We start from the raw sequence: 576,716 nt of genomic DNA, 5'->3' as shown, positions 1-576,716 counted from the left end.
AGAAATCAATATAAGCAAAACAAAAATCATGATCCTTCAAAATCATAATAAAAAACCTAGCAACTTCAACTGGCAACTGGGTCAAACAAAAATTGAGACTGTGAACACGTTTAAATATCTTGGAGTACTCCTGGACAGTTCATGTCAAGAAGACACAATGCAATCCGAATTATACGCAAAGATGAACAAACTAGCGGCAGAAGCAAAGGCCGTCGATAGCAAATTCGGAAAGTACTCACTCGTGCCAACACTAAACTTCTATAAAATGAAGGTTGTGCCGGCTGTTACATATGGGACTGAAGCAATGCCCGCGATCCCTAAGCGAATATGGGCAAAACTGGAGGCCTTGTTCTGGCGTAAAATACTGAAACTACCCAACTCTACACCAGGGGCAACCATTCGCCAGGAACTAAGTCTCCAGTCATTGGAATGCACAGTGACCTGCAACACCATCATGATTTTCAGAAAGACCAGAATGGACAGCAGCAACAAGATATTCAACATGATAAAACGTGAAATGGACACCAAAAGTTGTGTCATGCTGATGGCATGGCAAGAGGAAAATCTTGCGGTGCTACACGAAATTGCATCTGACAAAGAAGAACTTATTGGTAACCCATGTAAAGTGCCACGAAAAATTAAAGATGCAGATTGGGCAAGGACAATAGATACGTCTGCCAAATTACAGCTTACCTCTCATTTGCCACCCAACGCGCTGAAAAGAAATGAGCTACAATATTTTATAAAGCAATTTCCGAACAGACAGGCTCAAAACCTAATCTTACGAGCACGACTTAATCTACTAAAAACAAATGAGATATTACATATCAGAGGACAAGCCCAAACAAACGGCTGCAGATTCTGCGACAACACCATACATCCCATAAAAGGAATCATAAGACATTTACTCATGGTATGGCCTGCTACTGCAACCAGCAGAAAGCATTACTTACGGCAATTGGATGGTTTTGACATCCTACATGAAGAAAACACATGGTGGTGCAGACTCATTGGAGGCGATAAAACTACCTGGCAAATTGCTTTGGCTAAAATGTTAGAATACATTGAGCAAAACCTACTTAATGGCAATGCCTGTGAACAAGCAACAAGTCACGTGTAAAAACCTGCAAATGAAACTGCAACACTAAGATAAGCACTGACTCATTGTCAGGAATCGGCAAGAAAGTATTGTATTGTAAAAATCTGTCTTGATTAAACAATTAATAAAAAAAAAAAAGAAGAAATATGTCTTTTTTATGTGCGACCTTCAAAAAGCGCAAAAATGTCATAGAACCATTAAATGTACATATGTCAAAAACTATGCAGACTTTGTACACTTCCTATAAAATTCATGTTTTCCTACCAGTGCTTTTGTCAAGTGATGCACAAGGGCAACCTGACTAGTTTTGGGAAAAGCTGGTGTAAAGGAACAGGCACGAGGATAAACTAAAAGGAAGAACAGACAAGGTAAATACAAATGTTGGAAAGGGTGGAAAAGGGAGAAGTGTGGCAAACCATGTACTGGACAATTTGAAATGCCAATAGGTTTGTACACAGGTGACTTGTGACTGATCACTGAAATAGGGGAAGCTCAATCCCTCTTTGCAAGTAAAGAGGGGCAGCAAGAGGGGCTTCTGTGACTGAACCCCTAAGGCACAAACACGGGACAAGCTATGTTAGTCTAGCCAGAACACACAGTGGATGCCATCTGTGGAAAACAGTATCAACACACTGTTATGTCAAATACATCATGCACTACAGGTAAGGTCAATCAAAGGAAGGGTAAGAGTGTGCCTCCTACGGTATTTGAGCCAATCTCTGCACAAAGGAATGATGCACACAAGAATATTTAGCAGATACGAAAACCCTAAAAAGGGAACAAGAATTTAGAACAGGAACATAGGAACTGGATAATGCAGAAAACTGTAGCAAGGCACTAGAACGAGTTATCTGTTGCAAGACACTTAAATACGGTAATTTTATTTTGGCAAGAGGCTAAAATTAGATAACTGCAGCAAGGTACCGGAACAAGGCAACTGACAATCTGTAGCAAACTGTGAAATCTAAGTAATTGCAGCAGGCTGTAAAACTGGACTGCAAACATGTGAGTTATAGAAGGCATAGTCATGTGACTCAGAATTATAAGTAAAGGGCAAAGGAATAAACACATAAGAGAAACGAAGGCCTCACTATACAGGATACATCTTGAGACTATACAGACAAGAACACATACACGTAAGAGAGGCTTAAAGTAGTACGGACACAATAAGGAGGGGATGGGAGCAGCAGGAAATCAGCATATGAAACGGGCAATAGGGGGACAGCACAAAAGAATGAAGAAAGACACAAGCAGCAGGCAGAGGTGAAAGGACTGGGCGTCTAAGCAGGGCGCAGAAATTAGTACAAGGCCACAAAGGTGCAGGCATAAGCAACAGGCAGAACACAAGAAAAAATGGAAAGTGAAGCAGAGAGAAACTCCAAATGGGCCCGAGCTGCATGAAGTTCAGAGCTCAATGCTCCAACAGAGAGCTCCAGGGTCTGGCCGGTTATAAGCAGTACTAACAGAGAGGACGATTGGGTTCAATCCATACAATTGAGCAGAGCCAGTGCTGACAAACCCCAGGGTTTTCTGTATTGAAACAAAAGCACAATAATTACAAATGCGTGTTGCAATCATTTGAAATGTGTCTTCTTCCATTCACTGTGACAACAGGCTTCAAGTTCTTTCACAGATGTCTTGCAGGTGCATTATGGGAGTGGTAGTCCATGTTTCTAGAAATACAGATTTGTACAAGGAGAGGTCGAAATGGGATTCTGGGTCATCTCTGTTGATGGTTGTCAGCACCAACATGGCTTGCAGGCAGTGCCACCAAGAGGCAGAGATGCAGAGTCATGACAGCTTCAGCATATTCCATAGCCTACAAAACACACCCATTCTTAAGACTGCATTAGCATACTCCCCAACCTACAAAGTACATGTGTGCCTAAAACGATGTTGGTGTACTCCTACACCAAAAATATCACGTTTCTAATTTAATCTGCCTTACTTCTCCACCTACAAAATTCAGATGTGCCTACGACTGCGTTGGCTTTCTTCTCCAACTAGAAAACCCATGTGTGTGCAAGGCTTCTTAGGCATATCACCCCACCAAGATAATTCACGTGTGGCTAGATTAGTATTGTAGAACTCCCATCTTTAAGAAATTAATTTTGATAAGACTGCTTTGGTGTATTCCTCTGTATACACAATTCAAGTTTCACTAAGACTGCTCTCTGTACATCCTTTTTGCCTGCAAAATATAAACATACCTATGAATACTTTGGCATACTGTCATGATTCCCTGTTACGCCAGTGTGCTTGGTGCTTGCTATGGCTTTGGGCATTGAAGAGTAGTGGTCTTTTCTTTGTATCAACCGGCATTCTGCAAGTCTCCCTCATGACGCATTTAAATCGAATCGAGCAACGGCACCTCACATCGCAACGCTTCTAGTCTTGCCTGATATCCTGTTTCCCATTAGTATCCTGGCTTGTTTTCTCCTGTTCCTGTTCTCCTTTCTGTACCATTCTGCTAGTATCTGTTCCCCTTGTCAGGCCTCCTTGTCGCAGCTGTTCCTCATTCTTCCACCGCCCATCTCCTCAGGCCTGGCATCTCCTGAATTCCTCTACTCCAGCTTCTACTTCACTTGACCAGGAACCTTGCTGCTCGACATTGTTTTTTTTTCCCCCAGAGGGTTTCCGCAAACTGGTTTGCACCATATGGATGGGCTTCCTGACAACTTGTGACACTGGCTGGCAATTTGGCCTCCTACAGGGACAGGTTTGGTGTACTCTTCCATCTACAAAATTCATGATTTCCAAGACCGCTTTGAGGTACTCCTAAATGCACACAATTCACATGTGCCTAAGATTGCATTTAACAGTTGTGGTGGTGACAGTTTGCTACGAACACCCTTAACTACAGACATGGAAAAAATGCAGAATTTGGTGGATGCAATACAAAAATTTAACAACTCTGCCTAGAGAACCATACGCTGTGGCAAGCAGTATACGCTGGAGAAGGCATTCCAACAGAGTTGTCTGGGAATGTTAGTGCTGGACAGAAATATGACAGCGTCCCTAAAAACCTAATGAGTTTCTGGACCACTGATGTGACATAGTTTACATTTCGTCCCACACCAGTTTTTGTCAGATTGTGGCAACTATAGTAATATGGTGACGAACATGGTCAGAAACAAATTGGCCTGGATTAAACCCCTAGTTATCTCCAACATTTATATAAAAATGGCTATGCCTCTTTTCTGACTCACTTTCGGGGAATATTTGAACTTTCTGAGTCTGTGTTTTCAGGATAGAAGAACATCTATTGGCCTTTTCGCAGGATAACCTGGACACCTTGAGCTACCTGACCAATTTTTAAGAAACTGGTTGACAAGACAGGATGGCCTGTTGGGAACAGGCCAAAAACTAGAGTAACAGGGGATACCAGGAATATCCAAATACTGTGACCTGGCCTGGATAGAACATGCACAAAATTAACATAAAAGGTCAGAGTAGTAAAGTGTTCCGGTGGCCACTGTTGGTGTAGTTACAAAACCTACATACTCATACTAAATTCTGAGTACATACAACAACCGTGAAGCACATGCGTCGATCATATAACAATTCTATAGGGTGAAACAATTAAATTCAACCCAGTAGACGCTCAATCATTTAAGTGTTTGTTATTTATTAACATTTATTAAATAAATCACTAGAAAAAGTCATATTTTAGTAAAAAACATACAACAACATTGGTATCAGCAATATTTCATGTAGATCAATCCCTACAATTCATTATCGGACTGATCTGATACACCATACTCATCCGTAAATCACATCCAACCACACTACAACCATACCACATACATACAATAATCATTCAGAAAATCATTCACAATCCATACAATGATAAAACAATGTATCCTCAGTAAAAGCTCAAACAATGTAAAACATCATTATACCATATCTAATCCTTTGTTAGTACGAACCATAAATATGACACCTAAGAGCCTATTCCATGTTATTATGAACTTTCCTGGCTCGGGTGGATTTGACTTCTAATTTTGCTGACAAATAACAAAACATCCCCAACCCGACATGTTTCTTTCTGTATAACATCCAGTAGACAGAAATTCTTCAGGGGCACTATGGTCCAGCGGAGTCAGATGGATTGTACGTAGAGAAGAAGGAAATATGTAGAATACACCACAAAGCACACCTAAATGCAACCAAAAGAACACTGAGTCAATCAGGCTAAAATGCTCAAATTACATGATTGACCATTACTGCCATCGTATTTTCAGTAAACGTGGCGTAGATTAGGTTATTAATACCTTTCAACTCTCTTCAACTATGGAAACAGGAAGCGGACCGTAATCCACAAACCAATAGAAGACACCATAATAAATTGGTGCCTCTAAAATCTATCCACCATCACCAACACCTCGTGGTACCTCTTAGACACTCAAAATCAACCAAGTAATACATCACCGAGGAGTGAGACCTCGAATTACCCGGAAGTCGGTAAAACCCAGACCCCACGGGATGAAAGAGATCCCACAGTGAGAGTAATTATTTCGAAAACACTTACATTTCGTATTCTGTGATTTTATGATGGGAGAACCCAAACGGGGGTAACCCACAAGATCACACTGATGGGGGCACCGCGTCACCTCGAAATCACCCGGCGTCCAGGCACTGATTTTTTAGAAGAAAAAGCCTCAACCTGTGTTCAGTACATGAGTGATGGCAAGTTGATACCTGTCTGTAAACACGGAGGCGGAAATCAAAAATGAGAAGCCATACACTCTGGGAATCCATAGAGATCAACACAAACAGTCTTCCGTATTAGCGTAATGTCTGGAGGGCAACTAAATTAAAGTGATCCCCCTCAAAAATGCCAGTACACACCATACACTTCCTTAGTGCACAAGTATCCTAACGGAAAACAAGCTCACCTATGTAAAGAGGTCAAACTCTTTTCAATCTCTGCATGAGTCTCGACCGTGTCACGATAGGACTCTTCTAATTCAGTAGTATAGACCACGGCAACAAGGTTAGTCGTGACCATAAAGGTATAGAATTCTGGGACAGAAGGGAGAGAACCACAGAGAGAAATGGATCAGAAAACCATGGTTAATCTGTCAAGTGTCCCATAAGATTACGAGTACCAGAATCACGTATCTGCTTAAAACACCTAATACATGAAGCATGTCATGATTATATACACACATGAACTCGACCTCTCTCCCATATATACGTTCACCGCTAAATGGTCTTGAACAAGGGACAGATCACACGGATGGGGGCTATGAGAATATGCCGAGTGTCCTCTGTCTACAGATCTATACGGCTGCGGAGTCAGAAAGAAATATAAAATAATAACCGCTCTTAGGCGGGAATGTCTTTCACATGAAGTGGAATTGCAAAGAGAACTGTCCCTGAAACCCCTCTTACCTCAGTGACTGTTTTCCGACAAAAAAAAAAAATAACATAATAACCGCACTTATGCGGGAATGTCTAGCGCATACAGCGAATTTAAAAGGGAACTATCCCTGGAGCCACTCTTACCTCAATGACTATCTTCCGACAGACAACCAGGGTGGCCGCGTAAATCCAATCGGCCGGCGTATCCACCAGTCCGGCTCAAGGAATCCGATTTAAAAGCCTTTCCCTATACTCTCTTTCGCAGGGGACTAACAGAGGTATTCAAAGATGAGTTGACACAAGTGGCAAGGCCGACATCCTTCACAGGTCTGATGAACCAGTCTTTAGTTGGATTACCAAACCCAAGAGTGCTGGCCTCCTCTTAACCCACGTATAGCTGACTCATAGGGAATGTAATATAACATGTACAATGTAGAAACCACATTAGAAGGTTCACTCTCTTTCGCAGGGGACTAACAGAGGTATTCAAAGATGAGTTGACACAAGTGGCGAGGCCGACATCCTTCACAGGTCTGATGGACCAGTCTTTAGTTGATTACCAAACCCAAGAGTGCTGGCCTCCTATAGGGAAAGGCCCTGTCTCCTCGAACCCAGACATTGTGCCCAACGACTGGTAAGAATCTGTACTACTCGTTCAATTAACAGTAGTGATGGTGACACATTCTCCCTCACCTTCAAAATGTGCATTTGCGTAAGTGCACTGGCAACTGCACTTTGAAGATAGAGTCGGGATCCTGGGACCACCACACCTCCCATCAAGTTTATGACAAGACGGAAGGCCAGAAGAGCCCACAACCACCCATTCTATTTCGGATGAATCTCAAGTGCACCAGTGATCGACAAATACACTGAAAAGTACCGTCTCAGTCAGCCATACAGACAAGGTGTGATACAAATCTATCCATGCGTAAGTGAAGAGCTGAATACTATGGTCAGAGACACCTATATGGACTCCTGGACTAAGCGCCAAGAAGCCATGTTGCTGACGTCATTAGAGACACCACAAATTAGCAGCGTTAGACATGAGGCACACGTGTAGTCCGCACTGCGTGCCACAAACACACACTCAGATACATGAAGAACATGAGCGTACAGTTCTATCGATAGAGGACAGATACATGTATATACTGTTATTGCTTTTATTATTTTGTCATTAGCCAAATGCACTAATGCAGAAACCGCAAGGCACAAGAGATCCTGAGCGAGCTTGCTGATGGTTAAAGCGAATAGTTGTGTGGACATATAGGAATATATATCGAACCAGATTAACCCACGTATAGCTGACTCATAGGGAATGTAATATAACATGTACAATGTAGAAACCACATTATAAGTACTAGGAAAATTACAGCTGGCCTCAAATCATTGAGCAGGAAACGAGCTGAGCTGATTCAGGCAGGACAGGGAGCAAGACGTCTAAGGCAGGACCCACAGCCAAGGTCATGAGAAATGAAAACATTCCAATCCCCAGACGACAAGGGGGCAGCTGCAAAGAAACAGAACATATCCTCATAATTAGGAGATACAGAGCTCGATTTCATGGTCTCCAAACACTTAGTACAGCCAAATAAAACAATGGACAGTGATCAGTGGTGGGAAAGAAGAGCCAATCCCAGGCAGCCAGATCCAGGCTGCAACAAGTGTGCAACAAGAGTCGCAACAAGTGGGACATGGTCTCAAAGGCAAAGGTTGTGTGCACAAGTTACAATAATGACACATAATCGTTCTCATCACCTTGGAAAGGTGCACAGTGAGCTGAGAACCGTTTTAGGTCCCAGGCCTGCGGATGTCAGCTCTAGCCAATCAAAGCTTAGTATCCTAGGGGTGGATGGCAGGGGGCAGGAACCAATGGTAAGCGCATTACTTTTACAATAATGTGGGAAGTTAGATTTTGGGGAAGGGACAGGCCAGCCAACTGACGTAAGAGTCAGTAGAATAACACATATAGGTGCCAATATAGGTTATTAGACTCCTGATGGCCAATCCCACACAGCGATAGGTTGCTGGAGAAAGCCCCAAGTGATGATGGAGTAGTGACGTGTTTTCAGAACAAAACTGGCCTGTGAGCCAGGAGAAGCTGAGATGTACTGGAATTCACCTACGTTCTTGTACCGATCCCTGTTGGTTTTGTCTGTAATAAACCGCAGTTTGAACTTGCCCTTGACTGAGCCCTCTGTGTATACTGGGGGGGGGGCAGTTGGGCCCACCAAGTCTGCAGACTTCCAGCATTGTTTTGGCATACGTGGGAGTCAGACCCAACAAGCTGGTAGCAGAGATGATGGTTCGCTGCGTCAGCCCGGCACGAGGTTGTCTCCTCTGCCGCGGAACCTCAGAGGCTGCAAGTCTCTCCCATATTTTCAAAAAGACAGACACGCGTACCCATGGAAAGGCTGTAAGGAGCCAGTTTGGAAATCATCCTGTCTGAAGTCAGCGAGGAGTCCAGGCAGACCAGGACCGGGAAGTGAGCACCTTCTGGGGGACACGGCAGCTGAGCAGTGCCAGCAGATCACAGAGTCTAAGTATTGACCCAGTCGAACAGCAACTGTGGGTGTGAGGGAGGGTATTGAGTATTGTGGAGTATTGTATAGTATTGTCGAGTATTGTGAAAGTATTGTCAAGCATTTTCAAAGCTAGTAGGGACAGGAGCTGAGGTAGATGTCCCTTTTCTATGTCAAGGGAACATTAGAGTATAGAGGTAAACGGTTCTGGTGAATAACCTAGACTTTTGACTCAAGGAAACGGATGGCAGATGTTATGTAAATGGCGGATTTGCTGTGGGTTGGGCGTTTTAGCTCGGGTCATAGATGACAGTATCCACGTATGGGTTAGCAAGGGAGCTGGCCTAGAGTGTGGCAGGTGAGTCAACTGTTTAAGTCTCATGGAGTGAGACGTTTTGCACGGTAGGCCACACAGCGGGTACTATTCGATCACAAGAGAATATTGGTTCACTCTGTCTGGAGGCAGGAAGACAGCTGTGGAGTTTTTTTGTGTTTTGGGGGTAACAGGTTATAACAGTGTGTGTGTGGTATTTGATTTTCTAACACTACCTTGACTAGAAAATCAGTAACGTCACCCATAGTTTTGTACATAGGGCGCTGAGAGCACGAGAGAGTGAGGATCTAGCATTGGAAACTTGGGATTGGCAGAGGAGGTGAACAAGTGGCGGTGCGCAGAAGGCGCATGCACAAGATTGTGGGCGTGCCTGGGGAGGCAGTATTGGCGAGTGTATGAAGGGGTGGTGCACGGAGCATGACTGATAAGTTGTTGAGCCAGAGAGGCTTGTACTAACCTGAAAAGCATTGTTATTACATTGTACCTTTCTCCCTAAACAGTGGATTGTCGAAACCCTCGACTTAAGGTCTGGTGATGGCAAGGAAAATGTATCAGGGGAAGTGCGGGGGTGACACACTCCTACTGCACCTGTGTAAGACACTCCCACCCTACAGGGAAAATATGTGCAAATATAGCATAAAATGGTCCAAAAGCACAGAGGGAAAGCTAACTATACCATGGCCACCTTGCAGAGGTTTCTCGAAAGACGTGCAGCTATCACTACTGACACACATACAGGGGAAGAAGTTAGCAAACCGCATGGCCATATTCGAAATTGTGGCGCATGTTTCAGGAGGGCAAGGGGGAAGCAGCAAGGCGTCAGTGGCTGCTGAGCCAGCAGCAGGTAAAGGAGCCAGGGGCTCATCCCTCTGCTCCTCCCCATATCCCTCTGAGTGTAGCATTAGATGACACAGACAACGAGCAAGGGATGTACCCATTACAAGAAGTAACAGCCTCACGGGAAGTAAGAGCAGCAGAGGGGTATTCAAATCCAACATATAAGCCACCACCATATACAAAGGCCAGCTACTGAACGAGAGGCTAGCAGCGAGGTGCAGAAGGCTGTGAATGAGGGGCTCGGGAGCATAGCCACGAAGGAGTGGATAGGAGGACAGATACTCTTGAAGCTTGTAAGGGAAAACAGACAGGGGGGGCAGAAGGGGAGGCTAAGCCTATCGAAGATCTGAAGGATAGCAGCGAAGCATCAGACTGGGCTGAGATAATGGAGGAGATGGATAGGAGGGAGAGGGAACACAAGGAGAAACTTGAAAGAAATGACAGGGAAAGTAGAAAGGGAATAGAAGTTGGAGAGAGATAGAGAACGAAGGAAGGAGGAGGTGAAGCAACAGATCAAGAGGGAAAGAGAGGAGACGATTGAAAGGTATCGTAGAGAGAGGAAAAGAGCAGAATAGAAGCAGCTGGTCGGGAAGACAAGGGAAGTCGAAGAGATCGAGAGATGAAGGGAAGTAGCAGAGCAAGAAAAACGCATGTTGGTTGAGAGGGAACAGAAGAAGTTACAGTTGAACAGACTGGCAAGGAAACGTGTGCACAGAGAGGAGAACAAGCGAGTAATAAGGACGGTAAAGACACAGAGGACAACGGACAGGGGAAATGACAAACTTGAGGAGAACAGACAAATGGAACCAGACACAAGCTTGTGGGGCAGGAGCACAATGGAGAGAGACGGAGCAGGCCTAGGCGTCTGGGGAGGAGGAAGCAGATATGACTTAAGGGATATTGACCTCAGTATGAAGCCTAACATGTACTTGACATCTAGGAGACTGAGTTTCGCAGATGATTTTTGCAGTAACATGGGCTCAGGGTCTGACAATTTAGACAGGAACAGTGGGGGGGGGAGATGAGGGAGCAATATCAGTCCCAGTCAACAGGGACAGGAACAGACAAGCAAGTGACTTGGGAGTACAGGACGCAAACAGAAGGAGCAGGAGGGGGCAGCTCAGATGAGCAGGCACGGCTGGCAGATGTCTTGCACACCCTACATGATGCCACTACATATGTCAATAGGTTTAGAGACCTCCCAGGACAAAGGAAAGGGGAAACAGCCATAGCTTGCTCAAGGGGAAGGTTAACAAGGAAATATGACGACAGTGTCCGGGTACCCATACTAGAACCAATAGATGTGTACGCAGGCATCGAGAGAGAGAGGGCAGGCAAGTCAGACTGACTAGAAGCACGGATGGAGAGGAGGAGTTTACGCAGATGCCTCTACTAGAGAGGGGAGGGTTGACTTCGGTATATGCCATGGAAACATGCAGGCAAGGAGAATGTGAAGTGTAGGCTGCCATCATTTAGTGCTGGGCTCGGAAGTGGATTTACGAGATGGAAAGAATGACAGTTGGAAACAGGTTAGCAGTGGGATACGTAAAGGGACTAGTAGTGGCGATCCTCTGAGACGCTGCTGATGACATAAGGAAAAGGGCAAGCTTCCCTGTAGTGACAACCCAAAACACAACGCATGATGGTTCGCCGTTTGCAAACTGCAGAGCTGCTGTATGGCAATAATTAGGGACACAATACCCAGATACCTCAGACATTGGGGCAATTATGTCCCGGAAAAGGAGGGAAGACAAAGACTCCTTGTAGTATATATAGGAGATTCAAGAACTTTGGCGCCTTGAAACTTGAGAACTGTGGGGTAAAACCATAGCAATATTCTATCATATACTATTCCAGGGGATGCCAGAACCAGTTCTGAAACACTTAAGGAATATGGTAGGCATGGAAGCAAAAGGGTATCCAGATATACAACTCATGATAGTTTACCATTGTAGACTATGGCAGGAGAAGTTTAAGAAAAAAGGCGGAGGACAGGAAGATAGACAAAGCAAAACTGGTACAGAAAAAACGATCGAAGGACACAATGCAGGGGCGGTACCAATCAGCCCCACCACACATGGGAAGCAACAGCAGCAACAGCAACATACGCAGCAGTTCACACCACCCATGGGGGGGTTCATGGGGCAGGGTAACACACAGCAAGGGTTTCGAGGAAGGGGGCAACAGTAAGGACACAGGATTGGACCACAGATGCATCATAATCAAGAGGACTTTCCATGAGGGTTTCAGGGAATGGACAGCAGATGCAGCAGGGCCCAGGGTATTGTTCAGGGGGTTTCCAAGGGCAAGGGAGGGGGCCATCACAGTGTTCGATGTGTGGGAAATAAGGACACATTTTGAGAGTGTGTAGGGGCAGGGGAATGCAACAGAACTGAGGGGAACAGAGCCAGCCACCATATCAAGGTGACCAGGGCAACTATTATACACCCGATCAACAGCAGCAAGGACAGATACAGGACACATGCCTGCAGATGCCAAAAACACAACTTCAGGTACCACAGATGCAAGCCCCCATAGCACAATATTTTCAAGCAACACAGGTTCAAGGAGACACACAGCAATTGTCACAGATACAGAGCAATGACGCAGCAGGACACGTGGACTCCATGGCAGCGGTTCCCATTAGACAGCTGGGAAGAGTTACCATGGTGGGGAACAACCCCTTTACAGGGAATGGGATGTCCTTATACCCTCAATAGGACAGGCCACACATGAACTTGATGTATCCCATCCTGTCGATCACACCCAACCCTGCAGAGGAACCTCGCATAGGGGTGGCAATAGGTGACAAAACGTTTTCCTTTCTTGTTGACACTAGGGCAACTATGTCCTGCATTAGAGAAGGAGCATTTAAATTGTCAGGCGATGCCATGAACACTCAAGGATTCTCTGGGGCGCAGAAGGTGGTTCCTTTTACAGACGATATCTCACTTTCTATAGGAGAACATGATCCATCTCTGTCTTTAATGTATTCTCGAGAGACACCTGTAAATATACTATGATGAGACTTTATGAGCATACCTTACATGACTATTTCTTTCACAGAAAAGGGAATAGTGTGCTCCACGCAAGGAATACACATGCTAAATATAAGAGAGATCGTTCAAGCTTCTTGTGGACAGAGAATACAGAGGGTGTGCGTGGAGATGTTTCAATACAGGACTGGCATTGCTGTTGCATGGCTTCCAGCCATTCCAGGGTAAATGTGGCAGGTTCCAAACGAATACCTATTCAGGCCTGAGATACCATTGGATGAGGAAGAGGGAACAATAGTGCCAATAGAAATAGAGGTAGTGGTTGCAAGAGAGAAATGGATAGCAGTGCATGGGATGGACATCACAGGACGAGCATGGAGAGCAGTGATCACGGTGGCAGAAGGGTTCATGTTGACCACAGTGACAGACAAAGAGCTATTTAAGGAAGAGAGGTTAGAAATAGAGATGGTGTTTGAGCTGTGTGTGACTTACTGGTTAAGGATAAACTACAGGGAAGTACAGCAGAGGATGGCAATGGCGTTAGAAGCACCACCCCAGTTCAGTGAAGAAGATCTAGCCAAGGTGCCCAGCACCCTATGGACAACAAGTCCCTATGATGTGGGTCTCTCAAAGAGCATAGTGGGAGTGAAGATCAAGCTGAAACCAGGAGCATTTTTTCCAAGAGTAAAACATGCCCACTCACCAAAGAGGCAGATGAGGGCATTTATGAAAAAATGACAGCACTAATAGAGAGAGGCATTCTGGTACCAACAGAGTCCCCATATAACATGAGAGTGTACCCAGTGAGGAAGGCAAAGGGGGGTCATGGCTTTTCATACAGGATTTAAGGCCTCTTAACCACATTGTAGAAGCAGAGTACCCTTTGATTGCAAATCCAGTGACAATTTTGTGCAGCATTCTGACAGAAGCCGACAGCTTCACGGTCATTGACTTGAAGGATGCATTCTTCTCTGTACCATTACACCATGACTCACAAGACTTAACTTCCTTCATGCATAGAAATCGAAAGTGGAAACATACAAGACTTCCTCAAGGGTACTGCAAGTCACCATCTATCTTTAACAGAGTGATACGGAAGGACTTGTGCAATATACGGTTGGAGAGCAAAGTGTTACAGTACGTGATTGCCATTTTGATTTGCAGCCAGACAGAAGATAAGTGTAGAAAGGACTCAGTGCATATGTTGACAGTGCTTTATGACAAGGGCTACAAGGTGGACAAGGGCAAACTACAGTACTGTCAGAAGGAAGTGTTGTACATTGGACAGACAATCTCACAACATGGCCTACAGATTACCCAAGAAAGGGTGGAGACAATACGTAAGACAAAGACAGCTAGGCCCACAGCAGTGAGAGAAATGCAGCAGTTCCTAAGGTTGTGCAACTACTGCACAGCATGGGTTTTTGACTACAGCACATGCACAATGCCTCTAATGGGCGCTCTGAAAGAAGCACAGAAGGGACACAAAACACTGACATGGACCACAGAAATGGATGATGCATTTGACATGCTGAAAGAGGAAATATGCACAGCACCAGTGTTAGGGATCCCAGACTACAAAAGGGATTTTTTCTTATCCTCACACACTGACGGTGTAGTCAGGGATGTCATTTCACCAAAATGACAGGGGTAGCGGAAGTGACATCACACGACCCTTAACCCCCTGATGACATCACAGGAAGTGGTGTCATTTGACCCCACCCTGAAGTGATATCACGGGAAGCGATGGAACACAATCTTTCACCTGTTGACAAAACAGGAAGTGGCATCACATAGCATTGTACACGACGAAAAATATGGTTACGATATCACTATATATGTACATTTCATACAATAATGGATTGCCATATGCATCATTACATTAAGATCAGTGTGTATAGGCCCATATTACCAAATTACTGTGAATTCAAGCAGACGTCCATGACCAAATGACAATGATGTGTTATTATATAGCACTTGTGCTTAAGTGCTTTATATAGAAAAAATATACACCCAACATCACCCAACCTGTGTTGGTACTCGTTTATCGACCTCAGAAGGATGAAAGGCTGAGTTGGAGCTTTTAAGAACAGACTAAATCAGTGACTCACCCACTGAAGTGTGCCTGAAATAAACCTTTAATGAGTCTAGCAATTATTGTACAGAATTCCAGAAAGACACATTATTTGGTATTACTATTCTTTCTTATTTAGGGTCAGTGCTGAAAGTGTTAGACTTGTGGCACTCCTGTTCTTATTTTTCTTTTTTTTAAGGGGCCTGAAGAAGAAAGCCAGCCTCTCCAGAACTAAAGAGTCACATGGTGCTGGCTTTTTGTTGCTTTTTTCTTTTAGAGGTCGCAACAGAGACAACAGAGGTCGCAAAGGGGACCTCAGAGGTCACAGGTGCGACCTCTAGCGACCCCTAAATGACGTCCCTGGGTATAGTGATGAAAGCAGTACTAGCACATGAGACAAGCATGGGACACAAGCCAATAGCCTACTACAGGGGGGGAGGGGTGACCCAGTAATGATAGGACATTATCAGTGCAAACAAGCTTTGGCAGCTGCCACATTTGCAGTGGAAAATTCAGCAGCAACTACCATTGGGGTGCACTACTACTCTTTACGTGGATTAGAAGCCAAAGAGCACCTTGACTACACAAGAGCATCAGGGTACGAAGTGATACTATCAAATGCTTCACTGAGATAGTGAGGTGCAGAGTTTTCAACCCCACAATCTTTCTGGCAGATCTCATACAAGAGGGTGACTTTGTACACAATTGAATAGAAAATATGCAGGCTTTCAGTGACACCCGAAAGGTAGATAAGTATGCACTTGAGAGGGGAGACATGTTATACATTGATGGGTCTTCACCGATTGACCAGACAGATGCGGTCGGGCATACAGGAACTGGAGTAGTGAGGTGGAAAGAAGATGGGACGAGTGAGGTAGTGGCAAGTGCATGGTTACCATCCCATTATTCAGCACAATCAGCAGAACTAGTGGCCCTAATACTAGCATTGGAACACAGCAGGGACACAGAAGTAACAGTATGCTCTGACTCCGCTTGTCAGGATGCTCAGGTCCTAGGCGCAGGAGCGACGCAGTACCAACCACCCCCTCAATGGTTTCAGTGCCTGTAAGTCAGAGTTTACACAGACCTCCTTAACCAGAGCGGGGAAGGAGGGTTAGGATCTCGATGAGTGGATAGGTAGAGGGATTTTAGGATAACCGGGTTGAGGGTTGGGGAGAGGTTATGGATGGGACTGGGGATTTTAGGGTAAACGATGTCTGCACACTTTCCTCAAACTGGCTGATGGAGCTGCCGTAACACCTTTACATGTAAAGGTGTTTTGCCTTCACCTTACCCTTAGAACAAACATGTAGGTGCTCCTTTGAGCACTACAGTAAGCATACTAGGATTAGCAACAAACAATTGTTGACATGAGCCCTTTTACGTTTTATCATGAACACAGTCACATGCACTAGCACACTTAGCTTTTGCTTCAGTCTTTGGAAGTCCTGTCCTGCAAAGGCTGTCAAGTCCTGTGCCACGTCCTTGCGGTCCAAGATTCAGGTTCAAACTAAAAGAAAACAAAGGACAAGCATGTGCGCATGTCTTAAGTTCTGTTGGTCTCTCACTCTCTCACAAACTCACTCAACACGCATTCAGCATTTTTATATATATATTCCACGAATCTTAGGGTGCGCTGCCGCACGTGGCTTATCAAGCCCCAAGTTTTACAGTTTGCCCAAAGACGCGGTCTTCCCTCAGACCGGGTGCCAAAACGCGGTCTTTCCTCAGACCGGGTGCCCCAAACTAGTGCTCCTCCATCTCATGCGCCCTTCGGGCGTTTTCCCCACGAGACAAATGTACGTGAAACCATGCACGCTTCCTTCCTTCACTTTCGCAAAAGTGAATTTCCCGTGAACCCGCCCACTTAGCTTTTACGTGATGCGCAGGGGCTCTGGGGGGGATCAGGAAATGCCCCCTGCGCTTCCCCTAAGGATCCCAGACTCTGCTTGGGCTGAGCGGCACTTATCTTGTATCAGCGAGGGGCCGGATCGTTGTTCCAGTGGCTCTGGGCCCCTCGCGTATGGATTCCGGGGAGCTGCTGGGCTTACGTCCTCTCTCTTCGGTGTCTCGAGCACAAGCCCCGTGCCTCGGGGCTTGCGCATGGGCATTCGTGAGCCACACCCAGCGCGGCTTCCCATTGGCTCCCGAGCCCGCGAAGCATGCTGGGGATTGTAGTCCTGGCGAGCCAAACGCTGGGATTTGTAGTTTGTAGCCGCATTTTGTCTGCAGAAAGGGCATAACAGCCCTCTAAAGTACAATACCCTTCTGGATATGGGTTTCTTCATGGTCCCTGGCCCCACAACTCCAATAGTACTTGGCCTTAGGCCAACCCTACTCCTGACACCGCTTATGTGACATCAACAGTACATTCAGGCATGGCGAAATGGATCAGGAGAGGATTCCGGAGGGCAAATGGTACACCAGTATGGCATGCATTTCTATTGGGCAAACCGATCGAAGTAATTGATTATCCAGCACATATAGCCATAGTGAACTGCCAAGCACACACCAGAGAGGCAGCAGGCTTTGAAGCAAAATGCACAGCATATTTTGGAGAGCTACTAGAAATGGAGCTAGCATTAAATGCTTGAGAGTGCACCAGGAACATGGTACTATAAATGCTAAATTATAAATTATAAAGGAAGGGTACAATGTACTGCCAGAGACACAGATTATGGAACTACAGGGAGCTGCACCCAGGGAAGAGAAAGAGTGGTGGACCAAAATGGGATGTACAGTATCTCCAACATAAGCCCTATTGTGGCAGAATAATACAGAGAAAGTGGTCATGCCACTAGCATTATTGAACACTGCACCTACACAATTGCACCATCCAACACACACTGGGAAAGAGGTCATTGCTGCCCGGTTTGGAGATACATACTTCTGTCCTAACTTGCCGGAACACGTGACTGAATTTGTAAGTAAATGTTTAAGATGTAAACAGTTTACAGCAGGACATTCATTGAGAGTTGTGAGAGGGGCCATACCTCGGCCAGTAGGCCCATTCCAGCATTTGTATGCCGATCATGTTGACATGATTCAAGTGTGTCAAGGATACTGCTACATGATAGTGGTGGTATGCCCATTCTCCAGGTGGATTGAGGCAGGCCGTTGTTCACATGCCAACGCCCTCAGAGAGGCCAGATTCTTGGTCAGGGAAGTGTTCCCAAAATGAGGCATGTGTGAGGTCCTGCCGTCTGACAATGGCCCTCACTTCCCCCATGAGATGTTCCAGCACATCACCACATTGCAGGGCATTCAGCACAAGTTCGCTTGTGCGTACCACCTGCAAGCAAATGGAGTGTGTAAACGCCTGAACCATCTCCTAAAGGAGACCATAGCCAAAACACAGCAGAGTACAAAGAAAAGTTGGTTCCACTGCTTGCCTCTCACATTGTTAGCATTGCACAATAAGCCTGGCTCCGACCACCATTTAACGTCCTATGAGGTGGTGACCGGACGGCACCTGCAACTACCCCTGGCTCCTCCCACTAGAGCACTGAAAGACTTTGAGAGTAGTGCAGATGTGTTAGGACAACAGATGTATGAATACATTACTTCCTTGATTGCTAGTGTCTCTTTTATCTCTCACCAGATACAGCGTAACTGGGAGACGGGGGGCCCAGAAGACAGCGGAGAGAGTAACTCCAACAATGCACCCAAACACCCTTTACTTAAAAACCCAGTGAATGTAGGGATCATTGTGTTGCTGAGGAACTTTATCAGACACTGGAATGCTCCAAGGTTTACAGGTCCTCACATTGTAGAAAGGGTGGCAGACCAGCTGTCAAGCTCGAGGGGAAGTTGGTCTGGAACTGCCTATAAGATATCAAGCCCCACAAAGCAGCGTCCTTACCTTGCAATGTGTTCAACAGGGCCAACGTTCAGCAGCTAGAAGAGCTACAAGCGGATTCTGAACTTAGGCTGCCGAGTGAAGGACACACAAGGGTTACTCGCTCACGGGCAGCAGAGTTAGGGAATGAACTGCTGATTAACTTAGAGTGAGCGTACACTGTCTGTTTGTTATTTTATCCTCTACACACCTTCAACGCGAAAGCCAATGTAATTGTTGATGATTGTTCATGTTGCCCTCTGCCCACCACCCAGATATGTTCTCAAACCAATTTGTCCACACTGCAAGAAGACCGAGTAGGTTCCGAGCATGATCGCCCGGTGTATATTATCTTGTCTTTACAGAGTATTTGGCCCAAACATACCGACAGCTCGAGCACGGCGATCCTCTGATTCTCACCATCATCAGTAAGGGCAGTGTGGGAAGAAGTTTTTGTATTCACCATAAATGATTATTTGGTCCGCTGGGCTTAAAGAGTTACTTATAATACAAAACAATAACACATTTCTTCGTACATTTCAGGCGGGCAACTATATCTTCAGGTTGCAAGGACCAGCAGCACAGGTAAAAGATGAATTAAATAATAAAGATCAAGCTTTTCCTCGTGTTTCTCCTTATTCCTAGCAGAATTGTTGTGTTGCGCACCTTTTGTAGCAAATTAAAAGAGCACAACTAATTGGCCCCAATTGGTACACATCGATGCAGCATTTGTTCGGCGGGAACTCCAAAACCTAGCCACAGGCCCATCAAAGGACCTAGACTTTGAACACACAGGACCTGCTCAAACCACAAAACGGGACCCCACCCGGGGCCACATATACTATTACGGAACCTAGCATTGATAAAGAACCACAAGGTCGACACATGTGTTGGCTGACCAACACTAAGACTATGGGCCTCATTACACGGATGGCGGTAGGGATTTACCGGTACCGGTAAAATACCGGTACCGGTAAATCCCTACCGCCTTACTACGAGGTCCCTTTGTGGGTTGGGGGATTTAACGCCTGCTTTTTGCAGGCGTTAAAATCCAACCCGCTAAGGGACCTCGGAGCTAATTACGGCACCGCAAAATTGCGGTGCCGTAATTAGCGCCTTCCCCATTACCATTTAGCCCTATGGGGCAGAAATGGGAATGGGGAAGGGCAATGGCGGAAGGGGATTTACCGCCCCTCCAACCTTGGAATGGGGCGGTAAATCCCCTTTCCGCCAAGGCGGTGCCGGTATTTTACCGGCATGAGCCATGGCGCTAATAGCGCCATGGCTCACCGCCTACCGTGTAATGAGGCCCTATGAGTCCACATTGAAGTAAAAAACCTACACTGTACCAACCGCAACCAGTGTGGAAATCAATCTTTCCGAACATACCCTTGCAAGGTAGCCAGGACTTTTTCTCTAACCATACCAAGAGGTGTGAGCTTCACCTCAACAAACCTGTGACCTCGCATAGAAATCAATGGCAAAACAAAATAACTAGAGCTTAGCGCAGGAGTATTAATAAACTAGGGCCAAGTCTCCTCTCTCGGATTATTGCAATAGTCTGCTGGCTGGCACCTCACAAACTAATCTTCATTCTCTCCAGGTCTCCCAAAATGGAACAGTTTGTGCCACCCTTGTACTTTCTAGATAGAACCATGTATTGGATGCCAGCAGGGATCTTCACTGTCTCCTCATAGGACACTGAAACACTCACAAGATCTTAATTCTATCCTATAAATGCTGGACTGATTCCGGTCCCAAATACCCAAAGGATAGGTTAAAGGTGAACAAACCTGGTCACCTCCTGTGCTCCCAGGACACTTTCAGACTGTTCCAACCAAGATACAAGCTGGTTAGGTTTGGCGGGACTACCTTTGATGTCCAGGCTCCTCTGGCATAGAATGCTCTACCATGCTCGATTAGATCAGCAAGCACAATCAATCTCTTTAAAAAAAGAGTGAAGCACTATCTCTTCAATCTTAAACCTGGTTGAACCAGTGTCCTTTTCTATTGTTCTCTCTGGTTATGACCCTCTACCTTCTTGCACTTGTCTTATTGGCTGTGTGTTTTGTGCGCGACCTGAGACCCTTGGGCAACTGGCACTCTCCAAGATTTAAAAATAAATTAATAAATGGAAATAGGCAACACATGTACAGGAAAAATATAAGCAATATTCTCAGAAGTGTGCATCCCAGAGATGCACTAGCACAACAACAAGTGTAAATATCAGGCAAACGATGTTAAAAGTGTGCAAATAACATGCACATCACCCTAACAAGGTATGCAGGAGGAGAGTGGCCAGCAAATGTTGGCAAATATGCTTCAAAAAGCCTATTGTGAAAACCAGAGCCAAATATTAGCTCCAAAAAGCCAAAGGCAATTTTCTCCAAAAAATGTAAGAAAACACGCAACTGAACATACAGTTAAATTCAGTGTGAAATGCCACGGAAATGGATTGCACATGCAATGAGGTGGTGATATCCAAATGACCTGCTCACTGGAGCATCAGACTAGGACAAATACTCCACTATCCCATTATCAGACGAGAAGCATACACACACAGCCCTGGCTGATCTCTGCAATCTCTCCTTCTCCACTGGAGTTTTCCCAACTGCCCTTAAGCACTCCCTTGTTCACCCTCTGCTCAAGAAACCCTCTGCCGACCCCTTCGTTCTGACAAACTACCGCCCTATCTCCATCACTCCATTCTTGGGCAAACTCCTGGAGAAGTTGGCTATCACTCAGCTAAACTTCCACACTGAATCTATTGGATGCTCCCATTACCATCAGTCTGGCTTTATAGCATCCAGAGGCATGGAAACTGCTCTTCTGAATACCTGTGAAGACCTGATCTCAAATCTTGACTCTAACAGTCCCTCTGTCTTCATTCTCCTTGACCTCTCCTCTGCCTTTGACACAGTTAACCATAACATCCTGATCGCATGCCTCCAGAACTCCCTGGAAATCAGGCTCTGGCATGGTTAATCTTCTTTCTCTCAGACCGCCCATCCCAGGTGGAACTCTGAGCCTTTCACTCGACTATTGCTTTCTCAACCTGTGGCATCCCCCAGGGATCTAATATCTCCCCCTGGTTCTTCAATGTCTATATGGCTGCCATGGCACGTGTGATTTCCACTTTCACCTCTAACTTCCATTGCTACGCAGATGACACACAGCTATCTTTCAGGTTACCCTCAGCCGCCTCCTCCTCGCTCATATCTGACTGTCTGTCCGCCATTCAGTCATGGTGTGCTGCAAACAGCATCTGCCTCAACGCCAGTAAGACTGAGATCATTTGCATCAGGACCCCTACTCCCACTTTTGCACTTTTAGTCTGGCAGGCCTCCCATGGTCCTGCGCCTGCACCCACGTGCGTGTCAAAAAACCTTGGGGTCATCTGCGACTCCACTCTCTCCTTCTTTTCTCACATCTCTGACATCTCAAAAAAATCTAACGATCAGCTACTCCTCCTCAGAGGTACTCTACCTTTCCTCACTTTCCCCCTGCAGCTCACTGTTTCTAGAGCCTTGGTTCTCTATAGGCCGGACTCTTGCAACAGCCTCTTCCTCAAACTCACTTCTTTGAGCCTGCGCCCCTGCAACTCATCCAGAACAAAACCGCAAGAGTTATCCTTGTCCTCAAGCCCAGGGACCCTTTCTCTCTGGCACTGAAATCCCTTCACCTGCTCTGTGTGGCTGCAAGGATCAAGTTGAAGAACATCTGCATTGTCCAAAAGGCTTTCTGGGGCCTGGGACCTACCTACTTGCAACGCTGCCTACCTAAATACTGTCCCTCACAAGCCCTCTGCTCATCTACCTCCAACCTTCTGCGAGTGAGTTGGTTCCTCAAGCAGAGATATGGTGTGAGATCCTTATATTCAGCAGGTGCCTACCTCTGGAATAGCCTTGCTGCCGCCCTCTGTCTTGAGCCTGACCTTCTTAAGTTCCAGAAACTCCTCAAGACCTTCCTCTTCACCTCTTCCTTCACTTTCCCTCTACCCTGCTAAACCCTAGCTCTCTGCTCTCTCCGTCTCTCCCTCCTCTTCCTTCCAGTTGGCTAACTGGCCGCCTGGTGCACCTCAGAGTCTCACAGGTCCAGAGCACCCTGCCAGTCCTCTCTCGCACTTGCCTCAGGGCCCTACCCACCCACCTTCAAGGCACTTAGAAATAACCCAAGAGAGTGTCTCTCTCTGCTTTTACCCCTGTCTCCACCGACTGGGTGCACTTGAACCTCACCCTCGCTGTTACCCTCTATGCACTTGCACAATCCAAATGCACTTGCCTGAAGATCATCTCTCTGTTCTACCCTGCCTTCTGCCCTTAATTGTACTTGTAAAACTGCAGAATCGCCGTCAGGCCTATATGCTGTGTCTCAACTGTAAATGTATTTTACGCCCTTACTCTGCCTGTGGAGAATATTACCGTCTCAGAAATTCAAGGGCTCAAATATCATTGAGAAGAACATTCATAGATTGATGGTATTGGTATTTTAACCATATTTCTTTGTATCTGACATTACCATACTCCTCACACACACAAGGTTTGCGATAACCCTCACTAGCAGTGTATTTATGTATTAGTTTTAAAATGTGCAAACATGGACAGTGCTGTTCCAAAGGCACATTACAAATAAAACAGCACATTAGGTACAATACAATTCTGTGAAATATAAACAAGTATTGGGACAAATGTGATGATGTGACACAACTAAGAAGTCTGCTTAGTGACTTTTGGTATGTATCAGAGATCGGAGCTGGCAGTTGGCTTGCATAGTATCGTTAATACTTTTGCTATGTCAATATTGGTAACAGGAAATATGGTGCTGGCTGGTTATTTATTTATGTATCTATTTTTACATTTAGAAATCACGCTAAGCCTGGAGGCATCAAGGCGCTGTTAAAATCAGCTATAACAAAGATTATACTCGTCGTATAATCTGGGTAGGCGTAAGTCTCTGATATTTACCCGGAGGGTCAGGCCACGATGTTGGGGTGCACCTGTGGCTAAGTGGCGTTAGTTGAAAGCAGAGTTTTCAACAATTTGCAAAAGGTCCAGTAGGATTGTTCGGCTCTCAAGGCAGGAAGGAGAAGGTTCCAGTGTTCAGCAGCCACGGAAGGGAAGCTCGAGTCTCCCACTTTTGTCTGTTTGAATTTGGGCTGTGCGAGACGGTGTGTGTAGGCCACTCTTGTTGGCCTAGAGGAGGCCACTTTTGAGTTTTTTGGGGATAGGCAAGGGGGGACATCATTTGTAAGGCATCTGTGCGTGATGGATAGAGATTTGAAGAGGATCCGCTCACGAATAGGGAGCCAGTTGGCTTTTATTTTTCTGCTGAAATATGTTTCAGTTTGGGGATGTTAAGTGCAGCACTTAGCGCATTATTTTGTATGATCTGAATTTTTTTGATGTTGCTGTTCGAGATGGCTGTGAAAAGGGCATTACAGTAGTCAGGTTTCGAGCCAATGGTGGCCCTGGCGATGGTGAGGTAGCTGTCCGGGCAGAGAAAAGGCCTTGCAGCATTAATTAGTTTGGTACAGTAGGCCTCAGTGGAGGCAATGGCGTTTCCTTGCCGTGTAAGGGAAAGTCTGTCATCCAGGTATACTCATAGTGTTTTCACACAGGGTTAGACTGGTATCACAGTGTCGTCAATAGTGAAGGAGGAGTATCGAGGGTCAAGCTTCTTGATCATCGACAGGGTGCCCACTAGCAGGATCTCGGTCTTATTGTCATTTAAGCAAAGACGATGGGTGGCCATCCAGGCCTGGATGGTGGAGTAAATGGAGTTGAGGGAGGCAGAGTCTTCAAGATTATTGCCGGTGATGGGGAGAAGAATCTGTGTGTCATCAGTGTAATTCGTGTAGGAAATGCTGATAGTGTCTAGGAGGGTGAATAGTGGCTTTGTAAAAGTGTTGTAAAGGGTACGGGAGATGCAGGAGCCTTGAGGTACTCCACAGGTGATGGGAGCAGGGGGAGCACTGATGTTTTCTGCAAATACCCGAATGGCTCTCTCGCTCAAAAAGGAATCGATCCAAGTTATGGCTTCTGGCGAGAAGTTTGCTGCTGAGGAAAGGTGATGAGCGAGGATTTTGTGGTCCACCAAGTCAAAGGCAAACGACAGGTCTAGGAGTAGCAGAAATACAGGATTACCGTTATCCCTGATCTCGTCGATCTGGGTCTTTAGATCCAGCAGTGGCGATTCCATCCCATGACACCAGGCAAAACACCGACTGGAGCATCCCCAGTATACTATTAGCTTCCAGGCAGCTCTGAATTTGCAGATAGGCTGCTCTGGCTCGAATTTTTAGTAAAAAGAGGACAGTGGTGATTGGGCAATAGTTGGTGGGAAACGTAGGGTCAAGTGAATGTTTTTTAATGAGAGGGCAGACCCAGGCTTCTTTAAGGTTAGATGGGACAATGCTTGTGTTGAAGGAAGCATTAATGAATGAAGCAATAATAGGTGCCAGGAGATCTACACATTCTTTGATGGCATTTGCAGGACAGATGTCACCTTTACATCAAGAAGGTTTGAGGCCATTGAGGATGGTTATATAGTCGTCTTCGGTGACATTGGTGAATTAAACATAAAGGCCGGTCATGGGGGTGGGAGGAGGAGGCCGTCCTGCCCATAATGGCAGTGGGCTGGAGTTTAAAAAGGGTTTGTTTGGTATCAATTTTCCTGTGTAGGGTTTCAATTTTTTGCAGCATGGCATTTCGAATATCGACGCACCATATGAAAACACACATAAAACATATGGACATAGGATAAAGTCAGGTAACCTTTCACATTGCTACGGTAATGCAATTTTGGGTTATCAGGTAATGGATACATGTGTCCTTGGGGTGGAAGTGTAAGTCATAAAGTTTAAGAGTGGTATATTCGAGTGTGGGAGTCATTTGGGGGAGGGAAGGCTTTTTGGTTAATATACAAGGGCATACCTGAATTATATGTTCTGTTTGTGGAACCAGATGTTCACATTCCATCAGAACCTTTAGAGGGTATATTCTGCCTTCATGGTTGTTGGGGTTGGTTCAGAATTTGGGACCAAATTTTGTGAGAGACATCACTCTGGGTTTCATTATTTTCAAACTGGGTGTTATTAGGTTGTTTACCTTTATTGATCTCATCAGTTTTCTAAGTGCATATTTCTTTATGAAAGAGTTTAGTAATCTATTACATCTCTTTTGTTATCGATCAGAAAAAGAGATTTGGGGCTATGTAGTAAATAGCTGTAGAACATCAATGCACATTGCATTGGTTCAATTTATGTCTGCTGCTCTGCCAAAGTGAAACTTATTCTATATGAAAATGGTATGTATTCTCTCTCTTTCCTTTAAACTCTGTAACTGTAATTATAATAGCAATTGTTGTGTTGAAATATTTTATTGTATTCATTTTGTATGTAAATTTGAAAGGTTGAAACATTCAGCCAAAAAAAAAAAAAAAAGGTTTAGTAATTTAACAGCAATGTTATGAGAATTGGCAAAGTAATACAGTTGATTTTGTGTGTTATTCTCTTTGCATTGGGGAGCCAGTTGAGGTGTTTCGGACTTGGTGAGATATGGTTCCAGGGCTTTAGTGCCAAATAAAGTCTAACTGTGTTTTCTTGGATAGGTTGTTTTTTGGTTCATCCTAGATAGGGAATATTATAATAGGCTACAGTGGACAAGGGCTCTGATCCCCTCAATGGTCTATGTCATTTCTAAGCAGAGGCAATTCTCCCAAGGATGTGTACATGGAAGTGCATGTTTGGGCTAGCTAGTCTATGGTTGCTGAGAGTTTCTTTTTGAAAATAATGCCTAGATTCTTTACAGGGTCCTGAAAGGTAATTCATAGGTTAGTGCTGCTACAATCAGGGTCCCAAAGAAGATAATCACTTTCTAGAGGCATTGCGGGAGAGATCACTATCTATGGTCCAATCCTGGATTCTCTGGAAATGTTTAGCTATACGCTAGTTGTTCTCATCTGGTTCTGAGATCAGTAGTATCAGAACATCATCTTCATAAAATTGGAAAGGTTTTGAGAAGAGTTTGATAATGTCTGCTGGGGCTTTAATGTAACACAATGCCATATGGATATCATGGGGCATAGGGGATCTCCACACTTTACGGGAATAACTGCTGAGCTGAAATCACACATTTTTTTTAAACCCTCACAATGCAATTGTCAAGGTAGTTGGTGATCCACTCCAAGGCAGTACTATCTATTCCCAAGTGAGCTTTTAATCTTTGAATTATGTTCTAATGGCAGATTGTATTCTAGGCAGCCATTAGATGAAGGTGCAGTAGGGCTGATGGGGTATTGTTGTTAAGGGCTTCTATAATTTACTTTCATGAAAAGAGGGCTTTCGTCCATACTCCTGACTGAGCAAAAAACAACAGATTGTTTTTCATGAATAGGAAGTTCTCTTCTGTGTGGAGGACCAGTTGGGTGGGAGTTTTCATTTCCAGGATTTAAGTAAGGAAAGTAATGGTAGAAATACATTTGTAGTTTTCGCGTATTGCTGGGTCTGCACTCTACTTTATTAGAAGGGGGGATTGTGGTGAAAACATGGAGTGATGTTATGATACTGCCTTGTTAAATGGGAAATCATATCGTGCCTCCTTCCTCGTATATATTGGCCTAAACCCAGTCGCTCTACGAAGAAAACCGCGTTGCAAAGTTCCGATTTTAGATCGACTTCGCCGCCATTTTAGGTTCATCCGCCATTTTGATTTCTGTTTAAAAGTAACTCTGTTTCTAAAATGGTGGACAGTGTTTTCCGCTTGTAACTGAGCCTTCCTGAACTCTGCACTATAGTTAATAATTAGACTGTCCATTGGCCGAATGTTTGGGTTGAGTAAAGAGACCTTGTCCCAGGCCTGACTTGTGGTCCTAGGGCTGTCTATACCAATAAGTCTGATCCACGGACATACATCAAACACAATGTTAAACAAATATCGAATGTGGACACTGGCTGAACTGCATTGTGAGGGACATGTGCTAAGGCTTACTGTTAAAACCAAGAATACACTGTTGCCATTGTGACTTGTTTGTATGTAAACTGAGGATGATCCATGTGCATATTGTCGTACAAGCCATAAGTGAACTCGGCACGAACTCTAGACCATGGATTATTAACTTGCAGAGGGGCTGGACATTATTACCAAAAACATACAAAATGCATGACTGTTTAGATGACTAGTACCTCTCACTTCTCACACTGAAGGACTGGTATTCGCTGTGATGTAGTGAGGGCCAGATAGCTATCTGTTTTGTTTCTTTGCAACTGCGCAGTAATAGAATAAAGATATGTGAATCTTTATAAGCCCGTGTTTGGTGTATTTCCTTTTGTGGTACTCAGCCTCGATATTTCCTTGCTTTTACAGCCTAATGTCAGTGATAGGTTGCAAAATGTTATCAGTTGTTCCACCATGTTAGCAATGGTTTTCTTCATCAGGGCTATTGGGCATGGGCCAGATTGTTCAGCTGAAGGGTGCAGTTTACTAGTGATATTTAACAGCTTTTCACTTATAGTGGAGTGTAATTCCATACAAGTCGGTAGGTGGCCCTAGTTTATGGTGGCTGCTCCATCTGATTGTTTCTGGTACTCAACCTTGGCTTGAACTTTGGCAATGTTATCCTGAAAAGCTGTAGAAAGAGGGTTGGCTGGTTCATCTGAGGGTTTGGGGTTATTGATACTTTGTTTTGGGTGTGTTAGGTCATTGCAAATGTTGAAAATGGTTTTAGTTTTACATGTGTGCAGAAGTGAAATGTGCTATTAAAAGTCTTTTATTTCTTCCTTGCAGTGGCTCTATGACAGCCTCTGCTTTAGATTTTACCAGTCTTTAGGTGACTTTGTTTTCCTCTATCTTGTCCTAAATTGCAACCTGTCCATTTAAGGAAAGCTAGTTCAGTTTGAAACCATATATTTATAGGTTGTATTCTTTTCTGTTTCTTTTGTGCAATAATGTCTAAAGTTTTGGAACTTTCTATATTCAGTTTTTCTAATAAGGGAATGGAATGTTTAGGCATTACTGTCTTTCTTGGGCAGTGTGAAATGTTTTTCAAAATTGTGCTTACTGACTTTGTTCATCCATTTACTAACAAATATGATGTTTTTAGCAGTCCCTTTTGGTTAGATTGTTTATGCAATGGTTGTGGATCTGTGATTCATTTAGTAGCGGGTGGTGCTAGAACCATGACAGTTTCATTGTGTCATCTGTTTGAGTCCTCCCTTACACGCTTACAAAATGAAACTGTCATGCTCATGGTTTTGTGTAGGCTTGAAAATACAGCATTTGAAACCCATATTATTCATGGTTTGGGTGAATAGTTTGAAATTTTGATTATCTGGTTGGTTGATCATCAGTTTATTTGTGATTGCTTGCATAAGAGCCAGTAGCTCTGACTATTCCTTGGAAAAGGAGTGTCTGGCACCTGGAGGACAGTAGACCAAAGTTACTGTCATGGAGATGTTATTGTTGATCTAGCATCCGCACATATTTATTTCAAAATTATGAGAGGAGGATGTATCCACATGGTGTATCCTTACTCTTTCTGGGGAATGGCTACTCCTCCACCTGTTTTATTGGTTCTATTTTAGACAGTTATTTCATAGCCAGTTGTCATTATTGAGTCAATTACTGTTTGGTAATTGCCAAGGAATTATGTTTCTGTGATTCCTAGTAAGTCCACATTCAACTCTGCTATGTATTGGCAGAAATTGAATGACATTTCTGATAGATGATCATTTAATTGTGCCTATTTTTAGAGATGTGGTTTCTGATTTCTTGAGTGGGGGAGCTTTTGAGTTTGTGTGAGTTTGGACCGATAGCCGGTCTAGGATCTGGCATAGTAGATTAGGCTACCCTGGAATTGTGCTGGTTCCGAATCTTAGTAGTCTTTTGTGATTATGTGCATTCCTCCTTGGGGCAGTGTTCTGGGGAATCTTCTCGGCTGTTGGTGCTGTATGATTTCTTGAGAATGTTAAGGGTAAGGTAATTTGAAGGTTAAGGGTACATTTGAGATTCTTAATATCCTTCGGTAATCAGATATGTTTGGGCACTCTGCCATCAAGTGCAACTAAAATCAGGTTTTTACCCTGGAACATAATGTTCCATCATTGTGTGTTTTTTATGGTCAGTTTGCACTTTTTGTATTGTGGGATGTTTGTGTCTCAGGATAGCATTACATGTATGGGTATTTCAAAGAAATCAATGAAAATATTTTGTAGGCTATTATAGAGGCAGTTTCATTTAAAATGCATGCATCCTTTTAGAGGTGATTTCAGGTGGGATGTTTATGTACTTGCATGTCTTCAAGGTATTGTGTTGATGTTTAATCAATTCAACAAATGGATGTGCCTGAGATGATTAGGACAGAGGGAGTGGGGGATGCCAGCAATAATACAGGGCCTTAAGGATTTTATTATTTTTTTTTCAAAAGCAAGTCAGATGCAGATTAGTAATACAAGATCATAGGGGCAGATTAGATATTTATTTTAATGCAGGTAAATGCACATACATTTACCAGCAATAATACAGGGTCTTAAACCCAATATCAATGTATAAACATAGGTCAGATGCAAGAAGAATGTGCAGGCAATAATACAAAGTCTTAGGGGTCAGATTCAATGATGTTATACAAAGGTCTGGTTGCCCCTCTTCCAAGAACGAACACAGTCAAAGAACCTGTTATAGGGGTTAGTTCCCATTTGGGTGGGTCTACAACCACATTTGAGTTCACTCTACCTTTCACAAATGAGAAATATCCATTTACATATCTGTCTGGTTCTGCCCACATGGGCAGTCCAGCACCGGAATGCTAGGCAATTCTCCTCTGAACAAGAGTACCAACAGTAACCCCAGACACATGTTTCAGCCTTGTGTCACGACTCGCTCCCTTCGCTCCCGTTCCCACCACTTGGGGGCATGATTTGGGGTGTATTCCCTACTGGACCTTTCCTCCGAACCTTATGCTACAGTGCTGTGATGAATTGGGAGCGCTAAATCCCTATTTTCCAAGCTACTTCCCTTCCGGATCCATTCCAGGTTTTTGGCAGCCAGCATGCTTCTTTAACCAAATGACTATGCTTCCCAGAATGCCTGGCCCACTGCTCCACCTCCACCCTTGCAGGACAAGGTTGGGTGGAGGATAGGTAACAGCTGTGGCTGCAGGTGCAGCAATCAGCACACCTGAGGCGTGTGCTCGTTAAGCAGCTTTAAAAGCCTCAGTCTTACGTCAGTCCAGCGCTGGTCATCGTTTGCAGTGTTCCTGTTGTGACTAGTCCCTTGTTCCTTGCCTTTGTACCTAGTTCCTAGTTCCTGTTTTCTTGTTCCTCCGCCCTGAATTTCGGATTCATGCGCTAATTGATTTCTGCTCCCTTGATTCCCTTTTTGTCTTCCTCTGTTTGCAGGCAGCATTTCTCAGTGCTTTCCCCTTTTAGATGCAGCCCAGTTTGTCTGTGTTCTATATTTCTTTGACTCTGTCCTTTGCTGCTGTAAACCCGTATGCCTTAGCCTTCCTCTTAGATTAGCATCCTGTCTTTCCCTTGGAGGGGTAGGGGGAAGTTTGCATTGGTTATTTCGTTTTTCCCTGCTCCTGATCCTTATTTTCCATTGGGATCCATTCCATGTTTTCCATGGCACAACTGCATTTATTTCCCATTTGATATTTAGGTGTGGTGTGCGGTTGTAGCTAGCTCCTGTGTGAATGCTTATGTTTTCCTCACTAATTTGTAAACACTATTCCAACTTAGGTATTTAGTTTTCCTCCCATTGCTGTTATAGCCTTTCTGGGTCCGAGTTTCATCAACAGGATTCGTGGGCTAGCTCACATTCAAGAGGTTTATCTCGTCCTCGTGAGTACTGTTCTTTAGTTCCCTTATTTAATACCATCAAGAGTGTTAGTTCACAGATCCTGTCATTGCTTGCCCTCCACGTGGGTTTAGCGCTGTCAGTACCTGTAACAGCAATTGGGGGTAAGGCGCTTGCCGACTTTCCTCGCGGTCAGGTGCTTACCCCACATCCCTTTTCATATATTGGTTTTGTTGTCACACTCTATTTGCACTCCTGGGTTCTAACATACATGAGTCTTTTGTTCCTGTGTGCACGTAGTTTAATTTGAAGCCTTTCACTGTGTAATTTAGTGCACATTTCCCTTGCCATATTCGCTGCCTTTGTACTCGCCTGACTAATCCTGACAGAATGACCAGCCCAAAATTCCCATTGAATATGGCAAGTTTAAGAAAGAAAGGCAGCAAGGCCTCTAACATGTTTGTACAGAAAGCTTCCCCTACATTTACCTGTGACAATCAAATCACTAGTCCTGACTTAAATGAACTCCTTGTCACGAATGGGCATTTACGTGCAAAGTATTTTTCCCATAGGATGGCACATCCTACATTGCCTGATCCTAGTTCTATCTTTTGTTTTGATCCCGATTCTATGTCAGCGCAAGCCTTAGCCGCAGAAAACAACACACTGTTAGACTTATTATACAAGAGTACCTCTGTTGTTGAACCCCATGATTCCAGTTGTGCTTCACCTCAGATAGAACAGTTTCATGGTACAAACATAAAGAATGGAGGGGTTCCTTGCATAACTTCTGTTTTCTACCCTCAGTCTAAAGCATACTCCTTTGCACAAGTACATACTGTAGTCCCTAATGCCAAGAGGTCTAATGTCAATAGTTTGCTTAAGGGAAACACAGACCAAGTTGGTAAGAGAAACTATAAATCACAGAACCTGCAAGCAGTAGAGGACAATGTACAATCGGTGCACATCCAGATTGCTAGTGCAGGATCCAGCCCTGATGCCACTATGCCTCCCCCTGTGCCTACTGATAGTGATGTACAGTTAATGCAGGGCATGCTAAGAGCTAAGCTTGAGGAGTTAAGACAAGAATTCATTTCTTTACAAGAGGAGAATAAAACCTTGCACTCTTTACTGAATACACCTCAGACTTTATCCGTTGATGTTGATGAAGTGAACACTGTTCAGCCCCTGAGTGCAGAGACTTTGGTAAACCATGATATTTGTCAATATGTTAGATCTATTGGGAGTGAAAGTCTTTCTTCTAGCACAGCGCTTAATCTGGGCACAGTTTCTAACAATTGTTCTGCTGTTTGTCAGGGATTGCAGTTAGCTGAAGATTTACAAGCCACTCCTTTACCTAAAATTTCCTGTGTAGCAGTTTGTCATAATTCTGAGCTAGCACACATACAAGCTTCTGATTTCCAAACACAATCCACAATGGTGGCATACACAGATTCAGGCACTACAGTAGGCTTAGGCCCTGCTCTTGATACAGCAGCTGAGACTGAAGTAGATGTTAAAGCTGATGTGGAAAACGATGTTACCTCTGGGTTCACTCTTCCTTCTGCCAATTCTGATCAATACGAACAGTCAGAGACAGTACAGATTTCATGTTCTGATGGACTCATTCCACAGTATACAGAACGAAAAAACCAGCAGGCGATTCCTGAACTGTTGATTGTTAATCTGCCTCTTTCAGAAGCTAAAACAGAGGAATGGACAATTGATGAAATCCTGATTAACAGAGACTTTACTATGGTGATTCCACTGGTTGATTTTGACTTCTACAAAGAAAGAGACTCTGTGTCACCCACTAAAGAAAGGGACTGCAAGGGTACAGCTCAGTCTTTGGTTACTGGTGCCAAGGAGTCTACTGCCCTAAAGGTGCCCTCCATTCTTGAGCCACCAATGTGTCTGTCAACTTCTGAGACTTCTGTCTGTCCTCCTACAACCATTGACTCTTCTATGATCCAATCCACAGCCCTGCAGTCATCTTTGGCACATGTGTCTTCAACCAATGAACCGCTGCCATGTCTGCCATTTACTCAAGAGCCAGTCCAAAAGACCTGGACATGTTTGTATCCAGCAACCGAGATTGCTTCAGCTGGCATGCCTTCAGCCTCAAGGTTTCCCCTGGCCTGCCTGTCTTCAGCTACAGTGACTCATCCTGCAGATCATCCTTCAGCTTTAGAGCCTCCGGTAGTCCATCAAAAGTGCATGTCTTCAGTCCCGGAGTATACTGAGTATTTGCCTTCAGTTCATGAGACGCCTGTATCCTGCTTAGCCTCGCTGCCAATATCAGAGGTATACCTGTCTACACCATCAGATCCTGCTGTATTTTCTTCTGCTCCAGCGATTCCTCCTGAATCCCAACCATTTACTGTCGATGAACGTCTAGCTTGCCTTTCTTTTGCTTCAGGAGGAGCACCAGAATGCCTGCCTTTTCCACAAGACGATTCTCCCAACTGCTTCACTTTAGCATCAGAGCCTCCTGAAAATGCAGCATCAGAGTTTGAGACTTTTGCCAGCTCCCGCTTCAGAGTCATCAAGCTGGACCAAGTGGTGAGTGAGAACCACTCACCTGGGTGTGCACAGGGGGTGGTGCAGACCGGCGTATTACCTACAGGACTTATGCAACATAATTCCGCCAAGAAGCACCAGTTGGGTGCTAGTAGCCAAAGGAAGGGAATGACTGCTGCAGTTCAAAATGTGTCTGTTATTGCTCCTTCTGCGAGTGTGCCTGAAATACCAAGTACTGCGTCTATCACTCCTATCAGTATGCCAAACGTCTCTGCTGTTGTATCCCACGTGCAACAAGGTGGTTACACGACTGTCACCAGGAGTACCAGCCTTGTACAACCCATTGGACTTTCAGGTCTCCAAGGCGTAGAACATGTGCAGTCAAACCTTAGTCACTTTCAACCACAAGCCTTTTCCCAGATGGATGACAGAAGAAAATCTGAACCTCAGCCGCCACCTTCTCTAATGGCTGAACATAAACCTTTCCTGAACCCAGCAATTTCCTCACCTCCCGCATGTCCACTCTCGGCAGAAAGGCTAACAGGGCTTCTACCATTGTCTAAGGCATGTTGCACCAGCCTGCCTCCCTCCTCAAAGACTTATAAGGGTCCACTCCCAGTGACTGAGCTTCCTGGACCTTCCAACTCTGCTTCAGGTCCTGCAAGTCCTTCATGCCTTTCTTCGAACCATGAGTCTCTTCCTCACCAGAAGCCACCGTTTCCATCAGTACCACCTCCAAAGACAAAGCACTCCTATCATGGAAGTCCATCTGCCTTTGCCCACAGGCCACCATTTCCATCAGTGCCACCTCCAAAGAAAAAGCACTCCCATCATGGAAAGAAGATGTCTCGTGCGGGTGGCGGGCACCCGAAGACGGCCGTAGGAGGGGGTATACTGTCACAACTCGCTCCCTTCGCTCCCGTTCCCACCACTTGGGGGCATGATTTGGGGTTTATTCCCTACTGGACCTTTCCTCCGAACCTTATGCTACAGTGCTGTGATGAATTGGGAGCGCTAAATCCCTATTTTCCAAGCTACTTCCCTTCCGGATTCATTCCAGGTTTTTGGCAGCCAGCATGCTTCTTTAACCAAATGACTATGCTTCCCAGAATGCCTGGCCCACTGCTCCACCTCCACCCTTGCAGGACAAGGTTGGGTGGAGGATAGGTAACAGCTGTGGCTGCAGGTGCAGCAATCAGCACACCTGAGGCGTGTGCTCGTTAAGCAGCTTTAAAAGCCTCAGTCTTACTTCAGTCCAGCGCTGGTCATCGTTTGCAGTGTTCCTGTTGTGTCTAGTCCCTTGTTCCTTGTTCCTTGCCTTTGTACCTAGTTCCTAGTTCCTGTTTTCTTGTTCCTCCGCCCTGAATTTCGGATTCATGCGCTAATTGATTTCTGCTCCCTTGATTCCCTTTTTGTCTTCCTCTGTTTGCAGGCAGCATTTCTCAGTGCTTTCCCCTTTTAGATGCAGCCCAGTTTGTCTGTGTTCTATATTTCTTTGACTCTGTCCTTTGCTGCTGTAAACCCGTATGCCTTAGCCTTCCTCTTAGATTAGCATCCTGTCTTTCCCTTGGAGGGGTAGGGGGAAGTTTGCATTGGTTATTTCGTTTTTCCCTGCTCCTGATCCTTATTTTCCATTGGGATCCATTCCATGTTTTCCATGGCACAACTGCATTTATTTCCCATTTGATATTTAGGTGTGGTGTGCGGTTGTAGCTAGCTCCTGTGTGAATGCTTATGTTTTCCTCACTAATTTGTAAACACTATTCCAACTTAGGTATTTAGTTTTCCTCCCATTGCTGTTATAGCCTTTCTGGGTCCCAGTTTCATCAACAGGATTCGTGGGCTAGCTGACATTCAAGAGGTTTATCTCGTCCTCGTGAGTACTGTTCTTTAGTTCCCTTATTTAATACCATCAAGAGTGTTAGTTCACAGATCCTGTCATTGCTTGCCCTCCACGTGGGTTTAGCGCTGTCAGTACCTGTAACAGCAATTAAGGCGCTTGCCGACTTTCCTCGCGGTCAGGTGCTTACCCCACATCCCTTTTCATATATTGGTTTTGTTGTCACACTCTATTTGCACTCCTGGGTTCTAGCATACATGAGTCTTTTGTTCCTGTGTGCACGTAGTTTAATTTGAAGCCTTTCACTGTGTAATTTAGTGCACATTTCCCTTGCCATATTCGCTGCCTTTGTACTCGCCTGACTAATCCTGACACCTTGTTGGGCCTCCTCAGTGAGGTGCAGCTGAGCCTCTCTAATGCACAATAAACAAGGGGTCCATGTCTGGATTAGCCTGGGTAATTTAGGATGGACTCCCACATCCCTACACATAAATACAAAGGCCTGGGAGCACCTCTACTGAAAATGAACACAGCCAAATAACCTGTTCTATGGGTAGATTCCCACTCAGGCGGGTCTTTATAAATCCCCCACAAATCAAATAATGTCAGCTGTAACTCCTTATTTTTTTATTTGCCTACTTTTCACTGTAACTTTATCACTTTTTCACAGATGTATTTTATGTTTACAAATATTTGTTCTCACTTGCATATATTGTGATAGGGCGATATTTTTGTTACTTCTTACATTGGTTTTTCCATCAGGAAACGTTGTAATATTTGCTTGACCACACTTTTGTTTAAAATGTAGCACAAAGTGGATGAAAGGAATACATTGTTAGTTTAGTGTAAATGAATCCAGGAGAATAATGGAGAGTGGGGTGCCCCTGGCAGCCAAAAATGTATATATGTATCATCCGCACATGATGTATATTGTGTAACTACCAGAATGGGCCAGTGTAAACCACTCAGGAGGGTGCAAGGCTGTGCTTTGAATAAAGCCACATAAGCACAGCATCCATTTTAAGCCTATCCCATGATCCACACAGACAAAGAGATGGTCGTGTGGCTAGTGCCTAAATACATTGTTATATACCAATCAGGTACATTGGCCTCACACACCACAATTCTGGACTTCATCCACACCCCTTACCAACAAGGACTTTGCTTATACTCTCACATTACTGGATACTACCTCATACAAGAACACTATCCCTTTCCCCACCTTCATGAAAAAAGTTCTTAGCATCAGCCGTTATCTCCTCCTTTAAATAGTCAAAAATGTCTTCAATCAGGGCATCTTCGCAAGCATCTCAAAAGCAGGATTAATCTGCCCACTCCTCAAAAAACCCACCCTAAACCCAGAAAACCATTCTAATTACAGGTCTACCACTAGCCTTCCATTAATTGGTAAAATCATTGAGAAGGCATTTGCCAATCAACTCCCCAATGGATTAACCAACATGGTCTGACAAACAAACTGTATTTAGACACAGATGCAGAAATAAAACTGCCACCATCCAGGTAATAAATAATGATCTCCAAATCATGGGTAAAGGTTACTGCTGCCTCTTACTCCTCCTAGACCTCTCTGCTGTGTTTGATAAATACCCATTTCAGACTCACAAGACTGCTCAAGGATCGAATGGGGTTCCCAGGCACAGTGTTAAACTGGTTTGTCTCCTACCACTCTTAGAGATGTCAAGCAGTCCTGAAGGTTAATTTTAGATCTGACCATTACCTGGCCATCTACATGGGCCCAGAGGGATCAATAAAGTACCCATTTACCTTCAATCTCTACAGTGAACCACTTGAGTTGTTTCCCAATGACCCTAATATCTCACTACACCAATACACTGACAAAACAGCAAAGTGAATTATACTTCCCTGCATTGAAGCTCCAAACTCAGTCCCACTAAAATGGAATTCCTACTACTAAATCGTCCATCTAAACCGGAGAGTATAGAAGGATGGCTGAATGGCATGTATCCTGATGGATTCTCACCTCCGCTGGCCCGATGTGCCAAATCACTCGGATTAATTATTGAGAGTAATCTCTCCATCTGGCAACATATGAACAATACAATTCAAACCACCTTGTATCAACCAGCACCCTTTCGGAAAATAAAAACATTCTTCCCATGTGAGGATTTCAGTAACACTCTCTATAGTTAACTCAATATCACACTTTGATGGAGGGAACCCAGCCACACCTGCTCCTCCCTCTCAGGTCTGTTTAGCATATACGTGCACACATCATGATGGGAACTAAGACATTTGACCACACACCCCCACTCCTAATAGAGTGACACCACCTAGCCATCTTATCCAGGATACTCTTCAAAACTGCATTAATCCCACGGTGCAACTACTGCTTGACTTGTAGCCAACATAGCCAAATACAACTCACAGGTTCATGTGGAACATGCCTCATTAGCAGTCAGAACATTGCGAAGCTCAAAATTACAACTGTCATTCAAAGCAAAAATCCGGAAGCAGCCCTTCCCAGCCTACTGGCGCACCATCCAGGTCGCAATCAAGGCTGCTCCAATGCCCCTGCAGTTCAGGAAAGAACTCAAGACCTTGATTTTCAGGTTATACCTAGGAGGTCACGTAGTACCTGCTTCTCCTATTTTATCCCAATCCCCTGAGCATTGGGATATTCAAGCTACAACACCCATTCGACTCCAAAATACTTAAACAGTGCACCATGCCTTCCTAGCTATGATCATGATTTTCAAACCCAAATAAAAATACAAATTGGGCTACTAAAGCAGTAAGTATGACTGCACCTTAGGTGAAGCAAAAACTCAATTACAGCTGCCAACAGCCTACTACACAACCCACTTGTAAGGCAATAAAATCACCCTATCACCAAAATGGGTTGTTCAAGTCTTCAAGACTGGGGCTGCCATGTCTCATCAGCATAAACATCTCAGTATGAATCAGCCGCTAAGAGACACTGATGTACACTGTCTGTACCCATTGTAGGGCCATGGGAGCGAGCGTGTGCATATTGCAATTATGCCGCCATGCCACATTAGGTTCTGCTGGGCTGTTACGACACTGGTGGCTTCCCCTAGGTTCCAATGATGCCACTACATTTTTCTCCCTCTTCATTCCTTGGTGGCAGCCCCTGGCATTTACAGCCACCATTCGAGCCCATATTCAGCTGCACTGGTGTCTCAGCAGCTGGCAGTCACTCCTGCCATATGTGACTATCATTTCTTAAGCTCCCTAAACAAGCCAGCAGACTTTCTGCCTCGCGATGCTTCTGGCATGTAGTCCATAGAGGATGATTGAGTTTCCATTCTAGCATTTGTCTGACACTGACGTTCTCCATTTCTTGCACCTGTGTAAATGCTTAGGTGTGCATGTGCAAACTAGGGATGCAATTTAATTCTTCTGTCCTTACCTTGAGGGTCTACTTCCCCTGTCTCAGGGTAGGCTTTTTCTGCTTATCTTCATTCTCATCTCCACTAACTTGGATTTAGGCTACTTACATCCAAGACCTAAATAACTTGTCAGCCTGGAAGCTCACTCAGCTTCACCATTGGTTATGCCACCTGCCAGAACCACGCTACTCATTTGCTAATTAGTTGTCACGGTATAGGAAATCTCCACATCAACGAAAGGAATAGGGTTCAACCATGGTTTTGGCTCAGTCCTAATGGTTTTCCATGTTCACAGGCCCGCTAAGCACAAGCTGTGCTCCACACCATCTTGGTACTCTAACCATCTATGTCAGCTTCATGCCACCTGGCACGTTTCACCCAGATGCTCTTTCACTGAACTCTGAGCCTCGGGATGTACCCGTTGGTGGTTCTTACGCTTGTGTTGGCTTCAACCTCAGGGGTGCAGTCCTGTTGGAGACAGGACCCCCGTAAGCATTGACTCCTGTGCAAAGTCTGGTTAGTCCATTATAAACACTGGTCAACTTTGCATGCTTAGCAAGCTGACCATTGGCAGGAAGGGAGTGTGACCTCAGAGCCTCTGGGATGAAATGGATGCTTCTAAATACACAGTTCTCTTCCACGTAATGTAGATTCTTGTCTGGAACCTATTTTCGGACATTGACAGGCAGAGCCAACTTTCTGTCAGCAATCAGAAGGGAGATATCCACAAGAGGGAATATCTGGAATCAAACACTGGAGAATTTAGTGGATTTCAGAGGACTCCTTACCAGAAGCTCTGGTTTAAAGAAAGTACTGTCTGCGTCAGTGATACCGGTACACTAGCAGTGTCCCTTATTTCAGTGGTTGACTTGTCACCCACTGGAATGGAATAAAGGTACTGCTACTATTATGAGAAATCACAACTTCCTTTTTGTGACTTTATTCTCTACTAAGAAAAGGGACTGCAGAAATGTCTAGGCTACTCGCTGGATAGTCACCTCAGAAACAGAGTTCATACCTCGGGCATTCACCCCTGCTGCCTTTCTTGGACAGCTAGGGAGATTGCTGGGGCGTCAACCTTTCCACAGTCCCAGGAATTCCAAGGAGTCTGGCAATAGCTGAAGAACTATGACTTAACATTTGTGGTAGTCCTGGCACCCAAAGTATTGCACCCACCTCCAAAGGGTTTACCCGCATCTAATGTATGGACTTCTGGGGCTAGAGAATTATGCCCTTGCTTATTTGTACCTTTGTCTTTGCGGTTCACTATATGCACCATCCACAAGTCAGCCATCTTTGCTACCTATGTAGGATCTCAAAACGTGGAGCCAGCCAGTGATGGCAAAACTAAACTCAGAGGAACAAGAGTCCATGATGTGTTGCAGGATTAATAACATGCACCCTGTGGCCATTCGCCCAACCATGCACGTTTTTAAGGGATCCACTTACCCAAGACAGCCACTGGAAAACATCCTTCTTTTTGATTTCCTCAGATACATAGTGGGAGTCTCATTAAATCTTGGCATGAACTGCTTTCATTTGTTTGGTGGCCTTCAAAACCCCTCTAATTGCTGGCACAGGTACTCTTTAAAATAATTCCAAGGTCTATATTATGACTCTAGGCCCTGGGGACAAGTATGTATGATGTCAATCAATGAAGATTTGAGTTGAAGATGGTAGGAGACCCCAGTACACAGAGAACCACTTTTACAGGATTGGGACAGGAAGCCAGTACTCGCAGACTTTATCCCTGGTTCAGCAATGATCCAGAGGGGAGAACATAAGAGCAATGTGTGATCCCAGGAGGACAACCCGCAAGCCAGAAGAAGTGATTGAGAATGCACCAGGGGGACAGAGGTACTGCGCCCATGGAATGCAGGCAGCTGTTTGGGCAAAAGAGGGCAGCCAGCCAAAAAATAATGATCATACAATGAAAGCGATTGATTGAGGTGTCCCAGGTAGATCTATTCAGATGTGGAATGGAGTAATCCTCACCCACTTTCTAGTCTGGAAAAGTGCCCTATCACAGGGCACTCGGTGCAGGTGGATTTTGCAGGGAGCCAGCACAGCAACGACACAGAAGAAGTCCCAGTGTAGGCTGGAGAGTCCTGCCAGCATGGTGGAGTTTCAGGCGGATGTCAACAAGCACAGCCAAAGAAGAACCCAGAAGAAAATACAAAGCATGAATGATCCAGCTCATTTTACTAATTTGGGTTCTCAGATTCAGGAGCCTATCTTCATGGCAATCCTCCAGCAACTTAGGTAAGAAACAAAGGTATGGACAGCATCTCCAATACAGAACTTCATTCCCTATGGGGCTGACCTAACCCAGCCCTAGAATCACACACAAGGCTGGCAGAGAAGGGTTTTGACAGCCAACTAATCAGGCTTTCCTTAAAAACTGATTAAGCACTCAGTACAGCCAACACAGGATATGGATTAACCACAGCTGAGGCAGAAAACTGACAAGGCCCATTTGAACCATTTAAGGGGGGATGCCACATCAGCACAATGCCCATTATAGGCCTGCCTTTTGGTCCACATAGACAAAAGGGATAGCCCAAAACAAAATGGCTAGGGCTAGGGTTTAACAAAAATTTATTAGTACCAGAATCGCTACTGCAGTGGTACATTGGGCTACTACTGTGTTCAAATTGGCTGCACCCCTGATGAATCTAATACGATTGAAGAAATGATCCTCAATACTGACTGCTCCTTAGTAGTGAATACTATGTGAATTTCTGCATAGAAATAGACAACTCTCAGTTAGTTAAATTATGAATCAACATATTTTGATCCTTATATGTTAATGTGCTTACATCTTCATCACCAATCAGTGGGCGGACAGTGAAGGCCAATGCATTTTGGACTGCCCAACCCTTCATGAGGGCAATATCTGTGAATGAATGCAAATAAATAAAATATATGTAGTGATAGTGATACAGAGATTCAAACAGGTTATCAAAAGAAGTCCTCTTTTTTGTATAGGGGGCTATGTTGATGAGGACAGAAACAGTTCAACCAACTTGCAAGTTCCACACATAGCTACCCTGCTTTTACACATTTAGGTCGTGGGGGTGGCCCCACTTCAGAGTGCACACATCTGTATTAACTGAATTACACAGTGGTACAATAGGTCAGCGAAAACATATTTTAATAATGATACCATTATAAAGATTACATAAAAGAAGGTAAAAAAAACCAAAAATCATTGTATCCAACAGACCATGTCTAACTGGTGCTTCAAACATGGACCCAAACAGTCATCTGTTTCCTATTTCTAGTTGAAAAAGTTTAGTAACACAGGTGAGCAGCTGATACCAAATCAATGTATATGAGTTTGCCCTCACTATTTAGTGTCTACACCTATTTGTGTTTCTAGATTTGAAGAGAGAACCATTGTGAACCAACCTATTTTGTGGGCTCCTTTGAAGCCGTCTTCAGGACACTTGGCGTGAATGTGTAGCATGTTTCTTCATATACACATGATCATGTGTATTGGATACCCTACCAAAAAGACATAGGCATATATTAAAAACTGACCTTTTTCACAAAAACTGACCATTATCACATTTGTTATATTGTATGGGGCACTTTTCCCCTCTGACTGACCTTTGGTTTCTTGATGGTGTGTAAAGTAATGTTCACGGTGATAGTGATACATACAGATAACGTGCATCATGTGACCGTTCCTCTCTTCCTTGTCTTGAAAAGCACCTCCTCCCTCACCCATGTATCCCTGGCTGTGGATTAGTAAATAGCAAATGTTAACCCCTACTGTCTAATCACTGCATTATACTAGTTGTGAAGACCTAAAGGCAAGGTGCCTTTTCTAAGTTATCTCCCTCAGGGACTGCTGAGACTTCCCTACTTTAGCGTTCTCCAGGGATAGGGAATGTGCCTTACAGATATGCTGCTAGTTTCGCTCTAGAATCTGTCACGCTCAGGCTTCTCCACACTACGACTCCTTCCTCCACACTACTACTCCACAAAACCAATCAACTTTCATGCTGAACCATAGAATTCACAATCACTCCCTACACTATATTCTACCAACACTCACCACACAAAAACACAGACTCACACTGCAGCACCACTACCACTCCTTATCCACCCCCTCACCTTCTGCAGAAATCGCCTCCACAACTCACTGCTCCTTCCTCCCACCTGCTTGTTTTTTGGTCGTCCACCTCGTCCACCTCTGTCCTCACCAAATAACCCACCTGCTTTCTCTAAGCTTTTCATCCTTTTCTTCTTGCTGGTATGGGTTCCCTGTCTCTCTCCAATCAGACCCTATTGTACCCTCGTAGGCGGGTCAAACATTGGAAAAATCATAAATAGCGATCTGAGCCCCACCCACTTCCTCCCTGCAGGTCCGCTGCAGAGCAATAAAAGTCTGGGTCAGCAACAGCTGGCTATTGTATTTTGGTGACCTATCCCAGGTGCCCCTGAAGTAAGTATCCTGGAGAAGCGCTGCCCTTGTTGTCCCTAGCAGTCTAGTGATATTCTGTGGGCTTGAGCAGGGTCACCAGAAATGGTGGTGGGCGGCTTGCAGTCCTCCTGTTGGCTGCGTTTGGATGCAGCTCCCCGCTGCAGTTCTCACTTTCTCTCCTGGACTGCACCGGCGGTGTAGAGTCACACCAGTGTTTCGGCTTTTGTTTGTGGGTCTTTGTGCAGGTGGTCATTGTTGCAGCTATGTGCTGATCCAGATTCTGCCTGCTGTATGCCGATGTGGGGTGCTAGTTCAGGACTTTGGCCTTGATGCTTCTGGGTTGACGTATGTCTATATAAAACAGAAAAGCACTGGCAAGCATCTTGCAATGGAGGCATGATTAGAGATAGAGTTGTATTGCAAAAATCATACAGGTGAAAAGAGGAGAGCATGAATGTTGGCACTTTCAAATGCCTCAGTCCTCAAGTTCTGGGCTTCCACCTCTCAGCTTAGAGGGGCTTTCTACCTCTACCACTGTCACAAAGGCCTTGAAGACCATTCTTTTTAAGTAGACCATACTCTCTTGCTGCTATGTCTTATAACCCCACCTTACTGTATATTTACTTACATTACTATGTACCGTATAACTACCAGCTTACTGTATAACATATATGCCAACAATGTACCCAACACGTAAACTGCATGTATGTAACAACGACACTGTAACCTAACACCAAGACTTTCTACCATGTAAGCAGCACCTAAGCAAATATTCTTGTAACAGCACCACGTTGCCTGAGGCCGTTGTGCGCTTTATAAATGAAAATAAATAAATAAAATAAACAATATGTACCTAAAGGATTGCCAACAATATGCCCCCAAAATTGTAATGAATCCCAATGTACCAAGGCATTCGACAACAAGCCTTCATTATGCATATGGTGCAGGAGTGTTTGCCAGGAGCAAAACACATTGGAGAAGTTGACCCATTCATTCCTAACCCTCCCTTAGCCAAATCTACCATGAGGATAGTCCATTATGTAGCCCCTGGCCCTGACATGCCCGGCTAGTAGGGGCTACATGCTTGGCCCCCAAGGAACCCAAGAAATAAAGACGCAGACACCAGGGTATTATAAGTACGTTATTAAATGTGAAGTGTGTATTTTTCGTTATTTATGTGTGTCTACGTGCTTTGGGTTAAACCATCCAGCTCACCATGAGGCAGGATGGAATGTCAAAGAAAGGAAACTAAAGGAAAAAACAAAGTAATAGAACCACTTCCTGTTTTGTCAAGGGGTGAAAGGTTGTGTGGCATCACTTCCCATGATGTCACTTGGGGCGGGGTCAAATGACATAACTTCCTGTATCATCAGAGGTCCAGGGTCATGTGATGTCACTTCCACTACCCCTGGCATTTTGGTGAAATGACATCCCTGTGTGGGGGCCGTACCTGAGTAATCTGCAGGGGCCGAGCTGCTTGGAAGGGACAGCTCGGCCCCCCACTGTGCCTGGGGATCCGACAGCCTGCAGAGGGGCCAGATCGTATGGGCCCCTACAAGCAAATGGTTCTGGCTGAAATGGAACAGTCCAGCCCCAACTGTGAGAGGGGCTGGCCCAGATCAGGTTGCCCGGCTGTGCCCCCAGTCTGCCTGCCCCGTGGCAAGCGAGGCATGCCCTTTTTGAAAGTCCTCTTGGCCTGCATATGTCAGGCATGGAACAGGAGGTGAAGAGTGGGAACTTTATTCTCCAATGAGGGAGGAGCAGTGAAGTAAAGTCCCAGGCTGGGTTAGTGGCCAGCCTGGGTAAAGGAGAAGCCAGAATGAAGTCACTGGCTGCTCTGCTGGACAGACCAGCCGAAGGAAAGCCACTGGCTGCCTCTTGCAGCAGCCCGAGTGAAGGCCAGTGGCCCACCCCCTGTCTCTCACAATGCAGTGCAGAGGGGGTGTGCCAAGACGCCCAACAGTCTGCAATTGGCCGGAAATTACAGAGGTGATGTCCCTGTTGCCAAGGCGGCGCTGCCTGAAGCCAAAATGGTACCCAGTAGTGGCAGTGATTAGGGCAGCACCCCCACAGTACAGGGGACATGGCCTGTATTCAAGACGGCAGTGCAAGTCACAGTGGTGACGTGGGGCGGCCCGAATGCTAACATGGCAACACTGAAAGTTTTAAAGCAAGCCGTGGGTGCAGGAGGTGGGTGATGATGGGCCTCAAAGCTTGTGGGACCCAACCAGAAGAGTGCATAAAGGGAGAGACAGTGAATGAGGAGGACCCCCGCTCACAGAGGGCGGTGCCCAGAAAACAGCACAGAGAGCATGGACTTCACAGTGAATGCGGGCGGCCTCATGTTGTGGACCGAGCATCCCTGGAAAAAAGAAGTGGGGTAGCCACCTGCTCCAGGAAAGACCAAGGCCCCTGCAACCAGCCCTGCAGCATTCCTGCTACCAGCACTGCTACCTGCACTGCAACCAGCACTTTGGAGTGCCAGAGCCACGATAGACAGACCTTAAGGGACCCTGAGGGGGTGACTGACTGCAGCAGTCACCCAATTGTGACAAAGAGTAACATTTTTGTTTATATGTAGCATGTTCTTGTATGTTTTATATATATAGTTAATTTATATGTTAAGTGGCGTAAATGTTCTGTGGGAAATAGGGGTCCTTCAGGAAACAGTCCAGGAATGGGAAGGCTTTTACCTAGGCACTTTACGAGGATAACAAGCCAGAAAACAATGTTTAAAACAAGCATTGGCAAAGCCAACAGTTTGGGCTTTTGTGTAGGTATGGGATAGGCATTTCCTAGGCACTTGTATAATGGCACTACCTGGCCATAAGATCAGAACAGCTGGAAAATGGAGCGATTGCCTGAGAATATGACAACAGTACCTGGCAAATGCTTATCTAATACCTCAAGCCAAAACTGTTGACCTTGTCATTACCTGTTTCTAACAGGATTTCAGTGCATGGATGAGATATAAATCAAGTGGCTGAAGGCACTATTGGTGAACACATTTTTATCACACCAGTAGGCTTTTATGGCTGAAATTAAGCCATTAACTCTCAGCAGACTGCTTAGAACAAACCCTAGCAAGCTAAAGTGTGATAATACTTCTTGATAGAGCGAGTTCAGAGAGATCCCAGAAAGATGTGTTTGGGGTTGGAGGGGAATGTAGCTGGTGGGAATGACCATAGAGATTACCATGGCATGGGCCACCAATGGGTGGGTAAATAATCAAACAACACCAACAAGCTGTGTGTCCCTTCTCATATGGCATTTCCCTCCTACCTGTACTAGGGCTAAAGAGCCACCTAATAGCCCAAACTAATAAAAATCGGGGCAAGGAAGTCGCAGACCTCTAATGATTGCAATGCAATTAAAGCATCAATGTTTGCCATGAAGCAAACTGGCGGCCATTTTCTTCACAAGCGTCTCCCTACATTCCTTCCTCCGCTGCCTTCACCCATATTGGGAACTGTACATATGCACTGCCTGGCATTGTGTTCTTCGACTACCATTTTTGTGTTGTTGAAATACTTCAGGCATGGGATTTTAATCACTGCTTGGCTACATAAAAAGTAGATAAAAATGGGGTAAAGATTAAGCCTAATTGAGGGTTCCTGGGGCCTTCAATAGAGCCAGGTGGGATGGAGCTTATTTTTTTTTCTTTCTTTTTTTTTTCTTTGTATCGGCTGAATTTAATCAACCTTTCAAATATGTTCAAACAGTACAAAATATAATAAAATACATTTCCCTTAAAACAATTGCATTAAAATAAATAGTTTCGTTTAAACTTCCAAATAGACAAAATAACACAAGATGGAATTCCGAACACATACCAAAAGAAAAAGAAAACACAGCAAATAAGTATAAGCAATATTCACTACATCAAGTCAATTAAGTCAACCTTAAAATCACTAGATCAAATTCTGCTCAATGCACTTGTTTGTTGTTATAAAGACAACAGTCAAAAGTCAAAAATCAACATTTTTAAATCTCTAGAAAGCTCATCCATGTCACATATCTGTCACACACACCTCCCTTGCAGTCCTCTAATTTGGTTAGGGCTTTCACTCTGTGCTTGTACAGGCAAATTCAAGGGCATCAATTACGGTCTAACAATTTAAAAATTCTCCAGTTACCACTGGAGTTTACACTTGTATATGGCATAATGTTGTTCCAGTTTTCTGGTTTTATAGTTCAGGCAACTTTGCTTTCTAGTCCTATCCTCTTTCAAACTTCTGACTCTCTGAGTCTGGTTATGTAGTAGCTTCTGCTCTTGCAATGGACTCCTGTTTGTTTTATTCATTGGTGCTGCTTGGTTTCTCCACTCTTTTCCTACTGCCATCTAATATATAAAGCTGAATGTGTGCATGTGTGTATGTGTGTCCAGCTATACAAATACACACCTACAAATACACAACGTTGAACACACTTCTACCAAATTTTGCATGGATTCATCTTTTGTCTGGGGCAAGATCATAGTCTATGTTTGGATGCAAAAATCCTCAATGCAAAAACGATTTTGAATGTGTGTGTGTATGTTTGTCTGGCTATACGAATCCACTGCTACCAAATTTTGCATGGATTCATCTTTTGTCTGGGGCAAGATCGTACTCTATGTTTGAATGCAAAAATCCTCAATGCAAAAAAGATTTTGGATGTGTATGTATGTGTGTGTGTGTTTGTGTGTGTGTGTGTGTGTATGTTTGTCTGGCTATACAAATCCACACCGTTGAATCCACTGCTACCAAATTTTGCATTGCTCCTTATTTGTCTGCGGCAAGATTGTAGTCTATGTTAGGATGCAAAAAATGCACTCTGTAGACACCATCATTTACTGATGCTCACCACGATTAACGTTTTTAACACAGGGACATAAGCTACCCACCTGTCTGACACTTGGCGGTAGTATAATTTCGCACATAAGATTATAGCATTTAATCTTTCTATAAATTGGAGAGCACCAATATTCGTTTTCACATATGACAATTTATTTACTAATTAGTAGTTAAAACAGCCTATTTAGGCTCCTGTGTGTATATCACAATTTTTCAAATTCTTGTTCATGGGAGATTACATACAAAAGCAATCATATTAAGCATTCATATGACTAGCAAGTTGTAGTATTGATATTTTGTGAGGGTTAGTACAAGTCGTGACTTATGATGTGATTAATCTACACAACACATTTATCTAGTCTAGACATAGGCCCCCTAATCAAAAAAGAGGGCCCCATACACCCCATGGTATTATAGTCACCACAATTAACTACAGTAGTTACTAAAAGGATGCAAAATTTGGTAAAAAAGTTTCTGAAGCAAAATGTTCGATGTGTTGGTTATTTCTTTGAAATGTATTTCTACTGTATTCAGTTCAAAAGTGTGTATTGAAGCATTTTTAAAGGGAATTAAAAAAAGTAAACATTTTTTATCATGCCACGCCAAATATGGGAAATGCCAAGGTTACAGTTTCCTTTCGTTCGTTCATGAGAAGAGAGCACAATCAATCAATCAATCAGTCTTAAACATGTTCTCACATCTGCTGAAGCCATTGAGTCACTGAAAAATGCTGCACAAAAAACGAACATCACTTGGAAAAGCTCTATCTGATGCGAAGCGAAAATCAATACCAAGAGCTCTAAAACGCAACAACAAACAGCAGCACGACTTGCCGACCAGAGGACAAGAGCAACTTCTGCCGGGGCAAATGAGATGCCAAGGCAAAATGAATCAGGACTTGCTGACATGAGGACAAGAGCAACATCCTCCAGGGCACATGAGACACCCCTCGATCAGGACATGGGCAACACTGGGTACCCCAGCTGGTCCTTCATATTGGTCAGAGCGCTACTCCATTTGTAAAACCATTTCTTGACTGTGAATATATTTTTGCACTGTAAATGCTGCTGCAATCCTCTCTTACGAAATAGTGCACACCTCCTCCTTCAATGACTATGTCGTCATGCTGAACATGTTGTCAGCGGCCTTGTCACCTGTGCCCACAATAATTTCCCTTCACTCCCCAGTTCACATTTTAATCTTGGAAGACGTTCCCCCAGTGCCAGCAAACCATAATTGGGCCTTGTTATCATTCTGTCCCCCTCTTTTTAGGGTCAGGAGATGGGGTACTGTCATTCCTGTAACATCTGGTATCAGTGAATCACATGTGTGGGGAACCTCTGTTCCTGGAAATGCCAGTCTTATGTGCAAACTCACATTGTAGGGGCTATGGTCCTGTTATCAACTTGTCTGTGTTCTTTTCAGTCCAGAGATGACATTGGTACCACCTAGACAGTGACCTTGGTCGCTATTGCTTTGTATGCAATGTTGTGGAACTTGAAGGGAATGTGGGCTTTCAGATAGGATTGCATTTCTAAAATGGAGGTTCTCTCTATATTTTCTTTGTGTAGTGGGTCTTGTGGGGGAGATCGCTGTTGATGATGAAACCTAGTGTGTCTGTGTTAGGTGAGACTGTGTGTGTGTGAACCTCTGCATCTTCATGTAAAACAGGTAATTGCAGATCTTGCCTTCACTGGAACTGTAGGTGCCGAGGAAGGATGATGTTTCTGTCAGGTTTAAATGTAGGTACATATTTGCCGAAGATCCGTGGATGGTGGCTGAGAGAGTTGCTGTTTAGGTTGATGATCTGACTTGAATTATTTCAGTGTAGAGTTATGTATTATTTGTAAAGAAATTGTGGATTCTGATTCCATAGTTTTCAAGGATACTGCCCCATGGCATCATGTACAGTCTGAAAGTGACAGAAGAGTGGGTCCATCATGGTGGTACTCTGCAGATCACAGTTTGCTGATGTGATCTAGATGTGTCTAAACGCTTAGATTTTGAATAGTAAAGTATCAGGAGAAAAAAAATCTATTGCAAAATGCTATTGTTACATCTATTACAAGTTGACAAGAAGTTGAATAGGCTTTGGTGGTCGGCAGTGTCAATTGCTGCCTAGATAATGAGCCGAAATAGGAAGTGGGGGTTGCCTATTTGTGATGTGTAGAACATGGTCAACAACTCGGTTGTATGCATTTTCTGTGCTTCATCACAGTTTGATGACAGATAGGTGTGGAGTGGGTGATTACAATTGGTCCACTCTTGGAGCTGGATGTTGTCTTATTTGCTCATTATATTATTGACAAATGGAATAAATGTGAGGTGCTAGTAGTGGGCCTGGCCATCGGGATCCATTTTGGGTTTCTTCTGTAATGGTAAGATCTATACTGGTTTCAATGGACAGGGAAAGTTGTCATGAATCAGTAACGTGCAAACTATGTAGAAGAGGGTGTGAGTGGCTCTTTACAATGGATGTTGATAGGGCGACAACTGATGTCATTTTTTGCAGGTACTGGTCTTGAGAAGAGCAAGAATTATGGGGAGTCAGAGACTGAGACTTTTTTGCTAGTGGCTCATGCTGTTATGTCACAAGAAGAGACGAGAAAAACTGAGCGTGCATGCTTGGTGTTATTGATGTGTTTCTTTGTACTCTTAATATTGGTGTGATTAAGTGGTTGTATGAGTTGCACTTGCTGATTCAATAAGGTATCAGTGGCGTGAAAGGGGAGTGAAGACATGACTGATTGCTTTAACAAGGCGCCTGCTTATTCTATTGTTAGACTGTTTTCAATTTTATTTCATTGGCTTAGACTTGGATTTGGAAAACATGTTCCCTCGTTGTAGATGTAGTATGTGATTCCAGTGAGATCTTGAGTATTCATGGATGTGGAATGGGGCTTTTGTAGCGAATGTAGAAATTGACTTTCAGAATGTGATATCAGTGAATCCAGTAGGGTGTTATTTTCTGTGTCAGGTTTGGTTGTTGAAGCAGCCTTCTTTCAATCTGTCCATGGAAATGTTTTTGATAAAAGTAAAACTGTTGTTTTGATGTTTTTGGTTGGCCAAGTTGGATGGATGGAGTCTGATGGATGAGGTATGGGCTGACACGATGATCTGTCCAGTTCATTTGAAAGGGATAGCTAGATTCCAAGGATGGTAAAGCAGTGAAGAATAGGTTAAGGATTTTTTATTTGACATATATTTGTTTGGTGACATGTTATCTATTGTTATCACATGAACAATGCCAAAGAACGCTTGCTTTATTTTCGGGGTTGCTCCATTTCCTGGGACATTTAAGTCCTAGAGCAGGGATCTGTAACAATTGGCTCTCAATCTGTTTTGGACTACAACTTCCATCAGCCCTAGTCAGCATATCCAATGGTGATGAATCATGGGAGTCATGGTAAAAAACAACTGGGAAGCCGTAGGTTGAAGACCACTGTCCTAGAGGGAGATGATATGGGAGTTGAGGATGCATGTGGTTATTTGGAGGTTAGAGATGTATTCAAGGAACGCTATTTTCAAACTAGGCGGGCTGTATATCAGGTGGCAGAAGACTGACTTCTGGATATGGGTGAATAGAAGTGACACAGGTATTGGGTGATGTAGACTAAAAGGCCAGGAAGTCTTATGCATGAAAAAAGGCATCATTCTATCTGATGTATGTAGTTGATGATTTGGATGCTGAAACCAGTGACTATGGAGAAAGGCAGGACGCTTGAGGAGGTGGAAATGAGCCATGTGTCTGTGATGAATACTGCATATAATCAAGGAGAGGAAGATTTATATAAATATTATAGTGGAAAGTAAATGAGGTCATCATCATGGATCCTGGGAGAAACTTCAACAAGCTGTTGATAGATAAGACACTGAGCTTTGTTGGTTGTTAGCAGCTAATGGGCTAAAAATGAGAGTGCAAAACCATGGTTTAGTCACCAATCTTAGCCCTCGTGATAGGGTAACATATTATGATACACTGCACAATTCAGAAGTTGATCCCTAGGAAACAGGAATCAGAAGGTTAGAAGAGTATTTTGGGCTGAGATCTTTATAATACATAACATTTTGGCCAAGTCATGAAAGGCATTCAGGTCAGCCCCATCCGACAAGTCACTTCCCCTAAAAGTGGCAGAGGCTGATTTGTTTAAATATTGAAATTATCTCTGGGATCCATTGCTGAATACTTACAATACTAATTTGCATACGTGTAGATTCCCTTCATCATGGAGGAGTGTTATATTTATCCCAATTATTAAAACGGTTAAGGAGGGATAGCGCTAAATCCTATCATCTCGAGATCCTAATCGACTCCATAGGGAAATTATTCTGAAGAATATTACAAAATAGATTATTGTCTAGGGTACTGGAATTGGGCTCGGTGCCAGAAATTAAATATGGGTTCAGGTAGTGTCATGATCACATCCAGGGTTTCTGGTTTAGATTCAGGAGTTCAGGCATGGCGGGCTCCTTTGTATAGATCTGTAGGCTCTAGATGGGTTTTAGCATGGCAAACATGGCATTCTCACAGTCCACAGTATTAAGTTAACCATAGACTTCCATAGAAACTTAATAGTATCCCAATACCCCTAAAATGGCCGCCCTGTGGGTCAGTGATAAGTTATAATAGAGAACCAGACATTGGGCATTGATGGCTATTTAAGGCCCACCGCGTTAGCTTTGCTGACAGTGGTGTAACGCTACTGGCGCTCAGCTCACAGAACCTGCAGAACAAAAGAAAAGTAATGTTATTAATCTGAAAAGATCACAGAATATCTACAGACCACAGACTAGTATTACCTGACCGAAGTTTCCGCCGCCACAATCCTCCAACAGAAGATATCTTCTATCATTGTTCCCAGTCCTTTCATCAGTCCACGTTCGCAATCGCAGCAACAGCCCAACGTTTTTTCCCCGACTTCCGAAGACCTGCAATACAAAGGTACTAAAGTTAAAAAGCCAACATTACAGAATTAACAGCGAATGTAAACACTTACGCCCATACGTACCTGAAGCTCCCATGAGTTTTTTCCTCACAGTTGAAAGCAGTGCTTCACAGAAGGCAGTCGTTTTTGAAAATGAACTTATGTTGTGCAGCAGTCTTTTCCCCGATACGCGCACATACTTACCACAACTTAAAAAAACATTATCAGGCTACTGAAGACACCTCACTTGTGCACTTCTACCATAGCAAGCGTGCCAACTTACCTCACAAATAGGTTCTCACGTTTAATCCTTGATAACGCCGACTTCTTCAGTTAAAGCTATTCCTTCAGGGATCCTGCAAAGGAAAGAAAGAATAATTTAATTCAGCAAGAGAGATCTCTCCAAATTTCAAACTTTTTTTCCTCAGAGACATTTGCCTTTCCCCTTGTTTCTGACAGGAGACTTTTATCATATAAAGGCACTCTCAGGGGCTTACCAGAGTTCAACAGCATCTAGTCTTCTGAACCTCAAACCTATGCATCCCTGTGCGATTGCAGGATGGAGAACTTCTAATACACAAAACACAGGTTAGGAGAGTGTGGGTCTTAGAAATAAAGAGGGAGCTTTTTAGGTTGGAAGGCAGGAGAGAGCCCCAGTAGAATTTACCATTAACTTTAATTACAGTTCCCCCCTTCTTGTTATCTCTCATTCATGACAGGTAAAAACCTTTAAAGAACCAGTTTTAGAAGATCAACCGGGCCCTTGGATAATTACGCTCGTGTAGAGACATGGTAAGCGTTACAGGTAGGGGCACAATTCAATACTAAATTGTGCATGTCCATATTTTTCAATTACCAAATATGTGAAGTGCAAATCCATTGTAGGAGTAGGGGCTCTGAATATTAACTGTTAGGTTCATTATTTTAGCATGCACATGTTATCGTAGGGTTGAACTGCAATAGGGCCCCAGGTGAAACTTATTACTGGACTCAAGAGTGTGAGTCTCAGGCAGAAGTAAATAGATGCCAATGCACAAAGCACATGCTTGAAATTGCATGTTGCTTCAGGATGATGTTTCAATTAACTGAGCGGCACTTATATAATACTAACCTAAAATAACATACTAACCCAACCCCAGTTAACATGTAACTGAATCCCTTAATAACATTTAGTGCAAATTAGTCCGTGTTGAAATAAGCTGAATGCAGATAGGGAAAATGCATGATGCTCTGGAAATGGGAAATTAAACGTGCAGGCTGAATTTGCGCTGGGTGATAAACTAAAAAATGTGAAGATACGTTCTACTGAAAATAGGGCATTGTATTAGAGCAGGAAGCTCAATGAGAGATGTATTTTTTGCTTACCAGTAATGAAATCACGTGCCATTTCAGTGGAATGATCTGCTCATGGGGAGGTGTTTCCCTTGAGTGACGAGGGGATTTATGAAAAAGGGTTTTGAGAGGGAGTAGCTTTTAGTAATCTTCGGGCACTGGGAGATGAAGTAACAGAGGCTGATTAGGCAGACAGAACTCAGTGCAGGCAAGCTGTCTGATGTTGAAGAGGTCCTTATATGGGTTGACCCTGGGCAAGGCAGGCAGAAAGATTGGGGAAGATCTCCATTCCAAACTGAATCAGAAATACTGCCAATATATCTAGGTAAATATGAAGTTAAGTGAGGGGCTGCTGTTTTGAAGGAGATCAGGTAGTCAAGATTAAGTAGGTCACTTAATTTTAGGTGCTGTCTATTTTTAACGTGCATGTAATCCTGCATTTATGTTTTGAAAAGTCTCACTTTGTTTTTTTAAAGTGTATTTCACTCGCCAAGTGACACGTTGCCAAGGAAAGTTGGCAAGACTTGGCACAGATAAGACACTGAAAGCTATTGATATGTATTCGCACTGTGAAATACAATGTGGGCAAAACTGTGATTCTGTGTAACTTGCATATTTCTATTTTACGATAAAAGAAACTGATTTCAAAGTAACTATTAGTCTTATTAGATTTATTCTGCATTTAGTCCCTTTTATTTGACCTGCATAAAAAGACAGAAGTGTGGTAAGAGATATCTCAAAATAAAGTAGCTGTCGTGAGCTGGTTAGCTAGAGAGATTGAATGAATGTGCGGTTTTTCAATTGCATGCTTTACAACTGTTGAAACTCAGCCGAAAGTGCATAGTGTGGTATTGTACATAAGGTACCACAGGAAGGCATGAGTCATCTATCCAGAGTACATAAAGTCCAGTATTTGTTTGTGGTTAGTGACCCTGGTAAAAACAATTACTAGGCAATATTCTGAAATTAGTCTCACCACTATAAAAAAGACCCCACCCAGTTACCACAATATATTGCCAAGGATTATAAAATAGCACCAAATAACACCATAAAAAATAAATATCATGAAGTAATAGATATAAACCCAAAATATATCCAACACCATGCAAATTTACCTAGATTTCATGGATCTTCAGACCACTTTTCATTGTTTAAATCAAACACATTTGTGGAAAACTAATTAGAGTAATGTGGACTGGAGGGACACTTATTACATCTTGCATGGGCTATATTTAAGAAACTAATTGCTTATGCATTACAGTTAGGAGGTAAATTTGTAAGACTCTAAAAATACTATACTGAAATAAGAATGAAAACACGCACACAGAGAGATCACAAGACACAGAAATCATAATAAACAGAATGCATATTAATTTATGCATGGCAATAGTCACTAATCACTAACAAAGAGCACTCTCTAGCTTTGAGGGCTTTTAGCAAACCCCTACTCTTCCAGCTTCTCTCTAGCAATGCTCTACTGAACACTCTAGAACTGAGAGGTGCCTTGCTCCCTCCCATCCTCCCAGCACCCCAGCCCTCTCTCCTGAACATAACAGCAATCTATTGTTATACAGAGCAATGACACATTTTACAATTGCATGGGTAGAAAGCATCCTATGGCAACCACCATTCTATGGCTACGTGAATGCATATTTCAACATAGCATAATGATGTACTAGTTCATGATGACATGTTCTCGTATAATATTCTATTCTAAGAACAGCAAGCATATTGCTAACATACCTGTCTCTTCGCATTGAGACAGTCTCATGCTATCTCTTTCTCCGCAGCCAGCCAAGTCTATTTTCGCAGTGAAGGCTATATCTGACAGTCTGCCAAGAGTGTCTTTATTATGAAAACATCTCTTCCACTGTGTTCGGCTGCAAACAGATTTCCCTCTCCCGGCTCAGCATGAGCCGGATTCATGATTGACAAAACACAATAGTGCTTCGAAAGACCACAGTATGCGCTGTACAAAAAACAAGCTAAATATATATTTCTACATGTCTTTCAGCAAATGATGATCTATGTGAGCTCAAAACAAACTATAATGCTAAACATAGCTTATACTAAATGGATGCATGATGAATGAATGGATTAGCCCACGCTAACTAAACCATAGAAAATGCGGATTAACAAACAGCCCTTTTTAGCGTGCTAAGCCATTCTAGGATAGTAATACTAGACAGTAGTGTCACAAGTAACATCAGGCAAGTAACATGACAGGTGTCAATCAAAACAGGGACATGAAAGAAGCAAGTAGTGTCGCTAGATACTCAGGCATACTAAGGCATACTAACACATTGCAATAGTGATACTGGGACAGTAATACCATTGAAAAAGCATAGTGCCACTCTATTAGTAGTGTCCTGGTGAGGCAAACCTTTCACAATCTACCATGATACATAGCATGGATACTAAGCAAGCTGCAAAGCATTCTATACATAGGCAGCATCCTAAATTGATGACTGCAAGCACTGCAATGGTGACAAACTGTTGTGCATTAATTCTATTAACCTGAAAACATTTTTGTAAATGATACATAAACAGATTGCTAGGTATCAAACTGGTGCTAATTTTGAATACTATCAAGCATGTGTATTCTATGAGAGCTCAAAACAAACTATAATGCTAAACATATCTTATACTAAATGGATGCAAGGATGAATGAATGGATAAGCCCATGCTAACTAAACCACGGAAAATGCAGATTAACAAATTGACACCTCTAGTAAATTGTAAGAAAGGAGGCCAACAGGGATGCCACCTTACTTTTTACCATTTGCATGAACCCTTGAGTGATTATAATTATGGAAGTAAAAACTGATACAAGAAATGTGGGCCAATCTTTAATTATGGCGTTGTGATACGATGATGATGCAATTCACATGGCACATACTCCAATTTACCATCAAAAATATGAACTGTCTTTTTGTAGACTTTGTTTGGCCTGCTCTGGCCTGGCGGACACTGTCTGCCTTCTGTTATGTGTGTGTGTTTTTGGCACCCTTAAGCCTCCGTGTCAGTGATGCGCAATATAAATCAATAAAGTAAAGTTATGGGGCAAGAGAGACAGGGTTAAATGTATTCCTGTCATAGAAACACAATAAGATGTAGGGTAGATCAACAAACCGTCCATGAATAAACTCTTAGGGGCAATACACTGCACAATTGTAACATGGAATTTACAGTGTAGAAAGATAATGATGTATTGGGCCAAATCACTGGCAATTTCATGGTATGGGGTAGAATTGGCATGGATTGGCGACCTGGAATCCTTATAATGCCCGGAAAATATGATTTAAATATCTCTTCTGAGAGAGTCCAAAATTCCATCTACCTACCCTATTCACAGAGATATAGGCTGGGACAATGTGGTTGAGGAAATTCAACTGCAACCATTAGCTCGATGGATATCTTTGTAAAGTAAATTTTTCCCGATAAGAGACTATAGTTTCGAGGCCATCCTTAGCCGACTAATTGACACGTCGCCCTAAAACACTGATTGATGGAAGGGAGGCAGGGTGAAACTTGGGACACCAGGCACAGGGGTGTCTATTCTGCATGCTGCTAATTAAAGTGGAGATTTATGTTTAGGGGTGTAACTTGCTTAATCACAATGGACCATGTAATCTAGGGTCCTATAGACACTGTAGCCAATGAGACTTCGTACTTGTAGTGACATCAATCACGTGTGATATAGAGGGATGGGCATAGACGCCCACCCGATAAGAGTTATCCAATCCACGTGCTCCATTATCATATACAGATATAACACCTATATTTAAGTTACCTTTCCTAACCAATTATATTGCATGATGATTTTTTATAGAAATTAGACGTCAGTGATGACGATTTGTGCCTATAAAAATTGTTGTTCAACTGAAGTTCGTGGAAGTCGGAGCGAGACCGATGATCGCACTACAGCTGATTCCCATTTGTTTCCCTGTTTGATGTATGTATCATTAAACGGACTTCCCTTTTACCAAACTACTGAGTCCTCGTTATTGAGTTGTGTCGGAGTAAGTGAATCCTGCACCCCCTGTCCTCACATGGTGCAGCTATCTTGTCTTACAAGTTCTAGAGGGTGAGCGCTGACCAATGGACACGTCAGCGAATTCCTCTCCACTTGAACACTTGGTAGCGTGAGGATGGTTACGGCCATCGATTATAGATTAGCAATTGATATAGTCATAAGACATCCTTAGACCGAAGGTAAGAAATAACTCTGGGCCTTCGGTAACATCACGAGTCCTTTCACCATTCCAGCTGAGTAGACTGAGAAGCTTCCCGTCGACAATGATAGAGTAAAAATTTCAAAAAATCTACAGTGCGTCTGAAGGAACCCGCCTTTCCAAGCATAACCCTTCTCATTCCCACGGGCAGCGTATCGGACGAAAACCTTAAAAGCAGGAAGAGGAAGGGGCGGTGACCCCGAAGTTCCAGAGAGGAAACAATGCGATCGGTGAGTGAAACAGTAAACTCGTTACTTTGGCAAATGTCGTGTATGCATTAGAGCCAGCAAGGGAAAGGTAACGGAGGGTGGTGGAGAAACAATAAAATAGTTAGAAGTAAAGAAGACTGTATATATAGGGGTTAATGACTCGAGCATAAGAAATAAAACGTAAGGAATATCAGGGGGGCACCTGAAGTAAAAACCTAAATCAGCAGGGCACCTGAAGTTAAAATGTAAATCAGGGGTTCAGTTGAAGTAAAAACATAAATCAGGGGGGCACCTGAAGTAAAAACGTAAATCAGGGGGGCACCTGAAGTAAAAACGTAAAGATTCGCCTTGTTCCTGCACTTTAAAGAGGGGTCAGAAGGAACGTGAACCCAGAGCCCACAGTGGGGAGACAATTTAGGCTAAGATGACATTTAAAGACGTCATAAGGGGGTTTGTTCAAATCCCACAACGAGGTATTAATTAGAAGGCAGGTATACGTATGACCAGCTGGTGTCTGTCTAGTCTGTCAAACGTCTGTCATATATGTTCTGTTGTATGTCGAATGTAAAATAATTCTATTGGTGATTGTTTAAAATGCATTTTAGATTTACGCGATTCTGTAACTGAGAGGGAATCGCCACTGAATTGATGAGTTTTGAGTAAATTGTTGGTATAACATTTGGTGGGAAAAGATTGGATTGGAGCTTGCGTATTTGGTGCTCGCCCATACTATTAAAAGAGTAAAAGACTGTATAGTTATTGATTGGTGACGGAATTGAGAATGGAGGAAGTTACCCCGCTTGCGCATTTATGCAAGCAACTGCCCAAGCATGCAACAAAGCTGAAGAAATATAGCCAGGAGTGGGTTAAGGGCACCGCAAATAAGATGTTTATGCCGTGGCCCCAGAACGGGTCACTATCTAAGGCTGTTTTACAGCACATGACCACCTTCCTACATGCCACATACACCGGCAAAGAGCTAGAGAAACATCTTGCTGTGCTGGAACTGTGGAAAATGATTGAAGAAACGAAGGTGGAAGAACCACCCGCAGATTGGATATTTGGGGGCCAATTCATAGAATTCGGTGCACAAGTGGCGCACGCGGCTGGCGCACAGTGTGCGCGTGCGAATCCCTGCGCCAGCCGCGTGCGCCAAAACCCATTTCCGCGCACAGCTTATTCATGGATTCCAGCCACCAAAACCAGCCGTGGCGCATAGTGGCGCAGCGACCTTGCAGCAGCGCCAGTTACGCCCCCAAGAACGCCTTCCGCACAGGGAAAAGCCATCAAAATCCCCAATCCAGCGCAAAGGGCTGCGCTAACCCTGTACCAGCACGGCAAGCGGGCTACGTGTATTCCAGGGGTTCACGTGAAGTCACTCACGCGATCGGGCCTGGGGGAGCGGGCTACGTGTATTTCAGGGGTTCGCGTGAACTTTTTCACGCGATCGGGCCTGGGGGAGCGTGCTACGTGTATTTCAGGGGTTTGCGTGAACTTTTTCACGCGATCGGGCCTGGGGGAGCGTGCTACGTGTATTTCAGGGGTTCGCGTGAACTGATTCACGCGATCGGGCCTGGGGGAGCGTGCTACGTGTATTTCAGGGGTTCGCGTGAACTGATTCACGCGATCGGGCCTGGGGGAGCGTGCTACGTGTATTTCAGGGGTTTGCGTGAACTTCTTCACGCGATCGGGCCTGGGGGAGCGTGCTACGTGTATTTCAGGGGTTCGCGTGAAGTTCCACACGCGAATAGCCTGGGCGCGTGTATTTCAGGGGTGCGCGTGAAGTTCCACACGCGATTTCAGCAGGGTACGTGTATTTCAGGGGTGCGCCAGAAATTCTACACGCGAATAGCCTGGGCGCGTGTATTTCAGGGGTGCGCGAGAAATTCTACACGCGATTTCAGCAGGGTACGTGTATTACAGGGGTGCGCAAGAAAATCTACACGCGAATGGGCTGGGTACGTGTATTCCGGGGGTGCGCGTGAAGTTCCACACGCGAATAGCCTGGGCGCGTGTATTTCAGGGGTGCGCGTGAAGTTCCACACGCGATTTCAGCAGGGTACGTGTATTTCAGGGGTGCGCGAGAAATTCTACACGCGATTGGGCTGGGTACGTGTATTACAGGGGTGCGCGAGAAATTCTACACGCGATTGGGCTGGGTACGTGTATTACAGGGGTGCGCGAGTAATTCTACACGCGATTGGCCTGGGTACGTGTGTTCCGGGGTGCCGTGAACTTTCACACGCGATTGGTTGAAATCCACGTGTGTTCTGTCATCACGTGCAATGAGGGATACACCCTCGCACGTCACGTCACAGACGCGCTCACGCGCTGAGGGCCTTTGGTCCAATGAAAATGCGTATGCGTGCAGACGCGCTTACGCGCTAAGGGCCTTTCCTCGAATTACACGCTGACGTGCAGATTTTTCACGTGCCAAATCACTCCGTATCAAGCTGGCCACGCGAATACACACGGAAGACCACGCTCCTGCCCAGAAGGCCGAATCACTGCCCCCCCAGTGCCCCGAGCAGCCTCCCACGTGCCATCTGCTGCTGCCTGCCTGCCTGCTGCCACCGTGCCCTGCCATTTGGTGCCTGCACATCAGCCATCTGCAGGGGTCCAGTTGCTGTGTCCACCCCTGCTGGAACAGTAGACTCCCGACTGGGATACCATCGCTCCACAGCCCAGCCCCAGGACCCAGTTGCCCACCCACGCCTGCCTCGGGGGTCGCCATGTCGGGGCAAGCACCATCTGAGACCAGTGGCGACCCCCAGCCAGAGAGGCAGAGGGCCACCAGCTTCAGTGAGAAGGAAGTTGGTGTCCTGGTGGAGCATGTCCTGGGGCATTATGATGCCCTCTTCGGAAGACCACGCGCCAACAAGGAAGGACGGGAGAGGATCTGGGACGATGTAGTGGTTGCCATCAACGCGGAGGGGGTGGCAACCCGCGACATCAAGCACATCAAGAAGCGCTGGGAGGACTTGAGGTCCAGGACCCTCAATAAGGCCCGGCGCCTCGCGGAGGGGGGCCGGGCACGCCTGAGTGACATCCAGATGAGGGTCCTGGAACGCGTAGCCCCAACGCTCCACGCCCAGATCCTTCGGAGGCAGACCCATCTGGAGGTGGCCGGTAAGTGGCCAAGCATTGCTGTGTGAGACAGGGCATGTTGCAGTGTGCTGGTTGTCTGATACCTGCCTGTATGTGTGACATAGGCCATGTACGTATGTGTGTGTGCAGGGACATCATGGTCAGGCATGTGAGTACAGTGATGTGTTCTATTGCAACATGGGGGGCTCTGTGCGGAATGGACACATGGAAGCATGGCAGTCTCTGTTCCTGGACATGGGTGGGGGTGAGGGATGGGTGCTGGTCCCATGTACACGTATGGTGTCCATGTGTGTGTGTCTGACCTGCGTGTCTGTGACTTGTCACCGCCATGGATGCATGACACATGTCTGTGACAATGTTTAGATTCACTGATGCAGCCTAGTCATCCTTGTATCCACTGCGTCTGTGGTGCACGAGGCCAGATGGATGGAACTACGGTGAGGTGTGTGCATGTGATGGAAAGACCCATGATGCATGTGAGTTTGAAACCAACATTGTATGAATCATGAGTCCCTTGGTCATGTATGCCAATGTCCATGGCCTGCCCCATGCCTGTTACTGTATGTGTTTTGCCTGCACTGACCCATGTGTTGTGGAGGGACATGATGGGAGTGATGTATGACAGTGCCACTCATCTGCTGTTGCTTCCTGTCTAGGGGACCATTGTACAGTACCCTGATGCTTGTGTTCTATGTCTCCCTCTACACAGTGGCAAGTGAAGAAGAGGGCGGAGAAGGCGCTGTGGAGCAGAGCGGCGGGGATGCCGCCACGGCTGCAGCGGAAGGGGTGGGTGAGCCCCCACAGGGGCTTGCACCGGCGGAAGACGGCGTGGAGACATCCAGGTTGGTGGTTTCCACAGAGGGGGAGGAGGCCGCTACTGAGCCACACATGGGGCCTGGTGGGGGCATCCCCGCTGGTGCAAGTGGTGCAGTCCAGGGCCAGGGTCAGGAGGCAGCACAGGTCGCCGTGGAGGTGCCTGTGCATGTCACTGTCCCTGACACTGTGACTGCACCACCATGCACCAGCAGGGATGCCCCATCCCAGGCCCGTCCGCAGGTAGGGGAGATGTCCATGTCATCTGACACTCCTCTACCTGCGGACGAGGGGACCCCTGGCCGTGTGGAGAGGGTCCTGATTGGTGTCGCGTTGCGCACGGCTGGCATTCGTGATGAGGTGCATGCTTCCCGGGAGGAGCATGCACATCATCACGAAGAGCACTGTGCGTACGTGAACCATTTGGGAGCCGCCATGGTCGGGGGTTTCCTACATGTGTGTGGCCTTCTGGCGACCCTCTCCTCCTCTGTGGGGACTATGCGCCAGTCGTGCTCCATGCCGTCTTCCGGCCCAGATGCCACCAGGGCCCCCTGTGGACCTGCCCCGACCAATGCAGCCAAATCGGAGGGGACCCCATCCCTGCCACAGTCGGGAGTCGAAGGTCCAGCAGGGGTGGACACACCAGCAACTGTCCCCCTGCAGATGGAGGATGTGCCGGCATCATCTGGCAGGGCACGTGCACGACGGCATCGGTGGATTCCATCAGCCTGGATGCCGTCGTGCTGGCAGAGGCAGTGGCGTCGGAGGCAGCAGCAGGCTCGACGTGGGAGGCATCATGGCTCGGGGCCATCAAGATCAGAGGGGCAGGCATCGGCCGGAGGGCAGGTGAACCCTGGGATGGCAGTGTCTTCCGTGTGGGAGCAGTTGGTCCAGCGGATAGGTGCGGAGCGGCAGCGGGCGTAAGAGGAGCGGCTCACCATGGTCAGGGCGGAGTTCTCCATGCGTCGGGCGTTGAGGCGGGCTGAGTGCCTCGAGGAAGCTCGCAGGGAGTTTGAGGTGGACACGGGGTTGTCCCTGCGAGACCTCGGGGCCAGGACAGAGTCCCGCCTCCGGGACATCGACATGGAGTTCGATGATGCCCTGGCCGGCAACATCACAGAGTGAGCCGCAGGACTTGCCCGCAGTCGTTGTATATAGTTCTTTAGTTAGTTAGTGTTAGGTTTCCTTTATTTTTTAAGTTTTTTTTGGACCGCTCGGACAATGGCCACTTTTCTGTATATATTTTTTTCATTAGTTAGTAGTAGTAGGTTTTATTTATGGTGTTGGGCTCATGGACCCTGGGATCTTCTTGTACATAGTTTGATGTTTGGAAAACATTTGTTGGATTTATATTTCCGTTCACCATGAGGCAATGGTTTTTCCTTATTTTTTCCCCCCATTATTTTGCTTTGGACTACATTAGTTTTTGGATTCCTTTGTTTTTTGATTTTTTCTATTAGTTCTCGGACATGGACCATTAGTTTTGTCATCCCCATTGTTGTGTGTTTTTTTTCTTTACTTCATTTTCATCTTTAATACATATATTTATTACTTACATTTGTGGTATTTTCTCATTGGTTTCATGCATGTCATGATATGGGTTTTGACATTCACTTGCACCCATTGTGTATGTGTGTGTGACGGACATGTGTTCATTTACATACTTGCCATTGGGGTTGTATCATGTAATTGCATCTACTATGTGGGTGGATGCAATCCTTGGCTGGGTGTTTGTGCTGGGTATGCTGCCCATTACTGCCATGATTGCGTTTCGTCAGGACCTGGGGGCAGGGGGACATGAGTGGGGGCCTGCTGGGGGGTGGGGGTGCAGGGGGACATGAGTGGGGGCCTGCTGGGGGGTGGGGGTGCAGGGGGACATGGTTGGGGGCCTGCTGGCAGGTGCCCCACGGTGCTGGGGGGTGGGGGTGCAAGGGGACATGGTTGGGGGCCTGCTGGCAGGTGCCCCACAGTGCTGGGGGGTGGGGGTGCAGGGGGACATGAGTGGGACATGGTTGGGGGCCTGCTGGCAGGTGCCCCACAGTGCTGGGGGGTGGGGGTGCAGGGGGACATGAGTGGGACATGGTTGGGGGCCTGCTGGCAGGTGCCCCACAGTGCTGGGGGGTGGGGGTGCAGGGGGACATGTGGCTTGGCTGGGGGGCATGCCCATGGTGGATGGGCTGCCTGTGGGACATGACCAGGGGTGCAGGCTAGTCCCCTGTGGTGTGGGCTGCCTGCAGAGGTCGTGGAGGGGGTAGAGGGGAGACCTGGGAGGACCCACACTGGCAATTCACCTCTTCAACTTCCCGCACACCCACGTAATACACTGCCCCACTCGCACAGGCCCAATCGCGTGTAGGATTTCTCGCGCACCCCTGTAATACACGTACCCAGGCCAATCGCGTGTAGCATTTCTCGCGCACCCCTGAAATCCACGTACCCAGCCCATTCGCGTGTAGATTTTCTCGCGCACCCCTGTAATACACGTACCCAGCCCAATCGCGTGTAGCATTCCTCGCGCACCCCTGAAATCCACGTACCCAGCCCAATCGCGTGTACATTTTCTCGCGCACCCCTGTAATAGACGTACCCAGGCCAATCGCGTGTAGCATTTCTCGCGCACCCCTGAAATCCACGTACCCAGACCAATCGCGTGTAGATTTTCTCGCGCACCCCTGTAATACACGTACCCAGGCCAATCGCGTGTAGAATTTCTCGCGCACCCCTGAAATCCACGTACCCCGCTCAATCGCGTATTTGACTTCCTGCGCGCCACTTTTTTGATGCGCTGGGACTCTACCGCCTGCCTTCGTGTGGCGGCCGTGTTTCAGCTTGTGCGTGTCTTTGCCTGTGCGTGGCTTTGCCCTATTCGATTCCATGAATACGTGTGGTTCGAGTGCGTGTGGGCGTTCCGTCTGCTTCCCTGCAGTACATCCCCAGTTACGCCCTTATTTTCCCGTGTTGTTCCCCATTACGCGCGTTACGCCCCATGTCCCGCCCACTTTCTGGTGTGTGCGCTGAGGTTGTGCGCTTTCACTGTGCGCGTCGCGCACGCCTTTCGCGATGTTGCAGTGACTTGTGCGCCATGCATGGGTTTGGCGCACATCCCGCGGTGAACACGCGCAGGGACTTCCATGAATCGCACGCGTGCGCGTGCGCCTGTTTTTTTCCGCTTGCGCATGCTTGCGCGAAGATTTTCGGCGCACGTTTGTTCCATGAATCGGCCCCTAAATGTATGTACAGAGGGAGGTGAGACGCCTACCGCGCCACTTGCCCCACCTGAACCAGTAATCGAAGGGAGTAAGTCAGAGGGTCTTTACCCTCTAAGAGAACTTAAGGCAGCTACGGGGTACAGCAACCCTGCATATGAGTCGCCTGCATGCAGTGGTGACAACATCAAAGGAAAAGAGCAGGAAAGTAATCTTGCCTCCATAGTCCCGAGGGACAAGGAGAGACGCGGTGATGAAGGAAAGGATCAGGCACAGAGTAGTACATCTCTCTCGAGAGAATGAAAAAAGCAGAAAGGTAGTAGCGAGTTAGCATTCGCAAAGGACGAGTGGATGGGAGGTCAGATATTGCTAAAACTTGATGGTAAAGGGAGTGATGACATAAGACCGAGGGAATGGTCTGATGAGGTGCTGAGAAAGAAAAAGGAGAACGAAAAGAATATGAGAGATGAAAGGATAAGAAAGAAGAATAGGTTGAGGCGAGAACAACTATATCGCGAAGAGCAAGGAATACCGCTCAGTCGCACACAATGTGCAGCCTATGAGAAGTACAGGCAGAATATGCTAAAGTTAGAGGAAGAAAGGAGAGTGCAAGAAAGGAAAGTAAAGAAGCAGGAAGATGAGGAAAGTAGAAGGGCAAAAGAACGTCAAAATGAATGGAAGAGGGAAGTAGATAAGGCTAGAGAAGAAGCAAAGAAGCTAAAGGAAATAGATGAGGAAGCGGAACGTAAGTACAGAGAGAGGGCACGAGATTTAGAATATTTACAACGAGAAGTTAAAAAACCCAATCCTGTTGTAGAATGGGAAGACATAGAAGAATTCTTTCCTGCAAGCGATGCGATACCAGGTACAAGCGGGACAAATATTGAAGATGACTTCGACACCAGAAGCATCGGGGAAATGATTGATAAAATTTATGATGGGATGGGGCTGGAACTAATTTCCCAAGGGTGAAGGGAGGATGAGTGCTTAGAAAGCACTCTGCTATATGACACTGAGGATGTCATCCGAAGTAGTGGGAGCAGGGGACTGTCCATAGACAGGCTAGAGATTGGGCAGAAAGAAGAAGATGCAAGAAGTTGCGTAAACAAGGAGTATTCAGGGTGTGACTCCGGTGGGGAAATGGAGGAAGTGGCATATGACGAAGAGAGGCGTTGTGAAAAACGGCTCCCAAGGAACCGAGAGGTACGATGGTCAGATGCTAGCGGGTCCGCAAATAGGACACCGAAGTCCGCTGGACAATCCAGCCGACATGAAGAAACACCCCACGGTCAGAGGGGGCGTAAGCGCCTGCCTATGCAGACAGTTTAAGGGCATTGCCAGGCAGACGGCAAGGTGGGAACGTAACCCCGGCGGTAGACCGGAGAACTATGGGGAAAGAGAAGGAGGACTGTGCTTTCCAATTCCCGTTGCTAGAAAAGGTGGGAGCAAGACCACAATATATTCCATGGCCACACATGGACCGAGAAAACCTAAAAAATAAGCTTCCAATGCTGACATTGGGAGCCGGAAAGTGGATACATGAGTTAGAGAAAATGATGGGGGGTGTCACCTTGGCTATAGGGGACATTAAGGGCCTCCTAATTGCCATACTGGGTGAAAGAGCCGATGATCTATGGAAATGGCCAGGCTACCCTAGGGTAACCCTAACTGACACCTCCCATGATGGAGCGCCATTTAATAACTGTAGAGCAGCAGTGTGGAAAGCGCTGCGTACACTATATCCAGACACGTCTGATATGGGAGCGATAATGACTGGAAACATGAAAGAGTCAGAGGATCCATTGCTTTATATCCAGAATTTTCAAGATGAGTGGGTGCTCGAAACGCATGAATCTTGGACGAAATCCATCCCTGTATTCTAGCATATATTGTGCCAAGGGTTACCAGAACCGGTGCAAAAATAGCTCAAGAAACTGGTAGGAATAGAAGCTAAACCATGGACCGAAATCCAGTTGACAATTGCACATTATTGTAGTTTTCTACAGGAAAAGAATCAGAAAAAGGAGGCAACACATAAGGGGGAGGAGGCAAAGCTGGTGCAAAGGAAGTTCTCGAAGTATGCTCTCGAGGGAGCGATGCTCACCAGCCCAGCTGAACCAAGCATACAGCAAGCGACTAACCCCTCACAAAATAATCAAGGTAGCACAGGATTTTACCCAGGGGAAGAGGGTTTGGAAATAGAGGATGGCAGAGTAATCAGGGAGAGTTTCGAGGTAACCAAGGAGGGTTTCAGAATGTTCAAGGGGGCTTCCAGAACACACAGATGGGCAATCCAACTATGCCAGATGGACAGATGGCACGACCACCGCCAGTATGTTGGCTGCGTGGAATGACTGGACACGTGGCACCCATGTGCAGAAGCCATGGCATGTGGCAAAATAACCAAGGGATGGGGGCAGGCATGGCGAATCAACCTGCCATCCCGCAACAGGGCGGAGCCCAAAATTACACGGTGCAGCAGCAGGCGGCAGGCCTGCAGCAAGGTGCACAGCAAGTGGTTCAACCACCGAACATGGGGAGGGGGAATTAACCCTGGAAATGGGGGAAACCCACAAGTGTACAGTGGACCGAACCTACATATAAAATAGGACAGCTCACGGGAGAACCTGATGTGTTCTATCCTTTCAGTGACACCAGACCCTAATAGGGAACCTAGGGTGAATGTCACCATAGGGGGTAAAGAATATTCCTTCCTAGTTGACACGGGTGCAACGCGATCGTGCATACGAGAAGGCAAATTTTCCTTGTCCGGCGAGGCCATAGATACCCAGAGTTTCACTGGAGCTCATAGTAGAGTTCCCTTTACAGATGCACTCCCAGTCTCAGTGGGAGAGCGCAAAATGAATGTACCTCTATTGTATTCGTGTCAGACCCCAGTAAATATTCTGGGTCGGGACCTGATGACTAAACTGAACATGACCATCCCATTTACCAAGAATGGTATAGTGTTCTCCACCCCAGGAATGCACTACTCAAACGTGTGTGAAATGATCAGAGCATATTCTGGACGTGCAGCCATGAGGGCTATACCGCTGGAGCCAGAAGTCTTCGCATATGGCATGCAAGTGCTTATGGCGGGATTGCCAGGCCTCCCAGACAGAACTATGAGAACCCCTGATGAATTTCTATTCAGACCAAGAATACCCATGCACGAAGAGGAGGGACAAGTATTCCCCCTAATGATACAATCTGCCGCAGTGCGAGGGAGAGTGGTATTGGTTGAAGGACATGATGAAGGCAGACAATGGTGTGCAATTGTTGCCATTGAAGAAGGGTTTCGAGTGACTGATGTCACCAATGACGATCTGTTCGAAGAACACCCCGACCTAGAAGAGACAAGGGTGGAATTGAGTCTCATATTTTGGGTCAAAATGATCAAACGGGAGGTGCCACAGAAAATGATGTTGGCACTAATACGCCCAGAGTACTTTGATAACGACATGGCCCAAGTGCCTGCCTCAGTTTGGACTACAGGGCCCTATGACGTAGGTCTCCTGAAAGGGGCAGGTGAAGTAAAGATTAAGATGAAGCCAGGAGCTATTTTGCCGTGAGCACGACAATACCCCATGTCCAGAGAGGCGGATGAAGGGATCGCAAAGACAATTTCCGCCATGATGGAACAGGGCATCTCAGTGACGTCAGAATCACCTTGCAACACAGTTATTTATGTTGTCAAGAAATCAAAGGGAGGGTCCTGGCGTTTAATCCAGGATTTACGAGCATTAAACAAAATAGTCGAAGCTGAGTTCCCTCTAGTCCCTAATCCATCCACAATACTATGCAATATACCAACTGAAGCAAAATATTTCACAGTGATTGATTTGAAAAATGCGTTTTTCTCGATTCCATTGCACCGTGACTCCCAGCACCTGACGTCATTTACCTTCAGACAAATGCGCCTGAAAAGTATGAGGTTGCCACAGGGGTACTGTGAGTCCCCGTCAATCTTCAACACGGTCTTGCAAATGGACCTAAGCAATATCGCGGTGGACAGTGTTGTTTTGCAGTATGTAGATGACATTCTGATCTGCAGCACCACTGAAGAGCAATGCAGGCGCGATTCTGTCCAGCTGTTGACTATACTGGCTCAGAAGGGATACAAAGTTGACAAGGAAAAGTTGCAGTACTGCCAACAGGAGGTGTTGTACATAGGGCAACTGATCTCACATGAGGGGAAGAAGGTAACCCCAGAAAGGGCTGAAGCTATCATGAACACGGCCAAGCCGCGCACAATAAAACAAATGCAAAGCTTCGTAGGACTGTGCAATTATGTCCAAGCATGGGTCTTTGACTACAGCTCATATACCAAGCCCTTGCTACAATTGAATGGAATGAAGCAATGGAGAAAGGGTTTACAGAGCTCAGGGGGGCAATTTGTAAGGCCCCAGTGCTCGGGATTCCTAATTATGCAGAGGAATTCTACTTGTTCTCACATACCGATGGCAGTTTTATGACGGCAGTGCTCGCACAGCGAACCTCGCTGGGGTACAAGCCCCTAGCATATTACAGCGGGAATCTGGACCCAGTCATGAAGGGCCACTTCCCATGTGAACAAAACCTAGCTGCTGGCGCATTCGCTATCGAAAAGGCATCGTCCATTGTGATGGGACGCTCCATGACATTGTATGTTGAGCACTCACTGTTTGCCATACTAGAGAAGTCAAAGGGCACACTGACATCTCATAGAGCATCCGCCTATGATGTGATTATCTCCAACCCATCGATCAAAATAGTGCGATGTAAAACTGTGAACCCTGCTACATTCATAGCTGAGACAGTCACAGAGGGAGAACCCATACACGACTGTGCAAACTATGAAGAAGTCTATGATGAGATCCCCAGAATAAAAGAAAATGCCCTGGCAGGTGGAGAGATCATCTTTATTGACGGGTCTTCAAGAATTGACCAAGAAGATGGACAAAGGTATACAGGTGTTGCCGTGGTAAAACACATAGCGAATGGAAGGTTTCAAGTACTTGTTAGTGCACGAATACCATCTCACTATTCGGCACAGGATGCAGAGGTATTGGCATTGATACCCGCCATTGAGAACCATGCATACCAGGAATTAACGGTGTACAGAGACTCTGCCTATGTGACGTCCACAGTTCACGCAGGACTGCCACGCTGGAAAAGGAGGGGCTACCTCCGAGCTGACGGCACGCCAGTGCAACATGCAGCCTTGTTGGACAGGCTGATAAAAGCACTACAGCTCCCACTGGGCATAGCGGTCGTGAAATGCGCCGCACATACCAAGGGGACGGATTTCGTGTCTCACGGAAATCATGAAGTGGACACGGAAGCCAAGCACATGGCATTCAAGAATGAAACAATCATGGACGTAGAGATGGCACGTACCCATGAAAGAATGATGACAGCACGAGCCACACAAGAGGCTTATAGCAATATGGGGCAGACCCAGCTAATGGAGCTCCAAGGGGAGGCACCACAAGAGGAGAAGAATTTATGGAAGCATTGAGGGTGTTCTTTAAACCCCTCTGACGGGCTGTGGAGGCAAGACAGCACTGGTAAACAAGTAATGCCTGTCGCCCTCTTGAAGGTAGCATTAGAACAACTGGACTACCCCATCCACATGACAAAAGAAAACCTTGCTGCAACGCTCGCAAAAGACTGGTTCACGCCGAATTTAGTGGAGCATGTTGCATTTTCTATGGTGAACTGCATTATCCGCCAGCAATTCACCGCTGGGTACACATTAAAAGTAGTGAGAGGAATCATTCCCAGACCAAATGGACCATTCCAGCACTTACATATCGACTACGTCGACATGATTCAAGTGTGCAACGGGTACAGGTATTTAATTGTGGTGGTGTGTCCCTTCTCTAGATGGATAGAAGCAGGCCCCTGTACACACCCCGACGCTGCCTGTGCTGCTAAGTTCCTGGGGAGGGAAGGGTTCCCTAGATGGGGGGTGTGCAAGGTAATGAGATCAGATAATTGGGCCCACTTTGTAAATTCAGTGTTCGAACAGATTAGTTCATTGCTTGGTATAAAGCACAAGTTCTCATCGGCGTATCATCCAGAGGGGACTGGGATATGTGAACGGATCAATGGCTTGCTTAAAGAGAGGATAGCCAAGTTGAAGATCACGTTAAAAAAGGGATGGCTTCACTGCCTACCACTGGCATTGTATGCACTTCGGAACCAACCAGGCTCCGACCATCACCTCACGCTGTAACGAGAGTTACAGGCAGAAGGATGAGGACCCCTCTTACCCACCGAGATAGAGCTAGATGTGATGCCAGCCAACTAGGGAGGTTCTGGGAACAGAGATGCAAAGGTGCCTGAACTGTTTGACATCTAGTACCTCTATCATTTTAGGCCAACTGCAGCGACGGCGAAAAAGGGGTGGCGCGGCACAAAACGCAGCAGGAAGTGCTGAAGCAGACACCAAACAAGGTGTACACGTGTCCCTTGTCTTTTCTGGTGACAGCATTTTGGTGAAAAACTTCACCAGGACAAGGTGGGATGAACCATGGTTTAATGGCCCGTTCATCGTAGAGGACTGCACCCCCTCCGCCGTCAAGCTTCAGGGCAGAAGGGTATGGACCTTCCTAAATTACATTAAACCCTACATAGGAGAGAGCCCTCCTGCTACATCCAACTGCAAAGAAGCAACAGACAACAGGGAAGAACCTCAGCACGTGCAGACAAGATCCATGGCGAGGAAGAAGGACGCATGAGCAGAAAACCAAGACAAAGAACCCAAATGCAAGTGTGGCATAAAACTGGACAGGTTCCCCAAGCAAAGGGGGATAAGGACATAACGAACACTCTGTACATCCCAGTTGCAGGGTAAAGAGAAGCACAACCAAAGCCACAACAACTTTGATAAAATGAACTGTAGAGAGCACGAAATGCCCAAGGTGATACAAGAATCAAGACCCTGATAGACTGTAACCAAAACCTTGCCTGAGAGTGCAACACAGTATCCTGAAGCAACCAGTATCGAGACTTTTAATCACAGAATTCATGGTACATTCCAGCAGAAATCTCAAGTGGGATGTGCTCACCTACTTTCAACTTGTGGTATTAACATATCCGTCGCTCATAGGAAGAGGAACAAGTGTCAGAGAATTCATTCAGGATCCAGATAACAAGAAGGTAATCAGGCAACTACTGACTGTCATCGCAGAGGTCTTCGCCGAATTGCCCGAGCACAGCGAACAAAAAGCAAATGCTTCCACCTCATGTGATCATAGATGAATTGACTTATACCCTATTTTTCTGCATCATAGAGGAATGCCCAGGACTCATCGGGAGAACCACAGATACCCTAACCTTTATCAGAGACCCAAGAAACAATGACTTTCTCAACCAAATATGGTACAAATTGAATCACGTGGTTGCAATCTACGCAGCAGGAAAGTCTAAAAACTGTGCGAATCAAACGAAAAGCTTGTGATCAGGACACAACCAAACAGGTAAAATGTCCCTATCACCTGAGGACACCCGGCTGGCGCACAATGTCCTGTTTAGATTAGTCACAGACTATCCTGAAATGGTAGGAAGGCCTGCAGATGTTGACGTCATCACCTTCCTCAGAGATCTAGCAAACGCCCCACACATGGAATAATGCTCCAAGTAGAGCTGTCCAACTTCCAGCGGGAATTCCTAAGGAGATTCCAGTGAGACCTTTCACTGAGGGACAGATCGAGGAGACAAAAACTGTTAACACAGCAACAAGGCCTGTGATCTAGAAACTAGAAAACAAGAGCAAATGTTGTTGACACCAGAAGACAGCAGATATGTATTCCGGATCTTCTTCCACCTCATTGAAAACTTTCCAGAACTAGTGGGTAGACCCAACAATGTTGACATACCCGCATTCCTCAGTAATCCAGCAAAAAACAAGCAACTGTACCGACTTCTGAGGGCTATTGCTGCGCAACTAAGAAGCAATTATGGACATCCACTCCTGAGGAGAGTTTTAGAAGGAGGAAACCCAAAATAGAACTTTGTCATCATCATTTCACTGTGGAGCAGATAGAGAAGAGAGACACTGTTCCCCAACTCGTCACCGAGAGACCGAACGAACGGAGAAGACACAAGAACTTCGCCCTCGTATGTTTCCTTTTCTGCATCCTTCTCAGCTTTCCTATTTTTTCATATATTGACTTCTGCTTTTATTTTTGTTCCTGTTGGTACAACATCTCATTTGTGCGAGTCTGACTTGTTTTCTATTTTTTCCACATTTTCATTTTTTTTTTTGTTCCTAATTTTGCAACGCTATTTTTGTGAAGTATAGCTCAGTTTTTCCTATTTGGCCACACGTACACTACAGTTTTATTTTTATTTTTTACTTTTCCAGCATTTCAGTTTGTGTGATTTTGTAGCAGTTCCATTGTTTTATTTTTCACATTTGAAATGTTTCCAGCCCGTCCTCAGGACCAAAGCAAATTCGAGGCGTGTACTGGGACCTCACCTAGTAGCGATATTCTTAGATGGATGTGATGTACTAGAGTTGATAGCCTAACCTTTTTCCATAGTGTAGCGAACAGAACCGTGCTGCATACCCAGACACTGCCAACACCACCCACAAGAGGGGGGACACTGAAAGCAATCGACACTTTAGTAGTAATAAACTTTCGAACTGTGAGACCAGAGCAAAAGAAGGAATAAATAACTGACTATGAACTCGTTCTAAATGAGGGCCCAGAACAGTAACTTGGTTTTACCCCCAAAAGAATGGCGCACCCACTTTTCTGGAAGAAAATGCTGCAAACTTTCACTCAGAACAATTATGTGCATATGTACAGTCATCATAATTGTTTTTCTATTATTATTAATCAGAACTGCTTTCTTTATTGGTGCACCCACCAGATAATGAACATCTGGGGCCTACAAAAGCACCCAGACCGTACATAGTGATTCCAGTACCAAGAAAAGCTACTGATGAAGCAAATGATTCAAATTTGAATATAATTAGCAGTGATACATATACACACGAGATGATGAATGAGAGGAAAGGCTGGAGACAAGGTCAGCAGGGTATGAATGATTATGTAGCACTGGCCACGGCACACACCCACACTCAGAATGCACCCAAACAAGGGCAAGTGTCAATGGCCACAAGGCCTCCAACGAAGGCAGCAGAGAAGGAGAGACTGCCTGCCGAACTTTCAATTTCAGAGAATAGTGGAGATAACCAAGAAAGCCAAGTGAAATGTCAAAGAAGGAGGGAATAGCAAGATCCCTCGAAAGAACAGAAGTGGCCAAGAAAGAACTCACAGAGAAGACCCACATGCTAATGGAGTATTTGTTCCCATTCGTAGTCCAAGCAAGGAAACTACACAGGAGCTGAAAAACAGAACTATAGAAACTGTAACTGCAAGCACACCTGCCCCAACGCAAGGAACAAGCCGCAGGCCTACAACACAGCCACAAGTTGGGAGGTTGATGAACCAATGGTGGTTACGGGAAGGTTTTGGCAGACTGCAAAAGGGAAGGAAAGGAAGCACAAATCCTCCTCCTACCACAGCGATGCAGTCAAGGCAGCCTGCTCCATCGAGATACCCGAAGTGGAAAAGCAGCACAGATGCATTCAAAGACATAGTCATGGCAAACTACAAAAGAACGCTGAGAATCAAGAGAAGCCCTCATGGAGATAACAATGAACTTAATGACTACCTGGACAGCACAGCCCATCTTGGAAACAACATATGGTACCAGCATATGAAAGAAGTAGGACGAAGTCAGTCGGAAGGAGAATGCTTCGTCTGTGCACTCCTGCTATACAGTATGGGAAAATCCAAGATCTTCGTGGCTGTAGAAATTGATATCTCTACACCACACAATGTATGTCACACGTAGCAATGTGTAACACTAGAGGACAATTTATGGGAAGGGACGCCTCATTGATATGGGCCAACAAAAAGGATTACCCGGATGAAGATGGCTACATCCAGGACATTAAAACAAGAAACTGAGCGCACACCAGAAATCATGTGATCAGGTACAAGAACCCTGGTGTCAAAGGATCAGGGATAAAATGGGAAGTTAACCCGAGACTGAATGTTCGAGGGAAGACTACAAAAGAGGCCGAAATCTGGAAGAACAGAGGCCAAATGCAGATCTGGGGGTCAGTGGTCTCCCCAGACAGATGGGAAGACGGAGTAGTAATCTGCCGAGCATGGATGGTCCTTGGAGCCTGCAAGGAAGAAATAGAGAATTCACAGAAGTTATGCAAACCTCTGTGGCCAAAGCTGGTAAAGTTACTAACATGGGTCGAAGATAGAGGGGGACCCCTGCAGATAGTGCCACTGGAGAGCCCGAAACTATGCTTCAGAAACAATGGCACAAGGAACATGGGAGAGAATCAAAACTGCGGACGAATCTTTGAAGCTCCAGGAATGACACAAGGAACCGCAGTTATTATGGACCATTACTGGGCGTGTGGATCCAAGGCAAACATAAGACTGCCAAAAAACTGGGGAGGCATATGCACACTAGTGAACGTCCATGTTCCTGCACTAGTGATCCCTAAAAATGACCTGAAGTTGGACAGTTTCCCGAAAGCAGATGCTCATCTAAGAAGAAGAAGAAGATCTGTGGAACTGATATCCAGGATGAAGAGGGACAATTACTTTTCTCCCAAATCAGAAGAGGCATTCCATGCAATCCCGTATGAACACAGGCTGTTCAGCCTCACCTCAACAGTATTCACAACACTGCTCCTGCCCCACATTCAAGTTGGAGTGAATGCTAAATGGTTGCAGATAACCAGATGGGAATTATTGCAGACCATCAATAACACTATAAAAGGATTCAACGCAATCAATCAGACTGATGTCCCTCCAGAACAGATATGTGCTTGACATGATCACAGCAATAGATGGAGGTGTTTGTGCAAAAATCAGAGAATCATGTTGCACATTCGTACCATCACACGATGAAGAAAACGGAACCCTAACAGAGGCTATAAGCATGCTGACAAGCCTAAAAAAACAGATGATCGATGAAAGTGACGAAGTAGAAGATGACAGCTGGTTTGGAGACCTATGCTCATGGGTCCCACAATGGATGGCAGATATATTCAATTTTCTGGGAGCTCTACTAGCAATGGTATTACTAGAATTCTGTGTAATCAAGATAATCATTACACAGTGCCAGAAAACTGTGAAGAAGGCCATAGGGATGAAAATAATGATTGATGTCGAACCAGGATGGAAGCCCAGAGACCTGGCTGATGAAGAAATAAGAGACTTTGTGAAAGCCAGCAAATTTGCGCCAGAAGGAACAAAGTTCACATACCCTAAGAAACGAAGAAGGTATGAGGGAAAATGGATCTACAGCAGCCCAAATGGACAATGTCAGCTAATGACGTGGAACAAAGACGAACATGTGAAGACAGCAGGGAGTTTGAAGGGAGTGATAAAAATATGGACTCCAAAGGCTCACACATTCATACCATCATGTACCAACACAGAGGACGATGAGTATGACACTGAGGAAACAAAAGAAATGAATGCAAAGGAGATTGCAGAAGTGGTCTATGAACCGACCAGAGGGGGGAGTGTACAGGAGGTCTCAGACATGGCCTGCACCCCTCCCCCTCATTTCGAGGCACCAGAAACGTGCTCGCCAAGGTATGTGACATATGAAGAGCAAATTAACCTACAAAGAGCTGCAGTGGGACTCTGTCCAGTATACATCAGAAGACCCATACCGGTTGAAGCACCCATAACCAGAAAACCCTGGGCAGCACGGTACCCTATCAGACAGCCATACCAACCGCTGATACGAAATGAGGAGTACCTACACACGGTCCACTAAGGGACCCCAAAAGCCTTAATCGAAGGCCAGTGAAAATGACACAAGGGCCTGAACAGATTCGAGAATGAACAAGAGCAGCTATCGAAGATAACACGCCAGGGCGAGTAACTATGAAATTGAATGGAATCGGCACAGAGAGGAGACAATGTCACAACACCAGGAAACAGTGTTACGAGACAAGATGGAAGCAACCGTCCTGTTAAACGTGTGTAAATAGCCTTGAAGTGCAAGATGCTAAGAAATCGCTATTGCTTGCAATGCTTAGTAGAAGATAGAGCGGCAAGCGGCAACCGTATATCTACCTCAATAAGGCACCATTATACAAGTGCGATTCCATTTTGTAAAAGCAGAAAAGGTATCCAGGCGGTCAGAGGCCTGCCAAGTCAAGTTTCGAAACCCAGCCAAAGGCAAGAGAAGGAGCCGAATCGAAACTCAACAAAGAGCGGCTCATGCCTAGGAAATCGAGGTCAACCGGAGAAGGGGAAGAGAGCGTCATCTCACAAGACTCCAACTTCAGAGCATACCAGCCTGCCTCATGAAGGTCAAGATAAGGGGGGCCCATGCAGGTGGCTAGGCAGACACAGAATTAAATGCACTAAAATCTGGAAACTGAAGCAGATTCATGATGAACTAACACGTGACCAGCCAGGCGTGAAGAAGTACCATCGCCTGATGTCATCCAGGACCCGAGGAAGCCGTAACTTTTCCCGATAAGAGACTACAGTTTCGAGGCCATCCTTAGCCAACTAATTGACACGTCACCCTAAAACACTGATTGATGGAAGGGAGGCAGGGTGAAACTTGGGACACCAGGCACAGGGGTGTCTATTCTGCATGCTGCTAATTAAAGTGGAGATTTATGTTTAGGGGTGTAACTTGCCCAATCACAATGGACCATGTAATCTAGGGTCCTATAGACACAGTAGCCAATGAGACGTCGTTCTTGTAGTGACGTCAATCATGTGTGATATAGAGGGATGGGCATAGATAAGAGTTATCCAATCCACATGCTCCATTATCATATACAGATCATATACAGATATAACGCCTATATTTAAGTTACCTTTCCTAACCAATTATATTGCATGATGATTTTTTATAGAAATTAGACGTCAGTGATGACGATTTGTGCCTATAAACATTGTTGTTCAACTGAAGTTCATGGAAGTCGGAGCAAGACCAGTGATCGCACTACAGCTGATTCCCATTTGTTTCCCTGTTTGATGTATGTATCATTAAACAGACTTCCCTTTGCCAAAATACTGAGTCCTCGTTATTGAGTTGTGTCGGAGTAAGTGAATCCTGCACCCCCTGTCCTCACATGGTGCAGCTATCTTGTCTTACAAGTTCTAGAGGGTGAGCGCCTTGAGACCTTTAGTAACCTTTGGTAGATTCTGCTCTTGTGCATAGTGGAAGGATACTTATATAAAGTGCTTCTTTTGAGGTAGATATGCATAGGTGGCGCTTGCCGCAATCTACTTTTGCTACTAAGCATAAGCAAGCCTCACAATTTCTTGCTTCTTGCGATTTCTTGCATATTTACACATTTAAACTAACTGAATATCTTCATTGCGCATGTGGTATAATTTCAGACATCTTGACATCAATTATTTCACTTTAGGCTCAGGATGTCACTTATCCATGGTGTTTCATCTCTTTTCATCATTTATAGGTCGTCATTTCATCTATATGTGAGTCAGTCTGGGTTCTTATAACATCACCATTAGTCTTCCTTTAGTATCTTTTTAGCTTCTTCACGTATTGTATTCTGAGAATCACCATTCTGTCTCATGTGTCGATATGGTTTTCTCAATGGGTACCTTACAGTCCAGGTTTTCCTACGTTTCAGTACTTCAACAGGTGCTGTTATTCATATAGGTACTGGACAGAGCCCAACTGCGGCTCTCTGCTAGTTTATTTGCTCATCATACTTCACATATTTAGGCATGAACGTTCCTGGTACTTCAAAATGGGCAGTTGGAGTGTGAATCAAGCTTGGCACCTCCTCTACACTCCCCCCTCTGGGCGATTCATTGACCACTTTCACATGTTCCTTTGTATCTACTTTTACTTCATCCTCTGGGTCCACTGTACTTCATCCTCTGGATCCACACATAGAGGTCTGAAGAAATATCTCTTTGGGGTCCATATCTTTATGACTCCCTTCAAGCTTCCTGCTGTTCTTACATGCTCATCTTTGTTTCAGGTCATTAGTTGACATTGTCCACTTGGACTACAAAAGATCCTTCTTCCCAAATAATTTCTGTTTCCTTGGATATCAAAACTTTGTTCCTTCTGGTGCATAAATGTTGGTTTTCACAGTCTCTTATTTCTTCATCAGTCAAGTCCTTAGGCTTCCATTCTGACTTGACATCAATCATGATCTTCATCCCTATTGCCTTTTTTGCAGTTTTCTGGCACTGAGATATTATTATCTTGATAACACAGAATCCAAGCAATATCATCACCTGCAGGGCTCCTAGGAATTTGAAAGCATCTGCCATCCATTGTGGAACCCATGAAAATAGTGATCCAAACCAACTGTCGTCATCAACTTCGTCAATTTCATCAATCATTTGATTCTGTAGTTTTGTCAGCATACTTATTGCTTCTGTTAGAGTTCCATTCTCATCATCGTGCGAAGGTATGAATGTGCAACATGATTCTCCAATTTTTGCACAAACACCTCCATCCATAACTGGGATCATGTCAAGTACATATCTGTTCTGGAGAGTCATTAGTCGAATCGCACTTAACTATTTTTTGTTTGCATTGAATCCTTTATGGTTGTGTTGATGGTCTGCAGTAACTCCCATCTGGTTATCCGCAACCATTTAGTATTTTCTCCAACCTGAACTCTCGGCATCAGAATTGTCGTGAACACTGATGAGGTGAGGCTGAATAGCCTGTGTTCATATGGGATCACATGAAAAGCTTCTTCTGATTTGGCAGAAAAGTAATTCTCTCTCTTCATTCAGCTCATCAGTTCCACAGATCGCTTCTTTCTTAGGTGGACATCTGATTTCGGGAAACTGTCTCAATATTCAGATCACTTTTTGGAATCACCAATGCTGGAACATGGACATTCACCAATATGCATATACCTCCCCAATTCTTCGGCAATCTGATATATGCTTTGGATCCACATGCCCAATAATGATCCATGATTACTACTGTTTCATGTATCATTCCTGGAGCGTCAAAAACTCAACACAGTTCTGATTCTCTCCCATCTTCCTTGTGCCATTATTCCTGAAACAGAATTTTGGACTTTCCAATGGCACTATCTGCAAGGGTCCTCCTCTGTCTTCGACCCATGTCACTAGTTTAGCAAGTATCAGCCATAATGGCTTGCATCCATTCTGTACAATGTCAATGGTAGCCTGGTAACGTCCTATGACCATCCATGCTCTACAGATCACTACTACTGTCTCCCATCCATCTGCTGAAATCACTGTTCCCCAGATTTGCATTTGACCTCTGTTCTACCAGCTCTGAGCTTCTTCTGGAGTTTTTTCTTGAATGTTCAGTCTTTGGTTTGTCTATCTTTTGATCTCTGCTCCTTTAACTCCAGGCTTCTCATATCTAATCACACAGGCTGTTTTTCCATTGTTTCTTGTCTTTATATCCTGGACATAATCGTTGTCATTTGGATCAGTTGCCCATTTCAGTGAAGCATCACTTCCCATGAACTGGCCTCTGGTCGTGCATATTTCTATGTGTGATAGACAGTGGGCTGTCTTGACATCAATTTCCACAGCTCCGAAGATCTTCGACTTCCCCATGCTGTATGGTAAGAGTGCACAAACAAAGCATTCTTCCTCTGAAGTTCGTCTTCCAACGTCTTTCATATGTTGGTACCATATGTTATTTGCCAGGTGTGCTGTGCTGTCCGGGTAGTCGTTTAGTTCATTATTGCCTTCTTGTGGGCTTCTCCTGATTCTCAAGGTTTTCATGTAGTTTGCTATCATCAAATCCTTAATAGCATCCATATAGCTTCTTCTTACTGGAGGATTCCCGGGTATCTCCATCCGGGTTCCTTGAATAGTAGAAAGCTCTGTCAGTCCTCCTTTATCTCGTGTCTTTTTCTGGATTTGGCCATGTTGATCTGCTATCATCTCTGCACGTGATAGTTTTGCTAGACTTGCACTTGCCCCTTTCATTGCTGGATCAGGGATGCTCAACAATGCTGTCTCTGTTGGTTTATTCTCCAACTCCTTTTGTCTCTTTGTGAGTTCATCTGTCTCCATTTGTCTTTTCACTTCACTTGGCATGGAGCTTCTCATCGTAGGTTGTCCAAACTTCTCCCATTCATTGGACTGTAGTTCTGTGGTTATTGACACTAGACCTGGTGTATGTGCACTCTTCGTTTGTGTGTGTGTGTGTGTGTGTGTGTGTCTTTCATTAACATTTTCTCATGCTTGCTCTGCCGACCCTGTCTCCGGCTTTTCAATTTGCTTGTTATCAAAAGTGTGTGTGTGTCATTGCTAATCACATTCATCTCAACTTCACTCATTCCTCTGTCAGAACTTCTTGGGACTGGAATGACTATATAAGGTCTGGTTGCCCTTGTGGGTTTCATGCATACATCATTAGGTGGGTGCACTGGAATCGGAACACTTTGTGCACCAATGAAAAATGAAGTTTGAATCGTCAGTGACAGTAAAACAATGATGAATACAATGCATATGTACATAGGTTAACCTACAACACCTAGTTCCAGGACAGTGCGAGCACCTCTCCTCCTGAGGGATGATGAGATTACTAGTCTGGTTGCCCATCTCCATCATCTAAGGAAATAAAAGCAAACTCTTTAATACATTCTAGGTAATGTCGTTATCTCTGGATTCTGCTGTCTCTGCTCATAGGTTGCAGATACTGGAATGACTGTGCCTGAATAATAGATTGTCTCTTGTCTCTGGAAACAGTTCTCTTTTCTGTGTATGAAAATGTCAAAATAAGGTAATGAGTTCAGCAAGTCTTTAGTGTGCGTGTTCAAAATAAACAAGCTCCCAGTCAATGCCTCTTATCTGTTTCATTCTAGATGACACGTTGTTTCTTTTGCAGCATAAACAAGAGTGAAGTCTCTGGCAACACTTTCACGATCTGTCCCTCGTCAGAAAGTTTACAATCTTCTGCGGGAAATTCTGATTATGATTAGAAAGTTCAACTTGCATTACAATACTATGCAGGAACATGCTCATCTGTGTGGAGTTCGCTGGGTCTCTGATTTCAACACTGGCAGCTCTGGAAAGTCCTCAATCAAGCCGAAAAAGACATTGGTTGCCAATCTGCTATCTTCTGGTGACAGGGACATTTGTCTTGTCCTCCCTGTATTCCAGAAGCAAAAAGGAACTGTTCGGCAATCACAGTAAGCAGCATCCTTATTGTCTTTTTGTTTTCAGGATCTTGAAGAAATTCAATGATGATAGTGAGCCTTCCCACTAACGACAGGTACGATCTCAATACTAGCTCGAAATAGATCAAAACGTCTTTGGTGATGTTACTACTGCGGGACACTATAAGTGAGTCCAAATAAGGCTCCTGTATTAAAAGAGTCTGGATACTGTATTTTTTTCCAATGTATGTGTCCTTGATCAAAATTTGGCATATCCTTTTCTTATCAAGGCTTCAGTGTGCCTCAGTCCAAAATTCCAAAGTAAACAGACTATGTTGTGGCTTATATGTGTAATTTTATTCTTCACCCTGCCAATAGGATGCACAGAGTATATCTCCTTATCCCCTTTTTTGCTCAGTGGAAATGTCCAAAGTTAAGCCACAATTTTTCACAAACGTTCTTAGCCTTTGCTTTTGCTGGTCATGCATCCTTCTTCATCGTCATAGATCTTGTCTGCACGTGCTGTGGTTCTTCCCGGTTGTCTGTAGTCTCTACGCGTTGAGGTGTGGGCAGAGGGTCTTCTCTGTTGTATGGCTTGATGTCACCCAAGAAGATCCAGGCTCTTCTTCCCTGTAACAGGACTGCAGAGAGAGTAACGTCCTCCACTCTGAACGGACCGTTGAACCTTAGCTTGTCCCACTTTTTTCTCGTGTGGTTTCTCATCAGGACCGTGTCCCCTGGGAACAGTTGTGGTAGACATAAACCTTGAATTTGGTCTGTTGTATTATCTCCTTCTGTGTTCTGTGCTGCCTTGTACCCTTTATGTCATCGCTGCAGCTGTCCTGAAATTACAGTAAGACAAGATGTCATGTAATTTAAGTAATTTTGCATTTCTGTTCCTAAAACTTCCCCTGTTGGCTAAGCATCACATCTAGTTCTATCTCGGGGTGTCAATGGCATGTGCATCCTTCTGCCTGTCATGATTACATACGGCATGAGATGATGGTCAGAACCAGGCTGGTTTCTGAGCATATATAGTGCCAGTGGAACGCAGTGTAGCCATCCCTTCTTTAGAGTAAGCTTCAACTTTGCTATCCTTTCATTTAACAAGCCATTCAGCTTCTCGCATATCCCATTTCTTTGAGGATGATACGCCGAAGAAAATGTGTGCTTTATCCCAAGCAACAAGCTAATCTGTTCAAAAATTGCATTAACAAAGTGAGGACCGTTATCTGACCTCATGACCTCACATACTCCCAATCTGGGAAATACCTCCCTTACCAGAAATTTGGCCACACAGCTAGAGTCTGGGTGTGAGCATGGACCTGCCTCTATCCATCTAGAGAATGGACACACCACAACAATTAGGTACCTGTACCCATTACATACTTGAATCATATCGACATAATCGGCATGCAAGTGCTGAAAAGGTCCATTGGGCCTTGGGATGACTCCTCTCATTGCACGTAGTGTATGCCCAGCTGTGAACTGTTGGCAGATTATAAAGTTCACCGTAAGAAATGCAACGTGCTCTGCCAAGTTTGGTATAAACTAGTCTTGGGCAATTGTTGCTGGTAGATTCACTTTTGTCATGTGTGCTGGATAGTGTAACTGTTCCACTGCTATATTCAATAGGGCTATATGCATCACTGGTTTACCAGTACTGTCTTGTCACCACAAGCTCTCTGAGGGGTTTAAAGAACTCCCTTGCTGCTTCCAAAGGGTTTTCTCCACCCTTTGGAGCGCCATTAGCTGGGTTTGCTCCATATTACTAGAACCTTCAGGTTCACTTTGTGCAACAATCATTCTCTCATGCACATCAGTTATTTCTACATTCATTATTGTTTCGTCTTTGGTCACCACACGTTTGGCTTCCGTGTCTGCTGCTTGATTTCCTCATGAGATAAAATCTGTCCCTTTCGTGTGGGCGGCGCATTACATGACCGCTATACCCACTGGGAGTTGTGCCTTAATGAGCCTATCCAATAAGGCTGCGTGCTGCACTGGCATACTGTCCGCTCGGAGGTAGCATCTCCTTTTCAAGCGTGCTAGGCCTGCGTGCACTGTCGATGCCACATAGACGGAGTCATTGTACACAGTCACTTCCTGGTCTGCGTGATTCTCGATCGCCAGTATCAACGACAATAATTCTGCTGCTAGTGCTGAATAATGTGTTGGTAATCGTGCACTGAGTACTCAACATTCTCCATTTGCTGTGTGCTTCATCACAGCGGTTCCTGTATATCTTTGCCCATCATTTTGACTGATTCTCGAAGAACTGTCAACGAAGACAATTTCTCCTCTGCCAATTCATTTTCTTTAACTCTGGGAATCTCATCATAGAATTCTTCATAGTTCGCGCAGTCATGGATTGGGTCTCTTTCAGTGACTGGCTCTGCTATAAACATAGCTGGGTTCACTATCTTACATCAAATTATTTTAATCGATGCATTTGATATGATCACTTCATAAGCAGAAGCTCTCTGCGATGTCAATGTGCCTTTCGGTTTCTCTAGAATGTCAAATAATGCGTGCTTGATGAACAATGTCATTGAGCATTTCATCACAATGGTAGTAGCCTTCTCTATGGTGAACGCTGTGGCAGCTAAACTTCATTTGCACAGGAAGTGACCCCTCATCACTGGGTCTAGATTCCCACTGTAGTATGCCAGGGGCTTGTACCCCAAAATGGTTCTCTGTGTGAGTAGTGCTGTCATAACACTGCCATTCATGTGTGAAAACAGGTAGAATTCCTCTGCATAATTGGGAATACCTAGAACTGGTGCCGTGCAAATAGCCTTTTTCAGTGTAACAACACCCTTCTCCCATGCTGTAGGTCCACTCAATTTTGTCTTTTGTCACTTGTGCTTTCTTTACGGCTTGTAACAAGGCCTTGGTATAGGAACTGTAGTCAAAGACCCATACCCTGACATAATTGCATAATCCTAGAGAACTCTGCATTTGTTTTATCGTGTGTGGCTCGGCTGTGTTCAATATGGCTACAGCCCTTTCAGGGGTAACCCTTTTCCCCTCATGTGAGATTAGCTGGCCTATGGACAGCACTTCTTGGTGACAATATTGTAACTTCTCTTTGTCAACTTTATATTCTTTCTCAGCCAATATGGTCAATAGCTTAATGGAATCGGGTCTGCACATTTCCTCTGCCGTGCTGCAAATTAAGATGTCGTCCACATATTACAAGACAACAGTCTCTAATGCACTATTGCTTAAGTCCATCTGTAGGACTCTGTTGAAAATCGAAGGAGACTCACACTACCCCTGGGGTAACCGTGTACTTTTCAGACGCATTTGTCTGAACGTGAATGACGTAAAATCTTGTGATTCGCTGTGCAATGGGATTGAGAAAAACACATTTTTCAAGTCAATCACTACGAAATACTTTGCCTCAACGGGTATATTACATAGGATTGTGGACATGTTAGGGACTAGAGTTAACTTGGCCTCTACAATATCATTTACCGGCCTTAGATCTTGGATTAAATACCAAGACCCTCCCTTTGATTTCTTGATAGGGTAACGTGCAGTGTTGCGTGACGTCTCTGACGTCACCAAAATACCCTGCTCCATCATAGCAGAAATTGGGCCTCATTAGGAGTTTGGAGGTAACCATGGCGCTATTAGTGCCAGGGCTGGCTCCAAATCCTTACCGACTCCGCCCTGGTGAATGGAGCTATTACCGTCCCATTCCAAGGTTGGCGGAGGCGGTATTTCCCCATTCACAAGGGCCCTTCCCCATTCCCATTGAGCCCCAATAGGGCTCAATGGGAATGGGGAAGGCGCTAATAACAGTACCGCAAATTGCGGTACCGTTATTAGCACCAAAGTCCCTTTGCGGGTCCCGTCCTTAACGCCTGGTAAAACCAGGCGTTAAGGGAGGACCTGCAAAGGGAACTCGTAATAGGGCGGAAAGGGATTACCAGTACCGGTGCCCTTACCGGTACCGGTAATCCCTTACTGCCCACCTCGTAATGAGGCCCATTGTCTTGAAAATCCCTTCATCTGCTTCCCTGGACATGGGATACTGTAATGCTTTTGGTAAAATTGCTCCTGGTTTCAGTTGAATTTGTATTTCTCCGACTCCTTTCAACAAGCCTACGTCATAAGGGCCTCTAGTCCACACTGAGACAGGCACCTTTGCCGTGTCGTCATCAAAATATTCAGGAAGTTTTTGTGTCAGCATCATTCTCTGGGGCACTTCTCTTTTGATCATTTTCACCCAATAAGTGAGATTAATCTCAACTGTCGTTTCATCTACAGCTGTTTGCTCTTCAAACAGATCGCCATCAGTGACATCAGTCAATCTGTATCCTTCCTCAATGGCGATTACTGTGCACCATTGTCTGCCCTAATCATCACAACCATCGATCAATGCCACTTTTCCTCGCACTATAGCTGTGTGTATTGCCAAGGGAAACACTCATCCCTTTTCCTCATGCATAGGTATTCTTGGCCTGAATAGAAACTCTCCTGGGATTCTCATTGATTTGTTTGCAAGGCCTGGTAGCCATGACATTAACATGTGTGCTCCATATGCGAACATTTCTGGTTCGAATGGAAAAGCTCTCATCACCGGTTGTCCTGCGTATGCTCTAATCATTTTGCATATGTTCAAATAATGCATTCCTGGAGTGGAACATACTATGCCCTTCTCCGTGAATGAGATTGCCATGTTTAACTTCGTCATTAGGTCTCGTCCCAATATATATACTAGGGGTTTGCCTTGAATACAGCAGTTGCATTCTCCTATAGAAACTGGAAGTTCTTTTGTAAAAGGAACACAACTTGTTGCTCCTGTGTAGCCCTGAGTATTTATAGCATCGCTGGATAATGAAAACTTGCCTTCACATATACACAAGTGTGTTGCACCTGTGTCAACTAAGAAAGAATACTCCTTATCCCCTACACCGACATCTACCCTTGGTTCCTCGTGAGGGTTTGGTGTAACTGATAGGATAGAACACATCAGGTTTCCCAGTGAGATGGTCTAATCCATATATAACTTTGTCCCATGTTGAGTGAATGGACTTCCATCACCAGTGTTATTTCTTATTCCAGAATTCAGTACCTGTCCTGAACTTGTTGTTTTAGACAGTTGCATCAGCAACAGTTGAGACTGTCCTTGCAGAAAATTTGTCATATTCTGAGTTTGCAAACTTTGCTGTGCTCCCGGCGCTGCTGCACCATATGATTTTGGGCAACTCCATTTCCACCCTGCTGTGAAAACACAGGTGGATTTGCCATCCCTACTCTCGTTCCTTGGTCGTTTTGCACCATGCCTTGACTTCTGCATGTGTGTGCTAGATGCCCTGTCATCCCACACATCCAACATATTGACGGTGGTCTGATTATTTGTCAGTTTGACATATCCTGATTGCTGTTTTGCATGTTTTGGAAACCTACCTGATTACCTTGGAAACCTCCCTGATTACTCTGCCATCCTCTTCCTCGAAAGCCTCTTCCCCTTGGGTAAAACATGTTATTGCCTTGACCCCCCTTGATTATTGACCTGCTGCATATTTGATCAGTCTGTGTTAGTGATCATTGCCCCTTCAATGGCATATTTTGACAATTTCTTCTGCACTCATTTTGCCTCTTCAGCTTTTCGTGCAGCCTGTTTTTTGTGATTTTTCTCTTGCAATAGCCTGCAATAGTGCGCTATGGTCAACTGTATTTCAGACCACGGTTTGGCCTCTAATCCTACCAATTTCTTGAGCTGCTTCTGTACTTGATCTGGCAGCCCCTGGCATAATATATGGTAAAACACGGGTATGGATTTCCCCCAAGATTTGTGAGTTTCCAGCACCCAAGCGTCTTGGAAATTCTGAATGTAAAGCAAAGGATCCTCTGACTCCTTCATTTTACGTGTCATTATAGATTGCATGTCTGAAGTGTCTGGGTACAGCAATCATAATGCTTTCCATACTGCGGCTCTGCAATTGTTAAACAGCGCTCCATCATGTACAGGATTAACTGTAGTAGAGTCACGGCAGGGTAACATGCAGGTGTCCACACATCGTAAGCTCTATCACCAAGTATGCCGATTAAAAGACCCTTAATATCCCCAATAGCTAACGTGTTCCCTCACGTAATTTTTCTAGCTCATGTATCCATTTTCCAGCTCCCAATGTCAACATTGGAAGCTCATTCTTCAGATTTTCTCTATCCATGTGTGGCCAGGGTATATACTGTGGCCTTGTTCCCCCTTTTCGAGTAGCGGGAGCTGTAACACTGGCACTCCTTTTCTTCCCTCATCATTTTTCTGTCTACCGCAGGGGTAATATTCCTGCATCACCATATACCTGGCAATGTCCTTAGTCTTCTCACACAGGGTGGTGGAGACACCCCCATCTGACCGTAGGATACTCCTTCATGTCGGTCTGATTGTGTGGCTGATTCTAATGCCTTAGGTGCAAATCCACTAGAATCTGACCATCGTATTCCCTTTCCACCAGAGAGCACTTATCGCGTCTTCTCTCATCTTCTCTTTCCTCACATTCCTCTCTTTCCGCGTCTGATATTGTCTGTGCCCAACTTGTGCAACTTCTCGCATCCTCTTCATTACTGTTTAGTGTCACCTTATCTAGGGACAGCTCTTTATTTCTGCTGCTTTGGGAGACGTCCTCAGTGTCGTACAACTGAGTGCTCTCCAGACGCTCGTCCTCTCTTTTCCCTTGGGGTACTTGTTCTAGCCCCATTTCATCATATATTCTATCGATCGTCTCTCCGATGCTTCTGGTGTCAAAGTCATCTTCCATATTTGCCCTAGATGTGCCTGGTACTGAATCGTACTCAGGAAAGAATTCTTCTATGTCTTCCCAGTCTACTACTGGATCAGGTTTTTTAACCTGTCTTTCCAGATATTCAAGATCCCGTGCTCTCTGTCTTCGCCTACGTTCTATGTCGTCATTGAACTCTCTGCACTTCCTCACTTCCTCTTTGCCCCTATCTTCCTCTTGTTTCCTCGCATCTCTACGTTCATTTGCCCTTTGTATTTCCTCATCCCTTCGTCTCTTTATTCTCTTTTCCCGTAATTTTTGTTCTTCTTCTTCTATTCTCATTTGTTCCTGCCTGTCCTGATCATTAGCTGTTCTTGGCATATGATCATGTTTCCTTTCTTGCTCTTCACGATACAACTGCTCTCGTCTCTGTCTATCTTTTTTTCTCATTCTTTCATCTCCCAATCAGTTTTCCATTTCCTTCTCTTTCCTTTTTGAATCGTCTGGCTCTCCCTTTTGTCTCATGTTCTCAATGCCTTTACCAATGAGTTTTAATAAAATCTGACCTCCCATCCATTCATTCTGTGTGAAAGCCATCTCATCAGTTCTGTCCTCATCTCCTTTCTATCTCTTTCCCTCTCTACCTGTATCTAGAGATGTACTTGCTTGTGCTTGGTCTCCTTATTCCTTTTCGCATCTCTCCTTGTCCCTTGGAACGTGTAGGAGATATCTCTGCCTCTGTCCTTATCTGGGCTTTCGTCACTTCTTTGTGTAGGTGACTCATATGACGCGTTGCTATATCCCGTGGCTGCTTTAAGCTCCCTCAACAGGTAAAATCCTTTGTCTTTACTGGCTTTGCTTTTTGTTTCAAACGGGGCGGGTGGCGCAGAAGGCGCTTCACCCCCCTCTGTGCATATGTTGAGTATTCAATCTAAAGGCAGCTCTTCCTCCTCTTCCTTTTGGTACATTTTCCAAAGCTCTAAACTGGCTAGGTATTTGTCTAATGTTTTGCTAGTATACGTGGCATGCAAATATGTCGTCATGTGTTGCAGGACCTTTTAGATAGCGAGCCACCTTGGGGCCATGGCATAAACATTTTATTTGCGGTTCCTTTAACCCATTCTGCACTGTACTTCTTCAGCTTAGGTGCATGTTTTGGCAACTGTTTAGACATGTGTACTAACAGTGTAACATCTTCCATGCTTAACCCTTTATATCCTCTCCTTCTATAACACTTTGTTATGCTTTACGTTTCACAAACACAATCAATAATATGAGCGAGCACCAATCGTCTCAAGCTCCAATCCCCTTTTTTCACAAAAAATGTCTTACTTTTACCTTTTCAAACAACATTCATCAATTCATGTCATACAACATTCTGGGCCTCATTACGACCATTCCAAGGTTGGCAGGGCGGTAATTCCCCATTCACCATGGGCCCTTCCCCATTCCCATTTTTGCCCCATAGGGCTCAATGGGAATGGGGAAGGCGCACATTGCAGCACCGTACTTAGCACCAAGGTCCCTTTGCAGCACCCAACTTTAGCGGCTGGTAGAACCAGCCGTTAAGGTCGGGTCCTGCAAAGGGACCTCGTAATTAGGTGCTAAGTGTTTAACGGCGCTGCAGCCTTTTACGGCGCCGTTAAACACTTAGTGCCTGGGTCGTAATGAGGCCCTCTGTCTATAAAATCACACAATTTTCATGCTATTTCCCCCAAAAATGTCTTACATCGTGATGTAAAAAAACAAAAAACAAGCCAGACACGACAGACTATACAGACTCCGGCCGGCTACATGAATCTCATGCCATCTGCTCCCTCAGATGCATTTCTGCCCCTACAGTTATTCCGACATGGAATGTAAGCCCATTTCCTTCAGATGGCATTTTTAATCGATTCTGGTCGTCTACGTCGTCCTATTAATTCAGGACTTTAAATGCAGGGTTCTTCTGGCGCTATATTTAAACCTAGGTTTCTGGGCATATCCTCTCTTTATTCTCTCGGGTATCCTCCCAATATCTCTCTTTATTCTCGGGTATCCTCCCAGTACCTCTCTTTATTCTGCCACCCTCGAGTCAATATTTTCCTCTTATATATATTTTATACTCTTACTCTGTCGCTATTTTTTGTACCACCTCCCTCCTTTACCTTCCCTGACTTGTTCTAAGGCATGCAACTTTTTAGTCAGTCTTTTTCACTCACTGTTCCCATTTTTTTCCTCTCTGGATGCTCGGGATCACCGCCTTCGTTACCGCCTCTCCTTGCTGTTCGTCCGATTATCTGCTCGTAGAATTGGGAAGGGGTTTATGGGAGAAAGCAAGGGTCCCTTCAGACCTCAACCTGCAGGGTTTTTACTTAGACTAACCCCTATCTATGGGGAGCATCTCATTCTACTCAGCTGGAAGGCAAAGGACTTGTGATATTGCAGAGGACCTAGAGTTACTTATGTCGATGGCTAACGGGTGTCTTACCTAATCGATTCTAATCAAACCATCAATCTCTGCTACCAAGTGTGCTCAATGGACCCCAGCCGGCCCATGGACTGGGGGTTTCCAAACAGCACTTTAAGATGAGTAGCAGCACCCTTGAGATGGATGGGAATGCAGATTCAGGGAGTCAGTTTAATGACAAGTACAAAAAACAGGGAGTTCATGAATATCAGCAATCGCTCGATCTTCCTTCTCGCTTCAACTCCAATTAATTTCAGAAAAAAACATGACATTTATACCAAAAAATCGTCATCACTGACGTGTAACTCCTAACACTTAGCATGCACCTTTATTGGTTCTAGGAAGGTAACTTTAATATAGACACTATGGGCCTCATTACGATTTTGGCGGCAGCCATGCCGCTATTGGCGGCATGGCATGCTAAAATCGGGTCCGGGTCCGGGTTCCCAGAATGGAGAATTACTGGGCCAATCCGAGTTCGCAGGGCCCGGTAATTCCTCCCTCCAGGAACCCCAGCCTGGACCTTTCCCATTCCCATTTCAGCCCCCATAGGGCTGAATGGGAATGGGGGAGGGAGCAAACAATGGGCTGATTACGAGCAGCCCGTTGTTTGCTCCCTCTTCCCTTCGCGGGACCCGGTAAGCACGCCTGGTTTGACCAGGCGTTACTAACCGGGTCCCGCGAGGGGAGCTTGTAATGAGGTGGAACAAGTTTAACGGGTCCGTTTCCTTTAGCGGGTCCTGTTAACCCGTTACGCCCCACTTGTAATGAGTCCCTATATCTGTATATTGTAACGGGGAGAGGAGGTTGGATAAACACTCTCAGGTGGGGCATCTGAGCCCTTCCTTCAAAATTGCTACTGTAAACATCACTAAAAGTATGACATCTCTTTTGTTCTACTAACTATAGGACCCTAGATTACATGGTACGCTATGATTGGGTGGGCATCAACCCCACTCATACTTTTCCACTTGCTTTGCAGCATGCAGAATAGCCAGCCAGGTGCAGGGAGTTCATCTGCACCCCCAGCTTCCCTCCAATTATTGCTACAATCAATCATCACTTCAGTGGTCATGTGTCAATTACTTTTTTGTGGTTGGCCACGAGTCTGCTTCTTGGTCTGGGAAAGTTAAGGCATCTGTGCATGGCACAGGTCCATGCGGAGGTGTGAAAGTTTCATCCCCTCTTGCTGGTCTGGCCACATGATTCCGACACCGTGAAATCGTCTTATTCTTCATGCAATTTTGTGTATTTGATTTAATTCTGCCCGTCGTCTGCCATCTGTGGCTTATCTTGACCTTTCTGCACATGATACTCTTTTCTTCTTCTCATTAATTGTATCCACTGTTGGCCTATTTCAGCTGATACGACCTTGGCTTCATGGCATGGTTACCTTCGTCTGAGTTTCTCTCCATCTTTAATTCTCAATTTGTTTGCTGCAAAACTCTCCTCTTGAGACCTTTAGTAACCCTTGGTAGATTCTGTACTTGTGCACAGTGGAGTATACTTATATAAAGTGCTTCCTTTGAGGTAGATATGTATAGGTGGCACTTGCCGCAATCTACTTTTGCTACTAAGCATAAGCAAGCCTCCTGATTTGTTGCTTCTTGCGGTTTCTTGCATATTTACATGTTTAAACTAACTGAATATCTTCATCGCGCATATGGCATAATTTCTGACATCTTGACATCAATTATTTCACTTTAGGCTCACGAGGTCACTTATCCATGGTGTTTTGTCTCTTTTCATCATTTGTAGGTTGTCACATCTTCTATATGTGAGTCAGTCTGAGTTCTTATGTCGTCACCATTCGTCTTCCTTCCTTTAGTATCATTTTAGCTTCTTCAGGTATTGTATTCTGACAATCGTCATTCTTTCTCACGTGTCAGTATGGTTTTCTCAATGGGTACCTTACTGTCCAGGTTTTCTTAGATGTCGGTTCTTCAATAGGTGCTGTTATTCTGATAAGTACTGGACAGAGCCCAACTGTGGCTCTCTGCTGGTTTATTTGCTCATCATACGTCACATATTTCGGCGTGAACATTCCTGGTACTTCAAAATGGGCGGTTGGAGTGTGAATCGAGCTTGGCACCTCCTCTACAATTGGGTGGTGTAGGAATTGAAGGAGTAAAAGCAAGGCGTGCATGCTTTCATTTCCTGCTCTGTCCCATGTTCATGTCGCTTAACTGCACAGAAGGGGCATGAAGCAGAGTTAAGATCTGTGCTCTCCTGCTCCATCTCCAAAGTCCTATCGTTTAACACCTGCATGAGATTTTCATGCAGGCGTAAACCAAATGGATTCTTCTGGAATAAGCATGCATTTAGCAGCTGCTAAAAGCAATAGCATTCCACAGGAGTTCATTGATTAAAATTGTCAGCAAAGCCTAATTTACTTTTTTACAAGAGGGATTGGAAAAGGAGATAATGTAACCAATTCCAACTGGTGTTACTCTTTGCTTTTGTCCTCTACCTTGCAAATATAGCAGGGTCGTAAACATGTCAATCCTCATGCTGGCAGTACCGTGCATGCAATTAACACTCTTCCATGTTCTTGCAAAAATGAGGATATCATCAAGATGAATTATGACATTAATCCTCATGATAGAACACAAAATATCCTCCACAAATCTTGAAGGCTGGTGGCCTATTTCACATTAGCACCCTGGGCGGGGGCGCTGGCCCATCAGACTACTCAGAACGCGGGCTGTATTCTCTGGTACAAGCCCACGTTCCGAGCAGCCCGGGTGGCAAGCGCCCCTTCTCTACCCTTCCCCGCTCCCTCTTCACCACTTAGCACGTGTGTAGTTCCCTACATGGGTGCTAATGGTGTCTCTTTGCTCATACAAAAAAAGAAACATTCCTTTGTGCTGTAGCACCTTGAAGTGTATATTGTGCTTCATGGATTTACCATAATACATCTCAGACCAAATAATCGGACAGACTCAAAGAATATGGCAAAGTACAACTTTATTAGCAATTGAATACAGCAGGGTGAACTGGCAGACACCGGAATGATGCTTGCACACTCACAACCAATTTTGATTACATGGAGGTCTTATACCCCAATATGCATCGTCTATGACATCATTCTACGTGGCAAAATACAAAACCTATCAAGGGAAGGGATTGGTGATGGGAATATATCTATTTATTGAACATGTAAGGATTAGTGCATCATTGGCTACCTGCTATCTGGAAGGCATGCCTTGAACACAAGAGCTCCAGGATTATATGCCCCAGAATGCATGGACTACACATGCATGCCTAGCTTATAAAGTTAGTTGGAAACGCATTCGATGCTATACACAGAAACAATCAATACCTTGGCCCATGGAGCCAACATTCATGTATGAGCTGAACCTGCCATCTCTCTGCTGTGACCGTTCCTCCAACTTTTTACATCTAACTGGGCGGCGGGTTCAGAATGCTTCGCCCACCAGGGGCCAACCATCAATGAACCTCGGTAATGTTTCACGGCAATGCCTTGCCTGGGGGGTATGAATCCATGCCGTCAAGGGTCATCTGCTTAAGCAACCATCACCCAGGCCGCCCTTAAAACCGAGGGAAAGGACGCCTGGGTATGACTTTATTTGAGGTTTACCTCTGTGACGAGCTGCAACCCCCAGCTGAGTAGAAAAGTAAATGAATAATAAAATGTATTGGTGATCATTAGGATGGGGAAAATTATGAAATAAAAGAGAAAATGATACAGAGAGGGGGGAACTTGATCGTAAATGCAGAGACAGAAAATGGGCAAAGCACAGTCTAGACAAGCAGAAGCCCCACCTAAGGGCTCATCTGCACATTACATGTTTACTAACTTTAACAGTGCTACTTATGACTTTTTAGACCCCTAGCCCTTTTTGACACAACTCAATAAACATATCCAGTTACCCAAAGAGGGGACATTTAATTTGGAAAAATGGGAGGGCTCAAATTAGCATTAGATGGACAAAAATGTAACATAACCCCTAAACAGTGTGGGGGTTTTTGCGACATGGTTAAACGATGCGACAGTAAGATGCAATTGCTGTACAGTTTGTGAATGTCACAAATAATTGGAAAAATGTCAGTACATTGAATGAACAAAGGAGTTTATTCCAGTGTGTTGCAAGAAAAATGGACCGCATCCTAGCATCAAAGCATTCCTAACTCAATAACCCGCACGCCCTCTAGGTTTGCTCTTTAAATGCAGTACAGACACTCAACCTCATGGCATCGAAAGGGACTTACACTGACCTCTCGTACATTTTAACTTCTTTACATAGAAAAATTAAGTTATTTGTCCAAAGCGACTTTTCCCCCATCATATCCATGTCCATAAGGCATCACATGTTAGATATCATACAGGTGAATCACACAAGGGGCGTAGGGCTTCCAACCCTCTGACAGCTTCCATCGCAGATTAACAGCCCTTTTTTAGAGCTCGTTCAGACCAACATGATCCGTTAGCACAACACTGGTGGTCTTGCCGCAGTCCCCCAAGGCGGACCAAATGTTCAGTGTCAGCAATTTGGGCACTCATGTGCAGTCTGGATTATAACAGCCTGCAATGTCTGCTGCCAACAGCAGTAAAGGATGTCCTAGCAAAAGTCAACTAGGAATAAAAAAAGAAATGACAAACACTAGTAGTATAGGCTTGACATACTGATGGGGCACCAAACTTTTTTGTTTTTCTGTTTTATCAAAGGAATCATTTCAATGGGGTTGTGTCCTTCCACAGACACCCCTTTAGTGCTTTTAGCGCAACCATTATAGCATCTATAGACATTTTCTATTTTTTTTCTTTCACCATATTCCATGTTTACCGGAGTGGATATGTTTGTAGGAGCAGTGCCTTTACATTTCAGCCTTTAATAGTCCTCTAATCTATAGTCTAAGCATAATAAAACTTTATTATCATGGTATGTTCAAGTTTCTAACAGACTATTCAATTCTTTTTGGACAGCGTCCATTTCCCTATCAACGTTGTGCAAAATAAAAGAAGGATACAACTCGGGGCCATGGAGCAGATATGGAGGGTGCTGTATGTATGATCATGGCCTTCCTCTTATTTTGACACCATCAACAGCCGGACACAAGACCTGCCAGTAAGAAGAACCAGGTAATACTCATGGTTGAGGTGATGTATGGTTGCTTAGAGATGTCATTACTAGTAGCACACATTAGGTCATTATGGATACACAGACTGACTGTTCAATGAGATACCTCAAATGCTTTTTTATATTCATTAAATACTACTTCTAGCACCTGTACGCTCTCCTGAATGTCAGTAATCTTCCTTACTTAAGTTATCAACCTTTCTTACTCCTCAAACCTTCTGGGCACTATCTGGGGCCATCCCTTCAAGAACTCTATGTGAGAACTTACAGATGTTCTTTCTACTGCAGGCCAATATGCATTGAACTGCCTAGCTTCTCTCTATGTAATTAAATGCCAATTTGCCGTGGGCACCGAAACAAACTCCATACACCAGTCCTCGCCATTAAACAGCAGCATGCCTGTCAATGATATTCCTAGTGCTTTACCATCACAACAAATCCTCTTGCCCACTCACAATACCTAACCCTTTCCTAGCTTGTTAAGTCATTGCATCTGGGGTAGCTAAAAGGGCCACGAATTCCAAGTTGAGCCAATTCCTAGCCACAAGTCATAGGTTATCCCTGGGGCAGTGGTGAGATTCCCTGCCGGACTGCAATGAGTCTGCACTTCCAACACTTCTCTGTGCGTGACCCAGTACTAGCTTCATGTGGCCCACAGATCTGGTACGGTTTTGCTTGTAGGGGCCCAGATGCCTTTGAATTGCCCTCTTGCTGTGAAGGAGCACTCTCTGTGTCTAAAAGGTCCATCCACTGAACTGCCAGAGGTTCCGCCTGGGCCACAGGTATCCAGGTACTCCAAAGTAATTTCCCTGGATTCTTGGCCAGCTGTTATGTTGCACATCTTTGTGGATCCTTATGAGTTCTGAATTCAGGTAAACTTGCAGCTTTTCACAGGTGATGTCCCATCACGGGTTTCACCTTACAATCATCACTCTGTTAATCAGTTGGATTAGGGCATCTCTTGTAAGCTTTTTGAGTGTCCTGATCACGTGGAGCTCACAAATGTTTGTAACTTTATTTGCAAGCTGTCAGATAAGCCCAGAGATAACACCCCATAGCTCATTCTAGGTGACCTAAATGTTCATTGAAATGCTGATCCCAAAAGATACCCTAAGCTGCAAGGGCTGTATTGGCACCATCCCAGATATGATTCGCTACTTCCTTTTTTTGTCTTCCTCTGCATAACTCCGCTTTCTGTTGTTGAAGGCGCATGGCAGCACTCTCACTGCAGTTGGGAAACTGCGTAGTGTTCTGAAATGCGGACAAAGGAGTTATGACTATCAACGTAGCTAAAATAGTGTTCAGAGCAACACACCAAAATGAAGTCCTATTTAGCTTATTTACTGAATCAAAACATAGAGATTGAATACGCATCTGGTATTCCTTATGAACTCAATAGCTTAAAGCATTGGCAATACAAGATACTGTATTAGGGAACAGCCCAGTTCTGTTGGCTAAATCTTCAATATACTGGAAAATTGCATGGGTGGTATTGGAACACATTCTAGTCAATTCAGTACTAAATAGCTGTATAGCTCCATAGAGTTAGTTTAGTGCTTGCTGAACATTACACTCTGATCTGCTATGCTACATACCCATGGTATAACCACTCTGTGGAATACAAAAACCAGGGTCTGCACATCTGCGGCCCTGCTTTCGTTACCACTCTGAGTTCTCTCTCTCAACACCACAGTCATGTTGGTTTGTTAACAATTGTAAAGATGAGACCCAGACAGTGTTATTGTGGGCTAATATCTTCTTTATTCTGATAAATAAATTCCTGAAGACCCCCAGCACATCCTCCACAACAAAGTCTTAACAGCCAACTGACAACTCTCCAAGGAAAAACATTCTACCATAACTAAACATTCCACGTGACATGGTGCATGTTGCGATTCCACTCTACGATTCTGTGTTCCATTAAGACTTAGTATACAACAACAATACCAATACATTATTCACAGAACATATTTTCTTTCCTGCCTAGAATACAAAACAGAATAGCAATATTTTTCAAGTGCTGAGGTAGCTCTTGCAACAGAGGTTTCATTCTTTGACAATTCATTGTATTTGGGGGATGGTTTTAGGAACTTTTGATCAGCAGTCCAAGCCCAGAGGTAGTCACCGCTTCACAGCCAATTTGGGCGGGCCTCACATGGAAAAGGAACAACACCTTTGGGGACGGATAGCCGGTCTCATGAGGAATCCTAACCACATTTCTATTTCAAACAAGGTGACTTAGTTCCACTAAGATTAAACTTGAGCTTGCACACCTTCATTTATGGTGTTGGATTCGGAGGGCCCTGCACAGTAGTTTAAGACATTGGGCCTCATTAGGACCCAGCGGCCACGGAATGAACGGTGCCGGTAAGGGGCTGGCACTGTTCATTCCGGGCTGCCCTATTACGAGGTCTGCAGCGGGTCCTGCTAAGGAATGCCTGGTTAGACCAGGCATCCTTAGCGGGAACCGCTAGCAGACCAGGATGCTAACAACGGGCGCGTCATTAACGGGCCCGTTGTGAGCATCCTCCCCATTACCATTGTGGGAATGGGAATTTATTTTTACCGGAGCCCAGAAGAGGGCAATTACTGGGTCCGCCAAGGTCGACATGACCCGGTTATTGCCCTTTTCTGGGCCCCGGTGAAAAATAATTACCGGCGGCAGCGCCATGGTTACATCTGCTTTTGCCTGCATACCTAAGGGGCTAGGGGCTATTGGGTCTGTACTGGATGGATTTAAGATGTATGGAGCATTATTATGTGATTAATGGTAATTTGCAGGTAAATCTGCCAATTTACCACCAAACTTGCTTACCGTTACCGGCACTATCAATGACATTTGGCACTATCAATGACATTTGTGATGTCATCGTTGATGTCCTGGGTGTTAGTCTTAGCAGTGCACAGTGTTATGGCTGCTTAGCTTACCATAACTTGTGAATTTCAGGGGTTTTTCGGTTTTACTTGGAACCATAACGCCCCTTTAATAAAGTTTTTTTCACAGAATTTCATGGGTTTTTAGTAGCGCAACTTAACCATAATGTCCCTTTAACAAATATATATTTATATATATATATATATATATTACACTGCCACAATAGTGGCAGGGTAGTTATGGTTAAGTTGTTGTTTCCATAGGAAGAGCACTTTTTGGGCGGCTTATAACTTGGCCCCCTCTGGACGAATCCTCACCAAACTTTGCAAAAGTATATGGCCCACTCTGAATTTTTTTGCAAAGTTTTGTGAGGATTCGTCCTGGGGGGGGAAAAGTTATAGGGGGGGTCCCAAAATTTCTGTTTTTTCCCATAGACTGAATGGGAAAAAAATTTAGCTCGCGCCTACAGCCCAAACCGCTGGACGGATTTTCACCAAATTTGGACCAGGAGCAGCGGCTTAGTCCCGAAAGCTTGCTTTTGCAAATTTGGTGAAAATCTGTGCAGTAGTTTTTTTTAACATGACCAAAAAGTAGGTAAAAAAAATTAGTGATATCTGTGTTCGCTTCGCGCACACACTTCCCTGTTCGCTCCGCGACAGGACGGTGATTGGGCAAGCAGCTTGCATGATGCCCGCGGACATCTGACGTGCACTCTCATTGGATGCGGTGAAAGCGTGCAGTGCGTCTGGCTTCAGAGATGCCCGCCATCTTTCTTTCATGCATGAGAGGCTTTGTCAGGTCAGCAGGAGCATGTCTGTCTCCTGTTCCTCCCACCCCCGCTCATGCCCCGTGTCTGCCCCACCCCCGCTCATGCCCCGTGTGTCCTTTCTGTCCCCCGACACCCGCTCATGCCCCGTGTGTCCTTCCTGTCACCCCCACCCCCGCTCATGCTCCGTGTCTCCCCTGTTCCTCCAGCCCCCCGCTCACGCCATCGCACACGGTGGCTAGCGGAGGGCCGAGGAGCGGGATCTGCCGCACAAACTCATGTCCGTGTTTTTGTTTGTCTCCTGACATACAAACCCTGTGTGTCTCTCTCCCTCCCCCCACCCCCCGCTCATGCCCCATGTGTCTCTCCCCTCCCCCCGCTCATGCCCCGTGTGTCTCTCCCCTCCCCCCACCCCCGCTCATGCCCCGTGTGTCTCTCCCCTCCCCCCACCCCCAGCTCATGCCCCGTGTGTCTCTCCCCCCACCCCCCGCTCATGCCCCGGGTGTCTCTCCCCTTTCCCCCTCCCCTGCTCATGACCCGTGTGTCTCTCCCTTTCTCCCCACCCCCTGCTCAAGCCCCGTGTGTCTCTCCCCCTCCCCCCCACCCCCCGCTCATGCCCCGTGTCTGTCTCCTGTTACCCCCCACCCCCCGCTCATGCCCCGTGTCTGTCTCCTGTTGCCCCCACCCCCTGCTCATGCCCCGTGTATGTCTCTGTTGTTCCCCCACCCCCGCTCATGCCCCGTGTCTGTCTCCTGTTCCCCCCACCCCCCGCTCATGCCCCCTGTCTCTCCTGTTGCCCCCCGCTCATGCCCCGTGTCTGTCTCTTGTTGCCCCCCACCCCCCGCTCATGCCCTGTGTCTGTCTCTCCCACCCCCACCTCATGCCCCTTGTCTGTCTTCTGTTCCCCCCGCTCAGGCCCCGTGTCTGTCTCCTGTTCTCCCCACCCCCGCTCATGCCCCATATATGTCTTCTCTTCCCCCCAACCCCTGCTCATGCCCCGTGTCTGTCTCCTGTTGCCCCCCACTCCCCCCGCTCATGCCCCGTGTCTGTCTCCTGTTCTCCCCACCCCCCGCTCATGCCCCGTGTCTGTCTCCTGTTCTCCCCACCCCCCGCTCATGCCCCGTGTCTGTCTCCTGTTCCCCCCACCCGCTCATGCCCCGTGTCTCTCTCTTGCTGCCCCCATGCCCCCGCTCATGCCCCGTGTCTGTCTCCTGTTCTCCCCACCCCCCGCTTATGCCCTGTGTCTGTCTCCTGTTCCTCCCACCACCCGCTCATGCCCCGTGTCTGTCTCCTGTTTCCCCCACCCCCCCACTCATGCCCCGTGTCTATCTCCTGTTCTCCCCACCCCCCGCTCATGCCCCGTGTCTGTTGTCTGTTGTTCCCCCCACACCCTGCTTATGCCTCCTATCTGTCTCCTGTTCCCCCCACCCCCGGCTCATGCCACGTGTCTGTCTCCTGTTCCCCCCACCCCCCGCTCATGCCCGTGTCTCTCCTGTTGCCCCCCACCCCCCGCTCATGCCCCATGTCTGTCTCCTGTTGCCCCCCGCTCATGCCCCGTGTCTGTCTCCTGTTCTCCCCACCCCCCGCTAATGCCCCATGTCTGTCTCCTGTTGCCCCCCACCCCCCGGTCATGCCGCGTGCCTGTCTCCTGTTGCCCCCCACCCCCCGCTCATGCCCCGTGTCTGTCTCCTGTTGCCCTCCACCCCCCGCTCATGCCCCGTGTCTGTCTCCAGTTGCCCCCCACCCCCCGCTCATACCCCGTGTCTGTCTCTGTTGTTCCCCCCACCCCCCGGTCATGCCCCGTGTCTGTGTCCTGTTCCCCCCACCCCCCGCTCATGCCCCGTGTCTGTCTCCTGTTCTCCCCACGCCCCCCGCTCATGCCCCGTGTCTGTCTCCTGTTCTCCCCACCCATGCCCCGTGGTGTCTGTCTGCTGTAATGCCCCATCCCCCGCACATGCCCCGTGTCTGTCTCCTGTTGCCCCCACCCCCCTGTTCATGCCCCGTGTATGTCTCCTGTTCTCCCCACCACTCGCTCATGCCCCGTGTCTCTCTCCTGTTGGCCCCACCCCCCGCTCATGCCCCTTGTCTGTCTCCTGTTGCCCCCTACCCCCACTCATGCCCCGTGTCTCTCTGTTGTTCCCCCCACCCCCCGCTCATGCTCCGTGTCTGTCTCCTGTTCCCCCCACCCCCCGCTCATGCCCCGTGTCTCTCTCCTGTTGCCCCCCACCCCCCGCTCATGCCCCGTGTCTGTCTCTTGTACCCTCCCACCCCCGCTCATGCCCCGTGTCTCTCTCCTGTTGCCCCCCACCACTGCTCATGCCCATGTCTTCCTCTTGCCCCCCCTCCTATGATGGCCCTTGTTGACCTCTTTTTCCTCCCCACCCCCCGCTCATGCCCCGTGTCTTCATCCTGTCCCCCCCACTCCTCGCTGATGCCCTGTGTCTTCCTCCTGTTCCCTCCCACTCCCTGCTCATGCCCCGTGTCTTCCTCTTGTCCCCCCCTCCTATGATGCCCCTTGGTGACCTCTTGTTCCACCCACCCCCCGCTCATGCCCTGTGTCTTCCTTTCCCCCCCCACTTCCCACTCATGCCCCGTGTCTCCCTTCTTCCCCCCCACCCCCGCTCATGCCCATGTCTGCACTGTTGGAAGAGGGCAGACACGGGGCAGGAGTGGTGGTGGGAGCCCCACCTTGCCCTACCTACCCCCGCTCATGCCCCGTGTCTCTCCTGTTCACCCCCGCTCATGCTCCGTGTCTGTCTCCCTCCTTTTCCCCCGCTCATGGCCCGTGTCTCCCCTGTTCAACCCCACCCCCCGCTCATGCCCCATGTGTCTCTACCCTCACCCCCACACCCCGCTCACGCCCCGTGTGTCTCTCCCCTCCCTCCAACCCCCCTCATGCCCGAGTGCCTCTCCACTCCCCCATCCCCCGTTCATGCCCCGTGTGTCTCTCCCCGCCCCCCACCCCGCTCATGCCGCGTGTGTCTCTCTCCCTCCCACCACCCCCGCTCATGCCCCGTGTGTCTCTCACCCTTCCCCCCACCCCCCGCTAATGCCCTGTGTGTCTCTCTCCCTCCCCTCCCTCCCCTCTCAAGCCCCATGTGTCTCTCTCCCTCCCCCCACCACCCCCTCATGCCCCGTGTGTCTCTCTCCCTCCCCCCACCCCCCGCTCATGCCCCGTGTGTCTCTCCCCTCCCCCCCACCCCCCACTCATGCCCCGTGTCTCTCCACACCCCCCCACCCCCCGCTCATGCCCCATGTGTCTCTCCCCTCCCCCCCGCTCATGCCCCGTGTGTCTCTCCCCTCCCCCCACCCCCGCTCATGCCCCGTGTGTCTCTCCCTTCCCCCCACCCCCAGCTCATGCCCGTGTGTCTCTCCCCCCACCCCCCGCTCATGCCCCGTGTGTCTCTCTCCTTTCCCCCTCCCCCGCTCATGAGCCGTGTGTCTCCCCCTCCCCCCCACCCCCCACTCATGCCCCGTGTCTGTCTCCTGTTACCCCCCACCCCCCGCTCATGCCCCGTGTCTGTCTCCTGTTGCCCCCACCCCCTGCTCATGCCCCGTGTATGTCTCTGTTGTTCCCCCACCCCCGCTCATGCCCCGTGTCTGTCTCCTGTTCTTCCCACCCCCCGCTCATGCCCCGTGTCTCTCCTGTTGCCCCCCGCTCATGCCCCGTGTCTGTCTCTTGTTGCCCCCCACCCCCCGCTCATGCCCTGTGTCTGTCTCTCCCACCCCCACCTCATGCCCCTTGTCTGTCTTCTGTTCCCCCCGCTCAGGCCCCGTGTCTGTCTCCTGTTCTCCCCACCCCCGCTCATGCCCCATATATGTCTTCTCTTCCCCCCAACCCCTGCTCATGCCCCGTGTCTGTCTCCTGTTGCCCCCCACTCCCCCCGCTCATGCCCCTTGTCTGTCTCCTGTTCTCCCCACCCCCCGCTCATGCCCCGTGTCTGTCTCCTGTTCTCCCCACCCCCCGCTCATGCCCCGTGTCTGTCTCCTGTTCCCCCCACCCACTCATGCCCCGTGTCTCTCTCTTGCTGCCCCCCATGCCCCCGCTCATGCCCCGTGTTTGTCTCCTGTTCTCCCCACCCCCCGCTTATGCCCTGTGTCTGTCTCCTGTTCCTCCCACCACCCGCTCATGCCCCGTGTCTGTCTCCTGTTTCCCCCCACCCCCCCACTCATGCCCCGTGTCTATCTCCTGTTCTCCCACCCCCCGCTCATGCCCCGTGTATGTTGTCTGTTGTTCCCCCCACAACCTGCTTATGCCTCCTATCTGTCTCCTGTTCCCCCCACCCCCGCTCATGCCACGTGTCTGTCTCCTGTTCCCCCCACCCCCCTGCTCATGCCCGTGTCTCTCCTGTTGCCCCCCACCCCCCGCTCATGCCCCGTGTCTGTCTCCTGTTGCCCCCCGCTCATGCCCCGTGTCTGTCTCCTGTTCTCCCCACCCCCCGCTAATGCCCCATGTCTGTCTCCTGTTGCCCCAAACCCCCGGTCATGCCGCGTGCCTGTCTCCTGTTGCCCCCCACCCCCCGCTCATGCCCCGTGTCTGTCTCCTGTTGCCCTCCACCACCCGCTCATGCCCCGTGTCTGTCTCCTGTTGCCCCCCACCCCCCGCTCATACCCCGTGTCTGTCTCTGTTGTTCCCCCCACCCCCCGGTCATGCCCCGTGTCTGTGTCCTGTTCCCCCCACCCCCCGCTCATGCCCCGTGTCTCTCGCCTGTTGCCCCCCACCCCCCGCTCATGCCCCGTGTCTGTCTCCTGTACGCCCACCCCTCGTTCATGCCCCGTGCCTGTCTCCTGTTCCCCCATCCGCTCATGCCCCGTGTCTCTCTCCTGTTGCCCCCCGCTCATGCCCCGTGTCTGTCTCCTGTACCCCCCCAACCCCTGCTCATGACCCGTGTCTCTCTCCTGTTACCCCCCACCCCCTGCTCATGCCCCATGTCTGTCTCCTGTACCCTCCCAGCCCCCGCTCATGCCCCGTGTCTCTCTCCTGTTGCCCCCCACCACCCGCTCATGCCCCGTGTCTGTCTTCTGTTCCCCCCACCCCTCGCTCATTCCCCGTGTCTCTCTCCTGTTGCCCCCCACCCTCTGCTCATGCCCCGTGTCTGTCTCCTGTTGCCCCCACCCCCCGCTAATGCCCCGTGTCTGTCTCCTGTTCTCCCCACCCCCCGCTCATGCCCCGTATCTGTCTCCTGTTCCCCCACCCCCCGCTCATGCCCCGTGTCTGTCTCCCATTCTTCCCACCCCCCCGCTCATGCCCCGTGTCTGCCTCCTGTTGGCCCCACCCCCCGCTCATGCCCCGTGTCTGTCTCCTGTTGCCCCCCACCCCCCGCTCATGCCCCGTGTCTCTCTGTTGTGCCCCCCACCCCCCGCGCTCATGCCCCGTGTCTTCCTCTTGTCCCCCCACCTATGATGCCCCTTGTTGACCTCTTGTTCCCCCCACCCCCCCGCTCATGCCCCGTGTCTCCCTTCTTTCCCCCCCACCCCCCGCTCATGCCCCGTGTCTGTCTCCTGTTCCCCCAACCCCCGCTCATGCCTCGTGTCTGTCTCCTGTCCCCCCCACTCCTCGCTGATGCCCTGTGTCTTCCTCCTGTTCCCTCCCACTCCCTGCTCATGCCCCGTGTCTCCCTCTTATCCCCCCTCCTATGATACCCCTTGTTGACCTCTTATTCCACCCACCCCCCGCTCATGCCCCGTGTCTTCCTTCTTTCCTCCCCACCCCCCGCTCATGCCCCGTGTCTTCCTTCCCCCCCACACCCCGCTCATGCCTCGTGTCTCCCTTCTTTCCATCCTACCCCCCGCTCATGCCCCGTGTCTGCTCTGTTGGAACAGGGCAGACACGGGGCATGAGCAGGGTGGGGGCCCACCTTGCCCTACCCCCGCTCATGCCCCGTGTCTCTCCTGTTCACCCCCACCCCCGCTCATGCTCCGTGTCTGTCTCCCTCCTTTTCCCCCCGCTCATGGCCCGTGTCCCCCCTGTTCTCCCCCACCCTCCGCTCATGCCCCGTGTCTCCCTTCTTCCCCCTGACCCCTGCTCATGCCCCGTGTCTCCCTTCTTTCCCGCTCATGCCCCGTGTCTCCCTTCTTCCCCCCCACCCGACGCTCATGCCCAGTGTCTCCCTTCTTTCCCGCTCATGCCCCGTGTCTCCCTTCTTTCCACCCCCTGCTCATGCACTGTGTCTCTCTCCTGGTCTTCCCGACCCCCCCACCGATGCCCTGTTGTGTTCTCTTTATACACCCTGCCTTCCCTTTCCCTGGTGTCCATCTTGGTAAAAGATTTTCCTTCCTACACCGGATGCCTGCCTGCGGCATCCCGGTTTGGGAAGACAAATCTTTTTTTTACCACCCCGGGTTCCCACTTTGAGAACCTAGGATGCTAGTGGTCTTCCTCCATTGAAAAGGATGTTATGGTTACGTTGCAAAAATAAAAAACTATGAAATTCAGTAAAAAAAAATGTGTTAAAGTGACTTTATGCTTAAGTTGCACTAATAAAAACCTATGAAATTCATTAAAAAAACTTTGTTAAAGGGACGTTATGGATAAGTTGCGCTACTAAAAACCTATGAAATTCAGTAAAAAAATGTTGTTAAAGGGACGTTATGGATAAGTTGCGCTACTAAAAACCTATGAAATTCAGTAAAAAAACTTTTTTAAAGGGACGTTATGATTAAGTTGCGCTACTAAAAACCTATGAAATTCAGTAAAGAAAATGTGTTAAAGGGACGTTATGGTTAAGTTTTGCTACTAAAAACCTATGAAATTCTGTAAAAAAAACTTTGTTAAAGGGACGTTATGGTTAAGTTGCTCTACTAAAAACCTATGAAATTCAGTAAAAAAACTTTGTTAAAGGGACGTTATGGTTAAGTTGCGCTGCTAAAAACCTATGAAATTCAGTGAAAAAACTTTGTTACAGGGACGTTATGGTTCCAAGTAAAACCGAAAAACCCTTGAAATTCGCCAGTTATGGTAAGTTAAGCAATCATAACTCGCACCACCACAGTGCACTGCTAAGACTAACACCCTCAACATCAAAGATGACATCACAAATGTCATTGATGACATCACTGATGACATCACATGTGTATGTACTTTTCATGAAATATGTGTACAAGGGATTCTTATTATAATGTTGTGAAAAAAGTGTCAAGGATCATTGCAATAAATATCATACCCTAATTCGTGCATTGAACGATGCATTGATATAAATAGCATTCTATTATGGGGTTCTATCTAGTATACTAAGCTACTAATGCAGAAACATAGCATTGTGTGCAGCGTACAAGATGAAGGTATAATATTCGTAATGTTAATATGTTGAATAATGAAATGATAATTGTTTTCTTAATAGATTTCTGTGTACTGTGAAATATGTAATAAGTAGCTAATAAAACCCATATATTACATAATTGCATTACTATAGACAAAACACAAAGAGACAAGAACACATACCAATATACATATACATAGGGTAAATAGCAGCTTTAAAACAGAGCAATCATTTATTTGCATGAAAATCATGCTGTCTTTAAATCTTGTGTCTTCCCCTATGTATATGTTTCATATGATGTGACTGGACTCTAAGGGAATTACTATAAGAACCTACTTGTAGGATACGTCTACAAATAAAATACAATTTTTAGTTTCTGACTGTTACTGAAGAAAACCATGTGGCCTAGATATGTCAGCAAAAGAAAAAAGAGTGAGCCAGACATGTGATGTCATCAGTGATGTCATCAATGACATTTGTGATGTCATCTTTGATGTCGTGGGTGTTAGTCTTAGCAGTGCACGGTGGTGGCGCGAGTTATGGTTGCTTAGCTTACCATAACTGGCGAATTTCAAGGGTTTTTCGGTTTTACTTGGAACCATAACGTCCCTTTAACAACGTTTTTTCACTGAATATATATATATTCAGTGAAAAAACTTTGTTAAGGCGACGTTATGGTTAAGTTGCAGTAATAAAAATCTATGAAATTCAGTGAAAAAACTTTGTTATGGGGACGTTATGGTTAAGTTGCAGTAATAAAAACCTATGAAATTCAGTGAAAATACTGATTAAAAGTAAAACCGAAAAACTCCTGAAATTCGTCAGTTATGGTAAGCTAAGCAACCATAACTCGCTCCACCACTGTGCACTGCAAAGAATAACACCCATGACATCAAAGATTACCTTATTAGTGCAACTTAAGCATAACGTCCCCTTAAAAAAGTTTTTTTCACTGAATTTCATAGGTTTTTATTACTGCAACTTAACCATAACGTCCCCTTAACAAAGTTTTTTTCACTGATTTTCATGGATTTTTATTAGTGCAACTTAACCATAACGTCCCCTTAACCGGCGTCCCGGTGTAGGAAGGAAAATCCTTTTCCAAGATGGCCACCGTGGATAGAGAAGGCAGTGTTCTGTACAGGGCCCCTCTTCGCTTTCCATGGCAGCCTGCAGAAGGCTAAAAGAGAACCCTATGACCAAATTACCACAAGCACAGGTTTCTTCCCTTTCAAACCTATCCCAATTTTGAATAACTTAACCACAGAGCCAGTCCTAGGTGGACATGGCCACTTTAAACCCATGTGTTGTTTCATGGTCATGGCCAGTAGCCAGATTGTCCGGATCATGACCTTATTCCATGACCGGAAAATCTGGCCACTGCCCATGGCCATAGGCTACACCTCAGTCACCAAAGGTATATCACTATTTTTTGTACCTACATTAGGACACTTGGCAAAAAATAAACACGGGCACATTTGCAAAACTATGCTTTCAGGTCCTTGCCAATGTTCCTTACACAAGTTTGCTGGAAATCCACCCACGTCTAATTTTTCCAACAGTGTCAAATGTATGCACATACAATAGTCATATAACATAGCCCCCACTTGACAAAATCCATTCTGGCTTCACGAAAACATTTTATATCTAGATCTATAATCTTTTTGCAAACCTTTGTGTAGGTCTGTCAAATGCCACCACATTTATAAGCCTTTACAATATTTTGGGACCCCCCTCTAATTTTGCCCCCTCTTGACAAAATCCGACCAAACGTTTCAAAAACATGTTTAACTAGATCTATCATCAGTTCGCCAAAGTAAGTATAGATTTATCAAATGGCACCTCATTCATAAGCCTTTACATTATTTTGGGACCCCCCTCTAATTTTGCCCCCTCTTGACAGAATCCCACCAAACTTTGCAAACTCATTCGGAATTAGGTCAGGAATAAAATTGCAACATTTCATGCAGTTTCATTAAAGGAGTAGTGCGCTCAAAAATATTATTGTAACAAGCGTTCGGGCATGTGTATTTAAGCATAAGTTGATCGGTCGTAAAAACTTTTCCTATGCACCTTACCATGGTTTTCCTCACTTTGACACATGCAAAATCAGGCAGCAGGGCGCGGCCATTTTGTGCTAATCGTATCCGTTGCTGCATCGCCCTAAGCTCAAGTGCCCTTTCGGCACTAAACCATTGTCCCCGCCCCTGAAGCTGATATTACCATTCCTAGAGATATTCTGCGCTTATATCCGTGACGCTACTGTGCAGCGTAGCCAAACGCAGCCAATCATCACCTACGTCCAGACGTCAGTTGACGCAGCACCCGGAATATCAACACACATCCTTTCACAGCACAGCGCATCCCAATTGTAAATAAGAAACACTATCTTTAAAGGAAACCGCAATACTCTGCAATTTAGAATGTGCTTTTATTTCTCAATAAACACTCTGAGAACATCCGCCGATTTCCATATTTAACCGCATTTTTGGTTTCTTTCTTTGTTTTCGATACACAAATGTTTAATTCAAATGTTATAATTCAAACAGTGGGCCTCATTCCGAGTATGGCGGTAAGGGATAGCGGCCACCGGTAACGAGACCGGTGGCGGTATTCCCTTACCGCCATACTCCGAGTTCCCTCTGCGCCCTCACCCTTAACGCCTGCTTTGAGCAGGTGTTAATGTCGAGGGCGCAAAGGGGCCTCCAAGCCAATAACGGTGACCGTAATGAACGGTCACCGTTATTTGCATCTTCCCCATTCCCATTGAGCCCTATGGGGGCTCATTTGGGAATGGGGAAGAGCCTTGGTGAATGGGGAATTACCGCCCCGCCAACCTTGGAATGGGGCGGTGATTCCGCCATCCACCAAGGCGCTGCCGGTCCGGGTACGGCGTCAACCAAGGCGTTAATAGCGCCATTGGTTAGCGCCGTACTCGGAATGAGGCCCAGTGTATTGGTTTCGCTTCCACTCATAAGGTCTTTGAAGAGCAGTACCACTATACTCCCCACCCCTGCAATCATTTGGAAATGGAATGTGTTTGATATAATTTTTTACAGGGCGGCAGAGATGTCAGTATGCTGAATCTCAATGAAGACTTTATTCTTCTGAATGCCGCTATCCTAGTCTCATTCCCTTATGTATGTGTACAATTATTATTATTATTATATTTTGTATTTTGGGGACCTTGCGCCTTCAGACCCTATTCCGCACCACCTTAAAATCACCTCCCATATACCTAAAATGGAGTGTTCAAACAGGCATCACTTCCAAAAGAAATTGACAAACAGGGTACATCTGGAAAAACCGTTTTTGCACGGTTTATTTGGACAATTTATACTTCTGATAGCTTTGAAATTCAAGTTACATATTGTGATGCTGGAAATGCATCAGAGGGACAGGGCCTCTGTGTCCTTGTACTTTACTGCCTTTTTATCGTGTGTTCTGCCGTGTTTTCCGCACAGGAGTTCATGTGGGACTCCTGGCGGTGCTGCTCTCTCTCTTTTGGTTTGGTGAACAGACCCATGGGATACCCTTACGGCACCTCTGGGTGGGGGGGTACAACACTGTGCCCCTAGTGTATGTTTTTGGGCACCTGTGGTTTACCCACAAGCAGGGTATGGGCTGGTGGCAGCTCCATGCAGAATTTGACAGGTTCTCTGAGTATCCTCCATTTTGGGATACCCAGGCCCTGCCACTGGAATCAGTTGATTCCTGATAGAAAACACAATGGTCCCCGGGGCCTCTTGCTTTCTATTGCCTGTTACCTTGTTTTCCCAAAGTCCTGGGAAGCCCTGACTCTGCCCCTTCCCCCTGACTGGCTGTTGGGTGGAAGTTCCATATATGGTAATGTTGTGAAGTCCAGTCCAGACTGGCTGGAGCCTTCCCAGTGACTGTATGCTGTGGGTACGCCCTTTGGGTGGGACCTGGGTGAATGGAGTGTGTGACCAATATGCACTTCTTGTTGTGGCTGGCTGGTTTCCGGTATGAGAGACAAAGACTGAGACAGCCCTGCCCGGAACTGGCCTGAATGCAGTGTGTAGTGTCGAATGGCCGGGTACTTGTCCCAATCCACAATCCTTGTTGTGACTATCTGAGAGGGAGGAGGATGGCCTGAATGCACTGTATGCCTGATTGGCTGATTGACTGCATGAATGCCCTTCTGTATGATTGGCTGCTGAGTGCGACCCAGCAGTGTGGATGAGAGACAGGATAGTATATCTGGGGACCTCTCACCACTGGAAATTGTTCAGAAGCTTTGTCTACACTTGAAGAGTAACTGGAACTGCTGATCCTCGATGCCCAGCTGGAAGAAGAAGACTTGCTGTTGCATTTGCTTCGACCTGCTCTGAAAGCTGTCGAACTCGTCAAGGACTGATCCGAGAGAGGACCAGGTAAGGTGCCCTTTTCCTGTGCTCTGAGGGACCATTGTGCACCACTAACCTTCGCTGAAGCTCCCTGGAAGTCAGACCCTCAAAAGGCTGCCGACCTGAGACGGGACCGCTGAGGAGAATGAAGTGAAGCTCCAGGACTTCGTCGCTGTCGAAGTTCATTGCCGTCGACCAGGGTTTGCAGGTTTGTGTAACCGCTGGAGGCCCGTCGAAGTTGTTTTGCCCCAGAAGAGGGGACCGCTTGACGCTGTGCGGCCGACGACCGGAGCTGCCCGCTCCTTTGCCTACGAACATTTGAATCGAAGGACTCCCTTGTCCGCAACGTCGACCACTTTGTCCCGCTGGAGAAAGTCAAGGCTGCCGATGCCCTGAGGAGAATCCGCCAGTGGGTTTCCCACCACCAAGAGACCCCAAAGACTTTGACGACTCGACGTCCTTGCTGGGCCACAGTTCTTCTGAAACTCTTTGCGGTCCTGAACAATCAATCGCTGTGGTGCCCCGCACACCTCATGCTCGCAGGACGTCGCCGAGGAGCACCGCCTGGATCAACATCGTGGTCTCGGCACTGCCGAACTTCAGATCGACGCAATTGACGCAAAGTACATCTTATTCGAAGTCCCTCGACGATAAGTGGCTCCTGCTTTAAAGGCAGTCACTCAAGAAGGATCCGTTGTTGCTTCTTCGAAGAACTCTACTCCACCAGGTACATTGGGGGTGGTAAAACATTATAGGAGAGAACAAGACTATTGAGCAATATATGGACTGGGCTTGTGCTATATATCTTTATTTTACAGGTTACCCAGGTGGGGGGATCTCCACACAGAACTGTGTCTAGTGGTAGGGGCCAGAAATCTGCCTACTGTTTCAACCATCTTGTGTTCTTTCCTATCTCTATTGCTGGTGTCCTTGTTATTGATCTGTGTGAAATTCTAACAGTATAGTTGATGCACTTTAATGAGATCTGACAATATTGGTGGTACCACTTTAGAATTGTATATATTTACTGTTGATTTCCGAGTACAAAGTGCGTTCCTTGTGATCGTGTACATACCTTTGAATATTAATTATATGAAGACTGTGTTTTCAGTAATACAGTGTGTTGACATTCCTTTGTTGGGGTTCGGGGACTACACTGTACTTAAGAACCAGCCTGCATCACCTCCTGAGAAGCTAGGCCTTGATTGCTCGTCCATTGCTATCTTATAGAGAATCTTGGCTCGGGTTCTCTGTGCCTCTCCTCTACGATATGGAGAGCAGGAGTACAGACACCCCCCACCGGCATCTTTACACTGGTGGCAGTGGTGGTATGCTTATGGTTTTAAGAATCAGTGTATAACCGTGCCACTTACAAAATATCCGCACTTTAATAAATTAAGGTTTGGTTGTGTACAAAATAACTGTATTACAAGCAATGGAGTCTATTGCAACTGGTAAATTGACTAGGATGAGCTTAGAGGCTCTCCAGAGTGCTTGTGAAGCCAGGGAGTTAGACTGTGTGGATAAGTCTAGGGCTGAGCTGATAGCTGCCCTGATGGACTACCAGGCTGATGGTGAAACTCTTGATGAGGGGGGAATGCAACCAATGAGGACTCTGCCCATGGGGTTTCCGCTGAATCTGCTTCTGGGAATGCCACCATTCCTGCTGCCTCTGTTCCAAACCCCAGCACTGCTCTTCAGGGGGAGGCCCTGAAGATTGAACTTTTAAAATTGGAGCTACAACGGGAACCGTTAGCCTTTCAATACAAAAGGTTGGCAACCAAAGCTAAGTTGAAGAAAGAGGAGTTGGCACAGCAAGTGATACTCAAAGATAGGGACACCGAGCACCAAATAATCCAGCTAGAGAAAGCTAGAGTGGAAACTTCAGCTCAACCAGTTGAGAGTGGCAGGTCCCCAGCCACCAAGTGTATGAAAGATTTGGTTGGTGTGTTTGTGTAGGGTTCTGATATCCTCCAATGGATTGAAGCGTTTGAAATGGCTTGTGCAATTCATGATGTTGACAAAAGAGATTGGGCTAAGTGGTTGTTAAGCAGAGTGTCTCAGACTGGGTATGACTGTATTCTGAACCTGAGTGTGGAAGACAGGGGTCAGTATGAGTCTATGAAATCTGCTTTGTTTGCCAATTTTGGCAAAACACCTACCCAATACCTTAAAAGGTTCAGGGATTTTAAGAAAAGAGAGAATGTGTCTTGGGTTGACTGGGTGAGCGCTGCGCACATGAACATGATGGGGTGGATTGATGGATACAAAGTGAAAACGTTTGTTGAATTGTCCCACCTGTTGTTTTTGAGCATTTTTCTGAAGCCTGTTCACCAGAGCTGCATCAGCATGTTGCTGACCAGAACATTTTGGATCCCTTTAAGCTGGCTAGATTGGCTGACAAGTGGGTTTCCCACCGGGTGTCCCCTAAGGACTCCAGTGGGAAGGACAAGGACAAAGAAAAGGGGGCCTCTCAGAAAGCTGAGGAGTCCCAAAAGCAGTCACAGTCGGGTAAACCTAAACCTTCTCTCCTAAGACCCAAAAATCTAGTGGGGATACGTCATCTGTGGGTGGGAATAAGATTAGTGGTCCACCTGCTGCAAAGCAGGCTCCCAGTGGTTCCAGTACCGTACCCCACACTCCCGGCACTTGTTGGGATTGTGGGGCTCTGGATCACAAGAGGGGTGACTCCAAGTATAAAGGTAAGGCATTTGGAGTACAGGCTGTCAGCCTGACCTACCCTTACCTCATGTCTGAGGTGGAGGCCACTGTCCTCCCCTCCTCTACAGGGATCACATTCGGTGCTCCTGTAGAGATTTCCTTAGTGTCCCTTGGGGCCTGGGACCAGTACGCAGAAGTAGTGGCGACTATCTCACAGAACTCCCATAGATTTTTTAGAAGTGTCCTCTTGAATGGTCAGCTTTCTACTTGCTTCCACTGGAGCAAGCATGACAGTGGTGGACAGGACCCTGCTCAAGCCAAGAGGACTATGCAGGCGTTCCTCTGAGAACCACCAGGTTAGCTGGTGGGCCTCCCAAATCATCGCCTGTAGCCCTAGTCACACTCGTAATTGGAGACAAGACAGCAAAGCTTCCTGTCCTGGTTCAGGACAATGGCAATGCTAACATTCTGTTAGGAAATGATCTAGTAGAGTTGGGGTTGATCTCGGATGGTCTTCTCATGACTGCTGCTGCAGTCACTAGGCCACAGGTGACACAGGGTCTGGCTGTGAGTCAGGTACCCGAGCCAAAGGCGAGGCCTAAGGCAAGACGAAGGAAGAACAAGAAGGCAACCTATGTGCAGGGGGCTCCTTCTCTTCCTGCTGTTCCTACAGCACCCATTGGGATCCAGGCTCCGGACGGGCTGGGTTCAGTGGTAAACCCTGTCTCAACTCCTGTAGGAGAAGAGCCAGAAGACTCTCCTGTGGGAGAGGTTCTCAACCCGGAGGATCATCCCGATCTTCAATGCTTGTTAGCTGAAGGGGGACCCTCCCGGGCAGACGTCTGTAAGGGACAGAGAGAGGGCCACTCTCGCGAGGGTCTGAGGAAACAGGCCCTGTCCCAGGCACAAGGAGAAGTGCCTAAGACCTTCCGGATATATTGGGAGGATGAGCTCCTTGTTAGTGAGCCCACTAAACCTGAACCTGGTACCCTCAAGAGGTTGGTTGTACCCCAGGTTTACAGGCCCTTCCTGCTGCAGTTGGCGCATGAGGTGCCCTTGGCTGGTCATCTTGGTACCAAGAAGACTAAGCAGAGGCTCTCTGCCCATTTCTACTGGCCTCACATGGGAGTAGAAGTGGAGTCCCACTGCAGGACCTGCCCAACTTGTCAGTTGTCTGGCAAGACTGGAGGCAGTGTCATTGCCCCACTGCAGCCATTGCCAGTGGTTGGCACATCCTTTGAGAGGGTGGACATCGACATCGTCGGTCCCCTGGACCCTCTCACTTCAGGTGGACATCGGTTCTTCCTGGTTTTGGTAGATCATGCCACCAGGTACCCTGAGGCTATACTCCTTCGGACTGTAACTGCCAAGGTGGTTGTCAGGGCTCTCCTGGGCATTTTCACCCATGTTGGATTCCCTAAGGAGGTTGTCTCTGACAGAGGATCCAACTTCATGTCTAGTTACATGAAGACCATGTGGAAAGAGTGCGGAGTAACCTACAAGTTCTCCACCTCTTACCACCCCCAGACCAATGGTCTGGTTGAGAGATTTAATAAAACTCTCAAGGGCATGATAGGTGCTTTGGAAGACCCCCTAAGGAGGAAATGGGATCTCCTCCTGCCATGCCTGCTGTTTGCTTACAGAGAGGTACCTCAAGAGGGTGTTGGTTTCAGCCCCTTTGAGTTACTCTTTGGACATCCCATGAGGGGGCTCCTCGCCTTGATCAGAGAAGGTTTGGAGGCCACCCCTCCAGGTCCCGCCAAGAAAGTGGGGGACTATGTGTTAGGCCTCAAATAGAGGATGACACAGATGATGGGTCAGGGAACAACGAATCTCAAGGCCAGCCAGGAATCAAACAAGTACTGGCATGACCTTAAAGCATTGCAAGTGGATTGGACTCTGGGACAGATGGAGCCTACCAAGCCTCGGGCGTTGCCAGATAAATGAATTGGACCCTTCAGGATAATCTCCACGATGGGCGAGGTCAATTATCTGGTTGACATGGGAGCCTCTGGGGTAGCCCCTCAGGTTTTCCATGTTAACAGACTCAAGCCTTTCCACAGGCGAGCACAAGTCTCATGTCTCTTGCTAGCTTCAGAGCAAGAAGAGGATGAGAGTGAGCCCCTTTCTGATTTGCTGTATAGCAACCCTCAGGATGGCTCAGTGGAGGGAGTGCATCTCTCTCCAGATTTGACAACAGAGCAGCAGAGGGCGTGCAGGGCTTTGCTCCAGCAGTATGCCTCTCTGTTTTCACTGACGCCAGGCCTTACACCGTGGTGTAAGTACGAGATTGACACTGGTGACAATGTGCCTGTCAAAAGCAGGAGCTACCGTATGTCAGATACTGTTAAAAACCACATCCAGGATGAGGTCGCCAAGATGTTGGATCTGGGTGTTATTGAACCCTCAACCAGTCCCTGGTCCAGTCCCGTGGTCCTTGTCCCCAAGGCAAGTTCCCAGGCAGGTACCAAGGATTGGAGGTTCTGTAAGGACTACAGAGGAGTCAATGCCGTCACCAAAACTGATGCGCACCCATTGCCCAGGGCTGATGAGCTCGTGGACACCATAGGTGCTGTCAAATTTGTGAGCACCTTTGACCTTACCTCAGGCTATTGGCAAATAGCTCTGACGGACCATGCCAAGGAAAAGACGGCGTTCTCAACACCAGAGCGACTCTACCAGTTTAGGGTCATGCCTTTTGGGTTGAAGAATGCCCCTGCTACCTTCCAGAGATTGGTCAACCATGCGCTCAGTGGGCTGGAAGCCTTCTGTATGGCTTACTTAGATGACATCGCCGTCTACATTCCACCTGGGAAGAGCATTTGACACATCTGGATAAAGTGTTGCAGGCCTTGAAAAGGGCTAACCTCACTATCAAGGCCACCAAGTGCCAGATAGCTCAGGGGAAAGTCACATATCTTGGTCATGAGGTAGGAGGGTGTCAAATCCAAACTCTCCCCAGTAAGGTACAGGATTTACAGGACTGGGAGACTCCCACTACTCAAACCCAGGTGAAAGCCTTTTTTGGCCTCACTGGGTATTATCGCAATTTCATGCCGGACTATGGAACCGTAGCTGCGCCCCTGACAGCTCCGACTACACACAAGCAACCGAGGAAGGTTCATTGGACTGAAGACTGTCAGTGAGCCTTTGATGGCTTGAAAGAAAGTCTGTATAGGGCACCTGTGTTGTGTGCGCCTGACTACAGCCGACCCTTTATCGTCCAGATGGATGCCTGCGACACCGGAATTGGAGCTGTCTTGTCCCAGTTAGATGACAAAGGGAGGGAACATCTTATCATCTTCTCAGTAGACAACTCAAGGGTAGAGAACTACTGTTGAGAAGGAATGTTTCAGTATAGTTTGGAGCCTTAGGAGTTTTAGGCCCTACCTTATGGGGTCTACCTTCAAGGTCCAAACAGATCATAAGCCCCTGAAGTGGCTTATGCAGATGAAGGGTGAAAACCCGAAACTGCTCAGGCGGTCCATTAGCCAGCAAGGGCTAGACTTCACCATAGAGCACAGACCAGGGAAGAGTCACGATAATGCAGATGGACTTTCCAGAAGGTATGTTGACCGTCTGGATGAGGGTGTCTATCTCGTGGGAGATTAGGCACCCTCCACCTCAGTCTGGTGGGGCAACTGTGATGCTGGAAATGCATCAGAGGGACAGGGCCTCCGTATCCTTGTCCTTTACTGCCTTTTTATCGTGTGTTCTGTCGTGTTTTCCGCACAGAGGTTCATGTGGGACTCCTGGCGGTGCAGCTCTCTCTCTTTTGTTTTGGTGAACAGAACCATGGGATACCCTTACGCCACCCATGGATGGGGGGGTACAACCCTGTGCCCCTAGTGTATGTTATTGGGCACCTGTGGGTGACCCACAGAGCAGGGTATGGGCTGGTGACAGCTCCATGCTGAATTTGACAGGTGCTCTGAGTATCCTCCATTTTGGGATACCCAGGCCCTGCCACTGGAATCAGTTGATTCCTGATAAAAAACAAGATGGCCCCTGTGGCCTCTTGCTTTCCATTGCCTGTTACCTTGTTTTGCCAAAGTCCTGGGAAGCCCTGACTCTGTCCCTTCCCCCTGACTGGCTGTTGGGTGGAAGTTCCATATATGGTGTTGTTGTGAAGTCCAGTCCAGACTGGCTGGAGCCTTCCCAGTGACTGTATGTTGTGGGTACGCCCTGTGGGTGGGACCTGGGTGAATGGAGTGTGTGACCAATATGGGTGTCCAGTCAATTGGTCGACAGCAAACTGGTCGACTGCAATTTGGTCGACACCATTTGGTCGAATGCCAAATGGTCGAATTTTTTTTTTTATATATATATATGTGTTTTATGGGTTTTCGTGTGGGGAAAAAAAGAAAAAAGAAAAAAAAGGGGGTTGGGGGGGACCCCCCCAAAAAAAAACAAAAAAGGGGTAAAAAAAAAAAAAAAAAAAAATTCGACCATTTGGCATTCGACCAAATGGTGTCGACCAGTTGTCCTGTCGACCAAATGTTTTCGACCAATTGACTGGGAACCACCAATATGCACTTCTTGTTGTGGCTGGCTGGTTTCCGGTATGAGAGACAAAAACTGAGACAGCCCTGCCCGAAACTGGCCTGAATGCAGTGTGTAGTGTTGAATGGCTGGGTACTTGTCCCAATCCACATACCTTGTTGTGAGTGTCTGAGAGGGAGGAGGATGGCCTGAATGCACTGTATGACTGATTAGCTGATTGACTGCATGAATGCCCTTCTGTATGATTGGCTGCTGAGTGTGACCCAGCAGTGTGGATGAGAGACAGGATAGTATATCTGGGACCTCTCACCACTGGAAATTGTTCAGAAGCTTTGTCTACACTTGAAGAGTAACTGGAACTGCTGATCCTCGACGCCCAGCTGGAAGAAGAAGACTTGCTGTTGCATTTGCTTCAACCTGATTTGAAAGCTGGCAAACATGTCAAGGACTGATCCAAGAGAGGACCTGGTAAGGCACCCTCTTCCCGTGCTCCGAGGGACTATCGAGCACCGCTAACCTTTGCCGAAGCTCCCTGGAAGTCAGACCCTCGAAAGGCTGCCGTCCCGAGACGGGACCGCTGAGGAGAACAAAGTGAAGCACCAGCACTTCGCCGCTGTCGAAGTCCATTGCTGTCGATCATGGTTCACAGGTTTGTGTAACCACTGGAGGCCCGTTGAAGTTGTGTTGCCCCAGAAGAGGGGACCGCTTGACGCTGTGCCGCCGACGACCGGAGCCGCCCGCTCCTTTGCCTAAAAACATTTGAATCAAAGGACTCCCTTGTCCGCAACGTCGACCGTTTTGTCCCACCGGAGAAAGTCAGGCCGCCGATGCGCCGAGGAGAATCTGCCGGTGTGTTTCCCGCCACCAAGAGACCCCAAAGACTTCGACGACTCGACTCCCTTGCTGGGCCACAGTTCTTCTGAAACTCTTTGCGGTCCTGAACAATCAATCGCCGAGGTGCCCCGCACACCTCATCCTCGCAGGACGTCACAGACGAGCACCGCCTGGATCGACGTTGTGGTCTCGGCACCCTCAAACTTCTCATTGATGCTGTTGACGCCAAGTTCACCTTCTTCGACGCCTCTCGACGATCCGTGGCTCCTGCTTTAAAGGGAGTCACTCAAGAAGGATCCGTCAACGCTTCTTTGAAGAACTCTACTCCACCAGGTGCAATCAGGGAGGTAAAAACATTATAGGAGAGAACAAGACTATTGAGCAATATATGGACTGGGCTTGTGGTATATATCTTTATTTTACAGGTTGCCCAGGTGGGGGATCTCCACACAGAACTGTGTCTAGTGGCAGGGGCCAGAAATCTGCCTATTGTTTTAACCATCTTGCGTTCTTTCTAATCTCTATTGCTGGTGTCCTTGTTATTGATCTGTGTGACATTCTAACAGTATAGTTGATACATTTTAATGAGATCTGACAATATTGGTGGTACCACTTTAGAATTGTATATATTTACCATTGTTGATTTCCGAGTGCAAAGTGCGTTATTGTGATCGTGTACATACCTTTGAATATTAATTATATAAAGACTGTGTTTTCAGTAATACAGTGTGTGGACATTCCTTTGTGGGAGTTCGGGGAATACATTGTACTTAAGAACCAGCCTGCATCACCTCCTGAGAAGCTAGGCATTGATTGCTCGTCCATTGCTACCTTATAGAGAATCTTGGCTGGGGTCCTCTGTGCCTCTCCTCTACCATGTAGAGAACAGGAGTACAGACACCCCCCGACCGGCATCTTTACACATATGTTTTCCATTTGTCATGTACAATGTATCAAAATTGTTGAACAAACAAATTGCTGATAATCATTGTATCGGGATGCAAACTGTTCCACGAGTTGTGCTTTCGGTGGACAGGGCATGTTTGCAATGTTTTGTGGCAATGTATGTGTCATAGGAACCAAACCACGAATGATTCCATAAGTATGCATGTCCAACGCAGAGAAAAAATCAGATCTTTTTCACGAAATCGAATTCCATTTCCTGGTATATTGGCTTGACCACCCACTTTTTGGTTCTTTTTCCAAAGACCATTTCGTACTGAAGCATCCCAATTTGCCAGCAGTTCTACATTGTTGTCTGCATAAGTTCTCGTTATGCGCTAATAACGCAAGTACTGTGCGAGATTCCATACCCTGTATACCGAAATGCAATCTCTTGGGCCGGTACTTTAGGCACATATTGTGGAACACCTCCAAATCTGCGAGTCCCTTCAGATCTCTTGATAGAGTTTTTATCAAACACGATCTTCTCAAGAGCTTTGTGTGCAGGTGCACATGGAACCAACCACTTCTTCTTGTGTTCCTGCTCCTCCGTTAAAGGTCCATGTTCACATTTGTGAAAATGTTGATTTTCTGTCCATGAGTGAAAGTTGGAGCAGTGGTGCATCAATGAGCACCATTTTTAATTTAGAATTTCCAACTGCTTTTCACCAACCCTGTAATGCTGAGGTGTCAGCGAACTTCTGTTCGTGGACTTTTGCAATGAAAAAAACTTGTTTTTTTGCTTCTTGCAGCCATATCCCATCCCATCCTCATCACCTTCACCTCCCCAGTGATGATTTGATAAGTTTGACAAGAGCAATGTTGTTTATTTTACTATGTTTTTACCACACTGTCCTCGGACACCGGCCGCTGTCCGCGAAACAAGATGGCGGTCGTTTCCAAAAGTTGCACTTCACGCTTTTCACCAGCCAATCAGTGGGTGTGTCCGATGTCCGGAGCGAACAGGGAAGTGTGTCCGTGGAGCAGACATTTATATCACTAATTTTTTGGGACCAACTTTCCGGTCAGTCTATAAAAACTACTGGATGGATTTTCACAGAATTTACAAAAGCACGCTTTCGCGACCAAGCCGCCGCTCCTGTCGCAAATTTGGTGAAAATCCGTCCAGCGGTTTGGGCTGTAGGCGTGAGCAAAGTTTTTTCTCCATTCAGTCTATGGGAATAAAATACATTTTGGGACCCCCCCTATAACTTTGCTCCCCGCGACTAAACCTCACCAAACTTTGCAGAGTGGGCTAAATACCTTTTTTGCAAAGTTTGGTGAGGATTCGTCCAGGGGGAGCAAAGTTATACGCCACCCAAAAAGTGCTCTTACTATGGGTTTAGCAACTTAACCATAACTACATGGCTGCTACCGCAGGCCTCTTAATATATAATCAAGCACATCATATACATCTCAGCAATGTCATCAAAAAGGATATGTCTTGGCTGAAAAAAGTTCAGATGTGTACCTTAGCAATCTCTAGGTTCCCAAAAGGGGACTAAGGGCCTGGGGCCTTTCACCAGTACCTTTCTCAGTTCTTGGTGTGTCGAACCAGGCTTCTGGGTGCTGAATAAAGGGGTGGAACCAGGTGCAAATGCAGCAAGTGAAATTGGTCCAACCGGGAGCTGACGTCAAGTCACTTTGCATCGGTTGCGCGGTGAGGTTTAAAGGTGGCATTCGAGCGGTGTAGTTTTGATGGCTCACAAGGGTTGTCTCCAAGGTCGAGTCAGTTCAAGTAGTTCTTACCCACTGGTTCGGCTTGACGAGTGGTGTGATGCTTCCAGATGTTCAGGTAAAGATCCGGCAGCTGAAAGCTGTAATCCTGAGGGTCCAACACAATGTTTGAAAAGGCTGCAGTTCAAAGTTTTCCACAGAAGTGAGCTGGTGGTTAGAGCCAACATGTGACATGCTCTGCTTGGTACGATTTGATGAGTGCAGCAAAAGTGGTTCAAAGAAGTGCCAAGAGCAGCACTGCAAGTTCTGGTGGTCCAAAGAATGTTCAATCATGGTTGAATCATGTCTTTACAATGGTTTAAAGATGTAGAATTCAGGAGACTAGCTGCTTTACTTCTTTTATTGATGTGAGTCCCAATCCAGGGGCTCAAAGACAATCTTGGTCCCAACCCAGGGAAGTCTAGGTAGCACAGATAAGAGTCCTCCAGTCAGGTGCTTGGGTAAAAAACTCAATTGTTTTGTTTTTTAAATTTAATCTCTCTTTGCACTTAACTGCAATGTAGAACGCAGGGCATTTTTTCTTCTAATTCTCCGATGTCCCTTTTCATCTAGCATCCCCTTTGTGCTCCCATACCAATGATGGCAGGGAATTATCATGGACAGAACTAAAAGGCAACCTGGATTTACATTGTAAATTTCTATAATTTCTTTAAATGTTGGTTCCTATTTTTGAAAATCAGCCTAGACCCTCTCAGATTGTAATTCCTCACGCAGCAAGGCACCAAGCTGATCGGCTCAGGTTCCCAAATGGACTGTGCATCGCCTTAAAATAGGAACCATCTTTTCAGCAGGCTCTATGGCTTACCAGCTCTGCAGTTGGTGTCTATTATCAATCCATATTCTTCCTTTTTTTGCTTATAACTGTGTGCATAATATGTTATAATCAAAATATCCACCTACGTGGCATTATGATGCGTCTTATTGTCAATGGTTTATTCTATAATCAGAAACTTCTACAGAATACGCCCCCTAATCTTGATTGGATGGTCATGAATTCTGAATTTGTGATACAAAAAATGGTGGAGGCCAACCACTCCTCATTCTGTTGACAGCAATTTCATGTGTGTTCTATAATTTCTCACAGAAATATGCTAACTTAATGAAACCTGGACCAATGTGATCCTGATTCTGAAATGCACACAGGCACACATTACAAAACTTTGTGTCAAGTTTCTTTAGGAAGTTATTGATGTTTCATAATTTCGTAATTGGTGTCCTATTAAAGAGAAGTAGTTAATATACACAACCCAAATAGTTTCAAGTTCAAATCATGTTCCATTAGAAAGTTATGAATAATGATCTATTTGGCATTCTGTTGTAATGGCCAAAATAAGGGGTTTTACTTGATTTGATAAAACATAAAGTGACCTTTATGTCCAAAATGTGTCCTTGGTATTACATCACAGATAAGGTAGCCTTAAGAAGTGGTTTATACTAGTGCACACATGTATTGTAATTTCACTGTGAATAACATCCTGTGCCAAGTGACATGTCACTAGTAAACAGAACTTTTTGAGCTTGTTTTTCACTGAGCACTGCACATCTGGCAGGATATGCTAAAGAACAAATTGAAAACTTAAACTGATACATTATTTTGCTTTTGAAGTCTGTTCAGTTAAAAAAAATGTTATCTATTCTCTGAATTCTTAAGGGGCAGGGAATCTGTGCCGGGTTGAAATGGAGGGTAACTTTAAAATTCACCACCGTTGCAAACTGAATTGTTACAAGGGTCATTTAACCTAATGTTACTCAATCGTAAAGCAAAACGTGACAGATTCGTTATATATGTAATAAGATACATGTAACCTGAAATAGATCTACTTATCAAATAGCTGTGTTGCATTTGTAATCAATAACATGCTAGTTTAGAAAATTACAAATGCATTTTTGTTCTTTGCATGGCATCTGAGAACAAAGCAACTTATCAAATCACACAATGATTTATTTCACTCTTCCTACTTATTCCTTAGAACACAGTCTGTGTCATTCAGATGGCTGAATCAGCTTTCTCACACATTTGGGACTCTTCGTAATTTTAAAGATATAATCCCATTTTAATATGATTCTCTTTGCATCAGCTGCTTTCGTTGTTATTGCCAAAAATCCAGTCTCTGTATGCAATGTATTGAAGTACCCATTGCAATGGTTTTAGTTTGTGGTGTTCTTCCATTTGTCAATTGATATCTCACAGGTGAGCAGATGACTATCTGCATGTTGGAGATACCCTCTTTATAATGTTAATGAGTAGGAGGCAGAAATCATATATAAAATATGACATTGTTCTTGTGCCTCTCTCACTTAAACTTACATTTTCCCAGCACTGAGCCATCTGCCTCACACTTGCAAGAAACAGCGCCATTTGCAATTTCTTGGGTGAAGGGTGTCCTAGGGAAATAGTATTGGGTTCCATTTAAGTCAACATTCATAAGCCAATGCTTGAAAACCCATCAAATGGCATGAATAGCTGGGTGGATAATTAGAGAAACTTGAACATACTGTGAGTAACTGCTTCACTGCGATGGCATTTTCTAGCCATGCAGTCAGTGCCTTGCCAAACAATGGCAATTATTTGCTACTTACTGCTAACTATCATATAAAGCAATAATTTGAGCATATTGAGGCAATATCCCGCAAATGATATCCATACCTGTTCATATGATGGACATTCGTGGCAAATGATGTGAGTAGTTAGGCAGATGAATCCTACTGCTGGCTACTCAAAACACTCTGTCACTGACAAAAGCCAAAACTAATAATTTTCTCAAGGCTTGTTTTCATTCTGAGAGTGATAAAGTCAGTCGGAGAAGTGAGTGGGCACCACAGGATTAAAAAGCTTTCAAATCTTAAAGTCAAGGTAAAGGTAAAGACTGAACGTTCAAACTGTAGTTTAGAAGGAGCTGGCTCTGACAAGTCTGGAGACACCCTGACTCAAAATTGCAACAAAAAGCCAAAGACCAAGTGAAAATACCAAGTGACACAGTCACTCACAATGGGCCCCAACCTGGGCAAATAGTTATTTAAAGTTCAAAAATAGTTTGATCTGGTATCAAGGGTAATGCACTTATTCAAAAATGAAAAGAGTCTGTTGGTTGTTTATATCAGAAATGGTAATTTATCCAAAGAAATTCAAAACAAAGCTATCACTAATGTCTTCTTAGTGAGGAAGCAGTTGCCACAACCCATATATAGTACAGACTTAATACGCCAATGCATTTCGGAAATTATTTCCTTCTTCATGGCAAGTCTGATGGATTCAAAGTTAGTACCATAATGAAACAATATCAACACGATTTAGACACATAAAACACACATAAATGTAAAAATAAATAAATATAGAAATAAGAACATACCAATCACTGTTGATTCCAAGAGCGATAAATCAAGAAAAAAATAAGGAAATGATGAGTGAATTGTCGTGTAACAAACTAACAGAAAGAGAATTGTGTAAAACCTGGTTTGCCTTTATGGTGTGGCACAGAAAAGACTGTTGATTGTTAATACCAAAAATGAGATGGACCAAATGATGCCGTGGATACTGCGGCAGTAATGTGAAACACGCTTGTGTTTACAAATGGATGATCATATCTGATGATGGGAAAGGATCGGGTTAAGTATCGTAGTGTGACAAGCAAAGATGCCAGAAAAAGGATTGCTGAGGTATGCTATAATCGGATCTAACACCTGAGCGCACAAGGAGCGCTGGAGTCCTCCTGCATGCAGCTGCAGGGCAGTGACTATGACTGCCTTGTTAGGCCATTGCCGAGACAACGGCTTTTTTATATTACACGTGACCACCTCGCGCCACTGGGAGGCAGGTGGACACGAACCAAAGTGTATTGCAGGCATGAGCCTGCACAGATCACGAAACTATTTATTTTAGAGGCATGCCTACATAATGTCCTCAATTGTAGTGACTTAATATCAAAAGTCAAAAATAACAATAAACATAGAAAAAATACTTTATAGAAAAAATGCTAACGGGAGCCCGATGGGACCAGGAGCTTGACAAAAAAAAATTGTGTTAGTGTCCCTCCATTGTATATTGATAAAAGAAATACAAAACAAACAAAAAACAAATACAAGCTGTAAAACATGAACATAAAACTAATACAAACCATTCAATTAGAGCGCTACACAACGGTAGTCAATGTATTCGATAATGTGCATATGGTGTTAAACGGACATTGGAATAATAATCCACATATAATGGTACTCCTCGTGATCAATTTGAACAACCTAGTCGCGGAAGGTGTTGCCCACAGGCGGCACCTTGGGTCCCAGACAGGTGTTGCCCACAGGCGGCACCTTGCCGCACGTCCCCTTGCCGGGACGTGCGGCAAGGTTGCTGTAGGGTAAAAAAGGAACAGAAATGGTACCAAATTAGGAAACATATAATCAATTACAATAAAAGCTGAGCAGTGAAAACAGCAAGCAACACCCATGGAGTGCACCAGGTCATCAAAATGGGCACATATGTTCTAGCACTTCAGTGAGTTTTAGATGTAGTAATGGTAGTTGATTTCCTCGTTCAAACCATTCAGGACCAGACTACAGAGTTTGTCAATCCAGAATGTCTCTCTGCGATTGAGGCGTAAGTCTAAATCCTCATGAGGGTTGTTCCTGGTCAGGACCTCCACAACCAAGAACCTGATTTGCTAAAGGTTGTGGTTGTTTTCTGCCCAATGTCGGGCCACAGCTGAGTTTGGGTTACAACTAGGGATGCAGGAACGGTGTTCCTTCCAACGTGTTTTGGCTTCTCTGGTTGACTGGCCCACGTAGTATTTACCACATGGGCATTTGATGCCATATATGGTATTGATGCTGTCACAAGTTCCAAATGACTTAAGAAGAATCTTTTTGCCTGTTCGTGGATGAAAAATAACATTCCCTTTAATCACAAAGTTACAATTAATGCAGTGTAAGCAGGGGAATGTACCAGTACGTTGTGTGATCAATTTTTTAGGAAGTGGTCTTGTATGTACCAGTTCGTACCTGAGGTTCTTGCTTCTCTGAAAGGCAAACTCCGGTAGTTCATTGAATACATTTTGTACTCTCATGTCGTTTTTGAAAATACCCCAATGTTTTTTAGTAGTCTTCTTGATTTTGTTGCTTTCGATGGAGAATTTTGACACATATACTGGTGATTTATGCGCCCTAACTGTTTTTTTTGGAGCGGATAAGAGAGTTACACGGTCAAGAATGTTGACTCTTTGAACTGCCGAGTCCAATTCTTCTTGATGGTAGCCTCGTTTGAGGAATTTTTCTTTCATTTCAAGTTGTTGCAAGATACAGTCATCAGGGTCACTAGCGACCTTCTTAACACAAAGGAGTTGGCTAAATGGCAGGTTCCTCAATGGGCTCGGTTGATGGAAGCTAAGGCAGTGCAACAGATTGTTGCGATCGGTGGGCTTCCGAAACAGGGTGGTGCTTTAGCCAGTGTCATTCTTCATTATTTGTACATCGAGAAAGGTGATCTTGTTGTGTGATGACTCCCTGGTACATTGTACGCGTGGAACAATGCTATTTATGTACTCAAAAAAATCATCAAATGCTGTCTCAGTGCCTGTCCAAACGCTAAAAATGTCATCTATATATCGAGTCCACAGATGAATATCTTTCTTCTATTCTTGTTTGCTCAATATATGATCCAGCTCAAATTTATACATAAAACAATTGGCTTGTGTTGGTGCCATAGTGGCGCCCATTGAAGTGCCATAGCTTTGCAGAAAAAATTGGGTGTGATATTGGAAATAAGAGTTCTCAGAAATAAATTGTAACAGAGTCAGAATAAATTCTTTGTGTGCACGAACATCTGATGATTGGAGTAACAGCCATTCAACTGCTTCAATCCCGAGGTCATGAGGTATGGAAGTATGTACACTATTGACGTCTATGGTGAACATCAGTTGGTTTTGTTGAAAAGTGGTAGAGTTTAGTTTCTGAAGAAAATGGATTGTGTCTCGAGTATAGGTTGAAGTTTTCTGTATGAGCGGTTGGAGAAAAAAGTCGATGTAAACGCCGAGTGGCTGATTAATACTATCCATCCCTGTGACAATTTTTTTTAGTTTAGTTTCTGAAGAAAATGGGTTGTGTCTCGAGCATAGGTTGAAGTTTTCTGTATGAGCGGTTGGAGAAAAAAGTTGTTGTAAACGCTGAGTGGCTGATTAATACTATCCATCCCTGCGACAATTGGTCTTCCAGGGGGTTTGGTGGAATCCTTGTGGATCTTAGGAAGCGTGTAGAAGTCTGGAATTCTACGGTGATCATTTAACAAAAACTTGTGTGTATGTTCATTTATCCAGTCCAATTCTAATGCCTTGTCAAGCAACGTAGCTAAGTTGTTTTTAATGGAGATGGTGGGATCATGATCTAATGTGGCATATGTGGTATGATCTTGAAGTTGTCTCTGGCATTCTGAGTTATAATCCACAGTATTAAGGATGACAAGGGCACCCCCTTTATCTGCAGGCTGAATTGTTATTTACGTGTCGCTGTACAGATCCTTGATAAGCCTAATTTCGTGGGGTTTAAGGTTCTTATGTGGCGGGGTTCTGCAACTAATACGTTCAAGATCTCGAGTGACAAGTATCTGGAAAATATTAATAGAGGGTGCATTAATAGGTGGTATAAATCCGCTCTTAGCCCTGAATTCCTGGAAATCAGGCATGCTGGTTGGTTTATCAAAAGTTTCCAATTCTTCAAAGAACACTTTCAATTTAAGCTTCCTTACAAACCTGTATAGTTCAATCTTACTATTAAATAATATAGTGCCATAGGTGAGAGCGAAGCTCAATCCTTTTTGTAATGTGTCTTCTTCGAGCTTGTTAAGTATTCTGTCTGAGATGCTAATGACTAGGTTTTCCTTAATTGTAGACGTGTCTGTGGTTTGGGTCTTAGGTTTCCTCCTCCCCCTGTGGGTTCTTTTGGGCGGGCACCCAAAAAAGTCTATGTCGAGGATGCTTGTGCTGGAGGACTAGCTGTACGGTCAGAATTGGTGGTTGCTTGTTCCGTGGGTATCCCTGAATCTCTCTGTGCTTCTGAATCTGAGCTGGAGGTGTTGTCGGATGGATGTTTATGGAACTTCTTTGGTGCTATAGGGCCATTCTTCTCCATCCACGTTTACACTTCGTCGTTAATATAATCAAATGTATCACGCTTGAATTTTTTAACTTTCTTTTGCTCTAGTTCAGTTTTATACTCTTCAAGCTTCGTGTTTATATCTGAGAGAATCAAGTTGTATTCTTCTTTCCCTAATGATTCCACTAGTTCCTTCTCGATCTCCTGGATTTCTGTGCTAAGAGTGACCACATTTTTAGCAAGTTCTTGGATGTTGAGTAGGATTAGGTCAAGGGAGCATTTGTTTAAGATGGCCTCCCACTTACGGACAAACTCCTTACTCTCTTTGCAAAGTGTAGGACACAGTTGTATTCGAAGCCCCCTTGGGATGCGTTGGTTCTTGAAGTAACGACCCAGAGTAATTGCGTGAAGTTTCCTATTAATCTCCTTGCGTACCAAATACTCTAATTGTTTGATCCGTTTTGTTGGATCCTTTGGTGTGGTCCCATGTGTACCTATTGATGTCTCACTTATGAGTTCAAGGATTGCGGTTGCTTCCTCTGTTGAGAACCCTAAGGTTTCAGCGCACTTTGATGAAAGACCTTCTATGTCTTCAAACGACATGTTAATATAGTAGATATTGAAGTAAAAAAATGTGTGCCTCCACTGCTTTGTGTCTCGCAAAGGGGGAGAAAAGAACAATCAGAGAAGTGAGTGGGCACGGTTGAGAATAGTAATGCTTTAGAGCGCGTGCCGTCACGCAAGCCTTTGTTCCTTGTTTAGATTCTAAGGGAGGGGGTTCGCGTGACGGCAGCGACGGTTGATGAGAGGCAGCTTGAAGACTGGTTGTGCCGGAGGGCTCCCTATATTAAACTTCATAATTTACTTACAATTACCGCCTCTGGATTATCTTTACATTTGGCGACGAAGATAAAAACACAGCGAGCCTGCGGCAGGAAGCAATGCCGCAGCAGGATATCGCACGCTGCCGGTGTCGGACGACCACTGGTGTGTTCCGGCGCCCCTGCCCCTCCCTGAATCCAGGGAGGGAGCGGAGTGAGAGGCGCCGCCGGGGCCTGCTGCAGGCCTCTTCGTCCAGCATATTGTCCTGTGAGGCACACAGGAGTGCGGCGGGAATGCTCCGGCCCCGCTTCCCAACGACACAGTTGGCAGGTAAGGAGGGGCACTGGGTGAGCGGGGAGGAGTTGGGCAAGGAGGGGCGTTCCCTCTCATCGTACGGCACAGCAGTGCACGGCAGAGTAGTCGTGTAGCTCACACCCCTCAGCACGGCCAAAGTTTTGAAAGAATCTGGAGAACGAGCTCCACCGCCTCACGGACTCATATATAAACAAACACGCCCACGGCTGCACTGGAAATTAGGAAATAAGCCCAATCTCCTCACAGACTCAAATAAGAATAAACAATTTGTTGGAGAAAACTGATATGTTCAGCACGAATTACAAAGCAAGCAAAGAACGTCAAAAGTGACGCATATACAGTGGTTAGGAGAGTAAAGTGCACATATTTTCAGTTTCAAACTTAGTGAGAGTTGGGTTTGAGTGTTTTTTTTCTTTTTTGTTGAAATCATTTCTGGTGCAGTACTATTTAAATATGGCAGCAGACAGTATGGCCCCACCTCCTCCTTTCCTAATGGAACCAGGAGTACCACCAATAAGGTGGGACAGATGGAAGAAGATTTTTGATACATATCTTGTGGCAATTGCAGGTGACAAATTTGCTGCTGCAAGAAAGGAAGCAATACTCCTGCATAATCTAGGCACGGAAGGGCGAAGCGTATATGAAGGTTTGCCACAACCTCCACAAGAAGGCCAAGGAGAAGTGGATCAGTACACACTGGCTGAAAAGAAGCTGGAAATTCATGTTGAGGCTAGGAAAAATATAACATTTGAGAGGCACACATTTTTTCAAAGAATACAAGACCCCAGCGAACAAGTAGAGACCTTCATAGCTGCATTAAGATCTTTGAGCCACACGTGTGAATTTGGTCAATTAACGGATTCGCCAATAAGGGATCAGTTAGTGCGTTGTACAAACAACATGAAGATTCAAGAAAGACTACTGACTAAAGATGTATCTCTAGAAGTAGCAGTAGAGACTGCCAGAAGCATGGAGCAGACGCATAAGTACATGTTGTTTATGAAGGGGGACAAGCATGAAGGAGAAGTGGTGGCTGTGAGGGGAATCAGAAGAATGAATATGAATAAAGAGACAAAGTGCTATAAATGTGGCAGCAATCGCCAAATTTCGACGAGCGCATTCTGTCCAGCAAGAAACATTAACTGCTTAAAATGCAAAAAAGGGGACATTTTACAAGAGTTTGTCGAGAGGCAAATCAAGTTCATGACATTGAACCTGGAGTGAGATTCCCAGAACAAGAAGATAGTGTGAGCACAGTCCAGAACATACAAACCAACCATGTGTTGGAGATAGCAGAAGTTTCCAATAAGGGAGGTTCTCCGACAGATGTGTTTTTGGTAAATGGAAGATTAGTTACATTGAAAGTAGATAGTTGCTCACCTTGGACTTTAGTATCCAGAAAAACCTTTGAAAGTTGTTTACAAGGAAAACTCACTGATCTGAAGGAGCACAGCATTGAACCATATGCATATGGCAACGTGAGGATTGAGGTGTTGGGAAAGTTTCAAGCAGCCATTAAATATAAAGGAAGAAGTTGTGAATCAGAAGTACATGTAACGCAAGAAGGCTCTTCTCTTTTAGGTTGGAGTGAGCAACGTCAACTAGGCATTCGCATTCAGGTGAGTGCAGAGGAGCCAGTTACAGTTGCAGAAGTAAAAGATAAGTGGGAAAAAGACGTTACAAAGGTGTTTCAGGAAGATTTAGGGATGCTCAGAGGATTTGAACATGAAATATGTCTGAAAACAGGAGCAATACCAAAGGTGCACAAAGTGAGACCAATACCTCACAAGTTGAGAGAGAAGCTTAAATTGGAAATTGAGACTCTGATGCAAAAGGGAATCATAGAGCAATGTGAGAGCTCAGAGTGGTTATCCCCTATTGTGGTAGCTGCAAAACCAAATGGACAGATAAGGCTTTGTGTGGACATGAGAGACGTAAATAGAAGCATACTTGTGGACAGACATCCATTGCTGATAATTGGGGATACCCTGTCTACTCTCAGAGGTGCTAGGGTGTTTTCTGTGATAGACCTTTCTCAAGTGTATTATCAGATTCCTTTGAAAGAAGACTGTCAACCTCTAACTGCATTTATAACGCCCTTTGGTACCTTCAAGTATTGCAGAATGCCGTTTGGGCTTGCTTCAGCGGCGTCAGTGTTTCGGAGAGTGATGGACACTGTTTTAGAAGGGATAAAGAGCATTAGAGTGTTTCATGATGAAGTGCTTGTGTATGCAAGTAGTGTGGCTGAGCATGATGTGATTTTAACCAATGTATTGAATAAACTATCTGAAGCTGGTTTGGCAGTGAGGAGAGACAAGTGCAAGATTGCGGTTCAGAAAGTGGAATACCTTGGGCATGAAATTGATGAGTCTGGAGTGAAACCGAAGAAAAGCTTGGTAGAAGCAGTAAAAAATGCACCAGTACCATCTAACAAAGACCAAGTGAAATTTTTTTGGGTCTTGCTGACTATTACCATTGTTTTGTTAAAGATTTTGCTATGGCTTCAACTCCTATAAGAATGATACTCAAGAAGGGTGCCAAGTTTGAATGGTCCCCAGAGTGTGATGCAGCATTTGAAAACATTAAGAAAGGTATAAGTAAAGCTCCCTCAATTGGAAGGTTCGATCCACATGATAAGACAGTGTTGGTAGTAGATGCGAGTATACTGGGTCTTGGAGCTACATTGGTACAATATGACAAGGATAAGAGGGAAAGGGTCATTGCATTTGCATCAAGGGCATTGAAGGGAGCGGAGTCTAAATATTATGTTATTGAAAGGGAGACCTTAGCTATGTACTGGGCCATCAAGCACTTTAAGTATTTTTTGTGGGGCAGACAGTTTGTTGTTAGATCCGACCACAAACCGTTAGTGCAACTATTTGAAAGTGGGAGGAGGGCTTTAGGTTCACCCAGGATAAGTCGATGGGGCCTAGGACTACACACATATAACTTTGAGGTGAGTTTCTTCCAGGAAAGAAGAATATTGTAGCGGATTGCCTATCCAGGTTACCGATTGAGGACACTGAAGTTGAGGTTGATGATGGCAAAATTGTAGAGTCAGTAATGGCAGAGGTAAAGGAAGCGGTTAGTCAGGAGATATGGTTGCAGGGAGAAGAATCTGATCAAGAACTTAAATTAATCAAGGAGTGGACAGTGAAGGGATGGCCCCAAAAGAGAACTTTGGAAAAAAATATGGATGTATTGTGGCAGCTCAAGGAAGAATTGAACATTTCTGAGGATAGACTAAGAAGAGGAAGGTGTATTGTTCCTCTGGAGTCTGTCAGGTCAATGTTACTTGAACTTGCTCATGAGGGTCACCCGGGGAAGGTGCTATGAAAAGAAAACTTTGTCAGAATTATTAGTGGCCACAGATTGACAAGATATCTGAAAAGTGGGTGAAAGACTGTATGATTTGCCAGATGAGTGACAAAACTAAAGTGGTACGTGAGACTCCTCTGATTCCCAATCCTGTTCCCATTGAACCTTGGACCAGAATTTCTGTGGACATAATGGGTCCAATTAGGGTTTAGGAGGAGGTCTAAGGTTTTTGTTTGTGTTGATTGATTATCATTCAAAATGGGTTGAGTGGGAGGCGGTTAAGGAAGTCACAGCTAGAGAATTGATAACTTTCTTGGAGAAGGTATTTTTTAGAGAAGGCGTGCCAAAGGAACTTGTTTCAGACAACGGAGTTCAATTTGTGTCAGAAGCTATGAAAAATGTCCTCAGAAGTTACAGTATGAGACACATCAAAACGGCGTTGTATCACCCAAGGGCCAACGGTCTTGTGGAGAGGGTCAATCGTTGGCTGAAGGAAGGGTTGCAATTAGCTATGAGAGGGGGGCAACCATGGAGAGAGGTTTTAAACTTGTTGACATGGAGTTATCTAACCACCCCACAATCAGTGACAGGAGTGTCACCTTTTGTATCTCTGAAGAGTAGAGAACCAGGGACCAAGTTGTGTCCGAGATGGTTAGGGATTGCCAAAGTCGTTCATGTAGATAGAGAACAAATAATGAGGCTCATAAATGCCAGCCAAGAAAAATGTACAGCGTATTTCAATGTTCGTGAAAGAGTTAAAGAACGTGAATGGAAAGTAGGAGAGAATGTAAATGAAAAGAACCCCAGACTGGTGGATAAGTGTTTTGAAAGTAAATATTTGGGGCCAAAGAAAATATCAGCAGTTAAAAAGTCAGTGGTAATTTTGGAAGGAGGACAAGTCTGGTCAAAAAGAAGAATTGTGAAAGCGTATGGAATGAATGAAAGAGTGGAGGATGCAGGGCAGCAAAATAAGAAAGGAAGTGTGAATGAGGAAATGTGTAATAGATATAAATTTGGTGTTTCTTGCATGTTGAAGTTCAAACCAGCATGATGAAAGACTATATGTTGTGAATTAATAAAGTTTTGTGCGTATTAATATGATATTTCTATACAGGTCTTGATACCTCTATGGTTCCACATTCTGTTGTACCTGTTATTTCCTAATATGTGTTATACTTGTTTTGGTGCCTCTTATGGTTCCATGATTTGTTGTACATGTTATTTCCCTAATTTTTTGTTTTATGCATTGATCATTAAATTAAATATTTGGAGTTAATTTGTCCTCCTAAGGGGGAAGATATGTTGAGAATAGTAATGCTTTAGAGCGCGTGCCATCACGCAAGCCTTTGTTCCTTGTTTAGATTCTAAGGGAGGGGGTTCGCGTGACAGCAGCAACGGTTGATGGGAGGCAGCTTAAAGTATGGTTGTGCCGGCGGGCTCGCTTTATTAAACTTCATAATTTACTTACAATTACGGCCTCTGGATTATCTTTACAGGCACCACAGGGTTAAAAATCTTTCAAACACCTGTCTGGGAACCAAGGTGCCGCCTCTACTATATCGACATCAATAGGTACACATGGGACCACACCAAAGGATCCAGTAAAACGGATCAAACAATTAGAGTATTTGGTACGCAAGGAGATTAATAGGAAACTTCACGCAATTACTCTGGGTCGTTACTTCAAGAACCAACGCATCCCAAGGGGGCTTCGAATACAACTGCGTCCTACCCTTTGCAAAGAGAGTAAGGAGTTTGTCCGTAAGTGGGAGGCCATCTTAAACAAATGCTCCTTGACCTAATCCTACTCAACATCCAAGAACTTGCTAAAAATGTGGTCACTCTTAGCACAGAAATCCAGGAGATCGAGAAGGAACTAGTGGAATCATTAGGGAAAGAAAAATACGACTTGATTCTCTCAGATATAAACACGAAGCTTGAAGAGTATAAAACTGAACTAGAGCAAAAGAAAGTTAAAAAATTCAAGCGTGATACATTTGATTATGTTAACGACGAAGTGTACATGTGGATGGAGAAGTACGGCCCTATAGCACCAAAGAAGTTCCATAAACATCCATCCGACAACACCTCCAGCTCAGACTCAGAAACACAGAGAGATTCAGAGATACCCACGGAACAAGCAACCACCAATTCTGACCGTACAGCTAGTCCTCCAGCACAAGCATCCTCCACATCGACTTTTTTGGGCGCCCGCCCAAAACAACCCGCAGGGGGAGGAGGAAACCTAAGACCCAAACCACAGACACATCTACAATTAAGGAAAACCTAGTCATTAACATCTCATACAGAATACTTAACAAGCTCGAAGAAGACACATTACAAAAAGGAGGTATCAGGTAATATTATCCCCATATATATGGTCGCCGTAAATAATATCACTGGGAAAAGGTCGCAACGATATTATATGGGTGACCATATATATGGGGACAGGGGCAAAAAAAAAACATTTAAAAAAAAGAAAAAAAAATGAAAAAAAAAGTTTGGGGGTTGCAGGGTTGTCCCCCGCATGTTCCATGCAATAATGTCACCACAAAAAACGGCCATTTGTCGGTGATATTTTTGCATGGCGAGATTTTTGTGGCAACATTATTGCATGGAACCAAAAAGGATTGAGCTTTGTTCTCACCTATGGCACTACATTATTTAACAGTAAGATTGAAATATAAAGGTTTGTAAGGAAGCTTAAATTGATAGTGTTCTTTGAAGAATTGGAAGCTTTTGATAAACCAACCAGCATGCCTGGTTTCCAGGAATTCAGGGCTAAGAGCGGATTTATACCACCTATTAATGTACCATCTATTGATATTTTCCAGAGACTTGTCACTTGAGATCTTGAACGTATTAGTTACAGAACCCCGCGACATAAGAATCTTAAACCCCACGAAATGAGGCTTATCAAGGATCTGTTCAGCGACACGAAAATAACAATTCGCCCTGCAGATAAAGGGGGTGCCCTTGTCATCCTTAATACTGTGGATTATGACTCAGAATGCCGGAGACAACTTCAAGATCATACCACATATGCCACATTAGATCATGATCCCACCATCTCATTAAAAACAACTTAGCTACCTTGCTTGACAAGGCATTAGAATTGGACTGGATAAATGAACATACACACAAGTTTTTGTTAAATGATCACCCTAGAATTCCAAACTACTACACGCTTCCTAAGATCCACAAGGATTCCACCAAACCCCCTGGCAGACCAATTGTCGCAGGGATGGATAGTATTAATCAGCCACTCAGCGTTTACAACGACTTTTTTCTCCAACCGCTCATACAGAAAACTTCAACCTATACTCGAGACACAACCCATTTTCTTCAGAAACTAAACTCTACCACTTTTCAACAAAACCAACTGATGTTCACCATAGACGTCAAGAGTCTATAAACTTCCATACCACATGAGCTCGGAATTAAAGCAGTTGAATGGCTGTTATTCCAATCATCAGATGTTCGTGCACAAAAAGATTTTATTCTGTCTTTGTTACAATTTATTTTTGAGAACTCTTATTTCCAATATCACAACCAGTTTTTTCTGCAAATCTCTGGCACTTCAATGGGCGCCACTATGGCGCACACATACACCAATTGTTTTATGTATAAATTTGAGCTGGATCATATATTGAGCAAACAAGAATGGAAGAAAGATATTCATCTGTGGACTTGATATATAGATGACATTTTTGGCATTTGGACAGGCACAGAGACAGCATTTGACGATTTTTTTGAGTACATAAATAGCATTGATCCACGCATGCAATTTACCAGGGAGTCATCATGCAACAAGATCACCTTTCGAAATGTACAAATAATGAAGAATGACACTGGCTAAAGCACCACCCTATTTCGGAAGCCCACCGATCGCAACAACCTGTTGCACCGCCTTAGCTTCCATCAATCGAGCCTATTGAGGAACGTGCCATTTAGCCAACTCCTTCGTGTTAAGAAGATCGTTAGTGACCCTGATGACTGTATCTTGCAACAACTTGAAATGAAAGAAAAATTCCTCAAACAAGGCTACCATCAAGATGAATTGGACTTGGCAGTTCAAAGAGTCAACATTTTCGACCATGAAACTCTCTTATCCACTCCGAAAAAAACAGTTAGGGAGCTTAAATCACCAGTATATGTGTCAAAATTCTCCATCCCAAGCAACAAAATCAGGAAGACTATTAAAAAACATTGGGGTATTTTCAAAAACGACACGAGAGTACAGAATTTATTCAATCAACTACCGGTGTTTGCCTTTTAGAGAAGCAAGAACCTTAGGGACGAACTGGTACATACGAGACCACTTCCTAAAAAATTGATCACACAACGTACTCGTACATTACCCTGCTTACACTGTATTAATTGTAACTTTGTGATTAAAGGGAATGCTATTTTTCATCCACAAACAGGCAAAAAGATTCTTCTTAATTCATTTGGAACTTGTGACAGCATCAATACCATATATGGCATCAAATGCCCATGTGGTAAATGCTACGTGGGCCAGTCAACCAGAGCAGCCAAAACACGTTGAAAGGAACACTGTTCCTGCATCCGTAGTTCACATTACTACCACAGTATCCACGGCATCATTTGGTCCTTCTCATTTTTGGTATGAACAACCAATGGTCTTTTCCGTGCCACACCATAAAGGTACACCAGGTTTTATACAATTCTCTTTCTGTTAGTTTATTACACGACAATTCACTCATCATTTCCTTATTTTTTTCTTGATTTATCGCTCTTGGAATCAACACTTATTGGTATGGTCTTATTTTTATATTAATTTATTTTTACATTTATGTGTGTTTTATGTGTCTAATCCTGTTAATATTGTTTCATTATGGTACTAACTTTGAATCCATCATACTTGTCATGAAGAAGGAAATAATTTCCAAAATGCATTGGCGTATTAGGTCTGTACTATATATGGGTTGTGGCAACTGCTTCGTCACTAAGAAGACATTAGTTATAGCTTTGTTTTGAATTTCTTTGGATATAAACAACCAACAGACTCTTTTCATTTTTGAATAAGTGCATTACCCTTGATACCGGATCAAACTATTTTTGAACTTTAAATAACTATTTGCCCAGGTTGGGCCCCATTGTGAGCGACTGTGTGACTTGGTATTTTTACTTGGTTTTCGGCTTTTTAGTGATAAAGTCAGTACCACCGCTGAGTCAAGACTATGTTTAACAACTGTGCAAAATGACAGAATATACAGCAGCATACACTGAGCTATTTTGTGTACCTGCTCAGTTATGTTATTTTAGTACAATATGTGTAATGTGAGTACACTGGTTTGGAAATTCTATAATTGTATTTAATTATAATAGGTACTCAGTTGATGAGATAATTATCAACTTTCAAGTAAATCCTCTATTATCCCTCGCTATGGATGAAAGCATAGGCCTCCCTAGAAGGGGAAAGGGGCAATTGTCTCCTCTAATTGCTGCTTTAACCCCCTAATTGATTTCATGCCCCACTCTGGCAACAACATCTCTTCTGGAAAAAAGCACCCTTCGACCAGCAGTCAGTCATGTGCTTACAGTCCCTTTATTTGCTTACCCTTTTTCGTTATTCTGGACTGATGCAGGAAGAGATGGGCCATGAATATCATTGTGGTGGGGGCATCTATGTTAAAAGAAAGCTTCCCACATGTTGGGAACACTATTATTTTCTAAATGTCAGGCTTACAATTTCATAAAAACAACAAAAAGGACATTTCCAAAGTGAAATGTTCTTCTTAAACTTACCTTGATGAGTGTTCTTTAAACTGTGTTTACTTCTTTTTTTGACTACCACCACAAATACCCTCCAATCTTTGTGTCCATTCCTTTGAGTTTCATAGCAGGGTATATTTCTAAAGCGGTTGTTTGCTTGTCAACTGTTTAATCGAAAATAAATGCTTCTATTTTGTTTCAAATTAGGTAACTGTGCTGTGGACTCAGGGGTGCCACTTTAAGGACAGAACCTTCCTTGCCCCCTGAATATGAGCAACTGACCAGCCCAACCCATCCTATGGCCAAAGGTGCATTTTACAGCTCCTATTTTTAATCAGGAATTGCAAAACACTGTATGATTTACAGCCAGCTTTAAACAGAACACATTGCAGCAACAGTCACTCAACCTTGGTAGCTAGGATGTGTCACTCTACCTTTAAATAATTCAACATTGAATATGGATTTCTGACTGTGGTCACAATTACAGCATTAATAACAGTGCAGATCACGTGCATGACTTCAAAGTCAAATGTTTTTCATCTTCAGGCCCACTGAACCTTTGTACCATCTCATGTAAGTTGTACAGCAAGAAACTGAAAACTGTAAACATCCCCACAAGGGTGGCACAAGGTTCCTCTTCCCTGAGCTAATGAGCTAAAGGGGCTGGTGTCCCCATCCCCAGCTGTACACGCTGCCTATGGGTGATATCTCATTTGTTAAACAGACTGTCTTTGATTACCTATCATTTGAAACTGAGCTATGAATGATATCTCTTCTATTAAAATGAATGTTTTTGACTCCACACTATTTGATGTTCAGCCTGGAATGATGCCACTTCTGCTAAACACCACCTCTACCACATATTATTTTAAGCTGAAATGAGAGTGATGTTTGTTTTAATTAAAAGCATGTAGTTTGTTGCTGAGTACATACTACCGACTGAACACTCAATAAATAATGTCTTCTGTTTAAATAGCTGCAGTATCTTGCTTGTATGCACATCTGCATAACAACAAGCTGCATGCCTTTATCAAACATCTGCTAAGTGCAAGTGACTATCACACATATAACCAAGCAGGAATATTAATGACATCTCAAATGAGGGGATGTCAGCTGTGAGATTCTAAACCAGTTCTCATCATCACATTACATCCTGGTACTTATGCACACAGATGTAGAATCTGAAACTAAAAGTACAATTACTGTACAGAATATTAGATGAAATATCCTAAAAGCAAGGACTTAAATATCTGACCACTTACATGGCACAACTCAAGAACTTTATTTCAGCATATACGTTGTGTAAAGAAGCAGCAGGGGCTTAGTCCTATTCCGCCATTGCCATTCCTCCATATTGCTGGGATGTTTCCAGGACTAAAAATGGGCTGCAAAAAGGGTCTGTCAGTGACCTATAGTTATGTGGTTGCTCTAGTCTACCCCATCTCGTCCTGCCAAAACATAACTCCAAATATGTTATAATGATCAGTATGCACATTAAAAGTGAGCTAAAGCATTTGAGGGTTATGTCGGTAGAAGGGCTCTGCTAACAAAGAATAATATTAATTGCTTCATAGGGAGGGTTATTACAAGCACCCCAACTGCCCCCAACAGAATAAAATAAGGTTGAGTGCAGGGAGCATAGTGCATGGGCAGTAGAAGTGAAAGCTTCTCTCATACAGAATATTATTTATTTGTTTATCTATATATAGTTCTAAAAGAACCTTTACAAAACTTAAATCACAATTCAACTATTCAACTAAATACAATTCGTACAATTCATACACAATACAATCTTGAATGTTAAAATAAACATTTTTACAATCGTAATCACAGATACAAGTACTGCAGTGTGGGTTAAGAATCATTTAATTCATTTTACAATCTCAACAGGACTATACATTTCTGCATGTGCCTTTTGACGAGTTGTGGGGGGGAGGTCGACACTTAGTTAAAGTGCTAGTGCAAGCGCTTATCATATAACTCATCTAAAAATCAATCCTTATAACATAAATAAGATATCCATTAAAATCCTTCTAAAAGAAAACCTTTAATTTCAAGGAAAAGGTGGTTAACCTCTGCTATATTATTCCTTATCATTATTATCAGGTGACAACTGTCCTCCAATTATACACCGCTTGCGGTAAAGTGCTAGATGGGAACTTTCAGTTTCCATGTTTAGACAGTAGGACCAAAAGTCATCTTCCTTAATAGATTCGTAACTTGACACCATATGTCCTATTGTGTTCATATAATCGGTACACAAAACTGGGCATTCCGTTAATAAGTGCTTTGAAGTCTCCCGCATTCCAGGTGTTTTACACAACCGACAGATTCTGTCTTTAAGCAAAATGCCCAAGGGACCTACCAAGGCAACCAATGTAGGGAGCTGATTGATTCTCAGCCTTAGCTGAAAACTCTGTGCCGATATATTTGGACATTGTCTCAAATATCTCTCAGGTTTTAGGTATTTGTGCACTACCAATGCAACATAGCAATGGCTTCCGATCGTAGCCAGTTGGGTGTACTTATTAATCCAGTCCCATTGGTTTATTTAATGCTTAAAGATGTGTTTTAGGCATACAAAGTTGGTCCTCCAAGAAAAATTGGGGTAACAGTGAACAGCCTCATATGTTTTATAAACCAAGGCATCAAACTAGCATTTCCCTTAGTTGGGCAAAAGGCTGGAGCCCAACAATGCAAGTAATTGGCATTCAAGAGACATGTGTATTTTAATATGAAAAACACCCCGTCTAATCAGCAACTCTTTTTTAAGAGACACCAGACCTGACTCTAGTCTAATATATTCCATGGGGGTAGATTTATGCAATCTCAAAATGGTTTTCCAAAATATGCCCTCTATTATCCCCAGCCAATGTAGATCTCTCATGGTTATGGCCTCGACCCCATAGAGAACCATGGGACAGAAGCATTGCTTATAGAGGGTAAGAATTCCATTCATGGAAAATCCAGCAGTGTTTCTGGTGAAATTACAGATTAGATGGGTCACATGCTTGGCCTGCACTTTCTTCATGTTCACTATGTGTACATCGGCCCTACTAGCGCTCATATCGAGTCCCAAATATGGGTACGGTATCACGTAATCCACCTTCCCAAGTGAGGACTGGAATTCAAGGAATGTCACTTTTTTAATGTAACTGCCATGATCTTGGTTTTCCCCATATTCATTTGCATCTCATTTACATTTGTATAGCTAATCAAAGATTCAATCAAAGCTTTGGCTCCCACATATGTGTAATTAAACATAACCAGATCATCGGCATACAGCATACAGGGGATGGAGCTACCACCAACCATTTGACAACACCCCCTGACAGCGGAAAGCCGAGCTGGGAGAACTGCCATAAATAGATTGTAGAGCAGCAATGCAATAATGCAGCCCTACTTCTCCCCTTTCCTAATCGGGACTTGCTGGGGTAAACTCCTCTCTTTGTTCATCCTTACACGCTCCTGAGCGGTAAGGTGCAATCCCCTTAGTATCACGACAATCCAGCCCGGGCATTCATATTCCAGAAGTTTATTCCACAGCTTAGTTCTGTTGACTCCATCAAATGCTGTTTTGAAGTCAACAAATATAATGTACAAAGTACGCCTACCTATTTCCAAAGACCGTCGAATCAAGTGGTACAACATTCTTGAATTATGATTGGTGCAACGACCTGGTCTAAACCCTGTCTGCATAAAGGGTAGTATGTGTGCCTTATCTGCCCAGGTCTGAAGCTCCCTAAGCACTAGTGTTGAAGAGATTTTTCCAGATACATCTAATAATGATAAGAGCCTATAGTTGTCGGGCATGAACAAATCAGCCTTCTTATATACTGGCAGCAGTATGGGATTGTTCGCGTCAAACACACTTTCTCAAATAATATTCTTAATATACGTACCCAGATATCGAGGTGTTGTTTTAAGGCTATGTTCGCAAGGGCTTTTGGGTTAGATGCCCTAGAATTCTTGAGACTCAAAATTAGCTGATCTACGGCCCCATCGTCAATTGCCAGACGCCGATGCCACGGCACTTGCTCTGGAGGAATAGACAGCTCAAAATACCCGCTTTGCTTTAGGATATGGGCCACCTAATCATTCTCAAGGATGTGTTTTAGTAGGAGTTTCTTTTGATCCCCCTTTGCCAAGGATAGCAAATCCCAAATGTTCTTGTGGTCAGCGCTAGCAAGGTCTAGGGAAAGATCATGTAAAGTAATGCAGTTTCGTGGGGGCAGCACATTGAAAGCTGTAGTGGCACTGTGGATGAAAAAGACAGCAAATGGAAATGCGCTGAGCACGTGTGAAATGTCCCATTTTATAGTGAATGGGCCATCTATACAATTTGCACTGAATACCTAATAACATTCCCCAATAAATAATAATTTGCCTTTAACAGAGCAGTGCAATGTGATTCAGATGGCAGATTCTGTTTTTGTTCATTGGAAGTAAACGTGCATGCAAAATGCATTTGCTGTCTTTTCATTCAGAAGGCTATTGTGCTCCAGGAAGCAAGTTGATACAATGTGCTGGGGAGCTGGGGTGTTCGGAGAGAGAAATGCCATGATACTAGAAGGATCAGCTGGGCTGATAGGAGACGTCAGGAGAGAAGGGGCAGGGTCAGTAAGATTGACAGACCTATGGTATAAATCTAATTACAAGGGGGGTGGAGAGTCAGTCATCATTTTGCAGAGAGAAGAGACCAAGAGTGCAGCCGGACTGTGCAAGGAGGGAAGAGCAGGGCTGTGCAGAGAGGGCAAGTTTTCATTCAAAGCAGCTGTCTAAAGAAGATGGGTCGGAGAAAGGTTGCAGGCTTCTGACTGTGCTGCCAAAGCTGCGGAATTTGCAACACTCCCTCTTGCTATTAACCCACTTCAGAGAGGGAGCTTTTCCTGATAACAGTGCAGCGGCTTCACAATTGAATGTGAGAATATTTGTGAATTGAGGCATGTGTGCAAATGTGTTCTGAGACAGATAGGGAAAAGTTATTTTTTATGTAAAAGCATTCAGCATTTTTTAAATGTCATTTGGGGAAATTGTATTTCATGCTAAATGTAGCTATTGCCAAATGTGCATGAACCAAGGTCGAAGTAGGTGAAGCTTAGACTGTGTTCTCATGTTCAATTTTACCTCTTGGTGTTTTATTCTGGCCGAGTTGTATTGTTTTTCAGTCCATACGTTCAATGATAAATGCACAATTTAAAAGTTACCGAGCGTCTTGATATATTATCACTTGGCTCTGGTTTGTGACATTTATTTACTGTGACTTCATAGATAGACGGATTGCATGTGTGTGATGTCTCAGCTGTGCATGCTGGCAGCTGAGCAGATCCATCAAAGTTGGTAGTCAAGTTTTGTAAATAAGTGACCAGAAAAAGTAAATAGTGCTGTTTTGTCCCTGCAAGTCGGAAGTCTGGTAGTCTGCACTTACAGTCAACCCTAAACAGAATACAAATATTAGAAAAGGGAGAGTCTTATCCCATTGTACAAGGCACTACTATAAATAAGCTGTGCTACCACGTTACCACTATTTTACCACGATGGTAAAATACCACCCGTTATGTAATAGCCCTCTGACAAAACGCCTAACAAAGGGCAACATACATTTCCTGCCAGTTGGCATTGAGGGTGGAACGCTTTCACCTTCTCAGCCATCCTTGATATTGTTTCTTAATCGCCGAAATGCGAATCGCCAGCACACTGACCGACAACCCAGAATTACGTGCCTGTCATTTATCCCTTCGCATAGTTCATTTAGCATCACTAATAATAATATCATACTTATGCTGTGGCTTATCAGATATCTAAACCTGCTGCTTAGTTGTTATGCTCCCAATCCACTGCTTAATTTCGTCAACATTCATATATTCCATTATTTAAAAAAATCAGGCTCACTAAGTCCAGCTAAATAAGCAGCCATTCTCTGTAAATTCTTCCCGGACCAGTTAATACAAATGCCCGCATGGTTAGTGCGGACATTAATACACCAGTTTCTGGTAAGTCTAATATGTTGTACGTCAAAATGCAATGTTAAAATGTCATGATCGCTACTGTCTATGGGCTGCATCGTGAGTTCTTGGCTCGCAAGCAAACATGCATTATTACCAAAATAATAATCTAAGGTAGCAGTGCACTTGTTTCCCCCTCCAGGTGCACCTACCCGGCACATCGCCAACAGTTCTGCCATTCAGCATGCACAATTCCCATTGGTGAAGAAAGTCCACCCACCATCCCTTTATGATTACTACTATGGTGCGACATTACACACTTTTTTAAAACATTACTTTAAGAAGCAACTATATTTTCATATGTGCATTTTTCATTGAAATCCCCACCCAATATAATTGTGTATTCAGGGTTTTTCCCTACACTGGTCATACACAGCACCTCGAAAACAAGTTAGACCTCATCCAAGACTTTATTAGTGGAGGGTATATAAACATTAATCATCAATAGTTTCCAATCAATCTCCTGGCCATCCTGCCAGACCTCGAATGCAAGGACGTTTTCCACATCTGAAGATCATGCCACCTGGCGGGAGTGAAAATGTGATTAATACCATTTATAAGACCCCCAAAGGGTCTGCCCTTGAGGCCATTTTTCACCTTAACTTGGTAAATATAATACCCCTCAACCTGGAGGGCACTATCCAACTAAGTTTATAGAAGGATAAAAATGACATAGCCCATCAAAATTGCCAATGTCCCATTTTTCCGAAAAAGGTGGCTAAAGCCTTGAGTATTCCAGCTGGCGATGTTAATGGATCAGTAGTGCCTATCTTGTGGTGGTTCTGACAGCACCTTCAAACATCCATCCGGAGTTACTGCTTCATAGTCTGAATCTGGTGTCTTGTCACGCCTGCTGTTTATCTGCCTCTCCCTTAATGAGTCGTAGCACAAAGCCCCCTCTTTACGCATTAGGGCCACCCTCTGGTGACACACTGTTAATTTCAAACACATCATAGCCAATACTTTTTCATTAGCATATAGCAAAGATACAACTGTGGGGGTAGCAAATTCGATCAATGCCCAGTTTGTTCTACTCCCCCATTTTGGGAGCTTTATCTTAAACCTATCCTCGGATACAATGGCTGGCAGCCAAGGTACGGCAGCCCAAAGTATCAAAAGAGCCGATCTGTTTAGAAATGGGTTTATTTCAGTGGGATTGATGCCCCCAGTCTAAGTTGACCCACAGGGCCATTTTTAGTAGGTCCGCATGGCCCTCGATATCTTCTTCCCTCTTACAACTACCCATATTGGAGGAAAGGGGGCCCATAGGGGTCACTCAATCAGAGGCCGCATGATTAGGGGCACTTGCACCTACATTCCTAACAGATGTTTTTAGATTATCCACCAGGGCATCCCATATGTGGTTCCCTCTAGGGGGATCACACATGAGAACACTAATAGAATTATCACTCTTAATAAGCTTGAGGGAACTTGTAGCCTGCCCATACTGCCCCTCTGAAGGAATCAGCATTTTCGGTGTAGCAGCCCTTCTACAGGCCCATTTATCCAATAGATCATGGAGGGCCACTACATGTCTGGTACCATCACCTTGCATTCTGGATATCAGGGTAAGTGCTTTGACAGATTTTGTTTTTTGTTACTAATTGGAGGCAGGCCTCTAGGCTCAATGTCTTGCCACTTTGATGTGGTGGGGTCCATCTTATTATTATAGTGAGAGGTGTTGACCTGGTCCTCAGGAGTAGGTGATTTCATCCAGCGCGTCATCCTAACTGATCGCCGCAATATTAACTGAGTCCTGAGACTTCCATGTGATGTCAGGACCAACAGAAATCTCAATTGCTCCACCCGAGGTCTCCAAAACCACATCAAACCACATCAATCTTGCCCTCCACCATTTTTACACACCTTTCTGGACTTTGATAGTCAGCATATCTGGTAGGCACAGACATCCCTTGGGAAACAGCAGATAATTGTTGGTTTATGTGACGCTGTGCTTGTTCATGTGGCTCCAATATTCTGCACATCATCGTATGTATTATATGCTGATCCGAGGCAACAACTGTACATAAAGTGAACACTGCATCAATTTTTGCAAGCAATTCTGGAAGTAGGTCAAAGTGGGGTCCCTCATGTTCAGGTTCAATGGGACATGAACAATGGGCTCGACAAGCACTACTTTGCGGTTTTAGGGTGCCCCTGGGGGGCGCCAATATATCCAAATTAGGGCTAGTCGACAGGTTAGAAGATATAACACTGTTCCTTGCCATTAGGGTCATTCCCTGTGATTTTTGCCTCATACTTTTGCACAAGTTATTGTCCAAAGACTGTTGTGACCAAGAAAGCAGTGGATCTTGGCCAGACATGGTTGGAGACAGATCCATAGGCTGAGAGCTTGAAGCCAAGTCCACACATTGATCCTTACGAAGAAAGCTGTAGGTGTCGCGGCATGCTTAACCAATTGGCCCTTCCCAGAGAAAAGCCAGTGATGCTTGTTTGCCTAGCACCACCAGCTTTTCCACTGGTGACTCCATCTCTTTTCCCCGTTTTTGGCTTAGGGAAACTTTTGTTCATTTTTCTTATTTGCGACGGGCTTCCTGGGCGTTTTCCCTTGGTCGCCATTTCACTGTGTAATCCCCACCTTAATGATGGCTCTAATTTCATTATGCTTGAATAATGTACAAAGTTCCCACGAGAACGTGTGGGCCGGAGGCCGTGATGCAGGCGGGGGAAATGAACAGGCCAGTATTGTAATAAATGTCTGTTTGAGAGCAATATATCAATTTCAGCCAGGGCGAAAATTTAAAAGTGTCTTTTTAAAATGCAGGTATTATTTGCGGCAAACCAAACCAGTCGTACACACATTTGAAGCTAGTTATTTACTGACATGCATCAGGAAGTAATCAGACACAGCTTGCGCATAAGAAACACCCCATTGTGTGGACAGCCTGAATAATTCCAGACAATGTGAATAGCACGCCGCTATGTGAAACAAGGTGCAATCACGGATGGCGGGCTCTGCAGACATCTGTACCGGCCCGTACAACAATGTATTACCTTGAGGATTGGGTTGGCTCCGTTATGCGTGGCACCAATCCCGGCACTAGGGAAGCATTTGTCAGCCTTAATGTCCCTCAATCTCGGCCGGAGAGGTTACACAGTCCTAAGTCAGTGTGCTACCTCGAACGCCGAAACACACTGCAGCACACCGCTGCACTCCACTAAATCAGGAGCTTTTGTTGAAAACGCTGTACCTCAAGTAGTGGACACTGTAGAAAGACACTGGCAAGCCGGATACACGTGTCCCACCCAAACTCACTGCATCACTGCAGAATATTACAGACATTGTAAAATACACCTAAACCTTTGCATTCCCCTTCACACCCTTATGTCCCCCTCCTCCCACTGAACTCATTCAGTTCACCCACCTCTATTTGAATAGCAAAATATGACAGTGTTTTTTCCATGCAGCTAATTCACCTGCACCCATGACTTGGCCTCTTAAGTGTTTATGGTTGAATTGTGACAGAGTCAATTTTTCTTCCAACCTGCTCCAGAGATTATGAGGCAGGTTGTATTATCCATAACACTGTGAGTTAGGCAAGACAAAGGTTTGAATGATGGTGCATTACTCAGGAAGCATAATAGGGATTGCAGTTCTGGGGTGGTATGGGAAGATGTTTTCAAACCAAGGATCTCTGGCTACAGTATTTCAGACTGACCAAGTGTTTGTCTTTGACATTTGAGTGCAGCCTGAAGTCACATATTTAAATTCTGCCAGGGCCGACTTGGCCTTCCAACATTCATATGTTGATGAACTGAGTGACTTGAAAATCCTCCTTCTCTCAGTTAAACGGTAATTATATAGTACCTCCTTAGGATTTATATTGGCCTAAGCCTATTCACGCTACACGGAAAACCACGTTGCAAAGTTACGATATTTGGGTTAACTTTGCCGCCATTTTAAGATTCATCCACCATTTTGATTTCTACTTGTGTGATCTTTGTTCTAAAATGGTGGACTATGTTTTCGACTTGCAACCAAGCCTTTCGAACTTTGAGTTCTGTTAATATTTAGGCTGTCCGAGAGCCGGCTGTTTAGACTAAGAAATGAGACCTTGTACTTCATATGAGCTGTCATTTAAGTGTTGTCTGCGCCCACAAGACTCATCCTTGTATAAACATTGGGACAATGAAGAACAAACCTTGAGCGTATGCATTGGCTGAACTGCAATGAAAAGGAACTTACTATAAGGCTTACTGCGGGATCCGAGGACATACATCACTATGTACCTTCATGGAAATGCAAACCTATGTAATCCTTTGCATAATATTGTATAATCTGTATGTGAACTAGGCACAAACTCTAGACCACGAATTATTAACATGAAGAGAGGCTGGACAATATTACACAAATTGTATAAAAGCACAAATGTTTAGATGTTCATTTCTCTCTCACCTCTCCTTGTCGGCTGGTACACACTGTGAGGTTTTGGGAGCCAGATAGCTATCTTATTTGTTTTGTGGACTGTACAGTAATAAAAGATCTGTGAATCTTTTCAGCCCGTGATTGGTGTATTTCCTTTGTGGTACTCAGTCTCGATATTTCCTTGTTCTTTCATCTCTCCTAGCAACCCAACTATAGAACTCTATGCATAGGCAACTCTGCACAGAGGATGAAAACTTACAGGGTAATTCATAGAATTTCGCAGAAAAGTGTCGCAAGCGGCTGGCGAAGAGTGTCCGCGTGCGATTGTGTGCGCCAGGCACGTGCGCTAAAACCGATTTCCGCGCACAGCCTATTCATGGATTTCATGCTCCCAAACCAGCCGTGGCGCAGAGTATCGCAGCGAGCCTGCAGCAGCGCCAGTAACGCCCCCAAGAACGCCCTCGCGCAAGGAAAAGCCATCAACATCGCTAAATCATCGCAAAGGGCTGCGCTAACCCTGGACCAGTTTACAGGGCTGCCAAACAAGGAACGCAAAGCGGGCAACCTTCATATCAGGAGTACGCGGGAAGTTTTACACGCGATTAGCCAGGGTACGTGAATTACAGGGGTACGCGGGAAGTTCAACACGCGATTGTCCAGGGAACGTGTATTACAGGGGTACGCGTGAAGTCTTACATGCGATTAGCCAGGGCACGTGTAATACAGGGGTACGCGGGAATTATCACACGCGATTTGGCAGGGTACGTGAATTACAGGGGTGCATGGGAATTATCACACGCCATTTTGCTGGGCTGTACGTGAATTACAGGGGTGCGTGGGAATTATCACACGCGATTAGGCTGGGTGGGTCCTCACAGGTGTTCCCTGTACACCCTCCACGGCCCCTGCAGGCAGCCCACAAAACAGGGGACTACCATGCACACCTGCTCATGTCCCCCTGCACCCCCACCCCCCAGCCACCAGGGGCACCCACCACCAGGCCCACACCCATGTCTCCTACCACCCCCAGCCCCCAGCAGTACAGGGGCAGCCTCCACCAGGCCCCCACCCATGTCTCCCACCACCCCCACCCCCCAGCCACCAGGGGCACCCTCCACCAGGCCCCCACCCATGTCACCCACCACCCCCACCCCCCAGCCACCAGGGGCAGCCTCCACCAGGCCCCCACTCATGCCCAACTCATGTCTCCCACCACCCCCACCCCCAGCCACCAGGGGCAGCCTCCACCAGGCCCCCACCCATGTCTCCCACCACCCCCACCCCCCAGCAGTGCAGGGGCAGCCTCCACCAGGCCCCCACCCATGTCTCCCACCACCCCCACCCCCCAGCCACCAGGGGCAGCCTCCACCAGGCCCCCACCCATGTCTCCCACCACCCCCACCCACCAGCAGTGCAGGGGCAGCCTCCACCAGGCCCCCACCCATGTCTCCCACCACCCCCACCCCCCAGCCACCAGGGGCACCCACCACCAGGCCCCCACCCATGTCTCCTACCACCCCCACCCCCCAGCGCTGTGGGGCACCTGCCAGCAGGCCCCCACCCATGTCCATCCCATGTCTCCCACCACCCCCACCCCCCAGCCACCAGGGCCACCCTCCACCAGGCCCCCACTCATGCCCAACTCATGTCTCCCACCACCCCCACCCCCCAGCCACCAGGGGCACCCTCCACCAGGCCCCCACTCATGCCCAACTCATGTCTCCCACCACCCCCACCCACCAGCCACCAGGGGCACCCACTACCAGGCCCCCACCCATGTCTCCTACCACCCCCACCCCCCAGCGCTGTGGGGCACCTGCCAGCAGGCCCCCACCCATGTCCAACCCATGTCTCCCACCACCCCCACCCACCAGCAGTGCAGGGGCAGCCTCCACCAGGCCCCCACCCATGTCTCCTACCACCCCCACCCCCCAGCGCTGTGGGGCACCTGCCAGCAGGCCCCCACCCATGTCCAACCCATGTCTCCCACAACCCCCACCCCCCAGCCACCAGGGGCACCCTCCACCAGGCCCCCACTCATGCCCAACTCATGTCTCCCACCACCCACACCCCCCAGCCACCAGGGGCACCCTCCACCAGGCCCCCACCCATGTCTCCCACCAACCCCACCCCCCAGCCACCAGGGGCAGCCTCCACCAGGCCCCCACTCATGCCCAACTCATGTCTCCCACCACCCCAACCCCCCAGCAGTGCAGGGGCAGCCTCCACCAGGCCCCCACTCATGTCTCCCACCACCCCCACCCCCCAGCCACCAGGGGCACCCTCCACCAGGCCCCCACTCATGCCCGACTCATGTCTCCCACCACCCCCACCCCCCAGCCACCAGGGGCATCCTCCACCAGGCCCCCACCCATGTCTCCTACCACCCCCACCCCCCAGCACTGTGGGGCACCTGCCAGCAGGCCCCCACCCATGTCCAACCCATGTCTCCCACCACCCCCACCCCCCAGCAGTGCAGGGGCATCCTCCACCAGGCCTACACCCATGTCTCCCACCACCCCCACCCCCCAGCCACCAGGGGCACCCTCCAGAAGGCCCCCACCCATGTCACCCACCACCCCCACCCCCCAGCACTGTGGGGCACCTGCCAGCAGGCCCCCACCCATGTCCAACCCATGTCTCCCACCACCCCCACCCCCCAGCACTGTGGGGCACCCTCCACCAGGCCCCCACTCATGCCCAACTCATGTCTCCCACCACCCCCACCCCCCAGCCACCAGGGGCACCCTCCACCAGGCCCCCACTCATGCCCAACTCATGTCTCCCACCACCCCCACCCACCAGCCACCAGGGGCACCCACCACCAGGCCCCCACCCATGTCTCCTCCCACCCCCACCCCCCAGCGCTGTGGGGCACCTGCCAGCAGGCCCCCACCCATGGCCAACCCATGTCTCCCACCACCCCCACCCCCCAGCCACCAGGGGCACCCTCCACCAGGCCCCCACTCATGCCCAACTCATGTCTCCCACCACCCCCAGCCACCAGGGGCACCCTCCACCAGGCCCCCACCCATGTCTCCCACCACCCCCACCCCCCAGCCACCAGGGGCAGCCTCCACCAGGCCCCCACTCATGCCCAACTCATGTCTCCCACCACCCCCACCCCCCAGCAGTGCAGGGGCAGCCTCCACCAGGCCCCCACTCATGTCCCCCACCACCCCCACCCCCCAGCCACCAGGGGCACCCTCCACCAGGCCCCCACTCATGCCCGACTCATGTCTCCCACCACCCCCACCCCCCAGCCACCAGGGGCATCTTCCACCAGGCCCCCACCCATGTCTCCTACCACCCCCACCCCCCAGCACTGTGGGGCACCTGCCAGCAGGCCCCCACCCATGTCCAACCCATGTCTCCCACCACCCCCACCCCCCAGCAGTGCAGGGGCATCCTCCACCAGGCCCCCACCCATGTCTCCCACCACCCCCACCCCCCAGCCACCAGGGGCACCCTCCACCAGGCCCCCACCCATGTCACCCACCACCCCCACCCCCCAGAACTGTGGGGCACCTGCCAGCAGGCCCCCACCCATGTCCAACCCATGTCTCCCACCACCCCCACCCCCAGCACTGTGGGGCACCCTCCACCAGGCCCCCACCCATGTCACCCACCACCCCCACCCCCCAGCCACCAGGGGCACCCACCACCAGGCCCCCACCCATGTCTCCTACCACCCCCACCCCCCAGCGCTATGGGGCACCTGCCAGCAGGCCCCCACCCATGTCCAACCCATGTCTCCCACCACCCCCACCCACCAGCCACCAGGGGCACCCACCACCAGGCCCCCACCCATGTCTCCCACCCCCCAGCACTGTGGGGCACCTGCCAGCAGGCCCCCACCCATGTCCAACCCATGTCTCCCACCGCCCCCACCCACCAGCCACCAGGGGCACCCTCCACCAGGCCCCCACCCATGTCACCCACCACCCCCACCCCCCAGCACTGTGGGGCACCTGCCAGCAGGCCCCCACCCATGTCCAACCCATGTCTCCCACCACCCCCACCCCCAGCACTGTGGGGCACCCTCCACCAGGCCCCCACCCATGTCACCCACCACCCCCACCCCCAGCCACCAGGGGCACCCAACACCAGGCCCCCACCCATGTCTCCTACCACCCCCACCCCCCAGCACTGTGGGGCACCTGCCAGCAGGCCCCCACCCATGTTCAACCCATGTCTCCCACCACCCCCACCCACCAGCAGTGCAGGGGCAGCCTCCACCAGGCCCCCACCCATGTCTCCCACCACCCCCACCCCCCAGCCACCAGGGGCAGCCTCCACCAGGCCCCCACCCATGTCACCCACCACCCCCACCCCCCAGCCACCAGGGGCAGCCTCCACCAGGCCCCCACCCATGTCTCCCACCACCCCCACCCCCAGCAGTGCAGGGGCACCCTCCACCATGCCCCCACCCATGTCTCCCACCACCCCCACCCCCCAGCCACCAGGGGCAGCCTCCACCAGGCCCCCACCCATGTCACCCACCACCCCCACCCCCCAGCCACCAGGGGCAGCCTCCACCAGGCCCCCACCCATGTCTCCCACCACCCCCACCCCCCAGCCACCAGGGGCAGCCTCCACCAGGCCCCCACCCATGTCACCCACCACCCCCACCCCCCAGCCACCAGGGGCAGCCTCCACCAGGCCCCCACCCATGTCTCCCACCACCCCCACCCCCCAGCAGTGCAGGGGCACCCTCCACCAAACACCCCACCAACCTGGATGACTCCGTGCCATCTTCCCCCGTTGGGCCCTGTGGGGTCCCAGCTGCCCCTTCTGCTGCTGAGGAGTCCAACTCCGACCTCCGCCTCTTGGACCTCCCCTCGCCAGCTGCGGCCTGGGACGCCGCACCAGACTCCTCACTCCCCGACGAGATCACAACTTGGGATGGGATCCGGGCCTTGCGTCTTCGGCTGGTGGTGCGACCCCTGCCGCTGTGCTCCACAGCACCTTCTCCGCCCTCTTCATCAGTTGATGCTGCAGACAGGGAGAAAGAAAACACAGGCATCAGGGCACTGTAAAATGGACTCATACACACATGACAGTTATACATGAGTGGCATTGGTAAACCTCACACGTGGCATCACAATCCCCAACACACATGTCATTTCAACTTGCACACATGAGCCATACCACAGCCATAATGCAACAGCCAGCACCATCCATTCACATACAACAGCATGGACAGCCAAAGGTCATCCACACATCACATGCAACATAGGGAGTACACTACACATGCACACACAACACCAAACCTGCATGCATGTGTACACCTCCGCCAATGTCGCAGTGTCTCGATCGACATCCATGTCACACCTGACAATCATTCCTCCACATCCTGTGCCATGCAAGCCCACACACACAAGCACCATCCATGTGTCACACATGAGACCCCTCGCATGTGTCACCCTCACAGCCCTGTACAACCCCCCTACTTGGCCACATAAAAATACATGTTCAACCTGCACACTCCTGGCACACCACCACACGCACAGCTTACAATCAGTATGCATGTACACTTACCGCTCGACTCCAGACGAGTCTGCTTCTCAAGGACCTGGATGTGGAGCGCTGGGGATATGCGTTCCAGGACACTCATCTGATCTTCCGACAAGTGGCCCCGCCCGCCCCTTAGCATCTGCTGCCATCATGAGGCGCCGGGCCTTGTTGAAGGTCCTGGACCTGAAGTCCTCCCAGCGCTTCCTGACACGTTCGTAGTCGCGGACTGCCACCACCTCCGCGTTGATGGCAGTCACGATGTCCATCCAGATCCGAGTCCGTCCTTCCTTGTCGGCGCGCAACCTTCCGAAGAGGGCATCATACTGCCCCAGGACATGCTCCACCAGGACACCAACTTCCCTGGCACTGAAGCTGGTGCCCCTCTGCCTCCTTGGCCGGGGGTTGCCACTGGTGCCAGATGTTGTAGTGCCCAACATGGCAACCCCAGAGGCAGGAGTGGGTGGGCAACTGGGTCCTGGGGCTGGGCTGTGGGGCGACGGAAAAGCAGTCGGGAGCCTTTGGTTCCAGCAGGGGTGGTCACAGCAACAGCACCCCTGGCTGATGTGCAGGCAGCAAATGGCAGGGCACGTGGGCAGCAGGCAGTCAGGCAGCAGCAGATGGCAGGTGGGAGCGTGCTCAGGGCTCTGGGGGGCAGTAATCTGGCCTCCTGGGCAGGAGCGTGGTCTTTCGTGTGTGAACGCGTGGACAGCTTGATACGGAGTGATTTTGCACGTGAAAATCCCACACGTCTGCGTGTAAATCGATGAAAGGCCCTTAGCGCGTAAACGCGTCACTAGCGTATGCGCGTCTATGAAGTCACGTGCACGCGTAGGAAAAAGTTGCGTGACACGTCCGAGTGTCAAAGCGTGTTATTGGTGGAAATAGCCCTACACGCAGAAGTTACAAAGCGTGTAATTGGTGAAAATGGACCTACACGCAGAAGTGTCAAAGCGTGTAATTGGTGCAAATGGACCTACACGCAGAAGTGACAAAGCGTGTAATTGGTGGGAATGGGCCTAGCACGTACACGCCGCGTAAGTGACGCTGTACGTGTGGGCCTGCATATAAGGTACGTGTAGAACACCAATTCCTTGTACGTGCTTTTCGTGGAGAGCGAGTGGGTGAATTCTGTACTTCTTGTCGTTTCACACGCGATTTACTTCACGGCGTTTCAAGTTCGTACTCCCTGTTACCTCTGACAGCTTTTTCTATTTTTTCTCTTGTACTGGTTTACCTGGGCCTGTTCCCTCAAACAGTGTTCCCTTCTACTGTTGTCCTGTCTCCTCAGACAGCGTACATATCTTCTTTTGGCGGGGGTGTTGCCAACCAAACGCGCTCATTTTTCACGCTCTTTTACCTGGCAGACGGTGAGTCACGCACGTATCTAACATCTGTGCTTGCCCCGTTTGTAGCCTACCCCTTCAGAGGTCATTCTAGGCTGCGTGTGACACGCATACGTTCATTCTTGTGTTACTGGGTGCCACAGCGTAGTGCAGGTTTTTCTTTCTGCACACGTGGTCTAGGAGGGGTTGCGTGCACGTAATCTCCCTTTTTTGGGCCTCCTGTGCGTTGCGGGACCCGTCATCTTTCCCCAGGGGTTACATTCAGCCTTGCTAAAGCACTAGGGTACAATTACCATCTGGTACCCAACCCCTTTGACCCCCAATTGCCCAGGACAATAGTCTACAGCCACTCCCATACGCACATTAACATCAGTGCCATGGCTGTGAGGCGAGGATTCCGTAAGGGTGGCAAAGGTGGAAGAGCCACAAGTGGTGGCCTTGGTGGATCCGGTAGGGGACGTGGTCGTAACTTGCAGGGTGAGCCTGTCCCCCCATGTGTGGAGGACCAGTCAAGGGCACCCATAATCCCCCCCCCCCCCTCCCGTTGCTGCTGATGTGGCTGACACCATCCATGCTCAGCCCTTGTTGGACCAGCCCATTGTGGCACCAGACCTGGCTGTCTCCATGGCTGACTTCCAGGTCAGCAGGGCTACGACACGTGCGCTGGTGCACGTTGATGCCATCATGCCACGTGGATCTAGGGCAGCAAGGTCATCTGCTGCCCCAAGTAGGCAGGGCGGAGAGGCTGCAGGGGCAGCTGCGGCTCCATCCACCCCAGCTCTCACACACCCAGCCAGGACAGTGTCGGTCCTAGTCCATCCTGCTGACATTCCCCCTGACACCATTACACTTCAGCCAATGCCTGCACCAACTCCCATGCTGAGTGTGCAATCCCACACACCTGATACAGAGCCCACCAGGGCTCCTGCCCCTAGTGTCCAGAGTGGCGCAGGACACTCAGGATCACCACCACCTTCCAAGCGGAAGAGGAAGAGTGCTCGTCCGGCACAAGCTGATGCCCCAGACACAGCTACACAGTCCGGCCCGTCGAGGAAGCCCAGCTTCACGGATGACGAACTGAATGCACTTGTCGAGTATGTGTCCGGACATGATAACGAGATGGTCATTGTTGCAGGATCCAAGACCACACCTGCACAACGCCAGGCACACTGGCAGACCGTTGCGGACATCGTAAGTGCCCTTGGAATCGTGAGGCGCACAGCCAATGATTGCTATAAGCGCTGGAATGTCCTAAAGCGCAGGGCAAAGAAGAAGCTGGCCTCAAGTCATGCCGCAACTCTAGTGACTGGAGGTGGGTCTCCAGTAGTAGACATGGAACTCAGTCCACATGAGTCAGTCGCTGGGACCTACGTCACGGAGGAACAGATCCAAGGCGTGGGAGATCTGCCTGATTACGAGGCATTGTCCGGTGAGTGCACATGCATGTGTGTTTCATCCATGTGCATGGTGTGTGTGTGAGGGCTTCTGTTTGTGTGCCAAGTGAGAGTGTGTGCGCCTGAATCGTATGGGTCAGCCATGTGCTTCATGCAATACATCCCGCGCAGCTGCATTTGGCCATTGCAGTATCCCTTCTGCCAAAAGTAGACATCTAGCCCAACAGCACGCCAGTTGCCCTTGAAGTGTCACCTTGCCACAACATTGTTGATTATTTTTCTCTGTTCATTCAGACAGATTGTTTGCATTCCACCACTTATACTAGGCATTTCTCAGTCCTCTAGTCACATGTCTGGCATGGCTATGGTAAAGTGGAGTGACTTTGTTACCTGGATATCATATGTTCACACATGTCCCTGTGCAATTGGACCATTTGGGACTGCCAGCTCCAGGTGAAAATCAGACCTGTTTGATTTAGAAAAGCTATTACATGCGGGAACTGGACTGAATGAATACGTGCTGCCCTCCTCTCCATCTTGCCTCAATAGCAATGGTACATGCCATCTGTGTGATGGCATGTGTGTGTCACCTGGCAATCACAGGCCAATGTGTGATGCCACTGCCAGGCAGCATGCAGGAAATGTGTCATCAGTGTGTGCCATTTGCCTGCCCTTCATACGCAGTGAGGGTGCATGCATGGGAGGGTCTTAGTCATGTGGGACATGTGTCAATCAAGTACTGGTTCTCTTGCTTCTCAGCCCTCATTGTGTGCCATGGTGCTAATGCCTGTTTCCATTTCTTTGTTATTATGTCTTTGCAGGGGAAGACGCACCTGATACTGCTGGGGTTGTGGAGATGGTGCAGAGCCAGGAGGGGTCCGAGGGCCGACCAACCACTAGTGAGGGACGTGGTGTGCAGGTGGGTGAGAACCCACAAGTGCTGCAGGTCGTGCTCTCAAGGGGTGTCTCTGGCTGCACCTCCCCCGAGCTGTACTCAGCTGTTGATTCGGATGATGAGTCCTACGTGCCGTCGCAGGTGAGTGTTCCAGGGAGGGATTCTGTTCTGTCCCACCCACCTGCACCAGGGTCAGAACCCTCAATGGGGATGTCAGTGTTGGCAGCTAGGCCTTTGGTGGTTACGGATGCAGGGTCACACTCCGCGACATCTGATCCTGTTCCTGGGCCACAAGATCAGAGGGGGAATGCAGTCCTGCAGCCTCAGGCAGTGCCGGCACAGCAAGGCGCAGTCCGCCTTGCCCCAGACAGGTGTGGTGCCCGCCGACGTGGTGGCCGTACGCCACCTGGCAATACCGCATGGGAGCAATCCATTTACGGTATGGCTACCCAACAGGCAGCATCATCCGAGATGATGGCTCAGGCCATGGATAGGGTGGCCACTTCCATTGTCCACCCTGAAAGGCTGATGGTGCGACTAGAGCAGGCAACCGACTCCATCTGCCAGTCACACAGGGAGGACATGTTGGCGTCCAACAGGGACAGGCGGGCGGCACTGGCGACTCTGCAGGAGGCCATCTCCATAGAGTCCCAGGGCCACAGGGAAGCCCTGAGGCAGGAGCTCCATCAACTCAGGACGACTCTTGTTGAGCTTGAGGCTTCAACACACCAAAGGACAGAACAGCAGCTGGAGCGTCTCACCCGTACGCTCTCAGCTGAGATGCAAGCAACAAGGGCGAAGGTCCGGGCATCCCGTGAGTTGTTGCATGGGGACCTCCGCACCCTCATCCTCCAGAACGAGACCTACCACACCCACATGCTTGCAGCCATGGAGGAACAGAGTAGGGCCTTGCGTGGGCTGCCTCCCATAGTGCAACCACCTCCGGATGCAGCTGCACAGGGTGATAATAGCGACAGCAGTGATGCTCCCACAACAGGGTAGCCGTGTGGGCCATGAGCCCATGGAGGTGTTTTTTTTTCCCAGGATCCACACAGGTGGGTGTGGTGTGCACCCTGTCCTCGGACCTCCTGGGTGGCCTCCCCAATCCCCCCGGGCCCATTAATGGCCATTTTTGATTTTTTTTTATTTTTATTTTTATTTTTATTTTTATATTTTTCCCAATTTTTTTGGGACAATTTGTTGGCTTCCGTGGTTCCTGTGGGCATACGCTGCATTGTGGCTGGGCACATGCAGGCTTGTGATGTATTTGGTTCAGATGCCTGGGTTTGAGTCACACACACCCCTCCTGCTTCCCGTTTCCATGGGCTTGCAAAGGGTGTGCCCAAGTGACATTGAAGTACATGGTGACATTGGACTCCCACTACATGTGTGGGTAGTCTAGTCAATACTGTGTATACATTCCTAGTGCATATTGCTGTTCTGTTGTACACTGCATGTTGCATTGATGTGTAACTCATCATCTGTGTCTGCCTCCCAATTTGCAGGTCCCTTCCTCATGTCTACACAAGGCCCTCTAGTCTGGAGATGGGGTCCTTGTTGGCAGCAGTGCACCTACAACTCTACATGGCGCCAACACTGTACAGTTGGAAGTGGTGGGAGTGCAGGTATTTCCAGGTGGTGAGACTACTGATTTATTACATTAGTGAAGTCATGTTAATGGTAGTACCTGCTCAAGTTTGTTGTTGGTCCTGCATTACAGTGAGCATTTCAGGTGTAGCAAGTTTCAATTGGGGACACTGTACATCGTGACACTTGTCATGTTGTGGGGATTACTTTGTTTACCTGCACATAGGATGACATGGCACGGTGTGTTGTGTGGCGGTGCTGGGGATGAGTTGGGTGACATGGCACTGTCCTCTTGTTGCATTTAGCAAGTGGGTATTCATTTTAGCTGCTTGAATGTGTTTCTTCACAAAACTGCATTGGTGGTGTGTGTGGGTAGGGATGCACACATTGTAACACTTCCAGGTGAACAATCTCAGGCTGATATGCTTTTCACGGTTGAATCTCCAGACATTCAGGATCAGTGTCAGGTTGAGTCATCATTGATTGTCAGATGGAATGTGCCAGGCCAGTGTGCACTCCACAGGGGTGTGATCACTATGTGAAGTAATTAGCCACTAGCTGTGTACGGGCTGCCTCCCCCGTGCCCTTTCCCCTCCCATGCGCAGCGGCTGTGCATGTGGTTGGGGATGTGGGGCCACCACCATGTCCACGGCCAGGCCCCGGCGTGTTGCAACGTTGTGCAGGACACATGCTGCCACTATGATCCTGCACACTACTGGGGGAGCGTATAACAGCTGCCCGCCAGAACGGTCAAGGGAGCGAAAGCGTGACTTTAGCACTCCAAATGTGCGCTCCACTATGCCCCGGGTCGTAATGTGGGCTGTGTTATATCTTACCTCGGGGGCGTGGTGGGGTTCCGAATTGGCATCATCATGTGGGGGCTGAGAGGGTAGGCACTGTCCCCTGTGGAGGTGGTGATTGGTATCATTGGTGGGGTGGTGACCTTGCTCAGTATCCAACATGCATGCATGTGCAGTGGCATACATACTCACCAAGCAGCCATGTATCGCCATGCCGCCCAGCTTCTAGGTCCCGGCTTAGGGTGGACATTCGGTAAATGAAGCTGTCGTGGGTGGACCCGGGATAGTTGGCATATACTGAGGTAATGATTCCCTTGGCATTACATGCTACCTTCACGTTGATGGAATGCCAGTGCTTGCGGTTCCTATAGATGTGCTCAGATGCCCTGGGGGGACGTAGAGCCACATGGGTGCAGTCGATGGCACCTAGCACTTTGGGGAATCGTGCCACACCGTAAAAATCCAGGGCGGCAGCATGCCTTTCTGCAGGTGTTCTGGGCAGGTATATGTGCCTGCGGACTGATGGGCGTGCAGTGATGATGTTCAAGACCTGGTGTAGGCAGCGTGACTGGGTGGCCTGTGACACCCCACCCACTATGGCACTTGTCCGCTGAAATGATCCAGTGGCTAAGAAGTGCAGTACATTGAGGACCTTCTCCAGGGGGCTGAGTGCTTGGGAGCACAGGGTGGGTGATGTGAGGTCATCCTCCCACTCACTCACCAGGTCCAGTATTATGTGTGGTGGAAACCTGTACCTCCCATACACCTGGTCATCAGGCATCCCGAAAAGGCTGGTTCTGGGTGTGAATATTCTGGCCCTGACTATCCTCCTCCTCCTCCTTTGGTAGCCCACTGCCACTGCTGCTAGGAACGGTATGTTCATCCTGGTGTCTGAGCTTGTTATTGTTAAAGTGCGCAAATTTATGCTTTGCGCGTGTTCTAGGCGAGCGTGTGACCCGCGCACCCCTGGAATCCAGTTCCCAGTCCAATAGCGTGTGGAAATTCCCACGCACCACCACGGGATACAGGTGCGCTGACGTACTTGCGTGTGTAAGTGCCCGCGCACCCCTGAAATACACGTACATAGGCCAATCGCGTGTACGCGCACTTTTGTCCAATTACACGCGATGACACTCTGACGTGCAGTATTTCCACGTGTGCTCCGTCATCACGTGCTGAGTGGGGAACACCCATGCGGGTCACGTCACAGACGCGCTTACGCGCTGAGGGACTCTGGTCCAATAGAATCGCGTATGCGTGCTGACGCGCTTACGCGCTAAGGGCCTTTCCTCGGATTTCACGCTGACGTGCAGGATTTTCACGTGCCAAATCACTCCATATCAAGCTGGCCACGCGAAAACACACGGAAGACCACGCTCCTGCCCAGAAGGCCGAGTTACTGCCCCCCAGTGCCCCGAGCAGCCTCCCACGTGCCATCTGCTGCTGCCTGCCTGCCTGCCTGCCTGCCTGCCTGCCTGCCTGCCTGCCTGCTGCCACCGTGCCCTGCCATTTGGTGCCTGCACATCAGCCATCTGTAGGGGTCCAGTTGCTGTGTCCACCCCTGCTGGAACTGAAGACTCCCGACTGGGATTACATCGCTCCACAGCCCAGCCCCAGGACCCAGTTGCCCACCCACACCTGCCTCTGGGGTTGCCATGTCAGGCACTTCCACATCTGGCACCAGTGGCAACCCCAGGCCAGAGGGGCACCAGCTTCACTGCCACCGAAGTTGGTGTCCTGGTGGAGCATGTCCTGGGGCAGTATGATTCCCTCTTTGGATCGTCCCGCGCCAGCAAGGAAGGACGGGAGAGGATCTGGGCTGACTGTGTGGTTGCCATCAACGCGGAGGGGGTGGCAACCCGCAACGTCCAGAAGATCAAGAAGCGCTGGGAGGACTTGAGGTCCAGGACCCTTGTGAAGGCCCGGCGCCTCGTGGAGGGGGGCCGGGGCCGCATGAGTTCCATCCAGATGAGGGTCCTGGAACGCGTACGCCCAGTGCTCCACGCCCAGATCCTTGAGAGGGAGGCCCGTCTGGAGTTGAGCGGTAAGTGTCCAAGCATTTCTGTGTGAGACAGGGCATGTTGCGGTGTGCTGGTTCTATGATACTTGCCTGTATTTGTGCCATAGGCCATGTATGCATGTATGTGTGCAGGGACATCATGGTAATGCATGTGCGACCAGTGATGTGTGACCCACATGGTTGTTGCATGTGTTCAAATGCCGCATGGGGAGCCCTATGCAGATTTTGAACATGAGAGCATGCCAGTCTCTGTACCTGGACATGGGTGGGGGTGAGGGATGGGTGCTGATGCCAGGTACATATATGGTAGCCATGTCTGTGTGCCTGACCTGCGTGTCTGTGACTTGTGCATGCCATGGATGCATGACACATGTGTGTGACAATGCACAGATTCAGTGAAGCAGCCAAATTACCCTTGTATCCGCTGTGTTTGGTGTGTTTGGGGCCAGATGGATGTGACTGAGGTGAAGTGTGTGCATGTGATAGGCATGAGCCATGATGCATGTGAGTTACATATCATTGAATGTTTCAAGAGTCCATTGGACATGCATGGAAATGTCCATGGCATGCACCATGCCTGTTACTGTGTGTGTTTTGCCTGGACTGACCCATGTGTTGTGGAGGGACATGATGGAAGTGTACTTTGACAGTGGTGCTCATCTGCTATTGCTTCCTGTCTAGGGGACCATTGTACAGTACCCTGACGCTTGTGTTCTTTGTCTCCCTCTACGCAGCGGCTAGTGAAGAAGAGGGCGGAGACGGCGCTGTGGAGCAAGGCGGCGGGGATGCCCCCACGGCTGCAGCGGAAGGGGTGGGGGAGCCCCCACAGGGGCCTGCTACGGTGGGAGACGGTGAGGAGCCATCCAGGTTGGTGGTTTGCACAGAGGAGGAGGAGGCTGCCACTGGGGCACACATGGGGCCTGGGGGGGGCATCCCTGCTGGTGCAAGTGGTGCAGTCCAGGGCCAGGGGCAGGAGGCAGCACAGGTCACCGTGGAGGGGCCTGTGCATGTCGCTGTCCCTGACCCTGTGAGTGCAACACCATGCACCAGCAGGGATGCCCCGTCCCAGGCCCGTCCGCAGGTAGAGGGGATGTCCATGTCACCTGACTCCCCTCCACCTGCGGACGTGGGAACCCCTGGCCGTGTGGAGAAGGTCCTGATTGGGGTCGCGATGCGCACGGCTGTGATTCGTGATGCCGTGCGTGCTTCCCGGGAGGAGCAGTGCACCGTGCCGACGTGGCCCAATTGGGATCGGCCATGTTCGGGGGTTTGCTGCATGTGTTGGCCAATCTGGCGGCCCTCTCCTCCTCTGTGCAGACTATACACCAGTCGTTCTCCTTGCCGTCTTCCGGCCCAGATGCCACCAGGGCCCCCTGTGGACCTGCCCCGACCAATGCAGCCAGCTCGGTGGGGATCCCATCCCTGCCACAGTTGGGAGTCGGAGGTCCAGCAGGGGTGGACAACACAGCAACTGGACCCCAGCAGATGGAAGATGTGACAGCATCATCGGGCAGGGCACGTGCTCGACGGCGTCGGTGGTTTCCATCAGCCTGGATGCCGTCGTGCTGGCAGAGGCAGTGGCGTCGGAGGCAGCAGCAGGCTCGACGTGGGAGGCATCGTGGCTCGGGGCCATCAAGATCAGAAGGGCAGGCATCGGCCGGAGGGCAGGGCAACACTGGGATGGTGGTGTCTTCCGTGTGGGAGCAGTTGGTCCAGCGGATAGGTGCGCAGCGGCAGCGGGCGGAAGAGGAGCGGCTCACCATGGTCAGGGCGGAGTTCTCCATGCGTCGGGCGTTGAGGCGGGCTGAGTGCCTCGAGGAAGCTCGCAGGGAGTTAGAGCTGGACATGGGGTTATCCCTGCGAGACCTCGGGGCCAGGACAGAGTCCCGCCTCCAGGACATCGACATGGAGTTCGATGATGCCCTGGCCAGCAACATCACCGAGTGAGCCGCAGGACTTGCCCGCTGCCTTTGTATATAGTTATTTAGTTAGTTAGTGTTAGGTTTCCTTTATTCATTTTTATTTTTTTGGACCGCTCGGACAATGGCCACTTTTTTGTATATATTTTTTTCATTAGGTAGTAGTAGGTTTCATTTATGGTGTTGGGCTCATGGACCCTGGAATATTCGTGTATATAGTTTGCTTTTTGAAGAAACATTTTTTTTATTAATTATTGTGTTCACCATGAGGAAATGGTTTTTCATTATTTTCCTTCAACATGATATTGCTTTGGACAACATTTGTTTTTGGATTACTTTGTTTTTTTTATTTTTACATTTGTTCTCGGACATGGACCATTTATTTTGTTATCCCCATTGTTGTATGTTTGATTTGTTTACTTATTTTTCATCTTTAATACATGTTTTTTTAACTTTCACTTGTGGTATTTTCTCATTGGTTTCATACATGTCATGATATGGGTTTTGACATTCACTTGCACCCATTGTGTATGTGTGTGTGACGGACATGTGTTCATTTACATACTTGCCATTGGGGTTGTATCATGTAATTGCATTCACTATGTGGGTGGATGCAATCCTTGCCTGGGTGTTTGTGCTGGGTATGCTGCCCATTACTGCCATGATTGAGTATCGTCAGGACCTGGGGGCAGGGGGACATGTGTGGGTGCCTGGTGGAGGCTGCCCCTGCACTGCTGGGGGTGGGGGTGGTGGGAGACATGGGTGCGGGCCTGGTGGAGGGCGCCCCTGGTGGCTGGGGGGTGGGGGTGGTGGGTGACATGGGTGGGGGCCTGGTGGAGGGTGCCCCTGGTGGCTGGGGGGTGGGGGTGGTGGGAGACATGGGTGGGGGCCTGGTGGAGGCTGCCCCTGCACTGCTGGGGGGTGGGGGTGGTGGGAGACATGAGTTGGGCATGAGTGGGGGCCTGGTGGAGGCTGCCCCTGGTGGCTGGGGGGTGGGGGTGGTGGGAGACATGGGTGGGGGCCTGGTGGAGGGTGCCCCTGGTGGCTGGGGGGTGGGGGTGGCGGAGACATGGGTGGGGGCCTGGTGGAGGGTGCCCCTGGTGGCTGGGGGGTGGGGGTGGTGGGTGACATGAGTGGGGGCCTGGTGGAGGGTGCCCCTGGTGGCTGGGAGGTGGGGGTGGTGGGAGACATGGGTGGGGGCCTGGTGGAGGATGCCCCTGCACTGCTGGGGGGTGGGGGTGGTGGGTGACATGGGTGGGGGCCTGGTGGAGGGTGCCCCTGGTGGCTGGGGGGTGGGGGTGGTGGGTGACATGGGTGGGGGCCTGGTGGAGGGTGCCCCTGGTGGCTGGGGGGTGGGGGTGGTGGGAGACATGGGTGGGGGCCTGGTGGAGGATGCCCCTGCACTGCTGGGGGTGGGGGTGGTGGGTGACATGGGTGGGGGCCTGGTGGAGGGTGCCCCTGGTGGCTGTGGGGTGGGGGTGGTGGGTGACATGGGTGGGGGCCTGGTGGAGGGTGCCCCTGGTGGCTGGGGGGTGGGGGTGGTGGGTGACATGGGTGGGGGCCTGGTGGAGGGTGCCCCTGGTGGCTGGGGGGTGGGGGTGGTGGGTGACATGGGTGGGGGCCTGGTGGAGGGTGCCCCACAGTGCTGGGGGGTGGGGGTGGTGGGAGACATGGGTTGGACATGGGTGGGGGCCTGCTGGCAGGTGCCCCACAGTGCTGGGGTGTGGGGGTGGTGGGAGACATGGGTGGGGGCCTGGTGGAGGATGCCCCTGCACTGCTGGGGGGTGGGGGTGGTGGGTGACATGGGTGGGGGCCTGGTGGAGGGTGCCCCAGGTGGCTGGAGGGTGGGGGTGGTGGGTGACATGGGTGGGGGCCTGGTGGAGGGTGCCCCTGGTGGCTGGGGGGTGGGGGTGGTGGGTGACATGAGTGGGGGCCTGGTGGAGGGTGCCCCTGGTGGCTGGGGGGTGGGGGTGGTGGGAGACATGGGTGGGGGCCTGGTGGAGGATGCCCCTGCACTGCTGGGGGGTGGGGGTGGTGGGTGACATGGGTGGGGGCCTGGTGGAGGGTGCCCCTGGTGGCTGGGGGGTGGGGGTGGTGGGTGACATGGGTGGGGGCCTGGTGGAGGGTGCCCTTGGTGGCCGGGGGGTGGGGGTGGTGGGTGACATGGGTGGGGGCCTGGTGGAGGGTGCCCCTGGTGGCTGGGGGGTGGGGGTGGTGGGTGACATGGGTGGGGGCCTGGTGGAGGGTGCCCCACAGTGCTGGGGGGTGGGGGTGGTGGGAGACATGGGTTGGACATGGGTGGGGGCCTGCTGGCAGGTGCCCCACAGTGCTGGGGGGTGGGGGTGGTGGGAGACATGGGTGGGGGACTGGTGGAGGATGCCCCTGCACTGCTGGGGGGTGGGGGTGGTGGGTGACATGGGTGGGGGCCTGGTGGAGGGTGCCCCTGGTTGCTGGGGGGTGGGGGTGGTGGGTGACATGGGTGGGGGCCTGGTGGAGGGTGCCCCTGGTGGCTGGGGGGTGGGGGTGGTGGGAGACATGGGTGGGGGCCTGGTGGAGGATGCCCCTGCACTGCTGGGGGGTGGGGGTGGTGGGAGACATGGGTTGGACATGGGTGGGGGCCTGCTGGCAGGTGCCCCACAGTGCTGGGGGGTGGGGGTGGTGGGAGACATGGGTGGGGGCCTGGTGGAGGATGCCCCTGCCCTGCTGGGGGGTGGGGGTGGTGGGTGACATGGGTGGGGGCCTGCTGGAGGGTGCCCCTGGTGGCTGGGGGGTGGGGTGGTGGGAGACATGGGTGGGGGCCTGGTGGAGGGTGCCCCTGGTGGCTGGGGGGTGGGGGTGGTGGGAGACATGGGTTGGACATGGGTGGGGGCCTGCTGGCAGGTGCCCCACAGTGCTGGGGGGTGGGGGTGGTGGGAGACATGGGTGGGGCCTGGTGGAGGATGCCCCTGCACTGCTGGGGGGTGGGGGTGGTGGGTGACATGGGTGGGGGCCTGGTGGAGGGTGACCCTGGTGGCTGGGGGGTGGGGGTGGTGGGTGACATGGGTGGGGGCCTGGTGGAGGGTGCCCCTGGTGGCTGGGGGGTGGGGGTGGTGGGTGACATGGGTGGGGGCCTGGTGGAGGGTGCCCCTGGTGGCTGGGGGGTGGGGGTGGTGGGTGACATGGGTGGGGGCCTGGTGGAGGGTGCCCCTGGTGGCTGGGGGGTGGGGGTGGTGGGAGACATGGGTGGGGGCCTGGTGGAGGATGGGGGTGGGGGTGGTGGGTGACATGGGTGGGGGCCTGGTGGAGGGTGCCCCTGGTGGCTGGGGGGTGGGGGTGGTGGGTGACATGAGCAGGTGTGCAGGGTAGTCCCCTGTGGTGTGTGCTGCCTGCAGGGGCCGTGGAGGGTGTACAGGTAATACCTGGGAGCACACAGCCAAATCGCGTGTGGAACTTCCCGCGCACCCCTGCAATTCACGTACCCTGCCTAATCGCGCGTGGAACTTCACGCGCACCCCTGAAATCCACGTACCCGGCCAAATCGCGTGTGAAACTTCCCGCGCACCCCTGAAATCCACGTACCCTGACAAATCGCGTGTGGTACTTCCCGCGCACCCCTAAAATCCACGTACACGGCCAAATCGTGTGTGGAACTTCCCGCGCACCCCTGCAATCCACGTACCCTGACTAATCGCGTGTGGAACTTCCCGCGCACCCCTGAAATCCACGTACCCGGCCAAATCGCGTGTGGAACTTCCCACGCACCCCTGAAATCCACGTACCCGGCCAAATCGCGTGTGTAACTTCCCACGCACCCCTGAAATCCACGTACCCTGACAAATCGCGTGTGGTACTTCCCGCGCACCCCTGAAATCCACGTACCCGGCCAAATCGCGTGTGTAACTTCCCGCGCACCCCTGAAATCCACGTACCCTGACAAATCGCGTGTGGTACTTCCCGCGCACCCCTGAAATCCACGTACACGGCCAAATCGCGTGTGTAACTTCCTGCGCACCTCTGCAATCCACGTACCCTGACTAATCGCGTGTGGAACTTCCCGCGCACCCCTGCAATCCACGTACCCTGACTAATCGCGTGTGGAACTTCCCGTGCACCCCTGAAATCCACGTACCCGGCCAAATCGCGTGTGGAACTTCCCGCGCACCCCTGAAATCCACGTACCCTGACAAATCGCGTGTGGAACTTCCCGCGCACCCCTGAAATCCACGTACCCGGCCAAATCGCGTGTGGAACTTCCCGCGCACCCCTGAAATCCACGTACCCGGCCAAATCGCGTGTGGAACTTCCCGCGCACCCCTGAAATCCACGTACCCTGACAAATCGCGTGTGGTACTTCCTGCGCACCCCTGAAATCCACGTACAGGGCCAAATCGCGTGTGGAACTTCCCGCGCACCCCTGAAATCCACGTACCCGGCCAAATCGCGTGTGGAACTTCCCGCGCACCCCTGAAATCCACGTACCCTGCCTAATCGCGTGTGGAACTTCCCGCGCACCCCTGAAATCCACGTACCCGGCCATATCGCGTGTGGAACTTCCCGTGCACCCCTGAAATCCACGTATCCTGACAAATCGCGTGTGGTACTTCCCACGCACCCCTGTAATCCACGTACCTGGCCAATTCGCGTGTGAGACTTCCCACGCACCCTGGTATACACGCACACGTTTTTTTTCTGTCAGCGCGTGTCTGTGTTTGTGGGTACCCCTTTGCACGTCATTTGTCCTGGAGGGCCACAGTATTGGGCATTCATCATGGCTGTATATAGGTGCTATTTGTTGGCGCACCTTTTGGCGCACATTTCTTACAGGCGCAGGGACGCTACCGCCTGCTTTCTTGTGGGGGTCGTGTTTGTGCCTGTGCGCTGGTTTGAGCGTGCGCTTTTTTGCCCTATTCTATTCCATGAATACGTGTTGTAGGCGAGCGTGTGGGCGTTCCGCGCACTTGTACCCTGTGCTTCCCCCGTGACGCCCACATTTTGGCAAGTTGTTCCCCATTCCGAGTGGTACGCCCCGTGTTCCGCCTACTTTTGTTGCGTGCGCCGCGCTATGTGCGATTTTCGCTCTGGCCTGTGCAATTTTCGCTGTGACCTGGCGCACGCTGTTTGATGCCCTGTGCGCCAACGTGCGCCGCGCACTTTTTTATCGCACATCCGCTGGTTTTCTCGCGCACGGACTTCCATGAATCGATGTGCGCTGCTTTTCGTGCGATTTTCGCACTTGCACTGCGATTTTCGCTATTCCACTGCGAATCGCACGTTTTTGCCCACTTGCGCCGCGCAAATTATTCCATGAATCGGCCTGTATGTCTTCAGTACATCTATCATAAGTTTGTTTCTCTCTAGACTGCAAAATACAAACTAGCACACCATACTGTAAAGACTTGACCAAGGAACACGTTCAACCTATAGCCATCCCTGGTTGGGACTTTTAGGTCTACCAGAGTCACTCAGATAAATCAGCAGGGACATTTAACTCCCAAGGGATGAACCACTTGGATTTTAACAACACACCAACCATCACATATCTGGACACAAAGACTGACCAGAAAACCACCATTGCAAACAGGACAAAATAGTGACTCACCCGTTCGAGTCAGCATCACTTCCATGTGCAATGTATCTCTGAACAACGCTTATATAAAGAACACCTTGGCAAATGAAACCCAATTAGGTCAGTTTACCCAACCTTTTCTCCCCATCACACCTAAGACACTGACGTCATCCCACAATCACCATAAAATGGAACCCAGAAGAGTACAACACCTCATCAAGATGGTCAACAACGCAACCTGAAATCTCCAAATTCAGTGTAACCATAAAATTCTAATCGTGCTCCTCAGGAGAACCGAATCACTTCCCCTTACCTATGCTTTCAATTTGCTAGCACCTTTAAACTAACCATGACTATAACACGCACAGCAGATGTATGCCTGCTAACACCATGCCAACCACAGGAACCTGGGGCAGCAGCTCATAGCTATTCACATAGTCTGCTACTTTTTTAGCTCAATCACATACTGTGCTCTGCCAGAGGCTCTCTTTGTGTCCCAGTGCTGTCAGTTAGTAAAACTTGAGTAGTTCTTTCTAGTGGACCGCACACTCACGATTCACTGCCACAAACCCCAAAGAACCATACCAGCACTCTGGACTCTGCTACTTCTGCGCCACACTCATCGATGTCACGTGTTTAGCTCATGCCTCCCCCTTATAGCCACCCCCTCTTTTGTTTGGGCAAAACTATACGCCACAAGGCCACCACACATTTTAGAGATGCACTATACAAGACTACTTTATGTTATTCCACGTTACCATTCATTTGAATAATAGTAACACTTATTACAGCTCTTAGTAGAGCGGGGTATACTTAAAGAAGCACTAGATAAAAATGTGATATTATTATTATTTGTATTATTGTTAAACTTAAAATAATGGCCCACGGTTCGATGGAACATTGTTATGGATTCTTCTTAAAGCACTGAGGAGGGACCTTAAGAAGGGCAGTTTAATTGCCATGTTGGAATTGCAATTGTTAAGTTTGGTTGCGGGTATCAATCAGGGTGTTTTGGGTTGGATTTGAAGGTAACTGATTAAAGGTTAGAGTGAGGGCAGATTGAAGACTGTTCATTTATTCTGTTGACATTTTTCATTCATTGTTTGAAAGCTATACCAGCACATGATGATAAAACGTATTCAGTGAAAAAACACAGTAAAACACTATCAAGAACGCATGCCTTTGGATGTTTGGGCGTGGGAGGGGGGTGGAGGCAGAGGGAGGGTTACAGCTGTTGAACCTGAGTTAACTTGTTAGAGGTGTTATTAACTTGATTCAAAACGTTGTTGTAAACCTATTCTGAATTTGTATAATGTCCCTTTTTTAACCAGCGTGATAACATATTTTTGCTCAAACCATTTTGGCCTGTTGACCCATGTTTGATATTCCAGCAACCCACCCCCTTGTTCGATATGTGCCTCGGGGTTTGTCCACCCGCGAATATTGCTCTCTAAAGCTTCCACTGCATGCAAGTAGAGTCTTTGTGCGACTTAAACGGAGCCTTCTGTGACCCAGAGGGCGCGAATCTAAAGCTGGCCCGGGCGCTCCGACCGCTGCATGGGACTGTCACCCCCCGTCTCGCCTCAGTCTAATGTCCTTTACAGGGGCGTGGCATCTCGCGCTGTCTAACCTTATTATTATGATTGCGGTGGGTATCGCACTGGCTGTATTCTTTTTAGCAGCAATGATTTTATTTTCTATTATTATCCTTATTATTTACAGTGATATCACTGTTATTAACATTATTATTATTATTGATAATACAATTGCACTTTTTTATGTATCTGTATTACTGCTATTGTCATGGATGATGTCATTTGTATTATTGCTGTCATGTTGCTATTATTGTCATTATTGTTAGTAGTGTTAATACTAATAACACCACTGTCATTTGCGTTAATATAACTATTGTTTAATAGTCACTTTTTAATATTATTACTTTTATTATTATCATTAATGACAGTGGTATCACCGCTATTACCAAATTGCACTTTGTTTCAGTTTCTTCATCACTGCTATTATCATGGACGATGTAATCTGTATTATTATCGTCATCATTGTTAGTGGTGTTAATACTAGTAACGCCGCTGTCATTCGCATTAATATAACGACTGCTTAATACTCATGTTTGAAAGTCATTATTATCATTCATTATTATTTATTCACGATGGCTAGGGGGCTGTGTTTGCATTCCTTGCCCAAACTGCCTTTAAATGTCCCCTGCGTCCATCGCAGAGCGCTGGCGGCCCCGCCCACCCTCATCGGCGCTCCTTTTGGTCGCGCGCGGGTATTTATCGAGATGTGCAGAGTCCGGCTGGCTGCTTGCTGCTTGTCGCTGCAGAGCGAAGAACTTTTCGGTCCTTTTCCTCCAGTTCATGTCGTCAGCCACGCGGCAGCTGGAGGCGATCACGCGGGCTCTGGCTGCACACAGCAGTGCGTGCTCCGATGGGTGAAACACTCGCAGTGGTGACACAGGAGCCTAGCCCCGTCAAGCAGAGCTGCGCGTGGGCTGAGTGAGTGCCCGAGGAGCGCTGCCGCGGACTGCTCCCTGATCCTCCTGCACCGGAGGGCATGAGTGCGCCTCTGCCAGAGCAGGCTACACAGCCGCCAGGTACCCACCTCTCATTCCGATCCACTGAAAGGGCGTGTGAGGCAGGATGCAAGGACTTTCGAGTGCCCACTTTATGTCATATCACATTGTTCTGATGTCACTTGTCACGTTTTCTTCTGATGTGCTTATGTGTTGTGTTAAATGGTGTCTGAAGTTGTTAACTCGTTTGTTGTTTGAATTGTGTCTGTGCTGCGCAAAGGCTCATTCAAAGTGATGGAGCCTTGAGAGTGTAGCCAAGTGCGTGAAGAATTCGATGCATAGACGTACCGTCCGGGCACGTCATGTTCAATTATGCAAAGTGCTGTTCAGTCCGCGTTACCCGATCTCATATCAGCTCGTGTTATGTGAGGCTAAGTCAGGTTATGTCATGTATAGCATAAGTCACATTTCAGGCGTTTATCCATCAGTCACTATCCGTTTGGGCTGCTTGAGGGGTCTCACTATCGGAGGCTAATTGCAGCGCTGCTGTGTGATGTTGTGATCACTGTTTGTTGTACACTTTCCCTGAACTAAATGATCTCTGTAATGCCCACAGTAAGTAGTGATGGCCACGTTGCTGTTTTTTTCTATTTCTTTCACACGTTATTATCTTTACAAACACGCCGAGATGAGAGATTAGGGGGAATCGGTTATAAAAGAAGCTGGAATTGAAACGTTTCTTTAAGTCACCCTGGGTGAGTACATGTATAAACACAGCCACTGGCAATGCCAACAGTTTGAACTTTTGTGTGGGCATGGGATAGGCACTGCTGTATTTTATTAACTGGCCGTTGATGGTAGAAGGTGCAAAATGGTGCGAGTACCTGGGCATCTAAAAGCAGTGACTGGCAAATGCCTAATACTTATACACAAGCCAAAACGGTTGGCTTTGCCAATGCTTGTTTTTCACAGAACTTCATTGAAGGCAGTGGTTGAAGTGAGCAGGAACGGTAGGGAGTGGTGTTCCAGTACTTTTATGTTTTACCATTAACAGCTCCACTACTTTTTGCAACCATTTTTACCATTCCGGAACTGTTCTTTGCAAAGTTAAAGCACTCGTCTCCATTTTCCCACCGGATATCATTTACAGCTAAACTGAAATCTGTTTCAACTCAATTGGCTGTCAAGCAGCATGGCTCCGGCCCTTGAAAAACGTGTTCCACGTTGCTCCTTTCCTTCCTACTCTGTCGCCACCTGAGTCACAGTCCCATTATTTTTTTTGTACACTTCCATCAAGAGCGTGCACTGGGTTTGCAGCTCCAATTATGTCATTAACTCTCTAAAGACTAATTTGAAAAAACACAGACCCTTCATGTGCAAAGTTTGACGGTAAGGCTTCAATAAAGTGAGCTCAAAGAGCTCCAATGAGGAGGTGTTTTGGGCGGGGAGGGGCAGGAATTTGGTGGGCATTACCATAGGGATTAGCATGGCCATGGGCAATCAATGGGTGGGCACATACCAAACAATATGCCGATTTCTCCCTATCCGTACTCTGATGCAATAGGTTCAGCTTATAAGTGCCAGGAGCGACACCTAATAGCCCAAACTAATGAGCAATTGGCTGGCTCTGTCTCTGGTAAAATAGTTCAGGGGTTAGCAAATCCGCTGCAGAAACCTATGAGCAGCTGCCGCATCACCCGTTCAATTCATCCACATTTTTCCGATGTGGATGAAAGGAGTACCTATTAATGTGCTGGTCACTTTGTCATAGTGCCAAGAGGCCACTAAAATGTGAGCCCTGTGCTCTATCAGAGCACTTCATTTTACAGTGCATTAGATCGCATTAAGGTGGAAGAATTATGGTTTTACTCCAGCCAGTCGGGGCCTAGCTCAGGTGGTGTTTTAGGACAGAGGTAGCACCACAGTTGGACTTCTCAGGTGCTTGGTTTAATCCAGTGACACAGTTTAATGAGGCGGCTAAACAGAATGTCAGAATTGCAAGAAGTAGATCCTTTGGTCTGTAGGATAGGGTGACCAGGTGTCCCGGTCTTGTCGGGACAGTCCCGGATTTTGGTGCTCTGTCCCCCTTTTTCAAGATTATGTTTAGATTGGAAACTGCAGTGCTCCCAGTTTTTAGTAATAGGTGTGGGCTGTCAGACAGGAATGCACAATCTCGTATCAGAAGAAATGCTGCATTTTACAATTTCAGATACTGCTAGTTTGTGATACATTAATTATAATAGGAATATATTTGAACAGTAACACTTAAACCCCCTTCTCCTCTTACCGCTACTAAAGTGTACACCTACTTTGAAGAGTTATTCTTACTTTCATGTTAGTTGTCCTGTCCCCGTTTTTTACTTTTTAGACCTGGTCACCCTACTGTAGGATGATTTGCTGCTGTTATCTGTTATGTTAATGTGTCATTAAGGGCATACCTGTGTAAGACGTGCTGTCCAAAATCGAGAAGTTAGTATTTCATAATTTGTTTGCGGTTTAAAGTTTCATGGAGTCCGACCACCACTTCCCGTCACATGTTTTTGTGTGATTAAAGGGGTTGCACAGCAGAGGGCGACTTCCGCTTAAACCGCATTTCCGCACTGATGGGTGCTGCATATATGTTTGTAAACAGATGAATGTTCAGTTGGGTTCCAACGCTGAAATGCTCACTTCAACTTGAGCCTTGTGGGTTAATGCACCTGCTGAAGGGAACTAGACAACATCTGGTGGGTCACAGGTTTGAATATACCAGGTCCGACTTGTCATTGTGTCCCTCTTTGAAGTATAAAACAAGTTCCAGTCAAATAATAGCATCTGCTGTCAGAAGTCTGTGGTTTTTCGATATTTATCAAACAGTTATTATTAGCATTATTCTGATTAACTATAAAATAGCAACAATTATAATAATGGTGTTATTGTATGTTCCTGGCGTTTGTATAGCATGGGTTCGCAGCACTTTGTGGGACGTGCAGAGATAGCACGTCACTGTAAAGCCACGTGATCCAATAGCTTATGGAGGGGATTCGTGATGGCCCGGTTATTGGGTAGAATGCCACTTAGCGTCTTTTCCTCTGGCCTGCATGTTGGACAATTAGACCAATGTTAACCCCCCCAACTTCTATACACATACATTTTTGTCCCACTTAACATAGGAAATCACTGAAGTCCTGCACAGTTTGCAATCTAGACTATAACAAGATTTCAAATGGCTTAGCCCCGAGTGCAGAGCCTTCCCTTACGGTTAACCTGGAGTCCATGCTATGATGGACTGGTGTCCGGTGTTGTGCATGTTTGTGGGTGACGGTCCCTTGTGGTCATGCACCTTCCCTCTCTTGGGTGGCTCAAGGGTGCTGAATAGGATGTGATCCGTGCCAGTGGATGTTTGGAATGTTGTGTGATGGTTCACTCGTGCCATGGACCACAGAGGTGAGTTCTGTGTTGAGTGACATATTTGTGGCAGAGTAGCGAGTTCATGCCGCAGTGATTGAAATAAAGATTGGATAAGCGGGAGCTAAACGCATTCCCTGGGTATCAGGCATTAACCAGTGATCAGGAGGTACCACTAGGGTGCAAGAAACCAATGCATAGCATTTCACAAATCTAACTTCCACATAAGATGCTAACCTATAATTTTTATATATATTTTGTATTTATTGTACTATTGGTTGGGAAACAACCCTTATACAGATGTAACATATTTCAGATTTAAAAGAACAATTAGCATACACATAAATCTCACCATTAATGAATACAATTCCTATCCTTAATTCATAAAATAATCAACTTAAAATCAAGAAAATAGTTAAAAACTACTCAGTCAATGCACCTACAACACAAACAAGAATCAATTCAGTTAAAACAGTTGATCTTTAATCTAGTAATCCAAAAATGTGGTTTATCCACTCTCCACTCCTTCCTGCTTACAACCTCAATTGAATTCGGCCCGCTGCTCCCAGCAATGTAATTGCCGTACGGGTTAGTCTTATTTCATCACTACTGGCCAACCTAGTGTAAAAATCTGAAGCATTCAAAGGAGAGAGATCATGTACCTATTTAGAGCAAATCTGTTGTTTCAATTATTGCAACTTCTCACATTCCATCAGGATGTGAAATCGTGTTCGCAACACTCTGTTTGTTTGCACATCTTACACTCCCTGGAGACATTCCACCGCGCTGAACGTTTCAGCACAACCTCACCTGTGCTCAAACCATTCAGTCGAAATCTCATACACTGAGGCTGCCAATAGGAATTGACAAACCATTTTAAATACAATGGTTACAGTCCCTCTTCTTCTATCTATTACCACCGGATTGTTATATATACTGTAATAATTCATAATGTCAATAGTACGTATCCAGTCAAAATCCAACAGTTTCTTCTTCGCTCCTACTGGATTTTCCATCAGATCAACCAAATTCAGACTACATTCGCTCATCACCCGTTCAGCCTCTGGGCCTCATCACGACTTTGGCGGTAACCCTTAAAATCGGCGGTAACGCTATTAGCGCCGATTTTAAGGGTCCGTCGGATCACGAGTCCAAATACCGCCGGCGCCATTACAGCCGGCGCAAGTACAGCCTCTGTACAAGTGCCGACCTTGACAGCGCCAGGAACCATTCGCGCTAAAACATCAGCAATCACGAGTCCGGCATAGGCGCTATTAAGGCCAGAAAAGTGGCGGATAATCCCCCCGAAAATACCTCCAGCAAAAAGCTGGAGGTAACAGAACACAGGCCACAGCAATAAGGGCCCAGGTGTAACCAATGGAAATCAGAGGCCTACAAAGGAGCCATCCATGCACAACACACCCTCCCCAACACCATTACACCAGCAGGAGCAGGGAGGAGACAGCAATAAGGGCCCAGGTGGACCCATGGAAATCAGAGGCCTACAAAGGAGCCACCCATGCACAGCACACCCTCCCCAACACCATTACACCAGCAGGAGCAAGGAGGAGACAGCAATAAGGGCCCAGGTGTAACCAATGGAAATCATAGGCCTACAAAGGAGCCACCCATACACAGCACACCCTCCCCAACACCATTACACCAGCAGGAGCAGGGAGGAGACAGCAAAAAGGGCCCAGGTGTAACCAATGGAAATCAGAGGCCTACAAAGGAGCCACCCATGCACAACGCACCCTCCCCAACACCATGCTGCCATTTGGAGCCGGGAGCCTTGATGTTGACTTCTACCTGCTGCACCTCGAGCTACAGAGGCCAGCCAACAGGCCAGGGCCCTGGAAGTGCACGGGGCAGTGGGGATGAGGAGAAGGAGGAGGAGAGCAGCACGAGCAAGGCAGCCAGCCATCCCCAGGGTCAGGCCAACACCCTGGGCCCTGACTGATGGTCAGTTGGTGACAGAATATCAGCTGGACAGGGCAACCATCATCCAGTTGCTGGACACAATCCAGGGTGACATTGGCAGCCACATAGCCACCAGCACGGCAGTACCTCCCCTAGTGAAGCTCGTGTCTGTGCTTCAATTTCTTGGGACTGGCAGCTACCAACATACCGTTGCCATGATGCATGGAATGGCCCAGTCCACATTCAGTGCCGTGCTGGGACAGGTGCTTGATGCACTGTTGAATCATGTGAACGAACACATTGCATTGCCAGCCACGCAGGCACAGGTGCACTAGCTGAAGGGTCAATTCGATGCCATTGCCCAAGTCCCAAATGTAATAGCAGCCCAGCACTGCACACATGTGGCACTCGTACCACCCCAGGCACATGAGGCTGCCTACAGAAACCAGAAACAGTACCATTCCCTCAACGTGCAGATGACATGTGCTCCTGACCTCACCTTCAGCCACTGCTGTGCCCGCTACCCAGGATCCACCCACGACTCCATGGTCCTGCGCAACAGTACCCTGCCGGCGTACATGGAAAGGCACCGAGGCCAAAACACATGGCTACTGGGTTAGTACAAATGTATACCATAACACATGTCAACCCACAACTGATGGTGCTGTCACAGAATCCATTATTCCCAGTAGGCAGCAGCATTACTGCAGCATTCACATTCAAGCACCTTGCATGATAAACCTTGGACATGTCCAACACAGCAGAACACACCCATGCAGGATGTGAGACATATGGCGGCACAGTGACATATGGAAGACTCGCCACAATAAAGGCTCCTGTGTGAGTAGCACCATGGCTCCCAACACTGACACAGTACAGAAATCCCACCCTGGCCACCCGACAGTAATGAAATTCCAAACCATAAACTGGCACATCCACAAATGCACCACACATATGTAGGCTAAGTAATGGCAATGTACATCCCACAAACACTGTCCCCAAAATGGCCAGGGAAATGCATGGAGAACAGTACAGAACAGTGACAACCAGCAAATGCAACTGTAGCCAAATGGATTTGCAATGACACATGAGGCAGCCACTTCTGTCATGCAGAAGTAGATGGAAGGGCCCCCCTCATCCAGCGACAAGTGAATGAGTACTGTTACATCCAGAAACATAGGCCTACCAAGTGGAGAGTACCCCATTGATTCAATCGTGCCCGTAGGACAGCACACTCCACAATGTCATAGGCCAAATGGCAAAATCACACTGATGACAGAGCTCTGTACACCCACTGGACTTACCTTGTCCCCATAACGGCTTTGTCTCCCATGCAGGTGATTCTGGATATCCCCAGTACATGTGGCTCATGACCCCTGTGCATCATCCACACACGGCGTGGCGAGGGTATTCGGACTGCTGAAGGCACGCTTCCGGTGTCTCGACCACACGGAAGGGGCAATGATGTATGCACCAGAAAAAGTTGGCAAAATTGTACTGACATGTGCCATGCTGCACAACATCTGCTGTCGCAGAAATGTGCCACTGCCCCCTGATGCTCATGTGCAGCCACCTGAGGATGGTAGTGATGGCGATGAAGTGCCAGAAGGTGTTGCACATGCACAAAGGATTGGGCTGAGGGTGAGGAGGTTGGCCAGACAGGAATTGATTGATGGATTCTTTTAGAAATGGGTAATGGGTAAACTGGAAATATGTCACTTCAACATTAAATTGCATTTGTAACAATCACTACTGTCCATGCATTGTGATTTTTCTAACGTGATTTATTTTCAGTCCAACAAACCCCCCTCCTTCCAGTGAACACCCAGCACACAATCCCCCCTCCCCCAGTCAACACCCAGCACACAATCCCCCCTCCCCCCAGTAAACACCCAGCATACAATCCCCCCTCCCCCAGTGAACTACCCCCAACTGTGCAAATAGGCACATGTGTCTTATCAGGGCACCAACAACGATGCCATGCACCCCTTAGGTGGCGCATAGACCGGCGCCTAGGAGATGGCTCGAGGGAACCCTCTGTGGGTGTGGTCGATGTCGAAGGGACTGAAGCGGCGGGCAGCATGTGCTGTCGCATGAGGTTGTTTACCTCCCTTGTTTGCTCAGCAAGTGCTGAGACTGCCTCCGTCAACTCTCTCACTCATTGCCCGAAGCCTGTCAGGGCAGCGGTACATTGTTCAATGACTCTGCGTGTGCGCGCATTGTCCCGCGCTATGTATTTGCATCCATGCCGTATTGATGCACTGATGGCCTTGATGTGACGACTCTGCAACTTGCCCATTGATTCCACCCTGGTCTGTTTGGCCTCAATAATGTCGAGTCGGGCCATCACTGCAGCCCCTGTGACGAAGGGCACCCCTGGTGTGTCATGTGCTGGCCTGCGACTTGTGCGCTGTCGGGTGGGGGGGCTGCATGGGTACATTGGGCCGGCTTGGATTGGGTTGCCAGGCTCTGAGTGCCGGTCCTCTGAGCTGCCATATGATGGCGTATCCACATCCGGCTGGGGTGTGGGAACACGATGCACAGGCAGATGTGGGCTTTGTGCAAGCTGTGTGCCTGGCCTTGGGCTCCCTTGGGGTGTGACCATCCCTTCGGCGTCACTGCTTCTGGGAGAGTGCTGTCCTCCTGCCTGATGACCATGTGGAGATGTTCCTCCCACGTCAGGCTCTGATCCACTGCTCTGTCCCTCAGCATGGGGGCTGTGACTGGTGGCTTCCCTGCGGCCATGTGAGTGCTGCTGCTGTCTGGTAGGGCTGCGTTGGGGTGTAGTGGGGGTTGGCCTGGTTCGTCTCCCTTCCGTGTGGCCTTTTTGTGGGGTGGTGGTGCTGGTGGAGGGGCAGTGCCATGACCGCTGTGATGGTGTGGCCTCCTCCCCATCATCTCCATCCCATTGGGATCGACGTTTTCCTGTGGAGTACATAGGATGTGGTTTGAGTTCAATGCTACATATATTTGTGTGATGCAGTTCATGCCAACAAGTGGGATTGAAGACAGTATCATTCACGCATTCTCCTCGCATTCTGTTCTGTCACCATGTGGTGCTTGTTGTGAGTGGGTGTAGAGGTAGGCTGCATGGGAATGTTGGAGTGACAAGATTGCATACGTGGTTGGGGTGCACTGCGCTCAGGGTTTTCGGGGTGTATCCATGTGCACTTCAACTCAACGTAGCTGTCTTATGGCTATGGATGTCTATCCCCTGCCCCTTTCATTCATGCACTGCACGTGCAGGGTCGTCTTGGCAGCACTACGGTTCAATGGATGTAGGCCTCACTTATGGGTGTATGCTGTTCCTCACACACATTTCCTCCCATTCATTCACTTGGGTTCTGCATGTGTGGTTCTTTCAGCTGCATGCATTCAGGTGTAGGACTCACCTGCAGTTGGATCGATTCCAGTGCCTGCCTCTGCTCCACCAATGCCCTTGATGGTGCCAACATCTATCAGGGCACTCATTTTCTCCTCCCATGGTGTGAGTTCGGGTGGGGGTGGTGGTGGCCCTTCTCCAGTAGCCCTGCTTGCACTCCTGTGCTGTGACAGGATGCCACGGACTTGCATGCGCAGGTCGTTCAGGCGCTTGCGGCAATCCTCCCCATCCCGGGGCACGCGCCCCACAGCAGTGACCCTCTGGCTGATGTTGCGCCAGATTTGTGCGCTGCGCTGGCCACTTGTTTTGCACTGCTGCAGCTTCTAATGGTGTGTCTCTGCCTCCTCCACCAGTATAGCTAGCTCCTGGTCACTGAATTTGGGCTTTCTCACCCTGTCCAGGGCAGTCTTGCCCCAGTGCGCTCCCGAGACATGTTTAGGTGCTGGATGGCGTGGATGGCTTCCTGGGACTATGATATCCGACGGATTGTGATTTCCAAGATGGCCACCGCTTTGTTTCCCGTTCCGGCGGTGACGCATTTCCCGCGCGCAACGAGCGCGATATTGTGGTATCGCACGGTGCGCTGAATTCAAAGGTTCGCGCTATTTGCGATACCGCCATGGACCGGGGCGCGTGCACAATTAGTCGTGATTTGGCAGACTGTCCGCCGGGGACATTGGCGTTAGCGCTAATTACTTCCGGCGGACAATCCGCCGCATTACCGCCGAAGTCGTGATGAGGTCCTCTGTCTTGAATCTACCGAAGGGGATAGAGCCATCAATCCTCAAGGCCTCTGCCAAATCCTCATTTAGAGATCCGACCTGAGGAACAGGAAGATTTCTAGATAAAGATTGCATTCTCCAATTCAAACGACTCTTCTGTGAATTCAGACTCAATTCAAATCTCAGCGTATCTGTTGTCATGAAAAGAAGTTGCACAAAATACCAGAATGTGTGCTCTACCAAAGCACTTTACATTACAACAAATTAGATCACACTATGTTACTGTGTTGGGGGAGAGAGGTTAGGGGAAGATGTGCCTCAGTGTTCTCAGGCGGAGGTATGATGGTTTTACTTGGGGGAAAGGAGTCCAGTTCACTGGGTGAGTTAGGACAAAGTTGTCCCTAGAGATTAACAACTCAGAGGGTTACGTTAAGATGCACAAATTTTGTCCACGCAATACACATCAATGAATCATCATTAGAGGATTTCAGAATTGCAAGAAGCTGATTGTTTGGTTTTTAGGATAATTTGGGGATAAAACACATAATTGCTACTGCAGGTATTTCCATAGAAGGATGCTGATGTGATCAATTCAGTAAGATTCATTATTTTTGGTCTGCTTAGAGCAGGGTTCTCCAACCTTTACATTAGCAAGAGCTACTTGTAGTTGATGGCCAACAGGCGGAAGCTACTGACGAGAAGCTACTGCAGTGCCGATGCCCATGAATATGAGAATTTGTACCAAGATGTATTTTAATAGTTTATTTGTTCTTCATTGAAAAAATGACTAACATATACATTTACGATAATATTAATAACTTCAATAACATAGTTATTTAATTATTTTAATAGTAGCTGTTTCCTAAAGATTGTTGAGCATATCAGAATGTAGGAAACCAATCAGGAAATAAATGTGAAGGCTGACACTGCATGCTATCCGCCCCTGCCCAGTAATGTGGCGGTTAGCTTGAAAAACCACAGCATTCAGATGCTGTCAGATGGAATATAAGTTTTGATTTCAGGAAGTTTGTGTCTGAAAAATGCAGATTTTCAGAGATGGGCAATCACATGGGCTGATAATGCAGATACTCTCTGTGCCATTGTCAAAAGAGAAATTATATCTTGCCTCCTATTGTAATAAATATATGTATATTGGCCTACGCCGTGCTGCTCGAAAGTCGCTTGCAAAAGAATCCGTGTTGCAAGGTCCTGACCTTTAAATCAATGTAAGCCGGCATTTTAGGTCAATCCGCCATTTTAGGTTCGCTATTGTAAAGTCACCCTGTGAGTTAAAATGGTGGACGATGTCATTCCAAAAATACAACATGGCCGTCTTGACCTCTGTACATAGCTAATATGTAACTTGCCTGCAGGCCACTTGTTGAGGTCGTGAACTGAGACCTTGTCCTTCGTTGACCTGTGTGTAAGGGATTACTCGTGCAATGAAACTAATCCACGAGTATACTATAAAGACAATGTATTCAAATGCTTAACATAGAACACTTGTTTAGTCACATTGTATTAATGTTTAAGAAGACTTATATGGAAAATCCCAAGAATACACAGTTGCCGTATAGGCTTGTTGATATATGTATTAAAAGCAAACCAGTTATATGCGGATATTCGAGCCTCGGCATGAACCCTAGATCGGTGATGTATTAAGTGGAATATTAACCCGAAATGGGGCTTGACATCATACTCACAAAATGTATAAAAAGCCAATGCATTCTAATGTACAGCGTCTCTCACTGAACACATTGAACCACGCTGGAGTTCATTGTTTTGTACTGAGGGCCGATAGCTATCTGATTTTGCTCTTTTTTTGTAACTGGATTCAGTATAAAATAAAGTACGTTGTATGTTCCTTTGTAACCCGTGTTCGGTGTATTTCCTTTTGGGGTACTCAGCCTCGATATTTTGATTTTGTTTTCACACCATAGTGTTGGAAGCTAATTGCACACCTGACATGGCAGGAATAACTTCAGGACAGTTTTTAAAATCTCTTATAATAAACTCAGCCATGGGATTCACTGTGCCATTCACATTTGCACCATCTGTAAAAGTATATTTGTTTTTCATCAAATGATCAGCAACTTTGAAGGATGCCTTGTAACAGCATTGGCATTGCAGAAAATAGTTTACTAACCTTTTAGGATGATCGTAGACAGCTTCCTTTGGGAAAATTATTTCCAGAGTCTGTGTGCAGTATTGCAAAATGCCTCTCAACATTATTCTTTTTTCCCACTGTAACTTGGTCACAGAAGATTCAAGATGTACAAAAAAAATAGTTTCCCTCCATGGATGGGAACGGTACATCTATTGCCTTTTGTTCGATGGTGCATCTGTATCTGCATCCAGGATTTGAACAACAGTAGCTTATTCGTTTCTATTGGGGCTGCAAACAACAATCTGAGGAGTTTTTCAATCAGTGTTTTATATGGTTTTAAAAAATGTCAGCCTATACCATGTTCCGTTTTGTCAAAACATAAAATTCACTCCCAGTTTAGCATATCACCAATTCATGCAAATTGCTCACATGCCAGATCGCAGATTTCAGCCAAAGAAAAGTTGGCTACCCTTAAAAGTTTCTATGTCAAAATAATTGCCAAGATTGAAAAAATGAACATGTGGAAAACATGTGATAAAGTTATATGCAAAAGAAGTGTAAATCACAAGGCTAAAATAACATTCAGTTTTATAGCTGTGACTTGGAACGTGCATGAATCATATAACAACCCAACCAGACAATACATGAATTGTTATTTTTGCATTTTAAGCAACAAGTGTATGCTTGTAGTGAAGGATTATTTATTTATAATGGGTGGTAGGACCTTTATGAAGGAGGCAGTATTGCAGAATGCAGCTCACAGGATCTCTGCCTCTCCCTACAGGAAACATGCAGGTCATTCTGGTGCATGACCAATATGCCATGCATGAGTTGCGCGTATAGCAATCTCAAACATGTTGCGGGAGCCATAATCACAAAAATGGTTTAAAATGACAATTATGACATATTGTTTGCAATAGCATCAACGTTTGTTTTACAGTGGCTGTGTTAAAGAATTTCTTTTAAATGACTTGTAAAGAGTATAGTGTTTTACCCATTTTTTAAGAAAAACAGTTCTCATAAATTGCACCATTTCAACCCAGTAAAGGATGAAATTCCCCTGCCAGAATCTGAACATATGCATGCATGTTCCCCGCAGACCTCTGAAGATCTCCAATTTTGGATGAATAGCCAAAGGGGATCATCCCTGTTAATTGTTCTCCAATCCGATGGCTCTCCCCAATGTTCTCTCCCTGTATTCACCATCCTCTTTTGTACAGTGCTCTGTTATTTAGTAACTAGGTTTAAGCTATATTAAAGCTATACATATCACAATGTATACATACAAACAACTGCTCACGTGCCTACCTAATTACTTCATGCACTCTTGTTTTGCAGAAAATTAGCTGAAACAGAACTCTCAAATCATGTGTTTAGGTTGTGGCATACACGTCATTTTACATTTCTGTTTAGTTTTATAAATGTAAGTGGACAAGCACCAGAATGCAGTGCAGCTAGTAGTTTTCCACATTTACTTAAATGTAAAATTGCTGCTAGCGCTTGAATTCCTGTATTGCGACATGCATAGAGGTGGGCTCCTCCATACCATGTCAAATTTAATCTTAACCTTAATTGGGGTACTACTGCTTTAAAATAGAGAACTCAGTATCTTCAAATAAAAACAATGAATGCACAGTTTTACCATAAACAGTAATAAGTACCGCTAGATGTACCTTTTTATTTGCACACAGATACTCACATGGATGGTATTTTATCTAAATAGAAACACACACACTGTGAAAAATGTGATTACAGGTGTATCTTTGATATCCCTATTCTGATTGAAAGCCTGCAATTACCAGCAATCAAACTAACGCTTGGTGATAATGACACGACACACATTTCCCATTTAGTTTTGTTATTGAGACTTAACGCTTTGCTGGAACACTGCCCGAGCCCTTCAAGCCCAGATGCAGCCCCTCCTCTTACAGTGCACACAGCGCTTGACTGTTTGTTTTGGAGCAAAGGGAGATGGAGGGCCCAAGGGAAGAGTCCCAAGGACTTCAGACACGAGAATTGATACACAGTGCTCATTTTAGTGTATGATGTGAGGAGCTGTTGGGAAACCTTAGGTGAGCTACCAGTGGCTCACGATCTACAGATTGGAGACCCTGGGCTTAGAGTATTGAGGGACAGGGAAGGAGAGAGGTCAGGATGGGGGAAGAATGCAGTAAGAATAAGATGTGGTAGATGTTTGTGAGGGAGAAAGGAATCCAACTGGAGTAGCCTGCCTAGCAGGGTGGGGTGTTCAATGGTGTCACAAACAGCAGAGAAGTTAACTAGAAAAAATGCAACCCCTCCACCAATGTCAGGTTGAAGATGGAGATCAGGGCTGAGATCCAAATCCCGTATCTTGATGAAATATCGCTTGAATAAGTCACATAGGTAGTTGGAGTTGATGATAGGCACATGTGTGACTCATTCATATAATATGAGCTTGGAGTTGCTAAGTGTGGAGACTTTTTCTTAAGTAGAATTTTAATGCATATTTTAATTTGCTGGCAAGTACCCTGACTCAAAGGATATATCCAGTACACAACAAACCAACTGCATTACAATACAATTACACAACATTTAACAATTATTCTTACCATTAAATAAAAGACACATCTATGGGAGTATTGTTTGCCCATGGTTTGGTAATATTATACATGTTGTCATTTGAAGAAAAACATGTGTTGAATGTGCAAACTCTGTTTGTTTTCACCAAACATTAATATTTGGAAGCAATACATTGTTAATATTATTATATACTGGAATGGAGATGTTGGGAAACTAAATGAGTTCTACATTTGGTTAAATAGCTTAAACCAAGACATGCAGTTTACTATTTATCATAGTAACTCAATTTCTGGACCTCTGCACACCATATGTGAAGAATGATAAGTACACTGTTCAGAAAATATATCAATTGCAATACGTTGGTAAATTATGCCAGTTATCATTCAAGGGCCTTACATGATAGTTTAACATATGGGCAGTAGTGTAGTAATGGAAGAAACTGTAGTCTATTTCAGAGGTTTCAAAAGCATGCTAATGAATGCCAATGAATTGAACATAGGACTGGAAGGAATAAAACTTGCATTTGCAGTATACAATTGATGGAGTAACTAATGTCAAGCACAGGCATATTGCTCATGCTGCTGCAGAAGTACTAGAAAATTGTGATTTGTTCTCATGTTTTCTCCAATTACTTTATCCACTGGGGAAATCTAGCTCTAACGAACACTATTTTAGGTATAGCTCACAGGTGGTGTCATCTCACAAGGGTTACCTTTCATCTGTTCTGGGGTTTCAGACATCACTGTTTTGCATGACATGTAGGCCCATTTTTTAAAAGCAAAACTACTAGCCCACATTATCAATGGCCCAAAGTCCCAAATTACATTCCGCAACCTTTCACATGGAGGGTACAAAGAATGCATTGGGTTATGAATGAATTCATAAAGAATTCTCTTCAGAGTAATCTGTATTTGTTGTACTGAGTTGCATATACGTGAATTATATGTAGTAGGCCTTAGAATGCTGATGAGGAAGTCTGGCAGAATATTTACTAAGATGGTGGCACCCAGAATGTAGTCTGTAAGCAAAACCACACAATATGTTATTCCACTCTACCAATCCCAAAATAAACTATCATGTTTCAACAGTTCATCACATTTTAATAGAATTCTTTTATTCATTTTCATTTTATGGCTGGAAACCATGAAAAATCACAGTTGTGCACCGTACAGGTCCCAAAACGTAACATTACTTAGTAGTAGAATTTTCTCCAATTGAAAAAAAAGAAAATGCTCACATTATCTTGTGTCTGAGGATGATCTGTGAAGCAGGAAAGCAGCTGCAACAGTGCATTTTACTTATCAACAGTGTAATCAGTTAAAGGTTGATATCCCTGAGATCATATACTGGAGCAGAAAGAAAAGACTCCTTCATAAAAGTTGTTCTGTGTTCTTGCTATAACATGCAATTGTCCGAGCCACTTGTGTTCTGGGATACTGTCCTATAATTTATGGGTATCTTTATTTGCACGGCAGGAGACCAATTTACATAACTTTGTAATGTCTTTCTCACAAATTGCAGACATGAATTTGTCCCAGACGACCTGAGCAAAATGTTTCTTTTTTTGGTTAATCAGATTTTGTAAACTACTCTCAGTGTAGCTACCTCATATGGGGAGTATTCTGTGGGATTTCCTTAGAGTGATTCTGGATGTGAAAATACAAGATTGAGGATAGATGGATGAGTAAAGTTTTGGTGCTTGGTGGATGAATGAAAGATTGTATGAAGGAAAGTTTAAGGGCATATACTATAGTGAATATGTATACATGAATTAAATGTGAAAGGGATATTAATAATTATGTATTTGTTGTATATTGCTACACACACATAGGTCTCAGAGCACTGAAATGACAGAAGTCATTACTATCCCATAGAGTGGAACTCAATTTTTTGTCCTTTGAAGTGCCGGGATTCAAACCTGAGACAGCCTGCCGTGGCATTCTACACACAGACATCAGGGCTGAGTGCTTAGCTCACTGTGCTATCTGACCAGCCTATGAACAAATTACTACATAAGCATGTAGGAGAGCGCGAGGATGGTAAAATCAATGAGAATGTGTGGACTGGTGAATGGGTTAGTGTGAGATAAGCAGTGCAAATTGAATTGAATTGATATTTTATTTCTATCATGCTCGTACACAAGTGTTTCAGAGCGTGAAATCCCACAGAAAGGCTGTGTCACACGATTGCACTATTTGCCATGCAGTCAAAATGAAATGTGTGCATGCACAACACAGAATCCAAGGGCACATGTGCAACAGCACATACTCTCACTAAACACATTTCTAGAAAATTGCATGGTTCCTGAAGACATTTCAGCAATGTCACTATTTCCTCAGTTTGAATTTGTATGGCTATGTGAGGCATGTGCCCTTTATCTGGTCCTTCTACCAGCAGTTTTTTTTGTTTATTGATTAAAAATGCTCGCACATTTTTTTACAATTTCAGTCTGAATTCCAAGTTCAGCTCTTTTGAACTGCTCCCACTTTGAGTTATGATTTTGCAAAATCAATGTGTTGCAAAAATTGCGTCACTGCAATTATTTTGCTTGTCCTTTCACCCTCCATTAATCACGTCCACCAATCCTGTTCTTTGTAGGAGTGCAAATCCTTAAATAAGTGAATCATATGAGTGTTTCTTACCTTCGTGAGGCCCTTACAATTCAAAAGGCGATGTCTTAGTGTTTCCTTATAGTCAGGCCTCTCACAAAATCTGCATCCGTTTGTGGTTGTGATTCCTCTAATTGCCCTTACTTCATTAGATGTAAAAATATTGAGACGTGCTCTCATAAAAGTTTGTCGGTATTGTCTATTTGGGGAGATCCTCAGATATAACCTTGTATTGTTTCGCAGCAGTTCTATTGTAGGATGTACGCAGTTCACACTGTTGTGTCCTATCCACACACTGGCATAGGGTGATTTTGGCGCCATGGCATTCAGGTGGATACAGTGGGGCACTGACATTCTAAATATTGTATTACATTTCAGTGGTGCCCAGTAAACATTTTCACTGTAGAGACATTAAATAGTACCCCGAACAGAGTTTGGCAGAGAATCCTTTCCTAATGTAAGTGGCTTAAAACATTAAGCATGGGTTGAAATAGCACCCTTTCCTTCACAATTTGAGAAAGAATGTGCCTAAAGCCATAGAATTTAGAATTGGTTCTCATGGCATAAACATGAATAAATCAAATAGGTGCTTTGTTGCCAACAGTACAGAAGATCATTTTGCAACATTTTCCTGATTGACAACATTGTCACTGTAATCTCTTTCATAATGCTGCTCCCACAATATATGCAGGAATTGCCAAGGTAAATAACTTTCATGATTCTGCAACCGAAATGTATATATGTCAACACTGCCATAGAAAAATATTTTTGTGAAGCTGTGCCCACAATATATGTCGGCATTGTCAGTGTCAATCACTGTGAAGCTGTGGCATACACAATATATGGCAGCAGTCACACCAAAATCACTTTCATGATGCTCTGAACACTATATAGGCAGGCATTGTCACTTTAAATCACTTTGGTGATACTTCACCCAAAATATATGTCAGCATCCTTTTCATGATACTGTGTACAGAAGAAATGCAGATATTGATAGTTTAAATCACTTTTATGATATTGCACCCACAATGTAAGGAAACATTGTGATTATAAATATCTTGCTCATAAGGCCTTTTTCCCACCAAACATATTCACCCATCTCACTTGCACACATGCATGCACAGACTTAACCATTCATTATTATTATTGTTGGAGTTTTTATTGAGCACATACCTAACTTTGGGAACCAGCGGCACACTTTACAATCATAGGGGCAAGAACACATGGAGAGATGAGGAAAGGTGTAACAAGAGAGCAGGGAACTAATAAAAGGGGAGGGCGGGCAATTTGACAGCAAAGGATCTACATGCAACCGGGGAGGGGCTGTGGGGAACAGATCACTGAGTCTCAAGTAGGGTAGAGAGTGGAGGGTGTGTGGACCTAGGGTTTATGGAAGAATACTCTCTCTCTCACACTCACACACACACACACAAACACACAAACGCACACATTGTCTTGTAAGGGTTATGCACAAACATGATTTGATGAATGCTCGAGGGAAGGAAACAGCAAGCCTACATGCTTTGTATATGTGCATGAATCTGAAAAAAGTTGATACATCTAGTAATACTATGCACATTTCTTTCATCCCAAACTAAAAAAGTACTTTTTTCCTTGATAAAACTGTTCCTTCCATCAACTAAACATCCCCACACCTTCAATTCCTACAATCATTTGCAGGTATGGGGTGGTGCAGACCATCCTCAGACTCACCGTGAATAACCAGTGTTTCTACTCACTTATAAAAACATTCTGGTATCTGCGGCATGTAACCCCATGTGTCGTGTTCCTGCATGCATGTGGTGCTGAATGAACACTGCTAGCCAAAACTCTTTCTAGAATGGAACTATGTAGAAAGGTAGAGTGAATAAACATGGAAATCCCTTTTCAGCGTGGTTTCTCTTCAACTGCACACCCATGAATGATGGCGGGAGTCTCCAGCATTGTTTTTACATCCCATTAGAACTAAAAACGGTGTCTAAGAACAAATCAATTACTCACATTACAGTATTCTTTATTTATTAAACAAATACAGCCTATTATGCAATATAATTATACAGGACACCGTTGTTGCAGGAGGAGGCTGCAGTGGAATAGATTATTACCACCTTGGAGGAGCAAGTAGAGATGGTGGATACCCACACACATGATTACCCACTGCAGGAGAACAGTAGTCACATGTATGTGAAGGATGGCAATGTATAGGCCAGAAGTCACTGTTATAAAATGCACAAGAATTCACTCTGGATAATGCATAGGCCAGAAATTACAGTTATAAAATGCATAATAATTCGAAAAGATACATAAACGCATGACACATGTAAGGCTATCTAAATTTCAATGCAAGAGCTAATGTGATCCTGGAACAAATTAAACATTAAGCCCTTGTAGGTGGTAACAGTGCACTGCATGAGTTAACAAGCGCATTCATTACACCAGCGACAGAGTCCTTTTTCCTTTTCTGAAAAAAATGCGTTGGAGCTTCATTTGGAAAAAGAAACAAAATGGCCACTCAAAGATGACCAATAGGGAAAATGGAGAAGGAGATCAAAGGGGGAGCCGTTGCACCATTTCCAGGGATACCAAAGTGAGGAAGAGTTGAGCACAGCACTAAGAAACGTGGCGTGACAGGGAGAAATGAGTGAAAGGAAGAGGCTGTGAAGGTGGAGGTGGAGACTGGACACAGCACAGCAGGAACACTGCATGAAGGAGCAACCTGCAGTAGTGCCAGCATCAAGTGAGAAGCACATAATATGAGCTTTCACATTCTACACACCCTGATTTCCTCTTGCTGGACTGAAGGGTGTGTGACACAATGCTGTCTAGTGAACATGGAATAGCTTGAGCTTGTTGTTGATATCTTGTAAAGAATATGTTTCTTGAAGGAAAGAAGGGATTAAGTGACCTTACCAGTCTATAGGGCCAAAAGGGGGCAGTTAAGAGTCAGGAGTACCTTCACATTGGTCTTGAGCATTCAACAGCACCAAACCGGGCTTCTTGGTGCTGTTCCCAGCAGTTTGAATCAGGTCGACATTGTTGGCTGTATTATTCCAAATGGGGAGCAGGCATCGAGCTGTGGTTAATCAGAAATTTGTTGCAGTTCGAAAAAGTGCAATTCATGGTGATCAGTGTCGGTTTGTTAGTGAAGCTTCTGCTTTCTTGATGTGTGGTTTCTAGTCGAACAGTTCGAGTGCAGTGTTTGAAGATCGCGGTTTGAAGGTTCATCGAAGGTCTGGCCGACTGCTGATGAAGATCTGCAGTGAAGATACTAGTGGTTTGATGAGGCAGATCAAAGCTGGTGGGTGCAACAATGTGCTTCAGGTTCAGGCACTCAGCTTGCACGGTGGTGGTGGTGCAACAGCAAGCTGATTTAAACGTGCAGTTCAGCAGTTTAGGTGCTTCAGTCTCATTGTTCTAGAGGGTGAGCAGAGTCGAGCTGTGTTTGGACAAGTGCTTGCTGCTTTTTGAATGCAATGCTTGAGAAGGGCAAATTGTAAGGACCACCAGGGTCGGTTCGACATTTGGTTCAACTGAGAACATCCTGGAGACTGGATGTGTGGTTCCACTGGATTGGTTCGAACGAGTGCTTGAGGAACTGCAGATTGTAAGTCACCAGGGTCAGTTTGTTGCTCAGCTCAACTCTGAAGAGGCTAGAGCTGGATATGGAGTTCCACTCAAGTGACGTTATGCAGTATTTGATAATCGAACGCGATAAAACCCCATGGTCGGTTCGACTGTCGATGGCTATTGACTGAAAAGATTATTGCGATTTGAGCAGCACTTCAAAAGCAACAGAAGCACTGATGAGCAAGTAGTTCAAGTTGGGGCCACACAGATCTCGGCTAGCAGTGTGTGCCCATGAATAGGTTCCAACATGCTGTATGGCAGTTTGAGGAGATAGAGTGCCTAAAGCAGCTCCAGGGGGTGTGCAGGGTATCTGGTTTGTTTGAAGGCATTGAATGGGCTTTCATTACATCTCAAATTGGTTTGACGGTAGGAATGCAGGTTTCCTGGCTGTCTTGTTCCTCTGGTTGCTGTGGGTCCCAATTCAAGGGCTCAAGTATAAGGTTTGGTCCTTGTTTTGGATCTCCCAAGCACTAAGAAGGCTGGGTCACAACCGTTGGTGTCCTACAATGTGGTGAGGTCCTGGGTACCATTGTGGCTGGCAGAGAGGCAGGTCTTGCCCCAGCTGTCAAAAGAGAAATTATATTGTGCCTCCTATTGCAAAGAAAATATATATATTAGCCTACGCCAAGCTGCTCGAAAGTCACTTGCAAAGGAATCTGTGTTGCAAGGTCCTGACCTTAAAGTCAATGTAAGCCGCCATTTTAGGTCAAACCGCCATTTTAGGATTCGCTTTGTAAAGTCACCCTGTGAGTTAAAATGGTGGACGATGTCATTCTAAAAATACTACATGGCCGTCTTGACCTCTGTACATAGCTAATATGTAACTTGGCTGCAGGCCACTTGTTGAGGTCGTGAACTGAGACCTTGTCCTTCGTTGACCTGTGTGTAAGGGATTACTTGTGCAATGAAACTAATCCACAAGCATACGCTGAAGACAATGTATTCAAATACTGAATATAGAACACTTGTTTAAACTACATTGTATTAATGTTTAAGAAGACTAACATGGAAAATCCCAGAATACACAGTTGCTGTATAGGCTTGTTGATACATGTATTAAAAGCGAACCAGTTATATGCGGTTGTTCGAGACTTGGCATAAACCCTAGATCGGTGATGTATTAAGTGGAATATTAACCCGAAGTGGGGCTGGACATCGTACTCACAAAGTCTATGTAAAGCCAATGCATTCTAATGTACAGCGTCTCTCACTGAACACACTGAACCACGCTGGAGTTCGTTGTGTTGTACTGAGGGCCGAGAGCTATCTGATTTTGCTCTGTTTTTGTAACTGGATTCAGTATAAAATAAAGTACTTTGTATGTTCCTTTGTAACCCGTGTTCGGTGTATTTCCTTGTGGGGTACTCAGCCTCGATATTTTGATTTTGTTTTCACAGTTGGCGCCCGAATAGGGACCCTCAAGATTGATGCCGGATTGTTGAAGGTTGACACACGCTATCGGACCGGGATCGGACGGTGTGATAAAAAAGGGGCCCCACTGAATTAGACGCGACACCTCAGAAGCGCTGCACGACCCGATCCCTGGACGATTAGCTTGTGGTCTGAGACGGCATCTTGACGAGGGTCCACTTATCGAGGCGGGCAGATTTGCCAAAATCACCATACAAGAGGTAAGATTAGTTAGGTAAGATTCTTTGAAATCCGATCGGACCTCCTTAGGTTTGGTCAGGTGAGTCGTGACCCGACTCTTAATTCAACCCTGAAAATTTGAATTTGGCGCATTGTATCTGCAGACATAATTATTGACCAGTTAACACCAATTATTTGATATACCTGGGAAATTGTCTACCTGCTTCAGGGCATTGTTCTGCAGCGATAGACAATCTTTCGAATTTAGCCATCAGGCACCACAGGAGGGGTCGCCGGCATGTACTATGTACTGTAAGCATGGCATTGGAAGATTTGGCACAGACAAGCCAGACATGCCTCCGAACTTCAGTGGCCAATCAACGGTAGTTTTGAATTCCCTCGTATTGAGTATTTAGAGTCAATTCTATTAAAGAAAAAGGCTAGACCTGCGGCATTTGATGTTTTGCAGAATTGGAAAAAAGAAGCGTTGCAACAACTTAAAAGTAGAGAAAAGCATGTGCGCCGTCATAAGACGAATGCCGAAAAAAGCATGATTGTATGACCAAGATAAACATTCTGAATCGACCAGGAATATGGATAGGGCTTTCTCACTTGAAATTCAAAAAATATATCAGTCCAAAGACCTCCTTGCTTCTGATGAATTTATAGATAAATTGTTAAATGAACGAAGGCCTGGTGCCTCTGCGCCACCTCTGTATTCCTCTTCCTGCTGCTTTGCCTCTTCCTCATGTTATTCCTGCTCTACCTGCTGTTGTTCCCGTTGTTCTCACTCCTCCTAATGTTCCCCGTCCTCCAGCTCCTCCACCTCTTCTTATCACACCAGTTACAGTACCTCCATTGAATTTGCCTGCTTCCTCTCTTCCAAGTGGTCCTGAGCTGCTTGTAATCGATCGAGGTGCAGGGTCAATGGTTGTCACTCGCAATACTGTACCACCGGAGGAGAAATGTGAGTTAATTCCATGGGCTAAGTATTGTATGGAGAAGGATGATCAAGCTAATGTTTTTGCCACACTTTGTAATATGGATAACTTTCCTGAGAAAAATGTTTTTATTGAAGGTTTAGGGATTCAGTTATGTGTAATGTGGGGAAAGTTAAATACTACAGATCTCCCGCAAGGGTTAAGGGACCTAAATAATTTAGCGTTTTCTAGAGACACTGTGGAGAAAGTAAATGAGCATGTCGAGAGGTTATTTGGGTATAGAAAGGAGTTAGAAAAGTTGCAGAATGAGGATGACGAGGAGAAAAGTATGTATGTACAGAAACGGTTCCTTCCTTGTCGTAAATCGATATCTGAGGAAATACGAATTTGTACGAAGGACGCACTTAGATGGATTTCAGATATGTCGATAACTCCAGTTGAAGTATATGACACATATAGTCAGTATACGCCAGAAATGCAGAGGAAAGTGATACAGGTAATGATAGAGTACCTACAGGATGATTGTGTAAAAAGAAAGATTAGTTGTCCGACAGAGTTATTGAGTATTTATAAGAGAGCTTTTTCACTTGACACTTCTTCAACTGCTTTAGCGCTCGATTTAGCTCTGTTGCTTAGTAAGCGTTCGGAGTCACCTACTTCTCAGTTGCCTATGAGAGAGGTTCCTCAGACATTTGTCCCGAAGGTTGAGGTTGCGGCCGATGCTGCACAGGGTATAGTTGATGTGAACATTCCTGCACATTATGTATCACAGTTCGTTCACGTCCCGTTCTCAAGACAGGAAGTGAATACTATTAGGCAATCTATTCCTGATATTAGGAAAAATCCGACAGGATTCTATAAAGAAATAGAGTCCGTCTTGCAATCCTCAGTGTTCCCCTTAGGTGATATTGATTTGTTATTCCCTGTACTCCTGCCCGTAGATGTGTGGAAACAAGTTAGAACTATAGACAACGTGCCGGGGTTGGGAGATACATGAGTAAATATAACTAGACTCGATGGAGAAAGGCCAGCTGGTGAAAGACCGCCTCAGGTGATATTAACTTTGCCTCATAGAATCATTGCTAAATTGAAAACCATAATTCCAGAGAAAAGAATTATATGGGACAAACTTAGGGCCTGTGTCCAAGGAAAGTCTGAGGGTGCTACCGAGTTCTTTAATCAGTTCAAACAGGTATTCTCGGATTTCAGTGGACAAGACCTAGGCACAGAGTCTGGGAAAAGATTATTTGTGGACAAATTTGTGCGTGGATTGTTGCCAGACATCCAGTCACAAATTATGTCTTCTGAGAGTGCTTGGCAGGCGAAATCGCAATCAGAAGTACTGCACATGTCTCAGTACTACAAGAACCGTATAAATAATGAAAAATATAGAGTTGAAAAACGAAAAGGTGATTTGAAAACTAAAGTGCTATTGCAGAAAATTGTTAGGGGCCTCAGAGGGGGTAGTTCTCAGATTAGAGGTCAGTATGTCCCACAAGGGAATGCGCCCTTGGGTCCTGTGAACATTAACTAGTGCGCCTATTGTCGTCAAGAGGGTCATTGGCGTGCACAATGCCCCGTCCTTCGACAAAGGTCGAATAACACATTCGGGAATATGGGTAGACGATCCAGAGGTCGCCCAGGTGTAGGTGGTCCTGGTAGAGGTCAGTTTACATAGGCTCCTCAGCAACCTTTCTCGCAGGATAATCAGGTTTCGAGTGTGGACACCAGGAACATATTAGATCATCCTTCCGCTGCATATTTATCTGAAGAGCTTCCTTTTGATGACATTCTGTTTCGTTACGATTGCCTAAAGCAGGGTTTGGAACCTACACCTATTCCCGTCAATCAGGAATGTCCCTACATTGAAATGGTGCTGGGAAATAGGAAACATCAGTTTTTGATAGACACTGGAGCACAGAAGTGTTCCATTGATCATTCACGGGTTCCAAACATTCCACTGTCCTGGCAAACCAATGTTTCTTTAGGGTTTTCTGGCACACCAGTTGTTTGTCCGGTTTCTTCGCCGGTACCTATTTCTTTGGGTCCCTTTACGGACCACTGTCCATTTCTGTTGACTTTGAATCGTGGAGAGAACTTGCTGGGGTTGATTTTGTTAAAAGAATCAAATGCAGTGATCAATTGTTCTTCTGATGGAGTGCGCTTGACAATTTCACCACAGCAATTTCCTGTCTCGCAATTCTTGACTAGACCTTTGCCGCCAGAATTCATTACGGTACCAGAGAGCTTATGGGCTGTTGACGACAATGATGTCGGTGTTTTACAGATAGAACCTGTTAAGATAGTTTTGAAACATGGAATTGAGCTGCCACGCATTCCTCAGTATAACATTTCAGTTGAGGGCGAGCGAGCATTGAAATGCTTTGTTTCCGATTTTGTGCATCGCGGGGTGATTGAAGAAATTTCAGGATGTTTGTGTAATAGTCTGATTTTACCCGTGTACAAGAAAGGCGATAATGCAATTCCATTCCGTTTCATAATTGATTTACATGCCATTAATAAAGTCGTTGCTCCACAATTTCTAATTGTGCCTGATGTAACGACGATCCTAACCATGATTCCAGCTACAGCTACTTACTTTAGTGTGGTGGATCTAAAGAATGCTTTCTTTAGTATTCCTATACACAAGGATAGTAGAGACTTGTTCGCGTTCACCTTAGGGAAACGCTCGTTCACATTTACTCGTGCACCTCAAGGGTACGCAGAGAGTCCTAGCATTTATAGTAGGGCTTTGAAAGAACAATTTGATACCCTTGAAATGCTCTCTACTTGTACATTGCTTCAGTATGTTGATGACTTGCTCTTAGCTGCTGACTCTGAGAGCGCCTGTAAGGAGAGCACTGTGTTATTGCTTATCCATCTAGCTAAGCATGGTCACAAAGCTTTGCCTAAAAAAATTCAATATTGTTGCCAGGAGGTCACCTATTTAGGCTATCTCCTGTCAAAGGAGTGAAGAAGATTGACACCTGAAAGAATAAAACACATTTCTGGCATGTCTGTCCAAAATACACAGAAGGAAGTTAGAGCCTTGATAGGTATGGCTTCTTACTGTTGGTTGTGGATCCCAAATTGTTCACTAGTGATCAAACCGATGTTGGCTTTGACGGAAAAGGGCATTTCTTCACCATTGCCATGGGACACGGAACACCAGTAATCGTTTGACTTGCTTAAGACTGCATTATGCTCTGCACCAGTTTTGAGCACACCAAACTATGAAAAGGCCTTTGTGTTGTTTGTGCATGAATGTGATGGATGTGCTTTGGCTGTATTAACGCAGGAACATGGAGGGAAGAATAGGCCGTGTGGTTACTTTTCTTCCACTCTTGATCCTGTAGCATGCGCTTTGCCAAGATGTTTGCGAGCTGTTGCTGCTGCTGCTGCATCTGTAAAACAGAGTGAGGGAATGGTCCTAGGCCATAATCTAACCCTGATGGTGCCTCACTCTGTAGATGTTCTACTGAACCGAACTCAAACGCAACACCTCACTTCTACACGGTTGACAAGTTATGAATTGATCTTGTTTGCTCCTCACATTCAAATTAAGAGGTGTTGTGTTCTTAATCCGGCTGAACTCCTACCTTTCCTGCAAGATACTACTCGCGGCGATGAAGAGTTACATGATTATTTGTATACTACCGAACCAGAGACAAAGGGTAGAATTGATTTGAAAGACACCCCTTTGGATAATCCGCAAGGAGAACTGTTTTATGATGGCTCCTGATTCAAACTTCCGGATGGTACATCCACAGCTTCTTATGCAATCACTACATTAAGCATGGTTGTGGAAACTAAGAGAATCACGCATAATTCTGTGCAGGCCGCAGAGATTATAGCATTGATCCGAGCTTGTGAACTTTCCGAAGGACTTGCAGTAAATATATATACTGATAGTCAGTATGCCTTTGGGATGGTTCACAACTTTGGGAGACTTTGGTCAGAAAGAGGGTTCCTAAACTCACATGGCACCAAAATCCAACATGGCTCCCTAATAGTACAACAACTCTCAGCGCTTGCGCTCCCTACTCAGTTAGCAGTTATGAAATGTGCAGCACATCGAAAGGTTACAGATGATATAGGGAAAGGGAATGCTTTTGCTGATCAGATAGCTACACAAACTGCTACCGATCCCCTTACGGAGATGTTTGTTTCAAGGGAGACTGTAAATGCTTATGCAATGGATGAGGGTGTTGGGTCCATACGGGATATCCAAGCTGATGCCACGTTAGAAGAATCCAAAAGGTGGGCTGAAGGCTTGGGGAAACTTGATGATGACGGGTGTTGGGTGGATATGGCAGAAGGGAAATGGCTACTCCCTGACGCATATGTAATGATCATGGTCATCATGGCAATGGTCCAACGCATGTATGTGCCTAGAAGATGACAAAAATGTTGGAGAAAGTTTGGGTAAATGACAAAATTTTGAAAAAATTGCCCAGCACTACGTCCAGGATTGCATGATTTGCCTACAACACAATGGGCCTCATTACGACCCCGGCGCTAAACCATGGTGCTATTAGCACCTTGGTCCATGCCGTGGTCCGCCATGGTGAAAGGCGGAATTACCGCCCCATTCCAAGGTTGGCGGGGCGGTAATTCCCCATTCACCATGGGCCCTTCCCCATTCCCATTTTTGCCCCATAGGGCTCAATGGGAATGGGGAAGGCGCTAAGCACGGTGCCGCAAATTGCGGCACCATACTTAGCACCAAGGTCCCTTTGCGGCACCCTACTTTAATGCCTGCTAAAAGCAGGCGTTAAGGTCGGGTCCCTCAAAGGGAACTCGTAATGAGGCGTTAAGGGTTTAACAGCGCTGACACCTTTTACGGCGCCATTAAACCTTTAACGCCAGGGTCGTAATGAGGCCCAATGTGAGAAAGAGGACAGTAACTCCAAGTGGAAATTTTGGGCCACCCTCTGTCCCCTTCGAAGTGATCCACTTTGACTTTATTGAAATGGAACGATGTGATAATAAAAAATATGTGCTGGTGATTATCTACGCTTTTAGTAAATGGGTTGAGGCTTTCCCTGTTAAAGATTATACAGCCGTGACTACTGCAAAAATCATGTTGAGGGAATACTTCCCGCGGTTCGGGCTACCAAGAGTTATCTGGTCGGACAATGGTCCACATTTTGTCACTGCTGTAATTCTGCAGATATGTACGGCATTACGAATTGACAAACGGTTCCATTCGGCGAGACATGCTTAGAGCGCCGGACTAGTAGAAATACACAACGGTATCATTAAGAACAAGCTCGCTAAGACGTGTGCCGGCACCAAACTAAAATGGCCGGGCGCCTTACCGATGGTTTTGTTATCCATGCGTACAACCCCTCAAACTAAGACTGGGCTCTCTCCATTTGAGGTGGTAATGGGGAGACCTGCCAATGTTGGGAACCTTCCTAAATACAATTCATTGAGAAATGTTGAAAATGTATTACTTTCAGATTATTGCAGCCAGTTGACTAAAAACCTGTATTTGATTTATCACCAGGTACGAGAAGCTTTACCTGTGCGATACGAGGGCCCGGGCCACAGCATATGTCCTGGAAGCTGGGTTCTAATCAAAGCATTTGAGTGCTCCTCCTGCATTGCGCCTCACTGGCATGGGCCGTTCCAAGTCCTGTTGGTCACCCAGGCAGCGGTGCGGGTCTCTGGGAGAAAGAACTGGATCCACGCGTCTCACGTCAAGAAACTTCCTCAGCCTGTGTCACACGTTACAGAAGAAACAGAAACCCTCGCTAATGCTGCAACCAACGATCCCAAAGGAGTAAGTAGCACTGAGAGTGTGTCGGAGAATCTCTCTGAGCCCGTGAGGCTTGGGAAGCTGCCATTTTATCTCCACACTCTCCAAAAGTTTTGCATCCGGAAACTGCTATTTCAAATTCGGCATCTTCACTTGTTTCCAACACGGTGCTTCCAACAGGAAGTGACAACATATTGTTTCCGGATCAATCAGTACCGGGAAAAGTAAGGTACAATCTGCGTCCAAGAAAATAGACTTACGGCACGGTTTTGCTGTGCATCTGATAGACTTATGGCACGGTTCGACTGTGCATTTGAAGAAGAAAAGGATCATCGAGGGCTTTTTTTTCCCAAATTTGAGAAAGGGTATTCTGTTGGCTAGGGTTGTGGAAGGACTAAGAAGTCGCCCGACCATTAGGTCGCCAGCAACGAACATTGGGGTATCCGTTTGAAGACTACAATGCCTGCTACCGCTACCGCTCGTATGGGACTTGTAAATAAGGGGGTGACCAACCGGGACGATGGACAGAATGCCTGGTCCCCGAAAATATATTGCTGTATTTTTATAATGATATTTGGGTTTTTAATAGTCGCTGCCTTAGGATTGTGGTACCTTGAGGAAACTCATTCTTTAGAACTTTTGTTACCTACTGAAAGTACACCTATTGTTCCTACTCCCTTTGTACATTTGCATACTCTATCCCCTAGGGACTCTCAGCATAGACAAAGATACCACAATAACACTCTAATACTTATCGTGAATGCTACACATGCCATTTTTAATAAGTCTAACTGTTGGGTCTGCTCACATTTACCGCAACACAGAGATAAGGGGCTAGGTTGGTATAGTCATCCTTTACCTTTGACAACTGCTTGCTATGCTTCTCTTAGAGCACTGTTCTTTGGCCAATGGAATGATAGAATCTCAGGGAACTTTGATGGTACCAATTTGAATAGTTTTGAGAAACGTGTTTTGACTCCCCTGGGATGCTTGATTTTCGCAAACAGGAGTAAACCTAACATTGCTTTTATTAGGCCTTCTGATAAACTGTCTCGTCCTTTCCAATCTTTGATTTCCTTTAAGATGGCTCCAATAGGCAATAAGGATGCCATGCCTCCTTCTTACTCTGTTAATCATAGCCCTGATTCAGTTTCTTTTTGCATACAGAGGTATGGAACTCAGTCAATGGGAGATTTTCTAGGTTGTGCCAACGTTGCAAATTTGACTGGGGAAAACAGACCTTTGTATGTAGGCGAACCTGTCTACTTTGTCTGCGGTAATGTAGCATTCCCATGGTTGCCCAGGGATTGTCAGGGAACCTGTTATTTAGGGATCCTGTTACCTGGGGTGTTTATAGCTAGTACAAAAGAAGTTTCAAAGGCTCGTCCACGGCGGGACGAGAATGGTGACACCCCAGCACAAATCTTGGGAGATATAGCTAAATCAGTTGTGCCATTTTGGGGGCAGATAGCGTATTCAGAAGATATCAGAAAACTAGCGAGAGTACTCGAGAGAACCATCAACCAGACCACGGACATACTCTATAATATGACATTAGAATAAAAGGCGATAAGACTAGTAGCACTCCAAAACCGGATGGCATTAGATTTCATTCTGGCTGAACGTGGTGGAGTGTATAAATTAGTGGGGTCCGCTTGCTGTGTTTTCGTCCAGATTCCTCCCCAACCATCTTCAAAGCAATACAGAATCTGCACGTCCTTATTTCCTAAGTGCATGTTCCCGAGGGAAACTGGGATCTTAGCGCTTGGTTCAGGGACTTCTTGCGATCTTGGGGTTGGAAGGTACTTTCGGTCTTGCTAATTATTTTGGGAATCCTGTTGTTTCTTTGTTGCTGTATTCAGTGTCTACCTGGTATGTGTTCGATACTAGGGGGATGTTGTTCACAAGCGATAGGTTCGATAGGACATAAAGTGTATGCCCCAGATAAAACTTCCAAAGATTATGTGTTGAAAGAAATTTTAGCAAATGACCTAATGGCAATAGATATTTCCGACAGTGATTCAGGGTGCATGGATGATGATGCATGGAGTTATTTGCAAGGAGATCCAAAGTAGTTTTAGCAATTGGCATAGGCCAAAAGGAGGGTTTGTCAAAAGAGAAATTATATCCTGCCTCCTATTGCAATAAATATATATATATTGGCCTATGCCAAGCTGCTCGAAAGTCGCTTGCAAAGGAATCCGTGTTGCAAGGTCCTGACCTTAAAGTCAATGTAAGCCGCCATTTTAGGTCAATCCGCCATTTTAGGATTTGTTTTGTAAAGTCACCCTGTGAGTTAAATTGGTGGATAATGTCATTCCAAAAATACAACATGGCTGTCTTGACCTCTGTACATAGCTAATGTGTAACTTGCCTGCAGGCCATTGTTGAGGTCGTGAACTGAGACCTTGTCCTTCGTTGACCTGTGTGTAAGGGATTACTCGTGCAATGAAACTAATCCACAAGCATACGTTGAAGACAATGTATTCAAATACTGAATATAGAACACTTGTTTAAACTACATTGTATTAATGTTTAAGAAGACTAACATGGAAAATCCCAGAATACACATTTGCTGTATAGGCTTGTTTATACATGTATTAAAAGCAAACCAGTTATATGCGGTTGTTCGAGACTTGGCAAAAACCCTAGATCAGTGATGTATTAAGTGGAATATTAACCCCAAGTGGGGCTGGACATCGTGCTCACAAAGTGTATAAAAAGCCAATGCATTCTAATGTACAGCGTCTCTCACTGAACACACTGAACCACGCTGGAGTTCGTTGTGTTGTACTGAGGGCCGATAGCGATCTGAATTTGCTCTGTTTTTGTAACTGGATTCAGTATAAAATAAAGTACTTTGTATGTTCCTTTGTAACCTGTGTTCGGTGTATTTCCATTTGGGATACTCAGCCTCGATATTTTAATTTTGTTTTCACACAGCAACAGGCCCTCCCCAATGGTCCCTGTGGGTGATTAGAGGACAGAGCTCACCTCAACCTTGGACTATTCACCTCACTGGCAGAGGACTTTAGGGAGATCACTCTCCCAACAGAGATCTATTGAAATCTAATCGAAGGGTTGGAGTCCAAAAGATGATTCAAAGGAGTGGTGTGAGACCCATTCCTTTAAAGGTAAAAGTCCACAGGTAATGGGACCAAAGCTAGACTGCTTTAGGGGTTCAATTCCTGTTCTTGAAAGAAGTGGACATTAGGCCTCATTATAAGTGAGCCAGTCTGGAAATAAAGGTTCCGGTAACAATGTTACCGGACCAGCTCACTTAGAGTCTGCCAGTAGGGTCTGTGAACTGGCAGATTTTTCACTGAAGCACCGGCACTGTTAATAGCGGTGCCGGTGCTTTAGGGTTCCCATTCCGATTGAGTACTATGGGACTCCACAGGAATGGGAACTTATCTTCCCTATGCCGCCTGTGATATCCCGGTAGCACCATGATGTCAGGTGGCAGAAATGGTAAGACGAGGTTGCCGGTAGGCCAGCGGTAGCACTGGTGGCCTACCGGCAACCTTGTAATGAGGTCCTTTGGTAATATGCTTCTGACCGCACACCCAAAGTGCTTTGTGGTAGAGAAAGTGGAGGGGACAGGAAGGAGAGTCAGCAGCAGAGAGAAACAATATGGTGGACACCTCCCTCAACTGTGCAGAGCTCTAACTGTCTCCACCCCTTTCCTTCTCAATAGGATTAAAGGCCTTTATATGTGCAGCACCCCAATGTGAGGACGCCTTTTGTGAATGGGTGTGCCCTTTGATTCCTATTCTCAGGCCAGCTTCCTGAGGAGTGGCTGTCCCTTAGAAAGTGTGTTACCTGCACTTACAAAGGAACCACTACCTGCCCTTGCAAAGGAACCAAGACAGGTAATTTCCCCAGGCTACATTCCTGCCAGTAGGTCAAGGTCCAGCCTGTGTGGAGAGAATACACATAACCCTTTCACAGCTGAACTTGCCTACAGGGCTAACACATGTGTGATATCAAATTAGATGTGGCTCCAATTATTATGATCAGTACCATGCACCATCACCTAACTCAGGCATGGCTGAGTTGACCCTGCCACAAGCATTTGCCACTTCTAATCATCATCTTTTGGAACAGGGGTGCATATCTTTAATGCAGCCTTTGTGCTGAAGAGAGTTGGGTGTTACTGCAGCTTTCAAGAGGGCACCTGTGACTTCCGAACCTGCTCTGTGCCACTGGTAGAGCAGGCACTGCAGATCAGGATACTGATGCAGCAAGGCACAGGTGCACGCTATGCTTTGGCATAGATAACATGAAAGGAGCTTCTGGTACCAGATTTCCCTTTCAAAGATGGAATTACCTACATCATTTTTATTAAATCAATTAAAAAAAAGAACCCAAGGCTCCTACATCCTTGCCAAATCCATCATTGGATTCTTCTTGTCAGACCCTCCCCCTTTTATAAATGCTGCATACCAAAATAATAGTGAAACATGTGCCATTGCTGAGAAAGACTGCAGGCAACCTCAGCCCCAGCAGCATTGTAATGGCACAGCAAATGAAGGTCATACACGCTATCCTGACTGCTGCTGGAACATGCAGTTCCTGCAGGCAGAGGAAGCTTTTTAATCTTCTGCACTTCTAAATTATACTAATTGTCTGCCTTAAGCCAGTATGGTGGCAGGTAAATCTTTAAAAATAAGCAATGCCTGGTTGTGACATTGTGACTTCTAAGGACACGCAATATTCCAGCCACAACAGTTGAATGTCACACTTGTGTCCCCTTTGTGAGCACGGGCCACCTATGACCAGCCATATGCATATTGTTGCCTCGGCTGATTGTCCCCACTGCCGATATATGGAACAATATTCAGGATGAAGCCGCTTTAATTCTCCTGCAGAAAGGGTAATACCTACCAGCAGGCAAAGGAGCTTCCCCTCATAGGCAGCACTGGCATAACAAAGACACTCTCACACCAGGAAGCTTAACACTGGAGTTTCCTTGATGTCAGCAGGCACGAGAAACTCCAGTGGTAAGCACTCTGGTGTGAGAGCAGCTTTGTTATATTAGTGCTGCCAATGAGGCACTGTGCCACAGGATAGAGATGGAGTCAGTGATAGAGTTTCCAGTGAGAGGGGTGGATTGAGAGAAGGGTCCCACCATCTCGGTTTCTCTTAAGGTGCTCTTCCTTTTTCCTACGTCCTCCATTTCCTTCAGGCACTGCTCTGCACTCCCCATTACTGCACTTGCATGATCCCAATGTCACAAGGCCTACTAGGACCATTTGTTTCTTGTCCTCCCAGTTTGCCCCTTGTCTTGTTGCATCTCAAAACACATTGTGTATAGGCGCATTATAAATGCCCAATACATAAATAAAATTAAATAAACAGAGGGAACTTGCTACAACAAAATAATGTGGCCCCTTAAAACAGGTTTGCTTTGGAATAAGCCCCTGTGGAATTTTGCCTTTAAAATTAGAGGGGGTCCCCAAACATGTTTTGTCATCTCTGGACTAGAAGAAGAACAAAAATAATTTGTCTACACCTCTGTTTGAGATACAGTCTATCCCAACGTCCTCTTCCAGGGAGGTGAAGGCAGGAGGCAATAAAGGCAGAGGAGAGCTCTGACCTCTTACTTCTCCCAGGGAACAATGGGGCTGACTGTTGTTGGACCAAGGTCTCACTGCTGGCTGCACTGGAACCAGAACCCTGTTCACAGAAGGTGAAACATTCCCTGTAGGTGTCAGCCCAGGACACGGGAGTGTAGTGCAAAACACTGGGACCCACTTTGTCCTGGAGCACCTGGATTGTATCTCCTAGCAACACAGAAGTCAAAGAGCCACTGGAATCCTGTTTCACTGTCTCAAGACATCTGCAAGCTGAGTCAGCAATGCTGGAGGCCCTTTGTGCCATCAGAAGGCTCACATTGCTACTTTTTGCACTCTATGAACATTGAGCTGATTACTTGGTTCTTCAAGCAGCCTCGATGATGTCTCGCACCACCGAAGAGCAATGATACTGTGACTGGAGTGTTGGATCCTACTATGGAAACATCTCACTGTCTCGACCCAACAGAACATTGTTTCAACCCAATTCGACTGCCAACTCGACTAGGTGGAAGCCAGCATGTCACACATCAACTTGGCCCAGTGGAAGCATAATTTTAACCCAACTCGACCGCTGACTCAAACTTGTTGGGACTGATTGACTTGACTCAACTCTGACTCCCCACAGAATCAACGTAACTCGCCCTGTCTTGGTGCTGACTTGACTGCACGAAAATGCACAGAAGCCCGGCTTGATGGAGTAGAGTACCCAAAACAAAGACAGCAGGTACTATGAAGAGGCCCTTTCCTCCTGGCCCACTTTGGGACAATAGTAAGGCCCTCCTTCTCCCATATGTTCACCTAAGACATTATTGCACATGAACATTGATCCAATTACGTTCCTCAACACCTATGCTCAGCTACCCAGAGAAAGTACCTTTCTAACAAAGTCTGCATTTTCTTTGTTTCCTCTATAGGGGTGGGGTCTTGCTGGTGTTTTCTATATAGGTGCTTGCATTTGTATTGCTTAATTATAATTCCTTATTGTTATAGAACCTTGATTGGATTTGGGCTGATGCTGTCATCATCACCTTAATATATAGCCTGCCCTCAACCCACGTTAACCAAAGGGTGAAGGAGGTATATCTCTGGGCTGGTCCTGTTTCAGCTTTATGATTGTGATCCCTGCTGTTTTTATAACAGTGTGGGGCTCAGTAGGTAGTTTAGAGACTACACATTCCTGTACCCCTGCAGAGCAGTAGTCATTTATTCAAAGGGTGTTAATATGAGGCAGATGCAATGGTCATTAAGTGAAGATTGATAAGAGGAAGTGATGGGCTATAATTTGCTGATTGTGGAACTAGCAGAGCTACTTTGTAATTTCTGTTTTCTTGCTAGCCCATGTTGTTTCCTCAATTCCCTTACTCTTATATGAGCAGGCAGAACAAATGTAAACAGCTCTACCAGGGGCTACAAAAAAGCAGTTTTGTTCAGCTGCGAAGAAGAGGATCATTTACAATTGTTATGTATGTCACTGTTATGATGCTGGAAATGCCTTATGGAGGGACTTGGCCTCCTAGTCCTAGTCCTAACACTTCTCTGTGTGTATTTTCCTTATGTTTTCTGCCACTGAGGTCTGGCCTGAACCTCTGGCAGTGCAGCTCTTCATTTTATCTTTTAGTGAACAACATCCATGGGATATCCTTATGGCACCCATTGGTGGGGGTACACCCTTGTACCTCTTATGTGTGTTTTTGGGCACTTGTGCGTTGCACACAGAGCAAAGTATGGGAAGATGGCAGCTACATGCTGACTTGGCAGTGGCTCGGAGTGTAATACATTTTTGGGATACCCAGAACCTGCCATAGGAATCAATGGATTCCTACACAAAGGCAAGAAGGTCACTGTGCCCTCTTGGTTTCTATTGCCTTTTACCTTGTTTCCCAAACACCTGAAAATCCCTGTCTCTGTTCCCTTCCTCCTGAGTGGATGTTGGGTGGAAACATCATAGGTGTCTCTGTTCCCTTTCCCCCTGACTGGCTGTTGGGTGGAAATACCATATATGGCTCTGGTGTTGCCTCCTGCCAAAGTGACTGGAGCCTTGCAGGGGCTCTGTGTTGTGGGAACACCCTAGGGGTGGGACCTGTGTGAATGGAGTCGGGAGTCAACTCACATTCTCTGTTGTGGGTGTCTGGTTTCTGTGTGTGTGTGACACAATGAATGTGACAGCCCTGACTGAAACTGACATGAATGCAGTTTAGTGTGCTGAAAGGCTGGGTACTTTCCACAATCCACATTCTTTGTTGAGGGTGTCTGGGTGGAGTGAGTGGCCTGAATGCCTGTGAGCCTGTTTAGTTGTCTGCTGGCATGAATGGTCTTCTGCGTGATTGGCCGACTGAGCCTGTCACAGCCAGAGTGAATGAGGAACAAATATGTATATCTGGAGACCTCTCACTTACCAATTTGTTCAGAAGCTGAAAATCGACACCTAGCAATAAGAAGCTGTTCCATGAAGCGCAGCTGGAGGAGAAGTCGGCTGCTGCAATTTCTTCACTGCAATGCGAAAGCTGTTGTGTCTCCCAAGGACTGATCCAGAGAGGGTTTGCAAAGGAGAACTCTCCCCAAGCTACGAGGAACCATCAATCAAAACTGCTGCTCTTCATCCGAAGTGCCCTGTAAGCCAGTCCTGTGTGCCTGCCATCTGGAGAAGGGGTCTTTGTGAGTCCTGAAGAGCAGTGCCTAGACGTCTCGAGTCAGAGCAGTTTGTTGGTGTCACCCAGGGTCCGGAGGTGCGTTTTGTGACCGCTGAAAGCCGTTGCAGTCTACTGACCAGAAGAGGGGGTACCCCGGCATACTGCAGCTGGACACCTGGAGCTGTGAAAGTTCCAAACTACCTAAGAACATTTTAAAGGACATCCTTGCCATCATCACTGACCACCTTTTCCCACCGGAGAGAGTCCAGAGTCGCTGGGTGCAGAGGAAGCTCTGCGCTCTGCTGTTGGGTTTCCCACAATCAGACACTAACAAAAATGTTCGGTGTATCCAGACATGGTGAGGGTCCGAGGTCCAGTCACGTGGTTGAGTCCAGATCATCAGAAGCCATCCAGAGATCCGTGTGATGACTGCAGCACTGAAGAACTGAAAGTTGGATAACCGCATACATTCGAAACCTGACACCAAAACTGATCTGTTTACCCGTTGCCGCCAGAAGTCATTGAAGGATCCCAGGGGTCTTACTTTCATCTGCCAAACCTTTTAGGAGCCCACAGCAAGTTTCATCTTTCCAGGACTTCAACAGTTGGAGAAATCGATGACCAAAAGAGAGCACCGCGAGGAGCCAAAATGCTGCACTTCAGAAAGACTTTGGTTCAATTTTTCTTCTTGGTCTAAGCATTCCAGTCGCTCCTTCTTCCAAGGTGAGTCCATCCTCGGAGGGAACCATTGAGTGAAACCGAGAAACTCTGCCACTTCGCCTGCCAAGGCACCAAAGGTACTGTGACGAGGAAGAGCACCTTCTAGCCTCAGGAATCGTCCAGGGGTCCCAGATTAATCTTGAATCCTGTTCTCCCTTGGCCTCTCGGGTACTTTGGGGTGCTTTTAAAAGAAAACAGAAGGTTATAGAACATTATTGGACTGGGATGTAAAAGACAAAATACGTTACTCCCTAACCTTTCCCTTCCAGGTTGGCCAGGTGGGGGAATCCTCACACAGAATTGTATATCTAGTCTAAATAAAGCATTATGCACTGTTCACAACTAACCTGCCTTTCTTCCACATTCTATGCTTTTACACCTCACTTAAGAATTAACATTCCTATTTAAAACTGTCTGCAGTTAGTGCATCTATTACTGAATGTAAGTATTGTGTGGTACCACACAGAGTGTATATATTTGCCTTTCTTTGAATAAGTATTTCCAAGAGCACAGTGTTATTATTTAAATGTGTATATATTTCTGAATCCTATTTTATATGACGATGCTGTGTTATTACCTAACATAGTGTGTGGACATTCCTTTGTGGGGGCTTTGGGGAAACACTGTACTTAAGAACCAATCTGCATCACCTTCTGAAATCTTAAGCCTGGTTGCTCATCCATTGCTACCAAATTAAGAGCCCTGTCTGGGGTGTTCAGTGCTTTTACCCTACCATATAGAGGGCAGAAGTACAAATACTCTCCTCCAATCTTTACAACTGTTCTTACTTCCTCAGAACCTCCAGGACACAGATTGTAGGAGTTATGGAAACAACAATAATATCTTAACACAACCTTCTCAACCAATGCATACAGGTTTAATCTACCCCGTAATTATATCTGGTTTTATATTAAACCCATATACAAAAGAAATAATTAATTAAGTAAACATAAATAGATTTTCCAGGTATGATCATGTAAATCATTGAACAGTTATCACCTCATCCTTACTCATTCACTCTTCAGATCAAGTATGTTGTGTTGGAGAACCTAATTTTCATGTTGCTGAACACACTGGTCTTCCTGCAAACCATTGACAAATGTTATCCAGATATTGTATATTTATTCCTAGTCTTCTAATCGCTAGGCAGCTGTTTTATTTCACAGTTAACAATTTCAGTTGTGATGTCCAGCAACCGTTCTTCAATGTGGGCTCTGTTGTGTAGCGCCAGTGTCCTAATTGTGCAATTTCTTGCCACTCTGATGGCATCTGCCAAATAACTGCCCACCCTTAATATTCATTTGAAGTCAAGTAGTAGAAACAATTTGATAGGGTTAGGTAGTTAGCTAATTTGGGAGGAACAACAAATATGGCTAGGACAATAAAACAATCACAAAAGTGTATCAAGACTCTAAGCACAAGAGGGCATACATCTTTAAATGAAGATACCTTGGTGGTTAGAAATAATCGTGAAGATGGAGTTCAAGCAGTTAAAACAAGAAGACACTGGAGAATATCAGAAGCATGATGCCTGCGATGAGTTGAAGTCAGAACACACATGTCAGGGAATCCCATTTCAATAGCTGTGAGTGGTCAAAGCTCAAGTGAGGCGAGAGGACACTTTGCCTGAGTATGCAGAATGGTAATTCCATGAGGATACGACAGAGAAGAAATACTAGTATCTGCAATGAGCCTGCCCTGGCTGGTAGCCGTTTGTGGTGTAAACCAACATAACATAACATAAGAAAGAAGAGTAAGGCACCCTGCTGCACAATAGGTATTTGGAAGAAAAGACATTGATGCATTAGCCGACTCAGAGTCTACCTAAACTATTGCACCCAAGGATGTGTTGCTGAATATGTTGGCTGCACATTTGAAGGGGCCAATCCAAATGGATATAAGGCTTACAGCTACTGAAAATTGATTACTGTGTTTGGGTACAAAGGCAGAGGTGTGCATTCAAATCGTTATGTGGTGGCAAAGGGACTTTTGAGGTTGTATTGGGAGACCATAGGTAAAAAAGATAAACCTGAGACTGGATGATGGAATCATCAATAGGTCATCGCCAAAACATGACTGATATTCAAAGAAAGTGTAAGGCTTTTCAAGTGCTTCAAACATTTCTTTGAACTAAAAAGATGCACACATTCCAAAGACCTTACGCTGAGCACAATTCCTGTTGGTGTTAAGTATGACCTTAAAAGGTTGTGTGGCAATTGGACCAATATACAATTTTGGCTTGCAGTGGTGCTGATTGTGTGCAAGAATAATAAGACCATTTCTATGCGACTGTGATCTGAATATATGTGTTTGAGTTGACTGCCACCTACAACCAAAGATGTTATCCCCCTTGAGCCCGCCATATACTAAACATCACTTTATCATGGGATTGCCACAAAAAAACAAAACAAAACACTTGCATGGGTCCTCCAGCCATCCACATAGTTTATAATGCTGCTCAGTGGATTTAGAGTAGGGGTCTCCAACCTTTACTTTGGCAAACACAATGGGGGTCATTACGAGGTGGGTGGTAAGGGATTACCGGCACCGGTAAGGGCACCAGTGCCGGTAATCCCTTACCGCCCTACTACAAGGTCCCTTAGCGGGTCCCTTCCTTAACGCCTGATTTTACCAGGCGTTATGGAAGGGACCTGTTAAGGGACTTCAGAGCTAATAACGGGCCCACTAATAGCGGGCCAGTTATTAGCGCCATCCCCATTCCCATTGAGCCCTATGGGGGCTCAAATGGGAATGAGGACTGGTTCCCGGAATGGGGATTTACCGGGTCCTCCAAGGTCGGAATGACCCGGTAAGTCCCTATTCCGGGAACACGGACCCGGAATGCGGGAAGGCGGTAGCCATGGCGCTAATAGCGCCATGGCTACCTCCAACCTCGTAATGACCCCCAATGTGTAGTTAATGGCCGATAGGCAGGAGGTACTGGGGTGCATGGGTCTGAGAATGTGTGCCAAGATTGTTTTGAGCGGTTTATTTGCTCTTTATTTAGAAAAAGGATTACATATGCATTTACCATGATATTAATAACTTCAAAACATCTTTATTTCTATATTTATTATCAGTAGCTGTCTCCTAAAAATTGTCAAGCATATCAGAACGTAGTAAACCAATCAGTACATTCAATGTGAATGAAGGATGACACTGCATGCTATCCCACCAGTGCTAGGTAATCTGGTGGTTAGCCTGAAACAGCAAGAACACTCAGATGCTGTCAGATGGGATCAATGTTTTGATTTCAGAAAGTGCATCTGAAAAAATCAGATGTGAAGAGATAGGCAATCACAATGCCAGATAGTCTAAATGCCCTCCTTGCCATAGTGTCTGCACCTAACTACACACCTGATGTGACAGACATACATTCACAGCAGTTTTTACAATCTCTTACAGCAGACTACCATGTGAGCCACTGCGCCTATCACAATGCTACCATCTGTAAAAGTAAATTTGTTTTTCATCAAATAATTAGGAACTTTGAAGGATGCCTCTGTAACAGCATTTGCTTTGCAGCGTTTAGTTTACCTACATTTTAGGATCGCGGACAGCTTACTTTGGGAAAATTATTTTCATAATGTGTGTGTATCATTGCAAAATGCCTATCAATGGTACTCCTTTTTTCTCACTGTAACTTGTGCACCATGGATTAAAGATTCACTGTTTCTTTTTATGATGGAAGAAAACAATTGGTTTCCAACTTTGGTTGGAAATAGTACATCTTTTGCCTTTTGTTGGATGGTGCGTCTTCATGTGCATCCAGAATTTCAACCAGGGTAGTTTATTTATTTCTTATGTGATTGCATGTGCAAAAAGAATCGGAGGAGAATTTCAATCAATTATGATTTAAAAATAATTCCTCATACAATGTTTTGTTTGGTAAAAAAATAAAATCCAGTGCTAGTTTAGCATTTCCCCAATTCATGCAAATTGCTCTCATGCCAGGTTACAGAATTTAGCCAAAAAGAAAAGTAAGCCAAAGCCGACTTTGTTGATGACCCTTGAAAGTGTTTATCTCAAAATAATTGCCACAGTTGAAAAAATGAATATGTGGAAACCATGTGATCAAGGTAAATGCAAAAAAGTATGAATTGCAGGGCTAAAATAACATTCTGTTTTATAACAATGACTTGAAGCGTGCAAGAATCATAGAACTACCCAACCAAACAATATATGAATCGTTATATTAACATTTTGTCTAAAGAGAGTATGGTTCAAGCAAGGGGCGACTTATTCATAATCAGTGGCAAACTGACACCTGTCTGCCATTTATGAAGAAGGCAGTATCACAGCGAACAGCTCAAAGGATCATGGTCCCTCCCTGCAGTAATCATGCATGTCCAATTGGCCAGGTCTGTTTTGCACTTAAAGCTCTCTGACATATTGGAATTTTGCATGTGTTAGAAAATTAGTTGTACATTATATGGTCTAATGCCCAATTTGTAGCAAAAATAATGTTCATAAATTGCACCATCTCAACCCAGTATTGAAACGCTGACAATCCCCTGCCAGAATTTGAACATATGCATACAGGTCCCCCACAAATGTCTGTAGATTTACCAGATTCTGTACATAGCTAAAGGGCATCAAACATATTAAATGCTCTCCTCTCCCATGGCTCTCCTCAATGTTTTCTCCCTGCATCCATCACCCCATTTTGTACAATGCTCTGTTACTTAGTAACTAGGTTTAAGCTATGCATATCAATATATATATATATATATATATATATATATATATATATATATATATATATATATATATATATATATATATATACAAACCACTGCTCACTTTTCCCACAGAATAACTTCATTTGTACACTTGTTTCATAACTGAATCAGAACTCTCAAATCTTGTTTTTTTTAAGTCTGGGTATCGATAGCACATGCCATTTTACATTCCTGTTTAGTTTTATAAATTTAAGTGGTCAAGCACCAGAATACAGTGCAGCTAGTAATTTTCCACATTTAATATGGAGGTGGCACACTCGTTTTACGCAATTGATCTAAGAGCATGCAATAGTCGGTTTTTGAAAGATCAACCAGCAAGGAAAACTATTTTGGTATGAACATTTCCACATTAATTAATTACATCTTTGTCTTGGCTAGAGATTGGAACTGGGTCAGGGATTTTGAGATTATAGATAGGTATGATAGCAATCATAAGCCTCTGGTTATTACTCTGGCCCTGGAGGCGGGGGGGGGGATCCTGCCAACTTGTCATTAAATATAAGTCACGCTAATTTGGTGAAAGGACATGTTCATAGAGCTGTTAAATGTGATAATATAGTGGACCATGAAAGGAAACCAGAGCTCTAAAATGCTATACTCCCACACATTGAATTCATATGTAGACAAGGAGCCATGGACAGTGAAACAATCAGTGAATTTAAGACTCTAACGGATGATATCCTTCCATTTGTCACTACTTCAAAATGAACAGTTTTAAGGAAGGCCAGATGTAGAACCCTGTGGTACGATCAAGATTGCGCTGAGGCCAAGAATGCTGTACTAGCGTGCTTGTCTGAAGGGCCGGCATTAAATAGGGCTGATGTAGGGGGTTTAGATCCCTTTACAAGGGGTTAATTAAAATCAAGAAGGCAGAGTTCCTTAAATATGAGTGGAAGCACCTAGCTGATGCCTATGATCGAAGGGAAACTATGGCATTTTGGAAAATAGTTTCTGGAGCTGAAATAGAGGCCGGCAGGGATTTAGATTGTAGAATAAACACAGATGAGTGGGTTGAGCATTTCTCGACACTCTTCGGAGGAGGTACAGTTGATCCCTATCTGACAGGGTCAAATCTTGAAGCACCACAGGCCAGAGCTCTATATACCCTGGGATAGATAATGTGGCCATGGCCATAAAGTCACAAAGGTGCCGGGACCAGATAGGATCAAAGTTGATATGTTCAAGGATGAAGTGGAAATTCTTCCTAGCGTGTATATACACAGGCTTGATCCCAGAATCATAATGTAGGGCCATAATAATACCAATATTTAAAAAAGGTGAGAGACACCTCCCAGAAATGTATCGACCAATTTTATTACTTGATAGAACTGAAAATGTGTTGCTGTAGTCATTTTAACATATATTCAAGAATGAGCAGACACACAGGAAATTGTTTATACTTTACAGACAGGGTTTCAGAAAGGTATGGAAACAATAGAACAATCCTTTTGATTATTTGTTTTGGTCCAGAAATATACAATCTTGAAAAAAGGAAGTGAATGGTACTCTGCTAAAGGAGGGCCGGGATACGCCAAATAAGGGGATAGAGAGATACCCAGCACTCTTCTTTGCTGATGATACCATTCTCCTTGCTACCTCGCCCCAAGGGTTAAGAGCAACTTTGGGTTCCTTTGTAAAGAAGTGTAAGGAGCTGAAACTATCCTTGAACACTGACAAGAGCAAGGTGCTTCTATTTAAAAAAAGAAATCTGAGAAACAGGTCAAATTAACCATTAACCTTGTTGGCAATGACCTAGAACAAGTCAAGTATTATGATTACCTGGGTGTCAGGTTCTATGAAAATGGGTCCTGGATGACCCATATTATCAAGGCGTGTGCAAATTTAGAGAAGTATAGTGGAGGAGTGCAAAGTTTTTTTATCCGCCATGGTAGTGGGGCCGTTTTCCCAGCCATAGATTTCTACAAAAAACACACAATTGCCTCAGACTCTTATGGGGCTGAAATCTGGGGCAATTCTTGTCTGTCTGACCTGGAAAGAGGGGAAATAAGTTCCTGGAGGGTATCCTTATGTTTCCTTGGGGAGCTCCTAATGCCCTAATTCACATGGAGCTGGACCGCTTTCCCATAGGTATTGACCTCATGTATAGACCAGCATTATATTGGCTGCAGTTATGGTTTACCATGGAACTGGGGGTATACTGTAAAGAACTGGTGTACTTGATTGGATCACAGGGCGGGGGGAAGGGCACCTCCCATGGGCCAAGCACTTAAAAGAAGTTTTTCCATGACCTTGATGAGATATCACTCTGGGCATATCCTGCAAGGATAGATAAGGCTGCCATTGCAAGAGTAAAGAAGGCAGTGACAACCTGTTGTAAGGAAAACATGGTGGCAAACGGTCAAAAACTGAAATTGGGTGTATTCTACCTTCCAAGCAAACTGGAGTTCGGATATGAAATGTACTTGTATTTTATAGTCTAAGCGTATGCCCGTAATCTTTATATGGAATTTAGGATGGCACCATGAGATTGGCCTCATTCACCAAAAACTGCGGTACTGGGAATACAGCAGCTTGCTCATTATGTAATCTGCTACCCGAAACAGTGAACCACTTTTTCTTCTTCTGCCCAAATCTGCGAATGCTAAGGGCCATTTATTTGAAGCCTATTTGGAGAATGGAAGGTGCCCAGACAATAAATACAGTCATGACTCTATTAAAAATCAACTGTAAGCCAGGAGACAGTTAATATGGTGGGAATATGTATTCATCGGCCATGGCTGTTAAGCGCTGCCATAAAGAAAATACTAATTCATTTTTTTTTGTATCCTTTTTACAAATGCCTCTGAGAAACAACAGCTGTGAGCCTTCTCCCCTATCGGTCTTGGTGATTGGGCCATTTGCTCAGACTTTAATGTGGAATTGGGCTGCGAGAAACTCTTATCTCTCCCATTAATGAGTTTAAGCAAAATAATTTGAATATTACATTCTGCTGGAATAATTGAGGTAATTGAATTCATCCAAAAGATTTTTTTTTAAAGATCCTAAAATGTTAATATAATGTTTTTAACAAGGGATTAATGCTGCTATACTTTTCTTCTTTTTTACCTTGATTGAGAGCGGAATCGTTAAAAATCTCTTTTTAATATTAATGGAATGTTTTTATTGATATATGCTTTTATGGTTTTTATGCTGGGATAAAGCTCATTTGATTGATACATGTAAAATTGATGTTAGCGCTTGAATTCATTTATTTACAGTTTTACCATAAACAGCAACACGTACCACTAGATGTTCCCATATTTTGCAAGCTGGAATGCACATGGATTGTATTTTTTCTACATATACACATGGAGCAAAAAACAAATACAACTGTAGCAATATTTTCTCTATTCTGATTTAAAACCTACAATTACCAGCATGCAAAGTAATGCTAATCAAAATAAATCTAAAGAAATACAGTGGAACTGAAACCATCACAGCCCCAGCTTTGTTTCACATGGCATGCAGATGTATGCACCCCTTCCCTTTCTAATAAGCCATCACTTGCACCTCTTGCTGCTGACAATGGATACAACATACTATTGTTATTGATAGTCAACCCCTTGCTGGGACACTGCCCCAAGCCCTTCAGGATCAGATTCAGCACACAGCTTTTGACTGTTTGCTTTGCAGGAAGAGGAGATGGCAGGGGCAGGGAAAGAGGCACATGGGCCCTCAAGCGAGCTACCGGTAGCTCACAATCTACTGGGTGGAGACCCTGGATTTAGATCTTGTTGCATGGATTGGCATCAGCAGCTGCAGTGTTCCAAAGATTCACAAAGTAGCTATTTGGTGGTAGACAGGGGTGTTAATGCTAATGTTAAAGGACATTTGTACCGCGCACTATCACCACCGGAGTGGTCCCCTGGCGCACTGGCGGCTCTGAAAGAGGAAGGGAGGGTGAGTTAGTGGGAGGAAGCAGGAAAAGTGCAAGAGAGCAGTGATGTGCTGTTGATGGCCTCAGCCCGGTGGTTTTGTTGGCTGAGCCTGGGGTGTTTGCGGCGGTAGTTGTCGTGTACTGTTGTGCGAGTCTATGTGTGTCTGTGTTTTGTCGTTGCAGTGTAGTGAAGTTTGTGCGGTTTGTTGTGCTGTAGGTTTGTGGTTGTGTTTGGTTTGGAGATTGAGAGGTGTATGCAGAGGGGGAAATTGTTAGTGGACTTGGTTAGTTGGCATCTCTATCCTGAATTGAGGCGCTGGGCTTGCGTAGTTTCCCCTGATGCATGGATAAGGAGGTGCCTCCAAGTTTCTTCTTAAGGTATGGTTTTAGTCCCAGGTGGATTTTGTTGCTGGATGGGGGGTCCTCTTTGGTTTATAGAGTATTTTCTTTTGCAGGAATTCTGCTCCTTGTCCTCTGATTGCCCTCTGCGTTATGCACATGGTTTTGAAGGTGATGCGTTGTTTTACTGGGAGCCAGTGTAGTGTTTTTAGGGCAGGAGCGATGTGGCCTCTTCTGGATAGTTTGAGGAGTAGTCTGGCTGCCGCATTTTGGATTTGTTGTAGTTTCTTCAGGAGGTATTCTGGCATTCCGAGGTAGAGGCTGTTTGCATAGTCGATTCTTGACATGATGAGTGTCATGAACCGAGGCTTCCTCCCCCAACTCCTCACCTGGATCTTCTGGGAAGGATTCTTTAGGGTTGGCCTCGGGCTTCTTCTGATCCTTTCTCCTTGAGGGAGTCTTGTCCTTTGGAGTTCAGAACTTCTTATCGTGTAGGTAGGGTCTGGCCCCTCCGGAGACCACCTTGGCAGAGATGTAACTCTGACCTCAGGGATCCCCAGAGGGCCAGTCCTAATTTCCAGGGAAAAAGCACAAATGCAGAAAAAACCCTGTTTACGGATGGGTTCAGATGGGGGTAGTTGGTTCCTCTCAATCGAAAAGGAAGGCGGAGCTTCTCCACACCAAAAGAGGAATACTTGTAGATAGTAGACAGATTCCTCAATAGTTCAGACTGCTGGGAGTATAAACTGCATAGAACTCCCGAAGTTCTCCTAATTAAATGCAGATAAGAGTAAAGGATAGAAGGTGAAAAAGGCAACACCACGTGATAAGAAGAAATTATGACAAAAAGAATATCCTAAACAGTTTAGGCAAGGCAGACCGAAAAGAAAAATAGAAAAGTATACGGATTTCGTCAGTTTGAGTAAAGGCAAAGCTTCCCAGGGTGAGGTCAGAGCAACAGGGACCCAGACCTGTGAAGGGCTAGGCAATGCTGATAGAAGTAAGGATACCGGCACCCACAGTTCAAAATAAAAGTAAAAAAAAAGGATAAGCAGAGTGGCGAAAGGAACAGGAGCAAATGGGACTAACTAAAAGCAAAAGCACAAAAACAGGCGGTGCCGAGACACCAGGAGTGGAAAGATGAAGAATTATAAGGCGGGAGAGAAAATAGAGCAAACAAACAAAAGAGGCACGGCAGGTAGGAGGAGGGTGACTAGAGCAGGAAACAAGGCGGTAAGTAGATTCGCTGAAGGCACAGAAGGATCCAAGAGGAAACTCCAACACACGAACCGAGCGTTGACAAACAGATACAACGCACCGGCTTGTGGGAGGAGCCAGCCTCTTAAAGGTACGGCGGCCATCTTGGGTGAGGACTGGAGCGCGCGCTGATCATAGCCTCCAGTGCTTCCACAATCTCCAGTTCCTGACAGTATACCCCTTCTTCCTCGGGGCACCCCCAGGTTTGCCCGGATGAAGTCGATGGAACCTCTGCACCAGACGTGGGGCATGTATATGGTTCACAGGTTCCCATGTCCTCTCTTCTACTGGATAATTCTTCCAATGAACCAAGTAGTATAACCGCCCTCTGCGGTAACGGGAATCCACCAAATGAGATACTTCATATTCTTCAGGCGTCGAGATCACTCGGGCACGTGAGCGGTTCACAGGTCTCTTGAAGGGATCATCCTTGTATTCTTTGAGAAGGGATACATGAAAGACCGGATGCACCTTCCTAAGATAGTCTGGTAGCTGGAGCTTATATGCAACCGGGTTGATCTGTTGCAAAATGGGGAAAGGCCCAAGAAAACGAGAGGAGAACTTCCCCCTATGAACCCATCTAGGTAGATACCTGGTGGATAACCAGACCAATTGTCCGACCTTCCATCTTGGATGGGCGCGACGACCCTTGTCAGCCCACTTCTTCTGTGCTAGTTGACTTGCTTGGTGAGCTTCCTTAGCGAGCTTGTGCACCTTCTGTAGGTCTAGTAGAATCGAATCTAGAGCCGGAATCTTGGTAGAAGGAGGACTGAGCCAGGGTAGGTGTTGAGGATGGTATCCGTAAGTACAATAGAAAGGGCTCATCTGGATCGAGGTATGAAGGGAATTGTTATAAGCGAATTCCGCTTGTGGGAGAAAGCGATACCACTCTTCTTGTTGTGGACTGCAAAAACACCTAAGATATTGTTCTAAATTGGCATTAAGTCTTTCTGTTTGGCCGTTGCTCTGTGGATGATATCCTGAGGAAAGAGCCTTGTGAATTCCGAGTGCTTGGCAAAGGGAGGACCAAAACTTTGAGGTGAATTGGGGTCCCCTGTCAGACACAATGGTCTTAGGTACACCATGAAGACGAACAATGTCCTGGAGAAAAGTTGCGGCCATCTCAGAGGCAGAAGGGACTTGCTTGAAGGCAGAGAAATGCGCTAGTTTGCTAAAGGAGTCAATGGTCACCATGATTGTAGTCATGCCATATGATGGAGGGAGATCTACGATAAAATCGGTAGATATATGTTCCCAAGGACGGTCTGGTAGGGAGTGTTGTTGTAACAACCCCAACGGCCTTCCTGTTCGGTTCTTGTTGGAAGCACATACCGAACAAGCAGACACATACTGGCCTACATCTCTTCTTAAGGTAGGCCACCAGAATCCTCTCTGGATAAGATCAAAGGTCTTCCTAATACCGGAATGACCGGATAGAGGGGTGTCATGACACCAAGAAAGTATTAGCCTTTGCAACTCCTTCGTAGGAATGTAGAGAGCTCCTTCATGATAGAACAATCCGTCCTTATCCTGGTTAACAGATAACGGAACTTCGGAACACCTGTTATACTGTGGGATTAGGTCTTGAAGGAACGAAACTGTAGAAGCTAGGACAGTGAGATGCGGAAAAACCAGTTCATGTTCCTTATAGGAACTAGATGACTCTCCTAGGCTTCTGGACAAAGCGTCGGCCTTCCTGTTCTCTGTGCCAGGTATGTAAGTAATCATAAAGTCGTATTGTAAGAAAAAATACGCCCATCTGGCGTGTCTGGCGTTAGAACATTCTAACTGTTGCAAAACCCGAAGGTTACGGTGGTCAGTTCTAATGGTGAATTGATGTGTGGCTCCTTGTAGGAGATGTCTCCATTCTTGGCAGGCCAACTTTATGGCCAACATCTCCTTTTCGATTACAGAGTAGTTGCACTCACTACTAGTAAGTGTCTTGGAGTAGTAAGCAACCGGATGCTCATAGCCGTCTTCCGTCGTTTGGAGTAAGACAGCCCCTACCGCCCCTCCAGAAGCATCTGTTTCAAGAATGAAAGGCTTGGCCTGATCCGGTTGGACCAGGATGGGTGCTGTAGAAAAACATTCCTTTAAAAAACTGAAAGCTCTTTGAGGTTCGACTCCGAATATGAACCTCACACCCTTTTTCAATAAGGAGGTCAAAGGGAGTACCTTCTTGGAGAAGTTGGGAATAAACCTCCTGTAAAAGTTAGCCAGTCCTAGAAACCTTTGTAGTTCCTTGACATTGGTAGGTTCCTTCCAATCTCTAATGGCCTTTACTTTATTTGCATCCATCTCAATACCATCCTTGGATAGTATGAAACCCAAGTAGGACACTGTTGTGGATTCAAATGAACACTTCTCTGGCTTTACCAGTAACTGATGGAGCTGCAGACGCTGTAGAACTAATCTGACCAATGATCGGTGCTCTGATAAAGACTTGGAAAAGATTAGGATGTCGTCCAGGTACACTACTAGCGACAAAAACAACATGTCGGCGAATATCTTGTCCATGTACCTCTGGAAGATGGCTGGTGCGTTTACTAGACCGAAGGGCATCACACAGTATTCAAAGAGTCCGAAGGGGGTGCGGAATGCCGTCTTCCACTCGTCACCCTGCCTGATTCTTAAGAGGTGATAAGCACCTCTTAGATCAAGCTTAGTAAAGTACATCGCCCCCTGTACTGCCTCCAATATATCCCGAATTAGGGGCATGGGATATCTGTCCCGGATGGTAATCTTGTTTAGACCCCTGTAATCTATACAAGGGCGGAGCTCTGTCGAATCCTTCTTGGGAATGAAGAATAAGGAGGCCCCACAGGCAGACTTGGACTCTTGGATTAATCCGTTCTGCAAATTAGCGTCGAGGTACTCTCTTAAAGCCTTCCTCTCTGGTAACGACAAGGGGTACATTCTACCAAAGGGAACCACAGCCTCCGGAATTAAGTCAATGCAGCAATCCTCAGGTCTATGTGGTGGTAGTTGTCTGGGTATGGTGTCCATAAACACCTCTGAGAAGTCTTGATAATGTACGGGAACTGAGGCCACAGTGACATGTCCCTGAACCCCACACTGGCTGTGTTCTAGGGTGTTAGGAGAAGCAGACCTGTTGATACAGTGGGACTCACAGAAGGTCGAATTGAAAGAGACCCTGTTGGTAGTCCAATCAATGTGAGGGTTGTGTCTCCTTAGCCAAGGAATTCCTATAACTAACGGAAAATGAGCAGCACGGATCTTGTCAAACACCAAAAACTCTTCATGTTGGCCGAGTCTCATCCTTAATGGAATGGTCTCCAGCGTTATAGGTCCGGAGGACAGGGGTCTACCATCGACTCCTTCTACTGGAATCGGGGTGGCCTTGGGTATGGTGGAGATTAGATGCTCAGCTGCCCACTTAGAGTCAATGAAATTTCCAGCAGCTCCGCAGTCTAGCATAGCGAACACCTCAGTGGGGGAATCCTCGGTCAACCACAGGTTGACCCGAAACACCATTAGGCTGTTATCCTCCGGGGTGCTTACTGCTCTTGTGTAGTAGCAAGGGTGCTTGTTACTTCCCCCGAAACCTCCCTTGCTGTGGATCGGGGGTGGAAGTTTCCCTGTCGTCTAGGTGGGACTTCAGGACAGTCTCTCAAAAAATGCTTCGAGGAGCCGCAGTACATACATAAACCTGTCTCTCTCCTTCTTCTTCTTTCTTCTTGCGTCAAGGGACCGCGAGCCGCCCCAATCTGCATAGGTTCATCAGTCCTAGGGGTAGTTCGAGGTGGAGGAGCAGGGGATGGTTGACTGGACTGTTGTGGGAAGCCTCTGGTTCTTCTTCTTTCGGATCTTCTCTCTTGAAGACGGAACTCGATCTGAAGTGACAAAGTCACCAATTCCTGAAAGGATGCCGGACGAGCCACTCTGGCTAGCTCGTCCTTGATTTCTTCACGAAGACCCCGTCTGAAGATTGTTTGCTGAGCAGAATCAGGCCAATCTGCCTTGGCTGCCAGCCTCTGGAAACGGGAGAGATAGGTCTGTATGTCAGTGTTTCCCTGTTGGACATCAAGTATTGCTTCCAGAGAAGAATAGAATACTTCTGGTCTATCAAATCTTTCAGCAAAAACCTCTGTAAAACGATCATAGTCGCTCAAAACGGGATCATCTCTGGTAACCAAGGGTGTGGCCCATGCAAGGGCGTTTCCAATTAGATTGGCTATGATGAACCCCACCTTAGATTTGGCAGTCTCATAGGCGTGAGGTCGGAAGGCGAAATACACTCTGCAGGCATCCAGAAATTCTTTCAGACCCCCCGGGTGACCATCATATTTACCAAAGGAAAGGGGCATCGTAGGCAGGTCTCCACGATCATCCCGATGTAACACTACCTGCTGCCTGAGGGCTACATTCTCTGTCCGTAAAGCCTGCACCTCTAAAGTAAGGTTCTCTAAAGCAGCCACCAATTCCTTATACTGCTCTAATGAGGCCATGATGGTTATTGGGCGTTGTATGCTGTCATGAACCGAGGCTTCCTCCCCCAACTCCTCACCTGGATCTTCTGGGAAGGATTCTTTAGGGTTGGCCTCGGGCTTCTTCTGATCCTTTCTCCTTGAGGGAGTCTTGTCCTTTGGAGTTCGGAACTTCTTATCGTGTAGGTAGGGTCTGGCCCCTCCGGAGGCCACCTTGGCAGAGATGTAACTCTGACCTCGGGGATCCCCAGAGGGCCAGTCCTAATTTCCAGGGAAAAAGCACAAATGCAGAAAAAACCCTGTTTCCGGATGGGTTCAGATGGGGGGTAGTTGGTTCCTCTCAATCGAAAAGGAAGGCGGAGCTTCTCCACACCAAAAGAGGAATACTTGTAGATAGTAGACAGATTCCTCAATAGTTCAGACTGCTGGGAGTATAAACTGCATAGAACTCCCGAAGTTCTCCTAATTAAATGCAGATAAGAGTAAAGGATAGAAGGTGAAAAAGGCAACACCACGTGATAAGAAGAAATTATGACAAAAAGAATATCCTAAACAGTTTAGGCAAGGCAGACCGAAAAGAAAAATAGAAAAGTATACGGATTTCGTCAGTTTGAGTAAAGGCAAAGCTTCCCAGGGTGAGGTCAGAGCAACAGGGACCCAGACCTGTGAAGGGCTAGGCAACGCTGATAGAAGTAAGGATACCGGCACCCGCAGTTCAAAATAAAAGTTAAAAAAAAGGATAAGCAGAGTGGCGAAAGGAACAGGAGCAAATGGGACTAACTAAAAGCAAAAGTACAAAAACAGGCGGTGCCGAGACACCAGGAGTGGAAAGATGAAGAATTATAAGGCGGGAGAGAAAATAGAGCAAACAAACAAAAGAGGCACGGCAGGTAGGAGGAGGGTGACTAGAGCAGGAAACAAGGCAGTAAGTAGATTCGCTGAAGGCACAGAAGGATCCAAGAGGAAACGCCAACACTCGAACCGAGCGTTGACAAACAGATACAACGCACCGGCTTGTGGGAGGAGCCAGCCTCTTAAAGGTACGGCGGCCATCTTGGGAGAGGACTGGAGCGCGCGCTGATCATAGCCTCCAGTGCTTCCACAATCTCCAGTTCCTGACAATGAGGGCGACGATGGTGAGTGCTTTGTGTGTGAAGGAGAGGAAAGGTAGGATTCTTCTTGCCGTGTGGAGGAGGAAGAAAAATGTCTTCACTGTTGCATTTATTTGTGGTTCTAAGGTTAGGGTGTTGTCCATCAGAGCTTTCAGATTTTTTACTACCTTAGAGGGTGTTGGTGTGGTTCCCATTTCCGTTGGCCATGTGATGGTGGTTTCATTCCCTTGGTCTTTGGATATGATCATGAGTTTGGTCTTTCCTGGGTTGATTTTCAGGTTGTTGGCATTCATCCAGTTGAAGACTTCTTTCAGACAGTCGATTAGAGTCGAGTGATCCACTTTGTTGTCTTTGATTTTGTAGATGATTTGAGTGTCATCGACGTAGTTGTAGCAAGTAATGTTGTATTTTTTGAAGATTCTGATGACCGGAGTCTGGTAGATGTTGAAATATAGTGGTGATAGTGAGGATCCTTGTGGTACTCCACAGTCGTTAACTAGTGGAGTGGATTTGAAGGGTTTAATCCATACTGTTTCTGTTCTGTCTGCTAGTAATGATTTAGTCCAGAGTAGTGCTGTATCTGTTATGCCTATGTCTTCTTTCCAAGATGATATTCTGATTACATGACTGCACGAAGAAGAGCGTGATATGTGCATACATTTAATTTTGTAAATTAAAGACAAGAGTCACACGCTGAAGCTTCAGAAAAATCAGGTCAAGGTTGAAGTGGCAACACTTTTTAAAGATGGTATACAACCCAAATAATAGATTGGTTGATGTCACTTTGAAATTATCAGGCCAACTAGGGTAACAAGGAGGATGTGTGCTCATTGTATGTCCTAATGGAGTACTCTCCCAAATGTAAACCTAATTTTGCTGACATGGCGTCTTAAATGAGATTATTGTTAAAAAAGGCACAATATTCTACTGGAATAATGTTTGTAAAAGCCCTTTGGAGACCATAAAACATCTTTTAAGGTACTATTAGGGTTGATAAAGAGAGTAATGAACTGTATATGTAGATCAGGAATGTGTTTTTTATGATATTTATTATTGTGTGTGTTTAACAGTATGACTTAATTCTGATACTGCCTAGACGAAGACCAGGTGGGCGAAACATTGGCACGTGCTGTCTAATCAGTTATTGTGGGATATGTATTATGGATATCACTATTGGTCTAAGTCATGAGAATTGAATTAATATAATTTTGCACCACATTGCACAAGGGCCTGGTCCCCTTTTTTCTTGTTGTTTACATTGCTTGTTTTCTAGTGTTTCAACCACCGGATCACTGTTGCTGCAGTATTGGTTTCATGTATGAGTAATTGTGTTGTTGTCCTAAATTAAATAGAGTTAAAAAACAAAAATCACTAGGTAGGGGAGCACAGTGTCCCTGCATTTAACAATTCAAACCTGAATTGCTTTTAAGGTAGCCCCATATCATGCATTTTTGACAATATTGAAAACAAGTGTACTGTAGTGTTTGCTAGTAAGCGAGGTTTTATTGCAGTTTTATCACAATATTAAATTAACAAGGTTGTTACCATAGCTTTGGCCGCCAAAAATGTGTCATGCCAGTATAGGCGGCAGAGAAGACTAACTTTGTAGGGCATGAAGTATTTTAGTTCATGGGTCTTAGTGTTTCCAATTGTTATGAAAACCATTCAAAAATACCCGATTGAATATTCTCTTAATAGGATGTTGTGCAGTTCATACCATGGGATATGCTGATGGGTGTTGGAGCTTATTGAACACAATATCAGTGTCAGTAAAACACAGCATGGTGCAAATGGTTTGTCAAGATTAATTTGGCAATGAGAATCTTATTGTAAGCAATTGTATACTGTAGTGGTTGGTTTAGGTGTGGTGATGTCATATTGGGTGGTGGAATGTATGTGCTTGAGGGCTTGGGTGTTCTTAGAGGAACCGTTGGTAGTTAGTGCTGAGATAGAGAGCTGGATGGGTGTGGGAATCCCAGTGTTTTTCCTTCTTCTTTACTTCTTTCTGTGTCTTCCCTACCATCCTGTGTGGTCTTAAGAGGTATTTAGGACTGGACAATAAAGCTGTGTTATACACTTACCTGGTGTACGGATCCACCCTATTACATTGGCGATGAGGATGGAATGGTAGGTGACGAGCTGGAACATCTGCGCTGCTGGGGGGGTGCAGCTGGTAAAGGACACTGCCCCCGACCGTGTTTCCCCACACCCAGAAGGATGTTTGCTGGCCGGCGAGCTATTGGCGTTGTGAAAATGGGTCTAGGCACTGTACAAGGACCTGGTAGCATTCAGGCAATGAAGTCCAGCGAGTTCAAGCATCGTCAACCGTGTCAAGTGCTGGAAGAGTTCTGGATATTGTAGGTTGACTTGTCTTCGCGTCGCATTCCGGCTTTCTGTTCTGCATCGGACGTGGAGGAGAAAATGCACCAAGAGTGGTTTGAGCCCCGTTCAGGGATGTGCCTGGCTAAGGGGCATTTGGTTCCAGGCGGCGGCGTCATGGGGTTTTCTAGTGCAGAAGTCCCAGAGTTGGAGGAGGAGCCAAGCAAGGTGCATACAGTGTCTTGTTCTGAGACGCAGGGCAGAACATAGTTTCTTTTTCTGTATGGTCCATTGCGGGATCAGGACAGCACTGATGGAAGGTGCAACCGTCCGTGGGTGCCCCGACCCAGGACCAGAGAAAGGTGTCCACAGGAGACGGACAGGACTGTGTATACGAGCCGGCCTGCGAGTGAGACTAGTCAGCTGTGCCACGCAGCGTGTTGCCTCTGTTGCTTCAGGAGATATGTTCGTGGGAGGTATTCCCAACAAACTGGTGATGTCAAGGGCAAGTGTGAGGTTGCGATACAGTCACGTGGGTGATGGTTGGTGCACCTGTGGAGCGTGCCCTGCTACCAGCGTCATCGAGGTTGAAAAGAACATGACCATGAAGCAGCCCTCTGATTTCAATAGGGGTCGCAGCGAATAGGGGCGGTACGATGGAGGTTCACAGTGCACCAACAATGGTGCTGAAGGAGGTCAAATAAGTGTGGAGTGCTGGGCGAGGAGTAAGGGGTGTCCTGGACACGGCGAGGAATGTCGAGACTGGACAGAAGAATCCCCAGATTGGAAAGGAGTTGCCAGGGTTTTTGAATTTTTGGACACAGGGTTGGGATATTTTCGCTACCCATGTGACCTTGGATAGGTGTTGTGAGGGAGGTAAGTGTTTTGGGCCTGAGTGTTGTTGTCTGTATGTTGTGGCCCAAGGGTTTAGAGGTGTAGAGTATGTCCCCGGGTTGGCTAGTAGGGGGTGATGTTGTCAGAGGCTGTTGTCTGTTATGTGTGACGTGTTGCGTTGTGGCCTCCATTTCCCTTGTAGGTCCCATTATTAGCATTGCAGTGTTAGGGATTTTAATGGTCATTCTCAGTTTATTGGGGATGTTTTAGTTCTACTTGCTTTCTTAGTGTATTATCAAGTTGGGCAGTAAAAGTTCCTGGGAGAGTTCTAGGAGGAACTCAGAAGATCTCAAGAGTGGCACTTTGGACTCAAGGGTGCGGGGAGGAGAGTTTCATTTTGAACTCAAGGTTTTTGCAACAATCTTTTGGTATAAGGTTGCGATGAGGGTTGTTGGTGCATGTGGCCGGTTGGCAAATGAGCCCCTCTGAGTTTCCGCTTTTGGCTGGGGCCCCAGCATTGTTGAACATTGGAGGGTGGAGTAGCAGCAGCAAAAGCTTTGGTCATTTTTCCCAAAAGGATAGTTATGTGACGTGGTTTTTACATAATTGTGTGCATTTTAGATGTCCCATATCGGAAGCATTGAGTGAAACGTTTTAAAAGGAAATGGAAATATATGAGGCGTTGGTGTTACATTTGGAAATTTTTATCTTTTTCAAAGAGGAAATGTTGATAAAATGATTTTATGAACGTTTATATATGTTGTGAAGCATTCGTTAATGTGCCCAACCTTAACATTCTGGGTGAGCATGAGGCGCACATGTGTTCTGGGTGGAGTTGCGCAGTGTGTCCGGTGGGGTGCCTGTGTGGTATCTGCAGCGCAATATAGGTTGGGTCAGTGTGTACTTCGTACTGATGTACTCTAATGGGAGAACAGGATTCTCTCAGTGCTGTGGGTTCTAACATAGTATCTAAGGTGGATACTGGTTAGTGGTTTAGCCTAGTCCGATAGTTGAGTTTTGTTCAAGGTGTCCTACTTTTGGTGTTCTTCCCATTAGGGTTCTTCCCAATTATTATTTTCCATGTAGTGGAGATGTAGTTAGGGTGGGAATTTGGTTAAATAGTTGCCAGGTGTCAGTGGTGTGGCGGGGTCAGGTGTAGCGCTGTGTTGCAACAGTTAGTGGCACTTGATGATGTAAAAGTGTGAGGTATTGTTGTTCTGTTTTTTTTTTTTTTACTTTCCCCAAATTGGCAATTGTGGCATTGTTGTTGCTCATGGTTAAGCTGGGTTTGTGCTCAGATGTGGGAGATCTGAGGCTTTGGGGTGGTAGGCCGGAGTGTAAGGTGTAAGGGCTGTGATGGGTTTGGTTTGTTAGTTTTGGTGAACATTCTTAGGGATGTTCTAGTAGTGTTCGGGTGTGGCAGACTTGAGGTTCCGAGGTGGCAGATCGGGACAGGAGCTTGTTTTGTTGTTTTCTGTCATGTCGGTTTGTAGGTTGGGGATGGTTTTGATGGTGGGCTAAGACCTTTTTACATGTCGGTGGACTCTGCGTTTGAGTTGTGTTTCTGTGTGGGTGTAGCATGTTTGGATGTATTGTAGGTTGGTTGGTTGTTGCAGAATTTGTCTTGGGTGCTGACATTTTGGGCGGTCCGTTGTCCTGTGGAGGCATTTCCTGGTGTATGGTGCTGTGTTTCTCGTCACATTGTAGGCCGCTTTGTGGTGATGATGGGGCATGTGTCTGTGTGTTTGGTAGAATCTGTGTGGGTCACATTTTCACTTTTCTCGTGTGTTCCCAAGGGAGGGAGATGTGTAGTGGCCTGGGTCTGTTTAGGTGTGTTGATGTCACGGTTGTTAAGTTCCCAAGGGAGGGAGATGTGTAGTGGTCGGGTTAGGTGTGGTGATGTCCTAGTTGGCAGTGGAATGTATGTGCTTGAGGGCTTGGGGGTTCTTAGAGGAACCGTTGATAGTTAGAGCTGACAGAGAGAGCTGGATGGGTGTGGGGATACCAGTGTCTTTCCTTCTTCTATACATGTCTCTGTGTCTTCCCTACCATCCTGTCGGGTCTTAAGAGGTATTCAGGACTGGACAATAAAGCTGTGTTATACACTTACCTGGTGTACGGATCCACCTTATTACATATACCTTGCACAGTGAGTGATTAAACAAAAAAATTGTGAATCAGCCACTTATACAGCACAGGTTTCTGAGAAGCTGTGGCTGATGGTAGATGAGGATACTGAATGTGGAGTAAGATATGCAGTAAGATATGCAGTAAGCGCTTCTACTAAAAAATGACCTTCAATCCAATTTACTAGCAGGAGCTAAGTGTACATATTCCCTAATAACATGATGTGTTTCCTGCTTCAAAAGATGTAATGAAAACTGGTAGAGAGTGGTGTGATGATGACATTCATAGCATGCTGGTTTTAAATAGCATGCTGAAGCCTCTTGTATAAGTTAAATCGTGTGAATGAGTATAGTAAATGGTGATAGGATGGGGTGTCCAGAAGATCTGGAGGGCAGAATTGTGAACCTCGTCAATGAAGCCCATGTAGGCCTTAGTTTTAAAAAGAGGAGACTCACAAGAGATCTAGGTACCCTGATATGGATGCAAATGTTGAAGCGACAGTGAAGAATATTATATCCAGCAGAATTAGTAATAAAACAAAATATGTTGAAGACCCGGTCGCTCATACCAATACGGGTTCATGAGTAGTGTTAAAGGGGACTTTTGATATTTTATGGGCATTTGAGATGTGAGTTCTTGGTCCGCTTACCTCACTATCTAGATGATGACACCTCCATGTGATTGCAGGGGTAAAAATGACAACAGTGACAGCTGGCAGAGTGATTACATATATATCCACACTCTTCAACAGAGGAAGCATACATGAAAAGATAGTTAAAGAAAAGGCGGTACAATTATGCTACAATAAAGTACAGGGATTTGTGAATTACACCAATATATGAAATTATTGCACCACTCTCTACCATCTGTCATAAACTGTTTGGTGGAGAGAATTAACTATTTCATCAAGTGATGTGTTCAGTTTAGCACATAATGATGCTGAAATAGTCGTGGACACTGCATTGAAAAATTTTACGAAAATGTTAGAGACATACAAGGAATACCGTGGCTGTTGACTTCAAGTGAGAATATTGGAATTTCAAATCAATGACATGGTCAGAGTAAAGAATCCAAGGTTGGTGACTCAGTATATACAGTCAACCTTCCCTCCATGAGGCTTTCATAAGAAGTGTTGTTTTAGAGAGGGAAAAGGTGAGGGAGACGTGATATAAAAACAGTTAGGGACAGCGATACATCTCTGGGATCATGCTGAAGTATTGAAGGCACAAGTGATGGGATCGTAGATGAGTTAACTGTTAATAGTCGCATTCTTACGAAAAGATATGTTCCCATTCCAAGAGGCAGGAAAGAACCAATAATTCTAGGATATCCCCTTGACTCTCCTTCTATGGGCATACAAAGGACTCCAGAACTGCCTTCTTACTGCTGCCCTACGGTTGATGGGATCAATCTCACCTTCACACATGCTTTGTGCTTGACATTGTGACTGTCGTGTCCCGTTGTTCCTGTTCCTTCCTTCACCAGCCGGGGCTGATCTTGTTCATTCTCCCATCTTCCTTGCCATTGTGCAAAGATGAGGATGTCCATCAGCGATTAAAAGGTCAATTTATTGCATTACATAATATGAGCCCCACACCGGTATATCCAGGTGCTTTTCTCTCCAACTGTTTTTCCTCTCTTTTCCGAACCCTCTTATGTCACTGGTGCACTGAGTTAGTACTACACTAAGTTAGTACAGCATCCTTGCGTTCAGTTGGCTTTCTACGGTTTCTAATTGTTGTCATTGTTTTTCTTTCTGAAAGAATGTATTCCTTTCAGGTTCTCCTATATTGTTAGGGGAGATGTTCTGTCATGTTCTTGTTTTCTTCATGCCATACAGTTCTATGATGTAATTAGTGATGCCCTTGACATTCCACAGCTGATGTCTGATGGAAGGTCTATCATTCTTCTGTACAATAACGTCTTTTAATACAATGCCTTAATATGCCTTAATATAATGCCTGTCTTGCATCATTTCAATAATCAGATCCTGTATCAGGTGCCAAATGGGTGGCATACGCCGTCATCTGAATTGAGATATTCCCAGTCCTCCACTGTTAAAGTGACTCTGCAAGACCTCTTTTTCTCTTTATCCTTTCACTTGTATATACCATTGTGTCAAGTATGCTGATGCCCTCTTGAATTTGCATGTGTTCTACTGTTGTTTCTCTTAAGTCTTTATATTAATAGCCCATAACAATGGAAAACATTTTGGCCGATGGCCCCGCTCATGTCACAGAATGTATATGAACAGACTCATCGGCCTTACAATATGCAGATTGACTACTCCGCTTACATATGTATCTATTAGGCACTATGATGCCAACAAAAACTAAGATTGTTAATTGCATGCATTATTTTTAGATTTTGGGGTTCTGGGTGATTTCTAAAAATGTTAATGGGGGGAAAAATTAAAGGGATAGTTGTTTCTATACAAAGGAACCTGTACAACTTGTAACATAATAGATATAGAGGGAGTTTACTAGACTACATATTTGCAAATCTGAAAAGATCCCAGATTCCTTTTTAGTTATGCATGCACCTGTTTTCCATAATCATACAAGTCAGTAACTCGTTTCAGCAATTTTAATATGTTGGTGATAGAAAGCCTAGACAGCGGCCTAGACTCTTCTTAATAATAACATTAACAAACAATCTGTTGTGTCCGTAGGGTCTATACATTCATTGATTCCAGACTTGTCTGAAATATTATCCAGCACATCTCTAGTGTGGCTTCAATTGCAGGAATAGCTGTCATATGTTTAACCAAAGGTTTAATGTTCGGCATGCAGCAAACATTTAGAACTCAGTGAACATGGTTGAATGACTCCTCCAGTGGGTCGTTGTTTAGTAGTTTCTATAGTGTGTAGAAATTGTATCTCTAATCTTTTTTGGAAAGGAGCACTTATCATGACTCAACAAAACCTAGATTATCACAGAATTATGATGATCATGTTGTGACAGGAAGATAAAGAAAAGCAAACAAATGCAAGGAATGTTTACTAAAAGGAAATCCTGCAATTTCATTAAAGGACATTTCAAAATCATCATGTTTTGACTTGTCTTTTGAACAGTGTTGCTAGGGAATAATCTAGGGGGCGCTTCTTCCCCCTTCGCTCGGGGCAAGTGGGATGGCAGTGTACAGGCCCTGTGTCACTCACAATTGGTTGAGACCCATCTGCAAATTCGCCAGTAGATTTCAGGGACTCTCTGCGGCAGAATTAAAGGATTCTTGTCTCATCCGACAGCATAGTAGGCCCATTTCCACTTCCCACATTCTCTCATATTGCTTAGTTGTTTAGTGGGGTCACGCATGTTAAGAGGCAGACCTGACTATGGTTCAAAGTCTGCATACGAGATGCATTGAAGGTTATCAGGGAGGGTGAGAAACAGACCCCCATATTAAATATGCTGAACTGTTGAAGATTCCAGCGGGTAATCTCCCAATGTCCTAGTTGGCTTGTCCATCTCTAAGGAGGAAACAGAATGCAGGGATGCTGAACAATAATGATAAATGAAGCATAACAAAGTTGGTTTCATGGGCACTATATCCGTTCTGATGCAGAGGGAATAGCTTACCACACCCCAGGGACTGCCTGTGTTCAAGTTACACCATGGATAACAAGCCTAATTATTAGATTTGGGCAGAGTTACTAATATGTAAGTACATTTGATGTACACACTGATGCAGTTCACAGATGTCTTCAAATGATGAACGCTTACAAATCACTGTTTAACTTAAGGTTTCAGGCATCTTTGCTTGCGGCGAGGTGTAAAATCCATTGCTGCACTGCCATACTGCCAGTGAATATGTATACACATCTGGATCGTGCACATTAATTGGCTATCACACACCACATAGAGTCGGTATGGTGGCCTGGTGAAGACCGAGGGGTGCTGCCCCTTCACTTTGAAGCCTGAGATCCTGACCGCAAGTCTTGTTGGTGTTAATTATTGAATAGTTTACACATGATACAAATAATATGTTTATACACATGATCACAGATCACTGTATATAATAAATATAATGAGGACATGAAATGTTGCAGATCGAGTATCTTTACAAAGGAGGTAGCTAGTCATAGAAAAACATGTTTTGGGTCTGAAAATACCCCGCCCCATAGAATGGTCAACGTCAACAAGCAACTCCCCAATTACTCAAAATGATAACATACAATTCAATTTCTAAATAGTCAACATTCTACAGTGTGTTTCAATAAACATCACCCTCCCCCATAAACAGTGAGACAAATGTCACCATTTTCCATATACTCAGTAAGATGTCAGGCGCCTGGTATTTTGGACCAATACCCTGTGTTCCTCTTTGTTATAAGTATCATCCCTTATACCAGATTCATGAACCATATTTGTATACACTTTCAACTCTATCCAGAACAACACAATCCTATTATTATTATTATTATTGCAACGCACCACACGACCATTGGATTCAGAGCACACACATAGGTCTTACATAGAAATTAAATATTAAATCAACCAAAGAACATAAAGAACCGACGATTCAAACCAGGGAACAAAAATCCAAGCAGCAAGCAGAAAAAAATCCATCTGGTTAAATATATGCGTTTTTAAAGCTCTTTTAAAATCAGTCAGACAGGAGATAACCCTCAGAGTAGCCTGCAGCCCATTACAGACATAAGGAGCCCAAGTTTCAAACATTGTGCCGCCTTACTTCTGAAACTTGATGCAAGTCTGAGAGAGTTTGTCTCCATTTGAGCCAAGTAATCTTCTGCTAGGAGCAGCCTTCGGAACAGCACAGAAGTACTTGGGTGCATTCCCCGACCTCTAGTTGTAGGTTAGTGTAAGAATATTATGTACAATTTGCTGTTTGACTGCTAACCAAAGAAGTGCCACTCTAGCAGTAGTGATATAATCTCTTCTACCGCCCCATTTCAGATGGTCTGAAGCTTTTGCAAGTTAGCGGTGGATGTGTCTGCAAGCAGACTGTTAGAATAGTCCAATCTAGAGTTTACCAAAGTGCAGGCCAGTAAGGATCAGTTTTTATCAGACATATATCGTCTAATTTGTAACAAAAATGTAAGTATTTATGCACAGGAGGTCTTCGAATTGAGGGTATTCTAATGCATAGTTAATTGTGAATCTAGATACACACTCATTGTCTTGACATAGGGTGCCCCTGGAATGGCACAGTCAGCAGTTACAAATTGTTTGTAGCATGGATCATGTTTTTTCAGACTAAGGCCCGAGAGCTCAGTCTTGTTGTCATGAAGGGCAAGCAAATTAGCATCCATCCGAAACTGTATAGTGGCATAGATCCGGTTAATAGCCTGAGAATCCCTAGCATAATCACCCATAGGTCCAAAGACAATCTGAGTGTCCTTAGCATAGTTGTAATTGTAATTTTAATTGTTTATTTCTAAAGTGCTTATACACAAGTGAAGTACTTCAAAGCGCTTCAAGGGGGGACGGGAACAAGGGAATACAGTAGTCACTCTTAGGCCTTGAAGTTTCCAAATGATCTAACAAAAATTAACTAGCATACTAGGCCTGAGGCATTTCTACCAGTGCAAGTGCATGGCAGGAGGGAAGGAGAGAAGGTTGGTAGGAGAAGGGAGGAGCATGCAATCAATAGGCTGCTGCCCTAGTCCTAACGACTTGTCATATGGTACAAGTTCATGAGAAAGAGTGTGGAGGGATGGAAGGGGGGGGGGGAGAGAACGTACAGAAAAATAAACTACTGTACTAGGTCTTGCGACATTCAGATTGATTGGTGATAGGTCATCATCAAATGTGACAATGCCCAAGTGTTTCCAGTGTTTCAGGTGCAACCAGGCTAGGCAGAGGACACAAAGGGAGGACGGGACAATGGTCCTGCTAGGCCTAGTGCATTCAAGATGATGCAAGTGCGCAAACAGGAAGTGCAAGGGAGGGGGTGGGGGAACAAGTGTGCCCAGTCCATCAGGGGCCTGGGTTAATTGCAGAGAGGTTGCCTCTCACATGGAACATATTCCGAGGACAGTAGTGCAAGGCACAGTGCAGAGGCCTGGAGGCATGTGTGGTATTGGTGTGGGAACCTGGGACCAGTGAGGCTCAGAAGGTACACCAGGTGACCACTCAGCGAAACTGAGCAGAGTTGGGGAGGATAAAGGATGTGGGAACCAAGAGGAGGAGCAAGGAGGTTAGCAGGGGAGTGGAAGAGAGAAAGAGGAAGAGAAGAGGAAGGTTTTGAGGAGTTTCCAGAACTTGAGGATGTCTGGCTCAAGACAGAGGGAGGCTGATACAGAGGGAGGCACCTGCAGAGGATAAAGTTTTATCCCCAAATCTCTGTTTAGAGAAACGGCTCCCCCACAGAGAATTGGAGGAGGCTAAGCAGAGGTCTCTAGAAGGAGAGTATTTAGGAAGAGAGCCTTGTGGACTAGAGAGTTGAACTTGATCCTTGCAGCCACTAGGAGCCAGTGTCGGGATTTCACTGCTGGAGAAAAGTGGTCCATAGACCCGAGGGCAAGGATATGTTTTGCAGATCAGTTCTGGATAAGTTGAAGAGGTCATCGAGTAGAAGTAGGAAAATTGAAAAAGAGACTGTTGCTGTAGTCCTGTCTAGCAAGAACCAGAGCTCTGGAGACTGTGAGCCTCTGGGAGACAGTGAGAAAAGGTACAATATCTTTGAGGAGAGGCAGCTGATAGCGAGACCTTTTTAGAGATGTCTGTCATGTGAGAAGAGTAGGAGAGGGTGGAGTCGAAGATGAACCCCAGATTTTTCGCCTCACTGGTGGGTGAGGACGCAGGACCACGTCAGCCCAGCCAGAGTGCAAGCAGGAAGCAGGATCAGTGATCCTAATGAGGATGATCTCTGTCTTGCTGGCAGTAAGTCAGAGATCATTAGCATAACTCTGAAAGTTACACCACAAGAAGAGAGAGTGATAGCAGAGAGAAAGGACCCAAGTTTCACCTGGGAAGGACGATCTGAGAGAAAGGACGCTAGCGACGCCAGGGCCTTTTCTGTATTGCCCAGCGTTATCACACAGATGGGAGATCAGGATGTTGTGGTTTACTGTATCAAAAGCAGAAATTAGGTCAAGAAGGATGAGGATAGAGAGAGAGTGAGAGTAAAGATTTGAGACCAGGTCTTCACAGGTGTTCATATGAGCAGTTTCCGTGCCTCTGGATGCTCTGAAGCCAGACTGATGGTCATGGAGACAGCCAACATATTCTGTGTGGAGGGTAATCTGAGAGATATCTAGCATCTCCAAGAGTTTTCCCAGGTCAGGAAAGGAGTGAAAGAGATAGGGTGATAGTTTCCCAGAAGGGAAGGGTCAGCAGAGGGCTTTTTGAGCAGAGGGTGCACAATAGAGTGCTTGAAACAAGTGGGGAAAACTTCAGTGGTGAAGGAGAGGTTGCGGAGGTCTGCCACGGCCAGAGCGAGAGAGTCAATGTTTTCCTTGATGTTTTTCGAGGGGCAGGGGTCCACCTGTTTGGAAGAGGCTTTTATAGACCAAACTAGTCTGGAAACCTCCTCAGGTGCGACAGTGCAGAGGGAGGAGAGAAGAGGTGGAGAGAAGGGGTGGCCGATGGGACCCCAGAGTTGATGGTGCATGAGTGGGTGTGGAGGAGAGAGAGGACAGGATGTCCTGTGGTTTGGTAGTGAAGTGTGAAGTCAGGGCTGAGAAAAGGGTCTGGTCCGTGCAATAGAGGATGAGGCTGCAGTAGGGTTGGGTAGTTCCTTACAGACTTTGCAAAGTTCGGACATGTTGTTGGATGACGTGGAGATGTGGGCTTGAAGATGGACTCTTTTCTTGGACTGGATACAGAGTCTGTATTGCCTTTGCAGAAGGCGACAGGCCAGCTTGTCAGAGGGTGCACCTAAAGATCCCCATTTCCGTTCCACTGTCCGACACTTGTGTTTAAGGTCAGCCAAGTCAGAGTCGTATCAAGTGTTGCACATTTTGGCCAGCTTCAGTCAAACTCACTTGACAGGGGCGAGGATGTCAAGAGTGTTGGAGAGATGGACAAGTGAAAGTTAGTGCGAGCTGTATCAAGGTGGGAGTCAGCCGCAACAGTAGGAGGGGAAGAGTAGGTAGAGGCAAAGACAGCCACTGACATTCTTTTCATGGGTCGGTTGGTCTTGACAGTGGGAGGCAATGCAGGGTGTGTCAGTGTTAAAGGTGAAGAAATCTTCAAGTGAGAAGAGAGAAGAGAGTGATCAGTCAAGGAGTTGGTATAACCGACACCTAGTCTATCCAGGTGATCAAACAAAGGGCAGGTGTAGATGTTATATGGTATTTGAGAAAGGCAAGAGCCCTAAGGCACACCACAAAGCAATGGGACTGGGGTGGCCTTAGAATCATCCACAAAAACCCTAACAGTAAGATTACTGAGGAAAGTCTCAATCCATGCTGATGCATCACTAGACAGATTGGCCACCTCGACAAGCCTACTGCTGAGACTGCAATGATCCACCAAATGAAAAGCTGCCAAATAGGTCCAATATCATGAGAAGGGCAGTATGTCCATGCTCAATAATTCCAGAAATATTGGGCCTCATTACACGGTAGGCGGAGAACCATGGCGCTATTAGCGCCAGCCGGTAAAATACTGGCACCGCCTTGGTGGAAAGGGGAATTACCGCCCCATTCCAAGTTTGGCGGAGCGGTAATTCCCCCTTCCACCATTGCCCTTCCCCATTCCCATTTTTGCCCCATAGGGCATAATGGGAATGGGGAAGGCGCTAATTTACGGCACCGCAAATTGCGGTACCATAATTAGCTCCCTGGGTCCCTTTGCGGGTTGGTTTTTAATGCCTGCAAAAAGCAGGCGTTAAATTCCCCAAACCGCAAAGGGACCTCGTAGTAAAGCGGTAAGGATTTACCGGTACCGGTAAAATACTGGTACCGGTAAACCCTTACCGCCTACCGTGTAATGATGCCCATTGTCTTTCATGTCAAATAGACCAGTTTTTGTGCCATGTTTGGCATAAAAACCGGGATTGATGGTGACTAAGTAGGTTATTAGCTTCAAGGAATTCCTCAAGTTGAATGTAGGCTATTTGATCCAAGATTTTATGCAAGAACAGAACATTTTGTGATTGGGTGATAATTACTTGCAACAGCAGGTTTAAAGAGTCTTTTTTCAACTGTGGCAGACTCCAGGCTTTCTTTTAGGGCTGTCGGTACAAAAGAGACTAGAAAAGAGGAATTCACATTTTTGGTGATCAATGGAATTAGTTTATCTAAGGATTGCTCAATGATATCTGCAGGACAGACATCTCCCGTATTTGGTATTGGCTTCATTTTTTAAATAATGTTAGAAATCTACACTTCTCAGACTTGCCTGAAGGAAAATCTGGAAGAAACCTTAATAACAAAGGTTGGGCCTCAATTGACAGACGTGGTTATGGTAGCAAGATATTGTCTCATTTTAATGGACTGTTGATGGATTGTAATTTTACCCATCAATGAATTTTGTATAGTTTGACACAAGAATCGTTTTTTTTCAATCTCTGATTTTAGTGCCTTTTTTCCCCTCTAGTTCTTTGAGAATCACAAAAAGTTCCCTTGAACTAGATTTTAGCACTTCCAATCCCATGATCTGACTGTTTTGCTAGCAAGAAAGATTGTTTATATCCGGCAGCTGCATCTTTATAACTATATTTATTCTCAAAACTCTGGCTGCTGTGCCAAGTTCGTGCACAAGCCCTCTTTGCTTGCCTATACTTAATGGTATCATTAGAGAACCAGGTGTTTTTTTTATAGCTCCGTTTTTATTAACTTAATCGTCTCAGGTGCCAGAATATTAACAACTGCAGTTGTCAAGTGCTGATATTGATTAACCAGTTCTATTACATCAAAGGTTGGAGAAAGAATATCTATGATAGGTTTGACAGTAACCGTGAAGGCCTTATTGGTGAAATGTTTTAAATTCCTAATCTTTTTACAGATTCTGGGATTAGCATCCATGCGTTTAGGCTTGAAAGGGAGTTGTAAAGCACAAGAAACAAATAATGGTCCATAAGATTAAGTCACCAAGGATAAGCATGTGAGATGCAGGTTTGAGTAAAGCTGACAACTGTCCCTCAAAATGAGGCATTTTTTGCAGCGGCTTGTAAAATATAAGAAAACAGACGAGTATTATAATCTAGACTCAATTGAATGACAGCGTGCTCACAATGATCTAATACAAGAGTAGTAACAATATGCATGTTCAATGTGTTCCTGTAAATAAGAGCAATCCCGCCCCCTTGAGAAGAGTTACAGTCTATCCTGAGAATGTTATATTTCTCTGGTGTATTGAGGGAGGCAGGGCCTGTCTTTGCATCAGGCAGCCCAGGCGGCTGCCTGACGTCAGTTAGCCTCTAGGGGGCGCTGCACCAGCAGTCCACAGTGCTAGAATACATGTGTAACACGTTTGTTTCCTAACATTATAAAAATGAAGGTGCCTGTTCATTTTTATAATGTTAGGAAACGAACGTGTTACACGTGTATTCTACCACTGGCACTGCTGCAGGCTGTGGCCTCTGCCAGGGAAGTTTCTAGTCCATTTGGTGCCCGGGGCGAAACACTAGGAATGCGCCCCCCCCCCGCACTCCATCCCATGCGCCACTCCCACCACACCCCACGCACCACTCCCACTGCACCCTGCGCGCCATTCCCAAACTACACCGTTAAGGAACTCCTACCCAAAGTCAAACAGTCTGTCACACAAGGAATGAATTGCCATTTGCAATGGTGGGCCACTTTTTCACTGATGCCCAAGACAATTTTATGCCCCAGTCCCACTTAGGCTGCAGATAATGAGGACTGGGCACACCAACCAAGAGACCATGAATATAGCACAGGATGCAGTATATATAACCAGCAAAGTACACAAGATGCAAAAGGGGGTTTGGAGGCAACCTAAGCCAAAAGGGCAATGACAGGGAGACACCTGAACCCAATAAACAATCAATTTAACATTCTTTGAATGGGAATCAAGGGTTATGCTTTGATGCAGTAAAGTCTTGACTGTTGTAAGGATACATGGACCAGGATTATTTATTTATTCATGCAATGTTTGTCGGGTACCTGCATATTTATTTATTTATGCAATGTGTGTTTGATACAGGTATATGACAAACATTGCATAAATAAATAAATTATCCGTCTCCATGTACCCGACAAACATTGCATGAATAAATAAATAAACCGGTTCGTAGCTTAAAGAATATTTACTCAGCAACACTGGTCAAAACTATTATCCGCTTAGTGAAGTAACTCATCACCAGTGCCATGGAAGTGGTTTAAAGTGTAATTGATATATAGTTTGGAAAAGAAGCAGGATGAAAGAAATAGTGCTGCTTTAAACTATTATTTTGGCCATTTTCTGGGCTTGCAGGGGCGCACCATGGGCCCAAATGGGTCGGCCCACGGTGCATCCCTGCAACGCACGCACACTCCCCACAGCCCACTGCACCTCCCCTCCCGTCTCAATGCCAGCACAAAACCATTTAGTGACTAATGGGCCACCATTAGCAGTTTCCTGCCGGCCTTGTGATGGAAGGAGCTGGTTTTAGCTGCAGGGGGACCTTAAGTGTTTTTATTGGTGTGCTTATGCCCCCACCCCAAGTGGCGCAAAAGTGGCCAGAGGGAGCCTCTGACTTCTGTAATGTCACGTAGTACTTTTGTACTACTTGACATTAAAGTCAGAAGGGGCAGCACCAGCACCTGACCTGCAGAACTTTCCCCACGTCAATGAGCCCCCCCACAAACTAGGGAATTCCATCCCCTATAGAGGCTCCAGGGACCGGGGCAATTGCATCCCCCGGGGCTATTGCGCCCCGGGCAGTTGCCCGCCTCGTCCGGGCCAAGAAACAGGCCTGGCCTCGGCCCTCAGGCAGGGCAATTGGCAAATAAATTATCAACATTTGTTGCTTTATTACCTTCCTCCAGCCCCGGGTGGCGCCGGCGCTGCTGGCGTCAGCCAGGCCCATGGGCGCACGTGCCATGTGCCCTCCTCCAGGCTATGGGCGCGCACTGACACTGAAGTGTGGATCGATTGGGGCTGGCTGGTGTTGCCGGCCTCGGCCATTACAGAAAAGAGGAGCGAGTGGGTCACTAAATCCTGAAGTTGTTCCCATCACAAGCACACACTGCCAAGCAGCAGCAGAATCAGCAAATACAAACAGTTTCTGCATCCTGCCCTTACTGATTGGCATTGTTTCAGGAAACCCGGCAGTAACTATAGCCTGCCGAGGCAAGCACACTTCTTTCCTCCTGCTCCCGTCCTTGCAGGTGCTCCCGTCCTTGCAGGCGAGGCCTATTGCTGCATAGGCGTTTTATTTATTTTAAAATAGTATTGCGGAGATGACTGGGCCATCCAAGAACAGCCTCTGGAGGCCACAAAGCTAGACACTTTTGTCAAGGCTCAAGTAGTCATGAAAAAGGAAGCGAGAACTGGTGGTGGACTCTCCTCAGGAGATCAAAAGGCTGGTTCTCGGAAGACCTGGGCAGAGTAGGTCACCGTCAGCAGATCTTAGACAGTTGCATGTTCCAGCAGGGTTGGATTGGTCAGTCCGTTGGCCGGGCCAAAATCACTCCGAGGGCGAGGCCCTGGGGGCCGCTCCCACGCTTGGGCCAGTTTGGGACTTACTACGTTCCCGCTCCCGAGCATATTGTTTGTCGTTCCCTCTTTCCTGGGCATGCAGTACTGACTTTATTTTAGTTCAAGAGTTTCATACATTTCACTGTTCGCTCAGAATTGTCTTATACTCTTCTTTGTCGTTGTGCTTCTTTTGTTTAGAATAGCAATCACACTAATCTAACAAGATAAACAAACACCTACACGAACGCGCCTTGTGAATGATGGTGTGAAGGATGGATGCAGGCGCTGGACCAAAAGCTGAGCAAAGTCTGCACAGCAGCTGGCTTGGGAAAGCGACTCAGCAACTACAGTAGAAACCGTCTCCGTGGACAGTTGGCCCGTATTCCGTATAATGCAAATACCCAGACTTGTAGGATGCATGCTTCACTTTCTTTGTTCCATTGGGGGCGACATGTTGTAGCATCAATTCATGGCCTTTAAAAACCCTGCACGGTGCAGCTTCCGATCGCCTTTAACACAAACGCTGGGATCTGGCCATGACTAGCCAACGCCACATTAATCAAAGCCAGGTCTCTAAAGAATTGTTCAAGTGTTGGGGAATCACCTGCTCACACTTTCTGGTGTGTGACCCAGTGCGCAAAAGATGTTTCAGAGCGTGGGGCTCTTGATGCCACCCATTTCTGCATTTAATACACCAGCAGCTAAACACACCGGGGAGGCAGCTACTTCCGCATAGTCCATTTCTCTCACAAGCTCGGGACAATGTTCTTTACCATAATGGAGAATGTGAAAAAGTGCAGGGCTGCAAAGCTGCGGGATGAGGGTAGAGGGCAAAGCGCACTATGCTTTGGGTACACTGGAGATGCTTCCCCTGATACCCGCAGTACTCAGAGTCCCTTCAAATGAAATTTGTCTATACACTGCACAATGTGCAAGAGCCACTGGTATTCAAGCAGCACGCGACTAGTAATTTGCAAAAAATAAACTTAACGAGTCCCAAGAAAAGGTCATCTTCCACCCTTTAAGAATTTGATTGTTTTTGTTTTAATGTTGGGATGGTAGACATCGTTTTTCTTTGCAATCTTACAGTTTCATGGTGCTGTCGGGAGCTAAAATGAGTGATCACAAAGGAAACATTTAAGAATTTGGAGAGTTCACAAGCATGTGCGAAACAAACACCAATACTCGAACTGCCATTTCTCTTCCGCGGTAATGCACTGCAGTGTGTTTCAATGTAAAGTCCACATTGTAATGTCATAATTTTAGAACGCCACCTCTCCAACATTAACATTGGGAGCTATGTTGAATTGTACATGCATGTTAACTCTCTGCATATGTTTAAAGTAGACTTTACCACTCACATGGAGTAGTGATATTGTTTACGTGTGTCCCTCCTAAATATATTTAACTTCCTGTGAAATATTTGATGCAATACATATTGCATAAATGCATTTATTTTAATGCTGAGATAGACGGGCTTGTACAGCTATCGGTGGGTATGTTGCTGGTGCTTGTTCTTGGAGGTTTGAGTGACACTGTTCAAGACCAGTTCATCACCTTTTAAGAGTGGCTAAATGTTTGAGGTCATACGAATGACATTAGTGTAGATCTGAAATTGTCGATTCTCTGACCTGAATCACAGCAGCAAACTGGTCATTGTTACTAAAAATGAAGAGCAAAAGCAGACTACATAACCAGGCCTATTCGGGTTTGACCCTCTTATTGCTGTTTTCTGAGGTTCATGAAATTTCAGCCGATGCCAGCGGTGACAATTTTGTTAACTCATAGTCCCCACTCTCGCTGCTCAGCCCATGACACATGCATGAGATCACAGGTCGGGGGAGGGGGGCGCCAACAATGCTTCCCGCCTGGGGTGCAATCTGTTGTAAAACCGGCCCTGAAGGGAGGCAGCTTGTGAGGCAGCATCATGCAGCAAGGTTTCAGTAATAGCCTGTACATCAATCTCCTCTAAGCTTATATAGTCAGCCAGTTCCACAGCATGCTGGACAAGGGACCATGTGTTAATACGTGCAACTTTCAAGGTGGGTGCATGGAAATGGGCACCAATACCTAGCATTGTAGGCCTAGCAATATCACTAACAAAGGTATCCGAAACGGTAACAATATCATTAACATTAGTTAAGCAATAAGGCCCGTGCATGGGGGGCATTACCACTTCAGGTAAAACCCCAGGCCCATAGTTACTGGCCTGAGCAAAGCGAGGGCCTTAACAAAGGCACTGGGGAATTACCTGAAGTGGTAATTCACCCCCCCTGAAAGGGGCTTATTGCTATCAGTACCCCGGCACGTAAGACCGGGTACTAAAAGCATTTTTTTAATTTTCTGAAACACTACAGCATTTCGTAACATAAAAAAAGAGAAAAAAATGGCCACTGAGGAAGGGAAAACAAAGTCTGTTTTCCCTTTTCGTGGACCCAATTGAAAACAATAAAGAGTAAACAAATAAAATGGCCGCCAATGAAAGGGAGAGGGGACTATACGTGGTCCCTTCTCCCTTTCCATGGCATACATTAAAAAAAGGAAAGAAGTAAATAAAAAAATCGACTTCCGCTGGCATGGAAAGGAGAGAAGTGTATTCCCTTCTTCCTTTCCATGGCGGCCTCTCGCAGATCGGGAGCGAACGTGCTGGAGACTGAAGTGTTTCGAGCTTGTTCGCTCCCGGAAAGCATTTAAGTGGGGGGGGGGGGCAGGAGGGAAGTGTAGAGGAGCAGCTGAATGCCTCTACAGGAAATCCCACCCCCCCACTTCCTGTATGTTGGAAGCTTGAGATTGTGCCATGCTTGACACTTGCATGTATAGCAATTCTGCAGCGAGTAATCAAAAGAAGGTATCTGTTGAGAAAGCCTTATCAAATGTTTCCCCAAAGAGATGACTATCTGAAGGAGGAACTCCCTGAAGGAATATCAAAAAGAATGAAAGAGAAGCCAGTGACCTCACAGGAGATGATTGTGATGCCCTGAAGATACTAACTGAAGAGAATGTATGGACCTTAGAGAAACTGATGACAAAGTTAAGATTTGAGTAACGTTCAAATGCAAAGAGAAGATTGCACGTATGTGATGCACTGTGGAAAATGCAAACCATTCAATAATTTACAGATGCAGCAACGCAAGTAGACTTAGTGATCATAGAAGCTGGCTATACATAGTGAATAGAGTGCAGGCGAAGCCGCCCTTGAATAAGAACTGGACATTGGTGTTATGAATTTAGTAAGCCGAACCATGGTGGGCAAAGCCAGAATTAGCCGACGATCATAGGCTAGCATGGCAAGGCTGCCTGGCCTGGTGTCAACAATTGAAGCAGCCAAGTTTGGTTATCTGTTCTCAAAGGCAATGAACATGAGAAGCTGAAACATCTCTTGTTAAGAAGCAAAGAAAGAACACCAAGCATGTCAAGTTTTATTAAATTAAGACATTTAAATGCTGCAAAGAGGACCACATTGTGGTCTCTTGTCATGTGAGCTGAAGATGGAAATAGTTTTGAGCTTTGCGTTGTAGAACAATGATAGGGCATTCTCACATTCCCCTGTATTCCCAGAGACAAGAATACACTGAACGGCCAAGTTCAAAGACAATCTTCATGGCTGAAGGCATGGGTGATGATGGACAATGGGATAATTGGGTGTAGAGGTGACGTCAAGTCCACCCCCTAGGCCCTGGGTATCAGCTTATGTGCTGATAAATGAACAGAATGTTCCAGACATGACACGAGCGTGGTAACCAATTTTAGAAAGCCATATATCGAAGAGCCTTATAGGTTGAGAGACAATAATATAGCATGTACTTAATAGTGTTGGGTATGACATGTTTTTTAGAGGTAGGCATACATTGTCAACCTGACATTAGAGATCCAATCATAATCTCATCTCATATAGAAAGTATATTTATTTGTTCCCCTTAAGTCTATCCCGATCCCTAGCAGGTTTTTTCATTTGACACATAGTAGGACATCACTCATGACACATTTTTAGTATATAAATGTGTTTTTATGGGAAACTCACTGAGTGATCGAGCGACAGTCAGTTGATATTCATTGTAACCTCTCTGTTTTACATAAATGTTAATACAACAGCAAACTTTGCCATCTTCCTGAGTTGGTTCGATTATTTGGTGTCAGAGTTATTCTGCATCCCATCCATTGCATGCGTGTTACCAAAAAGACTCTATGTTCAGAAGGGAAAGGGAGAAAGAGGGAGTGTTGAGGGGGAGAGGGAGGGTTAGAAGACTTACCTGATTCCTCTGCAAGGGGAGATGGTGGCCGCCAGCCCTGAGGAGGCTCAGGGCAGTGGGATTACTGTCTGGTAATGCACGCATTCTGAGCCTCCCCATTGGCTGGGAGGCCCTCACACCCACCTCGTCAGGTACTAATATCTGACAATACATGAGTACAAGCATGATCAGGAAAGTTCCCCACCTTCCCCCCAGTGTGTGCAGTAATGCATCCTGCTTAGTAATTAGCTGTTAATTTGCATATTCAAGTAACTTTAGGTCTCACCCTAAGTTACTAGGGGAATCCAGACATGGACCCCTTGCTCACTATTCTTAGAGAGGCACAGATCCACCCTACTGATGAGGTCCAACCAGACCGAAACACGTGTCTGGGGTTTCTGTTGGTACTCTTGTTCAGAGGAGAATTGCCTAGCATTTCGGTGCTGGACTGCCCCAGGGCAGGACAAAGACTGATATGTTTGGGATATTTCTTCTCTGTGAAAGATAGTGAGCTAAAGACTCTGGGTAAGTCTCTCGTAACCAGGACTAATGTCTGGCAGAGGGACTCCCAGGACCCACCTTGTTAATTTGCATATTCAAGTAACTTTAGGTCTCACCCTAAGTTACTAGGGGAATCCAGACATGGACCCCTTGCTCACTATTCTTAGAGAGGCACAGATCCACCCTACTGATGAGGTCCAACCAGACCGAAACACGTGTCTGGGGTTTCTGTTGGTACTCTTGTTCAGAGGAGAATTGCCTAGCATTTCGGTGCTGGACTGCCCCAGGGCAGGACAAAGACTGATATGTTTGGGATATTTCTTCTCTGTGAAAGATAGTGAGCTAAAGACTCTGGGTAAGTCTCTCGTAACCAGGACTAATGTCTGGCAGAGGGACTCCCAGGACCCACCTTGTTAATTTGCATATTCAAGTAACTTTAGGTCTCACCCTAAGTTACTAGGGGAATCCAGACATGGACCCCTTGCTCACTATTCTTAGAGAGGCACAGATCCACCCTACTGATGAGGTCCAACCAGACCGAAACACGTGTCTGGGGTTTCTGTTGGTACTCTTGTTCAGAGGAGAATTGCCTAGCATTTCGGTGCTGGACTGCCCCAGGGCAGGACAAAGACTGATATGTTTGGGATATTTCTTCTCTGTGAAAGATAGTGAGCTAAAGACTCTGGGTAAGTCTCTCGTAACCAGGACTAATGTCTGGCAGAGGGACTCCCAGGACCCACCTTGTTAATTTGCATATTCAAGTAACTTTAGGTCTCACCCTAAGTTACTAGGGGAATCCAGACATGGACCCCTTGCTCACTATTCTTAGAGAGGCACAGATCCACCCTACTGATGAGGTCCAACCAGACCGAAACACGTGTCTGGGGTTTCTGTTGGTACTCTTGTTCAGAGGAGAATTGCCTAGCATTTCGGTGCTGGACTGCCCCAGGGCAGGACAAAGACTGATATGTTTGGGATATTTCTTCTCTGTGAAAGATAGTGAGCTAAAGACTCTGGGTAAGTCTCTCGTAACCAGGACTAATGTCTGGCAGAGGGACTCCCAGGACCCACATTGTTAATTTGCATATTCAAGTAACTTTAGGTCTCACCCTAAGTTACTAGGGGAATCCAGACATGGACCCCTTGCTCACTATTCTTAGAGAGGCACAGATCCACCCTACTGATGAGGTCCAACCAGACCGAAACACGTGTCTGGGGTTTCTGTTGGTACTCTTGTTCAGAGGAGAATTGCCTAGCATTTCGGTGCTGGACTGCCCCAGGGCAGGACAAAGACTGATATGTTTGGGATATTTCTTCTATGTGAAAGATAGTGAGCTAAAGACTCTGGGTAAGTCTCTCGTAACCAGGACTAATGTCTGGCAGAGGGACTCCCAGGACCCACCTTGTTAATTTTAGTAATTAGCTAGTCATTATTCTCCAAACGATGGATAGTAACTGGCGAGAGCTGCTGTTCCCTGAAGTACTTACATCTAGCAATTATTTCAGAACAGCTCTGACATCTAATAGGCAATGGTGTCACTTCCTTAATAATAATAGACATGTTCAATTTTGCCCTCATCTGCTCAGTTAAAGCAAGCGGATTAGCTTCACTCACTGAGGACATGGCAGAAAATCACAGATGTACACCGTACAGGAAACAAGTAAATATAAGCAACAATCTATAAGGGTCAAGAAATATTATCCACAATGCGAGCGCAGTAAAAGCCTGGAACATCTGTAAATACCTACCTCACCTTACAGGGATCAGTGCGGAGGAGAGCAGACTACCATGCCAAAACATTAGCACATCTGGCCACAAAACGGCAGCAAAAACTGGCTTACACGTGCCGGGCGCTCACATGCCTGATTAGGTAAGAAATGGAGCACGGAGAACCCTGGGGAAAGTAGTCCCTCGGAAATTATCAGATGTTATCAGGTGTTATGAACAAAGCGCAGTAACAAAGGTCACTCCTGCTAAGATCCAATGCAGAAGACAGTCAAGGGAGCAGTAATGAATACCTGATCATTTCCTTGTTGCAATAGTTTTCCAATAGTTTCTACAAGACAAAACAAAACAGGCAACACAGAGCGCAAAGTGCTTCAACTGAAATACAGCAATCAGTACAATTATTCGCACTGACTCAGAAGTGCTTAAGTACTGGCACAAATCGGCTTACACGCACTGCCTTTCGCATGCCTTATTAGGTAAGATATGGAGTGGAGAGCACCCTGGGCAATGTAGTCCCTCAGAAATAATCAGATAGCATCACATGCTATCAACAAAGTGAAGTAACAAAGGCCACTAAAGCAGTAAAGGAGACCTGATGATTTCCTAGTTAGAATATTTTTCCAATAGTTTCTACAAGGCAGAAACAAACAACACAGACAAAACGGAGCACAAAGCGCTGCAATTCAAATTTGGTAATCAGTCCAATCAAATGTACAAATGTATCAAGTGTATAACCACTATGCAAAAAATCTATTTGCCAGTCTTCTTCAAGCTGTTAGGTTGCTTCCCTATCAGAGCTTGGAGGGTCTCTGGCTAGGAATTAGTCTTTTTCAAATGGGAGACGGGTAACTAGATTTCATTACGTTCATAGTCCTAGCAGAAGGGTGATACTGGGATTTATGGGCCTGAAGACCGAGTTAAAGACTCTAGCACAATGAGAGTGTTTATTGAGGTCTGATGGCACATAACCCTCAGTACAGTTATTATGATCCAAGCACCTAGGGTTTGGGGGTTAAAAAAACATGACTGTTGCCGGGAACTGGCTAGTTGTTATAGTGTGCAGAACGTTTTACATATAAATTCACTTGGACTGTCATTACAATGGACCAACAGCATTTGGTGATGAGTAGGAAATGTGCATAATTATGTGAAGTGTATATAGTTTTTGTCTTTTTAATCACATGATGTAGCACTGTGAACGTTGGTTCACTTATCACTGACAAGCAGAAGATGGAAGGGAAGACATTCATCAAAAGATGTTACAGATGTGGAAACCCTGATCACCTTGCCAGTGATAAGCAATGCTTTGCTCATCATGTGATATCCAAGGACTGTGGGAGAGACGGTCATGAGTCGCCATGCTGCAAACATTGGAACAAACCTGGAAGTGTTAAAGTGTTTCAGGACAGTATGACATTTTACGAGGATGACTGGAGTAGTGAAGAGGGTGAGGCCTGTGTAGTGAATGCTGTTGATGCTGCGCCCAAGCGAGTCAAGTCTCAGGCTGATCTAATGGTGAATGCAGTGCCTTTGAGACTATTAATTGACAGTGAGCAGACTACACCCTGGTGCACATGGAAACTTGGAGGGGAAATTGTAACTCTTGTGTCTTGCAGGAAGCAAGTGTATTTGCTCATTAATATGGGGATGTACCCATAAATATTGTGGTGGAGCTTTGGGCACAATTCAGATATGGTGACAGTAGTGCTGAAGGCATGGTGAGGGTGACCTCTATGAGAGGCAACTTCTTATCTCAGGATATGCAAGCTGATCTTGGTTTGTGGCTCGACCCTGATCATTCCTCTCAGGTGGTGTTCATACACAAGGTCCCAGGAAGTGTGGCATCTGTTCAAGTAAGGGAGACAGATGTGGTACAGTTTATTCCAGAGGTTTTTACTGACAAGATGGGATCCTTTACCGGGTTTGTCCACCTGATAAGATTGGAGCCGGGGGCTGTGCCAATAAGCTTGCACCATAACACTTGCTTTGAGGGTGGATGTGGAAAATGAATTGAACTGCATGATGAGTGAAGGAATTATTGAGGAAGCGGATGCGGCTGAATGGATAAGTCCCATTCTGGCCATATGCAAGACAAACGGAAGCTTACGATTTTGTATTGCTCTTAGGGGGCTTAACAAATATGTGATGCCAGACAGGTTTCCCCTTCCTAAAATAGATGTTTTTGGGGAAAGCAGGAGGAGCTACAGTTTTTTCAATACTTGATCTGAAAGCTGCCTATTACCATGGTAAACTGCATGCTGACTGCATGGATCTGACTGTATTTATATCACCTTTTGTTCTGTATCAGTGTAAGAGAATGACATTTGGATTGGTGTCTGCCTCCAGTGAACTCCAAAGGGTCATGAATAAGCTGCTCAAAGGTCTTTCAGGCACTTGTTGTTATCAGGATGACATATTGGTGTGGGGCAAGAATGTGTAAGAGCATGACATGTGTTTAAAAGATGTGTTGCAAATAATTGCCGAAGCTGGTTTGACCATATCTTTTGCTAAATGTAGATTTAGGTTAGAAAATGTGCAATACCTAGGACACAAACTATCTGTGGAAGGTGTGAGGTCAAAATATGGCACCCCAGAGGCAATAAAAAAGATGAAATCGCCAAAGAAAAATAAATCATTATCATCTTATTTGGGGTTGGTTGAATTCTATGGGCAATTAAAAAAACGTTTGTCTGAGAGGACAAGACATTGAGGATGATAAGGTGTGAGATTTGAGTGGTGAGAGGGGTGTGAAAGTGAATTTGAAGATATAAGGAATTGATTGGTGAATGCCCCTATTTTGAAGGGATTTGAGGACGAAGTGCTACTTTATACCAATGTTTGTGAGAGTGACCTTGGGTGTGTTTTAATGCAGAGACGAGGGGACGTATCGCACACAGTGGCTTTTGCATCACATGTCCTTAAGGAAGCTGGGAGGCGCTATTCGGTTGTTGAGACTGAAGCCTTGGATTGCATATGGGCATAGAGAAGTTCTGCCAATTTGTCTGCGGCAGAAATGTTTGTGGTGGTTTTGGGTCACAAGCCATTAGTATGGATTTATAACAGAAAGGGGGGCTAGATGGAGTTTAAAGGGGGATTGTCAGGTGGATTTCCTCTATGAAAGGCCTTAATATGGAATTAAGGCATGTGAAGGGTGAGTTAAATGTCATTGCGGATGCCTTATCTCACAATCCCATAAAGTAGGATGGCGATGTGAGATGCGAGGAGGAAGGTGACGTTTCTGTCAACTGTAAAGTGGCCAAAGAAAGTGATTGGATGGAGGAATGTGAGAAAGATTTGACGCACAAGGTGGCGGAGAAATATGTCCACGAAGGGTGGCCAATGGAGCAGTATGATGAAGAGTTGAAGGTCTATAAGAAGGTGAAGCAAGAATTGAGTGTCGAGAGAGTAATTCTGTCCCGGAGTGAGCGAGTGGTTGCTCCAGTATGAATAATATTGTGCTTGGGATTGACTATGAAGGTCATTTTGGAGTCAGCAAGATGATGGGTCTGTTGCATCAAGATTTTTGGTGGCTGAGTATGGATCAGGATTTCAAGGTATTCATGAAGGAATGTGAGGTGTGTAGAGATAGTGATAAAGTGCTGAGTACCAGAGTGCCTCCGATGAAGATGGTAGAACCTCCTAGGTCAGTCTTGGATGTTGTAGCCATGGATATTTTGGGTCCTAAATCTGTTAGGGGAGCCCAGAGTGCGTATCTGGTTGTGCTAGTAGATCTTTTGTCGAAGTGGCCAGAGGTGTGCATTGTGAGAGACATTAGTTCTCGCAGGATCATAACATTTTTGGAGTCTGTGTTCTGGAGAGAGTGGTTTACCAGGAAGATAGTGTCAGAAAATGTCCCCTAGTTTTTAGGAAAAGAGAAGGAGGGGTATCTGGAGGATAATGGGACTGGTCATTCCACAACAGTTTAGTATAATCCCTAGGGGAATGCCACAGTAGAAAGATTTAATCGCACGTTGATGGAAGTTATTAGAATTGCTTGCGCAACAGGTGGAGATTGGGAGCGTGCGGTAATGGAGCGGGAGATGCAATACAGGATTGCACCCACCCGGCAATAGGTGTGTCCCCGTTTGAAGCTTTGAGGAAGAGGGTGCTGAAATCCAGTTTGCATCCGGGTTGGATGAAAAACATGTTTTGAGTTTGTGAGGGTGTACCAGTATTGCACAACAGGATTCTGGATGCGCAGAGGAGGTTGAAGGAGAGCTATGATGAGAAGAATTGTGTGAGGGAATGTGTGTTGAGTGGGGGTATGTTTGTTGAGTTGAAGAGAGGTAGAAGAGTAGATAAAGGGTTTGGGAAGTTCTCATCGCCTTTGAAGGTGGTGAACGATTTAGCTAATGCTGTATTACTAAGTATTGGAGAGAAATGGGGTAAAGATAGAGTGGCTTTGGTAAAAGGTTGGGACAGTAGTCACAATTGATAATTGATTTGTTGTGCTCATGTTTTGGGGCTACAATACATGGGCACTGTGATTAATGTTCTCACACCTGATAAAGGGAAGGAGGTGTTTTATAGTGTGAAGAACGCTATGTATATATTCATTTGGGCTGTCATTTTGATGGACCAAACACCTTTTGTAGATGAGTCGGAAATGTACATAGTAATGTTAAGTGTAGATAGTTATTGTATATTTGGTCACATAATATAGCATTGTGAACTTTGGTTACATTTCACAATGGAGCACAAGTCATGTCAATTGGTTCTGTTGAGATTGTTCTGTTTGGAATGGAAGTCAGTTAAGACTTGGCGGCAGAGGTCTGGGGCTTCTGTAATACTAAGAGAAATAAAGTACCATGAAACTTCACTTGTGTCTGGCTGAATCGTTATTGTGATACTAGTCCCCAGCACCCCCACCAACCTTGATGACAAGGAGGTGCTAAAATCCAGCGGGCGTCTGCTCGGAGCAGGCAGACAAGAAGAATGTCTGCAGTGTTGTGCGGCCCGATGAAGATTTGGTAAGTGGGTGGAGCCATCCATTATGCCTGCTAATTTTAATGAGGTAAGGAGGAGGGGCGGCGGTCAGGGGATACACCATGCCTGGGCTGCGTCTGTCAGGTGTGGCCGGCTGAGAATGGCGCTGCAAGAGGTAGTGCTCTCAGCCCGGCGTTCCCGTGATGAGAGGGAGCTCTCATGAAAGTGCACCCTCTAATAATGAGAGTGCTGCACTGATAGCCATGTCGCTGGCAGAGCTTTCAGCACAGTGCTGCCTTTTATTATGGGAGCTCTGCACTTAGAGCTATGCCAGCAGTAGTGACTGGGTAAGTTCTGGGCCTTTTATTGAATTTCTGATCAATGCAGGCTCATGTGGCCTGAAAAGTGGCCAATGGGGGAGTGCCAGGTCATAATATAGCTTTAGAGAAAATGATCGAGGGCCGCAGTGGGTGTTACGGGCCCTGAAGACAGAGTTAAAGGGCCAAGTGTAGCAAGGGCCTTTAACAAGGTCTGAAGGACTATAGCGCGCAGTACGGGACCAGCTGTAGGTTTAGAAAAGCTATTAGAACGCCCTCAGTGTTTTATGAAAGAAGGACAAAGACACATGACTTATAAATGCTGCAGAAAATAATTGTTATTTGGAAAGGGGTTAGAGGATCGAAGGGGTAGTATTGTCAAGAATAACATCTACACATAGTCTAGGAGTAGAAAGTAGAAGATACTATTCTACAGGTGTTTACCTGGTTGTGACTTTTTTATAGAGTTGTGGGAGATAATTATTAAATTGTTGAAAACAACTGCAGGTGTGAGTGGCTATTTCTTTATTTGTATCAAGTAGGGGAATGCAGGGGCAAAGTTACTAGTTACAAAAGTACATATAATATTGATTCATCTTAACCACAAAACGAGTGTATGAATAACATTCAGCAGGTGAGCACTGCATGTTTACTTACTTTTGTTGTAGATGTTTCTGTTTATTTGTGTTGCAGTCTTTGTTTTTCACTGTTGTGGATCTAGCAAGAAAGCAGGGCCACGTTAAGTACGTTCGCATGGCAATGAGGCAGATAAGCTGGTGCCCGTGCAAAATGAGACGCCAGCGCATGGGCAAAGCGGTGAAGGAATAGGAAGCCTTTGCTTGGATAGCTTTGGCGAGGGGGCCCTGCTACGTCAGGCACTCTCGCACGGCAACAAAATCGCAGGTGAGAAATGGGACGCAGGTGGATGATTAAGGCAGCAGCAACTTCTTTTCAGGGCTGTAATGGGCGGCGGAGGAATGCAACTGCAGCGTTTCCTGGCTGCATTCTGCAGACTATACCAGTTTGTGTAGCCCGCAGATTAACCAATCAAGTTTATGGAAAAACCTGAAGGGTGTTCTAATAGATAATGTAAGCAGTTCGGCCTTTTGGAAGAGTGGGCCTGCAGTATTTCTCCTCAAATAGGGACTCCAAAAAAGTGTGCAGACCACGGCCTTTGGGATCCATGAAATCAGCATAAAATATAACAATAGATCTTTTACTTTGCATGTTTCTCTCTCTCTGCATAAGCCATCACCTCTTACAAGTCCACTTTGGTCTCATCATTCCAACGTAGCCGTTCTGGAGTCAACTTTGCACTGACCACCCACCCCTTTATTTTTATAAACTATAAAATACTTATCGATCAACCGTAAGCACATGAAGGCTATCATTATTGCGACCTCTGGCACATTCAGCCAATCCATTAACATGTGGATAGCACAAGAGATGTGCTTTTCCCTATACTTCTGCATTGGTACACACACACATCTCAGCAGAACGGAAATGAAACATCATTGTTAGGATGGCCCTTGGTAGCCCTACTCTGATAAAAATACATTCTGTGGAAATTTAGTAGCATTTACTGTGGTTATATAATCAACGTTAACTTCTGCAATCAAAATGACTAGTCTAGCTTCACCTGAAGTCTGGTTGCCAAATATTATTTGGCCAATTTCCAGCCAAGATGCATTGTATGTGCACATGTTATGATCAGACTGCCTAAAGACACTGGTGGAACCCTCACGTCACCCTTTCTGGTTTCCCACTTACCAATGAATACTTCTTCTTTCAATGGACCGAATATCTAACTGGGTATGGCAAGTGTAGCATCAAAGGACGACCTTGGCCACTGGAAAATGATAGCAAATGGACTCTACGTTTTCAAGAATGGGCATTCAGAGCCTGAACGTCTATGTAGAACACCAAGTTTTAGGGCTCAATTTCAACAAAGCACCAACCATGTCAATGGAAGAGAGCTGGTTGGCTTTCAACCAGGCCTCTATAAGCAGATCCTACACATTCTATATAGTCTATACTTGTGGGAAAAGGAGGATCACCTTTAAACCCCCTGCCTTGTTTTCATATACTTGCAGAGTACTGCATACACGCACCATGCAGCCAATCTTCTAGTTGACTATTCCAGCAAAGATCTTTGATTGACCACCTGTGCTTTCAACTCCTTCATTGCTTATCCTCTTGCTTATCAGCCTGTGTTCTTCCTATTTCTCCGCTGCTGTCCTTGCCTGGAATATGTGCTTCTCCCTTGACTCTACCTCCTTCCTAAACTCATTCCTCGCTTCAGCCCACAGCTTTTTGCACTATGTCAAGAGGCTATTAGGGTCCTGGAGTGCGCAGTAGAAATATTTGAACATAAAAATAAATGAGAAACTTTACATGCCGTAGGTAAATGGAAAAAAGGTTTCACCGTGGGTGTCCTTTATGATGTATCTGTAGAATGAGTGCTTCATCAGCAGTCAAACACATGATTAGTGCTTCTTTCTACTCAGAAACAGTGGCCACTTCAGGATGCGGTTAAGTGAAACCGTCAGCCATATTAAGATGCCACCAATGCCATTAGCGGTGGGAAACTGCAGCCGGTCTTGACATTTATTCCAGTCGATTTCACGAAAAAAACAGACACGTTTTTGTTCAACCTTTTGTGTTGTATTGGAGTCACCCCCATGAACATATACAGCCTCGTTACTAATTGGTCGGTCCAGATAAAAAGTGCTATAACAAAGTTTACCGGCACCTTTCTGGACCAACTAATTCCAAGTCTGCCAGGAGGGGCTCTGATCTACTGGCTTGTAATTCCGGTGGGATACCAGGGAACTACCATACCGTCTTTGCCACCAGATTAGCCGTGTTCCCAGGACATTACGGGTGGCAGAGACGCAGGTAACTCTCCATTCCATTGAGTCCCATTGGACTCCAATTGGATGGGTTGCATGAATCGCTTGCACCGTTAATAACAGTGGTGGTGATTCAGGCAATTATCTGCCGGTAGCAGCCTGATCTACCAGCAGGTCAGGCCTGCTGGTAGATCAGAGCCCCTATTGGCAGACTTGTAGTTTTCCGGTACAGAAAGGTGCCGGTACACGCTATTATTGGCACCTTATTTTCAGACCAGCAAACCTGCAATGAGCCCAAATATCTTACATTATAAATGGTGGTTTCTACCACTGTTTCATAGTACAGGTACCACAATTAAATAATTTAATAACAATCTGTGAATGCTGATCTCAGCAATAGCTCTTATACCCAGTGAGCTATCTGCACATTAACTTGAGTTGTGTAGCTCTGTGAATGCTTACTGATGAGAACATTGTATAACAGGATGTCAACAGAAGGAATGAGTTTCAGAAATCAAGTCTCAAGGTATTTACATTTGACATGCTGGAAAATAGTGTTTTTTTATTGTTTTGTCTTCCTGAGGCAGCTCCTAACTTGATGGGGCAAGGAAGAGTGGAGTGGTCATGTGCAGTAAATCAGTAACAGACCACCCCTAGAGACGTTGTTGCTGTAGGACAAGCCTTGTTTGTATGCTGAGATAAATATAGTGATACACGCTGATATGGGGGCAGAGGAGGCCAGTGATGGCCGCTAGCCTGAGCTAAGTAAGCCTGAGTACTGCAAGGTCCTCACAAGGATTTAGGGCCATTACCAGCCATGTCTGCCCTCATAGCAGGGTTTATCACTATTCCTACACCTGCACTTTTGGGCACCTGCTGTCTGTACTTACCCTTGCACCTTCCACCTGCTGGCCGTACTTCTTGTTATTGTTTTGATCCCATGTACAGCACTGCCGCCTCCCCTTTTTCCCTGGCACTTTTCCCCTCCCCCTCCCGTGCACTTTTGCAATCTCAATATCACTTGGCCTAGTAAAATCGTTGTCCTCCCTCTGTTTCCCCTTCCTTGCCTTGTCGTGCCTTGAAACACTTGTGTATAGGCATGTTACAAATGCCATATCATATCATTCACACCCCAAGTGCTCAATCCAAGGTGCTTATACCATTTTTTTTTACACTGAAGGTGGGCTCTTGGCATACTGCGTGTGCCGTTCTCCCTTTGAAAAAACAAATGTTGCTGCTGCCATGGAAAATAGAGAAGACAGCAAGTCCTTTTTCTGTTTCCATGGTGGAAGGACAGCGGTCGAGAAGGCGCAGAACCATAGGAGGGGAGCAAGTAAGTAGGCTTGGGTAGGGGAGTTGGGAAAATAGTCAGAGCCTCTGGGGAAGGGGGAGGAGGAGGAAAAGGGTAGATGGCCCAAAATTGAAAAAAAATTACGGAAACACATGGCAGTTGCACAGGTGGTCCAAAGTACAGGGACTGTTACTGTGGTGCTATGCCCACGTTTCCATTCACCTGATTGGCGGGCGCCTTTCGCCCAGGTGCTAATGACCAGTCAAGCCTTGGGAGACCCTTTTTCAAAAATGTGTATTAAAATACAAAACATCTGCCCATTTCCCCCATAGCTGGAGACCCACCAATGATTTTCTGTCATCATCCTCATCATCATCATCAACACGTTATTCTAATTGATTATTACAATTCATAAGATTACACATTATATCTTCACAAGAAAGCGCAAAAAAGAATCTGGTAAACACAATGGGCCTCATTACAACCCTGGCGTTAAGGGGTTAACAGCGCCGTAAAAGGCTGTGGCGCCGTTAAACCCTTAACGCCAGATTCACACTTTAACGTCTGCTTTTTGCAGGCGTTAAAGTCCAACCCGCTAAGGGACCTTGGTGCTAATTACGGCACCGTAATTTACGGTGCCGTAATTAGCGCCTTCCCCATTCCCATTGAGCCCTATGTGCCAAAAATGGGAATGGGGAAGGGGCCATGGTGAATGGGGATTTACCGCCCCGCCAACCTTGGAATGGGGCGCTAAATCCGCCATCCACCATGGCGGAATCCGGCATGGGCCATGGTGCTAATAGCACCATGGCCCAACGCCAGGGTTGTAATGAGGCCCAATAAATTACATACACATTCTAATCATCTGCTGTCATTTCTGGAAGTCGGACAGCTTTTCTCAAATAGTTATTCAACAGTGCAGAGACCATCATTATTTTCATAAAACTAAGTAGTTAAATGTCAGAGTACATTGCAAGGGCAATAGTTGGATCAAATTGGATTATTGCAATGCCCTCTTTGTAGGCACTTCGGGCAAAAATATTGCTAAACTCCAACTGGTACAGAACAATGCCCTTAGGACCATATCTCTGAGGTGAGGAGGCAGGTTCCTTGGCTTCCCGTTAAAGAGAGTATTGTCTTTGAAACCCTCGACCTTGTGCACAAATGCATCCATGACCTGGCACCCCCCTATTTGGTCCAAAGAATAGCTAAACCAACCTCAGCCAGGCCTATTAGAATGGCTACACCAACAGAATTTCCATTCCTAAGACCCAGAGAGTTTGTGCAGGCGGTACCAGTTTCCCTACCATGGCTGCATCGCACTGGAACTCTTCACGCACTCACATTAGGATGATTGACTCTCACATAGCCTTCCTCAAAGAAATCAAAACTAGGTTATTTGTATGACTCTGCACCCTGTACTTGCCCCTTTACACCTTACATCTCACCTGTTTGGCCGGATGTTAGCACCAGGGAGTATGAAACCTTCATGAAATTGTATTATATGCTAATGATGTAATTACCTGTGTATGAATTCTATGCAACCACCTGTAATTGTGTAATTCTAACTAAGCAATTATACTGTAATGTAACCCTGAACCAAGCCTACTTGCATTCTCCTGTAAGCGCGCCTCGATGCCTTTTGGCTGTTTTGCGCACTACAAATCCCAATTTTAAAAAAGAAAATACTGTCTTACATAAATACATCTCAAAAGAGGAATCAATCATTGCGCACACAAGGTGGCATATTCCTGCCGCAACAATGCAATGTGGAGACTTGTCTCTTTTTTATCATATCAAAAGAGTCAATAGGCTTGGTGCTTTTGACCTATTATTCCATGAAACAAACTAACTATTTAAAGGCACTACGTTAAAACGTACCCTGGTAACAGGCTATCGTTCATGCAAATACATTGATATTCTATGAAGCCAAGTGTGCGTATATGCACATTCATATTACAGTATGCTGCACACACCTCCAGCCTTACACGCACCATTGTGTGTGCTAAAGATGAGTTTGGGATGGGCACCTTGCACCTTGCACTCTCTGCATTCAGTCAGTAATAACCCTGGCCATTCAATTTTAGGAGACCAAACAAAACCAACAGATCATAATCTACAATTAGCATGCAACAGGCTTTTGATTGAATGGATTTGAAATCTCTCTTTGTTGGCAGCGATGTTGATTCACCAAAATGGCAGCGGTAGAGGAAGTGACATCACACACCTGATGATGTCACAAGAAAGGGTGTCTCATGACTTTTGATCCGGGTGGCATTAGTTCCTCTTTAACCGGGGTGACATCACTGGAAGTGGCTTCCGGGTGTAAAAGAAAAAGTACATAAACGTAGAGTTTTTAAAATACCATAATACCAACCAATACCCAAAAGCTGCACATCACCAAGAGTGCACAGGTGCATCAATTCTTTAACCATACTGATTTGTTATTCATATAGCGCTTTCACAAATGAACTGTACGCTTCACATACAGTTATCATCCCAACCGAAGTTGGTACTTATTTATCAACCATGGAAGAATGAAAGGCGAGTTGGCCTAGCCAGGATTCTGAGCTATCTTGCCACTTTGCTAAAAATGCAATGCCAATACTATAAAAACATGTAAAATGTAGCTGCACAATGTAGGCCAGACTTATGTTTTCTGTAGCCTTGATACAGAATAGAAAATGCTATGCCACAGTAAGACCTACCGAGACTGGCTGCACCAAAATGCCAAGTAAACCACGTAGTAACATTTACCATGCTTACTTTATAATACATGCCCAAAAACAAATACACAGTGGCTACACGGTCCCACTTGTCAACATCTCTCTCAGGGACCAGGGGATGGTAGGAGAAGATGATACACATTTGCAGGATGTGTTGTTGGAAATGGTGCGTGGGTTTGAGGAGGAACCCTATCTCACGCGCAACAGGCTCCTTCACAGTGTTGTGAGTCATGTTTCATAATGGAACTTAAGCGCTCAGAATAATGTTTGCCAAAGATCTGAATGCTGCTCTGCATCAATCCATTCATTTTTCAGTGCTGATTGCTTCCACTCGCACCTGTGGATGCATCTCAAGGGTTCCAGATGCGGAATTTGCCGAAGATGACAAGGGTGCACCGTAATGAATCCATACAAACCTCAGGAAATACCTTAGGAATAATCAATGGTGGGAGTCCATAACTAGGCCTATACGGCTCGGGAGGATAGCTCAGTGGCAACGTGCTCACCTTGGAAGCAAGACGTCCGGGGTGAGAAACCTATGGGTATTAAGCGCATTATAAATAACCTCTCATATCATATCTTATCATATCATGCAGATCACCCTATCATTCCCACCATATCCCTTCACTGAGAGATAAAGGGAGAACAGTAACACACATTAATTTCGAGTCTAGATGCACAGAAAAACAGCAGACACTTTTAATCAGCAATTATGTGCCAAGAGTCAACCTGGGACACACGCGCACAGATATAGACGCAAGTGAGTAGGCCCAAAGGACAGGGAGCACGATAGACAGTAGAGTAAGCATTCATTAGATAAGGCATGCATTAACAGATCTTGGCAACAAACAAGACATACCAGCAGTAGTGGTAGTTCTCTTTGTGACACGTAATAAATAGCAGCCACCAAAACACATACACAGATAGGTGCATCACAGGTAGGCCTTAAGCCATGCAAGGAACAGCAACAACAAAATAACATAAAGATAAAGATTAGCCCTAACTCAATGCAAGCTGATTAGCCCTAACTGAATGCAAGCTGATTAGCCCTAACTGAATGCAGGCACACACCCGTCGGCAAAGACTAGAAGAAACAAGAAAGACATCAGGTAGTTAGGAGTGTGGAGTAGAAATACTAAGGAGTAGAGAATGCAACACACAAACTATATATAATACATTAACGCTACATAGGTCCCCAAAACCCAGTAGGCCTTGAAATGGAAGGCAGTGCATGGGTCACTTAAACAGTAGGCCTCAAAACACCAGAGATAGCGTTGCACAGCACAATGCAGTTAGTTCAAGTCATAGCATGAGGAATGTGCTGACATGGCCAGCAGCCTTGAGCAAGGGGTAAAGTTACGCAGCGATTGGTTAGAAGTAGGAGGTGAAACTCTTTCCCAGGCACAGCACAAGGGAACATGACTAAATTAGATGTTGCTGCCAGAAGCAGGGTCCGCGAGTGGAAGGGGTAGAATGACGCGTTAGTATGAGCTGGCAATGAGAATGTTCAATTCAGTTGCCAATTGTAGGGGCGAGAGTGCACTGCTTATTAAAGCAAAAGAGATTTAAGTGGTTTCCGTAGAGATAGAAAAAGAGCAGCTAATAGCAAATTTAGTGAAGGGGTACTAATAATGTTTCAAGTACAGACGGGCTGGCGTCACAAGACCACTTGGGACACAAAATATGCACAAAACCAGAACTGCTTATTGCTGAGCAGTGAGCCCAGATGCACTCCTAATGAACCTCAGTTCAGTTATTCAATTCTTGCCTCATTAGCAGTTTTTACGCCGCAGCGGGCTAGTGATGGTAGCTGTAGTTAAATTAAATGTTGTAAAGGATTTGTGCTGATTATTCTAAAACAATTTCAGTCATAATTTCAATGCGGAGTCTATAGTGAAATAGACCCTAGAAATAAAATATTGTTTGCAACAACACCTAGAGATACGGTACATTTTAATTGACCTATCTGTATTTTTTCAAAACGTGAACTCAAAAATCACATGTAAGTTTCAAAACAAGAATTATAAACTCAAGAATGCAACCAATATGCTGAAACACTTGACATAGGCATTTACAACATCATGCACTTAATACAGTGTTCCCTTTCAAATCACAGATCGAACTTTTCTTATACGGAAATCAGTTCCTACATGGGAATCTTTTCTTAAAGGAGAGTTATACAATTCCACAATTCCCATCAGGGAAGACTTTTTTCTGAATGTTGCAATTGACCAACGCGTTTCGGATCTACTGATCCATCTTCAGGGTTGGGGATTCACTTTTCATGTATAACATGGGTAATAAGGAATGAACAATTTCTTAAACGCTTAACCTATGGGAAATTAAAGGGGACAGGTATTATACTCTGTACTAGTAAGAGGAGCTAAATGCTAATGGCTGAAAAACCAAGCGAGGTAAATGGTACTAACCTCTCTCCGAGGATAGCAGTATTCCAGTTCTGACCTATCAAGGGGCAAGAACGTTACTATGGTAAGTATCTAATATTAAAAAGAGAAATCAGCTTATTGTTAAATTGACTCGTAAAAGCCAGATCAATCCACTCACCCAGTCTTCAACCGAAGGGCACTGGAGACTGGGAAGTGGCAGAGTGCGGCTGGTGAGACCCTAGGAAAGGATAAGTGTATTAGTTACACTTGGGCTAAAATTCGCCCACAAACTGGTATTAATTGCGTAACTCCCAGGAGTATGTGGCTAATCACATAGTGACCAATAAAGTGCGTACGTTCGCAAACTTTCTTTCACAGACTGCAATCTCACCTGATGTGCAAGGATCCACAGTACGCGCCGACTGCTGCAGGGACCGTGGTACGACTGCGAGTGGCGTTTTGTGTAGTCCCGGCAAACCCGCGCATGCGCACGGGGCCGACCGGGAATCGGCCATCTTGGTGTGGGCGCTCGGCATAACCAGGCATTGTCATGGCAATGCCCAATACTACTCGTTGCGCTAACAAGGATCAATCCGTTTCACGTATGTCTAATTGGATTGTCAGGAGTCGCTAAGACAAAATAGTATACAGAGAGTATTATACAGGCTCACTCATGTGTGGAATGCAAGTAAGTATGGATCGTACTCGCATACAGGTGGGATCACCGGGTCCACATGGAGTTCCGACAGGACGCGTTCATTCGTGACCAAATTCGGCATATGTGATGCGAGTGGGGGCACAACCGCGCGTCCTTTAAAGAGGATATGCTGGGCGCGACCATCTCGCATCAATTTATGGGTGACTTAGAGGGGGGTCTCGGGTAGACCGCTACTCATCCCCTATTGGAGCCAGTGGCTGATCTGGCATTCAGGGTCCGGATGAACTAATCAACACAAATAAAAGCAAAGAAGCCAATGTATATATAAAGATAACAATAGTCAAAACTTCCCTCACCTTTGATGGTAGATACAAGCATGTGACACACCACAAATCTTACAACCCAAGAGGGTAATTCAAAACAGTCAATATGAGTGGGGTGTCCCGGGCAGAACAAAAGCTACATGGTATGAACGCAGTGTCCAGGACAGAACAAAAGTTACATGGTATGCAGGAACAACATACAAGCATGTGACACACCACAATTATTACAACCCAAGAGGGTAATTCAAAACAGTCAATGTGAGTGGGGTGTCCTGGGCAGAACAAAAGTTACGTGGTATGAATGGAGTGTCCAGAGCAGAACAAAAGTTACATGGTATGAAGGAGCAACCTACATTCTCTACATTATTCACAGACTGTTACTCAGTGTTAAACAAGACATTTGCAAAGTACAAGTCTCTGTGCAGATAGGGTGGGGGTATTACAAAAAACACAATAGGTCAAACTCGGCATTCATGCCACGAGGGTGCAAAGAGTCCAAAAGATCAATCCATAGAATTTCTCGTTGAGCTAACTTGCTTTGCACATCTCCCCCTCTCTTCCCTGGTGTCACTTGTTCAAGGATGACACACTTTAGTTGAGCCACTCTGTGCCATGCCTCAGCAAAATGAACTGCAACAGGTGAACTCTTAGTACGTATATTGGACTTATGCTCGGTCCATCTCGTTTTAGCTTTCCTAGTGGTCATTCCTATGTAGTAGAAACCACAGGGGCATTTCAGTGCATATATTACGTTCTGCGCATCACAAGTGCAGGAATGTCTTAGCTGTATGTGTTTGCATGAGTGGGGATGTGTAATATAACTGCCTTTTATAATGTTGCCACAATGCTGGCAGTTGTAACACGGCATTGCTCCTTTGTATTGGGGTGTAGTACTGGGCGAAGAAATCCCAGCTTTCACCAGGCTGTTCCGTAGAGATTTACTATCTGTAGGCAAATGTTGGAAGTTCAGGAAAAAGATGTAGCTGTGGTTCTAATTGCAGCATTGGCCAATTCTTTTTTATAACTCTCTTAATTCTAGTGCTCTGTACCGAGTAGGTGGTGACGTATACCAATGGTTCTCCGGGCTTGGTTGGTTTGGGTACCAATAAGGTATCTCGATTTATATTTATGACCTTTCCTGCTACATCAGAAATCAATGTAGTGTCGTATCCTTTTGCTGTAAATTTGGTTTCCAATGTGCTCGCTTGACGTTCATACTCAGTTTTCTGAAATGTTCCTTCTATACCGTAAGAATTGACTGAGAGGAACACTGTCAATAGTTCATTTTGGGTGAATACTGGTGGCAAGTAATAGGCTGTTCCTGTCGGTTTGTTTAGTGTAAATCCTAGTCTCCAGTTTGGCTTCAGCTACATAGATTTCTACATCGAGGAAATGGATACTTGTAGTGCTTGTCTCTGTTGTAAACTTGATACGCGGATTCATACCATTCATCATTTTGAAGAATTCATCCAATTCATCTTGGGGTCCTGTCCATATACCGAAGACGTCATCAATGTACCTTACATACAGTGATAGATGTCTCATCCATCTTGGTGAAGATAAGACATGTTCGTGCTCTAGATAATGCATAAAGGCGTTAGCGTAGCACGGTGCCATAGCTGCACCCATGCTGGTGCCTGAAGTTTGGATAAAGAATCGATGCTGGAATTTGAAGATATTATTGTTGAGTACCAATTTCAAGAGGGTAAGAACAAATAGTCGGTCACCTTGGCATTTGTCAGATTTGAGTATAAGCCATTCTATTGCCTCTAATCCAGCTTTGTGGGCAATATTTGTGTACAGTGATGTCACGTCCATGGTAAACATTGTGTCTCTTTCATTTACAAACTGTACTGTTTTATTGTTTTAGAATAATCAGCACAAATCCTTTACAACATTTCATTTAACTACAGCTATCATCACTAGCCCGCTGCGGCGTAAAACCCGCTAATGAGGCAAGAATTGAATAACTGAACTGAGGTTCATTAGGAGTGCATCTGGGCTCACTGGGATCTTGGATCCGCCGACAGCGCAGCGGCGAACTGAGGCTAAATGCAGTTTTGGGGAGTGTTTTGGTGTGCAAGAGTGCTTGGGGAGGTTTAGGGAGTAAGAGATGGGTGAAATACTGTATTTGTTTAGGTGGCTGGTGCTACTGATGTATTCGCCATGCCCGCGCTGTCCGGGATGTTTGTAATTACTGAAAATGAGGGGTGTCCTAAGGATAGTATTCCCGTCCGTGCTGTGCGCAGGCAAGTTGATACTGTTCTAAGGACACGTGTGGTGTCAGCGGACATTAAAATTGAGTATATGCCGCAGTTAAAATTTTTGAATCTATGGGTGTGATACTGAGTTCTAAGCCACCATGAGTGTGATATGCTGTGGTGGTTGTGGCCAGGGCCTAGAGTCTTGGGTGCATGGCCGCAGGCCGTAGGCCGTAGGCCATACACCCAAGACGTTAGGCCCTGGCCACAACCACCACAGCATATCACACCCATAGATCACACCCATAGAATCGAATATCTATCGGGTGGTTGTGGGCAGGGCCTAGAGTCTTGGGTGCATGGCCAGAGGCCATGCACCCAATACCAAAGTTATAAGTACTGAAGTTATAAGCCACAATGTGTGTGATATGGTGCGGTGGTTATGGCCAGGACCTAGAGTCTTGGGAGCATGGCCAAAGACCATGCACCCAAGACTGAAGTTATAAGCACTGAAGTTATAAGGCAGCATAGGTGTGATATGCTGTAGTGGTTGTGGTTGTGGTATGCTGTGTATGCTATACACCCAAGACTCTAGGCCCTGGCCACGAACACTGCAGCATATCAGACCCATAGATCACACCCATAGAATTGAATATCTGTCAGGCGGTTGTGGACAGGGCCTAGAGTCTTGGGTGCATGGCCGAAGTTTGAAGTTATAAGCACTGAAGTAATAAGACAGCATGGGTGTGATATGGTGCAGTGGTTGTGGCCAGGACGTAGAGTGTTGGGTGCATGGCAAGACTCTAAACCCTGGCCACCACCACTGCAGCATATTACAGCCATAGATCGCACCCATAGAATCGAATATCTATCAAATGTTTGAAATTATACTTACTGTTTGATTTGTTGAGATTCGATATATTTTTTACATGTGTTTTGTAACTGGAGGAAATATTCTTTTTCAATTTCTATGATAAAAGAAAAGAGCATATTAGTGTATGTATTTTATAAAGACTTATTACATTGCATAATAGACATTTCAGCTTTTTCTTACCCTCATATTTAGTTTACAAACCAGTGTACTGTGCATTTTGTTCAGTTTATGTGTTTGTTTTTCAAATCATTGGGTCTGTGGAAAAAAAAAATCCATGTCTGATTAAAAAAAAACTTTTTTTGTTATGCTACAGTATATTTGATTGTTTGTTTTCAGTGTTCACTTGTTGTTTCTGGCTAATGTTCTATGTGTTGGCTTGTTGCAGATTTTTGAAGCAGTTAGATACCTGTTGGCGTATTCTAACTGTCTATTTTTTGTTATAATTTAGAGGTATTCATTTATCTGTTTGGTTGTTATAGAATCTTGGGCCAGTTAGATACCTGTTGGCATATTCTTACTGTTTATAGTTTTTTTTTTTGCAAGATTCGTTGGTAACCTCTTTTTGAGTATTGATACTCTCATTACATTCGAACCATCCACATTTCTTTTTTATATATGCAGTGTAGTGACCTGCATTGGTTGTGGCTCCTGCATGTTAGATTACACCTATTGTTGTGAAGGTTTTCTTACCAAGTGATACTTGACCGTGTGTGAATCCAGTCAGCTTGCAGTTGTTTTTGGTACCATCTGCATTGTAATGTAAAAGCATTAGTATTACGTAGTTACTATGTGTTTGTATTAGTAAGGTGGAGTGATTATCTGAATTGCAGGTAGTACATAATCTGCCATGGTTTGCATTTTGTACAAGTTGCTGAAATGGAATGGATTCACAATTAGGTATGGATACATATACAAAGTGCTCATTAGGGATTTGTTCCTGTGTCACATTGTTGTAGAGAGTACATGTATGTTTCCACATGTATGAAATCTGGAAGATTTCATTTATAGGTATGTTTTTGGTTTCCAGTACTTGTAGTAAGTACATTAGAAATTCTTGTGGATCTTCTTGTGAGTTTATAGTGAATTTCACCATTCCAGCACAGTAGTCCAATTCTTGTCTTATTTGTTGCGTTTCTATGAAGGACTAACATTTGCAAACACAATTGGTCTGTACTGTGTAAGTAAATGTTGTCAACAATTGGTGGCAATTGAAATAGAATATTCATTGCTACATTTGCGTAGCAAGTTACACCAGTTATATTTGAAAATTTGAATGGACCAGATAGTTCTGTGTCCAAGTCATTTTTTCAGAGTGTGTGTTGCTTCTTTGAAGAAGTACCTAAGTTACTTTGACTAATAGGTTCTTCTTTGGTTGTGGTAATTGATGAAGTATTCGCTTCTTTTACTTTCTTTGGAGGATTTGCAGTCAGATCCTGTTGCATTTCAGTTTGAATTAGTTTTCTTTGACAACGTTTTCCTTTTTGTGGAACAGGATATGTTTTTAGATGGTGGTGTATAGTGAACGTAATCTATTGTAATCTAAAAAGCAAGGAATATCAGCGTTTACTTTACTTGCATCAAAGTTGATTAGAAATAGACCCTCAAGTGTACGTAAGCGTGATAGTGCTACGTAGCTCATGCCTTCTTTAAAGACTGTGTTACCACTATCTATCAATGATTTGTCTAGGGAAATACCTTGGGATTTATGAATGGTGACTGCCTATGCTAGAGTTAGAGAAAATTGTTCTCTGCGTACATACATGTCTTTGAAGAGAAGGAAACGAGCTGTTGAGCACCCTATCCTTTTTACTTCTGAAAGTTTGCCAAAGAGAATGTTGACAAACTGAATGTTGTTGTCACGTGGGTATGTTTGAAAGCCAACAACTGTACCCAGTGCTTCATTTACTAGTCCTTGCTCCACGTCAAGGTTACTTTTCAGCATTACTCTACAGTTTAAGGATAATTTTAATATTTTATCCAAACCAGCTGTGTTGGAGATAGAATTTTCTAACATATTTAGTCTTACTGTGGCTTGTTGGCACATGGGTAGTGTCATTCCATGTACGTCCAGTTTGTCTGTGGAGCACATTTCAATTATTGTTTGCATTTCATTTTTCAACATTGTTTCATTGAATTTGGAACAGCTTGCAAGAGTTGGCATTAAGGACATACAATTGACATTTTTGTATGCTAATTGTTCCATAACATCAGTAGCACATGAGTTATTGCCATAAAGTGCATGGATGTGCCGGGTTTTTAATATTGCTTGTGCTTCTTGAGATAGTACACCAACTCTAATACTTTTTAAAATGTTGGCGTAAGTGAGGTCTGCAGATTGGCGCATGTTTTCTGTTAATTCTCTGTATTGGAAATGTTGCCAAAGGTTGACATTTCCTATGCTGCCAACAGTTTTATGGCAGAGTTTGTGTCCTAAGGTTTTAAAAATAGGTTCACCTTTCACTGGTGTCAATTAATGAAGATCTCTGAAAACAATAATGTGTTTTCTTCCAAAGAGTTCTTCGTAGTTTGTTTTAAGTACTTCTTGCAATCTGAGGTGAATCAAAGCCAACATTAGGTTGGAGACCATGCTCACTTCATCTATTACTTGCATTTTCATTTGTTTTAACATGCTGCGTAGTTCCATTGCAGCTTCTGTAGAAATTTTATAATAGTCTAATTTGTTTTGGTGTTCTACTGGAAGGAGTAGTAATCTGTGTAAAGTGACACCGCTGAAGTTGTAGGCAGCTAAACCTGTGGGGGCAGTAACAACAGCTGACAGTTTGTTGTTTGTCAATTGTTGAAGGAACTTGCTGATGATTTTGATTAAGAATGTTTTGCCTGAACCAGCTTCACCACTGACGTATAGTAGTATAGGTTTGTAATTTTGGCAGGTACATACTTTATTTTCGTGCTGTACACCATGTGCAATTTATTTTGTTACTTCTTCAAAAATGGTGTGCTGGCCTTTGTTAAGTTTTGATTGTAGTACAGTTAAGTCTTCTGTATCTTCTTCCTAGTGACACATGGTGTGTTCTACTTCTGTCATAGCTAATTCTGCTTCATTTGCTATTAGTGGCTGTCAGTGGTTCTTGGCTTCATGTTACAGAAGGTTGACTACTGTCGGAAGTGTCCTTATCTACTTGGGCCTGGAGTTCTTCTTCATGTTGCTGTTCATTGTGCAACATTGTTTTGTACTGCGTAATGTTTACATGCTTTCATTTGCTTTGAAAGCGTCTTCATAGGAGTCATAGTTATCTAGTATCTCTTCTTCTTTTCTCCATGGTTTAAAATGTTGTAGCAGGGACATGTGATATAGTTCTTTCTGTTGAGGAGTTTTTAATGATCATTTTCATATGTTTAATTAAGCTTCGTTTGGTAAGTTTCAGTAAACTGCCTTCACAATCTGTCACTCTATATCTACCTTTTTTTTCATCAGATTTTATATTATTTTTGTATGCAAAGTTTTGGGCTATGTGGTATAGACACATGGTTTCCAAAGTGGTACTCCTGTACGGATAGTATGTGTCTAGTTAATTGTTTTTCAAAATGTCTTGGCTGTTGGGATCATGTTTGGCTATTGTTTCTATGTCCTCATATGATGTGAGAACTCTGTTTCTAGATTTAACAGGACCAAGACTTAGCCATACTATTTTTTCTGATTTTCCATACAAAGCAGTACCGGTTAAACGATGCAGCTTCATAGGAGCCACATTCTCTATGAGAGAGCATTTTTATGCCTAAGCTGTACAATTTCTGAGATAGTGTTTTGTCTGCTGATAGGTCATTCCAGAGGTCTTGAAGCTCTGTTTCTTCTTCTTTTGTTAAGTAGGATGTAACGTATTGTGCAACTGCAGTGGAATTGTCTGCAATGTACTGCACATCTATGTTTGCATTCCATAAGAGGGCAATGATTACATTGTAATCATTGATATATTTTGATTCTTCTGTTCTTTTGATGTAATACGTGTTCTTAGGTGATTTACCTTTAACACTATGTCTAACTGAAGACATGAAGTTGTTCACTTCACCTGTTTCTGTAACTTGTCTAGGGAAACCAAGGTGGCATTTGGTGTAGTATTTCCCTTTGTTTTTGTATTTGTGATGACAATATTTGCCACATTTGTGTCTTTGAAATTGTACAATGTGTGCATGAAGGTCACTTTGTCTCGTTTGTGAAGGGATTTCACAAGTGACATATTTTTGGATGAACTGCAAAACAGTGGCATTACTGTCCTGACCAAATTTAGCTGCATCTTTAATCCATAAAAGCATGTGGATATGTGGTGCTCCTCTGGCTTGGTATTCTTTTCTCCAAAAGAAGTGTTGCACTGTTATCTATGTTTGTTTTGTTTTTGTTTGATATGCGTAGGAAATCATGTAAATCTTCCCATGCATATTCTGCACAACTTAATGTAACAAACCAAGTAGGTGGTCCAAGGTTTCTCATCATACAAAGCACATCTCTGTGACATCGGAACCAGTATTCTTTCGTACCACACATGTTTGCAAACAGATTTGTAATGCTTGATTGTAAAACCTCATCTTTTTCTTGCACTTTTTGCATTAATTGCGTAGCTGACATATTTTGAAAGTGGTTTCCTGATTTCAATATGTGTGCAACTCCATAACATAGAGTTGCTAGTTCACTTTCAAAGAGTAGGCGGAATATGTATTCCACATTTTGTCTAAATCTGGGATCTTCAGAATACATTCGTAATGAGCGATATTCTGATGCTGATATTTGAATAGGTCTATCATCGTACCTTCCTCCTTTACCAGTAGGAAATAGTGGAGGAAAAGCATGTGCTTCTATACTTTTTTCCTATATGCTCATTGGTAATCCTTTGGTTTGTCGCATTTGGTACATTTCTAGTGCATCATCTATGGCAAGGTTGTACAACGCACGGCCCCTAGGCCCCAATGCGGCCCTCCGAGCCATTTCATTGGGCCCGCGAGGTTGGCCTTGTTTATTTATTTATTTTTGTCGATGTTTGAAGGGTCTGTGGACCCGATTAATTAATTTATTTCTGCAATGCTCGGTCCGACCAGCATTGTAAAAATAAATTAATCAATCTGGTCCACGGATCTGAAAAACATTGAGCAAATAAATAAATAAACCGGGCCGTGACAGAGCAGTTACTGCCTCTGGTGCCCCCTTCTTGGGGGCACCAGAGGCAGTGCAGGCCATGGCCTTGTTTATTTATTGATTTTTTTGATGTTTGACAGGTCCGTGGACCAGATTAATTAATTTATTTCTGCAGTTGCATAAATAAATACATTAATCGGGTCCACGGACCCGACAAACATTGAGCAAATAAATAAATAAACTGGGCCGTGGCAGAGCAGTTACTGCCTCTGGCTCCCCCCTTCCTGGGGGCACCAGAGGCAGTACAGGCCATTCGCTGGTTTATTTATTTATTTTTTCGATGTTTGACAGGTCGGTTAATTAATTTATTTCTGCAATGCTGGGTCCGACCAGCATTCTAAAAATAAATGAATTAATCGGGTCCACGGATCCGAAAAACATTGAGCAAATAAATAAATAAACCGGGCCGTGGCAGAGCAGTTACTGCTTCTGGTGCCCCCTTCCTGGGGGCACCAGATGCAGTACAGGCCATGGCCTGGTTTATTTATTTATTTTTTTAATGTTTGACAGGTCCGTGGACCGGATTAATTAATTTTTTTCTGCAATACTGGGTCCGACCAGCATTGCATAAATAAATAAATTAATTGGGTCCACGGAACTGACAAACATTGAGCAAATAAATAAATAAACCGGGCAGTGGCGGAACACTGTTACTGAAGGGGGCACCAGAGGCAGTTACAGGCCCTTTGTATTTTTGTTGCATGTTTGTTTGCATGTATGAGGTAACGAGTGCTCATAGTATGGGATGTCCTGTGAGTGCACTGCTTTCTCTATTTTCCCAACGTCTGAAGCCAGAAATGTAGATGCATGCAGGTTTGACATGCAGCCAACTTTGCGCCAGACCTGCAGATGAACTTAACTGGTCTGCTGTTAAATCTCAGTTACCAGTTTAATGGTATCCACTACCGAATAATTGCTAATTTTACTATAGCCAATATGATAGCTCACTGGGTTGAGCGCTCACTGCTGCGATGTGTGTGCTTTCAGCTTTCAGCATTACATTTAACTTCTCTATGCTGTGGAATTCCACTATGCCCCTGATTAGCTGCAGTGGGCCTGAGGGATTCTTGGAATTTGAGAGTATATTTTACATTGTTATACCCAGTGATCCCATATCTCCCTGCACAATGAGGTCACACCAACTAAGCATCCACATGAATTACCCTTGCTTTCTCAGTACTGTTGCTCACCTAAATTTAGGGTTCTTTTCAGCTGAAAGATGGATTTTGATTCTCCTCTTCTGACCCTGTTCTGCTATTCCTTCCTCTTCTTGTCGGACAACATACTACAAGAATAATGGCCAGCATTCATCTCTTGCTTTCTGAATTGGTTCCGTTTGCTTCAAATATTGTCTATTATTTTGTTTGGTGCTTGATGGAAAATTGAAAGCTTGCATTGCTAGGCACATTTTGCCCATCGCTCCGTCTTTCTTCTTCATTTAGATGACAGAATCATTGCTAACAAAGTGGCGTGGAGTGTTGTGTAAGGGAGGCATGGTATCACAAGTATGACACATACACAATAGGTACAATATGAAAAACCTTAGTTTTCTGGGGTTGAACAAACTCCTACTTTGCCCTTTGACTAAAATGGGAGTAGTCTTCAATTGGGTTCACCTTTGGGTGATCAATTTTCCACATTTTATCTTTTGAATGGGATTATTGCTTCTTTCATTACCACAGAAGTAATGAATGTGTATTAGGGAGATAAATTGGCATATGTATTGGGCACACTGCACATGCTCAGGCAGCATCAATCATGCGTTGTACAGGACAATACTGGCCTAAATTAGGATCAACCAGCATAGACATGTTGCTACAGAGTCATATTTTGGGCACAACCAGCATGCCAATGTATTACATCAGTGACAGTGCTGCTTTACACTGTGGACACATTGATCATTAGAATGTGTTGTGTTCTACAATGTTCTCGTCTGCTGTTGGTGACATGGAATGTACATGTTCCCCTTTAGAACTGATTGTAAATGTATGGCTTTTTGGCCACTTTTCCTGCTGTAAAATGCACCATTTCAGCCCCATATTTGAAAAAATAATCTTGGGTGAGGGACTCCCCCAAACCCTCCCTAGATCATTATAGCTCCTTTGCTACGCTCGGTCGCCCCCACTATTTCAGAAAAATTACAACACATACACACTGGAAGAAATCCCAAGAAACTAATTTCATCACTGTCCCTGACACCAAAAGCTATCTTTGGGACTGCATGGCTATCACTGCCTGTAATGCTATTGTGTCAAAGGTCACCCACCATTGATTTTGAATATACTACTTTGGGTGAGGGTGTTGACTTTTGGCTCACCGGCCCACCGGGTGACAAAAAGTTAATGCTTCGGCCCCACATTCAGAAGGGTTGGACAAGCCTGACCTATGGTGTCATTAGAGTGTAATGGATGAATTGTATAATGGTCTAATATATTTGATACTGCAGCAGGATCTAGAAGTTCAAATTGACCAGTTTCTGGTGATTCTTCAATTATTTCAGTTGTTTCCCTTAAGTTTTCTTCAATATTTATTTCTTTATAGTATTCAATATTGTCGTTTAGATATTGCAAGGCTTGTCTAACTTTATGTAAGTCGACAAGTTGTTGCCAAATTTGTTTGTCTTTTGTTCATACATCTGAGACAATTAAAGATTGCTCTATTGGACATTGCACTCCTAGAGTGTGCACATTTTCTGTCAGATCTAATGGTAAATAAACTACTTTGCCATGAATGCCTTTCACCAATTCAGAGTGAGGCAATTTTGCTGTTTTTGGTTGAAGGCATATTATTGCTTGAAATGGGTGCACTGTTTGAATTATGATGCTCTCATATAAATTGAGTTGTTGCAGGGGTTTCGGTAGTGGGAATAATTCCAAGTTATTTGTGATAGCACATGAAGGAGTTTGGTTGTTGTCAAGTTTTGTAGTGTGTTGTAATCTGTGCTTGTGGTGTCATTTGTAATGGAATGGAAGGCACAAGCTTGTGGAATGTATTGTTATGACTTGGGGGTGACATGCAAGTGTTCTGCAGGAGTCGGTTGGAGTGTGCCTGCCGGGTGGGAAGCCGGTGTCTGTTCTCCGTATGTTAATCTGTATCTGGAGACATTAAAGACTTACCTGTAACTTACCTGCACTTACGGACATCTGTTATTTTTTAGGTGTTTCGAGTGCACCAATTTTGGGTCATCACAGGTTGCCGTTTCCGTTCATAACCTCCTGTGTTTGCGTTCAGGTTGTTTGCTGCAGGATTAGTGTTTGGCGTCTTGTTTTTACTCCGTAGACGGCCGGGTGGGTCTATGGAGTGGGAGGGTCATGGATTTCTTCATGTTGATAGTGATTTTTGCTGTTTGATGAGCTAATTCACTTCAGGTGTTTGCCAAATGATGGCCGGGTGGGTCCTTTGATTTTCATGTGACTTCTTTTGGTTGTTTTATCAATGGATGGCCGCGTGGGTCCTTCGTTCCGTGCAATTTCTTTAGGGTTGTTTAATCAGAAGATGGCCTAGTGGGTCTATATGAGTTATGTATTATGTAACTTTGTCTTTACATAATTGATGGCCGGGTGGTCTATTCGGGTGATGGTGTTTCTCCGTGGAGTCTGGGGTACCGGCCGGGCCTTGGATTCAGTTGGAGTCGGGGTTTCTGTTTTGCACATTTTTGTGTTAATATTCAGTTTTAGCCATGCGTTGCTTTGACATAGTGGCTTGCGAGTTGTGGGGTCTTGTGTCGGATGAAGCGTCTAGTGCAGTTGGTATTATTTCTTTCTTGCCAGTGGGTGTTTGGTTGTGGTATTCTGTGGTGGCTGGACTGTTTGTGGTGCTTGTGGTTGTGGGTTTTGGACGGCTGGGTGGGTTCAATTCTTATGGGTGGTGCTCTGGTGTGGCAGGTTGGAGGCTCTGGGGTGGCAGCCTGGGGCAGAAGGTGAATAGTGCACAGTTGGTTGTGAGCGTTAGTTTGCTTTTGAGTGTCAGGTGTGGCAGGCCTATTATCCGAGGGTCAGCTCGGGTATGGTTAGTGTAAGGGTTGGTGTCCTTGTACGTTAGTCCTGGGTTGTAGGTGTAGGGACTATGGTGTTGAACGGGTGTTCTGTGGTGCTGTTCGGATTGGTGTTTAGGTGGGTTTTGGTTGGACGAATGAGTGATGTAAGGTACTCGTGTCTTGGCACTTGGGTTCTTTTCACGTATAGTGTTTTGGCACATTGGCTTCTTTTGACGGCAGTGTGGATGTTGTTGCCAACGTTAGTATTGTGGGCTTTGTAATTTTTTAGGTGTGTTGTGGAGTGCACATCATGATGGCCACATGGTGTGCATTTTTGGGTTGTTAGGCTTGGTCTCCTTTAATTGTTGATTAACCGAAGGGGGGAGAAATGTTGTAATCTGTGCTTGTGATGTCATCTGTAATGGAATGGAAGGCACAAGCTCGTGGAATGTATTGTTATGACTTGGGGTGACGTGCAAATGTTCTGCAGGAGTCGGTTGGAGTGTGCCTGCTACGTGGGAAGCCGGTGTCTGTTCTCCGTATGTTAATCTGTATCTGGAGACATTAAAGACTTACCTGTAACTTACCTGCACGTACGGACATCCATTATTACATAGTGCAGTAACTGCAAAGTATTAAGTGGTCAGTTATTTCGTATTTGTTTTCTGCTAAAGGTAGAGAGCTAATTCAAACCATTTGGAATCTTCATTGTCTTCTATTTTCTATGTTACATCTATAGTTTTTGTGTTACTTTGTAAAAAGTTCTGCTGCAACACACACACATGGTTTGGTACTTCAGCGGATGTACTTTTAAATTTTAGTATTTCTTTTTTGTATGTGTGTAGTAGAAGGTTGCCATGTGCAGAATTGTTGCTAGTCTGTTGTAAAGCTATTGCATTTTGTAAGTGGCTTTCACTTCCAAAATATTTTCTCTGGATACGGTCAATTTCTTCTTGTAGGTCTTTGGGTGTACCATGTAGAAGAGTGTTATTTAAAATGGCTAGTTCTAAAGCAGGACTTTCAGCATAGTACAGTTTATAGACTACATTTCTTATAGTTGAATAATGTGTTACTATCATTTTGATATCATGGAAGGTGCTTTTGCAAATAGGTCCTGAAATGCAGGCTAATGAATGTCCTTGTAGTCCTATGTATTTGCGCACTGGACAAGTATCCATATTTTGTAGCACTTTCATTTTGATTTTGTCTTTACCTTTCACATACTGATTGAGGAACTGGTGTAAAGATTTGAAAGATTTCTTAGGAAGGTTACACATTGACGTGCACGGCCATTTGTATAATGGACGTTCTGGTTCAGTCGAATGAAGAGGTAATTGTGAGTTTTCTGGGGATATTTTTGTAAGCAGTGTTTCTTGTTCCATTATGGTATTATTATATTTTTTATAACCTCGTCCACTGCTATGGATGGCAATTGTGTTTGTTTGGTTTTGTTTGTATGTTTCTTCATTAAAATATGGTTCTGTGGTCGTAGTGTGACTCCATTCACCTCCACAGATATTTAAGAAGTTATTTCTGTTGACATTCCATTTATTGAGAAGTTTTTTTGTAGTTTAGTACTTAGTTTTGTTAGTGGTTTCATCCTGTTTAAAACTAAAATAAATAACTTCCTTTTGAGAAGGATTGCACTGTCTACGAGAGCTTCTAGGATTAATTTTCTACGGTAGGTTTTAAGGGTTGTGCATGATTTGGCTCCTGTTTTTATAAGATTCTGAAGGAATCTGTGGTGGAACATTTTTGCTAAAATACTTTTTTTGGTATGGTTACTTGCTAGAATATCAAGATTTATAGGAGCAGTTTTAGCAGTAGTGGTAGCCGAATTCTTGTTAAGCATATTTTGTTTTTTGTTTTACATTTTGATAGAGGATGCAAAGTTTCTGTACTAGATGCTTGTTTTGTTTCGCTAAATGACTGCATTAGCTGTTTTGTTTGAACGTTTTGTACAAACTCTGGTAGAGATGGATGCTTATTTTGGACACTTTTATTTTCATTTGCTCTATTTTTGTGTTGCTTTCTACGGATTTGCTTTTTGGTAGGCATTCTTTGGGGTCTGTTAAAAAAAAAAGAAGGTATGGGTTGGTCTCTTTTGCAAAGTATGTGTGCTGTATGCATGAGTGTATGAGTTTGATGGGAAAGATGTATGTGGTGGTGTGTGATTGTGCATTGGGCAGTTACAATGAGTGGGGAAGGCTATTCTTCTGTTTGTGTGTTACTAGACTGCTGTTCAGATGAGAGTAGAAAGTGAGCTAGTGGTGAGGAGAAGCATTAATAGTAAACAGAATGGTATAAAATTAAAACAGTTCTTTGTTTTGTAGTACTAACATTCTAAGGGTTGAGTATGTTATTTGTGTTGCAAAAAAACAAGGATTTGTGTGCCATTCTGCCTGCTGATCTCTGTTTAATACATGGGGATTTGTGGGCAGAATGGTTAAGAAATCGATGTTTTTTTTGGTGCGCAAATTACATGAATGAACCACACAGTGTCTTTAAGAAACAGTAAGAATATAAGGGTAGTATTATACTTACTCTTTTTTTGTGGAATGAGCAGGTCTCTTCGGATATGTTGTTTGTAGTTTAGATGCTGCTGATTTTCAGGAGAGTGGTATTCGCTGAAATTCTAAAACAAAGAAGTTAGTTATTGTGTGTGTTTATAGCACTGATGTTAATGTACACGTTGATTTTTATGTTTTTGTGGTAGTATTTTTGTTTGATATCTGAACATAGTGCATGCATGCATTTCATTTGACTATGTGCAGCCTTTATATTTTATTTACAGTAGTTCAACATGCTTTGCAAATGAGTAGAATTTTAAGGTCATGAAATTCACTTGTTTTTTTACAGCTGTGTTGTACATAGCAGACAGGTTTGGAAGTGATAGTTGATTATAGTAGATGGGGACAATTTGAATAATTTAATTTTATAGCTAGACATGCCAACAATCGGGAGCACCTGAGAGGGAGATTTCACCACAGCAATCGGGAACATTTATTTTTGCATTGGTAATAGCATTAATTTAGGTGGGAGACAATAAAAAATGGTGCCATTTTTCAATGAAAATCGGGAGTCTTGCACGTAAATCAGGAAGGTTGGCATGTATGTATAGGCTATGCAGATTTAGTGGCATTACTCTGTTTATATGGATTCACAAGAGTTGTACATGTACTCTCAATAAAATATGCATACCTGTAGTTTGTAATCATGCATGTGGATATTCATGGAGCTGTAAGTAGAAATTTTTGAGACTTGTACAGTAGTTTTTGTAGTAGGTGCTTTCTAATGATATGAGACGTGTATTCAGAGTGATCAACAGTACTTTTGAAGTGCAGAACTCTGATGATGGAGTTAGATGTAGAGGTCTTGGATGTGATTAGTGGATGGTTGTGTGACTGCTTAGCTGTATCCAATGAGGGAATGGAACCGGGAGTGATTTGGAAAGTGTAGAAGGGCTGGCTAACAGTTACGTGCCGCGCGGACATTGCGGCTGTCCGTGGGTCGAGCGTGCCACATACAGGGTTTTCCAGCAAATCCAGCATGGAAAGGGACTGTAGGGATCAGCCAATAAGATGTTGACGTTGTGGATTTGTGTCGAAAGAGAGGGTGTGTAGTGAAGATGGCAGAGCTAAAGAAAGTCAGGGTGTTGGTGCTCGAAGATATGTTTGTCCATGGTTTACAGCAGTATTCTCAATGCAGGCATCTGGCAGACAATTTCGATGTTAGAGCAGTGGAGGTGGTGTGGAGCGCTGTGCCTGATTGCAATGTAGAGGCAATTCTCCAAGTTTGTGAAGATATGCGTAGGATGAACAGTCCCCATCTGCTAGTTTTGCACTATGGTGCTTTCCATTTGGGCTACGTGAGTTCCCATACTTTGTTGGCAGATTTGGAACAGTTGGTTCAAGCAGTAATCAACATCCTTACAAATGCGAAAGTAATTTTTTCTGGATTACTACCTAGGGCAATATTGGACAATAGTTCTGTATTTTGTCGTCAACAAAACATTGCTAGGTGTGCAATCAATCGAGGCATGCGTGCTTTCATGCTTAGAGCTGGTATGTTTTTCTGTAGCAACGAGAATATTGTTTCGAGTAATGCTGCTTATTTTGAAGCAGTGGTGTTTCTTTATCTTTTTTGGGAAATGCCATGCTGTTTTGGAATGTAAGGGTTATGAGAAGGTTATGTGAAGATTTTAGTTGGAAAATAATAAGAAAAAACCCCAAAAAATACAAAATAACAGGTCTCTGTCAGGCATCTGCAAAAAAACCAAAAAAAAATCTCTTTTCAGAGCCCACCTCAAAGGGGAAATGGGGCACACTATTTAAATGTACATTCACCACGCTCGGATCTTCTATATGTCCGCGGACATGGTGGTAGTCTGCGGACAGCACGTATTACATACGGGGATTCTGGGGTGGAGAGGCATGCAAATGAGAATGAGTGTAGCTAGGGATTGGTCAGTAAAGTTTAAGGAGAGATTTTGTGTAAGGAGAGATTGTGTGAGAATGTCTTTTTCCTGAGAAAAGAACAGATAGCTATGGCTGTGTGTTTTCGAAAACAGATTATCTGGATTTTGGGAGACTCATGGATGCATTGGTTGGAGGTGCATGCAGAACGTTGTGGTGTATCTGCAGATCTTGGATTCCATCATGTGGAAGTGTACTGGCATGGAGTGCCTGCAATGAAGTGGCTGGACTTGGTACCTCTCTGTGCTACTTTACAGACAGAGCATCATCCAGACATAATTATAATTCAGTGTGGAGGGAACAGTTTAGGACATGTGTCTGGAATTGCTTTGCAATTTACAATGAACGAAGGACTTGAGAAGGTCACGGACATGTTTCCAAATTCCCAAGTAATTTTTTCTCGTATTGCGCAAAGACAAATGTGGCTGTATTCTTCTTCATTTGGTCCACAAATGGGGAAAGCGAGGCGCAATGTCAATAAGACTGTTTGTGCCTTTCTAAGAGATGTTGGCATGTCCTCTTTTCACAATGAAAATATTATGTTTCATAGCACATTCATTTTTTGCAGAGGTGGAGTCCATCTTACATATGCCGGCAATCAGATTTTTCTTAGAAATGTACAAAATGCATTGCAACCTTTTTTGGAATTACAGTCATCTCTTTTGCATTAGATGTTGACGAATCCAGGTTTTTCAAACACACAAACACACCACCAAAAGGCTCTTTTCAGAGCCACCACTTACTCCCAGAGAAAAGTGCATTGGATTTGCTAGGGCAGCACCCCAAAATTGTATCTGTCCTAGGACTGTCCGTGGACTTTTAAAAAATGTGCAGGGCCCTGCACTGTTTATTTGATACTTCTATTTTTAAACTGTGAAAGGCGGCTCTGAAAAGATCCTTTTTTTGTTCAATTTTTGTTGTTTTATATTTTTTGGGCTTTTTTACACACGCCACACTAGGAGAGGAGGGGAAAGGAGGGTACGGAAGGAACACCAACCACGGGGATAAGAAAGGGCTGGTGGGGAGAGGAAGATGTAGGGTGAGCCTTATTTAGGTAGGTAGCAGGTCTTCTGGTGGTCCATGACCGTAGTCTCGAAAACACTTTGAAAACTCTCCCCCCTGCAGAGTACTGCTTCACAGTACATACACAATATTGTGACCCTCGAAAGGTAAGGGTCAACAGCATTGTGAATGGCCTGTGAAGCAGCTGGAGGGATGTGCTCTCCCACAGGAGTGTCTCTTGTGGTGAGAGGAGCGGAAACATAGGATGCTGTAGAGAAACTCAACCTACTACGTTTTTCACAAGGTACAACCTTGCGAATGTCCACGCCGTGGAACGAAGTTAGGTGTCGCTTCATGGATGTCATACCAAAGCTGTATGAACCACGTCTCCCGCGATTCAGCACCAATTTGCCCTGGTTACAGGTGACCTTGTTCACAAGTGCTTTTGGTACGTTACCATAAAGTGTAAACAACAGCCACACCCAAGACTCCCGGCAAGTGCTGGTAGTAGGGAGTTCCTCGACCTCATTCTCTTTATCCTCTTCATCCTCGTTCTCTACATCCTCATGCGTGTTCCCCTCTGCAGGCCCTTGGGGAGATGGTGGTGGTGGAGGGTTTGGTGGTGTTCTGAGGCAGATGTAGCAACAGCAGCCATGGATGCCATTAGGGTTGATGAGGTAATCTCAGCCAGAGCAGCAAAGGGAGCAAATGTCAATCTGCAATAGCCAGAAGTACAATGAAGATCAGCTTTGGGGTGTGGCCTTGTATAGGGGTGGAGGGGTGCACTTCGAGAACATATAGAACACTGAAAAGTATTCCAAAAGTTACAAAATATATGTGGAAAGCCAGGGCAATTGTATGGGACATGTGAAATGGTGATATTTTTACTGTAAAATCATTTGGATTATCGGAATAAGTTATTTTAAAATGTTGGGCAACAGGACCGAGTCCGGAAATTAGGACACACGCTCAGCGTGGGTGCGGTCACAAGATGACGTTGAGAGCACGTCCACGAAGGGAATGGGTGTCCACAGGACAGCAAATGCACAGGAGCGGTCGTGCGCATGTGCGCGGGTATTCTATGGACAGTGTTCGGGTCCTGAAACTAATTAAAAGTGCGACACAAGTGAGACAGACAGTTACACACAGGCGCGATGTTCGCAGGACTTATGGATGTGGTGCGCATGTGCATAGATGTTCTGCAGACTGTACGGCCAGGTATAGTGTCCTTAGAACACCTCCATTTGGTTTGACTATGGACATCCCGGACACCGTGCCTGTTCTACGGACAATTCCATCTTGGTTGCGAATGGTACGGACAGGTATAGTGTCCTTAGGACACCCCCATTTTGTTGATTTACGGACATCTGCTGGTGTGTTAGACAGCTGGTGTGTTCTAAGAACAGTTCCATCTTGGTTGAGAATGGTACGGATAGGTGTAGTGTCTTTAGGACATCCAGATTTTGTTTATTGCGGGAAACATAATATTTTTTTATTATATACATATTATATATTATATATATATTTTACATATTATATACATATACACAAATTATGAAAGAGAGGGGGAAGCAGGGGGAAGCAGAAACTGATACAAAAACAGGGGAATTAGGGGTTTGGAGATGATGGGTGGGAGGGGATGAAGGGATGGAAGTCTCATCAAAACGTTTATCTTGTTGAGGGTTTGGGGATAGTTCACTGTGACATGGAGAGGGGGCACAGGTACAGGTGGGACAATGGTACTTATTTTTTTCTTTTATGTGGTCCTCCACTAACTGTTTCAAACTATTGAAATTTTCCTTAAGCATGTCTACTTTCTGTTCATTGTGTTCCAGAGTCTTTTCCAATGTGTCTTTTGTGATGTCTTCTTTGATGTCCTGGGTGGTAGTCTTAGCAGGGCACGGTGGTGACGCGAGTTATGGTTGCTTAGCTTACCATAACTGGCGAATTTCAGGGGTTTTTCGGTTTTACTTGGAACAATAACGTCCCTTTAACAAAGTTTTTTTACTGATTTCATTGGTTTTTAGTAGCGCAACTTAACCATAACGTCCCTTCAACAAAGTTTTTTTTACTATATATATATATATGTATATATATATATATATATATATATATATATATATATATATATATATATATATATATATATATATATATATATATATATATATATATATATATATATATATATATTTGCAGTAGTACAGTTTTTCCCTAATGATAATACCATGCAAAACTGCACTTGAGCTGGTGCAACATTTCTGTTGTACTACTCCAGGGAAGTGTGAAAAGAAACCCTGGTCTGTTAGTCAAATCTTTTGGGCTTTGTTGCCTTTGCACAAATGAATGTGAAATTTAGGGCTCACATTGCCTGTGCGTCCGTCAAACAACCACACAGGATTACACACAGTGCTGGCTATGGGCCAGAGTTCCCCAGATTTGAAATCAGCTACAATTCTCTCTACTCAGAGGACACAAAAAGGGCATGCCCCTTCTGAGTTTTCGTTAAAACACTGCAGTGATCCACTGCTCCCAGCTCAAGAGAGCTCTCTACTCCAGCTTCTCTTTTTTATTTTGTTTTGAACTTTAGGACATTAAAGTGCAGTCAAGGTTAGATGGCAGCAGGCTTATGAGGGAGTGAATGACTATTAGCGCCGATTATATCTTAAAAGGTGTGATTGGTAGGTGATTCAGAATGGGTGTGATGCATAAATCTGCATGCTTTGTGACAGAATTATTAAAATCTGTCGAATTTGCATTCACTGTGTTTCTTTCCAAGTTTAGAAGCACATTTTAATTGTTTAGACTTACATTAATCAGCATGCTGCCTACTGTGGGCTTCCATTCAGGAGAGGGACAATTAAGCTAGAATCATACATGTTTGCTTAACTGTGTTGTCATGTTAGTTTATTATGGGCATAGTGTTATTTTAGTTCTCTGGTTTTTACTCTTTTATTTAATAACTGAATTGGTATTTACTCTTTTAACAAGCTTGTCGCTTTCCTGTGATGGTACGTAGCTACCATCGCTACGCATCCCCCCTAGGATGCCAGAGAATGTTTTTCCATTCCTAGATCACACCCTATTAGTTCGTGCCTCCCCATTCATAATCCTTCAGTGATTCTGCTCCCTCTGGGTTCTCATTGGTTGGCTTTGTTGAAGCTCTTTCTTTCAGTAGTAGCCCCTCCCTATAAGTTGAGACCTAATTGCCCATTGTGGTGGGTAAGATTAAGATACCTACCAGAAATGTTTCCATAATGTCTTCAGTCTGAGCATTTCCCCTAATCGATGCCCCTCACACTGCTGTTGATCTCGCCATTTTTCATAGCTGCTTTGTGTCGCTTGGTTCTGTGATGCCAGCATTTAATAGCCAAGTGGTTTTACGAGGCAGTAGGGAGAACATTCAGAAGCCACTAACAGAATTGTCTAAGCAGTGTGTATAAACACACTCCAAGCAGCTCTGTTTATGTTGTTTAAGTGGCAAGAGTGAGTGGAGAGTGCCCATCCGCTGGTGTGAGTGGGCCAGCATCCTCCTCCTCCTCCCTCAGGCTGGACCGCGTCCCAGTTGCTAAGCAGCTGCGTGCATCCTTCTTCCCATTGCTTGCATTGGTTTCCTTGACCCTTTTGCTCCTTCTTGGCAGGCCCTGCGTGTTTCGGTATGCAGCTTCACGCTCAGCAGAAGGCTTTGTATATTTTCATAGGCCTCCTTTGGAATAAGGCCATAGAAATAAGTGGGCCTCGCCTGATACAACTTCAACTTTAATAGGAGAGCTGTCAATGAGTCCGCAAAGAGAGCAATACTAATTAAATGTCCATTAAATGGGAGAGAGCAGAAAGAGGGAAGACACATTACGTTAGAATGTCTAAGACAGTTAAGCACGGTAGGCAGCCAGGGCACATTCTGGCGGAGGAGTGTTCCTACACCAAAGGTCATGAGAAAATACTTCTCGGCTGGAGGCTCCAGCGTAACATGAGGAAGCTCCCCTTCATTTAACGGGTGATACATGCACAGGCTTGTTTTTTCTCCAGATATGATGGAGGCGCAGTGTAACTTAAGCAGGGTCTGTGATGTGGACAGCATGGCCTCGGAATTACTTCAGTGCATGATTGCCTAGAAAGAGAATACGATGATCAAAAACGTACCCTTATGCAAAGAATGGAGTAAATGCATGTGGCGCCAACTTTGCTGCTTAGATAATACAGGACACTCCAAACAGTGTTAGCCCCAAAAGGTGTTAATTACACATGTTTTCACTATGGTTAAACGGAAGCAGACTCTTTTATTTACTCAGTTTGTTGTATGAGATAAAAAAGAAATGTAGTAAACACATTTATTTTTACGTTATGCAGCAAACATAGTACAAAAACAGTCTGATTCATTGTTCCCCACTGAAAACTGTTTGTGATAATAGGGATTGTGATAAAAACCGATTTGCTCCATTCCATAGTATTCAAGCATGTTACCCCAGTTTTAAGCCCCGGTGAAATTATTAGATAAGCTAGCCCAGGTGTGAGGAGGCAAGCTCGAGTGACTTTAATGTATTGCCATGAAAGGTATGTCCTGCGCCGCTTGTTCTCATGGACAACGGGTTATATCAGTGGAAGTAGCAAAAGAGTGTTCCCAATCCTCAGAGATCACTTGCCACTCTTCTCAATATGAGTTCCTTGAACCAAAGGGTGGTGGGAGAAAGGCAACAATGTCTGATTGATCCTAGGCTGCTTAGCCTGGCCTGCCCTTCGAGGAAGTGTATGGGGCTAGCTAGCTGTGCCTGCAGCCTTTTAGGTGCACTATGAATTACACTCCGTGTTCATGGGTGAATCATTGGGGGCCCAGGAGTTGGTACATTGTGCTTCTGGATCACTTGGGTTGCTTTGAGGTTTTTCTCTTCAAAAGGGTCTGAATTAAAGGGTTCTAATAGAGGATAGTAGGGGTATGCTGTAATGACCGTGGCTCCAACAGGGCCGTTCAGAGAGACCGTTTTTTTCAAGTAGCAGAGTTTGGAAATATGCTTTTTTTTATAGTGAGACAAATGTAAAATGCCTGCAAATAAATCATGCATACTGCAGCTGGTGGTTGGCACTTTGAGTGCAATGGAGTGCTTTCTGAGGGCAAGTAGGAGCTTGAGCACTGCTCACTCTGGTCATGGTTGACCCAGATATCGTAAGACACCTGGGGGCTGATTCCTGGAATTGGTTGCAAACAAAATATGCTACTTGACCCATTCTGCACGCACAACTCTGTCAATTCATGGAATTGAATGCGCTGGACTTTTCTTTGACTTGTGTGGATTTAGTGCGAGCTGTTGAGTGCCTTGCGGAAGACTACGAGCAATGAGTGGGTGTGGCCTGCGCAGAAGGCTGGCAAGGGAGCTGAACACCAGAAATGGGGACTAACTTGCGAAGAAGTGGGCGTTCCGAGGGACAGCCTGCAGGCACTCCCTCGCACGCCCACTATTGCGCGGCAAGAGACGTATTCATGGAATCGATTGCGCAACGTCTCGGCTGAGAAATGCCCACGCATATTTTTCATAGAATTTGCCACCCGAAGGCTGGTGTAAGTACACTTGGGTAAAGGATTTCAAGCACGCAGGTGGGATTGCATGTACTTTCCTATTTTCATATATTAATTCAAGGGGAAAAACGTTAGTTGCAGGGATGTTCAGGTGAGAACTTAATGCAAAACCCACACTGAAATTCAGATGAAGCCACCTCAACTTCGTGCCCCCTCGTGCACAGCCTATGACCACAAGGATGACATCAGAGTTCACATCACTGATGACATCAATAATTACATTAAACAATATCTGGCATTAAGCATGGCCTTCAGCCAGTGTGCATGGCCAAATATATTTTAACACATGAATGGGTACTAGTCATGGCCTTCAGTTATGGACAGTGGTCACACCCTTCACCCATGTGCACTGAATATTTTTTTTAAAAAACTAATAGGGTACCAACCATGGATTTTGGCCTTTACCATTGGATACAGCTTTCAACCATGTCCGCTGTATAATATATACACTTATCAGGCACTAGCCATGGACTTTAGCACAGTACTGGCCAGTGGCATCAATTTCTGGCGGTGCCCACTATACATACTTTCATAGAAATGGGCCACTAGTCATGGCCTTTAACCATGAGCAGTTTGTACATCCTTTGGTCATGTCTACTGTATATATTAAAATAATAAAATGCAATGAACGATGGCCTTCGGCTGTGCCCACTATGTATTATACAACACTAACCAGCCACTAGCTATGGCCTACAGCATAATACTAGCCAGTGGACACTGCCTTTGGCTGTGTCGACTGTATATTCTAACATTTTAATCGGCACTAGCTATGGCCATTAGCCATGGCCACTGACTAGAGCTTTCAACTTTGAATGTATATTTTAACACAGTATTGGGCTACTAGGCATGGTTTTTAACCATGCACATTTTATTTTTGAACACTAACTGACCACTAGCTATGGCTTTTGGTGCTGTCCAGTGACCCCAGCCTTTGTCATGGCCAAGTGCATGACCTAAATTGTTGTTAAGGTAATCAAAGTTTTCATGAACTAACTTATAAATGATGTTATGTCTAATTCCATTATTGAATTAATCAGTTATATACATTGTAATTAGTGTTGTCACCATGATGTCATCAGTGTTCTCATAAAATCGGTGATTAGTGATGTCATCAGGTATGTGATCTGTGATGTCATCAGTGTGGTCACAGGCTGTGCAAAACACGGGGCACAAAGTTAAGGTGGCTTTAGCTGAATTTCACAGGTTTTGTTGCGTTAAGTTCTCACCTTAACGTACCTTCAACTAAAGTTTTCTCCTTGAATTTCAAGGGTTTTGTTATTCCATACATTTCTTGAATGCTTCCAGATGACTAGCATGGTCTTTGGCCATAGCCGGTGGGCCCAGCCACTCTATATTTTAAAACACTTGCAACCCATCACTCAAAGATGTTCATCAATTACAAATTGAATTTGTCCTGTTTTGACAGTGGTACTGAATGTATAAACAATTGCAGTCTTTGAGAACTCACAATGTTGTTAGGCAATGTGTGTTACGCTCACCTGGTCTCTGAGGGTTGCAGCCCTCCCGGGGGTGTGGTCGCTCGGGTCCAACTCCGCCCTCTGCGCTTATGTGGTGACTGGTGATAATAGGTGATGCTGCTTGAGACTGCTCCTGTTGATTAGTTTTGGTGAGCACTCCATCCTGCTGCTTCTGGCGGGACGCTTGTATGATCTGGACCGAATTCCTTCACTGGTCCCTTGCACATGGTAGTCCAGTCCTGCTGCGACTAAGCCACTATACTTCAGGTAAGTGTTCCTGTTTTCCTTTGCTTGTCTGTTTTTGTTGTATTGTAAATTTAGTTGTCTTGTATTGCTGTCTGTTCCACTTTTTGTTTGCTCTTTTGCTTTCTTCACTTGCAAGTGATGTTGCCGGCCCGGCAGCAGCTGCGGAGCTGGAGGTGGCAGCCGGAGGGAATGAGGAACGAAGCTGCAGGAGTACAGTAGCTGGTAAGTTGTTAACTAGGGGGTGCGCGGGGTTCAAATGCGGCACGGCCCTAGGACGGATGTTCTAACCTTGTCTTTCTTCTTCTTCAGAGGGTCTCAGTTTGTGAATGCGGAGTGCGGTGCTGCAGCGTCGGGATCGAGATCACTGGATGTCAAGAGATGAGTCTGCAGATGAAGCGAAGAAGCACCGGTTTCCTGGAGGTGAGTATGCAGGAGAACGCCTTGTTTCAAAGCTAAGTAAACAGGCCCAAGCGGCGGTGAGCGTCACGTTGCACGCGAGTGCACAGTAACGCGAAGCACCGGCCTTAAGGATGGAGCAGCTTATATAGCTGAGCGTCTGAAGCCACGCCCACCAGGTTCAGCCTGCCTGCCACACCCTGCCACACCCGATGAGTCAGCACATGGAGACCAGGCCTAGGGAGCCACACCCGATGAGTCAGCACATGATGATGTTCTCTGGAATAAAGGCTTTCAGCTCCTAGAATGTTCTTGTAAAATAAAAGCATTCCTGCACTGAAATAAAGTAAAAGCACTCCTGCACTAAAATAAAGGGTTCCTGCTCACCCTTTGTTTATGGGTCCCAAAGGGACATAAGTGAGTCAAGTGACCCATTGCACCCATCACTAGATGGTTTGGTTTTTGTGTTCTGGGGCCTGTGGCCATGACAATGTGCAGTGAGATTACAATATTTGCCATCAGCCACATACTTTGGTTAAGCAGCATGCTCGAAGCCCCTTGTTATATGGCCGGTCTCTTGGTGACTGTTGTGATAAATTGCACAACTCCAACAAACCATATTTAAGCAGCACCGAAATGGGAATAAAATAACCAGCTGCAAGAATGACAAATGCACAGGTACTTTCTGCACCCACAGCGAAAATCAAAAGCTTGCACCCATGACTATACGCACAGTAAGTGAACATGTATCTTAAAGTGAAATATACAAATGTAGTTCAATTGACATTCCCCTTAGAACAAATTGCGCAAGACAAAATAGCATTATACTTTTTAAAAGAGTTATGAACATCAGAAAAGTAACCTGAGAGAGGAAATGTTGCAATAAATATTCTGGCAAAGTGTAAGAGGTGCTCACGTTTTAAACCCAGCAATCTGTTGTGAAATATTCCCTGGCAAACAAAATCCCAATACAAAACAAGTGCTTGTGGTCTTTTGGGTAAGCGTCTGCACTGGAAACATGACAACCTGAGTATAATCTTGGTAGCCAAATACTTGGGCAAGCTTACCAACCTAAAAAAACCCATGTGTTGCATCAGCCCTCTGAAAACAAGTTACACTCTTCACCCACATGTGTCCTTTACTTGTGTCCTGAAAAGCAACCACGATCAGGGGAGAATAACTGCACCAGTGTCCAGGATTCCAAACTCTCTTGCCACATCATAGGCAAATACTCATGACTTACTTGACCTCTCATCATTTCCCCTCCCCACCCTCATGTCTGGCTTTCAACAATAATCTGCTTTATAAAGTTAACTTGAAAAGTACACATTCCATAGTGTCACTCAAATATATAAATCCTTACAGCACTACGTTAAGCAACAAATGTACAATTGTGCCATGATCCCCCACCCCTTGACTGTGAGACTACAAAGACCAGAATGCAATCCAAGAAGAGGCCAACAAATGGTCTCTGAGTGCAATGCTTTCAAGGACTGACAGTAGCATGGCTTTAAAAAAAAAGTGGATGCCGTACGTTATGAGATATTTATAACTAAGAAAGCACATCGCATTTAGGACTGTGAACTGTCTCTCATCCATACAGTGTCCAGGACTGACCATGCTTAGTTTCAAAGCAAGGAAGGATCCAGCCCCCTTAGGCCATGTTTCTCTAAGTCGTCTTTTAAGGTATTTATTAGGCAACATGGCCTTAGGGGGCTGACCCCATCCTCGCTTTCAAGCTAAGCAGAGTTTGTCTCAGTTACTGCATGGATGGGAAACCCACTGTTGCTGTAAACATATATATGTTTTCTTTTATTGGTGACTGGGAGACTACAAATACCAGAATACAATTCAGCAAATGACAAAACATTGTCTCTGAGTGCAAAACATTCAAGGAATGACAGTAGCATGGTTTAAAAAAAAAGAAGAAATAATTTGAATGCCCATTCGGTCACCCACCCATGCAGTAACCTGGAATGACCCTGCTGAACCTCAAAGAGCTACTGACCCAGCTCAGCTTTAAAGCAAGGAAAGCACTGGCCCATTTCACTAAGTATTATTGTAACATTAATACCATACAAGGGGTACCAAAGGCTCAGGCTACTCATGTTGAATGCCTTGAGTGTGGAATGATACTCATTCATGTACAACACGGGCAGTACTCTTTTGGTACTACCTCCATGCTCTGCCACCACACCTGCTCACACTACCCAGATACTCTGAGAAATGCTGTTAATTTCTCAGAAAGTAGTAAGCAGTCTTCCTCAACCTTATCTTCCTCAAACGCTACTGCCACTACACAAGCTACTCCTGTAGGGCAGAAAATCCATAAAAGAGGCTGTTGGTCCATATCTTTCCAAGACATCAGTACTTTGTATATACTGCAAAACACCACTCTGCAGGGGGGGAGCAGCTTCAAAGTGCTTTTGAGGCTGTAATCAAGAAGCATGAGCAATACTGCTCCCTACCTTAGATTTAACACATAGCCCAAAATCTTCCCCTGTCTACCTGCCACTCCATATCTATGGTTGGTGCCTCTTGCCTCATTTCACTCTCCTACCTTACTTCCTGCCTTCTACTGCAACAACAAAAAATACAAAATCAAAAAAGCCCGAAAAAGGTTCCTTTATGAACCACCTTTCACAGTTAAAAAATAGAACTAAAAAAATAATCTTAGAGACACCATCTACTTTACATTTTTCATTAAAGTAGGTAGACTCAATAAGAGTCTCCAACATTTTCATTAGCATTTTGTACTATGCACATGGAAATAATAGACAATTGTGTAGTAGAGAAAGAAACAATGTTCTATCCCAAACACTTTTCTCTAGCATACAATAAGGACTACAATCCATGCACCTTCATGACTATCCACAGTCTCCACAGTCTCCTTTCCAGTCCATGCATCCTTAAAATACCCGTATTGCACATGCACATAATCACACAGGACAGCCCTTCTACCCCTTTTACTTTTATATTTGTAACACTCCCTCATTGCATGCTTTCGAACTGTCACACATCCATCCACCAATCACTTCCAAAAATTCTACATATAACCCTAACAACATATTAAATTTCCACACACCAACTAGCACTTAACAATGTTTTAGAACTCTTATTCATCTGCATTTCCCATACTTAAACAAAAATACTACTGCTATAAATGCACATATGTTTTGTCCAGTAGGAGAAGTGCATGGATGGAAGGGGGGTAGGGATTGCCAAATGTTGATAGAAGCCCAGAAGGAAAATGCCAAGGGATGCCAAGGCGGGAGGCCACTGGCTAACTACTGGGGCAGAGGAGCCCCAAGGGTGGGGTACAAAGCCACCAGGCGGTAGACCCACAAGGGCAGTGCTGAAAGGGAGAATGTGTACTAGTGTCAACTACATATAGGGCCCGGAACCTATGAGGCACATGAAGGACCAGGACCCCAGTCTCAGTGGCAGTGGTATGAGTTAGCAGGGAAGGGATTTAGGGAAACAGGAAGAGAAAAGCAGAGTTTTGCAGAATTTAACGAAGTCCAGATCAAGTCTGTGAGGAGCAGGAAGGCTGTTCCAAAGTGAGTAAGTTACATGCCTGTTGCTCTCCGTTTCTAACATGTTTTGACAAGCAGAGAATTGGAGTTAGAGGAGCAGAGAGCTTAGCAGGAGAGTATTTAGGGAGACAAGTTGGAGATAGTGTATTCCCAGGCCCACAGAAAGCCTTGTCAATGATACAGAGGATATACATTTTCATCCTTGCAGCCACCAGGAGCCAATGTACACATGTTAGTGCTGCATCGATACAATCCCTGGGCTTGAGGCCAAGGATATGTCTTGCAGTCCTATTCTGGATTGGCTGAAGGTGGCATGTACAACAAAGGGGGAGGTTGAGGAAGAGGCTGTTGCAGCAGTCCAGCATAGAGAGGACCAGGACTCTAGAGACATTGAGCTTCTAGGGGAAGGCAAGGAATGGTAGAATGCCTGTAGGAAGGTGAAGCTGAAAGTGGGCCTTTGTTACAAGCTCCAAAATGTAAGGAGTAAAGGAGAGAGAGGACCCAAAGATGACCCCAGGTTTTTTGGCCTCACAGGATGATGAGAGTAGAGGGCCCAAGGAGGGTGGCCAGAGGATTGGAGGAAAATTTGGCACAAGTGTTCCGATAATAAGTATTTCCGTCTTACTGGCATTGAGACAAAGATTGTTAGCCACACACAATGCCTGGATGGCGGTCAGACAATCACGGCCGAAAGACTGGAGGAGAAATTAGTAGAGGGAAGTTTCAAGGAAAGCTGTTTGTCATCAACATAATGCTGGAAATGAGAAGAACGAAGGAGATCAATTGAGCAAGAGGGACGAGATAGATATTGAAGAGCCTCAACAAGGATAGAACCTTGGGGTACACTGTAGAAACAGCCCAGTTGCAGCTGGGAATGACGGTTAATGAGGAAAACAGGTCAGCCAGTCCACTACCCGGTTTATGAAGCCAAAAGTATCATGTAACCGTTTAATGAGCATAGAATGGTTGGCCATGTCAAAGGCGGAGGAGACATCAAGGAGCACTATCCTCAATTGTAGTATGATCATAAATACCAATTATATCATTCTACCATATTAGAAATATGGTACACTCCCACTATAGTACCTATAGTAACCATACACATATTACTATTCTGTGTGTGACCAGCACAATAGAATTAAACCATATAACAAATATGCACAATACATCTTTAAATAACAAGACCTACCCATACCGCCCCGCCCCAATCCGAATAGCGTCCACAGACAAAACAGTTAATGGTAGATATGGCAGCACACACACAGCTTTCCTTCATGTTCCCCTCCTCCTTTGTCCATAAAGTAACCCAAAATATATTTTCCAGACGTCTTTTCCTCCCAGCGCTGTCCGCAGACAAAGGCCATGATCCGCCCATCCATTATGGCAACCATTTCTAAAATTATGACGCACCTCACATTTTCAAACATCCAATCAGCATGCGCTTCTCTGAAAATTTTCATGACCATTTGTCAAACGACACCAAAAGTTATATTGCCAAAAAAGTACTCTTTCTATAAGTTGAGCAACTTACTCAAAGATATTATTACTATTCATTGTATAAACATTTCTCATAAACAAATATCACCATTTCTTATTTTGACAGAAATGGCAAACACACTTCAGTGGCTATAAGAAAACTTTCCCAAAGAAGAAATGAGTGAAGATAACATTTCTAATGGTAAACAATACATATTTGAATCTAAACAAATATTATCATTTATGGAGAGCTCATTGAAATAATAATTTCTTCTTTTCTTATAATACATAGTTTACCTGAAGAACCTACACCACAGATTAATAATACAGAATCCAAACAATCAGAAATCCAATACCAAAACCCAACTGTACAGAATGAAACAATGATCTTGTCTTCAAAATTAGAAGAGTTTAGCATTATCACAAAAAGTTGATTACCACTCACCTACTTGTACCTGTTCCCCTTACCCCCAGCACTCACCCCAATCAAATTTGCAAAACATAAATCAAAAACAGTCTTATGAAACGTCTCTCCCTCTCTCCAAAGATGAATTTATTGAAACTCTCCCATTTATTTTTTCCATTCTGATACCCCATCCCTTTCATAAATACATTTATTTTTTCTACTACGAATATCTTGCACATTATTGTGTAATAAATTCTTATTTAATTTTTAAAACCCCAATCATTAGTCCGCTAGCATTCGGAGGGTCTGTTTTTGCAATGGGGCATCTGCGAACATCGTGCCGCTCAGTGTATGTCCGGTCTCGCAGGGTGCATTTTAAATTAGTCCACAGACAACACCCTCATTTGTGGGCATCCGCGCACATGCGCCTAGTGTCTCCCGCTCGCCGATGTCTGCAGACACCCGCCGAAGCCACAGACGCTCAATGGACGTCATCATGTCACTGTGTTTGTGCAGTGTGCCAATGTGCCCACGGATAGTGTCCGTGACCGCAGACGGTTTGGAACTGTATGTTTCTGCCAATCTAGAATGTATCAAGTTGAACGCTTACCCTTACAGGGCTCCTAGACATATTCTTAGTTGATCTGTCAACTTGCAAGGTCTATTTTCAACTCATTAGTCCACAGAAAGTCGCAAGGCTGCAGGTGGTTCACCCCAAAAAATCTGATTTCCGACATCAGTGAAGTGCATTGCATTTCCTCAAAAAATATTTACACCATCCAAATTGATATTTGCGTTGTCAAAAGAGGCCATTCCTAAATCAAATAAAAAAGCACATACACCTTTATTGACATGCTGTCCAGCTTCTTCCATTTCAGAACAAAACAAATTGCATGCGGACACTGTAGCACCTGCACACCTTTTTTTTTTTACCTTTAAAAATAGCTCCATGTCAACTTTATTCCACCCCTTCGACCCTTTTGATGACCTCTTTTGGCCACCAAATAACCCAAAATCTGTTTTCCAGACTTTTTTCTCACTGCGCTGTCTGCGGTCAGCATTGATGTGCACAGACTCGGCAGCACATGCAAACCATTTTTTCATTTATAAAAACAGTTCCATATCAACCTCATTCCACTCCCACACCCTTTCCAGGCCCTCCTTTGGCCATCACATAACCCCAAATGGTTTTTCTGACATTTTCTCCTCACCACACCATCCACAGACACTGGCAGCTGTCCGTGGATCCAACATGGCGACTGTGATGTAAGTCACATTTTTGAACATCCAATCAGCGGGTGGTTACGATGTCTGTGGATGTCACACTGGACCCTGTTTGGTCCAGAGGCATACACGGACCCACAACTTGAAATCAGTCTGCAAAACAGACCCAGATTTCACTATTTTGTTCACCTAATTTTTAGCAATTTTATTTTAAACTACTGGACAGATTTACACCAAATTCACAAAGCATCCATCCAGCAGTTTCGGCTGCAGGCAAGAGCAAGATTTATTTTCCATTGCATATGAGGATTTCCATAAATGTTGGGACCCCCTCCTGTAACTGTGCAGCACCGCCTCACTCCCCTGCCGGACGAAACCACACCAAACTGCGAAAAACCATTCTGAGGGGCCATATCATTTTCTGTCAAATTTTGTTGAGTATTTGCCTGGGGGAGGGGGCAAATTTATTAGCTGCCCAAAAGTGCTCTTTCTGTGAGTTGAGCAACTTAACCATAACTACAGGGCCGCTACCGCATGTCCGTTAATACATATAACATGTATATGTGTATATGTCCGGTAACACATATATAACAAATATATATAACACATATTATCCTTCCATACAATACATATTTCACAATTCATTTCAGACGTTCAGATACAAATTATAAAATTACTTATTCAATATAGCACAAACACTTCAACATACAGTCTATTGGAATAGACAAGAAATTCATATACCTTCCGGTCGTTAATGTTAGGGAAATCTGTTTGTCTGCCAAAATTCACTGCCAGCACTCTAGAGAATTAATTGAATTCAAACATGAAACAAAGTTAACCTTAAATGTTGAAAACATTGCAAACATAAATGGAGCAGGGCGTCAGGTTCAAAGGGGTCCGAAGAGAAGCTGAAAGTGCGACCAGAACGTGTTATCCTTGTTCTAGTCTCTAAAACTTCCTGTGTAGCTAATCTAAATTAGATACATAGATTTTGCCATTTAAAATTGGGAAATATGATTAGATATGGCTGCAAGAAGCCTATGTGTCTTTCTTCTCTAGAGACATCACAATATAGTTTATGGATCAACATTGATTCTCTCATAGCAATTCATTCCGATTCATACAACTTTGTTTTCGCTAAAGAGCTGTTTTTATCTAAGGTAATGGGGGATCACTCCAATTCTTTCCAAGAGGGACTCACACTTGGTTATAAAGTAATTAATGACTTTGGTAGATCGCCCCACATAGAGATCTTCATATAGAGATAAGAAAGGAGGATCTTGGAGTAGCCTCCAATTTACAAATGCTTTAAATTGCTGCAAACCAAAGTCATGAGGAAAAACAGAAATTGGAACACAATTTGGCAGATGTAAGACATGTCTCCACAACAGCCCATCCAATTTATTTAGTATTTCACAGCTAGTTCCAGTCCGTAAATTAAAGTATGTCCAATTTTTACGTTATAATAAATATTGATTGCAACTAAGACAATGCTCTATACTTACAATTAATCTTTTTCATTTGAGCCTCAAATGAAAGGACCTTAGATCTTAATCCTATGTGTTCAGATATAATTGATCATATTTTATAAATATGAAATCCTATACATGTCAAATGATTAACTGGTTCTAATTTAGAATTATAAACATACTAAGCAAAACTACAGTACTTTTATCAATGCTTGAAAGTGATGATTTTGGATTTCTCTGTAGTCATTGGCAAATCACTCTGGCAAGCATACTGGTCAAATATATGTATAGAATGCTATAAGCTGATGGGAGTAACATCGATTAATACTCTGTCATCGGCATAGGCCAACAAATCTATTTTCAGTTGTCCCAACTGAACTGTAATGGAACAAGCAGGCTCACTGCTTCTCCCACATCTGTTATATCACTCGATCTGCACTATGTTTAAAATATTTCAAATGTTATTCAATTAACAGTCTAAAAATCCCATAGTTACAGAACTGAACTTACTAGGAACTAACAGACCTGGGAGTAAGCACTCCTGTAGTCATCACGCATTCCACCCCTCACTCAGGGATTCCTCATGTGCAATTTTACAATCTCTGTATGTAGTCTCCATTTTATAGTGTTCATAAAGGTCACACTAGCTCATGTGACTAATTAACTTGGTGATCATGTGACCACACATTTCAAGAAGCCATCTTGGAGTTTCTGACACTCCCATTCATTCAATGATAATGTCTGGATCTGAGTATCCTAACCCTTCTCACTGTCAAATAATGGATATAATATCTTAATTGTATGATGCTGGTGATGCGAGGAACAAAAAAACAATGCTAATTTTGTAAGGGCCTGAATAAATGTTAAATAATTTATTTAACTGTAACTAACACAGACTTTAGTATATATCGCAAGTGTGAAGATAATGCCGGTAACTCTCCCCCAGGTCTCCCAAGAGGGTAAATAAGCCAAACAACCACCACCTAACATGCAATTCTAGTGCCAGAAGTAGTATTGCCCCAGTGGGCTGCAACTTGGCTCACCCAGTGTTTAGCTATCTCCCCAGTGGGCTAAGACCTTTATGCAAGCACCCAACTCACAGAAATGTCTACCAAAGGATGCTATCATTGTGGAGATTTTCACACTAGATTATGTTCTATAGGGAATTCTAGACTTTGCTCAATCACTCAAGTGAATAGTTTGTCTTAGTTGTCCATCATATGTACTGCCAGCTCTTCTCCTGTGTCATAGCCCCTCGGCTTCTTGGTATTGAATCTGATGATCAACCTGGACTCCCTTCATCTGAGATGTCTTTCCCTGTTCCCTTTTCTTCAATGCCCATGAATATGGGCCAAAGCAGTGGATCTTAACAGTGATGCATCACTGCAATGTTTCTCTTCAAAATGTATAGCCAAAAGGTAGTTAGTGTCTTGGTTCTTGAAGGCTCTATAGTGCTATTGTATTCCTATTTTCATGGGACAAATGGTAGATCCTATATACATGATATTACAGGGACACTATATTGCATCCACCACTAATCTTGTGGTGCATGTCACCAACTCCTTTACCTCCCAGATTTCTCACTTATATGGACCACATCTAATCTCATTGACTGTTATGGCCTGATTGCAGATTTTACATTTGTGACATTTTTGAAAACCCTTCTGAGCTCTCACCCAATTTGGGGCTCTGTTCTTAAAGGAATCACTGGGTGCTATGAATTCCTTAATGGTATTTGCTTTGGACAATGCCATTTTAGGATGGGGTCCTACATATCTCGTTAGTTCTTTATCTGCCTGTAAAATGAACCAATGGCTGCTCAAATGGATCATAATTGATCAGCCTTTTGGAAAAGGGGTAATGAATCTAACAGCATCTTTTTCATTATCTTCCTCTTTGCTTTTGCGCATATTTAGAAGCATCTGTTCCCTGTCTACCTTATTCACTTTCTGTAGTGCAGCATTTACAACGTTGTCCTCATAACCCCTTGCTTTGAAACTAGTAGCAATGTTTCTGAATGCTATATCAAAGTCCATGCCCCACTAGCAGTTCCTTTTCACTCTCAGGCGTTCACCAAAGGGGGTGCTTTTAATAAGAGCCTTGGGGTGGCATGAAGGATTGATTTGGATGTGGTTGGTTCTCTATACAGCTTGCTCTGTAAGAGACACTTTCTGGACACAGAATCACATCCAGAAAAATTTGCCATTCTTTATTACTAGTCATAGTGAGGTGCATGTTTAAGGAGTTAATATTCAGTTCTGATAAAAAATCATCCAGTTGTTGCTGTGAGCCTATGTATGAAACAGGGCTACTCCAGAAAAAAATACAGAGATTGTATTTGAGAAGGTGAAATGTAAAAATGGGAATGAGTTTTTGAAGATGGAGAAAAAGAAAGTCATGAAAGATGAGGTGAGATATAATTCACCACTTATACCCATCAAGCCAATTAAGTGAAATCTATTATTTAGTAAACATTGACCCATCTTATTATCCAATAGAGATTTCAATTTGGCAATAAGCATATATGTGTACACCAATTTCTTGAAAGCTCCTGCTTTACAAAATTTACTAGCCCCTAATTTGATTCAAACTATACCAACCATGGGGAATTGGCTGTCTAGTAGGAATGCTATTACAGGTTATTTTAAATGTAATCATTACAACATGTGTGATTTTTGTCCTCACTGTTCCAAAAATGTAAATTACAGGAGGAAAGCCATGGATGTGTAAACATACAATTTAGGGGCCGATTCATGGAACAAACGGGCGCCGAAAATCTTGGAGCAAGCAGGCGCAAGCATGAAGAAATGCGTTTCGATTCATGGAAGTCCCTGTGCGTGTTTTCCTTGGGATGTGCGCCAAACCCGAGCTTGGCGCACATGGGCGCACACGTCATTGCAACAGCTCAAACGCTGTGCGCGACGCGCACATGGAAAGCGCACAAGGTCCACACACACACCAAAAAAGGGGGCAGGACACGGGCCGTAACACGCGGAATGGGGAACAACGCATGAAAAAGAAGGCGTAACTGGGGAAGTACTGCTGGGAAGTACACGGAACGCCCACACGCACGCGAACCACACGTAATCATGGAATTGAATAGGGCAAACCCACGCACGGGCAAAGACACGCACAGGCCTAAACACGTCCACCACACGAATGAAAAATAGCATGTGCGTGTATTTCGGGGGGCGTGGGAAGTTTCACACGTGATTGGCCCTGTGCGAGTTGGGTACGTGTATTACTGGGGTTTGCGGGAAGTTTTACATGTGAAAGAGCCCTGTGCGAGTGGGGTACATGTATTACTGGTTCGCGGGAAGTTTCACACGCGATTGGCCCTGTGCGAGTGGGGTACATGTATTACTGGGGTGCGTGGGATGTTTTACACGCGATAGGCCCTGTGCGAGTGGGTATGTGTATTACTGGGGTGCGCAGGAATTTTTACACGCAAAAGGGCCCTGTGCGAGTGGGGTACGTGTATTACTGGGGTTTGCGGGAAGTTTCCCACGCGATTGGCCCTGGGCGAGCGGGATACCACTCACCGTCTGCCTTGTGTGTAGAAGAACGCATAGCCAACACCCACCCGCTGTGAAGAAATAGCGTGTGAACCCCAACGGCTGGAAAACACATGCCCCACCCCACGAAAAGCACGTACAGAGCAATGGAAAGCCACATGGGATCTTCACCCGTGCCAGGGCAACGCCTGTGCGCGATACGTCACAGACGCGCTTACACGCTAAGGGCCTTTGGTCCAATGAAATCGTGTATGTGTGCTGACGCGCTTACGGGCTAAGGGCCTTTCCTCGAATTTCACACTGACGTGCACTTTTGTCATGTGCCAATTCACTTCGTATCAAGCTGGCCACGCGTACACACACGGAAGACCACGCTCCTGCCCTGAAGGCCATTTTCCTGTCCCCCAGAGCCCCGAGCACACTCCCACCTGCCATCTGCGACTGCCTGCTGCCCACGTGCCCTGCTATTTGGTGCCTGCACGTCAGCCAGGGTTCCAGTTGATGTGTCCACCCCTGCTGGAACAGAAGACTCCAGACTGGGATGCCATCGCTCCACAGCCCAGCCCCAGGACCCAGTTGCCCACCCACGCCTGCCTCGGGGGTCGCCATGTCGGGGCAAACACCATCTGAGACCACTGCCGACCCCCAGCCAGAGAGGCAGAGGGCCACCAGCTTCAGTGTGAAGGAAGTTGGTGTCCTGGTGGAGCATGTCCTGGGGCATTATGATGCCCTCTTCGGAACATCACGCGTCAACAAGGAAGGACGGGAGAGGATCTGGGACGACGTAGTGGTTGCCATCAACGCAGAGGGGGTGGTAACCCACGACATCAAGCACGTCAAGAAGCGCTGGGAGGACTTCAGGTCCAGGACCCTCCACAAGGCCCGGCGCCTCGCGGAGGGGGGCCGCGTCAGCATGAGTGACATCCAGATGAGGGTCCTGCAACACGTATGCCCAGCGCTCCACACCCAGATCCTTCAGAGGAAGACCCGCCTGGAGTTGAGCGGTAAGTGGCCAGGTATTGGTGTGCGAGACAGGGCATGTTGCAGTGTGCTGGTAGTCTGATACTTGTCTGTAGTTGTGACATGAGTTCCAATGCTACATGGGGAGCTGTATGGCAAATGCACACATGAAAGCATGCCAGTGTCTGTTCTTGCACATGGTGGGGGTGTGAGGGATGGGTGCTGCTGTCATGTACATGTATGTTGCACATGTGTGTGTGTCTGAGAAGTGTGTCTGTGACTTCGATACGCCATGGATTCATGACACATGTCCGTGATGATGTGTAGATTCACTCATGCAGTGCGGTCACCATTGTATGCACTGTATCCATCCACTGTGTCTGTGGTGTACAAGGCATGATGCATGACCCCACGGTGATGTGTGTGCATGGGATCAGTGTGAGCCAGGATGCATGTGAGTTTAAAGGCAACATTTTGATTAATAGAGGCCCTTGTACATGGATGCTGATGTTGATTGCAGGCACCATGCCTGTTTATGCATGTGTGTTGTGTGTATTCACCCATGTGTTGTGGAGGGACAGGATGGAAGTGACGTTAGACACTGCCACTCATGTGTTATTGCTTTCTGTCTAGGGGAATATTGTACTGTACCCTGATGCTTGTGTTCTATGTCTCACTCTACACAGCGTCAAGTGAAGAAGAGGGCGGAGACGGCGCTGTGGAGCCAAGCGGCGGGGATGCCTCCACTGGCCGGCGACGCAAGACCCAGCCACCCTCCCAGGACTTGCCATCATCCGGGAGCGAGGGGGCTGGTGCTGCGTCTACCACTACGGCTGTGGGGGAAGGGCTGCGTGAGCCCCCACAGGGGCTTGCAATGGCAGAAGACGGTACGGAGACATCCAGGTTGGTGGTCTCCACAGAGGAGGAGGAGCCCGCTACTGAGCCGCACATGGGGCCTGGTGGGGGTAGTACCAGTGGCGCAAGTGGTGCAGTCCAGGGCCAGGGTCAGGAAGGCAGCACAGGTCACCGCGGAGGGGCCTGTGCATGTCCATGTCCTTGACCCTGTGACTGCACCACCATGCACCAGCAGGGAGGCACCGTCCCAGGCCCATCCACAGGTAGGGGAGAGTGCCATGTCATCTGCCTCTCCCCTACCTGCGGACGAGGGGTCCCATGAACGTATGGGCTCTGTCCTGATTGGTGTCGCGTTGCGCACGCGTGACATTCGTGATGATGTGCGTTCTTCCTGGGCAGAGAACGCACGCCATCATGAAGAGCAGCGTTGCGACATGGCACTGTTGGGAGGGGCCCTGGTTGGTGGGTTCCTACATGTGCTGCGCACTCTGGAGGACCTCTCCTCCTCTGTGGAGTCTATGCGCCAGTCGTTCTCCCTGCCGTCTTCCAGCCCAGATTCCACCAGGGCCCCCTGTGGACCTGGCCTGACCAACACAGCCAGCTTGGTGGAGATCCTATCCCTGCCACAGTCGGGAGTCGGGCAGTCCAGCAGGGGTGGACACCACAACTGCAGACCCGCTGATGGAGGATGTGCCGGCATCATCAGACAGGGCACATGGACTGCAGCAGCAGCAGCAGGAGCAGGCTCTAGGTGGGAGCAATGATGGCTCGGGGCCATCGACATCAGGGGAGCAGGCATCGGCCAGAGGGCAGGAGGACCCTGGAATGGATGTGTCTTCCGTGTGGCTGCGGTTGGGCCAGCGTATAGGTGCGGAGCGGCGACGGGCGGAAGAGGCGCGGCTCACCATGGTCAGGGCAGAGTTCTCCATGCGTCGGGCATTGAGGCGGGCAGGGCTTCCCTCGAGGCGACCCGCAGGGAGTTGGAACAGGCCATGATTGCCTCCCTGTGAGATCTCGGGGCCAGGGCAGAGGCCCGCCTCCAGGACATCGACATGGAGTTCGATGATGCCCTAGCCCGGGACACCACAGAGTGAGCCGCAGGACTTGCCCGTCGCCATTGTATTTAGTTAGATAGTGTTAGGTTTCCTTTGCTTTTTTTTTTTTATTCAGTTGCGCTTGCACAATGCACCACGTTTTTGTATATAGTTTTTTATTAGGTAGTATTTTTGGTAGGTTTCATTTCATCAGTTGGGCTCATGGACCCTGGATTGTTCATTTGTACATAGTTCACCATTGGATTATTTTCATTTTTTAATTTTCACCATGGGGCAATGGATTTCACTTTCTTTTTTCCCTTGGATTTGCTTTGTTGGACTGTGACTTTGGACACCATTTCCTTTGGATTTCTTTGAATTATGATATCTTGTTTTTTATTCTTTTACGGACATGCAACATTTCTTTAATTAATCCCATTGTTGTGTGTTTTCTTTTAATTACATTCATGTTGTGTTTAATACATTTTTTTCTTCATACTTCGATGTGTGGTATTAGCTCATTGGTTTCATGCATGTCATGATATGGGTTTTCACATTCACTTGCACCCATTGTGTGTGTGTGACGGACATGTGTTCATTTACATACTTGCCTTTGGGGTTGTATCATGTAATTGGCTTTTCTATGTAGGTGGATGCAATACTTGGTTGGGTCTTTGGGCGGGGAGGCGGCCATAAAGGCCATGATTGAAGATCGTCATGACGTGGGGGCAGGGGGACATGAGTGGGACATGAGTGGGGGCCTGCTGGTAGGTGCCCTGCACTGCTGGGGGGTGGGGGTGCAGGGGGACATGAGTGGGACATGAGTGGGGGCCTGCTGGCAGGCGCCCTGCACTGCTGTGGGGTGGGGGTGCAGGGGGACATGAGTGGGACATGAGTGGGGGCCTGTTGGCAGGTGCCCTGCACTGCTGGGGGGTGGGGGTCCAGGGGGACATGAGTGGGGGCCTGCTGGCAGGTGCCCTGCACTACTGGGGGGTGGGGGTGCAGGGGGACATGAGTGGGACATGAGTGGGGGCCTGCTGGCAGGTGCCCTGCACTGCTGGGGGGTGGCGGTGCAGGGGGACCTGAGTGGGACATGAGTGGGGGCCTGCTGGCAGGTGCTCTGCACTGCTGGGGGGTGGGGGTGCAGGGGACATGAGTGGGGGCCTGCTGGCAGGTGCACTGCACTGCTGGAGGATGGTGGTACAGGGGAACATGAGTGGGGGCCTGCTGGCAGGTGCCCTGCACTGCTGGGGGGTGGGGATGAAGGGGGACATGAGTGGGACATGAGTGAGGGCCTGCTGGCAGGTGCCCTGCACTGCTGGGGGGTGGGGGTGCAGGGGGACATGAGTGGGGGCCTGCTGGCAGGTGCCCTGCACTGCTGGTGGGTGGGTGTGCAGGAGGACATGAGTGGGGGCCTGCTGGCAGGTGCCCTGCACGGCTGGGGGGTGGGGCTGCTGGGGGACATGAGTTGGTGATCAGTAGTGCAAGCTGACATGTGGCTTGGCTGGGGGCATGCCCATGGTGGATGGGCTGCCTGCCGGACATGACCAGGGGTGCAGGGTAGTCCCCTGTGGTGTGGGCTGCCTGCAGGGGCCGTGGAGGGTGTAGAGGGAAACCTGGGAGGACCCACACTGCCAATTCATGTGTAGGACTTCCCGCGCACCCCTTGAAAGGGGCCCCTAGGGGTCCCTCGTGATATGGAAACAAGGCAATAACTATACACGAAAAGATGCGCCAGACACGAGGTTCAAATTCCCAATGCTAGGGTTTATTGCAAGCAAAAATACTCCCAATTGGCCAATTCTGGTCTCACGCCCCGCAACGTGAGTTTCCTAGACCTGGAGGGACGCAAGAGAGCGAATTACGTACATCAGTTACATATATACAAAATGCATAACATACAAATCAGCTATGTCATGTTTAACACCCTCCTTTATTAAGTTTCTTTGAACTCGGGATGACGATGGACATTTCCGACGGGTATGACAATTATGACACTTTCAATGTCTATTCTAGTAACAATGTGCAATTTAGAAAGTGCGGAGGCATCTTTTAGTTGTTGAACAGAACACGGCGGTTCTGTTCTTGGAAGCAAGCTGCACACGGGGGAAGAGCCACATTCCATGCTTTGCTATCTACGAGGTACTATTTGTGTCCTGGGAGCCGACACGCTCTAAAGGGTTTTGCGAAGGGGGGCCGGAGGAAGAGCATAATTCAAGCCTTTACCTGTTTTATTCTAACATATTCTACCATCGTACAAGTCTGGCTGGCAGCTGTGAAGTGATTAAATGCCCTGCAGCTCTCCATCAAGGCTACAGAGAGGGAGCGTGGGCATTCCTTTCTGGGCTTCTCAAGAGGAGTTTTCAACGAACTCCTCATTCCCGCGACCTTGCCCTTTCATATTCAGACAACAATGTTAACAGTTGAGCAGAGTAAGCAGAATCCGCAAGAATTGCAAGCTGCAAAGCAGTTTTAGACAGAAAGCAATGATCAATGGTTAACAAGCAAAATGGCGATTCTGCTACGTTTAAAATGGCCGCTTGTTGGTCAAGCATAACAGTCTATATTTCTATAATTCGGTGCATAAGACGGTTGGCCTACGGCCATCAAGTTACGTCTGTCATTCAAATGAAGGGTATTCACTTTTCCAGATTGACAAACCCTCCTTTTGGCCGTATCCCAAACGTCTTATTTATTCATTGTATCCTCCTCCGTTGAGGATAAGTCTGGGGTATCTATGTCTGAACCTTTCATGCTATTATCAGCATCATCTTCATCATTTATGTCTATAGCCATGAATTGTTTTACTGTTTTTGTTTCATCAGTGTCTCTGTTATTTTTGCCATGCGTTTGTTTTCCTCTCGACACCATGTCAATACATCCCTTAGTACATCCATCAGTTATTTCAGTGCAAACTATTGGTAAGCATTGTATGCAACAGCAACATGTTATGAATATACCAAGTACCATCATTAGTATCGAAATTAACTTCCATCCTCAAGACCGCAATAATCCCCAAAACCAGGATCCTATACCCCAACCCCCTTCTTCAGTAGAGAGTGTGGAGTTTAGGACATGTAATTTCCGGATTGCGTAGGGGAGTAATCATCTATATACACACAGCATGCAGTTTTTACGAGTTTGCAAACTCCCCCACGATCAACTAATATATCGAGAGCCATCCTGTTTTGGAGTGCCATTAGTCTTATTCCTTTTTCTTCTAACGTCATATTCAATAAAATATCCGTTGTTGAATCTATTGTATTTTTTAATATTCTAGACAGTTTTCTTATATTGTATGAATTTTCTATTTGGGACAAGAATGGTATAAATGATTTGGCTATATCTATTGCTATCATTCCATCCTCGCTACTCCTTTGGGTTCTGCCTTTTGTTCGTCTGGCTACTTCTGCTGTCTCCAAGAGGAACACTCCTGGAAACAGTAGACCTAGGTAGCATGTACTTTCCCAGTTCCTAGGTAACCATGGATATACTTTTTTCCCACATATAAAGTAAACAGGGTCCCCTGCGTACACGGGTTCTATTTCATGTTTTGAAACCACTGTGTTCAGGCAGTTGCTAAACTTTCCTACTTTATAGGAACCCTTTTTCTGTAAACATAGGGGAGCAGTTTCGGGGCTGTGATCCACTGTATAGGCAGGGGGCACATCATCTTTATTCCATTCATCCCTCATTCGAAATGTCATTACTGATGTTTCTTCTGCTGGCGGGGTTGGTCTATTCTGCCTATGTAATCTATCTGGTCTTGTTGTCTTTCGTGTATTCTTCCTCATCGGATCTGGTGAAAACACGCGAGCTTTGTGGAATATGGAACAACCCACAGGTCTCATGATCACTTCCTCAAATTCATTCATATTGGTTTCATCTAGCTGACCCGTATTACTCTTGTTCCATTTCCCAAAGAACATTGCACTCAATTATACTTCACATGAATAAACCAATGGTAACGGTAGTACAAACCAGCCTATCCCTGCCCCACCGTGCTGTGGTAAATGGGCACAAACCCAGCAATCTTTTTTCTTTAAAACCGCATGGGTCATGTTCATGATGAGCAACAATGTATTGTTGCCGTATCCTTCTCTATGTCTTTCTTCCATTGGGGGCAAAGTACCAGTGATTACATGAACCAGGCTTTCAGTAGCTGCTTTTGGCAAAAGTGTTTCTAATGGGTGCACGTACTCCAGGAACTATAGTGTAATAGCTGTTATTGTTGGTACTACCATACTTATGAAACACAGGACCAATGTCCAAATCAGTACCTTATTCCTTTTACCATGCTTTTTCCCTAAATTTACAGTATCTAAATCTATCATCTTTTCAGCAGGGGTGCAGGAGGAGGCTGAAACCGGTCTTGATTTGTTCTTCATCGTCCTTCTTCTTGCTGGCAAAGTTCATCGCAAATGTCTTTCGTTCTCGATGCCAGAAAAGTTCAACGAAAAATGTCACAGTTCAATTCTGCCAGCCCTTTCACAGCCTAGCTCACCTAGCCACTCCGAGCAAGATTAGTTGTTCTTCCTCCCACTGCTCAGACGATTTCTGAACAGTTTTTTATTGATAGAGTACTATGTGCATCCAGCTTGTCGCGCTCTGGTTAGGACACATGTACTCTATCAGCCTTATTACTTATGTGCGTCCAGCTTGTCCTGCTCTGGCTCCTGACACATGTACTTTTATAAGCGCACCGAGGAGCCGTGAGTCTTGAATTGTCCGACTTGCACAACTCTTACACTTCTCTCCTCTACGCCTCTGGCTCCTACTCCGTCCGTGAGTGGAACCAAAGGCAAAAGAAAAGAACCAAAGATCTGTGGATCACTTTGCCTGTCGAGGGCGCAAATTATACCGTTTCACTCCTGGTATTGTATGATCCGTGAATAGTGCCGTTGCACTTCCAGTATCAGGCTCAGTGTCAGCCTGTGGCACAATGATGGGTAGCGACGAGCGCCGTGGCAATGATGTAGTTTCTTTCTTTGGCTTTGGTGCATTTGCAGAAACTGGTGGGTGCCAAAGGGGTACACGCGTTGTTTCTGCTCGTGTTTGCAATGCAGGGTTTGTGTCGCTCGGCAGTGATGTTGTTTCTGCTGAGCAACGTTGGGGCACTTTTCGCCCTTTCCCCTTACTGGCAGCCTCCTCAGGCTCTGTTTCGAGTTTCACTTCTCGCTTGGGCTTTGTTTCAACTTTCACTTCTCGCTCAGGCTGATGCTGTGGCAATGGGCTGGCAACAGTTTCTTTAGTTTCCGAAACCGTTTCCTTTCTCTGGTCTTCGGAAGTTGTCAGCAGTCCTGGGAATCTTTTGGAATGTGTCGCATGGATCCATGCCTTCCGTCCATCCACTCGAATGGCCGTTTGCGTTGCCAAAAGTAGTTGGTAGGGGCCGCGCCACCTGGGTGCTAATGCTGTCTTCCGCTCAAAGTTCTTTATTAAGACCCAACTTTCAGGCTCCAGCGAGTGCCCCGGTCCGGTGTATCGCACTGGTAACGCCTCCTGCACATGCTGATGAATCAAACGCAACTTCTGCATTAAAAGGCCACAGTACGTGCTTAACATAGGATGCTCGACCTTACATAATCTTTTGGGCTGTGGTGCGCACCATACATTTGCTGGTCTCCCCATTATAATTTCATAGGAGGAGAGCCCAGTTTTAGCCTGCTCAGACGTGCGCATGCACAATAGCGCTAGGGGTAATGCATCCACCCAACTCAGCTTGCTCCCAGCACAGATTTTAGCTATCTTTGACTTTAAGATTCCGTTATGTCTCTCCACAAGCCCGGCAGAACTGGGATGCCTGGAACTGTGAAATCTCTTTTTTATCTGCAGACCTGCACAGATCTGTAGCACTACTGCGCCCACAAAGTGTGGGCTGTTGTCTGACCACAGGACACGGGGCAACCCAAACCGGGAGAAATACTCCTTCAACATTACTTTTGCCGTTGACATGGCAGTACAGTCTTTTAAAGGATATGCCTCCACCCACTTGCTGAATGCACAAATCACCACTAACACATATTTGTAGTTCTGGCACCTTTCCATTTCTATGAAATCAAAATGGATCACCTCAAATGGCATAGAGGGTGGGCCAAAACTACCTACTGGAGTCACTGTTCCCTTCCCTACATTGTGTTGCAGGCATGTAATACAATTCTGCACTAGCCTTTCTGCATTCTTTTTTATGTGCTCATTTTTCCATACTGTGGATAAATGCTGTACCATCTTTTTTGCGCAAATGTCGGTAGGGCTATGCGCCATTGTAACCATTGCGGTTAGGTAACAATTTGGCAACATCCAGTTCTTGGTCTCTTTGTCCACCCAAAATCCTTCCAAATCTAACTCAGCAGAGCCCTCAGCCCACCCCTGAATCTCTTCGGTCGTGGCCTCTGCCTGCATTTCTTTGACTGTGGCAACTCCATTCTCTATCATACAAGGTACTTCCTCAGTTTGTACTGTCATCATTTTATTTCCCAAATCTGTGGCTGTTTGCTTCGCAATCCTGTCTGCAAATGCGTTTCCCTCTCCCACTTTACATGTTACTTTTTTATGCGCCTCGCATTTCACTATAGCTAGGCGCTTTGGAAACGTGAGTGCAGACAACAATCGCACAATCAAAGGGCCATGCTGAATCCTGGCCCCAAGTGATGTCAAGAAACCCCTCTCAGCCCAAAGTCGGCCAAAGTTATGAACCACGCCAAAGGCGTACTGGCTGTCAGTATAAATATTCACGTTCAAATTCTCAGAGAGTTCACAGGCTCAGGTCAGTGCTATTATTTCTGCGGCTTGTGCAGAATTGTAGGGGATTCTTCTGCTTTCTACAACACTCTCTAGGGTAGTAATTGCATATGCGGCCGTTGATGTGCCATCAGGTAATTTAAAACAAGAGCCGTCACAAAATAACTCCCCATCTGGCTCTTTCTGTGGGATGTCGCTCAAGTCAATTCTTCCCTTTGTTTCTTCTTCAGTGACCATTAAACAATCATGGGGTGGTGATTCGTTGTCACCAATTTCTGCTATGGGCAGTGGCATTAATTCTGCAGGATTCAATGCGCTACACCTCATAATTTTGGATGTGGGGTGCAAACAAGATGAGCTCATATATTGTCAGTCTAGCTGAGGTGAGGTGTTGCGTCTGTGTCCTATTTAATAGAACGTCTATAGCATGTGGCACCATCAGAATTAAAGTGTGCCCCAATACCATTCCTTCTGTTTGTTTCACTGACGCAGCAGCCGCTGCGACGGATCGCAAACACCGTGGTAGTGCGCACGCTACAGGGTCCAGCGCAGAAGAATAATAGCCGCACGGCCTATTTCTTCCACCTTGTTCCTGTGTCAAAACCGCCAATGCACATCCTTCACTCTCACTCACAAATAGTCTAAAGCTCTTTTTATAGTTAGGAGTGCCTAAAACTGGCGCAGCACACAATGCAGCTTTCAATTGCTCAAACGCTTTCTGACATTCCTCATCCCACTGTAAAGGCATCACTGCATCCTTTTTAGTTAACTTCATCATCGGCTTCACAATCAACGCAAAATTACTGATCCACTGCCAACAATAAAAGGCCATGCCTATTACAGCTCTCACTCCTTTTTGAGTTTTTGGAATAGGCATACTAGAAATACTTTCTATGCGTTCTGGTGTTAATCTTCTCCCTTCTTTCGAAAGTAGGTAACCCAAATAAGACACCTCCTTCTGATTATACTGGAATTTTTTCAAACTTGCCTTGTGACCATGGGTCGCTAAGTATGTCAATAGTAATATAGTACTTTCTTTGCAGATCTCTTTCGTGTCAGCAGCTAATAACAAGTCATCTATGTACTGCAAGAGTACGCAACCTTCGGGTAATTCTAGCATGTCTAGCTGCTCTTTTAGCGCTCTGCTGTAAATGCTCAGGCTTTCTGTGTATCCTTGTGGAATGCGTGTGAATGTGAATGATCAACCTCCTAGAGTGAACGCGAACAGATATCTACTGCTTTTATCCACTGGAATGCTAAAGAACGCGTTCTTCAGATCAGCTACACTAATGTATTCTGCAGTGGCCGGTATCATTGTCAGTATCGTTGTGACATCTGGGACCAAAGGGAATTGTGGGTCTACCACTTTGTTTAATGCGCGCAGATCAATTATGAAACGATAGGGTACTTCATTGCCTCCTTTCTTGTAAACTGGAAGAATCGGGCTGTTACACGTGCTACCTGCAATTTCTTCAACCACCCCCAATCTCACCAGGTCAGTAACAGTACTTTTTAATCCCTTCTCACCTTCAACAGAAATTTTATACTGGGGAATTCATGGTAGTGTAACACCTTCTTTCAAAGTTATTTTTGCTGGCTCTATTTTCAAGCATCCTACATCGTTATCATGCATTGCCCATAGACAGGTTGGTACTCTACTTAGCTCTTCTGGTAACGCTTTTGACATAATTCCGTCACTGGTGCATCGTGAGGCCACATCGTGAGGAACACCCCATCTGCCGTACAATGTATGACTGCCCCCAATTTTCTCAACACATTTAATCCTAGCAAGTTCTCTCCACAATTTTCTGTCAAAAGAAATGGACACAGTTCCGTAAATGGTCCTATTGTAATTGGGACAGCTTCGGACATGGGGTTAATTACTGGTGTACCTGCAAACCCTACAGAAACATTCTTTTGCCCTGACAGTGGGATCTCCGGAACCAAGTGGTGGTCTATCGAACACTTCTGTGCCCCTGTATCTAAAAGGAAACGGTGCTCCTTATTCCTTACTCACATTTCTACGTAGGGTCCTCTCTTATTCACGGGAATAGACACTGGTTCCGACCCCTGCCGTGGGCTGTCCTATCGCGAAAATAACACATCGTCCGATGTGTAGTCACCGCTGCTGCTATAATACGTGTTTGGCTGTGTATCAAAAATATTCCCATTTCCCCCTCGGTGTCCTCCACTCTGATCATTTCTCTGTTGGCCCTGCCCACCCTGATTTTGGTTCGAAACACTTTGGTTCAGTGCCTGGTTCTGTTGCGCTTGGTTTTGACCATAGGATTGGTTTTGAGTACCTCCATTGGTATATCCCTGCTGCTGCTGCATGCTATTTCTGCTTGGGCCGTTTGAACCCTGATGTCCTCTATGAGGCCTTCTCTGACCAAACCCACCTCTATTCTGTAGGTGCGGGCATTGCGCTCGCCAGTGTCCTGCCTCCTTACAGTACGCACATTGATTTACTCCCAATGACACCCCATGCATATTATTCAAATTTCCTCTGCCTTGTGCATTTCCTCTACCTCTATTGTATCCAATGACCTGCTGCAATAACACTCCTACTATCGTTCGCATCGCTTCTTTTCTCATCTCCAATGGGTACCCATTACATATCTCACTTGCTTCCTTCACTGACGTTCTTTTGTTCGACATCCATCGCATTGTTTCCCCCACCCATACCTGCAATCTTTATTTATCACCTATTTGTCCCGGTACCGGCAAATGCTTTGTACCACCTGAAAAAAACTCTCGGCCACGATTTTTGCATATACAACCTCGACGCCTCCTTCCTACCTTTCTTAATACACTCACTACTATATTCAGGTGTAGCAAACATTTCAGCATATCTGTCTTCCATTTCATTTTTCACTTCAATGAGTTTGTGCACATGGTTTCTTACATCCTCATCTCTTTGCTCACTGCGTGCTAACTTATTCAAATCTACCAATCGCTGTGGCGGTAAATTCCCAAGTATCTTTTTCCATTCTCCCACCAAAATGTCCCCCAGGCATTCCAACACTAACTGTCTCTCGTCGCTTCTTCGGTACCCATACAATGAGGCCAATGCTGCCGTCCCATCGTTTCCTTCTATGTACATTTCTGCCTCTTGCCGTAATTCAATCTTTCTTTCTTTGCTGATCGCGCTTCGAGTTATCCGTCCAAATCCTGTTCCTTCAGCCCCGCCTCTCGCCTCCCCGGTCTCAATTTCGACTTCGGGAGGGGTGGATGGTGCTGAATCTGTCTCTGGAGCGGGAGGTGCGGATGGGACAAGTGACACAGGTGGCATCTGTGAAGGGCCTTCCTGGGTGCTGGGAAATTGCGTGTCCGTGGTCTGCGCTTGTGGGAGGGCTCGAGCTGTGGGTGGGGCTTGGGTTAATGCTTGTGTGAGGGGAAGTGCTTGGGCTACTGGTTGGGCCTGTGCAGTCACTACTGGCGTGTTTGGTTTCGATTCTGGTTTTGATCCTCAACCCGTATTAGTTAACAAATGTTCCATTAATTCGTCTGCTATGTGTAGTTCCCGCTGCGGGTATACTCCTTCTATGTCATTTGCTCACGTCTCCCTTCCCGTCTTAGACTTGCCGTCCACTCCTCCTCCTCCTTTTCTTCTGCTACCTCAAGCTTTGTTTTGTGCCTACGTGCATGCTTCTCTCTACTCCTAAGTCGGAGCATTGCTTCCCTCCTCCAATCTTTGACAGTCTCAAAAGCTGCGGGTCGCGCTTTTTTCCTAATCAGCACCCTTTCTAGGTTATCTATCCTCGCAATCTCAAAGCTACCATTAATCAGCCACTGATGGTCGGGTTGCTTTCTAGTTTGCCTATGCCAAATTTCACAAAATATTATCGCACCCACACTATATTTTGCATACATGTCATAAACCGGCGTTCCCCCAGGCGGTGCACTTTGTCCATATTCCAAGGACTGTCTACCGCAGCTGAAAAGCCCTGCTAAAGTGGACAGTAATCCAGGCATGTTTCTTTAACCTTCCCCTTTGGTTAGCTAACCTTTACCTGGACGTTTGAATTTGCAAAATCAACACTCTAACAAAAATCAGGTTTTTATTTGAATCAGGGAATGACTCACCTGATAAAACAAGTCGCCTGTCCTAACGCAACCTCTCCCAACGTCGTGTCTGCGCTTCTCTGGCTTCTGCCTCATTTCGGGACCCTCGCCTCCTTTGCCCTCTGGCCCGGTACGTCGATCAGGGATCAGATGTGTGCAGATCTGCGGAAGGAATCTCTCCTCACTTCTACAGGGCGCCCCGTACACCTCTTGATCCCGGCTCGATCGTCCCGTCCTTGCTGTTCTTCCGCCTTTACTCCGTTACAACATATACGATGGGGCAAGAGGGGGATGGTCCCTATTCGGGCGCCAGCTTGAAAGGGGCACCTAGGGGTCCCTCGTGATATGGAAACAAGGCAATAACCATACACGAAAAGATGCGCCAGACACAAGGTTCAAATTCCCAATGCTAGGGTTTATTGCAAGCAAAAATAGTGCCAATTGGCCAATTCTGGGCTCACGCCCCGCTACGTGAGTTTCCTAGACCTCAAAGGACGCAAGAGAGCGAATTACGTACATCAGTTACATATATACAAAATGCATATCATACAAATCAGCTATGTCATGTTTAACACCCTCCTTTATTAAGTTTCTTTGAACTCGGGATGACGATGGACATTTCCGACGGGTATGACAATTATGACACTTTCGATGTCTATTCTAGTAACAATGTGCAATTTAGAAAGTGCGGAGGCATCTTTTAGTTGTTGAACAGAACACAGCGGTTCTGTTCTTGGAAGCAAGCTGCACACGGGGGAAGAGCCACATTCCATGCTTTGCTATCTATGAGGTACTATTCGTGTCCTGGGAGCCGACACTCTCTAAAGGGTTTTGCGAAGGGGGGCCGTAGGAAGAGCATAACTCAAGCCTTTAGCTGTTTTATTCTAACATATTCTACCATCGTACGAGACTGGCTGGCAGCTGTGAAGTGATTAAATGCCCTACAGCTCTCCCTCAAGGCTACAGAGAGGGAGCGTGGGCATTCCTTTCTGGGCTACTCATGAGGAGTTTTCAACGAACTCCTCAGTCCCGCGATCTTGCCCTTTCATATTCAGACAACAATGTTAACAGTTGAGCAGAGTAAGCAGAATCGGCAAGAATTGCAAGCTGCAAAGCAGTTTTAGACAGAAAGCAATGAGCAATGGTTAACAAGCAAAATGGTGATTCTGCTACGTTTAAAATGGTCGCTTGTTCGTCAAGCATAACAGTCTATATTTCTATAATTCGGTGCATAAGACGGTTGGCCTACGGCCATCAAGTTACGTCTGTCATTCCAATGAAGGGTATTCACTTTTCCAGATTGACACCCCAAACTACACGTACCCTGCTCAAATCGCGTGTGAGACTTCACGCGAAGCCCAGTTATACACGTACCCCGCTCGCACGTGGCCAATCGCATGTGAAACTTCCCGCGCACCCCAGTAATACACGTACCCCACTCGCACAGGGCCAATCGCGTGTGAAACTTCCCGCACACCCCCCGAAATACACGTACCCGGTTCCAAACACGTGTGAGACTTCACGCGATCCCCAGTTATACACGTACCCCACTTGCACAGGGCCAATCGCGTGTGAAACTTCCCGCGCACCCCCTGAAATACACGTACCCTGCTCAAATCGTGTGTAAGACTTCACACGAACCCCAGTTATACACGTACCCCGCTCGCACAGGGCCAATCGCATGTAAAACTTCCCGCGCACCCCAGTAATACACGTTCCCCGCTTGCCATGTGCTGTGTGGCGGCCATTTATACTGGTACAGGGATACCGCAGCCCTTTGCGCTGGATTGGGGATTTTGATGGCTTTTCCCTGCGCAAGGGGCGTTCTTGGGGGCGTAACTGGCGCTGCTGCAGGGTCGCTGCGCCACTGTGCGCCACGGCTGGTTTTGGTAGCTAAAATCCATGAATACGCTGTGCGCAGAAATGGATTTTAGCGCCGCGTGCGCCACTTGTGCGCTAAATTCTATGAATTACCCCCTAAGTGTCTGTCTAAGTTTGTGATATATATGATTGAGTGAACCTGCAAACTCAGATACATAAGACCATTGAAATAAAGGATCCTCCAACATTATTGTGCTATAAAAAATGTAGACATAACTATCCAATGACCACTCATTTTTTGGAACAGCACAATAGAGATGTTAAAAGTATGAGGTTTGTGGGAATGGCTAATATTCCGGAATATTTTCAGCAAGGCAACAGACAACTTAAACCTAGTAAACTAGAATCCAAATTGATGATACGTTTTGATACTTTGAAACTCAATGGAGATGAAGATCTATATGTATTTCTTTTACAATAATCATTGAGTATGCATATTGTTTGCCTTTGAAAATCGAGATGAGGACATTTTGACAACTATTTGATAAAATCAGACAATAGCTATGAATTTGTATATGCATTTAATTGGTTGTTTTGTTGTGATGGGCATATTTTAACTGCAATGAGATTGGTTGGCAACACATGGATGGTTGTAGCAGATAATAATTATGGAAGAGAGTGCCAATCGTGGCATTGATGAGTGAAAATATAAATTCTGGAGCGACATTTATGCAATGTTTATGCAATGTTTCACTTTAATTGCATCATTTGCACTTTTTAGCTTATTTTGCACTTGCATTTGTGCACTTCAGATGAAGTAGGCGCATTGCACTGAATATTGCTAATTTGAACTATGTAGCATTATTTGCACTTTCACATTTTCAGAAAGTGTTTATTGCTTGCATTGTGGCTCAGACTTTTTCTAATTGACCATGTATCATAATATATATGTTATTATTTGGATCATCCAGAATTTTGTTTTTGCTACAGTCATTAGATGAGATAGTTGACCATTCTAAGCATCTGCACTTTATGGTTATTTATTATTTTGTACTATTGAATATTAGTTTAGAGCGTGTGTCTAGAATCTTAATAGATTGATGTTAAGATAACATGCTTGCTTGGATAATTTTGCCGCTACTTGAGCAGCTTCTCTGTGTGCGTGCTATCAGTGTAACACCCAGTGATGGTGTAAATGAGAGCTGAAATCTGAATCATCTGATTCAGATTCTGTAATACAGATCTTGAGTTAAAGCACAGTATTAATCTCCACCAAAATGCTGGAGATTAATCCTCTACTTTACCTCAAAATAACCGTTGATATACTGCACGGTATTACTGCTCTCTGTAAATCCGCCAGAAATCCCCATGGAGTCCTATGGTCTACAAACATGCTGATTTACACCACCCTAACATCACTTGTAATCACATGGTAAGCCCACAGGAACAGGTAGTAGCAACGGTAAACACGTGTGGCAGTAAATTGGCAGATTTACTGCCAAACTCGTAAAGAGGCCCATTGTATATTACTTTCATAAGCGCCAGAACCTGCTGGGGCAAAGTGACTATAAGGGCAGACACCCCTGCCCACAAATGAATCTTTGAAATCCCTGTGGGCAATCATCTTTAAGGATTATCCTGAAGAATCATTTTGAAACCATCATGTAATAACTTGAGGAAGACTTCACAGGACAATTGTTGGGGTAAAAGTCTGCCCAAAAGCTGAGCCATTGGCTGAAGACTAGGGGAACATTTGAAGCAGCCTGCTCATGCAAAAGCCTGACAGTTGCTGGACACTGGGGCCAGGTCTTTGCCTGCTGAAGTGGGCACCCTGTAAGTGTCCTTGGCACCTTTCTTCGCATTGAAGGGAAAAGGACAGACTCACCTTTCCCCAGTGCCCGGTGAAGGGCTCAACAGGACCCCCAAGAACGAAGGATGCTACCTTTGACTCTCTACAATTTTAACCACCTGCGACCTTTTTTTAAGTGATACAAACACCTTTGAGTCACTGCAAAGTCCCAACAGAGCTGCTTTTGACACTCACTCAACTGCACGCTGTTTCGAGCACCTTCAAGCTATGTCAAACCAAATATCACCTGCATTTTGCAAGTTTCCTTGAGAGATGAGCCATTGCTGCTTGTCTAACGTTAATGCTTTGTCAGTTACAATTGAGCCAGCTCACTGCTGAAGCCAAATCTCTGCTTTACTTGGATCGGTGAGCATCAAGCTATGCCAAATTGCACATAACCTGCTGTCTGAAGCTTCTTGGTGCCAGGATAAATTGCCACTTGTCCTATAGAACTGCATTGTTGAATCGTGTTAAACCAGCTTACCAAATCAAACCCAGCTCGACGGATTAGGATGTGTCCAAAAACCTGGCTTGATGATGTTGAGACCCTGACAGAAGATAAGATGGTATATAACAGTGATTCTGTCCCCTGACTTTGTTTTGTGGATGGTAGTCAAATTGTATACCGCATGTTTTACCTTAAAGATATTTTCCTGAATGTGTTTGACCCTTCTGCAAGGCTGTTTACCTGAAGACCCCTGTTCCTCAATGTCCAGAGCATCATTTCCTCTCAAAGTCTGGTTATTCTGTACATCTTTTTGCAGAGGGAGGTTGTTAGGGTTTTACTAGTTTGTATGCCCTTTATTTTCATGTAAGGCCTATTTTTATGGCACCTTGAATGAATATTTGTTTTATGTTGGACTTCCCATACTTTTGTTGTTTTGGGTGCTTCCATGATGGCTTACACCTCCTGGAAGACTACAGCCTGTCCTCACCACATGCTACGTTAAGAGGAGAAGGACATTTCAAATTAATTCTGTGCCTGTTTCACCTTTATGGTTGAGATCACTGCTGTTCTTGTAGTGGTTCGTTCCTGAGTAAGACCTTAGAAGCCCTGCTCTTCTCTGAACTGCTGCAGATTAGTAGTAATTTTATCAGAATATGAAAACATCTTCTATGGGGCTTCTGCTTTACATGGGTACAATTAATCACCTCTCCTGTCTAAGGGGAACTGTGAAGCTTCATTTGTTATATGCAATTGTGGTGATGCTGATAGAAAATATATGTTATGTTGTTGCCAGGTTTTAGACTGTGCTCTGATGCCATTTGCGTGGTCCCCATGCATTCTGGTGGTTCTAAAGTTCACACGGGGCCAGTGACTTTAGTGGTGAGAGAAGGACAATGCAAGATAGCTTTGCTGTTTCATTGGTGCCTCTAGGATGGGTGCACTGAAAGCTCTATGTGCAAGTCTGTTTCTAGGTGTTCTGTTTCATGATCTTTTCAGATACCTGTATTCAGAGGGTTTCCTTGTGTCCATAGTGCGAGAATACATTGATCGGGCTGTGATGATAGATTGGCTTGAATGATGCAGAATGCTGATGTTTGATCTCTTTTAGATGATCATTTCATTACCATGTGTGGGTGTCTTTCTTGGTATGCATATCATGTGTTTGAACATAGAATGCGCCTTTGGGCATCTATCTGGTATGGCTGTGCAAGGTTACTGCTAGTGGTGCACCTCTGGTGGGGTAATTGTGTGAAGTCCTGAGGCACCCTTGAAGGGGCTCATGATTCCAGATGCAGATAATTTGTGGTGCTTGGACTGAAATCTCATTGGGGGAAGGAATATGTAGTCAGAAAGCATAGATTACCAAGTGAACAGTGGAGGGAAATTGCTCCTGAGGAAAGTCTATGAAGGGAAACTCTTAGGCATAATCTCCTGCAGTACCCTTTGGGAACACTACAGGCAATTAAGACTACAAGTGTAAGCACAATTTCACCTTTGGTACAAGCCTGTACTACACAGTAAAGTGGTAGCGATGGCTGAGCAGCCAGACTTATCTCAAGAGTTTAAGTGAGCAGTAGAACAAGTTACACAAAGGACCAACTAATACAGTGATTCAAGTAAACACTTACTGAAGGTTTCTTAGTAAAAGAATATACATTTATTTACTCAGTCAGTTAGAAAACATTACACTAGCATAACTAGCTCAATATCACACACTAATAAACCACAAAACTCCAACTGGTAAGTAATTGAACAAGTTTAGCTCCTATGAAGTGGGAGCAAAATCGCACTTCAAATACTTATAAAAGGGATAAAAATACACGGTTATACAAATAGACAGCCCAAATACATTCATAGGCAGGGCAAAGGGTTTCAGTTAAATACAACCAGCAATTCTTCTCATAAGCCTGGGCCAAAGTCAATGGTTAAGAGTATTTGTATAGGATAGCACAGTTCTGGTAGATAACGGTTAAGTCTTTGCCACAGAGTTTATAAGAATTTGCTAGGCGAACAGTTTGATGAAAGTTTGGGGTAGGACAAGCCTTCGAAGTTGAGGAAAGTTTCACACACTTTCTCGATGGCCGAAAATAGTTCCGGACCAATTTGCACAGTACCTTGTTAATGAAGAAAGCTGTAGCTGAGGCAGTTGTTCCTGGCAGTTTGAGCAGATCTCGCTGTTCCTGAGCTTCAGTGCCCACGGATGAGGCCAAAAGCTGTAGCAAGACGTCGGTTTAAGGTTTGAGTGCCTTAAAGTCCACAAGCTGGTTTCCTTCCCTCTGGCTATCCAGTTTTCAACAGCCATCTGATGAAAATTTGTCCAGATGGGGACGGTGTCCAGGTGGCTTACGAGTTGGTTGTTCCCACCAAACTCAACGAAAGAAGTTAACCTTGAAGGGCTTCTCTGTCAATTGGAGTTTCAGGCGATTCGGACCTGCAGTAGGACTTCACTGGTGGTCCAGGAGTTGCAGCAGTACTCTTCCTTCAGCTTGTCTTCGGTTCTTTCATTCCAGTGGTCGACTCTGCTTTCAAAGTCTCAGAGACCTGCTTTGAAACAGTTTTCCCCCATTCATTCCAACCTGGCTGTCACTCACGCAGCAGGGTAGCTGTCCTTCCTGGACAGCAAGCCAGCCAATCACGCCAGAGTGCATTCAGGTCTCCTAGGAGACTAAGCACAGGGAGTTTCGGGCACTTCCCTCACATCCCGTCCATCCCAGACACTCAGGCACCAGAGGAGGGATTCAGCACTGAAGCCCGCCAAAGGCCAACGAACAAAGGGACCAAACCTGGTTGGGCGCGCATAGACAAACACAAGAAGGACTTTTCCTAAAAGAAATGGTAAAAAAAGATGACCAGAGTGTGTTTTTACAGACAGGTCTGGGGTGCCATATTGAAAAATATGGCTGACCTGATTTTTAGTTACCGGTCGGGAAAAATCACGGTAGTTGATCTAAACCACTGCCACCAGCCATTTAAAGTAGGAAAAGGTATTATTTTTCTGTTACATGAGTGTTTTGACTCAGGGGAAGCTAAGCAACCCCTCCAGCTCTCTATAGGAAGATAGTGTGTGCTGGGTCAGTAAATTTAAAAAGACTAGTAAAGCCAATTTAACTTTACATACTCTGGGAGATGGTAGTCAGTCCCAGAGAAGGTATTCAAACATTTAGAGTTTGAAAGACACCCCTGTGTCACTGCACTGAAGGTGCTGTGTGACACACAAAAAAAGATGATGCCACTTTAGTTGTTCGAAAACTCCAGAACCAAAGAACGCACAAGTAAAACACACACAAAACACATGGAAGAGTGGGAAAAAAAGGCTCACACTCTTCCAAGGTAAAAAAAGCAAATCCTAGAAATCCAGCAAAGTTGCTGGGAGTCTCAAAAGGTAAGGGGAATTAGCACATTTTGAGAATTCTCCCTTACAGAAACCAAGGGGCAGAATTGCAGTGGGGTAGCTTAAAGCAAAATCACAGTAGTGCGAAATTACAGTGGGATATCTAAGCGCAAAACACAAGTGAGTGGGGTTGTGGGGCACAGCTGGGTTTAAAATGAGGTTTGGTAATAAGGTGACTATATTAAATCAATATGAGTTTGCTAAGAAAAATCAAACATAAATATATACTTCAGATGCAAAGGGGCGAAGAGTCTCAAGGCCACCCGAGACTGAAGGGGAAAACAAACAAAAACGTGACCTGTTGTATGCCAACAGGTGGCCCCAATATGCAATCCTAGGGGATAAAGTAAACCAGGAGCTTAATTGTGAATGTGTTGTCAGTCAGACCAGGAAATCCGGTTAGTCTCGGAGCACATTGTCCGACTTAATTGTTTAAAAGGTTTTCAGTATCTGGTCAAAGACAGACTGCCAGTACCTGTATACTTATTCATCTTTCAATGGAAGGCCTTACATCAGCCCAGATCTTTCAATGTTCGAATTGTTAAACAAAAAACGACCTCAGATTCAGTAAATTGGTTTCAAAGTATAATTAGAAAGGCAAATGTCATGAAGGAAAACAATAATTCACCAAAATCAATGGTATAGATATCAACATAGATATACACACGTTTTTCATATGTCGGTCACACAATAATAGTAAGCTGTGTTATACATGCCAGCCAATTATATTTAACAGTGTCACAATTTCTTTTTCTTCAATTTATGGATGATCATTAGCATCTAATAAGCTCCACTAGTGATAGAGTGTTTGGCAACCCATTTCGGATTCTTCCTAAATCCTTCTTCAGGGCCTTGGAGCCTATTATTCCTCATTTGTGTGATCAAACTTGAGTGCCATTGATGTGTACCTGAAAGGCAACACACAGAGACTTGATTCAGAAAAATGATAAATAACAAATGTATCTACAGAGATATGTTCTAAATATGTTAGAGAACTAACCTTTTGTCTTCCTTATTTAACCACATAGTCCTCGTCCACTGTATTCCATTGTCATACAGTTTGGGAAAGAGTGTGTTCTCACTACTATGTGTAAACCAACCAGATTGCTGGGATTCAATTCTGCAATAGACTTGCTAGGCGACACGCGCCTTCAAAGGTAAAGGTCTTCTGGCGTGTTGATATTTCGTCACAATCACCGTGATCTGGGGATAAGAGACGAAATTTATAATGGTGTTTGTTCAGTACTAATAGTGTTGTGTCAATAGTGCTAATTCGCTCTAGGGAATGCATGGACAGCCATTACAGTTTATTATTACAGACTAAAACATCTAAGTGCAAAACCACAGTGAAACTAATTTACAATGGAAAACATATGATAAAAAATACAGTGGGATGTACAGAAGCAAATCCCAGGAGGCAGATTCACAGAGGGACCCCTGGCGGAAGAATAGTATAAGGAAGAAAGTAAGATGGTGAGTGGAGCAGTCAGGCTATAAATAGCAAGGGATAGCATTGTATTTGCAAGAATGTGTGCTATTTTTGATTGCCCAGAATTGCACCCGTCCCCTTTATGTAGTAAAGAGGAAAGCAGAATGGGAAATGCCCATAGCCATGGCATTTGCTCCCTGGTAAAGGGCAGAAATTAGAAATATAAATTTAGAGATACATAGGGTTTGATCTTGTAGCTATGATATGATATGGCATTTATAACGTGCCTATACACAAGTGTTTCAAGGCGCGACGAGGCAAGAGAGGGGGAACAGAGGGAAGACAGACAGCGATTTTACCAGGCCAGGTGTCATTCAGATCGTGCAAGTGCATGGGAAGGGGGAAGGAGAAAAGTGTGGGGGGAAGGGAGAGGGGAAAGTGCAGTACATGGGAGAGGGAAAGTGCAGTACAAGGGATAGTAGAATAAATAAGATAAATAACGGCCAGATGGTGGCAAGTGCAAGGTAAGAGCAGACATAAGAGCTGGTGGGGGACTGTAGGGATACAGAATACAGTCCCCAGGTGTGGGGGTTGCCAGGGAGGTAGTGTAGGTGTGCAAATGGCAGGGCCTGGGCCCAAGGCCACAAAGGGTGGCCAGGTAGCCTGTGCAGATTCAGCCAGGAATTCAGCAGGGGAGAGGGGGATAGAAAGCAGAAGCAAAGAGGAAGGTTTTGAGGTGCTTCCGGAACTGGAGATGGTTCTCCTCAGGTTTCAGGGAGGCAGGAAGGCTGTTCCAGAGGGAGGCCCCTGCCGAGGAGAGAGATCTGCCACCAACTTGTTGCTTGGAGAAGCAACAGACCCTGAGGGAGTTGGAGGCGGATGAACGAAGAGCTCGAGAAGGAAGATATTTGGGAAGAGAGAGTTGAAGGTATCGCGGCCCCAGGCCCCAGAAGGCCTTGTGGACAATGCAGAGGGTTTTGAACTTAATCATTGTAGCCACTGGGAGCCAGTTGAGAGATTTCAGTCCTGGAGAGATACGATCCCTGGGCTTGAGGCCAAGGACAAGTCTCACAGTCCTGTTCTGTATAAGTTGCAGAAGGCGGAGAGTAGAGGCAGGCAGATTTAGATAGAGGCTGTTGCAATATTCCAGCCTAGAGAGAACAAGGGCTCTGGAGACGGTGAGATTCTGATGGAACGAGAGGAAATGAAGAATACCTCTGAGGAGGTGCAGCTGGTAGTGTGTCTTCTTAGAGACATCAGAGATGTGAGGAGAGAAGGAGAGTGTGGAGTCGAAGATGACCCTGAGGCTTTTAGCCTTGCAGGTGGGAGCAGGTAGAGGGCCAAGAGAGGCCGGCCAGAGAGCTGCAGGGAAAGAGGGAGTGGATGTGCCAATGAGTAAAATCTCAGTCTTACTGGCATTAAGGCAGAGGTCATTGGCGGCACACCACTCCTGGATAGCAGACTGACAGTCGGAGATGAGGGAAGGAGAGGAGGAGGCCGAGGGTAGCCTGAAAATGACCTGAGTATCATGCGCATAGCACTGAAAGTTGGGGCAGAGAGTGGCGATGCGGTGGGCAAGGAGTGCCAGGTATTGGTTGAAAAGCCAGGGAGAGAGGTGACACCACAGGTAAAGATATCAGAGAGGAAGGACACAAGTTGGAGCTGGGAGGGTCGGTCGGAGAGGAAAGAGGTCAGCCACGCCAGAGCCTGACCAGTGATACCCAGGTTATCACGGAGACGGTTGAGCAGGATGCCATGGTTGACAGTGTCAAAGGCAGAAGAGAGATCAAGCAAGATGAGGACACATGGGGTGTTGGAGTCGAGGTTGGAGAGCAGGTCTTCACAGATGTTCAGGAGAGCAGTTTCCATGCTTCTGGCAGCTCTGAAGCCAGACTGCTGGTCATGAAGACAACCAACAGATTTGTAACAACATAAGTTGACAAATGATTGCGCATCTCTTTTGATATAAATCACAAAAAGTACAAAATCAGCGGTAATGCCACCAGCACTAATTGCACCGACAAAATTACCGCAAGAGGAATTACTGCCAACAACCACTGGTAATTCTGCTGGTGATAATTCTGCTAGCAGAATTAGCGCCAAAAAACCAAACAGTCATTCCACCGTATTATGGTGAAATACTGAAAAAATAAAGCAAAGAACGGTTGGTAATTCCCCAAATGTAGCAATGCAGTTATTTCTACCTCAGAGGTGGCAGTAAATGCATGCAAATGATGAAAATTAAGACACAGATTAATCCTATTGCATCGGAAAGAGAATGTAAGGCCAACATACCTCACCAAACACACTTTCAAACAACATGATATAATTGGTTATTTATAACGCACTTAATACCCAGAGTTTTCTAAGTGCAGACCCGGGTATCGAACCTGTGGTGCTTCGTGACGTCTTGCTTCCACGGTGAGCACGTTGCCCCTGAGCTATCCTCCCGAGACTCTTAGCTGCTCCTAGCAGACATGGATGACTGGATATACAATTTGCTCGTGCACATTGCACTGTTTTTACAACAGGTGTTTTTACGGCAAGTTTGTGTCGAAAAATATTTTCGATGTTTTTTTGGGGGTGGAAAAGGGCATATAAAGGGTTGGGGGGGTCGGGAATAAAAATAAGTAGAGAACATTATTTAAAAAACATTTTGATGAGTTTTTTGGCATAAAAACAGGTGTCGATGAAATGACATAGAACCACAGAGACATGCAGTGCAGCAGCTGCCATGGATACCAGCCCAGCAAAGGTAGAGAAGATATGTAATAATGAGGCCACTCATACCCTCTTTCAGACCATCCCCTCGGGGAATGTCCAATGAGCAGATAATCACACTCTATCGGCTGACCAGGGATACCATTACTGAGCTGCTCACCCTCATATTGGTAAACCTCTAGATTGGGATCAGCATCAGGACTGCCATCCCACCCCTTCAATGCTCGTGGCTGCCCTGCACTTCCTATCAACTGGCATCTTTCAGCACACCGTCAGAATGCTACATGGCATGTCCCATTCAACATTCTCAAAGGTGCTGTTACAAGTGCTTGATGCATTATTGATGCAACATATGCCAAATCACATAGCAATGCCCAACACTCCCAAACAATGTGTATGCCACCAAGGCACATTTTTTATGGAGCAGCCAACTTTCCTGATGTGATTGCTGCACTATACCATATGCATGTGGCATTGGTCCCACCCCAGGCACTTGAGCATGTCTACCACAACAGAAAGAAGCATCATTCAATAAATGTGCAAAGGCCCTTGCAGCGTCCTGCGTGCTCATGCAGTCATGTGACCAGAGGCAACGTGGCCGCAGCGAGCGCTGAAATAAATCAGTTTGAGTTGCACACCCATGCTGTGTGGTTGTGGTAAGTTCAGCATGTGCTGCACCTCGTGCATACCGGGCCTTGAAACCCGACAATGGCGACAAGGAATTAACCCTAGATGTCGCTGTGCTGTGCTCCGCGCTGGCACCTGCTTGGGAGAGAGCATTTCCCAGGAGCATTCCGCCCCAGGAACGAAGGTTGGGAGGTGGTGCCCAAGCCAGTCAGCCAGGACAGACACTCCAGGAGGAGTGGTGACCCCTGCTGAGCCAAATCTGGGCCCAGACCCACAGGCTGCTGTCAGTGTCAGAACTAAGAACTAGAGGAAAGAACCCTTGTCATGGTGGCAGTAACAGTTGCAGCTTGTGCTGAGACAGAGGTGTCTGTGGGTGTAGAGGTGGTAATTGTAACAAACACTTGCTGTGCTTTATTGTTGTTGGCCATTGCAGTGGGTTTTACCATTAAACGGGCAGCATTTAATTGTAATTTTGAGTGCTGCTTGCCATGCAAACATGGCAAGCAGCGTTCACAATTAAAAGGGAATGCTGCCTGGCATTTGAGCATGCCAAGCAGCGTTTAATCACTTTTCAGTGCAGAGTGAAAAAGTGCAGGGCAAAAGGTGGACTACAAACGTGTATGCCACCTTTTGCCCTCCACCTTTGCACTCCGGTGTGCAAATGACCAACATTTTTTGGAGGGGTGCTGCATATGTGTATGTCAACATGTAACGGCTCCCCTCCACCAAATTACTCATTTGGAGAAAATTGGCACCATTGGCGGTAACAGTAATCCTGCCTGGCAGAAGTACTGCAATTTCCCCGCAGAAATCTTAGAATGAGCCCCTGTGACACAGTACACACTCTATTGTTTGCCACTTTCCGTAGTTCATGTTTTTCTTTCCATATCTTTATGCACACACAGCCACCCAGAGGGTTATTTTGTAATGTGTTCAGCAGCAAATGCAGGGTTGAATCTAAGGCGACATGCTTTTACACCATTTCTCGTTCCAACCATTTTCATGGGCCTACAAGATGGAGAAGGGGCATGGAGAGGAGGTTACATTTTTGCTGTACGTTCATCCTCTGTCTTATGTGAATATTTCATTTTAAACATGCTTGAGTTGTACTCTTTAGGTTTACGCTCTGCCTTATAAATGTTGAAAATTGCATGCAGGGAACAAACAGCACTTAAGTGCTAATGTTGGTGGATCCCTCCATGTAGTTTGCATTTTTTTACATGACCACCGCAGTGTTCAGAAACAGGTGAATGCCATGGAAAACACCTATTTAAGTGCATGTAAATATTGCTGTTATATACTGTTTAATGATAGTGATAAGCACATATTTAGCATCTTCCAATTTTTACAGATAGCAACTTCAACCAGTACGTTTTCTTACCCAACAACACTTTCCGTGCAGGGCCCTGTAGATCCACAGTTATTACAGAGAATTTGAACTACAATTTCCAGAACTCAAACTAATGGTGATTGAAACGCCAGGACTAGCTGAAGGTGTCATCCATAAGATGGGTCTACATGGAAGCTAGGAAAACATCTTGCAACCACTGGCTTCCTAATGTTGTGATGTGTGACATCTCTACCTTCGTGAAGCTGTAAGCATTGACCACCAACAAAGAAGAAATGAAAGCAAACGGGGATTGTTTGACTTCCTGTCTTTAGCGGAACAGTGTGCAACTGTGTTTAGAAGCAATGATTCTACACGGTTCTTTATCTGTCTGCAAACAGATGGATTACAAAGGAGATTAATTCTGCAGAACTGTGGCCTCCGCCTGGTGCATTGTACGGCCAGGACAAGTTATTGATCCCTGTGGAGCAGAAGGTTATTTCTGGTCTTCTATATGCTTTGCAAAGAAGCCACCTTACTCCATTCAGAAGACTCTGTTAGCTTGGTTGAGAGGGCAGCAGCACTAAAAAAACAAATACAATGTGACATAGAAATGTCTGCAAATGAGTGTGCCAAATATTTGTGGTGGATGAGACAAAATACCAGTTGTAAAGGAAAGTGTCTTAAAATGAATGGCTGCAACTGTGCCTACAAACAGTCTGTGAAACATGAGCCAAAATACAAGTCACAAAGATTTGTAAAGAGAGAAAATTAAAATGCAAAGTTAATATGACAGGATTGTTTGATGGCAGGAGATTACTTCCAGTGGCTGTAAACTAAGTAGACCAACTTTGTGTGACTGCATTTAATACTAATTTTTGAGAACATTTCTTATAACTGTTTAGAGGCCAGACATTGCTTTCAGTGGCTGTTTGTATGAACATTTAGTGTTGAGACAAATACTTGAAAACTTCAAAGAATGTTTTGGATGTAGGGAATTACAATCAGTCACTCTAACAAGACAAACCCAATCCTCAGTTTGAAGAGAAAATTATAGAGTTGGTTGGAAGAAAGATAGCTGTAACTGAGTATGGCAACTTCTGGTGACCAGTCAAATTACTTGTTTCATGTAAATATGTTGAGACAGCAAAACAAAATATGAGTTGTTAAGAGAAAATATTAGATTGTTTAGGGATTACAGTGACTTTTTGCAAATGTATTTGCCAGCATTTTGTTATAGATTACGCAAAATATTAGTTGCATAGTCAGGTTCTTAGCATTGTTTAGTCTCAAGAGCTGCATGCAGTGGTTTTAAATGAGTGTTCATATTTTGTATAAAGTGTGAGGCAAAATTACAAGTTGCAAAAAAATCTTCGAATTGTTTGGGGGCATACGATTATTTTCAATTGCTATAACAGAGTGTATCAATGTTTTCTGGCAAAGCAGAAAAATTGTTGGAAACACATTCTTAGAATTGTTTGGGGGCAGGAGATTGCATTCAGTGGCTGTTAACCTGTATGTATCAAATTTGTAGCAAACGATGGGGCAAAATATGAGTTGTGAAGATTTTTGCTGTGACAAAACACTTATGAACAAAAAGAATCATAGGTTTTTCTGTAGGTCGAAGATTACATTTAGAGATTCTAACTGAGAGTGCAAACATTTTCTGATGGATGAGACAAAATACTAGTTGTGAGGAAAATCTATTAGAAATGTTAAGTGGCAAGGTATTATATGCATTGGTTATAAATGAGTGTGTCATTGTTTCAGGAAGGGCGAGGCAAATTACTAGTTGCAAAACCATTTTAGAATGGTTTGAAGTCAGAAGATTACAGTTAGTTGATGGAACAGAGTGCCAATGTTTTGTGACTGATAAAATAATAGTTGGGAAAAAAACAATTCTTATTTGTTTGGAGGCAGAAGATTGTATTCTGTGGCTAATAACCATGTGTGCCAAACATTTACTGTGACAGATGGACGTACAAGATTGCATTCAAACGTTATAAGTGAGCATGCCAATGTTGTTGTGATGGATTAGACACAATTCTAGTTGTGAAGAAAACATAAAAGGGGGTGTTCTGTGTCTTTTACTAGTACCGTGTGTGTCAACTGTAACTGATGAGTTAAAATACTAGTTATGATGAAATATTCTTAGGATTGTTTGGATATAGGAGAATACATTTAGTGGGTGTGACTGTGTGCCACATTTTTTATTATGGGCAAGGGACACAATACTGGTTGCAAAGAAAACATCCTTGAATTGATTGCAAGCGGAAAGTACATATTCAGGAATTGCAGTCTGAGAACTAGGATATTCAGTCCACTGCCACAGGGGCAGAAAGAACAAGTGTGCATAGGGGTCCTTTTGTTTTATGGCCCTAGACACCCTCTAAGAATGTTTTGGTAATTGTGCAAGTGTGGCTAGGATGAACTGGTGGCAACATCCTTTGATAGTATTTTAACTTCTTTTTAACAAAAACCATATTGGTTTACCGCATTTGGCTCAAGACTATGGAAAGTGGCAAAAATGGCCATGCCACAAAGCTTTTTGTTCTGCCCTTCGGCCTTTTGTCCCTTTGCCTTTACCCAGGTTGAGCCGACTGGGGAATTCCTTATTTGGGCATGCAGCCCCCACGAAAACTACAACTTTTGCGGGCTCCTGCATGTCACGTGTGCTAGTGCCCAGGAAGAGGATTGTGACTGTCTAGCTATGCTCCTTGTCTCGGGAGGATAGCTCAGGGGCAAAGTGTTTGCCTTGGAAGCAAGACGACACGGAGCAACACAGGTTCGATCCCGGGTCCGCGCTTAGAAACCTCGGGGTATTAAGTGCATTATGAATGACCTATCATATCATACCAATCCACACAACTGGTACCAGTATGTCTGCTATGCCTGAAAGACTCGAACCACTGTGGGACATGATTGGCCGACAAAACACACACCGACCGTTGCCAGCCGGTAGCCCTTTGCTGCACTCCTGATGGGAAATGCTCCCGGGTGATAATTGTCCCCTGTGGACTAAAAAGACTCTCACTTGGGAGTGCTTCAGTCCACAAGGGTTGATTTAATCTAATTGTAATTTCAAAGTAGTGGAAATGCGTTTAACTAATGTGCAATTCATAAACATAATACATGAGGATCTGTCAATCTGTGTGTCTACAGTCAAGAACCACAAGGCTGAGAAAAAACAGATGTCAGGCAGATCCGAACTTTTCATATAAATCATAACCGCATTTAATTTTAATTTGATTAACACCACACTGTTTCCCAACAGTGTGTGATACTGATTAAACTCACAAGTTAATTCATACAAAAAAAAAAAATTATTCAAAAAAATCAGCTCAGAATCAAAGGGAATCATTCAATTGAGCTAAAGCGGTGCTCAAACAAACCATAATTCATAAACAAAAATATGCAAAGTGCAATTCATCAAACACAACGTGGTACATCCATTCATGTGTAGGGAAAAGACCACACTTGTATTTTCCTACTTCTGGGCAGTCTCATTTATTCTGCTCAGAATTTCCTAAAAGACATTCCTAAAGAGTAATAGTGCCAACGCGTTTCAGATTATTCGAAATCCATCTTCAGGGCAGGACTTGTTTTAGTTTCAACACAGATGTTCAATTCGTGTTCAATTCAAATTCCTACAAGTATAAGGATACACTAATTAGGCCATTATGGAGTTTAGGAGACTTGGCTGGTAACTCACATGTAGATGGAAATATACTAACCTTGTTTGTCTTGGTAGGCACAGAAAATTCATTAGCACCTGCGTGGGAAATGTAACATAACGCACACTCGTGTCCAATTTATTGCAGTGGTCAAACTCTGGAATGCTACATTTATCATTATAGATTACTCACCCGGTCGAAATACCAACTTGTCTCACCGGGTACTGTGACAATGTCAGGCTGTGACTCCACATGTGGGCAGCTAAAGGCGTGGGGAGAAAAAGAGTATAAAGTGTATGCAATGTCGAGGCTGTGATTCAAGTTATAGGTGGCTGAAGGAATGGGAAGATAAGGAGTATACATATATATGCGGGTCATCGCTCATTGCTTTAAGGTACCCATCAAGGCTGTTGTGGTCTAGGCATGAATAGGTGTAGTTAAGCGTATCTATTAAGCTAGATGTAATAAGACTCAGAGGTCTGAGCATCCTGGTAACACTAATTAACCATGGGGTATAACGTATTGGCAACTCTGTAAATATAATCCAACAGTCGTATTTGTTTGTAATAAAAATAGGCAAGCATTGTTTTTAAAGTGTTTACAGGTGTAAACAAGCCTAGGCTCAGTGCCTGATGTGTGACCCATTCCATACATGCGATTCAAAAATCATACTTGTTTATCACACTTTTTGAAGTGTTTACGGGGGTAAACAAGCCTAAGCTCAGTGCCTGATGTGTGACCCATTCCATACATGCGATTCAAAAATCATACTTGTTTATCACACTTTTTGAAGTGTTTACGGGGGTAAACAAGCCTAAGCTCAATGCCTGATGTGTGACCCATTCCATACATGCGATTCAAAAATCGTGCTCATTTATCATAGAAGAGGCAAATACTTTTTAAATGTGTATACGGAGGTAAATGAGTTTAGGCTCAATGCATCTGCATGCAAGCTTACCAGGAGAACCACGTTAACAGATCGTGTGGAGCAGCCCGTCACTAGGACGCGTTGCTCGTCTCTTCCTGGCATTATAGGTTGTCATAGGAGTGGCGCACACGCACGTCCCTGCTATGGGCGCCATCTTGGTGTGGGACTATTCGTCCATGTCTACAGTTTTCGGTTATAAGTCATAACTATTAACTCTATTGCAATACGACTTAGTATGCAGAGAGCCATATCATCAAAATTACGTTACACTCGTGTTTGTTTTGGCTATGTGATACCACCATAACAATTGAGAGTTTACAGATTGTTGTGGCCGTAGCAAGAGTGCATCTCAGGCAACCATGGTTACCAGAGACGCACACGAGCATGCGCACCTCCTCAGGTTGGTGTCCGACACATATACAGACACCTGTTGGAGTCAGGGAGGATCCAAGGAGTATAGTAGAGTTACGGGTGGCCCACACCTGGAGTGAATGCAAGATATCAGATCTTTGATTGGTTTTCCACAATTTGAGCACAAAGTGAATTTTGGAATAAGAGAAGGGGCTCTGCACCCATTCCAGGTCGATCACCTGAAGTTCACACCAAACTACAGAAGGAGGCAAGTATCGTGACATGCTAAAGCAGACATGTGGTAGCACCAGAGTCGTGCTTGAAGGATTGGCACCCTGAGCCTGCTGTTGTTCTGTCGGAGCCCTGTTTTTGCTTTGATCACTGTAGGCCTGCAAGGGAGCTTCAACCCTTTGGAGTAGTGGGAACAACTACTATCGGCATCTCCTGATTACCCTCCAATAGAGCCTCTTTGAAAGTGTTCCTGGGCCATCTAGTAAACTGACCAGCTCGAACCAGGGGTGTCGCATAGGAGTGCTGATGTCCTGAGTTGACACTCAAGATTTAAGGAATCACCAGCTTGTGGTCCAGGGTCCTATCCTGCCGAATTCCATAACCCTAGCTCCTCTGGGTCATAATTTAACAGAGTGTGCCACGTCGCAGTAATTTGTGGTCCCTTTATCTCCCTGCTGTGGTGACGGTCACTGTAGAAGCCTTGCATACCTGAACCCCTGAACCCTGAGATTTGCTGCACCGGAACTGTCCTCTTTTCTTCATTGAGAGCTGTGAAAAGGCTACTGTACCACCACGAGCGATTGTCCTATCCCACAACCGCTGAGAGCCAGAGCAATGCATAACTGCAGCGGTTGAACCTACAAGCGACCTGGCCTAGACTGGCAAAGTTTGGCCCAGACTGTGTTAATTAAGGGTCAGTGAGTACTTGCATCACTTAATGGTGGCCCACTGGCACAGCCATTGTCCTTTACGCATGAGAATCCCCCAAAAAATACTCACCTTAACTGGGCTAGCCAGCGCTCCATAGTTATTCCCAAAACTCGAAAGTTGCTCAGCCTGCAAGGGTAGAGCCTCCTAACATAGTAGGAGACTGTTCTTCATCACCTCAAGCCCCTTCCTGAACTGCTACAGTTCCCTGAAGAGGACCCGCTTTTACTCATAACAAACAACTGCACATTTTCAATGCACTACTGTACTTTTGAACATGAGGCTCCCCACTTCGTAGGGCTGGACTGATTAGGTTAGGGATTGACTCTGGGGAACTGCTTAATGCTTTACTTGTGTTAACTTACCCTTCTGTTGCTGGTTGTGGTTATTTTTTCCCCTTTATCACATTAGGCGAAACCTAATTGTATGTATGGTAAAGAGTGAAAGGCGTGTGTGTTAACTGTTTGATATTACTTTGGTATATTCGTGTTTAATTTTGAAGGCCTATAATAAATGTATATTTATTTTCTAAATACATTTGTCTAAGTGTATTCTGTGGAGTTTTACTGTGTGTGCTCATTGTGGGCCTCCATCACTCTCACCCCTCCAGAGACTTTTAGTCTTGACCACCTGCCAAGCTAGCGTAGATTGTTCTGGTTTGTCCAGAAGGCTACCCTGTTCCACCAAACTATGGTGGCGTTCTAAACTTCTGCCCACCAGGTCAGAGTTTAGAAATCCATCTTAACAGTGCCATACCTGAATGCCCGCTTACTGAGATCCAGCTGTGCAATTGGGGTGAATATCTAAAGAGTAATGCTATCTATGGAAAGTCATTCCATGGTTCTAAGAGACCTATGCTTATGGCTATCTTGACTTTATAAAATCTGGACAGAAAAGCATGAATACAACACAGAGTCACTAGGGCTGATATCAGGCTGCCAGGAAGACCACAACATTTTCTAGCCAGTGATTCAGGCTGGCAAGTGAGTAGGAATGGCAATCAAAACACACCTAAAACAGCACAGAGAATGTCTAAAGTTATTCTGTCAGACACAAACATTTTCAGAATAAAATCAATAAAACGGTCACAGAAAACAAACATAACAATAAAGTAAATGTCAAGAGCAAAAAGGGCAAAGAGAACTCTTACTTGAATGCTGAAGCACATCCTCATTGCATTACAGGTTCCTGCTGTTCTAACAGCTGAGAAGGGGCAATGAAGACCAGACAAGGAGCCACCAATATCCCAAGTAAGACGAACAGCCCTTACCACAGCCTAACCTATTTTTTTTAATCAACATAATTAAAGTGCCAGGATATTAAGCCAACGTTTCCATCTCTCGGTTCAAATCCTTATAGTCTATCTGGCCCCTCAGAAGGAATCCATCCTCAAAGGTTGACAACTGTAAAAAAAACAAAATTAAAAAAAAAGTTGTAGCCCAGCTGTCCATTGGATAACTCATCAGCATAGTGATTGTCAGCCAAATTACTCAGCCACCTGATCAGAGGCTGTGTCACCTCCACTTTATAACACGGCAAGATCAAGGCCTCATCACCTCAAAGTTCAGTGCAATAGCAGTGATGTGCCTTCCAACCTCTTGGTAATTTCCTTCAATCTAAATAACTAATATGCAAAATGCTGCTCCTCCCTGGACCTTCTTCACTCTGCTCCACCTCGCATTCTCTCAAATAACATCTCAAAACCAGATCTCTGGCTAAAGCTATGTGTCCTGTCCCCCACCCAGTGGCATATAAAGACTTCCTGAAAGAAGCCATGTAAGCACTTTACCTGATTTTCCATTTTGCAAAGTCATGTGGAAGTAGAGTTGTACTTCTTGATAAATGTCTGAAACTCACGCAGTGATCCGGGAGCTGAAAGCAGATAGGGAGAAACAAATTCCCTGAGGGTCGAGCCAACCCTTCAAGGGATGAGCCCAGATTCAATACCCTCTTCTTCTGCCAGCCAAAAGACCAGGATACTGATGGTACAGAAGAAAAATAAGGTTTACAGTAGTACCCAATGGTAGGAAGAATGAGCATAATAAGTTGGACAAAGCTTCCCCTACTACTGCTCCATCCCTAAGACATAACATCAACCTTCAGAACCGTCAGTGGAGTAAATGGTAAATCCTCAAAACTGATGCTTGCTGCTAAAGTCACACTTAACCCACCACAGACCATCCATCTTTGGGCACTCCTTCCTTCAACCCGCTAACCAGCAAAAGGAAGAGAATGATACCATCATAATGAGGTGACTCGGCTGATCAGATTTCACTTTTTAATTTTTTTTTATTGTGTTTGGTTATAACAACCTTTACAAAAATCTAATCAGTTAGAACATGGAAAATTCAACTTCAATTTCACAAATTCATATTTAAACATAAAACAAAAGAAAAACAAAAATACAACCACTCTCCCTACCCAACATGGGAACAAATATCATAAAACCAAAAGTCATTCAATTAAATTTCATCATCACATAATACAATTCGAAAATCTTTTTCTAAGAATGCATTCTTATAAATTTAAAATCAAACATAAACAACACATAAATCCCATCATCGCTCCATAACATATAGTAGACGGTTGTCACAGTGGTATTTCCCCATAATATTCCATCTTGATCAGTCAGGATATCTTTGTAACAGATTTTCTTCTATAACATCTAGTAATTTAATCAGTCTTAGTACTAACTTTTGATTATATCCCCACATGCAATTGTCCCATAGGCTTTCTCTATTCAACCATGATGACGGGGATAAATATGAACCAAAGATCCTATCTCTTGGCAATTCGAAAAACTCACGGTATATGGTCAAATGCTTTAGAGATTCAAGTACAGTGGTTTGTACACAAAAACGACATCTTACAGCTGTCATGTTCACCACACCCTGATTCCAATATTGAACCCTTTCATTGGTCAACACAACAATTGATTGAACTTATAGCGTAAATAGGTTTTTCTAGCCCGGTTGCATGGAAAAATCTCCAAGTATCGAGCTCTCTCACCCCATTTCCTTTGAAATTTTGCATATTCATAGTATGCCTTACTGCTGCCAATTTTCTCTGACATCAAACACTAGTGATACATCTGAAATGTAATTTTACAAGAAGGGAGCCCAGCAATAAGATCTTCCCTGCCTATCATCATCACCTCTAAAATTGCTCCCATTTTATTCTTAAATTTCAAAATCGACGGTACATGACCGTCTGACAACATGACAGCAAAATCTTCATAAAGGGATTGTTGAGGAGGGGCAAGCATTTTTGCATAATTGTTAAGCATGCGCCAGTGACATTTAGCTGACAGGGGCAACATCCCCACTTCATGGCAGATAAAGACATTTGGAATCGAAGGCGCCAAACCAAGTACCTGCTTCCACATTCTGCCCTGTATCATATCCAAGAAACCCTCCATCTCCAAGATGCAGCTATCCAGCGCATAAAGAACAATAGGTTCCACTTTAAGAAGATAATATTGTATACCAGGCAAACCCGAAAACTGACAGTACTTATTAAAAATGATCTTCATCTGAGAGGTGAGCAACTTCAATTTGTCATTGAGCAAGTCCTTCCACATAGATACAGAGTAGGTGCTCGAAAGTCTATAACCCAAGTAACGAATCACTGGCATCTGTGGAATACACACCCCATTCAGACACCAGGTAAACCTGGCAGCTTTTTGCTTGCCATCTGCAAATGAAATAATGAAGGAGTTAGTTGGATTGATTTGGAGATTGTGTTTTGCATCAAAACTAAGAAACAAGTTTAGTTTGGTCTGCAGGCCAAAAGGGGCAAGGTCCAGAAACAACAAATCGTAGGCACAACCAATCCAGTTTAGCGCCAACCGACCCAATTTGACAGGGTATATGATATTATCACTCCAGTCAGCGTCCAAGTCTGCTAAATAGAGATTGAACAGGACTGCAGCCAAATTACAGCCCTGTTTAAATCCAAACTTAGTGGCGATCATTGGATCCGTTATGGCCCCATCCCTTCACTTGCATAAACTCAATTCCAAAAGCCTAGTGCACACCTCTGCCCTGATGAAACTGTACCCTGATCTGCAATACATGCTCTCCAGTCACACAGATCAGTTTCAGGGGTCACAGGTTCCATTTTCTATGCTGCAGTGACAGCCAAGTATCTGCAGCATTAAGATGCAATTAACATAAACCCCTCTATTTCATAAAGTACACAACTATAATATTATCCTGGTGGCATGTTAAACTGTAAAAATAAGCTATGCTTGAATTTGAGTTATGGTGGCTAGCATCTCTCATAATTATCTAAGCCACGTCATTTTGATATTGCATGTGTCAGCCCTTTGAGCCCAGATCAGCTCTGGAAGGGCTATGTGTATTCCCCTTAGCCAGGTTGTCCTTACTACTGGCAGCATGACTTTAGCTATGGAGGTTGCCTCTCTTTGTTCCTTTGTGAGGGCAAATATTACCCTCCCCAGAGAGACAGCCAATCCTCAGGAAAATGTCCTGGTAACAGGAATCAAAGGCAAAGTAGCCTCAGACCAGAGTTCTGCATTCCAAAAGCACCATTGATTCTACTGAGAAGGGAAGAGGGTGGGCCTAATGTAGACAGGGGAAGTTACGGACAGCTGAAGCAGGGTTCCACCATCTCGTTTCTCTCTGCCTCTATCTTTCCTTCCTGTCCCATCCACTTTCTTTAGCACAAAGCACTTTGGATGTGATGTCAGAAGGCAAGGTTCATGTGCTTCAAGGACAGTGATTGGACCCTTAAAGGGGACTTGATTTTGACCAATCCCCTGTAGAGCTTTGCCTTTAAAAGAAAGGGTCTCTGAATCGTTCTTTGAATCAAATCATCACTGACCTTCAAACCTTCAAGAATATTTTGATTTTATTTTAAAATTTGTTTATTGGCATTTGTGGTTATAAACATTTTACATTATTACTGGTCAGGTCCTTTGCACAGGATGTCTGACTGTGTCACTGCAATTTTGCCTTGCTTTCAAAAAAAAGAAAAAAAATAAATAAATAACAACACTCATATAACAAATTAACATTAACTGTCTCCTTGTGAGTGGCAGGCGGTGATTGATGGGTTTCCGGGAGGGGGGGGCGGGTGTTCTGTCTTCAGGGTAGTGGGGGGAGTCATTTCCGGTTTATTTCGGAGTCGTGGGGGTCTAATGCCCAGTATTCATGTCCATTTGTGTGGATCGATGGGTCTGTCGGGTATGCTGTTCAGGGGGTTTATCATCGGAGGATCGAAACAGTTTGGACATGGTGTCTTTCCATGCCTCTAGCGCCATGCTTGAGTCTTCAGTGGATCTAGTGACACTGTCCTCCCAGGCTGTGGTTATGGCGTTTGCCCATCTTTCTAGTTCTTTACGCCATACTTTATGGTTCGGTCTGGCGGGCTTTTTCCAGGCCATGGCGATAGTCCTCTTGGCCGTTATGCACAGTAAGTCCATTAGTTTTACAGCGTATTTGAGTTTGGCCTGCCTGGGGTAACTGCCTAGGAGGCATTCAGCTGGAGTCCATTTGTACCTGGTAACCTCAGCTTCTTCGCAGGTTTGTTTTGCTTTTCGACCAGAGGTTCTGTGCCTTAGTGCAGTTCCATAGCATGTGGATCAAGTCTGCCCCGTCTGCCCCACACCATGTGCATTGTGCCTGAGCGGTTCTGTTGAACTGTGCTATTTTACTTGGGGTCAAGTAGGTGCGGTATAGTATATTAATTTGTATTAATCGAAATCTCTGGTTCCTAGAGACCTCTTTTGGGAATGACAGTGCTCTGAGCCATTCGTTCTCAGACATTTTTTGTCCAATGTCCGTTTCCCAGCGGGTCTTTAATGCAGCGCTACAAGGATTAGGGATGTCCCTTAGGAGGCTGTATATTTGAGATACCGCCTTCCCCTCTTCGTTCAGGCCATACATCAGTGTCAGGAAGGGGTCAGTCTCGGGTTCTTCTGGCCAGGTAGGCCATCTCTTGCGGGCCATGGTGCAAATCTTTTGGTACCACAGGAATTGACCGGCTTGGATGTCCTCCACCTCCTGTAACTCAGCGAATTCTCTGAATTTACCATCAGTGTATAGGTCACCCCAAGTGTAAATACCTTTTTTTTTCCCATAGCCTGATGTTGTGTAGGTTAGTGTCTGTTTTACCAAACCCCGAAATTATTGGCACTTCCTGGAAGTATGGCTGTTTCAGGCGCAGGACTGTTGTGGTTCTTTGCCATATCTTCCTGCCCAGGGTTGCCAGAAATGGTGGTCTGTACATCAGTCGCTGAGGAACCCAGATTAATTCTTTCAGTCGAATTGGGGTAATCATAGCTTGTAACAGGGGGGTCTCAGAGGTGGCCTCATCCGCTAGCCACTTGGACACATGGCTCAGTTGGGCTGCCAGATAGTACTTTTCTAGGCTTGGTAGTTGGATCCCACCTTGATTGTATGGTAAGACTAGGGTGGACAGGGCCACATGGTGTCTGCCCTTTCCCCATAAGAATTCTTTGAGTATTGCATCGAGCAGTTGAAAAAAGGGTTTAGTGATGTAGAAGTGCACATTTTGGAATCCATACAGAAATCTAGGGAGAATAATCATCTTGGCTATCGAAGCCCTTCCTAGCATGGATAACGGAAGCTTCGCCCAGAACCTTATGGATTTGCGTAGTGTGGGTACTGCAGCTTTCGTGTTATGTTCATGCATCAACTCCGGGGTATGCATTATTTGGATCCCCAGGTAGCGGAAGGAAGCCGTCTGCCACTGGACGCCCACCTGGGGGAGTTCTTCAGCGCCTTTGTTTCTCAGTCTTGCCAGAGGGAACAAACAGGATTTGGATTTGCTAAATTTAATGCCGGAGACTTTGGCGTAGCTGTCGAGGACTTCCAGTATTGTCGGCACATTAAGATGGGGATTGTTAACATATATTAGAACATCGTCTGCATATAATGAGATGATATGATCGCTTCCTGCTAATCTGATCCCTGCATCAAAGAACTGCTGTCTAAAATAGATTGCTATGGGTTCCAGCCCCAGCACATAGAGCATAGGAGAGAGTGGGCAGCCCTGCCTAGTACCCCTCTGGATGTCCAATGCCTCTGACACATACTTCCCAGATTTCAGCCTAGCCCTTGGTTTATTGTAAAGAATCTTGACCCATCTGATGAATCCCTGGCCGATCCCAAATCCCTCCAAAACCGCCATAAACCATTCCCAGTATATAGAGTCGAAAGCCTTAATGGCGTCTAAGGACAGTAGTGCAAGCTGTTCGTCACATGTGCTGGTTTAGGCTATGATATGTTGAAGCCTGCGCAAGTTTAGGGACGTGTTCCGGCCGGGTATAAAGCCATTCTGGTCCGTATGTATTATATCTCCTATCACTTTGGATAGTCGCTTAGCTAGAATTGTCGTCAGTATTTTAACGTCATAGTTAAGCATGGCAAGCGGGCGATAGGAGTCGCATCTGTCAGGAGGCTTGTTGGGCTTGAGCATCGGTATCACTAGGGTTTCTCTCATGCTGTCTGGTAGGATACCTCTTTCGTATGTTTCTGAGAAGTCTTGGTGCAGTAGGGCGTCATGGAGGGTTCAAATGCTTTGTAGAACTCGGGTGGGAGCCCGTCACTACCCGGGGTCTTACATGTGGCCAGGGATCGAATAGCTTCTGTTATGTCTTCCGGTGTGATGTCAGAGTCCAGAGTGTCAGATTGTGCTAGCGATAGCTTGGGTAGACCGATTTCTTCTAGTGTGTCTGTGATTTGTTCTTGGGGGATTTTGTCTGTGTGGAAGTATAGTTGTGCATAGTAGTGTTTAAAGGTGTCGTTGATGCTCTGCTGGGTTCTGTGCTCTGTGCCATGTGCGTCCCGTAGTATTGTAGTTATGTGTTTGGGGTGTTCTCGTTTACAAAGCCAGGCCAGTAACCGGCCAGGTTTATCGGCTTCTGCATGTGTTCTGTTCCATGCGACAGAGCAGTCCTCTCTGAGAGCCCTAAGGTCGTCCTCTCTCTTTGGGGCATCTGCTGAGGTGGCTTCTAGCTTTTGGATCGCATTTTCTTTCTGGTCAAGTTCGGCTCTGAGCTTTTTCCTGATACCCCCTGCTTTAGCAATAACTTCGCCCCGCATCCCATACCGTGCTAATGTGTTTGACACTACCAGAATTTTCTGTTATGTAGTTCTCTAAGGATTCTAGCAGTTCCTCCCTGAAGGCCAGGTCTTTCAAGGCCTCAGCAGGCATCCTCCACATGGGGATGGGTGGTCTGGGACTGTTATGGTGCCAGTCCAACAGAAGTGGGTAATGGTCGGAGATAGTCCTCCCTAAATACTGCGCTTCCCCTATTTGAGGCAAATGCTCCTTACTTATGAAAAAATAATCTAGCCTCGTATGGAGTTTATGGGGGGAAGAGTAGTACGAGTAGGCTCTCTCGTCTGGGTGTAGTTCCCGCCATACATCTGTCAGGTCTAGTTCCTTGATCAGGGTGGCTAGGGACATGGTGGCAGTGGAGGGGCCATTCGTTGAAGGCCGGGATCTGTCCAACTCTGAGTCGTGGACGCAGTTGAAATCGCCACCCCACAGAAAAAAGCCGTCTCTGAACTGCACCATCTTGGCACCCAGTGCTTTCAGGTGGGCAGGGATATTGTTGTTGGGGAAATATGAATTCACTATGCAAATCTCTCTTTGTTCGAAAGTGCCCCATATTATTAGGTATCTGCCCTCTGGGTCCTTTTCCATTTTGTTTAGGTGGAATGGTACTTGGGGGTTGATCCAGGTGTAAACCCCTCTGGCATATTTAGAGTAGGGTGCTCCGAAGCCCTGTCCCCCCCAGTGTTCCTGCAGTTTAGCGTTTGCCTCTGTGGTGCAGTGTGTCTCCTGCAATAGGGCAATGTCCACCTTTTTCCTGCGTAAGTAGGATTTAATCCTATTCCTACGGAGGTAAGTGCCCAGGCCCCTCACATTCCAAGATAATACCTTAATGTGCATGGCCATTCCGGTTACTGGAGAGCCTTAGGAGGCGCTTGCTTCTCCCAGAAGTGTTTGTGGTCGCGACTAGGGTCCCAAGATTATCCCTGGCTCGTGAATTCCAGCACATCCCGACCACCGCTCCAGCCCACCCGCTCCCTGGTTTCATTTTGCAGTATGGAGACTTACTAACTTTTCTAACTACCATTCTGTGGAATGGATTAACGAGAAAAAACAACAACAAGAAACTGCCCCCAGCTGTCGTTTCAAACTCACAACGCTCGGGGGCTCCCGAGCCTTCCAGTCCTCTCCGGGTCTTTCGGTTCGGGCGGTGTGTAGTTGTTTTGCCTACACCGTTTCGGTTGTGGGGGGGTCATCGGCAGTCCTGTGATTGGGCTTCCGGTTTCCTGCCCAATTGTGACGTTTCCTTGATGTGGCATTGAATGTGTTAGCAATATTTAGCTGCTCTTGTGGTTTCTGCTCGTAGAATCATCCTTTGCTGCTTTTCGCGATTTCCTCAGTGTCCTCCGCGAGGTTGTTGTGTTCAAGCCATATGTTTGCTGCGGCCGGGGTCTCAAGGAATATGGCCTTTCCCTTGTAGAGTATTTTGAGTCTCGCTGGGTACAGCAGCATATATTTAAGATTAAGTTTCCGCAGTCTGGCTTTCACAGGTATGAAGGAATTTCTTGCTCGCTGCACCACTGTAGTGTAGTCGGGGTACATGACTATTGCGCGTTGTTTCTTTTGATCTCACCCCCCTCTCTCGAGAACCTCAGTATCGTCTCTCGGTCCCTGAAGTTTAGTATTTTCGCAATCATCGGTCTTGGGTAAGATCCGGGGGGTGGTCGGAGGGATCTATGGGCTCGCTCCACAGAGAACCCTTGGGTGAGATTGCCTGCGCCAATTTCCTGTAACAGCAGTGTTTCTATGAACTCCGTGGGGTCCGAGCCCTCCGTGCCTTCCGGGATTCCCAAAATTCGGACGTTATTTCGTCGGGCCCGGCCTTCCACATCTTCGGAGCGTGCTTCTAATCGGGCAAATGTCATTTCTAGCTCTCTGACTTTTGCCTTTAGCTCCTGCGTGGTCTCTGTAGTTTCCTGTAGGGTAGCCTCCGTATTAGTGACTCTTTCGGCCAGGTTCCGGGCATCTTGCCTTATTAGTTGCATGTCTGATTTTATTTCCCCTCTCATATCTTCAACAGATGTTCTCAGTTCTGCTATCGCCTGGAGGATATGAGAGTCCCGAGGGTCCATCGCTGGGGTTGGTGACTCGGCCTTGTTGTTCTCTTCCTGTGGGGTCTGTTGCCTTGGGTGGGCTTTAGTGAACGAATCCATCGTGACAGCTCTCGACCTGTTTTTGACCTGTTTTTGGGAGAAGACATTGTACCACGCGAGGGTACCAGCGAGGGTACCAGCTTTCGTGGAGCGTGATGTTGGCTGCAACTATTTGCGGTCAGCGGCCTTAGTTTATTGTGGGAAGCCCGCTACTGGGGGCCTTTGCGGCTATGAGATTGGGTCCCACTTATCCTTGGCTGATCATGTGTGGTGGTTAGGCAGAGCTTTGTTGTAATCTTTAGCTGCACCCAAGGCGCTGGCTATTGCGCAGTGGGCTATGCGAAGTGGGTAGCTTCCCCTGCCCAATGGGTGTTGAGGTGGGACAGTAAGCTTTTATTTGAGGGGTAGCCACTTACTTCGTTTTGGGGTCAGGTAGTCCCGCTGGTGTTGCCTGGTCCGAGTTCTTAGGTGTGGTGCTCCGTGGTCGCTGTCTCGACCTGCGTGTGTGTTCTTGGCCGCTCAGAGCAGCCTCTGCAGTCCTCGGGCGTATCATGCGCTGGGGGACACCTTCCGTGTGCGGATCCCAGCGGGGCTCACGGGTTTCAGACGCGATCCCTCAGTCGCACCCAGGTGAGTTGCTTCGGGGAGCCGGTGTCCCCTCTGGAAGGGCTGGCGGGGACGGTGGTCAGTGGCTCGATGTGTGTTGCGCTGCTGCTTCGTCCAGGGCCCCAGACCACGGCACGAGTCCTCCCTTTCCCTCGCCGCGGGACGGTTCAGCGGAAGCCCGAAGGGGGTGCCTTCCTCGTTAGTGGCGGAAGCAAGCTGCTGTGACAGTCCGCGGGGGTCTGTAGTCCTCGCTTCGGTCCCGCAGCGCCGAGTGGGTCGCTCCTCTATGGGCCGCTTGGTGTGGCCGCCATGTTGGATGCCGCAGGGGGGATTTTTCAAATGCTTTGTTTTTGGTGTTGCCAGCCACGATTTTCGTCGCCAATTTGGTCGAGTGTGTCAAAAAGTTCTTCTGAGGCTCAGCCAAATTTAAGCTCCAGAGCTTTAATATTTTGCCGCAATTGCTTATATTCCAGGACCATGGGCAGGAGCTCCTCGGAAAGCCGACCTCACTACATGCGCGCTGGCCACCCAAGAATATTTTGATAGACCCTGTTGGGAGAGCAGTCCTTTTCAAAGTCCTCCAGTTTTGAGGAGAAGGCAGGGGTTGCCAGGCCGAGGCAAGCTCTGTCCCCTAACCATCTCCAGGGACCATTGGGAGTGAATTGCTGCTGCAACAAGACATGCATCTCCTCCAGCCACGCAGCTGCCCAGGCGCACACCCTGCTTAAGTACCCCTTAAGATGTGTGCCAGCCTCCCCTGTGTTCGGGAACCCAAGAAACTGACTCATCTTGTCCCTGAGAAGCTGGAGTGAGACTCACAGCTCTTGAGAGCCAAGACAACCATGATTCGATTAATTTCACTGTCAAACCACTGCAAGCCATGATTTATGTACATTTTACCCAGTATGAACCCACAGGACTATCTTGAGCAGCATTTGAACCACCGTTCTGCCCATTCTAACCCGTTTGAAACACACCGCACCAGCTGAAGCATGTCGTTGACTGGGCTCCTAACTAGAAGCATTAGAGCACTTGCAAAGCTTGAACAACTGTTTGAACTAACTGTCTCTTTATCACCACTCCAGTAGTCAATCAAATCACCCCTGGTGTTAACTATGAATTGCATCTTTCGAGCCTCTGCATCGAAACCAACTCTCCTGCACATTCTGTTTTCAGCTTGACCACAGTCGAACCTCGAGTACGGAAATGAACCTGATGGCCACAATGATCTGCATCAATAGAGTAATGCTTCAACCCACAGCATATTTCCCTTCCATCATGCCTCAATATCTGCTTGCAACTGGACCACTATGACTGCTGCAATTTTAAACAAATTGAACCACCAAACAGCACCAAGAAGCCTGGTTCACCAATGTGAACCGCCACAGCACTGCAAAGGTATTATTGACTAATAGCTGCCACACTGGTCCATTTCGGGTCCCTACAGACTGACTAGGTTACAATAATCCGTTTTTGCAACTCTAGAACATTTTGAGCATTTTGGTTTTTATTGCCTTTTCTCCCCCTGTCTCATTACCCAGAAACCAAATTCTGTGTTTTTTCTACAGTGGTGAGATTTTGTAATGTTTTATTTTTGATTATAATTGCATACAGTGTGTTTAATTAAAGTATTTACATTTTTATAGAACCTTGATTGGACATTCCTTTCTGTTGTACTGTTGGACCTTGCTGTTTACGTTGCTACATTTTCACATTCACAACTCTCTAGAGAGTATAGCATTCCATTGAGTATAGCTTTACCAGGTGTCTTTTTGACCGCCAAATTAGTTTGGTGGCCCAGAGAACATTGTGGGTGGGTTCAAGGACACATGAAGGAATTGGGGATGGTGTAAATTGGTTTCTGCCCAGATTGTAAACCAGTTTGTCAGTGGAATTCACTGTATCTGGGAGAGGAGGTGCTGCTCTACACTCTTTAAAGTATTTCCTTCCTACTGCTCCTCGCTCAAGTCGTGATATGTCTATAATTAACCTGCTTTGAGAAGATCGAACATGTTTCTGATCGCTGACAGGAAGAGGCTTCAGTGGGAGTCCGTGCAGCCACAAGGTGGGGGTGGTTGATATTGGAAACAGCTAGTGGGTGTTCTATCATAGGAATAACAGCACTACCATCGAAAAGGAGCCCCACAAATCAAATCATCCTCCTAATACGCATAGGAAGACTGTAATACCTGGAGAATATGATGTCAGTACTTACAACACGGATGGCAATCTGACAACTAATGAAAATGTGGGTTGACTTGTTCAACAGGGCCATCTATCTGGCGAAGTAATGCCACTCTGACCCCGGATGAATATTAGTGGTACTGTGGCACCCTTGGGATGCATCCTGAATTTACTGTACACTGTGTTGACCTGGAACGTGGCCATGCTAAGCACCAAATTGTATGATAAAGGTTTAATGGCTTTTACTGAGAAACATGATGTCAAAGGCTTGCGGGAGACAGGGTCACTTTCCTACCCAACCGCAGGTGGGTTTGCTGCCCATTTTAAGTCAGCCCTAAAAAGTATCATGGATCAGCATTCAGGGAGTTGTGTTGTTGGGTTTCGGTCTCCAGGAGATTTTCAGTTGAAGGTAATAATTGTGGACTGCCCAGAAATGTTCCCCCTTTGGTTGTCGGACCGATATGGGGTTTCCATTCTGTTGGTACATTTTTAAAACTCTGCCTCCAAAAATAAGTATTTTATTCCATTAATGTCACTTAAATCCTTCTTAGTTACCATTCTGGATGTTGAGAAAGATGACGATTTAAAGGTTGATTGTTTGCTTGTGGGTGGCGACTTTAATCTTTAATTAGGGTCTGTGTCCCAAAATATCTGTTTAACTAAGATCTTGCACGGCTTCTGCCCAAAGTCATCTTCGCAATTGTATGATGAAATGGGGACTTTCTGTGGTCAGTGGTAGAAAGGTGCTGTCCATAATAGCCATTCTTCCTCCACACTTAAGTATTTTTTAATAAGGGGGACGACTGGGGAAGTGTAGCTAATATGGCTGTAAGTGGACAAGCAAGAGTAGCCGCAATCCGGTTATTCCTGCCTCTACATTTTCAGTGGTTTAAAGATGTTGCGCTCGACTGGAGAGCGCCCCTGCAATCAGTAGTAACATGAAATCAATGAATTAGGCTTTCCTAATCCCTGAGGGGTAATGGATAGTATAAGAAGAATTGCCAAAAGAGAAATTGATTTGCGCCTGAGGAATGGTGTTGATGCACAGTGCTCGCTAACAGCTTTTCAGTTTCAGCTGAGGTAAATGAGCAATTTTTTTATTGCAATAAGAATGCAGATTAAATCTGCTAGGGAACGGAATCATGTTGTCTGTTTTTCTTCCTTGTGCAAGATAGCCTAGACTCCCTTGCCATCCGCGACCTAGCCCCCACCGCCTCCCGAATTGCCAATCGATTTCAGTCAAGTTGTCCTTGGCACCCAACTCGACGATCACAATTCACATCGTCTACCACCCTTGTGGCCCATCAATCAATTCAGAAGTGGACTTCACACAACTACTCATGAGCAAATTAAGAACCAGCTCCAAAATCATCGCACTAGGGAATTTCAACCTCGGCTATGCTGACTCCCTAGACAAAAATGCCACATCCCTTGACAGCACCACCTTTGCCCTCAGTTTCTCTCAAAACCCACACACACTCATGGGCGCAAACTTGACAGGTTACTTGACCACAATTGTGACATCACCCACCTCTCCAACACCTCCTGCGCCTGGTCCGACCATCACTTCATCCCGTTCGACCATCACACCCACGGACCAACCCCGTCCCCTCCCATCTGCCCCCCCTCACCTCTCCCTGCACCCGTTATCTCAAGTGTGACACTCTATGGCCACTGCTCGAAAAAGCACCCCGCCCCCTAATTATCTTGACGTTGCAAGCCTGGTCAACCATTATTCTTCTACCCTCAATGCAACTATTGACAAACTCACCACTCCCAACCCCCTACCAAAACGAGCCACACGCACCAACTATGGGTTCACCCCCTAGATGCTTGCTCTGCGGGCTGAAAAACGTTCTAGAGAATGCACCTGGTACCTATGCCCAACAGTAATGAACAAATCCTGCTTTACCATAATTGCCAGAACCTACAAAACACCCATCTAAAGGGCCAAAGCATCCTCTTACAGTACCACCATCGCCAACACCAAGTCTAACTCCCACACATTATTTACCATCCTACAGGAATGAGAATCCCCTATCTCACCCCCCTCCATGGTCACCAAGAAAGACACCTGGTGCAACAATGTCCAGGAAGCTCTCCTGGACAAAACAGCTCCATATCAAATTAACCTCTAGTAACACTACCTCCCAGACACCTACCAGCCCTCATCCACTTCCAAAGTCTACTCCTCCATTCAGCTTCCACTCAGTCAGGATGCCAGAGGTCGCTGACATCATCATGGGTCTCAAACCTTCCAGATGTAGCGCAGACATTTGCCCTGCACACCCCATCAAAGAGTGCACAAATCTCATAGTGCTGCAAATCACGGACATCGTTAACACCTCATTTGCCTCCTGCTCTGTCACACTGTCTGTTAGGAAAGATTCTCTTTACTGCACCTTTCCTTCCATCTTTATGGAACCCCTAAACTTTTTGCTTTCATTTTTCAATCTGACCTATACTTTTTGCAGCACAGTGAAGCCTTAAGTTTCACTGTACTGGCCTTTGCTCACATGTTATGGGGAAACTGATATGTCCTTAAGGCTATCAGTACCGGGAAACAGTGTTTCCCTTAGTCTTGTGACTGTTTGCTACTTGTGGTTACTTTTGTATCACATGTGGTAACTTTTTATCATTGCACACAGCAGCTTACACTGCAATGCAATTGGGTTCATTTTTGTTTGGCCATAGACTAACACTCAAAGGATTACTTGGTTATTCTGAGGTACTTAAAAGATGGGCTGGTGGCAGCAGTGACTTTTCCCCACTTTTTGGGGAATTTCGTGTTAGCTTAACCGCGTTTACCGTGTTTGGCTACTTACTGTGGCTACTGGCCAAACATGGCCGTGCCACGAGGTGTTTTGCCAATTCTTTTTGCATCTTGTTGTTTAGCCTTCTTCCTGGCCTCAGAGGTCAGAAAGATCCTTATAAGGACTTCCAGTGCCCGAGAAAGCAGGAGCTTTTGGCAGGCTACTGGAGGGCTTTGTGTGTTTGCAGGCAGGATGTGGGCTGGGTCAGTCAGACCCTAATACACATCCTGGTTTCTGTGTGTCTGAGTGGTATGCATGAGTGTTCCCGCCAGTGGTCCTGATTGGACAACTGTGGGGTGTTTGTGTGGGCTAGTTCTGCTATTGGCTAGTGGAAGTTTCAACTCCTACCTGGCTTTTAGGAAAGAAGAGGGCCCCTGCATGCAATTCTCAGAGATCTTGGAAGAACCTGACGGAGCCAAGAATAGAATACGTCCAGCTGAGAAGACCCGCAAAGAAACCTGGAACCTGTCTGAAGGAGGCCTGGCAACCAACTTCTGCTGCAGTCCTGGTGGAGCCAGGTCTGTCTCTTGATCTCCAGTAGGCCTGCGAAGGTGCTATGACCCCAGGAGTGAAGGAACCATCCATTATTCCCGAAGCCTACTCGGTGCCCAGTACAAAAACCACCTTTGGAACTGCCCATGAATCGTCCTGTGGCTGACCAGCTTTGTTTTTGGGCTACCGGGTTATCTTCGTTGCCGTTCCGATTTTCCGCCTGAAACTTGGCATATCCTCGGCTGCCACTATAACGACACCCTCTGCAAAATATCAGCATCTTAGCACCAAGGGTACCTGAGAAAGACTGGAAAGCCTGACCGTGGCTACTGAGTCCTGCTGTATCGCTGTGCGCGGCGTGCACGGTCCGAAACCTGCTTTTCTGACATGTCCCCAGTCCCAAGAAGGGTGCCGCATTGGTTGTTTCTGCATTTCTTCATCAAGAGTCCTTGCACCAGCAAAGGATCCTAACCGGAGAATCACTCGAACCTGCAACCCGTGAAAATTGAGGACCGCGGAATTTGGCGAATAAGCCAGCCAGGACACCCGTCCTTTGTTCTGGAAAGTCTTGGGAAGATTCGGAGTGAGGGGGGTAAGTTACTGAGTTTTTAAGATACTCCTACACTCACATTGTAAGTCAATGGACTTATAAGACTCTTGCCCTTAAACCTATTGGCTTTGCCAATACTTGTCTTGGCAAGACTTCTAACTGTTGGGGGGAATTTTGGACACTGTCTGTCTTGAACCCTGGCTCTAAGAATCCAATACTGGACCCCAGAGACCCTACCTACATTTTCTCCTGCCCCCTGAGTGCCGTATCTTTGAATCCTGAATAATAGGGCACAAGGCCCCAGGCAACCTAGGGTTGGACAATAATAGTTAGGGGTAACCTCTCTGTGGACCTTTTTGTGTGTAATACTCACCTATTCATTCCCCTGCAGGAGTATTCTGATTTGTATTATGCACTTGAATCTGTGATTGTATATATGTATTTTAGTTTGGTGGTCGTGGTTGATAAGTCTACTTGCTTGTGTTCATTTTTCTTATAGTGTATTTGCCCATAATGAAATAACTGTATTTTTATACATCCTGTCCAAGGGTAATTTGTGACTCCCATTGTGTGACCTCATTGTGGACCCTTTATACTCTCACCCCTCTGAAGATCTTAGCCTAGACCGCCTGTCATTGCTACCTTACACTGGTTTGGCTACAGCTTCCAGAGTTGTCCCTGTCACAATATAGGTTGGCCTTCTATACATCTGTCTACCAGGCCAGAGTATAGGAAATCAGTCTTAACACTGTCACTGAAAGAATCATGGATCTCTCCCCTCCTGCAGAAGCCTTCTCTCGACCCCTGCAATCCCCACCAACTACTAGCCCATCACCACATTTCCCTTCCTCCAGAAGATCATAGACAGAGCCACTTAACACCATATTCAGTAACACCTTGAACGACACGGCATCCTATGCAAATCTGGCATCTGCCCCAGACATGGAAATGAGTCAGCACTGCTTGACCTCAAGAACCAGCTGGCCGATGCCAGTGATTCAAGAAACCTCTCACTCCTTTTGCTTTTGGACCTATCAGCAGCCTTCACTCCATCCTCTGCCACCACTTAACTGCCACCATCTCCTTCTCTCCAGACGCCACCAAATGGGTTGCATTCGTCCTGGATGATGGCACTTCATGAGTCTTTGCTGACAACCACTCTTCCACCCTCATGGCAATCACCTGTGGAGTTCCCAAGGTACCTGCATCTCCCCCAATCTCTACAATATCTGTACCAAACCCCTCTTTGATCTCCTTGACTCTCTCAATATCAAGTTCACAAACTGTGCCAGCGATACCCAAAAAATAAACACCATATACAAAACTATCCAAGGCTGGATGGCTTCCCATTGCTTTGGTGTCAACGATGAGAAAACTGAACTCCTTCTGTTTCGCAACCGCTCACGCCTCGCCAAGCTCAACCCATACTACCAGCTGTTTACCATTGACAATAACCCTATGCACATCTCATCAACTGTCAAAACGCTCGGCTTCCATCTCGAGGCCAAGCTCACACTTTCCCATCACGTTGACACCACTGCCTCTTCGGCTGCCTATGTAACCAAACTCATCAACGCAAGTCAACCTTTTCTCTCAGCTGACAAATGCCTGAACTTTGCCAGGGACATTATTGGTGCAAAATTGGACTACTGTAACACCCTCCTGGGAGGCACATCAGAGAGAAACCTGAACAAATAACAAACTGTCCAAAATAATGCCTTATAATTATAATTAATTAAATATAATTGGTTATATATAATGCACTTAATACCCTGAGGTTTCTAAGAGCGGACCTGGAGATCGAACCTGTGTTACTCCACATCATCTTGCTTGCAAGGTGAGCGCAGTGCCCCTTTGCTATCCTCCCTAGACTCACCTTGCGAGCCGCACTGGGGCTAAACAAGCAAGACCACATCACTGCAGCCAGGAGAGCAGCACACTGGCTGCCTGTCAGAGAATGGTTCAAATTTAAGATGCTCACCATCACCCACCGCTGCCTCGGCAACACCACCCCAGACTTCCTGTTCTAGAAACTTTCCAATCCAGCCTCAGCCAGGCCCACTCAGTCTGCTTATGCTAAGCGCCTATGTATGATGAGGTTCAAGCGTGACAAAGCTTTAGGCTTCCGTTTCCCATCTCTGTGGCTACGTTTCGGAATTCCCTTCCCCCTGCCTTGAAACCGAGTCCTCCTACACTGTGTTCTGAAATAAACTGAAAGCACACCTGTTTCATTAGCAGCCCTTGCCCTGCTAACCGTCTGTAAAATGTCTGTAACATACTAAGCTGCAACTAGCGCCCAGACGGGTTAAGTGCGCTATACAAATGTATAAACGAAATAAATAAAATAAATAAATACATATCTTTGTTGTGCATTGTGCAAAAGGGGCGTGGCAGTCATTGCCTCAGGCTGTACTGATAACAAAAGTATCTGCATCTCAGACAAAGAAGGCCTGGGGACGTTTGGCATGGGAGAAATTAGATAATGCTCCAAGACTAAACGATACCACACACTTTTGGACTGAGGCATCCCGTCTCAATGAATCCCACTTAGCATTACGAGGCATATTCAGTGCTGGCTGCACTATACCATCCTGGTCATAGCAGCCTGAAACGAACCAGATTGGGAAGTTGGGAAGTGATGATACAGACCTAAGTTGTGGGAGAGGTTTGCAACTAAAAGACGTCCTGCACATGATCAAGTCCAGTATTTGCACGAGATCCCTGGCCCAGATGTTGTCCCACTGAAACAACAGAAAGTGCTACAGCTGCCTCGGACCCTGCATGATCCAGCCATTGCCCCCCACTCCTCTGGGGTACCTCCTTAACAGCGTTAATTGCTGGAGCACTGTCTGAACTACATTCACCAAAATCGCCCTTTATCTTGGGCCATGTTGACTGCAGAAAACTCAACAGCAGAACTCTAGTGACTCCTCACCATGACTGTTGCACCCCAGGACTGTCTGACATAGTTTAGCACCTGAAGATCTAGAACACTGCTGAACGGGAATTCTCGAGAGCAAAATGCATTCACCAGTGTATGAAAACATGTGTACAGGCTCGTGTACACAGGCCAAAGTGCAGGTTTTCATTGACAGAGTAGTACCACTATATATCCTCCGCCAACAGCACCCTCTAGCGGTCACAACAGGCTAAGCTACTGCATCGGACAAACATACATCTGGCTTTTTATTATATTGTTAGGTTAACTATGCAAAAAAAGTGGCCACAAAAAAACAAAATAAAAATAGTGATGTTTCAAGCTCACAGACCAATCTGTGGACTGGCATGTTGCAATTCCACAACATGATTTGATCAATGTGATCACTTGCATCTGCCCATATGTTTGGGGCTGAAAGCTTCAGCAAAACTGAATGTCATTGGCAATTTGAATAACATATTCTAATTAGTTACAAATGTACTGAAACGGGTTTGATGTTGCAGCCAACTTGGTCCAGTGAGTTTGCCATAGATCCCTGAAATCTGCACTGCAAAAGAATTGAAATGCAATGCAGCCCTCTGGGGCATACCTCATCAGTTATCGGGGTTAGAGTTTTTTTGCAGGGTAGGAAATTCCAATAAAACATTCAAGCAAACATGCCTTATCGGGAAAAGTCACCTATGAACCTGAATCTGGAGGCAAAGCCTGTGAGCCGAGTACAAGGACCAGGATCAGGTCTACGGACCCCATAGGAACTGTTCTCTGTCAAGGAACATATAGATGAATTGCGATTAACATAAACGTCTAATTCTTTTCAAGTTAAATGCAATCACATATGGGAGAAAGTGTCATTTTTCAAAAAAGTGTAGCTGTTAGAAATGAAGTAAGCTTTGCCTGAGTTTATTTTGGCATGCTGGAATATAATACAAAGGTATGTTAGAAGAGACGTCATTTAAGCCAATGAAATATCAGGATCCAGTGACCAGACTTGGTCCAAAGGGGATAGATGATCTGGGGGAAATAAAGACGGGGACAGTGGTCAGTGTAAAGGAAAGGTTGGACAAGATGCACTATGCGAGCAAGGCGATTTACAAAACAAGTTAGGCAGTAGAAATGTCAGATTAGTGAGTGTGAGTTAGAGAATATTAAATATACTGATGCTAAGATACAAACAGTGTCGAAATTCAGTCAACCTACTAAAGTGAGAGCTGCAAGAGGGAACGTGGAGACGTCAGGTAAGGGACGAGTGTGGAGTTTTGTGGAGAATAATTGTGTATCATCATAGAGGATCTGATGTCATGGGGATGAGTGATAGACATGGCGCTGATGCGGAACAGCAAACATTTGCATTGTTTCCATGATGCTGTATTAGAGGAAAGGACGGGTAGGAATAGTAATTGAATTGAAAAAGTTACAATGAGAACACAATTCGATCTGAGAAGTATTGACGTGAGGTGATGGGAATGAAGGACAAGTAGTCCAGCAGGTTACACAACAGAGTGGGCCCTCCATTTCTTAATGAGTCCACTTTATTGTGCATTATTTACCATACTTACGTTTTTCATATGTATTTATAGATCAATGTTTGTTATTTGCACGTTTATATCGTAAAATGGGAGATGGTGTCATAACATATCTTGAATTCTATCATGGAATATTGTGTTGACATGTGTAGCAAGTGGGTGTAGGGTTCCTGAATCTTCTGGGGTCAAGGGAACAAGTGCCAGGTGGTGGCATACAGTCTAAGACAGTTGTGTAATTCATTCATACTATGACCCAAGGGAGTGACATGACACTCCCCCATTGGCTAATATCTGGGCCATATGAGCCGGCATGGCTCAGAAGATCAATACATTGCCAAGGATGTATCCAATGAGAGTGAAGCTATGTGACTCCCCCAGTCAATGCCACCGGCAGGTCTCTCAGCACAGCCTCCCTGTCGTCACAGATACCACTGCGCTGAGAGCCCTGCCTTCTGCCTCCACCATTAAGTCTCACCCGGGCCACACCTGACAGACGTGTCCCAGGCACAGTTAATCCCCTGTCCACCAACCCTTCCTCCTTACCTTAAGGTAGGGAGAAATCTTCGCCAACCCGCACCAGGCTGATGGGGCCCGGCTTCTCCACCACTCACGCACTGTGCGTGCCACAACCAGCAGATGTGGCCCGTTTACAATCTTAGACCTGTGCTTTCCTCCTCATCAAACTCTGTGTGATTGCTAAGAACTAGCCAGTTCCCACCAACTACTCCAGGCTGATTTATTTGTAACCCCCCCATCCCCATCACCCTAGTAGCTTCATATATCACACATTGTGGCCGTGCTGGGAGTCATAGGGCCATAAACCTTATTAAACTTCCTTGCTGTGCTTGGGCCTGTAACTCGGTCTTCATGGCCCACGACGTCCAGTACAACCCTCGAGTTAGGTCTATAAAGCTTAAATAAGCTTGCTAGAAGACAATGACCATCGCTATCATGTTTATTCTAGATGTAGAGCATGGCGATTATGATACGATATGATGTGGCATTTATAATGCGCCTGTACACAAGTGTTTCTATGGAGATTCATTTCCACGAGAGACAGTAAACATGGCAGTATGGACCAATTCTGGTCTACTGATGAGGAATACGTGGCAGTCTTCTGAAGAAGAGCAAATGGAGTGGGGGGCTTTAGAAGCTTGGAATGAACTGTATGGGAATACCAACCAACTTGGCACAGTGTTGGGCGTCTACAGCCACTGGTGTGCAGGACTGCCGCTGGAGATATGTAGAAATCAGTTGACATGACTACTTTAAGAACATCCCCGGGCTGATCAGGTGCGCCGAGGGCCAGGATGACAGTAGGGCAAAACTGATGCTTAATCTTTGAAAGGTGGCGGGACGTAAGGGGTGCATTTACCCAGGGCAACATACCACACCACGCGTGTCACCATGAGACGAGACCAATCGAGGCGCGGAAAGCAGATCTGCACCTAACGCATCTTTTACTAGACGCCAACCTGAATAAAAGCAAACCTTTTTCTTTGCACACATATTTAAAAAATGAACAATAGCAAATCATAATGCACGCAAATAGTGACCAGCTAGCGAGGATGTATTTCAAGGACAGTTTTTCTTCGAAAATGATACCATCGAACCGGTATTGAGGCAACCCCATACCGGTTCGCCGACACAACAGGCTAGTCTCTCTCCAGCCCAGCCTGTAATTTAGCAGTAAGAATATAAACAGCCATGACAGAGTCCGCCAGAGGCAGCCAGCAGAGCAGCCTAACCTTACACATCATAGCGTCAGCTCCTTCAGACACGTCTGCTAAGTTATAAGCAAACCTTGAGCTGCTCTTGTTAAAGTGCCTCCCGGGTGTAAATACGCCAAAGTGTTCAAGGATACATCAACTAATATATTTTAACCACTCATTCCTATTTTTACCAGCGGTTGTTTACTTATCGCCTCCCACTCGTGTAGCTGTTGCAGAGAGCACTACACCTTGCAAGATCAATACATCAATTCACACAGATGGAACGAGAACATTGCGTAATTGGGTGTTTTCCGAGCAGGCTGGTTGTTGTTTCCGAAAAGTCAAGTGGGCTGGGGGCACACGGAGTCACATGACAAGCATGCTCAGCCTCTGCTCCAGCCCTACTGGCGTGCCATAGGCAGCCCGTATTAAAGGAGCCTCTGAACACTCCGAGCTCTCAGACAATCTCAATTGCGCAGGTGGGTTTTCTGCAGGAAAGACAACATCGTGAGGAGTAGTGGCGTTGGCCCGTCATCATTTCTACACAGAAAGGCATTGTTTGCCGAGAGTCAACAATGGGTTTAGTTTAGTTTGATCATTTGCCGAACAGAAAGCACGAAAGTTTACAGAAAAACATGTTCCCTGGCCTGCTTATAGGGGGAATTTGCCAATCAGAATTTCTGAGACTCTGATATTCACAGATGAGTTACTATACCTCGGCCTTATTCCCCCCTCTCTCTCTCGCCTCTCTGACCCCTTACCTCGTCGTGGTGTTGTCGCACTCTATTTTCTCTAGGTGTCCTTTTTTAATGTTTCTTTCGCTTCCACATTCTGCTCCTCCCAGGTGTACCCCACATCCCCAGTGGCATAGTCTCTCTTCTATTTATATATATTGAATGAATAGGGGTGTAACTGAGATCAAAAATTCTCATGTTTAGGAAGCAATAAGATCACTGAGATGGTCTGTGGGTAGTGTTGCACATTTGTTCACCGCCTGCGCCCGGGTCCGCGTCGGATCAATATCCTGACTTGTCGCCACTGTTGTGTGTGGCCAGATTGCCACTCTGGACCGTGAGCTCCCTCCAGCCACAGAGCACACTCGGAGACATGTTCACTGTCCAGGCTCCACTATCGCTCTGCTGCGGCCATGGAAACGCCCCGTTTATTACCAGCACACGCGACAGAGTTGCGTCACTCCTCCGATTGTGTGCCCTTAAAGGGGCCGACACCACAGGTAAGGTGCCTTTACTCAAGGCTGGTGAGAGTAAGAATGAGAGCATTGAGTGCAGACATTTATAGTCCTTTTTGCATAGACTTGCATAATAGCCTGGCACTACAATATAGGCAATGGATCAGCTTCGATTGGGGGGCGGGGGTCACAGATAGAGTCTTCATGAGTCCTAAGCAGTGAAGGGGAGTGACAATTTTGCCAGCAGCAGCGGTGGAGAATGGTTGCCTTGCTCTTTCAGGTGTCTGGAGTGATCCATTGTTGCAGGTGAAGGCCTGTTGCAGGGGCTGGGTGGAGGCATGGGGGGACAGGGTAGTGCATGCCATAGGAGGCAGCAAGTGCGGTATTAAACTCTGCAAATGCTCCTTTTTTTGAGTGGCCAAGCGGAGGAGAGGAGGTTTGAAAGGAGGACTCAACTTGATGCAGGAATGGGAGTGGGCTTGTGTTTGCAATTTCCTTTTGATGATGGATGGGGATGAAGTTGGGAGGAGAGAAAGATAATTAAGTGAAGAAATGACTCGATGGAGACAGAGGGTGTTGATGAAGTTAGTGGAGGGCAGAACGATGAGATCAAGGTAATTGCTATTGTGCAAGTAAAGAGGTTATGTAGACTGAACAGGTAGTGCTTGAATACATTGGAGAACACCTGCAGTTTCTTGGCCTTGGTAATGTTGGGTAGGTTGGGGGTTGCCTAGATGACCAAGGGAACATCATCATGGATAACATCAAATAGGAAGTATAATTGAGGGAAAGATGCTAGGAGTGCAAGGGGAGTGATAGATGAGAAGTAGGACCAGAGAGATGGGAGAAGACGTTGGACAGGTATATTCTCAAAGGAGGAGAAGGTAAAGACAGAGAGTGAAAGGGGAGTTCAGGCTGTGTCCTTGTTGATTAAGAGACCAACACAGCACCATTTCTAGTGTGGCAAGGGGAGTGAGAAAAGGTAGCAAAGTCAGGATGTGGGGAGCAAAAATGGTGGTGTCATAAGTGGAGTTCCATGTCTCCATGGCGGGCGAAGTGGTCAGTGAGGAACAAAGTTTTGTCACAGATGAATTGAGCATTCCAGAAGCCCAGGGGGAGGTCAATGAAGGAGGAAGGGGCAGAGAGATGTGAGGTGCAGTTGATGTAAGGTGGACAGGGTAGATGAGGTTAGCATAGGAAATGTGTGGGGTAGATGAGTGGCAGGAGCACCATCTGTAGGTAAAATGGAGGATGTGTATCGGAAGAGAAGTAGCATGAAGTGTTGGAGGTCTTAAGAGAGAGAGGACAGTAAGGAGAAGATGTAGGGTAGATATGAACATGATGAGAGGATAATGTAAGTGGGAAGGAGAGGGGAGATTGGATGGAATAGTAGATCTATTTGTACGGTCCGATAGCTGGTGGCAAGCAAAGAGCAGATCAGTGTAGTGCAATCAGCAGGTACCATCAGAAACCTTTTGTGTAGTTTGCAAGTACAGAAGCATGGATGGACAAGATTTAGTTTTCACACTAACAGTGACAAACACAGCCACATGTGCAATCAAGATCATGTTTTAAACTAACAGTAGAAAGCACAGGGGCAAAGGCAATCCAGATGCAATTTCTTCTATTCTCACAGTAACAACCATGAGGTACAGAAAGACAGGATGTAGTTCTTACCCTCTCAGTAAGAGTTGCATGGACAATCAAGATGCATTGTTACATTCATAGTAACAACGCAGGAACATTCATGATGCGATTGGGAAACCTCTTACTTTATATAGTACACCAGTAAAGATTTTGAGGGGAAAAGAAATGGGTCTTTGAGGACAGGTTCTTGTACTCAAACTGCATATAGCTCATATAGCTAGAGGTGGGCTAGTGACTCTGAGTGCTGCCAATGTAATGAAGTGAGATGCGAAGGACAATGGACAGGCTGGTAGGATTGTAGGGGAGCAGGTAGATGCATACACCCTAACTCGCACCCCCTCACCGCCATCATACTGGAAAAGAAGGAGAAGAGCTGACTGTGGGACCCTCTGTGTTGTCCCTATAATGCATCAAGTGTATGAGAGATATTATGCACTCAGACAACCATACTGCATGTACCCTCATGTTTAGAGAGTGGATGGATATTGCACACACCATTGGACATCAGGGAGCACTGAGTGACATCTGACAGAAGCAGAGTGATTTTCATGAAGAAGCAATAAGAGAAGCATGTATGAAATGATAAAGTAATCACATATGTAAAAAGAAGATGAAGTAACTTGTGGATCAGTAAGTGTAAATACACAGCAATGCAAGGTAGATGAGATGTATAGAAGCTGGCTATAGAGAAATATATGACTGGGAAATGCAAAGATTGATTCTAACTACCTCAGAAACAGATCAGGGCAGAAGTCAGGAGATGCTAGAAAACGGCTACGTGTGCAAACGAAGAGGAGTCTATGTTGGCCTAGGATCAAGGATACTATTTTAAGAAAGAACTGCAGAGTACAAAGGGAGGCAGACGGATAACATCATGAGCATGAGACACATCTCCCTTATATTAATGAAGATGAAAACATATGCTAGAGCAAAGTATTGGACAATTAAAAGTGCATAAGGTTCATACAAGATGGAGTGAGCAATTCTCTAGAGGCCAAGCAAGCAATAGCACCCAGCTAAAATGAATCAAATAGCAGTAAATAGGAGGTCAAAATGGACAAATTTGCGGTCTCCTCAGACGTGATGCAGAAGACGAAAACAAGACCTATTCATTAGGCTGCTGTTGAAGATAAATAATGTACTCATACTCCCATCAATGCCCTAGAACAGAGAGCAATGGCAAGGTCAACTACAGACAGGAAACATTGACTTATGGTAAAACTGATGGGAGATAATGGCCTAATTGGGAAAGTGGGGAGTAATCTGACATGGCTCAAGCACCTGGGTTTCAATTTCCTTATGTGCTCTAGCAAGTCGAAAGTCCAAGGTTGGGTGGGATGCTAACCAATCAGTGGGTTTATGGGGCAACCTGCTATACAATGTTGCATAGACCAATCGAATGCCATTTTGTCCACTGTAATCAGTATTATATTTATTTAGAGGTAGTTTGAGGTGTGTTTTACAGATCAGAGACCGCCAATGCAGTACTAACCCATATACCTTCTCTACGTAGACATGTTCCCCTAACCAATCCATCCTGCCAGTAGGTTTTACAGTTTGCCACATAGGATGATGTCATAATTGATGCATATTGGGGTATAAAACCTCTGTGTAATCAAGTTTGATTGTGTATCCACAAACATCAGTCTGATGTTTGTCAGTGTACCCTGCTTTATTAAAATAAGAATAAAGTAGTACTTTGCCATATTCTTTGATTCTGTCTGGTTATTGGGTCTGAGATCTGTATTGGTAATTCCATCTAGCACAAGAGACACTTCAAAGTGCTAGAGCACAATTTGGTAGAGGTGTGGGTCGTTCAGCGTCTAATCGGCCTCTGCCCAGATCCAGACCTCTGGAAGAACAACTGCTTCCGCAATTAGCCAGGAGACTGCAGAGCTTCCTGTGGAGAACATAATGTAATAATACATGTGCAAGGAGATACAGTTGACAGGTAACCCTTTGACGCAATTCCTGTCTGGTCCCCGCAGGTCCCCCGTGGATGGAAGGCAAACTGGTTGATTGAGGGAGAATCAATGCTGAGGGACTCGAACTGAGACAAGGATGTAAGTGGAATATTGAAGGTGAAAAAATTAGGGGGAGGGACTGTGTTGTAAATAATATATATATATGTAACAGAATTTTTGGTCATTATAACAAAGAGAAGTAGATACCTCGATTCCCAGTTTCAAGGGGATGGAAGGGTGCACACTAACAAGACTCCAATAGGGATTTTAAGGATACCTGAGGCAAAGACAAGAATCGTGCGCATTTGACTCTGAGATGGAGTAAAAGTGAGATGAGATACATTTACTAAAGATAGTAAAGGAAGGCATACGCAGCGTAATTTATTGAAGTGCACATGTGTGGGGTTATATATATGTTGTGTGAACATTTTTTGTGTTTAAACTTATAGATATAAAACGATAGTAAGAAATTAAGGTGATTTTTTAGATTTGTCGATCAAAAGATTGACGTCAATGAGAAGGGTACACATTAAAGTAAATAAATAAAGAAGAGTTTCTTAAAATATCAATGATTGAACTATGATATGCTAAAAATTGATAGAACGTGTAAATAAAGGAACAAAAAGAACATTGTTGTATAGAATTTTAAAAGCGGATACAATATTTATATTTTTTGATAACTAAGCAGCATTTGATGGTGCCTGCTCAAATTGATCAGTGTGGTATATTTGACAAAATAAAAAAAACAGATCAAAGGTTCAGTAAGTATAGACAGTCAAAATTGACTTGTTGCCATGGGAGACACTCCACTTATACACCTATGCAGGACATTGCCAAGATACACAGTGAAGATAAGGAAGTATTCTTGTGAATGAGTGAAAGGCATGACTAATAAAACACACATGACATGGCCTCAGGAGGGTTTGTTGTCAAAAACAGTATTGTGACATAGGATGACATATTTGCATGCCACATATAAGGGAACGAAGCTGCAGAAAAGGTAGGCTATTTTAGTTTTATCGAAAATGTATCAGATCAAGAAAGAAGATCCAGCGGAGAAGGAGTGGATGCTTAATCAGCATAAAGGGGAGGATAAAATGCCTTCGGCTCCCCTTTCCCCTCCTATAGACAAAACTGCATATACTGAGGAGAAGGGATTTTACCCCTTAAAGGAATTTTAAGTAGCAGTGGATTACGTTACTCCAACATATGAGCCCCCTGCCTATAGCTGTGAAGACAATTTGAAGAGAGCAAAGACAGAGAACGCTAGTATTTATTGACATGCAATGAAAGTAAACAGCATGAGGAGAGGAAGGACATACAAGATAGATAGATGGAGATAGAGGAAGAATTGAACAGACAGAAGGAAATCAATGACAAAGTTAAGGGAATAGCGATAGTATAGAATGAGTAAATGGGAGATCAAATATTACTCAAGCTGGACGATAAGGGCATTCAGGGGGTTCGAGAGAGAGAAGAGCTGGAAAAGAAAGAAAATGAGGAAGAGAGAGCATACAAAGCAGAGAGAAGTAGAATGCAAGCAAAGGGAAGAACGAAGAAGATAGGCAAGGAAGGAAAAAGAAGGGCTAAAAGAAATGAGATGAGAGGAGATAGAAGTGCAAAGAATGAAAGCACAAAAGGTGCAGAGAAGGCAAGAGGAAGATGAATTAAGGGAGATGAAGAAAAGGGAAGAAGAAACTAACAGAAGTAGGGGACTAAAAGATGACGAGATAGAATATCTATGTCATAAAAGCATACTGCTGATCGAGGCACAAGAGAGACTTAAGGAAGAGAGAGGGTTACAACAGTCCCACAGGGAGCTGCAGGGTGTACCAAGAGTACCAAAATGGGCTGATGAATCGGACGCAAATGTAAAGACAAATGGCTTGGGGATTTATATAGGTAAATGAGGGATAAAGATGGATGTAAATGCAAGAAAACATAGAAGGGTCTCTTTCGATGGAAACAGAAGGAAGATCAGATGACACCATAACAGATGAGCCCAGAATGCTGTCTTTAAGTAGACTAGGTATTGATGATGCAGAAAAGGATAACAGTCATACAAGCTGGGGAAAAATGATGTCAGACGAAAAAAGGGAGGAAAATGAGAGAGCGCAAATAGATGACGCATGTAGATTTGCAAATGAATCAAGTATGGAGAAGGGGTAAAATGGTCAGATTCACAGGACCCCAAAGGGAGAGCACCAAAATCGACACTGTAAACTGAGTGACCACAAAAACAATTGTGCAGTACCGGGAATGTATCCCTGCCTTATGTGAATAGGTTAAGGGCATTATCAGGACGAAAACAAACAAGTGATACTAGCCCTGTCTGGAAAACAAGTAGTGTGTTCAGGTATGATTGTGGACCAGGATTCTCACAATTCCCATTATCAGAGCAAGGGGGGAACCATAATATATACATGGACACACATGGATAAAGATAATTTCAGGTGTAAATTATCCAGTTTAACTTCTGGGGCGGGAAAATGGATTTATGAGTTAGAGAATATGACATCAGGAATGACGTTAGCCATAGGTGACATAAAATACCTGTTTGCAGCCATCATAGGAGAGAGAGCTGATGACATTTGAAAGCAAGCAAGATACACAGGTGTGGCTGCACAAAAAATGATGGAGCACCATTTAATAATTGCAGAGCAGATGCATGGTGGGCACTCATAGTGCAATATCCTGATACATCATATATGGGTCCGATTATGACTTGGAAGATGGGAGAGGGTGGAGACCCTGTCGCTTATATTCAAGATATTCAAAACAGATGACACCAGGAGACGCGTGAACCATGGAATAAAACAGTGGGATTATTTTACCACATTTTGTTTCAGGGACTGCCCATAGCCAGAGAAATGTCAGCTAAAGAAACATGTGGGAATGGAAGCGAAAGCATGGCCAGAAATACAATTGATTATCCTGCATCACTGCCGATTAATGCAGGATAAAAACAAGAAGAAAGCTGAGAGTAGAATGCAGGAGGAAGCAAAGTTGGATTAGAAGAAATGTCAAAAATAGCTGTTCAGGGAGCAGTATTGACGAGTAATGAAGGGGGAGTGACACAGGAGATGCAACCTGTAGAGTATGTTAACGTAATGTATCCCTCAGATCACAGTGGCTATAATTATTGGCCATGAAGAAGAGGGGATGGGCTTAGAGGAGTACAAAGAGGTGAATTTCAAAACCCACAGGGAAGGTGAGGATTTAAAGGTGGACAGCTGCAACAATGCTGGAATTGCGGGAGAATAGAACACATAGCTCAAACATATAGAAGCAGAGGAGGCATGCAGCAAAACTTGCAATCTCCAAGAGGTGGGAAGGGCTATGTTCCTTAATATATTGCAGAACCACAGGAGTATTATGCCCAAGATAACACACATGCTCAGACATATGCGCCGCAACCACAGCAAATGCAGCAATCGCCATTACAAATGCAAATGCCACAAGGGCAGTTATAGCAAGTGCCTATGCAAACACAACAGATACAACCTCAGAAAGTGCAGACACAACAGGCTATGGCACCACAATGAAATATGAACAAAGCAGTTCAACAAGCACCCGCACCAAAACTGGGGAGTGTGAATGTGGTAGGAGGAAATCCTTTCACAGGTACAGGGATGAATTTATACCCACAGTAGGACAGCCAACAGATCGACCTGATGTGTTCAGTACTGTCTGTGACACCAGACCACCAAGTGGAACCAAGTGCAAGGTGACGATAGGAGGCAACATTTTTTAATTTCTTGTAGACATTGGAGCAACTTGTTCCTGTGTCCATGAGGGAAAATATCAAATGACAGGTTTTTCCATGAATGTGTGGGTTTCTCTAGGGTGGTGAATTTTGTTCCTTTTAAAGACAAATTATCAATCTCTATAGGTGAACATGATATTTCGAAGCCATTTTTGTTTTCAGAACAGACATCAGTTAATATATTAGGGCATGACTTGATGGTGAAACTCAACATGATGATATCTTTTACTGATGAAGTAAAAGTGTGTTCCATCCCAGGGATTAATTATCTGATTGTGAACAAATGCATATTGGCTTTTACAGGCGGCCAGAAGACATTATAGGGAGTTCCCTTAGATCCAGAAGTATTTTTGTGTGGGCTAACTGTTGTATTATCATGGTTGCCCAGACTGATAGACAAGCTATTAAGAATACCTGATGAGATTTTGTTTAGACCAGAAATCACTATGGATGATGACGAAGGGCAGATTATTCCTTTAGAGTTAGAAGCAGCAGTGGTCAAAGAGGGAATAGTGGTTCTTCATGGGACAGATGATGAGGGAAGAGGATGGAGAACAGTGATAGCTGTCAGTGAATGATAGAGGTTGCAGATTTGACAGATGAAGAGGTGTTTAAGGATGAATAATCAGACAATGAGTTGGTATTTTTATAAGTCTCACCTATTGGATTCATTGAGAGAGTAGAGAAATAATGCAGAGAATGGTGATGGTAAAAAGGTACCAACATTTCTCCAAGATTTAGAAAAAGTACCAAATACTTTATGGACCACAAGTCCATATCATATGGGTCTATTAAAAGGAGCAGAATTAGTTCAAATTAAACTTAAACCAGGAGCTCTTTTGTCACTAGCAAAGATATACCCTATGTCTAGAGAAGCGTATGAAGGTACATTTGAGACCATTTCTGCTTCGATGAAGCAAGGCATATTGGTGCCATTCGACTCTCCATGTAATACAGCTGTGTGCCCAATGAGAAAATCAATGGGGGGTTGTGGAGATTTATACAGAACCTTTGCCCTCTAAACAATATAGTCAAAGCTGAGTTTCCTTTAGTTCCAAATCCCATGAAAATATTGTGCAACCTCCCTTCCAGGGCCAAGTATTTCACAGTTATAGATTTCAAAAATGTGTTCTTTTCAATTCCCCTGACAAGATTTGATTTCGTTTTTGTATAGAAATTTCTCCCTTGAAACATACTCGATTGCCCCAAGGGTTCTGTGAGTTCCCCTCAATCTTTAACATAGTACTTCAGATGAACCTAGAGAATGAACAGCTCGAAAGCACAATAGTTCAATAGGTGGATGACATTTTGATGTGCACTGAGACAGAGGAAAGATGCAGAGTAGATTCAGTTAAGCTCATGACTATACTCTCAGAGAAAGGGCATAAGGTGGACAAAGAGAAGTTACAATATTGTCAGAAATAGCTCTTGTACATATGACAAATGATCTCTCATAAGGGGAGGAAAGTGACCCATGTGAGAGCAGAAGCAATATTGACGACTGTAGACCTAAAACAGTGAGGGAAATTGAACAGTTTCTAGGCCTGTGTAATTATTATAGGGGCTTGGTTTCTGATTACAGTACTTACATTCAACCACTTTTAAAAGAACTTAAAGAAGCAGAGATGGACAAGAGTAAAATATGTGGACAGATGAGCTGACTGAAGAATTTAAAGAATTGAAAAGGCAATCAGTACAGCCCCTGTGTTGGGAATTTCAGATTATCAAGAGGAGTTGTATCTATGTTTTCATTCAAATGGAGAAGTCATGACTGCAGACCCTAGACCGAAAAAAAAACATTAGGACATGGACATAAACCATTGGCTTTTTATAGTGGAATTCTAGATCCAGTTATAAAAGGACATTATACCTGTGAGGAGTTTTTAGCTGTTGCTGCATTTGCGATCAAAAAAGCTTCAAGTATAACAATGGGGTGTTCAGTAACACTATTTGTAGAGCATGCATTCTTTGCAATTTTAGTGAAGCCTAAAAGTACATTGAACACACAAAGAGCAACAGGATATGAGGCAACTATATCACATCCTGCAATTAAAATTGTTAGATGCAAAACAGTGAACCCATCAACTCACAAGGCCCTTGCAGACAAAATCTTAATGCACATAATAAAATCAGTCAGGACTTAAACAAAAAAGAACCATTCAGAACAGATGAATCTAGTGGGTAAGGTGGATCCTAAAATCCATAGTGTGCTGATTGAGTTATGCCCTATTTCAGTTTTGGAAATGGAAATCTTCTTAAAACATCTAGACCCTGCTACTTGCCCTGGAGAGATCTTACCCTCCAAAATTATTCTGGAAAATAGGAAGATGTTTTCTCAATTTTTTAAGAGATTTGTGAATTACTCTTTTTCTCATTAATCGATTCCTTCTACAATCAAAGATGTTGTGATGAGCTCTCATGTAGAAACGCCAGGATTGTATCCCAGGGAAGTGACCAATCTAAGGCCAATTACAAACAACCACTTCCTTCTTAAGACAATGGATAAAGTAGCCACAGCGCAACTGCAACATGTAGAAGTTTGTGATCTCCTACATAGGAAACAATCAGGCTTCCGATGGAATTTTGGAACAGAAAGTGCATTGCTTGACCTCTGTACTCAAATGCTGACCGCCCTTGAAGAGAGTGGTACAAGGCTACTGATAATCCTTGATATATCAGTGGCCTTTGACCTGCTTGACCACAAATGGCTGTTTACTATGTTGGCAGATATAGGGAATTATTCACAGAAGGTGATCAAGTGGATGGACTTGTTCATCAGGAGTAGAAATCCAAGGTCTGTTGGTGGGACGCCCCATCAGAGTTAGAGGCAATCCTACATAGGGTACCCCGGGGTGCCTGCCTATCCCTGTCACTGTTTAACCTTTACATTAAACCTCTGTGTGTCAGAACAGAAGAATTAGAGTTACAATTCACTAATTATTCTGAGGACATTCAGCTGATTATGGAACTCAGAGGTAATCATGACTTATATCAGAAAAAAGTGAATCAAATTTACAAGGATATCAGAGATTTAATGTCAACAAATTGGCTGTTTTTGAACAACGCTAAAACGGAGCTGATGGTGTAGGGGTCTATGCAAGCTAGGCCAAATCTGTAGTTGACAAAGTAAAAAACCTGGGTGTATACGTGGAAGCCTCCTGGAATGCGGATGCAGATTTGAACCATGTACTAAAAAATTCCTGTTACTACCTATAAATTCTACCGCAGATTAGCCCATTTGTTTCCAGAAATAATTGTGAAACACTTGTTTGTGCAATCATATTACCCCTGGATTACTGTAACTCCTTTTTAGGGGGAGCTAGCAAGGATTGTTTGGGGAAACTGCAGAAAATTCGAAATGATGCTATGCACATTGTCCACAACTTCTCTATGAGAGAACCAGTATCCAAAGCTCGCAAAGAGCTCGACTGGCTCCCTGTGATGACAAGAGTTCGATTTAAAATTCTTATCTTAGGGCATAAACAGTGGCGTAACACAAAACATGGGGGCCCCCTACAAGCCATGCTTGGGGCTCCCCTCACTCAGCTGGCCAACAAATCACGAGTCGTATCAGACTGTGGGCTGGCCTATATTACCACGCTTGCGCAATATGCATGAATGTGCTGTTTCAGTGGTACACCGCACACTGCCCTAGGAGAAGCATATATATATATATATATTCGAAAAAAAGAAAAAACAATTTCCCAGGACCAAGATGGAACCGGGAAGAGCTGGCCAGTGGAATGCACTCCCAAGAACAGCAGAGAAAGTCGATGGTGACTCTCTGCACAGAGGCAAAACACAATCCAAAGTTTTACCAGACTAACAATGCTTTATTAAATGTCAGCATGGCAGGGAAAGAATCCAGAAACGACGCGTTTCACGGTGCACAGACCGCTTGATCACGTTTAAAAGTGCGAACATAAACAAGGTGACTTTAAAAAGGGTTCTTAGTCTCTTTGATCTCTATGTCAGATAGAGTGTATCCATTTCCCACACGGTGCTTTAACTACATTTCAAAGGCAGACATCTTTACATGTATAAAAAGCTTTGTAATTACTGCAACATTTGTGCACATTGAAGATGCTTCTTAGTGTATAAGTCTCTTTTCTCAGCGGTATTTACATACATTATTAGCACTTTCTCAATCGTTAAATAGAAATAAAAATAGTTAGACAACTCCCATATTGTAAATGACATAACCACATGGATAATTAGCGCTTAGTGCATTTCATTCCAAGTAGGAGTGTAAACATATTTTGAGCGTGTTAAAACACTTAATGCATATAATAGTTCTCGTTTCGCTTCCGTGACTTTTTTTTGCAGCCTCAAAATTATCTGCACATTCAAAACACCGTGCGTGTATGTCCTTTTCCTGCCGTGACCAAGTGTATTACTTGATCATACATCTGCCTTTTTCAATCTTATGCGGTATTATGATATTCACAGAGAACCAATTATTATATAAATAAACAAAGGATGTTGCTTCCATTCCTCAATTAAACATACGCTATGATGTTTAATGGAACATTACAATTAGGTGTACTACCTTGTGCAAAATTACAAGACAGCAACAGCCCGAATACATAGTTTCGAGCGAATTAATCCTAGTCTCTAAAGTGCTAGTTGCCTTTTTGCTATAAAGTGCCAAGTGCATGTCTTACATAAAGTACAAAGTGCCTAATATAAAGTGCATAGTTCCTGTAAACATTTGACTTGTGCAAAATAGCAAAGGGATAGTTACAATATACATGTTACACCAGAAATTCAGTCTTTAAAAATTGTTCACAAAGACAGCATTGTAAAAAGCAACATTCTTGCACAGCATAAAATAATTCTGGGTCTAAAATTCGAAAAATCATGTATTTGGTTCGGAAGGAATATATTGAAGGGCAGAAAAAGAAAGGGAATATCAGAACAGAGACAGAATAAAAAGTGCCCAATTATGTATGTAACCTTGGCGCACTTTCATGAAACAAAATTAGAAAAAAATATAATGAAAAGCAATACATCACAATTCTAAAAACAAAAGTGTATCCTCTGCTATGCTAGGGGTAGGGCGATAATATCATACTCAAATGAGCCCTATAGAATGATCTATATACTGAACCCAAAAAGGGTTCCTCCTAAGCAAAAACAGTGCGGATTTAGACATAACCTCAGACCCTAAGGGGAAACACAGTGACCACTGGCATCAGCATTACATACCTATAGTTAAAAGAGAAAAACAGAAATATAGAATTAAGGAAGCAAAAAGTAAAGCAAATAGAAATATAGAATAGACTACAAGAATAAAGCTAACTATAAAGAATCAATAAGAGAGATGCCGTCAAAATCCAGAAAAGATCATATAAAAATGCCATATAAGGATACCTTATAAAAATACCTTATAAAAATACCTTATAAAAAATATCATATATGGATTTCACACATCTTCCAAAATCCAGTTTTATTGCGGCATCAGCCAAAATAGAAAAAAAGACATGGTACAAGGCGTTTCACAGCCTGCTTGCTGCATGTCCACGTACAAGTGAGTGCTCGAAGACATTGTGTATATATCCCCACTAATTCCCAACTCTATGGTTCAACAAACTGTGGTGGTCCCTTTTCAGTTTTTGTTACTGCCCGTACTCAGTACCTTAAGGTTGATAAACATGGTTGCCATTTTGTAGCGGCTATTGCAAAGACTTTTTTGTATTCTGAACTGCTAATATACCTTTGCCGAAATTGATGAAACCATGATGTAAAACTTGAATGCCACTGCTAAAATAGCAGGAGTTTTTTTACAATCAAATGGCATGTCGACCTTAATGGATAAGACAATTGTCTAAACTTATTACAATAAAGTGCATAGTGCTAATAGATTGTAAACAGGTCACAAAGTGCATAAGGTATATAGCAAGTCAATAAGTGCATAGTGCTTCGTTACGCATGGCCATTTTAAAGAGCAGTTTTTTATATATATAAAAAAATCTAGCTCAGGATAGATTCATAAAGTGCTTAGTGCAAATGTAATCTCACTAATAATAGATCAATAAAGTGCATAGTGCAGGTATTATCTACAAGTAAAAATAACATCTATATATACATGAATCAGAGCTACACTTTAGATATTAAAATAAAGGTAGTAAAATTAGCTCCCCCTTAAAACCATTCTCATTAACTTTGTACTCGGACCACCACGGAATAGAATTTTAGAATAAATAAAACCACGTATGTGTAAATACACCATTAATAGAACATTCATATGACCACAAACAGGCCCTTTTCAAAAAAATGTTAAAAATCTATTATAAGATATAGAAAATAAAATAAAACCCTCATACCAGCAAACTTAGTTTTCTGCAGTGCTTATAAATGTGCAGACTATCAGATAAAATTTGACTGAAGTTCATGCATATTGATAACCCAAATTATTGCCACAGGACAATAAGTATAATACAAAAAACAGTGGTTTTAAATAAACCAAGTTCTCAGGTTCCTAAGTATGTGTACAATTCTTCGTCAAGATTATGGCCTTTAGGTTTTTTAGATTCAATATCTAAGATGAATCTAGTCTCCATTTGCTGTAGTGCTAGTTCTCTGTTTCCCCCACAGGGATTTGCTCGGACATGATGCAAGCCAAAAAATCTTAAGCTGTCCAATTTACTTTCATGTGTATCTTTAAAGTGGACTGCCATAGGATAGGAGGGGTCACAGTTTTTTATTGCTCTCATATGTTGCAAGATTCGAAGATTTAATTTACTGATGGTGCTGCCAATATACCAGCGGTTGCACGAGCATAGGAGAGCATAGACCACAAATTCAGTGTTGCATGTAATATGACTGCCCAATTCCACAAGATGGTTTGTAATAGGATGTATATAGTTTGTTTTATTTTGGGCAAATTTACATGCCTTGCATTTCGAGCATTTAAAAAATCCATTGATGTTTTTATGCAGCCACGTGGGGGTATTTTGACTTTCGTTAGCAGGCAACAGAAAACTGCTCACCAGTGAGTCTTTAATGGATGTAGATTTTCTAAAGGTTATATTGACTTTTTCCTTTAGGATTGGTGCTAGAGCTTCGTCAGATTGTAAAACATGCCAATGTCGATGTAATATTTTTCTTATAACATTGGCATGTGTTCCAAATCTCAGAATAAGTCTTATTGCATCATCTTGTTCTTCATCTACTGTTGGTTTATTCAATAAAAGTAAAGTTCTTCGGTTTAAGTTGCGGGCTTTGATATAGGCTGCCTCTAAAACTGCTTTGGGGTATCTTTGTTTCAGAAATTTCGCTGCTGTTTTTTTGCATTCTTTATCAAAGCTTTCCACTGTGCTGCAATTTCGTCTTATTCTCACAAATTCACCATATGGAATGCTCCACTTCAGAGATGTGGGATGGTTACTTGTGGCAAATAATGGCATGTTTGAGCTCGTAGGCTTTCGATATAGTTCGGTTATAATTTCTTGTTGATTGGTCTTAATTAAGACATCCAAAAAAATTATTTCTTGCCGACTATGGGTTTCGGTGAATTGTAAGTTTAAGTTATTAACATTAAGTATGCTTACAAATTCAAGCCAGTCCTTTTCTTCACCTTTCCAGAGGATAAAGAGGTCATCAATGAACCTGAGCCATAAAATCACTTTATCAGTAAATCGGTGGTTACATTCTGTCTATACATAAAACTTCTCCCACCACCCCATTGTCAGGTTAGCGTAAGATGGAGCAAAACATGTGCCCATAGCAGTCCCTCTCAGCTGGTTATAGAAATTGTTGTCAAATAGGAACACATTATTAGTAAGGCACATTCCAATCATTTCTATTATCATTTCTCCATGGGCACGGTAGTTTAAAGACCTACTGTCAAGAAAATACTTACACGCTTTCATGCCGTCTTTGTGTTGGATGGACGTGTACAATGAGACGACCTCCAATGTAGCAAACATATATTCTTCTTCCCACATTATACCTTCAATCTTACTGAGGAAATCTTTGGTATCCCGAAGGTATGACGGTAGCGTGAGTACAAGTGGTAGTAGGGTCTGGTCCACATATTTGTAGATATTCTCGAGGGAGACTCCATTTAAAGTGACAATAGGTCGACCTGGGGGGCGAGTTAGATGTTTATGGACTTTTGGAAGAAAGTATATCGTAGGTATATTAGGAAATTTGTTGTAAAGGAACTTGCAGTCATCTTCGTCGAGTATATCCACATCGGACCATTTCTTAAGAAGGACATCAACTCTGGCTTTTATTTCTTCTGTAGGGTTGATTTCCAGTTGCTCATAGCAATCAACATCTTGCAGTTGTCTGTATGCTTCTTTTAAATACTCTGTCCGATTCGTGCCTTTGTCTGAGGCTTTAATGACAATGCTTTTTTTAATTTTGTAGATCTTTAAGGATTTGTGTTTCTTTTAGTGAAAAATTAGATTTGATTTTAGTTTTATGTGATCTTGCTTTCTGGAGATCATGGATAACTAAATCTTGAGAGGCTTCAATTTTTCCCCCGGGTTGAAATTGGGGATTAAACCTTGATTTGGCCTTAAGTTTACTGTTTATTGGCCAATCTGTACTTATTTTGAGCATTTCCAAAGAGATCTCAGATGATACTTGCTCCACATTTGCTAAGGATTCCAATTCCGCCAAGTTAAGTAAAGTATCTAAATCCTCAATAGCGACAGATGTTTTCCCTTGTGGAGTTGTTTTGATTTTTTCTTTAGGCAGATTCAAAAGAAAGAATTTTTCAAATCTAATTTTGCGCATAAACTTAAACAAGTCAATCCTTGTTTCTGCATAGTCATAAGAAAAAGTTGGGCAGAAGTTAAATCCATACTGTAGGACATAAATTTGGTCCTGTCTGAGTACATAATCGTACAAATTGATAATGCTATTGTCCATACGGTTTATATTTATTTCGCTTGCTTGTTGCCAGAGTGTGTTCTCGAATTGCCCTCGGACTCTGAACTGCTTATTCCATTGTCCCCTTCTGGTTTTCTTTTTCCTCCACGTCCTGATGGTTTTCCTCGTCCTTTTCCTGTGTATTTCTTTGGGTTATTTCTGCCGTCTAGACCCAGCATCCTCATTTCGTCTAAAAAATTAATTTTATTAGAGACGTTTCCGGTTTCACTAGTAGATGCCTCGGATTCTGATGTAGTGGCTGTCTCACTGGATGTGGGGGTTATTATGGGTTCGTTGCTCTCAGCATTTTTGTTGGACAGATTTTTTCTCAAATGGTCGAATCGACGAGCAAAAGTATAGACTCTTCCATTTTCATAGTCTTCATTATCGCAAAGGAATTTCCTTTGTTTCCGTTGTTTGATGTCTTCTTCGTAAAGTCTAAGGCCCTCTTCGATATTAGATTTCAATTTAGTGCCCTCTTCGCTTACAGAAATTAACGAGAGCTGCTCAGTGATTTCTTCCATTTTTTCCAATGTTTTTCTCTGTCTTTTTTAGCATATTTGATAAGAATATTGAGAAACTCTCCTGAGCATATGTTCGTGGAATGCCCCATTCTCTCAACATTTCGGGATCTTGTTCGTCAAAAGGCGGTGAGGTCAAAATTCTAAGACCGCGTGGTATTCGCCCCACATCAGGATAGCTTTGCAGTGAGTGTTCTTCCCACCACTTACTGACTTCTTTTTTCTGTAATTTTTCCAAAGTTTTAAGTAGACTAAATTCATTTCTTTCCCCCATGCTGGGTTGAACTGTGTTTTTAGTTGGTATACTTGCATGTAGAGTTTCACAAAACAATGATTGTGCCTGTTCGCAACGCGTTTTTTCGCTGTCTGACTGTGATGCCATTTTGTTATATCTTCAAGAAATATACTGGAAAGAATTATCTTTGTATGTAAAGTGTAAGCCTGGAAACCAGCCTGCAAACAAAGCCTGATGAAATTCTGGCGTGAGTATTCACTGTCCACACCACATCAGCTTGGTGTGTGGTTAAACTGCAGATGCACGTACGGACTAGAAATGCGCAGGAAATGGGGAGCAATCAAAGAAACCTACCGAAGCATTTAGGTTCCGCGTCCATCCTCCGATGTAGGTGAAAACGTTCGCAAACGGCGGTGACTCAGAAAGCTACACCCAGATCATTTGCATATTCTGGTGTAAGTCCGGATCTGGAGCGGCAACAAGACAGTCCGCAAAATGACTCGATACTTCTTCCGCTTCTTCGTTGAAGTGGGTGCTCATCCAGCGTCCGTCACACGACGCGAAGTGTATTGCAAAAAAAGGGAAAACGATGATTCCTTCTTTTCCCCAAGGAGGATGGCACTCCGAGCAGTGGAATACTCGCCAGAGTAAAACTTCGTCCTTGATTAGGCACAAAAGACAATTGGGGTCATTACGACCCAGGCGGTAAGTACACCAACTTTACCACCATGGTGTAAACTATGTTTACACCATGGTGAATGGCGGATTTACCGCCCCATTCCAAGGTGAGTGGGGCGGTGAATCCCCATTTCCCATTTACCCTTCCCCATTCCCATTTTTGCCCCATAGGGCATAATGGGAGTGGGGAAGGCGCTAATTACAGCACCATAAATTACGGTGCCGTAATTAGCACCAAGGCGGTTTAGCGTCATGGATTTTAACGCCTGCTAAAAGCAGCCGTTAAAATTGGAATCAGGCGTTAAGGGTTAACGACGGCGTTAACCCTTAACGCCTGAGTTGTAATGAGGCCCAATGGGTTTTTCTTCCAAAATCCAGTTTTATTGCGGCATCAGCCAAAATAGAAAAAAAGACACGGTACAAGGCGTTTCACAGCCTGCTTGCTGCTTGTTCACGTACAAGTGAGTGCTCGAAGACATTGTGTATATATCCCCACTAATTCCCAACTCTATGGTTCAACAAACTGTGGTGGTCCCTTTTCAGTTTTTGTTACTGCCCGTACTCAGTACCTTAAGGTTGATAAACATGGTTGCCATTTTGTAGCGGCTATTGCAAATACTTTTTTGTATGCTGAACTGCTAATATACCTTTGCCGAAACTGATGAAACCATGATGTAAAACCTGAATGCCACTGCTAAAATAGCAGGAGTTTTTTTACAATCAAATGGCATATCGACCTTAATGGGCAAGATAATTGTCTAAACTTAATACAATAAAGTGCATAGTGCTAATAGATTGTAAACAGGTCACAAAGTGCCTAAGGTATATAGCAAGTCAATAAGTGCATAGTGCTTCGTTATGCATGGCTATTTTAAAGAGCAGTTTTTTATATATATAAAAAAATCTAGCTCAGGATAGATTCATAAAGTGCTTAGTGCAAATGTAATCTCACTAATAATAGATCAATAAAGTGCATAGTGCAGGTATTATCTACAAGTAAAAATAACATCTATATAAACATGAATCAGAGCTACACTTTAGATATTAAAATAAAGGTAGTAAAATGAGCTCCCCCTTAAAACCATTCTCATTAACTTTGTACTCGGACCACCACGGAATAGAATTTTAGAATAAATAAAACCACGTATGTGTAAAAACACCATTAATAGAACATTCATATGACCACAAACAGGCACTTTTCAAAAAAAATTTAAAAATCTATTATAAGATATAGAAAATAAAATAAAACCCTCATACCAGCAAACTTAGTTTTCTGCAGTGCTTATAAATGTGCAGACTATCAGATAAAATTTGACTGAAGTTCATGCATATTGATAACCCAAATTATTTCCACAGGACAATAAGTATAATACAAAAAACAGTGGTTTTAAATAAACCAAGTTCTCAGGTTCCTAAGTATGTGTACAATTCTTTGTCAAGATTATGGCCTTTAGGTTTTTTAGATTCAATATCTAAGATGAATCTAGTCTCCATTTGCCGTAGTGCTAGTTCTCTGTTTCCCCCACGGGGATTTGCTCGGACATGATGCAAGCCAAAAAATCTTAAGCTGTCCAATACACTTTCATGTGTATCTTTAAAGTGGACTGCCATAGGATAGGAGGGGTCACAGTTTTTTATTGCTCTCATATGTTGCAAGATTCAAAGTTTTAATTTACCGATGGTGCTGCCAATATACCAGCGGTTGCACGAGCATAGGAGAGCATAGACCACAAATTCAGTGTTGCATGAAATATGACTGCCCAATTCCACAAGATGGTTAGTAATAGGATGTATATAGTTTGTTTTATTTTGGGCAAATTTACATGCCTTGCATTACGAGCATTTAAAAAATCCATTGATGTTTTTATGCAGCGTCGTGGGGGTATTTTGACTTTCGTTAGCAGGCAACAGAAAACTGCTCACCAGTGAGTCTTTAATGGATGTAGATTTTCTAAAGGTTATATTCCTTAAGGGAGGCCACCAGAAATACTGGGATACCAGTTCCATGTGTGTGTGTGTGTGTTTGAATATGTAATGCAGCACACTTACAGATCAAAATTGGCTCAAAAGGCAGAGAGTTTGCAATTTCTTTGTAGGGTAAAACCAGTCCAAAATCCAATACATTTAAGTCGCCAGCAGTGCACAGGAACATGAATGCTTTAATTAATGTAATGCTTTGCTATAAAAAATGCAATGCCACAATGAAAACATGACCCAGTCTATACACATAATACCATATTACAATATTGCATGCCAGACCACATTTAGACATACCTAGACTGGTTGCATGAAAATGTCTGTCGAAGCAATAATCCTTATTATGGCTGTTTTATCATAGATGCCAAGAAAAATATACAATGCCACAGTAAGAAACGGCTAGACTGGCAGCACCGAAATGCCAGTCTAGCCAGGTAATTAAACTTAGCAGGACTACTTTATCAGAGATGCCCAATTAAAAAAAGTCAAGCCAAACTAAGAAATTACTAGACTGACTGCAGCAAAATGTCTGCTAAGCCTGGAGATGGATTATCATTATGATTCCTTGCACAATGCCTGCCCCACACAGCCCCTCTCCCTCCAACCTCCTGCCCCAACCCCCAAATACAGCACATCAGCCCAGAATTACCTCCACGTCCCTCTTCCTTGTCCCGGTATTGACGCATGAGCGCCTTGCCTCCTTCCTGAAATGATGGACTATGTTGACTCAACCTGTCTGACCTATAAAGACATTGCTGGACAGAACAGGACACAGATGTTAAACAGAACCTGTGTTTTGCTGTTAACAAATGCCTGTCAATTCACTGTTTGTTTTTAGGCAGATGAAATTGTGATGTAGGCAGAGTGACTTCAAACAGAAACTATCTTTTTGAAGTCATAGGGCTCCACCGCCCCATGACATGCAGGCCTCCAGCCTGTAGCCTTCCATGTCCTTGGGTGGGGGATCCCTCAGATTTCATAAATAATTTGTATATTTTTCTTGTCACTCTGCCTTCATAATGAAATTATTTCTGTTTTAATGTCAGCTTTACACAGAGGTTTGTCATGCTTGAAAAGGAAGGGTTTCCTCCGCGCAGATGGCACTACAGTGAAACATGCATCCTTATTGGATGCCTTGGTGCTTGCAGTTGTAAAATGCACAGCCCCCACTTAAAGAGAAGATGTAATTTCCCATGAAATGAAGCAGCAGATTTAGAAGACAAAAAACAGCCTATTTTTCTGAGATCACTAATTTTGAAATTGGAAGTATCAAACACATGACTGACTATGCATGTTGGTAAAGGAAGGCTTTTACATGCTGTCTATTGTACAGCTAATTGAGATACAAGGACAAGCACCACAAGAAGAAAAGGAGTTATGGAAGAAACAGGTGTGTTCTTTATCCCCCACTGAAGCAATTTGGATACAGGTTAGCACTGGAAAGCCAGCTATGTTTCTAGCATTATTGAGGATAGCATTGGAACAACTCCACTATCCCGTGCATATGACTAGAGAGAGTATAGCTGCAACAATTGCTGAAGAGTGGTTCTCACCAAATCTATTAGAACGTATGGCCCAGTTTATTGTAAATAGCATCATCTGCCAGAAATGTATGGCAAGGCATACTTTGCAAACAGTGAGAGGAGCAATTCCCAGACCCAATGGACCATTTCAGCAGCTACATACAGATTATGTAGATATGCTGCAGAAATGCAATGGTTACAGATACATGCTGGTCGTGGTATGTCTTTTTTCTTGATGAATTGAGGCAGGTCCATGCACACACCGTGACGCGATATGCGCTGCCAAGTTTCTTGTACGTCAGGTCTTCCCAAGATGGGGTGTGCGTGAGGTTTCATGGTTTGAGATTGGACCACATTTTGTAAATGAGATTTTTGTGCATACTTTTTCCTCCGCGCACCTCACACCGGCGAATGGTATTCATAAGCGATTAAGTGGACTGTTCAAGAAGAGGATAGAGAAGTCAAAATAACTTTGAAGACGGGATGGCTACATTGCCTACCCAATGCCCTATACACCCTAAGAAACCAGCATAGCTCAGATCACCATTTCCTCATGAGTTGGTGACTGGAGGCTGCATGAGAACTCCCCTTGCTCTTGCTCCTCCAACTTGGTTAAAAACTGATGCCCAGAGTGTAGCGAGGGTATTAGGAGATGAGATGCATGATTACCAAAAAAAAATTACTGCAAGTGTTTCTTTCATGTCTCAACAGGTCAAAACCCAGAGGGATGGGTCAAAGAGAAGCGACAAAGACAATCAATCCATTGAAGAAGAAGATTTGTTGAAACAACTCTGCATCTACCCTGGGTTTCAGGTGCTGGTACGCAAATGTGTACGCACTTGGAGCACATCCCGTTTTGAAGGTCCGTACAAGGTGGAAGAAGTTACTCCAACAACTGCAAAATATAAAGCAAGTCAAGCTTGGCTACATCTGCAAGTCATCAAACCATATAAAGTAGAAACTCTGACCCCTCATGAAGATACTGAAGGTGAAGCAAGAGAAAAAGTTCTGGACATGCAGACTTGTTTGATGGCCAGGAACAAAGACAAGGATTATAAAGAGCATGGCAGTATTTTGAACTAAGCGTAAAGATCATTCAGCATTTGAAGAGGAGTAAAAAGACTTGCAGTTATTCTGAAACTTTCTTTTTGGACAGACCCATTGAACATTACATGAAACTTTCAAAGTTAAAAAGAAGAAATGCACACTTATCTCTTTATGTTACCTATTGCAATAATATAACACACATTTTTGTTTGCTGATTTTACCTACATATTACAGTCATATCCAGCTTTAGTGAGAAGATACATGAATATATTGACTTTTTTTGGGAATCCTAAGAACAATTGTACTATTTTCAAAATAATTGTAGCAATCATCTGGTAGTTCTTTGCCTAAAGAGTTACTCATTCAGAATTACACAAAAATGAGGTGATTTCAAAATATAGGAGATTCATTGCCACCAAGAAAATCGATGGGCTTTCATGGAATACTAATTGTGATATAATTTTGTATTATGATGTGCATTTTCCTCCCGATTATTATGGCATTCAGACAATTATGAAAAAGTATGCAGACATGATGGGGAACAATGGGACAGTTAGTATTGTTCCTGATGGAGTCACAAACAGTATTTTTTATAATTTCATAGATTGGCATCTATTTTGATTTAAAAGGGATTTTGGGGAACACAATGAAGATATAAATACCTATCTTGAGAATTCGGCTAATTTTAAAATAACCTATGGTATCAGCACATGAAAAGGGTGTGAAGGCAGATTTCAGATGAAAGCTGCTATGTGTGGATCCTAATTCCTTATGCTTTGGGAACCTCTAAAATATTCATAGCCACACAAGTATCAGTGAAAAAAAGCACATTGCCTGACACATTTCTCACTTTGCCTGGCAAGAGTACAGTTCCAAGCCAGAACAACATTGATAGTGTGGCTGAATAAAGCAGCATCTACAAGAGAAGACAATTATGTAAAAGATTTAAAGACAAGAGAGAAGCCAGAAAAAAAGCATCAAATAATAAAATATGTACAGCCTGGAATAAATGGAGCAGGAATTGAGATTGAACAAAACAATGGGACTCATTACGTAGTAGCCCTGCTGGTTAAACGGGCACGGCTGCCGCCAATGTCGTGAAATTACCGGCACCCAGCAGGTGACTACAGGGGCATTCCGACCCTGGTGGACCCGGTCGATCCCCATTGCCGGATGCCAGTATTCATTACTCCCCATTCCCATGGAGCCCTATAGGCTCCATGGGAATGGGGAGTTCATGAATGGTGCCGGTGCATCCAACAAGTTGTGCTTGTGGGTGGTGGGCAGAAAGGCACCCGCGAGCACAACTCGTAGTCTGCCGGTCCGGTAGCAATGGTTCTGGTAGTTTACCGGCACCATTACTACCGGACCGGCAGACTTATAATGAGGCCCAATATGTTGCAATGCAAAGATAAGAATGGGAAGGAAATACGAGAATACTGGGAAAGAGGTCAGCTAAAAATGAAAGGAACAGTGCTTACTCCTGAAGGATGGGCTGATGGACTGGTTGTGTGCAAAGCAGCAGCATTAATCAGACAGTGGGAAGTTGTTGTGGCAAATGCAGAAAGGGATTGCAAAGATCAATGGCAAAAGATTGCAAGATTCTTGACATAGGTCAATGATGAGAGAGGACCATTGCAGATTCTACATCTGATGAATGTGTCCTTATGTTGCAGAAATAATGGTACTGTGAAAGTTGGAGAGAATCACCAGAGTTTTTGATGTACCAGGCATGAAGGAAGGAACAGCAGTCTTGATGGATCATTATTGGGCCTGTGGATCAAGAGCATACATAAAGTTTCCACCAAAATGTGGAGGAGTTTGTTCATTGGTGCTGATAAGCAAACCAGCCTTGGTGGTACCACAAAGTGACCTGCAGATTACAGACATTCCAAAAATTGGCCCGCTCCTGAGAAAGAAAAGGTTCTTCCATTGAATCAGACAGAGAAGAGATAGTTACTTCTATGCAAAATCAATAGAAGTCTATTATGACATTCCAGATCAGTATAAGTTGTTTAGAAGAACCACAGTGATATTCACCTCAATATTCCTGCCAGGAATTCAGAGTGCAGTGAATGCTAAATGGTTACAGATAACCAGATGGGAGCTGCTGCAAAATATCAATACGCCAATAAAAGGATTTAATGCGATCAGAGATGAATTGAGGGCAATCAGGCTTATGGCCCTCCAGAACAGGCATGTGTTGAACTTAATCACAGCAATGGATGGAGGCATGTGCGAAAAGATCAGGTTTTCTTGCTTCACATTTATACCTGCCCATGATGACGATAATGGGACTCTGACAGAAGCAATAACACTGCTGTCAACCCTGCACAGAAAGACGAAGGGTGAAGTTGATGAGCACGAGGATAATGGCTGGTTTTCGTCCCTGTTCTCATGTATTCCAACTTGGCTAGCAGATGCCTTCAAATTACTTGGAGCAGTACTAGTGTCTGTACTGCTAGGATTTGGTCTTTTAAGGATCATCTTGGGACAATGTAAGAAGACAGCTAAGAAAACTATTGGGATGAAATCCTGATTGATATGGATGCTGAAACTGGTGAGCAGCTGCAAAGCGAAGAGAGTAATCATGAGAATATAAAGAAAAGCACCCTTGCGCCTCCAGGAATGAAGTTATATTACCCCAAGGATCATAACAAAATATGTAGAATGTTGGATATTGTGTCCACTATCAGGAGATTGTTGCCACATGACCTGGAGTGAGGATGAACATATAAAGAATTCACGTCACTTGAGGGGGGTAACAAAGATCTGGATCACAAAGAAACAATCATATGAGGAGATGATAAAGGATGATGAAAAGGAGAATGAAGAGAGGAATGTGGTTGGGACTCGACCAGAGGGGGGAATGTAGAGGAGAAGGTAGACACATATACCCTACCTCCCACCCCCTCACCACCATCATACTGGAACAGCAGAAGAAGAGCTGCATGTGGGACCCCCTGTGTTGTCCGTATACTGCATTGAGTCTATGAGAGACATGATGCACTCAGACAACCATACCGAATGTACCCTCACATTGAGAGAGTGGATAGATATCTGCATGCACCTTTAGACATCAGGGAGCGCTGTGTCACACCTGGCAAGGGCAGAATGAAGTCATGAAGAAGATATGCAAGAATATGCTGAAACAAAATGAAAATACTTAAGAATGAGTATTTAACTGAAGGGACAAGAGAAACATGTATAACATGATAAAGTAATCACGTATGTAAAAAGAAGAAGAAGTAACTTGTGGATCACTAAGTGTAAATATGCATCAATGCAAGGTAGATGAGAGGTATATAAACTTGCTATAGATTAATGTAAAATGTGTCTAAGATGGCCATGATTGGAAAATAGACACCGGCTTGTGCAAAAATCCATTCTAACTACCTTGGAAACAGATCAGGGCTGAAGAGTCAGGAGATGCTGGAAAACGGCTTAATGCACAAACAAAGAGGAGTTTCTATTGGCCTAGGATCAAGGATGCTATTTCAAGAACTAAACAGCGAGGCTGATGCATATCATCATGAGGATAAGACATATTTCTCTTAGATTAACGAAGATGAAAACATATGCGAGAGCCAAATATTGGACAAGTAACAGTGAATAAAGCTCATACAAGATGAAGTGAGCAAGTATCTAGAGGCCAAGGATTCAATAATACCGAGCAAAATTGAATCAAATAGTAGTAAATTGGAGGTTGAAAATAATATGTTTCTGGTCACCTCACACGTGATGCAGAAGATGAAAACAAGGGCTATTCATAGGCCTGCAGTTGAAGATAAATGATGTGCTCATACTCCCTCGAATATCTTAGAACATAAAGCAACAGCAAGGTCAACTACACACGGGAAACCTTTGCTTATGGTCAAACTGATGAGAGATGATGGCCTAATTCAGAAAGTAGGGAGTAATCTGATGTAATTCAAGCCCCTGGATTTTGATTTCCTTAAATGCTGCTATCAAGCTGAAAGTCCAGTGTTGGTATATTTTCGTTATTTATGTTTCATTATGAATCTCATTTGTTATTTATTTTTCATTAATAATACTATATACCGTTTGAGGTGTGTCTTACAGTAAGAGACCACCAGTGAAGTACTTACCCGTATACTTTCTATAGGTAGACATGTTCCCCTAACTGATCCCTCCCGCCAGTAGGTTTTACACTGCCAACCTATCAGTGGGTCAATGGGGCAACCTGCTGTACAATGATGCACAGACCAATCCAATGCCATTGTGTCCATTATAATCAGTATTGTATGTATTTAGGTAGTTGGAGGTGGTTCCATGTCTTATAAACGAATAACCAATAACAAATTAATTTATAATGAAAATAACGAAAAAAAACAACTATTTATTTTTTCTTTTTTTTGAGCGGGTCCCCTCAAACCCCTATTTCCGCTTGCTAATAATCCACCCAACCCCATCTCCACAAGATGTAACCCGTTACGCCACCACCACACATATTTTCTTTACAAAAGTCTGTATTTTCCGTTTTTTATGTTTCATTATAAATGTCATGTGTTATTTAATTTATCATTATTAATACTGTATGCGGTTCGAGGTGTGTCTTACAGATAAGAAACCACCAATGAAGTACTTACCCGTATATATTCTATAGGTAGACATGTTCCCCTAACCAATCTGTCCCACCAGTAGGTTTTACATTTTGTCACGTAGGATGATGTCATAAATTATGCATATTGGGGTATAAGACCTCTGCGTAATCAGGTTTGATTGTGTATGCACAAATGTCAGTCCGACGTTTGTCAGTGTACCCTGCTTTATTAAAATAACAATAAAGTAGTACTTTGCCATATTCTTTGATTCCGTCTGGTTATTTGGTCTGAGATCTTCATTGGCATTTCCATGTAGCACAAGAGATGCTTCAAGGTGCGAGAGGACAGGATGAAGGTCCTACCAGGCCCTAACTAGGTTGCACGGATCTTAGCCTTTGCTGTATTGCCCTTACCTGGCATGCAAGGCGATGGACATATATGAACTGAAGAAGAAGAATGGGATTAATTGCCCACAATATCAATCAGGGCACTGCCTGACTACCTAACCATTCCTTATTGAACATTGCCAGGCCAACAATGAGTCAAAATAGTGAGAAGTGCCCTAATGTACAAGATCCCTCGACTATCGAGCAAGGGACCCTGTGGTAGGACAGGTTCATGAATGAATCTCCCAGGATAACTCTTACTTTGCTAGCTCTGCGCGCTTCCTGACTACCTAGTGTCGGCGCTACTTGAAAGGGCCAAGCCAACAACGAAGCAAAATGGTGGGGAGTACCTTATGTCATCAGCTAACTTGTGGAGTGTGTGGGGAAGCTGCAGTGAACCAAATAAGTAAATAATGAGTTAGGAAGAAGGCTCAGAACCACCCCACTGGACAGAATCAAGTCAACAACGAGGCAAAATGGTGAGAAGTGCATCAGGAAGATTCACAGCTATTAGCATCTTTTTGTGGAAGCCAGGAACGACCTGAAAAGACTTGCAGGAAGGAGCAGTAACCCTCTTTTTCAACATCAGCATGGGACAGTGAAGTGAGCAGTTTGCCAGAGAGGGGTGGAGGTGATCGAATCTGCAAGAACCCCTTTTAGAATGCCTTTGCACGGTATTAGCACTAGGTCAAAGTTTGACCGAAGGCACAGCCAATTCTTTCAATGCTTGTTTGCACCAGGTCAAAGTTTGCCCTCGTGCTAATATTATTCCTAGTGCTAATACCATGGCCAGTTTCACTTTCACAGGGGAGGTTTTCTGCAGATTGGCCACTGCTATACACAGTTGCTGTTTGCCGTCTTCCAGCCCACACTTGGTGATTGGATTGTGTGTGTGTGTGTGTGTGTTGCACTAACATTTTCATTTATATGGACCCTGGTTCCTGGATGCTATTGACACTTGTAATTAACAGGGCATGGAATCGATATCCTGGAACCTAAGCAACAAGGTGGATATATTAGCAGAGCTCTGTGCATGCTCTGTGGATAACGCTGTATCCGTTCTTTGCTAATTACTTATGCTTGTCGTCGCAGTTGTTTTTGCAAGAAACGGGACATGGTCCTATTTATCTCTCATTTATAATACTCGCACGGCCCACAGTAACAATGTGAAACCTTTCCCGAGCACCGCCTATTTAAGTGATTCTAATACTGCATTAATGGACTTAAGGCTACTGCCAGTCTAGAAGCAACCAGTTGTACCAGAGGTTGCAAAAATACACTTGCACAGTTGGACAAAACGGGGCCAATGCGTTTGTCTGACCACAGACGACCCCCCCCCCAGGCTATCTAAAGATGTGTCCAGGTAGATCATGGCAAGTTTACTGAATAAGATTTTCATTAGCTGAACAATAAATGCCTGTTTGGGGAACTGTGGCTGAAAGAACTTTGCATTTGGATATGTAGAGCAGCGATGTCAATTTCTTTCAGCAATCATTCACAATAACACATTTACAGATGGCAGAGTTATTCCCAGGAAGGGTGCCTGTACAATAGCATAATGTTGAGAACAAGGGGCGTGCAACTTTATTAGGGTGTGAACAAAGTGGGGCATTGACCAGGGACAGAACAAACCAAAACAGTACAAAAAATAGGAAACAGGTAAATTACAAAGGTAACATTACCTTAGGGGACAAGTGCTTCAAAAACAAGAGGAGTACCCCATGAAGAATCAAAGTTACATTATTACGCCACGCTGGATGAAGGGTGTGGTCAGCTAGTGAGGATGGGGCGTTGTGTGGGGGAGCACCCTCTTTGGCGAGTAATTGCAGTTTAAGCTAAGCTTTGGCGATATCCACATTCAGGCCTCGATATTATGGCCCTTTTCCTGACTTCGGTCCCTTCTCGCACCTAATCTCAACTGATAACTGGGCATGGTATCCCTGCTAAAATCACAGCACTATTTTGTTCATTTTTTGTGGAAATATTCAGCTCGTTCGTCTCCTTATCATTTTTCTCATATCTTACTCTGCTCTCTCTAGGAATGTCATATGCCATTCCCCCTCATCATTGGCCTCACACTCCTTCTAGCCACTCTTCCATGTGTAATAGTAGAAACCTAATCTATCCCTCTCCCTCTCTCTTTCTGACTGTCCCCTTTCTCTCTATCTGGCTCTCTGGAATTTGTGTTCCATTTGCACCAAAGCTCACTCTTCCCTTGATATCTGTTTGAACTTTCTCTGCATTACTGAAACCTGTCTCACCTCCTCTAACTGCGTTACTCCTGCTTCTTCATCTCTCACCTCTTTCTCCCACACCCCACACCCATCTGGTCGTGGGGATGGCATTGGTATTCTCTACCACTCCTCCTATTCCAACTCCTCTTCCCTTCGTTGCATTCCTCTGTTTGCTTCCTTCGAATATCAGTGCTCTCATTTCACTAAACCCAAACTTTGGCTTTCTTATTTATTAATCTGCTGGTCTCCTGGAACAGTCAATTCTTTTTGTGATTATCTGTATATTCTTTTATCTTCTCTCCTTCCATTCAATGCTCCTCTAATGGGTGATTGCAATCTTCATTTTGCCACCACAGATTTGTTTTTCCCTCTGTTTGCCATTCTTGACTCATACCATTTCTCCAATATTCCTACTCCTCATATTTTCGGCTCTTCCCTGGATCTAATCTTTTCTTCTACTTTATCTATTACCTCAGTATCTGCTTTTCCATTGTACTCTTGTGGCCATTCTTTGCTTGTCAATTCACTCATTACTCTTCAGTCAGCTTCTCCCCCTAGTCTACCCTCCCTTACTTGTGTGTGCCATGACCTTCATTGCTTTAAAGGTCCAGCATTCCTCTCGACACTCACTTCTTCTCTTCCTCCTCTTAACATCCTCTCTTCTGCATTTGTTGAATCTGCTACCTCCCTTTTTATTCTGCAATCTATGTTACCCTCAATTCTCTTTATCCTGATTTCCCTTTTTCCCAATCACCTAAGCCTCCTCGACCATAGCTGACTTATTATCTCTCTGCTCCCTACAAAGTACTTAATTGCCTAATAGACCTTAACATGTTAATCTCCCTCCATACTGCCTTTGACTCTTCATTACTTTTGGCCAAACAACACTATTACGCAGACTTCCTTAACTTATTTTACTCTGATCGCCATCCTTTTCCAGCCTGAAACGTAACCCCTGAATCTTCTTCTCTTTCTGTGTCTGACCTTGCTTCCCTCTTTTTCACAAAGGTGACACTCTTCTATGCTCTTGTGTTCCTCCTTCATATTCTCTATCCTCTTCTCCCTCTTCCTTTTTTTCCTCTCTATTGTTCTCTTTACTTCCCCTTTTTGTGACTTTTTCTTTTCACATCTCACAACACCACTGCTCCCTTGGATCCTCGTCCTTCCTCCTTAATTCTTAAGGTCTACCCATTTCTTCTTCCTTATCTAACTATACTGTTCAATTCTTCCCTGACATTTTTCACCTTTTCTTCTTTGTTTAAGCATGCTACCATCCTTCTAATTCTCAACAAACATTTTTTCGACCCTTCCATTCCCTCTAACTACCAACCTATTTTACTTCTTGCTTTTTCCTCCAAACTCTTAGAGAGTATTTTGTATTCCCAAGTATCTGCTCATCTTGACAATGCTTCTCTTTTCACACTCTACCAATCTGGCTTTCATTCATTTCACTCTAGGAACACTGTTCTTCTCTTGGTCTGCCACTCTCGTCTTTCTGCCCGTTATTTTTTTAATTCATTTTTTAAATTAGGTTTATAATTTATTAAAAACTGTTGACAGTTCCATCTAATAATGTTGCTGAAAAAAGTTTGTCGGGTCTGGTGACTTTTTCCTGGCTACCAAAATTCTTTCCACAAATATTCTAAGAGGGGTATAATTATATGTTATTACCTCCTGTCCTAGAATATTTGGGTAACGTGTTTGATAGCCTGGAGGGTGCATCATTAATAAAGAAAATGTTTAAATCGCCAACCTGATGACTTTTTCATTGTGAAATGATTACCTGATACCCTTTTACCTTTTATCAAAACAACAAAATACTTCCAACTTCATTTAAACAGACAACAATCTCTCCAAAACAATTTCTAAAAATGTAGTTAGCGCATATGACCATCTGGGCATCTCCACTGCATAGACAACCTCCCATGTATCCCAAGGAAGGCTAAGACAGGCTTCAGCTCCATATGTCAAGGTGGGAACACATTTTTGGTTGTAGAAGCATACAATTGGGAGGAGGGAAAACCTTCCATAGTTATACCCTATGCGTTTGGCTGGTGCTGATTGTTGGATAACTTTTGTGTCCAACTGTTCTTTCCGTGGAACTTCATTTACATTTGCACTAATCATGATGCCGAGATACTTGATGGTGGAGACAGAGTCAAGTGATGACCATTTAGGAACTAAGCAAGATTCTTTGTTTTCTATGAGCTTTTTTTCCAAAATGAATACTTTCGATGTTCTTGCATTGATGCATAGACCATTTAGGTCAGCGTATTTCTGAATGGTTTCCAATTTGTGTTACAGCCCCCTGGGGTGTTTGATCCAGAATCTTCAAATTGTCTGCATAAAACATCCACCCAATCACTTGTTTGGTTAATTTTGGTGAGCAAGAGGGTGCAGGCTCTTTAATGTGTCAAATGTCTGCGATAAAGAAATTGAATAAGAAGGCTGCAAGCGGGAATCCTTGCTTTAGGCCCTTCGTAGTTTTGATGGATTTGGTCAGTAGGTCTTGATGGTTGATTCTAATGTGTAGTGATATGCCAGTGTATAAGACTTGTGTTGCCTTTAAGACATAAGACGGGCATCCAGCCATTTCCATCTTTGACCAAAGGCATTCCCTCTCAATACTGTTAAATGCACATTCAAGATCAATACATGCCATGTAGATTTTAAAGTCCTAAGATGCAAGTAACACCCTATAACTTTGACAAAACCAGTTTCTCTGTTGTCCAGGGCCCCGGTTTGAAGTGCCCATTCAGTTAAGTGTCTTAGAAGGACTAACACAAAGATCTTACCTAAAACATCCAACAAGGCGATTGGCCTGTAAATGGCAGGGTTCCTGCCGTCTGCCTTTTTAAATATGGGGATAATTATGCTTTGTTGGATGGTGTATTCGTAGGTTCCCAACATAATTATTATATAAAGTTGTCAAATGTGATGCCTAGGTCTGTTCAGTTATGACATTCAATAGGAGCTAGCAGGAATTTAAATTTCTCCCATTCAACAGTTGCCAAACTTTTCAGTTGTTTTTTATCCTATTGCTTCCATCATTTTCTCAGAATCATTCTGAAGCATAAGATGTTTATGGGTTCTTACCCAATTTCTGTATTTCTGCCTTCTTTTCCTTATTAAATCGCTTTTTACTATTAATGGGGCATGCAAAAGATCTCTCACGTCTTTGCGCATGATAACCTTTTGCTCAATCAATGAATCGTCAAAGCTGTGTTTCGCAATGGGTAAAGATTTAGCACAATTTTAATTTTTACTTGGCATGTTGGTGGCAGCTAGCACTTGTGTGTAGTTTGCGCTGGTTTTCTGGTTCTCTAGCCAGATGTGTATTTTCTCAGGGAGCTATTTTGGATGTTTTGGATTTAGCCGCACTTAGGTGAGAGTGCAATCCACTTAAATATGGTGTGGCCAGTTGTTTGCCAGTCTCTTATTTTGTGTAACGCATGAGACGATGATTGGCTCATGATCGCTCGCCGAGGTTGGACCAACTTTCAAGGATGTTAATTGATTTAACAAGTTGGTCAAGACAAAGAATTAGTCTAATGTAGCTTCACAAATGCAATTCTTCCAGGTTTTGGCGCCAGTGATATCTCCTTGCGTGCTACCATTTAGCATATGGAGCTGTCTCATGTCCATGGCCATTGTCCATTGAGTGATCGAAATCATCTTTTTAGATTTTCCTGATATAGCTGACTGCTTTATTTCATTCTTGTAAGCCAGACAGTCTATATTCAGGTCTCCACAAAGGGTAAAGGTTGGTTCTTGATACTTTGCACATATTTTATCGATCTGATTCGTAACAGTTTCTAAAAAGTTAAAGCAGCCAGTATTACTACGGTTCCAGTATACGTTAAGCAATACAAGATGTTTATGAAGATTCATTCTGACGGAATCCCCAGTTTTTATGATCAAGATCTGTATGAAGGGATTTGCATAAATTGTTTTCACTATGTCTAGGTTTAGTGAATTTCTCAAAAGAATGCTCAAACCAGCAGATAGTCTTCCTGTCGTCCCTTTCAGGGCTTTGTTATGGTATGTTGCAAATTCATCCATGAACGGAGCTTCTACTGGCCAATATTCTTGTAAGCTTAAAATATCAGCACAGGCCAGTGACGGAGGAAGGCCCTGTATAGGATGTTGAAAGCCACGTATGTTCCAGGCGCCAATCGTCAGGTTGCATGTGTCAGAAGTCTTCTGGCTTTACCGTTGCTTATGATTTGATAGAGCTGCTGACAACCAATTCCAATCATATTTGCATAGGATTCCAGGTTGAAGTTCTTTTTCACCAATATGTTTCTGCATGGTCTGACCAACAGTATTATTTCTGTTCAATGTGATTTTAAGGGACTTTGCATCTTTCAGAAGCAGGAAGGGATTTCTTCTGGATCCGTGGTTAACATTGAATCTACATTAGAGGGAGAACTCCTTCTTAACCTATCAGGGCCAAGTAACAGCAAATCTGCCAACAAACATGTTTGTGGACTTTGTGCAACATGTTTTATGTCAAATCCGAGTGATCGAAGCTCATCAAAAGTCTCTACTAGCAGGGATGCCAAGGTAGCCGATGACATATGGAGGAGTACTCAATCATTTTCTTCTTCATTAAAGAAGGCAACAATTTTAATGTTGCTAGAATGATTGAGTCTTAATTTTGGCACATGGGGCCTCATTACGAGGTTGGCGGAATGGGTTTACCGGCACCAGTGGTCAGACCAGACGTCCTTTGCGGGTCCCGCAAGAGGACCAGGGAGCTAATGACGTGCCTGTTATTAGCTTGATCCCCATTCCCATTGAGCCCTACCAGGGCTCAATGGGAATGGGGATTGGTTTTGTGAATGAGGAATTACCTGGTCCTCCAAGGTTGGAATGACCCGGTAATTCCTCATTCACAGAACCCGGACCCAGACACGATTTTGGAGGCAGCCAGGGCACTATTCGTGCCATAGCTACCTCCAAACTCGTAACAAGGCCCATGGTGTAATAAACACATGATGTTTTGCCGATTAAGGATGAGGCTATCATCTGCTCATAAAACACGCTCAAGAATCACAATGTGGGTCTTTACATTTGAGGACAAGAGTTGTCTTCAAGCTGGTTTGTTTAAGATTTCACAACTAGAAGTTTGTATATTCTGCTGCTCAAAGTGAAGATTTTTGCTAAAACCAGATGAAGCAGAATTTTTGATCTTTTTTGCAATTAGGATATTGGCTGGCGGAGACTTAGATGTCTCAGTTCTGTTTAGATTTATTTTTTGCTCCAATGTCAGGAAAGGGGAAGGCTCAAAGAGAGATTCTGTTTGCTGTTCATGTGTTGAAGTAATATCCACTTCACAGATATCACTTTCATTGGACACATCCTCCTGGTCATCTTCATAGGCAGATAATTCCATCAAAAGATCATCGACGGACTTGTGCTTGATGGGAATTACTATGTCTACGTTGGTTCTTTCTCCTTGAGAAACTTGGTCAATGTGATGAGTCATTCAAGTTTTTTTTCCTCCAGATGATCCTGGGAGATCTTGCAATTTTGCAGTGAGCAGCCCCGTAGGTGGAGGTAACTTTAAATCTTTCACAAAACTACCCATGGTTGTAGTTTTTGAGTTGTTCCTAGGCGCTGGCTGGTTTTTAGATTTTTTTCTTCTGTGACTGATTTGGCTGATTTCTTGCCACTTTCCACCAAGCCTTGTTGTTTGGTTGAAAATATAGAATAGGCTGAGGTGCTTACTGCTTGCGCACAATTCTGTAGCTCTGTTCTGCCATTTAAAGATTTGATGTCAGGCTCTCAACTTGGTTGAAGCATTTATTGAGGCTCTTGGCCTCAAGGTTGCAAGGAGCAGTTAGGGGTTGAGCCAGTAGAGGGGATGGGAATGTTGTCTCTCTCACCTATTGAAGGAAGGGGGTGTCTGATGCCACACCCATGCTTTTGTCTTTTGGTGTTCGTTTGTCGGCTCTTTGCTCTTACACAATTTCAATTCGAGATTTTAACACAGCCCCGCCCAATTTTTTATCTTTAGCTCTTCTGTCTATGGCGGCATCTATAAAGGATTCTATCAGGATTAGTTTGTAATTCATCAAGGCAGTGAGGGTTGTCTGATCCCTCTGTGTCTCTAGCAAGTTCTCATATAATTATAAGTAGGGCGCCAGCGTGATGGTGACCACCGAGATAATATTTGCTTGCAACAGCACCATCTGTTTAGGGCTCCTGACATCTCCATGTTGGATAGTGGGGTCAGGTGATAGGTGAGCCAGCACTTTCCTTTGCTGCCTTGAGGCATTTTTATATAAGGCCCTTGTTTCTGCTGTATTTCGTATGTCTGTATCAGAGTCTGTATCTGAGGTGGATCTTATATGTTCCAAAATGACACAAACTGCCTCATTGTCACCATCAGTGATCGTGTTTGATGACCAAACTTTCATGTTAGAGGACTGAAGCAGGGTTTGTTCTGTGATTATTGGGTGAACTCTGAGTGGATATGTTTCTTTTAGCTGGATTGCATTCGAAATTGTCGGCTGCAACATGTCTAATTTTAAGTAAGGGTTGTTATGATCTTCACAATCCAAAATGGTGAAAAGGTCTAAACGATGACCTGCCGACGCACAGTTATTTGGCAAGTTGGCAGGCACACGTTCTTTGGCAGGAAGGAATAACCCTACTATTTTTTCTTTGGGGTGTGACTATGACAAGTGGTGCTCCCACAGGTCATTTTTGGAACTAAGGTCAGCCAAACTGCTAGTTTAGCCCACAGTAGATGAAACAGGTTGCATAGTTCTCTGGAGATGTCTTCGAAATGGGTGTAACAGAATAGGGCTCTCCAAGAAATCATTGGGGTTTTCTCTGCACTTGATTAAGTGTGAGCTCGTTTTGGGTCTCAATTGAAGGTGCGGGAGACAATCATCATTGGCTAGTAGCTCAGCTTCAGATGGTGAGTTCAAAAACAGGGCAGGAGTGCCATCCTTTGTGAGAACACTTTGCGAGGCAGCGGTCTTGTATTCTATGCATCCTGTATTTGATTGAACTTTAGGCTGATTTACGGCATCTGTGGCCACAGAATTTGCCTGATTAAAGTACCAGCATATGTTTGCTGATTCTGTCCTTGATTTACTTCTTGTCAGTAGAAGGATTTTCTTGAATCATCTCAGAGTCGTTCGACCGCTCTTGTTGTATTCTGGGTTTCCTGACAACACGAGAGAGGTTTGCTAAGCCTTTTCAGGCAAGCAAGTCATTTCTGCTTTCTCTGTCAGGGCTGATTCAGTATTTCATTGTTGTGGGAAGAGTGATTTGGTATAACGGACTCCAGGAGGGGCTTGGCAAGAGTGGTGGGGGGGGGGCCTACTGCACGCGGTATTGCACCAGCAGGGTGCACCCAAGAACGACACCGGAGTCAGTTTGTAGATCAACTCATGAGACGGAAACGGCTCATCTCTTTTATTAACCTGGTCACATGGTTGCCACCATGTGACCATGATGCAGTTCCTGGGAGATACCATGCTCCCCAGGACGGGTGACATGCAACAGTACTGAAGGGTACAGTGAGGTCAGGACCACACACCAGACAATAGATCAGAAGCAAGTTGTCACACACAGTCTGAAGCGATTCCAAAGCTAACACTACTCAAGATTTAAGGTGGGCTGGAAATAGTACTCACTGATTTGTAGTATCCACCTCGTGCCACCAGGGGCAGATTTTAAGGCAGTCAGATAGCTCCACGCTCCTCGTCCTACAGACTGCAGGCTGCAACACCACTTAGCAGCCCACTTTGTGGCCGCTATGTGGAAGGACTGACCTTTTGAAGTTATTGAGGGAGGAGCAGCTCAGCACAGGTACAGGTAGCAAATAGTGAAGCAAGATCCAAACTCCAACAGGTAAGCAAGGGGGGACTGCAACATCACTTAGCAGCCCACGTCGTGGAAGGACTGGCCTTTTGAAGGTATTGAGGGAGGAGCAGTGCAGCACAGGTAGCAAACTGTGAAAAGGGGCTTCCCCAAGCTCCAAACTAAATAGGTAAGCAATGGGGGGACTGCAGACTGCAACACCACTTAGCAGCCCACTTCGCCCGTTATACTAGCCAATCTTCCTACGATCTTTTCGACTTGCCAGCCTCCTTTAACACTGTAACGATTCGCTTCTCCTGTGCTCTCTTTTTTGTCTTGGTTTCAGGGGCTCTGTATTCAACTGGATTTGTTCCTATCTTTCAAGTCATACCTGGGCTGTACAATCTTCCTCAGTACTTCCACTACAATACATTGTCCCATAGGGTTAGGTTCTGTGTCCTCTTTTATTTTCTCTCCACACATTTCCACTTGCTGTTATCATTTTATCTTTTCTCCTTTCCCATAATTTTTGCACAGATGATTCACAGCTTTTTCTTTCCTTCTCTTTTTTTCCACATTCATGCACTCTTCTCTTACTTCTTGTCTTCTGGCTATTCAGTCTTGGATATCTGACCTTTATCTCCACATTAACTCATAAGACTGAGTTCCCCTTTTTTTTCAGCTAAAACTATTCCTCCACCTGTTCCCCCCTGGCTCCTCTCTCACAATTTCCCTCCCACATTTCTGCTACATCCCGATCCTATTATTTCCATCTTACCACATCCATAAGGCACAGTCTTTCCTTTCTTTTCACAAAGCCCGAACTCTCATCTAATATCTTCTAGTCATCTTCTTGATTTTCCAGCTAATCAGCTAGCTCCACTCCATTCCATCTGCAACTCATTCATACATCTTTGCCTCTCCTTATCACTGTGCAATTCTATTTCTACTGCTTAACGTCAATTTGGTGGCTCCATTTTGAATCACAGCTGTTGTTTAACTTTTTCTGTATTGTGTTCAAATTTCCTAATGGTTTGGCTCCCCCTTACCTTTCCTTGCTGGTCACTTTCTTATTCTTCTATCAGTCCATTGCTGTCCTTGAGCACAATTCCAGTTCTGTTCTTTTTCTCTACTCACACCTAGACATTGGAACCGACTTCCCCTCCCTCCTCGCTCTCTGTCCTCCTTTCCTCAGTTTTGCTCTCGTTTTAAGGACCATCTGCTGTCCCTTTGACGACCTCATTCCTATTATTTGCATTTGGTGCGTACTATCATCTTCTATTTTTGCCAAAAAACTTTGCCATATATACGATCAATAAACAGAATAAAATATGAAAAGACTACATATGCAGAGGGCACTGGGTGTTACAAGCATATTTTAAAAGAGTGTAACTGGCAAGGAAAATTGTGTTGTGGAAGGGCTGCTTGCACAGATGCGTGTGTATTGTTTAAGAGAGAAACCACACAGAAGCTGAATGTAATAGGAGAGGGTGTGTGTGTGTGATAGAGAGAGAGAGAGAGAGAGAGGGAGAGAGAGAGAGAGAGAGAAAGAGAGAGAGAGAGAGAAGAGTGTGTGTTTGTGGGTGTTGACCAAAATATTTATGTGCAGGCAATAGTTTAAATAATCGTGCACAAGCGGGAGCAAGTGTCTTTGCACGTATGTGTGTGTGTGAGTTTGTGGAATGTGTTTATGTATTTGTCAGGGGTGAGCGACTGCGCCCACACCATGAACGTGCTGTACAATAATGTGCTGCTTTATATTGGTTAAAGTTACACCATAACAAAACCATCACAAAACCGTTACCTGGCAATACTGCTAGTTATTCAGGCACAGTCAGCATTTACAATTCATCTGAGGGAAATGCAGCCCATATTGTAGACACAGGCCTCATTAAGCATGTTTTACAGGACTTTGCTGCCAAATATTATGGACCAAGCCACAATGGTCCAGAGATTTGTAGTGGAAATAGTTGCATATATAGTTGGCACAAACATGAAAGTGTTTAGCAGTGACAGTGGTGCCATACATTTTGGGCAATGGACATCATCAAGAAAATATTTAACAGTAGTAATAGTGCCTGCTCTACCTCCATCATTCTGCAAGTGAGCCGGTTCTCCGAGCAGAGATTTGGAGGGACATCTTTATCCTCAGCAGGGGCCTACCTCTGGAATAGCCTCCATGCCGTACTCCGTATTGAGTCTGATCTCCTTATGATCCAGAAACTCCTTAAGACATTCCTTTTCTCCCCTTCCTTTTCTCTCTTTCTACCCTGCTAACCACTCTCTCGGCTGTATCCCTCTCCCCTTCCACACAGCCTGCTTACTGGTTGCCTGGTGTTGCAGAGAGTCTCACAGGTGCCTGGCACCTTCACCAGTCCTCTTGCATGTGCCTCATCACTACTGTATTTGGCCAGGGACCCATGAGAGTGGCATCCCTCAGCACTTACCCCAGCTTCTGACTGACTGGGTGCACTTACCTTCCCAAACCCCTGCAGTAGTTCTCTAACCCCCTCCCTCCATGGGACACTCTGTGCACTTGCACGATCTGAATGTACCATGCCTTTGTGGATTGTCTATCTATCCTCCCTGTCTCCCCTCCTTGCATTGTGGCACCTAAATGTACTTGGAAAAACTGCAGAATCGTTGTCAGAGCTATTTGCTGTTATCTACACTGTTAACTATATTTTTGAAAGGTTTTCCAACAAGGTGCTTGTAACTGTAATATATTTTATTGCATATATCTACCGATCTATTCATGCCCCACCGGTCTGCTACACTTCCTCCTTCCAAATGCTTAGAACATAACTCTCAACCTCAACAAAGGTAGCCGGCGCCCCTATCTCAGAAGAACAAGGCATGATAATCTGTTCAGTAGTTGTTAACCACATTGAGGGTTGACAGCCATCTGCTTTTGCTCACTGTACCTTTCACAGATGGGAAATATCCATTTGCATATCAGTTTTTGTCCCGCCTTTGTCCAGCACCGAAATGCTATAGCAGTTCCTCTCTGAACAAGCGAAACAACAGCAACCCCATACACGTGTTTCAGCCTTGTTGGGCATCATCAGTGAGGTGAAGCTGAGCCTCTCTAAGCACAGTGAGCAGGGAGTCCACGCCTGGTTGCTCCCAGGTAACCTCGGGTGACCAACCCCAAGTTCCTTCAAAGAATTCAACAAAGGTAGCCGGCACCCCTCTCTCGGAAGAACAAGGCATGATAACCTGTTCAGTGGTTGTTAACCACATTGAGAGTTTGCAGCCATCTGCTTTTTGCTCACTGTACCTTTCACAGATGGGAAATATCCATTTGCATATCACTCCAGCACCGAAATGCTATGGCAATTCCTCTCTGAACTAGAGTACCAACAGCAACCCCATACATGTGTTTCAGCCTTGTTGGCCATCATCAGTGAGTTGAAGCTGAGCCTCTCTAAGCACAGTGAGCAGGGAGTCCATGTCTGGTTGCCCCCAGAGAACAAGTCAATGGGCTGTGTTCGTGCTGGTAGAGAGTTTCCCAGACCCCCCGCCCCCCTGTTTTGCATACCAAGTAACTTTGGGTCTCACCCTAAGTTACCAGGGGACTCCAAACGTGGATCCCTTGCTCACCTCACTTAGAGAGACACAGATTCACCTCACTGATGATGCCCAAAAAGGTTGAAACATGTGTATGGGGTTGTTGTGGTACTCTTGTTCAGAGGAGAATTGCCTAGTATTTTGGTGCTGGACTGCCCCGGTGCAGGACAAAGACTGATATGTGGGGACATTTCTTCTCTGTGAAAAGAACAGTGAGCTAAAGACTTGGTTGAGACTCTCCCAGGGGCCATCCACCCAAGAACAAGTCAATGGGCTGTGTTTGTGCTGGTAGAGAGATTCCCAGACCCCCCCCCCGTTTTGCATACCAAGTAACTTTGGGTCTCACCCTAATTTACCAGGGGACTCCAGACATGGACCCCTTGCTCACTGCTCTTAGAGAGAACCAGCTTCACCTCACTGATGATGCCCAACAAGGTTGAAACACGTGTATGGGGTTGCTGCGGTACTCTTGTTCAGATGAGAATTGCCTAGCATTTCGGTGCTGGAATGCCCCTGGGCAGGATAAAGACTGATATGTGGGGACATTTCTTCTCTGTGAAAAGAACAGTGAGCTAAAGACTTGGTTGAGACTCTCCCAGGAGCCATCCACCCAAGAACAAGTCAATGGCCTGTGTTTGTGCTGGTAGAGTGTTTCCCAGAACCCCCCTGTTTTGCATACCAGGTAACTCTGGGTCTCACCCTAAATTACCAGGGGACTCCAGACATGGACCCCTTGCTCACTGCTCTTAGAGAGACACAGCTTCACCTCACTGATGATGCCCAACAAGGTTGAAACACGTGTATGGGGTTGCTGTGGTACTCTTGTTCAGAGGAGAATTGCCTAGCCTTTCGGTGCTGGACTGCCCCTGGGCAGGGCAAAGACTGATATGTGGGAACATTTCTTCTCTGTGAAAAGAACAGTGAGCTAAAGACTTGGTTGAGACTCTCCCAGGGGCCATCCACCCAAGAACAAGTCAATGGGCTGTGTTTGTGCTGGTAGAGAGTTTTCCAGACCCCCCCCTGTTTTGCATAACTCTCAACCCCAACCTTCCAGATTCCACATTCTCCCTACACATTCTGTATCCCATACCTCACCTTCTGCAATGCTTGCATATAAGAAGCTACAGATCTCCCTGTTTTACTATTTGAACAAAGACATTTGCAACTATATTAATTCTAACACTGTATCTATCTAACAAAATCAACCAGACATATGCACGAGAAACAAATATTACAATATTAAGCTCATAATATGATGGATTTCCTGGTAGACTTGTTTTATTAACTAATGGCACATTCATAAACATAACAATACAATAAGAGAACAGTGGGTTACATTTTGGACATAGTTTTAACTAATTATTTCTTTACATACATAACACAATTCAGGTAAGAAAGTTATATGTGCAGATAACTAACTACTAATTCACATAGTCTCTTAGAAATGAAGGCCTTCCACGTTTCCAGATAGGTAACGCTTTCTTTTGAGCACCTTTTTGATCCTCTCCTCACACTCTATGACTCTTTAGCCTACAATTTTCTTTATGAGTAATTAATTTGCTATCTCCCTTCCTCTGAACATTCTCTCTCTTTCTTTCTTGAAGATCCTCATTCATTTCAGCATATCTACATATCCGATTTGCATTCCAAACTTTCCCATCTGTAAGTCTTACAGCAGCACGCATTTTTTATCCACTTCTCCAATAGGTTTTGACCATCTAGAACCTCCACTATTTTTATTGGTTGGCCACTTACCACATACCCACTCTCCCTCTTTAATAGGTATTTGTTTTGCCACCTTCCTAATGGCAAAGATTTCTTTGTTGAGAATGTCTTCATCTGGAATCCTTTCCTTCACAAGGTTCATGTCAATCTTTGTCTGACAAGCTCTGCCCAACCAACCTGGCACACTCCAGTATTGGGCTTTCTCCCACATAACATCTCGAAACACCTGTGGTAACATGAGGGGTAAATCTATAGGCAACCACTGTATCCTCTGCAGCCTTTCTCCAATTAGATCCTCCTGACAAAGCTACCTTAATGCTACTTTTGATAACTCTGTTAAATCTCTCCACTATTCCGCTTGTCTCTAGATGGTAGACCAAACTGGTTTTGTGCTCAATACTGTTGGATTTTAGAAAATCTTTCATCTCCTCAACCACAAATTGCACACCATTGTCCATTAAAATGGAAGTGGGATATCCCTCTCTTCTAAAAATGTTATAAAGGAATTCAAACACATGTTTTCCACACACACGTTTTACCCATGTAAGTTCTACTCAATGGGATAGCATGTCGACTAGAACTATGCCATACTGACAAACTCCTTGACATGTGACAGGGCCTACAATATCCAATCCCACTCTCTCCCAAGGAATCAAAGCGATGGACATGAGTCATCAGCTCAACTCTAGCAACGGATCCTTTAGCTGCATTCTCACAAAAGGCACACTCTCTGACCAGCCTCTCCACTTGTATATCCATTGCTGTCCACCATTAATCTTGTCTAATTAACTGTTTGGTCTTGGTAATTCCCGGATGACCTTCATGCACCACTACTAAAATGTTCTATCTTACTCCTGCTGGAGGAAGAATTGTGTCTCCTCTTAAAATCACCCCATCCCTCATGAGGAGCACATCAAATACATTCCTAAATTGAACAGGTATTGATCCTCTCCTGATTTCAGAACTCTTCATACCTGCTATAACATGGAAGGAGGATAGCGTTGTCCAGCAGGGGCACCGACCTTGTTCAGGGCCCCGTCCCTGGGCCTACTGCACGTGGTATTGCACCAGCAGGGTGCACCCAAGAACGACACCGGAGTCAGTTTGTGGATCAACTTATGAGACGGAAACGGCTCATCTCTTTTATTAACCTGGTCACATGGTTGCCACCATGTGACCATGATGCAGTTCCTGGGAGATACCATGCTCCCCAGGATGGGTGACATGCAACAGTACTGAAGGGTACAGTGAGGTCAGGACCACACACCAGAAAATAGATCAGAAGCAAGTTGTCACACACAGTCTGAAGCAATTCCAAAGCTAACACTACTCAAGATTTAAGGTGGGCTGGAAATAGTACTCACTGATTTGTAGTATCCACCTCGTGCCACCAGGGGCAGATTTTAAGGCAGTCAGATAGCTCCACGCTCCTCGTCCTACAGACTGCAGGCTGCAACACCACTTAGCAGCCCACTTTGTGGCCGCTATGTGGAAGGACTGACCTTTTGAAGGTATTGAGGGAGGAGCAGCTCAGCACAGGTACAGGTAGCAAATAGTGAAGCAAGATCCAAACTCCAACAGGTAAGCAAGGGGGGACTGCAACATCACTTAGCAGCCCACGTCGTGGAAGGACTGGCCTTTTGAAGGTATTGAGGGAGGAGCAGTGCAGCACAGGTAGCAAACTGTGAAAAGGGGCTTCCCCAAGCTCCAAACTAAATAGGTAAGCAATGGGGGGACTGCAGACTGCAACACCACTTAGCAGCCCACTTCGCCCGTTATACTAGCCAATCTTCCTACTGGTTCTTCTTGACTTGCCAGCTTCCTTTGACACAGTAACGATTCGCTTCTCCTGTGCTCTCTTTATTGTCTTGGTTTCAGGGGCTCTGTATTCAACTGGATTTGTTCCTATCTTTCAAGTCATACCTGGGCTGTACAATCTTCCTCAGTACTTCTACTACAATACATTGTCCCATAGGGTTAGGTTCTGTGTCCTCTTTTATTTTCTCTCCACACATTTCCACTTGCTGTTATCATTTTATCTTTTCTCCTTTCCCATAATGTTTGCACAGATGATTCACAGCTTTTTCTTTCCTTCTCTTTTTTTCCACATTCATGCACTCTTCTCTTACTTCTTGTCTTCTGGCTATTCAGTCTTGGATATCTGACCATTATCTCCACATTAATTCATAAGACTGAGTTCCCCTTTTTTTTCAGCCAAAACTATTCCTCCACCTGTTCCCCCCTGGCTCCTCTCTCACAATTTCCCTCCCACATTTCTGCTACATCCCGATCCTATTATTTCCATCTTACCACATCCATAAGGCACAGTCTTTCCTTTCTTTTCACAAAGCCCGAACTCTCATCTAATCTCTTCTTGTCATCTTATTGATTTTCCAGCTAATCAGCTAGCTCCACTCCATTCCATCTGCAACTCATTCATACATCTTTGCCTCTCCTTATCACTGTGCAATTCTATTTCTACTGCTTAACGTCAATTTGGTGGCTCCATTTTGAATCACAGCTGTTGTTTAACTTTTTCTGTATTGTGTTCAAATTTCCTAATGGTTTGGCTCCCCCTTACCTTTCCTTGCTGGTCACTTTCTTATTCTTCTATCAGTCCATTGCTGTCCTTGAGCACAATTCCATTTCTGTTCTTTTTCTCTACTCACACCTAGACATTGGAACCGACTTCCCCTACCTCCTCGCTCTCTGTCCTCCTTTCCTCAGTTTTGCTCTCGTTTTAAGGACCATCTGCTGTCCCTTTGACGACCTCATTCCTATTATTTGCATTTGGTGCGTACTATCATCTTCTATTTTTGCCAAAAAACTTTGCCATATATACGCTCAATAAACAGAATAAAATATGAAAAGACTACATATGCAGAGGGCACTGGGTGTTACAAGCATATTTTAAAAGACAGTAGCTGGCAAGGAAAATTGTGTTGTGGAAGGGCTGCTTGCACAGATGCGTGTGTATTGTTTAAGAGTGAAACCACACAGAAGCTGAATGTAATAGGAGAGGGAGTGTGTGTGTGATAAAGAGAGAGAGAGAGAGAGAGAGAGAGAGAGAGAGAGAGAGAAGAGTGCGTGTTTGTGGGTGTTGACCAAAATATGTATGTGCAGGCAATAGTTTAAATAATCATGCACAAGCGGGAGCAAGTGTCTTTGCACGTATGTGTGTGTGTGAGTTTGTGGAGTGTGTTTATGTATTTGTCAGGGGTGAGCGACTGTGCCCACACCATGAACGTGCTGTACAATAATGTGCTGCTTTATATTGGTTACAGTTACACCATAACAAAACCATCACAAAACCGTTACCTGGCAATACTGCTAGTTATTCAGGCACAGGCAGCATTTATAATTCCTCTGAGGGAAATGCAGCCAATATTGTAGACACAGGCCTCATTAAGCATGTTTTACAGGACTTTGCTGCCAAATATTATGGACCAAGCCACAATGGTCCAGAGATTTGTAGTGGAAATAGTTGCATATATAGTTGGCACCAACATGAAAGTGTTTAGCAGTGACAGTGGTGCCATACATTTTGGGCAATGGACATCATCAAGAAAATATTTAACAGTAGTAATAGTGCCTGCTCTACCTCCGTCATTCTGCAAGTGAGCCGGTTCTCCGAGCAGAGATTTGGAGGGACATCTTTATCCTCAGCAGGGGCCTACCTCTGGAATAGCCTCCATGCCGTACTCCGTATTGAGTCTGATCTCCTTATGATCCAGAAACTCCTTAAGACATTCCTTTTCTCCCCTTCCTTTTCTCTCTTTCTACCCTGCTAACCACTCTCTCGGCTGTATCCCTCTCCCCTTCCACACAGCCTGCTTACTGGTTGCCTGGTGTTGCAGAGAGTCTCACAGGTGCCTGGCACCTTCACCAGTCCTCTTGCATTTGCCTCATCACTACTGTATTTGGCCAGGGACCCATGAGAGTGGCATCCCTCAGCATTTACCCCAGCTTCTGACTGACTGGGTGCACTTACCTTCTCAAACCCCTGCAGTAGTTCTCTAACCCCCTCCCTCCATGGGACACTCTGTGCACTTGCACGATCTGAACGTACCATGCCTTTGTGGATTTTCTATCTATCCTCCCTGTCTCCCCTCCTTGCATTGTGGCACCTAAATGTACTTGGAAAAACTGCAGAATCGTTGTCAGAGCTTTTTGCTGTTATCTACACTGTTAACTATATTTTTGAAAGGTTTCCAACAAGGTGCTTGTAACTGTAATATATTTTATTGCATATATCTACCGATCTATTCATGCCCCACCGGTCTGCTACACTTCCTCCTTCCAAATGCTTAGAACATAACTCTCAACCTCAACAAAGGTAGCCGGCGCCCCTATCTCAGAAGAACAAGGCATGATAATCTGTTCAGTGGTTGTTAACCACATTGAGGGTTGACAGCCATCTGCTTTTGCTCACTGTACCTTTCACAGATGGGAAATATCCATTTGCATATCAGTTTTTGTCCCGCCTTTGTCCAGCACCGAAATGCTATAGCAGTTCCTCTCTGAACAAGCGTAACAACAGCAATCCCATACACGTGTTTCAGCCTTGTAGGGCATCATCAGTGAGGTGAAGCTGAGCCTCTCTAAGCACAGTGAGCAGGGAGTCCACGCCTGGTTGCTCCCAGGTAACCTCGGGTGACCAACCCCAAGTTCCTTCAAAGAATTCAACAAAGGTAGCCGACGCCCCTCTCTCGGAAGAACAAGGCATGATAACCTGTTCAGTGGTTGTTAACCACATTGAGAGTTTGCAGCCATCTGCTTTTTGCTCACTGTACCTTTCACAGATGGGAAATATCCATTTGCATATCACTCCAGCACCGAAATGCTATGGCAATTCCTCTCTGAACTAGAGTATCAACAGCAACCCCATACATGTGTTTCAGCCTTGTTGGCCATCATCAGTGAGGTGAAGCTGAGCCTCTCTAAGCACAGTGAGCAGGGAGTCCACGTCTGGTTGCCCCCAGAGAACAAGTCAATGGGCTGTGTTCGTGCTGGTAGAGAGTTTCCCAGACCCCCCGCACCCCCTGTTTTGCATACCAAGTAACTTTGGGTCTCACCCTAAGTTACCAGGGGACTCCAAACGTGGATCCCTTGCTCACCTCACTTAGAGAGACACAGATTCACCTCACTGATGATGCCCAACAAGGTTGAAACATGTGTATGGGGTTGTTGTGGTACTCTTGTTCAGAGGAGAATTGCCTAGTATTTTGGTGCTGGACTGCCCCGGTGCAGGACAAAGACTGATATGTGGGGACATTTCTTCTCTGTGAAAAGAACAGTGAGCTAAAGACTTGGTTGAGACTCTCCCAGGGGCCATCCACCCAAGAACAAGTCAATGGGCTGTGTTTGTGCTGGTAGAGAGATTCCCAGACCCCCCCCTGTTTTGCATACCAAGTAACTTTGGGTCTCACCCTAACTTACCAGGGGACTCCAGACATGGACCCCTTGCTCACTGCTCTTAGAGAGAAACAGCTTCACCTCACTGATGATGCCCAACAAGGTTGACACACGTGTATGGGGTTGCTGCGGTACTCTTGTTCAGATGAGAATTGCCTAGCATTTCGGTGCTGGACTGCCCCTGGGCAGGATAAAGACTGATATGTGGGGACATTTCTTCTCTGTGAAAAGAACAGTGAGCTAAAGACTTGGTTGAGACTCTCCCAGGAGCCATCCACCCAAGAACAAGTCAATGGCCTGTGTTTGTGCTGGTAGAGTGTTTCCCAGAACCCCCCTGTTTTGCATACCAGGTAACTCTGGGTCTCACCCTAAGTTACCAGGGGACTCCAGACATGGACCCCTTGCTCACTGCTCTTAAAGAGACACAGCTTCACCTCACTGATGATGCCCAACAAGGTTGAAACACGTGTATGGGGTTGCTGTGGTACTCTTGTTCAGAGGAGAATTGGCTAGCATTTCGGTGCTGGACTGCCCCTGGGCAGGGCAAAGACTGGTATGTGGGAACATTTCTTCTCTGTGAAAAGAACAGTGAGCTAAAGACTTGGTTGAGACTCTCCCAGGGGCCATCCACCCAAGAACAAGTCAATGGGCTGTGTTTGTGCTGGTAGAGAGTTTTCCAGACCCCCCCTGTTTGGCATAACTCTCAACCCCAGCCTTCCAGATTCCACATTCTCCCTACACATTCTGTATCCCATACCTCACCTTCTGCAATGCTTGCATATAAGAAGCTACAGATCTCCCTTTTTTACTATTTGAACAAAGACATTTGCAACTATATTAATTCTAACACTGTATCTATCTAACAAAATCAACCAGACATATGCACGAGAAACAAATATTACAATATTAAGTTCATAATATGATGGATTTCCTGGTAGACTTGTTTTATTAACTAATGGCACATTCATAAACAGAACAATACAATAAGAGAACAGTGGGTTACATTTTGGACATAGTTTTAACTAATTATTTCTTTACATACATAACACAATTCAGGTAAGAAAGTTATATGTGCAGATAACTAACTACTAATTCACATAGTCTCTTAGAAATGAAGGCCTTCCACGTTTCCAGATAGGTAACGCTTTCTTTTGAGCACCTTTTTGATCCTCTCCTCACACTCTATGACTCTTTAGCCTACAATTTTCTTTATGAGTAATTAATTTGCTATCTCCCTTCCTCTGAACATTCTCTCTCTTTCTTTCTTGAAGATCCTCATTCATTTCAGCATATCTACATATCCGATTTGCATTCCAAACTTTCCCATCTGTAAGTCTTACAGCAGCACGCATTTTTTATCCACTTCTCCAATAGGTTTTGACCATCTAGAACCTCCACTATTTTTATTGGTTGGCCACTTACCACATACCCACTCTCCCTCTTTAATAGGTATTTGTTTTGCTACCTTCCTAATGGCAAAGATTTCTTTGTTGAGAATGTCTTCATCTGGAATCCTTTCCTTCACAAGGTTCATGTCAATCTTTGTCTGACAAGCTCTGCCCAACCAACCTGGCACACTCCAGTATTGGGCTTTCTCCCACATAACATCTCGAAACACCTGTGGTAACATGAGGGGTAAATCTATAGGCAACCACTGTATCCTCTGCAGCCTTTCTCCAATTAGATCCTCCTGACAAAGCTACCTTAATGCTACTTTTGATAACTCTGTTAAATCTCTCCACTATTCCGCTTGTCTCTTGATGGTAGACCAACTTGGTTTTGTGCTCAATACTGTTGGTGTAACGCTCACCTGATTCTCGCAGAGGCGCCGGTCTTGACTGGGCGACTACCGTATCTTCAAAGGTGATGTGCAGCACCCGGTTGGCTCTTTGGGCTGGACCTCTGTGCACTGTATGCCTGACGTGTAGAGTAAGATGTCTGCAGATAGAAAATATGGGGGTTAATGAACTGGGGTTATTGGGGTGTCCCTATCTCTTTCCTCTTCTCCTCTCCTGTAGACCCCCAAAGATTAACGCTCTCACCTTAGGTAAGTGAATGCCGAGCTCTCCATCTGCCTCGGGGCAGGGTGCTGTAACCAGTTTCCTCACTGGATAGGTAGCGCAGGCCTCTTGACTTCAGAGGACTGCTGTCCGTCGTTTACTGCACGAACGGTAAGTTTCGAGTAACTCAAATGTCTTTAAAGTCTTTAATAATGATGTCTCTTGTTTTGCAGGGTTCCGGCGATGGCGGATGACGGGCTGAAGTGAGTTGAAGATGGAGCCCGTGTGAGGAATAGAAGCGCCTGGAAGCACGTAAGTAAGCGCTTGTTGCCAGCTTCACGATGCGCTCTAACTGTCTTTTTATTTTGCAGGTACAAGTTCGGAGCGGCTGCAGGGTGCCGGAATACCCACTGGGTTAGATGTGGAAAGGAGTATTGGCACGTGAGTATTAAAGTTCCCCAATGTCTTTAAACGCACCTTGTTTTGTCTTTCAGATGCGGGATGCAGCGCCGACGGCCTCCGGAGCGTGCCAAGAGTTGGTAAGCTTTTGTCTTTCAGATGCCGGAATGCAGTGTGAAGACCTCCGGAGCGCACGAAGAGTAGGTAAGCCTTTGCCTTTCAGATGCCGGAATGCTAACCTGTTCTTCTTGTCTTTGTAGGTGTTGCTGAAGACTGGATTCAGGATGGTAAGCCTTTTCCTTTCAGATGCCGGAATGCTAACCTGTTATTTCTTGTCTTTATAGGTGTTGCTGAAGACTGGAGTCAGGATGGTAAGCCTTTTTCCTTAGGCCCAGGACCGGATGCAGAAGACACGATGAGCGTTCTGCTGCAGAGGGTGCAGAATAACGCAAAGCAAGATTCATCCACCGGGTGTGGTTTAAATAGCCTCCTGTAGTGCTTAGGTGTCTCCTTCCACAGCCACGCCTAGGTAAGAAAAGAGTTCCTGGTAAGAAAAGAGTTCCTGCCTTCCAGAAGAGTTCCAGTGTTCTGAATCTAGGGAGTGGCTCCAGCCCCACCCAACAGGAAAAGTAGTTCCAAACAGAAGAGGATCAGAGGCTCAACTGGCAGGCAAGTAAGCAGCATGGTCTGCTGCAGGTAAGTCCACCCAAGCATTATGAGCCCGGCGCTTCCAGCGCTGGGACTGGGCATATTTATGAGCCTGGTGCCACTGGCGCCAGGACTGGGTCCAAAAGGTCCCAATTGGGACTGGTTGGCACTCGGAACCTGGGTTATGGATCTGCTTCCAAGGGAGTTGGGAAAACCCTGACCTTTTGGAAGCAGAGATCATGACAGTTGGCTTTTAGAAAATCTTTCATCTCCTCAACCACAAATTGCACACCATTGTCCATTAAAATGGAAGTGGGATATCCCTCTCTTCTAAAAATGTTATAAAGGAATTCAAACACATGTTTTCCACACACACGTTTTACCCATGTAAGTTCTACTCAATGGGATAGCATGTCGACTAGAACTATGCCATACTGACAAACTCCTTGACATGTGACAGGGCCTACAATATCCAATCCCACTCTCTCCCAAGGAATCAAAGGGATGGACATGAGTCATCAGCTCAACTCTAGCAACGCATCCTTTAGCTGCATTTTCACAAAAGGCACACTCTCTGACCAGCCTCTCCACTTGTATATCCATTGCTGTCCACCATTAATCTTGTCTAATTAACTGTTTGGTCTTGGTAATTCCCGGATGACCTTCATGCACCACTACTAAAATGTTCTGTCTTACTCCTGCTGGAGGAAGAATTGTGTCTCCTCTTAAAATCACCCCATCCCTCATGAGGAGCACATTAAATACATTCCTAAATTGATCAGGTATTGATCCTCTCCTGATTTCAGAACTCTTCATACCTGCCTCTAACCTTTCTCTTACATCTCTCAAGTAATGGTTAACTAACATTGCATCACACCACTCATTTTCAGACACAACCTCCTGACTTACAATGAGAACTTGTTCATCTTTATCTCCTTCATCACCCTCATCCTCTACAACATTGGTCAGCCTGGACAAGCAATCTGCTGCCTTATTTTTTTATGTCTGGCAAACACTCAACATCCCAGATGTTGTCCTGTCAGTTGGTGACCCCTTTCCTAATCCTTAATGAGACTTTGTCTATACCTTTTGTGGTTAGAATGTCCCTCAAAGGTTTGTGATCAGATCTGATGGTGAACGTAACACCGCATAAGAAATGCTGAAATGTTTCTGTCTCCCACTTTATTGCCAGCAATTCTTTTTCTATGGTAGAGTCATTCCTTTCAGCTGTTCCTAACACTCTAGATGCAAACACTATGCTAACTTCTTTACTACCATCCTTTTGAGAAAAACAGCTCCTAACCCATGGTTACTGGCATCCGTAGTTAAAACAATGGCCCTCATTACAAGTCAGGCGTTGGACCATGGTGCTATTAGCACCATGGTCCATGCCGGATTCCGCCATGGTGGATGGTGGAATTACCGCCCCATTCCAAGGTGAGTGGGGCGGTAATTCCCCATTCACCATTTGCCCTTCCCCATTCCCATTTTTGCCCCATAGGGCATAATGGGCATGGGGAAGGCGCTAATTACGGCACCGTAAATTACGGTGCAGTAATTAGCACCAAGGTCGCTTAGCGCCTTGGACTTTAACGCCTGCAAAAAGCAGGCGTTAAAATGTGAATCAGGCATTAAGGGTTAACGGCGCCGACGGCGCCGTTAAACCCTTAACGCCTGACTTGTAATGAGGGCCACTGTCTTTTCTGGGATCAAAATTACTCTCAATGGGGGTGCTTTTGCTAAAGCATTTTTGATTTCCTGGAATTCTCTCTCACATTGCTCACTCCAGACAAATCTTAATCCCTTTTTTACCAAACTTTTCATGTGGAATGATTTGTCTGCTAACCTAGGCACAAACTTAGCATAATACTCTGCCATTCCCAAGAAAGCTATTACTTTCTCTTTATCAGACGGACTCGGAAAATTAATAATATTGTTTATCAAATCAGATTTTGGTTGAATTCCTGCCTCCGATATTGTGTGTCCTAAATACTGGGTACTCATTTTATAAAATGTGCATTTATCTCTGTTTAATGTCAGACCTGCTTTCATAAGAATGTCCAACACTTTCCTCAATCTATCATCATGCTCTTTGTTGTTCTTCCAATACAACAACACATCATCCTGAAAATACAAAACTCCATCTATGGGCCTCATTACACGGTAGGCGGTAGGGATTTACCGGCACCGGTAAAATACCGGTACTGGTAAATCCCTGCCGCCTTACTACGAGGTCCCTTAGCGGGTTGGAGTTTTAACGCCTGCTTTTTGCAGGCGTTAAATACCAACCCGCTAAGGGACCTCGGAGCTAATTACGGCACCGCAAAATTGCGGTGCCGTAATTAGCGCCTTCCCCATTCCCATAGAGCCCTATGGGGCAGAAATGGGAATAGGGAAGGGCAATGGCGGAAGGGGGATTTACCGCCCCTCCAACCTTGGGATGGGGCGGTAAATCCCCTTTCCGCCAAGGCGGTGCCGGTATTTTACCGGCATGAGCCATGGCGCTAATAGCGCCATGGCTCACCGCCTACCGTGTAATGAGGCCCTATGTCATGAAACAGTTGATGCATAATCCGTTGGAAAAAGCAGGTGCAAATATCAGTACAAATGGCATTCTTTTACAATGAAATAGACCTTCAGGAGTGATAAATGTGGTTACAGGAAGGGTGAAGCACAATTTGATGATATGCAGATTTTAAATCTAATGAACTCATAACCTTAGCATTCTTAATAGTACTTAACATCTCATTAATATTAGGCAAAGGGTGTCCATCACGTATTACACATCTGTTGACTGATCTAAGATCTAAGTATAATCTGAGTTTGCCATTGGGTTTGTGAACTACCCCTAATGGAGACACCCACTGAGAAGCTTCTATCTGCTCAATCACACCATGTTTTTCCATAGACAGTAGTTCATCCTTAACAGAAGATCTAATTGCTAAAGGAAAATTTCTGAATTTCTGTACTACTGGTCTAGAATCATGTTTAATTCTGATCTTATGAATAAAACAGTTCTTGTTGCATATGTGTTATTGCTTAAGAGTGCCCTGTTTGAACATGCAGTGCAATTTGAATTGTTTAAACGTATGCATGCCAATTGATCAAAGCTGGGCTTTGTTTACTTTTGAGTGCCGCTTCAATGCTAAATGTCTTTTCTACCCAATGAGCATTTAAATTATCAGTGCTGCTTTGTTTACTTTTGAATGCCGCTTTAATACTAAATGTGCTCTCTGTCCCGATGTGCATTTAAAATAGCAATGCCTTTAATCTGGTAGTGCCACCCTTATGAAAGTCAATTACTGCTAGCGCTCTCATCTTCTTATAGTTGAGTTCAGCCTCTCAGCACCTTGTGGTCCGTATTGTACAGTGCTTCTTTCTTTCATTCACACAGTTGCAGAAGATAAGTGCTGGTTACCTTTTGTTTTCTGATGAACCCTCTGTGTTCTGCAGTGTTTTTATTCTTTCTTGAAAGTCTCCATGAAGCAAAGTGCAAGAACTGATGGTATGGCACCACAGCTACTCAGTGGGGCTGCTGTGATATTTACTGAATTCTTTCATCTTTGTCGCCAGTGAAAGATTCTCCAACATGTTGATCGTAGTTGTAATATATTTTATTACATATATCCCTAGCTCTATTCATGCCCCACAGGTCTGCTACACTTCCTCCTTCCAACAGCTCATAAAATAACTCTCAACCGCAACCCACCAGAGCCACATTCTCCCTACACATTCTGTATTCCATACCTCACCTTCTGCAGTGCTTACATATAAGGTAGTACAACTTTATGCACTTATTCTGCCTGCGCAGACATGTATTGTTCAGAAATTCAAGGGCTCTGAATCACTGTTGTTTTTCTCCCCTGTTCCCTCCTTCCTTGAGTGCTTTGAAACACTTGCCTTGTGTAAAGGCTCTTTAGAAATAAACATTGCCATAACCATATATGTGGGCACACGCAGCATGCAAATATGGTATACAAGGCTGTGCTTGCATATATTATGGACCAAGACTTCATGAACAAGTGCTTTACTCTGGATATACTGGTATATACTATGGGTACAGGAATTATGAAAATGTTGTGCAATGCTCATGTGTACTATTTTCGTCCCTTCAATCTCCAACCTGTGCTCTCCTTTCACCACACTGATTCTGTGCATGTGCTATTATTCTCCCCCACACTCTTATTCTTCCCCCTCACTATAATTTTCAAACTCTTCTATCATTGTCCACGGTGCTTCTTTATCCCCTGTACTGGCATTGTCCCGTGTGCCATCATTACCCTCCCTGTACTATCATTCTCACTCTGCACTGTTGCAAGCCATATGCTATCATTCTGCCCCACGTTGTCATTGGCCCCACCACACTGTCATGCAACCCCAATGCTGTTGTTCTTCCCTGTGCTGTCATTCGTCTCCCTTTGCCAGCATTCTTCCCCCCATGATAGCATTCTTCCCCCATTCTGTCATTCATCTACAATACTGCCATTTCTCACCCGCATGGCTTTCTGTTGTCTCTTCTGCTGTAATTGTACAGCTTCACTATCATTCTCCACCTGCACTGTCATTCATCTGATGGAATTTCCTTTTTCATGCTGCAGTCTATTTCAAGTGTTCTCTCATTCATTCCTTCATCCTTCCTTCCTCAAACAATGTGTGCATGTATGAGTTTGTTTCTGTACACGTATATGTGTGTGTGTATGTGTGTGTGCGCAAGTAAGCATTGTCAGCAGTTTAATACATGTTGCCCTATAATCCCAAAAGTTCAAATAAATTCTGGAAGTTAGTATTTAGGGACACTGGTGCTATAGACAGAAAAAAAGCGTTAATTCGCAGTCTTCTACTGTTTCAAATTAATAGTGTAATGTTTCTCAAAATTGTAACTGCCAAACATTTTTGGCTCCTTAAATAATAGGTATGTTGGACAGATGTGTTTACTTCGTTCATGCCAATGACCATTGCAATAAACAGTACAAAGTGCAGTACTATTGGTTTTGCCAATGCTTATTCAAGAATTGACACAATTCAAGATGTTGGCTTGACCTATGATCTGATTTTAGCAAGCACTGTAATCCTGAATTCCGCGCTCTTGTGTGAGTGCCTGGAGAGTGTGGTTTGGCGGTGGACTTTCCTTTGACTTCACTAATAGTTTTGAAGCTTTGAAGCCTTTCTGCATGCCTACAATCACCTCACTCTGAACCTGAACATCAATATAATCAGAGGAAATTGTGCTCCTGCACGCGTGCTCTTGTGTAAGTGCTTGGAGAGTGCAGTTTGGAGGTTTTGCTTGGCGGCTGCTCAGCCACTTGGGATATGGCTGAGAATGCCAAAAGTTATGTTGAACTACTGCTTACAATGCCTAGTTTACAGTGCCTTGAGTTTTTTCTAATCATCTGTGCCTGGGGTGCTGGTAAATTTGAATTGTGAAAACACTCAAATGCACGACTTGAAATATCATAATGGTAAATAAAGCCAAACCTAAGAAATCAATATATGACCTATATGCAAATAAGAAAAAAAATAATACTACTACTAACATGGACGTGATTGAGGTACACGCAGTGAAGACTGTGACTTGTGAAGTGGTAATAGAGACACTCCCTATGACTAAAGTCAAAAGAAAAATTACTTCTTATTTTGGAGCCAAAAAATTGCCTAACAATTCTTTGCAAGAGAAGACAAGTAGTGAGGGGAATTACAAGTGCTCAAGGTTCGGGACAATTACCGGAGATCAACAGTAACTCACTAATCAATTAATGTTATTCATTGAAGTCTGAAATAGTGGGGCAGGTGATACCGCCACCATTGATTAACTTGGGCACACCTAATAATGACATCAACATTAACAGGAACCAAGTGAAAATGAAAACCTCATTAACTAATATTAGGCTGCTATATGCAGACTCTGCTAATGAAGACCAATTGAATCAGAAAAATGATCTCTCTATAGATGTATTGTTGCTTATTTCAACAATGCAATTTACACAAAAAATTATTTTAAAGCTCAGGGGCATATTGAACGAGGAAAAGAGCAGTCATGGAGCAATGCTGCAAAAAATGGAATCATCGATACTAGAAAATAAGTGCCTGCCTGAGAGAGAGAAAAGGATCAATAAAGTTCAAAGCCATGTACCGTGTGAGCCTAGTAATGGTCACCTTCCAGTGTTATCAGAAGAGGCCAGAAATAACTCCCAAACAGACTTGTCGGTCACCGCTGACGATTTGGAAGGTTCAGAGGCCCAAATGACCCGTAAACAGCGCTGACATTTAAAGGCGAAACAGTGTCAATCTGAGAATTTTAACAAGAGGGACAAATCAACACAATAAAGTATTCCAAATGAGACAGACACAGTGACTGGAATCGGATGCAAAGCCAGGAAAAGAATCAACCATAAATGTAGGAAGGTGGCCAAAAAGAAATCTGCCACTGTAACCAGTCGGCTACTTCAAGAACAACGGCTCTCCAATCAGGGTAATAAAACTTCAGGCGAAGAAGGAGGAACTGCCTTTTTTGACTTGGAAATAAGTTCTGAATCTTTGATAGAAAGATGTTCGACTCCGGCACCCATGAGGGTGCCTCAAACAAAGCCAGTCAGACAAAACTCCCCATATCAGTTACTTGGCAATGCCCCTGACCATCATGAAAAGGAACTGAGCCTGCAATACTAGCTGTCTCTAGCATATATTTGACCCAAAAGGACCCATTTATGAATTGGTCTGTATTGCTTAATTTATTGCAGCATATACCAACTGTCTGAGTGTTAGGCACAGGTGATATTGACTTTCTTGAAATACTGTATGGAGCAAAGACTAACTCCACCCACATTCATTGTGCTTCACAAAAGTTGCAGATCTTATAAGAATACATGAAACCCTGTTTTTAAAATTGGGCTTTTTAGTGAAGGATGTACAACTTAAGCAGGCAGTTACATCCAATCTGAAGAGAGAGGACCCTGACCTGCATTCCTGGAATACCCATAATTATAAACATTTGCTGGACCAGACTGGCTCATTGGCTTTGTTGCTGTGAGTAAAAACTGTCATGCGACAAGAAGGCTGGGTTACTGGGGGATTTGATTATTGAAGGAATTTAATTTTTTTCAAAAATAAGGCTCAGAAGGGAATTTTTGGAAGACCTTATGGGAGATTGGTGATGTGTGTTAGACATTACCTCTCCTCATATTCCTATAACCCAAAATAATGTATTGGCTGTCGAAATATGATTAGATATTGACACTGCCGCTCGAAGAATCCTTTTGTTTAATGGATGTTATCCGCTGGGTGGCGAATGCACTGAAGATATATTCACTTGCATTACTGAAGGTATTTTGACATGGTAGAAGGGCTAGATGGACACTATTGTTCTAGCAGGGGACTTGAAGGCTCACTGTAAGGACTTAATTAAACTGGAGGACACTGAGTGGGTTAAAGCCCGCTCTGTCCTATTGCAGCTCAAGACTAATCTAGCCAGGTTACGCTGGTCTACTTTTTTGCATGAATGCAACTTTGTCATGCTTAATGGCCGCACGGTGTGAAATATGCCCAGGGGCTACACCTGCCATTGTGTCCCTAAAAAGGGCACGATTGACTACGTGTATTGTCCCCTGGGAATTAATCCTGCATGTGAGAAATATTAATATAACAACCAATAAGTTCCGTTATCATTCCCCCTACTACAACAATTGCAATTGCACAAGCAAATGCACAAATTGTACCTTTAAAGCATGGGTTGTGGTGAACAATCGGAAAATCTTAATAGGTCGGTTGCACCGTAAACTTGTTCGGATGAATTGTCATATGGAAAGGCACGAAGATCTGAATATGAGATCAATTGCAGACTAGACACCTGACGAAATTGAGATATGGATTTCAGAATTGACATCAAAACCTGCGACTGTAAATACGCCATTAGCATTCCATTCTAAGAATCCTGAAACTAACAAATTGTTTGATGAAGTAATTAGAAATAATAAGCGCAAGCCATGATTAAAAATCAGACATATATGTTGACAGGTGGAAAAGCCTGAGAAACGCCAAAGCTTAATTAGAAATGTCAAACATAAATATACCAACTGGGTTAGGCAGCATAACCAGTCAATACAAAATCGCCAATGGAAAAATATGTTAAGAACTTTGGCTGGTGGTAACATAAAACAGATAAGGAAAGTTCTAGGGGCCTATAAGGGCAATACTAAGAGGAGTAGCCTATACCCTGCACTGTGAGTAAATGGGTCACACATTTTCAAGAAACCTTTAAAGGAAGGATGGATCCTACTGTGGCTACACCGGCTCATTCTGTAATCCTGTTTGAGCTAAAATATGATACCGATGACTTGGACATCCCTATACAAAAATTAAATCAATCTTGTGCACCTGGCCAAACTGGCCTGGCTAACATTGCCTTTACAGATAAACCTGAGAAATGGGTGCCAATATTAATGACTTTATTTAATAAGGCATGCGCCTCTGGTGTTATTCCAGGGCCCTGGTGCCACTCATTGCTAATACTAGGATATAAAAAAGGCGGTAGGAATAATGCAGCCAACTGTCGCCTTCTATCCATGTTGGATTCTACCAGGAAAATGTTTGGCCTACTGCTGCTTAAATCACTGCAGGAATGGGCAGAGCAAAGCAAGATCTTGGGGAGTGCCATGACAAGGGAGGAATTGCCTCTGTACATGTTATTTGTAGATCTGACACAGTGGATCACAGCAAGCTATGGAGGAAACTCTTCCTTATGGGTATACCATCATGGCTGTTAGCTACGATTATATAATTACATGAATCTACCAGTGGACATGAGCATTTGGACGGGGAGGTGCTCACACCAGCATGATCCCTACCATTGTGGGGTAAAGCAGGGCTTGTGCCCGCACCTCTACTTTTCATCTTATACTTGGCTGATTTACCAGACTACTTATCACAGATAAATCGTTGTCCACCTTAAGTGAGAGCGAAGCATGTTGACTGGCTCTCCATTGCAGACAACATTGTGATATTTGATCACACTTATGTTGGTCTGCATAGGGTCGCTAATGGTTTAGCAAGGTGTACTGAAATGAACAGCTTAATAATACATTTTGATGAGATTCAGTTTATGTGTTTCGGTAAGGGCTGCAGAAGTGATCAGTTAAGTACAACAGATGGTATTATCGACAGTTTTTCTGTACAAGTACTTAAGAATAGAAATAGACATGGGAAAGTACACCACTATAAAGGTTGAAACAACATGCAAGGCTCTAGTGCAAACTATACTTATAAAGGAATGTGCAAACAATAGAGCTGGCTTTAGCTATGCTGGAATCCTCAAACTGAAAAGAGTTTTTGCCTAGCCATATTATATGGACTTGAGGCAACTCAAATGAAGTACCAAAAATGGTTAAAAAGGATTGAGGGAAAATTCTGCCGTACACTCGTAGGGCTCCAACCTTCAGACCCAATTGGGAGGATACTCTTAGAACAGGGGTTGGGTTCCCTTGGCTCCCAGGTTTATATAAGAAAAGGTATATTATGATTTAAGTCCTGGGAGGACCCTAAGTGCCATCTGCTTAATTTTATGGGGCATGTAATGCATCAGGATAAGGGGAGCAATGACTTCCTTCAGTGGACAAAATTGTCCCAGGGCTTTTCTGCTCTGGTAAGCTGGTCCCCTGATTGGTCTTTAAACTTCTTTGAATTAAAGGATCAGCTGGTTACTGAAGACAAGTAATGGGATTGGATTGCCAATTTCTGTCATCTGAAACGTTTGCGAAGATATCAGAATCACTTCAAATTGTCCTATATGTTTATGACCCCACAAACCTACCTAATGAAATGTCCTGCAGGGGCAGCATGTACATTTTATCTGCTGTTCAGATGTGGCCAACTCCCAATATTATTTACTTTGGACCGGCAGTCGGGGATATGGAAGGAAGGTCGGGCATGTCGTATTTGCAAAGATACTTTGGTATGTGAAGCAGCACAGCATATTTTGGCTGCTTGTGTATCATAGAAGTGATATATAAGAATCGTCCACACGCTATAGGGATTATATGAAAACAGTTTTTGGTATTTCTGCCTTAATTCCTATAACATATCATTGATGATCGCTTTATATAATGTTTGGACATGTGGGCAGAAGAAAATTGAGATTTACTCCTAGATAATAAAATCTTTGAAGATATAATTTGATTGGATTCTGATTATAATGAGCTTCTGTCAGCCTGAATAAGGAATATGTTCTACTTCAGGGTTACTCTCTCTCTTCTTTTTAAATAATCTTTTGAGATTTTGTATTTTATGTTTTATAAGTAAAAGGGAAATAGTTCAATGAACTAATGAACACAGTACTATAATAAATACAAAACATTAATTGTACATTAATTGTATTAAATCATCCAAGATTCTATTTAAGCATCACATATTCTCTGAATTAAGCATTTACACATGTGCTTCTGCAATTCACAACACAACACAGGGATGGATATATTTTAAGTATTGTTTTAGGGCACAACATAGCTTGGCAACAGGCTTAGGGCTTCAGTATAGTTTCTAGCTGCATTATTTGCCCTCAATTTGTTAATGAAAATATCTGGGGCCTTGGCAAAGAACCCTAAAATCAAGTAGAGTGGAGTATAGCTCAATGGCATGCCTTGATAGCTAAGACTAGGGCCAGCCTCAACTATCAACGCACCAGTCATTTTCTTCTGGTGAGAATTTCAGTGTGTTTAAGTCTGTTAAATGTTATAATACATTCAAATGTTTACTTATGTCTATTGTGATATCTGTCATGTTTTTATTCCAAGACTTCCTGGGCAGTATTTATCTAGAGTATTTGAGTTGTAAGTAGTATTTAGGTCTGGGGGTGTATTGAATTCTAGTTTAGGTATTGGGCCGAATACCGAATAGCTGGATAAGTATTCGGCCGGAGGTGATTACAGAGCTGCATAGTTTCCATTTTAATAAATAAATGTATGTAGACATGAAAAACACTTTGTAAATTAAAAACACAGTTTAAAATATATACATCCATTTTTATTGCATTTATTTTCTCTGCTGGTGACAGAATATGTTTGTATAAACCCTAAAAGGAATACATTATCAGAAAATAAACTGTTCAATAACAGCACAGTTTGTATTTGTGTGCATTCATAGGTGTCACTTGTTGGGCAGGGCCCAGGTAACTAAGCCTAGACCAAAAGTATATTATACATGTATGCAATCACTCTGACTTACACTTTAACATGTTACTTTTGGGCCTGCCCATCTTTAGCCTTCTGGCTATAGCAAGGCACTTGAACACAAAAGGAGTGATTTCATCAATTAGCACCTTGCTGATTGCTGAAGTACTACTGAATACAAACCTTTGGGATTCTAATGCCATGCTTTCTATCTGTGGTAGTGAGTGGGGATGAAGCTTTTAAAAGTTGTGTCTCTGTGCTTTAGTGCCAGAGAAACTACTAAACCTGGACAACTGACAGGCTTACAATTTGACAGCAATACTGTCAGTGGTCTATCTGCTGGGTGTGTCAATGTATCAATACTTATAACCTGTGTGTGTATAATAAACATTAAATGCTATTAATATCTTTCCTGCACATTTTTATGACTAACCCAACAAGATTTTGCACTTGCAAATTAGTGTTTTTTACTTATTAATAGAAACACATCATTAATGCTCTCACTTTCTTGTTTACCATTTATCTATGCATGTTATCTCATAGAGATTCAATATGAGCATTAAAAACTGATTAGTCAAACAATATACAGTTCATAATATTAGCAATATAGTAGTTGAGTAGATTCTCAGCACCTTACTCCAATATTCACTTCTGAAATGTTAAAACTATCTGCTACCAATTGACAATGTTTATAATTGGTCCGACTTCCAGCTTCACCGCCTCAAAGGTACTCTTCCCTTTCTCACCTTCCTACAGAAGCTCAATGTCTCCAGAGCCCTGGTTCTCTCTAGGATGGACTACTGCAACAGCCTCTTTCTCAATCTGCTTTCCTCTACCCTCCGCCCTCTGCAACTAATCTAGAACAGGACTGCAAGACTTATCCTTGGCCTTAAGGCAAGGGACCGTATATCCCCAGCCCTGTAATCTCTGCAGGATCAGGTTCAAGACCCTCTGCATCATCCACAAGGCTTTCTGGGGCCAGGGCCCCCACTTGATCCAACTCTCTTTTCCAAAATACCTTCCTTCTCAAGCCCTTCGCTCAGCTACCTCCAACTCTCTGAGGGTCAGACGCTTCTCCTAGCAGAAAGCAGAGAGTGGATCTCACTCCAATGCTTCCCTCTGGAATGGCCCTCCTGCCCTTTTCAAACCTGAGCCAGACTACCTCAAGTTCCAGAATCAGCTCAAGACCTACCTTTTCTCCTCTGATTTCTCTCTCTCCCTCCCCTGCTGACCTGCCTGTAATCTGCGCTGTCTGGTTGCTTGGCTACCCTCAGAGTCTCACTGGGTACCTGGCTCCTCAATGATCAGTCTCCCCTGCACTGCTTCTGGGCTTACTGAGCATTTAGGGGGCTGTAACTGTAACCTCTCCAGGTGCCTACCTCTTTGCACTTACCCAGAGCTGTCACACTTGTATGCTATGAATGGTACAAGGCCAAGTAAGATCGTTTTGTCCTCCCTCTGTCTTCCCACCCTTGTCTTTTTGTTCCTAGAAACACTTGTGTACAGGTGCGTTTTGAATGACTTATATCACATCATATAGTCAGTGTGGCCCAGTGAAACATAACATAATACAATTGTGATTCTGTGGATTGGCAAGCCAGGGGATAGGATGAGGCTTTATAGACTAACCTTAGATGCAAAGGGTTAAAAACCCATTTAAATATGTCCATGGCTACTGTGGACAGTTAATTTAGAACAGTGATGTACAGCTATGGATCAAACAATATTACTGGTTAAACATTTTAACACCTTCTGCAGTGATGTATCTTGCCTTTACTTTTTGCCTGTGCTTTGATGGTATCGCTCATCCTTGTCAAACAAGTATAAGAAGCAACACATGCTATGTGCCAAAACCCATACCACAATAAAACTCAGTGTTTGCCATCACAAGGAAAGATGAAAGGCTGATCTAGCAAAAATACATCATGGTGTCTCTCGGTGGTTCTTCCATGAAAAATAAAATGATATGAAGAAAATAGTGGGTTAAAAAATGCTAATTTCAGCTACCAGAATATTGAAAAACTCACAAATTTGAATTTGTAAAAATTAGCAAAGAGACCATTTTTAGCCCCATTAGCAGTTGACTATATCAGGGTGAAGAATTCTGAAAGCTGTTTATGCTTGCTTCCAAGGCAGGCCAGGGTTGTAATTTAGCTCTGCATCTAAACTATTGAAGCAAGAATTACAAATCAAAATTTGGAAGCATTTGCAAAGTTACAATTTATAAGCCCACCAACTAGAATTATAGTATTGTGCAAGTCATTAAAGTTTCAGTTTGATTTCCTACGGAGGAGGGTTAAGATCATTGGGTAAGCAGAACCATACAGGCCCTACTCCTTCATGGTCCACAGTGTCAAATCTTTTGGTGATATTTCAGGAACTCCCTCCCAGCCTCGGAAACGGCTGGTTTATAGAGGATAAGCCCCACCACTGTTTCCTTGTTGGCCAATACAATTCTAACAGATAATCTTGCCATTGATGCAATCAGTGAGAGCAGTAGAACTGACCATCCTGCGTGTTTGTTTATATTTTTGAAATGAAGCCAATCTTGTCGTCGTCAGCCGCTTACACGTGAACTTGCATTCCAGAACAAGATAAGCCTTTTCCCAAATTGTGGAAGATGACAATGGTATTAATAACAAATCATGTTTGGCTATGAGGCTGCCCTAATTAAGCATTCACACTTGGTCGGTTTATTCATAATATCTTGAAAGTTGGTCTTTTTTGTTTCTATAAACATTACTGGGTGCAGATATGTTAAACAAACTATGATGATATGCAGTCCATTTGCTATGCGTGTTTTTCAGTGTGCAATGACTTCTTTTAAAATCATTATTTTGTTTCGAATATCAATTATTGTAGTTTGAAATGCTGCACACAGTGCTGCTATATGCTAATAAAAATGCTGAGAATTTGACTGCATGCTCATTACAGCAAGGCAGAGAAATCATTTGTTTTGAAAAACAATTTGCAAGCTCGGCAGGTTTAGAAGAGAGGATTGTTGCTTAAGCCAGCTCCAATCTTGTGCTTTCACACACCAAGATTTTTTAGTTTCAAGATTGTAAAGGTTATCCCCATCATGTATTCTGAAAACTTCAATAATGTTCTATACATTTCCAATTGGGCTTGAAATGTGAAGGCTGTCAAAGTCAATAGTTAGAATGCACATTTGCCAAATGTATCTCTGTCAAATTTAATAGGGAATCTACAGGCCCATGTTGTTTTGATCTCTGACTCTGCCAGCTACCCCCTATGCAATAAGGAAGGTTCAACTATGTTCTTTATAAGTTTCATTTGCGCTTGAAAAGAGAAATCTGTCAAAGCCAAGAGTGGAATGCACATTTGTGAATTGTATCCCTGTCACAGTCAACAAGAATATTTAATTTGTGGCCGCAGACCCACATGGAGAGGCTTGGATATTAGAGCTATTAGAATGCGAGGTATATGGTGCAATTTATTGCATACTCTGTGTACCTTATTACATAAGGTTTTCAAGTTGCTAAAGTCCACTGGACCCAAGGCCTCACAATCTATTCTTCAATGCTAAAGATCTTATATTACCCTGTGTTTATGGATCCTGCAACTATGTAGAGTTCTGGGTTTGTGTAGCTGGCTTCCAATATTTTCAAATGTGCTTAATTTATTAAAAAAACATTGAAATCACAGACTTCTGGGCTTGGTCGATAAAAGTCACTTAATCTGTAAGTGTAAAGCGTGGGGTAGGAGCAGTTGGGGGGAGAGAAAAAAGGAGAATGGGAGAGAGATAAGTGCGTACATTACTTTCCCTTAGTCCACATTACCCAAATGTATTTGTTTATTGTTTGTCCTAAAATATCTCCTTACCCCTGGCTGCAGTGTTGTGCCAAGCCACAGCTATGTGGGGCGTTATCGTTCCACTTCTGGGTGTGGGTCTTGTGAATAGGCACATTTACCTACAAAACAAACATAATTTGTAATGTGGATGTGCACACTCGGAGGGATTGCATCACAAATGCTTGCTGTTTACAACAGTGCGGCACACAATACTAAAGTGCAGGTTTTAAACAAGGCTCGAATGAGGAAGAGAACTTCCATCATTTGGCCAGACAATCATGATCTTACCTTAGGTTTCCAGTGTGAAATCACTAAGGACGTGCGGCCACGGGTAGTTCAGTCTTCGCCGCGTTGGTACATTTAAGTTACTTTCATAGGCGGTCTAAGTCTGTTGCGCATGCGCGGAAGTACTGCGTCGCTTTGGAAAACTGAGGCCTCAATCTTGGAATGTCCCCAGGCTGTATATTGTCAATGAGGAACTTATGATACCCCATCTAGTGGGATAACTCAAGTTTCTTTGGCCATGCTCATATTTCATTGTGCATTTGACTATCGTAGCGGTGACTAAAGAGTAGTGAATACGAGTACCCGCATCCAGTTAATGTCGGGTGATGTTCTAATTGCTGAGCTCAGGCTCATATGGCACAGAGGTCCTGAAGAAAGTCGCACAACCTGTTAAGCCACTGAAACCGGTAGGTCCGTTCTTGGTTCCTGTGGCTATGGAATAAAATGTTGAGGAACACTGGTGTAAAGTAACACCAGCAAAAGAGACAGGTTGCATTTTTGGAACTGTATCTCTGAATTTAACTTGTTTTTACTGGCCTTTTAATTCTGTTGTGGGATCGCTAAACAGGAAAATTAAAAAGAAAGAACCATCCTGTTTGGCCTCCATCACACTTTGGTGTACAATATCTAGTTACCACAGTAGTATGTTCTTAATTATAATTTTGACCCATTGCAGGAATTGTATAGGGCAAACATCTTCCGTCACACCAGCGCTTACTACGGTCTTACATCTCGGTGGGGCACAGTTAGTATGGGTGGAGGGAAAGATAAACTGTACACATTGACAACAGCAAAATGAAAATGAATGTAGTTGTAGGCCTGTATACCATGATTTCAGACAGCTTAAGACAGGATTTTCCCAGAATCATGCACCTAGATTTTCATATGCATATATGAGTTGCCAACTTATCATAGATTCTGCAATGACAAATATATGACCATTGCACAATATTGCTGCTTCGTCTGTCGGAGCAGGTTCACAAAGTGAACATGAGCCTCCTGTGGATTCTAGAAGGCACGTATGATGTACCCCTCATTCAATTAATTGTGCTTTATACCGGTACATATCAGAAGGACATATTCCACAAAAGAACACATATACATATATAGAGTTAATTTTCCCATTCATCAAAAGTATGATTTCGCAGTTCAACCAAATTAAATAGCTACTACAAATATATACATGCATGGCTGTTTCAATGATCACTTTACAGCAGAATGAAATTCATCATGAAAATATGCAATAAAATAGCCTGAAAAAATTAAAAAAGCAATTCATGAATATTCCACATTCATTTTACTGTGTAAAGACTATGGGCCTCATTATGAGATGTGCGGAATGGGTTTAACGGCGCCGGTAATGGTGCCGGCGCCGTTAAACCTACTCCGCACTATTACGAGGTTCCCTCGCGGGACCCGCTGTGAATGTCTGGTTTATCCAAACGTCCATAGCGGGTTCCTCGAGGGAACCAGGGAGCTAACAACGGGCCCATTTTGAGTGGGCCCGTTGTTAGCTCCCTCCCCATTCCCATTGAGCCCTATTGGGGCTCAAATGGGAATGGGGAAGGACCCGGCCCAGGTTCCCTGAAGGAGGTATTACCGGCCCCCCAAACTCGGAATGGCCTGGTAATTCCCCATTCAGTGAACCTGGACATGATTTTAGTAGCACCATGGCTACCTCCAAAGTCATAGGGCCTCATTACGACCCAGGCGGTAAGTTACCGCCTGGGCCGTCACTTTACCACCATGGCGTAAACTATGTTTACGCCATGGTGGTTGGCGGACTTACCGCCCCATTCCGACCTTGGCGGGGCGGTAAGTCCCCAATCCCCATTTACCCTTCCCCATTCCCATTTTTGCCCCATAGGGCATAATGGGAGTGGGGAAGGCGTTAATTACGCCACCGTAAATTACGGTGGCGTAATTAACTCCATGGTCCCTTAGCGCCATGGATTTTAACACCCGCTAAAAGCGGGTGTTAAAAGCTCCATGGCGCTAAGGGACCTCGTAATTGGCGGTAAGGGGTCGGCGCAGCTAACGCTGGCGTAAACCCCTTACCGCCAGGGTCGTAATGAGGCCCATAATGAGGCCCTCTGGGTCTGATTCAAAAAAGTGTTTTATAATGCCACAATCCATTAAAAAACACTCCTTTTATTTTTTTTTTATTTATTGTGCATTTGGTTATAAAAGACAACATAACCTTGAGCAAAGTTTACAAAAAATAAAAAAAACATTAAAATCCAGTCACATGTTCATTATGAAAACATTTCCAATTGCTATTCACACATGAATTGCAATGTCGTTTCTACTTCTTTTTGTGGTCAACCTGTATTACAATTGTCATTATGTGCTAATTCAATTTATCCTCATAAAATCATTAATCAAAATCCCAAATGCATTAATGTGTTCAATTCGGTAATCAGTAAAAGTAAATAGTGAATCAATGATAGCAGGGAAAACTAACTGCCTTGATCCAACATCTACGTATAAAGAGATGAAAACCCTCTCTGAATCAGGCCCTATGGCTCACAAAGGTCAGGCTAAACGCCCCCTCACTCAACGCTGCTCATTCACATTTTTATTGGTTATTATTCTTATGGTATTTATTGAGTGCAGACCTTGCTTCGAGAAGCAACAGAGCGCTTTTCAGAGGTATACAACAATACAGATACATAACAGAACGCTTTACAGCGGTAAACAACAGTACAGATGCATAATGCAGCGTTAACAACAGAACTGATATAGAGCGGGGAGGAGAGGAGCGGGCCGTGTCTAGCGAGTCAGGTTGTGCGAGGGGCAATGTGATGGCCTAGGTGTTGAGCAGGAGGGACTCCTTGAAGAGGTGGGTTTTGAGTTATTCTCTGAATTGTAGGACTGTGGGGGTGAGTCTGATGCTGACAGGTCAGAGGTTCCATAGCTTTGCGGAGTAGGCAGAGAAGGCTTGTTTTCCGGTCCTTTCCTTTTTGCAGTGTCAGATTTCAACTCTGGCTCTTCAACCTTATCTAGGCGACTCTGGCCCATCTCATCGCTACCTTCTCTCCTACCTTTCAATGTTATGTGGACGACAATCATCTCTCCTTCAGGCTCCCCTCAGCCTCCTCTGCTCTCTCGCCCATTCCTGATTGTCCATCCGCGATTCAGCAATAGTGTGCCTCTTACAATCTCTGCCTGAATGCCAGCAAGACTGAGATACTTCTCATTGGGAGCCCTGGTCCCACTTTCCCTCTTTCACAATGGCAACCCTCCTTAGGCTCTTTCTAACTGCGCCTTCATGCAAGGCAAAAAACCTTGTTGTCATCTTCGACTCCACCCTCTCCTTCTCTCCTCACATCTCGGATGTCTCTAAGAAGTCCCACTACCAGCTGCACCTCCTTAGAGGTATTCTTCCTTTGATCACTTTCCCCCAGAAGCTGACTGTCTCCAGAGCCCTGGTTCCCTCTAGAATGGACTACTGAAACAGCATCTTTCTAAATCTGGATGCCTTTACTCTTCACCCTCTGCAACTAATCCAGAACAGGACTGGGAAGGCGCTTTTACAGTGTAACACAGCTTTCTAACCCCCAAAAGTGTCACTACCTTGAAGGTTAGCCTGCTGTGTTAAGCTGTCACAGGTGGAAACACGTATCTCAATCCCGACAATGAGCCCTCACTGTGTTAAGGATTTTAAAGATGCAGCACACTCCAGACCAGTACTCTTCCTACTGGCCAGGGATGCTGCGAACAATTAAAACACTTTTAAGTTTGTTCAATTCAGATTCAATTATTGAGAATGCAGCCAACACATCTCACATCCCCCTTAATGTACACCCCGTGTCACAATGGACCATGAACCAGGCGGGTGTGTAATAATGAAATATTTATTTATTTTTTAATTATGAATAAATATCAAAGACATTCAATACAGGGCAGCAATCACTAGTGTGGTGATAATTACACAACGAAATGATAGGATACACTTAGTTTAACCTTCTAACATAAGAGACACAATGCACAAATAAATGAAAGCAAGATTACTTTTCAGGTAGTATTTTCAGATAGCATCACAGTTAGGCATTCCCCCTGCAACACTCCCTCAAATCCCTGTTAACCAAATTGTGTGTGGGTATGAGTAGCAAGGAGTTAAGTATACTAGGCAAAAATCAGAATGCAAATCCGACCTACCACCCCTGAATGGGAATCTAAAATCGGATTGAGCTCCCTTGAAAAATGAGCAAAATGGCACTCGGAATTACTGAATGGTTATTTAACATGTGCGGTTTTGAACGGATAACGCAAGAATTTGTGTGGCTTTACTAACGGGGTAAGAAAAATTACAAGCTACAAGACAATGGACTAAGCAACGGACATACAGTTTAGAATATCGACTTTGGAAGGAAAAACACAGTGCAGCAAGAATCACACGTGGCAAAATTGCAATTGCTTTGTTTCACGGGTTTAAAATAGAAAAACAGCTTAGAAAATGAGCTAAACAGACATAATCGGAAATCGGTGTAAATGCTAAGGTACAAAGGCACATAACAGGTATGATAGGAAAGTGAAAGAGTGACTCTTGATGGGTGACAGTATGGGATTCTTTGCAGGAAGGGAAAACTCAGATTTATATTGAAAGCAGTTACACGGACGTAATCGGTTTTAAGAGGAAAATGACAGGTTCTACTGAGATTACTTTATTAGTGGCAAGATTATAAAAGAAAGACACTGCCCGTGAAAAGGTTAATTTGCAATGTTAACCCATTCACACTGTGTGCCTCTTTATATGGGAATTAATTAATTCATTTCAAATACTACTAAGGACTTATATAACGGACTGAAATGATTTGGAAAGAATGGCGCTAACACATGGAGATTAACATGGATTTTCCTAAGGACAGGATACACAGAGGATTCTGGACATTTTAGAATTTACTAGGGTATTTATAGGATTTTGATGAAATAGGATTTAATACAAGGTAATAAAGCAAGGGATGCAGCTTGTTGGTTACTGGGGAAGGGTGATACTCACATAAAAACTTGAATGAAATAGTTTGGACAGCCAGCTGGATCTTTGGACAGCGGGACAGGGGTCTGGTTACTGCGCGGCAGCAGTTCTCCTCTAGGGACACAGCGAGGCAACCAGGGTCTGGTCTCAGTGTACAGCGGAGTGCATTAGCTGGGCAAAGCAGGTAGCGGGACAAAGCAGGTCTGGTCACTTGGATAATCCCAAAAGGGTTCAGCAGCCTTCCCCCCTTTCTCCCTGGATTATTGGGATTTTTGTTGGGTTTTCATTCTGGATAGAGGTTCTGCCTGGATAGGAGGTACTGAATGGCTCAGGATCAGCTACCCCTGGCCTGGCACTGGAATCTGGAATCTTGCAGGGTGAATGTGGAATGCCTGGATATCTGGATGTTGCAGATTGGATTTTTGAATGCTGGATTTTTTTTTTGTCCTGACTTTTGAATGTCCCCTTCTTATATAGGCAGGATGACATCAGAGGATTTTTACTATGTGGGAGGAAATAACCAGGATATACCTCTCAGATTGGTAGGTCAGGCTATTCCTGTAGTCACCTCCCTCCGAGCTTATTGGACTGAAGGAAGTGACTCAGTTTTAGTGTGTGTGTTCTTACCAGGTGCTTTGTTCTACCAAAGTTACTTTTGCCAAAATCAGTTATGGAGCAAAACCCCTATATTTACAAATGTCATCATCAGGTTGTGGAAGAGCCCAGTGGAGGGATTCAAGACATCCAGGTGTATGTTGAGGTCTCTGAGGAGGAGAAATTGAGAGGTAGAGGCTAGGAGAGAGGAGGCGAGGTCAGCCCAGGAAAAGTGTGACCTGGCCAGGTGGCCTGTAGATGGTGGCCACTGTCAATGATAGGCCAGGAGAGATAGAGAGCATGCAGACGAGGCATTCAAAGGAGGAGTAGGTATAACAAGTGGAAGTGGTTGAGGTGCCTGAGAGTGGGCAGAGGCAGTAGTCAGAGGTGGCATAGGGGCTAGTGAGGAGGAGGAGGTAGGTGCTAGAGAGCCTGTGGAGGAAGGAGGAGCAGAGGAGCCAGAGAAGTGTTAGAAGGGTAGCAGGAGAAGGGAGAACGTTGATAAGTCACAGGAGATGCCTATTGAAAAGGTGGAGATTGGGCTGATAACCCTGGACTTAGTCGTATTCACTTCATGTATACCACGTTTGTAGGCACAGATAAAACTGCAGTGTGGATTTTGCACTGAATGACTTGCCGATAACCTTAGGCACACACTTGAAATTGAATTAGAAAAACAAAATGATTAATGTACACATAAAGTCTACTGCAAAGGGCATGTTGAGTTTTTAGTTTCACTTTAGAAAATTAAGCCCTTCTATCTGCATTAAGGTATGTATGGCATATATTGTAGCAGCTCTAATGTATGGTGGAGAGTAATCGAGGGTGCTAAGGTAGGTTGGATGGAGAATTTGATATGGTTCATAGTTGACATTTTAAAACCTATACTGTGTCTGCATGATAGGTACAGAGGTCTTTTCTGTATTCAATTATAGATATTGCTAATGTGCATCCCTAATTTAACACCCCTAGTACAGAATCCAACTGCGCAATTCTGGCACAATAAACCGGCTGCATTTGGAGCCTAGCCTTATGCTGGGGAAGTCACCACAATAAAATACATATACATTTAGGGCTGGTTAACAGAAATAAGAATTGGCTGGCCTGTGCATGTCTCATTAAGGTATAGTGCATACACGTAGTCATTCCATCAATCAGATTATATTTCCAAATATCCTTAATAGGACAGGCTCATTTCTAAACAATACATTCTACCTCCATATTTAAAATGTGACATATTGGCTAGTGTGTATTGAAATGTTTCTTTTATATATGACATTTGAAAACATCATATTTTAGTCTCACCAACAGCAAAAACAAATATTGGTACAAAAGAAAAATTACATAGAAAAATTACATTAATGAGAAACACATCTGAAATGAATTCCCCCTATGTGTAGAAGGGGTGCTGTGAGTTTCTAACATGTACATGCAAATAAAATAGAGGCTACGTTGGCTTGGACCAACATGTACAAGCTTTAGTTTGGGGAGGCTGTGCTAACAATTTTTGAATGTACAGAATATTTAATTATCTGCAATTATCTATCCAAGATTATGATTTTCTGAAAGGACAACAGCTATCTTTATTTATGTATTTATGGATGTCCATGCGCCACAAGAAAAGTTGGGGGGATGGGGGAACATGGGAAAGAAGTTGAACAAAAACGGTTATATTGAACTTGTGACAATCCTACCGTGCAAGTGCAAGACAAAGTGGTAAGTGGAGGGGGAGGGGGAACGAGGGAGAAGTGCAGGAGTGGGGTGCCCAAGGGGGTGGGCAAGTGCTGGGGGGCCAAGGCAGCAAGTGCCAGTGAGAAAAGAGGGAGATGGGAGAATGAGTGCAGTGGACAGGTAGGGCCAGGTTAGGGCTAGTGCGGTGAAGGGAGCATGCGGGCAAGTGCTGGCAAAGGATGCTGGAGGAACTGGTAGGTGATGGCCTGGCCCCTGTGTGACTGTGAAGGGACCAGGCCCCAATCTCAGAGGCAGAGCCAAAACTAGCACAGGAGGGGGAGAAGGAAGGAAGAGGAGAAAAGGAAAGTCTTGAGAAGTTTCCCAAAGTTAACTAGAACCGGCCCAAGTCTGAGAGGGGCAGGGAGGCCATTCCCGACGGAGGAACCAGCTGAGTAAAGGGATCTACCTGCCACTCTCTGCTTGGAGAAACGGGTGACCTGCAGAGAGTTTTAGCCAGAGGACCAAAGGACTCTGGCAGGGAGGTATTTACAGAGGGAAAACTGAATGTAGAGAGGACCCATGCACCAGACGGCCTTGTGGATGATGCAAAGGGTTTTGAATTTGATCCTTGCGGTCATCGGGAGCCAGTGGAGAGATTTAAAGGATGTAGAGTCCCTGGGCTTGAGGCCAAGGATAAGTTCCACAGTCCTATTCTGGATTAGTTGAAGGGGGCAAAGGGGGGAAAGAGGCAAATTGAGGAAGAGGATGTTGCAGTAGTCCAGCCCAGAGATTCCCAGTGCTCTGGAGATGTTGAGCATCTGGGGGAACTCCTTGGGGGATTTTGGTGCATTTAATTTGGGTCCTCTCACTTTAACACAAGATCATTGGTGACATTTTGCTATACATTTCTAAGTCCATTTTGCCTTTAGAAATTGAAATACCAAACTCCCTTGCATCACAATTTCCTTTTTCAAATATCTATGAATTTAAAATGTGCTGATATAGACATCCTCTGTCAAGGTATGAAGTGAGCACATTGTTGCACAGCCTAGGCATTTGAAAATACCTGTGAAAGACATATAATGTATATAATGCAGCACTCTCTGTGCTGGCTAATGCTCTCTTTTGCACACTGCACAAAACATGGGAAAGGCAAATTACTATTCCTTTCTTATTTTAATGTAATCACACTCAACTTTAAGTATAGTGAAAGCAGTAACTCACACTAACTATCTACAATATTGTATTGCCACTCTGCTTGTGATAGTTTATTAGTCACTGGACGCTGTGCACAGAAACATACTCTGTTTTCTATAATAAGACTGATGTCACTTGGCTTTTAAGTACAGTGAGGAAGCACTGTTCCATTTCACAATCGAATATGTGAACATTCTATTTGGAATGTGCCCCTCCTAGTGGCAATTACCTGCCACATCCACCCATTCCTTTGGCATAGCAGAGACAGAGTTTTAGAGGCCCTATATCTAATTACATTGTCATATTTTCATACTCACTTTTAAATAATTATTTATGGAACAGATGTAGCATGGACCCTCATAGTCTACAAGCAATTCCAATCATGGGGCCCCTTCTGGTCTCTTCCTCCCTCCTCTAGGAAACCAGGTCTGTCTTAGAAAATTGTTGCTTCAGGCTTCCTCATGGTTAAGGCCCCTTTCCTCTCCACAAATTGCCCAAGTTTGGTACTGATTCATTTAGCATAGACACTCCCATTTTCTGCAGCCTTTACAAACCTAGCTTTTGCATTCCCTGTGTTTCTGTTTACATAACGGGAAATATCCCCACACTATGTGGTTGTGACCTCATACTTTTCGATTGGTGGAATCATTCCATGGGTTTGCTTAAGTAGTTGACACTCTCATGGAATACACACCTTACTTTTAATAGTTTTATCATTTTTCTGGACATGTGACAGGGTATTTTCTGAGCACTTTGGACACTTTTGAGCTCGCAATCATGTGTATTCCATATCTCTTCGTAGCAACCGGATACATCGATGGAATATGGATTTCTGGGTTGCCATGACCCTGATGAACACAGGGACATGTGGCAGGCATACATCTATGTGATGACATATTAGTTACTAATATTTATAATTGTATATGTTTAATAATCCTACAAATGTCATGTTCAGTTTCTTTTTGAAGGGGATAATCTCACAGTGGAAAATGCAATGTCTTATGATTTTAAGTGATATGGTTGTGAAGTTAAAGATAAACCTGTTTTGTATCAATTCTAATTCAAATGAGTTTAATTTACTTTAATTATGAAACATTGTCTTAGCATCATCACTCATGAAAACAGCTCTAAGAGGCCTCTGTGTTTGATCTGCCATTAACAGGGCATCTCATGTATCTTTATCTCCTAGCTAATGTCAAGGAGTGAGAGCTTTAGTGCATTCTGTCCTTTGGAAGTTTTGGAGTTTGTAAAACCACTCTCTTACCATGTCACCTCAGTTTAGATTGTATCAGATGAGGCACATAATTTTGAATTTCACTTCAGCAATATTTCTGTATTCGGGTAAGCCTTGAGCAAATGGTCTTATTGTAACTAAAATTTTCCATGGGTTTCTTTGATGGCTGGAAAAGGATGTATTTCTCTACAGATGGCCTTGTTATTGTTGTAATGGTCTAAGCTCAACACCGCCCAGGGTCGACGCGCGTACCAGTTCCAAAAGTAACATGGTGGCATAAAGGTCACATGGTGGGTGATAGAGAGTGGTGGGGTCATTGAGCGTGGTGCAGGTAGTATACATATAGTTTCTTAAGACAGAGCACAAGGGGTCCTACCGGGGGATATATAGTGGGTATGTCCCAATTGTTTGTTAAAGGGGGATTGGGCTGTGTAGGGACCAAATATGCAGTAAAACAAAACACCAACAGCCCAATTACCTCTTTCTCAGTCTGCCTTGATAGATGGCAGCGCGGTGTGAGGATGTGTATTTCATGAACACAGAAATTATATATGAAAACATGCCATATCTTTGAACACAATTAAAACAAAATGTATTCATATCATATTTATAAAAAATAATGAAGTTGGTTCTAAGTGCTTTCCACAAGGCACATCATACACCAAAATCAACAGAAAGAAAAACACTTTCTCAAACCTCAGTGGTATAGGTGAATAGGGTTAGTATGTGACACCAGTTGATTATCAACAAATTATCATTATTCTAAGTTCTTCAACATTTCATTATAGGGGGGCAAAACCATGAATATAAAGGAACGTTGTTGTGGTCCTTCTAAAAAATTAGACGAAATCTCTTTTGATGTCTAGAGCATGTCCACATATGTTTCAGCTAGAGTTACACACTGACACCATCCCTGGTGTCTTACTCTTCTAAATTTAGCCCTCTTCAGTACAGGTGCTTTCTTAAATGAATGACGTGATGTTCATTTATTCCCCAATGATTCAGAGTTTGCAGACTACTGTGAAAAAATTGACAGAGTACAAAAAGTGTACATTAGTGGTTTAAAAACGATTTAAAAAACAAAAAAAAGTGGCATGGATCATATATTATAGGACTTCCATTCCCTTTTATACGTCCCACTGACCTTGTCAGTATCTCGTGGTTAGACTGGAGCCTTGGCTTTAATAGGAGGAGATGTTGTCCTTCTTGCAAGGCTGAGTTATGCAGATGCCTCTGTGTTTTGTCTTCCACTATTATGGAGTTGGAGTGTTGCAAGTGGGTGTCTTCCTTCTTTGCAGGCTGAGTTGTGCCGCTGTCTCTATTTCCCCTTCTTTTGTTTTAGGGGTGGGTCCTATTTATAAATGACCACAAATAGGTTACTTTCACTAATATTTGTTGTTTGTGTGTTTTGATAAACAACAAAATCACAAGCAACAAGGACGCCCGTCCCAGACAGCAGGCATCGACAGTCCGGAATGATCCTGTAACCCGCGCTACAGTATAATTTGGGACATTTGACTAACCAGGTTAGTGCATGATAACAACCAGTAACGTAAAACTAAAAACACACAAACAACAAATATTAGTGAAAGTAACCTATTTGTGGTCATTTATAAATAGGACCCACCCCTAAAACAAAAGAAGGGCAAATAGAGACAACGGCACTACACAGCCTGCAAAGAAGGAAGACACCCACTTCCAACACTCCAACTCCATAATTCTGGAAGGCAAAACACAGAGGCATCTGCATAACGCAGCCTTGCAAGAAGGAAGACATCTCCTCCTATTAAAAACAAGGCTCCAGTCTAACGACGGGATACTGACAAGGTAAGTGGGATGTATAAATGGGAACAGAAGTCCTTTGATATATGATGCATATCACTTTTTTTAAATTGTTAACCACTAATGTACACCTTTTGTACTCTGTCAATTTTTTCACAGTAATCTGCAAACTCTGAATCATTGGGGAATAAATGAACATCACGTCATTCATTTAAGAAATCACCTGTCCTGAAGGCTACATTTAGAAGAGTAAGAAATCAGGGATGGTGTCAATGTGGAATTCTAGCCGAAACATATGCAGACATCCTCTAGACATCAAAAGAGATTTTGTCTAATTTTTGAACAAGGACCACAACAGCGTTCCTTTATATTCTCGTTTTTCCCCCCTATAATGAAATGTTGAAGAACTTAGAGTAATGATAATTTGTTGATAATCAACTGGTGTCACATACTAACCCTATTCACCCATACCGCTGAAGTTTGAGAAAGTGTATTTCTTTCAGTTGATTTTGGTGTACAAATTGCCTTGTGGAAAGCTCTCAGACCAACTTCATTATTTTTTATAAATATTACATGAATACATTTTGTTTTAATTGTGTTCAACGATTTGGCATGTTTTTCATATATAATTATGTGTTCATAAAATAGTTAACACATCCTCACACCCCACTGGCCAGCTATCAAGGCAGACTGAGAAAGAGGTAATTGGGCTGTTGGTGTTTTGTTTTACTGTCCTACCGGGGGGACAGAATGAAGGGTGGGCAATTTGTTCAGTGATGGGGTAACAGGGACAGCGTGGGCATAGGGGTGGGGGTGCAAGAGGTTTTAAGGGTATAGAGGTAGGGAGCTTTTGAACGTATGTGAACATTAGAGAAACCATGCTTTGTAGGCCCATGTTAGGGAAAGCATTTTTGCAGACAGCTTATAGACAGCTAATAATAAAGGACTGAAGGCTGTTGAGACAGCAGTGTGTATAAGTTGAACATTCAGCAGAAAAAGTGTGCAAAAATGTTGCAACACTGAAGTTTCCCAGGAGAACACAGTCCCATCAAAGAATCAAAGACACTCCATGATATACTTTCAAGGCCACTGTGCTAGGCACCTGCGTCCCCAAGAAGAATTGGCAGAGAAAAATATAGTTAATTAAAATCCAGCCCTGGTGTGCTACAGGTTTTTTAGAGTACACTTGGCAGCAAGGCATGAGAAGGAACCTGGGGTGCCAGATCAATTGGGTAGGGATTGTGGGGCGCACAACCGGGAACCAATTGTTATACGAGGCGTCACGAGAGCTTGAGTTACCTTTCTTTCCTGGAGAGCGCTGAGTTGAGGCTGCCAGTATGTCGATGAATCATAGCCGAGGAAAGAGCAACGCTAGGAACCGACCCAACCCCCTCCTGACGATAAACGACAGGATGGAACTGAACCAGCTCCCAACGCCACGAGGAGCTCTTCTCTGTATTAACGTGACGTCGGGACAGTGTAACCACTGACAGAGAAGGCCAAGCTGAGTCCAGTATGGTGTTCCAGAAACGGGTCTTCAGTGCTCCCACGGAGATTATTGGCACAGGTACCGGCAGGGCACAACACAAGCAGGAGAAGGCAGGACAGGGTCACCAGAAAAGAGAGTAGGAGGGGAGGAGTAACCCACCCAGGGAAGGATCACTCTAAGCAGTATGAGCAGGGCAAGATGGAAGCCCAGGCTGGCCAGCAAAACCCAGTAACGGGATCAGGGGGCAGGCAAGGGCTAAGGAGCAGGGCAGAGGGCAGGAAGGACTGGGACCCAAGGGAGGAAGCAAGGAGGCAGGGCAAGGTCTGGCAAGCAGAAACAGGAAGGGGACTGGAGGCAGAGACAAGCAGAGCTCCAGCAGCGCATACACGGGAAACCACGTTGAGACGCATGTTCCCGTGTATGCAGAGCCTCTTTATAGTCCGGGGCCAAAGCGAGGCCTGGAACGCATGTTCCCGCTACTGCGCATGCGCAAAACGTCGGATACTGACGATCCGCGCATGCGCAGAACATTCAAGATGGCCACTCCCATGGAGCCGGCCCAGACCGCGGGACGTCGCGAGGAAAGACGCCAGCGCGGATACAGTCTCCATGAGGGAGACCTCCGCGGCCGAGGAACCGGGACCCCAGAACAGGTAAGTGGTGCGCGTGCGCGCAGCGTGACACCATACCCCCTCCCGGTCAACCCAGGGGCACCAGGCTTCCAGGGATAGCGGAGGTAGAAGTCCCGAACCAAGCGAGGGGCATGTACAGAGGAACGAGGCTCCCAAGTGCGGTCACAAGCCGGATAGCCCTTCCAACCGACCAGAAATTGCAGCACCCCACGCCTGATCCGGGAATCACAAATCTCATGCACCTCAAACTCAGGAACACCCCTAACCAAGACCGGGGCAGGACGGGAACAGGGACGCCCCAAAACATCGGGTACACAGGGTTTCAGAAGAGAGACATGAAAAACAGGATGGATCCGCCAAGAAGGCGGCAGGGACAGACGAAAGGCAACAGGAGAAATCCACCCAATGATGCGAAATGGGCCAAAAAAGCGGGGAGCCAGTTTCACGGGCAAATTGCAAACCGGTAAGTTCTTGGAGGAGAGCCATACCTTATTACCAACCCAAAGGTCGGGCTCAGGCCTCCGCCGTTTATCGGCCTGGTCCTTCATGCGTGCTTGTGTCACTGCCAGGGTACTGGCCGCTAGACGATGCTGGTCGTGGATAAGAGATACCATGGCATCAGCCGACGGAACTGCACTGGGAGGCGTAGGACGAACAGGTAGCAACTTGGGGTGCAAGCCGACAGAACAAAAAAAGGGGCTGAGTCCGGTGGCAGAATGGACAGCATTGTTGTAAGCCACTTCAGCGGTGTCCAACCAACCTGACCAGTTGTCTTGAGTGGCATTGGCGTAACATCGTAGGTACTGCTCAAGGGTTTGATTGGTACGCTCGGTTTGCCCGTTGGTTTGGGGATGATAACCAGAACTCAAAGCCTGCTGAATATCCAAATGACGACACAGTTGATCCCAAAAAGAAGAAATATACTGAGACCCACGATCCGACAGTATCTTCTCTGGGAGGCCGTGAAGACGGTATATTTCATGGAGGAAACGTTGCGCCATCTGAGAGGCAGTGGGCAGCTTAGGAAAAGGAACGAAATGAGCCAACTTGGAGAAACAGTCTACCACCCCCATGATGCAAGTATGCCCACCCGAGAGTGGTAGTTCGACTATAAAGTCTGTGGCAATAGTATGCCATGGGTATGGTGGTGTAGGTGTTGGCTGCAGAAGGCCAAGAGGTTTCTTGCGAGGAATCTTTTTTTGAGCACATACCGGGCAGGAATCCACGTATTGTTTAACCTGCTTGGCCCATCCGGGCCACCAGAATTGCCGTGCAACCAGTTCTTGAGTGGTTTTGACCCCACGATGACCACAAACAACGGAGTCGTGATTATTTTTTAGGACAATCCTCTGAAGGTCCCATGTGGGGACGTACAGGCGATCCTTAAAGAACAACCAACCGTTTCGTTCACTGACATCAGTACGTTGCAGTATTTGAGACCCGGAGGGATCCATCTGAGTGGCATCTAGTAGTTGATGAAGCCAAGGAGTCAACATCGACAAGAAATGCTTCGAGGCAATCAAAGGTTCTGGGCTCTTGGCTCTTTCGATGTCATTCTCCAAAGAACGAGACAGGGCGTCGGCCTTTATATTCTGTGAACAAGGTATGTATGTCACCACGAAATCAAACTGAGAGAAGAAAAAGGCCCAACGAGCATGCCGGGAGGTTCTGCATTGCAAGGAACGTAAGAATTGAAGGTTACGGTGATCCGTGTGTACTTCCACCGAATATCTACCTCCCAGCAAGTGATGGCGCCATTCCTCAAAGGCTGCTTTTATTGCTAGAAGTTCCTTCTCGATGACAGCGTAGTTTCTTTCGCTGGGTGTCAGCTTTCGTGAAAAGTATGCCACAGGATGTTCTGTTTCCGTGTCCGGATCATGCTGTAATAAGACCGCACCAATTGCAAAGTCTGAAGCATCGGTTTCGACTACAAACGGTCTTTCATCGTCCGGATGTTTCAGAATTGGAGCCGTAGTAAAGGATTTCATCAAATCTTGAAAAGCCGCTTCAGCCAGAGAATCCCAGAAAAAAGGAACCTTATTGCTAGTCAGGCGAGTTAGCATGGTGGTAAGGTGAGAGAAATGAGGTATGAAGCGTTGATAGAAGTTTGCGAAGCCCAGGAATCGTTGAAGTGACTTTATGTCATGAGGCTGCTTCCATTCCTGTATGGCTTGTAGCTTCGTGGGGTCCATCCGTACTCCCGTGCTGTTGATAACATAGCCCAGAAACTCCACGCTTTCCTGATGAAACTGACACTTTTCAACCTTGGCGTACAGATGGTTGGCGGCTAGTCTTCGGAGCACTTCCCGAACGTGCGTGACGTGATCCATGCGAGTAGAGGAAAAAAACAGTATATCGTCCAGATATACCCACACTGAAACTCCAACAAGGTCCGAAAAGACAACATCCATGAATCGCTGGAAGACGGCCGGGGCATTGCAAAGTCCAAAGGGCATTACCCTATACTCGTAGTGTCCAAAGGGAGTCTTGAAGGCCGTCTTCCACTCATCACCCTCTTTTATCCACACCAAGTGGTAAGCCCCTCTTAAATCCAACTTGGTGAAGATCCGGGCAGACTTTAGAGACTCAATGATGTTCCGGATGAGTGGTAGGGGGTATCTGTCCTTGCACGTGATCTCATTCAATTGCCAGTAATCGATACAAGGGCGCAAAGTACCCTCCTTCTTCTTGACAAAGAACAGCGGAAAACCCGCAGGGGATTTAGACGGTACAATGTAGCCCTTACCAAGGCACTCCTGAATGTATTCATGTAGGACCCCCTTTTCTGTTTGCGTCAAGGAGTAAATCTTGCCATGGGGAATAACTGCATCAGGTAGAATGTCAATGGAGCAGTCGAAATGCCTGTGCGGCGGTAGCGGAATGTCCTCTGGTTTAGAAAACACTTTAAGGAATCCAGCATATTCCTGTGGTACAGACTGAGTGACACATAGACGATCAAAGGTGGTCGTAAGGGCTGGGGACCCCACTGACCCCAAAGCAGCTGGAAAGGTTTCATGAAGACGACATTCCCGAGGGCAACGGGAAGTGGTAAAGACCAAGGTTCTGGAAGTCCAATTGACCTGTGGGTCGTGATAGAGCAGCCATGGTAGACCGAGTACCACCGGAAAAGAGGGAGACTTGATGATGTCTAATGAAATCCGTTCAAGATGCCCTTCCACTGATAGCCATAGTGGATCGGAATGTTGGCACACCGGGCCAGAAGACAAGAGGGTACCATCGATCACCTCTACCACCGCAGGCTGTTCCTTGCGGTGCAACTGGATCCCATTAGACGCTGCAAACGAGGCATCGATGTAATTACCCGATGCACCACAATCCAAAAGGGCCCGGGTTTTCATGCATTTCCCTTGTCAGGCGATGCCTGCTTCTAAGACCAATAGAGGCACTGAATGCATCGGAGGAAGGTCTGATCCAAAAGGACGGCCCGCCGCTGCCTTCTCACCATACAGCGGGCCCGCTAGTTTTCCTGTTTCTTCAAAGGACGTAGCGGACAGGTGCCTAAATAATGGCCAGAACCTCCACAGTACAAACACAGGTTTTGCTGGCGCCTTCTCTTCTTTTCCGCTTCAGACAATGGTCCACGAATGGCTCCCAGTTGCATAGGCTCGGGTCCCACGTCGGTAGCGGTAGTCGATCCTGGAGGATGTACCGAGGGCCCCGGATGGTATCGGTCTGTTCGGCGACGTTCACTTCGTCTTTCGGCCAACCTGTGATCAATGCGGAGGACCTGTTCCAACAATGCGGGTAATGTTTCTGGCTCAGGAATATGTAGCAATTCGTCCTTGTACTCATCTGGCAATCCACGGCGGAACAACGTTTTTTGAGTGATTTCAGGCCATTGGGAGTCGGTTGCTAGCTGCCGGAACCGACTAATGTAGTTTGTGATGTCTCCAGATCCCTGTTTAATTTCCAATAGCTGATTCTGGGCCACGGCTGCCAAATTTGGCGGCTTGAAGACATCCAGGAAGGCCTTCTCAAAGGCAGCAAAATCCCCTTACAAGGGACTGTTGGAGGACACCAGGGGAGCGGCCCAGGCAAGAGCGTTGCCGGTCAGATTTCCAAGAATGTAACCAATCTTTGCCTTGTCTAAGTTGTAATGACTTGATCGAAACTGAAAACAGATCCTACAATGGGTACAAAACTCCGCTACTCGACGTGGATCACCATCGAACTTCATGGGGGTTGTGTAGGCCATGGAATTCTCGGGTTGTGGAGGAACATTCACACCCCGCCCTATCGCCTGACGGAGGGTGTCGTTCTCCTGGCGAAGGGTAGACATCTCAAGGCGCAGGGCTCGCATTTCATCACGAACTTCCTGCATGTCATCCATGTCGAGACTGGTGGATAGGCGTCTCAATCTGTTATACGAGGCGTCACGAGAGCTTGAGTTACCTTTCTTTCCTGGAGAGCGCTGAGTTGAGGCTGCCAGTATGTCGATGAATCATAGCCGAGGAAAGAGCAACGCTAGGAACCAACCCAACCCCCTCCTGACGATAAACGACAGGATGGAACAGAACCAGCTCCCAACGCCACGAGGAGCACTTCTCTGTATTAACGTGACGTCGGGACAGTGTAACCACTGACAGAGAAGGCCAAGCTGAGTCCAGTATGGTGTTCCAGAAACGGGTCTTCAGTGCTCCCATGGAGATTATTGGCACAGGTACCGGCAGGGCACAACACAAGCAGGAGGAGGCAGGACAGGGTCACCAGAAAAGAGAGTAGGAGGGGAGGAGTAACCCACCCAGGGAAGGATCACTCTAAGCAGTATGAGCAGGGCAAGATGGAAGCCCAGGCTGGCCAGCAAAACCCAGTAACAGGATCAGGGGGCAGGCAAGGGCTAAGGAGCAGGGCAGAGGGCAGGAAGGACTGGGACCCAAGGGAGGAAGCAAGGAGGCAGGGCAAGGTCTGGCAAGCAGAAACAGGAAGGGGACTGGAGGCAGAGACAAGCAGAGCTCCAGCAGCGCATACACGGGAAACCACGTTGAGACGCATGTTCCCGTGTATGCAGAGCCTCTTTATAGTCCGGGGCCAAAGCGAGGCCTGGAACGCATGTTCCCGCTACTGCGCATGCGCAAAACGTCGGATACTGACGATCCGCGCATGCGCAGAACATTCAAGATGGCCGCTCCCATGGAGCCGGCCAGGACCGCGGGACATCGCGAGGAAAGACGCCAGCGCGGATACAGTCTCCATGAGGGAGACCTCCGCAGCCGAGGAACCGGGACCCCAGAACAGGTAAGTGGTGCGCGTGCGCGCAGCGTGACACCAATCAGCATAGAAAGGTGCTTGTGTGCCTATGATGCAACATTGTTAAGTGTCCTCGCTGATGTTCCCGAGGCTCATCATTGGTCAGACTCAGTGAGAATGCCTCGCCCTTGCCATCTCAAGATGCCATGTCCAATCAGTATGCAGTAGGTTATCCATTTGTATATTGGCAGTGCCAACCAATGGCAAACAAGTGTTTTTTTACTGATCCCATAATTGTGGGGTGGTGTGTGAAGTTTTGTGATGCCATGGGGGTGTTAATGTGAATTTGTTCCTACAAATGTATTATCCAATAAGGGTCAAGTACAATATAGCTCACTATGGGGTCTGATGTAGTTCCACCAATCAGCTAGTTTGGCATGCCCTAAAAAGGTAACTAAAGTGTTGCATGGTAATTCTGTAATTTGTGTATAAAAGGTCCAGCCGCAGTGGGTGGTTTCAAGAGCTCATTTCATTCAGATCAGTTCCATGGGGCTGTCTGAACTGTGTCTACCAGCTGTTTGGGTCCAATAAATCTGTGTTGCTTCTTGCTTGGTGTATGCTCCTTTTTTGGATTTCTTTTCCTTTCTTGGGATTACTTTTTGGCAGAGGTCCCCTGTTACTATGTGGAGGCCCCAGCGAAATCCTCAGTTCCCTCAGTAAACTGAGGGTATTCTTGCTGCACTCCTAGGTCACGGGGAAGGCTGTCGGAGACCAGTTTGTAGTGCATTAAGGAGGAGGCCCGACAAACGCAGAGTTTGAAAAAATCTGCCTGGACCCAAATGCCACCCGTGCTCAAGGGGAAGTGCAGGCTGTGGGGGAAAACTGAGCATGGTGAATACTGAAGGGTCTCTAGAACATGTGAGTGTACCCTTGCATGAAATTGCAGCACCGTGCATACAAGCAGGCACGCAGCAGGGTTTTTTATTGTGTATAGTACACATTCTACAGGGATCACGTCGGTCAGCAACAGTAGTCATAGATATTCATTCCACCCCTCCTCTAGGGAGAGGGTGTGTGACAGGCACATCTATAGTAGAATAGATGAATGTGGTGATGGTGACAGACTTCCATTAGATAGAGTGGTGCGTAGCGCAGGCAATTGTATAGTTGCATCATGTTTTCTTTTTATAATGGGGATTTTGATTAGCGCACACAGTAGATTAGAATGGTATATTGTGTTTGTTGAGGTGGATGGGCTGGCACAATATTGTGGCTGTTAATTGTTGTGTATAGTGGTTGTTTAAGTAGTTTGGTGGCCGAGTAGGGGACAGATAGTTGTATAATGAGATAGGTTAGTTGGTAGATAGAATTGTTTGGGCCTGTGGAGAGAGACATTGCATTTCTATATTAATGATTTTGTGGGCCTTTGGAGAGGGACATTCAGTTTTGTTTTTTGTGGGATTGAAGTTGTTGAATGTGTGGATATGGGGAGAGAGGAAGTGGGTATGAGGTAAGTGAGTTGTGTAGGTTGTGAGGGGTGGAGATTTAGTATATGGTTGTGTGTATTGTTCAACTGTAGTAGGTGTGTCGGAGTAGAAAAACGAGGGAAATATGGGGTTGATTGGGATAATGGATGCACACCTGGATTATCTTTGTAATAGATTGTCACAATATTGAGATATAATATTGAAGTGCCATGAACAATGGGTGTGGGACACAGCAGGGTAGTGTTTAAAAGCCTTTAAGTGCCAAAGACGAGTATGCTTGTCCTTTTTGCATGGACTTGCATAATAGCCTGGCACTTAAGGGGAGGATGGCCAGGGGAATATACGTTTGACAGTGATATTATTGAAAATATGTTCACATATTTCTTGGTGACATATAAAGGTACCAAACTGAAGAGTAGACAAAACATTTTTTTAGAACTATGGAAGCTGTATGAAGAGAAAAAAGAGGAACCCACCGAACAGGTGGGGAAATGTAGTGGCACGGCAGTGCCGCCTGTCACACTGCCTCCTCCCTATAGGCTGTACCCTATGCTGAATCCCGCAGCAGGGTACACAAACCCACAACCGTTGTCCCCAAATAGGGAAAAAAACGCAAACAGGGAAGGAAAACTCAGATGCTAGAACCACTACTAGTGACAGAACAGCATCAAGTAAAAAGAAGTGCTTAGGTGAAACAGAAAAAAGTGTTCAGTGTCAGTTAGAAACCATGTTCAAGGCAGCAGAGGATGAGATAGAGAATGTGGTCCAAAAGAGGAGGAGGAGTGAGGGACGGCAGGAGTGCCAGGTTTCTGGATGTCCAGAAAAATAATGTTCAAATTACATACAAAAGACCCCAGAGGAGGAAGAGGGCTCTGCGGGTTGTGAAGTGGACCCTGAGGATACTGACAAGGATGGAGGAGCAAGGTCTAACCAAGGGGGGATGCGGGACAAAGGGGAATTGGACTAACGCAGAGAAAAGGAAAGGGGGAAGAGAGAGACAGAGGAGAGAAATAGAGAGAGAAAAGGAGAAAGAAAGAGATATAGATTGGGGGAGCAGCAAGGACTGGTGCCAGACCATCCAAAAAAGCACAGAAAGGATGGTAGTAGCCAGCGCTGCTAAGGGCAGAGCCACCCCAGTGCCTCAGACACAGCTGCCCCTGCCTAAGAGGGGCAGGAGAGGGGTGCAGTTCATGCCATGCCAGAGTATGGACAGAGACAATTTGATGTATACCTTGCCATCCCTCACAGTCAGGCAGGCAAGTGGATATAAACTCTTGAGAAAAAGACAGCAGGGTTCACCCTGGTGATTGGCGATACGAAGAGCCTAGTCACAGCTTTATTGGGCGAGTGAGGAGACAAAATATGGGAACAGGTAGGATATGACAGAGTTTAATTTAGTAGCAACATTCACAACGGTGCACCTTCAATAACTGCTGTGCACATGTGTGGAAACTATTGAGGACTATGTAACCATACACATTAGATATGCATGCTATTTTGGCACACAAAATGAAACCAGATGAAGACCCTGCAGATTATATACAACAGATACAGGAGCTCTCTGTTCATGCCCCCTAAGGCTTAACAATGAGTTTTTCCTGCCCGGGAACACTGCATGCTCAGCACCACCCTACTTAGCCGCAAAACAGGAAGGCAGACCAAATACCACAGAAGTGCATGGCTGCCTAAGAGGTTCTCAGCAGGCCCTTCCTCATCTACTCCTGCCAGATCTAAGGCACCATTGACAGCAATGCAAAATGCATCTAACCTTCAATAAATGTCACTCTCCTCTCTAGGTATGGAAAATAAAAGTTCACCTGCTTCAGGGAAGATAGTCTAAGTCAGTCAGGCTAACTTTGTTGTGTCTCTTTAGCCCAGTGTGTTCACTCAGACACTGTTGCAGCATAGATTTAGGGCATCCCTGCATGTATGTCAAGACACTTCGTGTCACTGGAGCTTCCCACTGGGATGGTGAAATCAATGTGGGGGCAGTGATCCATCAGATTTGTAGGCTGATCTCCCCACTATAGCTCATGTATGGCTTCTCATGAAACATGGCGCGTATCTATTGAAAGCAGGAAGCAATAGTGATCCTCAGGAGCCTCTTGTAAGACAACAGTTACTTTAATGAAGCAAGAGATTATAAAATGCACCTTATAGGTTGAGAAAAGTTCACACATTAGCAAAGGACCACCTGCAGCCCATCCCAACACCAACTCACTGATATGCAACACTTATTCATACATGCACGCCAGGGACATCAATTCACCAAAATGCCTGGGGTAGCGTAAGAGACATCACACGTCCAATAACATCACAGGAAGTTATGTCATATGACCTTTGGCCTTGGTGATATCACCTGAAGTGACTGACGGGTAAAGCATAAGAATGCTTATATTTCTTAAAATACCAGACTGGCACTAAAGCAGACATAAGACCTTTTAGATACCAATCACATTTTAACTAGGCTGCTGCCATGACATGCCATCGAGGGGTTCATGTTATGACAGAGGTAGACCAAGTAGAACTTACATAGGCCAGGGGCACTGCCATGCATATGACACAGTAGTCTCATATGGCCATTTACTGTCAACTTATGCCAATTATTGCTGCACAAGTCCGGTGTAGTAATCATATGCCAAGTAAAGCCCCACATTTGCATGTGTTGCCATAATACAGTGTGGCTAATGTTACCTCTGAGGATGCAGCCATCTCATGTCTGTTATAGACTAACAGCTTAGGTATGGTCAAAATATGTAGGTTACAGCTTTGTACATCCAGTTGCTTCTTTCACATGCCAAGTGCATCCTCAAATGTCCAGTAATATCACCGAATGTGAGTTCATGCCCCCTATCTGGTATGGGATAAGGTTTGAGAATAAACAACTGCCACACACCCCAAACACTGTAATAAGTAACAAATTACCCTTTATTTCTTATTACCACAAAAAGGATTTATAGAGGCAATATCTATCAGTCACATTTTTAATCCAAAGGTTCAACAAACTAACTGAAAAAGGCAACCCATGAAAACTCAATGTTTTTTCGATATGTATATGGTTCATCATCACGAGGACCTGGAGGCTGACCCCACAGCATTGTATGCTTATATGGCACTGACCATGAAGGCCATTGCCCATACATTCCTGAGATTTATGATGAGGGGCATGTACGGTTGCATAGACCTTGCTATGATTCACACCTGTGACCTGCAGAACACACATAAATGCTATCAGTGAGCACTTCGCCCACTGTGCTATAGCTTACCAGCTATTTCTTCTTATATGTCAATACCACAGCATTTGGTAATGCACTGGCTCTTGTGGCTACATGGCTTATTAGCATAACACTTATATTTCTTCTGCTTCTAAGAACTGTATGGATGTCATGGCCCACTAGTAAACCTGATAATAGTAGTGCTATATTTTCTTTAAAAAAGAACTGGAGGGAACAGCAGAGGGGGATAGGTAGATACCTTGATAAATGTTTTTAACTGCACAGTTGATTCAACAGCATTATGTGTCGCACTTGGATAACTCAGCAAGTTGAAAGCTCATCTCTGACAAGTGCCAGCCTGCACTTTCCGTGTTCATATTTCAGCATGGCTGAAACAGTCCGTTATCCTTTTAAGGTTCATGCACTAAGTATTCTTACATTTCCTATTAACAACACATGTATTTACATTGCTACCCAGGAGGTATCACGAGTCAGACATTAAGAGCTATACATAAAAATGTGACATGATACTAACTATTTTACTTGGATATGTGAAAATCTGGGCCACAGTAACTTTAAAACGTGGAGTATTTTTGCACAAAATGATAGGTCTCAGAAAAATAAAACAAACAAGTTGAGTGGAGCATGCATTCTGTCTGGCTCATACAGACAAATACTACAAATTTGCCGGAGTGACCGAGCATAGCGAGGGAGTCTGATCCAACCAAGGATGGGTTGAGAGTGTACTCCCCCCGAATTTAGTTTTTTAATAATCGGGTAAAAATCGGGCATTATACAGAACACTATCTGTAGAAAATTGGTTAAAAAGCAAGACAATTTGCAATCATTTCTGCAGGGTAATTCATGAAGAAATCCAATGTATGTAAGTCAACAATAGTAATTTCTTTCCCCAAAATACATGCCAGTATAAAAACATGTTCACACTGCCTTTGCCCATACATTTCCATGCTGACTGCACTTATATATGTCAGTATTCCCATATAAGAACATACCCATATTGCACAAAATGGCAGTAATGATACCATAATAAAGCATGACTAGTCTGGCTCTGCCAATATATGCCAGTACTCGCACATACAAACATATTCCTGTTGACTTTGCAATTAAAAATGCCATGCCTCTATAAGGAAACATGTTTCAACTGGCCGCTCCAATGCAGGCAAGTCCAGACACATATCAACACTTATCATGTTCGCTTCATCATAGATGATCAGTAAAGAATTCCATTCCATTATAAGATGTTATAGCTAGACTGGCTGGAACAAAAAGCTACTCTAGTCATTCAATAAACTTAACATGCCCGCTTTGTCATCGATGCCCATTAAAAAATGTCATGCACCAATAAGAAATGGCAAGACAGATTGCAACAAAATGCCAGTGTAGCTATGTGATAGCAGTTGTCATGCTTGCTATATCATGCTTTTAAATCACGCATGATACATTTTATTTTATGGATACAATGGCATTTTAGTGTACTAAGTCAGCCATTTCTTAATGTGGTTGACATTTTTTGCTGATACTGATACTGTTTCATAGATGCCCAGTAAAACCTGTCATGTCACAGCAAGAAATTACCAGACTGATTGCATCCAAATGCCATTCCAGCCACATAATAGCACTTACCATTCATGCGTTATCATGCTTTTAAAGCAAGCATGATGAGTGCTACTATGTGCCTAGAATGAATTTTTGGTATATTAAGTCTAGCCATTTCTTACTGTGGCATGACATGTTTTACTGGTTATTTATGCCCAGTAGACATGTCATGCCACAGTAAGAAATGGCTACACTGATTTAATCAAACTGCATTCTAGCCACATAAGAGCACATATCATGCTTGCTTTATCATGCTTTTAAAGCAAGCATGGTATGTTTTAATTACTGGACATTATTCCAGAGTGACAATTTGTAGTGCTAAAACTTTAGACTATATGTTTGTGCACAGATTGCTTAGACAGCAGGTATTGGACATGGGTGTCTTACACAAGTTGGGACGTGGTCATTTTCCTTTAGTGTCTGTCTTGGGACTCTTCGAACTAGAAAACAGACAAGATATGTTTTGCCAGATGATGACGAATTTACAACATTATCGTATACACTGGAATTTAAATAAACTTGACAAGGCCAATGGATATGTCAGTACGACTCCTTGCTCTGCATTAGCTGAGAGCACCAATAGAGTAGAGATATTACAATGCATGACTACTGAGAATTTGTACGCATCTATCTCGGAAACCTGTCCCCAAGGTAGAGGAGCAGTGGGATTGCATAAGAGATTACATTCTCAACCTTATGATAGAGGGATCAGCAATAAGAAAACTACTGAGGTATGAAATACGTTCTCAGGCAAAATCTTAACTGGCTACTAGAGACTTTGTTGATGTGGTGAGAAGCCTACATTCCCAATATCAGAACTGGCCCACATTACAAAAGTGCAATGCTAAGCCTGAAAAATGTAATAATGTGTTGCTGAACCTAAAAGTCAAAGATGTAAGAGCCTTCTGGAATAAAATCAATGGCCATAACTATAGAATTGCCCTTATTGATGGTGTCTCGCAGCAAGACTGGGAAACTCATATCATAGCCACCATGGGAAAATCTACCACTTCCACGAGGAGTCAATTCTCAACAGATGAGGAATGTCTGTATACTTATTCCCAATTGGACACTCTTAAGATCATCTCCTCGGTTCTGATGGAGTCTGAAGTCCACTAATAAAAAATAAAAAAACGAAACAATGGGCTGATAACCTCCATCATCTCTTTGAGTGCATCAGCCAGACCAGCCCCTTACCAAAATCTGTAGTGAAAGCATCGTCCTATGGGCCAAAACTTTGTACGACACAGAAGTCCTTAAACATCTCAACAATACCAAGTTCTATCGCCATATACCGGCCGATCCTACCACCAGACTCCTTAACGAAATAGAAAGTCTTATGTGCCATGCACTCCAAGAAGGCTGGATAGACGACGATGAAAAATGATTCCTGATAAACCGTCATCCGATACTACCCGCATATTATCTACTCCCAAAGATCCACAAAGACGCCGATAATCCACCAGGACGTCCTATAGTAGCAGGTATAGGATCTGCTTTAGAACCGCTGTCAATATACATTGACTACTTTCTACGACCATTCATTAAACAAATGAGGTCCTACGTTCAAGATACTACCTCGACCATCAAAAAACTTGACACCCTAACCACCAATGAAGAAGAATTTTTAGTGACCCTGGACGTCGAGTCACTATACACAAGCATTCCCCAACGCGAATGCATCGATGTGTTGGTCTCATACCTCGATAAAAGAACCGATATGGAACCTCCTACGTCTTTCATTCTTGAATGCATCCATATCGCGTTAACGGAAAACTACTTCATTTACGAAACATCTTTCTACCAACAATGTCACAGGACCTCAATGGGAGCAACCTTCGCACCAGACGTAGCCAACCTGTTCATGGACTTTTTTGAAAACAAATACATCTATGACATCAATAACCCTTTCAAAGTAAAAATTAGCTTCTGGATCAGGTACATCGATGATATTTTCATGACATGGAAAGGAAATAATACAGAACTAAAAAGTTTCTTCACATGGCTCAACAATCAAGATCCCTGCATCAAGTTCACAATTCAGGCAGACAAACACTCAATTCCATTTCTAGACCTTACAGTCTACAAAACCACCACCAACACCCTAGCAACAACCCTCTACAGGAAACCAACAGCCAAAAATACGCTTCTGGAATTTAAGAGCTTCCACCATCCTAGTCTCAAAGAAAATCTCCCATTTGGCCAATTTCTGCAACTAAGGCGGAACTGGACAAAACGAGAAGATTTCGAAACAACTAGCAGAGAACTTACCACAAGACTTAAAGAAAGAGGCTACCCCAACCACACGATCCGTCAAGCCAGAAAACAAGCAAAAAACAGAAGCAGAGAATCTTGCCTTGAACCTACCCCACGAGAGCCTTGCAAGGACAAAACCACCTGTGTCACTACCTTCTCACCAATCAGCAATCAAATAAAGAAAACCATACTTAAACATTGGAACGTTCTCCAGACGGATTCTTTCAAACCCACCAAACCCCGTTTTGCATTCAAACGGAGCAGAAATCTTAAAGATCATTTGGTAAACACCTATACGGAACCAACCAAGCTAAAAGAACAACTCACCCTATGGAATCTACCTGCCGTCAAAGGACACTTCAAATGCGGCTCATGCTCAGTCTGTTCTCTGACAAAAAACATGAAATCTATTGCTCTAAAAGGAAAAAAATGGAATTTTGAGTCATTTACCAACTGTAAAAGCAAATGGACAGTATACGCAATTCAATGCCCCTGCAATTTGCTATACATCAGCAAATGTAAGAGAGAAGTCAGACAACGTATTTGTGAACATCGTTCATGCATCAAAAATGCTGTTCCCGACAAACCCATGGTGGCACACTTCCAAGAGAAACATCATACCCACAATGACATGTTCTGATTTGTTCTAGAAATAGCCAGAAACCCATTCAGAGGTGGCGATAGAGACCTCTCACTTCGAAAGCTAGAGCAGAAATGGATTTTCCGACTCGATTCTGTCAAACAGGGCCTTAATATAGCCATAGAATGGAATCTTTTCTTCAAATAAATCCCTATTTCTAGCGAATTTTGCCATATGTTTTCTTTTCCTTTTAACATGCCTTGTGAATTATTTTAACAACAAACCAATGGTCTCACCCCGCCTGAATACAAATTATGGTTGTTGTCTGTTCAAACTGTAATGCTTTACTCGTGTATCTCAAACAAAGATGTTTTCTTGCCTCTATTTCTGCACAACGAGACCGAAATGCCTGTTTACCCAACACGCACCACTCAAATGTATGTTCAACCAAATTAATCTGTCGTATTAACCATCTGTGTTTTTGCTCCTAAAGAAGGCCCATGTCATTCAGTTAGACTAACTTAATTACATAAAGTTACCCTTGTTTTGCCACCAATTTGCTTTTTACACCATTATCCAATAGTGTCCTCATCATCGCCCATGCGTGCTAATCAACTCATGACGCATGCGTGCCCGTTTCTCCAAAACATAGCGTCCCCAGTAATGCAGCCATTACGCATGCGCTAAACCGGCCGTAACAGTATTTACACTATGTGCCGTCTCCATTAGTAATCAGTTGATTTCCGGATTCGCAAGGTAGATGTTTATCCGCCTCTCGCTCCTTTTTCAGGTAAGAAATCGAGCTTGCCATGACCTATCAATCACTTAGCTAGATCATTGCTAATACAGAACCGCACCGCGATTATTTCGCTCAAACTAAATTCCACCATATTGTTTGGCATATTGTAGTCCAAACCACCGCCGCACCGCGAGCACATACCTAATCGGACGGCAGGCCCTAGCCCAAACTACTACCACAATCACGTACAACCAACAATAGACAGTACAGACGTGAACTTCCCTCACGCTTTACTGGATATTCTCAGGTTCTGCACCGTTAGAGCCCGGTTTTTTATTGATAATGCCCACGGAAATCACAATTCAACACAACACCACCCATTTTGAGCATTTTTAAACAGTAAGGACACTTCTCTCTGAATTGTTTGTAAGCACCAGGCAAAAACACCACCTTAGCCAGTAAAATAAAATATATCCTGTTCCTTCCTACACAGCGGCATAGGCAAAGTTTCTAACCTGAATAAGCCTCCAAGCACACAGCAATTCTACCCGTGTGATAACAACAATTCGCAAAAAACATTTCCTTTTTGGACCGCATACCATCAACTAAGGTATGCTACACTCTTTTTATTAGTTCCATTAAATATGATCCTTTATACCATCCAGGCGTATTCATTGCCATCTTTTTCCTATTGTAGATTACCTCCATGGATACCAGACCAATCTATTTGTCTTCCTGATTTCAATTCAACCGTTGATAGAACTTAGGTAGGTTTCCTATAGTGCAGTAGTTTTTCCATACGGATTCCCCCGTGTGGTCACACTTCCTCTTGACATACTCTCCTCTCCCTCCCAATAGGCGTTCCCAAATACATCCTGATGAAAGTTCGGACCCTTCATCTGTGAACATTTCTACTCAGTGAAGGTTGAATACCCGGCGAACCAGAAACACCCATAACAATGTGTCGACCACTCTGACATACTACCAATCTGATTGTAGTATTTGAAATCCACAATACATGTTACTAACCCTCACCTACCAAACTGTGATGTAGCAACAGTTTTGTACTCATTTTCATTTTTTGTGTCCTTTTGTTACAAGCCAAATGAGGCTTGCATGTGTTCTTTTGTTTCAAACTATGTATTCTTCACTATGAATTCTATATTCTATATGTATGTCTGAATAAACAACAATTTCTCCCACTTTTTGTGACTTTTGATAGCTAGCATTTACAATCTAGTTTCCTGCCTTTTGAAAACCTACCACAGCCTGAACGGTGTAATAGGGGTAGCTGATGACTCTCTCTTCTCCCTGTAATTAACGCCTTTTTGAGTCAAGCCCCTCTTTAACAAAAAAGAAGGCACCTAGCCCCCACTTTTTCTATAATTACTGGCATTAAGGCAGAGATCATTGGCGGCACACCACTCCTGGATAGCAGACAGACAGTCAGAGATCAGAGAATGAGAAGAGGTGGCAGAAGGGAGTCTGAAAATGACCTGAGTGTCATCTGCATAGCACTGAAAGTTACAGCAGAGGATGGCAATGCGGTGGGTGAGAGGTGCCAGGTATTGGTTGAAAAGGCAGGGAGAGAGATTAGACCCCAGGGGAACACCACAGGTAGAGAGTGAGATAGAGAAAATGAATGACCCAGATTCGACCTAGGAGGGTCGATCAGAGAAGAAATAGGTCAGCCAGGTAAGGGTCTGATCAGTGATACCCAGGTTATCATGGATACGGTTGAGCAGGATAGCATGGTTGCCCATGTCAAAGGCAGAAGAGAGACCGAGTAAGATGAGGAACGATTAGAGATTAGAATTAAATTTAGAGAGCAGGTCTTCACGGATGTTCAGGAGAGCAGTTTCCATACATCTGGCTGCTCTGAATCCAGACTGATGGTCATGGAGACAACCAACAAATTCAGTGTGAAAATTAAACTGGGAAATAGCCAGCTTTTCCAGGAGTTTGCCCTCGAAAGGAAGGATGGAGATCGGGCGATAGTTAGCCGGGCAGGAGAGGTCGGCTGAGGGTTTCTTGAGAAGAGGGTGTGCAAGAGAGGGCTTCAGGGGGGAAAGGAAGGCTCCAGTGGTGACGGAGTGATGGCAGAAGTCAGCCAGGGCAGGAGCAAGGGTATCAATGTGGTCCTTCATGGATTTGGAAGAACAGGGAAGAACCTGTTTTGATGAGACTTTCATAGATCGGACTTATCTAGAAATCTAATCAGGGGAGAAGAGAGGAAAGGAAGAGAAAGATGGAGGAGAGGAGGCCACAGAGGCAGCCAGAGGTAGAGGAGAGAGTAGAGGGAGCAGGAGGAGAGGTGAGAGGGTGGACAGGATGTCCTGGGTTTTAGAGATGAAATGAGAATCCAGGGCTGTGCAGAGGGCCTGGGAGGGTACAGGAGAAGTAGAGACTGCAGCAGGATTGGCCAGCTCCTTGCAGATTTTAAAGAGTTTGGCCGAGTTGTTAGATGCCACAGAGATGCAGGCTTGAATATGGACGCTCTTCTTAGTGTGGACAGAGAGCCGGTATTGCATTTGGAGCCGGTGGCAGGCCAGTTTGTCAGAGGATGCACAGGATGCTTGCCATTGAGAATTTCTTTAAGTATTTCAGAGGAGTCTTGGGACAAATAATTAGATGTTCTTCTTTTGCGCAGCTTGCTTTTCTTTTCATTCTCTGGCAAAATATGGAAGATGGGGCGTGGTGGTGGGTTTCTTGTGAGCCTCATTGTAGCCAGGGCCGAGGCGGGGGCAGGCAAAGTCTTTGATCCCACTGCATGGAGTTCTTCAGTGATCACAAGGATTGCTGAGTTCAGCCTGGCCAGTGAGCAATAGCCCCTCCATGATGGTGGGAGGTGGAAGAACCCCTGCTGTACACACACCCAGTAGTAGTCCATTACTGCAGCGGTACATTTTTAGAGTTCTGGGATAAGCAATGTCTTGTTACATTTGAGATTGGCCCTCACGAAAACAGATTCTTCATGGTAAAGGCATAGTTCTTGTGAGTTTCTTGCTGCTGCACTGTTTCTGGATTTTCCATCGCTTCAACCCACGTTAGCTTTGCAACATGTTTGTTCCAGAATTTTGCAAAGACTTTGTTCACTTCAGTCAACACATCATCTCTGAATTCCAGTAACCCTCCTTCTGCACAGCTCATTGAGGTTTCTTTCGATTTGTTGTCTATTTATTGCATTCCTTGCAAGATCATGTATGCCCATCACAGGCACTGGTAGCTTTTTCTTGCATTGTAGCAGATCAGGATCCATTGTCTCTAGCTGCGCAGATTGTGCCTGCAGTGTGCCGCATAGCCTACACAGAGCCATATAAACCAGGCATTAAGCCTCTATAATTGCTAGTTCTTGTGATATTACTATTTCATGTGTCCCTGATGCGTGTGGTATCAATAAACAGACATAACAACTTCCATTCACTCTATTCTTTCCCACCAAGGTCATATACGCATACCAACTATTTGAGAATTCGGGTTGATGCACATCTTCTACTGAATCTAAACCTAACACATTATTTTTATCGTTTCTTTGTTTTCTGAGGTGCCTTTTCTTACATATTGAGCCACTGCAATATACATTTTCAAGAAACTTCATGGTATCAGCAGGTGTCATGGGAGGAGCCCCAACATTAGTAATAACACAAGTGGGGCTGTTATGTATCATTCGGTCATCACCATTGGTGTCTATGGCCATAGTGTCATGTGTGTAAAGGTAATTGGACAAAGTAAAATTTACATTCTGCATTCCCCTGTAGGCTAATTCAGAGCTGGAGCGATTGGTTGTAACAATTGCATGTACATACCCCCGTTTAATATTCCCACCCCATATAAAAGTACACCCTAAATATAGTCCCAATCCAAACATAAATATAGAAAATTGGCCAGCAATATAATGCATTGCCACCACAAGAGATCTGTTGGGGACTGTTTGCACCCTCTTTTCATCCAGAGCTCGTTTTCCTCCTGTGGCACCCGTCCCTGCAACTCAATCAAGTGGGCAATTGGTAGTGCATTGTAACTGCTATGTGTTGGGTGTTATCATGGGATACTCTGCCACTTGTGGCACTGGGAGGTATGCTGCTGTTTTCACCACCGCGTTTGCGGTAGGGTTACCAAGTGAGACCTTGTCTGTATTGTTAGTGTGGGCAGTGCATTTGACGAACACCACTGTAGATGGTTTGGAAAGGCCATGGATGAGTTTGTCCAGTAAAGAATTGTGTTGTACGGGATATCTGTCTGCCCTCCTAAACTCCCTTCTTTTCCAATGTGCAAGTCCTGCATGTTCTGTGGTGTTAACGTGTACCGAATCGGAGTAGATGGTCACGTGACACCTCTTTGGGACCCTTGAAGCGCCTCGATAAGTGCAATGATCTCTGCTGTCTGGGCCAAGTAGTGCATCGGCAATCTCTTTTGCACCAATGTTTCATATTCCCCATCTACCAAAGGGACCACTGCTGCACCAGTTTGCCTCAAGCCTGTGTCCTGGTCAATGGTTGCTGACCCATCAACTAAGAGGACCTCCCCCCTTCTAGCGGTCTGTCATTTGATTTTGGGATGTCATCTTCCTCACCTTCAAATTTTACACAGTCATGATTAGTCAAATCTTTGTCAGAACACGTTTCTCTCAGGAAAGTAGCAGGGTTAACTGTTTTGCACGGCACAAACTGAATGTTTGGACTGGACAGAATTATTTCATATGCAGATGCTCGCTGCATGGTCAGCTTGGACTTGGACTGTCCAAAGATGGCGACCACCGCAGGCTCAACGTACAATATTACGGAGCAGCCCATGACCATGGTAGAACTTTTCTTGATAGCAAATGCTGCAGCAGCAAGTGCTTGCTCACAGGCAAACTGTCCCTGCTTTACTTTGCATAGGATGCCACTGTGGTAGGCCCATGGCTTGTGGCCCATGGAACATGTTTGCATCAGTACTGCATTAATTGACTGTCCGTTAGAATCGGACGATAGGTAGAACTCTTGCATGTAGTCTGGGGTTGCTGACACTGGTACATTCGAAATCGCCTCCTTGAGGTCATTGAAGTTTGTGCATATTTCTTTTGTCCAAATTATGTTACTGTCGACTTTCTGAGCTTCCTTAAGGCTCTAAAACAGTGGTCTTGTGTAAGCTGCATAGCCTAGGATCGACCCCCTACAATAATTGTAAAGCCCCAAACATGTCTGCAACTCTGTTACTCTCCTGGGTTCGGAAGAGGCGTTCACAGCCACAGCATGTCAGGAATTATTCTTTTGCCATTAACAGAAATGAGTTGACCTAAATACATCACCTCCTGGAGCCAATACTGCAATTTAGGCTTGTATACCTTGCGGGCCAGAAGTTGTAGGAGTGTAATTGAGTCCTGTCTACACTGGTGTTCGCTGGAACTGCACACTAGTAAATAGTCACCTCACTGAATGGTGTTACTTGGTACATGAATCTTACCTAAATCAGCGTGCAGTTGTCTGTTAAAAATGCTGGTCAATTCACAGTACCCTTGAGGCAATTTTGTGTGTTCGAAGAACATTGCCCACTGCGTAAATGCGCTAAGTTACTATGAATCTGGGTGCAGGGAGACAGAGAAGAAGATTTTTTGAGATCCACAACAATAAAGTTGGTCTTCTCTTTGAGGATGCTATAAAGGATTGTTGCGGGTTTCGGGGCCACTGGAAACTCGGCCTGTAAAATGCCATTAAGAGGGTGCAAATCTTTAATCATTCTCCAACTGCCACCTTTTCCTTTTTTTTATCGGATAGATCACTGTGTTGCATGGGGAGGTAGAGGGTAAAATTATCCCCTCATTTAGTAGGGCAAGAATTGTGTCCCTTATCCCTTCCTCTGCCTCCCTCAATAATGGCTACTGCCTTAGCTGAGGCAACACTGCTCTGGATTTGAGTGTTATTCTCACTGGGGTCACCCCTTGTAAAAGCCCAACATTGCAGGCATTTGTCGTCCACAATCTCTGAGAGACATGCTCTAGATCTGCGTCAGGGAAGGGGGTGGGGCGACAAGAGCCATCAATGGGCACTGAAATTTCCACTACTTCACCACAATGTCACAGGCAATAGAAATTGGCTGCACATTATTACCATTTTCAGTTTTTTCCTCAAACAAATCTGCATCTTTAACTTCCTTAAGAGGTACTGAAGGATCCATGCACAGCACTATGTGTCACTCGTATCGATCTGAATCAGTTCCATTTATAACAATGAATTCAGCTGACACCACCAGACCCTGCAAATCCAGCGACAGGATTGTCATACGTTTTATATCCCCCACAGCCAAGGGAATTCCTGCTGTCTGTTTTTTGAAAGCATATATCCACTTCCCTGCCCCTGAAGTGGGGGACGGGCGATGCTTGATCAAATTGTTCTTATCCATCTCTGCCCAAGGCATGTAATGTGTCTTCCCTATGCCTCTGTGCAGCAGCAGCATCTGGGTGACTGTGTTCCTTCCTTCCTTCCTTCTGTCCAAAACTTCTCTTTTTCATTGACACTGTCAATCAACCAAACCTATTTGTTGACCCCTGTCGCCACAAAGGTTCTGTCCGTGGTGTAATCTCTGGCGTTTGCTCACCCTCTTCCTCATGCTCAAACTCATCTATTGTGTGCCATTTCTCTTCCCTCAGTTCTCTGTCTGTACCTCTGTCTGATCTTACTGTCCCATACCCTGTACTTCCTGTGGGCCTATCGCCTCCTCCTTTTTGATGTGCACATCCTTGATCGATAAACTGTCTAACCTGAACAAAATATCTCCTGCTCCCCATTCATCCAACCCAGTCCACTTTTCCCCCCTGCATCCTTATTTATTTATTTGCATTTGTAAAGCGCATCGGGCATTGCAGCACTGTTAAGAAGGCTTACTTAGTTACATAAGTGCTTGCAAGAAACATTTTGCCAGGTCTCATGTTTCAGAGGGCAGCTTAACTTGAAACAAATAAGTGCTATCAGAGACATACAGTTTGCCTGACCCAGTTTGAAGGGTGGCAATGGCATACAATGCATAAATCAGTAACAGTGGGCAATTACATGCTGTCAACCCCATCTTCTAGGGGGGAAGCAACACACAAATGCCAAATCAGTGGGCAACTACAAGGGGCCTGTCCCATGTTGTGGGGCAACGACAGCATGCAGATACAATATCAAAATTAGGTAATGTGACCAGGTTGAGAGGTTAGGGGGCACGTAGTCACACAGGTGACTAGGGGGAGAGGGTGGGGGCACATAATCACACGGGCGACCAGGGGGAGAGGGCGGGGGCACACAATCACACGGGCGACCAAGGGGAGAGGGTGGGGGCACACAATCACACGGGTGACCAAGGTGAGAGGGTGGGGGCACACAATCACACAGGCGACCAGAGGGAGAGGATGGGGGCACACAATCACATGGGTGACCAGGAGGAGAGGGTGGGGGCACACAATCACACGGGTGACCGGGGGAAGAGGGTGGGGGCACATAATCACACAGACAACAAAAGGGAGAGGGGAGAGGGTGGGGGCACATAATCACACGGGTGACCAAGGTGAGAGGGTGGGGGCACACAATCACATGGGCGACCAACGGGAGAGGGTGGGGGTACACAAACACACGGTGACCAGGGGAGAGGGTGGGGGCACACAATCAAACGGGCAACCAAGGGGAGAGTTTGGGGGCACACAATCACATGGGCGACCAAGGGGAGTGGGTGGGGGTGCACAGTCACATGGGCATCCAGGGGGAGAGTGTGCGGGCACACAATCACACAGGCGACCAGGGGGAGAGGGTGGGGGCACACAATCACACAGCGACCAAGGGAGAGGGTGGGGGCACACAATCACATGGGCATCCAGGGGGAGAGTGTGCGGGCACACAATCACACAGGCGACCAGGGGGAGAGGGTGGGGGCACACAATCACACGGGTGACCAAGGGGAGAGGGTGGGGGCACACAATCACACAGCGACCAGGGGGAGAGGGTGGGGGCAAACAATCACACGTGCGACCAAGGGGAGAGGATTGTGGCACACAATCACACGGGCGACCAAGGGGAGAAGGTAGGGGCACACAATCACACAGGTGACCAAGGGGAGAGGAGAGAGGGTGGGGGCACACAATCACACAGAGACCAAGGGGAGAGTGGAGAGGGTGGGGGCACACAATCACACGGGCGACCAGGGAGAGGTTGTGGGGGCACACAATCTCACAGGAGACCAGGGGTAGAGTGTGGGGGCACACAATCTCACAGGCGACCAAGGGGAGAGGGTTGTGGCACACAATCACACTGGCGACCAAGGGGAAAGGATAGGGGCACACAATCACACGGGTGACCAATGGGAGAGGGGAGAGGGTGGGGGGACACAATCACACGGGCGGCCAAGTGGAGAGGGGAGAGGGTTGGGGCACACAATCACATGGGCGACCAGGGGGAGATGGTGGGGTCACACAATCACACGGGCAACCAGGGGAGAGGGTGGGGGCACACAATCACATGGGTGACCGGGGGGAGAGGGTGGGGGCACATAATCACACGGGCAACCAAAGGGAGAAGGGAGAGGGTGGGGGCACATAATCACACGGGCATCCAAGGGGATAGTTTGGGGACACACAATCACATGGGCGACCAAGGGGAGAGGGTGGGGGTGCACAGTCACATGGGCAACCGAGGCGAGAGGGGAGAGGGTGGTGTCACACAATCACACAGCAACCAAGGGAGAGGGTGGGGGCACACAATCACATGGGCATCCAGGGGGAGAGGGTGGGGGCACACAATCACACGGGCGACCAGGGGGAGAGGGTGGAGGCACACAATCACATGGGCGACCAGGAGGAGAGGGTGGGGGCACACAATCACACGGGTGACCAGGGGGAGAAGGTGGGGGCACATAATCACACGGGCGACCAAAGGGAGAGGGGAGAGGGTGGGGGCACATAATCACACGGGCAACCAAGGGGAGAGTTTGGGGGCACAGAATCACATGGGCGACCAGGGGGAGCACAGTCACATGGGCAACCGAGGCGAGAGGGGAGAGGGTGGTGTCGCACAATCACACAGCGACCAAGGGAGAGGGTGGGGGCACACAATCACATGGGCATCCAGGGGGAGAGGAAGGGGCACACAATCACATGGGCATCCAGGGGGAGAGGAAGGGGCACACAATCACACGGGCGACCAAGGGGAGAGGGTGGGGGCACACAATCACACAGCAACCAAGGGGAGAGGGTGGGGGCAAACAATCACACGGCCGACCAAGTATAGAGGGTTGTGGCACACAATCACACGGGTGACCAAGGGGAGAGGGTAGGGGCACACAATCACACGAGTGACCAAGGGGAGAGGGGAGAGGGTGGGGGCACACAATCACACAGTGACCAAGGGGAGAGTGGAGAGGGTGGGGGCACACAATCACACGGGCAACCAGGAGGAGGGGGTGGGGGCACACAATCTCACAGGAGACCAGGGGTAGAGTGTGGGGGCACACAATCTCACAGGCGACCAAGGAGAGAGGGCAGAGGGTGGGGGCACACAATCACACGGTGACCAAGGGGAGAGTGGAGAGGGTGGGGGCACACAATCACACGGGCAACCAGGAGGAGGGGGTGGGGGCACACAATCTCACAGGAGACCAGGGGTAGAGTGTGGGGGCACACAATCTCACAGGCGACCAAGGGGAGAGGGCAGAGGGTGGGGGCACACAATCACACGGGTGACCAAGGGGAGAGGGGAGAGGGTGGGGGCACACAATCAGACGGTGACCAAGGGGAGAGTGGAGAGGGTGGGGGCACACAATCACACGGGCAATCAGGAGGAGGGGGTGGGGGCACACAATCTCACAGGAGACCAGGGGTAGAGTGTGGGGGCACACAATCTCACAGGCGACCAAGGGGAGAGGGCAGAGGGTGGGGGCACACAATCACATGGGTGGCTAAGTGGAAAGGGGAGAGGGTTGGGGCACACAATCACATGGGCGACCAGGGGGAGATGGTGGGGTCACACAATCACACGGGCAACCAGTGTGAGACGGTTGGGGCACACAAACACACAGGCGCCTAGGGGGTGAGGGGAGAGGGTGGGGGCACACAATCACATGGCGACCAAGGGGAGAGGGTGGGGGCACACAATCACACGGGAAACCAGGGGTAGAGGTTGGGGGCACACAATCACATGAGCGACCGGGGAAGAGGGTGTGGGTAAACAAGGGGAGAGGGTGGGGGCACACAATCACACGGGGGACCAGTGGGGCACACAATCACACGGCAACCAAGGGCAGAGGGTGGGGGTACACAATCACACAGTGACCACGGGGAGAAGGTGGGGGCACACAATCACACGGCGACCAAGGGGAGAGGGTGGGGGCACACAATCACACGGGCGACAAAGGGGAGAGCGGAGAGGGGAGAGGGTGGGGGCACAAAATCACATGGGTCACCAAGGGGAGAGGGGAGAGGGTGGGGGCACACAATCAAACAGGCGATCAAGCGGAAGGGGAGAGGGTGGGGGCACACAATCACACCAGTGACCAAGGGGAGAGGGAAGATGGTGGGGGTACACAATAAGACACATTTACTGCATGACCATGGACACAAACAGAGTAGAAACAGGGGCCTTAGGATCGGGCCTTGGTGGGAGGGCTGGCCAAGCCTGCCGGCTTCCTAATAGGGCAACATCACTGGAGGCACAGTCAATCAGCGCCACAGCAGATGCCCAGGCCCCAGCCACTCGAAGGCATGCAGTGACGGTGGCCATCGTGGAATGGCACCGCATCAGGAAGTAAATTTGGTGTTCACTGCCTCCAGGCAGTGCAACGTGGAAACAACAATATTAGCAGCAGCTTAGGAGCGCTGTTGTGCAGCAAAATGCTTGCTGCATTAAGTCAATTTCGTAGTTTGGCAATAAACGAAAATGTCGCACCCGATAGCGCTGTGATGTAAATAAGCCCCCAGGGCTTACCTTCCTTACCGGATGTTCTGGGGAAGTTGCAGTGTCTCCAGATGGATGGAGGAGAGGGGTAAGGCTTCATGGCCGGCGTAGTGAAGGTGCACACAATGTAAATAGGAGTCCGGGGCCAGGATCGGGCCTTGGAGGGAGATATGGGCAGATATGTTGTGTTAGTGTACCCTGTGGTTGGGCAGGCAGTATGCGGGTAAAGCCCTGTGTATGGGGACCCAGTCACATTCCCCTGCTTTGCACTGCACATTGCATCTAGGGCAATTCCTTCAGTATTCAGTGCCCCACCCTCGTCCCTGTCCTCCCCATCCTCAATCAGTATATATAGCTCTTTCTTTTGTATTTTGGAGTTGTTTACCTTTATACTTAGCAGCTAAGAACATGCTCATGTGGTCCATTATCCCCTACTATGGATGCCTTGACTAGGAGTGAGGCATACCACACATTTTTTTTGTCTCTACCTCCCATTGTTTGTGATATTTTTCAATGTTGTCCCTATACAATGGGAATGTGCTGCACATGTTCTCTTATGGTATCCCCCCTCCCATTTCTGCAAATTACACACCCCACAAAAGCTCCTCTTCACAAATGTGCAACCACTTCTTAAACCGAGCCCACTAGCAATACAGAGCTTCTATTTCTTTTTCCTCTTATCTTCTTGTTACACATTTCATGATGTCATCATCTTCCCTCACTTGGAAAGGTTCCCTGCACTCCTGACTGTCCTCCATAAAATCCTCCTTAATATCCAAAACATAAAAATAATAATAAGAAAAATAAGGTACTCTTGCCACATGGCCTCAATGTATGCTAGGCTTACCCGTGCACACCTCTCTCTCCCACACACACTACCCCTCATTGTTATCCATCGCAAGGGGTGTACTCACGTTTGCGTGTTCACCTGATCTCCTCCATCACGAGGTCCCAATAACGGCCTGCACTTTCCTAGGAGTCGCGCCCACTCCATAGAACAGACTCAAATTTTGAAAAATGGCTCCTGCACACATCTGCGGGTTGCGCGCTTGGGAATGGTCGCTGCAGGTGGGCGCGGCCCCTTCAGGGAAGCAGCCTGGAAGCCTTGGTTGTCACAGGTATTGCTGGTATCAGGTCCGGGTCACCAAATGTAGGAAAGCCCCTCAGATGCTCACACCAGAAAAAATACAACCCAATAGAGAAAAAGACCCAGCACACGTCTTGCAAGGATAACACATTTTATTTCCATACAAAAGGGAATAGCACCAACAAAGAACTCTGCTGCCATGGAACTTTCTGGCATGTGTGGTACATTATAACAGTAAATATCGTCACTGGTGATGCCATTACACACCATTACATCAACTGCTCCATAGGGGATGGCAGGCCATTGGTCTCTACTTCGTCGGTCCATCTTCGTCCATGTGGGTAACGTTGCAGTCATCACTGGTCAGCTTATTATCATGTTACAATTGCAATACTAAGAAAACACATGTATCTCTATGTACCAGGGCACTTGACACCAAGCAGACAGGGGCTCAGGGGGGAATCCAAGGTCCCACCAACTCACACACACTTCACTCACTCTCAGACAGGCCAGCATCCCTTCAAAGTCTGGCACCATCGCTTTGGGCTATAATTTCATCCCAACCTGCACCTCGTAGCACACATCTCACAACCTAGGAGTGAAGGCAAAAGGGTCTTGCTTTCTGATCTTTCGTTCGATCGGGGTTTTATTGTCAGGGGTTATCTGGTACGCTGGAATTCAGAGGGCCTGACACCAAAGCAGTTGGAGGCTATAATTTAAGATTAGGGCTGGAGGCCCGTTCCCTCCTTCTCATGGGATTGCGCTGTTCACAGACCCTCCTTCCGTGGCCTTAAAGGGTACATTCTTCACATGGCTTGAAGGTTGGCAATATTTTAGGACAATGAAGGGTTTTATGGATCTGTGTATCTCTGGGCTTTCTCATCAGTGCTTGGGGCACGACCTATTCCTGTGCTCATGTTCACGGTCTAGGCCTAGGGTGCTGTCTGCCGCACCACGTTTAGCTGTTTGCTACAATATTACTGCTTAATATCTAAGATGGCTGCTATTCCTGCATGATATAATATGATATGATAAGATAAATCATTTATAACGCGCCTGCACACAAGTGTTTCTAGGTGCTACAAGACAAGGTAAACAAGACAGAGGGAGGACAAAACAAATGACCTTAGTAGGCCTTGTGCCATTCAGATCATGCACGTGTGATAACATGAGGTACAAGGGGGAGGAAGAAAGAAGAAGTGCCAGGGAGAGGGAAGTGGAAGTGCAATCAGGTCGATATTGCTCTGAGAAGTGCAGCCAGGGCAGCGTGACTCTGGGTAAGTGCGAGGAGGCAGGGAACTGTAGGGTTACAGTTACAGTTTCAACTAGAAGAAATCAGATCAACTACCTCTCTCTAGATCGGCCCACTTTAGAGATACAGGTGTGGTATTAGGTCTATTTCTTTTAAATCACAGAAATTGACATGACAGGCATGGTAGTAATAATACTTAATACAACATTTTATTTAAATCATACATCTAAAAAAATGATTTAAAAACACAAATTAAACAACCTACAATCATTTCGGCATTTCAATTTCATTTCATATAAGCAAAAAAGTGCTTGAATGTGATGTTAGTATGTGACAAATATCACTATTCTTCATCAACACATCTTTTTCTAGTTTATATATTTATTTAAATAGAAACTTTCCAGATATGTCTACTTACGTTCATATGTTTCGGCCTTTTTCAAAAATAGTTTAGATGCCATCCCTGGCATCATTGTTTGATGTTCTTGGCCATCTTCAGGACAGAAGTTGATTTGGCTTTCAAATTGTCGTCTCACAATAACTACAAATAAATAATAGTGTCATATTATTAATTTTTTTAGAACTACAGAACTACCATATCTTATTAGTTAAAAACCAGTGTGGTGTCAACCCACCTGTACTTTCCACATAAAAGGGTCAGATCGGAATTTCAAAGTTATCTTTTCAACAGAGATCTCTCTTCCTATTCTATCAGAGCTTCTGTTTTTTCCCGAATAGCGGTCTGGGTTTTCTTATTTCCCCATCTATAAATTAATTAATGATAGAATACAATGTTTTATTTCCTGTTTTTACACATATTTATTATTCAAAATGTATGCCGACAGTTTTACTGACCTGTCTCTCTCTTTCTTCCAGAGTCATTGAATATTAAATCACGATGGAACTTTATTTCCGTATTGTATGGCAGAGATGTTTAGATGTTTTCTGAGATGTTTTTCTATAAAACACAAAACATTCCATTACGGACCTTATTATGAGGTCTTTTCGATTTTCCATTATTTATGTTGCATTTATATTTATGAATCAATATAGAAGTTGTTATGAAAGTGAATGTTCACTTTTCATGTTTACATTTACAAACAACGCCTGATCATTATTATTTTGATCAGAAACGATCCAGGAGTGCCTCTATCCCTATGATTTTATGTGGATTCTGTGTAATCCCGTTATTAATTCTAGAAGCATGTGCAACCCGGTTTTGCAGCCCGGTTCACGTATCATGTCACATTGGCCGCATTTGTCATTCTAAGAAATGTTCTGCTGTTTGGCAGAGGCCATCTCGCATATCACAATTCGCTCTTGCCGTCAACCCGATGGACATCGCAACAACGTCTTTTAATATTCCCCTATTATTTTACCAGTATCCTCAGAGTTGCTCATGCAACTGCATATTACGAAGACAGACAAATCCCAATCGAACTTACTTGCGCGTAAGTATTTTCTCTTTGCATCAGTTCAGCTCTCAAGAACTGCTATCGCTGTATCCACGCGGCCCCATTTGGGTTACAGTTACAGCCACTAAGTGTGCCGAAGGGCCGGAGGCAGTGCAGGGGCGACTGGTCATAAACGAGCCTGGTGACCAGTGAGACTCTGAGGGTAACCAGGCAACCAGTCAGCGCAGCAGACAGGTAGGTCAGCAGGGGAGAGAGCGAGAGAGAGAGAGAGAGAGAGAGAGAGAGAGAAAGCAGAGTTGAAAAGGAAGGTCTTGAGCTGCTTCCAGAACTTCACTTGGTTGTGTTCAAGTTTGAGAGGGACAAGACGGACATTACAGAGGGAGGCACCTGCAGAGGAGATAGATATACCCCCACTCTCTGCCTGGAGAAGCGTCTGACCCTCAGAGAGTTAGAGATGGCTGAGTGACGGGCTCAAGAAGGAAGATGTTTTGTAAGAGAGCGTTGGATGTAGTGCGGGCCCCGGATCCAGAAAACCTTGTGGACGATGCAGAGGGTCTTGAACTTGATTCTTGCAGCCACAGGTAGCCAGTGGAGGGATTTCAGGGCTAGAGAGATACAGTCACTGGGCTTAGGTAGAATACCACTGAGGAGGTGCAGCTGGCAGTGGGCCTTCATAGCAAGGTCCATGATGTTTGGAAAAAAGGAGAGAGTGGAGTCGAAGATGACCCCAAGCTTTTTTGCCTTACAGGAAGGTGAAGGAAGAGAGCCCAAGGAGGGCGGCCAGAGTGAGAGAGGAAAAGCAAGAGCAAGGGTCCCAATGAGAAGGATCTCAGTCTTACTGGTGTTAAGACAGAGATCATTGGAGGCGCACCAATCTTGAATCATGGAAAGACAGGAATGAGTGAGAGAGGAGAGGATGCTGAGGGGAACCTGAAGAAGAGCTGAGTGTCATTTGCATAACACTGAAAGTTAGAGGAGAAGGTAGAGATACCCCAAAGGGGTGAAGTAGACATTGAAAGTTGAGAGGTTAGACCCCTGGAGAACATCACATGTGGAGAGAGAGGTGGTGGAGAGAAAGGACCCAAGTTGCAACTGGGAGGATCGGTCCAGGAGGAAGAAGATCAACCACTCCAGGGCCTGATACTTGATGCCCAGGTTCTCACATAGTCGATTGATCAGGATGACATGATTGACTGTGCAAAAGCAGAGGAAATGTCAAGTAACAAGAGGACAGAAGGAAGGATTGAATCCAGATTAGTGAGCAGATCTTCACAGGTGTTCAGAAGAGAAGTTTCCGTGCCTCTGGCTGCTCTGAAGTCAGACTGATGGTCATGGAGGCAACCAGCAGATTCAGTGTGGAGAGTAAGCTGGGAAATGGACAGCTTTTCCAGATGTTTGCCCAGGAAAGGAGTGAGAGAGATCGGGCGATAGTTTGCCCGACATGAAGGATTGGCAGAAGGCTTTTTAAGGAGGGGGTGCACAAGGAAGTGTTTGAGGCGAGCGTGTTAGGTACTCGTGGCAAAAGAGTGATTGTAGAAATCGGACAAAGCTGGAGCGAGGGTGTCAATGTGGCCCTTGATGGTTCTGAAGGAGCAGGGGAGCACCTGTTTGAATGACACTTTCATAGAGTGAACTAGTCTAGAAACATCATGAGGTGTAGTCGGTGAGAAAGAGGAGAAAGGAGGAGGAGAAGCAGAGGCGGCCATATGGGTGCCGAGTTAGATAGAGGGAAAGGAAGAGAAGAGAGAGGACATGATGTCCTGAGTTTTAGTGCTAAAGTGAGAAGCTAGAGCTGTACACAGGGCCTGAGAGGCAACAAGAGAGGCAGAGACTGCAGAGGGATTGGCCAGCTCTTTGCAGATTTTAAAGAGTTTGGCTGTGTTTTTAGAGGTCGCACAGACACAGGCTTGGATGTGGGTTCTCTTCTTGGACAGGTCGGAGTCATACCAAGAGTTGCACTTGGAGGTTGCTTCAGACGGATTCTCATGACAGGGATCAGGGCATCAAGAGTGTTGGAGATAAAAAGAAGCAGGTTAGAGAGGGCTGTGTCGGAGCTTGAGTGAGCCACAGGAGGAGGAGAGAAAGTAGTGGCAAAGGCCTCCACTGGCACACCCTTCATGGGCCGAATGACCAAGAAGGTAGGTGGCAGTTCTGGCATGGGCTTAGCCTGGGTGACCGAGAGTTTCATGAGAGCAGAGCAGAAAGTGGTCAGTCCAAGAGAGAGGAGTGTTGAGAGGGTTCGAGAGGGGGATGTCTGAGGAGATGAGGACATCCAAGGTATGCCTGACGTAGTGTGTCAGAGCAGAGGGAAAGAGAGAGTGTGTCACAGAGGTTGCAGAAGAGTCCCGAGGAGGGATTAGAAGCATGCAGGTGGATGTTGAGGTCTCAGAGGAGAAGTTAAGAGGTAGAGGTAAGGAGAGGAGAGGTCAGCCCACTATGAGAGGAAGAGGGTAACCTGGCCAGGGGTCCGCTAGATGGTGGCCAGAGTCAGAGGGAGGCCAAGAGAGATAGAGAGCCTGCAGTTCAGGCATTCAAATGAGTACTAGGCCTGGGTAGGAATGACAGAAACAGTTACCCACTCCGGAAATATCAGAGCTACTCCACTTCTGGGCGGTTGGTTCTGGGTTTTGAGAGGAACTTTTAGCCATCAAGGAGAAGAGTTTCAGAACTCATGACAGAGCTAGCCATGAACCATGTCTCGGTGAGAGCGAGAACGTCCAGGCCAAGTTCTTCGAGGAGATTGCAAATATCAGAGAAGTGTTCGACAGCAGAGTGAGAGTTAAGAGTAGTGACCTGGAGCAATTTGCCACATTTGAAAGACTTCAGTGGTGGTGTACAGGCTTGAGATTCACCCTGCGGAAATGGTAGAGGGGCCCGAGAGTGGGCAGAGATGGTAGAAGGATGTGGCAAAGTAGCCAGAGAGGAGGAGGAGGATGCCAGAAAGTGCTGGTAGGAGTTGCAGGAGAAGGATGGATGCAGGAGATGCCTATCGAAAAGGAGGAGATTGGGATGAGGGACCTGAACCAAGATGGTGGCATTCAGATAGACATTAATGATGGTTTTGGAGGAGTGGAAGGAGGCCGAGAGGACCTCCCACCGAGTGCCACCATTAATGGGAGAGGAGGAAAAAGGAGAGAGAACAGAGACCATACGAGGGTCCATAGGTCTAGAGAGGGAACGGCAAAGAGGATGTCGGTAAGAGTCTGTCTGGAGGAAGCACTGATGTAGGTATCAGTGATGTGGAGGACTGGGTTGGAGACCAGGATGTCCCTCTTGATCTTCTTCCTTCTCAACTTAGTGAGAGGGATAGGATAGGAGATGGAGTAACAGTTAGAGAAGATAGGGGATATGGAAAGCACCATAGAGGCTGCAAGGAGGAAGTAGGACGAAGAGGGAGAGAAAGAGGGAGTGAAATATGCACAGCACAGTGCCACACAATGTAGGATGCACAGAGGGTGGGGGTCACACAGTGGAGAAAACAAAGAAGGGTCAGATAGGTACACTCATCAGTATAAATGGTACCCCAAGCGGGGTTGGGACCTGGAGAGTGGGAGAGAGCCTAGTGTGGACAGCTCACAGTACAACAGTAACCACAGTAGATGAGACCCTAGGGAGTGAGAAAAAGCCTAATGGGACACAGTTCACAGACAACAGTACCCACAGTTGAGGGGAGACCTAGAGAGAAGGAGGTAGTCAGGTGGGACACAGATAACAGTACAATAGTAACCACAATTCTGCAGGGCTTGAGATTTGCCCTGCAGAAGTGGTAGAGGGGCCCAAGAGTTGGCAGAGGTGGTAGAAGGATGTGGCAAAGTAGCCAGAGAGAAGGAACATGATGCCAGAAAGGCAGCAGAAGAAGGAGGTGGCATAGGAGCCAGAGAAGTGCCTGTGGGAGTAGCAGGAGAAGGAAGGAAGTTGATAAGATGCAGGAGATGCCTATCAAAAAGGAGGATATTGGGCTGAGGGCCCTGGACCAAGATGGTGGCATTCAGATAGACATTAATGATGGTTTTGGAGGAGTGGAAGGAGGCCAAGAAGACCTCCCCCCGAGTGCCACCATTAATGGGAGAGGAGGAAAAAGGAGAGAGAACAGAGACCATATGAGGGACCATATGAGGGGTCCGTAGGTCTAGAGAGGGAACAGCAAAGAGGATGTCGGTGAGAGTCTGTCTGGACGAAGCACTGATGTAGGTATCAGTGATGTGGAGGACTGGGTTGGACTTCTTCCTTCTCAACTTAGTGAGAGGGATAGGATAGGAGATAGAGTAACAGTTAGAGAAGATAGGGGATATGGACAGCACCATAGAGGCTGCAAGGAGGAAATAGGAGGAAGAGGGAGCGAAAGAGGGAGTGAACGATGCACAGCCCAGCGCCACACAACGCAGGATGCACAGAGGGTGGGGGGTAACATGGTGGAGAGCAAACAGAAGGGGCAGACAGGTATACTCATCAGTACAAACGGTACCCCCAGCGGTGTTGGGACCTGGAGAGTGGGAGAGAGCATAGTGTGGACAGCTCACAGTACAACCGTAGCCACAGTGGATGAGACGCTAGGGAGTGGGAAAGAGCCTAATGGGACACAGTTTACAGAACAACAGTAACCACAGTCTAGAGGGGACCTAGAGAGAAGGAGGTAGCCAGGTGGGACAAAGATCACAGTACAATAGTAACCGCAATTGAGGGGACCTAGAGAAGGGACACCAAACACAAAGTATGGTTAACCGCTGGAGGGGGGAGCCTAGGGTTGGGCAGAGACAGAGGGGCTGATTCATGGAATTATTTGCACCGAAAAACGGTGCTTTGTGCGCCATTCTGCCCGCAAATCCCTGTCTGAGAAATGGGGATTTGTGGGCAGAATGGCGCACAAATCCCCGTTTTTCAGCGCAAATCATTCCATGAATCAGCCCCAGAGTACGTTGTATCAGACGGTTAGATGGAAGTACGTGCAAAGGCAGGGCGTTTAGAAGAGAGCAGTAGTGGCTGCTCCCGGATCCCACACCTTTCTTACCTTTCGATTGCTGTTGGTCGATGGCAGCATCGTGCACTTGCATTCTGCGCTGCTACCCCATCGTCATCAAACACCTGTGTCACTCAACACTGTGACCTACTCCTGCGAGCGCTTTGCTGCAGATGGTCCGATACTTGGTTCTTAAAAGTTTGGATGCGTGTACGTTGGTGCAACATATTACGTATCAATGGGCAGCGTCTCCTACGCACCTGTGTCGCACAACACTGTGGCCTTGTCCTGCAAGGGCTTTTCCAGTTTAGTAGAGAGCAGTAGCAGCAAAGAGCATACATAATACACCTACAAAAGGCACAATAATGTAACCATGTGAACGCTGATGAGGGCACCACCCTCCCCCCTTGTCTGTTACATTACTGATAATGGCCTTTTCCATATTCTAAAGCACTTGGGGTGTGGGAAGAACCTGTGCCCTTCCCAACACCTTAGACACCTCCACGAGAGTAAAGGTTAGAAATAATCAAAATGGCATTGCTACTTCTTGGATCACCACTAATGCCGGTCTCAAGCAGGGCTGTGTATCGCCCTGATGCTATTCAATTTACATTTAGCAGATTTGGGGAATGCTCTGATTGACACAGACACCATACCTCCAAAACTGGATGACCATAAAATGGGATGATTAGGATATGCCAATGACATCGTATTCATGGATAGTACCCCTAAGGGACTCCAGAAACTAATATCTTTGTTAAATAGCTATTCCAAATTGAATAAGCTGAAAATAAACACTAATAAAACTTAAATGATGCTGTTTAGACCAAGAGGAGTTAATCGGAAAATGAAACATGAAACATTGTTGGTAGACCAATGATGGAAGGCTTGAGGAAGTTATGGCATAGAAATATCTTGCCATTTTTCTGGCTAGTAGGCTAACTTGGCGCTTACAGTTAGACCATGTACAAATTAAAAAGGTACAATTAATTGGTACCATCTCTTGATTTGCCCATCGATATGGGGGCCTTACTATCAATGCCATGAATAAGCTATATCTTGCTAAGGTACAGCCTAATATGATCTAGATGCTGAAATATGGGCAGTAACTCTTAAACAAGAACTTGCATCTCTTGAGAGCTCATCTTTGAAGGCATTGTTGGGCACCCCGATTGAATATGTCTAACTTGAATTTTACATCAGCAGCATTAATGCAAAATGTATGGCTTGATGCCTTAATTTATGCTGGAAAATGAGAATGCCCCACCTGATTCTATTGAAGGGCGCACTAGACATGATATGATATGCACAATTGTTTTCATGAAAGGCAGCACCATGGAATTGATGCAGAGAGTATATCTCGCATGGGATACTCTGATTGAAGAATAGCGCACTAGACATGATATGATATGCACAATTGTTTTCATGAAAGGCAGCACCATGGAATTGAAGCAGAGAGTTTATATCGCATGGGATACTCTGATTGAAGAATAGTAATACCTAAAATACTTACTTTGAGGGAGTTGACGCAGGCCTACAGTAGAGAACACTCTGTTTGGGAATACCTTCAAATTAGTTTCAATCGTACTATGGCTTTAAAAGCCAATGAACAATGACTATATATCCCCAAAGCTGATAAACTATGAAGATTTTGTGGAGACCAATGCAAAGAAAGAATGAAACACCTCCTGCTGGAAAGCACCTCTTTGATACATATAAATGGAGCTATCCTCCCGAGACATTAGGGCATTAGGTACTGGTTAACATACTAATGTAAATAGTGACAATACTTGGAGTATGTTTATGAATGAAAATGATATTGGCTCCATTTACCATTTTATGAACCTGTGGGGTACTATTAAAGATATTTTGGGGATATTGGGACATTAATTTGATAGGCTTTTTCTATACGATACAAATATTCATTGCTCTATGGCAGTACATTCTAGACAAACCTTGAATGCAATGTGATTATTTTTATGAGCCAATATTTATTATATTGATTTGTGTGATTGTGTATTTGCGATTTTATATGAGATGATTCCTTGTCCTTCTTTTATTCTTTTCTAATGTATACCTATAGGCTGATGAAGTTGTATGTATAAAAATCCAGTCTTATTGTTTGACTGAATAGTACTAATAAAACATTTTTTTTAAAAAAGGTTAGTGCTTTGTGGCTAGACTGGAATTTTGGTGTAGTAAGTCTAGCCATTTCTGACTGTGGCATTGCATTTTTTACTGGCATATCACAGATGGGCAGTAAAAAATGTCATGCCACAGTAAGAAATGACTAGACGAATTGCATCAAAATACCAGTCTAGCAACGTAATAACACTCATAATGCTTACTTTATCATGCCTTTAAAGCAAGATTGATAAGTGTTATTACATGGCTATAATGCATTTTCATGCAATCAGTATAGCCATTTCTTACCTTGGCATAACATTTATTCTTGGGAATCTATGATACAGTATCATAGATGTCCAGTAAGAAATTGCTCCTCCCCTTCCACCGCACTCCATCCTGCCCAAATCAGCCTCCCGGAGTCTGGCATAAACCCAACACAAACTCACACAGATTAATTCACCCATTCAAACACACATTCACACATTCATACAGCATTCACACAGCACATACTCGCTCATTCCAACACATGTGCACGCATTCAAACAGTGTTTATACAGCACATACGCACTCGTTCAAACACACATTCACGCTTTCAAACAGCATTTATTTGCTAATTGAAACACATATTCACAGATTCAAACAGAATTTACACAGCACATACTCGCTCATTTAAAAACACATTCACATGTTCAAACAGCATTTGTTTGCTCATTCAAACCCATATTAATGTATTCAAACAACATTTACTCACTTATTGAATCACGTATTCACACATTCAAACAACATTTACACAGCACATACTCATTCAGACACATATTCACGCATTCAAACAGCATTACCACAGCACATTCACACATGCATACGTACATACATGCATAAAACACAGACATGCACATTTTCCTTTCACTTATCTGGATGATGTGTCTGAGGTCCTCTCAGCTCCCACACACAAGAACAGAAACTAGGAAGCAGAGAGCTATTCCTGGTTTCTTCACTTGTGCACAGGAGCCATGCCTCTGCACTCCATCATCACGGGTCACAGAGGCAATGGCAGGGGTCACGGGAGAGTCACCTGGGGTCACAACTGCGACCCCTGTAAAGACCCAAATGACATCCGTGATGCACACAGGGAATAGTCCAACCTGTAACCTCACACATAGGCAGGGCACAAACATTGTCTAGCAAACAGTGACACAAGACTGAAGTCATAACAAAATTGAGGTGAAAACATTATAAGAATTAAGGATTTTAGATCAAAGTGCTATAGCCTGATGGATAAATGGACCAGGGGAAATTCTAATCAGTTGGATGAGAGTATGATGGCCTGGGCTGGAAACATTCCTAGATGCGAAGCAACTCATTTCATAGGCCCTTTAAGATTACAACTCATCATCCAAGTTCACATACACAGAAACAGCATTCAATCATCTTGAACGCCAATTTCAAACGATCTGTTTGGGAAAAATGTCATCTGTTTTAATTTCAACATCCTTCCACATTCTTCAAGAGTCATAACTATCCCTGTCCTCTTCAGTCTCTTCATGGAACCTCTGGGATGGACCATTGGTTGATATGTAACTGTGAGTCCATACTCCAGCCCAATGCCTTTCTCCAAGACATGAAAGGGGCAAATCCAGCCATTAGCTTAGGCCTAAGCCAGATCAAATATAAAATTATTACGTTATAGCCAGCGACTCACAACAACCACCCAGCTCACAACACTGCCATTGTGTCTGATCACTGACAGGTACAATATGAAAATATCAGAGAAGCAAAGTCCCTGGGTTATATGTATGACAGCACACTCAAACTAGACAAAGGCGGACCAAAATCTGAAAATGCCACCAACCTCCAACAGACCCGGCTGAGCAGCGCTAAAAAGTCCAAACTTCTTAGCATGCTGCTATTTGTAGAATTGGCCGAATTGTTGTTCAGACTGGACTACAGTAAGACCCTCCTCTTCAAGATAAGTGAAACCAACCTTGTCTCAACAGAAAAACACATTCAAGGATGCAGTCGGGCTAGCTATAAGGACAAAGCAATATGAATAACTAACCTAAGAAATTTTGACAGTCTATGACAAAGTTTGCTCCCACACTGAATGCCTAGTTATTATTTCTAAATGTCTTGACTGGGCCTGCACACAAACAGAACTAACACTCTCACCAGATCTGGCCTGACACAAAGTAAAACGTTCTGTAAGTCCTCCTCAGATCTGAAAATGCAGTAGTGAGTAATGTTTTACCACAGGGGCCATATCGAAATGCATTGTCACTCTTTTGGAAAATAAACACAATGTTCGACAGAAACCTGTGGATATTTATTAGCTAAGCCCTAACTTCCCTGAAGCAGTGTAGATTGGCAGTAACACGAATAATGCAATTTAAATATAGGCAATACTCCACTTCATTATTAATAGTAATTGCAATATGTGGCCTAATTTATTTCTGGACTGGATTTGTAAGAAATGGTTTTCTGTTTCATGTTCAATTAATCTAACTTTAATTTTTAAATAATTTCTTTTGGGATTTTCCAATATACTGCACATACATTCCTTATACAGTCCACAAAAGACAATAAGACAGCAGTTCCTTCATGTGCGACGCCTCCCGCCCCCTCGAATCCCAAAACAAAGGATCAACGCCGGGTCATTCCAAATACATGTGATATCAAATGTAAATAACCTCCACTGTTCTCTGTTGTATCGCCGACATGGAAAATCTATTAAGTTCAGCGCCCAAAGTCTGACTTGGCACGAAATTCCATTATAACCCTTCTTCATATATTCCAAAAAGGGTCTCCAGGTAGTCATAAATGCCCTCACTCTGTCTCTTATATTGGCCATGAGTTTCTCCTTTGCCAATATGGGTAATGCTTTATCTAGCCATATCTCTATCGGTCGGGCTGCTACCTTCTTCCAATTTCGTAAAAAACACAACTTTGCTGCCATCAGAAGGTGAATTACCATAGTGTGTGTTTCTGAGTCACAAGTATGCCCCATTGAGCTCCAAAAACCCCAGAATACAAGTTTGAGAATCATTCGGTATGACCACTTTTAGCATCCCTTTAAGCCTGGACCTAATTTCCAGCCAAAAGCTCTGGATGAACGGTGCATCCCCAAAAGACATGCAATAGCGTAATGTGAGAAACCTTGGGGAATTCTCCCATATAGACTGTGAGAATCCTCTATTCAGGTGTCAAGGGGAAGGCCATCACTTTTGGATCCAGACCCTGGGAGTGGACAAGCAAGGGAGGGTCAACTGGGCAGGGTAGTCTGGGGTTGATAATGGAAATACCCCAGGTTAGACGGAGTATCCCAATAGGATAATACGCAAGGAGAAAGAAGTCCCTGAAGCCTTTATGGGATAAGCAGGTCCCATGATCCCTGATCCAAGAGAAAGACAGGAGTACTGGGTTGGAAAAAAAGCAGGTAGGGAGGTAGGTCAGATGAAAAAACAATACAACTTTAAACCTATCACCTATTTATCTCCCCACCTTTCAGACCCAAGGGGAGGCTGTCAAGATCAGTACCTTTATGGCAGGGAGTCAGGAATGAGAGATAACTTGATAAGAAGGGAATGACCACAGTGGTATACAAACAGGGCCAGGGGATTCTCCTCTTTCCTCTGTCAGTCATTCTATAATTATTCCACCCATAAAGATTATCTCCAATCTACTGCATCTCCCCATACCTATTTCTAACAAATACTGAGACGAGGAAGAGGAAGCTAAGATCAGTACAGATCACCCATAGGAATAACATGGGGAAAGTAAGGGCAACCTGCTCTAGAAAGACCTTGCGTCATCCCACTAATAGAGTCAAGCAGGGTCAGGCAATTAGTAGTAACCAGTTACACCTGACTCCACTTGACTTGTCTGGAGAAGCATTTTGGACCAGAGAAGCCACAAAGCTGAGAGCTGCAGGAAGGAGGATCCGGAGAGCGGTGTGCTGCAATGCTGGCCCGGTGTGTGTGAAGGGATGCAGCATGTCTGGGGTGCCATGTCTCCTACGAGGTGGAGCAAGGTAGCTGGGATCCTGCTGGCAGAGTCTGTGCAAGTGTGCATTCCCTTCGGCCGTGTTGCAGGCCCAAGAGTGTCTGAGGGGCAGGTGGTACTTAGATCCTGAACTCGACCCAAAGCGTCCCAGAGAGACCCTTCACCAGTGCTACACTACCCAGTGAGTTTTCGCATGACCGAGAGAGAGAAACTCAGGAGCATTTGGGTGGCTGGAATTGGAAAGGGAAAAGAAAGGCAAGATTGGGAAAACGTCACGAAGCAGAAAGCAAGAAGCAGAAAGTTAAAAGAAATTAAGTAAATGCTGCACGAGAGTAGCACAGAAATAAGAGGACAGAACAATTTTAAAAGAAAGGGCAAGCTGTCTGAGCTTAAAGTTAAGAGCAAACAAAAGCAAAGTGAAAAGGAGAGTGTGAGGGAGGACGGAGAAAGAAAGTGACAGTATTAAGGTGCAAGCGAGCACAGAGAAGGAAAGTGACAGTATTAAAGGTGCAAAGACAGAGGTGAATGAAAAGAATTGCCAGTGGGCACAGCCAAAGACAGACGAATAAAGCAGAAGGGCAGAAGAAGCCCACTAACAAAAGAAGGTGCAAGAGGCACAGAGGAGTACAGAGTGGAAAAGAACAGTGCAAGTGTGTACCCCAAAGTGAAAGCAGTACAAGGCAATAAAAGTGCGCACAAAGGAATATTTGACGATAAAAGGGCCCGAGGAAGTGCAAGTAAGCAACACAGAGTGGTCACGCCGAGGAAAGGCGAGCCTGGCGTTTTCAAAAACCTCTGATGCTACCCCATGAGAACATTGTGTGTGAGAAATGCTGTAAAGAAGAAAAGGGCACATTGCAAACAACTAACTTTTGTGTTTGGAATTCAGGGGGCCTGAACTTGGGGAAGGGCACCCTGAGAAACCTGAAGAGGAACTGTGATATATTTTGGTTTATGTTTAAAGTTGGAAGAGGCTTGTGCTTGAGGAAGGGAACCCTGAGAGGCCTACTTAAGAAATCAAAGTACATCACGATAAAAAGTGACTTTGTATTTGAAAGCTGGAAGGGGCCTGAGCTTGGGGATTGGAACCATAAGAGCCCCGGCTAAGTTGGAAACTGGCTTTTCTATAGTACTGAAGAGACTGAGACTTGGGGAAGAGAACCGCAAGGTACTTAAAGACACTGAGGGGGTAATTCATAGAATTTAGCGCAAAAGTGGCGCACGCGGCTGGTGCACAGTGTGCGCGTGCGAATCCCTGCGCCAGCCGCGTGCGCCAAAACCCATTTCCGCGCACAGCGTATTCATGGATTCCAGCTACCAAAACCAGCCGTGGTGCACAGTGGCACAGCGACCCTGCAGCAGCGCCAGTTACGCCCCCCAGGAACGCCTCTCGCGCAGGGAAAAGCCATCAAAATTCCCAATCCAGCGCAAAGGGCTGCGCTAACCCTGTACCAGCACGGCAAGCGGGCTACGTGTATCACTGGGGTGCGCGGGAAGTACCTCATGTCATTTCAGGTGGGTACGTGCATTTCAGGGGTGCGCGGAAAGTTTCACACGCAATTCCATCAGGGTACATGTATTTCAGGGATGCGCGGGAAGTTCCACACGCGATTTCAGCAGGGTACGTGTATTTCAGGGGTGCGCGGGAAGTTCCACACGCGATTCCATCAGGGTACGTGTATTTCAGCGGTGCGTGGGAATTTTCACACGCGATATCAGCAGGGTACGTGTATTCCAGGGGTGCGCGGGAAGTTCCACACGCGATTCCATCAGGGTACGTGTATTTCAGGGGTGCGCAGGAATTTTCACATGCGATATCAGCAGGGTACGTGTATTCCAGGGGTGCGCGGGAAGTTCCACATGTGAATGTCCAGGCTATGTGTATTTCGGGGTGCGCGGGAAGTTTCACACGTGAATGTCCTGGCTACGTGTATTTCGGGGTGCGCGGGAAGTTCCACACGCGAATCTCCTGGCTACGTGTATTTCGGGGTGTGCGGGAAGTTACACACGCAAATCTCCTGGCTACGTGTATCTTGGGGTGCGTGGGAAGTGTCACACGCGAAGTCAGCAGGGTACATGTATATCAGGGATGCACGGGAAGTTACACATGCGAATCTCCTGGCTACGTGTATCTTGGGGTGCGTGGGAAGTTTCACACGCGAAGTCAGCAGGGTACATGTATATCAGGAGTGCGCGGGAAGTTACACACGCAAATGTCCTGGCTATGTGTATTTCGGGGTGCGCGGGAAGTTTCACACGCGATATCAGCAGGGTACGTGCATATCAGGGGTGAGCGGAAAGTATCACACGTGATTCCATCAGGGTACGTGTATTACAGGGGTGCGCGGGGAGCACCACACGTGAATTGCATGTGTGGGTCCTCCCAGGTGTTCCCTCTACACCCTCCACGGCCCCTGCAGGTGGCTCACACCACAGGGGCCTACCCTGCACATGTCCTGCAGGCACCCCATCCACCATGGCCATGCCCCCAGCCAACCCACATGTCAACTTGCACTACTGCCCACCAACGCATGTCCCCCTGTACCCCCAGCCACCAGGGGCACCCTCCACCAGGCCCCCACCCATGTCTCCCACCACCCCCACCCCCCAGCAGTGCAGGGGCAGCCTCCACCAGGCCCCCACCCATGTCCAACTCATGTCCCCACCACCCCCACCCCCCAGCAGTGCAGGGTCACCCTCCACCAGGCCCCCACCCATGTCCAACTCATGTCCCCACCACCCCCACCCCCCAGCACTGTGGGGCACCTGCCAGCAGGCCCCCACCCATGTCCAACTCATGTCCCCACCACCCCCACCCCCCAGCAGTGCAGGGGCACCCTCCACCAGGCCCCCACCCATGTCCAACTCATGTCCCCACCACCCCCACCCCCCAGCAGTGCAGGGGCAGCCTCCACCAGGCCCCCACCCATGTCCAACACATGTCCCCACCACCCCCACCCCCCAGCAGTGCAGGGGCACCCTCCACCAGGCCCCCACCCATGTCTCCCACCACCCCCACCCCCCAGCAGTGCAGGGGCACCCTCCACCAGGCCCCCACCCATGTCTCCCACCACCCCACCCCCCAGCAGTGCAGGGGCACCCTCCACCAGGCACCCACCCATGTCCAACTCATGTCCCCACCACCCCCACCCCCCAGCAGTGCAGGGGCACCCTCCACCAGGCCCCCACCTATGTCTCCCACCACCCCCACCCCCCAGCACTGTGGGGCACCTGCCAGCAGGCCCCCACCCATGTCTAACTCATGTTCCCCACCACCCCCACCCCCCAGCACTGTGGGGCACCTGCCAGCAGGCCCCCACCCATGTCCAACTCATGACCCCACCACCCCCACCCCCCAGCAGTGCAGGGGCACCCTCCACCAGGCCCCCACCCATGTCTCCCACCACCCCCACCCCCAGCACTGTGGGGCACCCTCCACCAGGCCCACACCCATGTCTCCCACCACCCCCACCCCCCAGCACTGTGGGGCACCCTCCACCAGGCCCCCACCCACGTCCAACTCATGTCCCCACCACCCCCACCCCCCAGCAGTGCAGGGGCACCCTCCACCAGGCCCCCACCCATGTCTCCCACCCCCCAGCACTGTGGGGCACCTGCCAGCAGGCCCCCACCCATGTCCAACTCATGTTCCCCACAACCCCCACCCCCCAGCACTGTGGGGCACCTGCCAGCAGGCCCCCACCCATGTCCAACTCATGTCCCCACCACCCCCACACCCCAGCACTGTGGGGCACCCTCCACCAGGCCCCCACCCATGTCTCCCACCACCCCCACCCCCCAGCAGTGCAGGGGCACCCTCCACCAGGCCCCCACCCATGTCCAACTCATGTCCCCAACACCCCCACCCCCCAGCAGTGCAAGGGCACCCTCCACCAGGCCCCCACCCATGTCCAACTCATGTCCCCACCACCCCCACCCCCCAGCAGTGCAGGGGCAGCCTCCACCAGGCCCCCACCCATGTCTCCCACCACCCCCACCCCCCAGCAGTGCAAGGGCACCCTCCATCAGGCCCCCACCCATATCCAACTCATGTCCCCACCACCCCCACCCCCCAGCAGTGCAGGGGCACCCTCCACCAGGCCCCCACCCATGTCTCCCACCACCCCCACACCCCCGTACTGTGGGGCACCTGCCAGCAGGCCCCCACCCATGTCCAACTCATGTTCCCCACCACCCCCACCCCCCAGCACTGTGGGGCACCTGCCAGCAGGCCCCCACCCATGTCCAACTCATGTCCCCACCACCCCCACCCCCCAGCACTGTGGGGCACCCTCCACCAGGCCCCCACCCATGTCTCCCACCACCCCACCCCTCAGCAGTGCAGGGGCACCCTCCACCAGGCCCCCACCCATGTCTCCCACCACCCCCACCCCCAGCACTTTGGGGCACCCTCCACCAGGCCCTCACCCATGTCTCCCACCACCCCCACCCCCCAGCAGTGCAGGGGCACCCTCCACCAGGCCCCCACCCACGTCCAACTCATGTCCCCACCACCCCCACCCCCCAGCAGTGCAGGGGCACCCTCCACCAGGCCCTCACCCATTTCTCCCACCCCCCAGCACTGTGGGGCACCTGCCAGCCGGCCCCCACCCATGTCCAACTCATGTTCCCCACCACCCCCACCCCCCAGCACTGTGGGGCACCTGCCAGCAGGCCCCCACCCATGTCCAACTCATGTCCCCACCACCCCCACCCCCCAGCACGTGGGGCACCCTCCACCAGGCCCCCACCCATGTCTCCCACCACCCCCACCCCCCAGCAGTGCAGGGGCACCCTCCACCAGGCCCCCACCCATGTCCAACTCATGTCCCCACCACCCCCACCGGCAAGCAGTGAAGGGGCAGCCTCCACCAGGCCCCCACCCATGTCTCCCACCACCCCCACCCCCCAGCAGTGCAGGGGCACCCTCCACCAGGCCCCCACCCATGTCCAACTCATGTCCCCAACACACCAACCCCCCAGCAGTGCAAGGGCACCCTCCACCAGGCCCCCACCCATGTCCAACTCATGTCCCCACCACCCCCACCCGCCAGCAGTGCAGGGGCAGCCTCCACCAGGCCCCCACCCATGTCTCCCACCACCCCCACCCCCCAGCAGTGCAGGGGCACCCTCCATCAGGCCCCCACCCATGTCCAACTCATGTCCCCACCACCCCCACCCCCCAGCAGTGCAGGGGCACCCTCCACCTGGCCCCCACCCATGTCTCCCACCACCCCCACCCCCCAGTACTGTGGGGCACCTGCCAGCAGGCCCCCACCCATGTCCAATTCATGTTTCCCATCACCCCCCCCAGCACTCTGGGGCACCCTCCACCAGGCCCCCACCCATGTTTCCCACCACCGCCACCCCCCAGCAGTGCAGGGGCACCCTCCACCAGGCCCCCACCCATGTCCAACTCATGTCCCCACTACCCCCACCCTCCAGCACTGTGGGGCACCCTCCACCAGGCCCCCACCCATGTCTCCCACCACCCCCACCCCCCAGCAGTGCAGGGGCACCCTCCACCAGGCCCCCACCCATGTCCAACTCATGTCCCCACCACCCCCACCCGCAAGCATTGAAGGGGCAGCCTCCACCAGGCCCCCACCCATGTATCCCACCACCCCCACCCCCCATCAGTGCAGGGGCACCCTCCACCAGGCCCCCACCCATGTCCAACTCATGTCCCCAACACCCCCACCCCCCAGCAGTGCAAGGGCACCCTCCACCATGCCCCCACCCATGTCCAACTCATGTCCCCACCACCCCCACCCCCCAGCAGTGCAGGGGCAGCCTCCACAAGGCCCCCACCCATGTCTCCCACCACCCCCACCCCCCAGCAGTGCAGGGGCACACTCCATCAGGCCCCCGCCCATGTCCAACTCATGTCCCCACCACCCCCACCCCCCAGCAGTGCAGGGGCACCCTCCACCAGGCCCCCACCCATGTCTCCCACCACCCCCACCCCCCAGTACTGTGGGGCACCTGCCAGCAGGCCCCCACCCATGTCCAACTCATGTTCCCCACCACCCCCACCCCCCAGCACTGTGGGGCACCTGCCAGCAGGCCCCCACCCATGTCCAACTCATGTCCCCACCACCCCCACCCCCCAGCACTGTGGGGCACCCTCCACCAGGCCCCCACCCATGTCTCCCACCACCCCCGCCCCCCAGCAGTGCAGGGGCACCCTCCACCAGGCCCCCACCCATGTCCAACTCATGTTCCCCACCACCCCCACCCCCCAGCACTGTGGAGCACCTGCCAGCAGGCCCCAGCTCATGTTCCCCAGCCAACATGTCATCACAATCTAGATCCCTGGTCCCTATGGTCAGCCTCCAAATGCAAAACACCCACCCGAGTATTGCATCCACCCACTCAGAAATGACAATTACATGACAGAACACCAATTGCAAGTTCCGAAACAAACACATGTCCCTCACATACACCCAATGGGTGTCAGTGAATCTCAAAACCCATATCATGATATGCATGAAACCAATGAGATGATACTACACATTGAAGTTCGATAACGAAATATGTATTAAAGGAAACATAAATAGATCCAAAAATAAAGAAACAGAAATGGGAACGTACAAAAATGAAAAGAAGCATGTCCGTGAAAAAAAGCAAAACCAAAAATCATAATCCAAAGTAATGGTGTCCAAAGTCACTGTCCACAAAAGAAAATCCAATGGGAAATAATAATTGAAAGCCATTGCTCCATGGGTAAATTGTGAAAGAAAAATAAAATCCAACAGTGAACTATGTACAGACGAACAAGCCAGGGTCAATTATCCCAACAAAAGAAATGAAACCTATCTAACAACACTAACTAATAAAATAAATTATATACAAAAAAGTGGCCAATGTCCAAAAGGTCCAAAATAAATAAAAAAACAAAGGAAACCTAACACTACCTACATAACTATGTACAAGGGCAGCGGGCTAGTCTGACGGCTCACTTTTGGATGTCCCGGGCCAGGGCATCATCGAACTCCTGCTCAATGTCCCGGAGGCGGTCCTCCTCCATGGCCCCGAGGGTCCGCAGGGCCGTCGACGTGTCCACCTCCAACCCCCTGTGGATTGCCTCAAGGCACTCGGCCCGCCTCAGGGCCCTCCGCATGGAGTTCTCCGCCCTCACCATTGTGAGCCATGCCTCTTCCGCCCACTGCCGCTCCGCATCTATGGCATGGCCCAACTGCTGCCACACGGAAGACACTCCCTGTCCTGGGTCCTCCTGCCCTCCGGCCTATGCCTGCCCCTCCGATGTTGAAGGCCCCGAGCCTTCATGGCTCCCACCACGTTGCTGCTGCTGCTGTGCCTCTGCCCGTGCACTGCCTCCTGCTGCCTGCACATTCTCCGCCGGCTGGGGTGCAGTCGTTGATGTGGCCACCCCTGCTGGACGTCCGACTCCCGACTGTGGCAGGGATGCCTTCTCCACCAGCCTGGCCGCACCGTCAGAGGCAGCTCCACAGGGCACCCAGGTGACTGATGGGTGGGAAGATGGCACGGAGGACGACTGGCGCGTAGGGGGTTCGGTTGAGGAGGGGGTCGTAGCAAGCCCCATCAAACGGAGGAATCCGGCCTGGGTGACCTGTCCCAGCAGGCTGACGTGGTCAACGAGCCATTCGAGATGACGTGCAGTCTCCTCATGAAAAGACTGCAGGTCACCTCGCATGGCCCGTTGACGCAACGCCACACCAGTCAGGACAGGCTCAACCCGGACCCGGATAGCCACGTCCGCAGGCAGAGGAAGGCCAGTTGTCGTTTGCTCATCCCCTGCCTGAAAACGGGTCTGGACGTAGGCATTCCTGCTGGTGCAAGATGATGCAGGGACAGGATCAGGGACAGGATTGCACACAGGCACCTCCGCGGCGGCCTGTGCTGCCTCCTGTCCCTGGTCCTGCACTGCACCACTAGCACCAGTGGGATCCCCACCTCCAGACCCCGTCTCTGTTGCTTGCACGGCCTCCTCCTCCACCAAACCCCCCACCAACCTGGATGACTCTGTGCCATCTTCCCCCGTTGGGCCCTGTGGGGTCCCAGCTGCCCCTTCTGCTGCCGAGGAGTCCAACTCTAACTTCCGCCTCTTAGACCTCCCCCCGGCAGCTGCGGCCTGGGACGCGGCACCGGACTCCTCACTCCCCGACGAGATGACAACATGGGAGGGGAGCCGGGCCTTGCGTCTCCGGCTGGCGGTGGGATCCCCGCCGCTGTGCTCCACAGCACCTTCTCCGCCCTCTTCATCAGTTGACGCTGCAGACAGGGAGAAATAAAACACAGGCATCAGGGCACTGTACAATGGACACATACACACATGACAGTTGTACATGAGGGGCATTGGCAAACCTCAGACATGCCATCACAATCCCCAACACACATGTCATTTCAACTCGCACACATGAGCCATACCACAGCCATATCACAACTGCCAGCACCATCCATATACATACAACAGCATGAGCAGGAAAAGCTGAGCCAGACATCACATGCAACACAGGAAGTGCACCACACATGTACACACACCACCACACTTGCATGCATGTGTACACCTCTGCCAAGTGTCGCAGTGTTCAGATGGGCATCCATGTCACATCTGCCAATCAGGCTTCCACATCCCGCTGTCACATGCATCCATGTTGCATCAATGTTGCACCCTCGTCAAATACACACAAATGCACATGTACACAGTGCTGATACATGCAGCTGAAAACAACATACATGCGTGACATCACGGACATGTCTACTTACATACACATTCATCCAAACATGTGTGCCCACACAACTGCATTTGGCATGCAAGCCTACGCACACAAGCACCATCCATGTCTCACACATTGCAGCCCTCGCATGTGTTAGCCCCACGGCCCTGTACACCCCCACCCATACTCGACCCCATACAAACAGATGTGCAACCTGCACACTACTGAAACATCACCACACGCACAGCTCACAATCAGGATGCATGTACACTTACTGCTCGACTCCAGACTGGTCTGCCTCTCAAGGACCTGGACGTGGAGCGCTGGGGATATGCATTCCAGGACCCTCATCTGATCTTCCGACAAGTGGCCCTGGCGCCCCTTGGCATCCGCTGCCTTCAAGAGGCACCGGGCCTTGTTCAGGGTCCTGGACCTGAAGTCCTCCCAGCGCTTCTTGACATGTTGGAAGTCGCGGACTGCCACCCCATCCGCGTTGATGGCAGTCACGATGTCAGTCCAGATCCGAGTCCGTCCTTTCTTGTCGGCGCGGGAACTTCTGAAGAGGGCATCATACTGCCCCAGGACTTGCTCCACCAGGACACCAACTTCGGTGGCACTGAAGCTGGTGCCCCTCTGCCTCTCTGGCCGGGGATTGTCAGTGGTGCCAGACATGACAACCCCAGAGGCAGGAGTGGGTGGGCAAATGGGTCCTGGGGCTGGGCTGTGGAGCGATGGAATCCCAGTCGGGAGTCTTCGGTTCCAGCAGGGATGGTCACAGCAACAGCACCCCTGGCTGATGGCAGGCAGCAAATGGGGGGCAGTGATTCGGCCTTCTGGGCAGGAGCGTGGTCTTCCGTCATCACATGTAATGAGGGAAACACCCACGCGCGTCACGTCACAGACGCGCTCCCGCGCTAAGGGCCTTTGGTCCAATGAAATCGCATATGTGTGCTGACGTGCATACGCGCTAAGGGCCTTTCCCGAATTACACGCAGACGTGCAGGATTTTCACGTGCCAATTCACTCCGTATCAAGCTGGCCACGCGTAAGCACACGGAAGACCACGCTCCTGCCCAGAAGGCAGAATCACTGCCCCCCAGAGCCCCGAGCACGCTCCCACCTGCCATCTGCTGCTGCCTGACTGCCTGCTGCCCACGTGCCCTGCCATTTGCTGCTTGCACATCAGCCAGGGGTGCTGTTGCTGTGACCACCCCTGCTGGAACCGAAGACTCCCGACTGGGATTCCATCGCTCCACAGCCCAGCCCCAGGACCCAGTGGCCCACCCACTCCTGCCTCTGGGGTTGTCATATCGGGCACTGCAACATCTGGCACCACTGACAACCCCGGCCAGAGAGGCAGAGGGGCACCAGCTTCAGTGCCACCGAAGTTGGTGTCCTGGTGGAGCAAGTCCTGGGGCAGTATGATGCCCTCTTCGGAAGTTCCCGCGCCGACAAGGAAGGACGGACTCAGATCTGGACTGACATCGTGACTGCCATCAACGCGGAGGGGGTGGCAGTCCGCGACTTCCAACATGTCAAGAAGCGCTGGGAGGACTTCAGGTCCAGGACCCTGAAAAAGGCCCGGCGCCTCTTGAAGGCAGCGGATGCCAAGGGGCGCCGGGGCCACTTGTCGGAAGATCAGATGAGGGTCCTGGAACGCATATCCCCAGCGCTCCACGTCCAGGTCCTTGAGAGGCAGACCCGTCTGGAGTCGAGCGGTAAGTGTACATGCATCCTGATTGTGAGCTGTGCGTGTGGTGATGTTTCAGTAGTGTGCAGGTTGCACATCTGTTTGTATGGGGTCGAGTATGGGTGGGGGTGTACAGGGCCGTGGGGCTAACACATGCGAGGGCTGTAATGTGTGAGACATGGATGGTGCTTGTGTGTGTAGGCTTGCATGCCAGATGCAGTTGTGTGGGCACACATGTTTGGATGAATGTGTATGTAAGTAGACATGTCCGTGATGTCACGCATGTATGTTGTTTTCAGCTGCATGTATCAGCACTGTGTACATGTGCATTTGTGTGTATTTGACAAGGGTGCAACAGTGATGCAACATGGATGCATGTGACAGCGGGATGTGGAAGCCTGATTGGCAGATGTGACATGGATGCCCATCTGAACACTGCGACACTTGGCAGAGGTGTACACATGCATGCAAGTGTGGTGGTGTGTGTACATGTGTGGTGCACTTCCTGTGTTGCATGTGATGTCTGGCTCAGCTTTGCCTGCTCATGCTGTTGTGTGTGTATGGATGGTGCTGGCAGTTGCGATATGGCTGTGGTATGGCTCATGTGTGCGAGTTGAAATGACATGTGTGTTGGGGATTGTGATAGCATGTCTGAGGTTTGCCAATGCCACTCATGTACAACTGTCATGTGTGTATGTGTCCATTGTACAGTGCCCTGATGCCTGTGTTTTATTTCTCCCTGTCTGCAGCGTCAACTGATGAAGAGGGCGGAGAAGGTTCTGTGGAGCACAGCGGCGGGGATCCCACCGCCAGCCGGAGATGCAAGGCCCGGCTCCCCTCCCATGTTGTCATCTCGTCAGGGAGTGAGGAGTCCGGTGCCGCGTCCCAGGCCGCAGCTGCCGGGGGGAGGTCCAAGTGGCGGAGGTTGGAGTTGGACTCCTCGGCAGCAGAAGGGGCAGCTGGGACCCCACAGGGCCCAACGGGGGAAGATGGCACAGAGTCATCCAGGTTGGTGGGGGGGTTGGTGGAGGAGGAGGCCATACAAGCAACAGAGACGGGGTCTGGAGGTGGGGATCCCACTGGTGCTAGTGGTGCAGTGCAGGACCAGGTACAGGAGGCAGCACAGGCCACCGCGGAGGTGCCTGTGTGCAATCCTGTCCATGATCCTGTCCCTGCATCATCTTGCACCAGCAGGGATGCCTACGTCCAGACCCATTTTCAGGCAGGGGATGAGCAAACGACAACTGGCCTTCCTCTGGCTGCGGTCGTGGCTATCCGGGTCCGGGTTGAGCCTGTCCTGACTGGTGTGGCGTTGCGTCAACGGGCCATGCAAGGTGACCTGCAGTCTTTTCATGAGGAGACTGCACGTCATCTCGAATGGCTCGTTGACCACGTCAGCCTGCTGGGACAGGTCACCCAGGCCGGATTCCTCCGTTTGATGGGGCTTGCTACGACCCCCTCCTCAACTGAACCCCCTACGCGCCAGTCCTTCTCCGTGCCATCTTCCCACCCATCAGTCACCTGGGTGCCCTGTGGAGCTGCCTCTGACGGTGCGGCCAGGCTGGTGGAGGAGGCATCCCTGCCACAGTCGGGAGTCGGATGTCCAGCAGGGGTGGCCACATCAACGACTGCACCCCAGCCGGCGGAGGATGTGCAGGCAGCAGGAGGCAGTGCACGGGTAGAGGCACAGCAACAGCAGCAACGTGGTGGGAGCCATGAAGGCTCGGGGCCTTCAACATCGGAGGGGCAGGCATCGGTCGGAGGGCAGGAGGACCCAGGACAGGGAGTGTCTTCCGTGTGGCAGCGGTTGGGCCACGCCATAGATGCGGAGCGGCAGCGGGCGGAAGAGGCACGGCTCACAATGGTCAGGGCGGAGAACTCCATGCGGAGGGCCCTGAGGCGGGCCGAGTCCCTCGAGGCAATCCGCAGGGGGTTGGAGGTGGACACGTCGACGGCCCTGCGGACCCTCGGGGCCATGGAGGAGGACCGCCTCCGGGACATTGAGCAGGAGTTTGATGATGCCCTGGCCCGGGACATCCAAAAGTGAGCCGTCAGACTAGCCCGCTGCCCTTGTACATAGTTATGTAGGTAGTGTTAGGTTTCCTTTGTTTTTTGATTTATTTTGGACCTTTTGGACATTGGCCACTTTTTTGTATATAGTTTATTTTATTAGTTAGTGTTGTTAGATAGGTTTCATTTCTTTTGTTGGGATAATGGACCCTGGCTTGTTCGTCTGTACATAGTTCACTGTTGGATTTTATTTTTCTTTCACAATTTACCTATGGAGCAATGGCTTTCAATTATTATTTCCCATTGGATTTTCTTTTGTGGACAGTGACTTTGGACACCATTACTTTGGATTATGATTTTTGGTTTTGCTTTTTTTCACAGACATGCTTCTTTTCATTTTTGTACATTCCCATTTCTGTTTCTTTATTTTTGGATCTATTTATGTTTCCTTTAATACATATTTTTTTATCGAACTTCAATGTGTAGTATCATCTCATTGGTTTCATGCGTATCATGATATGGGTTTTGAGATTCACTGACACTCATTGGGTGTATGTGAGGGACATGTGTTTGTTTCGAAACTTGCAATTGGTGTTCTGTCATGTAATTGCCATTTCTGAGTGGGTGGATGCAATACTCGGGTGGGTGTTTTGCATTTGGAGGCTGACCATAGGGACCAGGGATCTAGATTGTGATGACATGTTGGCTGGGGAACATGAGTTGAGGCCTGCTGGCAGGTGCCCCACAGTGCTGGGGGGTGGGGGTGGTGGGGAACATGAGTTGGACATGGGTGGGGGCCTGCTGGCAGGTGCCCCACAGTGCTGGGGGGTGGGGGTGGTGGGGACATGAGTTGGACATGGGTGTGGGCCTGCTGGCAGGTGCCCCACAGTGCTGGGGGGTGGGGGTGGTGGGCAACATGAGTTGGACATGGGTGGGGGCCTGCTGGCAGGTGCCCCACAGTGCTGGGGGGTGGGGGTGGTGGGGACATGAGTTGGACATGGGTGGGGCCTGGTGGAGGGTGCCCCTGCACTACTGGGGGTGGGGGTGGTGGGAGACATGGGTGGGGGCCTGCTGGCAGGTGCCCCTCAGTGCTGGGGGGTGGGGGTGGTGGGGACATGAGTTGGACATGGGTGGGGGCCTGCTGGCAGGTGCCCCACAGTGCTGGGGGGTGGGGGTGGTGGCGACATGAGTTGGCAATGGGTGGGGGCCTGCTGGCAGGTGCCCCACAGTGCTGGGGGGTGGGGGTGGTGGGAGACATGGGTGGGGGCCTGGTAGAGGGTGCCCCTGCACTGCTGGAGGGTGGGGGTGGTGGGGACATGAGTTGGACATGGGTGGGGGCCTGCTGGCAGGTGCCCCACAGTGCTGGGGTGTGGGGGTGGTGGGGAACATGAGTTGGACATGGGTGGGGGCCTGGTGGAGGGTGCCCCTGCACTGCTGGGGGATAGGGGTGGTGGGAGACATGGGTGGGGGCCTGGTGGAGAGTGCCCCTGCACTGCTGGGGGTGGGGGTGGTGGGGACATGAGTTGGACATGGGTGGGGGCCTGGTGGAGGCTGCCCGTGCACTGCTGGGGGGTGGGGGTGGTGGGGACATGAGTTGGACATGGGTGGGAGCCTGGTGGAGGGTGCCCCTGCACTGCTGGGGGGTGGGGGTGGTGGGAGACATGGGTGGGGGCCTGGTGGAGGGTGCCCCTGGTGGCTGGGGGTGCAGGGGGACATGCGTTGGTGGGCAGTAGTGCAAGTTGACATGTGGGTTGGCTGGGGGGCATGGCCATGGTGGATGGGGTGCCTGCAGGACATGTGCAGGGTAGGCCCCTGTGGTGTGAGCCACCTGCAGGGGCCGTGGAGGGTGTAGAGGGAACACCTGGGAGGACCCACACGTGCAAATCACGTGTGGTGCTCCCCGCGAAACCCTGTAATACACGTACCCTGATGGAATCGCGTGTGAAACTTCCCGCGCACCCCGAAATACACGTAGCCTGGACATTCGCGTGTGGAACTTCCCGCGCACCCCTGTAATACACGTACCCTGATGGAATCGCGTGTGATACTTTCCGCGCACCCCTGATATGCACGTACCCCGCTCAATCACGTGTGTAACTTCCCGTGCAACCCCGAAATACACGTACCCCGCTCAATCGTGTGTGTAACTTCCCGCGCACCCCCGAAATACACGTACCCCGCTCAATCGCGTGTGTAACTTCCTGCATACCCCCGAAATACACGTACCCCGCTCAATCGCGTGTGTAACTTCCCGCGCACCCCCGAAATACACGTACCCCGCTCAATCGCGTGTGTAACTTCCCGCGCAACCCCGAAATACACGTACCCCGCTCAATCGCGTGTGTAACTTCCCGTGCACCCCCGAAATACACGTGCCCCGCTCAATCGCGTGTGTAACTTCCCGTTCACCCCCGAAATACACGTACCCTGCTCAATCGCGTGTGTAACTTCCCGCGCACCCCCGAAATACACGTGCCCCGCTCGCACAGGCCCAATTGCTGTATGTTGCCATTTTTGTAATGCGCAGGGACGCTACCGCCTGCCTTCGTGTGGCGGACGTGTTTCGGCTTGTGCGTGTCTTTGGCTGTGCGTGGCTTTGCCCTATTCGATTCCATGAATACGTGTGGTTCGAGTGCGTGTGGGCGTTCCGTCTGCTTCCCTGCAGTACATCCCCAGTTACGCCCTTATTTTCGCACGTTGATCCCCATTCCGTGCGTTACGCCCCGTGTTCCGCCCACTTTCTGGTGTATGCGCCGAGGTTGTGCACTTTCACTGTGCGCGTCGCGCACGCCTTTCGGGATGTTGCAGTGACGTGTGCGCCATGCACGGGTTTGGCGCACATCACGAGGAAAACACGCGCAGGGACTTCCATGAATCGCACGCGTGCGCGTGCGCCTGTTTTTTTGCGGTTGTGCCTGCTTACGCAAAGATTTTCGGCGCACGTTTGTTCCATGAATCGGCCCCTGAAGGTATTGGAGTTCATTACAAGAACCATGTGGCGACGGTCTTGCAAGCAACCCAATTTGATTAAACAAATTTTGATAAACTTAAAACCACGCCTGTCAAGGAGCCACCGTAAACCAACCCTGGTTTCCTTTTTTTTTCTGTTCAACCACTACTTTTCATTTTGGCAAAAGATTCCCTAGCACATTTTTGTATAGAGTGAGGGCAGGCATAGGTTTAGACACAGACAGACTTTTTATTTGGACTTTCTGAAGCATAATTTTAGGGAAAAATCCCTTTAGAGCTAGGGCTAGTTATGTATTACACCAACACTGAAACTTTAAATAAAGGTTTTGTAATCTTACTTTCAGAGTCTGTGTCTCTCTTGTCACCATGCCTGTCTCACAGTACCCACTTGACCAGACCCTCTACAGCACTCTTCTGGTATGTTAGAGTTACTTAAATGTAATCTGTCTGGTGTTCGGTACCACCTAGTAAGGATTGTTTCCTGTGCCTCTGCCAAATGCGTGCCAAAGGAGGTTCAAGTTGATTCATGTATCACCACCCAGTCTGCAGTATTAAAAGGAATGCCCATCTCTTGGTCCCAACTCTCTCAGTACAATCTACGTTCTGGCATTCTGAGTGTATTTATCACTGCATATAACTTAGAAATGAGACCTTTCGAGCCTGCCACAAACTGAAAGATAGATTCCAGCAGAATGACAGTTCTGGCTGCAGCCCATTTATTCGGAGGGTGAAGGAACCAATGTCGGACCTGAAAATATTTAAATCTGTCAGCTTCTTTCAGACGCAGAGCTGCTTTGCAACTCTCAAATTAGCATATGTCCCCATTCATCAAAAGATCTCCCATCTTTCCCAGGCCTTTCTCTGTCAATATCGAATCTCCTACAACAGAACTTCCCAGTTTGAACTTGCTGTTTTAGATAAACAGTGTAAAGGGGAAGGAGACAGCACCTCCGAGATTGGTGATCTCATCCCAGGCATCAAAAATAGGCTTTGTGATAGGATTGCAATTTCAATCTTGCACCCGCTGAGGTCGGGGCAACAAGGATTGTGTCCAAAGATATCAACCAGCCACTGCCTGTTCCATGCGCACCCAAATCTTGCTTGAATATTTTTGTACCCACTCCTCCATCGGACTTATCTGCGCCACCTGATAGTAATTTAATAGTCTAGGGAACGCAAGTGCCCCCCTTCTCTCTGGCCACATGTAAAGTATACCTACATATTTGTAGCATCTATAGTACCTATCTGCACTGGGAGCAAACTGTGCAGATGGCGGAATACAGTGATGTCATTTAGAATCATATGTGACATGAGTGCTCCAATAACTACAATTGAGATTACAGGATGGGAGATCCTTACTGAAAGGATGTTATCTGTTTAGCTCCTGCCTTTCCCACTTAACTTGCCCTGCAACTAGAAATACACTTACTCATTTTCATATACTAAAGTCTGCAGTGATTTACCTGCTTCCTGATGACTTCCAACAATCTTCCAATACTACAGTATTCTAAGCGCTCCTCCTCCTGATAAAAGTATCACCAGTATTGCCTCCCATTCCTTAATAATGGCCTTAGAGTTGCGAATGGAGATTGATTGGAAGAAGAAAAACAAGTGAGGAAGATATTCATTTTACATCCATTATGCATACATTGATAGGAAGTTTCAAAAAAATTGAAGTAAAACCAATTGCGAAATAAACAAAGCATATTGTGACACCCAGGAGAGGTGATTTACCATGTTTGGTGATGGTAAGTGATGGTGACAAAGTGTAATAATTGAACAAAACGATATGGCAGTTAGTTACAGATAGAGAGGCCAATTTGCAGTATGATTTATAGCAGGAGAGGAGACAATGTACCAAGGGAGAAGAAAAGAAAAACAAGAGTTATAGTTAGTTAGGGGAAGGGCTGCAGAAAAATTCCAATTTAGCCCGATAGGAGAAGGTTCCAAGGCCTTATCCAATTGAGTTATTTGGTGAGCTTCAAAGTACGGTGGGCTGGTCCTACCCATGTATGGGTGCCAGGAGGCTGGATAGCCGTTCTGAAAGAAAGATGAATACGATTGAAGGAACGGATGTACTTTAGGACAGTGTGGAGGGTGGGCAAAGGAAGGGTGGGTCGCGTATGTGCGCTGAGGTTGAGTCTGGCTATCAGACATGCTCATTGCTGTGATTAAGTAGGTGTTGCTACTCATACTGGACAATGCCAAGGTCAAAGATTGTTTATAAAGATTGTGGGAGAATTGGATCCATCATGTGATGCATCAGAGATTGTTTAGGGCAATTAATAGGCATGAATACAAGGCGGCAGGTCAGCCAGATGGGCATACCCATGTTCTATAAAACGAGTGCAGTTGCCTGGTAGTTGCGTGGCCACGCGTTGCTATTAAGTGTTCTAGTGGCTGGTGCCTAGTTACAAGAAGGAGGGCTGAGGTGGTGTGGAGCGGCGCCCGTAAAGGAGGTGCCTGGAGTTGTTATCGGCAGAGTGAAAGAAGTTTAGGCATTGCGCATAGTGGTCTGTTGCTGTAAAGTCAATTGAGCCGGATAAGTGAGCGGCTGCAGGTAAGAATGGCAGAGGCCGGCGTGATGCGGATCAATAATGTGATGACTCAGAAAGTGTTTGGGGCAAATAATAGGCATGAATATAAAGCGGCCGGTCAGCCAGATGGGCATACCCATGTTCTATAAAAACGAGTTCAGTTGCCCGGTAGTTGCGTGGACACGCGTTGATATTACGTGTTCAAAAGGCTGGTGCTTAGTTCCATGGACACGCGTTGATATTACGTGTTCTAAAGGCTGGTGCTTAGTTACAAGAAGGGGGGCTCTGGTGGTGTGGAGCGGCGCCCGTAGGGGAGGTACCTGGTGTTGTTATCGGCGGAGTGAGAGAAGTTTAAGCATTACGCGTGATAGTCTGTTGCTGTAAAGTGAATTGAGCCGGACAAGTAAGCGGCTGCAAGTAACAGTGGCAGAGGCAAGTGTGATGCGAGGGATAGTGCAAGTAGCGTCTGCAGTGTACCGTGGGGAGCCATACGAGATGCTTACCTGTGGCCGGTTCGGCAAATACGGTGCTCAGAGTTGCGGAGTCAACGGTCGTCTGGTGTAGAAGCTCATTACTTCCTGTAGATAAGGAAGGTGCGCTGTGATTGGTTCGGTTCAATTAAATTAAGTTAACTATCCAATCCCACCAGCGCCTACAGGTTCATAGTTTGTCAAACCCCACTAATTGTCTTCACAATCAGGAACCCCGGACTCAGGCTGCAGGTTTGACACAGTAAACAAACGAACAAGAAGTGCGCAGGAGTGAGGGAGTTCCGCCTTTCAAAAACTCCACCCATGCTCAAACTACAAGTGAGGAAGTATGTTCATTTTAACTGTTGCCATTCTCACAAACAAAGAGAGTTTAAGCACACTCCATGTGCCTTGGTCTCTCTGTATGTCTTGAGCACGCAGGGGATAGTTTGCTGTGTATAAATCTTTAATATTAGCATGTATATCCACCTCTAGAAACTTTATTGTTTTCAATGCCCAGACATACAGGAACTCGCTCTCTACTTTGGTCCTTAGCTCCGGGGGTATATTAAGCCCCAGGATTATTGACTTTGATCAATTCACCTTAAAGCCAGAGACTCAACCAAATCTGCTGGGTTCCTCTTCTATGAGTGGAAGCAATTCTTGGGAGCTTGTCACCAATAGTATTATATTGTCCTCAAACAGACACATTTTTAGCTGAGCTCTTTCAAACGTAATGCCTGCAATGCCCTCATTGCACCGTATACAGGAGGCGAAGGGCTCCATCACCACGGTGAATAGTGCCTAGTTCCCCAGCCTACCTGAATTGGTGCCTTAAATCCCCCATTGATTAGTAATCATGCTGTCAGAGGTATATAGTTTGCTAAAATCATATGACGCATATTGGCACCAGAATTGAATTTTTCCAGTACAGCTTTTAGGAACTCCCAGTCCACTCTATCAAAAGACTTTTCTGCATCAAGTGCTAGCAAGAGAGAGTGGTCTAGGCTCCTCCACATTTTATCAACCAGGTGTAGGATCTGTCGTATATTGCCCGTCATTCCCCTTCCCCAGATAATCCCAATTGATCCAGCTCGATTTGTGTAGGCATACATTTCTTTATCCTTTTTGTCAGGATATTAGTAAAGATTTTAGAATCCAAGTTCAGTAATGCTATTGGCCCATACGAGGAGCATAGCTACATGTTTTTACCTGGCTTGAGAATAAGAGTCAACTGTGCCTCTTTCATAGAGTCTGGTAGGGTGCCTCCCACTCAGACATGTTTGGAGACTTTAGTCAGGGACTTGGCCAATAAGGGATTCAGTGATTTATAGAAGGAGGCAGTTAGGCCATCCTGCCTAGTGATTTGTTTACCTTTTGGTCTTTTATCAATGCCAGATCTTCATGTGTTTCTATAAGGGAATCCAGGTAACTGCTTTTTCTCTGAGCGAGTTTACATAAATCTATATTCTCCAGATAACCAGTTTGTTCCCTGGAGTCGGGCCCTTCAGAGGTGTATTAATTACTCTAGAATTCTTTGAAGATCTCCTGCTTTTTGTCCTCTTCCTCCCATTAATTCCCTGAAGTGTCTAAAATTGTGTGTATTTAGGACCGCTGCTCTCTTGCACTCAGCATATCCGCCAAGTGCTGCCATGCTCATAGTCTGTTTTGATCACTATAGTATGTGTTCTGCACTTTGTGTTCTCAGTAAGTGCATTCTGTGCTTAGCCAAGGTTAGTTGTCTATGGGCTTTATTATAACATCCCCGGTCTGGAAAAATTGCTGGATAAAATGCCAGTAATTCCAGCTCCGGCATTTTTTTTCGGACCGGGGAAACACAAGTTAACTGGGAGGGACAGTGAACTACCGGCAGGCCAGTCCCTGCATTGTATTAGCACATATTGTGGTCTGATAGAGTCATTGGTTCTATTCTAGACCTTCCTGAGCGCTGCATGAGCCCAGAGTTGACAAATCTTCCTCAAATCGGATTTGTGTACTTATGAAAAGTGGGTGAATGCATTATCAGTCGGCTGTAATATCTGCCAAACATCAACTAAATTACATTCTGTTAGGGATTGTTTCAACTTTTGTGTGGCCGTTCCGATACTAGCATATTTGTTCTGCACCTACCTGTCTGCCCTCCCATCCATGACTAAATTCATGTCCCCCATTTAAAAGATGTCCCCTTCACCCATTGAACTAAGGGTAGCCAGGAGGCCAAGCATAAATGGTTCCTATGCAGAATTGGGGGTACACAATGAGACTAATGTGACTCTCCTGCCCTGGAGATCCTCTTTTACCATGATATATCTACCCCCTGAATCTTTCTCGCCTGAGAGGTACTTAACCGATCGATCTCTGTGAATTAAAATGGATACCCCTGCTCTGTTTCTCCTTGTGGAGGCATGATATTGGGTGGGACAGTCCCTGTTGAGCATTTGCTGCTGGTCTTTCCTTAACAAATGAGTTTCTTGTAATGTCAATATGTGAACATTCAACCGTTTTACCTCCTTAAAGAGCTGCATTCTCTAATTAGGGCAGTTCAGGCCCTAAGCACTAAGTGAACCTAACGTGATAGTCCTTTTTGAGTAATTCCCATATCTCAATGGGTGGCAGCTTTGACTTTCCCATATGTTTCCTGTGGCAGCCCAGTCATAAATGTGTCTACTGTGACACCCATTCTACCTGTTTTCCTGTGCCAGCAACCATTTGTCAATTGTTCACCCCATTTTACATATAATCTGTGAACTGATTCTGTGCTACCCCACTCTGCCCTCCCAGAGAGTACCATGCCCTCCCTCAGAGAATGTCTCTCCTCCCCTCTCCCTGCTTCCCCTCCAACCTATCACTTGAATTGAACATCATCAACAATACAATTAAATTAAAAAAATATTGGTAACAGTAAACTCAATGAAATCACTTAATCAACATCACCCTCTGTCTGGGCCATGAAGCACTTATCCAATTATGGCCCTGGAAAGACATCTGTAATCCCTGCCTTACTTTATCTTTCCTCCTTTTGCATCTCTTTCTCCTTTCGAGCCTGAGTTTGTGCCCCTCTCTAGGGAAACAGTTCTCCACAGCTCTATGTGAGGTCCTCCCGAGGGGACTCCCAGACTGCTGCTTTCTGCTGTGGCTCTGGGTTGCTAATTGTGATACCCAGTAGCCTGAGTTCCGCTGCGGCCGTGAACAGGATCTGCACCCTGCCACCCAGCTTGAATTGTAGGCTGAGGGGATAGGTACCCCTGCACTTTATATCTCTTGTTTGCAGCTCCTCCGTAATAGGCTTTATCAACTTCCTCTTTAGCAGTGTCGCCTCAGAGACATCTCGATATATCTGTACTGTGGAGTTCAGAACTCAATTCGGTTCATCTTCCTTGCCTCTCCCAAAATCAGAACTTTGATTTTGCAATCATGGAGTTTTGCTACTATATACCGGGGAGGCCTGTCTTTGACCTTCCTTGCCGGGCCAACTCGGTGCACTCTATCTGTCCGAATTGTCGCTTGAAGATGATTTGCCAAAATGTCCAGGAACAGCTGATGTATCCATTATTCAATATTATCTTTTTCCATCCCTTCTTTCAGGAATTATATTCACAGGTTGCACAGTAGTGCTCTATTTTCCAAATCATCAAACTTCATTTGGAGAGGGTTGTCACTCTAGGTGAGGTTATGGTGCCACTCACCAAAGTTAGCTGCACTTCAAGTTGAGTCAGGGCTCTTTCATTGTGATTGACCTGCTCTCCTAGGAAGGACATCTGCTTTGTATTTTCGCTGATGGAATCAGCATTTCCCATCAGAATATTGACATCTTATGAAAGGATTGCCTAATGTCCTGTTTGATTGCTTCCAGACATTGCACCAAGAAGTCTGTCGTGAGCAGAGACACTCCCAAAGGGGATGGGGGGGCAGAGCCACAGCTTTACACTCCCCAGACATGTCGCTCTGTGTTGATGGCCACTTAGAGGGCAACGCCAGGAAGTCTTCTATACCTGTGTCTTTAATCTTGCGGATAGACTTAGGCATGTCGCCCCAGTCCTGATTCTGGATGCAGCGAGCCTCCCCTGGCATGTTGCTCCACACGTCCCTTCTTCTTCACTTGTTGCGAGGCTCTGATGCAAGCCTCGTGTCTGCCTTCTCTCTGTCTATCAGCCACCCCCCCACTCCCCGGGCCAGCCAAACGATCCTCTGCCCCCCCTCTCCTCCTTGCGCCAGTATCCAGTGCCTTGCTCCAGTGGCACACCTCGCAACTTGCTTGAAGGACCATCCCACACTCTCCCCTCAGACCGAGCTTCTACAGTGGTTAGCATTCACGTGCTGCCGGCCTGTGTCCCATTGGCCCACCTGCATGGCGCCCCCCATTGATATGGTGGAGCACCAGGGGGACTTGTCCCTCTGCTGCTTTAATTCTTTGGAGTTCTCTGACCCCAGCGTGTGTCCCGCTTCCCTCCACTCGCCCCAAGCTGTCTGAATCGTGCAGCTTGTGTGTCTTGCATGGTCCGGTCCAGGGTCTACCGGATTTCTTCCTTCACATTTGACTCAGTAGGGTGGTGTGCTTGACCTCCCTTCGACCAGCACGGGTGACTGCTCTGCCCGAGATATTGTTTTTGCAAGAGAGAACCAGCACCGGTCTGCAGGGTCCTTGGGCTCTCTCGGTGTCTGCCAGGAACCGGTTGATCACTGCTCCCCACAAATACAAACAGGTGGGTCAGGCGCACCTCTGCTTACCTTCCTGAGCTTTTTCTCCTACCTGCCGGGTGCAGCGCCTCACCGAGGATCCACAGTGCAACTCCTCCAACTGCTCATTACAGCAGTTGCCATCTTGCCTTCACTGTCCCCGGAACATGCTGCAGCAACAAGGTCGACTTGTGCTGCATATGCACGCCTGTTCAGCCCGGGACTTCCACACTCAGTGCTCTGGGCTTTTCGTTCATCAGTGGTGGTGGCAGGTGCCTATAAATCCACCAATATTTGGTTTCAGAATCAGGGGGTCAGAGCAGATCTATAAGGAGAGTCCTGCTACTCCGCCATCATGGCCACGTCCCCCCATGAATCTTACTTTTAAACATGGTCTCCATATTAAAACAGATAAAAACAATGATTGAAAAAAGAAGTACCCATTGGCAGAGGTGTAATTGAAATGACTGTCTCTATAAGTAAACCTCATAATGTGTAAAGTAGGAAGGTAACTGGCTGTGGTTTCTGATGACAGTCACTTTTCTGGTCTCAAATAATAAAGAAATCAAAACTCTGCATGTCAATACCACCTGTTATTTCTTTCTCTTGTGGCACACAGTAATTGACAGAATGTTTCTATTTTTCTTTTTTTTAGATACGGGAATGAGCCCTACAAGCCATCACTACCTGGTACTGTCCATCTACATCCTGACCTTTCTGACTGGCTTTCCCTCCAATCTACTGGCCTTCTACACTTTTTTCATCAAAGTCCGTCAGAAAGTGGTCCCCATAGACATCCTGCTGCTCAATCTTACCGTCTCTGACCTGATTCTGCTCCTCTTTCTCCCTTTCAAGATGCACGAGGCAGCCTCTGGGATGCAGTGGAATCTGCCCCAGTTCCTCTGCCCCATGACTGGCTTTTTCTACTACAGCAGCATCTACACCAGCACACTCTTCCTGACGGCTGTCAGCATGGAGAGATACTTGGGCGTGGCCTTCCCCATCAAGTACAAAATCAACAGGAAACCAGCCTATGCCATGGTGGCCAGCCTCATCTTCTGGCTACTGGCTTGCTCACACTGCAGCGTGGTCTACATTGTTCAGTATGGAGTGCCCATGAACAGGACTGAATCCAATGCAAGCCACTGCTATGAGTCCTTCTCAGAAGAGCAGAAGAGGATCCTCCTGCCTGTCAGGCTGGAGATGTGCATAGTTCTGTTCTTCATTCCGTTTGCTATAACTCTCTTCTGCTATATCAATTTTGTAAGGATTCTCATGTTGCTGCCCAACATTACGGCCAAGAGGAAACAGCGAGCTATCGGGCTGGCTGTGGCAACCCTTGTTAACTTCATCCTATGTTTCGCTCCATACAACATCTCCCACATTGTTGGCTTCATAACGCATAAAAGCCCAGATTGGAGAGTGAACGCTCTGCTGCCCAGCACCTTAAATGCTAGCTTAGACCCAGTTATCTTTTATTTCTCATCCACTGCTGTGCAGCGGAACTTCGTTGAGTGCTTTGGTGTGATTCTGAGGAAGCTTCAGTGCGGCCAACCACGTGAGAAGAGCTGCATCCCATCATGCCAGGCCACAATTGAGGGAAGCAGGGAAGAGCGGTCAAACTCTTGATCTGAAGACTTGCTCTTGTAACTAGGAAATGACCCTTCTCTGCCATGAAGGCATTCTGCAGGTTACATGCCACCTGCTACCTGTCAAATCAGAAGTATTACCATAGAAACTGGCCGCTCACTGCGGCATCAATGGAGCAACCCATTCCCACTTCCTGGACCAAAGTGGGGGCGTCGAAGCGTTGTCCATAGAGAAGAAAACGAATATCAATGCATTTGTGAAATGTTGCTCCCTTTTTCCAATGCATATCATTGGTGGTTAAAGGAAGCTCTCCTTTATGGCGCGAAGACACTGAACAAATAGGTCAATAAACTTCCTCTCCACCCTCCCCCAGAGTTCATAACATTGCCTGGGTGGGATGACCATCATGGCGTGAACTTGGACATGAAGCACTGTACAGTTGCTTCAATAAGAGCTGCACGCCTGGACAGGTGTGTGGGGAAAGGATTGATTGGCCTGTCCGTGGGACAGGGGCTGCAATGATAGAACTGAATATTTAATGGCGCACTGCCATCCCTTATTCTTTCTTTCCAGCAACTGAGCAGACTTGATCTATTGCACTGCAATTGTAACGTTCATTCCAGAACTTTCTCTGACCTTGGGTATACCTCACAACCAAATCTGATCTCAAACGGTCCCATTGAAGAACCAGGTTTCCTCGAAGAAACACAGAGTACTGCCTTAAATTGTAGACTTCTTTCATCCATTATGATTAGCCAGGAATATTTTAATATTTTGTTTCAAATTGCACTATTTGTGAAAACGTGTGTGACGTGTATGATTTTTGGACACTTAAATGAGGACGAACAAAAGTCATGTTTGGCCTAATCAAGCTGGTACATTAGGGTGAACTGACACCACTAGCTTGAATTCCAAAACTCTTGAGCTGTGCTCAGATATAATGCATTTCTTGGAAAGCGCGGCAAGTCAAGAGTCACTGGTGTGTTTGGCTTCCAACTGGAAAATCGTTGTTTCTCTTAAGATGTTTTAGGCCTTTAACTACTCAGGGCTCTACGTTGAGGATGCAGAATGTTCTAGTAGAATTGTCTTTGAATTGTGTCAGGCTGTGGTGTTCAAATATCAGTGTAAGAATGATTCTTTCCTACAATATGGATATGCCCTAGTGCTCCTCATTGCTTACAGGAGATCTCACCACTGACACATTTCTGTTTTTCATTGGGGGTGTCTACTACCAGTACTGGCACAATTGTGTTTCTCATGCGGTGGAAGGACAAAGATGGGGAATAGTCATTGAGTTTGGCAGTGTGGGAAAAAAAGTAGAAGTATCTCAATTTTTCCTGCACTGCCAACTTACAAGTTTGACGGTATTACAGCTGCCTGTATTACTGGATGGAAATACCAGCGATTTCTGAAGGTAAAGTGGAGGAGTTACCTCCAGCTTCAAGCTTCCAACCTCCCCCACTTTACCTCCTAAAATCACTGGTATTACCATCCAGTAACACCAGCGGCGGTAATACCAGCAAAAATCTCCAATAGAGTCCTACATGGATTTACACTGACACACCGCCATTTGTAATCAGGTAGTATTACTATCAGAGGTAATAATTAAAGGTAGGTAATACTGCCTGACCAAATGGCGGTATCAGTAATTCCATTTGTCGGTATTCTTGCAGATTTACCGCAGGTATACTGGCAAACTCGTAATGAGCCGATCATTTCTTCTAGACTGTGGAAGACCCTATCTGTAATAGTAACACTGTATTACACTCGATTGTAGGAGTTCTGGCCACTGGGAGTAGCTATTTCTTCTTCTAGGCTGTAGAGAGCCCAAATATTGACAAATGCATCCCTTAATCTGTGGGAGGCCTTACTATTAGAAGTAGCATTGATTAATTTACATTGTGGGTGTTCTTAGCACTGAGCGATCACTTGCAATTAAGTTACCATTTGCAATTAACTGTTTCCTCCCCTAATCTTTTGCAGGCTCCACCACATAGATCCTCTATTGCATCTCCTAATATGTAGACCGTACTACCCTTTTTATGCATCCATAACTTTTTATCTGGGCTGTTGGATGCTCTACAATTCAGTTGCCATTGTTTATCATAATACAAGGAGGGCCCTACCACTCAGAATTGCAATTGTTTTTGCAGACCATCAGAAACCTTATAAATGGTAGCATCCATTGCTTCTTCTAGGCTGAAAAGGAGAGAGGGTCTGGGAGTGGCAATTGCATCTCACAGGCAAGGTAATGTACCAATATTGTGATACAAATGTCTTCTGCTAGGCTGTTCCCCCATCACCCTAACGTTTGGTAGTGGATCTTTAGATGTAGCATTTCCAAGGCTATGGAAAGCTCCTACTTTCGATTTAATAATGTCTTTCCAAAGTATGTGGGCACCTCCCAGGCTGTGGGAACCCATACATTTAGGGGATGCAGCTATAAATTATGCATTTCCAAGGCCATGGAAAGCCCTCCCTTTGGGTTTTACATTTTCTTTACAAAGGCTGTGGGTGGGTCCTGGCATTTGAAAGAGATATTCCTACACATGGCCTAAGAGACATGGCCCAAGGAGTACATTTTCTCAAGATGTGTTTTTTTTTTCTCTTGGCAATGGTCATTGCTTTCACTACTTAGAGGTCTCTAGACTGTCTTCCTATTCAATCATGGGGGGATTAATGTTTGAACACCTTCACATGATGATTTCAGCAACTGATCCGAAACTCCCCATGTCTGAGCTGCTCAACCTTAGATAACCTCTTTTCCTTCACTCAAGCTGACTGCACTTTTGTGAGAATCCTTGGTACAGAGTAAATGTAAATCTTCATAAAGAGTGTTATATTATATTTTTGTATTGTTTATAATTATAAATGTGGTGCTCAGCCTCTGAATGGGGAGGGAGGCCAAGAAGAACGTTTTATAAAAATAAATAATATTAATGCATGTTACTGGTGTAGTTGTTTCCATCGTTGACACAAACAAGCATGTTGAAACATGAACGGGATTCGAATCATACCCCTCCATTGTCTTCTAAGCTCACTGGATGTGCATTGTGCATGCATGTTAGGGAAATGCAAGAGTGGACTGGCTTACAGGGAAATCTGAATTTTTCCGAGTGTGTATCTGCACCTCTTGGTTTCATCTCCCCCTTCCATTTTTCTTCACCTCCTGTATCACTTCGAAATAAAGAATGTGTTATTCCTCAGACTTAACACATTTTAAAATGTTAAATATCATGTTTTTGGCCTGTTTAGCTACTTTTGAATCCATACATAGGTGAAAATATGAATTGAAATTCACCATTTTGACGTATATTTTTCCAAATGTTCAGGTGGGAGAACCCACCAAACCTCACTTATGGGGCTTTTCTTTACTCACATGGTGTAATATGGGGCCATTTAAAAAAAAAAATTCCATGGCCATATTTGGGGAAGTTCTCTACGGAATTGTGTTCAGACGTGTATTTTTAAGCATATATCGATCAATCCAATAAAAATTCCAATGCATCTTACCTTTGGTTTTCGCACATTTACACACACGAAACTCACAGGTCAGAAACTTTCATATTGTGGTAATCTTATTGGTTGATCCATCACCCTAAATTCAAGTGCCCTCGTGGCAGTAAATCAGATCACCTGCTCCTCAATCTGACATCATTAGACACCTAAGCCCCTTGTACCAACACCAAGGCACATCTCATTTGAATGCCTTCTGTGAGCAATCTATTGATGTGTCTCCATGGAAATGTCAAGACCCCTCTTTCCTCGATATGTAACAACAAACCCTTTTTGATCCAACAACAATGGACTTTCTTCTTCCTTCTTGTCAGCCTATTTCATCCCGAGCCTCAACAACTTCTTTTTGCCCCGTTCAGCTATCTACCAAGTGCGACATACTGAGAACAGGTACTTACACTACATCAGATGAATTAACTGTGTTAGCGCTTTTTATTTTAAACTTTTTATATAATTTACAAATGTCTTTACTAAACCATTTAACATTTTTATATTAACATGACTTATGTGTTACATGTACCAATGCAAAATTTCAAAGTTTGAGCTTATTCGTTTTGTGTTTGCACTATGGGTTTTTGAAAAATGTCTGTCTCTTTTCTTAATTTTATTTCATATTGCATTTTAAATTAAAACCTCATAGCTTTTCTTTACCCACATTACTCATTGTTTACTTTTTGACCCACAGTTGCTTTAATATTTCTTCAGTATACAAAAATTATGGCAACAATTCAGCTCTACCTATACGAGCCTGAGTATACTGAAGAGGTGATTATTGAGGTAGATAGAACGCAAAAAGATGGGCAATCAACTGTAAGTAGTGATGATCAATCACAGGAGCCTGATACTATTTACATGGAAGACATGTCCACTTGGTGTAACTGCCTTTGATGTGAGGTAATGGCAACCTTAGTGGGGAAGTGCTTTTGCAGAGGCAACTCTGACTTCTTGGCCTAGTTAGCCAAAGAAGATCCTCAACTGCTATGCACTACCCAGCTGCATGACTTCAGGGAAGCCTGCCTTACACGATCAGTCTTGAGAATGATGATGGTCCAGATGCACGAACTTAGAGCAAGAGTCCACTGTGTTCGCCAAGTAATGAGTGTGTTTTGTGTTTATACATTTTTGTGGTTTATGTTGTTCCCCAATTAAATTATGAGTGCGATAAGTGACTGACGATAAAAATATTAAAAAAGGTATAGTTCTTATTCAAGCCAAACATTTCAACATTGCATTTAACGGCACAGCATTACAATTACTTTTCCATTAAAGCTAAAAAAAACATGTACCTATGTTCCTATCTTTTATTGTTCAAAAGGGCGTACATATTTCTAGACAATCCTGATTTAAAAAGATGTGTACTGTCAGTACTTTACTCATAAATGTACTTTTTCAAACATACGAATCCCTTGCATTTTAGATGATAGTCCTAAAAAGATCAAAGCAAATCTGGAATTCATTGAACAAAACCTTTTTAGTATTTGTTACACTGAAGGTACAGGGTTGTGGTCTATCGAGCATTCACATGCTGGATTCATGGAAGACATGAAATCTGCGTTTGACGGGTAATGCCTTCCTGTGTGGTTCTAGCCATTTGTGAACAATTCCCTAGTGACTCTGGATACTATATGGGATTTATCCAGACCATCAACCGCAGCAGTATAATTTGCAATTGGTATATTCCATCAACCTTTCCTTGAAAAAAGTAGCATGTTACTGCAAAATTTTAGTTTCAATAAAACATGTATTTACAAAAATATGTTGCATTGGATTTTTTAAAATGATTCCAATTTACTGTGTTCCATTCAAAGTTTTCAGTTTTCCTTTCAAATCTCAAGTTTATTAAAAAAACATAAATCAGGGCACATACACTGGAGTGGAAATAAAAAATATTCAGTACTTGCATTCAAAGGGCAAATTAAATTCATATTCCTTCTTGTATTCAAATGTTACTTTTTGCCTTCATATATTCTATATTAGAACACATTCTATGTCTGAATAAACAGCTCTTTCAATGAAAGTTAACAATGATGACACTTTTACTGTCACAGTAAATCAAATCAAACTAAAGAGTTATCCCTTACCAACTAACTCATTTATTTAAAGCCTTTAAGATTTTTATTTTTGAGCCACGATGTAAGTGAATGTACAACTCAACGTGTTTGTACATCTATTGACAATTGTCCACCTAGGACCGATTGTATACATACTCCCCTTAAATGTCCACATCCACTAATCACACAAATCGCACTAATCCACTAATCACACAAAAGCATGCACTTGCAATAGTTGGGTGTGCATACCAGCATTGTTCTTTGCGATTTGATGTCATCAAACCCTCACTGCCATCAATCTTTAAAAATACCCAAATAGGGCTATGCAACAATAGTACGTCACACCTCTAACAAAATTAAAACTCCATTTATGGGCAGTCCGTTCACACAACAAATTCACATACACATCCACTTTCCTGAGCATGTATAAACTGCTTCACAATGTGCAAGAAAACATCTCTGCTGTCTACTACAGATATCATCATCAGACTACTTCTTATCACATTATCTATCGACTTTCAAATGTACTTTATATTGCTATACTTCACTTCCAACATTACAATTGTAAAATGAAAAATGTAGATGCAGGTACTTCGGCAACATACAGGTGCAGGTAACATACAGATGCAGATCCCTCAACAACACACTTTTTTTTACTATTGCAACCTGTCAGGTGGATGAGGTATGACATGTGTTACTTTATTGAATGTTATTAATGACTGTTTATTAACAACATGTTGTTTCCAAGTAATAGCACAAATTATAACTTCTTTAGAATTAATAATCATTTTAAAAAAATTAGAATGCATGCAATCATCATTCTTGTTGTGCAATATGGACAGTAATCCAGCCCAAAAACTATAATAATAGAAGAATTACATAGACCCTTTTATTCTCAAAATGGCCCAGTATGTATAAATATACTGCTGCTCAACATGTAAAGTGTCATTAATGAAAATAAACATTACAGTACAGCATATTTTTGGATGTCAATAATTGTATCTGTTTATTTTTGCAGGCAGACAGCATAGTGCTAACTGTAACACTAATTCCCTTTCACATCAGTGAAGTTCAATAGGTTAATTTCAAAATCAATTATTGTTAACATTGTACACTGATAATGTTCGACTTCATCTTTTTAAATAGTATATTATCTCAACTTTTTACTAAACATCTCTTCAAGTGATTTACCATTTCTGTGTTCTATGGATAACTAATGGTGGAAAATCAACAATCAGACAACTTTACTTATGAAGATGTAATCTTTGTGCTCAAAGAAGTTAACATTAAATGGTCTAACTAGTATCCATTTTTATTGAATCTGTTGCATGAGGAGACTACTACTGAAGTGGTCATGATGGAAGAGACACATGGACCACAGGTATACAAAAAATAGTGATAGTCATCAATTATTATCTATTGTGCTTATAATGTAACTTTGATTGTGTGTGAAGTGTTTTCCATACTGACATTGTGTTCTTGTTGTAATTGTATTTATGTTTCCTGAAATGGAATACTATTACGGCTGTTAACAGCATTTTGTGAATGCTATGTTACAGTTAGGCGATGAAATCGGCAACCCACGATTGACTGTATCAAAGCACACTCGGAAAACTAGGTTAAATACCATACATGATTTTCGTTGTCTTTAAAGTGGTTGTTTACAAATTGCTGAATTGGTGTTATGTTGTAAGGTTGATATTCATATGTTCAGTGTGTGTGAAATAAATAATGCTTGTTTTATTAATGTATTAGAGGCCAAGGAAGAAGAAGAGAAGGAAGAGAAGGAAGACTCAGACCACACCACTAACAAATGATGTTGATGTCCAAACCAATGTAAATTGGGAGCAATTAATGGTTGAGGTTGAGAATGCCCGCCCCAAGGTTCAGAGTCGGGATGCCGATGTGCAGTGGCCGGAATTTGAATTGAATATCACAAGCAAATCATGGAAAGTAACGATTTATTTTATTTTATATGGTTTTATTATATGCTGAAAATCTGACAGGCATCACAGCATGGGAACATAAAACACACAAAACAACACAGATTACACTGAGCCCAAAGTGCTATAACATATTAGAATATATTAGTAAACTATTCAAACAGATGTGTTTTCAAATCCACACGAAAAGAGGCCAGGTTACAATCCTGGCGTAAATTCAACTGAAGCGTATTCCAGAGTGAGGGTGCAGTAAACAGGAATGATTTCCCATTTGCTTTCTTCCATTTGGGTCATGGGCAATTTAGCAGCATAGCGTTGCTTGAGCATGGAGTTTTAACTGGTTGGTAGGCATTGATTCTTTTCTTCAAGTATTCAGAGGCGGTGCCGTATTCAGATTTATGGGTGAGGACCGCTAATTTAATTTGGATACTAGCTTTAACAGGAAGCCAATGAAGATTTGGATGGTGTAGATTTATATGTTCACCACGAGTTACTTGTTTTATAATGTGCACAGCAATATTTTGAACCACATGGAGGGAATGCAGATTCTTTTTAGATGCTCTCCCTAAAAGAGCATTACAATAATCCCTCCCCTGGAGGATGGTGCCCCTAGCCCGAGTTTCACAGTTTTCCTCAGAAATCAGAGGTCTGATTTTTCTAAGTCATTTCAATTGATATTGAGTGCTGTTGGTAATATTGTTCATTTGTGAATCAGTACCAGCGTTACTGTCAAATATTGTGGCCAGTGTTTTCCCTTTAGACTCTATTTTAATGACACATCCATCAAGCATGAATTCAGTGTATCTTTGGTCTAGTTTAGCTCTCTGTAGGGGTGAACCAAAGAGCAACAACTCTGATCTGATTTAACATCATTCAGACACATCCAGTGTTCCACCATCCACTGTTTTACAGTTCTAAAAATCTAATTTAATTTAGCAGAATCCTGTTAATAATTTCCGTCTATACTCAGCCAAAGCTGAGTATCATCTGCATAATTAAGAAAACGTATATTCAACTCCTCTAAAAGATCACACAATGGTTTAACATAAATATTAAAAAGGGTAGGGGACAGACATGCCCCCTGCAGTACTCCAAAGGAGATTGGCATGTAATCTGACAGAGCCTCCCCTCAGTGAACGGATGATACTCTTTCAGACAAGAATGAGTTCAATCCATTTGATGGCCAAAGGGGACCACATCCCTGTTCTCTCTAGGGCTGCCATTAGTGTACCATGATCCATAAGGTCAAAGGCCACTGATAGGTCCAAAAGGACCCGCAAGCCACATCCTTCCGAATCCACAATGTCCAACATGTCTGACTGAAGGTCAACAAGGGCACTCTCGGTACAAAAGTGGGCCTAAAGCCTGCCTGTTTTTGGTGAAGAACACCATGGAGTTCCAAGAATTCTTGGAATTGTTTCATAGTGACTTTATCAAGAATTTTCTGAAAAAATGAAGTGTTAGTAATAGGACTGAGGATAGATATGTCCTTGGGGTCTTCACTGCTTTTTTAACCAGGGGTGTAACCGTAAATCGCTTCAGGCATCTGGGCACTTCTTTGTGTCTAAATGAAGAATTAATAAATCGAATGAGAAAAGGGTCAACAATATTAGCATTAGCTAGGATGCTTTTGGATGGGAGAATATCCGCTGAGCAAGATGTGGGATGCATACTTTTCATCATTTCTAAAAGTCCTGTTATATTAATATCATGGAAAGTAAAGTCCTGTGTTCCCACCTACGTAATGCTGCGGGGGGGGGGGGTTCACTGGTCACGTTGCAGGTACCAAAAGGTCCAAGGGCCTCTTAGGTATAGCCACTACAGGCTTTTTAAATTTATCTCTGGCTGATAAAACTTTATCGGTAAAGGCATTTTGGATTTGAATACAATCTTTTTTGGAATGTGAGCTTGTCTGTTGTCTTGGGTTTTCGATTTTTTTTAGAATTCTAAATAGTTCTTTAGTTCCATTATTGACCTGAGTGATTTGGTTTTCATAATACGCTTTCTTTGCGTTATGTATGGCATTTTTATAGTTTTTCTTTTGTTCATGCCAAGCTTTCTTATGAAGGTCGGATTTTGACTTCAGCTACAGGCTTTCGGCCTGTCTTTTAGCTCTCTTGATTTCTTTGAAATCTTTAGTGAACCAGTCATTGTTGGAGGTTTTACTTCTCACGATTGAATTCTTTAAAGGGGCAACCCGCTCTAACATTTTAATCATGGATTGCTCAAAGGCTTTAATTAGGAGTTCTGGTTTGTCTCCGTCCGAAGTACAATGCATCAATGAGGCTAGAGAATTAGTCAGGTCGACTTCAGAGACCTTTTTCTAATTTCTGCCATGGATTTTTCTTAATTGGGGCGTAGACTATATCCAGTTTTTGTTTGCCAAAAATTTGAAACAAAATAACACAGTAATCTGACCATATAAAAGGCTTGGTCTCAGTGATCTCCACTCGGATATTTCTAGAGGTGATCCAATCTAGGATTCTACCTTTTGAATGGGGGACATCTGTGTTTGGAATGTCAAATTCAGCACTCTTCTATTGCTGTTCAAGTTGCGTCACTTCTTGGTCTTTAGGATCTTTGAACCACCTATTAAAATCACACAGAAGTATTGTGGCACTTCCCTTTTTATTTAAAGGTTGCAGAAGGTTAGCTAGCTCCTCATTAAAATTAGGCATATTATTAGAGGGTCTATACAGCAGCAACAGCTTTAAACAGTTTACTGGGTCTAGTTTTATTTTGAGATGTAACATCTCACATCCATCACAGGCTCTATGGACCTGAAAGAAAGGTAACTCTTTCCTCATGATAATGGCTACACCTCCTCCTCCAGAATGTGTGCGGTAATTAAAGAAATCTATGTAATTCTGTGCTACTGAAGTCTCCATAATGGGACAGAATCGGTCTTGTAACCAGGTTTCTGTGAGACAAAAGAGGTCAAGTTCATGTTCAAGTATAAAGTCATGTATGCCTATGGCATGCACTGATTCTGGATGCTAACTGACTCTGATATATGTATGGTCTCTATTCCAATTTCCATTTCGGGAATATATTTACTGTTCTTTAGACTATCCGAGATATGGGTACCATCATTATCAGCAGTCAGAGCTGTTTGGCAAGTACTCTGCTGCGCAACAACTCTATCTCCAGACTCCAGAAACCAGGTGTCCATCCTTATTGATGCAGTATTAACACCTTCCACACCAGTTTCATAGATGGTATTGTCCTGCACCAGCACTGTATCCTTTGGGCAAGATTCTAGTAGGTAGCTCACTTCTTTAGCTCCCTGTAGTCCCTGTGCTTTTGTGCTTGTCCTGAGATACAAAAATGGAGAAAGGTCTGGTCATATCACACTCGTTATGGAGATAGTGTTCCAAAAATGTAATAAGTCCAGAAGGCAGGGTAGGGTAAGAACACTTACCCAAAGAAACCATGCACCAGCGGCCCAATGTGTCCGCAACGATTGATCATTGTTACATCACCCAACATCCACAAGACATGACAGACAACACTGAAGATGTTTGATCATTACTTTTAGATCCTGTCACAAAATCCAGGCCCTCAAAACAATTTCAATCAAAGAAAGACATAATGTTCCCTGTTTCCCCAATATGTTCTGAACATGACGAAATACCACATATTGATATAATAGAAGTATCTTTGGAATTGATCGATGACTATGTTCATGACACTGACTTCACTAATCCTTGTGTAGACGACTTGACACCACCACAGATTTGCAAACCATCATGCTGAAGGACAAATGGCTATTGTGAGATCAAAAATACCTTGTAATTGACAACTGTCTGCTACAGATTATATAAATGATTAAATGCCACCATAGGATAAGTAGGAGGATGTGTGCGGAGCCATTGGTGAAGTTTACTAGAGTAGTGAAAGGCACCACCTCAAGATAAAGGATTGCTGTGTCCACTAACACAACACATTTAAGTGGTCAGCACAACCCATTCTTGGAAAAATGCCTGCTGGAAATGTACTTTGTTCTTCTGCCCTGTTGTTCAGTGGATCCATGTTCAGCAAAATTTTAAGTTTATGTACATTTTTAGGACTTGAGTATGTTGCGAAAACCGCTTAGTTTAAATATCAGAGAAAGTACTTGTTCACTGCCATTAATCAGGCATGGAATCTAGAACAGATATCCATAGACAGTGCTCTTGCAGGCAAAAAGGGCCAGGCTTGCTGCTGATGAACAGTGAGACAGTCCTGGGTTTATGGCCAAATACAGCAATTACCAATTTCAGTATATGGACACCTAAAAAATAGCAAGCACTGTCTTGGTGGATGCATCTGAATGTTGATCCTCTGTTGCCATAGAGAAATATGGTTTCATTAAATCAATTGAACTTCTGCAATCAAAGGGAATGCAAATAGAACTGATAGCCACTGACAGGCACGTTGGAATAGCAAATGCCATGCGAGAGAAGTTCATGCAAATAAAACATCAATTTAATGTATGGCACGTCACAAAATCTATGTCCAAAAAAATAGGAGCTAGTGGTAAGAAAAAGGGTTCAGAAGAAATGTTAAAATTGTTACAGTCTATCAGCAGCCATCTTTGGTTGAATTCAAAAGGTTGTGACGGATCTGTAGATATTCTGTTGAAATGTGCCATTCAATGCTCCACCATTCTTCAAATGTGCACTCATGGGAGGAAAAGCATTATTTTTGAGAGTGTGTACATGGTCCTTTGAGTGAAGAGCACAAACGTAAGAAAAATTGGTTGGTGCAAGGCTCCTCTCCTCACACAGCCCTTAAAAACATTGCATGCGAGAAACGCTTTCAAAAGATTTGTAGGGCCTGACAGAATTATGCCACAATGGGGATTTGGAGGTTCTCCAAAATATGTGCTTAAAGTACAGGCCTAAAAGGTTGCATTTCAGCATAGATGGTAGGAAGGCCAGAACAAGGTTGGCTGTACTTGCACACAATGAGAATAATGGTAGGGAAATAGCAAAAACAACAGGTACTTTCAGTATGCCTTGTTATACCATGGCTTTTACAAAAAGAAAAAAACAATGGGTGGCAAAGCTAATACTACAGTAGATGGAATTTGTCTTTGTGAAAGATCTGATGTTGACTGTGCTGGCCATTCAAACACACCACAATATGTTTCTATGACCTAGAATTTGCAACAGAACATTGCTAATGTGGTTCATCCTTCAAAACTGGAACTGGTTGAAAAATTACCTTCTAGATTAAAATGAGGTGTTGTGGTGTTTACAATTTCATCCAAAGCAAGTTTGAATCATTTACTTTATGTTGGGAAACTGTATTAATATATAAAAAACATATTTGTACAAAATTAGAACTTAGAAAAATGTTTAATTTATTTTTATTTTTAGATGTATTGATTGTTTTTAATTAAATGATAGAAAGCATGACCAAATTTAAATCATTATAAACAGATAGGTTACAGATGCGACTAAAACATTTTTCTAGGAATTTGTAAATACAGTTTACAACAGAATACGATTATTATACCTAGATTTAAATACACATCCATAATTACATTTTACACCTCATACCCAAGGGTTATTTCAGAATGGTTTTAAGTAGGGGCTATTACAATAGTTTTGAAGATGGTGATTCTGCAGTGGCGTAAGATGGAAAATCCTACCTCCCTAACCTCCATAACAACTATAACCAATGTGATACCATACCATACACCATGAACACATTAGAATGTATCTTGCAGACAGAACATGGACTGACAGGAAAAGAAGAATTAGTTGTGTGGTTGATAGTAATTGTGCATGTGTCCTTGTACAACACAGAGCAAATACTCTGACAATATATGTATTGTATCATGCAACAAACAGGCCCTTTATTGTAAAGTATGAAGCAGATTACTTCTTGGTGGCATTACAAAAGCATTGAGTCATTGAATTGGTATAGACAGACTGTTGCACAATTCTTCAATACGTCTATGGTAATAAAAGATTCAGCGTTTTTATATATAGTGATCTCAAATCATATCTGTTCATCTCTATATATCCTCCCACCTCTATTTCTCCATTAATATCCTTGCCTCAGTATATCTTGCTGTATCCATCCATTCCTCTAAGCATGTCCTGGTTGAGCACTGTTTGCTTGTCTCTTCCTATACATGTATATTACAGAGCCTGTGGTAGCGGCTCTGTAGTTATGGTTACGTTGCTCAACCCATAGGAAGAGAACATTTTGGCTGGCTAATAACTTCACTCCCCCTGCATGAATCCTCACAAAACTTTGTAAAAAAAAGTATATGACCCTGTCAGATCGATCCTGCAAAGTTTGCTGAGGTTTTGTCAAGGGAGGGCAAAGTTATAATTTGTGGTTTTTCCCATAGACACAACAGAAGAAATATTTTGCTCACACCTACAGCCCAAACCGCTGGATGGATTTTCTCCGAATTTGTGGCAGGAGTGGTGGCTTGGTCTGAAAGCCTGCTTTTGTAAATTTGGTGTGAATCCGTCCAGTAGTTTTTTAAAAAAATGACCAAAAAGAAGGCAAAAAGAAATTAGTGATATCTGGGTCCGGTCCATGGACTCACTTCCCTGTACAGTCTGCGGACGGGACCCCGATTGGCCTAGAGGGCAACGTGAGGTCTGCAGACATCAGAAGTGCCCAATGATTGGACGGTGAAGAGCGTGAGGATTGTCAGATTTTTCAAAACGCCCGCCATGTTGGAACCGGGGACAGGCACAGCTGACCAGGGACAGGGTGGTGGAGAAAAATCTGTAAACCTCATTTGGGGTTATTTGGTGGTGGAAGAAGCGGTTGGGAAGGGTGGGGGAGTGGAAAACATGACATGGGGCTATTTTTGTAGGCTGAAAAAGGCTGGGCAGACACCGTGGTAGTTTGCATACAGCGTCATGAGCAGACAGCTTCGGAAGGACATTTGGGGTTAATTCATGGCTGAAAGAGGATTTAGAAATTGTAGGGAAGTGGAATGAAGGTAATGTAGAGCTCTTTGTATAGGACAAGAAAGGGTTTGGAAATGCCACTGAGGTCACAATCAATGTCGGTGTTCACAGACAACATTTCAATTGCAGGGGGGTGGGGGTACGTTTTATTAGTTGACTGTGTATGATACATACTTGTTATACAGTTCATTTTGTTGTGGTTAGTGGCACAGAATATGTGCACTAGACACAATCACCACAATAGTAATAGGTGTATCGTAATTATTGGTAATGTAGTAGGACTATGTTCAGAATCACCATAGTAGGAATATGTGTAAAGTAATTGTACATAATGTAGTGGGAGTATACAGTGTTTGTAATATGGAGGAATTATGTAATTGCATTGTATACGGTACTTATGATTGTAGTGCAATTGAGGATAGTGATTACGATTGCTGTGGCTACTTAGTGTTGTAGCGTCATGAAACTGCAATCTCTGGTTTCTTTTCTGTTGAAAAAACAGTACAATTGGTTAAGCATGATAGTTCAAAAGCTGTAGCAGTATACAGTTTTCAATATACATTTTCTTTTTTATATCCGCATAAACAGTAAATGTTAAGTACAATGTTTGGTGCAACATTAGTGTATGACACACTGCTGTTTTTTTTGCAATTACATAATCATTGGGTCATAGGGAAAAAAATCTGTACTGGATAAAAAAAAACCTGATTACAGTTATGTGAGTGTAAAGGTGATAGTATGTTTGTTTGAAGCATGTTGTAATTAAGGGAATGCTTGAAATAGCTAGATACCTATTGGCATATTCTAACCACATTAGAGGTTAGAAGATGCTTTGTCATATAAGAATTGCTATGGCAGATTTGAAGTGCTTTGCAATGAAACGTGTTTTAGAAAAAGTTAGATACCTGTTGGCGATTGACTTTCAAACGTGTTCTTGCAGTCTTATGGATTTTGTTAGATACCTTCTGGTGTATTCTAGCTCTTAATTGTGCTTTAGTTTAGTGACTAAATCTGGGTTTAAGGAATATTAAGTAAGTATTTGTTAAATTTGCTGGTAACCTATATTTTGGGGTAACAGAGGTATCATTACATTCAAAGCAACAACTTTTTTTCTCACATATGCAGTGTAGTGCCCTGAAGTAGTTGCGACACCAGCATCATATATTATACCTACTGTTGTGAAGGTTTTCTTTCCAAGAGATACTTGGCCCTTTGTGAAGCCTGTAAGCTTACAGTTATTTTTGTACCATTTGCATTGTACATTAGAAGCATTAGTATGGCATATTGGCTATGTGAGTTTATTTGTCTGGTGGACCGATAATCTTAATTGCAAAAAGGGCATAATATGCCATGATTTGCATTCTGCAGAAGTTGGTGAAATGGAATAGATGCACAATTTGGTATGGAATAGATGCTGAAATCGTTTGTTAGGGATGTGATCTTGTGAAACATGGTTGCAGAGAGTGCATGTATGCTTCCACGTGCATGAAATCTAGAAGATTTCATTTAGAGGGATATTTTTTGTTTTCAGTACTTGTAGGAAGTATATTAGGAATTCTTGTGGATCTTTTTGTGAGTTTATGGTAAATTTTAACATTCCAGCACATTATTCCAATTGTTGCTTTATACCTGAGACACTGTAAGTATTCTCAGGATTGTTTGTGGCATTTTTATGGAGAACAAGCATTTGCAAACACAACTGGTCTGACTCGCTTATTTAAATGTTGTATTTGGCGACCATTGAAAGAGTACATTCATTGTTACATTAGGATAACAATTTACTCAATTTGTGTTACTGAACTTAAATGGACCAGAGAGTTCTGTTTGTGGATAGCAAAATACAGGTACTGTTAATACGTTGTATGAAAATGTAGTTTATGAAGGAAAACAATGCTGTACATTTTACAAAGTAGTACAAAAAATGAAATGCAATTATTGCTTTCATTCCACTAATTTATGTTTGTATCTGTTACACAGGTGTTGCAGGTTTGTGGCATATCCCGCATTTACATGGTGGATTCATTGAAGACTGGGATTGTGTGTCCGAAGAGTAACACCTGTTTGTGTTGTTTGGGCCATTATTGATGAATTCCCCAGTGACAGTGCACGGTACCATGGATTGATGCAGCCAGTATGTCAACCGCAGCAGTAACTGTGTAGTGTCACTGATATCCACCATACCAAACTTCATACAAATATTAAAAATTATTGAAGGTAAACAGTTGTGAGAAAGTTTAGTAAGTGCACTACACGCTCAAACATATACGTTCAAACATATAAGAGTATCTTTACATATTGGTGTGCAATAACAAGTACATTGGCCTACGGCACTCTCCTCATCCTTACATACCCCCCTGCAGTATCAATTGCAGTTGGCACCTGTGATGGTGTGCTCGCAAGGGGGCTGGATGAATGAGGACGCTGAAGGTGTGGTACACCATGTGCACCTGAAAGGCATCTTATGCGCTGTGACTATTGTCCAAATGCCCACCGCAGTCCCGGTGTCTCCAGACTCCCTTTTGAAGATCCTGTTCCTGCAATCAACATATGTATGTGTCCCTTGAAGGTTGTCCCGGGCCGATTGTGCTTGCCCCATCCTCATCCTCCTCATCTCACTTTTACGTAGAAGCTCAACGTCTGTAGAGCTATGGTACTTTGTAGGCTCTACTATTGCAACAGCCTCTTCTTTAAACTACCCACTTTCTTTCTCATCCCCCTCCAGGTAATTCGAAATAAGGCTGCAAGACTTATCATTGGCCTGAAGACCAGGGACTTCATATCTCTCCAAGGTGCTCCAACCTTTTCTTGGCACCTGTAGCACACCTAATCTCTACATTCTTTTCTAACTTTCAGTGTTATATGGATGACAAGCTTCAAGCTGTATGCTGCATCGTCTACTCTCATCTTTTGCTTATTGCTGACTGCTTATGTGCGATTCAGGAATGGTGTGCATCCAACAATTTCTGCCTTAATGCCAGTAAGACTGAGATCATTCTTATTAGCCCCCTGCCACTGTGTTCCCTATTTCACTCCGGCTGTCCTCCTTGGTTCCTGTACCTACACCTTCTAGTGGGAAAAAAAAACCTTGATGTCATCTTTGACTCCACCCTCTCCTTCTGTCCTCAAATCACAGCTGTATTCATTCTACCACCTGCAGCTACTAAGAGGTATTATTGCTTTTGTCACTTTCCCCCAGAAGCTCATTGTCTCAAGTGCTGTAGTTCTGTCTAGGCTGGACTATTCTCACAGTCTCTTTCTAAATCTTCCTCCCTCTACTCTTCAACCTCTGCAACCTATCCAGACAGGACTGTAAGACTTGTCCTTGGCCTTAACTCAAGGGATGAAAATTCTAAATTCTAAACAAACAAACATCTCCAGTCCTGACATTTCTACACTGGCTCCAATTGGTAGCTGCAAGGATCAATTTCAAGACCGTCTCTATTGTTCACAAGGCTTTTGGTGGCTAGGGACCACACTACTTGCAACTTTATCTTTCTAAGCATATTTCTTCTTCAGCCCTTCACTTATCCACCTCCAAGTCTCTGAGGGTTATACGCTTCTCTAGGTAGAGAGTGAGAGATTGGGGGGTTAGATCTCTCCCCTCAGCTGGTGAATTCCTCTGGAACAGATTCCCTGCCTCTCCCAAACTTCAGCAGTAACACCTCAGGGACTTGAAGTAATTGAAGACTTTCTTTTATGCTTATGCTTTCTCTATCTCCACTGCTGAAGTTCTCGTTCTACTGCACTTATTGGGACCAGGTTGCCTTATGACCAGTAGCTACATGAACTGTCTCCGGGCCCACCACACACTATGGACTGTATATGCAAGCACAGCACATGGTGCCATGTCTATTTGCACTTAGTTAGAACTGGCCACCCCAGAATCATTTACTGGATGTTGCTTATTGCACTTTCCTCTTCCATCCTCCCTGGCACTCTCCTCTCGTTTCCTGTTGCACTTGTGTGATATGAATGACATATGGCCTAGTAAAATCATTCATTTAGTTTCCCTTTGTTTTTCCCTACCTTGTCTTGTTGCACCTAAAACACCTGTGTACAGGTGTGTTATAAATGACCTATCATATCATATCATTGTTGTTTTGTTTCCTGGCACCACCACCTTTTGTTGGTCTTGTGCCGATGTGCACATTTAATTTTGGGTATAGGGGCTTCACAAATAAGGAAGAAATAAATGAATAAAGTAAATGAATTCTGGGCACATCGCAAAGTAGATACCATGATACGTGGCTGCAGATTGCAATAGACCAAAGGTTTACGTGCCACAGTGTTAGCCAACATTGAAATAACGGGCAAAGAAATTTGTGTTGCCAATGTGCATTATGAACATGTGCAGGTGATCTTTGCACATTTACATCTTACTGCAGAGGTGCATGAATGCAGAAATGGATATGATTGCGGGAATAGATGTACACAAAAGCTAGTAAGCTTGTACTCCACTGTTCATGTCTTTACACTTTTACATGGTCAGTGTACTTGTCTTTTCGTCACTATTATCCCTTCAAGTGCCAGCCATTATGCTGGACAAAGTCTGCTGCCTTCGTGGTTCCTTTAAGGATGAAATTCAAGACCCTTGAATTATCTACAAAGCTGTCTGAGGCATGGGAATACACTACCTGCATCTCTTTCCGACAAACTACTTTTCTTCCCGATACATTTGATCTTGCTGCTCCAACTCTCTGCTTGGGAAACTCTTCTCATAGCTAAGAGCAGTGGGCACATCACTATTGGCGTGTAGGGAAATCTGTGCCTGAGTGCACCGTGCCTGAGGTTATTTTTTGAAGAAAACTAAATGTATTGAGAACAGGCATGTTGATATCGGTAAAATGGAAGTAACCATTGTGATGTGTGGTTTACTTGAATTAGTTTGTTGTTTTTGCAGTGCACTGATTGTCAGTAATATTGTTAACTTTTGTGGCATGTGTTTCCAAAAAACGAAACTGACTCGGGCACGCTGTGAACTCTACATGAGGGGTCTCATTGTTATGTGTCCTTCAATATACCGTGCTAAGAATGTGAAGGAGTACATGTGTCGAAAATCCACAAAGAAATGATAAGATTTACTATATGGAAAGCTGACCTTGGAAAGTAAAGTTTCTATTTCATAAATCTGTGTTTGCAAGCGTTTGACCTCCGCTACATCGGAAGAATGGATTCGCAAAATCAATGTAAGCAAGAATTTAAATAATAGTTATTAAAGTGTAGATTCAAAATGTACCGTGTGCTATTTGATGAATGCTCTGACGGATGAATGTTCAATTTGACACAAAAAATAGGCATCATATGTGTTAATTGTAACTTAAATTTATAGTCAAAATAAGAATGTACTGTGTATATGTAACTATAAAGTGATTACTGAAATATGTTTTTGCATTCTCGATTTTAAATAGTTATATACTCCCACTGTGTGCGTGTCATGGGTACAGTCTACCGGCCAACGGCTTCTTCAACAGTATTTGGGCAATAACTATCAACAACACATATGTGATAACACTCATCTGGAACGATTGCCAATCTGTACTTTTGTGGTTGCAGTAACAAGGAGCAACATGGGAGTTTATAGGTTCTAGAAAAGTGCTGATGTGAAAGTGTTGCATTTATTTCAATTTTAAAGCACTAATTTCTCTTCTGTAATGGAGTGCCATGTGCATAGATTATTTGTCGGTCATGGAAGATGATTTTTGGTGAAGAATGCAAAGACATGCATTGATCAATAGATGATCAGATTTGGCATTAGAAGATTACCATTGACAGTTTCACAATAAATATGAAAGATGCGAAGTTCGGCAGCTATGAACTGTGTTCGAAAAAGTTAACAAAACTTTTGTGGACTTAATTAAATATTTTCATTGCTTTGTCAAAAGGAAAAGTACTTGTTACGGTCCAGACTATTGCTGTTTTCTTCAAAATAAATGTTTTCTATAATTCGTATCAAAAGAAACAAAAGCTTTGCATTTGTTTTTTATGTGTGTGTTTAAGTTCTTTGTTCTGCATTATATAACTTTATGATGTTGGTGATGACAGGGTACATTTGGCTACGCTCCCTCTAACGTCATTGAAATAGGGGGAGCTCATTCTGAGCGTATAGTGATGTTAGTGTTAGGGGCGGGTGAATGTAATCAGTGCCATGAGGGCCTTTGCAGTTAGGCCGATAGAATCTTATTGAGTGTATCGATTTAATTGATAACTGTAAAGTAGATGGGGTCCTTTTTTGTTGTTGTTTTTTGTTTTTTGCAGGGGAGTCCAGAATGTAAGGTGGGGAGGGAAAGGAGGGAATAGGCGCCACACACTAATATGGAGGGTCAGGTGGACAAGGGAAGATGTTGCGCATGCGCTACTTCTAAGGTAGGGGCAGTGCTTCTACTGATCTTTGATTACTGCTTCAAAAGCACTTTTAAATTGCTCCCCCATGCAGAGTGGAGTGTTGCAGTATATACAGAGTACTGTTGTCTTTGACAGGTATGGATCAATAGCCTCTTTCATTGCCAGCAAGTTCGCTGGTGGGATTTTGTGTCCAACAGAGTAAGTGGTGTGATTAAAGTACAGGTTGAGGAAGATGAGGTGGAGGAAAGCAGCCTACTACTTGCTAAGAAAGGAACAGCATTGCAGTGGTTGGATTGGGTGTGGCGGCACATGGAGGTGGTTCCGTAGGAGTACTGTCCAGGTGGTCTGTGACTGAGTACAACATTGCACTCAGTGCATTTCTTTTGGTAGCTTTAGCCTTTGTTACATTTCCAACAGTGGTAAAGAACCGTCACACCCATGATTCTCTCTGGGTGCTAGAGATAGGCACTTCCTCTACCTCATCATCTTGGTCCTCTTCACTGTTTTTGGAATTACTGTTCTTTTTTTGTTCTGTAGGTCTTCCAGCTGTTGGTGTTGGTGGCTCTCGGGGAGGAGGGATTGCAATAGCAGATGCCATTTCTAAGATAAATAGCAGTTTTGTTATTATTCATTCAAGTATGTTCTGTGTACTATATTGTTAATGGATAATGAATAGGAATAGGTGTAGGAGCAGTTCAAGGGGAACATTTTGATCTTCAAAGTTCCTAGATGTGCAGTTACGGACTGTCCGTGAAGCAGGGACCCGATCGCGAAGTGTGGATGCCTTTGCGAACACGTTATCATGCCGCGTGCGAGTGGGTAGTCATGTGACAATGTCTGGAATGTCCACGATGATGTCAGACGTCCGTGGATGTAGACAAACACAAAATCAGTGCAAAACGTTGCAATAAATGTATAGCAGTGTTAAAAATGAAGCTGAAGTTGGGAAATTGAAGTTGGGAAGTTTTAAGGAGAACCTTTGTAAATTGGACAGAAATGCTGTTATACTGGGGTAAGTATGAAATTAGTAAGTTGCAGGAAATTAGCATGCAATGGTAAAAACCCATCAAATTCACTGAAAACCCGTTGTTAAAGGGACATTATGGTTAAGTTGCACTAATAAAACCTACAAAATTCACTAAAAACACTTTTTTTCAAGGAACTTTATAGTTAAGTTGCACAAATAAAAACCTATGAAATTCAATCAAAAAACTTTATTAAAGGGACGTTATGTTGACAAGTAGAACCAAAACCGCCAGAAATTCATCAGTTATGGTAACCTAAGCAACCATGACTCACGCCAGCAGTGTGCACTGCTAAGACTAACACCCAAGACATCAAAGATGACAAGAAGACATCACAAATGTGATTGATGACATCACTGATGATATCACATATGAAATTAATTTTGATGAAAAGTCCCTACAAGTGGTTGTGTTTATAATGTTGGTAACAAGATCTCATGGGTGATCAGGAGATCTATCATGAACTACTTAATCTATTAAAGAATGTACTCATCTGAACAAAACATTTTATTGGAGGAGTGTTGTTGTTAACACAGGAAACTAATCATACTTACACACATGCAATGGCTGCAGCATGCGCCATAGAAGTACAATATGTATAATCTTGTAATTTTCTATAGTAAAATAATGAATGCTACCTTATCAGAGTTTTGAGTAATGTTTAACATGTAATAACTAGCTAACATAACAATTCTAGACTTACTACACACTTGTGTTAGTACAAACGATACATGTGAAGACTTATAATGCATACAAATCAGAGGCACATAAAGGGAAACTCAAGTAAAAATTATATTATTTTTCAATAAAAATCAGGAGTATCCCACCTAAATTAGGAGGGTTGGCATGTATCCCCAATATACAAACATTTTTGTCCACTTTAGAAAGTGTCACCTTAAAACTGCCATTCCCCACCTTCTAGCATAATTTTAAAACTTCTCTACACGTTTTGCAAATTGTTCCACTGTTATGTGTTTGCCGATGTTCGCGAACATCTGATGTCATTGCAGACTTTCTGGTTAGTCTCACGTGACCACACACGCACATGGTTTGATGATGTGTTTGGAATGAACTGCACTTTGCGAACAGGTCTGGGCTTCTCAAACAGTTCCGAACTGCATTTTTCACCTAAACTTGGAACTTTGAAGCTCACAATTTACCCTTGCACAGCTCCTACACCTATTCTTAGTCATTATCCAGTAACAATCTAACACACAGCACATACTTGGAAAATGATTAGCAAAACTGCAATTTATCTTAAAAATCATCAGCTATTGCCATCCCTCCTCCCGAAGAGCTAACACCACCACCACCAGCTGGAGGACCTACACAACGAAAGAAGAACAATACTTCAAAAGACAATGAAGAAGACCAGGAAGATGTGGTAGAGAAAATGCCTGCCTCTAGGACCCAGAGAGAATGATGGGTATGGCAGTTTTTTACCACTGTTGGGAATGTTAAACAGGCTAAAGCTAGCAAAGTTAAATACACTGAGTGCAACTTTGTACTCGGCCGTGGACTACCGGGGAAGTACTCCTACGGGTCCACCTCCATGCACTGCCACACCATATCCAACCACTGCAATGCTCTCAGAAAGGTGGTCCCTTTCTTATGAATAGTAGACTGTCGACCTCTTCCTCATCTTCCTCAACCAATCTTTTAACCACACAGCCTACTTCTGTGGGACACAAAATACCACCAGTTACCTTCCAATTGATAAAAGAGGCTGTTGATCCATATGTTTCAAAGAAACAGTACTCTGTATATACTGCAACACACCTCTCTGCCGAGGGGAACAATTTCAAAGTGCTTTTGAAGTTGTAATTGAGAAGCATGAGAAACACTGCCCCCTATCTTAGCTGTAACACACACGCAATATCTTCCCCTGTCCACCTGCCCCTCCATATTTGTGATTGATGCCCCTTCCATCATTTCCCTTCCCTCATTTCCCTCCCCACCTTACTTACTGGCCACCCCCGCAAAACAAAAACATTTTAAAAATTTGCTTTACGAACCACCTTTCACAGTTAGAAAAATAGAACAAAAACAATAAGCTTATATACCCCATCTATTTTACATTTTTCAATTAAGTATTCAGATTGAAAAAGATGCTCCAACATTCCCTTTAGCATTTTCTACAATGCTAATGGAAATAATGGACAATTGTATAATAAAGAAAAAGAAAAAAGCACAGACACAATTTTCTGTCTGAAATTCTTCTCTCTAGTATACAATATACACCATAATCCATTGCCCTTTATGACTATCCACAGTCTGCACGTTCCCCTATCTAGCCCATGCCTTATTAGAAAACCTAAATTGCATATTCACACAATCACGCATGACAGCCCTCATACTCATTTTACTTTTATATTTGTAACACTCCCTCATTGACTGCTTTAAACCATTCACACATATATCCACCAATCACTTAAAAAACTCTACACATATCCTATCAACATATTAAATTTCCACCCACCAACTGCCAAATAACAATGTTCACATTTTTTGCATCTGCATTCCCCATACTTATACCAAAATATTATCCATAGTGCTTCCATAAATGCACACATGCATTTTACAGTGAGAGAACTCCATAAATAAAAGGGGCAGTATGGATGGACAAGTGCTCATCGGGACCCAGGACGAAAGTGTCAAGGGATGCCAAGGTGGAAGGTTTAAAACACCCTAGATTGACTAGAAATGCTTCATGCCCCAATAAGTAAATCTGAGTAGGCATTCATCCTTGCCGCGGCTAGGCCCTTTGTCAATGCACTAAATTTATATCACTATATTTTGTGCTTACATTTGGACACTTTGGAAAAATAAAACACAAAACATATTTGCAAAAGCATGCTTTCAGGTCCTTACTGATATTTTTTGACTCTCTAGGGTCTTGCTCAAGAATCTGGGTACAGATCTGCTGATTCGCATTGTCTCAGAGTTTATACAGTACGAGTCACAGCGATCTGTTGATGCAATCCTGTGCAGCACTTCGAGCTGTAGCCACGGGGAGAATTTTAGCTACAGGCAAAAACATTTTCCCATTCAAACCTATCCCGAGTTTGACAAACTTTTCCATAGCCATTCCCTCGGTGGGCATGCCCACTTTAACCTCATTGCCAGTCCCTCATGGTCATGGTCAGTAGCCAGATTTGTCCGAGTCATGGACAATCTGGCCACTGCCTAAGGCCACAGTCCATAAATCAAACAGTCTGGCCACTGCCCATGGCCACATGCTATACCTCAGTCACCAAAAGTATAGCACTTTTTTTTGTACCGACATTATGAAGCTTTTCAAAAAATTAAAACACAGACATATTTGTAAAACCATGCTTGCAGTTCCTTGCCAATGATCCTTGCATGACTTTGCTGCAGATCCACCCAGGTTTTATTTTTTGAAAAGTGTCAAAATATACGTACATAAAGTAGTCATATAACTTAGCTCTCACTTGACAAAATCCATTCAAACTTTGCATACACATTCAAGGTTGGGTCTATAATCTTTCTAAAATCTTGTGTACACATTCGTCATATGGCAATAAAGTTATAAGCCATCTAAAATGTTCAACCCCCCTCTAATTTTGCCCCCTCGTCACAAACTCTCACCTAACTCTGCAGACACATTCAAATATGACTCTTAAATCTTTTTGCAAACTTTTGTGCAGATTCGTGAAATGGCACCAAATATGTTGGACCCCCTCTAATTTTGTTCCCTCTTTGCAAAATAGCACCAAACTTTGTAGAACCATTCAAGGTCATATCTAGAATGATATCACAAAATGCCATGCAATTTAATTCAGTGACGCCAAATAAGCCATACAAAAACTGCTTTTCACCACTCCTGTGATGCAAAAATAAGTATGGATGCCCTCAAACATCTGAGATGTTCACGAACATTACAGGGCTGTTAAGAACAGTTTGTTAACTTCGTTGTTTTTGGCTTTTTATGGCCATATCCCATCCCATCCTCATTACCCTTCACCCCCCCAGAGATTGTTTCATTAGTTTAACAAGTGCAATGTTGCGATTTTTCATATGTTTTACTGTAATGTCCGCAGGCTATGGGGGCAGTTTGTGAATTCAACATGGCGACCGTTTAATAAAATCTGATGCACCTCACGCTTTTCACCATCAAATCAACGGATGAGTACAATGTCCGCGGACATCACGCTGTTATCTGATCGGCCCAGGAGGGTGTCCACGGACCAAATAGTGAAGTGAGTCCAAGGACTGGACCCAGATATCACTAATTTGTTTTGACCTACTATTTGGCCATTTTCAAAATAAACTACTGGACCAATCCGCTGCTCCTGCTGTAGATTTGGTGAAAATCCATCCAGCGGTTTGGCCTGTAGGCATGAGCAAAATGTTATTTCCATTGCGTCTATGAGGAAAACCACACATTTTGGGAACCCCATATAACTTGCCCAGCATGAACGAAGCCTCACCAAACTTTGCACGATCAATCTGAGGGGGCAACATACTTTTTTGTAAAGTTTGCTGAAGATTCATCCAGGGGGGGGCAAAGTTATAAGCCGTCCATAAAGTGCTCTTCCTATGGGTTGAGCAACATAACCATAACTACACGGCTGCTACCGTAAGGCAGTGTAATATGTGTGTATATATATATATATATATATATATATATATATATATATATATATATTCAGTGAAAAAACATTGTTAAAGGGACGTTATGGTTAAGTTGTGCTACTAAAAACCTATCAAATTCAGTGAAAAAACGTTGTTAAAGGGGCATTATGGTTACAAGTAAAACTGAAAAACCCCTGAAATTTGCCAGGGATGGTAAGCAAAGCAACCATAACTTGCGCGACCACCGTGCACTGCTAAGACTAATGCCCATGACATCAAAGACATCACCAGGACGATTGGTGCAGGTTGCTGTTGTGTTCCTGCTGTTCCTGGTTCTTGATAACTTTCCTGAGGGCATCCCAGGCTGCGCCTGCTGCTACTGCGTCTGCCTCAGCAGCACCCACACCACTCCGCCACCACCACCTTCCCAAGGGCCTGTAGAGAGGAACCGGCATGGAGATCTAGAGAGGGATGAAGAGGAAGATTAGGATGAGATAGTGGAAGTCCCCACTACTGCCGGCCAGCGTGAGTCTTGGGTGTGGAGGCTCTTTACCACCATTGGAAGGGTACCCAAAGTATGTGCAGACAAGGTGGGCACCACTGAGTACAACATGGTGCTCAGTTGTGGCAAACCGGGTCTGTACAGCTACAGCACCACTTCCATGCGGCAAAACACCTAAGGTCGTTCCATAAGGTGGCAGTTTGGAGGGTCATCCCCTTCTATCAAAGTAGTAGGTTGAGTTCCTCTACAACATCCTCCGTATCTGCTCCTGCCACCACAAGAGACACTCCTGTGGGGCAGCGCATTCCTGAACCAGCCTCGCAGGCCATACGGGATGCACTACACCCTTACCTTTTGAAGGTCACTGTATTGTGCATGTACAGCGATGCGGTACTCTGCAGGGGGGAGACACTTCGAAGTTTCTTCGAGGCTATGGTCCAGGAGCATGAGAAAGTCTGCCACCTACCTAAGTGAGGCCCACTGAACATCTTCCTCTTTGCACCTGCCCTTTCTTATCCCTGTGGTTGGTACCCCTTCCTTACCCTCCCTTCCCTTCCTTTCTTTGTGTGTCATGTTAAAAAACACCACAAAAAATACAAAACAGCAAAAAACAAAAAAGGCTCTTTTCATTCAAAGTCACCTTTTGCAGTTTAAAAATAGAAGTGCCAATGAAATGCTGCAGGGCCCTAGGTATTTTTAGAAGTCTGCAGACAATTCCCGGACTTACATTTTTTTTAGGTATTGCACTCTTCTTCGGGATGAAGTGGTGGATCTAAAAAGAGCCTTTTTGTAGTGTTTTTTTTGTTTTGAAAAGTTCAAGAGGTCAACACCTACTGCATAAAGGATTGCTATACTTCCAAAAAGATTTGCTATGCATTTTGTATATTTCGCAGAAAAATCTGATTTCCAACATCAGTAAGATGGACTCCATCTCTGCGAACAAAGTTTGTGCTACGAAACATAATATTTTCATTGTGAAAAGAGTACATGCCAAAATCTCTCAAAAAAGTGCAAACAGCCTTATTGACATTGCGCCTCGCTTTCTCCATTTGCGGACCAAATTAAGAAGAATGCAACCACATTTGTCTCTGCGCAAAACGAGAAAAAATTGCTCGGGAGTTTGCAAACATGTCCATGACTTTCCCAAGTCCTTCTTTTATTGCAAACTGCAAAGAGATTCCAGTGACATGTCCTAAACTGTTCCCTCAATGATGAATAATAATGTCAGGATGACGGTGTGTCATCAAAGTGACACAAGTGGAACCAAATCCAGCCACTTCATTCCACGCACTCCATGCCAGTGCACATCCACATGCGGGAATCCACTGCGCTGTGCATGCACCTCCAACCAATTTATCCAGGAGTTGCCCCAAAATCCAGACACTCTGCCTCCTGAAAGACACATCCATATCCATGTGCTGTGCTCTCAGCAAACAGATTTTCTGCCAAAGTCTCTCCTTACACATCACACCCAGTAAACCTTATTGACCAATCCCCTGTCCTGCACAGTCCCATTTCCATGCCTGCCACCCTCAGAATCCCTGGATGTGACAGGTGCGCTCCGTGGACTACCACAGTGTCCGCGAACATATTGTGCAATTTGTGATTGGTGGCAACAGAAATTGCAACCAGAGTAGCACATTTCTTCTTTGGTGGTGGCTCTGAAAAGAGCCTTTTTTTGGTTGGTTTTTTTGTGACCTTTTCAGATTTTTTCTGCTACAACTACTAAATTCAATTTACATAACAACCTTCTGATTGATTTTTGAATATTAACAGGAAAGATTTTATTACCACAATCCATCAAAGTAATGCCATCACAAAAAAAAACTAGCACCATCCTCCAAAAGGTTTTCATTTTGGAATGATGACATCCCAACAGCACACATAAAAGAAGATATCCCTTGGTTAACAAGCACCTTTGTATGTCTTGTTCAGGATTGAAAACACTACGACACATCCATGCAGCCCTAGGAGGTATTTAGGAAAAGATGATCTTTGCACATGCATTAATGCTTTCAGAAACTGCTTCAGATCATCCTACAAAGTTATTGCACTTACATACCAAAGAAACATGCCTCCACAATTAACCACCAAGACATCTGGACTGTTGAAAACAGCATCTTTTTACAAAGTGTAAGTACACTGTGCAAATTTCTCCCTGGCACATCACACCACATAACCTCCACTCCCTCCAATCCAAGATTGCAGGAAATGCCACATATCTCTGCATACATCTGCAGATATCTCATAAAACAATTTCCCACCATCCATACACTCAATTTCTCCATCTCTCCAACCATAGACATCTTCACTACACACATCAATAAAAAAAATAGAACTCTCTCTTCCTGTAAACCACAACCAGAACACCTGATTGGCTAATCCTCACAGATGCATTTTCATGCCAGGCATGCTGAGAAACCAGAGAAGTGGCACACCCTGTCCATGGACTACCGTGGTGTCTGCGGACCGCGTAACACATGGGCAGCCCTTCGTCCCTTTCCACTTCACTCTCTGCACCACTCTCATTGGCTACTGTTAAGCATTCACACAACCATCCACTAATCACATCCAAGAACTCTACATCTAACTATGTCATGAAAATTCAGCACTTTAGATAGATGTACTGTTCATCACTCTGAGTACAAGTCTCCTGTGATTGCAAAGCACCTACAGCAAAAACTACTGTAACACTCTCCAAGATGTTGCCTTCCAGATTCATCCACATCTACATACATCAACACAAACTACAGGTATGAATATTGTGTGTACAATACATTTGCAACTCTTTCATAAATGCATTGGAACAGGGTGCCTGCCACTTACCCCGCATAATCTGCAAAGAAAGCAGACTGTCATTTCTCTCATCTCCTATAATTAAGTTTATTTGCAAATCTCTCTGCTTTCCAAGTTTTCATTTACCCATATCACTAATTGTAATGTGCAAACTGGTATTCTTTTATTTCCTTCTGTCATTTTCACAACCACTTCCCCCTTAACACACTATTATGAAATTCCTAGAATGCACACAAAACAGGAAACCAGCTTATATCTTACCAAAGCATTGCAAGTACATATATTGCATGCATTTTTGAAGAGTGCCTACCACTTCCCATTCTTGCACAACCAAAGAAATACATGTGTACATTACGAATAGTGCCATTAGAAATGTGGTTAATAAATAAAATAACTAAAAGTTTTCCTCCACTCATGTAGCAAGCATCAATGCGCCGAAAAAATAATGGAATTGCACACACAAAAACATATCCTTTACAATCTGTACATCTTTCCAATCATTTTCTCGCCCTACTACAACATCCACTAATCCATTTCCACACTAAATACTGCAACAGCACATATACTTTCAAAAGTGCACCTCATAGGACATACTATAAATACTCCACTAACCCAGTAGCAATGATGCTGATTCTCCAAAATACCCATTCATATACAGAGCTGTGCAATTTAACACAAACAGCATATCTTCCTAGAAAGAAATCCTTCTGCAAATGTAACTAATCTATTCTTCAAGTGAAATTACTGTGCCATTAACATACATATGTAATAAGTTCCTTCTTTCGCAATTGCAGTCAAGACCACACTCCTGAAAGCCAGTAGCGTCTCAGGTACAACACAGAACCCAGAAGAAATCTAGTCTTTGCATCAAACAAAGTAAGTGAAATACTGTCATAGTGTTCTTACTGTTACTCAAACAGTTTACTGTTTTTGCAATGTGGAACAAACAATTGTATCAACCCTACAGCAATAGATTCACTATTACTGATTGCACTTCAGCAGGTGCACACTTTGTATTGTCATCTGAACAGCAGTATAGTAACACACAGATACAAGAACAGCCTTCCCAACCTGAAGTAACAGCCCATTCCACAATCACACACCTCTACATATATGCCTAGCCTCATACTCAGACACTCATGCACATTGCACACATACATTGCACAACCTCCAAACCGACACTTTCTTTTTTCTCCAACAGACACCAAAGCATGCCCACCAAAAAGCTACTCCATAGAAAACAACGCAGAAATATGGCAAATCAAAGTAAAAGTGTACAAAATAGGCATCCGCCTCTAGCCGAATTTATACAAAAAGTTCAAACAAAACAGCTAATACAGTCCCTAAGTGAAACTAAAGCAGCTTGCAGGAAAAAAAAATGTGACTCCTCTTTCAAAATGTAAAACTAAATAGAAAGGTATTAAGAAGACTGCTGCTACCACTAGTGCTAACACTGCACTAATAAATCTTGATGTAGCCACAAGTAAGCATACCAAAACAATTATTTTACAAAAAATGTTACACCACAGAGTCCTTCAGAACCTTATAAAAACAGGGGACAAATCAGGCTTCACCCTTAAAACCTACCGCAGGAAACTAATCCTGAAAGCTCTCATAGACAGTGCAATCCTTCTCAAAAGGAAATTATTTATATTACTTTTAAACAGAATGAAACTACAAACAAAACTAATTACTAAACTACAACAATAACTGTCATGGCCATCGGACAAGGGTCCAGGCCTTCCTCACCCCTACGATCCAAATGGACCCAGTCCTGGCGCCTCTGGTGCCAGGCTCATGGAAAAATGTGCTTTGCACACTCTGTGCCTAGGGCACGTGTATCTGGGCCGGGCATGGCCATGGACGGTCATTGGAAGGCACGTGCCAGAGTCCCTGGGAGGCAAGGTGGAGCCACAAGGTGGGGCCAAAGGGAGGGCTCAGGGCCAGCATATTTAAGGCCAACCCACCCACATGCCTCTGCTTCTCGTTATTCTGCTTTCAGCAGCGTAACGCTTACCGCAGTCCTTACCTGTTCTTGATCTCCTCGTGCATCCACTTGATTCCAGCTGCTCCATTGCTGAAGACCATCTCACCTGGATCCTGCTACTTCATTGCGGAAGGCACATCTTACCTGATTCCAGCTACCCCATCGCTGAAGGCACCTCTTACCTGAATCCAGCTACTCCATCGCTGAAGGCGCTCCTTACCTGATTCGGCCACTCCATCGTTGAAGGCGCACCTTACCTGATTCCAGCCACTTCATCGCTGTGCACGCATCTTACCTGCATCCCATCGCTAGCAGAGTAGGAGCTTTTCCTTACCTGATCCGGACATCCAGCAATGCGGGAGCTCCACTTCTTTTCTTCATCTTCGCGGTACCTTCCTCCTGCAGCCGCAGAGCCGCTTTCGAGCATCCAGACTCCGCTCTACGCCGCCAGTCTTCCCCTGCAAGGGAAAAAGAACACAACAGGTTAGAAGCCATAAAAATAACAAACGCTTGGCCACGCCATACCTGAGTCTAGAGTTCTATTATAAAGGCCAATTTACCAGCTAATTCGGAAGCGCCATCATCCTCTAGGGAATTCCCGGACTCGCTCTACGACTCCAATCTGCCATCTTCACACCTATTGGGAAGAGATAAGACATTGCAAGAATTACTATTAATAATCAAGGCAAGAGATATTATAACTAAACAAACCTTAATCATAACCAAAAGACTTACCTTCTAAGTGGATTGGTCGCAGCCTGTCTGGATCACCACTTCCACGGACAAGTGAAGCAACTAGGTCCACTCTATGCACCCCTGCTACAAGAAGCAGGACGGAGAGTTCAACGTTGCAAAACCACAGGTGAGCTTGCAAGGGAAAACGCTTGCGCACTTCATTTTGGCACAAGAGGGTCGAGGGAATTCACGACACCACCATGCCATTCTCATTGCCTCTCATCTTCTCTCAGGGGCAATACCAGCGTCCAGAACAGCAGGCTCAGCAGCAACTGGGAGAGAGAGTCTATCCAGAGGAGCCAAGTCGACGGAGGGCTCCAACCATGCTCCAAAGCCCCTGCAGAGACCAGGTGAGCATAACAATGACTTCACAACAAACAGAAAATCCACAAAGACAGCTTTCCAAACATCTGTGCAGGTGAGTGGAGTCACACCACCAGCACAGAGCCATATTCCAATGAAGAAGCATACAAACAAAAGCAAACAGACCCAATTGCATACATAGCAGTGGACAAGGGTATGAAAGGGTTAACAATAACATCATGGAACAAGAAACGCTGCTCACAAAAAGATCCCCAGCAAACTTAGGGCCTCATTACACGGATGGCAGTAGGGATTTAACGTTACCGGTAATGTATTACCGGTAACGTTAAATCCCCATGTGGATCACGATCCGGCACACCGCTATTAGCGGCACCGCTAATTACGGTGCCACTAGTAGCGGGCAGGACGCGTGCGTGCGACCCTCCATTCCATTAATTACGCTATGCCGCTATTAGCAGAGCATCGCAAGGCCAGTGCACATGCTAATAGCGGCATGGTAAATCCCCCCAAACCCCTTACCGCCATGGTGCTAATACCGGCATCGCGGACCACCAGTTAAGGGAAATGAGCAGTGTTCCCACCTGCCACAGGTGGACCAAATCAGCACAGGTGGAGGCAATGGAGACTGTGGCAGTTCAAAAGGAGCACACCACACCCCTTCCCACATCCCTTCCCACACCAAGATGGTTCCAATACTGGCAGCATTACATGGTCTGGAGGACCTCATTGCAGCGCAGCTGCTACAACAACATGCAGCACAAAGGAGACGCAGGAGGAGGAGGAGGAGGTGGAGGGCAAGACAGGCACAGCAAGCACCACAACGGCACCTAATCATACCACCGAGGCACCCACCAATACCCAGGATCAGAGCCAGTCCATTCAACCTGACCCCTGAGCAGATACACACCCTGTAGCGTCTGGACAGGTTTACCATCACCAGCATCGTGGACATGATCCACGACGAGATTGTGAGCCTCATAGACATCAGAACTGCCACCCCCCCGCTACTGAAGGTGATGAGTGTGCTCCACTTCCTGGCCACAGGCACCTATCAGCATACAGTGGGACAGATGCATGGCATCTCACAACTAGTATTCTCACGCACGCTGAACCAGGTACTCGATGCACTCCTGAAGCATGCACCTGAACACATATCCATGCCACAGACTGCCCAGGAGATTGCAAACACAAAAGTTGGCTTCTATTCACTGGCAGGCATTCCAAGTTGCATCGGGGCCATCGACTGTACCCATGTGGAATTGGTGGTCCCACATCACAATGAAGTAGTGTACCGAAACAGGAAGCAATTCCACTCTATCAATGTCCAAATGGTATGTGACGCCAACAAGATAATCACACATTGCTGTGCCAGATTTCCAGGATCAACACATGATTCCATGGTTCTGTGGAACTCAACTATCTCACGCTACATGGAGCGACACACCGGACAACGTTCGTGGCTACTTGGTGAGTAGCAGGGCAAGCACATGGCAACGTGATTTGGGGGGGGGGAGATACATACTCCAACTGGGTGTGAATGGGGGGGAGAGATACATACTCCAACTGGGTTTGAATGGGGGGGGAGATACATACTCCAACTGGGTGTGAATGGGGTGGGAGAGATACATACTCCAACTGGGTGTGAATGGGGGGGAGAGATACATACCCCAACTGGGTGTGAATGGGGGGGAGAGATACATACTCCAACTGGGTGTGAATGGGGGGGGGAGATACATACTCCAACTGGGTGTTGACTGGCGTCCGTAGGGAAAATGGACATACAGATGTACGCCAATGTCCTTCAGGGAAGGCCATGATGTACTTGAGAAGAACCCACATGCAATTCGAAGGTGCACAACATTGAGAACAATGCAGGTTGCAAAATATTACACATCCATCCATATTGCACATCATGCCACTCCACATATTACACAAATCAGCAACATGGCGTCAAGACAGTAATACAGAATCAGTGCAGCACAACATCAATTCAGCAATGCGCCCTTGAATGTATGCAAAGGGATCACCCCTAGACATAGCACTGAACCACACACCTATGGCACCACTGAAGTGATGCTTCACAGCATGGCAACATCGGTGTCAGGATGTCAGTACACTAGCAGTGTGGTACCAAATTTGGCTGGGCCAGGGACACCTAAGACCTGGCCTCACCCAGGACATGTCAATTACTGCTGGAGGCATTAATGTGGCATTTCTACTTGCAGGGTCGACCTCCCCCTTGTACGTTGCTGTCACACAGACCATCTGCATGTATGCTGTCAATTTAGTACTTGAATCACAATGCAATGTCAATTTGTGTGATGTGAACAGGCCGATCTTGAGGTGAACAGTAACAGGACCCCGTTCATTCCCCCATACAGGTGATGCGGGCTATCCCCTGAAGACCTGGCTCCTCACACCTGTACGGAACCCACAGAACAGGCTCGAGGAGGAATAGAATCGTGCACATACCCGTACCCGCATCGTGATCGAGCAGACTTTTGGACTTTTGAAGTCACGTTTTAGGTGCATTAGCAGGTCTGGTGGTGCTCTCCTGTATGGACATGAGAAGGTGGGCAAGATCACCATGGCATGTGTCATGTTGCACAATATGTGTATCAGACGGAATGTGCCACTGCCCCCTGACGTTGAAATAGAAGCACCTGATGAGGATGATGATGGTGATGAGGACGGAGGTGAAGGGGATGCAGGTGTTGCAAGAGGGGATGGCCAGGAGGGACGTGCTGTGAGACAGCATCTGAGCAACCAAATATTCTGAGGAACATGTTTTCGTACTGTCACATGGATATGGGGGGTAATGCACTGGTGTATGTTTTGAAGCACGCAATGGACCCTGTCGCCAATAAAGTACACACACACAATGAAGATGTCCAAGCCTGTGTTTTGATCAGAAACCAGTGTATTGAGTGACATAAAGGTGTAGAAGTGCAAGCCCCAAAACATCCCACCACCCTTCCCACCCCCCCACAACAGACCCATAACACCCTTCCCACCACCCCCACAACAGACCCATAACACCCTTCCCACCACCCCCCACAACAGACCCATAACACCCTTCCCACCACCCCCCACAACAGACCCATAACACCCTTCCCACCCCCCCACAATAGACCCATAACACCCTTCCCACCACCCCCCACAACAGACCCATAACACCCTTCCCCCCCCCCACAACAGACCCATAACACCCTTCCCACCACCCCCCACAACAGTCCCTCATGTGTCTGCCATGTTTTCCCTGGACAATGCATACAGAGGAATCTCCATCAACCCCCTATTTTCCATTGTCCTTGAAAGGATCTTGAGGGTTGCCAGACGTGCGCCTGGTGGTGCGCGATGAGCGCCGGAGGGGGCTTGTTTGTCTCGAGCCGGAAGATGAGGACGGGGCAGACTGGCCTTGTTGGGAAAAGTGGCGGTCCATAGTGTCAGCCATGCGGACAAGGACCTCCCTGAGCCTCGCTATCTCATTGCATAGCCTGTCGGTGTTGGCGTCCATCCGCTCAGTGCAGTCCCTCGCCGTCTCAACAATGTTCTCTCTGAGATTAGCAGCCTCCTCAACATGCTGGCCAACCAGCACAGTCAGCTCGTTTTGGCGCTGCAGGATGGTGGTGAGTTGGGGGGCAGTGCTGGGTGACCGTGCACTGGATGCTGTGCCCTCCGATGCATCCACTGCAGCAGGTGATGGTAACATGGGGGACATGATTGCAGGGTTGGTGTCCTCAACAGTCCCATCAGACCCAGGGGTCTGGAATGGCACAGGCGCTGGTGTTCCAGGGGGGCTTGGGGTGTGCATCTCCATGTGCTGGCCGAGGGTGTCCTCCGGATCGGATAGGGGGGCAGTGGCGGCTGCCTCACCAGCGGAGCTAGCCGCAGCTGATGGTGGGCCCTCGGTGGCTGGCATTGGTGCCAGTGGGTTCACCTCCGGTGGTGGGGCCTCAGTTGGTGGTGCAGCTACTACTGCCCTGGCAGTGGCACCATGACAATGTTTCCTACTCGTCAGGTGTGGCCTTCCCCCCTCGCCCCTGGATGTTGTTGGGGTATCCTCTGGCTCCTGTGCCCTTGGCCTCTTGTATGTAGCTGGTGCCTTTGATGCATCAGCGGCATCCTCCCCATCTGTATGTGAGCCTGTCAGGGACGAGAAGGGGGATGTCATTGGTTGCGATTCAATTTACTTAATGAAGATTACATGAATGATGCAGTTGTGGCCATTGGGACTCAGTGGTTGTGGATGCAGGTGATGTGCCTCATCCATGCATGGTTGTGTTTGGGACTTGTCTCTGGTGATGTGTGCATGTGTGTGTGTTTGGGTCTGACACTGACATGGTGAGGGATGGATGCATGTGTGGATGTGTGTCCATGCATGAGAGGAGTCTGTGCTCACATATGGGGGTAACAGTACATTCACACCGCATCCTGTCATGTGTACACTCACCTCCATCTGAAGTGGTAGCCATGCCGATCTCCATGCTGCCCACTCCCTCAATGGATTCAACGGCAATCATGTTTGCGCATGTCTCCTCCCATTCCTTCATCCGGATTGGTGAGCCATCTCCACCGGCACTGGCAATGCAGTGGTTCTCAGCCAGGATGCCCCTCACCCGCAGCCTGAGGTCGTCCCACCTCTTCTTGCATTCGCGCACAGTGCGTGTGCTGGTACCCACAGCACTGACTTTGAGAGCTACCTCCTCCCAGATGGATTTTTTCTTCAGCAAGGTTGGCTGGCGCATGTCATTTGCAAAGACTACCTCTGCATGCTCTGCAAGGGTCTGTGTTAACATGACCAATTCCTCATTGGTATATTTTTCCTTGCGCTGCCTGTCACTGGATTTCTTCAAAGCCTTGGCCATGATGCAGGTGTCCCAGATGAATTTGCACAGCTCCCAACTGAAAACAGGTCCAGGGTGCAGAGGATGGCAATGGATTGTGTTTTTAAAGATGGCCGCCGTGCTCTTTCCCGTTCCTGTGCGATGACGCTATTTCCGTTTCCGCAATTTAACAGTCACCGCTAATAGCGGTGACCGTTAATGGCATGAGGGCGGAGGTGCTATCTGCACTTTCACAGAAGGCGGTAAATGACTTTTTGGGGGCATGGCGGGAGGGTCATTAACGGCATGGCGCTATGCTCGTGTCCGCGTACACATAATGGTACGCTATTAGCGCCCTCTTGCGAGGGCGGACACGTTAATAGCGCCATGCCGCTAATTTGCGGTTTTTAGCGCACAACGTGTAATGAGGCCCTTAGCATCAACTCTCCATTCCACCGAACCAATACGCCCAGTCTACAAATGGCTGTGCACATCAATGTATAACGTACACAAAAAATCTTTCACATCTTTACGCCAGTTCCTCAATTAGAATGTGAACGGCAAAGACAAATTAAAAATATTTTATCAAGGATATTCTTATTAAAAAAATAAGAAATAAATACAAAAATTGGTTAAAAAATTACAAGGCCCAGTTATACCAACGAGATGGCGTAAATATGCTAACTGCCATTGCAACTAACAACATGGCTAAAACATGGTCCATTATGAATCAAACCACACATGGATCACAAACTGCTATTCAGCTAAGTAATGGTACTGAGGATAAGTGGACATCTCACTTTAGCTAGCTCTATTCGCTGCCTAAAGGTACTAGAAGTTTAACATCTTTAGATATCCCCAAGAACTTTCTCCTTTCGTTTGATACGGATGAAGTAATTCAAAAGCTGCTGGCCCAGATGGTCTGTCTAATTACACTCTCAAACAGCATCTATCAGAGCACTGGGCATCTATTTTATTTAAGATTTTTTCAGCCGTAAATCTTACACAATATTTACCTAAAACCTGGACCCATTCGTTAACACAGCCAGTATATAAAAAAGGGGATCAGCAGAGTCCATCTAGTTATAGACCAATCTCCTTGTTAGACATGACAGACAAGATCTATTGCCGTCTATTACTGAGAGAATTAAATGAATGGTCAAAAAAATATAATTTTATAGATCCATTTCAAGCTGGATTTGTTACTGGCCTAGGTACCATGCCTAACATATTTACTCTTTATACGATCAAGTCACAATTTGACGCCCGGAAGCAACCGCTTTATCTAGCATTTATAGACTTCAGAGCGGTGTTTGACTCCATTGATTGTACTTTGTTATTCACCAAACTAAGAGCTCACTACTGCCCTCCATCAGTGCTTGCACTTATCATGCTTTTTCATTTTGAAACATCTATGCAAGTTCGACTAACACTAGATGGAAAACTCTCCTCTTCAATCTCCACCCAAAGAGGCCTCAAACAAGGGTGTACCCTTGCTGCTTTCCTATTTATTTATTTTTTTTAATATTAGATATGGAGCAATCTTTGTGATATAATGAGGGATCCTCCTAGTATGAGCAGGAAAAAAATAAGATACTTATTATATGCAGATGATCTGGTGTTGCTATCGCAAACACCAGTAGGGCTGCAAAACATTCTACATAAGCTTGCTCATTATGCACAAGACAACAATCTGGTGATAAACACGGACAAAGCACAGATTGTAGTATGTAATAATAATGCTAACCAGAAAAGATCCAGCTATAAGTGGACTCTTCAGGAGAGTGAATTAAAAATAGTTCCTCAATATAAATACCTAGTCATGCACTAATTACAGCAAGAGGGATACGTATAAGTTAGAAATGAAAAGTAAATTGCAAGGGCTGATATCTCAAGCCAAATTACTTGGTTATAAACTAACCAAATAAAAAAAAAAAAAAAAACTTAAAATAAAACTATTACAAACTATGGACTCCTGTCCAGTGCGCAAATACACAGGAATGTGAGCACATTCAATAGCCTGCATTTCTGGACATACTTGCAAAAGCACCTTCCACCATATCAAAATGTGAGCAACACACCATTCAACTGTAAGAAATCGTGTTCATAATGTGCAGTATCCAAAAAGTCTTGCTTTAGCACTGGACAATTTAAATAACATTCTTCCACATGGTACAGCCAAAGAACTACTCGAACAAATAGAGCACATTCAAAGAAAATATTTTGGAAGTGAAACCCACTTACACAATTCAATATCTTTAGAACAGAATAGCAACAACCTTGCAGATGTCAACCTTCTACTACAGACATACAAAAAAGAAATACTAAAGTTTAAAAGCACATCTGCTGAAGTACCAAACCATGTCTGTGTGTGCTGCAGAAATGTTTATAAAAAAGAGCACAACAATTGTAGACATAATGTACACAATAGAAGACAATGAAGAAACCAAGTGGTTCCAATTAGCTCTCTATTTTATAGCAGAAAACAAAAATACGAAATTACTAACCCCTCAATATGTTGCAGATACTGCACTGCAAAACTTGACAACAACCAAATACCTTCAAGTGCTATAACTAATAACTTGGAAATATAATTCAAACAGTGCACCCATTTCAAGCAATAATACGCCTTCAACCAAAAACAGCAAAGTTTATTTTCCATTAGATCTCAAAGAAAATGTAGACACTCTGGGAGTGCAACGCCCAGTAGATCAATCTTTGAATATCCTAGTCAATGGCGCTCCTACAAAAGAAAAAATAATTTGCCAACAACTAGTGGACTTACATAAAGTTATAGAAGCCCTGCAATATCTAAAAGCAACAATGAATACTACAAAGAAATAAACATTGAAGAAAACCTGAGAGAAACCACTGAAATAATTCAAGACTCATCAGGAACTGGCCAATTTCAACTTCTAGATCCTACTACAGCATCCAATATTGTAAACCATTATACAATTCACCCACTGCACTCCAAAGACACCATCGATGATGCACTGGAAACTTACCAAATGCGGCAAGCCAAAGGATCTCCAATCAGCATATGGGAAAAAAGTGTAGAAGCACGAGCCTTTCCTTTACTCTTTCTGACTGGAAAAGGAGGAAGGTGCCATGAAAACCCCCCACACAACTAACAGCATCAGAATTCCGCCCTTTACGAATGTATTCTGAAGAACCCAGATTCAGACAAAACATTGAATACATATTCCACCTTCTCTTTCAAAGTGAATTAGCAACTCTATGACAATTACTACAAAAGGTGCAAGAAAAAGATGAAGTTTTACAGTCAAGTATTACAAATCTTTTAGCAAACATGCGTGGTACGAAAGAATACTGGTTCTGATGACACGCAGAAGTACGCTGTATGATAAGATAAGAAAACTTGGCCCACCCACATGGTTTGTAACATTAAGTTGTGCAGAGTACGCATGGGAAGGCTTGCACGATTTCCTACGCATAGCAAACAAAAACAAAACAAATATAGACATAAAAACACCAGGAGAACTCTGCTCTCTTGATCCTGTAAATGTTTCAAGATACTTCCATCATCGGTTTATTGCCATGCTACACTTCATTTGTAATAAAACAGTTCCTCCCCTCGGAGAAGTGCAACACTTCTTTTGGCGAAAAGAATACCAAGCAAGAGAAGCACCAGAAATCCACATGCTTTTGTGGATTAAAGATGCTCCTAAATTTGGTCAGGACAGTGATGCCACTGTTTGGCAGTTCATTCAGAAATATGTGACTTGTGAAATGCCTTCACAAACTATAGTGACCTAAGTGCACAGATTTTACAATTTCAAAGACACAAGGGTGGCAAGTATTGATGGCGCAAATACAAAAACAAAGGGAAATACTACACCAAATGCTGCTTTGGTTTCCCTAGACCAGTTTCAACAACAGGAAAAGTTAACAACTTCTTGTCTTCAGTTAGACATAGGGGGTCATTCCGGGTTTGGAGGCAGCCATGGTGCTATTAGCATCATGGCTTCCTCCAAACCCAGGTCCGGTCTGGCTGAATGGGGACTTACCGGGTCATTCTGACCTTGGAGGACCCAGTAAGTCCCCATTCAGTAAACCATTCCCCATTGCGGGCCCGTTATTAGCTCCAAGGTCCCTTAACGGGACCCGCAGAGAACGGGATGTCAGACCAGCCGTTCCTGCTGGGACCCGCTAAGGGACCTCGGAATAGGGCAGTAAGGGTTTACCGGCACCGGCATCCTTACCGGTGCCCGTAAAGTCTTACCGCCCAACTCGGAATTACCCCCATAGTGTCAAAGGCAAATAAACTAAGAACACATACTGCATAAAAAGAACAGAAGGATCAATGTACATCAATGATTACAATGCAGTCATTGCCCTACTATGGAATGCAAATCTAGATGTGCAGTACATTGCAGACAATTCCACTGCAGTTGCACGATATGACACAACCTACTTAACCAAAGCAGAGAAAACAGAGCTGAAAGACCTCTGGGACGACATATCATCTGACAAAACACTGTCGCAGAAATGTCACAGCTTTGACTTAAAAATGCTCTCCCATAGAGAATGTGGCTGCTACGAAGCCGCAGACCATTTAACCAGCACTGCCTTGTATGGGAAACCTGAAAACATAGTATGACTAAGCCTTGGTCCTGCTAAATCCAGAAAAAGAGTTCTCAAATCATATGAAGACAATGAAACAATAGCCAAAAATGATCCCAACAGCCAAGACATTTTGAAAAACAACTTACTAGACACATACTACCCAAACAGGAGTACCACTTTGGAAACAATGGGCCTCATTATGAACCAGGCAGAATGGGTTTAACAGCACCGGTAAAGGTGCCAGCGCCGTTAAACCCATTCTGCCCTATTATGAGGTTCCCTTTCGGGACCCGCTCGGGTCCCACAAGGGGACCAGGGAGCTAACAATGGGCCCGTTATTAATGGGCCCGTTGTAAGCTCCCTCCCCATTCCCATTGAGCCCTATGGGGGCTCGAATGGGGCTGGGTACATTGAATGAGGAATTACCGGGTCCTCCAATTTTGGAATGGCCCGGTAATTCCTCATTCAAGGAACCCAGACCTGAGTTTGGAGACAGCCATGCCCTTATTAAGGGCTTGGCTGCCTCCAAACTCGTAATGAGGCCCAATGTTTCTATATCACATAGCCCAAAACTTCACATACAAAAATTATATTAAACCAGATGAGAAGAAAGGTAGATAGAGTCAAAAACTGTGAAGGCAGACTGGTGAAACCTACCAAACGCAGCCTAATTAATCATACAAAATTGTCATTAAAAACTCCTCAACATAAAGACTTTAGCCTCATTACACAGTAGGAGCTAAGGGATTACCAGCACCGGTAAGGTCACCAGTGCCAGTAATCCCTTAGCGCCCCACTACGAGGTCCCTCAGCGGGTCCCGTCCTTAACGCCTGGTCTGACCAGGTGTTAAGGAAGGGACCCGCTAAGGGACATCAGAGCTAATAACGGTACCGCAAATTGCAGTACCGTTATTAGCTCCTTCCCCATTCCCATTGAGCCCTATGGGGGCTCGAATGGGAATGGGGAATGGTATTTGGCATGGGGACTTTCCGGGTCCTCCAGGGTCGGAATGACCCGGTAAGTCCCCATACTGCCTACCCGGACCCGGTATGCGGTAAGGGAGTAGCCATGCCGCTAATAGCGGCATGGTTACCTCCTACCGTGTAATGAGGCCCTTTGTATTACATGGCCCTACTACAATGTTTTAAACCATTGTGAAAAGAAGAACATGTATTAGATATCCATGTCTCCTATGAAGATGCTTTCAAAGCAAATGAAAGCACTATAACAGATATACATTTTACACAGTACAAAGCCATGTAAGACAATGAACACCAACAAGAAGAAGAACTCCAGGTACAACTAAATATAGACACACCTGACAGCAGTCAACCTTCTCTAACAGGAAGCCAAGAACCACTTGGACAGCCACTAATAGCAAATGAGGCAGAATTAGCCATGACGGAAGTAGAAAACACCATATCCTAATATGAAGAATCTACAGAAAACTTTGCTATAATCAAATCACAATTAAACAATGAACAGCATAGCATTTTCCTAGAAGTAACTAAACAAATTGAACATGGTATGAAGCATGAAACTAAAACTTGTACCTGTTAAGAATACAAACCTATACTACTATATGTAAGAAGCCAAGCTGGTTCAGGCAAAACCTTCTTAATAAAAAATATTCAGCAATTTCCTCCAACAATTGACAAACAACAAACTGTCAGCTGTTGTAACTTCCCCCAAAGTTTTAGGCGATGTCACTTTACACCGATTGCTACTACTTCCAGTGGAACACCAAAACAAATTAGAGTACTACAAACTTTCACCAGAAGCTGCAATCGAACTACGCAGAATTTTGAAACAAATAAAAATGCTCCTAATAGATGAGGTGAGCATGGTCTACAACCTAATGCTGGCTTTGATTCACCTCAGATTCCAAGAGGTCCTCAAAACAGACTACAAGGAACTCTTTGGAGGAAAACAGATTATTGTTTTTGTAGACCTTCTTCAATTAACACCAGTGAAAGGTGAACCTATTTTTAAAACCTTAGGGCACAAACTATGCCGTAAAACTCTTGGCAGCATAGGGCATGTAAATCTTTGGCAACATTTCCAGTACAAAGAATTAAATGAAAATATCCATCAGTCTGCAGACCTCACCTACGCCAACATTTTGAATGGTATTAGAGTTGGTGTACTATCTAAAGAATCGCAAACTATATTAAATACCAGACACATCCGTGCACTATACAGGCATAACTCATGTGCTACTGATGTCATAGAAAAATTAGCACACAAAAATATAAATTGTATGTCCTTGATGCCAACTCTTGCAAGCTGTGTAAATTCAATGAAACAATGTTAAAAACAGAAATGCAACCAATAGTTAAAATGTACCCCACAGACAAACTGGTCATACACAGTATGACACTACCCATGTGTGAACAAGCCAGAGCACAACTAAATACCTTAGAAAACTCTGTCTCTAACACAGCTGGTTTAGAGAAAATATTAATATTGTCTTTAAACTGTAGAGTAATGCTGAAACGTAACCTTGATGTGGAGCAAGGAGTATTTTATGTAGCACTTGGTACATTTTTTGGCTTTCAAACATATCCATGCGACAACATTCAGTTTGTCAATATTCACTTTGACAAACTTTCAGAAATTAAAAGGATAGGATGCACAACATCCTGATTCCTTCTTTTCAAAGGCATGTATGTATGCAGAGAATACTTTTCTCTAGCATACACAGTGACAATTCATAAATCACAAGGTCTTACCCTAGATCAAGCATTAAAAGATACTGGGAGCAGAGTGTTTAATGAGGCAAGCTATGTAGCACTGTCACACATACGTACACTTAAAGGACTATTACTAGTCAATTTTGATGCAAGTAAAGTAAACACTGATATTCCTTGCATTGTAGAGTGCAATAGACTATGTGCACTCTACGCACCCCATCTCAAAACATACCCTATTCCTCAATAAGTAAAACTTTGTAAATGAAAACTAGTGCAGACTCAACTTATACAGGATCTCACAAATTACTGAAAGTGCACATCATGATTATAAACAAATGCATCTAGCTGCCAGAATATAAAGTGCAAGTGCAGTGCAAAGTAGAAAAACTAATGAGACCAAGAGGCTGATTCATGGAATTAATGTGCGCTGAAAATTCCTGCGCAAGCGTGCGAAAGCGTGCGAATCGCAGCGCAAGTGCGAAAATCGCAGCGAAACCCGCACACAGCGATTCATGGAAGTCTGTGTGCGTGTCAATCCCTGGATGTGCGCTAAAATCCTCTGTGGCGCACACTGGCGCACACGTCTCCAAACAGCGAGCGCTACGCACACAGCGAAAGCACACATAGCGCTGCGCGCACAACTAAAGTAGGCGGAACAGGGGGCGTAACACGCGGAATGGGGAACAACGCGTGAAAATGTGGGCGTCACGGGGGAAGTACAGGAGCCAAATGCGTGGAACGCCCATAAGCGCTTTCACAACACGTATTGATGGAATCGAACAGGGCCAATGCATGCGCCAAAAAAGACGCGCTAATCCAGAAACACGTACGCCAGCAGGAAGCAGGCGTACGTGGAACCGCGCAGCATAAAAGTGCGCACAAACAACAAACAAGCTCAGACGCCAAGATGAATATGCTGTTCCTTGCAGCAGTGGTTGTGGGATACCGCAGGAGGAGGAGGAGGATAGTCAGGCCCAGAATTTTAACACCCAGAACCAGCCTTTTTGGGATGCCTGATGACCAGGTGTATGGGAGGTACAGGTTTCCACCTCACATAATACTCGACCTGGTGAGTGAGTGGGAGGATGACCTCACATCACCCACCCTGTGCTCCCAAGCACTGAGCCCCTTGGAAAAGGTGCTCAATGTACTGCACTTCTTGGCCACTGGTTCATTCCAGCGGACAACTGCCATAGTGGGGGGGGGGGTCTCACAGGCCAACGCAGTCACGCTGCCTGCACCAGGTGTTGGCCATCATGACTGCACGCCCATCAGTCCGCAGGCACATATACCTGCCCAGAACACCTGCAGAAAGGCAGGCTGTCATCCAGGATTTTTACGGGTGGCACACTTCCCCAAAGTGATAGGTGCCATTGACTGCACCCATGTGGCTCTACGTCCTCCCAGGGCAACTGAGCACATCTACAGAAACTGCAAGCACTGGCATTCAATCAACGGTCAGGTAGTATGTGATGCCAAGGGAATCATCACCTCAGTATATGCCAACTATCCAGGGTCCACCCATGATAGTTTCATTTACAGAATGTCAACCCTAAACCGGGACATGGAAGCTGGGCGGCATGGCGATGCATGGCTGCTTGGTGAGTATAAATGCCCCTGCACATGCATGCTTGTCAGATACTGAGTAATGTCACAACCCCACTAATGATACCCATGATCACCTCCCCAGGGGATAGTGCCTACCCACTGAGCACCCACATGATGACGCCAATTCGGAACCCCACCACACCACCCGAGGTAAGATACAACACAGCCCATATTGCAACCCGGGGCATAGTGGAGCGCACATTCGGAGTGTTCAAGTCACGCTTTCGCTTTCTTGACCACTCTGGTGGGCAGCTGCTATACGCACCCCCAGTAGTGTGCAGGATCATAGTGGCAGCATGTGTCCTGCACAAAGTTGCAACCCGCCGGGGCCTGCCCTTGGACCTGGTGGTGCCCCCACGTCCCCAACCACAAGCACCGGCGCTGCGCATGGAAGGGGATAGGGCACGTGGTGAGGCAGCCCGTACGCAGCTGGTGGCTAATTACTTCACATAAAATCACACCCCTGTGGAGTGCACACAGCACTGGCACATACCAGCTGACAATCAATGATGATGACATAAGGCACAGTCAACTGTCACAACCATACCAGCCTGAGATTGGTCACCTAGAATTGTTACATTGTGTGCATCCCTACCTGCTGAAAGACAACCAATGATGTGTCACAAAAAAAACATACATTTATGCTGCATGAATGACTACCCCTTTGCAAAATACAACATGAAAATAGCGCCATGTCACCCAACCCCTCCCCAGCTCCGCCACCCAACACACCATGGCATGTCATGCAATGTAAAAGCAAACAAAGCAATGCACAAGACCTGACACAAGTGTCACAAAGTGCACTGTCCCAAATGGAAACTGCCCACAGACAATATGTTCCCAGTAATCAATAACAAAGAGCACACATGAACAAATACTTACCACCAACACAATAGAGCAACACACCATGAAACATTTCAAAAACATGAAAGTACTAAGTCAAAGTAGTGGTAGTCTTACAACCTGAATAACCCAGCACATCGACCCCTTCCAACTGTAGAGTGTTGATGCCACGCAAATGTGTCAGTGTACTGCATACAACATGAACTCCATCTGCAAAGGAGACGGCCTTGTGAAGACATGAGGAAGGAACCTGCAAATTAGGAGGAAGACATGGATGCACAAGCACATATCAATACAACATGCAGTGTACAATACAACAGCAATACCCACTAGGGATGTACACACTATTGACTACAGACTGCCCACACAGCTCATGGGAGCCCAATGTCACTGTGTAAGTCACTGTCACTTGGTCACACCCTTTGCAAGCCGATGGAAACGGGAAGCAGGAGGGGTGTGTGTGTCACGAACCCAAGCATCTAACCCAAACTCAGGACAAGCCTGCATGTACCCAGCCAGAATACAGTGGATGCCCACAGGAGCCACACAAGGCAACACACTGTAAAAAAAATATATATATCAAAAATGGCCATGTGGGGGTCGGGGGGGAGGCCACCCAGGAGGTTCGAGGACAGGGTGCAAACCGACACCCACCTGCGTTGATGTTGCAGAAAAAAAAATATCTCCATGGGCTCATGGCCTGCACGGCTATGCCTTTGTGGGAGAACTGCTGTCGGTCTCTTCACCCTCTGCTGCTGCATCAGGAGGTGGTAGCACTATGGGAGGCAGCCCACGCAAAGCCCTGGCATGGTCCTCCATGGCAGCAAGCATGCAGGTCTGGAAGGTCTGATTCTGGAGGATTAAAGTGTGGAGATCCCCATGCAGCACGTCACGGGTTGCCTGCACTTCTGCACACATGGCCTCGCGGGATACCCGGATCTCCTCACGTGTTGCCTGCAGCTCAGCTGAGAGTGAACGTGTGAGCTGCTCCAGCTGCTGTTCTGCCCTAACATTTCGGGAAGCCTCAAGTTCAAGCAGACTCTGCCTGAGGTTATGGAGTTCCACCCTTTGGGCTTCCCTGTGGCCCTTTGACTCTATTGATATGGATTCACGCAGAGTCTCCAGTGCCGCCCGTCGGTCCCTGTTGGACACCAACATGTCTTCCCTGTGTGATTGGCAAATGGAGTCTGTTGCCTGCTGTTGTTGCTCCATCTGCCTTTCAGGGGGGATAATGGAAGTGGCCACCCTCTCCATTGCCTGAGCCATCATTTCTACTGATGCTGCCTGTTGGGTTGCCATACTGTACATGGAGTTTTCCCATACAGTATTGCCTGGTGGCGCACGGCCATCACGTCGGCGGGCACCACACATGTTCGAGGCAAGGCGATCTGTACCTTGCTGTGCTGGCACTGCCTGAGGCTGCAGGACTGCATTCCCCCTCTGATCTGCTGGCCCAGGAACAGGATCAGATGCTGTGGAGTGTGACCCTGCATCCGTAACCACCAAAGGTGGACCTACCAACACTGACATCCCCATAGAGGGTTCTACCCCTGGTCCAGGTGGGTTGGACAGAACAGAATCCCTGCCAGAAGCACTGACCTGCGACAGCACATAAGTCTCATCATCCGACTCAGCACCTGAATAGAGGTCTGGGGAGCTGCACCCAGAGGCACCCCTCGACAGTATGGTCTGCAGTACCAAAGTGTTTTCACCCACCACCACACCACGTCCCCCACTGGTGCCTGGTCGTGGCTGAGAATCCTCCTTGGTCTGCACCATCTCCTGAACCTCACCAGCATCAAGTGCGTCATCACCTGCAAAAACATGAAACACAAGAAATGGAAACAGGCATGAGCACCATAGCACACACATAGGCCTGACATGACAGAGATCCTGTACATGGTTAACACATGTCCCACATGACTAGAACCCTGGCATGCATGCACTGTCAATTATTCTGAAGCGGAGCCAAAAAGGCAGACAATGAGGACACCAAGATGGAAAAGCAACACATTTGCAGCATGTCGTGTAGCACTGGCATCACACATCAGCCTGTGAGTGGCATGTCCAATACACATACATGACACATGCCAGCACACAGATGTCATGTCGCATAGCCATGGTACATTAGACAACTACAGCGATATATCAGTGAATGAGTACTGTCACACATCCATGTCCCATGGACATGATGAGAAGATTAATGCAGAATAGTGTTGCAAAATACGCATGTGCCGCACACTGCAACACATCCAGTGTACAATTAGACAGTGATAGTAGGCAGATGTACACATCAATGGTTGCTCACTTCAACATGACAGGAAACAACTATCATGTTCCACATGCAAACAGGCCCTAAAAATAAATTTCAGCAGGCCAATACTCCCTCGACCTGAATGGTTTAAACATTCACATAACCATGTAACTAAAGTGGCACAATGTGGGGTGTAAATAATGACAGAAGCATGTCACATATGTGGAATTAGGGATGAAAAAAGCATATGAAAAATTGGATAATCTAAACAATCAGCCAGAATGAAAACACAAAAAATTCAGAACAATGTTGTTGCAAGATGATAGTTCAAGGGCAACAGCAGTAATGTGGGGCTAATTGGCTACTGTGGGCAGAAGGGATACTGTCATACCCAAATCAAAGGCACGTGAATGTATTGGAGGAAGCACATGGGTGACCCATAAGACTCAGGAGTACACACCCTCACCTGGCACTCAATCAGAACCCGTCACCCAAACAACATACAGATGGATTACACACACATGCATGGGCACTCACCGGACAATGCCTCGTAATCAGATAGCTCTCCCACGCCTTGGATCTGTTCCTCTGTGACAAAGGTCCCAGCAACAGACTCATGTTCAGTGAGTTCGTTGTCCTCTGGTGGAGACCCACCGCCAGTCACCAGAGTAGCGGCATGATTTGAGGCCAGCTTATTCTTTGCTCTGCATTTCAGGTCATTCCACCGCTTGTAGCAATCATCAGCTGTGCGCCTCACAAATCCAAGGGCACTTATGCGGTCCGCGATGGTCTGCCAGTGTGCCCTACATTGACCAGGTGTGGTCTTGCACCCTGCAGTCACCACCATTTTGCGGCTATGTGCCAACACATAGGTCACAAGTGCATCAAGTTCTGTGTCATTAAAGCTAGGCTTCCTTGACGTGCCGGACTGTGTAGCCGTGTCTGGGGTCTCAGCCTGTAGGGCCAGAGCACCCTTCTTCCTCTTCTTCAAAGGTGGAGCAGAGCCTGAGTGGCTTGCGCCACTCTGGTCAGTAGGGGCAGATGCGCAGGTGGACTGGGCACTGGGAGTGTGCGAATGCACAATGACCATAGGTCTTGGTGCAGGCTTTGGCTGAAGTGTGATGTTGGAAGGGGCAACGTCAGTTTGATGGACCAGGACCGACACTGGTAGACTCAGATCTGGGGTGGATAGAGCTGCAGCTGCCCCTGCAGCCTCCCCACCCTGCCTACTTGGGGCAGCAGATGACATCGCTGCCCCAGATCCAAGTGGCCTGGTGACACCAACTTGCACCGGCACACGTGGCTTAGATTTGCTGACCTGGAAGTCAGACTGGGAGTCATCCTGTGGCGGGTCAGGTGCCACAATGGGCTGGTCCAACAAAGGCTGAGCTGGGATGGTGTCAGCCACGTTTCTCCCAACCATGGGGGGGCATGGGTGTCCCTGATTGGTCCTCCACACATGGGGTCTAGGGGCACCCTGCAAATCATGGCCACGTCCCCTACCGTGCCCACCACGCCCACCTTTTGGAGGTCGGCCACCTTTGCCTCCCTTACCGCTTGGTCGCCTCCCAACCATGGCACTGATGTTGTTGTGCGTATGGGAGTTGCAGTAAACAATTGTCCTGGGCAATTGGGGGTGAAAGGGGTAGGGTACTAGATGGAATTCATACCCTAGTGCTCTAGCAAGGCTGTCTGTGACCCCTGGGGGAAGATGACGGGTCACGCAACGCACAGGCACCCCAAAAACAAAAAGTAACGTGCACGCAACCCTTCGTAGACCACGTGCGTGGAAAATTAACCCGCACTACGCTGTGGCACCCAGAAACACAAAAACAAGCTTACGTGTGTTACACGCAGCCTACAATGACCTCTGAAGGGGTATGCGACACACGGGGCAAGCACAGTTGGTAAATGCATGCGCGACTCACTGTCTGCCTGGAAAAATAACGTGATAAAAACGCACATGTGCGCGTAGGCAACACCCCCACCAAAAGAAGAACTGTACGCTGTCTGAGGAGACAGGACAAAAGAAGAAGTGAACGCTGTTTGAGGAAACAGGCCCAAAAAAAAAAAAGAACGCTGTCAGAGGTAACAGGGAGTACGAACTTGAAACGCTGTGACGTAATCGCATGTGAACCGACAAGAAGTACAGAATCCACCCACTCACTCTCCACGAAAAGCACGTACAAGGGAATGGGGTCCTACACGTACCTTTTAAAGCGGCCCACACATACAGCGTCACTTACGCGTGTACGCGCTAAGGCCCTTTCCTCCAATTACACGAGCTGACACTCGGACGTGCAGTTTCTGGACGTGTACGATGAACATGCACATGTGTTGATGGAAACGCCCGCGCGCGTCACGTCACTTAAGCGCATAGGCCCTTTCCTCGGATTACACACATTCACACGCAGACGTGCTAAGGGCCTTTGGTCCAATGAAACCGCCTACGTGTGCTGACGCGCTTATGCGCAAAGGGCCTTTCCTCGAATTACACACTGACGTACAAGATTTTCACATGCCAAATCACTCCGTATCAAGCTGGCCACGCAACAACACACGGAAGACTACGCTCCTGCCCAGAAGGCCGAATTGCTGCCCCCCAGAGCCCTGAGCATGCCCCCACCTGCCATCTGCTGCTGCCTGACTGCCTGCTGCCCACGTGCCCTGCTATTTGCTGCCTGCATGTCAGCCAGGGGTGCAGTTGCTGTGAACACCCCTGCTGGAACCGAAGACTCCCGACTGGGATACCATTGCTCCACAGCCCAGCCCCAGGACCCAGTTGCCCACCCACTCCTGCCTCTGGGGTTGTCATGTCGGGCACAACACCGTCTGGCACCACTGGCAACCCCCAGCCACAGAGGCAGAGGGCCACCAGCTTCAGTGCCAGGGAAGTTGGTGTCCTGGTGAAGCAAGTCCAGCGGCAGTATGATGCCCTCTTTGGAAGTTTGCGCGCCGACATGGAAGGACGGACCAGGATCTGGATGGACATCGTGAATGCCATCAACGCGAGGGGGTGGCAGTCCACGACTTACAACATGTCAAGAAGCGCTGGGAGGACTTCAGGTCCAGGACCCTCAACAAGGCCAGGGCCACCTGTCCGACCACCAAATGAGGGTCCTGGAACACATATGCCCAGTGCTCCACATCCAGGTCCTTGAGAGGAAGACCCGTCTGGAGCGAGCTGTAAGTGTAGATGCATACTGATTGGATGCTGTGCGTATGGTGGTGCGCCAGTAGTGTGCAGGTTGCACATGTGTTTTCATAGGGCCATGTAGGGATGTGTATGAACAGGGGCGTGAGTCTGCCACATGTGAGTCCTCTTAGGTGTGAGACACATCGATGGTGTATGTGTTGGTAAGCATGCTGTGCAAAAGCAGGTGTTTGAATTTCTGTGTATGTACGTTGGCATGGTTGTGGTGTCACACACGGATGGTGGTTTCTGCTGCATGTATCTGCACTGTGTACATGTGCATGTGTGTGTATTTGACAAGTGCGCAACTGTGATGCAACATGGATACACGTGACACTGATATGTAGAAGGCTGAATTCCAGATGTGACATGTATGGCGATTGCATCACTGCGACAGTCGTAGGAGATGTAGATATACATGTAAGTGTGGTGGCGTGTGTGCATATCTAGTGCACTCCCTGTGTTTCATGTGATGCCAGGCTCACCTTCGGCTGTTCATGCTGTTGTATGTGTATGGATGGTGCTGTCTGGTGCAATATTGCTGTGGAAATGCTCAAGTGTGTGAGTTGAAATGACATGTGTGTCGTGGAGTGTGATGCCATGTCTGAAGTTTGACTCATGTGCAACTGTCATGTGTGTATCAGTGCATTGTACAGTGCCCTGATGTATGTGTTTTATCTCCCCTGTCTGCAGCGTCAACTGATGAAGAGGGCAGAGAGGGTGCTGTGGAGTACAGCGGCAGGGATCACACCACCAGCCAGAGACGCAAGGCCCGGCTCCCCTCCCAGATTGTCATCTTGTCGGGGAGTGAGGAGTCTGGTGCTGTGTCCCAGGCCACAGCTGCCGAGGGTAGGTCCAAGAGGCGGAGGTTGGAGGTGGACTCCTCGGCAGCAGAAGGGCCAGCTGAGACCCCACAGGGTCCAACGGAGGAAGATGGCACGGAGTCATCCAGGTTGGTGGGGGGTTTGGTGGAGGAGGAGGCCGTGGAAGGGACACACACGGGGTCTGGAGGTGGGGATTCCACTGGTGCTAGTGTTGCAGTGCAGGGGCAGGGGCAGGGACAGGAGGCAGCACAGGCCGCCCTGGAGGTGCCTGTGTGCAATCCTGTCCCTGATCCTGTCACTGCATCATCTGGCACCAGCAGGGATGCCTACGTCCAGCCCCGTTTTCAGGGAGGTGATGAGCACACAACAACTGGCCTTCCTCTCCCTGCAGACTTGGCTATCTGGGACCGTGTTGAGCCTGTCCTGGCCGGGATAGCGTTGCGTCAACGGGGTATGCGAGGTGACCTGCAGTCTTTTCGTGAAGAGACTGCTCTTTGACCACGTTGACCTGCTGGGACGGGTCACTGGTGCTGGATACCTCTGTGTGCTGGACCTTCTTGCGACCCCCTCCTCCATGCCATCTTCCCACCCTTGTATCACCTGGGTACCCTGTGGAGCTGCCTCTGACCCAGCGGCCAGGCTGGTGGTGGACACACCCCTGCCACAGTCGGGAGTCGGACGTCCAGCAGGAGTGGCCACCACGACAACTGCACACCAGCCGGAGGAGGACGTGCAGGCAGCAAGAGCCAGGGCGCAGGCACAGGCACAGCAGCAGCAGCAACATGGTGGGAGCAATGATGGCTCGGGGTCTTCAACATCGGAGGGGCAGGCATCGGCCAGAGAGCAGGAGGACCCAGGATTCCAAGTGTCTTCCATGTGGCAGCGGTTGTGCCACGCCATATATGCGGAGCGGCAGCGGGCGGAAGAGGCACGGCTCACAATGGTCAGGGCGGAGAACTCCATGAGGAGGGCACTGAGGCGGGCCGAGTGCCTCGAGGCAATTCGCAGGGAGTTGGAGGTGAACATGTCGTCATCCCTGCGAACCCTCGGGGCCATGGAAGAGGAACGCCTCCAGGACATTGAGCGGGAGTTCGATGATGCCCTGGCCCGGGACATCAAAAAGTGAGCCGTCAGACTAGCCCGCTGCCATTGCAAATAGTTTTTAGAATTAGGTTTCCTTTTCCGTTTTCTTTGATTTGTGGTGAATGCACTATGCCACACACATTTGTATATAGTTTTTTAATTAGTTAGTTTCTTGGGTAGGTTTCATTTCTTTCGTTGGGCTCATGGACCCTTGACAATGGATTGTACATAGTTGGACAATGGATTTTTTTGACCTTTTCCATTTGATTTCACCATGGATCAATGGATTTTTCTTTTTACATTTCCTTTGGATTTGCGTTGTTGGAGGGAGAGTTTGGACTATTTTTCATTCGGATTTGTTTGCATTGGTTATACTTTTCATTTATTCATCTTTTGCACATGCTTTTCATTTCATGTTTGCTGTTTTTTTGTGCTTTCATGTCATTGATTTCCTTGTTTTTACATAATACATTTTCATATTTTAGTTCCATGTGTGGGATTCGCTCATTGGGTTGTTGCATGTGAAACTGTGGGTTTACACAATCAATGCCAACCAGTGTGTGTGTGTGACGGACATGTGTTGATGTACATAGTTGACTATTGGTTTGTGTCTTGAGATAGGCATGTCAGTGTGGTGTGGATTGGGAAATCATTGCATCTCAAGAATGGGGTGGCGTGCTGTTGTATTTTGGTGTAGAAGCGGGGCATGATTGTGCATCTGTATTTCATGTAGGGGGGGGACATGAGTGGGGGCCTGCTGGCAGGTGCCCCTGTCTGCTGGGGGGTGGGGGTGCTGGGGGACATGAGTGGGACATGAGTGGGGACTGCTGGCAGGTGCCCCTGACTGCTGGGGGGTGGTGGTGCTGGGGGACATGAGTGGGACATGAGTGGGGGCCTGCTGGCAGGTGCCCCTGACTGCTGGGGGGTGGGGGTGCTGGGGGACATGAGTGGGACATGAGTGGGGGCCTGCTGGCAGGTGCCCCTGACTGCTGGGGGTTGGGGGTGCTGGGGGACATGAGTGGGACATGAGTGGGGGCCTGCTGGCAGGTGCCCCTGACTGCTGGGGGGTGGGGGTGCTGGGGGACATGAGTTGGTGGTCACTAGTGCAAGGTGACATGTGGCCTGGCTGGGGGGCATGCCCATGGTGGATGGGCTGGCTGCGGCACATGACCAGGGGTGCAGGGTAGTCCCCTGTGGTGTGGGCTGCCTGCATGGGCCGTGGAGGGGGTAGAGGGGACACCTGGGGACATGGGTGGGACATGAGTCGGGGCCTGCTGCCAGGTGACCCTGACTGCTGGGGGGTGGGGGTGCTGGGGGACATGAGTTGGTGGTCACTAGTGCAAGGTGACATGTGGCCTGGCTGGGGGGCATGCCCATGGTGGATGGACTGGCTGCGGCACATGACCAGGGGTGCAGGGTAGTCCCCTGTGGTGTGGGCTGCCTGCAGGGGCCGTGGACTGGGTAGAGGGGACACCTGGGAGGACCTACTTCTGGGGGGTGGGGGTGCTGGGGGACATGAGTGGGACATGAGTGGGGGCCTGCTGGCAGGTGCCCCTGACTGCTGGGGGGTGGGGGTGCTGGGGGACATGGTTGGGGGCCTCCTGGCAGGTGCCCCTGACTGCTGGGGGTTGGGGGCACTGGGGGACATGAGTGGGGTCCTGCTGGCAGGTGCCCCTGACTGCTGGGGGGTGGAGGTGCTGGGGGACATGAGTGGGACATGAGTGGGGGCCTGCTGGCAGGTGCCCCTGACTGCTGGGGGACATGAGTGGGACATGAGTGGGGGCCTGCTGGCAGGTGCCCTGACTGCTGGGCGTTGGGGGTGCTGGGGGATATGAGTGGGACATGAGTGGGGGCCTGCTGGCAGGTGCCCCTGACTGCTGGGGGATTGGGGTGCTGGGGGACATGAGTGGGACATGAGTGGGGGCCTGCTGGCAGGTGCCCCTGACTGCTGGGGGGTGGGGGTGCTGGGGGACATGAGTTGGTGGTCACTAGTGCAAGGTGACATGTGGCCTGGCTGGGGGGCATGCCCATGGTGGATGGACTGGCTGCGGCACATGACCAGGGGTGCAAGGTAGTCCCCTGTGGTGTGGGCTGCCTGCTGGGACTGTGGAGGGGGTAGAGGGGACACCTGGGAGGACCTACAGTGCTAATTCACGTGTGTGACTCCACACGCACCCCACTGGATACACATACCCCGCTCTGACAGCGTAATCGCTTGTGAAACTTCCTGCACACCCCCGAAATACACGTACCCCGCTCGCACTGGGTCAATTGCATGTGAAACTTCCTGCACACCCCCGTAATACACTTACCCCGCTCGCACTGGGGCAAATCCCTCCCACCCCCCTCCTTCTCCTCCAGTTAAACGTCCATGCAATGTCTTTGCAACCCTTGGAAGTGTTCATTTTAAGCTGTAAACATATCAAGAATGCGGATGTTGTGTGGGCACCATTGCAGTAGATAATCGCTTTGCAGGAAGTCTATGGCGTCTCCCCAATCTGTAGTGAACTTCTGTCTGTCCTCTTGAAGGTTATAGGTGATTCTCTCCATGGCTACATAGTTCCAGATTCTCCTGAGCCATTCTTGTGTAGTTGGGGGGGTCTTCTGTTTCCATTTTTGTGCAATGGCTAGCCATGCTGCTATTAGGAATCCCATAAAGTTCCATTTTTGAGTTTTCGTAAAGGACTTATCTCGGGGGGCCCACATACCGCACAGCCATATCTCCTCTCCTAAATTGGCCGCGCCCTCGAAGATTTTCTGCATCTGTGCTTTCACTTCCATCCAGAATTGTTGCAGAACTATACAGTCCCACCAGATGTGTCTCCAGGTTCCCAAGGAATCACATCCCCTCCAGCATTTCCCTTGCGTTGTTGGGAACATTTTGTGAATTCTCTCCGGTGTATAGTGCCATTGGACCATCACTTTCGTCCAGGCTTCCCTCGTTTGAACTGCACGTGTCCATTTTGGGATTATTAGCCAGAGGTATGTCCATTGGTCCCGATCAATTTGTTTCCCTAGGGTTTCTTCCCACTTTTTCATGTACTGCCACGTGATGTATTCTTCTTGGGCGTTTATAAATTTGTAGAGTGCGGAGACAAAAATGTTTCCCCCCTGTTTGGGTCAACATATATGTTTCAAATGGGGTGAGGTCCCTTGTCCATGCTATTGTTATCTTGGTGTCGAGAGCCAGTGGTGTAGCTGCTCGTACTGATATCTATCCTTTCCGTGAGGCCCAGCAGCTCCTGGCAATCTGAAAGGGTTCTGATCTGTTGGTCTTCTATCATATCACCTTTGTGCAGTCAGCCTTGCGCCATTTCCTGAAGGATCCTTTCACCAGTCCGGGGGGGAAGTCTGGATTGTCGAACAGTGGCATGAAGGGGGCGGGATCCTTCGTTAGGGTTTCCTTCTTGGTTGCTCTGTTCCATATTTCCATGGTGGTGTTCATAACTTTGCTAGGTTTGATGTTGTGATGTCTGTGCTCGGGTCTCCTCCATAGAAGGTGGCGCAGATTTGATCTTGCGACGCCTCTGTCCTGTGCCTCCCACCATTTTTTTGAGTTGTCTGTGATCCATTCGTGTAGATCCCACAGTTGTGCCGCCTCGTAGTATTTTTTGAAGTGGTGGAGCGCCATTCCTCCATCTGGTTTAAGTGCAGTAAGCACCTGTTGGGACATTCTTTGTGTTTTGTTTTGCCAAATGTATTTTGTAATGATTTTAGAGAGGGTCTTGAAGAATGTTGCCGGGCTTCGGATGGCGAGAGCTTGGAAGTAATACTGGAGCCTGGGCAATATCGTCATTTTGATGACTGTTATTCTGCCCCACCAGGATATTGATACTGGATTCCATCTGTTTAGGTCGGTTCTTACGTCTTCTATAAGTTTAGGGTAGTTTCCGTTGTAGAGGTCTTTTATTTTAGGGGTCAGGATTACTCCCAGGTATTTCACTCCTCCTTCGGCCTTTAGTAGGTTTAGGTCTTTAGTTGTCTTGTATATTCCCTCTGTGTCTCCCGCCAGGGCCATTACTGACGATTTCTGCTTGTTTATTTTCAGCCCCAATATCGCTCCATAGTCATCTATCTGCTGGATAAGGAGGGGAAATGTGTTGCTTGGATCTGATATGGTCAGCAACATGTCGTCTGCGTATGCCGCCGTTTTGTGCATTTCTATGCCCTTGATGTCCGGGGCCGCTCTGATCTTCGCTAGTGAGGGTTCCAAGAAGATTGCGTAGAGTAGGGGCGATAGGGGGCATCCCTGTTTTGTTCCCCTGCCTATTATGACTGGGTCCGAGAGTTCACCGTTGACTGCAACCCTGGCCCTCAGTGAGTTGTAATTTGCATGAATCATGCCGATAAAGTCCTCCCCCATGCCCATTTTCTTTAGTATAGCGAATAGCATCGACCACTCTACCCGGTCGAATGCTTTTTCAGCATCCAGTGCTAATATTGCTGATGGGATTTCCATGATTCCGGTCTTTTCTATGAGGTGGATTATTCGTCTTATTATTCGTTGTCGTGGGTCTTTCTGTTGGGGATGAAGCCTGATTGTTCTTGGTGGATTAATTTGGGGAGCAGGGGGGCGAGCTTGTTGGCTAGGACTTTTGTATAGAGTTTGGCGTCGACATTGATTAAGGCGATTGGTCGATATGAGCCCGGACTTTCAGGATCTTTCCCATTCTTATGGAAGACTAGAATCTGGGCGTCATTCATGGAAATTGCTATATTGCGCGTTGACTTGTAGGTGTTAAATAGCGTAGTTAGATAGGGCGATAAAGTTTCCGCGTATGTTTTGTAAAATGCTGCGATAAAGCCGTCCAGCCCTGGAGCTTTATTCTTAGGAAGGTCTCTTATTGCCTTCAGCACCTCCTCTGTTGTGATTGGTTGATCGAGAGCTTCCTTTTCTGCCGGAGCCACTGTATGTAATGTTATCCCTGACAAAAATGCTGCTTGTGCCTCTTCGCTCGGATGCTGTGACGTGTGCAGATTCTGGTAGAATTCTCGGAAAACCTCTTTTATATCCTTCGTTTGTGTTCTCTTGACTCCCTGTTCGTCCGTCAGAGTTTTCACTATTTGTTCTTGCCGTTTGCCTTTGAGTTGTCGTGCTAGTAGCTTGTCTGCTTTATTCAATTTCATTGCGTACCAGTGTTTGGTGTGGAGTAGTTGCGTTTCAGCTCTCTTTGTCCTTATCAGTTCTATCTGGCTCTGCATGTGACGGTAAGCTCTCTTCATTTTCCTCAAGGTGTTCTTGGTCATTTCTTCCCTTAATTCTTCCAGTCTGGCCCCCAACTCGTCTTCCCATTTGTGTAAAAGTTTTTGCACTTTTAAACCCAATATTAGATGTCACTTTATCACCGCTTTGAAAGCTTCCCACGTGGTGCTCGGGGAGACGTCTGGGGTAACATTATTCTCAAAGTATTCCTCAATTTTCTCTTTGATTATTTCTTTTGTCGCTTTATCTTCAATCATTTCTCTAGGGAAAGTCCAGCGCCATAGGCCTGATTGTTTTCGCAGTTTAGGAAGGGTAATCCATAGTGGGGCATGATGTGATAGTGAGATTGTACCTTTCTCTATGTCCTGTATTTCTCCGACTAGGCCTGCTGTGGCCCATATGTAGTCGATCCTAGAACGTGTATCGTGTACGTGTGAGTGATACGTATAACCCTTAGTGGATCCTCTGAGTCTTCTCCACACGTCTTCTAATGCCAGATTCTGCATAGACTGTCTGAGTGCGTGTGACGGAGCTCCTTGTTGGGAGGTTTTGGGATTTGAACAATCTTCTGTTAGATTCCACGCTAGATTGAAGTCTCCTGTTAGGATCACCTCTCCCTCCGCAAAGTTTTCTAGTGTGTTTATTGTTGCTTTGAAGAATCCTTCCTGGCCCGTGTTCGGGGCATAAAGGGTTGCAATGGTTAGTTTACGGTTGTCTATTTGGGCTTTCACAAATACGTAACGACCATTTTTGTCTGCTAATGTCTCCTTGATTTGGACCTGCAGATGGTTGGCGAAGGCTATGAGTACACCTTTTTTTTTCTCGTCATCGTTGGATTGGATGATTTGATTGTAGCCTTTTATCCGAAGTAGGCTTTTCCTCTTTTTCTGAATGTGGCTTTCTTGGAGCGATATTATGTCAAACTTTTCCCTTTGTAAGAAGTGTTCAGTTTTCTTCCTCTTCACCGGTGTGTTCAGCCCTCGAATGTTAAACGTTAGGATTTTCAGGCCCTATGTTTCACATGAACTTGGGTTTTCTTATTGGGACGTCCTGTGGGTTGCCATGGGATGCATTTAAATGGGAGTGTGAGTCTTCCCCCCCCCCAGAACTTTCCCTTGAACTCCCTCCCCTTCCTCCTCCCTTCCTTCCCCCCCAACATTGTCCCTGAGGAGGGCGCTGGTCCCTATGGTTGCTCCGGTATGGTTCCTTTGCTCCATGCCCTCTATAGTCTCAGGGTAATTATTCGCAGGGGATCCTAAACCCTGCTTGTGGGGCAAATTCCACTCGTGTCCCAAGACTCTGCCGCGCCTACTTTTCGGCACTGGCCCTTGCTAGGATGTTCGTGCCAATGTTTGTTCTCCCTCCTCGTCTGCATAGGAGCTACTGTTCCTGATGCGTTAATTTTATTCTGGATTGCGTGTTTGGAGTCTTGTCCTTCTTTTCTCTGTTTGCCATCCCCTTGGCTGTCTCTGTTGTTTTGGGGGTTCTCTTGTTTTAGTAGGAACAGATTCGTGTTCCTGACATCCCATAATCCTGAGGCCCTCTTCGCATGTTGTGATCCGATGTTGCCTTTCTTCCCATGAGAATAAAAGGCCAAAGGGGAATGTCCATTTGTACCGGATTTGTTTTTCTGATAGGATTTTGGTCAATTGACTCATTTCTCTTCTCTTTCTGAGCGTGGATTGAGCCAGGTCCTGGAACAGTAGTATTTCCCTGCCATTCATTCTTATTTGATCCAGAGTCCTGGCCTTTCTCAATACCTGTTCCTTTTGAGTGTAGCTAGTCATGGCCACTAGGACGTCTCTGGGACGGGGTCCTGGATCCCCTGTTCTCCGGGGGCCTACCCTGTGTATTCTATCGATGCAGATGTCTTCCCTGGGAACGTCCCCCAGAATATCATGAAATACTTGTTGCACTGCTGTGTGGAGATCTTTATCCTTTACTGTTTCCGGCATATTTTTGATGCGAATGTTTGATCTCTTCAATCTATTTTCCAGGTCCTCGCATTGTGATTCGAGTTCCATCGCCAGACGTGCGAGGCGGTCTTGTGCCTCAGCTTGTAGGGTCGCCTCCTCGTCCATTTTCTGGACCGTCTTTTCCAGGTTGTCTGTCCTCTCCTCTAGGGATTCAATGTCTTTTTTTAGTTCCTGTACTGCCTGCTTCAGTTCCCCTTTCATTTTATCGAATTGAGTCTGAGTTGTGGCAATGAACTGTTCTTGGAATTATTTAAACCATGTTTTCATGTCTTCCCGAGTGGCCATGTCTATTTCTTCGCTACGCTCTATTGGGTCTGCTTCTTTGCTATTCTGTTTATTTTGTTATCTTTGTCCTGCATTTCCAGTTCCCCAAATGTGTGTCAGATCTTGTACCTGCTTGGCTCCTTTTTTGTTTGTCGCTGCAGCCTGTGACCCCTGCCTCGCCTTGGCTTTGGACATGTGTGTGGCTTCTTTGCCCGGTGCGCTATCCCTGTGTCTTTCTCTCGTTGGGCCTCCCAGGTTCGGATACTTTTGTGTAGGGTTGTTTACGCCCCCGCATGGGCTTGTGCCCCTACGTTTCTCCGGTGTGAGGTCTTTTTCTCAGTGGGCTGGTGGGTTTCCGCCTCTATTATTGCTTTCGGAGTTGCGAGTCTCTAATGAGTGCCTGGGGGTCTGTTCCTTTGGGCGCCAAAATGCTCCCCACGGGTCCGTTGTGTGGTGTGGCCCCGGCCCTTTCCCAGTATGGCCTGTTTTGGTGGGACCGCCGATTCGGCCCCTAATCTGCGTGCTGGGGCCGCAAAGCTGGGTGCGCCGAGGGGGCCCTCCGCATTCATCCCAGGAACTCTGCCCCGCCTCGTACCTGCTTATCGCGCCTGGATCACTGGGTTCCGTCTGTATCCGCCGCGGTGTGGCGGTCACTCGCCCATCCGGTCCCCTCCTTTTCCCTCAGCTTCCGTGTCCGCCTGCTCCTCTCTCACTGGTTCCCTGCGGGGCGGGGACCGCGGCCTAGATTCACTTTGTGGTGCACTGCGGCGGAGGTCCGGCTGTCCCCTCCAGGACTCGCTCCTCTGTTTCCGGCGTTTTCACTGGCCCCGCGCCGGAGGCGCCTTCCTCGGCCTGGCGGCGCGGCGTCTCGGGCCTACTCCGGCGGGAAGACTGTTCCGGGTCAGGACCGGGGGGCACTTCTCAATCGCCCGCAATCTGTTCGTCCCGGCTCCTCTTCGCCCCTTTTTTCTCTGTCCGATGAAGGAAGGTTCGTCTTGAAGGGCACAGCGCCTGCTTATTTCATTTCTTTATTGTTGCGGCCCGAGTTTGGGGACAGAACTACGCTCACGCACGTCTACCCGTCTCGGCCACCATCTTGGAATCGCAAAGCCATATTTTGTTTTCATGGTGTAATCCATGTTTGATTTATTCAGTAAATTGCAGGTAAATGCTGAGTTCTTCATCATTTAAATATGCTACGATAACTGATACATCTATTTCACATTGCTTGGATTGTATCTTTTTTTTTTTCTACTTCAGTCATTGCTGTTACTGCTTCACTTTCAATAAGTGGTTCTCTGGGTGATTTTTGGCAACCTGCAAGAGATGGTTGACTTCATTCTGGAGTATCTTTTTCAAGTTCTGTTTCTAAATGTTCTTCTTGATGACACTCATCTGATTACGTTCTCTCAATGTTATTTCTGTAACTGGGTGTTTCCCCCTCTTCGTAGGATAGTGTGACCTACATTCCATTGATCCCTCTCCCGGGATTACTTACAATGCTTCATCTATAAGCACCTCAATCTGAAATACAAAAATGGGGAAATATCAGCAAGTGTGATCATGTCCTCGGGTTTAAGAGCATGCCATGGTTGGTTTAATCGTGATAACCCTGCAAGGAAGTCCTTTAGTTCACATGATAATTCCAGCTTGATTGACTGCGTTCTAGTGAATGTAGAAGCGTGAAGCAAGGTGTGTGATTTCACAGTAACAGAGCGACCGGAAAGCGACCATCACCCAATCATAGTTACTGTAATGGGAGCCCTACTGGGTTTGACCACTGAGACCAATGCTACTGATATTATTGGGAGTGGAGTGAGGTGCACAATAAAATATAAGGCACTAGACCTTGGGGCCAGTTAACCTGAAATCTATGCCAACATCTTATCAAAGTTAGAGCCATTTTTCTTGGTCAAGCAATGGGAAACAGATAGTGTCTCTCCATGAGGAGCTTATTATGGTGATGGGAAAGTTCTTCAGTAAACCTCAGTCCCTGGTTAAAGTGCAGGCGATTGGTAAAACCCTGTGTTATGACATGGAATGTCACCGGCCCAAAAGTGCATTAATCAAACAAGCCAAGGCACTCGAAGAAATCTGAATATTCAGCAAATCTCTGGGAGGCACTGCTTATAAATTCCAAAATGCATGACTGGCAAATGCTTCTAGACCCAATGGGGAATGTGAATTTACCACTGTACCGCTACTCGCGATCCGGCGCTAATAGCCCTGGACCAAGTAGCGGTAACGCTGTTTGCTCTGGCAATATCCCAGCAGTATTACCGCCAGGATACTGCCAGATTCCTGATGAGGCCCACTATAACAAAACATGACAATGCTGGTTCTACCAATGTATGTCAATATCCCCACATCATAAAATACTCCTGTTGGATTTGCCTATAATGTCAATAAAAGAATGCCATGTTATGTTGGGAAACATGCCCATACTGGATACAACCCGACTCAGAATCTGGATTTGAATGTCCTGAAGTCATGTGTGATGGATATTAAGGATCCCCGACATGCTGGTAAAATGTTGGTCATTTAAGATAAGAAAGAAAACCAAAAAGTGAGTGAGAGAAATAATAGAGCAACCATTTCTGAGTCACAAGAATTCCTCTCTATAGCATTCCAATTGACTTAATTTTTTTGCTAATCTCTGCCGTCATGGAAAGGGAGCAACTATAGTAACATCCGTTTTAATAGTATCCTTGAAGGAGTAGGCATGCAGGCCATTATGCTCACATAAAATACACATTATATTGGCTATGCTCATATAACCAGTACAGTTCAAATGCCATGGCTTTGTAAGAAAACATTCCCATGCCGGATGTGGCAGTGTTTGCATATATCCCCTGGTGTATATAGACACTCAAGTTGGCCCTAGTAATGCACCGTAAGAAGACATGTCCCTGCTTGCTGCACCGACAAATGTCAGTATTTACGTAAGAACTATGTTTTGAACCAAACTGCACACAATCCACTGCCTGGTAAGTTGATTATTGATTTTACTGGAATGTTTACACATTGTGGAAACTATTTAATTTTCCAGCAAAACCCTAGTTCCCCAGCGTACAAACGTCATATCTCTTTTGCCAAATCCTTTATCATGTTGCAAAGAATAGTGCACAAAATCATATTGAAGTGCCTTATCATTCATTTGAATTGAAGTTTGAGATATTTAGATTTTACATATGTAAGGACCCTCTAGGTAGGAAAGCCCTGCATCAGTCCTGAAAGCCTGGAGTCAGCCATACCACCCCAGTTGAACTCCCCTACCCTCTTGCCCTCTAACCACTCACTTGCTGGAGGAAATAAGGGGCACCGAGGACCATTATCTCCCACCCCTCCAACTCTCCAACATACCTGACAAATAAGGCCCAGAGAGATATTTTAGAATGGGGTAAATGGAGACTTCTGCCCATGAACTTAACTGAATTTCCGGCTTGGCAGCTCTGCGTCGGAAGACTGCACTCATGAGTCAATCTACATACAGCCTCCCAGGGCTGCAACATGTTTATTGATTGGTTCTGAGGTGGGATCCGGTATCCAGCCCAGTTGGGGAAACCAACAATCTAGCGACAGTGAACAGTCCTAGCCATTAGTGCCATATCATTTGCTTGAATAATACACATTAGTAAGAACAGCATTTCAGAGGGCTGATATTGCTGCTGAAGCAGCCGGCCAAGGGTCTGTACAGCAAGGTTCTTAAATACCCTTAGACATGCCAGATGTGTGTTTAATTGCTCACTTAAAGGAGGTATTAGGGAGGGAGGGGCTGCAGAACAGCCTTCTTGCCCATGAGCATAAAGAGGGGACAGGCAGGGGTGCTTCTGCTGAGGAGCTGTCCATTTTATGGGCAACTGTGGTGACAAGGCCACATGTTCCACACCAGCTCTTCTATTGTATCCTCAGCTACTCTGACACAAAAAAATCTGATTTCTAGGGACTCATTCCGAGGTCGGAAGTAAGGGGTTAACTGTGCCGTTAAGGGTGCCAGTGCTGTTAACCCCTTACCGCCCTATTACGAGGTTCCCTAGCGGAACCCGCTCAGAACGTCTGGTCAGACCAGATGACCTTTGCGGGTCCCGCTAGGGGACCAGAGAGCTATTAACAGGCCCGTTATTACCTCCCTCCCCATTCCCATTGAGCCCTATGGGGGCTCGAATGGGAATGGGGATGGGTTCCTTCAATGAGGAATGACCGGGTCCTCCAAGGTTGGAATGACCCGGTAATTCCTCATTGAAGGAACCCGGATCTGGTATGCGGTATGGGGGTAGCCATGGCGCTAATAGCACCATGGCTACCTCCAAACTCATAATGAGCCCCCTAGCCTCTGAGGGAAGAAGGGGAAATGCAGGCCTCACTCTGATGGCCATGTTCATATCGGTTCTATGTGAGTTTACCGAAAACATTTCATCCTAAGGATTTTCTTTTTGCTAAAATAAATAATTGATAGAGGGGTCTCCGCCCAAACACCCTGTTACCATATGGTTCTAACCCCTCCCCAAACTTCTCCCCCCGCATATATATGTTTCAAAAAAATCGATGGTTTTTCACATTCTTTGTTTTATTAAAAAATCCTTAGACGAGAATGTTTTTGTTAAAATCACTGGATACCATTCATTTCACGTAAGTGTATTATAGTTATTAAATCATATGAAACAGCACTTGTCTAAACAAAAGCAACATACATTTTGCATTATGCTTTGACATATTTGCATAGTTGTCAAGAAATGAAAAGCTGTCGGCAACCATGGGAAGACAAATACAGTATTGAAATAAGCATTTGCAAACCCTACAGGTTTGACTTTTGCAAAGGCATGAGGTTGTCGTTTTCCAGGCACTGCCATAACAGTGCTACCGGACAATAAAATACCAACACCTTGAAAACGGTGTGACTTACGATGCGTATGATGTCAGTGTCTGACAGTGTCTGTCTAATTTCTAGACACAAACCGAGACTGTTCTCTTTGCAAATGCTTGTTTCAAACAGGTCTTTTTATATTCTTGTTAAAACAAGGCACTCATTCACAGACACGCATGCTGCTTATATATCACACGTGGTGAAGACATTTTTATTACACCAGTAGCACATTTACATCTGACATTAAGCCTGATTTCGGGATTAGCATGGCCTTGGGCATTCAATGGGAGGGTATATAACCAAATAACACTAACCTGCTGGTTGCTTCTCCTCACATCCCATCTGCCTGCTAGCTGTCTGACAATTCAATATGTTCGGCTTCTTTAGCGCCACCTAATAGTCAAAATTATAGCTAAATAAAAAAAAAGTCTCAAGACCACCCTGGACATCTGCCTGTCTAGCACCTGCCTTTATATTGCATTTTCTGTCATTTGTCTATTGAATAATAGCACTCATCAGTGTCTGCCATTAGTAAAATTATTTATTTGTGAAGACACTAGATTTTATGAGCACTCCAAAAAAGTTCACCTCATCCTGAGCCGATCACTGTTTAATTATTCTTTATCAAGTACTTGTCATATTTGACAATGTGAACTGTAGAAACCAAACCAAAAGCCTATGCACAACTGCAGGTGCATGAACTCACTGAGCCAGCTTACTTTATTAGCCATCACAATATTTAACATTAGCTTTGCACCGTGCACATCTTTGGCATGAATGTCACAGAAAGGCATACGCTGTATTTCAGATCTAGTGTTTGTACTCCAGGGGACAGTTTGGCGTCATCATGAATGCCTCGTGAGAATGTAGCCATGTTGTTTTGTAGGCATGGTGGAGCAACTAGTTCAGTGGCTACAACCTGGTAAATCAACAGAGAACAGCTGTCTTAGTTCATATTCTTTTGGATAGAGATAACGTTATATTGTGTTTGTAATATTGATATATCAAGTTGACAAATAGCGAAATAAAGTAATAATACCATGTTGTGTGTGTGTGTGTGTGTGTGTGTGTGTGTTTGCGTTAATGCAGTTATTGTTCATTAGTGTCTGGGAAGAGATGGTATGGTAACTTATGTTTAATTGCAGAGGTTGGAAGGAGGATCGTAGTTTTCGGTATTGGTTAATTTTTTAACATGTTGAACAGTTAGGAACAGTGGGGTGTAAGCAACCTGCCAGTGCTACCTGAAAGTGCTTGCTTGAGGACTCATCATAAGACATGCAAGTGCTCACCATAACTTTGGAAATCCCAGATTAATAGGCTGTGGGCAGGGACAAATATTCCTGCCAGGATGACACTATTGTATAGCATGATATAGCTGGACAAATCGGTGCCCAACCCTTATGCTAGTACTCTCTTATTACTAAACTAAAATAAGATAACTTTGATGCAGTATAGTGCATTGGTTTATTGGTTATTTACACATGGAAATCGTTATTGAGTTTCTCTGCACCAATCAGAATGTTTAGAGCGTAGTCAGTAACTACTGGCATTCACTTCATTGTGAACATTCTGTAATCAAAAGCAGACAGGAAAACAAAAACATTGCAATTTCCAGACATGACTTCCTTCAAAAAGATACTTCCTCTATCACAGAACGTTTATTTTTTGCTACAACATACTATTTAAC

General features: G+C 45.3%; 1 protein-coding gene across 1 annotated transcript; it reads left to right on the top strand.

Moving 5' to 3' along the window:
- Positions 1–175,070: 175,070 nt before the first annotated feature.
- LOC138450237 (free fatty acid receptor 2-like) lies at positions 175,071–513,277 on the top strand. The gene is made up of 2 exons (XM_069604825.1): positions 175,071–175,383; positions 507,130–513,277. Exons 1-2 carry the CDS (start codon positions 175,344–175,346, stop codon positions 508,101–508,103), a joined length of 1,014 nt encoding a protein of 337 aa, XP_069460926.1. The 5' UTR covers positions 175,071–175,343; the 3' UTR covers positions 508,104–513,277.
- The last annotated feature ends 63,439 nt before the right edge of the window (positions 513,278–576,716 follow it).

The sequence above is a fragment of the Ambystoma mexicanum genome, chromosome 1p (genome assembly GCF_040938575.1).
Source record: "Ambystoma mexicanum isolate Mex_15411 chromosome 1p, UKY_AmexF1_1, whole genome shotgun sequence".
Taxonomy (NCBI): Eukaryota; Metazoa; Chordata; class Amphibia; order Caudata; family Ambystomatidae; genus Ambystoma; species Ambystoma mexicanum.
This window is presented reverse-complemented; position numbering and strand designations above follow the sequence as displayed.

What these genes read in the sequence shown, in the direction of transcription:
- LOC138450237 (XM_069604825.1), top strand. Translation starts at nt 175,344, where the DNA reads ATGAGTGCGCCTCTGCCAGAGCAGGCTACACAGCCGCCAG. An exon ending in GCAGGCTACACAGCCGCCAG is followed by an intron (nt 175,384 to 507,129) that starts GTACCCACCTCT and finishes TCTTTTTTTTAG; the next exon opens with ATACGGGAATGAGCCCTACA.